At 43.2% G+C, this 572,493-nt stretch overlaps 12 protein-coding genes, 3 long non-coding RNA genes, 3 other non-coding genes and 13 pseudogenes across 59 annotated transcripts in view; 11 read left to right on the top strand and 20 right to left on the bottom strand.

The window, feature by feature from the left end:
* The window catches only part of Vps16 (VPS16 core subunit of CORVET and HOPS complexes), a 31,663-nt gene extending 15,726 nt beyond the window's left edge, over positions 1-15,937 (top strand). Inside the window, exons 2-25 of one of the 7 annotated variants that reach the window (XR_002393446.2) lie at positions 9,433-9,521; positions 9,754-9,851; positions 9,939-10,067; positions 10,147-10,291; positions 10,411-10,526; positions 10,621-10,743; positions 10,870-10,925; positions 11,279-11,368; positions 11,464-11,558; positions 11,689-11,765; positions 12,240-12,371; positions 12,467-12,594; positions 12,720-12,755; positions 12,961-13,069; positions 13,187-13,321; positions 13,416-13,524; positions 13,622-13,719; positions 13,805-13,912; positions 14,225-14,302; positions 14,395-14,564; positions 14,644-14,740; positions 14,902-15,008; positions 15,432-15,535; positions 15,651-15,937. Coding sequence is in view for 3 of the 7 variants with exons in the window: in XM_004840679.4 (XP_004840736.1) it covers positions 9,433-9,521; positions 9,754-9,851; positions 9,939-10,067; positions 10,147-10,291; positions 10,411-10,526; positions 10,621-10,743; positions 10,870-10,925; positions 11,279-11,368; positions 11,464-11,558; positions 11,689-11,765; positions 12,240-12,371; positions 12,467-12,594; positions 12,720-12,755; positions 12,961-13,069; positions 13,187-13,321; positions 13,416-13,524; positions 13,622-13,719; positions 13,805-13,912; positions 14,225-14,302; positions 14,395-14,564; positions 14,644-14,740; positions 15,432-15,535; positions 15,651-15,795 (2,467 nt within the window). In the remaining 4 variants the exon portion in view is untranslated. Of the gene's footprint in view, positions 1-9,432; positions 9,522-9,753; positions 9,852-9,938; positions 10,068-10,146; positions 10,292-10,410; positions 10,527-10,620; positions 10,744-10,869; positions 10,926-11,278; positions 11,369-11,463; positions 11,559-11,688; positions 11,766-12,239; positions 12,372-12,466; positions 12,595-12,719; positions 12,756-12,960; positions 13,070-13,186; positions 13,322-13,415; positions 13,525-13,621; positions 13,720-13,804; positions 13,913-14,224; positions 14,303-14,394; positions 14,569-14,632; positions 14,741-14,901; positions 15,009-15,431; positions 15,536-15,650 lie in introns of those variants that run through there. The other 6 variants (XR_002393450.2, XM_004840679.4, XR_002393447.2 and 3 more) reach the window with 6 other exon arrangements.
* Positions 15,938-22,440: 6,503 nt separating this feature from the next.
* Ptpra (protein tyrosine phosphatase receptor type A) lies at positions 22,441-179,718 on the top strand. Of its 15 annotated transcripts, XM_087188729.1 has the most exons (24): positions 22,441-22,723; positions 54,346-54,421; positions 99,894-99,972; positions 100,948-101,280; positions 113,954-113,980; positions 128,419-128,503; positions 129,564-129,637; positions 129,854-129,990; positions 139,150-139,243; positions 144,111-144,201; positions 145,409-145,485; positions 148,003-148,039; positions 157,635-157,732; positions 158,907-159,026; positions 159,676-159,842; positions 160,867-161,002; positions 161,685-161,834; positions 163,488-163,581; positions 164,721-164,797; positions 165,274-165,408; positions 175,259-175,384; positions 175,464-175,615; positions 178,632-178,767; positions 179,420-179,718. In XM_087188729.1, the coding sequence occupies exons 7-24, from the start codon at positions 129,632-129,634 to the stop codon at positions 179,492-179,494; spliced, it is 1,908 nt and encodes a 635-aa protein (XP_087044855.1). In that variant the 5' UTR covers positions 22,441-22,723; positions 54,346-54,421; positions 99,894-99,972; positions 100,948-101,280; positions 113,954-113,980; positions 128,419-128,503; positions 129,564-129,631; the 3' UTR covers positions 179,495-179,718. The 15 variants fall into 15 exon arrangements, with proteins under 15 accessions (XP_087044855.1, XP_087044857.1, XP_087044856.1 ...); XM_087188731.1 differs by lacking the exon at positions 54,346-54,421; XM_087188730.1 differs by lacking the exon at positions 113,954-113,980.
* LOC106009035 (AP-3 complex subunit sigma-1-like) lies at positions 58,302-93,854 on the bottom strand (annotated as a pseudogene).
* LOC147824680 (U6 spliceosomal RNA) lies at positions 67,512-67,618 on the bottom strand. The gene has a single exon (XR_015442115.1). It is a non-coding gene; the product is annotated as a U6 spliceosomal RNA (small nuclear RNA).
* Positions 102,920-104,395, bottom strand: LOC101715756 (protein DEK pseudogene; annotated as a pseudogene). The gene is made up of 2 exons (XR_015441990.1): positions 104,350-104,395; positions 102,920-104,224 (listed from the first exon to the last, which is right to left on the bottom strand). The product of XR_015441990.1 is annotated as a protein DEK pseudogene (transcript).
* LOC101715408 (nucleolar protein 58 pseudogene) lies at positions 104,392-106,332 on the top strand (annotated as a pseudogene). The gene has a single exon (XR_015441989.1). The product of XR_015441989.1 is annotated as a nucleolar protein 58 pseudogene (transcript).
* LOC147824679 (U6 spliceosomal RNA) lies at positions 176,525-176,631 on the bottom strand. Its single transcript, XR_015442096.1, has one exon. It is a non-coding gene; the product is annotated as a U6 spliceosomal RNA (small nuclear RNA).
* Positions 179,719-187,779: 8,061 nt separating the features above from the next.
* On the top strand, positions 187,780-188,538 carry Gnrh2p (gonadotropin releasing hormone 2 pseudogene; annotated as a pseudogene).
* Positions 188,539-189,064: 526 nt separating this feature from the next.
* Positions 189,065-191,235, top strand: Mrps26 (mitochondrial ribosomal protein S26). Of its 2 annotated transcripts, XM_004840692.4 has the most exons (4): positions 189,065-189,583; positions 189,670-189,816; positions 189,933-190,056; positions 190,777-191,235. In XM_004840692.4, exons 1-4 carry the CDS (start codon positions 189,372-189,374, stop codon positions 190,897-190,899), a joined length of 606 nt encoding a protein of 201 aa, XP_004840749.1. In that variant the 5' UTR covers positions 189,065-189,371; the 3' UTR covers positions 190,900-191,235. The 2 variants fall into 2 exon arrangements, with proteins under 2 accessions (XP_004840749.1, XP_087044859.1); XM_087188733.1 differs by lacking the exon at positions 189,670-189,816 and having other exon boundaries at positions 189,300-189,583.
* Positions 191,236-225,480: 34,245 nt separating this feature from the next.
* Positions 225,481-226,303, top strand: Oxt (oxytocin/neurophysin I prepropeptide). Its single transcript, XM_004840694.3, has 3 exons — positions 225,481-225,622; positions 225,863-226,064; positions 226,151-226,303. The coding sequence occupies exons 1-3, from the start codon at positions 225,503-225,505 to the stop codon at positions 226,204-226,206; spliced, it is 378 nt and encodes a 125-aa protein (XP_004840751.2). The 5' UTR covers positions 225,481-225,502; the 3' UTR covers positions 226,207-226,303.
* A 6,869-nt stretch (positions 226,304-233,172) lies between these two features.
* On the bottom strand, positions 233,173-234,970 carry Avp (arginine vasopressin). The gene is made up of 3 exons (XM_004840695.3): positions 234,787-234,970; positions 233,529-233,730; positions 233,173-233,413 (listed from the first exon to the last, which is right to left on the bottom strand). Exons 1-3 carry the CDS (start codon positions 234,904-234,906, stop codon positions 233,244-233,246), a joined length of 492 nt encoding a protein of 163 aa, XP_004840752.1. The 5' UTR covers positions 234,907-234,970; the 3' UTR covers positions 233,173-233,243.
* A 7,039-nt stretch (positions 234,971-242,009) lies between these two features.
* On the top strand, positions 242,010-288,777 carry LOC147824678 (uncharacterized). The gene is made up of 3 exons (XR_015441988.1): positions 242,010-242,475; positions 243,515-243,582; positions 288,719-288,777. It is a non-coding gene; the product is annotated as an uncharacterized LOC147824678 (long non-coding RNA).
* On the bottom strand, positions 253,434-291,883 carry Ubox5 (U-box domain containing 5). Of its 3 annotated transcripts, none has more exons than XM_004840699.3 (6): positions 291,755-291,883; positions 266,912-267,086; positions 265,159-265,254; positions 261,295-262,495; positions 257,224-257,385; positions 253,434-254,109 (listed from the first exon to the last, which is right to left on the bottom strand). In XM_004840699.3, exons 3-6 carry the CDS (start codon positions 265,210-265,212, stop codon positions 253,901-253,903), a joined length of 1,626 nt encoding a protein of 541 aa, XP_004840756.1. In that variant the 5' UTR covers positions 265,213-265,254; positions 266,912-267,086; positions 291,755-291,883; the 3' UTR covers positions 253,434-253,900. The 3 variants fall into 3 exon arrangements, with proteins under 3 accessions (XP_004840756.1, XP_004840755.1, XP_087044846.1); XM_004840698.4 differs by having other exon boundaries at positions 291,682-291,775; XM_087188720.1 differs by lacking the exon at positions 291,755-291,883 and having other exon boundaries at positions 253,434-254,104; positions 266,912-267,092.
* Positions 278,945-281,669, bottom strand: Fastkd5 (FAST kinase domains 5). The gene has a single exon (XM_087188718.1). The coding sequence runs from the start codon at positions 281,667-281,669 to the stop codon at positions 279,225-279,227; it is 2,445 nt and encodes an 814-aa protein (XP_087044844.1). The 3' UTR covers positions 278,945-279,224.
* Positions 291,884-295,054: 3,171 nt separating the features above from the next.
* Lzts3 (leucine zipper tumor suppressor family member 3) lies at positions 295,055-315,706 on the bottom strand. Of its 6 annotated transcripts, none has more exons than XM_004840704.4 (5): positions 304,870-315,706; positions 300,170-300,332; positions 299,157-299,633; positions 297,968-298,822; positions 295,055-297,608 (listed from the first exon to the last, which is right to left on the bottom strand). In XM_004840704.4, the coding sequence occupies exons 2-5, from the start codon at positions 300,239-300,241 to the stop codon at positions 296,910-296,912; spliced, it is 2,103 nt and encodes a 700-aa protein (XP_004840761.1). In that variant the 5' UTR covers positions 300,242-300,332; positions 304,870-315,706; the 3' UTR covers positions 295,055-296,909. The 6 variants fall into 6 exon arrangements, with proteins under 6 accessions (XP_004840761.1, XP_004840762.1, XP_004840760.1 ...); XM_004840705.4 differs by lacking the exon at positions 304,870-315,706 and adding an exon at positions 304,592-304,738 and having other exon boundaries at positions 298,031-298,822; XM_004840703.3 differs by lacking the exon at positions 304,870-315,706 and adding an exon at positions 304,592-304,737.
* A 184-nt stretch (positions 315,707-315,890) lies between these two features.
* Ddrgk1 (DDRGK domain containing 1) lies at positions 315,891-329,067 on the bottom strand. 2 transcript variants are annotated; one of them, XM_004840709.3, is made up of 9 exons: positions 328,901-329,067; positions 326,514-326,720; positions 325,248-325,360; positions 324,905-325,006; positions 321,329-321,451; positions 321,000-321,038; positions 317,216-317,272; positions 316,661-316,709; positions 315,891-316,192 (listed from the first exon to the last, which is right to left on the bottom strand). In XM_004840709.3, exons 1-9 carry the CDS (start codon positions 329,040-329,042, stop codon positions 316,026-316,028), a joined length of 999 nt encoding a protein of 332 aa, XP_004840766.1. In that variant the 5' UTR covers positions 329,043-329,067; the 3' UTR covers positions 315,891-316,025. The 2 variants fall into 2 exon arrangements, with proteins under 2 accessions (XP_004840766.1, XP_087044847.1); XM_087188721.1 differs by having other exon boundaries at positions 325,248-325,355; positions 328,901-329,037.
* A 1,578-nt stretch (positions 329,068-330,645) lies between these two features.
* LOC147824677 (nudC domain-containing protein 2 pseudogene) lies at positions 330,646-332,200 on the top strand (annotated as a pseudogene).
* Positions 332,201-332,835: 635 nt separating this feature from the next.
* LOC106009011 (uncharacterized) lies at positions 332,836-335,818 on the bottom strand. Its single transcript, XR_002393457.2, has 2 exons — positions 335,647-335,818; positions 332,836-335,259 (listed from the first exon to the last, which is right to left on the bottom strand). It is a non-coding gene; the product is annotated as an uncharacterized LOC106009011 (long non-coding RNA).
* On the bottom strand, positions 333,290-333,382 carry LOC147824676 (U2 spliceosomal RNA; annotated as a pseudogene).
* On the top strand, positions 334,922-365,388 carry Itpa (inosine triphosphatase). 3 transcript variants are annotated; one of them, XM_013070700.3, is made up of 8 exons: positions 334,922-336,203; positions 341,070-341,127; positions 341,213-341,277; positions 341,904-341,977; positions 343,355-343,386; positions 344,958-345,073; positions 347,609-347,685; positions 362,898-365,388. In XM_013070700.3, exons 1-8 carry the CDS (start codon positions 336,051-336,053, stop codon positions 362,977-362,979), a joined length of 657 nt encoding a protein of 218 aa, XP_012926154.1. In that variant the 5' UTR covers positions 334,922-336,050; the 3' UTR covers positions 362,980-365,388. The 3 variants fall into 3 exon arrangements, with proteins under 3 accessions (XP_012926154.1, XP_004840778.1, XP_004840777.1); XM_004840721.3 differs by lacking the exon at positions 362,898-365,388 and adding an exon at positions 349,011-349,797 and having other exon boundaries at positions 336,006-336,155; XM_004840720.3 differs by lacking the exon at positions 362,898-365,388 and adding an exon at positions 349,011-349,797 and having other exon boundaries at positions 336,020-336,203.
* On the bottom strand, positions 350,462-363,533 carry Slc4a11 (solute carrier family 4 member 11). Of its 4 annotated transcripts, none has more exons than XM_013070699.3 (20): positions 363,394-363,533; positions 361,573-361,635; positions 359,411-359,575; positions 359,269-359,315; positions 358,780-359,011; positions 358,625-358,706; positions 358,254-358,377; positions 355,973-356,176; positions 355,805-355,898; positions 355,572-355,697; positions 355,377-355,490; positions 355,164-355,296; positions 354,847-354,920; positions 354,188-354,341; positions 354,008-354,114; positions 353,751-353,919; positions 353,491-353,664; positions 353,137-353,332; positions 352,888-353,057; positions 350,462-352,770 (listed from the first exon to the last, which is right to left on the bottom strand). In XM_013070699.3, exons 1-20 carry the CDS (start codon positions 363,434-363,436, stop codon positions 352,701-352,703), a joined length of 2,541 nt encoding a protein of 846 aa, XP_012926153.1. In that variant the 5' UTR covers positions 363,437-363,533; the 3' UTR covers positions 350,462-352,700. The 4 variants fall into 4 exon arrangements, with proteins under 4 accessions (XP_012926153.1, XP_004840773.1, XP_087044843.1 ...); XM_004840716.4 differs by having other exon boundaries at positions 350,464-352,770; positions 354,188-354,416; XM_087188717.1 differs by lacking the exons at positions 361,573-361,635; positions 363,394-363,533 and adding an exon at positions 360,418-360,816 and having other exon boundaries at positions 350,464-352,770; positions 354,188-354,416.
* An 8,047-nt stretch (positions 365,389-373,435) lies between the features above and the next one.
* Positions 373,436-508,423, bottom strand: Dnaaf9 (dynein axonemal assembly factor 9). 3 transcript variants are annotated; one of them, XM_087188716.1, is made up of 37 exons: positions 508,402-508,423; positions 491,209-491,288; positions 490,020-490,139; positions 486,267-486,391; positions 485,455-485,551; positions 484,246-484,352; positions 478,583-478,660; positions 467,810-467,908; positions 461,678-461,733; positions 456,874-457,009; positions 451,069-451,150; positions 449,963-450,017; positions 446,486-446,573; positions 445,086-445,162; positions 442,493-442,537; positions 442,063-442,108; positions 437,752-437,863; positions 436,695-436,765; positions 434,895-434,945; positions 433,187-433,274; positions 422,072-422,175; positions 419,292-419,438; positions 417,665-417,753; positions 417,182-417,283; positions 416,685-416,802; positions 412,560-412,648; positions 409,340-409,498; positions 401,499-401,624; positions 399,734-399,771; positions 387,383-387,518; positions 384,779-384,865; positions 381,949-382,055; positions 381,565-381,639; positions 379,777-379,982; positions 379,038-379,103; positions 377,421-377,514; positions 373,436-376,697 (listed from the first exon to the last, which is right to left on the bottom strand). In XM_087188716.1, exons 1-37 carry the CDS (start codon positions 508,410-508,412, stop codon positions 376,585-376,587), a joined length of 3,480 nt encoding a protein of 1,159 aa, XP_087044842.1. In that variant the 5' UTR covers positions 508,413-508,423; the 3' UTR covers positions 373,436-376,584. The 3 variants fall into 3 exon arrangements, with proteins under 3 accessions (XP_087044842.1, XP_012926150.2, XP_004840768.2); XM_013070696.3 differs by lacking the exon at positions 508,402-508,423 and adding an exon at positions 507,771-507,945 and having other exon boundaries at positions 446,486-446,570; XM_004840711.4 differs by lacking the exon at positions 508,402-508,423 and adding an exon at positions 507,771-507,944.
* Positions 389,154-392,152, bottom strand: LOC110348320 (BTB/POZ domain-containing protein KCTD15 pseudogene; annotated as a pseudogene). Its single transcript, XR_015441985.1, has one exon. The product of XR_015441985.1 is annotated as a BTB/POZ domain-containing protein KCTD15 pseudogene (transcript).
* On the bottom strand, positions 425,317-425,537 carry LOC147824675 (small nucleolar RNA U3). The gene has a single exon (XR_015442118.1). It is a non-coding gene; the product is annotated as a small nucleolar RNA U3 (small nucleolar RNA).
* On the bottom strand, positions 457,016-461,670 carry LOC106009023 (26S proteasome non-ATPase regulatory subunit 4 pseudogene; annotated as a pseudogene). Its single transcript, XR_015441984.1, has one exon. The product of XR_015441984.1 is annotated as a 26S proteasome non-ATPase regulatory subunit 4 pseudogene (transcript).
* Positions 508,424-508,558: 135 nt separating the features above from the next.
* On the bottom strand, positions 508,559-514,327 carry LOC101725478 (GTP-binding protein Rit1 pseudogene; annotated as a pseudogene).
* A 10,072-nt stretch (positions 514,328-524,399) lies between these two features.
* On the bottom strand, positions 524,400-557,536 carry LOC147824673 (eukaryotic translation initiation factor 2 subunit 2-like; annotated as a pseudogene). The gene is made up of 4 exons (XR_015441986.1): positions 556,635-557,536; positions 552,572-556,534; positions 533,719-534,079; positions 524,400-527,377 (listed from the first exon to the last, which is right to left on the bottom strand). The product of XR_015441986.1 is annotated as a eukaryotic translation initiation factor 2 subunit 2-like (transcript).
* LOC101725859 (KATNB1-like protein 1 pseudogene) lies at positions 537,113-537,913 on the top strand (annotated as a pseudogene).
* Positions 543,536-549,067, top strand: LOC147824674 (uncharacterized). Its single transcript, XR_015441987.1, has 3 exons — positions 543,536-543,662; positions 545,671-545,761; positions 548,688-549,067. It is a non-coding gene; the product is annotated as an uncharacterized LOC147824674 (long non-coding RNA).
* A 181-nt stretch (positions 557,537-557,717) lies between the features above and the next one.
* On the bottom strand, positions 557,718-562,228 carry LOC101726217 (cAMP-dependent protein kinase type II-alpha regulatory subunit-like; annotated as a pseudogene).
* Positions 562,229-567,023: 4,795 nt separating this feature from the next.
* Positions 567,024-569,260, bottom strand: LOC101724028 (BTB/POZ domain-containing protein 10 pseudogene; annotated as a pseudogene).
* Between the last annotated feature and the right edge of the window lie 3,233 nt (positions 569,261-572,493).

Genomic DNA, 572,493 nt, shown 5'->3' with positions numbered 1-572,493 from the left:
GTGACATCCTTCACTGCAGTGGACATACCTCTGCTGTCATCTGAGCTTGACTCCCTGGAGAACTAGCCAGAGCTGATCCACAGTCAAAACAGAAAGCAGCCCTCTTGGACACAGGGCATCATTGAGCCATAACTGGAGGCCACCTACACAAACTTGCCACAAATCGGAGCAGTGGTGTAAGCAGGGGACCTGAAGCATGCAGTGTCTGAGTAGAGAGAGCTGTAGGAAGATGAGCCCCATTCCTGGCCAAGACTGTGAGGTCCTCGGGATTGTACATTCTGGGCATGTGGTTGGGACAGAGTACCACCAGGTATCCTCAAACCCACCCTGGCCACAGACCATGAAGCTGCTGGAAACAACAGAGCTCTTTTCTTTTGCGGTGTCCCTGTAGTGCCCTCTACTGAGAAAGTTTAACATTCAGCTCACTGCACAACATATATTAAAGGGTGAATTTGAAGCAGAGAAGTAATAGATACCTGGCATAGTCCACTCTGTGACTACTCAGCTTTCACATCTACCCTTATACACATTTTTAAACTCCTTTACAATAATAAACAACACTGCTGTTCTGCTTAACAAGATACTATCTTTATAAGAAAAGAATTGCTCTTAAGCCAGGTGTGGTGGTGCACACCTGTAATCTCAGTACTTGGGAAGCTGAGACAGGAGGATTGCCTCAAATTCAAGGCCAGCTTGGGCTACATAGCAAGACCCTGTCTCAAAAAACAAAACAAAGCTGGATGTGGTGGTACAAGTCTGTAACCCTAGCTCTTGGGAGACTGAGGCAGGAGGATCACCATGAGTTTGAGGCTAGCCTGGACTACACAGTGAGTTCAAGGCCTGCTTGAACTATGTAGTGAGACCCTGTTTCAAAAAAAAAGAAAAGAACTGCTCCTTCCCCAAATGACATGTAAGACATGTAATCTTAGCAGGCTATGTATCCTCAAATTGAGGCACTGTCCCACCAAATATTCTGTTACTTAAAAACTAAATTGTAACATTAACTTCCAGTAATTTGTTCATAAAATAAGGAAGAGAGAAGATAATGTATTGTATGTGTATAAACATGAACACATGTGTGAAAAAGCATAGAGAAAATATGAAAAGGGACTCCCAATTTTCATTTCTCTAATTGGTCACAAGGTCATAGTTGATATCTACAGTGTCCCTCTTCAATTGCTCGCCGCATATTTCCTTTGCCCTCCACCAGAACCTCTATTCCTCTGGGTTCTTTTTCAGTGCCATGACCCAAGCCTTCATTCCTCAGCTATTATGCCTTTTTTTATTTAGCTGCTGAAGTTTTTTGTTGACCTTCACTGTTTGTGGTTTTTGTTTTTGTTTTGTTTGGTACTGGGGATCGAACTTGGGACCTTGCACTTGCAAGGCAGGTGCCAGAACCACTGAGCTAAATCCCAGGCCCATGTTGACCTTCACTGTTAGGCATAGAAATACTTAAGAGATGCCTCAGAGGAGTCATTGGATTTTAGACATACCCTTCTTGCCTCCATTATATAAGTAGCAGGAACTTGATTTCTCCATTGTGAATGGTACAATCTCTTTAGCCAGTAGAATTAACCTTGTTTGTCTTTTTGAGTCAAGGTTTTGCTATGTAGCTCAGTCTGGCCTTTAACTTTTTGATCTTCCCACCTCAGCCTCTTGAATGCTAGGATTATAGGCATGCACTATCACACTTGCCTTGACCTTATCTTTTATGCCTGTTGGCTAAGTGCAAGGAGCCCAATAGGGCAAAATGGCATTGTTATCTTCCAATTTAATAAATCCATTGTTGTATCTCCTCGTGGAAGGATTCTGCCCTTGGAGACTCAACTTTTCAAGCCAACAGATCTCAAAGTTCTGGGACTAGAAGGAACATTTTTATAAGATGATTGCTAGATACAATAGTGAGAGAGCCATTCCCTCTTCTACCCCTTGATTTTAAGTCCCATCTATTCAGATTATGGAGGTGATACTACCATGTAATGGTCTTTTGACTCCAAGCATATGCTGTACATGGAAGACAGAATCCCATCCTTTTAAGGATTTTGACTTCCAGTTGGGGTTGTAACTGAGTTTCAGTAAGTATAGTCCAGCTACCTGCAGGTGGTGGCATAAGTGGTAAGACTAGTAGGTTCAATGTTCCTGAGTCCACTGCTCTACTTCCTTTGCTGTGAAATGAGGTTATTGATTAGATGCAGTGTTTTGCAGAATGCCACAATGAAGGATAAAGCATTCTGTGAATCCACAGATGGTGGGCGATGGCAAATACATTATAGCCAGGAAAGGCAAATCCAGATACAGGGTATGTGTCCTCCAATGAGGACAAAACTTTACCCTTCTATAACAGAAGAGGTTCAACATAATCAACTTGCAGATTGATCCCCCTGGGAATGGTGCCCTATTAGGGACACTCAGCAGTGTTAGCTGGGTCAGTCTTGTATAGGGAGGCTTCTAAGACATTTACCCCAAATGAGGTTGTCACAGGGTTTTCAAGCAAAAGACAGCTAATCTCAGAGATGAGAAAGCAAGCTACTTCACTAGTAAGGGAAGCTTGGAATGACTTAGGAGTCCAAGATTGTCAGTTCATCTGACAATAACTAGATACCCCCATTCAGGTTTCCAGATCCCATTTTTCTCTATCGGTACCTTGACTTTCACAGTAGAAATTGCATGTTAGTGAATTCTGCTGTTGTAATTCAATAATCAACAATTTCTATGTTTGATTTTCATCAATAACTTCTGTGAAACTACAAGAAATAAGTTATTTTGGGGCCACTATAGAAGCTTTCTGCTGTTCAGACCATGACTTGAACTGAAAGTTAATGGACCTGAGCTTGTCATTTTCTCCTTGTAAATGTTCAAGTGCACTCAGAATAATCCATCCCATACCATCGTCCTTATAGTCATCATTACGGCCATATAGATGAACACAGAAGTGACTTCTAAAGCATGTTTCATTTAGCATTTTATCACAATAAACTGCAGTTTGATTAATTGTGATGCCATCCCATACAGTGGGTTACAAGCTTCTATTTCCCATTTGGCAAAGAGTCCAACACCAAACCAATTCCCAGATCCCATTGTCAGCCTGGGTACAGTCATGAGACTTAAAACTGGGAAGTTAATATAAAGAATTGTTAAACTGTGGTGAAGTATAAGACAGAAGAAAATGTTATACAAGGAAGAGTGCCCAAGGAATAGCAAACTTGGGAGAAGCCTCTCTTGGGAAAACTTGTTACGCCCCATTGGATGACAGTGAATCCTGCTGGTTTTCCCAGGCCAAACCTGGTCTGTAGCATTGGGCATTAAGAAGCAGCCCTGGTCATCTGCCGCTCCCGGGAACTGCTGCCTGCCCCCTGCCTGTGTCTTCTCTGGCTCCCTGCACAGCAAAAATATGGCAGCAGGCTGGGAGTGAGCTGCCAGCGCCCTCAGCCAATATCATAGTAGATGGTCAAAAACTGAAATCCTTCACACTAAAATCAGGAACAAGACAAGGATGTCCACTATCACCACTCCTGTTCATTAAAGTTTTGGAAACATTGGCCACAGCAATTAGACAAGAGAAAGAAAAGGAATAAAGATAGGAAATGAAGAAGTCAGATTGTCATGATTTGCAGATGACATGATACTCTATATAGAAGACCCCAAGAACACCACCAAAAGTCTTCTAGACTTAATAACCAAATTCAGTAAAGTAGCTGGATACAAGGTCAACACACAAAAATCAAAAGCTTCCCTCTACACAAACAGCAGACTCACTGAGAGAGAAGCAGGGCAAATAATTCCTTTCACAATAGCATCTGAAAAACTGAAATACCTAGGAATCAACCTAACAAAAGAAATTAAAGACCTCTTCTCTGAAAACTAGCACTCTGAAAAGAGAGATTGAAGATGATATCAGAAAATGGAAAGACATCCCTTGCTCCAGGGTAGGAAAAATCAACATAGTGAGAATGGCCATACTTCCAAAACTGCTATATAGATTCAATGCAATCCAATTGAAATCACAGCAGCATACTTCATGGACCTTGAGAAAACAATCCAAAAATTCATTTGGAACAAGAAGAGACCTAGAATAGCAAAAGCAATTCTGGACAACAGAGACATGGCAGGGGGCATCACAATCCCCAACTTGAAACTATACTATAAAGCTACTGTGATAAAAACAGCATGGTACTGGCAAAGAAACAGATGTAAGGACAAGTGGAACAGATTAGAAAATGCAGAAACAACTTCAGACATACTCAGCCTCCTCATCTTTGACAGAGGAGCCAAACACCCTCACTGGAGGAAAGATAGCCTCTTTAATAAATGGTGCTGGAAAAATTGGGTTTCAACTTGCCAAAGATTAAAACTAGACCTATATCTCTCACCATGCACTAAACTAAAATCAAAATGGATTAAAGATCTAAATATTAAAACAGAAACACTAAACCAGCTGGAAGAGAGGTTAGGTAGAATTCTTGAAGACACTGGTGTAGGAAAAGATTTTATGAACAAAACCTGACGTGAACTAGCACAAACAATCAACAAATGGGATCTCTTCTTATTAAAAATATTCTGCACAGCAAGAGAAACCACCAGCAGTGTGAAGAGACAACCCACAATGTGAGAAAAAATGTTCACCTGTTGTTCCTCAGACAAAGGTCTACTATCTAGAATCTATAAAGTTAAAAAAATCAGACCTCCCAAATTTAAAGACCCAGTCCAAAAATGGGCATCTGAAATGAACAGACATCTCCCAGACAAAGAAGTAGAAAGAGGAAATAAACATATGAAAAAATCAAAATCATATGAAAAAATCACTGGTCATTTGAGAGATGCAAATGAAAACAATGCTGAGATTCCACCTCACCCCAGAAAGAATGGCTGCTATCATGAAATCAACCAATAACAAATGCTGGCAGAACTGTGGGGAAAGAGGAACACTGCTCCACTGCTGGTGGGAGTGTCGACTGGTGCAACCACTGTGGAAATCAGTATGGAGATACCTCAAAGAAGTAGGATTGGAAGTCCCATTTGACCCAGCTATTCCCCTGCTGGGTATCTTCCCCAAAGAATTAAAAGAATCATACCACATTGATATATGTGCACCCATGTTCATAGCAGCACAGTTTGTAATAGCTAAAACTTGGAAGCAGCCCAATTGCCCATCAACTGGAGACTGGATAAAGAAAATGTGGGGTTTTTTTTATACAATGGAGTACTACTCAGCCATAAAGAACGATAAACTAGAGACATAGCTAAATGGATGCACATTGAGGCAATATTCTTAAATAATTAAGACACATGTGTAAATACCAAATAGTTTCTCAAGTGTGAGAAACAAAGTGTAAATAAGGACTAAAAGGTATAATAGATAATGTGAAATAGGAAGAAAAGGGGCAGAGGGGAAGGGGAAGGGGAAGTGGGAGGGGTAGGGGAAAGGAAAGAAGGGAATGGAATCAATATGAGAAAATGAAAAAATGGAAACAAAGTCTTTCTAAATAGGGATGGAGGGGTTGAAGGGAGGGCAGGGAAATGGGGAAAAAAATAAGAACCAAGAGAGATTATGTAAAGGTGCAAATTTCCAATGATGAATGTCATTATATTGTAGACCTAAAATGTACCAATAAAATAAAGCAAGCAAGCAAGCAAGCAGCCCTATGGGTGCAAGAGGCAGGGGATATGGGCCAGCTGCAACTGCTAGCCAGGGTGTGAGTGACCAGTGAGAGTGGGGGTGTGGTTGCAGGCAGGAGGCCTAGGACACGGTGTCCATGAAGCAGGCCAATGGCAGGATATACAAGTGTGCAGGCAGAGTTGGTGGAAATCTGCTGGCCAGCTAGTGGCCAGGCATCTTGGTGTACAGAGGAAGTGGTAGCCTGGTATGAGTAGGAAATCTGGAGTGTGGTGTCTGTGTAGAGCCCTAAGAAGGTGATCTAAGCATGGTTTTGGAGATGCGTGAATCAGGAGGAACACCACCAGGTGTCCTCACATCCTCTCTTTAAGCTGACCTTCACCAGTGGCAGCAGCAGGAGCACCAGTTCTTATGCAGTTTCCCTCTTGCGCCCTCTACTGAGGAAGCTGAACATTACATTCATCATATAAGAAAGTCTTGAAGGAATGCTATCAGTTATCCACAGAACAGGTATTGAAGGGCAAATTTGGAGCTAAAGAGCAATCAGTTAAGAACTGGTATGGTAGGTATATGTGAATATCTATTTTCCCACCATGATTCTTACCTATTTATCTTATTACAAAATATCAAAGAAATGCAAAAAATTCAAAATTCAAAATCTGAAAATCATATAATCTCAAAGTATGTAATACAAAGATAAATGGTTTTTCTACATATCTCCCCACCTGCCACCTCTGTGAAGGTAACCACTGTCTCTAGCCTAGTGCAGAACACTTTGAATGTTTTTCTATGTATTTATGCATAAATGTAATTATATTTAATATGCTTGTCTCAAACATGTGCCCAATTTTCTAGTACATAAATGGACCTGTGTTTCGTGTTGAGTTACACATTACTTGTTTTACTTCACATGATATCTTAGAGGTCATTTTGTGTCAGTACCCACAGAGTCACCTTATTAATGGCCACAGTATTATCCAGAGTGGACATACAATAGTTAATTTAACTGGTTGTGTTTTGATGAACATTATGTTATGAGTTTCTTGTAAACCTTTCCAGAGTTTTTTTTTTAAGTAGAAGCAACTATGAATATGTATTATTCTTAGCCCTTTCTATATAGAAGTATACAGAAGGGCCAGGGATTTAGCTCAGTGGTTCCGCTGCCTGTCTCGAAAGCAGAAGGACCTGAGTTCGATCCCTGGTACCAAAAAAAAAAAAAAAAGAAGTATACAGAAGCCCTTTAATTTTTATTTAGATCCATTTGTTGGTCTTTTTTTTTTTTTTAACTGACTTTGACATTTTATATAATGCTTAGAAATAATTTTCAATTTGACATTGTAAAAATATCCAAGATTTTGCTAGGCATGGTGGGTCACACCTGTAATCCCAGCATTCTGGGAGGCTGACACAGGAAGATCTCAAACTCAAGCCCACGGTAGGCAGTTTACCAACTTAGCAACATCCTGTTTCAAAACTTTTTAAAAAAATCTTAAGGGATGGGGATGTAACTCAGTATAAAGCCTTGCTTTCAATCTTCCAAGATTTTTTTCTGATATAACTTTTTAAAACATTTAGATCTAGGGCTGGAGATTTAGCTCAGTGGTTTTGCCACCTGCTGTGCAAGTGCAAGGACCTGAGTTCAATCCCCGGTACCAAAAAAAACCAAAAACATTTAGATCTTGAATTCCATCTGAAAGTTACTTTATTATGGAGCCTAGGAATGAAATAATGTTGGGCAGGGGATTTAGCTCAGTGGTTCTGCTGCCTGTCTCGCAAGTGCAAGGTCCTGAGTTCGATCCCCAGTACCAAAAAAAAGAATGAAATAATGTTTATTGTTCTTCCCATGGGGCCTCTTGTCTTATGAGCATCAATTTGTACCAATTTGCAATGTCATCTTTGTTACATGCTCAATTCCCAGGTGTTGTTCTGAATTCTGTCCTCTTCCATTGATCTGTTTGCTCATTCCTGTGCCAAAACAATAGATGTAATTAACTTTAGTTTATTTGGCATGTTTGATGTCTAGTATATGTTTGCATATTTTCAAAATATTCTTAAATATTTTCCAGCATTTTCCTTTCAGATGTTCTCCTCCTATGAACTTTAGAAATAGTTTATATATACCTTCAAAAAATATTTGGGAGTTTAAAAAAAAAATTTCTGTGCATTTATAGAACATTTTGGGATATTTATCTTCTGTATTCTAGAAACTTTGATGTGATTTGTAAAATTTTTGTTAATTTTATTCTTGGGTATCTTACAGTTTTATTTGCTATCATAATTAGGATCTTTTCAAAGTCAAGTATTTCCAGAGGAAAGGAAAGAAGGGACAAGGGAAAAAATGGAAACAAAGCTTTTGTAAACAAGGAGGGGAAGAGTGGTTGAAGGGAGGGGAGGGGAATGGGGAAAAAAAGAAGATACAGCATGTACAGGTGCAAATTTCCTTTAATGAATGTTATTATGTATATCTAAAATGTACTGATAAAATTTACTTAATAAAAAAAAGTTAAGTATTTCTAAATGATTCTTGATATAATATAGTATAAAAAGTTTCTTGGTCCAAGTTCGATCCTTGGTACCAAAAAAAAAGCTTCTTGGTATGAAAAATGATTGATTTTTGTTGATCATCATGCTGAGCTCTTCTTATTCATTGTTTTGAATTTTTAAAGTAGTCAATCACATTAATTGCAAATACAGGTTAAATATCCTTAATCTGAATGCTTCAAATTTTTGGAGTTTATCAGATTGTAGAATATTTGCATAGAATTCACCATTTCAGTATCCCTAGTCTAGAAATCCAAAATGCTCCAAAATCCCAACACAACACAGAAGTTTTAGATTTCAAGTCATTTCAGTTTTTGGATTTTCAGATTATTGATGCTCAGTTTAGTAACTGTCTTTTTCCTTCTCCAAAATATAAACCTCTTTTCATTTTTTTCTTAAATTATTTTGAGCAGAACCCCAAGTAGGCTATCAAATGGTAGATAATGGTGGGCATCTTTCTGATCATCAGTGGGAAGATTGCTGATATACTAGCCAAACTGCCCTCCTTCTTAAATACTGTCTTTTCTTGGTGTCCCGGAATAGGACACCATTCTTCGGTGTCCCTTTTGTTATCCCCTTTTCCCCAACCTCCAAGCATCAAATGATGGCATGCTTCAAGCTACCTACCCTAACTTCTCATGTAGCACACACTCAGCGATCCATACATAGCTCAGATTGCAGTCATCTTGTACCTGCTTATGATTTTGTTACCTCCCACAAGCCAAGCATTCACATTAAGGACTCAGGCATAAGGACTCATGCCCCAGCCTCATCTCACTGAAGAGCTCCGCTTGGATTTCTTTCAAGGACTGCTAACTCAGTATGTCTAAAACAATTCATCATCACCAAGCATAGCTGGACCTGTGGGGTTAAAGCTCATAACCTGATTCATTGTTAAGAACTAGAAATAGAAGAAAGGCTCCCTGTCCTGAGAGACCCTCAGAGAGGGTCTCATTTCCTGCTCATACTGGCCTGAGCCAGCTACCCCTCCCCCAGGCCTCTCTCAGTTGTGCCTTGGATATTGGTCACACAGCCTGCCTTTCAGGAGCACCTGCTAATCTTGGACACTTGCCTCATCCTTTCCTGCCAACATCCTCTGTTCCCCTCCTGCTGTTCCCAGGCATGAATGTGGTCAGTTTCTGGTCATCATCCCCCTTTCTGCCTCTAGTGTGTGGAGAGAACTCTCCTGAAGGGAGGTTGTAGGAATTCTATGGAGGCTTACTCTATCTGGATGTAGGGCCATGAGGAAGCTAATCTCTGTTTGTCTCTGTGAGCAGGAAGTATGAACTATACAGCATGGACTGGGACCTGAAAGAGGAACTCAGGGACTGCCTGGTGGCTGCTGCACCCTATGGGGGCCCCATTGGTATGTTGCACACCCACTACTTCATGCTGTGGGGCCCTGGGATGAACTTGAGGCCCTTGATTCCTGAGGGCCTTCCTTGCATTCACATTGTTCTTTGCCAACTCACCCTCCTGAAAGTCTTTTAATTCTGATTCTCATGAGCTGTGCCTCCCATGGGATGAGCCTGAGAAGCTAATCCACAAGACCTCCCTCACATGGGGGTCTAGGTCAGAAGTCTTTTCTCAAACTGCAGCGCTGCTGAGGAACCCCTGGCGAAAGGAGAAAGCTGCCAGTGTACGGCCCATGCTTGAGATCTATTCTGCTTCTGGTGTGCCCCTGGTCAGCCTGCTGGTGAGCACCCTAGACTGTGCCTGGGCTGTGGGCTGAACAGAGCTTCCTTTTCCCAAGGATAGCCTTAGGAACTTCTCTCCTCTACAGTGGAAGAGTGGACCTGTGGTGTCCATGGGCTGGTCAGCTGAGGAAGAGCTGCTCTGCGTGCAGGAAGATGGTGCAGTACTGGTTTATGGGCTTCATGGTGACTTCCGGAGACACTTTAGCATGGGCAATGTAGGGGCCACAGGGCCTGGGGAAGGAGGATAGAATTTATGACCTTGTAGCTCCCTCTACCCATGATCTTTTTCCCCAGGAGGTGCTGCAGAACCGGGTTCTAGATGCCCGGATCTTTCACACTGAGCTTGGTTCTGGGGTGGCCATCCTCACAGGGGCCCATCGCTTTACCCTCAGTGCCAATGTAGGCGACCTCAAACTCCGCCGGATGCCAGAGGTGCCAGGTAAGTAACCCATGAAACCCTGGACACAGCCACTCAGCACCACAGGTTTGCCTCCAGACCAGCACAGGCACAAGCTGTGGCTCTGGTCATCCTGAGTTTGTCCCCTTCCCTGGACACAGGCCTGCAAAGTGCACCCTCATGCTGGACTACATTGTTCCAGGAACGAGTGGCACACATTCTTCTGGCCGTGGGACCTGATCTTTACCTCTTGGATCACGCAACCTGCTCTGTAGTGGTGAGGTCCTGAGTGGGAATTAAGTGAGGGGTGAGGGAGGCAGTAAGATGGCTCAGAAGTCAGTCCATCTGTTATCCTCTCCACCTTGCGACAGACACCCCCTGGACTACCTCCAGGAGTGACTAGCTTCCTGCAGATGGCTGTCTCCTTTACCTATCGACACCTAGCACTCTTCACAGACACGGGCTACATCTGGATGGGGACAGCATCATTTACGGTGTGGTCCTGGGACAACAGGGGGAATCATGCCTTGTCCAGGGAAGATCTGCTGGGGACAGGGAGGACTTTTTCAGCCAGACTGGTGGCTGGTGGGACGGGGTCATGACATCTTCCACCCTTTCAGGACAAGCTGTGTGAGTTCAACTGCAACATCCGAGCACCCCCGAAGCAAATGGTCTGGTAAAGATAGGGGTGTTATTTGGGGATGAAGGTGGGACACAGCCTTGTTTCTTGGGATATCTTGATTCATCCTTTCTACTGACTAAAAAAGTAGCACCTGGATCTTCTTTCTCTGCCAGTACACACTTAAAGGAAACCATTATCCTCTGTGGACTACAGCTGACCTCAGGAGCTAGCAGTGCATGCTTAAGAGGGAAGCACGTAGGTCAACATGTGGCCAGAGGAATGAGATAAAGGGCACACGCATGTGCCAGGCTGTCCCAAGACAAAGGGATGCAAGCAGTGGTATGGGAGACAGTTGGGGGCCTGCTGTCCTGTGAGTGTTCCAGATACGTGTATGGTGCTGCCCGCAGGTGCACCCGACCTCGAAGCAAGGAGAGGGCTGTCGTGGTGGCCTGGGAGAGGCGGCTAATGGTGGTGGGCAATGCACCTGAGAGCATCCAGTATCCTTGAAGGGCTGTCTGGGTGGAGTGGGGGGAGGAGGATAACCTGTCCTTCCCCATCTTTGGATGCTCTTAGGAGCCTTGACCAAGCTCAGGTTTGTGCTAGATGAGGACTCCTACCTGGTTCCTGAGCTCGATGGGGTCCGCATCTTCTCCCGAAACACCCATGAGTTTCTGCATGAGGTTCCAGGTGAGGCCCCCACAAGGGCATCATATAATTCAGGGCAGACTGGTGGCTCAAAGCAGGGCCTAGGTGTTGAGGCAGGACTGGGGATTTTCTTACCTCCTACCCTGACTCGCTAACCAACTCCCTCCTCTAGTGACCAGTGAGGAGATCTTCAAAATTGCCTCAATGGCCCCTGGAGCACTGCTATTGGAAGCCCAGAAGGAGTACGAGGTAAATCCCTGGGCTTTTTCCCAGGCCTCAAGATGCTTTCCTTCCCTTTCAAGCCTAACTGACCTAGCCTTGTGCCACTACCTGAGCATGCATACGCACAACCAGGTGCTACCTGTCAAGAGCAAGGTTCATGCAGGACACTGGCCTGTGGTGGGGAGGGGTGGGTCAGGTAGACTGAAGGGACATGGTATCTTCCACATAATGATGGGAAAAGGCAGAGCATTTTCACTATCTCTAGCCCAGGTACAAGTGGGTACTACTGTCGGGAAGTGTCAAGTTCCCCACAGGCAGTTGTGGGCTGATATGAGATGATATCTGTGGGCACTGCAGGTAGATTGAATGGGCCAAGGGGATTAGAGCTCCAGCCTGTGCACCCCCTCCAAACTATCCCATTGGAACCACAGTACAGAGTAGGTTGGGGCCAGATGTGGAGTATCCTCTCATAATGCTCCATCTCTGGGCCTCTCTCTACAGAAAGAGAGCCAGAAGGCAGATGAGTACCTACGAGAGATCCAGGAGCTGGGGCAGCTAACCCAGGCAGTACAGCAGTGCATTGAGGCTGCAGGACATGAGCACAGGCCAGACATGCAGAAGAGTCTGCTCAGGGTTGGCCTGGAGGGGGTCCTATGGGAAGGTGTGCTGGGAATGGGTAGGCTGGGAAGCAGGGGATCTCTCTTCCATTGCTCTCTGGTTCTTCTCAGGCGGCCTCCTTTGGAAAGTGTTTCCTTGACAGATTTCCACCCGACAGCTTTGTACGCATGTGTCAGGACCTGCGTGTGCTCAATGCCATTCGGGACTACCACATTGGGATTCCCCTCACCTATAGCCAGTATCCCCGTGCATGGTGGGAGGGCATTTATAGCCAAATGTGGCAAGAGGAGGGACTGGAGATGCCATCTGCAAGTCCTTGGCAAACAGCTATCGCCAGCTGGATCCTTAACCAGGAAAATACAGATACAAGCAACTTACTATCCAGGTGCTACTGGACAGGTACACCAAGCCCAGGGGCTGCGTGTAGGAGGGCTAGACCTGGATGGGCATCACACCCTTTAGTGGAGTCTTACAGTCACTACTCCCAGCACATCCTTTTAGGATTTGGGAGGCCAGATGCATGGGCTAGGGCCACTTAGGCTCCTCTTTCCATCCCTTGTATCCCCTTGTACCCTCTCTTCCACACACATACCTTATCTTCCAGGCTTGTGTTGCGGAGACTTTACCCCCTCGCTATCCAGATATGCGAGTACTTGCGACTTCCAGAAGTACAGGGCATCAGCAGGATCCTGGCTCACTGGGCCTGCTACAAGGCAAGGATGTAGGCTGAGGCCCAGGGGCATTTGGATGATTTGAGGCCCTGGCAAGGTGGAAGTTAAGTGTGGAAGTGAAAGAGGGTGGTGAGGAATGACACCCCACACACTTTGCAGGTACAACAGAAGGATGTGTCAGATGAGGATGTTGCACGAGCCATTAATCAGAAGCTGGGGGACACTCCTGGTGTCTCATATTCAGACATTGCTGCACGGGCCTATGGCTGTGGCCGCACAGAGCTGGCCATCAAGGTATGGGTGCCTAGCCCTCCCCAGACACTGTCATGTGGGCATTCAAGACCCCCATACCAACTCTTCTTTCTCTGCCTTCTTCCCCATCCCACAGCTCCTGGAGTATGAACCACGCTCAGGGGAGCAGGTACCCCTTCTCCTCAAGATGAAAAGGAGCAAACTGGCACTGAGCAAGGCCATTGAGAGTGGGGACACTGACTTGGGTGAGGGCCAGGCCCAGGGTGGGACCCCTAGGCTAAGCAAGACCCAGGCTGAAGTCCCTACCCTACTTTACTGTTACATTACCTTATTGTCCCACAGTATTCACAGTGTTACTGCACCTGAAGAATGAGCTGAACCGAGGAGACTTTTTCATGACCCTCCGGAACCAGCCCATGGCCCTGAGTTTGTACCGACAGGTGTGCGTGGTGGGCTGGGGCAGGGATGGAGCCTCCTGAGCCCTTGAGTTGGTTTTGCTGAGCAGTCAACTGCCCATGGCCCCAGTTTTGTAAGCATCAGGAGCTAGAGACACTGAAGGACCTCTACAATCAAGATGACAATCACCAGGAGTTGGGCAGCTTCCACCTCCGAGCCAGCTATGCTGCAGAAGAGGTCTGATGTCTATGGGGGCTGGGTGGGCCTATGGGCTATTGGTCTGGTTCCTTCTCTGGAAAGCTAGGCCTGTGCATTTGGTACACACCTCATCTGCTACTCCCTATGGAGAGTCTGAGATGTGAGGCCAGGATGAGGCCTGCCTGGTCCCAGAGAAGCTAGCCAGCCCTGCAGGATACCACAGCTGTGCCCCTAGCTGGGAGGGCTTGACCATGGCAACCCTGGACACAGGGATCTGGGAAAAAAACTCATCTGGGTGAGGAGGCCCAGGGTCTCATGCACTACGAACTTAGATACTCTTTGTCTTTGTAGCGCATCGAAGGGCGAGTAGCAGCTCTGCAGATAGCAGCTGATGCCTTCTATAAGGCCAAGAACGAGTTTGCAGCCAAGGTTTGGCCTGCTCTTCTAAGAACCTCCTTTTCTCTCCTGGCCTTCCCTCTTTGTTCCCTCTTCATCCCCAACCTGCTTCATCCTGTCTCCAGGCCACAGAGGATCAAATGCGCCTCCTCCGGCTACAGCGGCGTCTAGAAGATGAGCTGGGAGGCCAGTTCCTAGACCTGTCTCTACATGACACAGTCACCACCCTCATTGTTGGTGGCCATAACAAGCGTGCGGAACAGCTGTCACGTGACTTCCGCATCCCTGACAAGAGGTAGGTGAGTGGCCAGGCTACATGTGGTTTCAGGACACCTGCTTCTGCTATGGCATCTCCAAGCCCAGCTTTCCCATAGGCTCTGGTGGCTGAAGCTCACTGCCCTGGCAGATTTGGAAGACTGGGAGGAGCTGGAGAAGTTTTCCAAGAGCAAAAAATCACCCATCGGTTACCTGGTGAGGGAGTGATCCTTTCTCTAGCCCCTTACCTGGAAGAGTAGTCCTGGATAGAGAGACAGGCAGAATGACCCATTCATGCACTTGTTCTGCTACTCACATACTGAGCCAGAGCTTCTTATGTCCATCCATTTCTGGACAGACGCCATCTACTCTGTTAGGTGCACAGGAGGGTAGCCCAAGTCTGTCTTCAAACATTGGGGAGTAGAAGAATGACCTACTTTGCCAAAGGAGAGCTGTGGACACCATGTGCCTGAGGAGAAGTCCTGTATGATCTGAAGCATGATATGGGGGTTGGGACAGCATATCTATGAGGAAGGGGAGGATGTCAAGGGGAATTTCCTAGGGCAGGTGGTTCAGAGGTGTGGAGCACAGGTATGATAATGGCATCCATAAGAGAAAACACAGGATCTTTGAGGGCAAGTGGGAGCAAATGCCTGTTATCAAGGGGTAGTGGTGGATGGTGGAGGAGAAGTGTGAAAATAATTGTTCTTAAGGCTTCAACAAGATCTGTGGTTTTGTATGAGTCTTAAGAATGTTGAGATCACAACAGTCTTGTGTGGGTGGCAGGGACCGTACTCCTGACTGGTGTATAAAGTATATGAGGACAGGGTATCTATTAGTCCTGGCTGATAAAGAAGCCAAGAAGGCTATGCTTTTTCTTCTCTCTACCCTTCCTTCTCCTGCAAAGCCCTTTGTGGAGATCTGCATGAAACAGCACAACAAATATGAGGCCAAGAAGTATGCATCCCGTGTGGGTCCTGAGCAGAAGGTCAAAGCTTTGCTTCTTGTTGGGTGCGTCAAATGAGGGCCCTGTGGGTGCAAGGTGGCTGAGCCAGTTGGCTCATAAGAGGTAGGCTTGTGTCCTCAGGGAGCCCCAACAGCATCTCCCCTCCTGCTCAAACCACAGAGACGTGGCTCAGGCTGCAGATGTGGCCATCGAGCACCGGAGTGAGGCTGAGTTGAGTCTTGTGTTGTCCCACTGCACTGGAGCCTCTGATGGGGCCACAGCTGACAAAATTCAGCGGGCCAGAACACAAGCCCAGAAGAAGTGAGGAGCCTCCTCTTCAGTCGGCGCTGCCCCTAGATGCTGGCCTTGACCGAAGTTATTTCATCCAGTTCCTCCCTCAGGCAAAGCTGTGAAGCTGATGTGGGGGACCAGGGGTTTGATTTTAAATAAAGTTGGACCACTTCAAAGTGCTTGTCTTACATAGTCCAGCCTAAGAAAAGAAAGCTAAACACAGAACTTTCATCAGAACTCAGCCAATGTGTTTCAGACTAGAAGGAGAGCCTTACAAGAGGGGCCTGACTGCCCCCACATCCTCTAGGAAGATTATGGGACAATATAGCACAAAACATAACCACCTCTACAAGAACCATACTAAAGCATCATACGCACATGCATATACACACAAGAACCATGCTAAACACTTTGCCGTTATTCATTTATTCCTCCTGACAATCCTGATAAATAGGTTATATTATTTCTCTTACAGGACCAGGGAGGTTTATAACAGCAAGTTAGTAGCAAAAGATTTGAAACCCAAGTCATCTCCAAGCTGGAACTGGAGACTGTGTGAGTGTGTGTGTGTGTGAGAGAGAGAGAGAGAGAGACTGACCTCATCCTCCTGGACTCAAACATTCTTCCCACTTCAGCCTCCCAAGTAGCTCTAACCTGAAACTGGACTCAGAACCTCTGTAATCAGGGTAACATAAGGGGAGACCTCCAGTTTGCCCTGCAGTAAAGATCAAAGCACTATTGAGAGGCGTGACCATCTGGTTGTGGAAGTCAAAGGAGAGGCCTTTGGGAGCCCTGTCTACCCAACACTGGGGAGAAACTTGAGTGATTTCTGGGCTAAAGAGAAAAGGAGGGTCCAAAAAGAAGAGTAGGAAACTTCCTGGCTCCACCCTATTACCTGTGAAGGCTTCATGCCCAATATAATGGCAATAAATAGGTAGGGCACCTTCTTGGCCCTCCTCTCTATCCAGCCTTCAGCCTGCACTCAAGTGCATCACACCTCTCCCACCCATCATTGAAGGCATTTCTTTGTCCTTCAGTTGCCTTCCTCTGTGTAAAAGGAAGACAAAGCAGGAAACCAAAGTCCAGAGGGAGAACAGGCCTCAGTAGAATTTCAGGTGTTTCCCTCACACTCAGGCCTGACCTTACCGTTCATGAAGAGAGTGAGAGACACAGGGTGTAGTAAAGTATATCTTTTTTTTTCCCCATCAGATTTGTAAATGGAAATTTCTGAAAATCCTCCAAGAGGATATAACTCAAATTGTAAGCATTTATTTTGTTCAGCACTTATTATGTGAGTCAAGAATTAGGTAAAGATACACTAGGAACGGTTTACATCTGCTTGACAGTGTCTGGGCATCAAGTGGAAGACTTAAAGGCTGGGAGTGACTTGGTAGCTGGGGGCTAAAATCACCCACAGACTCGCATGTCTAGTTGAAGCTGGCTGGTGATCAAGACCTTAACTAGGGTTGTGTCTGAGAACACCTACAACCTACAGGACTCCACAACATGGTCACTAAGTCCCAAGGGCAAGCATCCCAAGAGGGAACCAAGTAGAATCTCTTCTAGCTTTGGAAGTCCCACAGTGTCTTACCTACCACATTGTCAAGGCAGTCTCATAAACCCATCTCACGAATTTCAAGGTGAAACAGTCCCCACTATTTGATGGAGTAAAAGGGTTTTGGGAATATTGTCTCTAGCTTTGGAGATCCCATTTTGGCTCTCAGCCTTCCCTTTGGAATGAGCAGACACCTCCAAGGAAAGGAAAGAATTCCCAGTACTCATCATTGTGGACTTTCTTCCCTCCTCAGTCTTGGCCCAATAATTCCTCACTGCCCTGTAACTGTTTAATGTCTTTTAAAAAGGTTTTCTGGAGGGGCTGGGGATTTAGCTCAGTGGTTTGGCCACCTGCTGCTCAAGCGCAAGGACCTGAGTTTGATCCTCGATACCAAAAAAAAAGGTTTTCTGGGGCTGTGGATTTAGCTTAGTGGTTCCGGTGCCTGCCTCACAAGTGCAAGGTCCCAAGTTCGATCCTGGTACCGAAAAAAAAAGGTTTTCTCCAGCTCTTCTAGCTCTTAGTGAAAAAGAGTTGTTACCAAACAGCCCAGTCTTTCCTCTCTAGAATGGAAGACTTCACCAGTACTTTTAGAATGTATTATATATGATTTAAGAAAAAAAATATATCTCCAAAGTGACATCACTTCTTTCCTCTGCAATGTAAACATTAACTACTATATACATGGGGCCGGGGATTTAGCTCAGTGGTTCCACCGCCTGCCTCGCAGGCACAAGGTCCCGAGTTAGATCCCTGGTACCAAAAAAAAAAAACCAAACACTATACACACGAAGTTTTAAACGTGAGAAATAACAAATTTATGCTGTGAATAAAACTACATGAAAAGTGTGTGTAGGCCGGGGATTTAGCTCAGTGGTTTCGCCCCCTGCTGCGCAAGCTCAAGGACCTGAGTTCGATCCCTGGTACCAAGAAAAAAAAAAAGTGTGTACATATGGAGAAGCATTGGGATTGTACATTGGAAAAATGTGAAAATTAAAGGCAGTTTTGTGCGTTTTTTGTAGTTAACCACTAATTTCCCCCATCGTTTTATATCAATTTTTTTTTTGGTACCAGGGCTTGAACTCCAGACCTTGCACTTGCAAGGCAGGAGGCGGGACCACTGAGCTAAATCCCCCAGCTCCCCCATCATTTTATTATAAAATCTTTCCAACATAACCGAGTTGAAAGAATTTTTACTGTGGATACCTGTATAACATTGCTTGATTCTACCCTTGACATTTTACTGTACTTGATATATCAAACATCTGTCCATCTATCCATTTCTTAATCCATTTTTCCAGTTTTGGGGATCGAACCTAAAGCATTCTTTACCACTGAGCTACATTCCAAGGCCTTTATTTTTCAATTTTTTAAAAAAATTTGAGACAAGGTGTCAAACCATACAGGTACAGTAGGAGTTGAATTTGATCCTCCTGCCTCAGCCTTCTTCATTGGGATTACAGGCATGTGCCACCATCCTGGCCTATTTTATTCTTGACACACTTCAAAGTAAAATGCAGACATCGGTATACCCCTAAATCATTCAGAATGCATTTCATTAACTAGAGTTCATTATTTGTTTTTAGTTTTTTCCTTCTCAGGCAAACTATATGCAATTAAATACATGTATCTCAAATGTACATGTGCTAGTTTTTGACCAACGCATACACCTATAGTGATATTTAAAAGTCAGAAACCTCAGTCATAGAGGCTTGGAATTTAGCTTATTGGTAAAGCATTTGTCTAGCATGCATGAGACCCTGGATTCGATCCCCAGCATTGCAAATTAAAAACCAGAACTAGGACTTTCTGTTTTTTTCAAGTCCTTGATTGCTCAGTTGAAAGTGTAAAATGTCTTATATTTTGAGCATTTGTACAGCACGCCTGTGATGTTGGGTGGAGGCCAAGTCTTGGTCCGATGGGTAGGGCTAGGACTGGACTGGGGCCACCAAATTTGGAAACATTTCTTCTAGTTTAGGTTACAAGAGGTAGCTATAGCATATCTGGACAAAGGCTCCTATAAGAATCTCAGGGCATGGAGGCTGCCTGGCCTGTCTTAGTTCAGAACTCCAGCAAAAAACCCTTTGGAGTTGAACAGTGGCCTGGAAAGGCACTTGGCTCTCATTTAACTTCAATTTTCTCTTACTGCCTTGCTTTTTTTTTTGGTACCGGGGATCAAACTCAGGACCTTAACATTTGCCAGGCAGGCACAATGCCACTGAGCTATATCCCTGGCCCTCCTTACCCTGCTTTATTTTAATTACAACACTTAGGAAATGTTCTTGTTCATTTGTTTGTTTATAGTCCAACTCTTCCCTCCAGAGTGTAAGCTCCTGAGAGGAGAAGCCCTTCTATCTTATTCCCTGCTGTGTCCGGCACATGGTCTGCACTCAATAAGAATTCATTGAGAGAATGACTCATTGTTCCATTTACTAGATGGGGAAAGGAGGCCCAGAGAAAGGAGGTGACTTGCCTAAAGAAAAAGGAATCCTTTATTCCCATCCTGCAGCTCTCCTTTTTTACTCCAAGCCTTTGCTCACTACCTTGTTACTGTTGGGGCACTTGTGTGGTGGCTGGCAAGTACCTGTAGGTGTGCCTTGTGGGCTGGGACTAAAGCTGGCCTGGGAGCAAGGGCCTGGGAAGCCTGCTTCTCTCAGTTCTCTCCTAAGACAGCCCTTAACTGTGCTTATGGGAGGTATGGGCTGGAGGGTCTAGACTGTGGTGGGGAACCTATGGCAAGCATGCTGCATCAGGCTGTTTGTATCATTGAAAGCTCTAACAGGTTCACCATCATTGGTCTAGACACTCAAGGAGTCCAGTAGAATGGGGGTGGGCCAAATCTCCACTGGTAGGCACCTGAGGATGGGGCTGTGTTCTCTTCCTGTGCAAATGGTCTGCATAGTGCTGTGCCGAACCTTCCAAGGTGAATCAGCCAAGACCCTACCTCTCCTTGATCTAACATTCTGTGTCATCCCTGCACACATACCACAGATGTTGTGATTGCAGTGTGCCTGTCTCATGGAGAGAAGGAACTTGCATTTACTAAGAATGGGTTACTTGCCAAGCTGTATGTGCCTGTAATTCCCAGCACAGCCCTGGGAGGTTCCAGGAAGAGTAGCAGAGAAAGGCTCAGGTAACCCAGCACACAGCAGGGCTGGAAACCCTGGGCTCTCTTGACTACTCATCCAACTGTAGCATTTTCTGACATGTGGTCAGATCTGGAAGGGGTCATTCATATGGTATCAAGGATGATTGCTTATTTTAATAGCTATTTTCATTGCTGTAGCAAATATAGGTAGCCTACCAAACCCTTTTATGGTAATATAAATAAATTCAAATAAAAATCAACCAAAATAACAATGTAGGTTAGACATTAGACATAGATAAGGTAAAACTAAGCTGGTGTGGTTACTGCCCTCATACTGCTCAAGGTTCTTCTGCACTCAGGTTATTTTTCAGGTTTGGGGTTTTTTTTTGTTGTTTGTTTTTTTTCCACACTTTGAGCTCCATTACAAGTTCTGGCTTCACACTTTCCTGTTGGCTGTGCATTTTTATTCCAGATAGATTGGGTTTGGACTTCCCAGGAAGTGTGACCCTGACTGGCTGCTCCAGAAGTCTGATGTGTACGAAACTGGGCAGTGGTCTCTGGGCCTTTGGGCTGGAGTGCCTAGGGGCAGAAACACCTTGAGTCTCCCTGCTGTCTCACTGACACCTGTGTGCTGGCCCTACCCACGGGGATTGAAAGTAACAACTCCTACACAAGTAGGGACTTATTGCCAAAGAGAGCATGGTTTGTGGGAAGACCTGCCGAAACCGGTATTCCCAGGCTGTGGCTGGTCAGCATATAGTAACTCTACAAACACGGGGGCAGAGGAGGGGCGGCGGTGCATAGAATGCTAAATTGGCTCCTCAACAGCAGGCGGTGATGGGGACTGGAGATGGTAGGGGCATCAGCCTGAGGAAGCAGCAGCTGGTGTAAGCTTCCCCGAGATGTTCCCATTGCACCTGCCCCGCCAAGAAGAGTTACCTTTGGTCACAGATCCGATGGAGAAGGTGGGATTGGGGAGCGCCGGACTGCCAGCCAGAGGTTTACCGCTACCCCTGGCCTACCCTGGGCACCGGAGACACGGGGTGTAGGATGAAGGGTCCTCTGCAACTCGCCTGCCTGCCGCTGTGCACTCTGTCTCGGCTGCAGTGGCCTGACCGCTCGGCCTGCGCTGATCACCGAGCATCCGAAGTATCTCCCTGGGGACCACACCTGCAGTGTGTCACTTGCCACCCACTATGACAGTGTAAATTGACTTTTTTTTTCCGCAGAAAAAAGTCATTCTGAGACCCACTGCCTCCAGACGCACGGACAGATGACTTCGGGGCACCACACAAGCGACGCGGTGCCCAGCCCTCCGTAAAGGACCCCGCGCCGCGTCCCTGGCCCCTGCGGGACGCACTTCTGGGTCTCTGCGGTTTGACGGTCTCCTTCCAGTCAAGCCTATCGCAAAAGGCAGCCCAGCCCACTGCAGATCACCACATATTGCACTTCCACCCAGCTATGGCGAGGCAGGCCCAGGGTCCACATCTGGAAAGCGGAGGGAGCATCTTGGGCAGGGACGGCGTGGGCTGGCTTGGTGTAAGATGGCACCCAAGAAGTCAGGCCCATTCTAGGGACTTGGTAGGTCCCTCTCTCCCCTCAGTGAGATCCTTCTTCCTTTACTTTGGAGCAAATGGGGAGTGGGAAGATGGGAAAGAGGCCGAATGGATCACATTTAGATGGGAGTGGAAAGATGTCATTCAGGCCGCCCTGGTGTGGCTGTGTCTGGCCTCAGTTTCTATATCTATAAATTGGGGAAAAGGCCTCCGTCCAGGGGCCTGGGACTGCAGAGGGGCAGAAGATTTTGGTGCATTGGCAGCCTGCGATTCTGAAGTCCAGGTTCTAGGAGGACTGGGCCGCTGAGTGGGGCCACTTTTCATCGGCTGGAAGGCGCAACCCCACTCTGATCTTGGAGCAGGTTAAGGAGCCCCGGGAGGCGCACAAGGGCGGGGCCGGCGAGGACCGAAGACTCCCGGTCGGTGTCAACCAACCAACGCCCGCCTCTGAACAGCCAATGAGGATGCTCCTTACAGCCGAGTCCTGCGGAGCGAGGCTGCGGAGAGTGCGGCGCTGACAGGGACGCGCGCGCGCGCGCGATCAACCTCGGACCCTGGGCCAACGGCGCCATCGCCGCCGCTCGCCCAGCAAACACCGGAGCCGCCTCCCCTCGCCATGAAGGCGAGGCCGCCGCCGCCGCTGCGGGGCTCTGAGCCGCGGGCCGGGCGGCGGCCCTGAGGGCGAGTGGCTGGCCGAGAAGCTGCTGCGGAACCGAGGCGGAGCCGCCGTTCGAGTCCCCAGCAGTCCCGCCCAGTGCTGGACAGGGTGAGTGTTTTGGGCCGGCGCCTCCCGGATGGGCTCCGGAAGGGGGGGAACTCTGGGTGGGAGCGCCCCCCGGGTCCCTGTTATCCAGGTGGAATCTTTCGAGCTCTTGCAGTCGGGTTCCCCATCCTTGCGCGGGTTGGGTGTGAGGGGTCCCCGGAAACGTTCCAGACGGAGCTCCGACCCCTTGGGACTGCCCAGGAACTTCGCGTGCGTCCGCCTGGGGCTGGGCCAGGGCGCTGCCGTAGTTCATTCTGAAAGAAGAAACTTGGAACCGCGAGAACAGCATTTGCTTAGGTCCATTTAATGGGAGGGAAGAAGAAAACTGGCAGGAGAAAATTTGCTCTTGCTGTGACCAACTTTTCTTTCAATTGAAGACCCCCGCCCCCCACACCTTCCAGGCTCCTCTTTTTGCCGCCCACTCCCAACTGTTGAGGATGCCTAAGAAGGGAAATAGGGGATTAGAGCTGCCTAGAATTTAAAATGAGCCACTTAGGAAAGCAGATCCCCTCCCTTTTTATTTTCGGTAAATAAAAGATTTTTAATTCTTTTTAATGTTTTGAAAATGAATACCTAATTGTATTTCCTGAAAATAAAAAAAATTGTAATGGCAAAGCTGAGCCTAATGTTGAGGGGTGTGTGTGTGTTTGTGATTATATCTGTAAGACAAGAAAAGAAGAATGCTCAAAATCCTCCTAGGCAGGTGAATAGCTTCATAGTGCCTTACCTCCGGTAGGGATTCCTGCTTTAAAACAGTCACATCTCCCCAGAGATCACTTCACTTGGCACCTGCTAGCTATTGAGGCAGGCAGAGAACTAGAAGATGGTGGGAGAGAGGAGGGCTGACTAGGAAAGGGCAAACGTATTTCTGCCTGGCCACTCCTTTCAAAAACACAGATCTGATGCTGTCACTTACTTACTTAGAAACTCCCTCGCTTTCCTGCTGTCTTTTTCCCATGAGATGAATGAAGCTCAAAATGCCTTATCAAGTGATAAACAAGGCTTTTGACAGTCTTACCTCAGCTTACTCTTTTGGCCTAATCTTTTAGTTTTCATCTGCTGGACATTTTTGCTTTCTGTGATCCTCTTTCTTCCCATCTGTACCTGTCAAGCTCCATGTCTTCTGTTAAAGCTCTTCTCGCTTTAGAAGTTTCTCAAGGGCAAGATATGCATCTCGTTCACCTTTCCTTGCTGGGAGAATTCTTCACAATTATCTTATAGATCCTTATCACTTTTCCAAAAGAATTTTCCACAAGCGTTTCCTGAAGGCCTGCTTTACAGCATGCCCAAAACTTTTAGTACCTCTGATTCCCATCTTCCCATGTCCATTCCACCCAGCCCCCATAAGTAATCACCAGGTGGGAACAGGCAGTTCTTATGTTCCACTGGCTTCTAATCTGCTTGACTGTCCCTGAAAGGCCAAGAGCCCCTCAGTCACTTTTCACCTTTGCCCAAAGTGGCCAAACTTATATGTACTACTGTAAGGCATGGTGGAGTCTAAAAGGCTGTTCACTGGGTATGTTTTAGCCATTTACCCAGAATGTGCATGAAATACCAAACCAGAAAAGCAATCCTCTGACCTAATTATACGAGTATTCATGTGCCTTCTATTTGCTAGGCAAAGTGCTTGAAATATAAAATGAAAGTGAGGACCTCACAGATTAACACAGGACAGATGGATAGAAATAATTACATCACAGGTGCTACTAGAGTGTAATAATTGCTGTTGTCTTTTATTTGCCAGTAACAGGCTGTGTAATAAATGTTTTACATGAATTTCCACTTTTAATTTCAATATTACATAGGAGCTTATTTCTACTCTGCAGTGCTGGAAACTGCCCATATGGTGGGCAGATGAGGAAATATTCAGGATTTGAATCCTGGCAGAGTCTGTCTCCCAAGCCTCTGCCAGTCTGGGCAGGGGACATTTCCTCTCTTGGTGGTCTGGGAAAGCTTTCCTGGGACTGGGGCTTTGGGTCCTGAAGGATACCATAGAACTTTGTGTGAGGTGGACAGCATGCCTAGGAAAGAGCAGACATGGCCACACCCCACAGAGGTAGAATCACATCCTCTTAGATCCAGGGGAAGACATAATCTTGCTCAGTTCTGGGAAAAGATAATTAATGGATATGAGAGAAAAATTTCAGCAGTACAAAAGGACTTAAAAATAAAAATCTCTCCCAGGTGTCCTATCTGCTAACCTACTCTCCAGAGAAGGGTGAAATTTCTGGCTTCTGTGACCTTGTTTAGACATTGTTCCTTTATAAACATGTGTCTACCTACCTATCTATACTCCTCCCATTGTGGTACACACCAGTAACACCTTACTCTCTTAATGTATTTAGGAAATCATTGTATATTAGTACTTAAAAGAGTTGTTCATTCTTAATATTGACATTTTTTCATTGTATGGCTATACAGTGAATAAGGTGTATATTTGAATATATTTGTAACTAGAGGTTAAACATATTTCTAGATTTTCCTCTTACAGCAATATAGTGAATGTTCTTATACATACTTTGTTATGTGCTCTTGTGTAAAGTTATCAGAACAATGAATTTTTAGAGTGGAACTATTGGGCCAAAGGATGTGTATATGTATATTTTTGTTTTTAGGCATAAAACCAAATTACCACCCCATGAGATAATTGTAACAATTTGTACTCTTCCCCAAAATGTGAGTGTGCCCAATGGATCTTTACCAGTACATCCAGCAGGATCTTCCGGGATGCTTTTTCATATGCCTACTTTTCTCTCCCCAATCACCCTCCTTCTATTACCATGTGATTTTAGCCTATTTCAGTTTACAGAGGCTCAGAAGAATTAAAATGACTTCTACAAGAAGATCACTGTTGGGTGTTGGTAGTTTTTTTTTTTTTTTTTACAGCTCTGATACTTGTATTTGCCCAGTACCTTTCTTGGAGGCACTCAGTATCAATTTGTAAATATTGTGGCATTATTTTTCTTCAGCTTCATGTGGACAAAATGAGATGCAAGTTCGAGTTATAAGCCGGAAACCAGCCAAATATAGAATCTTTTTGCTTCTAGTGCGATAACTAATGAAGGTTTCTAAATGCCAAAGCTGAAGAATTTTTTTTAGTACTGGAATTGAACCCACTAGGGCCTTCACAATGAGCTACACCCTCAGTTCTCACCTCCACCAACCCCCTTTTGAGAAAGGGTTCTGCTAAATCACCATACTGCCCAGGCTCGGCTCAAACTTTTAAGATCCTCCTGCTTCAGCTCCCAGAGTGCTGGGATTACAAGCCTGTGCTACCACACCCTGTTTGAAGAAATGTTTTTTGTTTTTTATTTTTTAGCGAATCTAAGTGCCATAAAAATAACAATGTAACAAAACTTAATAAATCTGACATATTTATGTGTGATAACAACTCAACATTAAAATTTATTGTGATATATTTTCTATTGAAAAGAGAATCCATTAAATGTAAAACTATATTTACTAAATGTAGTAAATATAAAACTACATTTATGAATTAACTAAACTCACATCTATTTGTGTAGGGACATTGTTTTTAATAGTTTCAGTCAGTACATACAGAATATGATTTTTCTCTGACTTTTTTTTTTCTCCCCCCACTGGGGATTGAACTTACAACCTTGCGCTCGCAAGGCAGGTGCGGTGCCACTGAGCTAAATCCCCAGCCAGAATATGATTTTTGAATTGCTTTTTTCTTTTCTTTTTTTTTTTCCCCCAGTACCAGGGATCGAACTCGACCTCTCGCTTGCCAGGCAGGCACAGTGCCACTGAGCTACATCCTCACCCTGATTTCTGAATTTTTGAAGCGCATAGAGTATACTTATTCATTTATGTATCTTTGTTGTTTTAAGTCACAGTACAGTATTCCATGCATCATAGCTATAGTTTGCATAGTTTTTAAAAATTCTTTTTACATCTGTAAGCACTCCTTTTATAAATTTGAGCATCCTTGTTCAAATTGTGTTTTTGTTTTTATCTTTGCTGTGGCAGTGATTGAACCTAGTGTGAGCCAAGCACTTTGTCATTGAGCCACATCTCCAGTTATCCAAAACTTCTTTCTTCTGGATTATTTTCTTGGACCCTTACTCCTCAAGTGAACTCACAGAGTCAGAGGATTAGTTTAGTGCTGAATTGCTATGTGTAAAGGTTGAATGAGTTTACAAAACCATCAGCAATTTATGTAGTCATGTTTCCCCAGCCAGTGCTATCACAAATAAAACCTAAATTTGATTATTTTATTAATTTAAAAGAAATTTCATGGTACTGAGTTAAGTTTAATTTACATTTCTTTAGGAAAAGACCAGTTGCTTATTTAGATTTTGCAGTAAGTACAGTGCTATGATGTATATCATATTAAGATTTATGTAGCTAAATGCAGCTTATGGTTGAAGAAAGACATGGTTAATAAGACAAATACTGTGGAAGTTTAGAATAGGATCATATCGGTATAAAATACAAGACTAGATACTGTCCAATTGAACGTACCAGACAGTGTTCTAGGAGCAAGAGGTACGCAAGAGTAACAAGGATGTGATGTCTATCCTCATGGTACTTACAGGTTAGTACAGTCGACAGACATTAATCACTGTATGGTAATTACAGATGTGATGGATGTGATCAAAGGCAAAGGATAGGGTGTCTTGGGAGTGCCAGAAAAGTCCAGCAATTAAACAGGATTTTCAAAGGCCCTGAACTGGGAAAAGATTTGGAAGCTCAGGGCAGTGCTTCTCTAACTTGAATGTGCACATGAACCATCTGGGAATCTTGCTGAAATGCCAAATTCTGATTCAGTAGGTCTGGGATGGGACTTGGAAGTCTACATTACTAATCAGCCCCCTGGGTGAGGCAGCTGCTATTGGTGGGTGGCTTGCACTTGGTGGAGAAAAGCCTAATTGAAAGATTGGTGAGCACCTGAAGCTAGTTGACCTTGGTGAGCAGGAAGTAGCAGTGACGGACTGCCCTGTACACTTTAAATTCACCTAGGCAACTTAGAAAAATCAAGATTGCAAATACCCTACCCCCAAGCATTTTGATTTAATTGGTCTTCAGTAGGGCCTGAGAATGTATGTTAACTCCCCAGGTGATTTTTTTTCCAGTATTGGAGCTTGAACCCAGGGAGAGTTGAACTACATCCTCAGCCCTTTTTATTTTGAGACAGGGTCTTACTAAATTGCCTAGGCTGGCCTTGAATTTGCAGTCCTCCTGCCTCAGCCTCCTGAGTAGCTGGAATTATAGGTCTAGGAATACAGGCTTGTGCTGTCATGCCTGGTCTTCCAGTTTTTCTAATGTGTAGTCAAGGCTGAGAACCACTGGACTAGAGAAAGGTAGAGGCCACACTTGAGGGTCCAGTATATGCACAGATATTGGACTTTATGTTGAAGGCAGAGCTAATTATTAAAGGATTATTAAGCAGGAGATTGAAATGATCTGACTTGTAATTGTAAAAGTTCACTATGGCTGCTATAGAAAGCAGTAGTTTTCAAAATGAAACATAAGATAGTTCGCTGCCATGTTGAAACAAAATTTAGAACTTTTAATTGTTTTTATCTAAAAAGTAAGATAAAATTCTTTAAGGATTGTCACTGGCATCTTCTTGAATGTTTAAGTCACACAGTGTTAATGTGTTAAGTAAAGAACTTTGGGTGTCCTAAAGGAAGAGTGGCAGTTCTGAATCATATTCTTCTGTTTGCTTTCAGTGGATTGCAGTATACTGCTAATAGTTTATATTATCCAGTTTTCATTAAATTAACCTTTATGAAATGAACCTGCAAAGTAACCAGTGATTAAAGAGATAACTGATAAGCACATGCAAACAAAACGGCAGAGCTAATTCTTGTCTTACTTTTGTTATAGTTCACCTCTTGCCTTACAATTAAATCAGATTAAATAAATTAGCTTTCTTATTAAAAAGAATGAAGAAGCTTATATGAAATACAGACTTAAACATCCTTTTCTTTTTTCTCCTATACTCGCAGTTGAACCCAGGGCCTTTGTACTCAGCTATATCCTCAGCCCCTTTTTAAATTAAAAAAAAATTTTTTTTGAGACAGTCTTGCAAAAATTGCCCAGGCTAGCCTTGAACTTGTGATCTCATTAATCAGAATCTTGCTTTAAGAGTATGTAGTTGAGCATGGTATGGTGGATGCCAATAATCTCAGCACTTGGAAGCTGAGGCAGGAGTGAGTTCAATGCCAGCCTGGACTACATAGTGAGACCTTGTCTCAAAAAACAAACAAAAGTATGTAGAACCTTGAGATAGTAAATAATAAAATATGAGGCTATCACGAGTACCAAGACATATGAAAACTAATCATCTGGAATATAAAGAGAACTTTACTGTTTTTCTTCCTTGAGATGTTAGGGATTGAACCCAGGGCCTCATGCCGTGTGCTCTACACTGAGCCACATACCCGGTCTCTACCAATTTTTTCAATAATGCTTAAAGTTATACACTATTCAGTCAGATGTTTGTACACAGTTTACTAGTGTTGATGATTAAAGTTTGTATTTTGAGGTTTCTTGTTTTTGTTTTTTTTTTCGGTACTGGGGGTTGAACTTGGGTCCTTGCACTTGTGAGGAAGGCGGCAGAACCACTGAGCTAAATCCCCAGCCCTTGAGGTTTCTTGTTCTTATAAAAGACAAAAAGGCATGTACCCCTGACAGGTTCTTCCCCCACCTTCCATGATCACTTAAGCCAACAAGAAGGACTAATATAACACATGAAAAATAATATATCAAGAAACCAAAATACATTTTTCAGATATCGTTGGAAGATGTATAGAAAATATTGCTGAACTTATTAACAAGTAATATTAGAACATGAGTAGTGGTGTGCACCTTTAATCCCAGGTACTTGGGAGGATGAGGCAGGAGGATTGTGACTTTAAAGATCAGCCCAGGCAACATTGCAAGACCCCATCTCTGAATAAATAAATAAATAAATGAGTGAATGAATAGATGAACTAAAGTGCTGGAAACGTATTTCAGTGTGAGGCTCTAGGTTCTCTCCCCAGTACCTCAAAAAAAAAAAAAAATTTAGAACAGGGCTGGGGATTTAGCACAGTGGTGCTACCGCCTGCCTCAAAAGCAAGGTCCTGAGTTCGATCCCTGGTACCAAAAACAAAAATTAGAACAAATTTTGCAATGTGTGTGGGTCCATGTCTGTTTTTGGCAGTGATAACCATTGAAATTAGATATTGATTTAAAATTAGACTTTGAGACTATCCTATTACAAAATATTAAAATGAGATTTTTCGAAGATAGAAATATTTAATCACACAGATCACAGCAAAATAATTTTTTTTTTGGTATCGGGGATCAAACTCAAGACCTTGTGCTTGCAATGCAGGTGCGGTCCCACTGAGCTAAATCCCCGGCCCCACAGCAAAATAATTATTTTTTTGACACTGGGGATTGAACCCAGGACCTTTGCCCTGTACATCCCCAGCCCTTTTTTTTTAGCCAAGATCTCCCTAAGTTGCCAAGTTGCCCAGTTGCCCAGGCTGGGTTTGAATCCACCACAGTGCTAGGATAACACCATGCCCCATTTAAAAGGAGTTTTACATCAATATTTTAGTAATAGCAGTACTATTATTATGATCTTTTTTATTTCATTTGAAGTGAGTGTTTTGTAATATTTATACATTTATTTGTACCTGTGACATAGTTAGAGGTGAAAGTTTGTTGGAGATATATACTCTTTGTCATTAGGTAAGTAGTCAAAAGGTTTGATTGTCTACTATGGGGAGTGAAGTGAGCAGGGCACGAAGACTTGTTTGGTGATTGTTAGAGCAAATTTGGCTAGTGATGGTGGTATTCCTGGACTGGTTTAGTGTGGGAGAAGTGGGGATGAGGATGGGGCTACATGGACAAGTATAATTTGGGCATTAGCTACGTTAATAGGGTACCAGATGTTTGGCTTTTTAGGAGATGATGGTGGGTGAACGGAGCTTCTTTGTGTAGGAAGACTTTGAAACCCTAGTGTTGTGAATTGTGCAGGTGGTTTTCAAATATTGATTGACAAATAGCTTAACAAACAATTAGTTTTCAAATGTTGGTTGATAAATGGCTTAATACAATGCCTTAGATACCAGAATAGGATGGGATAGTTTCAGAATTTCTGCTGTTTTAAAACAACTAAGCGAGTTAGGGTTGGTAGCTCATACTTATAATCCCAGCAGGAGGATCACAAGTTCAAGGCCAGCCTGGGCAATTTAGTGATTTAAGAGACCCTGACTCAAAAAAAAAAAAAAAGGCTCTGAATGTAGCTCAGTGCAAAAAACCCAAACAAAAAACATCAAAACAACAACAACAACATAAAAAAACCAAGAGGCCTAATCTTTAACCCAGGTACTTCTGCTCTCCTTTCTGTATCTCCACTGATGTGTCTCCCATCTTGTGGGGAATGAGGCTGATCCCTAAGTCAGTGCTTTTACCTGTGCACTAAGAGACCACTGCCCTCTATAGTGGTCCTTGCTTCCCACCTGGGCTTCCCCACTTTGTTAGCAGGGACTGAGTTCACAGTGACTTCTAGCTTGTGGTTCTTTCTTTCTCCACCCCGAGTTGTTAGCTACAAAGGATCTTCCAAGTTCTCGAGGTTAAAACGCTCACAGGGCAAAGGGTCTTGAGTTTGATCCCCAGCGCTTCAAAAACAGAAAACCCGCACAGGTCAGAAACAGAAGAGACCCAAGGAAATTGTGCCTGGCCTAGGATTTTGCTAGGATTTTGTTGGTGGTAGTAATAGAAGATCCTTTTCTTCCTATAGTTCATGCCTAGGTAGCAGTGGTGCCACTGGCATAGTGCTGAACCTCTAAGACACCGATTCTCAGTTGTGGAGTAACTAGGGTGAAGAGCATTTCAGAAAAAGAAAAAAACATAGTTTTGATATATTTTATAGTTAGTGTTTGTATTTAAAAATTGTTTTACTTTAATTATGCATATATTTGAATAATTAATATTTGCATATATTAAAAAATATATATAAGTAATAGCAAAATACATAGTAAAAGGGCTTCCCATCTTCCACATTCCACCCCCCCCCCTTCTTTTTTCTTGTACCAGGAATCAAACTCAGGACTTTGACTTTGCCAGGCAGGTGTGGGCGCTACTGAGCTACATCCCTGGCAAACCTTAAGACAATTTTTCTTTTTTGGTACTGGGAATCGAACTGAGAACCTGGTGCTTGCAAGGCAGGCACAGCACTATTGAGCTAAATCCTGGGCCCCTACATTCCCCTTTCCAAAACATGAACAATACTTGTGCAACCTTCCACATTAGATACTTGTATAAGAGTTACTAAAGTTTGAACTACCATGTAACAATAAAGGAGTGTATGAGAGTTTGTTTATCAAGAGGGTTGAGTGTCACAGCACATTGAGATGTGCTTTTTTCCCTTCCTATGCTAGGGATTGAACCCAAAGCCTTGTGCAAACTAAGCAAGTGCTAAATGTATCCTTCTTATCTTTGGGTGGGAGTGTAAGTGGCTTCAATTTAGTTTCCCTGGAATTAGTGGGAGAGATTACTTAAACCATTCATACTTATTCAGTTAGTTTTCAAGGATTTCACTATGAAGAGAGCTTTTGTAGAGCAACTAGTGGCTAGTAGAGCAGCTTAGTTATATGTGTGAGTTTTTTTAATGTTGAAGAGGAGCTTTTTGTAGAAAGGATTATTTTAAATTGTTTCAAATTAATATTATATTAAAGTGGCAAATTAAAACCAAATTTTCCTTTACTCTTGTTATAGTTCTTGTAAGCATAGTAATTTTGTATAGAAATAAGAACAGTAGTTTTTACTCTTTAATGTTAACAGATTGATTTCCCCAAACCTCTTACTCAATGAATTGAGTTTGCCGAGATGTATAAAGTGCATTCATGTAGTCCATCAAGCATAGTCAGTCCATGACAGGATAGAGTTCCTGCCTTAACATAGAATCTCCGTAAGCAATGAACAATCTGTGATACTAAGAAATTAAACCTGCAAATGTAGCAAGGCAGGTTCTCTTGAGACTAGTGATTTTTGTTAGCTCAATCTAAATTACCAACATTTGAAAACCATATATCCTAAATTTAATTTAAACTTGGCTTAACTATGGCTTCGATAGACTTCATTTTATTTCTCATATTTTTTCTTCCCAAGGTTGTAATGTCACTTACCCAATTGTAGGGGCCAGCTTTACCTTCTCAGAGATCTAAAGTTACTTGGTCTGAAGATACAGGATGATGACACACTTCGAGGTTCTGGTCTGGGAAAGGGGAACTAACGGCTCTCAAGAGGTGTCCTTCCTTAGAGTCCTGAATGTGACATTACTGGAAGAATCCATGTCCAGTGTTTGTTTTGCTACCTCTTATGTTTTTTTTTCTTATGGTTTTGTTTTCAATTTAACCCTTTAGTCAGTTTTTTCCCCTAAATCAAATTAGATTTATGTTTCTTTTCATATATTCTTCATCAGATTCTACAGTCAGGGAGTCAGGCTAGGTTTATATCCCATGCTTGCCATGCTTTGTGAACTTGGGTAAGATTCTTAACTCTTCTAAAACTCAGTTTCCTTACCTGGTAAATGGCTTCAACAACAGTGTTCTTTTACTACATTTTTAAAAATGGAGATTAGATAGTACATATCAAGTGTTTATTTAGCACATAGTAAATCTCCAGTGCATATGTTAGAAAGTATTCTAATCTTGATTATATCTCTTTCCTCCCTAGTATTTGGGATACTCAAATAGTATAGCTATTTGAGTTATGACAGAGAAACTTTTTACCTTCCTAGTTTTAACAGGGGAAATGTGGAAAGAATGGAGGAGGAAAGAGAAAGAAAACTTAAAAAGCTAGAAACCCTTTACTTTTTGAACTGTCTTCCCCTGAGTTGTGTGATGAACTTTCTTTTGGTTTTGGTTTTGTTGTTGTATTTTTGGTTTTGTTTAGTTTTTATTTTTGGTATGTTTTTATTTGATATTCGAAATTGAACATAGGGCCTTCACTGTGAACTATGTCCTCAGCCATTTATTTTTTAATTTTGAGACAGAGTCTCTGTCACTAAGTTATCCAGGTTGGACTTGAACTTATGTTCCTCCTACCTCCACCTCCCAGAGTGCTGAGACAAGTTATGTCACTGTGCCTGGCTTGTCTGGTGTCTTGACCTCTCCTCAGTTCCCTCAGTCCCCTTTTTGACCACTCTTTGACTTACCAAGCTTCCATCCTCAGCCTGGTGTTTCACCCTACTACACTCTCTTCGTAGAAGCGTATGATTGTGTCCATGGTTTCATCTTTCTTGCTAATTAGGAGAAAATTTGTACAGAGAGCAGATCTGGTCAGTAGTGGAAAACCTGCTTTTCTTCTCCATGGGCTGTTTTCCAGGACCTACAACAGTCTCAGAAATGAACTTTATCTTCCTTTGAAATGTGTTATTTTTATAATCTTTATCTTGGTGAGTTGCACAACCCAAAAACTTATACCAGAAACTTGTATGTTGTGGTTCATCTGGTTGATACCTTCTTATCCATTTTAGGTCTTCAGTATTTCTCAAATTTGCCTAATTCCCCCATCTATCTTGTCCTGGAGTTCAGGTTGCTTCTTTTACCTAGATGACTGTTGTATGATCATCCTTATTACTTTTCATTCCCAGTCATTGATCATGTTGCTACTGTGAGTGACCTTTTTGACTCCTGATCTGATCACAACACTCTGCATTTTAAAAATCCTCTAGATAAAATCCAAACTCCTTAACAGATCTCCCTTTTGTGATCCAACCCCTTTTAACCTTCCTATCTCTCCTTATCTTTTCCCTGAGCATACTGTCCCTTGTACACTTTCAGACTCTGCCTTTGTCTAGGCTGCTTACCTCCCTCTTTCATCTAGAGATCACCTCCTTCAATCAGCATTTTCTCACTGTCTATCACAAGTCTGATCTCAGTATAGATCCTGCACTTATTTCTATTAAGTAATTTATCAGATTATGTGATAGTCTATAGACTTAAATTGTATGGTAATTCACACATCAGCATATGAAGATTAAATATTTATGATCTCAGAAGAGTCCTTTGTGGTAAAAATGTTTAGTAATATGTAACTTTACCAAGACGTGTATTTTTTTTTTTTTTTTTTTTGGTACCGGTGATTGAACTCGGGTTCTTACGCTTGCACAGCAGGCAGCAAAACCACTGAGCTAAATCCCCGGCCCCAAGACAGTGTATTGATATTGCTTGTGCTTTGTGTTTTGTGGCAACAGAACTGAGTTCACTTAACTATTCAGTGAGCCTATCTAGCCTCATTCAGCATCTAATTCTGTGATTATTTCCTGTTTTAGTAGGCCACAACTCTAATGAAGGGATTAAAACTTTCAGTGTGAAAAATGATATTTAAAAGGAGCCAGACAATTCTATCTCTATACAGTCATCAAGATTTGAAGGAATCTCATATTGTGAATTTATATTTTATTGTGTTCTATAGAATAAATAATGGTATCAAACAGTACTTGAAAATTTTGGTTTTCATGATTCTTTGAATGTCAAAGTTTTATTATTTTGTTTCCCAACTATACTGGTTGTTTTTTGAGAACTGGGACTGTGGGGCTTGTTTTAGTTCTTCTTTATCTACAGTTCTAATACAGTACTTAGTTTATAGTAGAGATGAAGGGTTTACTCGAATGGAACCATATTAAGTACACTCAAATTCTGGATTACAAATTAATAGCTTTGTTGAATGAATTGATATTCCTTTTAAATGAAACAACACAGCCTAAACATTAAGTCTTTCCCAGGTACCTAGCTCCAGTAGGAGCACCATGGATTTTTCAAGGTAGCTAAATAGCATGGCTGTATAATGCAGTTATATGCACTAATGGAATACTCCTATCCCCTCGTAGCTCAAGATTGAACTGGGGGGGGGGGCAGGGATTTAGCTCTGGTTCTGCTGCCTGCCTCACAAGCACAGGGTCCTGAGCTCAATCCCCAATACCTAAATAAATAAATAAAAATAAAAAACAAAGTGGTTTTAAAGAAAAAAAAGATTGAACTGGGGGCCTTGCATGTGCTAGCAAGTGTTCTATCATTGAGCCACACATCCAGCCCTTCATAATATTTTTATTCTTCTCTTCTCCTCCCTGTCCCCTTTATTTTTGACATTATGTGAGTCATGCATTGTTAACTCAAATATATTTGGGGGGCCAGGCAGGCATTGTGAGAGAAATATATTTAGTGGGTCTTGTGCCACATTGGAAGTTCTGTAGCCTGTTAAAGGAGTAGGAAAAAAATTATATTTTTAGTTTTTGTTTTGTTTTGTTTTTTGGTACTGGGGATTGAACTCGGGTCCTTGCGCTTGTGCAGCAGTCAGCAAAACCACTGAGCTAAATCCCCAGCCCTAAAAAATTATATTTTTGAACCCAGGACCTTTGCACTGAGTTACATTCCCAGCCCTTTTAAATTAATTAATTTTTGATTTTTTGAGTCAGGGTCCCCCTTTTCAATTCAGACTGTCCTTGAACTCACTATGTAGTCCAGGCTAGCCTCAAACCCCAGGTGATCTTCCTGCCTCAGCCTCCTGAGTGCTGAGATTACACACATGCACCACTATGTCCAGTTTTTAAATTAATTTATTTTTATTTTGAGACATGGTCTCACTAGGTCACTGTGTTGCCCAGGCGGGGCTCAAACTTGCGAACCTTCTGCCTCATCTCCCCAGAGTGCTGGAATTATAGGTGTGCACCACCACACCCATCTAATTTTTTTTTTCTTGTAATACACTTCACCACCCATTTGTAATCTCTCTTTTTTTTTTTTGGTACTGGGGATCGAACTCAGGTCCTTCCGTTTGCTAGGCAGGTGGCGGAACCACTGAGCTAAATCCCCGGCCCTTGTAATCTTCACTTTTACCATGAAATACCTGTTAAAGATTATAAAATTTGGTTTTTGGACCAGACGTGTTACATGCCTGTAATCCATCACTCTGGGATGCTGAGGCAAGTGGATCACAAGTTCAAGGCAAGCCTGGGCAATTTAGTGATTTAGCAAGACCTTTCTCAAACTAAAAAGTAAAAAACAGTCTGGGAATATACCTCAGTTTGAGGGTCTAGGGTTCAATTCCCAGTATAAGAAAAAGATTCAGTTTTTGCTTATTTTTGAAACTGAATTCTTTAAACAAAAGTTAAAATAGTCATACTACTCTTACTTTATATACAGCTAAAGTGTCACCTACCTAATGAAGGCACCTGACTTCTCCAGGGATTTTTGTTGTTGTTTGTTCATTGCTTTTAATATTGGCATAAAACTATAGTTATTATGGTTTGTATCTAGATGTCCCCCTAAAGCCTCATAGGTGGGGAGTTTTGAAGGTGGCTGGATTAGAGTGTGTGACTGTGGATTAAGGGTGTGGGTGGCACCAATCAGTAGGTTTGTAGGCTGGGTGGAATACAAAGGGACAGAAAGAAGGCAGGCTGCTGCTTGCTGCTTGCTGCTCGCTGCCCACTGCCTTCTGCCTGCCATGCCATGCCATGAACTGTTTGTCCTCTATGATGGCCCTCTGCTCTGCCACCCTGCCTTTGAGCCAGCTGTCTGTGGACTGAAACCTCTGCAAACTGTGAGCTGAAATAAACCTTTTCCTCCTTTAACTTTGGGTGTCAGGTATTGTCTCAACAACACAAAAATAACTAAAACAAACAAACAAAAAAAGACAATAGTATAGATGATTATATATTTTAATTACTTGTTTTCATGTCTAATTTCCTGGTAGTTGATTGAGAACAAGTCACATGTCTTTTTAATCCTAGTAGGAGCTCAGTACATTTGTGTTAAACATTGAGTGAAATACCAGGCAACCATGCAGTAAAGAAAAAAGCATGTTTGTTGATAAACATACTGATTAGAACCAAAATCTGAGGGGTTACAATATAATAGCTTTTTTTTTGATGAATTGAAGGGCTCTACACAAATTTTAGCTATGTTTTTTTGAAATTATTGAGAATGTTGCTGATATATCCATGTTGGGTTTGGTTTTGACAAATCTGTGTGAGTGGTGACTAAACAACTTAATCATAACCAAAGGTTCATTCACAAGAAAGAATAGCCACTAGACAGGGAAACTTCCTGCTTCCAGTTTCATATAAAGTAAATTAAATGACTCACTGTAGAAAATGTAAAGAAATTTTAGTACACTTTGAACAAAAAGGGATTTGATTTATCTGATAGCAGCTATTTCTAGCAATACTACTAGTTAGCTAGATGACCTTAGGTCTTTTTTGGTCATAGTTTCTTCATCTGTAAAGTGACAGAAGACTTGATCTATTCCTTGATAAGATTATTTCTAAAATTATGTAATTCTGAAACACTGTGTAACTTCTAAACAAAATATTAGAACCTAGTGAAGGAAATACTTAGCTCATTCTAAGGAAAATTTGAAGTAAATTACTGAATTACAATACTATAGCATATATGTGTTTAGGAGCTTTCTAAAAAGTTACAAAAGAAACTGGTAATAATTACTTCTGGGAGATGGGGGACTGGATGACTGGTGGAAAGAAGACCTTTTATTTAATGTACTTTCTTTTGTGTTTTTGAATTTTATAATAAGTACTTGATTCAATAAAGACAAAATTAAATACAGTGATAAATACAAGAGTACAGATTCTTTGTTGTTTCTTTGTTATTTGAATATCATAGAGTGTATTTACACAGATCTAGGTAATACATCCTACTACACATCTAGCCTATATGATATAGCCTATTTTAACTTTTGTTTTACTTTTTGAAATTTTTTCTTTTGTTATAAACTAAGACATAAATAACACCTAACACAGGGTCAGGTTATCAATATCACTGTTTTCCTCCTCTACATCTTGTCCTCTAGATGGTTTTCAGGGCAGTATCATTCCTAGAACTGTCATCTCCTATGTTAACAGTGCCTTCTGTAATATCTCCTGAAGAATCTGCTTGAGGCTATTTCACAGTTATTTTTTTGTGTGTTAAGTACTCTAGGAATGTACTCTAAAGAACAATATAAACAGTATAATAGTGGGCTGGGGATTTAGCTCAGTGGTTTCGCCGCCTGTTGCGCAAGCTCAAGGACCCAAGTTCAATCCCCAGTACCAAAAATACCCACAAAAAAACAATATAATAGTAAACACATAAACCAGTAACAAAGTCATTTATTATCAAATTTTTTGTGGTGCAGCTGATTCATTACTAGATCTTATTTATGTACTGTACCTAATTTTATGTGCTATACTTTTATATGGCTGATGGCACAGTAGATTGTTTATACCAACATTACCATACACATGTGAGTAAGTGTTATACTATGATTTTATAACAACCACAGTATCACTGGGTGGTAGGAATTCTTCGGCTCCATTATAATCTTTGGGACTGCCATTGCAATTGTGGTCCATTGTTGACTGACACATTGTTATATGGTACATGACCGTATAAATGTATATATAAATAAGTTAAAGGGAGATTAATAGTCTATTGTTTTTTGTTTTTTTGGCTTTTTTTGGTACCGGGGATTGAACTCGGGTCCTTGCGCTTGTGCAGCAGGCAGGGAAACCACTGAGCTAAATCCCCGGCCCAATAGTCTATTGTTAAGAACCAGTTGAGACTCAGTATATAGCTTTTTAGATCCTAAGTACCGAAAGAAAACTATGTATTAAGCTTTCAAGTTATAATGGCCAAAAGCAAAGAGTTACCAAGAAAATCACTTTACTTAAAAGATATAAACCATCAGAAAATTGTGAAAAACATAGCTTTACCTGGAATTTATAAGAGGTATTGTGTGATATGGTAGAGGATGTTTTCAATAACTCTACAGTCACACTGCAGTACAGTATCTCACATGGAGGTCCTTGGATATGTTTTGGAGGGAAGTTTCTCTGAGTAGACTGTTTAAAAATTTTGATAATCTGACATATAAACATATAAAGTATTGCTCATCTCATACTGAATATTGCCACATAATTTTAGTATGCATGTGTGCCTGTATTTTTAGAGTAATTGGTTATATTTTTACCCCCTAACCCCCATGCTGGAGATTGAACCTGGGCTGACATACATGTTGAGAATGTACTCTATGACTGAGCTGCAGCTCCAGCTGTATTTGTAGGACCAGTGGAGGGACACATAGTGCTGGGTACACCATAGGAGTAAAGGCTTTACGGTTGTTTGAAATAGGAAAGTAGTGACATAACGGTACGTGTTTAGGCATGCCAAGATTTGGGGTGGGGGGGGCGCTGATTTTTTTTGACATTGGGTAGTCCAGCTGGCCTTGAACTCACTGTGTAGCCCAGGCTGGCCTCGAACTTGGAGCAATCCTCCTGCCTTAGCCTCCTAAGTGCTGAGATTACAGGTGTGCACCTCCATGCCTGGCTACCAAGATTTTTTAAAAACCTAAATCTATTTTTATAATAACTGTTAATTTACCTTTCATTAGGTTTGTATTTTTTATATTTAATTTATAAATTTGCTTGGGCTCTACTGTGATAAATGTGTCCCCTAAAATTTATATGTTGACAACTTAATTTCCAGTGTAACAGTGTTTTTGGTTTTTGGTTTTTGTTTTTTTGGTACTGGGGATGGAACTTGGGTCCTTGCACTTGCAAGGCAGGCGGTGGAACCACTGAGCTAAATCCCCACCCCCAGTGTAACAGTGTTAAAAGGTGGGATTATTTATTTTTAAATTTTTTAAATTTTTTTTGGTCCTGGAGATCAAACTCAGGACCTTGCACTTGCAAGGCAGGCCTGGCACCACTGAGCTAAATCCCCGCCCCCAAAAGGTAGGATCTTTAAGGGTGACTAAGTGATGAGGCCTCTTCCCTCATAAATGGATTAATGCTATTACCTCAGGAGTTGGATTATATTGTAAGAGTTGTTTCTGAGACAAGAATGAGTTACACCCCATTCTCTCTCCCTCCATCCCTCTACCCCTTCCTCTCTCACCTACCCTCTTGGATTTCACCATGGGAAGATACAGCAAGAAGGGCCTCAACAATGCCAGCACTTTGATATTGGACTTCCCAGCCTCCAAAACTATATGAAGTCAAATTTTTCTCCCTCCCTCCCTCTTCCTCTCCTCTCTTCTCTTATCCTCTCCTTTCCTTTTCTTTCTTCCTTCTTTCCTTCCCTCCCTCCCTCTCTTCTTCTTTCCTCCCTTCTCTCCTCTTTGCATCTCTTCCCTCCCTGTTCCTCCCCGTCCCCCATTTATAAATTACCCAGTGTGTGTGGTGTTCTGTTACAGCAACACAAAACAGACTAAGATAAGTCTTGTAACTATATGCTAGCATAATTTTGATTTACCTATGTTCCCTATAAAAATATTTAACATTGGAGGTATATAAGAATTTTGTTTTCCTTTGAAAGGGATCTGTATCTCTCAAATTTGAGAAATCTTACCATTTTTCTTGTAGGTCTTGGCATAGCATGTCCATTCTTAGCAGAGTCCCTACTTATCTAATGATAAGTAGTCTCTATACATCATTTCTCATAATTAAATTTTGTTAAGAGTTTAAAAAAAACCTTGGGGGCATGGGATTTAGCTCAGTGGCATCGCTGCCTGCCTCATAAGTGCAAGGTCTTGGGTTCAATCCCCGGTACCGCAAAAAAAAAAAAAAAAAAAAAGGAAAAAAGAAACCTTGAAGTTGTGAATACAGTTATTAATTGAAGACAAATCCAACTTTTAAAAATGAGAGAATTCTAAAGACAACATCCCCTTGACCATTTCATTTCTACATAGAGCAACTGTAGGGAAGACGAAATGATCTTCAGCCCACAAATGGATAGACTAGGCTCCATCTTTTTCTTTAGTTGATTGTTTGATTGAAGTGGTTTGATTTGAAAAAAATCAAAATTCAAGAATCTATTCATTATGACTAAAGAAAGATGTCAGTAATACACATATGAATGCCTAATTTCTTTAAAAAAAATTTTTTTTTGATACTAGGGATTAAACCTAGGGCCTTGCATATATACTAGGCAAACGCTCTGCCACTGAGCTCCATCCTCAGCCTTTTTTGGTTTTTGTTGTTATTGTTGTTTGTTTGTTTTGCTTTAATTTTTGAGACAGAGTCTTACTAAGTTAGTGAGGCCAGCTTTGAACTTGTAATCTTGCCTGCTTTGGCCTCCTGAGTAGCTGGAATTACAGGTGTGTGGTACCACACCTGGTCCTAATTTCAAGCAGTGTAATTTCCTGATGAGTCTGACAGGACTTAAGTCTTTTTTTTTTTTTTTAAACTAACTCTAGAAACCTTTATTAAAGCTTTTGATTGCATTAATAGGTGTCACACCTGTGGGAGCTTCACTACTGAGCTACATCCACTTTTTGAGACAGGGTCTTGTTAAGTTGTCTAGGCTGACCTTGAATTTGTGAACTTCCTGCCTCAGCCTTCTGAGCAGCTGGGATTACAGGGATGTGTCACTACGTCCACTATGTCCAAATATGTTTAGTATTTAAAGAAAACTGTTAGGTACTACCTGCTTGGGATGATGATTTTGATTTTCAAGTTGTTGATCCTAAGATTTTACCTGATGGTAACATAGAAGAACCCTTTTTTGGTGTGGCAAATTTCTGTTTTTGACATTAAAACAGTATTAACACAAGAGATAACATCTTTTTCTTTTGTGTTGCAAGTAACTGATGGAACTTTCAAAGAAAAATGTAAAGGTTTATATTCCATGTAATGTTACCCATCTGGCAGGAGTGTGCTGAACCCATCCTTATGATTCTTAGGGAAATTTTGGTCATAGAAACTATTTATCAGACTAAGGAAGTTCCTCTCCATTCCAGTCTGTAACAGTTTTTTTTTTTTTTTTTTGGTACCAGGGATCGAACTCATGACCTTGTGCTTGCAAAGCAGGTGCGGTGCAACTGAGCTAAATCCCCGGCCCTGTAATAAAATTTTTAAATGAATGGGTGTTGAATTATATATTGTCTTTTTCTTCATCTGTTGATATTTGTGTGATTTTTCTTTAAATTGTCAACACCATTATATTATTCAGATTTCCCATCACTGAGACAATACCCAATGCCCATAGTTTAAAGGAGAGTTTTATTTTGTCTTACAGTTTGAGTGCATTCAGTCCATGGTAAGCAGAGTCCCAAGCAAAAATAGTATGAAATATAGTATTAAAAATAGTGTGAAGGGGCATGGTGAAGGAAACCTGTTCACACCATGGTGGCCAGGGAGCAAAAAGCAAGAAAGAGCCAGGGACAAGAATACACCTTTCCAGATCACGCCGCCAGTGACCTACCAGGCTCTACCTCCTAAGAACTCATTCAACCATTAACTTATCAGTGGATTAATCCATTGATTAGTACAGCACCCACACAATCCAGTCACCTTCTGAAAGCCCCACCTCTGAAGACTTGATATTTGTGGGGAACATTTTAGATCAAAACCACAATATTCCACTTCTGGTCCCGAAAAGGCTTATGTTCAGCTCATTATCCAAAATGCAGTTAGCACATCTCTGAGTGCTGCCAAAGTCTTAACAGTTCCTGCATGCTGAAAAGTCCAAGTCCAAAGCCTCATCTTAGACTCAAGGCAAACTCTTAGGATGAGCTCTTATAAAAATCGAAAGAAAGTTACATACTTCCAACATATAATGGCACAGTGTAAACATTCCCATTCTAAAAGAGAGGAATAGGAGAATAGAAAGGAATCGGACCAAAGCAAGACCAAAACCCAGCAGGGCAAAAATTAAACCCGGTATCTCCATGTCCATTTTTCAGGGGAGGTTGTGGTAGTATGTTAACTCCGAAAGACTTGAGTAGCCCCACCCCTGTGATTTTGCTAGTTGCAGGTCACATGAACTCCAGCTTGGGCTGACTCTGTTCACTGCCTGGGGCTTTTTTAAAGCAGATGTTCTATATTCCTGAGCATCTCCAACTTCTATATTCCTGGTGTCTCCATTTCACCTTTGGCTTCATTCTCATGGGCTTCTGTCACAGCCTGAGATCTTTTTGCCTAGCCTTCTTCTGAAGTCTGCATGGAAGCCTCTGTGACCCCATAACTCTTCTATTCTGCAGACTGAAAAACCCAGCATCACATGGATGACATCAAAGTGAGATGCCAGCTTGAGCAGTAGCCAGGCTCCCCCTTGGGCTAGTAGTCTGAATGCCTGGATGGCTGAACTTGGGGAGGGATATACTTTATCTTAGTTACTTTCTCATTGCTGGGGCAAAATACTCAACACTTACAAGTTAAAGAAGGGGAGAGGTTTATGTTAGCTTACAATTTGTAGAGGTTTCAGTCCATAGTCAGCTGGCTTTAAAGCATAGTGGCATGACAGAGGAGAGAGTTCATGGCATGCCAGGCAGGAAGCAGAAAGAGGGATCAAGGGAGGAGGGAAGGATATATACTTCTTCACCACACCCACAGTGATCCACCTCTTTTTACCAGGCTTCACCTTCCAACATAATACCCCATTATAAACCCATCAGTGACCTAATCCAGGGGTGAGTATCCCAAAAGCCACACTTATGAGTGCATAAGGCTTTTGGGGACATTTTAGATGTGAACCATAACATACTTCCCTAGGTGGACCTGAATGAACAAGTGTTTCAGGGACTCACCTATCAAATAAAATATTTACTTTTGCACTCTTGAGCCTTTTATGGGTAGGGTCTTACTGGCTTCTGAGATGCCCTCATGACGTTTTCTTGTCCCTGTACAAAGTACTTGGCTTCTATTTAATGTTAATCTTTTCAGCAGCCATGCTATCCTTTACCCCAACTTTTCAGGTGCTTTCTTTTGTGGCAAAACTGAAAACTTTTTAATCATTCAGTTCTTTTTATGCTGCCTTCTCACTGTAGATCTAATGAAAAGCAGCCCATAGTACCCATGCCACACCCTCAACATTGGGATGCCTTGACATTTCCTCTGTCAGATCAGTTAGTCCACCATCTTTAAATTCAGTCTAATATAAAGTCTTACAACATGGATAAGATATAGAGAAATTATTTGCCAGAGTGAAATAGACATGACCTCTAGTCCAGTTTCTGATAAGGTCCTCATTTTCAAGTGAAACCTCATGAGCCTGGCCTTTACTGTTGACATTCTTATCAGCATTCAGGTCTTCTGAGCTCCAACAAGAATCACACATGAAGCTACGTTTATATTATTCTAAGGCTTCTCCAGCTGGCATCTACAAACCTTTCCTGCAAATCACTTGTAGAGACTTCTAAACTGCATTGTCAGGTAGAGTCACAGCAGTGACCCCACTCCTGGTACTAATTTACTGTATTAGCTTTCCTGCCACTAGGATACAATACCCAGCAACCACAACTTAAAGGAGGACAGGTTTATTTTGGCTCATAGTTTTCAGTGGATTCAGTCTATGGTTGTCAGGCTCCAAGGCAGAAACATGGTGAAAGGGTGTGGCAGGCAGGAAGCCAAGAGCAAGAAAAAGCTGGGAAGAATACACTTTCCCAGGTCATGCCTTCAGTGACCCAACCACACCCCACCTCTTAACAGCACACTGAACCACAAACTCCTCAGTGAATTGATCTACTGATTGTTGTAGCACCTTAACTGTCCAGTCGTATTCCAAAAGCCCAACCACTGAAGAGAGGAGACTTTGAGGAACATTTTAGATCTACACTTGATCTTAGCCAAAAGGCTGAGAAGTGATAACATTTTAGATCTAAACTGTGGCATCCATTAATCAGTTTTTTAATGAGAAAGTGCTGTTGTATATTTTTAAAAGTTCATTTTATTTTTATTGTGGTAAGCTATACATAACATAAAATATATCATCTTATCTGGGCATGGTGGTGCACACCTGTAATCCAGGCATTCAAGAAGTTGAGGCAAGAGGATCACCACAAATTTGGGGTCAGCCAAATTCAAGTCAGTTAAAGGTCAAGCCAGTTCAAGGCCAATCTGAACTACATATGGAGACCCTTCTCAAAAAAAAAAAAAAAAATATATATATATATACCATTTTAAAAGTGTGCAGCTCAATTGTACATTGACATTGTTGTGCATCATTAGCACCATCCATTTCTAGAACCTCATCATCCCAAACTGAACTCTGCCCCTTAAATACTCGTTTCCTGTTTTTTCCTCCCCTAACCTCTGGCAGCCACCTTTCATTAATCAGTTTTAACACTGAACACAATGTGGTCATTTTATATGATACTTTTTTTTTTAATCTTACCATCGATGGAGCCAGGTTACTGATATTTTGGCTAGACTTTTTTCTACTAATAGTTCAAACTACTTTCTAATTCCATTGTGGTTTTCTTCTTTGATCTGTGGGTATCTTTTAATTTAAGTGTCTTTTAATTTTCAAATATGGAGTTTTTCTTGTTATATTTATAATGCATTTATAGATAAATGGCATTGTGGTTAAAGAATCTGACCTATACACTTTCAGTTCTTTGGAAACTGTAAATATTTATTTGCCATTTGACTTACTATACCCTTTACCTACATTGCACAGTTGTTAACTTTTTGCACAGTTTTCTTATCTCTCTCACTTTATCCATCTGTCTATACAATTTTTCTGAAATATTTGAGGAAATAAGTTATAGACTTTTTTTTTTAGAGGTAATGCCCCAGGAAATAAATATTGATGTAATGCATCTGATCCACAGACCTCATTCAGATTTCACTAATCTGTCAGTTGTATCCTTTGTAGCAAAATACAAAAACAAAACACAAAAACCAACTCCTCCCTCCAGAAAACAAGAACAAAAACATCTTTTATTTCCCTAGTTTTATTTCTGATTGAGGGACCATTCAGGATCATGTCTTACATTTGCTTATCATGTCTCTTCAGTCTCTAGTCTGGAATAGTTCCTCAGTCTTTCCTTCTTTTCAAAGATGTTGGGGTTTTTTTGTTTTTGTTTCTTTGTGGTTTTTAGTTTTTTTGTTTTTTGGTAGGGGATCAAACTCAGGACTTTGCACTTGTGAGGCAGGTGACACCACCACTGAGCTAAATCCCTGGCCCAGTCTTGGTATTTTTAAAGATATCAGTAGGTCAGCTCCCCTGCAAAATGTTTTCCTGTTTGAGTTAGTCTGATGTTTCCTCATGAACTGATTTAGGTTATACATTTTTTGCAGAAGTACCACAGACATAATTTTGTGTTCTCACTGCATTGTGTCAAGAGGCAACATCAATTTATTCCAATGCAGATTATTTAAGTTTTATCACTTAAGATGTTATCTTGACAGGTTTTGGTAGTATTAGTTCAAAAGTACTGTATTGTGTGCTTACTAATTAATAGATAAATAATACACATTTTGTGGGGGTGATACTTTGAGACTATGTAAATAGCTCATTTCTCTTCAAATTTCCACCAAATTTTAGTATCCATTGATAATTTGTGCCTGAATCAATTATTACTATGGTGGTTGCCAGATGGTGAATTCTAAAAAATTTCATCATTCCTTCTGTGCTCATCATTTGGCATTTTGTTATAAGTGAAAGCTTTTGGTCCTTTTAAAAAAATCTTTAAAAAATATTAGTATAGGCCAATGAGTTCCTATTTTTCATGTGTTTTGATGTTCAAATTGTCCCAGATTTGGCCAGTGGGAGCCCTTTCAGGATGGCTCTTGTGTCTTTTTTTTTTTTTTTTTTTCATGTCCTCATCATTCTTTGGTCACTTTTTTTTTTAACTTTTTTTTTTTTTTTTTTTTGGTACCAAGGATCAAACTCAGGGCCTTGAGCTTGTGAGGCAGCCGGTGGAACCACTGAGCTAAATACCTGGCCCCTTTTTAAAACTTTTTGGCACAAGATTTTCAGCGTTAATCTTTTGTTTTGTTATGTTTTTGGTACCAGGGATCAAACTCAAGTCCTTGAGCTTATGAGGCAGGCGACAGAACCAGTGAGCTAAATCCCCGGCCCTTTAGCGTTAATCTTAATGATTTAGCTGTCTTGATACTGAAAAGGAATGCTGGTTCCTTTTATTAGAGAAGATCTGAACACACGTGTTTCTTGCTACTGGGATGTCATTGTTCTTAGTCTCTGAGAACAGAATTAAGGTAATGTTTTAAAATGTACCTAGAATTTGAGGGGGAAGGAAGGAGAAGAGAATAAAAAAGAATTAAGATATGTCATGAATATGTACCAACTCCCCACAGTGAATGTAATCATTATATACTACAAAAATGTACTAAATGTAATAAAATATATAGCTAGGCTTTATAGGTGTGCCATGACCAGGCTTGATAGTGTACGCCTGTAATCCCAGCACTCAGGAGGCTGAGGAAGGAGGATTCCCATGAGTTTGAGGTCAGCCTGAACTACATAGCGAGACCCTGTCTCATTGAAAAAAAAAAAATGATTTGCCCAAGTGATGATACAGAGAGGTCAATACCATTGAAAATGATTACTCAGTTTCTCAGAAGCAAGAGGCAGGCAGCTGCACAGGACCTCATGGAAAAACACCATAGTAGATCAGGAGGCAGAGGAAGCCAGAGTGAGAGCTTCTGTTACTACAGTGGTGGGAAGTTGATAGGTAGGTATGTCTGTTACTGGGCAAAAATCAAAACACAGATGTCAGGGTCTATTGTTGGAGGTTTGTTGTATTTGTATATCCTCAGAAATACAGAGATGGTATGAATGTAAACAACTTGGGCTATTATTTTTGGCCCATGCTTTCAGGGTGCCAAATCATCAGTTACAGGGTATCAAGATTTTTTTGGGGGGGGGGTTGAGGCAAGGGCTCCCTTTGTAGTTCAGGCTGGCCTCAAACTCACAGCAATCCTCCTGCCTCAGCCTCCCGAGTGCTGGGATTACAGGCATGCACCACCATGCCCAGCTAAGATTTTTTTATTACAGATAAATATGCATATTTGTACAGATGTACATATAAACATATATGAAGATCTCTATCTGCCTATGAATATTAAAAGCTGTGATTTCACACTGATACCCTAATACCATTCCAACACCATAGAGGTTTTTTTAGTCTTTCCTCTTTCTGTTTTATACCTTGTTTTTCTGACATTGAAAACCCCAGTTCTCATCCTTTTTACTCCACCCACCTGTAGGAACCATTACTGACCATGAAAGCCATCTCCTTGGTCCTGACACTGCTGAATGTATTGGCCAAATACCTCTCTCATGTTCCATGAGCCATTTTTACATGCAGTCTTCACTTTGTACGGTTCCAATATGTAAAAATGACCATTGCCATGGTTTAATTAAATAGTACTGGTCCTGAAACAATGTTAATGAAATGCCAAATGTAACTTATGACCAGGAACAACCTCTCCAAAATTTTCAAAATGTATTCCTACTCAAATAGTTAATACCTCCCTAAACATCATTCACTTCAAGCTAACCTAATTTTTAAAAAAATATATTTTTAGGAAAATTACAGTCTTTGCACTCCTTTCAGCTGAACTTTATACATTTCCCTCTGTCGGTTTCTCTTGGAATGGTGGGTGGGTAGCAGAAGAAGGATATGTACAATAATGTATTTTTAGTTCTTTTCAACAGAGAGGTTTCTCCAGTCATTGCTATTAATGGCAGGATGCATATTTATAGTTCCAGAGAAGGAGAGGTTGTACGAATCTTGGTTTAAGAGAACCAAGAGGCTGTACTCATTAAAACTTCACTGTTAAGTTCTTATCTTAGAAATGTGGTTGAGATGAATGGACTTGTTACTTAAGAAGTAGAGGTATATTGATAGTTATATTGAATCTGCTCCTTAGAAAAGTCTTCCATTTTGATTATAACAATAATCTACAATAACTGAAACAAAGGACTCTTCTAGAGCATATGAAGGATATAGGTGAAGAATTTAGATGTTAGTATGCAGTTTAACAGCAAAGATATTGAGGGGTACTAAATATTGTTCTCATTTAGATATTATTGTATTTATAAAGTTGTAATGAGTACAGCTTCTGTCTGTTGTGATTCTTTTAAAGACTGATACCAAAATATTGTATACAAATCGTAAGATAGTCTCAGTAAAACCACTTTGAGGTTTTGCACCAAGAACTACACAACCTTCTCATAGCTTTGATTAGAACAAGACTTGTGACCATGATTACCATGTGCAATGGGCACATTCAACACAAGTTATTCTAAAGCTTCTCTCTCTTTTTTTTTTTTTCCTACTCCTTTTTTAATTGAGAGAAGGAAAGAGTTGGTTTCCAAGGATATGCCTTCTCTCCTATTCTGGTCTCAGATTGATGCAGTCATGGAAACCAGGCAGTAAACTCAATCTTGGCAGCTGCCAGCCCCAGTCTGATCCTTTCGTTTAAAAGGATGAGATTCTTTACTAATACATTTTGGGAAGGTTGGTGCCAAATGATTCCAAGTCATCCTAGAGTGGGGCTGGGAAAGTTGTCAAATTGATTTTAATGAATCAGTTAAGAATTAACAGGTTGCTAAACAAAACTGCAGTGATTTAACTAAAGGTGTTTATGCCTGATTTAAACAGGAGGACTTTTATAATTAATGTTTAGTCCTTTTTAATACTGTACTTAGAAACATTCCTAATTATAATTTAAGACTTGTTTTTCTTTTTAACTTTTTAAGAATGTGAAATCTTAAGAGTTTTAGATGTGGTGAGGATTATTTAACAGTGAGAACAATGAAGGTTTTTATCTGGCTCATTAAAGCCAATCCTCTAAAAAAGTGAAAATATGAAATTATGTACTATTTAAAATATTTTGTGAAGCTAGACATGGTGGTACATACCTGAACCCAGTACTTGGAAGGCAAAAGCAAGAGGATCATGAGTTTGAGGCCAGCCTGAGCACTCTTGCTCTATATTTTTGTGGATTCTGAAGCTGGACTGCCTGAGTTCAGTCTCATTGATGCTAGTTGTTAGGTATATAACCATGGTCAAGCTATTTAATCTCTCTGTACCTCAGTTTCCTATTCTGCAAAATGGGGGATAATAGCATCTACTTCATGGGGTTGTGGTATGGAATAAATGAGCTAAATTGTGTAAAGTGCCTAACTTATACAGAGCACTTAGCAAGTGTTGGCTATCCAATTTATATATAAGAAATAGAATGATCAATGAGGTTATAGTGGCTGATAAATGAATTCAAATATTTGTGCTGAATTCATTTGTGAAAGACTAAAGGAAGGAAGGTATGTTTGATATGTATACTTTTGTTGTCGTTATTATCAGGAGTGGTGGGTTTAGGAAGCGCACATCCATACCCTAGATGAGTAAGACATCTATTTTCTTGTCCCTTTAAAGACTTACTATTGAATTTCCATAACTTTGCGAAGGAAATCAATTTGTTAAGCATAGACTAATCATTACATGCTAGGTGTTCAGATCACAAAGGTGAATAAAACACAGCTTTTCCCTCATCCTATTTTGGAGGGTGTGGGTAAGGAGGGTGAAAAGGTAAGGAGAACTTGTTCTTATAAAATTTGAATTCTTGTTCTTATAAAATTTAGCTCTGGGGTTCTGCCCCCTGCCTTGCAAATGCAAGGTCCCAAGTTCAATCCCCGGTACCAAAAAAAAATAAAATAAAATTGAATTCTTTGTGTTAATTGCTATACTAGCAGAATCTAAATTTTTAAAAATGGTATAAAGATACAAATTAACCTAATAAAAACATTAAGATTAAGATGAAGAAAACTGTGGAGCTTTATTAAAGAACTTTTAAAAAGATAAGATAAGTTTTCAATATATTGTACAGATTTTAAGTTTCCCCAAATTATTATTTTTCTTTTCAAACTCAGGACCTTGCACTTCCCAGGCAGGTGTGGCGCCACTGAGCTACATCCCTGACCCTTCCCAAATTATTCTTTAAATGTAGTGCAATTAATTTGTAAGCTTGGTAGTGTGAAACTTTTTGTGAGCTTGACAAATGGCATGTACAATTTATTTAGAAAACTATACTCCGTAGTTGAGAAATTTTGAAAGAGAATAATGGTAGAAGAGGAAAGGGGTATATGATACCTGATCATCAAAATATTAAAATACAGTAGAAAGTTAGCAGAATTTAAGAGAGTTTGGCATTTCTGTTAGAACAGACAAGTAATGAGAATAAAATAGAAAGCAGACACATACCTGGATGTGTATGGGAATTTAAAATATGAAGAAAATGGTATTTAAAAATCAGGAAGAGTTTGGGAGGCTGAAGTAGGAGGAGCTTGAATTTAGGAACCTCCCCCATCTCAAAAAAATAAAAAATCGGGGATAGAGGTTTAGGAATTAGTTCAAAGGTAGAACACTAACATGCACAAGGCTCTCAGTTCAATCCCCAGTACTGGGGGGAAAGTCAGGGAGAAAAGCATTGGCTATTCAATAAATGGTCCTGCAACAATGGACTGTTTGAGGAAAAATACATATATACAGATTCTTAATTTAGGCTATACTTAAATAATCACCAGATTATAAAGTATACTTACCAGACTACCAAAATAATCACATTCTTTGTTATTCTTTCTCTAGAATATACTGAATGATTCTTAAGAAAAGCCAAACATTCAAGGCTGGTAGGCTGGCTACTCTTTGTTTCTTTTTTTATTTTGTTTGTTTGTTTGTTTTGGTACCAAGGATCAAACTCGGGACCTTGTGCTTGCGAGACAGGCCGCGGAACCACTGAGCTAAATCCTCAGCCCTGGGTTTTTGTTTTTGTTTTTGTTTTTGTTTTCATTTTGAGACAGGGTCTCTCTGTGTAATTCAGGCTGGCTGATCTTGAATTCACTGTGTAGCCCAGGCTGGCCCAGAACTCACAGTGATCCTCTTGCCACAGCTTCTTGAGGGCTGGGATTATAGGCATATGCGCCACTACGCCCAGCTATGTTGGCTACTCATTAGTGTACCTCACTTTCTGCTCATGCTTCTAAGGGTCAGTATTTTTGTTTCAAACCTGCATGTGCAGTTATATTTATTGTACTTATTGTAATTATTGTACTTCCTGTAAATTACTTATTGTAATTTTGTTTTATTTAAACATTATATACATTAATGACATAGTGCAAAAATAGCTTTAAAGACAGTTAAGTTGAAGCTCTCAAAGATATGAATACAAATCTCCTCTTCCCCAAAATTATTGTTTTACTAGTTGTGGGCCTAAACACTTAAAGATTAAGGGTAAAAATTGTCAGATTCTTACTGAAGGTTCTACACTTAGGGCTAAGGGTATAGCCAGTGGTAGAGTGTGTAGTTAGCCTCTGTGAAGCCCTGGGTTCAATCCCCAGTAGTGACAGGGTCTTACTGAGTTGCTTAGGCTAGGCTCAAATTTGTGATCCTCTTGCGTTTGCCTCCCTAAGTGCTGGGATTATAGACATGCACCACCGTACCCTGGTATGTTTTTTTTTTATTTCCCTTTTAGCATGTCATTACATTGCAGATTAATTACTTCCAATTAAAGGCTAGATAAAAGCTCCATAGCCGAGCATGCTGGCGCACACCTGTGATCCCAGCACTCGGGAGGCTGAGGCCAACCTGGGCTGCGTAGTGAGATTGAGGCCAGCCTGGGCTGCATAGTGAGACCCTGTCTCAAAAAACAAGAACAAAACAAAACAGCTCCACAATTGCATCGTTAAATAGATATTGAAGTATAGAACTTTCCTTTGCACTTGTACTGAGATCCTAAAAATGCTTCTAAAACTGCAATTTGAGCTTAGAAAATATGTCCATTGCAAATTTCTTTGAGAATAGAGATCTCACTTAACTTTTTTTTTTTTTTGGTACCGGGTATCGAACTTAGGACCTTGCACTTGCAAGGCAGGTATGGTGCCACTGCAGGCGGCGAAACCACTAAGCTAAATCCCTAGCCCTCTCACTTAACTTTTGATAGCATGGGAATTGTACAAAGCAGTTTGATACTGCTTATGATTAAAAGGTTGTTAAAATGACAACTACAGTTTAAGTTTCACGTAAGTGTTCTGCCCTATAATTTTAGGTTAAATTTATTAAATATTATATAGAGTGTAGCACAAGCTAATTTTCAGAGCCATTCATTGGCAGTAGTGGCTAATAGCAATTATATTGTTCTGAAAAATTACAGTCTTGGCTCCAAGCTAAAAAGGGGGTGGGGCGGGGCAAGTCTGGATGCTCTGGCACATGCCTGTAATTCCAGCACATTGGTAGGCAAGAGGGTCACAAATTTGAGTCCCTCCTGGATAATTTAGTGAAACTCTTGTCTCAAAATTTAAAAAGGGTTGGGAATGTATCTCAGCACAAAGGCCCTGAGTTCAATCTCCAGTACCAATAAATACATATCACTAAACTGTTGAGGGGTGGGGACTTTTGCTTATTCAACTCCTCTCTCTCTCTCCCTCCCTCCCCCTCTCTCTCTCTCTCCCTCCCTCCCCCTCTCTCTCTCTCTCCTCTCTCCGCTCTCCTTCTCTCTCCCCCTCTCTCCCCTTCTCTCCCTCTCTCTCCCTCTCCCCCCCTCTCCCCCCCTCTCCCCCTCCCTCTCCCTCTGTCCCCCTCTCTCTCTTCCTCTCTTTCTCCTCTCTCCTATTCCCTCTCCTACCCTCCACCATCCTCCCTCCCTCCCTCGTCTCCTCCTTTCTCTTCTGTTTCCCTCCCCATCTCTTTCTCTCTTTCTCTCTCTTGCCTCTCTTCCTCTTCCTCTTCCGTCTCTCCCTCCTCCTCTTCCTCTTTCTTATTCTGGCAGTACTGGAGATTGGTACATGCTAGGCAAGTACTCTGCCATTCTGCCACTGAGCTATAACTCCCCTCTTTCTATTTTTATTTTGAAACAGGGTCTCACTAAGCTGCCCAGGCTGGCCTCAAATTTGGGATCCTCCTACTCAGCTTCCTAAGTAGATGGAATTACAGGTCTGTACCATCATACCCAACTTCTCAGCTTTTTATTTCTGATAATGGTTTAGTCCATGATTAAATGAAGTTGACCATTGACACTGTCAGTTCAATAAGTCATGATAAATTCAGATATTCTCCAGAGTAACAGCCTATGAAAAATGTAATGAATAACCACCTTACATCTTTATCAACTTTGTAAATTACCCAATAAGCGTTTTTTTGTGTTTTGTTTTGTTTTGTTTTGTTTGAGACAGAGTCTCACTGTGTAGTTCAGGCTGGCCTTGAGCTCACATCACTAAGTAGTCCAGGTTGGCCTCAAACTCACCTGTGATCCTCTTGCCTTAGCCTCCTGAATGCTGGGATTACAGGTTTATAGCCACCATGCCTGGCTCTCTAAACCTTTTTCTATACCACATGATTTTACCATCATACATTAAAACACATCTTTGAAGATTCTACTTTAGGTTGTACCAAATTAATGTTTTCTCAACTTCTCATTTTGTAGCTGTTCAATGCAGACTACTTATAGAACCTTATTCTTCCATCATTTTAAACTTGTCATTGACTTCTTGAATTAAAGAAAAACTGAACAGTATTGGTAACATCTCAACGTACCAAAAGAGAGAAATCTACTTAAAATCATTTGCCTTATATTTAAAAATACTCTAGATGATTGATCTTAAGTACTTTCAACTTTTAGAGCAACTAATCTTCCTGAAAGGCTTACAATCTTAAACAGTTTTCTCTGGGTACATTTCTTCAAACTGCTGCAAACATGATTTAATTAACTCACCATGGGGAGTTGTTAGTTTTCCTAACAAATGAGCCACTAAGAAGCTACCTTGCCTGCTTGCCTGCTTGCCTGCCTGCCTGCCTACCTACCTACCTACCTCCCCTCCCCAACTCCCCTCCCCAACCCTGCCCTACCCTGCCCTGCCCTCCTTCCCTTCTCTTCCCTTCTCTTCCCTTCCTTCTCTCCCTTCTCTCCCCTGCCTTTTTTTTGTTGTTGTTGTTATCAGGGATCGAACTCGGGACCTTGTGCTTGTAAGGCAGGTGACAGGACCACTTGAGCTAAATCCCCAGCCCTCCCTTGGCTTTCTGCTGTAATGAGATACTCTACTTTAAATTTTCTAATCTTTCTGACCACTCCTTTCCTGTTGTTTGGGAATATTAATATCTCATTGTGGTTTTTATTTGCATTTTCATAATGACTCATCATATTGAACAATGGCTTGCTGGCCATTTGTATGTCTTCTCTGAAGAAATGATTTAATTGGAGGTGAGGAAGGTGTCTTTTGTAATAGTTTTTTATGTATTCTGATTACTAGACCCTTATCAGATATGATTTGTAAATTTTCCACCTTCCATAGGTTATTGTCTAGTTATTTTTGTCATTGCTGAGACAAAATACCTAACACCCACAGTTAAAAGAGGAAAGATTTATTTTGGTTCACAATTTGTAGAGGGTTCACTTCATAGTTGGCTGGCTCTAAGGCACAGTTGGTGGCATGGCAGAGAGGCATCACAGCAGAGAAACATTCCATGGCAGAGTAGGGCAGGCAGAAGGCAAGGCAACCTGCTGCCTGCCTCACAAGTGGTAGGTCCCGAGTTCGATCCCCGGTACCAAAAAACCCCCAAAAAACAAAAACAGAAAGCAATGCAGCAACAAAGCAAAGCAAAGCAGCTTCTTTCTGTCCCTTTATATTCTATTCAGGCTACCCACCTTTAGGGTAGTGCCACCCTTAATCCCAGCATTACATCCTTAATCCTAGCATCACACACCCTAAACCAGCCACCTTCAAAACTCACCACCTGTGACCACATGAGGCTTTGGGGGGGGACATCTAGATACAAGCCATAACAGTTATCTTCTTACTTTTAAAAAATTTATTGCCTTTTAGTGCAAGCCATCTTAGATAATTTGGAAGATTTGGTAAAATAATGCCCAGTCCCTTTTGGCAGCAGAAGTGACTGAACCCAGGGCCTTCTCATTGAGCTGCATCCCAACCTTTTCTTTTTGTCTTTTGTGAAAGGGTCTACAGTTGCCTAAGCCAGGCTTGAATTTGTAAGCCTCCTGCCTCTGCTTTATAGAATGCTAGGATTATAGGCATGTTCTAGCATGCCCAGCTTCTTTTTACTTTCTTGATAGTATTCTTTAATTAACCAAAGTTTTTATTTTGTCTTCTATTGCTTATACTTTTAGTGTCATAGCTAAGAATCCATTTTCAAATCCAAGGTAATGAAGATTTACTTGTATTTTCTTCTTAGGATTTTATATAGTTTTCACTTTTTTTTTTTTTTTTTTTTGGTACCGGAGATCGAACCCGGGACCTTGTGCTTGTGAGGCAGGCAGCAGAACCAATGAGCTAAATCCCTGGCCCTAGTTTTCACTTTTATATGTAGGTTTTTATCCAGTTTGATTTTGAGGTATTTTGGTCTTGTTTTATGTTTGTTTGTTTGTTTTTAAGACAGGGTCTTGCTGTGTAGTCCAGGCTAGACTTGAACTCACAGTGTAGCCCAGGCTAGCCTCGAACTTGTAATTCTCCTGCGTCAGCCTCCCAAGTTTTAGAATTATAGGCAAGCACCTCCAAGCCTGACTTTTTTTTTTTTTTTTTTGGTACCGGGGATTGAACTCGGGATCTTGCCCTTGTGAGGCAGGCAGTGGAACCACTGAGCTAAATCCCCAGCCCAAACTTTTTTTTTAATAGTGGAGGGTTTTATGTATGCTGGGTGGAGTAAGGGTACTGGGGACCAAACACAGCTTAGCACATACAAGGCAAGTGCTATACCACTAAGCTATATTCTCAGCCCCTTGAGTTAATTTTTATATATGGTAGGGGTAAGATCTACTTTACATTTTTGGAATTTTATTTGTGTTTGTTTGTTTGTAGTACTGAGAATTGAAACCAGGGTCTTTACACTTTGCTTTATCCTCAGCCCGCCCTCCCCTTTTTAAAAAAATTATTTTTAAGACTAGGTCTTGCAAATTTGTGCAGATTGGGCTAGAACTTGCTATCCTCCTGTCTCAGCTTCCAATAATGCTGAGATTATAGGTAGGTGTGTTCCACCATGCCAAACCTACTTTACTCTTTCACGTGTGGATATCCACATGTTGTCTCATTGCCATTTGTCAGTGAGCCTATTTTTTCCTCCTTTCAGTGGTCTTGACAGTATTATAAAAAATTAGTTAAGGGCCAGGGATTTAGCTCAGTGGTTCTACTGGCTGCCCCGCAAGCACAAGGACCTGAGTTCGATCCCCAGTACCAAAAAAAAAAAATTAGTTAAACATGCATGGCTTTATTTCTAGAATGTCAGTTATCAGTACTATTCTCTTGATTTGTATATTCCTCCTTATGTCATTTTCACACTAGGTATTTAAAAAAATTATTGCAAAGTAGGTATCAGGCAAACAGAAAGGTGCTTTAGAAATCTAGTTACCTTTGAGTTTATTTAAACTAAGAGGAAAAGGTCATAATGTTTTCATGCAATACTTGGTTCTTTAATGACAATTGTGACAAATAGCAGAAAGAATTAAGGACTGCTACACTTGTGATCCATACAAAACACCAACATTTTGGGTTGTACATAATTAAAGAAATACCTCACTTTCAAAATACTGTAATAGTCAATATGGTAGAGGCATGCCTTAGGTAGGCATAGGAATGCAGTTTAGAAAAGAAAAAAAAAATCACACTGGAACTATACAGCTTCTTTAAAATCACTGAGCAAGAAAAGCAACACTGAAATTTCATACTGGTTTTACACAACTTCTGTACAGTACCTTGACTTAAATCCAAGAGCAAAAGTTAAGACTCACCTCCTCTATTTTTGGTAAACAACTGTATGGTAAACCTAGGTGACTTTTCCCCTTGGATTTTACCTGGGAGTGGCCTGTTTAATATTTTATTTGGGCCCGGGGATTTAGCTCAGTGGTTTCACCGCCTGCTGCGCAAGCACAAGGAACCAAGTTCGAACCCCAGTACCAAAAAAAAATTTTTTTTATTTAATAGAGGGCAGGTTTGGCACTTTTATACTGATGTCACCAATGTTACTATTTCTTGGGATCTCAGGAAGATTCATATTCTTTACAACTAATACAGCACGGGCTGGAGCTCCTGCTAAGCCAGCCTCAGATTTCTCCAGTTTATTTTGTGCATCAATTTGTATAACAATTTCATTCATGTTGGTCTCCAATACCATCCCCCCATCACCATTTCTGCAAGAATATTGTGAACCTTGTCTACATGGAAAATTAAATCCAGTTCACAGACATTTTCAAAATATTTGTCTGATGTTTCCACGAATTTGTGAATTAAATCTAAAATGCCACGTTCACTTTCTGAAGAATCCACACAGAAGACAAAATGTAGTATTGCATTATGTCTATAAATCAGTTTGTTGTCAGCCCCTCCAATTATTAATCCTCCTTCTAGGAAATTACATTTTCATCTCCCTTAGATACCAAATGGAAAGTCTCCCTGATGATTTGTTGTGTATCTTCACTAGTTTGTAGAGGTTTTAGTCCATAAGGGGCTGGCTCCAAGGCAGGGTGGCATGGCAGAGGGGCATGGCAGAATAGGCAGAAGCCAGCAAGCAAAGCAGCAGCTGCTTCTGATGCTATTTTTAAATGCTGTTTTAAATGGATTATTTTCTTAACTTCCCTTTTGTTTTGTTTTTTTTTGAGACAGGGTCTTGCTATGTAGTTCAGGTTGGTCTCAAACTCACTATGTAGCGTGGGCTGGCCTTGAACTCAGCTATCCTCCTGCCTCAGCCTCCCAAGTACTGGGATCACAGACAAGCACCGCCACACCCAGCTCTTAACTTCATTTTTTTTTCAGTACTTATATATAATAATAACTGATTTTTGTGTGTTGGTCATGTATCTTGCTATATATATACATATATATATGTATATATATGTATGTGTGTATATATATATATATATATATATATATATATATATATATATGATCATTTGTGAATAGAGATCATTTTCTTGTTTTCCATGTTGGATGTTTTTTATTTCTATTTATACCTAACTGTTGTGGCTAGAACCTTCAATACAGTGTTGAGTAGCATGGGCTGGGTGTGGTAGAGCATGCCTGTAATCACAGCACTTGGGGAGGTTGTTGCAGGAGAATAGCCTTGAGTTGAGTTCAGATTGGGCTACTTAGTGAGTTCAAGGTCAGCCTGAACTACATAGAAAGACCCTGTCTCAAAAATAAAACCAAACCAAAAAAACAAAACAATGTTGAAGAGCAATGATGAGAACAGCCATTCTTTTCTTGTTCCTGGTCTTTGGTTGGGGTCGGGGAAGTGTCTTTCACCATAGAATATAGTCTCCTCCCACCCCCAGGATACCTTTTATGATGTTAAGGAAGCTCCCTTCTGTTCCTAATTTATTACTTTTTTTTTTTTTTTAATCACAAAACCATGTGATTTTACCAAGTACAATGGTATGTACCTTGGTTCAGGAACACTTTTATTTACAAACAATTTGGTTTGCAAATAAAAGCATTTGGCAGAATTTTGCTTTTGTTTGCAAACTCTTTAGAGATGGGACCCACTGTGGCCATCTTTTCTGCATGAACACAAACATGGCCATCTTTCAGAATCATGGAACAACTAAACTTCATGAACCGAGATACCGCTGTACTTCATCTGCATTGAGATAATTTAATTGTATGTGGAAAATTTCCTCCTTTTTACTGTGGTATATTACATTATACATAGGCCTGACCCTCCCTCTCTGTCTGTCTCTGTCTCTGTCGCTCTGTCTTTGTCTGTCTCTTTCTCTCTCTCTTTTCTTTTTTTTTTTTGGCAAGGTCTTGCTCTGTTTCCCAGACTGGTCTCAAACTCATGGGCCTAGGTGATCTTCTCACATAGCTAGGACTACTGTTCTGTGCACCATGCCTGACACGTAGTCTTTTTCTCCCCCTTTGCTGTGTGTGTGTGATTCTGAGGTTTGAATCCAAGTCCTTGTGCATGCTAATACTCTACCACCCCTGCCCTACAATAGGCCTTTTAGTAGCACATAATTAACTATTAGCTTCTGTTTTGCTCTATCTTTTATATTGAAAACATACATTCTATCAGAAATTTTTAAGTTTTGGTTCTTCTACATGTTCACCAAACCTTTGTCCTGTAATTGCAAGGAATTGAGTTCTGTCACAATCATGTGAACTTGGAAGGGTATCCCAAAATGAGGATGTAAACACAGACTGGCAGACACCTTAAGTTTATCCTTACGAGACCCTGAGCAGAGTAACTTTATGATAATTTGTTATGTAGTAAGGTAAAATTAATGAATAAACAGTTAATACACTATCTCATGATAGTGGAGATTTTCTCTTGTGCATTTTTATGTTTTTAGCTTTTGAATTTAGATCTAATGTCCTTTCAAGTTAATGCTTGTGAATTGCATAAGGTTGAATTTTTTTTCCATATCCAATTGTCTAGTACTATTTGTAAAAATACTGCACTGCCCCATAATTACCTTGATATCTTTGTAGAAAATCAGTTGACCATATGTATATGACTCTCTTTATGGACTTTATTCTTTTGAATTATATGTCTGTCCTTATAGCATATTATCTTGTTCAATGTTGGGTAGACTCAACTTTCATTTTCTTAAAATTATTTTAGCTATTCTAAGCTCTTTGCATTTCCATGTAAATTTTCGAATCAGCTTATCAAAGTGTACCCCAAAAAAGTCTTGAAAATTTGATTGGAGTCACATTTAATGTGTTTGGTCAAATTTAATCCATTTGGGACAAATTGCTTCTTAATAATATTGTCTTTTGATCATGAAGAGATTGTCTGTCTCTTCATTTACTTAAATCTTATTTAAGTTCAGCACTGTTACAGTTTTCAGCATATAGGTTTCTTTTGTCAAATTAATCCCTAAGTAAATTTTCCTTTTTCTTTGGATCCTGTTACAAGTGGTATTTTAAAAAATTTTACTCTCCACCTGTACACTATTAATATATACAGATACAGTTGACACTTATGTATTTTTATATATTAGCCATGTATTCTGCTACTTTGATAATTAGCTCTACTAAACTTTTTTGTAGATTTCTTAAGGTTTTCTGTTTAAAATATGTTGTCTATAGGTAAAGACAGTTTTAGTACTTCTTTTTCAGTGTGGATATGCCTTTATTTTTCTTGATTTGTTGCACAGGCTAGGCCCTCCCAATACAGTGTTGAAAAAAGTGCTGAGAATAAGACTTCGGGGGGGGCATGGATAAATTAAGTATTTAACCATTAGCTGTGTTTACTTTAGTTTTTCATAGATTACTTTTTTCAAGCCTTACATTTCCTAGTTTGCTCAAAGGAGTTTACAGTATTTAGATTATTTGGATTATAGGAGTAGAGAGTTTGAAGTGACCTTGCAGTTTTGAACTCAGCCATTTTTAAGTTTTAGTTCTTAATTACTTTCTAAATCACAGCATGTTTCTTTATTTCTCCATGTAGCATTTTTAGTAAGTTCTTTTGATATATTTTCCATATAGCTACAGTATTTAGATATATTATTTCTTCAGCTGTTTTTTTCTCTAGTGGCTAATTCATTACGGAAATTTCAGATTTCAGTGACTGTTTTTTATATCTGGAAGTTCCATTTGGTTGTTCAGCCTTCTTCTTGTTCCTGTTCTTTTTCCTTTGTTTTCATCTTCTCTTCCTCTTCCATTTTTTCTCCTCCTCCTGCTTCTTGTGTTTTATTCCTTATGATTTTGATGTTTTTACATCTTTATTCATTGTTAATCACACTTATTTTATAGTTTTTATGAGACTTCTGTTTTCTGAATCCTGTGCCTTTGGTATTGAGGACTTCTTTCACAGTGGTTTTACTTTTGTTTCCACTTGATCTCCAGGGGCATCACAGGCATGAACCAGTTTTTCATCTGGAGGTTCCTGGATCATATGATAGAGTAAATTTATCCTAAAGCTATCTAAAAGATATGTTTATAGTTTCACATTCTCAAGGGCAGTATTTTCCTTCCCTTTCTCACAGTTCCATTGTGGCAGACAAGGTTTGGGTATAAGCCGAAGTATAATACCCTTCCATCCTGTACTTTGGGGATTGAACCCCAGGAGGAGTACTCTTTCAGCCCATCTTTCTTTTCTTTCCTTTCCTCTTTTTTTTTCTTTGTATTTTTTGTTTTGTTTTTTGCTTTATGTTCCTGCCTGGCCTTGAACTTGGTATGTAGCCCAAGCTGGCCTCAAACTTGTGAACCTTCTTAGCCTCCCAGAGTGCTGGGATATAGGTGTATAGGCCCAGTGGCCTAGATAGAATATAAAAAGCAGAAAGAAGCTGCTAAGGCTCCTTACTTGCCATGCTGCCTGCCATTCACAGTTTCTCCTCTGCAGTGCCTGTCAGGCCACCCTGCCTTGGAGCCAGCCAACTAAGAACTGAAACCTCGACAAGCTGTGAGCTAAATAAACCTTTCCTCCTGGGCCAGTTGGTCTGTCTTGTCTTGTCTTGTCTTGTCTTGTCTTGTCTTGTCTTGTCTTTTCTTTTCTTTTCTTTTTTCTTTCCCTCCCTCCCTCCCTCCCTTCCTTCCTTCCTTCTTTCTTTCTTTTAGACAGAGTCTCACTATGTAGTTCAGGCTGGCCTCGAACCCACAGCTATCCTCCTGCCTCAGCCTCCTGAGTACTGGGATTACAGGCATGCACCACCACGCCCAGCTAAATCTTTGCTCTTTTAATTTTGGGTGTCCAATATTTTGTCTCAGCAACAAATAAAGTAACTAAGACATCTTTTGGATTTGTCTCAGACTTAACACCTACCAGTTGTTTGTGGGCAAGTTAACTACTTTGTGCCATAGTTTCTTCATCTTTAAAATGTGCTAAGTGAAGTATGTATTTCCTATGCTTGTCTTGAAGATAAGGCTAAATAATGTATGTCATGTAGCTTAGCAGTGTCAAGTATACAGTAAGTTCTCAAGAAATGGTAGTTGTTGTTTTTCCTTTTTTTGTGTGTGTGAAACTGGGGATTGAACTCAGGACCTTGCACTTGCCAGGCAGGCGCTGGCATCACTGAGCTAAACCTCCGGCCCATTGTTGTTATTCTTATCTTTGTTGAGCTGCTGCTTTTCATTGTGTTCTGGTTGTCTGAAATTGGTAATAGTCACTATATTGGCGTGTTCTGAGATTTGACCAAGTCTCAAAGATCCAAGTAGAAATAGCACCCAGAAAACAGAAATTAAAGCACTGAATAGTAATGGCTATTATTAATTATGCATAGTAATGAATATATTCCATCTTCCTCAGCTTTTTTTTCTCAGCTTTTTTGTTTTGTTTTCTCAGGTTTTTAATGCATTTTAAAATTTGGTATGTTTCTCTTCTTCCTTTAAACCTTAATGTCAAGTTCAAGAATAAGCTAAAGAGCCTTATGTCTTAGCCCAAAGTTAAGATTAAAATTCAGAGGATATACAATTTCCTTTCATGGTTGTAGGATTCTCTGTGTTCTGAACTAGGGGAAAGACTTAAAGAAAAAAGAACCTGTGTTACCTTTCTCTCATTTTTGAGACAAAATACCTGTTACCCAAAGTTAAAGGAGGAAAAGGTTTATTCAGTTCACAATTTGTAGAGGTTTCAGTCCATAATCAACTGGCTCCAAGGCAGAGTGGCATGTGGCAGAGGAGCGTCACAGAGGAGAAACAATTCATGACGCCCACACAGTAGCAAAAGCAACGAAGGAACCTTAACAGTATCTTTGTGCCTCTTTTATCTTGTCTAGACTACTGGGATTAGGGTGGTACCAAACCAATCAGTGTGCTGGTTTAGTAATCACATGCCCTTAATCCCAGCATCACACCCTCTAGATTCAGCCACTGAAATAGCTACCTATGACCACATGAGACCTTGGAGGGACATCTAGACCCAAACCATAACAGAGCCCTTTTACAAATTGCCTACAGGGTTCTAGGCACCTCTACTAGGCTTGATGAGGATTAAGGCAAAGACCTTACCCTCTAGGCTCTTACTGTTAGTGGAGGGATGCCATAAACCATTAAATTAATTTGTACCAAATACTTTGCTAAGGGTAAGGATTGACCCTGGTGGCTAAGGGAAGGAAAGTAATTGGGACAGCTGAGGTTTCTGACTTGCGCAAGGGGAAGGACCAGGTTTAACCTGCTGCTAGCTTTTGCACAGCCCACAAACTAAGAATATTTTTATACATCTTTAAATGGTTTTGGGGGAAAAAAGCAGAGTAATAGTTTGTAACATAGAACTTACATAAAATTCAGACTTCAGTTTCATAAATGAAGTTTTATTGGAACACAGCTGTGCTGAAAATTTACATATTATATGTGGCTGTGGTTTTTGTGGTACAATAACAGAGATGAGTAACCAGTATGTAAGGGGCAGTTGTAGACATTACTGAGAAGAAGAAATGATGATGAAAGTTGTGGGAGTGGTCAGATGTTGCAGTTTGGTCAAGTAAGATAAGAGAACCTCCTTTGGGATTGGAGATTATTGTTAACTCTTAATGATTAAGAGTATTTCTTATAGAGGCCAAATGAGGTCATATATCAAAAGGTAGTAGTTTGAAGCTGGGCATCGTGGCACACACCTGTAATTCTAGTACTGTGGGAGGCTGAGGCAGGAGGATCACAGTTTGAGCCCAGCTCAAGCCACTTAGCAAGACCCTGTCTCAAAATAAAAAATAAACCAAGTTCTGGAGAGTAGCTCAGTGTGAAAGTTAGGGATTCAATCCATAATAACAAGAAGAAAGAAACAAAACAGTGCTTTGAAGTAAAAGTGAAAAGCCTTCGATGTGAAATGTTGAGAAGAAAGGCAGGAAAGGAAAGTGGGAGAGTGGGAATAGGGAGGCTTTGGGGTTATAGTTCAAGAGAGGTATGTTAAGGTGATACAGCTTGAACCTGTGTGCAGAGGGAATCAGCACTTGGAGAGGAAACCTAGTGTAACATGCTAGATGCTGCCATTCATCATAGGAAGAGTGAAGAAACTAGATTTTGAATAGTTCTGAGAATAATTGTAATGTTATAACTTCTCTGGAAATGTATGCTTAATGTTTGATGCATTATTATTGTCCCTGGAAAGAAATGGACCCAGGTATTGAGAAACAGGGCCAACAGCTGTTCATTGCTCACTCAGTCATCCTGTCTGGCCATTGTTCTCATCTGTGAAAGAGAAAGGTTAACTGAATGGGTGCCATCATCTCTTATAAAAGTCTTTAAACTAGTAAAACTTCTAATTAAATAAATGAGGAAATGTCTGTGATGCCTGTTGCTTGATCTTTTGGTTCATTAGTCACTGGACATGCACTTTCTTTGAAGAACATCAACAGGTTAGTTATACTCCCTCTGGTGAATTTGGTTATATTGTACACAAAGTAAACCACTTTAGCCTTTTATTAGAACATTTCTTCAGGAGAAAAATGGAGCATAAAGTTTCATTTTTATGTTTTTAAAGTTATATATAAGTATCAGATGGTCATTATAGAATACTTGAATAGTGCAGAAGTCTTCCTTCTGCCCCACTGACTTTTATTTCTCTGTCAATGTGCATATAATTACTTTATGTACCATTTGGGTTCCTCAGGAAGCCAACCCTGAGGTAGAGTTGGAAGGAAAAGGAAAGGATTTATTGGGAGTAGTGTCTGGGAAGAAAAAGAGAAGTGAGCAGTTTGGGGTATAGAAAACAGTCAGACTCTCCGGGAATTTACCTCTGTGGTTCCACTGCCTGCCCCGCAAGTGCAAGGACCTGAGTTCGATCCCTGGTACCAAAAAAAAAAAAAAAAAGAAAGAAAAAGAAAACAGACTGCAGTGTATACCTGACAAAGTCTCTGCTTGCCCTGATTGCCTGACAGAGGAAGACCACTGGGCTGAACAGCATAGCCCTTATACTGCCATGTTGCGGAGTCATTGGCTGAGGGCAGTCCTAAAGGAAGAGGGCCCTATGGTTAAGAGCTGAGGCAGATTCTAAAGTTGCTATGGTAACCAGGAACCTATCAGTTCTAGTGGTGGTCTATGGCATGTATGCTTCAGCCACCATGCAGAGCCCTCTCTGTTGGTACGGGAGCCAAGTCACCCCAGTGTCGCCCAGCAATTTTAATTGCATTGTTAGCACTTTGTAATAAATAGTGGGTTTTGGTTTTCAGTTTGGGTACTCGGTCTCCAAAAGGTTGGCTGTCACTGAGCAAACCACACTCTTTGCAGTTGAACAGCAAGTCCTTTCTTGCAGAGGGATCTGCTCAGCATCTCCTTGTTGTCTCTCGTGACATAAAAATTTGTGTCTTGTTTTTTCTATTTGAATGTGTTAGTTATTTTTAGGTCCTCATAAACTTTTAAAATACATAATATTCCAACAAGTGTTTAGTTTATTCATTCCCTAGGTTTCTAAATTTTCCATATTAATAAATATACAGCTTGTGAACATCTTTAAGGCATAAAATGTTTGGGATTATTTTAATAGAGTCTCAGACTGAAGAGTGAACATTCTTACGGCCTTTCATATTGATTGTTTATAGCAAGGTATGCATACCCTATGACATCAGGTCTTACATAGTAGCTTTAGATCTTGTTTGTTTTTGTTTTTGTTTTTTTTTTGCTTTTGCTTAAATTCTTTTATTGGTGCATTTTAGGTATATAATACATTTACATTTATCATTGGGTGCTTGTACCTGTACATGATGTATCTTGATTCTTATTTTTTCCCCATTACTTGTGCACCCTTCACCCCTTCCACCCTTCCCTATTTGCATAGACTTTGTTTCCATTTTTTTCTGTTCTCATAATTTTTCCTTTCCCTTCTTTCCTTTCCCTTTCCCTCCCACTTCCCCTACCCTTTTGGGCCTTTTCTTCCTATTTCAAATTATCAATTATTCATTTTAATCTTTATTTACACTTTCAGTTTCTCATACTAGAGAAACTATTCGGTATTTACACGTGTGTCCTATTTATTTCACTTAAGAGTATGGCCTCAATGTGTATCCATTTAGCTATAAATGTCTCTAGTTTCTCATTCTTTATGGCTGAGTAGTACTCCATTTTATAAAAAAAACCACATCTTCTTTATCCAGTTTCCGGTTGATGGGCATTTGGGCTGTTTCCAAGCTTTAGCTATTACAAAAAAAAAAAAAATGGAACGCTTCACAAATTTGTGTGTCATCCTTGCACAGGGGCCATGCTAATCTTCTCTGTATCATTCCAATTTTAGCATATGTGCTGCCGAAGCGAGCACTAGATCTTGTTTTCTTAATCATGACACATTTGCAGATGAAGATGGGGTCTCATCTCCATTTCTGACTTGTGGTCTCATAATGGTGTTTAGTGGGCTGTGAATTGAGAGTTGTATTTTAACCAACTCCTCTGTCCAAAGAGCTAGGGGAAGATAATGGCAAGGATGGGAAGTTCAGAATCAGATTGACTGGGTTCAAATTTGTTTTTTTTTGGTACCAGGGATCGAACTCAGGACCTTGTGCTCTGGGTTTAAATTTTATCTCTGCTGTTTACCAGTTTGTGGCTCTGGGCAAGCCTCAGTGCATTACCTTATTCCTCTAAATACTGGGTAATAATAATCACTGTCTTATTTACCTATTTAATTTTTTTTTTTTTGGAACCGGGGATCAAACTCAGGTCCTTACGCTTGAAAGGCAGGCGGCAGAACCACTGAGCTAAATCCCCAGCTCCTAGTTACTGTTTTTAATGGCTATTTTGACAGGTAAATGAAGTAGAATATTCAAAAACCACTTAGTATGAGATATGGTCCATTTATATGTTTAAATGTTAGGTATTTTTTCATTAGGTATTTGATTACTTTAGTATCTTACAAATTAGAATAAAAAAGAACATTTAATTCAAACTTTAAGAAAAAAATTTAGTCTTGTAGAGGCTATCAGATTTGGCCTGGGTTACTTAGCTAGTAAGTTGCAGAGCTCAAGCCTGGAAGTCTTTCCCCAGTGCAAGGTTTTTTAGCCTTGACACTGTTGACATGTGGAGGCTGGAAAGTTCATTTATAGAGGGCTGTCCTGTGACATGTAATATGTTTAGCAGTATCCCATGCCTTTACCTCCTAGATGCTAGAATGCAGCTCCCAGCCTTCAGTTTTAACAATCAAAACTAACTTCAGACATTACCAAATGTCCCCTTGGAGGGCAGCTAATGATACTGATACAACCCTGCAGTGAAATAGTCCAAGTTTTGGAATAAGTACTCCATCCTGCCCCCTGCCCTGATAAACCTAATCTCTCATTGAATTTTGTTTTTATGAGCTCTTCAGTGATTTGAGCTATTTAAGATGGAGCTTTGTTCTGTGGCTCATGGAATTTTAAGCACACCTATATGAGACATCTTGAAAGGATGTATGTCTCTCCCCAGATAAGTCTATTGTGTTTAGGGCTATTTTATATTTCTTTTTTTTTTTAGGCTATTTTATATATTTTTAAAGCCCCCCTTCTTTGCTCGTAGGTGGTACAACTTTTTTTAAAAAGTATTTATGGAATTCCAGGGGCTGGGGATATAGCTCAGTAGCAGAGCATGTGCTTGACCTCTGCAAGGCACTAGGTTCAAACCCCAGCACCAAAAAAAGAAAAGAAAGAAATTCCAATGAGTGGTGATGGATGATGCAGTTCAAATAACTAAGGTAAGAGAAATGAAACCAGAACTGTGACGAGGCCTTGTCGGCCAAGTAGTGTCCTTATAAAGTAAAGCTAAAAGTTCTTTCCAACTCCTTTTTTTTTTTTTTTTCGGTACCAGGGATCGAACTTGGGACCTTGTGCTTGTGAGGCAGGTGCCAGAACCACTGAGCTAAACCCCTGGCCCTCCAGCTCCATTTTGTTTCTGCAAAATAAGAGGAGCTCATTTTTTATTATTAAAAACACAATTATTGTCCTTTAAGATTATGGTTCTCATGCTTGTTATGAATCAGAATCACTTGAAAAATTTTTTTAAAAAAGACCAAAGTAGGGCCAGAGATTTAGCTCAGCGGTGCTGCGCCTGCCTGGCAAGCTCAAGGTCCTGAGTTTGATCCCCGGTACCAAAAAAAAAAAGACAAAAGTAAATACCTTGCCATCCTGCTGTTGTTGAATTAAAGCTTCTTTAGGTATAGCACAGATGAGCTCCCAGTTTTAAGGAAGAGTGTTGACTAATATTACAGCTTTGGAAAATAATTTAGCAGTATCCACTAAAATTAAATATACATATAGCCCAGGAATTCTTCTCCTAGGTATTTACCCTTGAGAAATGAAAACATATATGTACACAAAGATATACATATCAGTGTTTACTGTGACTTTATGTGTTACAGCTAGATAAAAGTGGAAATCACCAAATTCCAAAAATATATGAATAGTTAAATTGTGATATATTCATTGAATGAAATTCTGCTTAACAATAGAAAGGAACAAATTAACAGTACACACAGTATGGATGAATCTCACAGATATAAGGCTGAGTGAAAGAAGCCACACACAAAAGTAAATGTGTGGGCCGGGGATTTAGTTCAGTGGTGCCAGCGCCTGCCTTGCAAGCCCAAGGTCCTGTGTTTGATCCCCGGTACCAAAAAAAAAAGAAAAGTAAATGTGTTCATGTACCAGGAAAAATCAAACTGTGATGGCAGAAGTCAGGTTAGTGGATCCTCTAGCAAGAGGTGTCTAGAAGGAGATATGAGAAAGCCTCTGTAGCAATAAAGAGGTTTTCCATGTTAATGTATATGTATACATGCTTTTCCTTTTTTCTTATGGTAAAATATACTGACATAAAATTTAGCATTTTAACCATTTTTAAGTATATAGTTCATTGGCACCAAGTACATTCATGTTGTTGTAGAACAATCACCACCGTCTATCTCCAGAACTTACCTTCTTTCCCAACTGAAACTCTACCTATTAAATGACAACTCTAGATTCCTCTCATCCCCCCACACCCTGGCAACCACTGTTCTCTTTTCTGTCTCTTTAAATTTGACTAGTCTGGGTACTTCATATAAATGAAGTCATAGAATATTTGTCCTTTTGTGTCTGGCTTATTTCACTTAGCATAACATTTTTCAGAGGTCACTCATGTTGTAGCATGTGTCTGAGTATCATTCATAGTTTTTAGGACTGAATAGTCTTTGGATGCACATATATACCACATTTTGTTCATCTCTTCATGAGTTGATGGACATTTGGGTTGCTTCCACCTTTTGGCTGTTGTGACTAATGCTCCTCTGGACACGAATGTGTAAGCATCTGTTCAAGTCCTTGCTTCAGTCCTGTGGGATATATATTTAGAAGCAGAGCTGCTGAATTGTTGTAATTTTGTGATCTACAAAATTTTTGAAGGACCACCATGCTGTTTTCTACAGCGACTACCCGTTTTACCTTTCTCCCAGCAATGCTGCTTTTTAATGGACTGCATAATTCTAGATTATATGCTTTTACTGTATTTCTTTTGTGAACCTTTTGGAAAAATCTAGTTTTGCCTCTCCAGTATAAAAGATGGTGATTTACCTTTCACACAGTTTTGTCTGTCCATCATGAAACAGGGTTTATCTCTTTGCACATTTGGTTTTGCATTATTTGTTTTTCGTTTTTCTTTTTTGATACTGGGAATCAAACTCAGGGCCTCACTCTTGCCAGACAGGCACTGTACCACTGAGCTATATTCCCAGCTCAGATTTTGCATTATATTTTATTCTTCTGCTGTTTAATATATTTCTGTCATGTACACATTTCCATTTAACTTGTTAAAATTCTTAACCTTTGCATCCTGACCTCTGAACACAGAAAAGCCTTTCATGATCTGTCTGTAAGTTATCTCTTAAAATTGGAAGCTATCAAACAACATTCATTTTATTACAGCTAAGCCAGTATTGTTCTGCCAGGCCAAGGAGTGTTTCTGGGTTTCTGTCTTTTTAAGTTCAGTGTCAGTGAACCTTTACCTATTCAAAGGAGAAAATGAAAAGGTAATTATACATGTGTGTCCTATTTATTTCACTTAAGAGTATCGCCTCAATGTGCATCCACTTAGCTATAAATGTCTCTAATTTCTCATTTTTTATGGCTGAGTAGTATTCCATTTTATTAAAAAAACCACATTTTCTTTATCCAGTCTCCAGTTGATGAGCAATTGGGCTGCTTCCAAGTTTTAGCTATTACAAACTGTGCTGCTATGAACATGGGTGCACATATATCACTGTGGTATGATTCTTTTAATTCTTTGGGGAAGATACCCAGCAGTGGAATAGCAGGGTCAAATGGGACTTCCAGTCCTAATTCTTTGAGGTATCTCCATACTGATTTCCACAGTGGTTGCACCAGTCTACACTCCCACCAGCAGTGGAGCAGGGTTCCTCTTTCCCCACAGCCCCACCAGCATTTGTTATTGGTTAATTTCATGATAGCAGCCATTCTTTCTGGGGTGAGGTGGAATCTCAGCATTGTTTTCCTTTGCATCTCTCCAATGACCAGTGATGTTGAACATTTTTTCATGTATTTATTTGCTATTTCAACTTCTTTGTCTGAGAAATGTCTGTTCATTTCAGATGCCCATTTTTGGATTGGGTCCTTAAATTTGGGAGGTCTGATCTTTTAAAGTTCTTTATAGATTCGAGATAGTAGACCTTTTGTCTGAGGAAAAGCAGGTGAAGATTTTTTCCCACATTGTGCGTTGTCTCTTCACACTGCTGATGGTTTCTCTTGCTGTGCAGAAGCTTTTTAATAAGAAGAGATCCCACTTGTTGATTGTTTGTGCTAGTTCACGGGCAACTGAGGTTTTGTTCATAAAATCTTTTCCTACACCAATGTCTTTAAGAGTTCTACCTAACCTCTGTTCCAACTGGTTCAGAGTTTCTATTTTAATATTTAGATCTTTAATCCATTTCGATTTTAGTTTAGTGCATGGCAAGAGATATAGATCTAATTGAAGCCCAATTTTTCCAGCACCATTTATTAAAGAGGCTATCTTTCTTCCAGTGAGGGTGTTTGGCTCCTTTTTCGAAGATGAGATGGCTGAGTGTGTCTGGCATTGTTTCTGCATCTTCTAATCTGTTCCACTGGTCCTCAGGTCTGTTTCTTTGCCAGTACCATGCTGTTTTTATCACTGTAGCTTTGTAGTACAGTTGCAGGTTGGGGATTGTGATACCCCCTGCCATGTCTCTGTTACCTAGAATTACTTTTCATATTCTGGGTCTCTTCTTGTTCCAAATGAATTTTTGGATTGTTTTCTCAAGGTCCATGAAGTGTGCTGCTAGGATCTCAATTGGAATTGCATTGAATCTATATAGCAGTTTTGGAAGTATGGCCATTTTCACTATATTAATCCTTCCTACCCAGGAGTAGGGGATGTCTGTCCATTTTCTGATATCATCTTCAGTCTCTCTTTTCAGAGTGCTATAGTTTTCAGAGAAGAGGTCTTTGATTTCTTTTGTTAGGTTGATTCCTAGGTATTTCAGTTTTACCGAATAGTTTCTCTGGTGTGAGAAACTGAAAGTGTAAATAAGGACTAAAATGTATAATAGGTAATGTGAAATAGGAAGAAAAGGGGCAAAGGGGAAGGAAGTGGGAGGGCTAGGGGAAAGGATAGAAGGGAATGGGATTAATATGAGAAAATGGAAAAATAGGAACAAAATCTTTGTAAATAGGAATGGAGAGGTTGAAGGGAGGGCTGGGCAAGGGTGAAAAATAAGAACCAAGAAAGATTATGTAAAGATGCAAATTTCCAAAGATGAATGTCATTATATTGTATACCTAAAATGTACCAATGATTAGAATGAATAATCAATAATGTAAAATAGGAAGAAAAGGTCCAAAGGGGTAGGGGTAGTGGGAGGGGCAGGGGAAAGGAAAGAAGGAAAAGGAAAAATGATGAGAAATGGAAAAAATGGAAATAAAGTCTTTGTAAATAGGGAAGGGTGAAGGGGGTGAAGGGAGGGCTAGGAATGAGGAAAAATAAGAACCAAGATGCATTATGTAAAGGTACAATTCCCAATGAGAAATGTAATTGTGTTGTATACCTAATATGTACCAATAAAAGAATTTAACAACAACAACAAAAAAGAAAATGAAAAGGTGAATTCTCCTTTTGAAACTATCAGTTGCTTCCAGTCATACTTCATATTTCAGCCATAACTTTCCCATATAATATTTTTTCTGGAGTTTCTAATTATCTTTTGTTCATGTCTGTTTGCCTATTATGTCACTTTGCCCCAAGTTCTCAATTTTAACCCTAGTCTATCAACACTAGCCTAAGCCATACATTGTTGCCCAGGTATAATACTATAGACATATACTGTAGTCCAGGGTCAGTCTAGACTAATTGTTTCTATAAGTAGTTCAGCCTATAACTGGGACTAAAATTGTGAAGGCCTTCTATATCAGTCCAGATGTTTTCAATTGTATCAGTTATTCAGTGTGAAACCATTGAGCAGGATGAATGTTGGACTTTACAAAGACTCCTGGGAATGGGGTTGGTGGGATGTTAACTGCATTGGAACTCAGTAGAAAGCCTAGACCAGGTCAGTACTAAAGAAAACCTGGGACCCTACCCAAGACACCTGAAACCAGTCTTCAGACTGAAGACCCAGAACACTCCCTGAAGCTCCCTCTCTCCCACTCTGTGATTCTGATGATTAGCCAATTTCAGATAACACTAGGTATGAAATGAAAAAGCCATGAAATGGGTTAGTGGTTGTGCAAGTAAAAGACCAGAGGAAACCTAGGAAAAGAGACATTTCAAAGAAATAGTGCATAATTTGGTACTTGAAAGACAGAGACACTGATGGAATCTTTTACAGAAATAAGGAATGAACTCTAGAGAACAAATTGGATTTAGAGGAAAGGTTATCTATTTTGTTTAGTTTTGAGGTGACAGTGAAATATTCAGCAGATACTTGGAGAATGGTGATACATATTCAGAAGTGAGATAATAGAGGTGATAATAGAAACCCTAAATGTGAATGAGACTTTTGTAAGGAGAAAGGATAGGAGAGAAGAGCGGAGAGTCAGTAAGGAAGCCAGCATTGTAGATGCTATTTCCTTTGCCCCTGAAACAAATGGAATTAATACTCTTTCATGGCTCCTGGAACGTATGTGGATCTTCTTTGCTTATTGCATTTGTTGCAGGTCACAGACTTACTGAAGACAGGGACCCATCTTACTTGGCTTTCTAAGTCTGACAGTACAGTCCCTGGCTTTTCAACTAAAGTTTGTTGAATAAATGAATAAACTGGAGAATGAACACATGAACTTGAAGATAAAGGAATTTGCCTTTTTCTTCTTTGCATCCCTAACAGTTAACCCAATACTTGGCTTATAATAGGCCCCAGATGACATTTTAATGTGCATATGATAGAGTGGAGCTAAAATTGAGTAGTCATTGTGTCAAGAGAACCAGGAAACTGAAGAACTTTTGTGAAACAAGGTAACTATAGCATGTCAAAGGCAAGTCAAGGAGATTGAAAACAGAAAATATACTAGGTTTGATCAGGAAATTCTTTGTGGATTTGAGAGTGAAGGAATTAACATAACGAGGATAGATAACATGTCAACCAAAACACACACAAAAATTTTTTTTTTGTACTGGGGATCAAACTCTGGACCTTGCGCTTGCAAAGCAGGTGGCGGAACCACTGAGCTAAATCCCCAGTCCTACAAAATAATTTTTAAAAGACTATAAGCCAAGCATGGTGGCACACACCTATAATCCCAGCACTCTGGGAAGCTGAGGCAGGAGGATTGCAAGTTTTAGCCTAATCTAAGCAACTTAGCAAGATCCTATTTAAAAAAAAAAAAAATAGAAAAAACAAAAACAAAAAAACTTGGGATGTAGCTGGCCCTGGGTTTAATCCCTAGTACTGCAAAATAAGTAATTAGAATAGAATAAGGTCATTAAGAAGGTGTGGAAGGTGAAGAAGTGAAAGCAAAATGTATCTTACACAAGGTTAGTGGCCTGAGGAAAGAAGGGAGACTAGAAGGAACTCGAAGAGGATATTTTTGGTGGTATTTAGAAAATTTATTTTAAACATTTGTACTGGACCTGCAGATATAACTCAGTGTTAGAGCACTTGCCTACTATGTGTGAAACCCTGGGTTTGATTCCCAACACTGCAAAAATACATACATACATACATACATAAATAAAGTTGAACATCTGTGCCTATTTGTAAACAGAAGGAAATAAGGAGCACCAAGAGAAAGATTAAAAGTCCTAGAAGGAAATACATAGTTTTAGAGAAAAGATGTCGCATGGAATTCAGGACATAGGGAGCATTGTTGGAAAGGATGAGGGAACCACTTATCTAGTCTAATAGATAAGGCCCATAGAGAAGGGGAGAGAGATGCTGGCCTCCTGTCACTAGCCACTTGCCAGAGGAACCGGGAACCACTGTGCTAGAAACCGACAAATCAAACCTTACAGAGGGAAGATGTTTTCTACACAGCATTGAGTGATACTCCTGAGGGTGACTAGCAACATGAGATAGACCAGATGATAAGGACTCAGCATGGCAGGTTTTGTAATTTTGCTAACATCTTTAACAATATTATTGTATGCCTATTACTTGTAAATTTTTTTCTTTAATATTGGAAAAACAAGAAAGTAAGAAAATTCCTTGGGCCAGGGATTTAGCTCAGTTGTTCTGCCGTCTGCCTTGCAAGTGCAAGGACCTGAGTTTGATGTCCAGTACCAAAAAAAAAAAAAAAAAAAGAAAATTCCTTCCCTGAGATCTCTAGTTTTAATAAGGAGATGGGTTATACATGTAAAAACCAAAATTAGTGTATGGCAAATAGCACTGTAGACTTGAGTCAAATGATTAGATAACTCACAGGTTGTAATTATAGCAGTATACTTTGAAGTTGATTTCCCTATAGCTTATGAACATTTAAATTATCACTTTTATAAATATGTACTCATTTGAGAGGTAAGAAAAGTACCTAGTTGCTTTAATTTGCTCATCTTTGATGGTTGGTAAAGAAGATTTTTAAATTTTTATATTACTATTATTTTACTTTTTATGAATTACTTATTCATGGACTTGTCCATCCCTCCATAGGCATATTTGAACTTAATGACATACACATACTTTATTTATTAAGATTATTAAATCCCTTGCCCATAACGTTTTGCAAAAACTCTTGCTTAGATCTTACTTTTAGATATTTTGTTGACATGTGAAATTTTAACATTTTATAATTTGAAGCTATTAATTCATTTGTATGTTTAGAAAGAAGCACCTTACCCTACAAACAATTCCAAAGTTCTCTTTAACATTTTTTATTTATACTCATTTACATTGTACTACATTTATTGTTATTTATACTTAAAACTTTAAATAATTTAAAATTATTTTTGGGATAGTGCATGAAATGAGAAGCAAATTCATGAAGCAAGAGGATTGTCATGCGTTCGAAGCCAGTCTGGGCTGCATAGTGAGTTCAAGGCCAGAAATACATAGCAAGATCCTGTCTCAACAAACCAAAAAAAAAAAAGAGAGAGAAGAAAAGAAAATTCACTTTTTGCTGAGTAGTTTGCAGTTTTCCTAGTACTATCCTGTTAAATAATACACTTGTTTTCTATTTATTTGAAATGCTTTCTTTATCATATACTCAATACTTATGTATATAGACTTTCTTATTTATAAATCTGTTTTTGTACCATTATCAAAAAGACTGGAGGTTGTGTTGTTTTGAGTCAAGGTCTTATTATGTAGCCCAATCTGGCTTGAACTTGAGGTCTTCCTTCCTCAGTTTCCTGGGTTTTAGGAGTACAGGCTTATACCACCACATCTGGCACCACAAAATTTTAATGAATATTAGTTGTGTAATATCTTAGAGTACAAATCATATTTGGAGTTGTTGGAGATTTTAGTATTCTATTTTTTAATTTAAGACTCAAAAAAGTCACACAAATAGTACAGGATTCCTGAGTATACTTCACCCAAGGCACTCAATAATTTCATTTTATATAACCATAGTACATTTTTAAAACCAGTAAATTGACATTGGTATAATACTGAGTTAATGATAGATCTTCTCTGGATTTTTTTTTTTTTTTTTTTTGGTGGTACTGGGATTGAACCCAGGACCTTCTGTCTAAGCTACATCCCCAACCCCCTACCCCTTTTATTCTGAGACAAGGTCTCACTAAGTTGCCCTGGCTGGGCTTAAACTTACAGTCCTCCTGCCTCAACTCCCAGAGTGCTGGGATTGCAGGCCTTTGCTACCAAGTCTAGCTTTAATTGAATTTTTAACAATTTCATATGTATATATGTGTATACTGCTCTGAAACTTTACCACGTATGTAAATTTGCATAACCACAACCATAATCAGAATACAGAACTGTTGTAATCACCACAAAGAAAAATCTCCCATTTTATCCCTTTAAAATAGACCCTCGGGCCAGGGATGTAGCTCAGTGACGCCATGCCGCCATGCTTGCCCGGCAAGTGCAAGGTCCTGAGTTTGATCCCCGGTACTAGCCCTAAATCATGGCAGCCACTAATGCAGTCTCCACTACCGTAACTTTGTAATCTTAAGATGTATATAAATGGAATCATTCAGTATAATCTTTTGAAATTCAACATAAAGCCTTTGAGATCTATCCAAGTTTTTCTGTATATTAATAGATTGTTCTCTCCCCTCACCCCGCCCATGTATTTTTTTATTTTTTATTTTTTTGAGATGGAGTCTCGCTCTGTTGATCAGGCTGGCCCTGGGATTGATTATCCTGCAGCAGCCTCCCAGATAGCTGGGATTACAGGTGTGCACCACTGTGCCTGGCAAAAAAAAAAAAAGCTGCTGTGAACATATATGTACACATTTTTGTATGTATGTAGACTTGAGTTTTCATTTCTCTGGGAGACATGTCATAGTTAGGTGATATGATAAGCATATATTTACTTCCCAAAAAATTGCCCAACTCTGGAAGAGTATAGCATTTTATTTTTCTAGTAGCTTTGTATGAGAGATGCAGGTTCTTATTCCTCACCAGCATTTGGCATTGTCATTGTTTTTAAAATTTTAGCCATTCTCATATTTATGTAGTAGTATCACTTAGTGGCTTTGATTTATATTTCCCTGATGGCTCATAATGTTGAATGCCTTTTCAAGTGCTTATTTGCGACATGTATGTACTTTTCCATAAAATATCTTCACATTTTTACTTCTCTTTAAGTCTTTTGGCCATTTTCTTTTCTTTTCTTTCTTAGTGTAATTTTGCTAGTAATGAATTCTGTTGAGTTTTCTTGGTCTGGAAGATTTTATTTCACCTTTAGATTCTTAAGAGATATTTTCACTAGGTATAGAATACTAGGTTGGCATTTGTTTCTGCCCTTTGAAGATAATCATCCCAGTGTCATCTGGGTTCTATATATATTAGGGTTCTCCAGAGAACCAGAAGCAATAGGATGTGTACGTGTGTGTCTGTTATATGTAGTATATCATCATATATCATATTAAATAATACTAATTATATTAAATATGAGTAATAAATATATACTACAAAATACTTATATACAAATGTTCCTCAATTTACAGTGGGATTACATTTCAATATCCATTATGAGCTTAAAATATTGTAAGTAAAAAAATGCATTTAGTAGTTGGATGCCATAGTGCACACTACAATCGCAGCATTTCGGAAGCTGAGCAAGGGGATTGCAAGTTCGAGTCATGCCTGGGCAACTTAGTGAGACCCTCTCAAAATAAAAAGGTCTGAGGATATAGCTCAGTGAAAATACCCTGAGTTCAACCCCCAGTTCCAAAAAAAAAGGAAAAAGCACATTAATATACTAATTTACCAGACATCATAGCTTAGCACAGACTACCTTAAATGTGCTCAGAACTTATACATTAGCCTGTAGTTGGGCAAAATTATGTAGCATAGTCTATTTTATGACAAAGTATTAAATATGTAACTTATTAGATACTGCACTGAAAATGAAAAGCATAAAGATTCTGTGGGTGTGCTTTCTCACCATTGTAAAGCTGAAAAAATCATTAAGTTGAACCATTGTTAAGTTGGGGACCATCTGTATATATTTATATGTAGATTTTAAGGAATTGAGTTATGATTGGAGAGGCCTGCAGGGATCAGTTAGTTACAGTTCAACTCCAGAAGCAGTCTACTGGAGAATTCCCTCTTGCTTGGGAAAAGTCAGCGTTTTGTTCTATTCAGACATTCAACTTACCAGAGAGCTTTACTCAGAGTTCACCAGTTTAAATGTAAATCTTACTGAACAACACTCTCATAAAACACATAGTGTCTGGACCCTATGACCCAGTCAAGTTGACACAAAATTAACCATCACAATCCACCTCTATCTATCTATCTATCTATCAGTCTCTATCGATCATATTGGGGATTAAACCTAGGGGTGTGCTAACACTGAGCTACATCCCCATCCCTTTTTTTGTTTTGGTTTTGGTTTTTGGTTTTCTGAGAAGGGTCTCACTGTGTAGTTCAGGTTGGCCTTGAACTCCCTGGCCTTGAACTTACAGCGATCCTCTTGTCTCAGTCTTCTGAATGCTGGGATTACAGATGTGTGCCACCATGACCGACCAGCACTCACCCTTCTCTGTTTTTTATTTTGGACAGGTCCTCACTAAGTTGCCCAGGCTCATCTTGAACTTGGAGTTCTCCTTCCTTAGTCTCTCAAGTACCTGGGATTATAGGCATTCCTTTCTTAATCTAAATTAAGATGATAACAGATCATATTTCTGCCTAATATGATAGAAATATCCTCTGTACAGCTGAAAAGACTTTATCTCTTTCTTTAGCAGAGGATGCAGAGTCCTCAGATGATGTTTGTCTTCTCCTTGGTATCCTGCCACTGAAATAGTGGTGTTGTAAAGTTAACAGTACACAAGTACTGTGATCAGCTGTTAGTCTAACTGTTTTTCTTTGAAGAAAATATTTCTGTATCCATTTTCTATTGTTGCATTTTCAAAATCCCCAAATTTAATAGTTGAAACCATCTAATTAACTCTCAATTCTGTGAATTAACCATCTGTGCTAGGTTATCTGGTTCATCTGTTGGTCTTGACTGGAGTCATTCATGCAGTTGTAGTTAGTGGTTTATGTGGGGCTGAGATTGTCTTAAGCAAATGTCTGGCAGTTGGTTTTGGCTATTGGTTGGGCATCTCTATCCATGTAAGGAGGTGAGTCAAGGCTTCTCACATTATGACAGCAGTGTTTCCAAAGAGCAAATTGACAGATGCAAGGTTTAATGAAATGTCAGCTTGGAAGCCACACCATCACTGCTGCTGCATTTTATTGGTTCAAGCAAGTCACAGTGCCAGATCAAATTAAAGGGATGGGGAAATAAACTTCACCTCTCTATAAGAAGTATGGCTGTGCTTCACTATAAAAAGTACGTGCACGAGAGTGGGAATTTTTATAGTCATCCTTGCAGTTTACCACTGTTTTGGTTTACTTTCCCCTCCACCCGCTTTTCCTCCTTTTCTTCCTCCTCTTCTTCCTCTCTCTTCCTCTTCTTTCTCTTGTTCTCCTCTTCCTCTTCCTTCTCTTCCTCCTCCTCCCTTTCTCCTTCTCTTACCTAAATGCCTTTTTTTTTTTTTTGGTACTGGGGATCAAACCTGGGACCTTGTGCTTGCAAGGCAGGTGGCGGAACCACTGAGCTAAATCTCCGGCCTGCCTTGCATTTTTAAAAGAAAATAATACTTTGGTTTTCAGAAGTCTATGTTATATCTGAACGCACGTTTCCTTTTTATTTATATGCTTAGAGGGTCTTAGGACTTCTTAAATCTGTAGTTTGATTCTTTCGTCAGTTCTGGAGAATTTTCAGTCATTGCTGTGAATATTTCTTCTGTCCTATTCCTTTCATTTATTAGGAACTCATTACAGGTAGGTTAGAATATCTAACTGGATCCTCTGTACCTTCTGTCTTTTCTTCTGTGTTTTTAATCTTCTTTTGTCTCTCAGATTCATTATAGATAACTTGATTTATTTTTCAGTTCACTAATTCTTTCTGAAGCTATATTTTATCTATTCTTAATCCATCCATTGAGATCTTCATATCTATTATTGTATGAATTCTGGAATTTCTAGTTGGCCCTTATTTTTGTCTGCTATTACTGATTCTTGGCTGAAATTTTTTTTTTTTTTTGGTACTGGTGGTCGAACTTGGAACCTTGTGCTTGCGAGCCAGACGCCGGAACCACTGAGCTAATTCCCCAGCCCTTGGCTGAAATTTTTAATACTGTGGGACTGCTCTTGTCTGCCTTCTACTCACCCTCATGTTATCTTTTCATGGGCTATCCACTGTATTTTAAACATTGTTTATAGAAATAATTTGACTTTGGATATCTTTTTCTAGAGAAGATTTACATTTTGTTTCTAGCCTTGTGTAGGAATCTTGAATTATTTTAGTCCAGTTTCAGAGACTGAGATGCTTTTAAACAGGACTGATGTCCCTACAGGGGCTGATCAACTTCATTCCATTACATATTAATGCCAGTTATGTATAGCGCACATTGCTAGATGCTGCATAGGTCCTGCAAGCAGAGCAGACTTGGTGTTTGGTCTGTGTGGAGCACAGAGAAATGATTAACTGACAGGTAAATATATATGTAATTAATAAGTTCTGTTAAAGTAATGAATAAGCTGTCTGGTAATGTTTGGAGTGGGGGAGGAGAGAATGGTTCTCCCATAACTAACTGGGGCAGGTTTTATTTAAGCTGAAACCTGGATGATGAAAGAGAACTAAAAGCAGAAACAGCCAGGCAGAAGCAGTTGCCTGAGTGAAGACTAAATGACAATCAAAAAATTATGAGGGGAGCAGAGGGGAAAAGATTTGAGGTTGATTTTTTTTTTTTTTTTTTGGTACCAGGGATCAAACTTGGGTCCTTGCACTTGCGCAGCAGGTGGTGAAACCACTGAGCTAAATCCCCGGCTGAGGTTGATTTTTAACTATATTAATGAGTTATAGGACATTACTCTATCATTTCCCTTTAGATAAATTAGTGAATTCAGTATTGATGAATCTGGGTTCTGGAATTAGTTCTGTGATCTCCGACTAGTTATCTTAATTATTCAAGGCAAAATGGAAGAGAAGGGGACAGATGTGGAAGTGGGGTAGGAAGGAAGGAAGCACATGAGAGAGACTGTGTCAAATTTATTTGTATTCTTCATTAATATTTGCATATTTGGACACCTGTAGCAGGCTTTCTAGAAGTATTTTGAGTTAGCAGAATGAGAACAGATAAGCTTTTAATCATTAAAAAGATGAGTGCTGAGTGCCGGGGATGTAGCTCAGTGGCACCATTCCTGCCTGGCAGGTGCAAGGTCCTGAGTTCGATCCCCAGGACCGGGGGAAAAAAAAAAAAGATGAGTGCTGGGGATTTAGCTCAACAGTATAGTGCTTGCCTAGCAGGCTGGAGGCCAGAGGCTCAATCCCCAGTAATCCGCCCCCAAACCCAAGATGAGATAAGAATTATTGTGTTTCTCTATTTGAAGGAAAGAATAAATTAATCAAAATGAAGAAAAGCCACATTCATTTTCATCTCCTGAATGAATAGTTTCATTAACTCACTGAAGTGTTCTGTGCAATGAGAGAGAAATAAGAAAATGCCTGAGTTGTAAAGTCTTTAAAGGCAGGAGCTGCTTTTTCATTTGCCTTCACCGCCTGGTACAAGATAAGGAACTTAATTGAATTAATGAACAAATGAGCATTTCCCTACTTTGAAGAAAATTGGACTGTTATTACAAGTCAGGTTTACAATCCATTTGCTTTATGTGCATTCCAGAAAGATATTAAGAAACCTTTTCCTCTCATTATATTATTAGCCTGAACTTCTGATCAGATCAATGGATTTTAGAATGTAAGTTTTCCCAAAGCCCAGCAGTCACCAAACACATTGTTACACTGAGGTAAACAAGCATGCCTCTCAGAGCCCTACAAGTATTTTCTGTCTTGGGCCAAATTTCCTAGGACTTGAGCTGATATTTGAGAGAAATTGGAACTTAGTAGAGTTTATACTTCCTGTATCTTAATTTTCCAATTATTATGTAAGGTTTTCTTTTTCTAGAAAGAGACTAATCTGGAATGAGAATGAATTCTCATGAGTAAAAGCAAAGCTTTAAGTAGGTCATCTGACTTTGCTTTTGTGGTCTACATTCACCCTGGTTATAAAAGGGCCTTTCATGAGTTTTCTAGGCTTTCATCACTGCCAGACTCTCTACAGGCATTGTGAAAGAATTAAGCTACCCACCCTCCCCCATGCCGGTCTCATGGCCTCTTTCATAAAGTATACACTGGACTATGTTTAGCTCAGCAGGAACTCTTAAGACATGAACAACCTCCCTTCCTGATGAGGGAGTCAGTATTGATTAGTGTCAAAGCTACAGAAGTTACTGTCTGTCAGTATCTAATAAATATGGTGACAGCCTAATTTTTGCCAAAATATTAAGCCAAAGTTTAATAAGTATTTATATTCCAACCTGTGATCCAAGCACTCAGGAGGCTGAGGCAGGAAGATCTTGAGTTCAAGGCCAATCTGGACTACATTGTGAGACCCTGTCTCAGACATTTTTTTAAGGGCCGGGGATTTAGCTTAGTGGTTCCGGCACCTGCCTTGCAAGTGCAAGGTCCTGAGTTCGATCCCCAGTACCAAAAAAAATTTTTTTTAAGTATATTATTTATATATAAAATTTATCTATAATTTCTGTCAGTTCAGTTGAATAAGAGGTGGATGAATGTTTCAAATAACCTAGATATGTGCTCATAATTAACTCTTTAAAAAAAGCCAGTACCAAGATACTCATGTAATGGTACAAGATCCCAATGATGTATGTAACTGTATTTTATACCTAAAATGTACCAATAAACTTAATGGGGAAAAAAAATAAAATAAAAAATTTAAAAATAAAAATAAAAAGTGAAATGTAAAAGAAACTAGTTTACACTGAAATCATTTTTTCAAATTTTGAGTGGAGTAGAGGAAGAAAGTGTGAAATTTTGAAGGGATATTTAGCAAGCTGCTTGTGGCATAATCTAGAGGTACTAAAAAGACCATGTTTCCCTGAAAATAAGACCTAACCAGAAAATAAGTGCTGGTCGTTACCACGGTGACGGCCAGTGTCATACAAAAGATTATAGTTCACTATTCTCTTCTTAGTCGTTCCAGTGTAATGTCAGATAAGGCAAGATGTTTGGGGCTAGCACTTTGATCTCTAGTTTTCAAGGCTGATTATTTTCTGGGTAGGTCTTATTTTCAGGGAACCACAGGGTTTACATTTTACTGGTATTTGTCTTCTACAGAGATCTGAACACCTAAAGAAGTTGTAACTGTATAGAGTTAGCCATATTTATTAATTTTTGAAGGACTACCGATCCTTTGTTACAATAGATTCAAAGCAATTCTGGTAAAATTAGCTGCTTGGGACCTGCCAGTTCCCACTGTAAAATATTCTCTAACATCTAGGGTTTTAGCCACTTAAGTTTTTTATTTTCTCAATTATCTCTACTATTTACTTTCCCTTTCTGTCAGTGCTAGGCTCTGTAATTCAACTATTCAGCAATTCTTTTGTCAGTACTCAATCCCATTGTTTGTAGTTTTGTTACATTTACCCAGAAAAACCTTAATTCTTTGTTTCCCAAACCATTAGTGCTTAGAACATTTTTCTAGAGAAGAATCCTGGAAAAAAATGGGTCTTAACCTCATCTGGGCCCTCAGGGTTGCCCAAAGCCAGCACTTCCTTGTCATTTAAAAAAACATTATCCCACTACCTCCCCTTCTCTCTTAGCCTTTAAATTTCAGAGATGTCTAATAGTGGTTCCCTCATTTTTTACTCTTTCTTGCACTTCTCCCTACCTTTCTTATGTACCTTTTTTTCTTTTCATCTGATTCCTTCTTGTTAATATTTACATATGATTAATTCTCTTACCCTAACAAACTAACTTCTTTGCATGCATACCAGTGGCTATTTTCTTGAGGGTATAAAAGTATATCTTAATGATCTCAATGTATTATTTCTAATAATTTGCCTATACATTCTTATGGATTTTCTATTTAAAAACTAGTACTGTATCCTTTCTAATTTTTACTATTCTAATTTCTTTTTTTTTTTTTCTAATTTCTTATTACAAAGCCAAGCACCTCTCTCTCATATAATATTGAATATAAGTGGTGGTACTGGGTCATATTGTTGTATTCCTGACTTTCAAAGGAATGCCTTTTTCTCCTTCTCTGGATTGAAGCAAGGGCCTTTTCACTGAGCTACCTCCCCAGCCGCTTTCTGTTCTTGTTTGAGACAGGGTCTCAATAAGTGGCTAAACTGCCCAGATGGAGCTCCAGCTTTCCATCTCCTACCTCAACCTCTGAGAGTGCTGAGTGCTGGGATTACAGGAGTGCTCCACCATGCCTCACTAGGAATGCTTTCAGTGTTTCTCTGTTGAAGATAATTTCATGTTGTTTTAAAATGAATTCATGTGTTTTAGTCTGTGTATTTTCTGCATCTATTGATGCAGAATGATCAATAATCATTCTGTTATAATTGAGTGTTACTTTTATAGATTTTATGTTAAAATATCCTTGCTTATCTTGAATAGACTTAAGATTTTTCTTTGTGTGTGCTAAATTAAATTTAAGTTTTCAAAATTATTTGCCTGTAGTTTTTGGTAATATTGGTTTTTATCTACTTTGTCTTAAATCTGCAAAATAAATTTATACCAAACTCTGTTTTATGTTTATTCATTGTAGTAATCTGATTGACTTGCCTGCTTCCAGGCTCATCTCTGCCATGACCCCAAAATGAATTTTGCCTTAGGTGAGACTTAAGAATATTTAAAGCTGGGCATAGTGGCACACATTTGACATCTCACCACACTTGAAAGGCTGAGGCAGGAGGATAGCAAGTTTAAGCTCAGCCTGGACTACTTAGCAAGAACCTGTCTCAAGATGCTTAAAAAAGAAAAAAGGGCTGGGGGATGTACCTTAGTGCAACGGACCTGGGTTCAGTCCCCGGTACCTGTCTACCCCAAAAGAATCTATTTTATAACCTCAAAGGCCCAAATTCATTCTCTGGAAGTGAGGTCCTCTGCAGGGCTTCTGAGTCCCACTAATAACTTGGAAGGTCCTCTTGCCTTTTTTTTGTACTTCTCCATTACATTGCTTTTCTTAAGAGAAGACCTATAATGTTCATTTCTAGTATTCGAGGACTTCCTTGGAAGTTTTTCAGCAGTTTCTCAAGCTGTTTTCCCTCACCAGTGGCTCTTCAGCATACCATTTCTTCTCCACTCTCCCTCGGTGGCATGTATCAGTTTTCTAAGCATCATTACTCACCTACTTCTGCCTCTTGTGCTTCTCAGATGTCTCCTGCCTGGCTTGCTCATTACTACTTTTGTCACTCCTACAGCTGTCCTCTTCCCTTCTTTTGCTTTCTGCCTGACTTCCGTGGCAGCTGATCTGTCATTGCCTGTCTGCCATCCATTCAGGTACAGCATGTACAGTGTTACTGCACATTCTCCATGTTCAGAACTAAATGCACCACCTTCCCCATGAGAAACCCAAATTATAAATAAAAAACAATAGATAATAGGGAGATAGAGGAAGAAAGGAGGAAGGAAAAGGAGATAAAGGAATTAAGGTGTGTTATATATATGTACCAACTCCTCACAAGGAATGCAAGTGTGTACTTAAATAAATAAATCTCTTTAAGTCTTTAATTCTACCCCTATAAATTCTCTCCTTAGTCTCATCTATTTTGTCCTGTCTTTCTTTGAGAGCCTCTTGCTTTATTGGTTAGATAACATCTAAAGGTTTCTGTCATATGATCCTGCATACCTCAGATGCCATCAGTTAGTTCTCCACCCTGCTGTTGATTATTTGTTAATTTCCAAAATCCCAATTGTTCTAGTCAACTTATGCTAAAATTTTTGGTGGTTTCCCTTATTTTCAGTGGTAAGTCAAAACTTATTAAATGGGAGGAGCTTTTTGTTGTGGCATGGCTTAAAATGCCCCTTCATGATGTGATAGCTGCCTCCTGTGGCATTACACACACATACACACACACATACACACATACATCCACACGCACATGCCACCACCATTCTCAGACAACAGTCTTTCATGCCTGCCATTTTCACATTCATTTAGCAGATATTTGTTGAGGTCCTTCCTATTTGATGACCTCACCCAGCTCCTTGTCATTCCTGAAACCAGACAGACTTGTTCCAACTTACACATTATCTCTGCTTGAAAAACTGACTCTTCTTTTGGCTAATTGCTCTATATCTTTCCAAGTTCTGCTCCAGCATCATTTCCCCCCAAAATTTCTCCTCTGGTTTGCAGTTTCCCCAGTTCCCTTCAGTGTTAATTAGCTGATTTTAAAATAGTAGATGATAGTTCAGGATTTGAAGTTCATTTGTACCTTACTACTGGTTGGTGAACTTCTTGATGACAGTGTTCTTACCTAATCTGTCTGTATATCCACCAATATGTGATTACCAATCATGAAGGGAAGAAAATGAGCTTTGGAATTTGAAAAGCCCTGAGTTTGAAGGTCAGTAACCATCTCTTAATTACATTACCTTGAGCAAATTTCCTAACTTCTGTGATCTTGTGTTTCTTATCTGCAGAATGGAGTAATACTACATAACTCATAAAGTTGTGAAAGTTAAATGGATTAAAGTATGTAAAATGCCTGTTATAAATGCCTACAGGGAGGCAACCAAAGATTGTAGTTTTTAGGGCTGGGGATGTAGCTTATCAGCACAATATCTGCCTGGCAAGTGTGAGGTCCTGAGTTTGATCCCTGGTAACCCCCCCCCAAATTTGTGGTTTTCAAAATAGATTTTTGTTACTAATATAAATAATATAATCAGATTAAGTGGACAGTTAGCTAAAGGGACTGAACCTGGCTTTTAGACACTTTTTCCTAAAATCCAAGAACCTGAACAGCCCTAGGAAAAGTCCAGGGCAAAGGTGTTAGATTGGGGTTAATTGCATATATCACAAAATAGGTTTCTTTCTTTTTCAGGTACGTAAAGTATGAAGGTTTAAGTAGAACTGATACAGCATGTTTGACAGTGTCATCAGAGAACTCATTTTCTAGCTCTCTATTTTGTTATCCTTCGGGTCCAAAATAACTAATGGGGCTCTAATTATCATATCCAAATTCCAGATTATATGGAGAGAGGACAAGGAAAAAGACTCAGTCTTTCCCTTTTAAGCTACCTTCTTAGAGATCTCATAATATACTTTATATCTCCTTTGCTGGAGTTTACTTTTCTGTCCACATCTGTCTGAAGAATGGGCATATTCTCCTTGGTATTAGCACCCAGTTTTCTTTCTTCTTCCTCTCCTTGACCTCAGGTGAGAGGACCTGGCTTTCAGAGCCTTAATGTTTATTGACAGAAACTATATATCTGGAGATGGAGTGTTGCTTTTTGGACAGGAGCCAAAGGAGGCTTTCTCTAATAGGTATTTGGTATGCTCATGAATGGTTTGTTCATCTTGGAGGCAGAATATATATGTCAGCTAATTCACCCATGAAATGCATATGTATAAGCATGCACAATTGATTGACTATGGATTAAATATTCAAGGTTTCTACAATTCAAGAGACACCCTGTCCTGGGTACACGACACAGTAAGTTATAGTAACCCCAGTATTAACACAGCAGAATTGGTAAGAGTTGGGAAAAGGCATATGAAATGCTCAGAGCAGCTTGGCCTTTGAATTGAGAGGATAAGTGTCAGTGATTTAACAATTGGTGGATATTGCCCAAAGTCTCTGTCCCCACTGGAGCACTGAGAGCCTCCACATATACCCTCAGAATAGTATGCTGAGTTTGAGTTTTAAGAACATACAGTAAATGTTCATAAACACTCAGTATCAGTATGTAGGAAAACTACAGCTCTGATTCTTTTTTCAGAACTTTCTTTGTCTTTTATCCTGGGGCTTTTAAATATTTCTAAGGGCATCTTTGTTTTTCTTTGATGTTTGAATATTGAATGTCACTGATTGTGCAACCTAATGTATATGCAGTGGAAACATTTTTTTTTAGTGAGTAAGAAGTGTTTTTGTAATGAAATAAGAACTATATATTGGCCCTTTGTCTGGGTGTGGTAGAGCAGGAGAGAGAACACAGTGTGTGTGCCATTGTGCTAATATACTAGGAAAAGACCCAGACTTCATGACACATCTCCCAAAACCTTCTTGCTCAGTTGTTTTGTACTTAGTTAACTGAAGCCTTATGATTCACAAGTGCTTTGTGAAAAAATGAACAATTATAAACTTGGGTTTCTCCCATTATTTTGGCTTTCCTGGAATATATAATTCTGTCCTTATTCAGGCCATTATTGCTTAATGGGAAGTGATGTATAAAACAAGAGAGAAAACTATATACAATCAACTCTTATTTTTTTGATGGTACTGGGGATTGAACCTAGGGCCTCACACATGCTAGGCAAGATCTCTACAACTGCACTACAACCCCAGCTGATATACAGTCAACTCTTAAAAAAAGCAAACAGAAAGATCTGGTTAAAATAATTCTGATAGCTAGGCATGGAGGCACACACCTGTAATCCCAGTGGCGGGGTGGGGGGGAGGCAGGAGGACAGCCTGGACTACATAATGAGTTCAAGGCCAGCCTGAACTACATCATAAGACCCTGTCTTTAAAAAAACCAATAATAATAATTCTGGTATATCTGTTCTTAGTTACTTTTCTCTCGTTGCTGAGATAAAATACCTGGCATCCAAATTTAAAGGGAGAAGGGTTTATTTAGCTTACAGTTTATAGAGGTTTCAGCCCATAATTGGCTGGCTCCAAGGCAGAGTGGCACATGGCAGAGGGGCATTTTAGAGGAGAACAACAGTTCATGGTGCCCACAAGGGAGCACAAGCAACAAGAGACCTTTAGTGCTTCTTTCTGCCCCTTTTATCTTATTCAGACTAAGGGTGGGTAGCACTCACACCCTTAATCCTAGTGCCCTGGGGCCCAGCATTGCACCAAGAATCAATCACACACTCTGCATTCAGCCATCTCTGAGAAAGCACCACCTAAGACAGGGTGAGGCTTTGGGGGGACTTCTAAACCAAGTCATAACATTATCCATATTATAAAACACTATGCCCCTATTGACAAGAAAAGTTGCTATATGTATTGATATGGAAGGTGCTTAGGATTTATTATTTAGGTAAAAATGTAAGCTACAGACATTATATATAATATTTAGATTTTTAAATGTGTAATATAGTACAGGTAATTTCTGAAGGATGTAGAAGAAAGAGGATACTAGGTGGTAAATGGGACCTATACTTAGCTTTATATCCCTCCATTCTGTTTGTGCTTCTTATAATCAGCATGCGTTACTTTTTAAAAAGTAGTTTATAAAATACTTCAGAATAAATGCAGAAAGAAATGTGTTGGGCAGAAAAAAATAGGGTAACAAAACAAAAATAAAGAATAAAGAAAATACTGTTTCAGAATTGTAAGATACAGTCCTTTAAAAACATCAGTTCTCCCTGAATTGTTTATTTTTATCAGTCATTTATTGTAAAAATTTTCAAATAAGAAAAAATTGAGAATTTTATATTCAACACCCAATAGTATAACATTTTAGTAGTCATGCCTTATTATATATCTGTCCACCTACTCATCCTTCTACTCACCTAAGGACTCAATTCTTAATGTATTTCATAGTTATGTATTTCATAGTAAGTAGCATATCAGTGTACTTTTTTTCCAAATACTTAAGCATGCATATCATGTACTAGAGGGCAGTATTTGTTTATCAGAAGGACATTTTTGGGAAGCAAATTTTATATAAAACGAAGTGCACAAATCATAGGTTATTATTCATTGAGTTCTGAAAAGTGTGTAGTATCCATATAACTCGGTTCCATTGTCAAAGTACAAAATACATATTTTGACCATCCCTAACCCAAAAATCTGAAATATGAAATCCTCCAGATTCCTGAACTCTTTGAGCATCATTGCTCCACTAGTAGAGTCTATGCAAAAAATCCAAAATCTTGAAAACTCTGAAATCTCAAGTATTTCTGGTCCCAAGCATTTCGATTAAGGTAATCAACCTGTTGGTTTCGCCACCTATTGTGCAAGCGCAAGGACCCAAGTTCCATCCCCGGTACCAAAAAAAAAAAAGGTAATCAACCTGCCACTGACTGAGAAGAAAACTCATGTTCCTTTGAAATCTTTTATCTCTTTCCTAGGCAACTTTTATTTTTTTCAACATAGGTTAGTTTTGCTTGTTCTAGACCTCCATGTAAGGAATCATACATTATATACTCTTTCATGCAAGGCTTTATTCACTCAATGTGTGTTTTTTTTTTTAAGATTCATCCATGATGTTGTGTGTGTCAATACTTTTCTTTTTATTGCTGAGGAATATTCTATCATGAGAATATATCAGTGTTTGCTTATATATTTTCTTATTGATGGTCATCTGGGTTTTCAGTTTTTTGTTATGTACGTTCTTGTACAAATCATTTTGTGAACATATTTTTGCTTCTCAGGAAAATATATGAAAATGAAATTACTGGATCACAGAGTAGGTGTATATTACTTTTTGTGAGTAGCTGCCAAACTCTTTTTTTTTGGTACCAGGGATCGAACTCGGATCCTTGCGCTTGGGAGGCAGGCAGTGGAATTGCTGAGCTAAATCCCTGGCCCCCAAACTCATTTTTGAAATTAAAAAATTGAAATATCACAAACATTTTGAAATCACCTTGGGACCACTTCCTTGTGTGCACAAGTTCCAGCATCATGCAGATTACAGCTGGGCAGATTGATTTCCTTTGGATATTTGATAGTACATGTTTTTCTTTTATATATTATGAAAACTGACCTTTGTGAATGAATTGCAAGTATTTTTAAGAGGTCATTCTTTTTTTTTTTTTCCTTCTTTTTTGGTACTGGGGATCAAACTCGGGTCCTTGCGCTTGCACAGCAGGCAGCGAAACCACTGAGCTAATTCCCCAGCCCTTAATACCACCTTCATGTGAAAAAGGAGGTCATTTAAAAAAAAAAAAAAGCTAGGGCCAGGGATTTAGCTCAGTGGCACCTCACCTGCCTATGAAGCACAGTAGCGAGAAAGATAGCTGGAGGATGGATATAGATGCAAAGGAGTTTTTCATCTTTTCTTTGAGAAATTCTTAACAGCATTCAAACACTGGTATGAAAAGGAGCAGTTAAGTCTGGAGTGGTGGCAGAGGTTCAACAGGGCCTGGTTCCTCAGGGACTGAGATTTTGAAGAAAGGTGCAAAGAAGGAGGAAATTTCTACATAGAATGACTAGGAGGTAAGAGTGTCCTGGCTAAAGACTTCTGTTTTGTTGGAAATGTAGGAAAGGCCAACAGCCAAGGGTATAGGAGGTGACGGAGGAAAAAGGAAGTTTGAAATCACTGCTATGGAAAATTGGAAATTCTGACTGTGAAATGCCAAAAGATTGTGTTCAGAGTTCCACTGAAGCAGAAATAGTGCTTTGTAGTGATACCAACCTTAGGGGTTGCTTAGTTTTCTTAAGTAGCATTTGATAATGCAAGTTTAGGGCTGACTGTTCTGGTTTATTTGTTGTTCTTGTTGTTTTTTGGTTTTTGCTTTTGGTGTTTGGTTTTTTGAGACAGGGTTTTGTTTTGAAGTTCAGGCTGGCCTTGAACTCACTATGTATAGCCTAGGTTGGCCTCAAATGCAGTGATCCTCCTGCCTCAGCCTCCTGAGTGCTGGGATTACAGGCATTTGCTACCATGCTTGGCTTGTTCTTTTTATATGTTGGCATAATGGAACAGTGTAGCAAAAGAATTTAGGATATTAACATGAGGGTGAACTGACACTAACTTTTCTTGGTTTGGTAGAGAAGGAAATGAAGACAGGGTAGACAGAATGGAAAGAAAATTACATAGACTGTGGTCAGTCAGTACAGGTGTAGTGGACATAACAGAAAGGGAACTGTAAGGATAAAAAGCATGGTTGAAGAGTGGAAAGATAAGATTCATATTCTGTATGAGAGCTTTTCTGGATGATGACAAAGTCTGGAGTGCAGCCATTGCTGTGGGTGGCCTAAGTGGAATAGAGATGTTAAGTTGTTGGAGTTGAGGAAGTCAAAGATCTGAAGAGCTTACCAGATGTGGCTTATGGCTGTCATGTGTGTGGATGTGGAAGTCATCCTGGAGAATGTCAGGACTGAGGGGGGGGTGGGAAGAAAATGATGAGTCACATTGTGTCTCCATTGTCAAGAAATCACAAGACAAACACCTTCAGGAACAGCAAGTGTTAGAGCAGACTTCAGGAGAAGTGCTTTGTGTATGGCATCCTTGAAGAATGAAGACTTACCCTATTTCCTGATGCTTGGAATAGACCAGTGGGAAGGAAGGTGTGATGTGGTTGCAGATGACAATTCTAGGAGTCAGGATCTTGAGGGTCTTTATGTCTCTGAGAAAAGTGGTTGGTTTTCCTGGTTTGGCCTGTGGATGTGCCTTGTTAATAGTGTGGATCTCCCCCAAATGTCTCATTCCCTAATTTATACCTATAAATCCTGTCCAACTTCCATCACTATTTGTTTATTCTATTCCTTTGCATTTTTTCAATTGAGGTATGCCTTTTAAAAGTTTTGCCTTGGGAAGGGTAGGAGAAAGGAAAGAAGGGAAAGGAATAAATATGAGAAAAAGAAAAAATGGAAACAAAGTCTTTGTAAATAGGGAGGGGTGAAGTGGTTGAAGGGAGGGCAGGGGAATGGGGAAAAAAATAAGAACCAAGATATATAAAGATATAAATTCCCAATGATGAATGTCATCATACTGTATACCTAAAATGTACCAATAAACTTAATGAATTAAAAATAAAGTTTTGGGGCCAGGGATTTAGCTCAGTGGTTTCACCTCCTGCTGTGCAAGCACAAAGACCCGAGTTCGATCTCTGGTACCAAAAAAATAAATAAATAAAGTTTTGCCTCTTATATTTATTCTCTGTGGTGAAACCTGTTTTCTTTTTCACTTTTCTTGATTTTTTTAATTTATAAAAATATGCTCATTTTAACATCTCAAAAGTAAGGAATAGCATAAAAGAAAATAAAAAATTATAAAGTGTAATGCCAAAATGTTTATAGTTTTTCCTTCTCAGTCTTACTTTTATGCATATACATTCATATACACACATAAATTTAGGTGAGATCATATAGTATATCCAGTTTTGTATCTGGTGTTTTTTTTTTAAAGCTTAACAAATTAAGGGTTTAAACTGAGGTGCGTGCCTATAATCATAGTACTTGGTAGGCTGAGGCAGGAGGATCACAAGTTTGAGGCCAGCTTGGGCTACATAGAGAAACTTTGGCTTTAGAAAAAATAATTAGGATTTGTTCCATTTTCCTACATTTTTTGAATGTAGCTTTTTTTTTTTGTATTGGAGATTGAACACGGACCTTGCACTTTCTAGGCAGGCGAGGGAACCACTGAGCTAAATCCCAGCCCTGAATGAAGCTTCTTGAATAGCAAACATATATCATCTTGTATAGCAGCATAATGTTTATTTCAACTTTTTCCTATCTTCTCTGTTGTTAAATATTTGGATTGTTACTACCTTTCCAATATTATGAATATCTCTATACATCATTTTAATTAGAAATTCAGACACCTTTAAGATACTAGTGCAGTCTTTCTAGAAATGACTTTGTTATTAAATTGGCATTCCTGCTGGTGTTTGAGACCTCTTCATGTGACTGCCAGCATCAAATTTTTCATATGATTCTGATTGGAAAGTTTAAAATGCTATTTCATTATATTCCTTTGGTTAATGGAGATAGTCCACACTTTTTAGTGTATTTTCTTAGCTGTTTTTCTTTTCTGTAAATTTTTTGTTTAGATCTTAACTATTTTTCAAAATTGGGGTCTTAGGGTTAAGTGTAGGGTATATATTTACATGTGCAGGGCCCTGTGTTTGATCCTCAGCACTGAAAAAAAATTGGGCATCTTTGTTTTCAATAATGATACATGAGGTTTTAACACTTTGTCTTATTATGACAGTACACCCAGTTCATTTCCTTTTTATTAACAGACTTTGTAGAGTTTTAGGTTCACAGAAAAATTAGGCAGAAAATCGAGCAGTTTCCAAATACTTCTTGCTGGCACACATGTCCCACCTCCCTCATTATCAACATTTCACATCACAGTAGTACATTATGTTGAAGTCAGTGAACCTATGTCGACTCATCATTATCATCCAAGCTCCATAGTTTACATTAGAGTTCACTCTTAGTGATGAATATTCTGTAGATTTGGACAAATGTATAATGACATGTATCCACCATTGTAGTATCACTGACCTAAAAATCATCTGTGCTGTAAGTTTAATTTATAAATTAGACACTGTAAAAGATTAACAATATATGATAAAAGTTCTGTGAATGTAGTCTAGTCTCTCTCTCAAAAGAGTTAAGACAAATACTGGTATTTTCTGACTGTAGTTGACTCCATGTAACTCAAACTAGAAAGCAAAAGGACTGTTAAGGTGGGACTACTGTAGTTAGAATCATACGGTATATAACTTTTGCAGATTACCTTCTTTCACTTAGTAATAGGCATTTAAGCTTCTTTAATATCTTGTCATGACTTTAGCTCTTTTTTTTAAAAGCAGTGAATAATATTCCATTGTCTAGATGTGTACCATAGTTTATCTATTCACCTGCTGAAGGATATCTTGGCTACTTCCAAGTTTTGACTGTTACAGATAATTTACCATCAACATCTGTGTGGAGGTTTTGTGTGGACATAATGTTTCACTTTACTTGGGTAAAATACCAAGGAATCATCAGCTGCATCATATGATAAGAGTACATTTAGTTTTATAAGAAGTTGCTAGCTTGTTTTTCGAAGTGACTTTACCATTTTGCATTCCCACAAGCAATGAGTTAATGTTCCTATTGTATAATATTCTTGCAACGTTTGATATCATCAGTATTTTGGATTTGGGCTATTCTGATACATATGTAGTAGTATCTCATTTTAATTTTCAATTCCCTAATAATGTATGGTGTTCAGCTTCTTTTCACATGATTGTTTCCCATGATACATCATTTTTAGTAAAGTGTCTATTCAGGTCTTTTGTCCATTTTTAAATCTAGTTGTGAATTTCCTTAGTGTTGAGTTTTAAGACTTCTTTGTATATATTAGATATGGTGCTTTATCATGTTTTGCAAATATGTTCTTAGTCTGTGGCTTGTGCTCGTACTCATTTGACATTATCTTTTGCATTTATTTTAATAATGTCCAGCTTACCTTTTTTTTTTTTTTTTTTTTGGTCAATTGTGTTATATCCAAAAAGCCATTACCAGGCCAAGGAAAAGCAAATTTTTTTGTCATTGCCATATTCAAGGTCATCTAGGTTTTCTCTTATGTTATCTTCTGGAAGTGTTACGGTTTTGTATTTTATATATAGGTCAATGGTCCTATTAATTTTTGTGAAAGGTATACGGTCTGATCTAGAATTTTTGTATGTGGATGTATAGTTGTTCCAGCTAAAAATAAGACTATTGTTATTCCATTGTATTTCCTTTTTGTTTTGTCAAATTTGTGTGGGTCCATTTCTGGTTTCTCTATTCTGTTTGATTGATTTATTTACCCATTCTTTTGTATACCACACTCTCTTAGTGTAGTTTTATATTAACTTGATGTCAGTCCTTTGACTTTTTTCTTCTTTAATATGAATTTGAGGGCCAGGGATTTAGCTCAGTGGTTCCGCTGCCTGCCTCACAAGTGCAAGGTCCTGAGTTCGATCCCAGGTACCAAAAAAAATTGAATTGACTGTCTTGAATCTTTTGCCTCTTCATAGAAACTTTAGAAATAGTTTATCAATATGCACAAAATAACTTACTTGGATTTTTATTAAGATCACATTAATCTGTAGACCAACTTTGGAAAAAACTGACATCCTGACAATTTTCTTTTTTAATAAACATTTTTATTGCACATTTATAATATTTGCATAGTTGTATCAAGTATTCTTCTCTAGCATGTTTCTTTTATTAATCTTCACATTTTGGTTAAAACATAATTCCCAATTAGGAGTACTTTAAAAATAGTTTTCTTGGACTGGGGATTTAGCTCAGTGGTTTCGCCGCCTGCTGTGCAAGCGCAAGGACCCGAGTTCAATCCCCAATACTAAAAAAAAAATAGTTTTCTCTCTGCATATACATACATACATACGGAAGAGTTTGGTTTTTATTTTGTTTTGTTGGTACCAGGGATTGAATTCAGGACCCTGCATTTGCAAGGCAGGCACAGTAAGGCAGGCACAGTGCCATGGAGCTAAATCCCCAGCCCCAAGAGTTTATTCTTTTTACAAATCCACACTCATTATCTTTTTTCTTCTTTTCTTTTCTTTTTTTTTTTCCCTGATACTGGGGATTGAACTCAGGAACTTTTTGCTTGCCAGGCAGGCACAGTGCCACTGAGCTACATCCTTGGCCACATTCCTTATATTTTATTTAATTAATTTATTTATTTATTCATTCATGCATTCATTCATTTATTGGTACCAGGGATCAAACTCAAGACCTTGTACTTGCGAGGCAGGTGGCAGCACCACTGAGCTACATTTCTGGTCCCTTATTTTTTAAATGTAGAGAAGGAAAGGAGAACTAAAATGTTCTGTGGGTCAAGGAGTAGCCTTGGGAATCTTTTTTTTGTGCAGTTTTCAGATAATGAAGAATTTTGCCTAAATGGTTAGCAACTATTGAAACACCATTGTTAGTCCAGCTTCATAATGCTATTCTGTCCGAAGTCCTAAGGCTTTCTTTTCACTCAGAACTAAGAATGAGCTCTTGTGGTGCATTTTCTTGACCATGAACATAGTTTTATGTTTAGTGCCTTTTATTATGTTGTCAGATGTTCCTTTTTTCCTTTGTAATTTTCTGCGTTGTCTTTTTTTTTTTTAATATGGGGTCTCACTATGTAATTCAGGCTGGCCTTGAACTCACTATATAGTCCAGGCTGGCCTCAGACTCAAGTGATCCTCCCACCTCAGCCTCCCAAGTGCTGGGATTGCAGTGTGCATCACTCCATCCAGCTTGCATTGTCTTTTGTTGTTTTGGTTTTTGGTTTTTGGTTTTCAGATAGGGTATCACTATGTAGTCCACGCTGGGTTTAAACTCATTTTGTAGCCCAAGCTGGCCTATAGCTTGTGGCAGTCCTCCTGCCTCTGCCTCTCAGGTGCTAGGATTACTGGCATGCCTCGCTTTTGCATTGTCTTTATGCTTAGAAAGTCCTTCCTCATCCTGAGTGTACATAACATATTTGTCTATTCACTTTTTATTGTTTTTAAGTATTTAATTTTTTAACTCAATTGGAATTTATTTTGGTGGTCTTGGGGATGAAACAATGGTCTAACTCCCTGCAAATACATATTTTTCCCAAAACCATTTCCTATTGATTTATCAAGACTGGAAATATACATGTATATAAAATCAGCCTTCCAATCTTGTCAGAATTGTATATATTCCCAATTTTGGAATATGATCAGGTAGGAATTGAGCTGGGTCCTATCAGATCAATGTTAATGCACTATCCAGCTCTTTCAGAGTTATAAACATCTAACAGTGTATCACTGGTTTAATGATCATCACAACCTAGGGAGACTGGAGAAATGTTCAAAATTTTGTGTGGCTACACCTGTGGAACCTATTCCCCTTCTAAGGCATTGCCATGCTAGCCATGGTAAACTTCTACCTACATCTTCTTCCTTTCCTACCCCATGTCTCTAGAGATTTTCATATCCCCTTTAAGGAAGCATATCTTCTTTCCCCTGGAGCATGACCACCATATTGAATTACTTCTAGACTGGGAGTCGCAGCAAGATGGGGCTTGTAAGGAAATTGCTCCCCAATCATTTTTTTAGTACCTAGCTCAGTGTAGAACACAGAAATCTGAATGGATGCCTGAGTCACTATTACTGATGGAAATGTGCCACTGTCCTCTTTTATGGTTTGAGACAGAATGAAGGATTAGAAATCAACTATATAGTATATAGTGTCTTCCTCCAAAAAAGTGTGTTAATGCAGTCAGCCTACATTCTTCCTAATTCTCACTCAGAAGGCTGTTAAGCTGCACATAGCAATCAACTTGGGAGCTTTAAGAAGGACAGCTACCTAGCTTTCACTCATAAAGATGCAGTTTGGCATAAGGACTTTTAAACAGGTTTTCAGGTGATTCTAAAGTGCAACCAATGTTGAAAACACTGCTTTTAAATGCATGTTCTTATTAAGATGTATTTTTTAGGACTGGGGAATTATCTCTTAGAGCATCAGCCCAGCATGCATGGGGTCCTGGGTTCAATGCCCAATAGTCTCTTCCCCAAAAGACCTATTTTCATTTGTATAATGATTCAAAATATATTTCAAGTCCCTTGTAAATGTACTTATTAGGCTCTCAAATGATCATTGGTCCTGTGAACATATTTTAATAGCCAGAGTGATACCACCCAAAATGCTTTTGTATTTGGAATCATTTAGACATAGTTATAATAATCTAGGACTGCACCTAATATGACTCCCTATTTTCCAGGTCAGCATGGATTCCTGGTTCATTCTTGTTCTGCTTGGCAGTGGTCTGATACGTGTGAGTGCCAACAATACTACCACAGGTAAGTTGTCATTTGAGAAGGCTGATATTTGAAATAGAATTTTGTTTTTACTTTTAATGACCCGAATTTGAAGACTGAAGTAGCATTAAAAAAAAGAATATTAAAAATTTACTATGGCCAGAGATTTAGCTCAGTGTTTCCGCCTCCTGCTGCACAAGTGCAAGGTCCCAAGTTCAATCCCAGGTACCAAAAAAAAAATTTACTTAAAAGTTACAACAAAAGGGCCGGGGATTTACCTCAGTGGTTCCAGCGCCTGCCTCACAAGTGCAAGGTTCCGAGTTCGATCCCCAGTACCAAAAGAAAAAAAAAAGTTACAACAAGAGCTGAGGAGTATAGCTCAGTGATGCATAGGATGCATGAAGGACGAAGGACCTATGTTTGACTCCCAGCTATACAAAAAGAAAAAGTGGTGGTAAAACAGTTGTCTTTGGAAATCTCTTTATTGTATTGACTGCTCAGCATTGTTGCACAGACTCTATTCTGTTTTAAATATATGAGAGAGATTGTATGTCTTTTCCTGAAAGGTAAAAGAAATTATTGATATTTAAAAGTGTATATTGAGCCGGGGATTTAGCTCAGTGGTTCCACCACCTGCCTCACAAGCTAAAGACCCGAGATTGATCCCTGATACCCACAAAAGAAAAAAAAGTGTATATTGAGTCTAAAGAACTAAGTGAAGCCGGGGATTTAGCTCAGTGGTTTCGCCTCCTGCTGCGCAAGCGCAAGGACTCGAGTTCAATCCCTGGTACAAAAAAAAATTTAAAGTGAAGATTCTTGTTTCTGCTTCCTATAGATAGTAGTCCTTTGGAGGAAGTAAGAAAGGTCCAACATTAGATAAAAGTGTGTGTTGTGTGTGTGTGTGTGTCTTTGCTTGAACAAATGTTTGAGGAATTTGTTAGACTTTATTGCTTTGTGTTGTAACTTTTGAGCTTCACATTCTTCATACGATGTTTCTGTATTTTTTGGTGTTTGTAGTTTCACCTTCGTTAGGATCAATTAAAGCATCAACAACAGAATCAGTTAGAGAAGAGAACAAAACTTCAAATCCAACCTCTTCAGTAACTTCTCTTTCTCTGGCACCAACATTCAGCCCAAATTCAACTCTGGGACCCACCTATGTAACCACTGTCAATTATTCATACTCGGACAATGGGACCATCAGAACAATAAGCACTAATTCTGTAGGCACTGCCATTTCACCAAATGGGACGTGGCTTCCAGACAACCAGTCCACAGATGCCAGAACACAACCCTGGCAGGGGATTTCCAGCACTACAGGAACCACTCCAAAAAACTTCACTTCTTCAGGTACCAGAGATGGTTGGTTTTTTTCTTTCTTTGTATGTATTTCTTAGCCATAACATTTCTTGAAATGAGTGAAATTGCCCAAGCAAAGTAATGTAACCTAGATATAAGGAATTTTTAAGAATATCTGATTAGCATAGAGTTAAGAGGATGTATTTCTTTTTTTAACACCAATTATTTTTTATTGACAAAATTTATAGGAACAAATTAAATATTTAAAATCAAATTTTAGGTCTCAGTTGCTTATCACATTCATTTGTATTAAGTGTACCTTTCCCTAATGTTCTAACTTTGTGAAAGAACAAGTCAAACCTGTGAAAGTATCTGTTAACATTCAACATCTATCATTCTTACCTATTTCTTTTCTATGATGCAAAGATTTTAACACTCACTTGGTACCTCAAATACCTCATTTTGTCATAAGCAGCATGTTTCATTTTAAAATTCAGAGAAAGGTTATTTAGTAAACTAATTAAGACAGTCAATTTAAAAGAGACAGGTCAGGCTGGGGATTTAGCTCAGTGGTTTTGCCGCCTGCTGCTCAAGCGCAAGGACCCGAGTTCGATCCCCAGTACCAAAAAAAAAAAGACAGGTCAGTCTTTTAAATTCAGAAGTGGTCCATATATTGATCACTTAGAATCCTGATTGGCCAAAATGTAAAACTCAAATACATTAATATTTCTTCAAAGCTAAAAATAAGTACATTATCACCTTTGATAAATACTTTGTCAGAGATACCTGCTACTGCCTACATATTCCCTTCTGGCATTACACCTAGTACTTTTATCATAATTATGAAGGGTGCCGGGTTTTCTGTAAATATCAGCATTTTATATGGTCAAAACAGATAATAAAAAAAAAATCAGTCATTTAATGTAGGACAAATGTACTTGTACTTAATCTTAACCCTGTCCCAAAGTTTTTGAAGCTCTGATGTGTTGATTTTGGTCTGTGCTTAATATGAAGCATTATGCTTTTGCAGAATTAACACTAAAACTAAACGGATGACGCTTTCAGGGCAAAGCAGAACTAGACAGTCCCTGCAGTGTTCTCATCACTGAATTCTGACTTCCACTGCTACATTCACACTGCCTGGCTAACACTGACACTTCATAGTTTACGAGTGTAAAGTACCTACCTACATGAGTAGGTAAAAATTGATCTACCCAAAAGAAAAAAACTTTAATACAATAAATTGTTTTTTAAAAATACAAAAATAATATCTGTCACTTCTGTCATGCTGACAGTTTGGCATATATACACATGCAGAAGAAAGTTCTGATTTAGTCATCCAGACAGCTTGTGTAATTTAACATGATGGACACACTGTCACTGAGTTCACTGACAGAAGAGATGTGTATTCAAAATATTTCATATACTAAATACTGCAATAGTCTCTGCATGTATAAATGCCACTTATAATAGTTTTTGTCCTGCTTGATTAAAAGTATGTCTTAAGCTAATATTAAGTGCACTAAAACCCACAGTTCAGGAATCTACAACCTTATATAAAGAAATTCAAAATGTACAAAACACAACTATAAAAGCAAGTAACAATTACTGCCATGCAAGATTTTAAACTAAAAACAGCACAAAAATGCAGTTTAAAATGACAAACTCAAATTTACATTTAACACCCAAGATAAAAAGGTCAGCAGTAAGTTCTACCAACACAAAGATTTAGAAAAGGAAATACATTCTCTTTGCTGGTATAATGTATAAATCAGATCTTCCAAACTATGAGAACAAGTCATGTTTGTCTTCTATCTCAAGAAATCAGCTCTTTTACAGTTGTTTTTATGAAATCTTTTCTCATAAATCATAAGCAGGATAATTTTCATATACCTCTTTGCAAATATGCTTCATTGTGACTTCCTCCAAATTAGCATTGGCCCGTAATTTCTGTACTGTTTCCTTTAACTCTTCATCTGTAGGTGGTTTCTTCAATTTTTTTAAATTAAAGGTTCATCATCTGAACTATCCTCAGATTCATTTTCTTTTTTGGAACTGTTCTGATTCTTCTTCGTGGTGCTCCTATCTGCCTTCTTAACATTAGCACTTTTTATAGACTTTTTACTTTTAGAAGTAGCTTTCTGTTTAGTTTTTTCTTTTTTAGATGTCTTTTTGGTGGCTTCTCTTCACTTTATCTTCATCATCTGAAGACTCTTCCTTGTTTTTCTTTTCATCTTCATCACTACTAGATTCATCTGACAGAATTTCAAGACATTTGGTTTGTTTTGCCTTCCTTGCCATTCCAGAACTGTTCCGTTCCTTTTTACTGCCTTTGCTAGAAGTTTTTTTAGATTTTGGCAATGGTTTGCCTGAAGGTTTTGGATGCATTAACAAATTCAAGATCCTCTTCACCAGTTCACTATTTACACCAGATCTCTCCAAATCAAGAACTTCACATAATGCTCTTTAACATAGCATTTCTAAACTTTTTCAACATTTCTTCCTTCTTTTTATATTGTATACTCCCTTTTTCAAATGGAAAGCCACTGAACTAACCCACATTCTTCTTTAATGAGAACACTGCCTGATCTGTTGTAAAGCAGTTTGTGTAAATTTCTTAGTTTATCCATTTTTTTCTTACTCAGAAAGAGATGTTTCCTTTCAATTTCACGAAGTTTCTGTCCCTTTCCTTGTGCAATCATAAATGGTTCTCTTTGTAAAGAAGACACTTGCATTGTCAACCTCTCTACTTTCTTCTTTTCCCTCTTGCCTTCCACGATGAAACTCTTTTTCTTTTTCTTCCTCCTAGTCCTCCTCGTCGTTGTCCTCCTCCTCTTCACTCTGCTCGCGGGGGTCGGGCATTTCGGGCTCCTTCTTGGACACGGACTGAGTGGGGGTTTCCTCTTCCTTTGCAGCGGGGGCTGAGGAGGACATGCTGGGGATCTGGCTATGCTCCAAGGGCAGCCTCACAGGCCTTCCGCTGGCTAGGGGGGTCCTCAAACAAGATGTATTTCTGTTAGGTGAGATCCTGGTTAGATGGGGAAACTTAATGACCCAAATTTAAGCATGTTTAAAGATAAAGAAAAAGGTCGGAAATACAAGAAAAAGAGAAATAGGTACCCCAGAATCCTCAGAGAAGGTGAAGCGCGGATCTGAGTTCGGCATGCTGCTAGGGTCAGAACGTCTAGGCAACGTCATCTGATTCTTTGCTGAAAGTGTTTTCGTTTGTCCTCTGTCAGCAGAGACTTTCGCGGCCCGTCTGTGGCTGCAGAAGTCCCCTTTGTATACTGGTGTAGGAGCTTGTGCCGGGCTGCGCGGCCCCTGACCAGGCTTCACCATGTTGGTGCTGTTTGAGACATCCGTTGGCTACGCCATCTTTAAGGTTCTAAATGAGAAGAAACTTCAAGAAGTTGATAGTTTGTGGAAAGAATTTGAAACTCCAGAGAAAGCAAATAAAATAGTAAAGCTAAAACATTTTGAGAAATTTCAGGATACAGCAGAAGCATTAGCAGCATTCACAGCTCTGATGGAGGGCAAAATCAATAAGCAGCTGAAGAAGGTTCTGAAGAAAATAGTAAAAGAAGCCCATGAACCTCTAGCTGTAGCTGATGCTAAACTAGGAGGAGTCATAAAGGAAAAGCTGAATCTCAGCTGTATCCATAGTCCTGTTGTTAATGAGCTTATGAGGGGAATCCGATCACAGATGGGTGGCTTGATCCCTGGGGTGGAACCACGTGAAATGGCAGCCATGTGTCTTGGATTGGCCCACAGCCTGTCTTGATACAGATTGAAATTTAGGGCTGATAAAATGGATACAATGATTGTTCAGGCAATTTCCTTGTTAGATGACTTAGATAAAGAATTAAAACCACTACATTATGCGTTGTAGAGAGTGGTATGGCTGGCATTTCCCAGAATTAGGAAAAATGATTTCAGATAATTTGACGTACTGCAAGTGTTTACAGAAAGTTGGTGATAGGAAGAACTATGCCTCCGCCACACTTTGTGAATTGTTGCCAGAGGAAGTTGAAGCTGAAGTAAAAGCAGCTGCAGAGATATCTATGGGAACTGAGGTTTCTGAAGAAGATATTTGCAATATTCTACATCTTTGCACCCAAGTGATTGAAATCTCTGAATATAGAACCCAGCTGTATGAGTATCTACAAAACCGAATGATGGTCATTGCACCCAATGTGACAGTCATGGTTGGTGAGTTAGTTGGAGCATGGCTGATTGTTCGCTCATGCAGGTTCTCTTTTGAATCTGGCCAAGCATGCAGCTTCTACAGTTCAGATTCTTGGAACAGAAAAGGCACTTTTTAGAGCCCTCAAATCTAGGCGGGATACCCCTAAATACGGTCTCATTTATCATGCTTCCCTTGTAGGCTAGACAAGTCCGAAACACAAAGGAAAGATTCCTTGAATGCTGGCAGTCAAAACTGTTTTGGCTGTTCGTTATGATGCTTTCAGGGAGGATTCCAGTTCTGCTATGGGAGTTGAGAACAGAGACAAATTAGAGTCCAGATTGAGAAGCTTGGAAGATAGAGGGATTAGAAAAATAAGTGGAACAGGAAAGGCATTAGCAAAAGCAAAAAAATATGAACACAAAAGTGAAGTGAAAACTTACGATCCCTCTGGTGACTCAACACTTCCAACCTGTTCTAAAAAACGCAAAATAGAACATGTAGATAAAGAGGATGAAGTGATTGAAAAGAAAGCAAAAAAAGCCAAAATTAAAATTAAAGTTGACGAAGAGGAGGAAGAGGAAGACGAAAAAGTGCTAGTGGTAGAAGAGGAGACATCTGTGAAGAAGAAAAAGAAAAAGGATGAAAAGAAACACATTAAGGAAGAACCAGTTTCTGAGGAAGAGCCATGCACCAGCACAGCAGTTCCTAGCCCAGAGAAAAAGAAAAAAAAGAAAGACATGGAGGACTAACGGGAGGGAACTGCAGTTCTGTCTGCTGGACGTGCACTTAAGCATCAGAGCTGCTGGTGTGGGGCCAGGGCAGGCTGGATGGCACATCAGCTCTGGTAACCTTGTTATGTCTTCATTTCTTAGTCTTTGATATACAAATAAAACTATTTTCTTTGTAAAAAAAAAAAAAAAAAAGAGAAATAATATAAATTGATAATATAAGAGATTGAACATGAAGAGGCACAAAGACTAGTAGGATTAGCCTTGAAAAGGAAGAGTTCCATGGAGATAATGGGAAAGAGAATGGAAATGGATGACCTATAATAATTAGATAGGAAGTGGGAGACAAGTTTCCAGGGGTGGCATAGAGAGAGTAGCTCAGGGAAACTGTTTCTTGGGGTTTTTAAAAAATTCTTTTATTGGTACATTTTAGGTATACAACACAATTACATTTCTCATTGGGAATTGTACCTTTACATAATGCATCTTGGTTCTTATTTTTTCCCCATTCCTAGCCCTCCCTTCACCTCCTCCACCCGTCCCTATTTACAAAGACTTTATTTCCATTTTTTCCATTTCTCATCATTTTTCGAGGGGAAACTGTTAAGTCATAGTGCCAACAGAGCCTTAGCCCGGCCCTCTCTCTTCTTGAATTGAAGTCACTGGGCTAAAGTAGCAGTGGTCTGTAAGATAGAGTCAGAGTCCTGAGGCTTAGACCAGGTAGGACAGGGCAAGTTTCTTACTTCTTTGAACCTTGGGCTCCAAGTCTGTAAAAGATTAGAGAAAGAGCTTCCATGTAGAGTAAAGGAAATAATTAGTCTCTGGTTGCCATGTGACTGTTATTTCTCTTCAAACAAAATCACTATTCCCTCATCTGTGATCCCATTCTCTATGCTCGAATTTCTTCCTTGTTAAATGGATTCCCTGAGTGGAATCATGTCTGGCTCATGGTGGGCATTCAAAGCTGAATTGAATCTCCTTTAGTTACTACAGATGACATTTTTCAGCTAGACCTCACAGCCCTGCCTGCTTTAATCTCATTTTTTTTCTATAATAAAGGCAACAGTATTTGCAATTAAGAGCACAGACTGTTGGGGCTGGGGATTTAGCTCAGTGGTGCTGCTGCCTGACTTGAAAGTGCAAGGTCCTGAGTTTGATCCCCAGTACCAAGAAAAAAAAAGGCCAGGGATATAGGTCAGTGGTGCCACATCAGCCTTGCAAGCACAAGGTCCTGAGTTCAATCCCCAGTACGGGGGTGGGGTGTGTGTACACAGTCTGCAGGAGCCATACTACCTGTTTGAGTCCCAACTCTTCCATAAGCTAACTGTGTGGCCATAGGCAAGTTTACTTAATCTCTCTGCACCTCAGTTTCTTCATCTGTGACAGGAATGAATGATAGTAATAGTTCTTAGCCTCATTTAATTCAGAGTAAATGAATTAATGCAAGTGAATTACTGACTGTGGTGCCAGAACATGTCCAGCATTCTTTTTCAGTGTTAGCTGTTATTATTACAGTTATTGTTCTGGCAATTATCAATAAAATAATCCCACAATTTTTTTTTTTTTTTTTGATACCAGGATCAAACTTGAGTCCTTGCACTTGCGCAGCAGGCTGTGAAACCACTGAGCTAAATCCCCGGCCGCAATCCCACAATTCTTGATGAAATAGGAATTGCAAACAAAAAGTAGCAGATATTTGTCTTGTGCTTTAATATTGTGGTTTTACTATAAAACAATGCCTAGAAGATTGTAATAAGAGTTTTATAGAATTAATCTCATGAATTAAGTTGTATGTTTTATTGGTGAGTTTTACAATGATGAAACTGATTTAATAGAGTATTTTTTTCAAAGTGAAGATTATGATGCATTCATGAAATCAGTTTAACAGACTGCCATTAGTGTTTGTTTTGCTTTCATGAATGATCTTATTCCATTTCTGTTCTTTTCATGTTACATGTATAACTTCATGAAATTTTTGCCTGCTGTATACAAAAGTACTTGGATATGAGTACTTAATAACACTGTAAAATGTGTTTGTTGCTGTGGGTTATGGCCATTGCTTAGGGAAGAAAGACAGAATAGCTTGTACAGGGGGAAGGAGAAACTAGGAGGGGTGAGACTAACACTCTGGCCCAACTGATCGCACAGCCCATGTTCTGTTCTTCACTCTTTTTTTTTTTTTGGTACTGGAGATCGAACTCGGGACCTTGTGCTTTCAAGGCAAGCAGTGGAACCACTGAGCTAAATCCCTGGCCTTTTACTCTCTTTAACTTTTGCATGAGGTAACCATGGATAATTATTTTCTCTTAATACATTCTTAATTTAAGACTGTCGGTGGAGGTTAAATGATTTGCTTTATCAAGGCAAGTAGTAAATTAGGAATATTTCTCACTTTTGTGGACTTTCCACACTGCTGGTAGGAAACTTAGTTTTCCAGGCATTGACTTAGGTCCATATTATGACATAGCTAAGAATCCAGTTATTGAACATTTAACACATTTCATGTCAGAAGAGACTGAGATTACCTGTCACTGGTGGCTTTTATTCAAGACCAATGAAAACAAGGAAACCATTGTGGCACATGAGGATTTCACAGTCGTAAACCCCACATTCTACTCATCACCACCATCTTAACAATTCTTCAGTCTTCCTTGTAATTCTTATATTTTAATTTTTATTTAAATAATTATTTGATGTTTTATATTATTATGACTGAAATATTTACTGCTGAACTATAATTTGATTTTTTTCTTTTCTTATGGAATTTTTTTTCTGGATGTAACATTTGCCTAATTTTTTTTTTCATTTTCTGTTTAATTATTGCTAGTCAATTCCCTCTGCATTCTTCAGAGACATGATGTAGTTACAAAGTCAGGCCTATTAGATAACCTGGGATTTTGGTGTTTTTTTTAAACCTAGAAAAATACTGCCTAGGCCTCCATTGTCTTATTCCAGTTCAGGCTTCTTGATCTCAGACTCCTGTACAGTACAGATCAATACAGATCTCAGTCTGGGAATCCCTTCTTTATCATTCTGGGAATCCTCTTACTGCTTCCAGGCTTCCATGTTATCCTTCTTGTCCTTCGTCATTTAGTAGAATATATCCTTCAGGGGCTTCTTGAGAAAGAGACCCATAGTAGGTAAATTGCTGGCACCTCATATATCTAAAAGTGTCTTTAAGACTGTATATAGAATTTTAAGATTTTTATTTTTGTTTTGAGATGAAGTCTCACTTGTTGCCCAGGCTGGCCTCAAACTGGGAAATCCTCCAGCCTCAGCCTTCTGAGTATCTGGAATTATAGGCATGTACCACTATGCCTGGCATTCCTACAGGATTTTTTAAGTATCATCCTATCTAACTCCTGGTTACTAGAATTCTGCTATCCTAATTGCTAATTTTTAATGTGCTTTTAGGATCTTCTCTTATCATTGTCCTGAAATTTCACAGAGATGTGTCTTTGAGATATTTATTCATTATTCTGGGTATTTAATATGCTCGTTGGAGCTTTAGTCCTTCCATTGTGAAAATTTCCTTGTATTTGAAAACTGTACTCCTTCCATTTTCTCTATTGTCTTCTTCTAAAATCCCTCTGTTACTCAGATACTGGAAATTATCCTGAATCTTCTTAATGTTTCTTTTTCTATTGACTTGCTTTGAGTCTCTTTTCCTCCTTTTGAAAATAAGCAAAGAGCCAGGCATGGGTCATACACCTGTAATCCCAGCACGTTGAGAGCTGAGGCAGGAGGATTATAAATTTGAGGCCAGCCTGGGCAGTGTGGCAATTTAGCAAGACTCTGACTCAGGGATAAGGATGAAGTTCACTGCAAAGGCCCTGGGTTCCATCCTCATTACTGGATAAAAGAGAAAAAAAAGAAGTGAAGGAAGCCAGACATGTGGTGCATGCTCATAGTTCTAGTACTAGGGAGGCTGAGGTGGGAGGATTGCTTGAGCTCATGAGTTCAAGACCAACCTGGGCAACATAGCAAAACTTCATCTCAAAAAAATAAAGAAAAAAGAAAAAGAAGCGAGCAAAGGCATGTGTTCATTCCTAGACGTTGCTGTTTTCAATTAGTTTATCATACTTGTTCTGTATATGTACTTTGTGTATGTGTGTGTGTAGGATTGAATGCAGGTACTCTATCACTGAACTACAACTCTGCCCCACTTGTTCTGTTTGGTTTGGTGTGGTTTTCTGAGACAAGGTTTCAATATAGTCTAGGTTGCCTAGAACTCACGATGTAACCCAGGCTAGCCTCAAACTCCCAATCCTTCTGTCTCACTTTCCCAAATGCTGGGATTATAGGTATGTGCCAATACAGCTAGCTTGTTCTGTATTTTAATAAAGAGCTGCTTTATTGTGTCTCCCCACCAGCAGACATTTGGGTTGTTGTCAGTGTGTTCTTAAAACGATACAGTTTGGCCAGGGATGTAGCTCAGTGATGCAGCACCTGCCTGGCAAGCGCAAGGTCCTGAGTTTGATTCCTGGTAACCCCCCCAAAAAAGTTAAGACTACAACAATACAATTTATCATTTCAAACACATCTGAAGTTGAGTATGGTGACGCATGCCCATAATCCCAGCACTTGGCAGGCTGAGGAAAGAGGATCATGACTTCAGAGTCAGTGTGGGTTACATATGAGACCCTGTCTTAAATGAAAAGATACATCTGAGAATATTACTAAGAGGTGTTGTTTTAAGTGTGCATTTATAAATTATGGAAATTGTCAAATTTCTGTCCTTTGGGAAATACATCCTTATTAGCATTATGTCAGAGTGCCTGGTTTTCTGTACATTCTTCAATATAGCAAATTATCAAACTTTGGATCACTGCCAACCTTACAGATTAAAAAAACAACATCTCAATGTATGTTAATGTTACTTGTCTGAGAAGTTGAGAACCTTTCCATATATACAAATGTGTTTTTGTTTTGTTTCCCCTAGTACTAAGGATTAAACCAATAACCTTGGACATGATAGGCAAGCATTCTTACTCTTTTTTTTTTTTTTTTTTTTGAGACCAGTCCTAGGCTCTCCTACCGTAGTTTCCCAAATGCTGGGATTGTGGACATTCGTAGCTACCCTTTCCTCCCCACACCCACCCAGGGAGATGGAGCCCTGGGGCACTTTACCACTGAGCTACACCCCCAGCCCTTTTGATTTTTTATTTTGAGACAGAATCTCCGTAAGTTGCCCAGGCTGTCCTTGGACTCTTCATCCTACTAAGTACTTGAAATTATAGACATGTACCACCATGCCTGGCTCATTTTGTAGTTTTTTCGTGTTTTGTTTTGTCTTGTTTTTGTTAGTAAAAATGGAGTATTTGCCTCTGTCATATCCTCAACTTACTACCATTGATTTCTGAAGGTGTATTTTGTACTGGCTATTTTCTTAAATTCTCCTAATATTTGAGGTACTTTTCTTCAACAGTTATTATAAATTAGCAGATCATCTCATCTGAAAGTATCATCCAGATTTTTAGAACTTTTTCTTTCTTTTGTGTAATTGCGTTAGCAAATACTTCCTGAGTAAATAAGGCCACAGTGGCAAAGCAGATGCCTGATGTTGCACCTGACTCCAAGGAAGACACATTCAGTGATTTTCACATGGCACTAACTCCTGGGTTGAGATACACATGTTATTTTGTCATGTTCAAGATGCATAAATCCATTCTTGTTTTAAAGAACATTTATGTCAAGTAAATTTTGCCAGTTGCCAGTTCAGCATCAGTAAGTGAGCAATATCTGTATGACTTTTTTTGTTTTTTGCTCTGTTACTGTGGTGGATTATGTTAATAGGTTTTTAAATTTTGAAGTGTTTATTTTCTTGCAAAAACAACTCTACTTGGTAATGTTTTATCATTTTTGTAGCAAATTGTTGAAATCTGTTTGATACTAGTTTATTTAGGATCTTTTCCATTGATATTTGCATTTTTTTTTTTGTACCGGGGATCGAACTCAGGACCTTGTGCTTGCAAGGCAGGCGGTGGTAGAACCACTGAGCTAAATCTCCAGCCATGCAAGTTATTTTTGACTGAACTTGGCCAATGTTTTTCCTTTGTGGTATGTGCTTTTTTTTTTTTGGTACCGGGGATCAAACTCAGGACCTTGTGCTTGCCAGGCAAGCACAGCACCACTGAGCTACATCCCTAGCCCAGTGTGCGCTGTTTTTGATAAGTTTTAGTTATCAGTGTTTTGTTTTGCTTCATGAAAAGAATTTGAAAGTTTACATTCAAAACTGTGCATTTTACTGGGCATGGTGGCACATGCCACTAGTGCCACTCAGGAGACCAAGGCAGGAGGATCACAAGTTGAGGCTAGCCTGGGCAGGTTAAGGAGATTCTGTCTTAAAATGAAATTTTAAAAAGGGCTGGGGATATAGCTCAGTGGTAGAGGGCTTGCCTAGCATTTGAGAGGCCCTAGGTTTAGTCCCCAATACTACAAAATAAAGCAAAACTGTCTTTCATTAATACTTTTGAATTTATTTAAATAAATCTGAGGAAAAGTCAGCTTTTAAAATTGTTTAATTTCCTTCATAACTACAAATATTTTTCATTTTATGTATTTCTTATCCCCTAATTTTGGTTGACGTATATTTATTTGATTTTTTTTTTCTTCCAAAAACCTACTATTGCTTATTAGTTTTGTCACTTTTTATTTCTTGGATTTTTATTCCTATTCTTTCTGTCTTCTTTAGATTTATTTTGTGCTATTTTTGTCTTCTTGAATTATTAATTTGTTTTTATTCTCTCTAGTTAATTAACATTTAATGCTGAGGTATTCCTGCAGGTAGTTGTGTTAGAGTGCAGTCTAAGCTGCTTGACAAAGATAAATCAAAATTCAGTGACTAAAATAAGACCAAAATGTCTTTCTCAGTAAAAAAACAAACAAACAAATAAATAAATAAATAAAGTGTCTTTCTCTGCCTGGAGGTGGGCAGAGGATTTGGTTCATTAGAGACCAAGTTCCTTTTCACTGTAACCCTACCAACCCAGTGAGGTTGCTTTTATCTGCTTGGTTATCTTCTCTCAACATTGGCCTCCAGTTCTAGCCCATAAAAACAGGAGTGGAGACAAGCAATTTCTTTTCCAAAAGCTGTACCTGAAATTATCCATATGGCTTTGTTCACATCCCATTGCCAGAATTTATCACCTGACTACACCTGGCACAAAGGATCTCTAGTTGGACAACTTTGTGCTCAGCTAAAATGTAGGAAGGTATGTACCAAAGACAAGAAGAGCCAGAGATAAATATTGCAGTAGAGTTGGTGGGTTTCACCACAAAAGTGTTTTCATCATGGATATTTTTTAGATGTTTCTAAATTTTTATTTTAATTTTCAAGTGTTTTCTTTATTAATTTCTGATTTTATTACATTTTGATAAAAGAATAAAGAGCTTGTGAATATTCCACAAGTCTTTGAAAAGTTTTCTTTGTCAGAAAAAAATATATATATATATGTATCTACCAAGTAGATTTTATTACCTCTTACCAATGAGGTCTTTTATATTCTTACTTAATTTTGCCCTCATGTATTTTAATTGTTCAAAAGATATAAAGTCCTAATAGCATGTATTTGTTTTTCTCCTTGCATTCCTGTACTTTTTATGAATATCAGTGCTACACTAATGGTCAGACCACTGACTACAGTTTAGTGAATCTGGGCAACCTGTTTCCCAGTTGTTGAAGGATGCTTCATTCTACCGCCAACATTATTCACGTATCTATATCCTAGAGCTTGTTTTTATCTTAAATTGAACAGTAATGTTTTTCTTTAACCTGAGTGAATGTTTCTGTTTTTCACTTATTACACAGGTAATTCTGACTCGAAGGACAGAAGAGGTGAGCCATTCACCTTGTATCTGTTGTCACTCTTTCATAGTGAACAGTATTCATCTGTGTTTCCCCTGCTCAGTCTGTGGTAACCTTATGCTGTGGCTGTCTTGTTTATTTTCTGATGTTTCTATATTAATGTCATAGAAAAGAGTAACAGAAACAAGTATTCAGAATGTTTTAAAATTAGATTACAGATTTCTAACAGCTTCAGTGTATTTTAACAACTAATAAAATAAATACTATCTTACTTTGTCATGTTCCCTTATTAATATTACCTTTTGGTGGTTGATATTAGGCCACAATTTGTATGCCGTAGTTAATTTCTGATTTCCAGGCTATAGTTTGTTACCTCTAAACATGTTGACTTCCACTTGTTTTTCTTCTAGTCTATAAAACCCTTTATGGATTTTACGGATTTTTCCGCACTCTCATGTAAACTGCCCCCTGCCTGGTATGCTGTATCTGTGGACTCTAAATACCTGGTCACCAGAGGGCAAGAATATGTGGGTTCTCATGTAGAAGTGGCATGTTTTGCCTAGGACAACAATAAAGCTGCCATCAAAAGATCATGACAGGGAGAGAGAGGGATCATCTAACATTCTATGAAAGTGATCATTTGAGTTTGAAAAATGATACTCTATGAAGGGCTTTTTTTCCCATCATGATTTTCTATTTATCAAATCAGGTTTTGGAGTCTTGTGTCATCCCCCCGACCCTGCCACAGCCATTGTATTGTTTAGCCATGTACAATTTTCCCTGCATAATTAAGTGATGATACATTATGAAGTCTCACTTAGTAGGGAGTATGTGAGTCAAAAAAGTGAATACTCTGACCTTATATATGTTCTCCATCCATCACTGTATTGGATGAGGAGTAATTTTAAGGTATTATACTGTGTACAGATTTCCCTTGCTTTTCTAGTTCTTGCATTCCTAAACTCAAGAAGCAAACTTTGGACTGATGGAATGTCCTTGCTATTCAGATTCATTTACCACACTTTTTATCAAATATAGAATTTAGTAGACTTATATTACAGTCTATACTTATATTTGTTTTCTAAAACTGCTCTTTTAACTAGTGTTATAATAAACTCAGAAGTCAAAGTGATAGGCTTTAAAAGTAAAATCTATGACTTTTTCTTCTACTCAGTGTACATCTTCATAATATTCAGCCTTTTTCTTGCCCCAGATATACCTATCTTACCTAGCTAATATTTAAATGATTTCAGTATTATGATTGAAAAGAAAATTATCTTGATCATTGCTAATTGTGACATATGGGAAGTTATTAAGATAACAAATCTCCTTTTTAAATCAAAAGATAATTTTCAGGGCCAGGGATTCAGCTCCGCCACCTGCCTTGCAAGTGCAAGGTCCTGAGTTAGATTCCTGGTACAAAAAAAAGAGATAATTTTCTATAATTCCTTTGACCGAACAGGAAAATGAAGAGGCATACAGGTTCTCAGCACTTTTTAAAGCCCCATAATATAATGATAATTTTATCAGAGCAAATCTTTAGAAGTATTGCTGTAAAATTTTATTTATTTATTTACGCAGGAAATTGAACCTAGGCCCTTTGCCTGTTAACCACACACTCTTACCACTGATCTACACCCCTACCCCCATCACAGTCTAATTTTATACTTGATCTTAGCCAAAAGGCCAAAAAGCGATCATAGTCTAATTTTAAAGCCAAAAGCTTTTTGAAAAACTGGTCAATTGTTTGGACATATTTGAATTATAATGGGTTTGGTAAGCAAATTGTGTCTAAGGCAGATGAATTAGGGTTATAAATTTTTATACACTAGCCTTTGGGTTGCTTTTGAACAGCAATGGCCTGTGTTGTAATTGTCAAAGCAGAAAGGAATGAAATGGGGGAGAGGATTAGACAGCTTTTCTTTTTTTCTTTTGAACTTTGGGAAGCTGATTGTTTCTTTTATATATATTAGTTTTTAAATTATTTCTCTAGAAATAGCTTTTTTTTCTTAATGTTTGAAGTTTGGGGATGTAGTTCAGCAATAGTTTGCCTAATATGCATTAGGACCTTCATTCAATCCCTAGCACCTCCTAAAACAAAGCAAAACAAAATTACGAGAAAATATACTAATATAAAATTGACCATTTTAATCATTTTTAAGCACGCAGTGTGACATTAGGTATATCTATATCAATGTGTAATCATCCATCTCCAGAACTTTTTTCCCTCATTTTATATTGAAAATTTGTACCCATTAAACAATAACTTCCTATTTCCTTCTTTCTCCCAGTCCATGGTAGCAATTATTATTCTGCTTTCTGCGTATGAATTTGTCTTGTCTAGATACCTCATTTAAATACAATTAAACAGTATTTGTCGGGCTGGGAATTTAGCTCAGTGGTTTCGCTGCCTGCTGCGCAAGCGCAAGGACCTGAGTTCAATCCCCGGTACCAAAAAAAAACACCAGTATTTGTCTCTTTTAAACCTTTTTTCTTTTTTAAAGCATTTTTCCCAGTGTCAGTTTGGATGATTTATATAATATGCAAGAATGCGCTAAATATAGTCTGGCCTAATCTGGCCAAAATACAGTACCTCCTCAGCATGTAATCAGCAGCCATAATGACTGTGCTCTTCAGTTATTACTTAACCTTCACTTGGTTTACATTTCAGTTATTAGTTTTATTCTGGGAAAACAGACTTTCCTTGGAACCAAACTGAGACAGATTTCCATGTAGCAGGTTTATTGGGGAAGTATTTTCTTCCTATAGCAGCTGTGAGGCAGTGAAAGCAGCAGTGTTGGGTGGATGGAGGAAATGAGATGCCCTGTAGTCAGTGTAAAAGGCAGCTCTGGAGGGGGAATCAAAAACGGGTAGAGCTTTTCCCTGGACCAGCATGAACTACATAGTAAGACTGACTCAAAACAACAACAACAACAAAATATTGTGTCTTCTTAATATTTATAAAGAAATCTTTCAAAATAAAAAAAAGTAAAAAAAAAATCTTTCAGCTGCAGAATTCTAGAACCAGTCAGATAAGCATTCCCCTGAAATCCAGAGACTCCTTAAAGTTTCACAGGGCTCATTTCAGATCATCTGAATCTGTTTCTCTGGTTTCTCCTTCAGTATTTTGCTAGTGTTGGAGTCTAGAAAGGGATTGACATTCTTGCTTAAAGAGGTTGTCTTAGTTACTTTTCTCATTACTAGGACAAATTACCCTTCACCCACAAGTCAAAGGAGAGAGAAGAGGTTATTTTGGCTCACATTTTGTAGACATTTCAGTCCATAGCCAGCTGGCTCCAAGGTAGGGCAACATGGCAGAGGAGAAAGAGCTGATGGCTTGATGGGCAGGAAACAGAACAGAAATCAAGGAAAGAGGAGGGATATATAACACTTCCAAGCCATATCCACAGTGACTCACCCCCTCCCACTAGGCTTCACCTCCCAACATCACACCTCGCTATAAACCCATCAGTGGACTAATCTAATATTATGACACCCATGACCCAGTCACCTTCCAAAAGCCCCACCTATCAGTACATGAGGCTTTTGTGGGACATCTAGATATATGCCATAACAGAGGTGTTCTTAGATTATCATAGTAATAATATCTGCAGAGTGTTCCACTGCACAACAACAGAATACACATTCTTCTCAGCAACACATAGAACTTTCTTCAAAATAGACCACGTACTAGACCATAAATTACACTTAAGTAACTACAAGAGAATCAGGGCCAGGGATTTAGCTCAGTGGTTCTGCCACCTGCCTTGCAAGCGCAAGGTCCACAGTTCGATCCCTGGTACCAAAAAAAAAAAAAGTACAACAAATCCCCAACTTACAGACAAGTTCCATTCTGGGAGAATTGTTCATACGTTGGATTCATACATAAGCCAACAACAGTACACCTGTGAAAGTTTGCAACTCAAATGTTTGTAAGTCAGAAACTTACTGTACAAGAAAAGAAATTATAAAGTTCAGAGCAGAAATTAATGAAATTGAGACAAGAAAACCCCAAAGAGTCAATGAGTCAAAGAGCTGGCTCTCTAAAAGAATAAACAAAATAGACAAAACCTTGGCTTACCTCTAAAAGGAAAGAAAAGACCCAAATCAATACAATTAGAAATGAAAAAGAAAAAATCACAATGGACCCCTCCAGCATCTGGAAGATTATTAACTACTTTCAAAACATGTATTCCATGGGCTGCGGATTTAGCTCAGTGGCACTGTGCCTGCCTTGCAAGCACAAGGTCCTGAGTTCAATCTCCAGTACCAAAAAAAAAAAGCAACAAACAAACACCTGTATTCCAATAAAGTGGAAAATCTAGAAGAAATAGATAGATTCCTAGATAAGTATGAACTACCATAACTGAAGCAAGAAGATATAAAAGCCCGGAATGAGGGACCAGGGATTTAGCTCAGTGGTTCCACTGCCTGCCTCGCAAGCACAAGGTTCGGAGTTCAATCCCTGATACCAAAAGAAAAGAAAAGAAAAGAAAACCCTGAACGAAGCAGAGGCTGGAGGATCACCACAAATTTGAAGCCGGCCTGGGCTACATAGTGATGGTGAATTCAAGGCCAGCCTGAACTACATAATGAGATCCTGTCTCAAAAAACAACTAACAAAAGCCTAAGACCCAGTGGACTCACTACTTAATTCTACAAGAACTTCAGGGATAATCTAATGCCAGTATTGCTCAAGCTCTTTAATGAAATTGAAAAGGAAAGAGTACTCCCAAAACCATTCCTGAAAACTAGCAGTACCCTGATTCTAAAACCAAATCAAGGACCCAACCAAAAATAGAACTCTAGAACAATCTCTTTAATGAATATAGGTGCAAAAGTACTCAACAAGATTCTGGCAAACAGAATGCAACAATCATCCAAAAAGGTCATACTCCATGATCAAGTAGCCGCAATCCTAGGAATGCAAGGGTGGTTCAGCATACACAAATCAATAAATCTAATATATCACATAGAAGCAAGGACAAAAAATGATCATTTCAATAGACACAAAACTTGTGATAAAATCCAACATCATTTCATGATTTAAAAAAAAAATACCAAAGAAAGTATAGAAGGACCTTATCTCAATCTGAAAAGCTATTTAAGACAAACCTACTGCCAACATAATATTAAATGAGGGAAAACTGAAAGCTTTTCCTCTAAAATCAGGAAAAAGACAAGGATGTCCACTATCACTACTTCTGTTTAATGTAGTACTCAAAACATTAACCAGAGCCTGCCTCACAAGCGGAAGGACCCAAGTTCGATCCCTGGTACCAAAAAAAAAAAGAAATAGAAAACTCAGGGCAGGGATTTATTTGGGGCCGGAGATTTAGCTCAGTGGTTTTGCTGCCTGCTGCACAAGCACAAGGACCTGAGTTCGATCCCTGGTTCCAAACAAAAAAAAAAAGAGTAAGCAAAACATTAACCAGAGCAACCAGGCAGAAGGAAGAAAGAAATGGGATATATATAGGAAAGGAAGAAGTCAAATTACCACTTTTTTTGCAGATGATGTGATCCTCTACATAGGAAACCCAAAAATTCTACCAAAAAATTCCTAGAATTAATAACCAAATTTACTAGTGTGGCAGGACACAAAATCATTACACAAAAATCAATAGTGTTCCTGTACAGCAGTAGTAATAAACTCACCAAGAAAGAACTTAAGAATACAATATCAGGGCCGGGGATTTAGCTCAGTGGTTTCACCGCCTGCTGCGCAAGCGCAAGGACCTGAGTTTGATCCCCGGCACCAAAAAAAAAAAGAATACAATATCATTCACAGTAGCATCAAGAAAAATTAAATAGGAATTAACCTAATCAAGAAAATGAAAGACCTCTATGACAAAAACTACAGTACTCTAAAAAGGAGATCAAAGAGGATATCATAAAATTGAAAGATATCCCTTGCTCCTGGATAGGCAGAACCATTATTGTCAAAATGGCCATATTTCCAAAACTGACATACATACTTAACAAAATCCAATCAAAATACCAATAGCATTCCTCACAGAACTAGAGAAAATAATCCTAAAATTCATATGGAACCAGAAGAGATGCAGAATAGCAAAAGCATTCCTGGGCAACAAGAGCAAAGCAAAAGGTATCACAATCCTGGCTTCAAGTTATACTACAAAGCTACATTGATAAAAACAGCATGGTAATGGTCCAGGGATTTAGCTCAGTGGTTCTGCCGCCTGCCTCGCAAGCTCAAGGTCCCAAGTTCAATCCCCAGTACCAAAAAAAAGATCAAAGATCTAAATGTTAAAACAGAAAAAATATGCTGGAAAATAAAATAGGTAAAACTCTTGAAGAATAGGTGTAGGCAAGGATTTTCTGAATAGAACCTCAATTGCCCAAGAAATAACATCAAGATCAACAAATGGGCTAATGTCAAATTTAAAAGCTTCTGCACAGCAAAGGAAACAACCAGTGGAGTGAAGAGACAACCTATAGAATGGGAAAAAAATTTTTCCAACTATTTCTCAGACAAAGGACTAATATCCAGACCCTCCAAAAAAATTAGACCCGGGCCGGGGATTTAGCTCAATGTTGCCGCCACCTGCCCCACAAGCACAAGGACCCGAGTTTGATCCTCAGTACCAAAAAAAAAAAAATTAGACCCTCCAGAATAAAAGACCTAGTTAAAAAATGGGCAACTGAAATGAATAGAAGTATAAATGACTAATAAATATATGAAAAAATGTTCACCATCTCTGCCCATTAGAGAAATGCAAATTAAAACAACACTGAGATTCCATCTTACTCCAGATAGAATGGCCATCATTAAGAAATCAAATAAGAACAAATGCTGGTGAGGCTGTGGGGAAATAAGAACCCTTCTACATTGTTGGTGCGAATTTAAGCTAGTATAACCATTATGGAAATTAGTATGGAGACTTTTCAAAAAACAGAAACTTCGTGGGTTGGGGATTTAGCTCAGTGGGGCCACTGCCTGCCTCGCAAGTGCAAGGTCCTGAGTTTGATCCCTGGTACAAAAAAGAAAAAAAGAAACTTCATTTGATCCAGATATTCTCCTTCTAGGTATCTTCCCAGAAGAATTAAAGACATAATATTACTGTACAGTGATCCATGCATACCCATGTTTATAGCAGCACAATTCATATTAGCTAAATCTTAGAAACAGCCTATATGACCTTCAACAGATGAGTGGATAAGGAAAGTTTGATATTTATGCACAGTAGCATACTACTGTACCATAAAGAAGGATAAACTTGAGTCATCTGTAGGAAAATGGATGCACCTTGAGACCATAATGTTAAGTGAAATTAATCAGACACAGAAACTTAAATATCACATAGTTTTTTTATGTATGAGAAACCCAAAGTATAAGTAAAGAGTAAAATAAAAGGTAGGTAATAAGGGCCGGGGATTTAGCTCAGTGGTTCCAGCGCCTGCCTCACAAGCGCAAGGTCCTGAGTTTGATCCCGGGTACAAAAAAAAAAAAGGGTAGGTAATAGAAAATAGGGAGATCTTTTCCAAAAGGGGAAGGCCCAAGAGCTAGGGGATGAAAAAAGATGTATTCTGTACATGTACCAATTCCCCACAAGAATTATAATGTATTGCAAAAACTTACTAAAAAATAAAAATTAGGGAAAAATGGATGTAATGGGTGTAAATGGATGTTAAGAGATAAAAATCTGAATTTTATGATGGAGGATAGTTGTGGCTTCAAAGCTTGAAAGAGTTAAAATGTTCTTGGTTCTATAATTTATGAAGAATCTGTAAAGTAGTGTGGTTTTGTTTTCTTGCATTTGATTTGCAGTTGTATAATCGTAAGATATTTAATTTCCTTGCTCAAGTTTCCTTATCTGTAAAATAAATTTAATAATGGTGTCCACCTAAGGCAGTGGTGGTAAACCCATGGCATGCATGCCACAGCTGGCTGTTTGTATCATTGAAAGCTCCAAAAGTTTCGCTATCATTGACCTAAGATAATAATAATGAAATGATACAGGATTGAGTTTTGCTGTGCTTTAATAGTAACTGTAATAGTAATTTTTATTATTTGATGTCTAAGTTATCTGGCTAGATGACTCCCTTATTCCTTTATTGCTTATAATTGTCAGATCTTGGTCATCAACAATACTGCCCTGTCCCATACCTTCCTGATGATACCCATTCCATTGACTCACTCAGGGTCTTGCCTGACTACCTCACCTTAAATAAAACACTCCCCACCCATTTCCCTCTTTTACTCTGCCTTATATTTTTCTTAATAGCATGTATCACTGTCTGTATGTTTTCTTACTTACATATTGTCCTGTTCTCCACTAATGTAAGTTCCACAGGGGCAAAAAAAGTTTTGATTTGTTGACTACCATATCCTTAAGACTTGGCTGGCACAAGCAGTTAGTCACTGTGCTTTTGTTTTTTGTGGTGCTGGGGTTCAAACCCGGGGCCTTGTATGTGCTAAGGAAGCATTAAGCTACATCCTTGGCCCTAAAATAAAATTTGAGATTAGGAATATCTGGAAATGTTCTTGAGTCCATGTCTTTAAGAAGTTTATTATTTAATGTATGTTTAATGAGTCACTCTAACCCAATGTGATAGGTTGGTACATATTACAAAAGTACAAGAAAGAAAGGAACAATTAAATTGTTAAAGGGAACAATGAGAGGACTTAGTCAAAAAAGTGATATTCAAGGTAGAATTGTGTAAGAGGAAAGGAAGTAGTAATGTTTTAAATTATGGGTTGCCAGACATTTTCTATCAGGGGACAGCCAAGTAATAAATAATTTCGGTTTATAACCATACAGGCCCTGTCACATCAACTTATCTCTACTTTTGTAGGGCAGAAGCAGTCCTACACAGTATGTAAATGAATGAATGTGACTGTGTTCCAATAAAATTTCATTTACAAAAATGGGGAATGGGTTAGATTTGGGCTCTGTTTGCCCACTTCTGTTCTAGACAAAAGACTTACCTGAGCCTGGGAAGTTGGACAGAAGCCCACTGTTAGTGTGTGGGTTTCTGGATATCCAGGCAAGTCTTTCCCTTTGCATCACCAGGTGTCTTATTTTTAAATATTTATTTATTTATTTAGGTAGGTAGGTAGGTAGTACTGGGGATTGAACCAGAACCTTCACACTGAGCTACATCTCCAGCCCTTTTAAAAATTTTTGAGTCAGGGCTGAGCCAGTCTGGGCTTTAATTTGTGATCTTCTTGCCTCACTATTCCAGAGTACTAGAATTACCACCATGCCCAGCTCCCTCCACCCCCATCCCTTTGCTAGGTATTGAACTCAGGCCTCATGCATGCAGGGCAAGTGATTTACCACTGAGCTATATCCCAAGCCTTCTGATTACCTTCTTATAATACCTGATATACTGCCCTCTGTGATTGCAATTTAACAAAGGCATGATTAGTGATAAAATAATAACTCTACTGCTCATTCACACATCATAATCCAGTATTGTTAGTTTCTACTAACAATAGATCCTGTGCTAGTTTTTTGTTTTTTGGTACTGGCAGTCAAACTCGGGACCTTGCGCTTGTGAGGCAGACAGCAGAACCACTGAGCTACGTCCCCGGCCCCTTCCTATGCTAGTTTTTAAGAAACACAGCAAGAAATAAAACATGTATAATCCTTGCCCTTGTGGAGTTTATGATATAGAGGAGATACATTCATTAATCAAATAAGTGTATAACTACAAAGCATGAGAAATATTATCAAGGGAAATAATAGGATGCTCTTTGAGAATACCACAGAAAATAAAAGCTAACATTGAGTATATAATGTGTGCTAGTTACTGTGCCAAAAATTTCACGTGGATAATCTTATTTAATCTTCAGAACAACTTATTTTAGAGATGATAAATTTAGTATTTGGAAGTCAGAGAAGACTTCTCTGAGAAAAGTGACACTTAAAGTAAGAACTGGATGAGTAGGAGTTAGCCAGGCAAAGAATGGAAGGAGGCCATATGAAGCAGAGGAATAAATAACATGTTGAGAGGTGTGAGGATGAGTAAACTCCTATGCCGGATGCCAGAGGCTAAAGTTCAGTGAGCAAGGAAAGATTGGGAGGAGATAGGTAAAATCAAGTTAGGGAAGTTGTTATAGGCCAGGATAGGGAGATAGAATAAGGATTTTAAAAGCTTAAGCCATTGAAAGAGAGAGATATGATGTGATTTACTTTCTTAGGTATCACTCTGTCTACTTTTTGGAGAATGGATTGGCTGGGGTCAGAACTTACTGTGATGATCCAGGATAGAGAGGTTAGCGATTAGGACTAAGTGATAGGTGGCAATAGAGAATGGACAAAAGGCAGACAGATCAGAGGTATTGGTTCTAGCCCTAAAATACAATACTTACAGCTGAGCTGGATATAAAAGAAAATTATGAGAAAGGAATCAAGGTGGTTTCCACATATCTTACTTGAATAACAATGGGAGGGCTAGCCACTGAATGATGAGGGAAAGGTTTAAAATCCAAAAATTTGTATTGACTATGAAATTTAAGGTGAAGGTGACATACGCAGCTGAGAGCCTGAAGCTCAGAAGAGCGGTCAGAAGCAGGCAGTGCAAACATGAGCATTGCTAGCATATTATTTGTGCTTAGAGCATCTGTCTAATCAGACCACTTAGGTAGAATGTAGAGAAGAGTGCCAACGACAGAGCCCTGAGGAGTTCCCACAGTGAGAGAGCTGGTATTAGAAGAGGAACAACCAGCAAAGGAGAAAGATGGAGCAGCTGAAAGATAGAGGATCCATACTGTGCTTTGCATGTAAAGCGAAAAAGTACTTCAAAGAGGACAGAGTGATCAGCAAGTGTAAATGCTCATTTTTAAGATGAGAACTACATCACCAACAAAGAAGCATGGTGTATTATATCTCATACCTCTTTTTTTTTTTTTGTAGTACCCAGGAATAGAACTCAGGACCTTGCACTTATGAGGCAGGCATGGTGCCACTGAGCTAAATCCCCAGCCCTCTCTTTTCTTAAAAACAAAAACAACCAAGGGGCCAGGGATTTAGCTCGGTGGTTTCATCGCCTGCTGCACAAGTGCAGGGACCCGAGTTCAATCCTCAGTACCAAAAAAAAACAAAAAAAAAAAACAGGGTATGGGGCACAGGCCTCTAATTCCAGACTGAGGCAGGACTATCACAAGTTTAAGCCCAGACTGGACAACTTAGTGACTTAGTGAGACCCTGTCTCAAAAAGTAAAAATGCAAAAAGGCCTGGGGATGTGGCTCAGTCCAAAGGCCCTGAATTTAATACCCAGTATCACACCCCAATACACAGTTTTTACTCCACATTTCCCTCCAACTACTGCTCCTTTTCTCTATATCCCTTCATGGAAATAGCCTCATAAAAGGGATGATTGTCTCACCTCTCCTCTTAGTTTTATTTCATTTAAGCTTTCTCAATCATACTCAACTGAAACTACTCTAAAAGGTCAATATCTTCCACCTTGTCACATCCAGTTTCACTTGGCCATTTTCATCCTGCTTAATCTGTTGGTAGTATTTGATTGAGTTAGTTTACTCTCTTCTTGAAAAATTTTGCTCTTGGTTTCCATGACACCACATTCATTAGAAACCTCCTACCTAATGGCTTCTGATTGAGTCAGTTTAGCTCCACTCTTTTCCTTTCGTTTTCTTTTCTTTCCTTTCTTTTCCTTTCCTTTGCTTTCTCTTCTTTTGTCTCTGGTGCTGGAGATTAAGCTCAGATCCTTGCACACACTAGGTAAGCACTCTACCACTGAGCTGCATTCCCACCCCTTTCTTATTCTATCTTATTTTGAGAAGCTTCTCACTTCTCACTAAATTGACTGCCAACTTAGGATCCTCCTGCCTTAGCATCCAGAGTACCTGGGTTTACAGGTATGCACCTCTGCTCTCGGCTTTAGCTGATCTTTATACATAAATAGAAACTTTAATATAAATCCATCTGGGTTCAATCCTCAGCACTGCGAATAATAATTTAAAATCCAGTTATATTTTGCCTCTGTTCAGGGCTTTCCAATCACATAGTGCTTTCTTATCACATTCAAGAATTAAACCCATACTTATTGCCATGGCCTACAAAACTTGTCTTTTGACTCCTGCCCACCTCTCTGGCTGTTTCTTCTACCATTGTGGCCTTTCCTGAACCAGCAAAGTTCATAAAGGCTATTATGCTTGTTTCCTTTACCTAGAAAGCTCTTTACTCAGACTTTTGCATAGTTCGCTTCCTCTCATTATTTAGAGCTCTGCTCAGATACAACCTCCTCAGAGAGACTTTCCCAAACCACTGTCTTCCCCATCCCCACTTTCCGTCACTTTACTATTCCTGTTGTTGTTGTTGTTATTGTTGTTGTTGTTCTTCTTCTTCTTCTTTCCTCTTTCTCCTCTTCTTCTCTCATCTTCCTTCTTCTTCCTCTCCTTCTCCTTCCTTTTCTTCCTCTTCTCCTCCTCCTCCTCTTCCTCATCCCTCATCCCTGTCTGAAATTGTGTTTACTTGTTTATAAACAGTGTCCTCATTCTTCCCCACAGAATATAAGCTGTCATTTGTCTGCCTAAGCATTTCTCTATTCCCAGTGCCAGGAATAGTGCCTGGCATGAAATTACTGGTCCATAAAAAATTTTTTTTAATGAATGCTACTAAGAAGTTTAATCAGAGGGCTGGGGATTCAGTTCAATGGTTCCACTGCCTGCCTCAAAACTGCAAGGTCCCAAGTTCAATCCCTGGGTAAAGAATGAAAAAAGAAGTTGAATCAGATAAGGGATGGAAATGTTCTATTGGACTTTCCAATACAGCATTTGTTACTGTCCCTTGCTGAGCAGTTTAAGTGGAGCACCGAGGGTGAGAGTCAGAGCAGATAGATGAAGGAGAACCTCGGGGTAAGGAATTAAGAGAAAAGAAATAAGAGAGTCTGCCATATTGGCACACAACTATAATCCCAAGTACTTTGAGGATTCTTAAGGTGGGAGGATCATGAATCCAAGACCACCCTGAGCAATATAGCAAGACCTCATCTGAGATGAGAGGAAGGCTGGTAGGGGGGAGACAGCTGTTGTGAGAAGTTATCTTAGAAGAGAGGCATGAAGATGATGGTATCTGGAGGAGGATAAGTGAGGTCAAGGAGAAAAGTCTTTGAGGTGATAATAATTATAATAATGGATATAACTGAGCTCACATGACAGGATTGACCTTTACAGGGAGGGACATCTCCCCAATGGCAAAGGTAGCTATAAATAACTCAGACTGGTTGTATAGTTGATGTTAGAGGTGAGAGAGAAGGAAGACAAGTTCTAACGGGGCCATTGGTGTCAAAACTGGGACTAGAGACAGGGTGGAAAGGGATCCAAACCCTTGGATTGGCTGTGTCCAGGCCAAACATTGCTGTGCTTGGGATTCTGACAAAAGGTGTCTGAGGGAGCAATATATGCCAAAAAGAAAGAAGGGAGTACCCAGCAGTTTGGTACTTAAGGGTCTAATAATGTATCTTTGTTTAAATTAAGAAAAATTTTATTCACTTCGCCATGAAGTCATTTGGGTTTCTAATAGGGAAATTGCCTTTTAAATCAGGCCTGGTGGTGCATGTGGGAGACTGAGGCAGTAGGATCGTGAGTTCAAGGCCAGCCTAGGCAGTTTAGCAAAATCTTGTCTCAAAGAAAAAGAGAAATACCCTTTTTCCATCCTGCAGCCTGCCTTTTTAAAAATGTTACAGTAAAAATATTTTTAAATGAAAATTTGTTACTTATATATACTAGCTACATTATATGTTACATGTGGTCCAGGAAAATTCCCTTTCACTCAGCATGGGGGGTTCCAGGTTGAACACACCTGAGATGGACTCCATTGAGGCTGGGAGAGTATAGTACAGTGTTGGCCTGTACACCCAGCTTGCCATCATGCTTGGATGTGTTTGTACATCCAGGTATTACTCTGTGTGTGTGTGTGTGTGTGTGTGTGTGTGTGTAGTGCTGAGGCTTCCACATGCTACACAAATGCCCTACCACTGAGCTACCTCCCCAACCCTTTTTATATTTTTTGAGACAAGGTCTCACTAAGTTTCCCAGACTGGCCTCAGACTTATGTTCCTACTGCTTTACCTTCCAGAGTAGCTGGGATTTTAAGTGTGCATCATCACACCCAACTCTTTTAGTACTTTTTATATGCCAAATAATTGTTTTGGGTCAAAGGAGATAGCAATGAAGAAAACAGTCCCTGCCTTCAGAGAACTTTTATTCTAACTTGCCAGAGACAAAGTAAACAAATGTATGATATCTCTGTTCATGTCACTGGCGGAGTGCTCCTTCCTCCTTTCACCCCCTGCCCTATAGCTTTGGGATGGCAGGGGGAGGTGGGCTAGTGCTCTACCCTCCCCCTTTTGTAGCCTTTCATTTGCAGAAGCACTGAATGAGCCTTTCTGCCTCATCCAGCTGTTCCCTTTGCAGATGACTTGAGCCCTTCGTTGTATAGCACAATGATGATATGTTCTCTTCTCTTGGTTTCAGATGAGACTTCAATTATTGCAGTGATAGTAGCCTTGTCCTCTCTGCTAGTGATTGTTTTTATCATCATAGTTCTGTACATGTTAAGGTAAGTGCTAATGTTTCTGTATTCTCTTGGACTATTTCAGTGCCCTAATGTCTCAGTAAGCCTACGTAGTCCAGAAGACAAGAGGATAAGGGTAAGTCAGGTAGAGGGATAATGACACATGATAGTGCTAAAATTAAACTTTTACTTAGAAATAGTTTAGGGCTGGGGATTTAGCTCAGTGGTTCTGGCGCCTGCCTTGCAAGCACAAGGTCCTGAGTTCGATGCTTGGTACCAAAAAATTAGAAGGAAAAAAAAAAGAAAACAAATAGTTTAAAACCTGTCCATAGTCTTTTGCTTCCGTGTGTCCAAATCTAGTCTCTCAACTCTTGTTCAACCTTAAGTCCAGAATGTTGTCTTGGACATTAGATGAAAAAGCCACAGTCTGTGTTGTTAGTGACAAGTGTTTTAGGATCTTCCCGTGTAGCCCTGTGGAAATAACCCCCAAAAGAACACTAGTAAGTTTATGTGCTCAGCAACAACCTGCTGGAGGACTGGGGATTGTAGCTCAGTGGCTCAAACAGTGAAAAGAATCAAGGAGAAGAAACCAAGGAAGAGCATGGTGCATTTGTTCTCTTCTTGCTAAAGCTTCTGCCTTGACTACCTGGGTTTAACTTTGACTTATCTTTGACTTAACCTGCTCCTTGCTCTTTTTCGTCTTCTGCAAGAGTAGAGAGGGGGATCTTATGTGACCTTTACAATTTGGCATGTGTCTCTATCATTTCGTAGGAGTCCTATTAACACCCAGTCTGGAGCTGTATTCTCCCTATGTCTCCTAGGCTGCATGGAGAAGCACCAGGGTTTTTGTTTTATATAGGTCTTCCTGTCTCCCCACTGTTATTTCACTCACTGTTTTTCCTCCTCATGTAGCTATGCTCTCTTGTGGGTTCTGCATTGGGAGCTGCCTAGAGGAGCCATGTAAGCCAGAATAGACTGGTGGTGTTACTTAGATTGGCTTCTAGTGTGCCAAGGTGAAACAGGAGCAAAGCAGGAATGCGGAGACAATAGATTGGCCTCTCCTGCCTCTGTGCTTAGTTTTTCATTACAAACATTTTCTCATTAGGTTTAAGAAATACAAGCAAGCTGGTAGCCATTCCAATTCTTTCCGCTTATCAAACGGCCGCGCTGAGGATGTGGGTAAGGCATGGTAAACCTTCTTGGGGAGGAAAACCAATAAATTAGAGGTTTCTACATCCCTTTAAAAGAATAAGATTATTTAAAAAAAAATTTTTTTTTGAAGAGACAACTTTGCTTCTTAGAGGCTTGATCTATGGGATAGAATCCCCAACTTAGTCTCCAGAAAAAGAGCTGCATCCAGAGCACCTGCCTGACCTTCACCTTTGTGTACTGCAGAGCCCCAGAGCGTGCCACTTCTGGCCAGGTCCCCAAGCACTAACAGAAAATACCCACCCCTGCCCGTGGACAAGCTGGAAGAAGAGATTAACCGGAGAATGGCTGACGACAATAAGCTCTTCAGAGAAGAATTCAATGTGAGTTCTTTTTTTGAGGCTTATATATAAACAGGGAAGAAGACAGATATATGGCTGTGCCTTTTGAGTCGTAAGGTAAAAAGCAGGTCTCTACTCGTTAAGAGGTGAAAAATTGTTTACCAAGTTCATCTGACTCTTCCTGTGTGACCAAGAACAGGAAGTAATAAAGGTTTTGCTTTGCCTTCCTCATCAGTCCATCTATTCATCCATTTTTCCTTGCATTCATTACTTCATTTGTTTAATAAACACTTCTTAGGCATATAATATGTTCTAGCTAGTATACTGGGTGCCAGCACCTTGATCAGGAGCTAAAACAGATCAAAAACCTATTCTCAACGAATTCACTGCCCAGTAGGGAAACTCCTACAAACAAGAACAAAAGTAACTATAAATTCAAAGCACAAAATAATACATGAAGGACTGGTGCAAGCTGTAGGAGCCCATATTAAGAGATGGTCTTCTAGAATCTAGAACAGGGGTCCCAGAGTGTCCAAAGGAGACATAGGAATAGACCAGTGTAGAAAATGGGTACTATGACAGACTACAGCACACAGGCCTTATCTTGAGATTTGTATTTTTTATAACTCTTTAAGGGAGCAGAACTTGTAATTACCACCAGTTGATCCCAGCCTACTAGTTCTGGTGCCAGTCAAGATGAGCATTCTGCTAAGTCTCTGAAAGGTGATAATATTCCAAGATGTATGATAGCAAATTAAGATAGATATTGTGGTGATAGCACATATGGCCAACATGAGCTCATCGGACCAGCCCTGGGATAGTAAAGGAAAGACTGACCAGCATTGCCTGGGTTCTAAGCAGTGCATGAGCATTCACATGGACCATAAATATTTCCTGTCTCTTTTGTTCCCATTATTCACTACCTGGGGATCAGTTTAGATTCTGATCTCCTATAAGACAGATAGTGTGGTAACTTGCTTGAAATTCTGTTTATTGGGAGAATTTCTCTCTACTCATTCACTTGAGCTCTCACTTAAGTATGTTACCTCACAGCAATCTACTTCAGCATGGGCCAGCAGGTCATGTGTACACAGCAATGTGTGTACGAGGCTGGACTTCTTTTCTTAGTGAGCTAGTGACATCTTGAAGAAATGAGAAGTATCTATCAAAAAAATGAATTGTATGGCAGTCTATACAAATCTTTTCCAGCTGTAGTGGAATTCTACCCAGCATGGCCAAATTTGTGTCTTATTGTCTCAAAAAAAAATTTATGTCTTATTGGACCACCTAATGCCTAGTTTGGGAAATTGAAGTCATTTGGATACCTAGTGTCCTGTATTCAGGTTTACAGTCTCTACTCTAGAATCCAATTCTAAGGTATAGTGCTCACTTCGGCAGCACATATACCAATTCTAAGGTACAAGCATGGTGTTACTGACAAGATCATGGTCTTGTCCCCATATTATGAGGATTTTCATGACTCTCCTGCTCAGTCTTACCATGGACATTTTCAAAACCCACAGATTGTACCACAGCCAGTTCTCCCTGGCCGAGATCAGTGGGAGAGCCTTTTCTTTTCTGATCTCTCAATAAATGAGTCAGAGCAGAATACTAGCATGTGGGGTATGCTGTCTCCAAAACCCAAAATGACCCAGCAAGCATTGCTCCTCCCGCTTAGTGTGAGAGAGGTGGTGGAGATTTCCTGGCATGCTGCAAGCCTTTCACTTTCAGAAAACTTGTTTGAGATGGCAAACCACTATTATTTTATATCTAGCATATATACCTAAGGTACATAATTCCTGTTCTTCAGGTTTTGTCAGCTTGATGTCATTAGCATGGTTTTCAGGGTGATGTCCTGTGAAACAGTGAGACAAAGCCCTGATGAACCAGATCATAGTACAGAGAGGTCAGGATGATTTGTCCATGAGGCAGCTCCTTTCACGAGAGGAAAACTGCTTCAGGTGGTTTGTGTAATATAAAAAGAACATATACTTGACCCCTTACTATGAATATTCCAGATACTAGAAATTATATGTTAATATATGGAAGAAGAATTACTAGGAAAGGAACTGAAAGCCTGCAGGTCCTTCTGATTGACTTTACTGTAATCCACTGAGTTTCTTTTGTGTTAATCTGTTTGGTGGCTTGCAGGAGAGGTAACAGGAAATTTAATAGTTATTGAGCACTCATTCTTTACCATTGCTGAACTTAGAGATGTCAGTGGAGTATCTCATTATTGTTCTGCGGGTCTCATCATATTGCCTAGGCTGGCCTCAAACTCCTAGGCTCAGGGGCCAGGGATTTATTTAGCTCAGTGGCGCCATGCCTACCGTGCAAGCGCAAGGTCCTGAGTTCAATCCCTGTACTGGGGGGTGGGGGGACACGACTCCTAGGCTCAAGAGATCCTCCAGCTTCAGCCTTCTAAATGGCTGGGACCACAGGAGTATGCCACCTTACCCAGCTGCTCTGTAGCTTTTAAGTCTTCTGTAGCACTTAAGATCTCTGCTATTCAGCTAGGGACTTAGCATTTTAATAGAGATCACTGCTCCAGGAGTTTGCATTTCCTCTTTCTATAACAGTCTTTATACAGTGAATTAGGGGAGCAGTGTAGATATTCTGCTTAATGGATACCTCATAATGTGAGGACAGTTCATTTCAAAACTCCTTCCATCACCTGGCCTGCAGTGGCTCCATTCTGACATATAATGGTGAACTGGGTTCCCAGGAACAAGTTAGCTTAAGACCAGAACCATGTAAACCTCAGTGCATTTTCCTTTACCCAGTACACTGTTACCGTAATAAATGATTGCAGATTCTTGCAGAAAGATGAAGAGGGAAGTTCATGGTGTATGAGTGCTGATGTGCTACAATATGGCTCTTCCTCAAAAGTGCCTGGCCTTCCCACTGTTGCAGGGTTCTGGGTCAGTGAAATGATACAGGGCTAGGAGTTAAATGAGAGGGACCCTTTATGAAGCATGTTAGTCTATTGGATACATTCAAGTAAGCTGCTCCTGCTGCCTTCTATTTCCATCCTTCTGAAAGATGCTAGTGCTCTCATCACGAGTGTAGGCCCTCCAGCAAGGCACATGTTATAGATCCTACTCAGGACATAGTGAAGGTGTCTGTAGAAAGGTTGAGCCTGTAAAAGCCCATGTAATACTCTGATCTTGTCTACTTTGTGCCAAAAGTTTTCTGGCTTTAAAAAAAATCAGTTTGGGCCAGGGATTTAGCTCAGTGGTGCCACGCCTGCCTCACAAACACAAGGTCCTGAGTTTGATCCCTGGTATAGGAAGTGGGGGGTGTCAGCTTAATTAAGCAAAAAACAGAGCTATCTATTTCGAAGAACTGGGAGAATCAAAAGATGAGAGCAAGACTGCCTTGGTGATTCTGGGGCTCAGGGAAAGCCCCTGTTTTTGCCAGTTTTCAAAATCCTGGGAAAGAGAATCTGATTGGCCCAGTTATAGGTGTTTAAGTCATTTTCCTTGTTGCTGAGACACAATACCACAATAGCCAATACCCACAACTTAAAGGAGAGGTTTATTTTGGCTCACAGTTTATGGTGGCTTCAGTCTGTAGTCTGGTGGCTACAAGGCAGGACAGCATAGCAGAAGGGCATAGCAAAACAATAACTGCCTATATCACTGCATTGAGAAAGTGGAGGAAATGAAGGGAGGTGCAGGTAAGGGAGATATACCCTTCCAGGCCACACCCTCAGTGACCCTCTTCTGACAGCAAATCAGCTATAAGCCCCCATAATCCAGTCGCTTCCCAAAAGCTCCGCCTATGATCACATGGGGCTTTGGGGGGGACATCTAAATATAAAAAAGAACAGGTCAGGTGTGACTGTCACCCTAGGCAGAGAAGAGAAGGAGCAGTGCCAATTTTTCTCATTTTTACTGTCATAAAATAATATTTTATAATCATCAGTAGGGAAAGCCTTCTTAAGCAAAATATATGACTTAGCAGGGCCGGGGATTTAGCTCAGTGGTTTTGCTGCCTGCTATGCAAGCGCAAGGACCCGAGTTCGATCCTCGGTACCAAAAAACAAAACAAAAACAACAACAAAAAATACATGACTTAGGTACCAGAATGAGAAAGAAAGTTAATACATTAAAATGTTAAGTATCCACTAAAAAAAGTTTTATTAATTGACACATGCAAGTTGTACATGTATATATATTTGCGGGGGGTACCAGGGATCAAACTCAGGAACTTCCACTTACAAGGCAAGTGGCAGCACTACTAAGCTAAATCCTCAGCCCTGCAAATTGTACATATTTATGGGGTAGGATGTGATAATTTGATAAATTCTTACATTATGAAATGATCAAATCAGAGTGATTAGCATCTTTTGTGCTGGGAATCTTCAAGCTCCTTTTTAAGCTCCTTTTTGCTAGTTATTTTGATATGTATGATAAATTGTTATACTAAAAATTTTTTTAAATGTTAAACATCTCTATGACAAATGATATCATATAAAATTGGCCAACTGGGAGAATCTGTGTGTCAAAGATAGATAAACAAGTTTCCATAATATATAAAGAGATTTTACAAACCTGTGAGAAAAAGGTAAATAATCTAGTGGAAAATTGGCAGTTTACAGAAGAAATATAAATGGTCTATAAACATGAAAAGATCAGGGCTGAATGTGGTACCCCATGCCTGCAGGTACTCAGTTAGACTGAGGCAAGAAGATCCCAAGTTGAAGGCCAGCCTGAACAACTTAGGAAAACCTTGTCTTGAAATGAAAATTTTTTTAAAAAGAGCTGAGAAGGGCCAGGGACATACCTCAGTGGTGCCACACCTGCCTCACAAATGCAAGGTCCCGAGTTCTATCTCTGGTAAAGGGGGCGAGGGGGAGCTGGATGTGGTGGTGCATACCTGTAATCCCAGCACTGTGGGAAGCTGAGACAGGAGGATCTTAAGTTCAAACCCAGCCTGAACAACTTAATGAGACTATCTCAAAATTTAAAAGGGTGGTGGGGGATGTTAGGGATATAGCTCAGTGCAAAGGCCTTGACTAGAACACTTGCATAGCATGGGTTAGGTACTCAACACCACTTAAAGAAAAAAGGGAAGAGGATCAACTATATCTAGTAATCCAGAAAGTACATATTAAAACTAAACATTATTTTGGCCTCATCAGATTTGAAAATTTTTAAAAATTGGTATCAAGTATGAGCAAAAGTAGGGGATTACAGATACCCTAATACAGGGTTTAAATTGGTATAGCATTTAAAGGATGATTTGGCAGTATCAACTAAAATTTAAATGCTTATACTGTCTGAACTAGCTTCTGAAACTCTGTTTAACAGAACTTTTATATGCACAGACATGTCCAGTGGTACCTCCGTTCATGAACTTAATTTGTTCTACAGTTTTGGAAAAGATGGCCACATTTGTGTTTGTGTGGAAAAGATTGCTGCAGTCATGTTTCTTACCCGATGCAGAATTTCCAAACAAAAACAAAACTTTGCTGAATGCTTTTGTTTTTGAACCAAATTGTTTGCAAACAAAAGCATTCATGAACCAAGGTACCACCACTGTATTTGTATAAGAGTATACATTACAAGCTGAGCGTGGTGGTGGCACACGCCTGTAATCCCAGCATTTGGGAGACTGAAGTGGGAGGATCGAAGTGAATTTGAGGCTAGACTGGGCTGCATAGTAAGTTCAAGGCCAGCCTGAACTACATAATGAAACCCCATCTCAAAAAAAACAAAAACAAGGGGGCCCGGGGATTTAGCTCTGTGGCACTGCACCTGCCTTGCAAGCATAGGGTCCTGAATTCGATCCCCGGTACCAAAAAAAACAAAAACAAGAGTGTACATTACAGTGTTTTTATATGGTAATAGCAAATAAAATAAAATATAAATTTCCTTTTTTTTTTTTTTTTTTTGGTACCAGGGATTGAACTCGGGACCTTGCACTTTCAAGGCAGGTGGTGGAACCACTGAGCTAAATCCCTGGGCCTAAAATAAAAATTTCTACCAAATAGCAGAATGGTAAAATGATTTAATATATCCATTATGAACTTCTATACTGTCATTAAAATAAATATATTAGGGCCGGGGATTTAGCTCAGTGGTTTCGCCACCTGCTGCGCAAGCGCAAGGACCCGAGTTTGATCCCCAGTACCAATAAATAAATAAATAAATAAATATATTAGCTGGGCATGGGGGCACATGCCTATAATCCTAGGGCTCTGGGAGGCTAAGGTTGGATGATCACAAGTTCAAGCCCAGCTTGGGCAACTTAGTGACTTGGCAAGACCCTGTGTCAAAAAAAGGGGGCTGGAGATGCAGCTCAGTACAGAGGCCCTTGGTTCAGTCCTCATTACCACAAAAAATTAAAAAAGGTCATGACATAGATGTATTGTGACATTCAATAATACATACTTATGTTTATAGCTGCACAATTCATAATAGTTAAACTGTGAAGCAGCCTATATGTCCATCAACAGATGAATGGGTACGGAAAATGAGGTATTTATACACAATGGAGTACTACTGTGCAATAAAAATGGATAAATTTTAATCATTTGTAAGAAAATGAATCCACTTTGAATCCATAGTGTTAAGTGAAATAAATCAGACACACAAGCTTAAAAATCAGATGGTTTCATTTATATAAGAAACCCAAAGTATAAATAAATCAAAACACAAAATAAAAGATAATTACCCTTTTTTTTTTTTTTTATTGTTACTGGAGATCGAACTCGGGACCTTGCACTTGTGAGGCAGGCAGCGGCAACACTGAGCTAAATCCCTGGCCCTAATCTGTATCTTTTTTTTTTTTTTTGGTACTGGCGATTGAACTCAGGACCTTGCGCTTGTGAGGCAGGTGGCAGAACCACTGAGCTAAATCCCCAGCCCAATAAAAGATAAATAATAGGAATAAGGGAGATAGATCTTTTGACAAATGGGAAGGGGACGGGGACTAAGAGATAGAGGGAGAGGGGAGGGCAGGGCAGGGGATGTAAAAAGAATTAAGATGTGTCATGTATGTGTACCAACTCCCCATGATAAATGTATTCATTATGTACTGTAAACATATACTAATAAACACATTGCAAATAGATACAATCCCATTTTTTCCCATTTTTGTTTTTAAAAATATCTGCGCAAGCACAAGGACCCGAGTTTGATCCCCAGTACCAAAAAAAAAAAAAAAAAAAAGCAATAATGTAACCCAAACACATACAAATATAGATTTTTTTTTTTTTTTTTGGTACCGGGGATCGAACTCGGGTCCTTGCACTTGCGCAGCAGGCGGTGAAACCACTGAGCTAAATCCCCGGCCCTATTGCATTTTTTTTTTAATCTGGAAGAAACTGCAAATTATTAACAAGAGGCTACTTACAAAGAGAGTGGAAGACAGGTGAGACAGGGAACTTCTTTCTACTAAATTATTTTTTTACAACAAATATATTATTTTTATAATATACTTTATAAAGCAGGAGGGCAGGGATTTAGCTCAGTGGTTCCTCCACCTGCCTTGCAAGTATAAGGACCTGAGTTCAATCCCCGGTACCAAAAAAAAAAACAACAAACATAAAAAGCAGGATAGGCTTTTTTTTAATATGAGAAATAAAAACCATGGTGTGCTTTATTGGATATATAGCATCTAGAATAAAGGAATTATTGTCCTTCACTTAACTGTGCCACAAGACTGTGACCAGGTTGCTGTGAAAAGGTATATTACCTTCCGCCGCCTGCCTCACAAGTGCAAGATCCCAAGTTCAATTCCCGGTAGCGGGAAAAAAAAAAAAAAGCCATATTACCAAATGGATTGTTTTTCTAGAGAGAAACTGGACCATGGTGTGAACAGCTCAAAGGAACAATATGCATAGGGCATGACAACTGTTTCCAGATATTTGACAAGCTAAAAGGAGACTGTGTGGCATTTCTATGAATCCCCATCATGAGTGGAAGTTGCAATTTATGGCTTTTATCCTAATGTTGTAAGCTGGAACTTTTTTATTTACCAGCATTTGTTTTAGAAGAATCACTTTATTTAATAGAAACACTTGAGAAAGCCCCTTAATGAGGTTCCTAAAACGTGCTCAAGGTTTAAGGGAGAAGATGTAAACTGCTTAGCTCCTTTGAGAAAGGGGATTAAGAGAAAGAAGGGGAAGAGCTAGAACCAGTGAAGTAGCCAAAATCTGTGCATGGTGAGCATGACCTCCTTCTCCAGAACCCCACATCTTTAGCAACACAGTTTAATTCTTGGATTTTCAAGTGAGGAAGACATGTGTGTGTCATCTGGTGATGGGACTTAAAGGACATCCAAGTTGAAAAGGGGTTAAAGAACTTGATGAATTGTTTCCTGATAAATTAGTCAGCCAGTGTCCTGTAAGAATTAGCAGAAGCTATGACAAGGACTTTGGCATTCAACATTCCAAGGAATTGGTGGTTCTGGCTTTGCAAGAGGCGGAGAAGGCAGCAGATATCTGGGTTTACACTATTTATCCAAGGGAAATAGAAAAGAAACTGTGTGTCTGGGTTTTGTGTTCTTTTAAATAGAACTTTTCTAAGAACTGCCTTGAAAGGTAGTAAACTTCCCATCACTGCAGAGGGTTTGTGCACTTGGGACTGCTAGGTGAGAGTATTTGAAAGAGGATTCAAACTCAAAAGTGAATGATATTCAGTATGTTCTGGAGCCTCTAGGCAGCATACTGAGACAAGAAGGCTTGCAAAGGCAGAGAAAAAATACAAGTTTTTCAGTAGGAGAATACTGCCTTCAGAAAAACCCAGAAACTTATTAGGGTAAGTTATTAGAATTAGTTATTGTAGCAGATTGATAAGATATAAAAGCATCAAAAAATAATGCATTTCATGTAGGCCACAAACAGAAAATTTAATAAATACTTTTTAAAAGATGCCTTTTAGGTCCAGGGATTTAGGTCAGTGGTTCCACTGCCTGCCTCGCAAGCACAAGGTCCTGAGTTCAATCCCTGGTACCAAAAAAAAAAAGTCGCCATTTATAGTATCATCCAAAATGTACTTAGGAATATATTTAACAAAATATTCATAAAATCTTGACAGAAAATTATAAAAAATTTTGAAGACATTAAAGAAAAATAGCATAAATTAATGAAGAGATAGGATCAGTGGATTAGAAGGTTCAATATTATAAAGATGTCAGTTCTCCCCAAGTCAATGCATAGATTCAATGCAATTCCAATAAAAATCCCAACAGGTGTTTTGTGGAACTTGACAAGCTGATTCTAAAATTTATATGGAGGAGAAAAGATTCAAGAATAGTCAAGACATTCCCGAAGAAGAAAAACAAGGTGAGGAGATCTGCCTTACCAAATGTAAAGTTACTATAAAATTTTAGTAATTGAGACAGTTTTATATTGGCACTGGAATAGACAGATTGACCAGCGAAGTAAAGTACAGAGCCCAGAAGCAGATCTGTATAAAAATGAAAACCTATTTATGACAGAAATGTTCTTGCCATTTTGGTTAGGGAAAAAATATCCTTTATAATAAATAGTGCTGGAACAATTAGACCAATACTATGGGAATAAATGAAACAGAATATGTGTCTCATATTAGATACAAACATCTATTCCAGTTGGTATAAACACTGACATTTAAGGGATAGAACTGTAGAAGGTAGAGACCATGATGCAGGAAAATGTATTTACTACCTCAGTAAAAAAAAGGATTTCTTAAGCCTTAAAATATTAATAAAAGGAAACTGATGAATTTCACTGTATGAGATTGAAAATCCTGTTCATCAATAGATACCATAAAGAAGATTTGAGGGCAAACCACAAACTTGGTAAAAGACATTTGTAACACAGATAACTGTTAAAGGATGAGTAAGTATCCAGAATGTATAAAGAACTACAGATTTAAGGAAATAAATCAGTAGAACAATAGGGAAAATGCTGGACCTAAGTACTTTATAGGAGAGGAAACCTTTTTTTTTAAATCAGTAAACTGTGGAAAATAGTGAACCCCATTAATAGAGAAATGTAAATTAAAACCATATTTAACACATTTCTGACAATAGCATATGTTGATGATAATACAGAACAACTGGAACACTAACATTACTTTGGTACAGCTACCATGAAAAACAATTTGGCCTTATCTGATAAGGTTAAAAAAACACCCCAAATTCTTGTGTTTGTACATGAGAAACACATACAAATTCATGCTCAGAGCAAGATTGTTAACTGTAAACAACCTAAATATTCATCAGTAGAACAGAAAAAGCATTTTTGTTAATGGTATCAAAATGAAGCACTAAAGTAAGCAAACAGCTACACATGACAACCTGGGCGAAGTTTAAGAATATAAGGTTGAGCAAAAAGAATGAAGTCGCCACTTGATTTATGATTCTATTTTTATCAAAAAATAGACTGAACAGTAATACAGTAAGGATGCAAAAATATATGAATGCAAAATACCAGTTTTACCTCTAAAAGTGGAAGAAAAAGGATGTAAGGAGAGCCTAAAGAAAACTTCCAAGTTAAGTTAAGATGAATGATGAAACTTTTTAAAATAAATAAGTAAATTTGAAAAACAATTTTTTTTAAAGTTTTTTTTTTTGGTTTGTTTAAATAAGTAGTTAGCCTTGGTTCCAGGTAAGGTTTGAACAAGAGAGGAGATGGTGTTGGTGCCACCTAGTGTTTGTAGAGAATTTTATATCTAGGCTTCTGGTTCAGCTGCTCATTCCCAGCTCTGAGCCAGGATTTTAAGACTAGAAGCTAAAAAACTAAAGGTAATAGGATTCCGCTTGTTTTCATCCATGACAGACTCTTTAGCCTAAATCTTTCCATTTAACTCTATGTTCTCCAGGGAAAGCACTGCCTTTTCTCTTGCTAAACAATGCCTCCTCTTTCTTAGTGACTTTCCTTTTAGGAGCCTTAGCCCACCTGGAGAGTTAGTTTTCCTTCATCATGACTTGGGGAGTGAGGGATGCTGATAGAACTGTCATCCTGATCCTTCTGTTTGAAGACTGTTTTCAAGAGTATTGTTGTCACTTCTTCTGTCTATATCATTTTAGAGGACAGTATGGGAATTTTAGAGAAGGGATATGCCTCTGGATTCATTCTGAGGGCTTAAAAATTGGCTTTTTTTTTTTTTTTGGTACCGGGGATCGAACTCAGGTCCTTGTGCTTGTGAGGCAGGTGGCAGAACTACTAAGCTAAATCCCTGCCCAAAAATTGGCATTTTATCCTATTCTGTATCAGGATAGGAACCTGTGGACATCTAGCATATGTAGCAAAAGAGAAGCAAACTGTAAGTGAATTGGGAAATTCTAATCTTAATTATGTTTCCATGTGCAAGAATCCAGCCCAAGAAACTCTCTTCTCCCTTCATGTATTGACATCATAGAATCAGAGGGAATTACCCATGCTGAACTTCCAGGGTTTTAACTCTGAAAGGAAAATCTCCTGAATTGAAGGCAGATGAACTGTGGGACCCTGCTTGCCCTTATTTCGGGGTCTTTCATTTTAATTTCTTCTATTACTCACATGCTGGTTCTCAAGAAATATATTTGCTCCCTTCTTAAAGCACTTGCTTCCATCTGGCAAAATTGGTTCCCTTTGGGCAAGCGTTGGAATTTTTTGATGATCAAAGCCAAAAATCTGAGAGTCATCCTTCATTCCTGATTTTGTCTCCCCAGACCACCTTCTCTTTCTTCCATCTCTAACTACAGTGATTCTAACTCTAGAATATACCTCAAATGTATCCATTGCCCTATACTATCATTGTTCCATGCTTCTGTTCCATACTTCAGTTCTTACCTCTCTTCAGTCTTATTTTCCACATAGCAACCAGAGTGATTTTTTAAATTTTTATTAGTACATGTGTAGAGTACATACTGTTTACATTTCTTGTGGGAATTTGCTACATGTACATAATACATCATAATTCCTTGTTTCATCCCTTTGCCCTGAGAGTGATTCTTTTTTGTTGTTGTTGTTTTGGGACAAGGTCTCACTATGTAGCCCAAGTTGACCTTGAAGTCACAGCCATCTTTCTGTCTCAGCCTCCTGAGTGCTGGGACTACAGGTGTGTGCCACCATGCCTGGCTAAAGTAATTCTTTAATATAAATTGGATTATACTTTTAAAATATTCATTAGTTTCCTCACGCATTTAAAATTCAAACTTCCTATTCAAGGTCTTACATGGAAATGAACTGACCTTGCCAAGCTCATCTCCTCTCATTTTTCCTACCATTCCCACCAACCTCACCTTATGCTTGACCCCTCACTCATGTTTCAGTTCCTTATACAGCCGAGCCTTCTGTCTCTGCGTCATCACAGATGCTAGTGCCTCGTGTACTTTAATCTTCTACCTGCATCCTTCCTCAGACACCTAGCCTTAATTTAAATTTAGCCTTTTCTCATACATTATCTCTGATACAATCCTGTTTCTTTGCATTTACCATGCTGTGTAATTATGTTATTTTATTTGTTTAATACCCAGAAGTTTGTATTGTCAATGAGGGCAAGAACAGTTTTGTGTTTGATTCATCACTGTTTGCTCTGTTTCTAGCATGGTACCTAGCCTAACAGATAAACGATGTATATTTGTTGAAAGAATGAATGAACCATAATTTACTTAACTGTTCCTCTACTGCTGAGTACTAAGGTTGTTCTCAGTTCTGAGTCATTATAAATAACGATGTAGCAAATGACATGAATATAAAGATTTTTGTTTCCTTAGATTCTCAGAAATGGAGTTAAGTCAAGGATATGACTTTTTTGTTTTGTTTTTTGTTTTTGGTACCAGGGATCGAACAAGGATATGACTTTTTTAAGACTCATAAAATGTATTTCCAAATCACTTACCAGAAGCTGTCCAGGTTGGAATTTTAAACTGTCCCCCCATCCCACTTTTTTTTTCTTTCTTTCTTCTTTTTGAATATGTAGGGCATATGAAGCAGAACAATTCAAAGAAAATGTAGCTTCCTGCTCTCATAAATTTCATTTATTGAATGTTCCTTTCTGCCACACATGAGATTATCCCATTTACTCCTTGTGATATTATTACCCCAGTGTTACAGATAAGGAAACTTGAGCCTAGAAGATGGATTTGTTTTGGGTTTTGATTTTTCTTTCTGGTACTTGGAATCAAACTCAGGACCTTGCACTTGCCAGGCAAGTGCAGTGCCTCTGAGCTAAATCCCCAGCTCTGAAGATGGATTTGTTTAAGCTGATACAACCCAAGCTGTCTCATGTCAAAACTTTTTATCCTTGGGCCAGGGATTTGGCTCAGTGGTTTCGCTGCCTGCTGCGCAAGTGCAAGGACCTGAGTTTGATCCCCAGTACCAAAAAAAAAAAACTTTTTATCCTTGCCCACATAACTTCCCTGAGCTAATTTACATTTACTCCAAAACTGCTGCAGGGCCAGGGATGTAGCTCAGCAGCGCAGTGCCTGCCTGGCAAGTGCAAGGCCTTGAGTTTGATTGCTGGTACCAAATAAAATAAAATAAAATAAAATTGCTGCACATTCAATCTTACCTCATACAACTACTCTGCTTCCCAACTGCTGCATGTATGTAACTACCCCACTTCCACCCACCAGTCCTTGTTTCCCTGCCACACAATGTTAGAGGCTGAAGTGCTCTGCCCCTCTGTGAATCCATGGGAGAGTCTAGATCAGCCCTCCTCTGAGATGCGTCTCTGATGCGTTCTCTGAGATGCGTCTCATCTTTTCATGGTGGTTAGCATGAGAATGAATGGCCCATTTTTTTCTGTTATGTTTATAACAGCTGTTTATAGGTAGTCCATTTTTTTGTTTTTGTTTTTGGTACCAGGGATCGAACTCGGGACCTTCTGCTTGCGAGGCAGGCGGCTGAACCACTGAGCTAAATCCCTGGCCCCTATAGATGGTCCATTTTAACCCAGCATTGAAACAGGGCCCTAAGCACATAGAGTATGTTGTGCTTGTACTGTAGTAGCAGGAAGGACACTTTGTCTTCTGGAGATTCTTGGTGTTAAACTCAAAGGAGCTTGCAGCTAATTAAGGGAGAGATGCATTCTCTGTTAGACTTCAAATATTCATCCGGGTCCACGTTTTGCTAGTCAAGAAAAGGTAGGACTTGCTACCAGTTCAGGATTTAGTGCAACTTCTGCATGTTTCGTATTTGTTCATGCTAATTACTCCTCTAATTTTTCTTAACCTTTTAGGCTCTCCCTGCTTGCCCTATCCAGGCCACCTGTGAGGCTGCCTCTAAGGAAGAAAATAAAGAAAAAAATCGATACGTAAACATCTTGCCCTGTAAGTGTTTGTAAGGTTTTTTGGAATGTAAACTGAAAACTACATATGTAGCCCAATTTTCTGAGGGTGGAAAATCTTGTAATTTGTCACAGGAGAGTAGTGGCTTTAGTAGGGTGGAGCTTTCTGGCTGCAAGAGCCTTTATTTGGCTCCTCTGGCAACTGCACAGGGTCAGTTGGGGTGGATGGTTAGGAATTTTGTTGCAGCCCTGGTTTCTAAGAGTCCAGAGAGAGCAGCTTCATAGTACCAGACAGAAAGTGAATTACTGTGGTATTAGTTTCTGTAGTGCTCAATGAAAGAAATTGCAATACAGCATCCTCTTCATAACCTCTTCCTACAGTTAATCTTTGCTGATGAATTGGTCTGTCATCTAACAGATACTTTTTTAGGCCAGTAATCCCCAGAATGGGATATGCATAATCTAGGGGTGTGTGAGAGGAAGATATTTGAACTTTATTTTTATATTTACTTTTTAAAAAAATTAATCCTTTTAGGGCATGGGATTTAGTTCAGTGGTTCCACTGCCTGCCTCACAGGAGCAAGGTCCCAAGTTAGATCCCCAATACCAAAAAAAAAAAAATCCTTTAAAAAATTTTATGTTTTGGGGTACATAATTACATTAGTACTTGCATATAACTTATCAATAAATGAACATATATAAGAGATACCTGCTCAGATTTTTATTGGTAGGATATAGGACCAAGAAAAATTTGAGACACCACCAATGCTGAGCATTTATAGCCACTTAATGCCTTATTTATATACATATGTGTAAGTGTATATATGTATACATATATTTATTACATATTTTAAAATATAACTGATACAGTGTATACATTGTTCTTTTTTATTATAATATATATCAATTTCATCTGTCGAAAAACAATTTCCTGGGCCGGGATTTAGCTCAGTGGTTCCACCGCCCATCCTGCAAGAGCAAGGACCAGAGCTCGATCCCCAGTACCAAAAAAAAAAAAAAAAAAAATTTCCTTTATTGACTGCTTAGTATTTATAGATATTTAGTCCTCTTTTGATAATTGATGTTATTTCCAAATTTGGGAGCATTAAAAATAATGTTGGAGTGACACCTTAATATATGGATATCTCAGAGCATATAGAACTACAGATAGCTCAACTACATACATCTCAGGAATATTGAGAAATAAAATTGAATCTATTGTAGTAGTAATTGTTGGGTTTTTTTCCTAGATGACCACTCTAGAGTACACCTGACACCTGTTGAAGGGGTTCCAGATTCTGATTACATCAATGCTTCATTCATTAATGTAAGGAATTCTTGCATTTCTCATTTATCCTCCTGACTACCCCACTGGCTGCCATCTTTTGGCTCCTTTTCAGCCCTATGCTAGGAGGGATAGTTATCATTTCAAGTTTCCCCTAAAAAGTCTAATTTAAGTGACTGGATTTTTAAAAGATCAATCAAATAGTTTAAAATATATTCTTATGTTTATTCTATCATCATCCTCAAAGTTTCCCATGAAAAATTTTGAATCTGCATGTTTTTCTTTTAGAGTCTTTTATTGAGCTTATTTAAATAACTATGAACAAAAGTAGGCCTGGCTCTCAGTAATAAAAACAGAGGAGAATAGGACAAGAATACCTGGCACCAGATAAGTCTGGTTAGTCATGTCTGCTGTGAACCTAGGCCTAAGAAAAGGAAGTGGCCCCAGGTACCATGGAGTGGTAGTGACAGGCAAGGGGAGATAAGGTCTGTAGTCTGAGAAATACAAACTCAGTTAATCTGATGTTGCTTACAGGAGAAGACAAAATGAGCAGTGGCACAGTTAGCAAGTGAGCTTCCAAGAGCCTGGAATCTTAGGAGCAACCAGTTTCCTTACTTATCTGAGGATGTCTAATAAGAGTGTATAACATCTTTTGAAATGTTTCTTTTTACTGGTAGGAATGTAGCTACCATCTAGAGACAGCTAGGATTCAGCTTTCAGAATCCAGAGACATCTCAGGAGCTACAGAGCCACATTTCGTCTTCCTTTTTTTTTTTTCCCCTCCCCTTTTGGTACTGTGGATCGAACTCAGGACCTTGCATTTGTGAGGCAGGCATGGCGCCACTGAGCTAAATCCCTAGTTCTACCTTTCCTTTGACCGTAATACAAGATCCAGTAGTTTTGCCTCGGTCTCATTATACTTTACTGTAGGGCAGGATAGTGCTCGCCTGTAATCCCAGCACTTGGAAGGCTGAGGCAGGAGGATTGCTGTGAGTTTGAGGCCAGCCTGAGCTATAGTTCAAGGCCAGCCTAGAATACATAGTGAGACCCTGTGTCCAAAAACAATAAAAATCATTATACTTTCTTGGTTAAGCTGTGCCATCTATATTGCCACATAAGCACACTTTCACTGGGGACGTAGGACCTAATCTCAGTAAAGATGGGTCAGGAAACACTAGGGCTGGCCTTCCACCTGTGTTTTCAAGCTTTTCAAGGCCTTTGTGTGCTCCAAGGGGAATTTAGCAGTGACTTCTTGTGAAGCAGGAATATGATGTGTTTGACATGCTCTTAAGAGCTCCTTGGTTTTAGTTATCGGTTAGCACTGTAAACAGAATTTGGCATTCTGAATTAAGGTTGTCTCAATTTCCATCTTCTCAGGTTAAAAATATTTGCCAAAACTTAATTCTATGGGGCCGGGAAAGTAGCTCAGCAATGCCACACCTGTCTGGCAAGTGCAAGGTCCTGAGTTCGATTTCCGGTACCCAAAAAAAAAGCAAAAAAAAAAACTTACATTCCTCTTCTCAGTAAAAATTTTAACAAGTTTCCTGTTGCTGACTCTAAACATTTCCATCTCTGAGTCTAATGCTTTCTCCTTTTGTGTTGGGAAGTGAGAAAGGAAATGGGTTCTCAGATTTAGGCTCCCCTTTTGTTTTTTGGTACCGGGGATCAAACTCAGGTCCTTGTGCTTGCACAGCAAGTGGTGAAATCACTGAGCTAAATCCCGGGCCCAAGGCCCCTTTTATTTGGCTACATCTTGCATACTTGTATTTTATGTCATCACTTTGGTGTTTCCTGGTGTCCCATCAAAGCTGCTTCCCTTGTTGCCCATTTGATTGCCATTTGAAAGAGGTAGAGGGTGATTCAGAATCCTTAAATGATTTTTCACTTTGCTAGAGCTTCTCAAGTAAACTATACTACCTCTAAGCAATAAGGTTAAAAAATGGTATAGCTAGAACAATAAAGACTGAAATAGTAAGTTGCTGGCCTTTGTTAGTTTTTCAGAAGCTTCTTATTTGTTGAATGCTATCCCAAGGCTTCTTTGTTTCATGCCTCCCACTACCTGTAATGGAGAAAAACATTGGGCGCTGTTCTACTATGCCCACAGATAGCTTTCCCAGAAAGCTTTTATCCCTGCTTAAAGCATCTTCAAGAAAATAACCCTTTGTCCTTCCCAGTGTGGGCCCAGCTACATCTCTAGAACCACCTCAATGCTTCTATCTTGGAGTGTTCTTACCCATTAGCTCTAAACCTTTATCTGTGGGCTGCTGATAAAGTATTGGAAACATGGTCTAGCCAATATAAGAATACCCAATACCCTATCTGGGTATTCTTATGCCAGTATTCACTAGTAATTCACTGAGAAGACTACTTGGACCATTTGAGTTTGTAATCTTTGATTCCAAAGCTGATCCTCGGGACTTTTGATAATGGAAATTCTTGTTAATTGGACGTTTTCACTAGGGAGGCTTTTTTTAAACTAGCTTGGAGTCAGACTAGGGAATTTGATTCATGTCAACTTTTGGTTTTCATTTTCTTCTTCCCCTTCTCCTCCTACTCTAGGGCTACCAAGAAAAGAACAAATTTATTGCTGCACAAGGTAAAGTATGACCGCTTTTTATTCTTGGTCTTAACCATGATCTCCTAGTAGGCTTGAGGTTTTTTTCTCCCTAAATACTAAAAAGATTAATGAGAATGCAGTAGCTTTTTTGCAATTTAATACTGCCTGAAAGAAGTATATTTCGTTTTACAGGCTTACAACTAAGGTTGTTCATCTTAATATCTTAGTCTCCTGTGGTCCTTGAAAATCAGTTGTCTTGTATATATGTATTGAAAAGACTGGAGAAAGCTATATGCACACACAGCACAGTCTAATAAGGCCCTTTCTGCTTGGGGCCAGTTAACCTTGGGGTCTACCCATACTGCTCAGAGTTTGAATTTGGAGTCAGTCTCCACAGAGGACCAGCCACCTCACAGATGTAGGCTGGCTCTTCTCCCCAGCTCGTGGGGAGAACTGTTACTCATAGATAGGTATTCTGAGAACCCTTAGATCAGAACCCAGTAAATGGTCCTGTACATGTTCTACGTATATTTCCCCAGTCTACCCTTCTAAATGAAATCTTCACTCTTGGGATTCTAGCAAAAATATCTTGATGTTTGCATTATTGAAAACTTGAGGGGCTGAGGATGTAGTTCAGTGGTAGGATGCTTGCCAAGGTTCTGGGTTTGATCTCCTGACAAAAAAAGGCACGGTCGGGGATCATTTTTTAAAAAGAAAAGCAATTGGGCCTTGGAGGTTGGAGCTGAACTGACAGATGACTTGGAGCAGGAAAGAAGGCCTAGTTAGGTAATGGCCAGGCCCCTAATCTCAAATGATGTTATTATGATCCACCAAGCTAATTTATTTATTCAACAAGTGTTTAGTTCCTTGATCATACTGGTCACATTTTAAGGCTCAGTAGGCACATGTTAGAGATTAGGAGCCTGGCCATTGCCTAACTAGGCCCTTCTTTCCTTTTCCAAGTCACCTGTCAGGTCAGCTCCAACCTCCAAGGCCCAGCTCAGATATCAGCTGGTCAGTGATGATTTGGGCTCTGTGCACAGTCTCTTCTTTCTACTTGTTCTGACCCTAAAATATTCCTTGAATTAAGGTTGCCTGTGACTTCCTGATCTTCTCAGACTCCCATCCTCTGGAACCTCTTCACAAGTGCTTCACAGTCCTTGAAACTATTGTTTCCCAACATTTGGTTCTCTTGATTTTTGTCACTTTACTAAATGTTTTTCTGGCTTTTGTTCCTCTTTCTGCCCCTTACATATAATTTAATTTCTCCTCTAATTTGTGGATGGTCACTTTGTTGAAACTCCATCTCTGCCTTTTCTGGTCCCATTTCCTGCTCTCCATCTATACTTCCTTGGTTTCCTTCTCAGGCTGCTATTCTTTCTATATTTGATAATGCTGGGGATCCCCAAGATTTTTGTTTTTGTTTTGTTTTGTTTTGTTTTATTTTTGAAATGGAGGTCTCACTATGTTGCCCAGGTTGGTCTTGAACTCATTCACTCAAGTTGTCCTCCCACTTTAGTCTCCTGAATAGCTGAAACTACAGTCATGCACCACCATACCCTGGCTAACCCCCAGAATTCTTGGTTTGATCCTTCTGTTCTTCCCCTTTATATTCTCCTTGAGAGACTTCTCTTGAGAACTGTTACCTCTCCTGAGTTCCTTAGCTACATTTTCAGAATTTTGTGCATCCTTATGTGGATACCCCAAGACTCTTTAGATTCAATATCAGAGACTAAAATATGTCTCTTATTCAACTCCAGAACTGTGTTTTGTCCTTTGTTCTTTGGCTGTCACAGTGACTGAAATGTAACCCACCTAATCAGCAGGCTAGATTCAGGATTGTCCAGAGATCGTACTGTGTCCCAGCTATATGGATTCATTCATGTCCATACCTGGAATCCCAGTTACTTGGAAAGGTGAGTCAGGAGATTCCCAAGTTCAAGGCTAGCCTGGGAAACTTAGGGTCTCACTAAGTTTAAAATTTTTAAAAAGAGCTGGGAATATAGCTCAATGGTGGACCCCCCCTGGATTCAATCCCCCGTTCATTCACAATTTAACCAAATTGAAAGGACAGATAGACGGACCACCTCAAATGTATAAACAGACCTACTCCAATTTATATATTAGGTAGAACAAAAGCCAGGAAATACACATGTGTGTGTATATATATACATATGGAGAGAGAGAGAGAGATTTAGCCAGATTTTGGCTTACCAGAGGGGGCCAAGGAATGTTGAATCCTCTCTGGCACCAAGACTGCAAGTTGGCAGTTTCTACTCTTGGCATGAGGAAGGTGGAGAAAATAGCTTATCTTTTTTAAAAATCCTATTGTGTACATGTTTGTTTGTTTTAGCACCGGAGATCGAACTCAGGACCTTGTGCTTGCAAGGCAGGCACAGTGCCACTGAGCTTAAATCCCCAGCCCCATATGTATGTATTTTTTGAGACAGGGTCTCACATGTGTCTCAGGCTGGCCTCAAACTTATCCAGTCCTCTTGTCTCAACCTAAAAAAAATTCCTAATTTTTAAAGATCCATTTTAATCTCAACAACACCTGACTCTTGCTCTACATATGTCTAGCCCTCTTGTTTCTGTCTCCACAATCTATCTTCTCTAACATACTGCCATTTTCCTACCTTTCCTTTCAGCTCTGTTGCAACAGACTGCTGACTAATCCCTCTGCCCCAGCTTTGCTCCTTGTATTCTTTTCCCTAGACTGGTTGTTCTCAATGCAAAATTTTAGTCAGGGCTCTCATGAAAATCCTGTAGTGATTTGCAGTTCTATATAGGACAGCCCTTCCTTAGTCCAGCATGCAGTACAGTAGTAGGGATTTAACCTAGGATACAATGAGCTACATTCACAGCCTTTATTTATTTTGAGACAGGCTCTCTAAGTTACCAGGCTGGCCTCAAAATTGCAATCTTCCTGCCTCAGTCTCCCAAGTAGGTGATTATAAGTGAGCACCACCACACCCAGCATTACTTTTTTTATTTTTAAAACATTTTTGCAGTGCTAGAAATCAAACTTATGGTCTCTTGCACGCTAGGCAAACACTCTACCACTGAGTACTCTATCCCCAACTCTCTCTACTTCTTTAGATTCTGGCACCACACCTATCTATTCCAGCCCCATCTTCTACCACTCCCTTTAGCTTAGACAATAGCTTCCTTGAACTCCTTACAGGCCCTGGGCCTCTCCTGCTTCCTTGCACCCCTTAGCTCCTCTACCTGGAGTTGTTGGTTTTATTTTTCTTTCTTTCTGTATTTTTTTTTTTTTCGTACAGGGCATTGGACTCAGGACCTTGGCTTGCAAGGCAGGTGCAGTTCCACTGAGCTAAATCCCCAGCCCCTCTACCTGGAATTTTTCTCCCCACTGTCTAAGCCTGCATCTACCTATCTGCCCTAAGATATGTTTCCAATATCATCTCCCCCCAGTACACTGTACAGTACACCTGGCCCAGCAGTGATACACTTCTCCCCTGAAAATCTTTCTGGAGCATGTCTGCTTCTCTTGTTTACTTGCTTGTTCCCTTCTTTCTTTATTTTTTAAAATGGAATACTTCATGAATTTTCATGTCATGCTGAACTCTGTATTGTTGTAGTTTTAGTATGTGTGCTGCTAAAGCCAGCGTTGTTTTTTCTAAAACTATTTTGTGTTGGGCAGAGATGTAACTCCTAGTAGAGGACATGCAAGTTCCCTAGTCAATCCCCAACATGGAAAGAAAGAAATAAAGAAAGAGGAGAAAGTAGGAGGGGCATTTTGTTTTTTGTTTTATTTTTTATTGAAGGGTCTACTTTGAGGAACAAAAGCTAGAGAAAAAACATTCAGAAATGTAAGAAGAATTAAGAGAAACAAATGTAGGAAATAATGGAGGAATGTTTCAAGAAGAAGTTGCCAGGCATGGTGCTGCATGCTTGTGATCCTAGTGGGAAGCTGAAACAGGAGGATCTCCATGAGTTTGAGGCCAGCCTGAACTACATAGCAAGACCCTGTCTCAAAAAAAAAATAAAAGTTTTTAAAAAGTCAAACTGCAATGAACAACCAATGGGTCACAGAGGAAATTAAAGAAGAAATTATGCAGTTTCTATAAATAAATGATAATACCAGTACAACATACAGGAATCTATGGGACACAATGAAAGCAATTCTACATGGGAAATTCATAGCAGTTAATGCCCATATTAGGAAACAGAGAGAACTCAAATAACCTAATGCAGAACCTCAAGCTCTTAGAAAAAGAAGAGCATGACAAACCCCAAGCTCATTCAAGAGAGGAAATTATAAAGATCAGAGCAGAAATCAATGCAATGAAGACTAAGAATGACACAAAAAATTAATGAATCAAAGAATTGGTTTTTCAAAAGAATAAATAAAATAGATAAACCCTTAGCCAACCTTATCAAAAAAAGGAAAGAAAAGGCTCAAATCTAGAATGAAATCAAGAATGAAAAAGGTAGGGCCCGGGGATTTAACTCAGTGGTTTTGCCACCTGCTGCACAAGCACAAGGACCCAAGTTCGATCCCCGGTACCAAAAAAAAAAAAAGAATGAAAAAATTTATTTATTAAATATAAATTAAAATTTAAAAAATAAATAAATAAATAAGAATTAAAAAGGTGAAGTCACAACAGATCCAGGAGAAATCCAAGGCATCATCAATTCTTACTTCAAGAACCTGTACTCTAATAAAATGGAAAACAGAAGAAATGGACAGATTCCTAGATACATACGAATTACCAAAGTTAAATTAAGAAGATGTAGAAATTCTAAACACCCCAATTTCATTCCTTTTTTTTTTTTTTTTTTTTTTTCGGTACCGGGGATCGAACTCGGGTCTTTGTGCTTGCACAGCAGGCGGTGAAACCACTGAGCTAAATCCCCAGCCAAAACACCCCAATTTCAATGAGTGAAATTGAAAATGTAATAAAAAAATGTACCAACAAAGAAGCCCAGGTCCTGGTGGCTTCACTGCTGAATTCTGCAAGACATTTAAAGAACTATTGCCATTACTCTTTAAACTCATCAAGGAAATTTAAAGGGAAGCAAAGCTTCCAAATTCATTCTTGGAAGCAATTATTACTTTGATTCCAAAACCAGGGAAAGATACAACCCAAAAGAAAACTACAGGCCAATCTCCCTAATGAATATTGATGCAAAAATCCTCAACAAGATACTGACAAACAGAATACAGAGGGTCATCAAGAAGATCATACACCCTGACCAAGTCGGGTTTATCCTAGGGATGCAGGGATGGTTCAGCATTCGTAAATCAATAAACATGATACACTATATTAACACACTCAAGGACAAAAACCATATGATTATCTCAATAGATGCAGAAAAGGCATTCAACAAAATCCACCTATTCATGATAAAAACCCTACAGAAAATTGGAATAGAAGGTCTTTATCTCAACTTGATTAAGGCTATCTATGAAAAACCAACAGCCAACATCATATTAAATGATCAAAAACTGAAAACTTTCATGCTAAAATCAGGAACAAGACAAGGATGCCCACTATCACCACTCCTGTTTAATATTGTTCTTGAAACATTAGCCACACCAATTAGAAAAGAGAAAGAAATAAAAGAAATAAAAATAGGAAAGGAAAACGTTAAACTGTCATTATTTGCTGATGGTACGATACTTTACATAGAAGACCCAAAAGGGCTGGGGATTTACCCCAGTGGTTCTGCCACCTGCCTTGCAAGCGCAAAGACCTGAGTTCGATCCCTGGTACCAAAAAAAAAAAACATAGAAGACCCAAAATACTCTGCCAAAAGACTTCGAGACTTAATTGACAGATTCAGTAGAGTAGCTGAATATAAAGTCAACACTCAAAAAACAATAGCCTTTTTATATACAAATAATAGACTCACTGAGAGAGAAATTAGGGAAACAATTCCTTTTACAATAGCATCCAAAAAAATGAAATATCTAGGAGTCAGTCTAACAAAGGAAGCAAAAGACCTCTACACTGAAAACTATAGCACTTTGAAAAAGGAGATTGAGCAGGATATAAGAAAATGGAAAGACATCCCTTGTTCCTGTATAGGAAGAACGAATATAGTGAAAATGGTCATACTTCCAAAACTATTATATAGGTTTAATGCAATCCCAATTGAAATTCCAACAATATGTTTCACAGAAGTAGAGAAAACAATCCAAAAATTCATTTGGAAGCAGAAGAGACCTAGAATAACAAAAGAAATTTTAGCCAACAGAGATATGGCTGGGGGTATTACAATCCCCAACTTGAAACTATACTACAAAGCTACTGTGATAAAAACAGCATGGCATTGGCAAAGAAACAGACCTGAGGATCAATGGAATAGATTAGAAGATGCAGAAACAACTACAGATATGCTCAGCCACCTCATCAAAGGAGCCAACCATTCTCATTGGAGGAAAGACAGCCTATTTAATAAATGGTGTTGGAAAAACTGGATTTCAACCTGCTTAAAACTTAACCTGATTAAAACTTGACCCATGCCTATCACCATGCACTAAATTAAGATTGAAGTGGATTAAAGACTTAAATATTAGGACAGAAACACTAAATTTGCTGGAAGATAAGTTAGGTAGAACTCTTGGAGATATTGGTATAGGAAAAGATTTTATGAACAAAACCTCAGTGGCACAGGAACTTGCGCAAAGAATCAACAACCGGGATCTTATCTTACTAAAAAGCTTTTGCACTGCAAGAGAAACCACCAGCAGAGCTAAGGGACAACCTACAATGTGGGAAAAAATTTTCAGCAACTGCACCTTAGACAAAGGACTACTATCTAGAATATATAAAGAACTGAAAAAAATCAGACCCCCCAGATTCAAAGACCCAATTCAAAAATGGGCATCTGAAATGAACAGACATTTCTCAAAGAAGTAAAAGCAGCAAATAAATATATGAAAAAACGTTCACCATCACTGGTTAGTCGAGAGATGCAGATGAAAACAGCACTGAGATTCCACCTCACCCCAGAAAGAATGGCTGCTATCAACAAATCATGTAATAAAAAAAAAAAAGAAATCATGTAATAACATACTGACAGGGGTGTGGGGAGATAGGAACCCTTCTCCATTGTTGGTGGGAGTGCAGATTGGTGCAACCACTGTGGAAATCAGTATGGAGATACCTTAAAGAACTAGGCTTAGAGGTCCCATTCGACCCAGCTATCCCCCTGCTCAGTATCTTCACAAAAGAATTAAAAGAATCTTACCACAGCAATATATGTTCATCTATGTTTATAGTTGCGCAGTCCATAATAGTGAAAGCTTAGAAACAGCCCAAGTGCCCACCAACTGGGGACTGGATAAAGAAGATGTGGTTTTTTTATAAAATGGAGTACTACTCAGCCATAAAGAACGAGAAACTACAGACATTTATAGCTAAATGGATGCATATTGAGACCATCCTCTTAAGTGAAATAAATAGGACACATGTGTAAATACCAAATAATTTCTCTAGTGTGAGAAACTGAAAGTGTAATTAAGGATACACACGGATGAAATGGCCTAATAACATATTTCTCGGATTGTGTTTCCATCGCGTGTCATATGACTGTATCGAAATTTAAATTAGGGAGAAGTTTGGCTTATGTGCAGTCTGCTGACTAACTGGAGGGTTTTTTTCTGATCATTATTTGTTCAATGTTCATTTTAGGGACCTTTCTGAAACAAATCACATCCTCTGGTGTCTTGTTGGTGCTTGAGATGCTTTTTTAAGTTATATGGAAAAATGTTTAAGTGCTTTTCAGTTTTGTTTTGGTTGAGTTCTACTGTATTTGAATATTATTGTAGTTTTTTTCCCCTCGCATTGTTCTTCTTTGAGTGGTTTTAATTTTGTGTGTGTGTGTTTGATAATAAAGTTATTTAATAAAAGAAAAAAATTTTTTAAAAGAAAGAAACTGCAAGACTTATTTTAAAAATTTCTCTCTTTCCTCTTCACTTTTTAGTCTAATGCCTCTGCGGCAACTGTTGTTATCTATTGATTGCTGGTCAATTATAGTCATCTAATTCTTTCAGTTAAGTAAGGAAGTGAAATGATCTATGGGGCTTTTATGTCATCTAATTCTTTCACAGAGCACTTCTCCCTCAATCTGGCAGCCATGAACATGGACACATGCTTGCACACAAACACACCCTTCTCCTTTTCCTCTCAATAGAGTTCATTCAGAATTTCAAGTTAAGGAAATATTTGTCATTTCCATTATCATTAGTATGCAAATTTTATTCATAACTGGTATTATGCTTCATAGTTTTTTCCCCTTTCTCAAGGTTAGCAATTGCTCTTTTTCTTAGTCAGTTAGTTGGGTTTTTTTGTTTTGTTTTTGGTACCAGCGATCGAACTCGAGTCCTTGTGGTTTTGAGGCAGGCAGCAGAACCACTGAGCTAAATCCCCAGCCCTGTCACTTAATTTTTTATATGTCTACCACTGATGTTTCCCCTAAACTCTTCACGAGACATGTACCTCTCCTCCCAGAACTTTATGATACATGAGATTTATCTCCCCCCTTACCCTCCCATGGTACTGGGTAGTAAACCTAGGTGCTCTACCACTAAGCTACATAGTTCTGTCTCCAGCCTTTTTCTTTTCCTTCTTGTGTGTGTGTTGAGGATTTCACTAAGTTGCCCAGGGTGGCCTCGAACTTGCAATCCTCCTGCCTCAGCCTCCCAAGTGCCTGAGATTACAGGTATACACCACCACACCCAGCTTCATTTTTAAAGTTTAATTTTTTGGATTTGCGATGCTTCTTGAATCTTCTCTGATTGGTTCATGGATGATTGGTTGCCCTCTATCCTTTGGCAGAGTTAACTTTCTAACACTCCCTTTTACCAACACCCTGGAAATTCTGTTAGCCTCTTTGTTGTTAGGTCCCATTACTTCTCTCTTTGCTGCCTCATTTTTGTTTAGAACCTTCTTGAGGCTTCCTTAAAAAGGCTGTGTGGCTGGGCATGGTGGCGCACATCTGTAATCCCAGCACTCAGGAGGCTAAGGCAGGAAGATTGTCTCAAGTATTAGGCCACCCTGGACTCATAATGAGTTCAAGGCCAACCTGAACTATATAGCAAGACCCTGTCTCAAAAGCAAAAACAAAAACCAAAAAGAAAAGGCTGTGAGGGGCTGGGGATTTAGCTCAGTGGTTCCACCACCTGCCTTGCAAGCACAGGGTCCTGAGTTCGATCCCTGGTACCAAAAAAAGAAAAAGCTGTGTGCAAGGTAAATTTTGAATTCTAGCTGAGCAAGTCATTCAACCTTTCTGAGGCTTAGGGCATCCACTAGAGTGATAGGAAATAATAAATGACATATCAAGCACCTAGCTTATATCTGAACCATAACATACTATTTGTCAAGCCGTCACGATCTCTGTTCCTTGACTAATATCCTTGGAGACATCGTGTTCTGTTATATTTTGACAACTTCCTGCCCCCAGTCCTAGTGAAGTGTCTGGCACATACTTGGTGGATACTTAGGAAGCATTTAATTAGTAGGTGAGTAGATGAACAGATGAATTGTATATTTGTGAGAACATGTGGCATGACCTTCCAAAAGTGAGGAATGGGTGTTCCCAATTTTCTAGCATCTTTCTTCCCCATAGAGTGTGTCCTCATCTTTGCTGTTGTCTACTTTAGGACCAAAAGAAGAAACAGTGAATGATTTCTGGAGGATGATCTGGGAACAAAACACAGCCACCATTGTCATGGTGACCAATCTGAAGGAGAGAAAGGAGGTGAGTAGAGATTAGTAAGAGGCTCCGCAGTATAGATGTGGCCAGCAGAAGGCCTATTCTGCTGGAGCTATGACTCTGAGCCTGGCAGTCTCACTTTTGTGTCTACTGTGCCAGTAGCTCATCCAGACAGACATGAGCTGATGAACCTTCCAGATTTTTCCATGGTCTGGAAACTTCAGAGAGTGCCCAGGGTACATTTCTAGGCCTAGTAGTCAAACATCTTCCTCTTCTTTCAGAATGACTTGGAATGAAGACTTGGGCCATCAGCTAAGGAAAAGCCACAGTGAGGCTTTTCTCAGTTGGTATCTCTAGTCTCTCCTCCTGGTTGCCTTTGCCCACCTCCTGAGGCCTTTGATATGTCCTAGAGTCGGCAGAGGAAACTGTATGAACCTAAACCCTACAGAAATGCAAGATAATCTGAGGCTTTAACCTGATCCTGCTGGTAGCCTTCTGGGTGCTGCTTTTCCTTTTGTGGCTGCCTGGTTTATTACTGACCTGCCAGCTCCATCAGTGGGCCACAGCCAATGCTATTCCTGGATCCTGGATTAAGCCCCAGTGAGAAATCCCCATTAGAGACAGTCTTTCTTAGGGATAGCCCTTGAGTTTCCTTGATCACTGTACTGAGGTTGTGGGTGTATTGATCAGTAACTCCATGATGCCTAGGAGGGATAGTGCTGGGGCTTGGCTTCAGGTTAGTCTCTCCCAACCCGACCTCTGCCCCTTCCCTTAGAAGCTATCCAAGGCCTAGTAAAGGGAAAGGGCCTTAGGCTTCTTGTTTACAGTCTGCAGTAGTCCATCCTGGATGTTCCCCTTAAAGCAGGCCACTGGTTGTTCCAAGGGTTTAGACAGGTTTGCCCCTACACCCTGACCCAGGGAACTGTGGAAATGCAGATTTTGTAAGTAAAGTAGCTTCAGATTTGACCTGAACTGAGGATTGGGATGGGAAAGATGGAGAATTATGGGGCCGAGGCAGTGTGTAAATAAAAATTGTGGGACTGAGGAATTTGATTAAAGGAAGTTAGAATACATAGGTCTTCAACTGACTGAGGTGAGAGAAGAGACCATAGCGTTTTCTGGGGACTTTGGTGTATGCTTTGTGGTCTCTTCCTTTAAGGCCCTTTGCATTTGCCAGGGAAATCTGAGGTGAGGGAATGTGTGTCTTGTTTTTTTCCAGTGTAAGTGCGCCCAGTACTGGCCAGACCAAGGCTGCTGGACCTACGGGAATATCCGTGTGTCCGTAGAGGATGTGACTGTCCTGGTGGACTACACAGTACGAAAGTTCTGTATTCAGCAGGTACTGTCTCCTGCCTTCTTTCTAGGTTCTCATTTAGGATCTGCTGAGCAAGAAGAGAATGGGGAATAGCCTGGGTCATCCCCACTCTTACTCAGCATTGTCAAGAATTTCTGACTATGTGGTGTGTTTGGCTTCTGAAACTAGTGATCTTTCTCCAGGGAACTTCTCTACCAAAGCTTTAGGAAAGAGTGACTGGGAGGAAAAGTACCAGTTGAGGTGAAATATGCAACCTGGAGGCCTGAGCAAGGTCGATTTAGCTAAGGGGCATGTGGTGCAGTGGAAGGAGACTTACTAAGAATCTAGACCCCACATTTTATAAGACAGGTGGCGGAACCACTGAGCTAAATCCCCAGCCCTAGACCCCGCATTTTAGTCCTTACCAACCATTCATAAGTGTTAGGTCTTGACCAGTTCATTTAAGCTCTGAGTTTTACCTTCCACATCCATAGGCCGAGAATAATAGTAACACCCCTGCCTAACTCATGGGTTTACTAGAAAGATTCTCTCTCCATGGTCCAGACCTCCTTGGATGTATGTACTGTCATTTCCCCATTGTCACCGATAGCCACTGCTCTACACTCCACTGCACACCCTGGTGCTGCCCAGCCATGAGTATCAGAGCTAACCATAGAATCTCCTTACTTCACAGGTGGGCGATGTGACCAACAGAAAACCACAGCGCCTCATCACTCAGTTCCACTTTACCAGCTGGCCAGACTTTGGGGTACCTTTCACCCCAATTGGCATGCTCAAGTTCCTCAAGAAGGTGAAGGCCTGTAACCCTCAGTATGCAGGAGCCATTGTGGTCCACTGCAGGTTAGTAGGGCTGCCCCTTGGCTCCCCATTTCCTTCCCTGATGGGCAGAGATGGGGAATAGCACAGGGACCCTGGCTAAGGAGGCTAGTGCGGAGCAGATGAGCAGTAAGCGCCCCATGCAGTAGCCGGAGAGGTTCCTCAAGTTCTGTTACAGGGTAGAGAATATGACTTGAGGAAAGAGGGAAACAAGACCAATCTTCCAAATTTGGGAGTTAGGAGATCCTGTATAATCCAAGAAGTTGAATCCCATGGTGCCCATGTATACTTAAAGCCTTCAGACCCTTCTGTTTTGTTTTTTGTTGTTGTTTTGTTTTGCTTTGTTTTTTGGTACCAGGGATCAAACTCAGGACCTTGCGCTTGCCAGGTAGGCACTGTGCCACTGAAGTACATCCCGGCTCCTTCTTCTGTTGTTTTGTTTTGTTTTGCAATACTAGGGACTGAACCCAGGGACTTCACACTGAGCTACATTCCCAGCCCTTTTTTATTTTTTATTTTGAGACAGTCTTGCTAAGTTGCCTGGGCTGGCTTTAAAGTTGTGATCATCCTGCTTCAGCTTCCTACAGTACTAGGATTGGAAACATCAACCACCAGGCCTAGAATTTTTTTTCCCCCGTTACTGGCAGTTGAACTCAGGACCTTGCACTTGTGAGGCAGGAGCAGCACCAGCAAGCTAAATCTCTCTTTTTTTTTTTCCCTTAAATGGTGCATTCTCATATGTAGCCCAGGTTAACCTCAAACTCAGATCTTCCTGCCTCAGCCTCCCAACTTCTGGAATTATAGCCATGCACCGCCACACTTGGCTGCCTTCAGACACTCCTAAGTGTCAAGGGATGCAGCCCTGGTAGCTAGAGATCAGGAGTTCAGGACACAGTGAAGATGTTGGTTCCAGAAGAGTCCCAGCTCTATCCTGTTTGGAAATAGTATTTAGAGACCTGAAAAAAGAGTGCCAACCTGTGCCATCCCTCCCCATCTCCTCCCATAAGCGGCACTGCCCCCCAGTAACACCCCTGCTCTTTGGCTACAGTGCAGGTGTCGGGCGTACAGGTACCTTTGTCGTCATTGATGCCATGCTGGACATGATGCACACAGAACGGAAAGTGGATGTGTATGGCTTTGTGAGCCGTATCCGGGCCCAGCGCTGCCAGATGGTTCAAACAGATGTGAGTGATCTGGGGTGAGATTGAGGTTGAGGGGATTCCAAAGCCAAAACTGTACCCTATAAGGGCTCATTCAGTCTCCTAGGTTATTGTAAATGATGTTCGTACAGTATGATGAGGGCCTTTAAAAACTATACTTAAATAGCACAGAGGAGGTTGTGGCTTAGTGTGTGGGCAGTCAGGAAAACAGTTTCATTTTCACTGAAGCTTAAGGAAACCAAACATCCATGAGGAAAGAAAACATGCCAGCACCCTAGAGTCATGATGCAGTGGCTGTGTCCAGGAACAGCAATGAGCTGGGCTCTGCGGTCAGTGCACAGCATGCTAGGGAAGCTGGCTGCAAACTGGAACTTGCAGACTGTCACAGGCTTTGTGCCACTCCAGTTTCTGACACACCCTAAGATTGCCGAATCTGCTCTCTGAATGAGCAGAAGCTGCATATGTCCTTCCCTCATGTGTCCAGCACGCTCAAGGAGACTGGGACCCTACCTCCCAAGTTAAGCACTTGCAGAGGGACTCATGCACTTCAAGTCCTGCTTCAGTTAGTTGGGACAACAAGAGCGAATTATTTTCTCCTGCTAGGATCAAAGAAGTATACTGGAGTGAAGTAAGGGTGGAAGGGTTGATCTGGTACCGCAAGGACTGTGTTGTATGTACTGAGAATTTGGCATCATCCGCATTTCAGATGCAGTATGTCTTCATATACCAAGCCCTTCTGGAGCATTATCTCTATGGGGATACAGAACTGGAAGTGACCTCTCTAGAAACCCACCTGCAGAAAATTTATAACAAAATCCCAGGGACCAGCAACAATGGATTAGAGGAGGAATTTAAGGTGAGTTAGAGCTGGACAGCCAACTCGAGATTGAAGGATCCACAGGATCTGGATAAATACTTGACTCCTTGTATATTTTCCAGTAGATTGTGAGTCCCCTGATGAGTCACACCATAATCAGGTGGTCTTTTACTCATACTCTCTCCTTGTCAACCCTTCCTGCACATTAGAATCACTGGGGGTGGGGGGTGGGGGCTATCAAGCAGTGGTATTTTTTAAAGCTCCCCAGCCTTCCCAAGTGATTATAATGTACAGCAAGAGCAAAGTTCCTCTGTAAGGATCAGCTAACAAATATTTCAGGCTTTGTAGGTCATTACAGTCTCTATCCCAACTACTTAATACTGCCACTGTAGCACAGAAGCAGCCATAGAAAACACATAAACAAATGAATGGGGCTATTTCAGGAAAACTTTACTATAGACAGCAGGCTGGATTTGGCCTGTGGACTTTAGATGCTGACTACTGCTGTATGCCATTAGATAGTAGCTCTCAGTACATAGGCCTGTGTCAGGGATAGGGGTGTTGCTCAGTGAAAGGTGCATACTTAGCCCACATGAGGCCCTGACTTCAGTCCCCAGCACCAAAAAAAGAAGGCAAAAAAATCAAGACTTAATATGCTCTCGTCAATAACAAGTGATTATGAGTTGGGATGAGAAGGACCATTTTTTTAGTATGTGTGCCGCTGAAGCGAGCACAGGACCACTTTTTTTTTTTTTTTTTGGTACTGGGGATAAAACTCGGGTCCTCATGCTTTCAGGACAGGCAGCAGAACCACTGAGCTAAATCCCCGGCCCAAGGACCACTTTTCTTGAAGCACTAAGAAAAGGAAAGAAGCAGTTTCCTTCTAATGCTACAGGGTGCACACAAATTTCTCAGGATCCTGTCAGGAGTGCAGGTTCTGATTCAGTAGGTCTGGGTTAAGGCCTTAGATTCTGTATCTCTTAACAAGACAAGCCCAGTGCTGCTGATATATGGGCTATACTTTGAGATGCAAGGATTAAGAAGGAACCTCAGAATCAGAGGAGAGGAGGGTACACATTTGAATAAGTTTTCCTAAGATAGTCTGACACTGCCTCTGGGGATAGAACAGCAAAGCAGGTGGTGCACAGGCACACTCTCCTGGGATCCTTGCTCTGGGTTCATAATGTTCCAGGCTAGAGAAATTCCAGAATGTTCCACAGGAAGGCAGTGTATCCCAGACACTCACTTGACTTGTTACTGAGTTTAAAGAAAGAAAAAACAATGTTCCAATAAGAATTTATAGAAATGGGAGTGATGGCCTGTTGTGGTGCACACCTGTAATCTCAGCACTCAGGAGGCTGAGGCAGGAGGATTGCTCTGAGTGTGAGGCCAGCCTGGGCTACATAGTGAGTTTAAGGCTAGCATGAATTACATAGAGAGACCCTGCCTCAAAAACAAACGAGCAAAAAAGAGCCAGGGATTTAGCTCAGCGGCACCACGCCTGCCTTGCAAGCATAAGGTCCTAAGTTCAATACCCATACCAAAAAAAAAAAGAAATGGAGGTGCTCTTACCTGGAGGGTAAGAGCAGCAACAACAGCCAGGTTGGCATGGAGGTGCAGGCCTGGTGACAGCAATCTTGTCAAGTTCCATTACTAGGATCAGTAATGTTTCTCCTTTCCTACCTCATTTAGAAGTTAACATCAATCAAAATCCAGAATGACAAGATGCGGACTGGAAACCTTCCGGCCAACATGAAGAAGAACCGTGTTTTACAGATCATTCCATGTAAGAGCTCTCTCCATACCCCTAAAGCTGTATTGCCCTATCCCCCAATTCTTTTCTCCCCTTCTACTTCTCAGACACTAATTAATGATTGGCTTGGAGACAAGAATCATGGCATTGCCACTTTTGCTGCCAGTTCTTTAATGGCTTTTGGAAATAAAACAGCATAAAAGCCAAAAGCTTTCTCTCTCCTGGGCTAGGAACAAATATGTCCTTACCTAGCAGAGATTATATCTCCCCAGGGCCTGTGCAGGAACACTGGAGAAAAAGAACATGCTGGCAAGTGTATTGGTCAGTTTTCCATTGCTGAACAAAATACCTGACACCCACAGTTTTTTTTCTTAAATTCTTTTATTGGTACATTTTAGTTATACAATACATTTACATTCATCATTGGGAACTTGTACCTTTACATGATGTATCTTGATTCTTATTTTTTCCCCATTCCCCTGCCCTCCCTTCAACCCCTCCACTCCTCCACCCCTCCCTATTTACAAAGACTTTGTTTCCATTTTTTCCTTTTCTCATATTTTTTCCTTTCCCTTCTTTCCTTTCCCCTACCCCTCCCACTACCCCTACCCTTTGTACCTTTTCTTCCTATTTCACATTATCACTTATTCATTTTAATCCTTATTTACACTTTCAGTTTCTCACACCAGAGAAACTATTCAGTATTTACACATGTGTGTCCTATTTATTTCACTTAAGAGTATTGCCTCCATTCTTTATGGCTGACTAGTACTCCATTTTATTAAAAAACCACATCTTCTTTATCCAGACTCCAGTTGATGGGCATTTGGGCTGTTTCCAAGCTTTAGCTATTGCAACCTGTGACACCCACAATTTAAAGGAGAGATTTAATTTGGTTTCAGTCCATGGTCACCTGGCTCCAAGGCAAAAACATCATGGCAGAAAGATGGGGTAAAGCAAAGCTGTTTATTTCATGGAGGCTGGGAACAGAGCAGAAGAGTACTAAAGAGGAAGGGGCCAGGGACCAGATAGAGTACCCAAGGTCACTTCATGACCCACCCATACACATCGAGAAATGTGCTTTATTAATCCCTGAGTGTCAGCTCTAAAGGTGGTCAAGTTGACAAGCCATCTTACCTGTCATAAGCTTCAAGCCACTGTCCTTCTTGCAGATGAATTCAACAGAGTGATCATTCCGGTTAAGCGAGGCGAGGAGAACACAGACTATGTGAATGCATCCTTCATTGATGTGAGTGATGGGTGGGTCCCCTGAACTCCCATCACCCCATGGAGATTCCCTGGGACTTAGAGTGCTTTCCTCATATCCCTGCTTAGGATCATCTTTGAGTCAGTCAGTAGTTACTGAGCTGATACCCAGCCACCCTGCATACTAGGCCTGCCCAGCCCCAAAGCAGAAATTGAGGGAAACACAGTGTGCACCAGTGTAATACCTAGAGGGAAAGTTCATAACATAATCACAACTGAGAGGTTAAAGAAATGGACCTGATCTTTCCAATTCCTGTGCTATTCATCCTAGCTCTAACACCTCCTCCCCTTCCCCAGGGTTTGATCCTTGGCCAGAGGGAAACTCTGCCTCAAATGAGTTTGCTCTAAGCAGCCCATCCCTTCCTAGGTCCTGTTTCACTGCCTCCCAGACAGGCTTCTCTTTTCCACTCACCTCTCCCTGATTAAACCTCACTCCTGTGATTGCCCTGGCCTGTCTAGGGTTACCGGCAGAAGGACTCATACATCGCCAGCCAGGGCCCTCTTCTGCACACAATTGAGGACTTCTGGCGAATGATCTGGGAGTGGAAATCCTGTTCCATTGTGATGCTAACGGAACTGGAGGAAAGAGGCCAGGTAAACTGGAAAAGGTCCTGGGCTATGGAAAGGCAGTGGTAAAAGTGGGGAGGAGAGTGTAAAGGGTAGGCTAGAAGGTACAAACTTTTCCAAAAAGCCCTTTCTAGGCATTAGTACCCAGCCAATTGGTATCTGAACAGTCATCAGCATCTTTTAAGACCAAAAAAGCCATGTGGTCTGAGCCTTCATTCAGTAGCCCCATGAATCCCACACTTTCTGTTCTGGGTACAGCCCATTCTGTGCACACATCCCGTCCATCATGCTGCCCAGGCAGGGACAGCCAGCAGAGGAGGGCTGTGAGTCAGACCAAAGGTTGCCACTCGGCTGGCTACACAAAAGAAAATGAGCCCAGGTGTGGTGACACACACCTGTGATCCCAGCACTCAGGAAGCTGAGGCAGGAGGATCACTGAGTTTGAGACCAGCCTGAACTACATAGTGAGACCCTGTCACAAAAAAACAAACAAACAATTTGAGAAATAACAAAAGCAAGAAATTTACAACTTAATATTCATTGACAAAGAAAAACCTTTTCCCTTTAAGTATTAGAGATTCATATCTTCACCCCCTGAGCAATTGAGGGAATGAAGTAAGAGAAAGAAGTGGCCTGGGTACCGGGCCAGCCATACTTCTCAGGCTTAATGAGGAAATCTTTCAAAGAAAAACATCCTCAAGTGAATTGAAAATTAGTTCTGGGGCACAGGCTGTAGAGGCCTCAGAGACCCCCTAGGTCAGCTCCTACTTATAATAAATCCCTCACTACTGTTCCCAAATCAGGAGTCTTGCATTCCCTGCAGAGCAAGCCCAGCCTCAGGGATACCCGCTCCCCTACCCATCCTTCAGCTTGGCCCTGTCTGTGATCCCCATGGTACTTTTTTTTTTTTCCTGCAGTACTGGGGATTAACCCCAGGGCTTTTGCACTATACTACATCCCCAGAATTCTACCCCTTTTTAAAATTTTTGAGGTAGGGTCTCGCCCCTCCTGACTCAGCCTCACAGAGTGCAAGGATTACAGGCATGCCACCCATCTCCACAGTGCTGATTCCTTTAGGCACTTTCTAAGAGGATTGTACATTACAGTAAATGGATGGTTCATTATGTCTGAAGTGTTACTTAACAGGGATCAGAATTGATAAAATGAGCCTGGAGAAGCTAGCTAGACATGGGGAGAAACTTCATAAGTATAAGGAACTTCTATAAGCTAGAGTTAGGACTTCATAAAGCAATTAAAGAACCTTTGAGAAATCCTGTGTGTGTGTGTTAATGCCTCTTGTGACGTGAGCAGGACACATGAGAAATGAACAAGGCAGAAACAGGAGAGCTGTGGCAGTAACACTGGTGTCCTGGACGTGGTAGGGCTGAGGAGAATCTGTCCCTGGAGAGACCGGAGGGCGTAGGCCACATAGGGCAAGAATTGAGGATGCGACCCACTGGTGACTCACTGAGTTTGTAACCAATTACAAATTAAAAACACTTAAATGTGAGCCAGGGATGTCACTCAGCAGCACCACACCTGCCTGGCAAAACACAAGGTCCTGAGTTCAGACCCTGGTACTGAGAAGAAAAAAAAAACAATACTAAATGTATGTTACATTGGTTGTTCCAAGATATTAGTTGTTCCCCATTCTGTGCTTATGTAATTAACTTTTTTTTTTTTTCCTGGTACCAAGGATCGAACTCAGGTCCTTGTGCTTGCGCAATTTACTTAACTTTGATACACACATTTGCTCACTCTGACATTTTATTAAGTCGAGTTTCGGTTGTTTTGATTTGCTTTTGAGGGGGAGGGTGCAAGGTCTCTTGTTGCCCAGGTTGGGTTTAAACTTGTAATCCTCCTGCCTAAGCCTCCTAAGTAGCTAGGATTACAGATGTGTGCCACTATGCATAGCAATTTTTTGTATTTTTTGGTTTGTTTGTTTGTTTAGGGTTTTTTGCAGTACTGGGAATGAAACTTAGGGCCTTCACACAGCTACATACCTAGCCCTTTAGTTTTATTTTTTTGAGGTGTGTTTTTGGTTTGGTTTGGTTTTGCTTTTGCTTTTTGCTTTTTCTCTTGAGACAGGGTCTCACTATGCAGTTCAGGCTGGCTTTAAACTCATCGCAATCCTTCTGCCTCAGCTTTCTAAGTGCTGGGATTACAAGTGTGTGCCACAACACCTGACTTATTTTTTATCTTTATTTTTTATTTTTGAGACAGTGGCTTACTAAGCCACTAAATTATCTAGACTAGACTCAAATTCAGATCCTCCTGCATCAGCCTCCCACAGTGCTTGGGATTATAGGTGTGTACCACCACAACCAGCTTATTTTTTTAATTTTAGTCATTAACTCCACAGCTAGTCTTCCCAGACTTGTATTGTACACATCCTTTGTAAGTCATCTATCATTAAAAACAAGTCTGATGAAGTGGGAGGTTTTGGTTAAGGCCCTTTGCTTTGCCTCAAGAAACAGACACCTGAGGGCCGGGGATTTAGCTCAGTGGTTCCACAGCCTGCCTCACAAGCCAAGGACCCGAGTTCAATCCCGGTACCAAAACAAAGAAACAGACACCTGAGTGACAAAGCCCAGCTGGGACAGGATCCACTGGGTTATCAGGAGCCCTGAGGGAACATGGAGATTAGACCAGATCCCCACGTGCATGTTTTCCCATATCCTCCTAGATAGTTGATCGGCTAGCCCAAAGAGAGGTGCAAGAGCTGCTGAATAACAAGCTCAGGGATCATCTCTTTGTTCACTGCCCCGTAATAAAACATGGACTGGTGAACACCTCCAATTCTATCCAGTCACATCACCAGGCTCTTTCATCTTTGAAGAGGACCTAGGGAGAGGAAAGGTCAAAAGGGCAGGCAGCACTTCTCATGGGTGGTGGTGAGAAGGGCCATGCCTCTTGCCCTGTGGCTAAGCCTGGCATCAGCTGGATGGGCCCCATAGCTTTCTGCCACTGTGTCGTATGCCTCTGTCTTCCTAGGGCCAGCAAAATAGGTAGTAGCTCTTGTCTTCAAAAGCTTCTGAGTGGATCACAACAGGACATAAGTTCCACATTTCACAAGGCCTCACTGGCCAAGACAAGCTTTTACTTCCTATTCCATCTCCCATTCATGCTGTCAGGTGTAGCTCTCAGAGATACTAACACAGGGGACTGGGGGGACTAAATGGTACAGTAAAGGAGGCTCTCATTTATACAAAGTGACACCGTCACTCTTCACACCAGTATTAAAGTCCTAGAGAAGTCTGATCCCAAAATACCAGGTTTCTACCTGTATAAATTAAAATCTCAAAAGGATTAAAACTTAAATTCTCTTTTCTGAGTTTTCCTTCTGTTCCTCCTTAATCAGAGCAATCCACCAAGGTGCGCACTTAAGGCCTGGGTCTCCTCAGTGGCCATAGCCTGGACCAGGCATCAGTGTGGCAGGGGAACCCCAGCAACTCCAACCCCAGTAGCTCCACCACTGCCTCAGCCCAATCCAAGTCTTAGCCTGCTCCACTACAGCACTGTAGATCATGATGCCCACAAAGCTGTATGTCCTGTCTGGCGTCAGCCTTCAGACTACATGAGAGAATTAGTGCTGTCTCTGGTGAACAAAGACAGCAAAAGAAAAAAGTTTCTCTGTTTCTGCTTCTTCAGGGTGCCATTGTGTAGAGTTCACAACCTAAAAACACACTGCTGGCCTGAGCATCTCAACCTCCCATCTCCCATTCCTCGCCACTGTGATTTCATCTGCCTTACTGTCCTTTTTGGGCCCCCATTTCTGTCTCTGTTTTGTTGTTGTTTTTTTTTAGTTTGTTTCTTGGTTGTTTTGTTTTTCTTTAAGACAGGATCTTGCTATGGTCTTAAACTCCTGGGCTCAAGCAGTCCTCCTGCCTCAGCTTCCTGTGTTCCACCTTGCCCAGCTCTCTGTCTCTGTTTTATGCATCATTATCCACAGGGATGATCGATCCATCTACTTTTTGTATTTCTGTTTTCAGCTTCCTCAGCCACCCATTCCCATGGTCAAACCATGATCTTGTCACTCCTTAGGTCTGCAGTCTTGGGAATCTCCTGTTCTCTACACTTACTCAAATAAATCTTTGTCCTCATCCCTTTTTTTTGAGACAGGGTCTTGTTATGTCATTCAGGATGGCCTTGAACTACTATATAGTCCAAGCTGGCCTCGAACTCACCACAGTCCTCCTGCCTCTGCCTCCCAAGGGCTGGAATTATATCATGTACCACCACACCTGGCTCCTTATCCATTCTTTTTTTTCTTTCTCCTTTGACTTAACATTTATTGACTGTTTCTTTTTTTTATTTTTTTAAATAAATTTAATTTAATTTTATCCCATTCCCCCCTCAAGCCCCGTTCCCTCCCTATGTACAAAACCTTTGTTCCCATTTTTTCCTTCTGTTTTCACTTTTTTTCTTGTACCTTTCTTCCTTTCTTCCACCCTCCTCCCTTGTTCCTCTTCCTTATCCATTCTTAAAGCCATTGACTTCTCTAATTTCTCAGTCTCGGTCACCCTATTCTTGTCTTCATCTTACTCCTTACTGTTTATGATTTTTGTAGCTTGTCATTATTAACTTTCCTTGCTAACACCTATTATTATCTCACACTTTTTTACTGCCATACTATCTCATTCTATGGCAAGGCTTCTGCTTTTCTAAACCATTATGTGCCTCTATATGATAGCAGATATCACTGGGAAAAAACAGAACTGTGCTGACCACTCATGTTGAGTTCATGACCACAAATCTATTGTGGGTAATTAGTAGCACCTAGCGTTCTTATTACTGTTCCTTCTACTCTTCTCAAACCTCCTACATGCCCATGGCTTCATTCTTTAATCAAATAAGAACTCTCTCCTCTCATCTCCAAGCATTGAGCCCATTCAAATATGTGCCAGTTCTCTTTGTCTGTTCTCCTGTCACAGTGGAAAGAGTTCCTACCTCTCAGTCCAACCATCTACTGTGCTCTTGGTCCCTTCCCCTCCTGCCTTCTCAAGGATGTTGCTGCTGGAATTTTCTTTGCTCTTGCCTCCATCAATAGTTCCCCTTTCTGTTCCTCTTTTTACCCTATAATGTTGCATTTCCTCAACCCTAGTCCCACCTCCCCTTCCACCTAGATACCATTTCTCTTTACCCTTCAGGATTGACTTTCTCCTCTCAGGTTCCCTCCTTACTTTATTCCTTCCATTCCTGCTGCATTGGGACTGCTTTAGTTAAAATCAGCAGCAGCTGTCATCTTGCTTAATTCAAAGATCATTTTTCTTTTTGGGGGAGGGGGGTCTTATAGTAAGTAGCATTTGAGTCAGTGGCTCCCTCCTCCTCAGAACCTTTTCTTCCTTTGACTCTTGCAATGCTTCCCCTTTCACTAACCTTGCTAGGTCCTTTGTCAGTTCCTTTGTGATCTCTCCTCACTGCATGACCTCTCAACATTGGAGTATCTTAGACTCAGGCTCAGCCCACTCGCTTCTTTTGATACACTAAGGAAACAGCCAGCCCTGTAGCTTTAAATATAATCTGTATACCAAAGACTCTGAGATCTGTGTCTTAAGCCCAGTTACCTGCTCCCCTTCCCAGTTCTAGAACTATAGGTGTCCACTAAAGATCTCAGGCTTCATATGGTCCGAATAAAATTTTCTCCTTCCCCCTAGGTCCACCTACTCTGACCTGTCTTAATAAATAAGACCACCTTCTACCCAATTGCATATGTCACAACACTAGGAATCACCTTCCTTACTCCCCTTTTCTCAGCCCCCACAGGCAGTTTTATCAGTGGGTTCTGATCCCTGGTGAGCACATCTGCTCTCCAGCTTGACTACTACCCCACTCAAACAAGCCACCACCACCATCTCTCACTTGCTGAGGGACGACCCCATGGACAGTGGTGATGCCTCACACCCACCAGCAGAGTTCACCTGCAGTTGCCTAGCAACTGATCTTCTTGCTTCCAGTCACCCCCTCTCTTTTTCAGGTCCTCTCATGGCAGCTAGGGGTCTTTTAGAATAATATAAATGTAATCGTGTTACTACTACATCTTTTTTGTTGTTTGTTTGTTTTTTGAGATAGAGTCTTGCTATGTAGTTCAGGTTGGTCTTTTTTGTTGTTGTTACCGGGGTTCGAACTAGGGTCTTTGCGCTTTCGCAGCAGGTGGTGAGACCACTGAGCTAAATCCCCGGCCCCAGGCTGGTCTTGAACTCAGCAGTCCTCCCACTTCAGCCTACCAGGTGCTGGGATTACAGGGCTGCACCACCACACCCATGTAGTCATGTTACTTCTTGTTTTAAAATCTTTTGGCTTCTGGAGATCTTGAGGGAAAATTTGCGCATGCATACAAAATTGAGAAACTTTTAGTGATTGTATCTAGTTCTCAGACTGGAATTGATTCCTTCTCTTGGTCTTACTTGCTTATTTTTCAATCCCCTAGTTTCTGTATTCTCTTTATCTTTCTATCCTCTGTATGCCAAGTGGGGCACATTTTCAGCAGTGAGTCACAGCTTCTCTTCTTGAAAGAGACTCCCATTAGTGCTCCTGGCCCTGTATTCCTCACAGACCTTCTCTCCAGCCCTGCCCTCCCATCTCCATTCCCAGGAGAATCCCTGAACATTTTTAGCCTGAGCTATAGCAAGCACACAACCCCTGCTGCCCTTACTGTGGATTCCTTAATCTCATGTTCTTTCTGCTTAGCCCAAAGCAGAGTTGCCCCAGTATATCTCTGGGCTAAAGCTGCTCAGTGCCTTCTCCCAAGCCCTTGCTTTCCCTCAGCTCACTGAAGACTGAACTGTGCTGCTTTGGTAACAGCTGTCACCACCGCCTTCCCACATCCAGGAGAGGTACCTCTAGGCACTGTTTGCCTCATCCTTCCCCTTTGTCCTCTTAGCTTGGCATTATTTTTTGTTTTGTTTTGCTTTTGTTTTTTGAGGCTGGGTCTCACTGTTTCTCTGGACTCAAGTGATCCTCCTGCCTCAACAGCCTCCCAAGTGGCTGGGACTACAGGTGAAACAGGAAACAGTGAGGACCCCAGCACAGATAACTCCTTAACATGAAGATAGGAGGAAAAAGCGGCTTTTAATGATGCCAGTCCCGAATAGAAGTTTGCCCTTCCTTATATATCTCTCTTTACATCTATGAAGCTTAATTCCATTTCAGTTTCCCTGGGAATATAGCAAGCAGGATTTACACAAACCACAGCAGTGGAGGAGGGAGAGCAAAGAATTCTGGCAGGACTTTCTGAATCCACTACACTCCTTTGGTGACAGATTACAGAAGTTGTCATGACTACTCAGGTATAGTCTGCAAAGAGCATAGTTATCTAGTTAACCCATAGTTGCCTAATAACACAGTTAACTCATAGGTGCCTAATGTCACAACTAACCCATAGTTGCCCAGTTGCATGTGGAGTATTCCTCTCTCACAGACACATGCCACCACACCTGCCTTTGACTTTGTTTTTATGTCTAACCTGCTCCTTTGATTTTATTGTTGAGTCCACATGGGAGAGCTAAACTAAATAATCCTGTCACCTTTTCCTGGGTGAGTAGATCTCACAAGTATATTAGTTTTACATGGCTTTCCTTCGTGTCTTCCCTTAAATCCTAACCCCATAAATTTACCTGTCTTAGCCACTTTCTCATCACTGAGACACAATACCCGACACCCACAACTTAAAGGAGGAGAGGTTTATTTTAACTCACATTTCAGTCCATAGTTGGCTGGCTCCAAGGCAAGATGCCATGGCAGAGAAGAGCTGCTCACGGCATAGAAGACAGGAAGCAGAGAGAAGGGGAAAGGAGGTGTGGGGAGGGCCTCAGACCATTCTCCACCTCCAACATCACTTTTAGCTATAAACTCATCGGTGGACTAACTCCCTCATGATCCAGTCACCTCCCCAAAGCTCCATCTATGAGCACATGAGGCTTTAGGGAGACATCTAGTTGTAAACCATAACAACACCTTACCCACCTCCCTGCAATAGCTGTGTCACCTTGAAACAATATATGGCATTAGTCTGCACCCTAAGGCCAGTCAGGACCAGATAGATCCAGCTAGGACCACCTGGAGTCACTGTCCCCATTAGGCAGCCAAAGCAGGTTCCCCATTTTCTGTCCCTGCTGACAAGCTCTTATGCCCAGCTTTAGGAAGGGCCTCGCTCCCAGTTCTGCCCACCTAGGGCCTCCTCCTAACCCTTTTTCTCTCTGCTGTGTATAAGAAGATCTAAAGATCTGAATGCTATTAGGTGCAGGGCTGTAGTATTTCCTTTCCTTGTGATGCTTGATTACACTCTTCTTTCTGCTCTGTCTGCTGCCCTCACGCCCACATAAAGCTAACCTAAAGTTCTAGTGACTTTGACGTCTGTCTTCACTCCTGGCCAAGAAACTGTGTAAAGGCAGTATTGGAAGGGAACTGTGGTAGCAAAAATCATTCCCCAACAGTAATATCTGGTCAAGGTGAACCTTAATTAGGATTGTTTTTTAACTTTTGTGGTTGAAGAGAGGGCCCAGACCCCTATTCCCAAGCATCCCCAGGGCTCCTGGTGGGCATAGGTGGGAAAGTACTGGTCTATGACATTTTCTTGACCCACCACTTTAATAACTGTTCAAACAAGCTCACTATCATTTATACAGGGGTTACTCAATGATCACATATAGGAAAGGCAACAAAAGTCACTAAAATTGACTTTTAATAATGAATTTATTAGACTACAATACTATCAGTGATTTTTTGCTACTTAATTTTTCTAATGCACGTATGTAAATATATGGTTGAGATTTTTGTTGTTGTTGTTGTTGTTTTGTGGTACTGGGGATCGAACTCGGGACCTTTCGCTTGCAAGGCAGGCACCGGAACCATTGAGCTAAATCCCCAACCCGTGGTTGAGAATTTTTAAATTGCCAGTAGTGAACTTCAGACTTCTGCACCCAAATACTCTAAAGAACCATGTAACTGTTTTTGTTTTATTTACATGTTTTATGTCTTGACTTGTTCTGCAGACACAACAAATTCATTTACCAGGACTTACTGAGATCGTACCATATGCCAGGCATTGTACAAGGTGCTGAGAATTCAAAATTGAAAAGGGACAGCCCCTTCCCACAAGGAGCTGGAGAGGGTATTGAGCCAGGAGCAAACACAGACAATAAACCATGCCTGCTCATTTAGCAAGGACAGACATGCAAGAACTAGCAACTTTAAGGTACCATTGTAGTTGAAAGAGATAGAATCAAAGGGAGAAAAGGATAGACTAGGCTGCAGAGAGGCAGTGTGGTCGAGTGGGAGTATAAATGGATTCAGTTTTTCTGGATTAGCAAATCTGACTATGTAAACAGCAATAAAATATGGAAGCCGAACATGGTGGCACATGCCTATACTCCCAGCACCTGGGAAGCTGAGGTAGGAGGATCACCATGAGGTCAAGACCAGCCTGAGAATGAGTTCAAGGCCAGCTTGGGATACATAGTAAGACCTGTCTCAAAAAGACAAAACAAAAAATAATAATAATAAAATGTGGAAACATCTGGAGGACAGAGGGAGGAATTTGAACAAAAGCAGTCACTCCTTTTCCCCACAGCTATTTGAGTGTAGATACTGCACTGAAAGAATGGTTAGAGTTCATCACAGAACCTGTTATACTGTAAACTAAACTGTAAATAAGCGACACTGCATGGTTACCTGATAATCTCTGGTTAATTTAAACCAAAAGTTAATTAGAATGATGTGAAATAATGTGGTGCTCTCCTGAGTTTCAACACCCTGAGGATAAAGTGTGTCAGGGTAAACGTGGCTGTGCTGAGAGAGGGGTCAGGCTGCCCATGGGTGGAGCTGCCTCTACCATACTTGATATTCTAGCCCCTGCCTCTACCATTTGTCCCTCCAGGAGAAGTGTGCCCAGTACTGGCCATCTGATGGTCTGGTGTCCTATGGAGACATCACAGTGGAGCTGAAGAAAGAGGAGGAATGTGAGAGCTACACTGTCCGAGACCTCCTGGTCACCAACACCAGAGTAAGATGGGTAGTGGATGAGGGATCCTCCCAAAGGGAAGCCAGGACTGCCTGTGTCTCTTAACCCCCCTTCTCCACAGGAAAACAAGAGCCGGCAGATCCGACAATTCCACTTCCATGGCTGGCCTGAAGTGGGCATCCCCAGTGATGGGAAGGGCATGATCAGCATCATTGCAGCCGTGCAGAAGCAGCAGCAGCAGTCTGGGAACCACCCTATCACTGTGCATTGCAGGTACCACTCACCCTGCTCTCAGACAGGGCAGAGACCCAGAAAGGCAGATGGGGGCCACAGTGGGCATGAGTCAGACCATGAGAAAAGCTGCACAGGGGCAGATGTGAATGGCCACATGGCAGTCAAGTTTGATAATTAAGACGGCTGGAGGATCAGAGACAGTCTTCGGATTTGAACCTTGCACATTAATTAAGTCTTGGGCAACTAGTAATATTACTGGGAATCAGGTAGTTGGTGCACATCTACAATCTGTAATCCCAACAGTTGGAAGGCTGAGGCAGGAGAATCACAAGTTCAAGCCCAGCCTTGGCAACTTTGCAATTTAATAAGACCCTGTTTTGAAATTTTAAAAATTTATGAAGGGCTGGGGACATAGCTCAGTAAGAAGGCCCTGGGCTCAGTCCCAAGTATTACAATCAGTCAGTCAGTGAAATCACTAGAAAATTGCCACATAATGTTGATAGAAACAAAGAGAAGTGGAAAAAACAGAAAAAGAGTCAGGCATGGTGGTGCATGCCTATAATCCCAGCAGTCTTGGACATGGAGGCAGGAGGATCGTGAGTTTGAACCTAGTCTGGGTAATTTCGTGACTTAGCAAGACCTTTTCTCAAGTTACAAAAAGGGGTGGGGATGTAGATCAGTGCAAAGGCTCTGGGTTAAATCCCTAATACTACAAAAAAATAATAAAAATAGAAGAGCCAAGAATACCTCCCACATTTGAACCTGGGTTACCGGTAACTGTTGATGAAGTAACAAAGGAAAGATGTTAAGAAGGCTTGTTTGGAGGGAGAAGGTAAATTTTGTTTGAGATGTGTTGAGATTACATTTTTTTTTAGTTTGCCCTGAGTTTTTCTTTACTTTTTTTTTTTGGTACCGGGGATCTAACTCAGATGATCATATGGTTTTCGTAAAAATATGTAACGCTTCACGAATTTGCATGTCATCCTTGCGCAGGGGCCATGCTAATCTTCTCTGTGTCATTCCAATTTTAGTATATGTGCTGCCAAAGCGACCACTCGAACTCAGGACCTTGTGCTTGCCAGGCAGGCATGGTACCACTACATCCCTGGCCCTACCCTGAGTTTTCTTAACAGGAAATTTTCTCAAAAAGTTTATCATACCATTCAGTTTCTCTCCTTGCGTCCTCTCTCAAGCCTGTTCCAATTACACCACCACCCCACACACACTGTCTCCCTCCAGCTGCTCCCTCACTGGGCTGCCTGTGGCCTCCAGATTGCTGAAGCCATTGATCAGCCCATCTCTTTATACTTGACTCTTCATCAGCTTTGGACACAGTCAGTTGTCTCTGGGGAGTCTTCCCAGCATGCCATCTATCCTGGTTTCCCTCTTCATAGGCTTTTTCTTCCTTGTATCCTGTGTTGATTCTTCCCCATCTGTCATCCAGGCCCCCATCCTTGAATCCTTTGTCTGTCAACAGACAGTACCCCTAAGTGAACTCACCCAGCCTCCTGGCTTGATAACTACTCTTAAGTCTTTATCAGCAGCTCACCCTCTCCTCTAAACTCCAGGTTTATGTGTTACCTACACAGTATTTCCATGTGACTAATGGGCATGCTCAATGTAGGGTTCAAGTGAGAACTTGTGTTTCCTCCCAAGCCTGCAGTTCTCATGGCCATTCCCAGATCAGTATATGATATTTTCATTACTCACTGAACTCCAGGGAGAAGCCTTGGAACTATCCTCTTCTCCTCTCTTTCTCTCATGCATCACATCTAATCCATCAGCCAGTCATGCTCTACCTGCACATAGTCTCAGAGTCTGAGTATTTCTCACTGCCTCCCCCATGGCTACTCTGTCCACTCCCTTCTCCAGGAATTGTGCCAGCCTCCCAGGCTTGGCTCCCTGCTCCCACCTTCCCTGACACTGTTTTTAACACAACAGCCTTTTAAACCTTTGTCAGACCACAACCACGTTGCTCCTGCACATAGAATCTCACCATGATTTGAGGGCTTGCTGCCAAGCCAGCCAGGGAGATGCACTGGGAGCTGGCATTCTCCTGGGGCTCTGACTTCACCCCCACCACCTCCTGCCTGCCTTCCACACATCCAGCTACATGGCCTTCGGCACCCTCAGCACCTTCCTGCCTTGAGGGTAAGAGACTCATTCCCAGATAACCATAGGACTTCTGCACGCCGTCCTGGCATCTCTGCTCTCTCAGCACTCTTTAGAGAGCCTCATCTGAGCACCCTGCTTGGAACTCTGTTCTTTCTCCTTTCCTTACTGCATATGTTATCATCTGAGGAGACTGCTAAGCCCCACAGCCCCCTGCCACAGAGCAGGTACTCAGTGTCCTATGACAGAATCATCTGATAACATTGAATAAGGTGGATAATGTCAAGGTCAGAGTCCAGATTCCCTCCTCAATTTAGGAAGATCAGAGGCATGGAAAAGAATTAGCAGGTACACACCAGTGCAGACAGTTTGTTAGGGAAAGGGAAGAGTAGACTAGAATTCTGAGCCAGCAGTGGGTCAGGGCAACCCAGGCATGTTGGTAGATGGATGGCAAGGGCTAGTAGTTTTTTTGTTTTGTTTTGTTTTGTTTTTGTTTTTGTTTTTGTTTAGGGGGTGGACTAGACAGAGTCTCACTATGTAGTTCAGACTGGCCTTGAACTCACTATATAGTCCAGGCTAGCCTTAAACTCTCGGCAATCGTCCTACCTCAGCCTCCCAAGTGCTGAGATTACAGGTGTGAGTCACCATGCCCGTCAAGGGCTAGTGTTGATGTAGTTATCGCCATGGTCCCACAGGCAAGTCCTTTAGTGAACACAGGTGCCATGCAGGCAGGGCCTCCCGAGGGCTGTGCTCTCACAGGGCTCCTCCAGGCCAAGAGGGCAGAGGTGAGCATGGGCCTCCTACCCTACCTGTGCCCTCCCCTGGAAACTGTGGATCACACACTCCCCCACCACCAACTTCAGGCTATATCTGCACCCCACCACATTCACTCACCCCTTAGCACAGATACACATATAGTAGTAAGATGTCTGCTCTGTTTCAGCGCTGGAGCAGGACGGACCGGGACCTTCTGTGCCTTGAGCACAGTCCTGGAGCGCGTGAAGGCAGAGGGAATTTTGGACGTCTTCCAGACTGTCAAGAGTCTTCGGCTGCAGAGGCCACACATGGTCCAGACACTGGTATGCTGTCTATGTCCTTGTCTTTGCCATCACCATCTGCAATCTTTCTCCATCAGGGAGGCCTTCAGAGAGCACGCCCAGTAGTCAGAAGACTGACTGACCACAGACCCACCTTTTCCTGAGGTGCCCGAGACAGACAAGTACCTTGGGAGGCAGGAAGGGACCCAGTGGGAGGATAGCCTGTGTCACCAAGGGAGATATGACAAGTTAGAAAGGGTTGCCACCTCTTTTTTGTTTGGATGTAAAGGAGAGGGCAGGAAGTCTTGCCCTTAGTCTATTCAACTCCCTGCTAAGAGATCTGACTCTAGAGTCTGGACATCCACAAAGGTTTTCCTGAATCCTGTGTGACTAGAAACGTTTGAGAAGCTCAATTTTAGGAGGTTTGGCAAAAGATTGAGGCTTTGAGAACCAGAACGCATCCTAACCTGGCAGCCATGGTTAGGGCTGGGCCACACCCCAGATGCCCCATTTCCCAGTCCAGCACACTGAGGGCTGACCCTTGCAGGACCTAGGACTGTCCTTGTCAGTCCAGCCAGCTCTGCAGAAGATCTGCTGCACTCAGCAGAACTGTCAGGACTCTGGCAGACAGTGGATTCTGCAGACATTGATTTCCTCAGTAACCTTGGCTTTCTTCCTGGCCTCTGCTCTCCAGGAACAGTACGAGTTCTGCTACAAGGTGGTGCAGGAGTACATTGACGCCTTCTCAGACTATGCCAACTTCAAGTGACAGGCGATAAGCCCCATGGACAGGAGAATTGCCTTTAATATTTTGTAATATTCTGTTTTGTTAATATACCCAAAATTGTGTATATATCTTATAACTGTTTTAGAAATTGGTACATAGGCTTCTATTACCTGTTAGGTGGAGATTTTATATGTAAATGTGTTAGCACTGATAGTCCTTTTTCCAATGTTTTATTGGGGAATTAAATAGTGTGATGTTTGGATTGATATCGTGAAATCCTCAGCCTGGAAATTGGGCTGAATTGTTCTTTGGTTTAAACATCTTTTCCTAAAGAAGGTAAATACAAAACCCATTCCACATGGCTCGGTACCAACTAAGAAAAAAAAGCACAAAAGTTCTCAGAGTTCCTGAGGAAATGGTTGTCCCAGTATCCCCATGCAGGCCTCTGTTTCCTCCCTGCACTGTAAATATCCCTCCCCTCCCTGGCCCATGTGCTTCTCCCATTGCCTACATCCCAGCAGCCCCCCGTGGGGAGTAATGGGACCAGAGCGGTATCTCTGGCACCACACTAGGGATTATCAGATAATAAAAGTTTTGACTCCCTGAGGAAATGTCTCTCCCTTTGTCTGGGGTGGGCCAGCCAGACAGGGCTTCAGCTCTTCTAGACCACTCTTGGCCCTACTGTTGCTGCTGTCTCTGGGTTTCCTGGCTCTTCCTCAAGCACAGCCCCTCTATCTCTGCATATTCCCCAGGCTCCTCGTCTTTATCAGCACATCTTTGGTGCAGTGGTCCCAGCCAGCCTCACTCACTGGAAACAGAGTGAGGATCCACTAAGGGCCACTGGAGAAAAAGAAGCCAGCTTGGCCTTGGGGCTGAGGCCAGTCTGACCTCTCCAGTCCTTGGTGCTTAGCTCCAAAGCCATCTAGATTGTATCACTGTCCAGAATAAGTCTTTCTATCCACACTGATTGGTTCAGTAGCCTCCCTTTCCTTCCATATGTGTCCTCAATTCCAGGACTTTTATGTGAAGTCTCACAGATCTAAATGCTAACATAATGAATCTTAGATCTCTACTCAGTGGGAGTCTTAAATCCCAGCTTGGTCTCAAGCCTGACATGTTTGACAGAAACCTTGAACTTTTGTGTCCTAAGGAATCTGGATGTTCATTTATTTCTAATATAATACTCTGCTGGTCCTAGAGTCCCAGCATCCTTTCACCTCCCGTCCTAGGTTCCCCAAGATGAAATTCTCATCCTCATGGTGGGAGTTTGATCACTGCTGTGTCCATATTCCATCCTAGCATGGGGAAAGAGCACAGAAAGCAGTTTCATTTTGGGGGACTTTTTAAGTTGTACTTTTCCTTTCCACTCATACACCACTGGTTAAAACCTAATCCTATGGCTACATATGACTACAGGGTTGCTGAGCAGTGTGGCCTTCTGCTGGGGCACAGCTGGGAGGATGAATCTGCTCACCACTCATAGCCTCATGAGCAGCTTGTCATAGGAGCAGAAGGTCGGCTGGAGGGCAGGCAGAAGGAGCCTGTGGCCTTGAGCCTTTCTTAAGAGTTAGAGCAGGCCATGCACTCATCAGCTTCAGGAGTGAGGGGTGCCACCCCAGGCTGGCCCATGGAGGCACACTCACAGGTCACTGCAGCTAAGCTGCTTGGAGAATGTGGGACTTGAACTGGACCCAAGGGATGCTGGAAATTTAGATGAGTACAAAGGAGGGAAGGTCAAGTGGAATTGCACTGCAAAGGACCTCTGAGTCCAGGGGATACAGTCATCATCTCGTGGCTCCAAGAGGGCATCCTGGTGGTGCATCACATACTCAAGATGAATGTGTGAAGGGAGGGATGTGTGGTAAAGAACCCTGCGGCAGCAGGGGCACAATGACATACCACCTGTGGAAGCTTCAAGAGGTGTGTGCAGGTCATCACAGCTACTCACAGGGGAGGCTGAGGCAGAGGGATCATTTGAGCCCAGGAGTTTGAGGCAACCTGAGCAATGTAGGGAGACCCTGCCTTTAAAATATACATGGGTATAGGGTCAGGGATGTAGCTCAGTGGTGCCATGCCTGCCTTGTAAGTGCAAGGTCCTGAGTTTGATCCCAGTACCAAAAAAAAAAATGCATAGGTATAGAAACAAATGAGCAAATGAATGAATTTAAATACAGTGGTACCTCAATTCACAAACTTAATTCGTTCCACAATTCTGGGGAAGATGGCCGCATTCGTGTTTGTCACCCAATGTGGAGTTCGTTAACAAACACAAAATTTTGCCAAATGCTTCTGTTTATTAACCAAATTATTCATGAACAGAAGTGTTTGTGAACTGGGTATTACTGTAATTTAAAATTAAGGGCAGGGCTGGGGATTTAGCTCAGTGGTTCCGCCACCTGAGTTTGATCCCTGGTACCAAAAAAAAATTTAAGGGCAGTGGAAGATAACAGATCAGTGGTGGAGCACTTGCCTGGCATGGATGAGGCCCAGGGTTCAATCCCCAGCACGTATCCACAAAAAAAAAAAGCAAAATTCCCCCCAAATTAAGGGCTCAGCATGTAACTCAGTGGTAGGATTGCCTAGCATGCATGAAACTGTGTTCAGTATCTCAGTACCCACCAAAAAAAAAAAAAAAAAAAAAAGGTGAGTACAAGTCATTAGAGGCATTCAGTACTTCAATAGGAACTAATGAATTCCAAGGGACAGTTCACTCAAAACCCAGCAGTTCTCAAAGAAGCCTGATAAAGTAAACAAAGAATCAGGAATTTCCAGTGAGGGATGTTGTGTTTAGGGAGGCGTCCCTGTCTTCTTGGTTAGCATACTCCCAGTGAACACACAGCTGAGGCTGTCCCACATCTCTCACATCCCAGTGCTGCCTCCTCACTGCCCAGCAAGCTGCTCACTTGTTGCCAAGGCTGCCTTGGGCAGGATATTCCGATGCGGCCTGGCCAGGTTTCTGCTGCACCAATATTCCAGTTGTTACCTAATTCCTAGGCACATGTCTTCCAGGATGAATTATTAGCTCAGCTCTTTTCTCCCCTTCCATTAGAAGTAAACCTCATCCCTTCATCCCTCCTTCATTTCTTTCTTACTCAGGGCTTGTGCATGATTGCAAGACAGGTAAATCCAAAAAGAACCAGTGTAGAATCAAAGAAAAAAAATGCCCTGGACCCACACAGCACAATCCTGTGGGAAGAGCAAGGGTGACCACCTCATCCAGTTCCCACCCCATAGCCAAGCAGGTGTATTTCCCAGGGGTTAGGTGAGCGAGCATCTCGAAGGGAAGAGTGGCAGCCTATGCCCATTATACACCCAAAGCTCTAGGTCCATTCTCAGAGATCTCACTTCAAGTAAGTTCCCTTCTGGGTTTCATTTTTATTCATTCATTATCAACCCCAGAACACGTTTCCCTCAGAGCCTAAGTTCTTCCCCCTTTATGACAGATGTAAAAAAGTCTGTACCCTTCACTCTTTCCTCCTTTTTTTTTTTTTTTTTTTTTTTTGTACTAGGAATTGAACTCAGAGCTTCGCACTTGACAGGCAAGCGCTGCACCACTAAGCTACATCCCCAGCCCTCCTTCCTCTCTTGTTTCATTCCCACACATGAGGTCTTACTTTGCCATCACTGGGACAAAATACTTGACACCCAAACTTAAAAGAGAAGATGTTTACTTTGGCTCATGGTTTCAGTTCATGGTCGGCTGGCTCCAAGGAAGAAACAGCATGGCAAAAGGGCGTGGTGGAGGAGAAGGTGCTCAACCTGTGGCAGCCAGGAAGCAAGACAGTGAAGGGAGGAGATGAGCAAGAATGCACTGGTCCAGGTCACACCTGCCAGTGACCCACATCCAACCAGGCCTCACCTCCTAACAGCACATTCAGCTATGGACTTGTGGACAGATGAATCCACTAAGGAGTATAGCACCCCCATGATCCAGTCACCTAGAAACACACATGAGACTTTAGGGGGACATTTTAGATCTAAACCGTAACACATGCCTTTCACCTGAGCTTGCCAGGATTTCCAGGGATCCATTGCTTCCAGTCCACTAACTCTCCCCTGGTGTTAGTGATTCTACAGACTTACCTCACTTTGAGGGCCTGGGCTGTCTGGACCTTCAGCTCTCCTCCACCCTTTCCCTCCTCCAGCCTTTCCTGCTGAGTGACTCAGTTTTCCAGAGGCACATGTCTCTAATCCCTCAGCCCAGGCTGTCCTCAATCCTTTGGGTTCCACCTGTCCAATGTACTCCACCCCACCACACTGCACTCACAAATCACCGGCAGCTCTTCATTTTGCTTTCTCATCAGCACACCCCACTGTACCCTCCCACGAGGCTTCCATCTCTCCAGCTAACTCGTCTTCAGCATCAGGGTTTGTACACATCTATCTCTAACTATAGCTGGGTACTCAGCTCTAACCCTCTGCTTTGCCAGCTGGCTATGAGCAATGCCCAGCTGCAGTGATGTTTTATCCTCAGAACCAGGCATCGGTTGGAAGTCAATGGTGAACGACTATCTTTCCTGTTCTGCTGAGATAATGAGGAAAAATTTCCAGAGTTGGTAATTTGGAAGGAATATCAGCCAGTCACCTGAAAAGCTACATATAGTACCAAAAAGAAAGGAACCAGAACTTTCCCTGGGAAGCTTAATTACTCTGGTTTGGATTTTTTCAAGAAAAACCATAATCAAATTACAGAAAAAAAAAAAAAAGGCATCCTATTCCTCTTTCAAAATAAATATCAGGGAGGTAGGGGTGTAGCTTAGTAGTAGAATGCTTGCCCAAAATCCATGAGGTGCCCAGAGTTGAATCCCCAGCACTCAGGAGGCTAAGGCAGGAGGATCGCCACAGGATTAAGGCCAACCTGAGCTACAAAGTTCCAGGCCAGTGTGAAGACCTATGGTCTCACTGCATAGTGAGAACCTGTCTCAAAACAAAACACTAGGTTATTTTGAAACATTCTGTAAACCCAACCTAGAACAAAGCTAGGTGATTGAACTCAAAGAGGTGTTTGCTTGTTTGTTTTGCAGTGCTGGGGGTCAAACCCAAGGCCTTGTACATGCTAAGCAAATGCTCTACCACATCCCCACCCTTTTTTCTTTTATTTGAAATAGGCTCTTGCTATTGGTACTGGGTTGTGGGCTGCTGGAATCTCCCTCTAGAGGTGGTTTCTAGGTTCTTTCTGTCCTGAGCAAAGAACTGGTCAAAACAAGTGCAAATGGTAGCAAGGTTTTCTATTTCTTTTTTTTTTTTTTGGTACCGAGGATCAAACTTGGGACCTTGCACTTAGGAGGCAGGCGCTGGCACCACTGAGCTAAATCCCTGGCCCTCCATTTCTTAAAAATAGGAAGAGGGGCCGGGGATTTAGCTCAGTGGTGCCGCCGCCTGCCTCCTAAGTGCAAGGTCCCAAGTTTGATTCCTGATACAAAAAAAAAAAAGATAGGAAAAGAAACAGGCTCTGCAGAGTGAATTTGGGCCAAGTAACAGAAAAATAAGTACACTTGGTAAGAAGAGTGTGAACAGGGCCAGGGATTTAGCTCAGCAGCACTCTGCGCCTGCTTCATAAGCACAAGGTCCTGAGTTCAATCCCCAGTACCAAAAAAAAAAACCTGCCTTGTTCCAGCGAGAAGCCCATGTGCAGGTGCAGGGCTTTGGGAGGTGTTATGCACATTTGTCCTGGGATTTTGTAATTAACAGGTCATGCCTAGTTTCCTAGCTAGTCTTTGCCACACCCTAGTCTCCTGCCTCACTGTGTTGCCCAGGCTGACCTCAAACTCGTGGCACTCTTGTCTCAGCCTCCTGAGTAGCTGGGATTACAGGTATGCACCTCTGTGTCTGGTTTCAAAGGGCTGTTTTTTTCAAATAAATGAAATTATATTTTATTCAAGATTATAGTCTTTTAAAATAGCAAAACATTTATTGGTACATTTTTGGGGGGGTATTGAGACACTCTTTCTTTGCAGTTCAGGCTGACCTTGAACTACTCTGTAGCTGAGGCTGGCCTCGAACTTGCATCGATCCTCCTGCCTCAGCCTCCTGAGTGCTAAGATTACAGGCATGTGCCACCACACCTCACTGGTACATTTTTTTTTTTTGAGACAGGGTCTGTTGTTACATTTTAGACATACATAATGATAACACTCATCACAGGGAATTTGCACATGTGCACAGTACCTCCTGCCTCTTTTTTTCCCATTCTCCCCCTCCCCTCAAACTCCTCTCCCTTCTCTGTGTACAAAAGCCTTGTTTCCATTTTTTCCTTCTATTTTCACTTTTTTCTTTTCCCTTCCTTTCTCCCTCCCTCCTCCTTTATTCCCCTTCCAAAGGGCTTTTTTTCTTTTTTTTGGTACTGCGGATCGAACTCAGGTCCTTGCGCTTGTACAGCAGGCGGTGAAATCACTGAGCTAAATCCCCAGCCCCAAAGGGCTATTTTTAATAAACTACAAAGCAAATATTTTTCTAAAAATCAGTTTACAAAATCTATGTATTTCCCAAAACAATTTAACTGAACATACAGTTCTCACATTCATTTCAAGCCTTTGCTAATACGTCAATTTGGAAAATCACAGCTGGAACCCGGGTGCCCAGGACTGTCCATGGTGCCTGCTATGAGCTCGCTCCCCATCTTTGTCACAGGATTTGACAAATCTGTTTGGACAATGACTCTGTTCACCAGGAGGCCAAGCCTGACCCTGGCTCTCACATTTGCTGTTGAACTCAAATGCCAATTGGCTATTAACCCTGTAAACAGGTCTCTGACCCCTAGAGGCTGGTGGCTGGCGGTGGAAAGCTGAGCTACTAATGCAGACTGGGAGGCGAGGGCCTCTTGCCAGCAATGCAGCCTAGCTCTGTTGAAATCCACGAATGATCTTGGTGCACGTGGGATGAAAAAGGCATTTAAGCCTGGGAGACAAATTTACTTACTATTGATAGCCCCAGAGAGACTGCAGGTCCTCTCAGCTGGTCCCTACTCCGGGGCCTGCTTGGAGGGAAGAAAGCCCAACCCTGGATAGGCCACCCAAACCCACCTCTACTTGGTGTGACCCAGCCCTGTGCCAGATGTGTGGACACAAACCCTTCTACCTGCCCATTTTAACGGGTGAACACATTTAGCCTTCAGAAATATGATCACAAATTTTGGGTCAGGGAGGGATTTATAGGCCTCAAGGGCAGGAGCTTGAGGATGCAGCCTGGGAAGTGGAAGATGAGACCAGGACATGGACCAGTCTGGAGCAGGAGTCCTGTGACTTCTGATAACCAAGAAATCATAAACAAGGTGAAAATAAAAGTAAAGATAGTTTTATTCAAGCACAGAATAGATCTGCAAATTGGGTTCAATGAGACTGAACCAGTTTAGTGAGACTGAACCAGTGTCCTGCCTTCAGGAAGCAGGCTGGGCTTTTAGAACAAGAAGGAAGCATGTGCAGTTTAGCCTTCTTTGGAAGAGAGAAATAGGACTAAGGCTAAGTTTGGTGCAAATTAGGCTGGTCATAAGTTTTGTAAGTCCACTGCAATGTCCAGGTCAGGAGGCAAAACTGGGCAGTCTCAAACCTTGCAAGGTATTGTTAGGATTTCCAAAGTGTTCCCTCTTATGGATTCAGTTCCCAGCATGATGTCCTTGTGGCAGTTTACCCCTTCAGTAAAGCTCTAAGGCTTGGAAAAGAAACTGCTCTTCTTTGGACCATTCTACAGCCATTGTTCATACTTCAGGTCCCTAGGAAGATGGGGAAGGGAGGCGGGGCATGTCTGGTGACTGTAGAGCCAGGGGTGGCCCAGGGTATGTTCATGAAATAGATACGAGATGGGGTGGGGTGGCAAGCTGCTCCCCGCATCTTCAAGACGTCACTGGAGTCTGTGGGCCAGAGCAGAGAGGGTGGAGCTACCTGGACAATAAATCCCAGGGCTGCTGGCTTAGGTCCTGCAGCTGCCAAAGGAGTCGCCTCTACCACAGCTGTCCTGGTGAGTTGGGGGGCTGCCCTCCCTCAGGTGTCCTGGATGGAGCTCCAGCCTGGATGTGTGGCACACTGTTCCTTTCCCCCTCCTGAGCCCCTCCACCCTTGAGCCATTCCTAGAAAAGAAGCCCCTTTGCCCACTGCTCCCCCAGCAATGCTATGTGTTGCTGTGGTTGCCACCCTGGCATGGGAGGAACAAGGGATGGGACCACTTGCTCCCATCACCATCACACATCTGTTCCACACCTCCAGCTACCACAGAAGGGAGATGACAGAGCAGAGCCCGCCACTCTAGTGCCCTAGCACCAGGTGCTCCAAATGTTCCCCTGGAGTACCTTCCCCTCACCCAGCCAGCATCCCTCAGGGTCTGAATCCCTGTAGGCCTAGGATGAGAAGTGGCTGAAAGGGAAAGGTGTTGGGAGACACTAAAGCTGCCTGAAATGCTGGTTGACCCGGGTGACCCTGGACAGAGGAAGGGGTGTATGTGGAAGTATCAGGGTCCTTGAGTTCTGCCCACTGTCCTTGAGAGCAGCCCTGCCATGGCCAGCTCTAGGCTCAGCCTCCTGCTGCTGCTGCTGCTGCTGTTGCTACTGTTGCTGCTACTAACCACCTACCCTGGACCGTTGAGGGCTCAGTACTGGTCCCATGGCTGGTACCCTGGAGGAAAGCGAGCCTACAGCTCATCCCAGGATTCCCAGAATGTTCCCAGGCTCTCAGGTGGGTAATGGGTCTCCCAGCCTGGGTGGGAGGAAGACCATGCTGGCTGCGGCTCCTCTACATACCTGGGCCTGGGAGTGGAGGCAGATGGGTGCCTCTGTTCCCTTCTGAGGAAGAATACTGGGCACTGCAGCGGGCAGCCTTGCTCAAGCTGCCCACAGACTCCCAAGTAAGGACCTGGCTCCCTCTGAGGACACTGTGCCCTGGGAGGGCAGAAGCATGTTTCGGTGGACTCTTCACAGGAAACAGCATCTGGTGTAAATACTACCTGTGAGTGGGGTGAGAGGACCCCACATTCAAGACCAGCCACTGGTCCCCAGTGGCCATGCTACTGAAGAATTGCGTAGAGTGTAAAACACCACTGGGATGCTCCCTGCTCCAGCACTCCCAGCTGTTTCTCTAGTTACTGGTGGAGCAGGAGAGAAGTGTACTAAAAATCTACATAAATAAGACAGTGGCAGCTGTGGAGTCCCCCAGTTTCTTGACAAGCCAATCTCAAGGTGGGCAGTGATAAGAGCGGAGGGGTGTCCCCCCATACAAACAGGCGGTGGGGCTCAAAGGCCCAAGTGGTCACTGGCACAGGCATGCAGAACAATTCTGCAGAGCTCCCCAAGACCACAGCAGAAGGTGGGCGTGAGTTTATTACTAATTTTTGCACATGGAATATATTTAAAGTTAAGGGAAGCACCTTAGTAACTAAAGGAAGATGTGGACGATCCTAGAGGCAAAGCTCTGTGGCCTAATTTAAGTTCGGGGTTGTTTAGAGTGGAATGGCCGTCTGCCCAGGTAGCTGGAGATCCTCATGCTGGGTCCTCAGGCGCCTGCGGGAGAGGGGCTCCCGAGCTACGTGACGGCCTGCGACGAACAGGAAAGGACAGGAGGGAAGGGCGCAGTTTGGCGTCACTGGACCGGAGAATCCCACAGCGTGACCTTTCCTCTCCCTCCGTAGATCACAGCCCAGCGACGTGTTCCGCGGATCTTCAATAAAAGCGTGAGGTCCACGGTGCTGTTGCTTCGAATTGTCTTCTTCTTTCGTTCCCTCCTTCCACCATCCGCGTTGAGACGACCCTTAAGGGAGCGGAAGGGTCTCGGGCTCAGCCCCGCTGGTAGGAGGGACTTCGGAAGGTGGCAGCGCACGAGCTCTGCCCCCACAGGGGAGGGACCGGACCCGAGGACTACAGGTCCCATGGTGCCCCGCGACCGCTTCTGGGTCGGGCTGGAGCGAGCGGCGCGGGAGGTGAGACGCAGACGCGGTCATGCACCTCGCGCTGAGTGCCCTCCGCGCTGGACCTCCGTGCCGGCCTCTTGCAGTGCTGCTGATACCGGCGCGCGGCCGCAAGACGCGCCACGACCCGCCGGCCAAGTCCAAGGTCGGCCGCGTGAACACGCCGCCCGCTGTGGACCCTGCGGAATTCTTCGTGCTGGCGGAGCGTTATCGGCTGTACCGCCAGACCGTGCGCGCCCTCAGGTGCGTGTAGAGGCGGGCCTGGCGGCGCCCTCGGGGATGGGGCCGAGCGGGAGGCAGGGTGCTGACTGGGAGAGCGTCCTGCCCAGGCTGGAGTTCATGGCGGAGGTGCGGAAGCAGCAGTACGAGGCCCGTGCCGGCGTCTTGGCGGAGCGCAAGGCACGGGAAGAAGCGGCCAAACACCAGGAGCTGATGGCCTGGAACCGGGCGGAGAACCAGCGACTGCTTGAGCTGCGGTGCGCGGGGCGGGCGGGGCCTCTCTTCCCAGTCGGCCTAGGGGTAGGCGGGCCCCCCTCCCCGGGCGGCCTAGGGGTGGGCGGGGCCCCCCTTAGCCTCGCCCATTGCCCCTCAGGATCTCGAGGCTGCAGCAGGAAGCGCGCGAGCTGGAGCAGCAGCACGCGGAGGAGCAGGCGCGCCGGGCACTGGAGGAGCAGGCCTGGGTGCGACTGAGGGAGCAGGAAGTGCAGCAGCTACAGGTGGGCCGCAGCGGAGCACAGGGGTTGAGAGCTGTCCAGGGCTTGGGGAAGAAGGGACGCGAGGGGGCTGTGTGCGCCGAGATCCGTGGTGAGAGTGGATATGGGAACCTGTTCAGACACCTAGCAGGTGGTAGGCCCATGTTTGCGAGACCCCGCAATACACAGAAGAGTGTTTGACCTTGCAGGTTATTGAAAGGTTGACTATGTTAGAAAGGGTTAGCAGGTTGAGATGTAATTCAGGAACAGTGGATGAGGCTTAGAGGGGAGAAAACCAGTTGGAAAGTGTTTTAAGGGTGGACCAGGGCCGGGGCATAGTGGCCTGTGCCTGTAATCCCAGAACTCAGGAAGCTGAGGCAGAAGGATCACTGCGAGTTTGAGGCTATCCTAGGCTACAAGGAGAGTTCAAGGCCTGCCAGAACCTCATAGTGAGCCCTTGTCTCAAAAAATAAAAGTGAGCCAGATAGCATTTAGGGACTGAGACTACAAGGTTGTCACAGCTAGTGCTTAGGATTCTAAGTGTCCAGAGAATGATTGTCTCAGAAAGAGTACTCTAGTAAGGCCTCCTGATGTTGGGGGCATAGAGGCCTTGGTCTGCAGACAGCTTTCCCTGGGGGGCAGCTGGAGCCTGAGGGAGGGGTTAGATTGCAGCAGGTTCTGCAGGCTGCCTGTTTTTGTATGGGGCTCCCATGCAGCCGGCCTTTTTTTTTTTTTTTGCCATAGGAGGAGGCAAAAAACTTTATCACCCGAGAGAACCTGGAAGCGAGGGTGGAAGAAGCATTGAACTCCTCAAAGAACTACAACTGGGCCATCACCAGACAGGGTCTGGTGGTCAGGCCGCAGTAGAAGGGCTCCTAAGGGCCCAGAAGGGACAGTACCTGCCAAAGGAGCCTGTGTACAGGGCGTTGGAGGGCTGGTTCTGATCTATGATAAAGCAGTTGGTATTTCCTACACAGAAGGCTCAGCCTTTTCCAGAACAGCGCTCATGTTCTGGCCTCTGCCCCATGTCAACCTCAGGACAGCACCAGGCCATCTTCACAGAGGGACAAACTGGGCCACAATCTCCTTGGGCAGCCAGGCCATCTTCTGAGTATCATAAAGGGCAGTGGTTAGCAAATTACAGTCCTTGAGCTAAATGTGGCCGGCTGCTTGTTTTTGTTAATAAAGTTTTATTGAAACACAGCGTTGCTCATCTGTTGACTCCTTTTATACTACTACAGTGACAGATGAATAGTTACAGCAGAGATGGGATGACTTACAAAATGTAAAATATTTGTTACATGACTTTTTTTTTTTTTTGGGTGCCAGGGATCGAACTCCAGTCCTTGCGCTTGTGCAGCAGGCTGTGAAACCACTGAGCTAAATCCCCAGCCCTGTTATATGATTTTTTAAAGAAAAGTTGGCTAGTTCCTAATTTGAGGCTTTGGGCCAGGGCGGGGTGTCACCTGTACCCGAGCCATAAGCTGACCATTGGCTGAGGCCTGCTTTTGCTTAGTCCTGAACTTTTCTGGCCAGGAGATGGTATGGCCAAGACCCAGAAGGCAAAGGGAAGGCCCCATTTCTCCATGTAACTGTCTATGGCTTTCATGACCTACATCTGATTTGCACCCCCAACACTCAGTACAAGCTCCAGATTCCTGCTGGTGGGGAAGGCCTGGTTGGCCACACTTTACAAGGACAGAATCCATTTTTCCCATTACTCTTACCTCCTAGACAGGGCCTGGGGATCTCCAAGAAGTGAGTTCTTTTTATGGGATATGGGCAATCATGTTCCAGGCAAGGAAATGGGTGTCAAGTTGCAAGTAGAGGTGCCCTGTACCCAGCCCAGTCAATGAGCTGCATCCCTGAAAGCCACAGCCCCTCCTCAGGCTGGTTTTAGCTCTTCCCTCTCCTGGCACTGATTCTGGTCAGCACAGTGGGATCCCTGCTTTGGGTGCCCAGAGTAGCTTCTGGGGTGGCGGCTGGTGGGCATACATGGGCCATGGTTTGCCAACTTAGTCCACAGCTTCAGGCTTTATTGTGAGAAGTGAATCCCCTGCAGCGGAAGCCTGTGGTGAACTTTCACATGAGATGTGGTCACTTGTAGCATGTTCCCAACGTGGGGTCATAAATTGCATCTTGCTGCTGGGCGACTTATTTAAACATGGTTACATTCCTACCAGCTTAAACCACTGGTGGTATATGCATGATTGACTCATCCGGTGGCTTTTTATTAATCTTATTAGTAAAAAGACTTAAAATGATTCGATCATCACAAGCACAAGGTCTCAAGTTCTATCCCCCGTACCAAAAAAAAAAATTTCGATCAGTTTGTACCACTCAGCACTTGGCACAATGGAACAGTCATGCATGTGTTCAAGGCAGCAGGAATGTGTTAATGAACTGTTTGTTTTGAGACAGGGTCTCACTATGTAGTTCAGGGTGACCTCAAACTTGTGGCAATCCTCTTGCCTCAGCCTCCCGAATGCTAGAATTACAGGTGTGTGGCACCATGCCCGGCGAACAGTGAACTTCTGAACCTCCCGGTGAACAATGAACTTCTGAACCTCCTCATCACTATTTTCCAGTTGCATCTCTCCCAAGTTGGCTACACCAGGATCCAGACAGATGCCAACAGTCTCTTCACATAAAAGACAATGTAGTACCTTCTTTGGGCTGGTTTTCCTTCTGGGCCATCCTCTATCCTCCATGAGACATTACCTTGGTATACGTCATCTGCTGATGTCAGTACACCACAGAGATTGCCTGTAAACCTGGCTTCAGCACTTTTGCTCTTCACCCACAGTCATCCTCCCAGTGTAGGAACAAGTAGGCAGCTCACTTTCAGGGTTAACTCAAGCCCAGTCCCCTGGGCCGAGTTCCTCATGGACCAGACAGGACTGCAAGGTGCTGGGTAGGTTGTCAGTTCCTGCCCAGTCCAGGCTGCAGTACTGTGGGATTCCCATGGTAGTGTCTAATCTCTAGCAGAGCCCTGGATAGTTAACCTGACAGTTCATCAGGAACACAGGGAGTCTCATTTTTGCTTCAGGTTTCAAATATTTGGAAATCTATGTGCTCTGTAGGCTTGTGGGGGCTGCAGTTGCCAGAATCACACTTTGGGCAGCCCAGTCTACCTAGGGAATCTCTTGTTCAAGGCCCCACTGTAGGTGGTAGATTAGGGGGCTGTCCAGTAAATGCATTTGGAAAACACCCAAAAGTGAGTGCTTTCATAAGACTTGAAGCTGACTGCTTGGTGCCTGGGGGTTGAACACAAATGCAGTTGGTGTTTTCATTTAGGAGACAGGAGTTTTGCTGAGTGGGCAGTAATCTCCAATCACACACAGACGTTTTAGTGAAACATTTGATTCTTCAGGGGATGGTTTTTTGTTGTTGTTTTTTTTTGGTTTTTTTGAGGCAGGGTCCCCCTTTGTAGTTCAGGCTGTCGCTGAACTCAATACAGAGCCCAGGCTGGCCTCAAACTCAGTGATCCTCCTGCCTCAGCCTCCCCAGTGCTGGGATTACAGGCATGCGCCACCACACCCAGTGATGTTTTGTTGTTTTGAGACAAGGTCTCACTGCGTGGTTCAGCCTGGCCTTGAACAAATTATGTAGTCCAGGCTGGCCTTGAACCAAGAGATCTTTCCACCTCAGCCTCCCAAGTGCTGGGATTGTAGGCATGTGCTACCATACCCAACTAGATTCTTATGCCTTCCAGCTCTCCAGGCTAAGCAGCATTAGGTCAGTGAGATCCACTGCCATGAAGTCCTGTGGATGGAGGGTGTCAGGGTCTTGCAAAACTGCAGAGTTGTCATCTCTTAGGCTGGACGTAAAGATGCCATTTTCCTGCCAGGTGAAGATAGACTTCACCTGTAGTGTTGGAGTGGATTGAAAAGAAAAGAATGCATTTGCTGGATTAATACCTGCTGGGTGCCTCCTTAATCTGTTCCACCCAGAAGACCCCACCAGGTCTGATTAGTCATTCCTCATATTTTTCCAGTGACAACATATTTTCTGCATGCAGCTCAGGTATCCAATAATTCCTGAAATCTTTGGGAACATTCCCTGTGAATTTATAAGTGCAGAGTTGAAACACACAGGAAGTAAGCCCAGTTGACTGCCAAAATAAGGGCAACCTAACTCTAAGCATAACATATCATCAGCTTGTTTTTTACCTTGAAAAACATTTTGATACTTACTTTTTTTTTAAGCAAGCTTTTAACAAGGGCTGGGGATTTAGCTCAGTGGGCCCACACCTGCCTCACAAGCACAAGGTCCTGAGTTTGATCCCCATTACCCCCTAAAAAAGGTAACAGGGTCCTGCCGTGTAGTTCAGGCTGGCCTTGAACTCACTATGTATCCTAGGCTGGTGTTGAACTCACAGTGATCCTCCTGCCTCAGCCTCCCGAGTGCCAGGATTATAGACATAGGCCACTGATACAGGGCACCAAGTAATCCAAAATTATATAGGGCAGCAAGTAATCCACATAAGCAAAAATAATCCAAATAAAGGAAATACAACTCCCAACCTGCTAGATATCCAAAACGTGAGTTCATGTTCTCTAAAATCAAACAATGAATTCTAGGAACAATGGAGGTTAAGAGTAGGAAAACTTTTATTGAGAGAAAGCTCTGTTTTGAGAAAGAAAAGGGGGACTGGAAAGTGGGTTGCCCATCCACCCCACTTTTCAAAGTTATTTTTACTTTTTTTTTTTTTTTTTGGTACCGGGGATTGAACTTGGGACCTTGTGCTTTCCAGGCAGGTGGCAGAACCACTGAGCTAAATCCCCGGCCCTCAAATTTTATTTTATTTTATTTTATTTTATTTTATTTTATTTCATTTCATTTTTATTTTCAAAGTTATTTTAGGGCAAAGCCACGAGATGAGGTAGTATAAAACTGTAAGACCCAATGGGAAATTACAAGGTGGGCATGAGGTGGGACAAAACCGTGGTCAACCAATAAGACTGTAAATACAGTCACCAAGTAATGTTGATTAAACGGGGATCAAATGAGAAATTAAGTCATGTACAAGAAATTTCCTGAAGGGAAATGGGCTAGGGAGATTGATGCCTATTTAGAATATTAATCACTTGTATTTATCCCCAGGGGAAGTAGGTGGGTGTAGTACCTCTTTTTATAATGCTAACCAGTGAGTGAGCCTCAGTTGTCTTTCCTATTGACTCCCCAAGGTCCTGTCCTGTCTACAATACCACCCTGTTTAACATTTAAGATACTCTCAAATATAATTGTGTCTTAGAAAAATATAGTTTAATTCCAACTTTTTTTTTTTGGTACCGGGGATCGAACTCGGTTCCTTGTGCTTGCATAGCAGGCAGTGAAACCACTGAGCTAAATCCCTGGCCCCAACCTAATTCCAACTTTTAACGGTACACAAATTACATTTGTCTAGAACTAGAATTTTATGTTTCCTATAAAATTTTCCAAATTTCCATTTGGCAAAACTCAACATGAAAATACATATTTTTAAGGAAACTTTATAAGCAGCCACCTTTGACTGTTGGGAATAGTGCCACTATGACCATAGGAGTCAAGACCCTGCTTTCTTTTTGGGGGGGCGGGTACCGGGGCTCGAATTTGAGACCTTGCGCTTTTGAGGCAGGTGCTAGAACCACTGAGCTAAATCCCCAGCCCCCCTGTTTTCACTTCTGTTGGGTATATAACCAGAAGTGGAATTGCTGCATCACACAGAAAATGGATTTCTCATTTTTAAAGGAGCAGCCATATTGTTTTTCTGTGGCAGCTGCATCATTTTAGTCTCAGTAGTACAAAGCACTCCAGTTTCTTCACATCCTTGACATTTGATATCTTTTTAAAGAAGATATACTAATGGCTACAAGGTAATATCTCATTTTGGTTTTGGTTTAAATTTGACAAAGCCTAATGTCTTCGTTACTTTTCTTGTTGCTGAGGCATAATACCCACCATCCACTGTTAAAGGAGAAAAGGTTATTTTAGTTCACAATTTGTAGAGGTTTCAGTCCACGGTCAACTGACGCCAAGGCAAGGTAATGTAATTATACATAGGTATGTTAATTAGATATCTTATAGGTGTCAAATAAAAAAGAGCTGAAAACCAACCAAGACCAGACCCAGCCACAACAAGCTTTTATTGCAGGGACAATCTGCCGGACTATCTCTGAACAGAGACAAAAGCAATATGGCCGGGACAGGGAGTGGCTTTTATAGGAGCTGGGGTGGGGTTGAGTGAGGTAGTGGCCAGGTGACTGGAGGAGTCAGTGACGTCACTAGTTGCTAGGAGGAGAGCAAGTATTAGGTTACTCTTTTGGCGGGAATGGGGGCATGTTGGGAAGAAGGTTGTCCTTTGGTGGGAGAAGCCATCTTGGGGTGGCTTTAGGTAGGAAGTAGGGCATTATGGGAAGATGGCAACTATTATATATAGTAGCCATGTTAGGGTGAGGGAAATCTATCAATAGGCAGTTAGGGCCAGCCTCCAGGAGGAGCCAACATGGAAGACAGCAAGACACATTCACTGAAGGCCGGCATAGTAAAAGAAGAAAGACTACTCTACCCACTTGCTTCCCCTAGGGATGAATAGCAGTGATTAATAGTCTTTTTTTGTTTTGTTTTGTTTTGTACTGGGGATTGAACTTGGGGCCTTGTGCTTGCTGGCAGTCACTGGAACTACCGAGCTAAATCCCCAGCCTGATATTCTAAATAAGCATCAATCACCTGGGTAGGGGACCAAGATCTTAACCCACCCCTTCCAGGAAAGATCCCTGACCCATCCCTTACTGAAAAATCCTTGTACACTTGCTACGTGACTTGCTTCCCCATTGGATCCCCATTAATCATTATTACCTAGACTACTATACTTGTTGTAATCTTATTGGTTGATCATAGTTTTGTCCCACCTCATGTCCACCTTGTGATTTCTCATTGGATCAATATTACCTAAGCAACTATACTTGTAATCTTACTAGTTGTCTATAGTTTTGTCCCACCTTGAACCTCCCTCACCTCGTGGCATTGTCCCATAAAACACCTTTGAGAAGCAGGGTTGGTGGGCAACCCACTTTCCAGTACCCCTTCTGTCTCTCACAGACAGAAGCTATCTTTCTTTCAATAAATTTTTTCCTACTCTTAACCTCAGTTATTCCTAGAACTCATTCTTAAATTTTAGAGAGCATAAACTAGCATTTTGGATATCTAGCAGGTTTGGGAGTTATATCTATTCCCTCTATATCAACATGGCAGAGGGGTATGGCAGAGGAGAAACAGTTCGTGGCAGAGGAGAAACAGTTCGTGACAGAGCAGGCAGGAGGAGACATGCAACAAGCAGCAGCAGCAAGCCTGCCTTATTTTTGCCCCTTTGTATTCCATCCAGGCTACAAGCCTATTGATTGGTGTCATCCATACCCAGATTGGGGCTGCCATTATCCACACTCTTAATCCCAGTACCACATCCTTAATCCACATTCACACACCCTAATCCAGCCACCTCCAAAAAGCCCTGCCTATGACTGAGACACCTAGACATAAGCCGTAACATCCAGGCTATCAGTTTTTTTCTTTTATGAATCTGGTAGGTCTCCTGCTACCTCAGCAGCTATTATGTATAGTAGCTGCCCTCTTCCTATCATGCCTTGCCCCCTCCCCTGTGTGACATCATGCCAAGATGGTTGCTCCCACCAAAGAACAAACCCTTCTTCCCAGCATGCCCCTGTTCCCACCTAGAGAGTAACCTAATACTTGCTCACCTCCTACCACTAGTGATGTCACCAGCTCCTCCATTCTCTAGTCACTACCTCACTCAATCCCGCCTCAGCCCCTACAAACCCCACCCCAGTCTCTATAAAAGACTCTCCCTGCCCTGGCCATATTGCTTTTGTCTCTCCTTTGGTCAGAGAGCCCGGCAGATCTACTCTCCTAATAAAGGCTTGTTGTGGCCTGGTCTGGTCTTGGTTTTTGGCTTTTTACCTGACATTTCTGGTGCCATGACTCGGATGGTAGATGGTCCATTAGCAGACAATCCCCCGTAGGATGGGGCTGATCAGCCTTTTGGGCATCTCCATTGGACCATATCTGCCATGACAGGACCCTCTGGTGCTTTCTACCTTTGCCATTGCTGATGCTACACACCCACACTGGTCACCAGTGTCTGGGTGAGTAGGGAGTTCAGCCTCCCTCTTGTCTGGTTCTCTGTCTTGTTCTCTCTCCCTCTGGGGACTTCTCAGAAATCCAAGCACTTGGTCAGAGAAACCTCCACTGCTGCTGGGCCCAGGACCGTGCCCCTGGGAGATGTCCCATCGGCCTGCCTCCTCTCGTTCTCTCCCTCTGGGAGACTCACTCAGAGATTTTCAAAGGTGACAAGGATGCTTCTCCCCTTTGTCCTTCTCCCAGGGAGCTGCCTCCTCCTCACCTGCTCTACCAAGGGGGCCCAGCAATCCAAAACCCGCCCCTCAATGCCTCTGGGCTGCCTCCTGGCACAACTCAAACCCCTCAGATTGTTGGGACCAGACTTTAAGGCAAAAAGACTTGTTTTCTATTGTAATCAGGTTTGGCCTCAGCATAAATTAGATAATGGGTTTCCATGGCCCAAAAATGGCACTTTCAATTTTAACATACTGTGTGATTTACGCAACTTCTGTCAGCGCAATGGCAAATGGTCAGAAATCCCCTACATACAAGCCTTTTCTACCTACGCTCTTGACCCTCCCTCTGTGAAACCTGTTCTCCTCAAGTACTCTTAGCCTGAGCCTATCACTCACCGCTCATACCTCCCCCACTTTATAACCCTGTTGATAGAAAAAAGTTTTAAAGTTTAGTAGATTAGCTATTAAAGTAGTTGTGGAACCAAAATAGGTAGTGTATCCCTTTAAAAGCTTGCCTTAGCCCATTGCTTCTGCTGTTTAAAGTGAAGGTTATATAGCTCCTTTGATTTGTAGCTCCACTGTAGATAACATCCTAGCTCTGAAGAACAAAGTGGGAATACTTGAACAAACTTGTGATATATGTGCCTTAACTGTCATGTGTTTAGGGCTGTAATCAGTGACAGAAACCACCTGTGTCTAACCACTAAACAGAAATTGGAACTTTATTTACTTAACAAAGACCACTAGGGATGAGGTAATGACTGACAAAAGTATAAAAGGTTTATAGTGAGTCGGAGGCAAAATATTTAAAAAGCTGTAAGTAAAAAATGTATTTTTGATATAAAAGGATTTTATATGTTTGTCTTGTTAACATGACAAGACCAAAAGGCCTAGGTATGTCAAGAAGGTGTGCAGAAGTGGTTTATAAAAAAAAATGTATGTTTACTTGTTGGTTTCAAGTTTGTTATAAAAGGTTTACAGGAATAGTGTTTTCGTTCCTTCTGATTCTAATTCTACAAGAGATCTCTGTTAATTGACTTACAAAAGTTTTGAATAGTCTTATTTATAATTATAAACCTACAAATTATAATTCCATTGGGCTAAATATATTTGAGTGCACTCTAGTTTTATAAATTATCTTATATCTTTGTTTTTTGTCCAGTCATACAGCTGTTTTGTTTATAGATAAAGGTTATTAAGTTCAAGGCATGCTCCCCTTGGTGAACAAAGGAGCAGCCACATGGAAATATTTTCCAGTCTTTGTTCACTAGGGGGACCTCAACAGTTTTTGTTTTACAACAGACTGACCCGATAGTTTTTATAGCCTTATAAAAGACTTACATCAATAAATATTACTTAAATATATTATTATACTATGTTTACATCAGTTGTCATCAAAGAAATAAATTCTAAATATGTTATGGTATGCTTACACTAGTCATTTTCAAAGGACTAAATATCCTGTAAAAAACAATAACAAGGTTTTATTTTTTTCTGGTATACTAAATGTATTTATACTTCTGACTGCACAGGTTTTCTAGTATTTGTTTATGATAATAACCTCTTTTTGATTCAGGTATTTGCCTTTTTCATACACTCCAGCTATTTATGACAACAGATACATTTATGGGCTGAGATATTTTCTTTAGATGGTATCCTATCAAAAGATAACTATTTATTTATTTGTTTGTTTGTTTATTTTTAAAGATTATAATTTAGGTAAAAACTTTTGATGTTTTTAAAAAATGAGTATGTTTACCAATGGCTATTTTATATCAAGATGGACATTTAAATGTGTGACAAAGGTAAAGTCATCATAATTGTCATGTTAAAATATTATTTGTGCCTCTTTTTCTGTTAATATTCTCCAGGAATTCAACTACTAAAACAACTATGACTGGTGACAATAACAGTTCTCTATATTTTAAATTCCAAAATGCTTGTTATTCAGGTAAAATTATAAGAGTTAAATTCATTACTCTTGTTACAGTGCTAATGCTATTGACCTTCTCTTCTGGGTGTTCAACAACTAAAGTTTGGAGACCAAAACTAAAAAGGTAACTGGGCTATGAGGACAGCCAATATTTTGGCCCCAGCCCCTCAAGGTCAACAAAGATCCAGGACATGAGGGAACCTTCTCTACAGGGTCCTACATCTTTGGTAAGTCACTCAACCTCCTAAACAGGGAGATTGCTGGACACCAGAGGACAATGTACTGTGTACCAAAGGAGGGTCACCAAGAAAAAATCTCCCACGCTTTCACTGAAAACAACTTGGTCAAGTAAGGCCATGACCCATCCAGACGGCTCACACTGACAGAGGAGCAGAGAGGCTCTATGCATGGTTCTAGAGTAATGGCCTGGGGAGACTTAACTGACCTTTATAGATAACAAGAGGTTCACATTGATTGACACAGGTCTCACTTTAACTTGGTCTTAAACACCCAGCAAAAAAATAACCAAAAAAGGTATAAAACAATGACATAATAATAAAGCCAGACTTCAGAAAAAATTAAGACATAGCCCACCCATTAAAATCTTTTGGTTAGGCCGGGGATTAAGCTCAGTGGTTTTGCTGCCTGCTGTGCAAGCACAAGGACCCAAGTTCAATCCCCAGTACCAAAAAAAAAAAAAAAAAATCTTTTGGTTCACTCATGACACAGCCATTTCAAAAAAACAAAAAAACAAAAAAACTTTGGGGACTAAATAGAAGGAAAAATCATTAATTAGCTACAAGTGTGTATAGATTCTTTTCAGAAAAATTAAAATAAGTTCTTTACAGGTGTCCAATCCTAGAAACCACTGGTCTCCAGATCTCTCCTTTTAGATAAGTATTTTTCTGATTCTGTGATAACTAATTAACTATCATGTAGTAATAAAAAAAAAAACATAAAGTAAGAGTATTGGGAAAAAGATCACCTGCTTGTCAGCCACAGTCAGGATAAGTTCTATACCAAGCAGCTACAAGATTTATTCCTTTTAAAATAATGTACATCCTTGTTCTCTGTTTATGATGCCTCTTTTCTCATTGTGCTCATATTTCCTGGATACCTACCCATGTCTAAAAAGATCAAGCCTTTTATGTTACATTTGATCTCCTTAAGTTGGCCAGTGTCCTTGTTGAGGTTATCAGTTCTCTTTATTTTTAAATATATCTAGGAGGCCTCCAAAAACTGAGAGATACAGGAGTAAAACTGTCCTTTACACAACTATTCCATGGCTTTGCTGGAACTATCAACCTAAAATGTGTGTTTTCATGGCCTTGAATTTAAAGGACAAGTCAGGTTCACAGTAACACTACACTCATCGGTATGTTGGCCTCCAAAAGATATTTGCTCAGTTACATACACCTTTTATATTCAAAAAAAGATTATAAAGATTATATAAATTGTGTTTATCACTTTTCCACTCATTCTGTAAGAGCAAGGACGTGACACATGGGCCCTTAGATCATGAGCTATGATCTCTTACTTCTATAACAAATGCACCCCTAAACATCCAGCTGTCTCTGTGAAACCTATGTAAATAATAATTAAAAAAATTACACGTCAAATAAAAAAGACTTAAGACTCAATGGGCCACATAGATATGCCCCCCCAAGGTGCTAATCAATGGTGGGATACATTTGGTTCCTGGAGCTCATGGCTCCCCTGGCTATTACTACTCTTGGGACCCCTCAGTATTATCTGTTTAATTCCCTGTGTTGGACTGTGCCTGGTTTGCTGTTTTCAAAATTTCTTGCAGGAACAAATGAGGGCATTCACCAAGCAGACAGTCACAGAGTTCATCATGGCAGGGTACTAGCCAGTACGAAAAAAGGAAGAGGTCCCTACTTGCCACGGGCCTCATCAGATCCAAGTCTAGCCCCAATCTTTGCCCCTTGTCAACAGGAAGCAGCTCCAGAAGAAGAGACCTTCACCCAACTATCATAAAACAAAAGCCTGGAATGATAGGTCTCCCACTACCTCAGCAGCTATTATGTATAGTAGCTGCCCTCTTCCTATCCTGCCTTGCCCCCTCCCCTGTGTGACATCATGCCAAGATGGTTGCTCCCACCAAAGAACAAACCCTTCTTCCCAGCATGCCCTTGTTCCCACCTAGAGAGTAACCTAATACTTGCTCACCTCCTACCACTAGTGATGTCACCAGCTCCTCCATTCTCTAGTCACTACCTCACTCAATCCCGCCTCAGCCCCTACAAACCCCACCCCAGTCTCTATAAAAGACTCTCCCTGCCCTGGCCATATTGCTTTTGTCTCTCCTTTGTTCAGAGACAGCCCGGCAGATCTATTCCCCTAATAAAGGCTTGTTGTGGCCTGGTCTGGTCTTGGCTTTCAGCCTTTTACCTGGCAGAATCATACTTTGTGAATCATATCTAAGAATTCTTTACCTAGCAACAGTTAATATTTTCTCTTATTATTTCTTCTAAAAATTTGATGGAGGTAAGGTTGTAACTCAGTGCAGCACACTTGCCCAGCATACACAAGGCCCTGGGTTCAACCCCCAACACTGCAAAAAATAAAATTGTCTTAGTCACTTTTATTATTCCCAGGATACAATACCCAACACTCACAACTTAAAGGGGTTTTTTTTTGGTGGGCATTATAGAAGTTTCAATATTTGCATGGTTAGCTCCAAGGCAGGGTGGAATGTCAGAGGAGAGGTGTTAGTTGTGGCAGACTACTCCTTGGTAACTATGTGCCTAAGTAATCTTTGGCAACTAGTTGTGGGTAACTAGTCATTAATAACTGGTAACTAGTGGTGGTTAACTAGTTGTAGGTGACTAATTGTAACTAATTATGAACCACTAGTCATAGATAACTAATTGTGGCTGACAGGTACCCCAAGTCAGACCCCCACCAAGGCAGACTCGCTACCCACATCCACAGAAGCACAAAGAAGCCAGTAGCCACCCTGCTGCTCTCACCACCTGCTGCTCTCACTGTCTGTTTATCAGCCAGCCCCAGGCCTATCACCCATGGGACTCTAAAATTTTCCATCCTCTTGACCAGTGCTCCCTCCCCTACCTAAACTTCCCTACAACAACTGCTTACATCCTCCTCTCAGTGCCAATGGCCTCATCCTTGGCCCATCTGCACCCAGATGGCAATAAACTTGTGGCATGTTGCTTGAACTTTGCCTGCCTCAGTGGTCTCAATCATGCCTTGGTCTGACCTTACATTTGGTGGCCTGTACAGGGAGGTCTGGGTTCCTCTCCCTGGAGTGTCTGAACTCTCCCCCAAACCCTGCCAAGCACTCTGGGGTCACCCCCGACTTTTGACCTCTGGCCTCTTCCTGCCGTGGCTCATTGCTAGTCCAGGTCTTCTCTTTAGGTTGGGTAAGTGATACTTTTACTCATCCTCTTCACCCCCCAAACAAAATACATAGCCTGGGATCGCATCCCCCTTCCCCCCCAGACGAGGTCCACCTGGGATCTCACTCCATCTCATCCTAGACGCGGTCCACCTGCTCACCCTTCTCTTGCCACCCCCTTTTGCCCAGGGTGCTCTGTCTGACCCGGCTCAGGTTCAAAGTGTGCTCAAAACCCAGTACTGCTCACACTCTCGGGAACCAGGTTCCCCTGACAGCTGCCCAATCTTGGGGACGCCTGACTTGGTCACCCGCCCACTCTCTCAGCTTTGGGAAACTGATTGAAGAGGTTTTTTCCTTTTCCCAAAAGCCCCGGTTTCTGGTGTCAGACATCACTATGGGCAACCTCCCTTCCTCTATTCCCCCTTCTTCTTCCCTGGCTTGTGTTCTCAAAAACCTCAAACCTCTCCATCTCACCCCCCGACCTGAAGTCAAAATGTCTCATTTTCTTTTGTGATTGGGCCTGGCCACCATACAAGCTAGGTAATGAGTCAAAATGGCCTGAAAACAGCACCTTTGACTTCTCAATTCTCCGGAATCTGGACAACTATTGCCACCAGCTGGGAAAATGGACAGAAGTCCCATATGTCCAGGCATTCTTTGCTATTTGCCGGCTCCCCTCTCTCTGTGCCTCTTGTGACCCCACTAAAATTTTCATCTTAACTCCTCCATCAGTTCCCACCCCTCCACCTCTGCACTACGACTCCTCTCTGATGGGGGATCCTTCCTCCCTGGATCTGCCTTCCCTGCTCCCCACAACAGCATATTCCTAATCCGCCCCAACCTCAACAGCCTCCCATTGTCCCTGCCTCCCTACCTGCCCCCCCATACCTGGTCTGATTTCCATTTTGCCCCCATTCCAGCCCCCACCCCCACCCCCAGCTTCAAGGCTGAAGCTGTTTAGCTTCCTTCAGAACCTCCTAATGTAACATCCTCTGCTCCAGCCCCTACTCCCTCCACTTATTGACACTTCCAACCCTCCTCCTTAACTTAACAAGACCATTCCAACCCCCTCTCACACAAGGTCTGAACAGCAATTTGGCGTTTCTTCCCTGCCCCCCCCTCAGTTTCTGCTTTGGGAGGTAGAGGGGGTGGGGGAGTGGAGGAACTAGTCCAAGGTCATGCCCCTTTTTCTCTGTCTGATCTTTCTCAGATTAGTCAGTGCTTGGATTCCTTCTTCACAGACCCCACTAAATATGTTCAAAATTTTCAATATTTCATTCTTATGACCTAACCTTACTTCTAGTGTCATCCTTACTTCTACATTCTTCCCTGAGGAACAAAAACAGATTTGCTCCCTAACTCAATCCTATGACAAAAATAGGTGGCTTGAGCCCAATTTAGAGGAGAGAGCTACAGCCATCCCCAGACCAAGCCCCATGGGATTTCAATCACATTATTGTTGCAGAAATCTCTAAACTCTTTTATGAAGCCCTAAAGGGACAGGAGGAAAGTCATCTGAATTGGACTGTAGAACAAAAGGAAGCTTTTATTTATTTTTATTTATTTATTTTTTGGTACTGGGATCAAACTCAGATCCTTGCACTTGTGCAGCAGGCGGCAAAACCACTGAGCTAAATCCCCAACCCCAAAAGGAAGCTTTTAAAAAATTAAAATTGACTTAGACAGCTGCCCCAGCCCTAGGCATACCAGATGTAAAGCTGCCTTTTACTCTATAAGACTGAAAAAACCCTGTGGCCCTTGGAATGTTGACCCAAGAAGTAGGCCTGTGGAATCAACCAGTGGCATATTTGTCTAAAAATTTAGATTCAGTAGCAAAAGGATGGCCTCATTGTTTTTTGCCCTTAGCAACTTCAGTTCTGTTGATTCAAGAAACAGACAAGCTGACTTTAGGTCAGGAACTGACTGTGCAGGTTCCACACATGGTCCTAAAACTGCTGAACACAAGGGAGCATCATTGGCTCTCAAACAATTGAATTACTCAGTATCAAGCCCTTCTCTGTGAGAATCCCCACTTGTGGTTTATTTCTATAAAAACTTTAAATCCTGCTACCTTCGTGCCCACGGAGACCTGCCCTCCTGATCATGACTGCTTGAGTGTCACTGATGAGCTCTTTTCCAGCCACCCTGACTTGCAAATGGCACCCTTGTCCAATGCTGACCTCGTTCTGTTCATGGATGGGAGCAGCTTCGTGGAAGATGGGGTTCATCATGCTGAATATACAATAACCACAAAGGATGGGGTGATCCTAGCCGGGGCCCCTTCCTTTTGGCTGGCGGCACAATATACTAAGCTCTGGGCACTCATACAGGCACTTCAATGGGCAAAGGGTAAAAAGGGAAATATATACAGACTTTTGACACATCATTGGCATGATTTACTGAGAGCGAGGTCTTCTCATGGCAGAAGGGAAGCTAATTAAAAATAAACAGGAAATTATACAGTTGCTACAGGCAGTGTGAGAACCTAGCAAAGTCGCAGTAATATATATTGTTAAGGATATCAGAAAGGCAAAGACTTTGTTGCACAAGGTAACAATGAAGCTGATGCTGAAAGCCGAGAAAGGCAACACACTCAAAGCTCTGCTGTCACCACTCCAGAGGCTGGTGAGTCAATGCACAACTGAAGAATGGAAGCACCAACAAGGACAACATGGATTATTGTGCTGTGCCAAATCACCACTGACTTAAGTTTCTTTGTTTTTGAACTGTGGGTGTTTAGGCCTAGTAATGAAAAGTTTGATGAACAATATGTGACTTTTAAAATGGTAAAATGGGAGCCAGAAGGCTATCTGTTTACAATATTCTTTGATAAAAACATTATGGGGAACCTGGGGTAACTTCTGAGTTGAGGGGGCTATTCTAATGAAAAATTATACTGCAAAGACAAAACACAAGTTTGGATCAACAGCTCCCTTGTTGGATGAGCCACTGGTAATAGTAACAATTGTAAACAAGGTCAATGTAATCCTATATCTATGTATATGCTAGCCCTGTGGGATCTTATTTGGCTACAAGGAGTAATATATTTCATTAGGACAAGAAATTTAAAAAGATCTTGAGGAAATTTGAGACACACTTCAGGCTTTAGAAACCCAACTAGATTGACTGGCCAGTGTCATTACAGAATAGGCGTGCTCTTGATTTGCTCACAGCTCAGAAAAGAGGGACTTGCTTATTTCTTGGTGAAGAGAGTTGTTAATATGCTAATAAATCTGGTGTAGTACAAGAATCACTAGACAAATTAAAAGATCAGATCAAGGCTCTTGATGAGAAATTTGGTATAGGAGAGCTGTCCTATGGGATTAATTTTACTTGGACAGGATGGAAAAAACTTGGATAGGACCTCTTCTGAGTCCCCTTCTTGTTATAATATATTAATGTTTGGTCCTTGTGTCATCCAATGGATTTCAAAATTAATACAGTAGCGCAGTGCTGCAGCTCGAGACTACCAAATGCTAGTGTTAAGAAATGTAGATAGCCGGGGATTTGGCTCAGTGGTTTCGTTGCCTGCTGTGCAAACACAAGGACCGGAGTTCGATCTCCAGTACCAAAAACCAAAACAAAACAAAACAAATGTAGATAAACTGGATAGAGCTTGTAATGGATAGAAGAATTATCCTGAAGTAAACAGAGGAAGGAATGATATGGAAAAGTTTTAGATAACTCAATAGATTGAATGTTAAGGTAGTTGTAAAAGCAAAATAAGTAATGTGTTCTTTTAAGATTTGCTTTTCCCTTAACTCCTTGTTTAAGGTGCGGGTTATCCAACTCTTTAACCAGTAACTTCATTAACCTAACAAAGTTACCATGCCAGGGTGAATTTACAATGTATATGTGCCTATCTCCTGTCTGTGACTTGTAAATAGGAACTGGAATTGTATTTACACATCAAAGACCACTAGGGATGAGATAATGGCCAAAAAGGATATAAAAAGGGAAACGCTGAACAAAGGAGGCCCGCAGATACTGACCAGACTGGTTTCTGGCCTTCCTGCCTGCTTGCAAGAAGAAATTTTATTATTTTATCTGAATTCTGTGTCTCTGTGTATTTCTTTCTGAGATTTCTGCAACATTATGACAGGGCCAGGGATTTAGCTCAGTAGTGCTGCTGCCTGCTTCACAAGTGCAAGGTCCTGAGTTCAATCCCCGGTACAAAACAAAACAAAACAAAAAACATTATGACAAATTAAAGGAAATTACTTAAATGGGAGATAAAAATCCAGCCCAGTTTATGTCTCACCTAGCCTCCACTCTCAGAGAGTTTACTGCTCTAAACCCTCCAGAAAGATAACTTATTTTAAGGATGCATTTTATTACCCAATCTGCCCCAGATATTTGCAGAAAGCTCCAAAAAATTAAATCTGGCCTTCAGATTCCCATCAGAAATTGATCAAACTTCAATAATCGTGATATGGCCATCTACCAGCAGTATATTTCTGACTTACAACTGCTTGCATCCACTGTAAAAAATCCACCCAAAGAGCTGAAAGCCGATCAGAGGCCAAATAAAACCTCTAGGGATCCAAAAAAGGGGTCCAAGACTCTGCTTTAATTGTCACCAGACTGGCCACTGGGCCAAAGATTGTCCCAACCCGGGACTCCCTCCCAAGCCCTGCCTCACACGGGAAAGCCCTCACTGGGAGGCAGACTGTACTGGGGTGGACCGGTCCACCTCAGGGGTCCCCTTTCACAGCCACTTGCTAAGGCTCAGGTGCCCTTGCCATCCTGATCAGTTGGACCTCAGATGATTGACACACCTCGGAGGTCTCAGACACCCCTTGGGCCATCACAGCCTCCAAACTCGAGGTATGTCTTGCAGTGGAAGGTAAGAGTGTTTCATTTCTGATCAATACAGGGGTGACCCATTTCACCCTCTCTTCATTCTCAGGACAGCTAACTTTAGCCTCAGTAACTGTTGTGGGAATTGATGGCACTCTGTCCAGGCCTCTCAAAACCCCTCTACTCTGATGCCAATTGAAAAACCCAATCTTTACCCATTTGTTTCCAGTCATTCCCACCTGTCCAATCCCACTCCTCAGATGAGATATTTTAACAAAGTTCTCTGCCAGCTTCACTATTCCAGGCTCTGCCCCCCACCCTATCACTATCCTTCTCACACCTACTGCTACACTCTCCTCCTACCCCGTATCTTCTCCCTTCCTCAGCCCACACGTTTGGGACATCTCAGTTCCCTCTGTCACTCAACCTCACCTGCCCCTCCACATTTCCCTAGTTCTTCCCCCTGACCACATACATACTTATAATTACCCAGATCCCAACCCCGACCTGGGCACAACAGCTCCTTTCCTTCTTGGGAATCATTGGCTGTTTCCATCTCTGGATTCCAGGTTTTGCAATGCTCACAAAACTCCTTTATAAACTAACCCGAGGGGACCCTTCAAACCCCTTAGACAAAGCATTCCCCCACTCCTCATTCTCCCCTATTTCCATCAGACTGACCCAAATTCTGGATGATATATAAATGCCTTGCTTTTGTGTGTCTTGTTATTTTATTTACTTCCTTCATTCAGTCTGCTTTAATCTTACATGGTCTCACCTTCATATTTCCACCCTCAAATTCTATTTTAACTAAAGTAAAACATCTCTGTTTTCAGGGCATTCTGTATAACTTCTCCCCAGAACAGACCAAATTGTTTTCCTTTCTTCTCACCCTCCTCCAGTTCCATAATCAATAAAAAGGCCTTAAACACCTCCCTTCCTCCCCTCTATGCCCTTTGATCCAGTTAGCCTTCCAATTCTTTTTTTCTACAAGCCCTGTTATAGCACCCCAGCCACTCCCCCCTGCTGTTCCCAATAACCTTTACAAAACCTTGCAGTTAACTCATTCCCTGCTGAACTGGCACAATCCATCCTTAGCCAAAGATCACCACTCACTCCCCTCAGGCTTATTTGCTGGAATCCCTTATACCCTGGGCAGAACATCTCCTTTCCCCACCCCGAAAATGACTCCCCAGATTCAGTCTTGACTCACTGGAGTTCCCATCCCCAGATCAACTCACTAGAGGTGCTCTACTACTGGCTAGAGGGACTATCTATGGGCCCCTTACCCACTCCGCCTCAGACAAAATACACCTACTCACCTTTTCTTGAGGTTCTTCCTCAGCCTCTCCCCCCCTCCCACCTAGACCCACTCCACTCATTCATGTACTGCTGCCATTTCCTCTTCCTGCTCACCCACATACCGCTGGCCCTCATATTCACTGCTGGCTTAGCTCCAGCACCCGGCCCCAGGATCAAGCTGCCAGCCTCAGAAAACAGGCAAAAGGTGGCCCTACCAATGGTTAAGGAAGTCTTTTCCAAGCAGGGTAGATGTCCTGGCTTCTCCCCATGTTAGAGACCCTAGTCCCAATCTTCCTACTGCTACTGTTTGGACCCTGTATAATCAGATTCTTAACAGATTTTATCCAGGAACAGATCTGATCCATGACATCCAGACAACTCTGCCTGACTGCCCACTACACTGTTGTCTCACGAAAGCCTCCAGCTAATCCCTGAGAAGGACCAGAAGGTCATCACGCTCCTAACACCTCCACTGCCTCACTCTCGGACTGAACCACCCGCCACTCCTCTCCTCTCTCTTCCCACGGGATGCCCATGCTGTCCCCAGTCATGATGGAAGTCATGAGAAACTACGTCCCTACTCTTTTTTTCTTCTTTATAATGCAATAGGCAGAGATGACAGGTCCCCCAAAGTGGACCCCTGCCCAAGCAGACTCACTACCCGCATCCACAGAAGCACGGACAACAAGAGGCCAGCAGCTGCCCCGCTGCTCTTACCACAGTCCTGGTTATCAGCCAGCCCCAGGCCCATCACCCATGGGACTCTAAAACTTTCCACCCTCTTGACCAGTGCCCCCTCCCCTACCTATACTCCCCTATAACAACCACATACACCCTCCTCTCAATGCCAGTGCCTTCTAGTCCTTGGCCCATACGCACCCAGATGGCAATAAACTCATCACGTTGCCTAGACTGCCTGCCTCAGTGGTCTCAATTGTGCCTCAGTCTGACCTTACAGTGGCTAACTAGTCATTGGTAACTAGTAACTGATAACAATGACTAGTTGAGGGAGACTAGTTATTGGTAAATAGTCAAGAGCAACTAGTTCTTATAACTAGCAAAGGTTAACTGGTTGTGGGTGACTTATGTGCACCTAGTTGTAAGCAACTAGTCATTGTAACTAGGAGCTAGTAACTAGTCCTTGGGTAACAAGTAACTAGCAATATTAGCTAGTTGTGGATGATTAGTATTTGGTCACTAGTCTTTGGTAACAAGCAATGGTTAACTAGTTGGTGGTCAGTTATCAGTAACTAGTTGTGAGTAACTAGTTCTTAGTAACTGGTAACTAACAGCGGTTAACTAGATGTGGGCAACTAGTGATTGGTAAGTACCTGTGAATTACTAGTTGTGTAACTAGTCTTTGGTAGCAAGTGGGCAACTGAAGATAACTAGTCATTGATTACTAAAACTTGTAACTAGCAGTGGTTAACTAGATGTGAGTAGTGATGGGAACTAGTTGATAATTAGCTTTAAGTAACTAGTTGTGGATAGCTAGTGATGGTTAACTGATCCTAGGTAACAACAGGTAACTAGCAATGGCTAGCTGTGTGACCAGGCAACTAGTTTTGGATAATTAGCTGGAAATTAGTGGTGGTTAACTAACTGGTAACTAGTGGTTAGTCAGTCCTGGGTAACTTATAGGAAACTGGTAACATGTAACTAGCAATGGGTAACTAGTTGTGAGTAGTCATTGGTAACAAGTGACAGTTAACTGTGAGTAACTTAAGTGGCATCTAACTGTAGATAAAGGTTTTGCTAGCTACTCTTTGGACAAAATTTGTAAAGAAATAAAAAAAAATTAGACCACCTAAAATGACCCAATGAAGAAATGGGCAAGTGAAATGACAACACTGCTCAGAAGTACAAATGACTAATAAAAACATGACAAAATGTTCAAAATCTCTGACCTTTAAAGAAAAGCACATCAAGGCAAACTTTTCACTGAGTCCTTTAAAAATCAAAAAGAAAGTTAAACACTGCTATCTTACAATGGCACACAGTAGACATTTCCATTCCAAAAGGGGGGATAAAAACCGGTGGGATCAAAGCAAGACTGAAATCCAGCAGGGGATAATATTAAATCCCGTCGTTCCATGTCCAGCACCAGGGACTGACAGTGGCAGGATGTGAATTCCAAAGAGCTTGGATGGCCACACCTCTACAGCATTGCTGCCGGTTGCACTCCTCGTGGCTTCTCTGGTTGGCTCTGCTCATTCCTTGTGGCTTTCCTTAGACATTCCATGTGCCTGGCTTCTCTAACTTTCTGGGGTTTCCACTACACTTTTGGCTTCACTGTCACAGGTTCATACACTGCCATCTCAGGGGCACATTGGCTGGCCCCTCAGGCCTTTTCTGAAATCTGGGTGGAAGCCTCTATGATCCCACAACTCTTGCATTGTATCTGCCTGTAAAACCAGTCCCACGTGGATGACACAAAGGTCTATCGCCAGTTCAAGCAGCAGCTGAATGCCTGGATGGCTGAACAGTGTAAATTGAGTCCCAGGAAATGAATTCTCTGTGTGGCCCTTCTCCAGCATGGTGCTCGGGCTGTCTGTACAGCCTTGCACCCTTGATCTGTGAAGGGGGTGGGGGGGTTGTCTTACTGATTCCTGACATGCCCTGAAGCCATTTTTCCTCTTGTCCTGATGCAAAGTACGTGGCTTCTCTTTAATGCTAATCTTCAGAAACCAAGCTCTCCTCTGTCCATTTTTGTAGGCACTTTGTTTCTGGGAAAACTGAAAGCTTTTAAAGTGGGACTTTGGTTCTTGATTTTTACTATACAGCTGGCTAAAAGCCCCCAAAAGCATTCATCCACAGCCTCAACACTGAGCTGTTGAAATTTCCACCACCAGATTAATCTGTCACCCCCAGCAATTTTGTGTAAAAGGAGCATACTGAAGGATACGCAAGACCCATGTTTATTCTTTAGAAGTATTTATATTGTTGAATTATTAATTTTAATTTTGAGTTTTATTGTATTAAACAATGAGTATGTAACAGGAAAAATATAAAAAATAAAGTATTGAATTTTTACTATTTATTGAGTGTTTATAAAAAAGCATCAAAATTTTAAACGTCAACATTTTTGGTTTACGGAGTCTAAAACATAACAACAGAAATAAATTCCTATATGAGGTACAATGAAAATACCAATAGAACTCTACAATAAAAATAATCTTTACTTCAGTTGCCACATGTGTGCAGTCTGAACACATGACAATAGCACACATTCCATACACACGTGTCAGCACATGACACTGACAGCACATGTGTTTTGCTGTCTGCTCCCCTGCACCCCGTAGCAGGGATCGAACTCAGGGCCTTGTGCTTGCAAGGAAAGCACAGCACCACTGAGCAAAATTCCCAGCCCATTTCCTGTCTTTTTTGTAGGACATACCTGACATCTCACTGGTCTTGCTGTTTTGTCAGGAAGTTATTATATTATACAGCCAATGTATAGTTAACAGGAACATAAAATATCAATAAAAGAAAGTATTAATTTTTTTTTTTGGTACCGGGGATTGAACTCAGGACCTCACACTTGCCAGGCAGGTGCTGTGCCACTGAGCTACATCCCCGGGCCCTTTAAATTCTTAATATGTATTGTGCATTCAGAATAAACATCAACATTTTCACATCAGTTTTGTACTTGCTTATAAAACCTAAATGATAACACCAGAAATAAATTCTTATATGAACTACAATGAAAATACCAACAGAACTCTAAAAATAGTCATACCCAAGGGTAGTCTTCACACAAAACGGCACATTCCATACACGTCTTGCTTACACTGACAGCACACGTGCTTAGCTTTCCTGTCTTTTTTGTATGACATACTTAACATCTTGCTGGTCTTACTGTTTTGTCAGGAGCTTCTTACTATATTGTACAATGTGCACTTAGCAGAAAAATAAGATATCAATAAAATAAAATATCAAATATGTAATGAGTGCTTAGAACAGTCATCATTTTCACATCAACTGTTTACTTGCTTACAAAACCTAAAAGATAACATCAGAAATAAATATCTTTGTGAACTACAATGTACATACAAACAAAAGTCCACTACAGAAATAATCTTTGCTTCATTTGTCACACCCAAGGCAGTCTTCACACATGAAAACTGCATGTTCCATCCACAAGTATTGCTTACACTAATAGCACATATGTTTTGTTTTCCTGCCCTTTTTTTATAGCACAGCTGACATCTCTTTGGTTTTTCTGTTGTCATAGTAGGTCTTTGTGATGTTGCACCTGCCTGTTCACCTGTCAGCTCATCAGTGCACTCATTTTTTTTTTGCATAGTTTCCTAGGCAGAAACATTTTGTTCTTCCTCCATTGTAAATAATCTCTGAGTACCAGTCTCAATCCTTTAAGGAAATTTCTCTATGATATTTTGCACTTGTTATTTTCTTTGTAAACTATCAAATTATTCATGCCACACATATTTAGGATTGAGGAAGACACAACCAGTGCTTTGTGTTTCGAGTGACATCATAGTTGCTGCATAACTCAACATCTACTCCACCTTTGGTTTTGTTATAGAAAGTAACCATCTCAGGCTTCAGTTTTGGCTTTGTTTGTGTGTTTTGGTATGGGGAATTGAACTCATGGCCTCATGCTTGCCAGGCAGGTGCTACACCACTGAGCTATATCCCCAGCCTCTCAAGGTCCAGTTTTGTTTTGTTTTCCTTCCTTCCTTCCTTCCTTCCTTCAGTCTTTCTGTCTTTTTTCTGTACCAGGGATCAAACTCAGGACCTTGTGCTTGCCAGGCAGGCACAATGCCACTGAGCTACATCTCCGGCCCTCACACCAGAGTTTCTCCGTCAATTTTTCCATCATGGTGCAATGTTGACATCAGCAGTACCAGTTTGTTTTTCTTTGCCATATGAGGCCAATGTAAATCCTTCTGAAATTCAAAGATTGTACTACATAATTCTGTTCTGATTTTTTTTTTTTTGGTACCGGGTATCGAACTCCGGTCCTCAGCAGGTGCCAAAACCACTGAGCTAAATCCCTGGCCCTAATTCTGCTTTGAAATTGCAACGTTTCATTGGATATTTCTGCTTGTCAAAATGTGCTCTGTTAGTAAATGTAACATCAACTGCAAACTGGTAAACCAATTGTCAATTGATACATTCCATTAGTTTGGGAGATGGGAGCAACAAGCCCGTTCACAACAACATTTGATTCATTGCTATATGAATAAATACCTGGTGGATGAGTTTCAGGATAAATTTCTAAATTGAAAGTACGTGTCTCTGCATCCGCAGGGCATATATTTTTATGCCATATTTTGAAGGCTTTTTTTGCATATATTGCCTAAAGGTACAGTGATCGGGTTTTTCATGTGCCATTATACTTAATTGGGCTACTTCTACATGAAAAATCAAAAGAAAACTTTTAAAAAGCAAATCCTAAATACAAGAAATTCAACAAGGAGCATTTCATGGGTAAAATTCACCAGTTGCTGCTTTGGAGCTCGTATAAACACCTTGCCATTCATCTGCCAAGATGGGTGTTTGTTTTCCCCAAGCACAGCTACTGAGAACCACACCCAGATTCCCTTATGGCAAGTTAGATGTTTGCAGAACAGAAGAATGGTGTGGGTGATGCTCAGGGATACATACACAAAATGCTACATGGACCATTATTATTATTTTTTTTTTTTGGTACCGGGGATCGAACTCTGGACCTTGCACTTTCGAAGCAGGTGCAGGAACCACTGAGCTAAATCCCCAGCACAAAATCTACATTTTTTTTCTTTTCTTTTTTTTTTTTGGTACCAGGGATCAAACCCAGGTCCTTGCACTTGCGCAGCAGGTGGCGAAACCACTGAGCTAAATCCCCGGCCCTACATGGACCATTATGTGGGTGTCTTAGTTACTTTTCTCTCATTGTTGAGACAAATACCCAACACCTAAAGTTAAAGGGGGAAAAGTTTATTTGGCTTGCACCTCATAGAAGTTTCAGTCCATAATGGGGTGGCTCTAAAGCAGGGTGGCAGAAGCAGGGCAACAGTTCATGGTGGCAGAAGATAGCAAAGCAACAAGAAACCTTGACAGTGTCTTTCTGCCCCTTCTATTCCATCCAGACTACTAGGATTAGGGAGGCGTCAAACCAATCACTCATGTACAGTGGTTTAGTAATCACATGCCCTTAATCCTAGCATCACACATTCCAGATTCAGCCACCTCTGAAAAAGAAAGCATCACTTCACCCTCGTAAGGCACAAGCCATAACAGTGGGTAAAAATCTCAATTTGACATTTTTGAGCAGGTGTATACACCTTGCCGTTCATCATACCAAGTGAGTGGGTGAACACAAAGATTGCTTCCTGTATCTCTCAGGCACAGCTACGGAGATGCACAGCCAGCTACCATTATGCTAAATTATATAATTTCATTAGACAACTATAGAATGGACTATGATAACCCACAATAATGCCCCAAGGGTTTAATCTCAGTCTCCTGCAAAGTCCCAGAACATGAGCAAAATATAGACGAATTTTCTGCCATAGCATAACATATATGACCTAGAGTCCAACTGCCAGTGGAGTCATTGTTCCCACTTGAAGCTTCCTGAACCCGGTCTTTACCATCTGCATTTTTATGAGCATGCTGGTCTTCTGAGCTCTGACCAGAATCTCCCATCAAGCTTGACATACTTCATTCTTGGATTTTTTCTCCAGCAGGCATATCCAAACCTTTTCAAACTCCTCCCAAGAACCAGTTCCAAAAGCTTCTAAACCACATGGTTAGGAAGTCACAGCAACATCCCCTGTTCTCCAATACCAGAGGCTGTCTTAGTCTTTCTGTTGCTTTTTCTTTTTCTGGGACACAATACCAGATACCCACAACTTAAAAGAGGAGGGGTTTATTTTGACTCACATTTCACTCCACAGTTAGCTGGCTCCAAGGCAGAGGCTAATGGCATGGCAAACAGGAAGCAGGGAAGACCAAGGGAGGGGCTAGGAAAAGAGATGTGTGTAAGGTCAGACCAAGGCACAATGGAGACCACTGAGGCAGGCAAAGTTCAAGCAACATGCCATGGGTTTATTGCTGTGTGGATGCAGAGAGGCCAAGAGCAAAAAGGCCATTGGCACTGAGAGGAGGGTGTGTGTGGTTGTTATAGGAGGGTTTAGGTAGGGGAGGGGCACTGGTTAAAAGCGTGGAAAATTTTAGAGTCCCATGGGTGATGGGCCTGGGGCTCGCTGATAAATAAAGTGGTGGTAGGAGCAGCAGGGTGGCTGCTGGCTCCCTGTTATCTCTGTGGTCCTGTGGATGCAGGTAGTGAGTTGGCTTCAGGTGGGGGGTCCAACTCCAGGACCTGTCGATATGTATACCCTTGCAGGCCACCCCCACAGTGACCTGTCTCTTCCCACCAGACCCCATCTCAGAATAGCAAGCCAGCTTTAAGCTCCTAGAATCCAATCACTTTTCAAAACACCCACCTCTGCTAGGGATTTAGCTCAATGGCACCATGCCTGCCTTGCAAGTGCAAGGCCCTGAGTTCAATCTCCATACCAAAAAAAAATATTTCAAAACACCCACCTTTGAGATAGTGAGGCTTTGGGGTAGACATCCAGATATAAACCATAACAGAAATTAAAAGTTGGGGGCCAGGGATTTAGCTCAGTGGTTCTGGCACCTTCCTCGCAAGCTCAAGGTCCCGAGTTCGATTCTCAGTACCAAAAAAAAACTGTCGCCAACCTGGACTACATAGTGAGCCACTGTCTCAAAACTACACCCTCCATCTCTACTGTGTGTTTGCCAAATGAATATTAAATAAATCTGTCACCAGTCAAAACTTGTGGTTAATAATACAATGAGGAGGGGGCCAGGGATTTAGCTCAGTGGTTCTGGCACCTTCCTTGAAAGCTCGAGGTCCCGAATTTGATCCCCAGTACCAAAAGAAAAAAGAAAAAAATACATAATGAGGATTGTTTCACAAACAGAAAATGTGTAAAGCAGTATTAAAATCTGAGCAAACACATGTTCTGTATCTACTTTAATAAATGGTTGTTATTATCATCACTACTATTACTATTCTTTATTGTGGTTGCAGCTGAAACACAGCAAATACTTTTCATCCACAGCACAGCACTTTCCATTTATTCTTTTTGGTGCCAGGGATTGAACTCGGGACCTTGTACTTGCGAGGCAGGTGGTGGAACCACTGAGCTAAATCCCCAGCCCTCCATTTATTCTTTATCATGTTTATTATTATTATTAAAAACAGCCAAATGTGGTGGTGCATGTCTGTATTCCCAGCACTTGGGAGGCTGAGGCAGGAGGATCACTGGAAGTTTAAGGCTAGCCTGGGCTACACAGCAAGTTCAAAGCCAGCCTTAACTACATAGTAAGACCTTGTCTCAAAAAAAAAACAAAACAAACCCAACCCTCTCCAAAAAAAGATGGTCTTTTTTTTCCAATGCTGAGCATCCAACATGCCCAGGACCTCACATATTTTTGGCAAGCATGCTACCACCAAGCCACAGTCCAAGCCCCTAGGGGTCATTTTTGACTCTTTTTCTTTCCCACCCAAATCAAACCCATCAGCAAAACCTAGCTGTGGATTCCTTCAAAATACAAAATTGGATCACTTTTCACCATCTCTCATAGGCATCTGCCATAGTCTCCTCACTGGTTTCTGTTTCACCTTTGGTTTTCACACCACAATATCCAAAGTTTCCTAGGCTGGCTCAGCAACTTGCCAGTACCTCGGTGCCCCTGTGACCCAGCCTCATGGTCTCTCTCTGACCTCAGGACTTCAGTTCCTCTGCTTCAGCTCTACCGGTCTCGCTGTTGCTTGAACTCACCATACATATTTCTGCCTCGGGACACTGGCACCTGCTATCTCCTCTGCCTGGAATCTCCCTCCATGGCAAGCAGAATCCTGAAGTGACCCTGTGACTTCTGTCCTTTAGTATCCACACATTTGTGCTATCTCCTTGTGCTGTGGTGGGTAGGATCCATCACATTTTCTAACAAGTGGACAAATGTGGCAGAAGTGGTGGAGCACCACCCCCTGGACAAGCTACATTACATGGCAGAGATGGAGGGCTTTGCAGATGTAATGAGAGCCCCTACTCACTTTGACTTTCTGTTAAAAGTGTCTGCCCTAGTCATGTGAGCCCTCTAAAGGAAAACCTCAGATTTGCGCATGCTCAGAGACTTGTGGCATCGGACTCCCTGTGCTGCGGGCTCTGGAGAAGCAAGTCACTAAGGCTTCTACAGCTGCAAGGAAATGAATTCTGCCCACAATCACAGGGGCTCCAGAAAGAAATGCAGCCTGGTTGACACAGATTGCAGCTATGGGACCCTGAGCAGAGGAAATGGTGAAAAATAAGTAAGTGTTGTTTTAAGATGCTACATTCATGGTCATTTGTCACACAGTAATAGAAAACAAATGCTTCCATCACAAGGAAGTCTACATTGACCACTGTGAGTAGTTACAATGCTTCCACTCCACCTTTTCCTTCATAGCAGTTACTACTCTGCCCCAATCCTGTGTGTGCATCTGTGTGCATGTGCACTGGTGACCAAGCCCAGTGTCTCCTACGTGTTCTTCCACTTAGCTATACACCAGCCCTCTGTCATGTGTGTATTGCTATTGAAATGTTTGTGCTTTATCTTTGTTTCCTGTGCTCGCCTTTCATGACTATTGCAGAATAGCTGAGACAAATAACTTATGAAGAGAAAAGGGTTTTTTTGGCTCGAGGTTTCAGGGTTTCAGAAGCTCTGATGCACAGTTGGCCCTGTTGCTTATGTACCTCATGGTGGAGCAAAACCACTCAGCTCATGGTCAAGAACAAAGCTAGAGCAGGGGAGGCTGGGGTTCTGTAAGTACCATGAAGGCTGTTCCCCAGTGACCCAAAGACCTCCCTTGAGGTCCCACTTCTTGAAGGCGCCACTTCCTAATAAAGTCTTCTGGAGACTGGGGATCTAACACAGGGCCTTTCAGGATCACTCAGGATCCAGACTTGCACTAGCCCACTGGAATGTGTGTGTGGCTTCACACTCTCCTCTTCCACTAGAACATAAGCCCCATGAAGGCAGGGATGGAACGTGGAGCCTTAAGTGCTGGACCTGTGCATGCCAGGCTGAGCTACAGCCCCAGGCAGAGGGTAGGCATTTTTGTCTGCTTTTCTCTCTGGTGTCCCCAAGAATCTGCAAGGGGACCCATCTTCCTAGGAGGAGTTGATGAACAGATAAAGGCAGTTGGCCCCCTGGGGGATGAACACCGTGGTAATTTATGTGCTTGTGTTCACCTGGCTGAAGTCAATGAGCCCTTAGGAGGGTGGGAGGCGGCTGCTGGGTTCAAGCCCTTGGTGGCTTCAGACCAGGAATGCCAATGAGCTCATTTGGCTGAGAATCAAACAAGCGGCAACAGCTTTGTAATCCAGGTCAGCCTGACCAGCTCCTTGGTGACTCAGGAACAATGACTCAGGCTCAGGCAGGCTCTGGGACCTGCTTGGCCTCAGCACCTCCTTGAAGAGTGAGAGCACGAGGGCAGGAGAACCTGGCACTGTCCCACTCTCCTGTCCCAGGGTGGAGGGGCTAGATGTGGTGTCCTGGCCTTGGCCACTTGGCCTCTGACACTGGCTCTCATTTCCTCCTTGCTGCTGCAGGTTGGGTCCCAGGGAACTGCCCAAGATGTATTCACTGCAGAGCCCCCTGAGGACTGTCCCCATGGAAGGGAGGGCAAATGGGTGGCAGAGGGTGAATTGCCACCAGACTTTGGCTGACTCAAAGGCTCCTTCAAAGGGGTCCTGCATTTGGGCCCAAATGGATCAGCCACTGGATGTGGCCAGCTGGGAAGGGTGTGACCCTGGCCCAGGCCACCTGTGGACCATACTCCAAGCAGCTGAGGGACAAGTGCTTTCTTAAAGAGGAGCCTGAGCAGTGCTTTTCCCTTCTTGTACACAGCACCCTTTCCATGGAGGCAGTCTTTTTAAAAAAATTATTTTCATTTTGCGATAGGTTAAAAATGCAAGAAAAGCCCTCAAATGGTTTGCTGTTGTTGGTGGTGATCAAACTGATATGGGGGAAGAGATGTAACTTCCAAACCTACTAGATATCCAAAACACAAGTTTGTGTTCTCTAAAATAGAAGAACGAATTTTAGGAACAATGGAGGTTGAGAGTAGTAAAAATTTATTGGGAGAAAGAAAGCTTCTAAGAGAGACAGAGGGGGAACTGAAAAGTGGGTTGCCCACCCACCCCACATTTCAAAGATGTTTTATACAGCAAAGCCATGTGGTGAGGTGGGTACACAGTGGGACAAAACTGTAGGACCCAATGGAAATTTACAAGGTGGGCATGAGGGGGGACAAAACCATGACCAACCAATAAGGTTATGAGTACAGTCACCCAGGTAATATTACCCAGGTAATGGGGGAGCAAGTCACATACCAAGTGTACAAGGATTTTCAGTAAGGGCGGGGGTCAGGGATATTTCCTGGAGAGGCTGGGTTAAGACCTTGGCCCCCTACCCAGGTGATTGATACCTGTTTAGAATATCAATCACTGCTTTTCATCCTACATGGGTGTACTAATTTCTCTCCTTTTACAATGCTGGCCTTCAGTGAATGTGTCTTCACTGACCTCCATGTTGACTCCTAGCTGTGTTGGCTCCTGGAGAGCTGGCACCTTGAGGCAGGCCCTGTCTAACTGCCTACAAGATATCTAATTAACTTACCTATCTACAATAAAACCTAGGGCCTCACATATGCTAGACAAGCACTCTACCACTGAACTACACCCTCACCCTTTTTCTTTTTCTTTTTTAAAATTATTTTTAAGAGTAGGAAGAGTTTATCCAGAGAAAGATAGCTTCTAAGAGAGACAGAAGGGGCACCAGAAAGTGAGTTGCCCACTCACCCAACTTCTCAAAGGTGTTTTATGGGACAAAGCCATGAAGTGAGGCAGGTTCAAGGTGGGACAAAACTGCAGTCAACTAGTAAGACTTTAAGTACAGTCGCTTAGGTAATATTGATCCAATGAGAAATCACAAGGTGGACAAAACTATAAACAACCAATAAGATTATGACAAGTATAGTTGCTTAGGTAATATTGAATAAATGGGGATCCAATGGGGAAACAAGTCATGTAGCAAGCATACAAAGAATGAGCAAGGATTTTTGGTGGTAAGGAGTGGGTCAGGGATCTTTCTTGGAAGATCTTAGTCCCCCACCAAGGTGATTGATACCTATTTAGAATACCAGTCACTGGTATTTATCCTACATGGGTGTCGTAGTTTCTCTGCTTTTACAATGCTGGCCTTCAGTGAATGTGTCTTCACTGTTCTCCCTGTTGGCTCCTCCTGGGCTGGCCCTAACTGCCTACAAGATATCTAATTAACTTACCTATCTGCAATATTTCCCCCTCTGAAGAAGTACCCCTAACTGCTGTGAGGGAGCAAAGGGCGAAGACTGTTCTGGCTACTTCCAGCTTAAGAGGGTTGCAGTTGTGATCAGCAGACAGAGTTACACTACAGAGGGTCTGTCTGAAGGTCCTTGATAGGCACCAGACATTGTCATCTTGGGTAGATGTATAGATTTGAGTCTGGAGGAGACAAAGCCAAAGAAACAGTTAAGAATACATGGGCCAAATAATAAGGTCAGCAAGATTGCTATGAATATAGCCAATAAGTGTTTCTACCAGGAGGAACTAGTAATAGCCTCCCACAAAGAGGAGAAGGTCCAAGGGACTTCAGAATCTGACAAGGAAGTTGTACAGCAGTTTAGCGGTTACGAGCTGTTTACAAGGTTGATGTGGATCCTGATAAAAGAAGTCTAGCACATTTGTCATTGGTTCCATTTGTATGAGTTTGGCAGCTTCTAGGCGAGAATAAACAACATTTTAAAATTAAGACACTTTCGAAATAAAAACCAAAACAAAGGCCAGAATTTATGAAACAAAAATCAGGATCTGGGCCAGGGATTTAGCTCAGTGGTTTCACCGCATGCTGCGCAAGAGCAAGGACCCGAATTCAATCCCTGGTACCAAAAAACCCAAAAAAACCCCAACAACAAAAATCAGAATCTATGATACAAAGGGCCAGAGCCTATGAAACAAAAGTTACAATCTATGAAGCAAAAAGTTACAATCTATGAAGCAAATAGACCAAAGTTAGAACCTGTGAAAGAAAATTCTTATCTCCGTACAGTAATCTTGGTGAAAGACCTCCAAAATGATATAGGGGGAAGAGATGTATAACTCCCAAACCTGCTAGATATCCAAAATGCGAGTTCATGTTCTCTAAAGTCGAAGAATGAATTCTAGGAACAACGGAGGTTAAGAGTGGAAAGAATTTAGAGACAACCTACAATGTGGGAAAAAATTTTTATTAGCTGTTCCTCAGACAAAGGACTACTATCTAGAATCTATAAAGAACTTTAAAAAATCAGACCCCAAGGGCCAGGGATTTAGCTCAGTGGGTCCGGCGCCTGCCTCGAAAGCGCAAGGTTCCGAGTTTGATCCCCACTACCCCCCCCAAAAAAAATCAGACCCCCTTAATTTAAAGACCCAATCTAAAAATGGACATCTGAAATGAACAGACAGTTCTCAGACAAAGAACTAAAAGCAGCAAATAAATATATGAAAAAATGTTCAACAACACTGGACATTTGAGAGGTGCAGATGAAAACAACACTGAGAGTCCACCTCACCCCAGAAAGAATGGCTGCTATCAAGAAATCAACCAATAACAAATGCTGGCAGGGGTGTGGGGAGAAAGGAACCCTTCTCCATTGTTGGTGGGAGTGCAGATGGGTGCAACCACTGTGGCAATCAGTATGGAAATACCTCAAAGAACTAGGATTTTTAAAAAAGCTAGGATTAGAGGTCCCATTTGACCCAGCTGTTCCCCTACTGGGTGTCTTCTCAAAACAATTAAAAGAATCATACCACGGCGATATATGCACACCCATGTTTATAGTGACACAGATCATAATAGCTAAAACTTGGAAACAGCCCAGTTCCCCATTGACTGGAGACTGGATAAAAAAGATGTGGTTGTTTTGGGGGGTTCTTTTATATAAAATGGAGTACTACTCAGCCATAAAGAATGAGAAACTAGAGACATTTATAGCTAAATGGATGCACATTGAGGCGATACTCTAAAGTGAAATAGATAGGACAGACATGTGTAAATACCAAATAGTTTCTCTGGTGAGAGAAACTGAAAGTGTAAATAAGAATCAAAATGTAGAACAGGTAATGTGAAATAGGAAGAAAAAGTCTAAAGGGGAGGAGGAAGTGAGAGGAGTAGGGAAAAGGAATGAAGGGAAAGGAAAAAATATGAGAAAATGAAAACAAAGTCTTTGAAAATAGGAAGGGGTGGAGGGGTAGAAGTGAGGGCAGGGGAAGGGGAAAAAATAAGAAACAAGATACATCATGTAAAGGTACAAGTTCCCAATGATGAATGTCATTATATTGTACACCTAAAAGTACCAATAAAAACTTAATTAAAAAAAAGAGTAGAAAGAATTTATTGAGAGAAAGCTTCTAAGAGAGACAAAAGGGGGACCCAAAAGTGGGTTGCCTGACCCTCACCCTTTTTATTGAATTTTGAGACAAGGTCTCACTAAGTAGATTACACTGACCCCAACTTTCAGTCCTCCTAAGTAGCAGAGATTATAAACTTGTGTCACTACACCCAGCTCTCCCAAATGTTTTTGAAATGCATGAAACAAGACATGCTCAATCCCGGTACCCTCCAAAAAATAGACATTGGATCACCAAAGAAACCAATACCACGTATATTCAGGTGTCCAAATGTTACAATATATTTAGATATTGTTCTAAAGGTGCTTCTTTAATAAATCATTAGATAGCAAAACAGTAGTGGCACAATTACTCTTAATTCCAAAGTGGTGATGAGTCTAAACAATTTTTTTTCTGGGTACCAGGAATTGAACTCAGGATCTTGTTTGCTTGCCAGGCAGGCAAGGTGCCACTGAGCTAAATCCCTGGCCCTTAAGTAATCTTTAGAGGTGTCTGTCACCGACACACATGATAAGAGGTTGTCTCCCAATTCAATTTGTCACCGGGCCACAGGTATTACTAATTCCACTGTGGTATCCTGCTTGCCTTAGGGTTGAAGAAAAGGCTGAATTTCCATTACAGGTTTCCCATCCAAGTTCTGGGCCAGGGAAGTGGCTGTGTGTTGGTGGGAAGGTTTTTCTGGAAATTTAGGTTTGGGAAAAAGACAACTTCCTAATAAAGGGGCCAAGGATTTGTATGTATTGTGGGCCAAAGGGCCTGAGGTTGGGGTGGGGGGAGTCCAGCCAGAGCCTCTTCCTGCCTGGAGGGCTCCTTCTGCCACCTGTTGTCCACCCTGCCCATCCTGCCATCGTCCTTGAGGTATTGGAACCCTGGAAAAATAGCCCTTGGTTGGACTGCACACCACCCCCACCACCAAACACTCATGCCCCAGCCAGCAGCCCAAGCTGCCCCAGCCCACTCCCTTCCCTGCGCCAGTCTATTAGTCAGTGTGGTGACTTTGACCCTGGTCTGAGCCCTGCAAATGAGTGGGCCCGCCGTGAGCCCAGGGCCTGACCCACAGCGACCTGCTGTGACCACTCATGCGGCCACCCTTTTAGACAGCACTCACCCGCTGCAGGGCCCAGCATAAAAGGCCGGGCGCGGGGATGGCCACCAGCTGCGCATCCATCCCGACCCAGGACCTCGCACCATGGCCGGCCCCAGCCTGGCCTGCTGCCTGCTCGGCCTCCTGGCGCTGACTTCCGCCTGCTACATCCAGAACTGTCCTCTGGGCGGCAAGAGGGCCGCGCTGGACCTCGATGTGCGCAAGGTGAGCGAGCGCCCAGATGCTCGGACCCGGAGGGACACCCACTTTCCCACCCTACCCTCGCCACAGGGTGCCCCACTGCCTGAGAACACCAGGGTGGGCAGAACGGATTCCTCCCTGGAAGCTGAGACCGAGTCAGCGCCCAGCACCTGTGCTCCTCAGGCCCGCAGCGCCCCGGCCCCGCACCCCCCACCCTGGCCTCGAGGTCCCCACCCCGTCCCTCTCACGCCTCCGTCCTCGCAGTGCCTCCCCTGCGGCCCCGGAGGCCAAGGGCGCTGCTTCGGGCCCAGCATCTGCTGCGCGGACGCGCTGGGCTGCTTCGTGGGCACGGCCGAGGCACTGCGCTGCCAGGAGGAGAACTACCTCCCGTCGCCCTGCCAGTCTGGCCAGAAGCCGTGCGGGAGCGGGGGACGCTGCGCGGCCAACGGTGTCTGCTGCAGCCCAGGTGAGCGGGGCAGAGGGAGGGACACGCGGGGACACCGTCGGGGAGGTGTCGCGACCAGGCGACCCTGACCGGCGCTCTGCCTGCAGACGGCTGCCACACCGACCCCGCCTGCGACCTCGAGGCCGCCTTCTCCGAACGCTGAGCCCAGATGGCCCCTGTCTCCCCGGAGCACAGGCTTCGCCCCCCTTTGCCACCCCCAAGCCTCGTGAAAACGAAATAAAGCAGATTTCTCCCTCCAACTCGACTGGTGTGTGTGTATGTGTGTTAGAAATGGGAAGGGACATGAGGGAGAGGAAGGCCTCTCCTGGCTGGGCCTTTGTCCCAGCGGCAGGCTGTTGGTCATTCAGAACAGCAGTGTCCAGCCTGGGGGTCAGGCCGGCAGGACTTCAGATGCCGGCAGCCACCACCTGGCAGAGATGGAGGAAGGAGTGGCCCACAGCATGGGTTCCAGGGAAGAGCGAACAGCCACAGCCTAACGTTTCCAGCAGGGCCCCAAGCCACATGGGAGTGTCCTCAGCAGAGAGAGACAAGATCTGACAGGGGATGGGATGAAGAGGGCAGATCAATGGCTTCCTGACCATGAAAGGAAGGAGGCACAACTGAAGAGCCTGCGGTATCTCAAAGAACTGGACTCTGCTCCAAGGAGTCCTGGGGGAGGTCAGCTGGGGAGGGATCTGAGTACCCCAGGACTCCCCCACTCTGGCCTGGGCATGACAGGACCTGTCAGAGGTGGCACCACCAAGGTGACAAGGACACCTGCGAGCTTTTGGCCACAGAGCCTATGGCAAAGTACAAAGGGCAGGAGAAATGGTTGCTCAACCTGCACTGCTCCTCCCCTCCTGGATCACAGACACTGGAGCATCAGATAACAGCCCGGTCCTCTTCCCTGGAAGGTGCCTCAGTCATAAGCCCTTGTCCTGGCCAGTGACTTCAGAAGGTCTCTGCCCACACCCCACTCCAGGCAGAACAGGATCAGAGCGGCCACTGTTAAAAATAAAACACACCTGTCAAGCTAACCTGGTGGCACACACCTGTAATACCAGCACTCGGGAGGCTGAGGCAGGAAGATCTCTGTGAGTTTGAGGCCAGCCTGAACTACACAGTGAGACTCTGATTCAAAACAAAAACAAAAACACCTAGCTGAGTGTGTTGTCCAACAGGAGAGCATTTGCCTACCAGGATCTGGGTTCTACCCTCTCCAGCACAACTAAATGAATAAAACTTGCCATTTCTGTGGGTTGCTCATAGGCTGAAGCAACTGGGGGAAGCAGTGAGAATGGGCCCAGCTGTCCCCCCAGCAATGTGCAGGGCTCACAGGATAGAGACAAAAATTATTACTAAAAAGAACCATAAGTCAGGCATGGAGGCACATGCTTGTAAGTGTAGGCTGAGGCAGGAGGATGGCAAGTTCAGGTCCAGCCTGGGCAACTTAGTGACTCAGCAGGACCCTGTTCCAAAATAAAAAATGTAGCCGAGATTTAGCTCAGCAGTGTCACACCTGCCTGGCAAGCTTGAAGTCCCGAGTTCAATTCCTGGTACCAGAAAAACAAAAAATCAAAATAAAAAAATGTGAAGAAATGCTGGGGACATAGCTCAGTGCAAAGGCCCTGGGCTCACTGTTTAGTACTTCAAAATAAATAAATAAGACTGAAAGATTTTTGTTTTGGATTTTTGTAGGGAGGGCTGGTAATTGAAGTTTTTGGTTTGGTTCTTGTGTTTTTGTTTTTCAGTACTGAGGATTGAACCCAGGAAGTACCAAGCTAAACCTCCAGCACCTCCCTTTAAAATTTTATTTTATTAGTACATGTTTGCAGTACATGAAGTTTACATTCATTTTGGGGAGTGGGTACATATACATAATTCATCTTGGTTTTTTAAAATCCCTTTCCTTTTTATAAAATTTATTAAGAGATAGTCTCTTGCTAAGTTGCCTAGGCTGGCCTCAAAATTTGGATCCTCCTGCCTCAGCTCCCAGTAGCTGGGATGACAGGTATGCACTAAGATTTTCTCTATATTTATTACAAAAATAGGGAAAATTACTTGATGGTGCTAGAGGTATTGAATGGTGCAGTGACTAGAAGGAATGTCGGGAAGCTTCTTATCATATTCTGTGGGGTTTTGTGTGTGTGTGTGTGTGTGTGGTATTGGGGATTGAATCCAGAACCCTGGCACTAAGCTACATCCTTATCCCCTTGACTGACTGATTGATTGATTGATCAGTTGATTGAGATATAGGTTCTCACTAAGCTGCTATGTTGCCCAGACTGAGCTTGAACTTGCAACCCTCTTGCCTCAGCCTTATAACTCCAATTCTCGGTAGCTGATGATACAGATGTATTGATGAAGATTCATTAAGCTGTAAACATGTTTAGTTTCCTTTTTTTTTTTTTTTTTTGGTACAGGGGTTGAACTCGGGACCTTGCGCTTTCGAAGCAGTCAGTGGAAGCACTGAACTAAATCCCCGGCCCTGTTTAGTTTACTTTTGCCTGTACATTATATTTGAATAAAATAATTTTTCATGAAAATAAGATTGTCATTACCAAAGAGGTTGGAGAGAGAACAGAGATAGGTTTTGGAAAGTGATTATCCTGCTTCTGATTTCACATCTTGGGTGGGGAGGTGGGAGGATTTGCTACAGAAAGGAACTGTCGATGACAAAAGTAGGAAAACTGGGGTCCTGTCAAATGGACCAGGATGACACATTTGATATGGAGAAGTGGGTATTTGAGTTGTTGAGCCTCCGTGGTCCCTTGGAAACTGAGTCAGATTTTTGGTTACTGTGGCAAAATATCTGAGATCAATTTATAAGGAGAGGATAACTTATAAAGAGAGAAAGTTAGCACTTTGGGAAGCTAAGGCAGGAGGTTTGCAAGTTCAAGTCTCACCTGGGCAACTTACCAAGACTTTATTTCAAAAATAAAACAAACAAATAAATAAAAAGGGCTGCAGATGTTGCTCAGTGGAGAGGGCCTGTGGGTTTGATCCCCAGTACCACACCACACACACACACACACACACACACACACACAAAGGAGAGAAAGTTTATTTTGGCTCATGGCCATCCTTGGTTTCAGTCCAGCACTACAAAAAAGAAAAGGAAAAGAAAAAAGATACAACTATGAACCCATATATATCTAACAATGTGCCTGAAAACATATTAAGCAAAAGGGATATAAAAATGAGAAAGGATAATGCAACAATTTTTTGTGTGTGATGAGGCTCGGGCCCAGTGTCTCATGTGTGCCAAGCATATGCTCTGTCCTGGGCTGCACCCCAGCCCTTGCCCATGGTCTCTTGGGACAGTTTCAATGCACCCTCTCAAACCAATCAAAACTCTGAAAGAGCAGTTACGGAGGAGTTCAACAACACCACTGATACCTTTGAACTAGCAGATGTCACCGGGGATTTAGCTCAGTGGTTCTGGCACCTGCCTTGCAAGTTCAAGGTCCCAAGCTTGATCCCCGGTACCAAAAAAACCAAAACCAAAAACAAGCAATGAACTAGCAGATGTCTAGGAAATGCTATACCTGACATCATCACACTCAACAGCTAGAAAATTCGTGACCTGAGGGAGCACAGATATTATTCACAAATAATATTCACAAAATACCTACCATGTACTTTCCATGAAAGAAAACAGTTTTTTTGAGAAAATGATTTTTAATGAATCAGTATTATACAGATCACATTCTCTGACCTCAGTGCATAAAATTAAAACTAACAAAAAAAATCCTCATGCGTCTGCACTCTAAACACATATTACAGAATAACCCTTGGGTTAGCACAGTGATCATCACAAAATGACTGAATACTTAGGCTGGGAAGCTAACGCTCAAGGTCAAAGAAGAATAGAAAATGCAGCGCTAGGTAAGCAACAGAAAACAAGAAAGGTGAGTTTTTGTTTTGTGGTGGGGATCCAACCTGGGATCTGCTCTATCATGGCTCTACCACTGAGCTATGTACCCAGGCCTTTTGTATTTTAATGAGCTAAATATTGAACTTCAGATCTGAGAAAGATCAACACAGAAAACCCAAAATATATGAAGCAAAAAGAAAATAATAAGCGACAGAAATCAGAGCACTTGCCTGGAGTGTAGGAGGTCCTGGGTTTGATCCCTAGCACTGAATAAACAATAATAAAAACTACAAATAGGACCAGGATGTAACTCAGTGGCATTGTACCAGCCTGGCAAGCACAAGGTCCTGAGTTCAATATCCGGTACCAAAAAAACCCAAAAAAACAAAAAACCCACAAACAAACAGTGGATAAAACAAAAAGCTATTTATAGCCAGGTGTGGTGGCACACATCTCTAAGCTGGGAGACTGGGCCAGGAGGATCACAAGTTTGAGCCAAGCCTTGATAACTTAGTGACTTAGTGAGATTTTTGTCTCAAAAACAAAAACAAACAAACACACTGGGGATGTATCTCAATTTGAAGACCCTGGGCCCAGTACCAACAGAAGAAGAAGAGGAAGAAGAAGAAGAAGAGGGAGAGGGAGAGGGAGAAGGGGAGCCGGGGATTTAGCTCAGTGGCACCGCTGCCTGCCTCGAAAGCGCAAGGTCCTGAGTTCGATCCCTGCTACCAAAAAAAAAAAGGAGAACGAGAAGAAGCTATTTATAGGAAACAAATAAACTTAGTCTTTGTTAATAAGATTCACTGGGAAATTATTTGTTTTGCTTGTGGTACCAGAGATGGAACTAGGGGTTTTGCACTGAGCTACATCCCCAATCCTTTTTATTTTATATTTTAAGACAAAGTCTTGCTAAGTTCCTAAATTGCCCAGGCTGTGCTCAAACTTTTCACCCTCCTGCCTCAGTCTCGAACCATGCTGGGATTATAGGGCTATGCCACCATGCTTGGCTTGGTCTCAATGTTTTGCCCAGGTTGGTTTTGAACATGCGAACTCAAGTGACTCTCCCACTTCAGCCTCCCTAATATTGGGGACTACAGCTGTGGACCATGTTGAATTTTCCTCATAACACTTTGGAAAAGGTGCTGCTGCTGTGTGCCCTTTATGAAATAACAGGTATGGAAGCCTGAATACTTCGCCTTGACTCTTGTCACCTGCTGTGACAGCTCCTTGCTCCTGGACAGGCTAAACAGACAGGGGAAGAGCTTTTGGTGCTTCTGGACTTTTCTCCTAAATGGCCCTGCTGTGGGGTCAGGGGGCTCCAGGCCAGGGAAGGAGAGCAAAAGAACTCCTGGGAAGGTGTAGTTTGGGAGTAGGCAGAAGTTTCTCCTCAGAGGTTGGAGCCTTCCTGTTCTGAAGGCAGGAAAGGAAAAAGGGTCTCCGGGTTTGCACCTGGGAAGTCAGGGGCTCTGAACCTTACTGAGAAATTGTCCCAAGAGCAGACATCAGAGCTTGAGGGGCCCCAGCACAGCCACACGGTCTGCCCCTCCTCTCTGGGAGGGTTCATAGATTCCTGTTAGGTCTGGTCCTGCCCTGACCCTACCCCCACCTGGTGCTGAGTGGGCCACACCAGGTAGAGGCAGGAAGTCATGGCAGAGACAGGAGCCCTCCTGGCATGGCCCCTGTGGAGGCTGCGCCTTTGGGTCAAGATGAGGCACAGGGACTTGGGACAGATGGGCAGAGAGCTGAGCTCAGGGCACCCAGACTGTCCAGGGCTGGTCAGAGATGAGCTGCTTGAGTCATTGGCTCTGCCCCACACCCGGGTAATAGGGTCAATGCTCAGGGTGACTTCTCCCTCCTGGGCTTGCTCCCAAAGACCTGGACCAAGAGAGCCCAGGACAGCACACCAAGAGCACAGGGCCCAGATGAAGGATGAGAGGTGACAAGAGGTAAGGGAACAAGGGACAAGGGAGTAATAGAGGGCTTGGGGGAGAATCCAGAGGAACCAAGGAGCTGGAGGGGCAGAGAAGAGAGAAGAGGTGAGGGGGCAGAGAGGAACATAGAGGCAGAGGCCAAGTGCTAGTGACATCTTTGGCCTGAAGCTACATGTGTCAAAGGGTGAGAGGTCCTGGTAAGCCAGGCTCATGCACAAGCGTGTTCATGTACATGTGCCTGTCATTGTGTATCTCTCTGGGCATGTCTATGGTTCTTTCTTTTTTTTTTTTTCTTTTTTTTTTTTTTAATGGGGATTGAACCCAGGGCCTTTGCACTGTGCTACATCCCTAGCCCTTTCTTTCTTTCTTCCTTCCTTCCTTTCTTTCTTTCTCTCTCTCTCTCTCTCTCTCTCTCTCTCTCTCTCTCTCTCTCTCTCTCTCTCTCTCTCTCTCTCTCTCTCTCTCTCTTCTTTTTTTAGGCAGGGTCTTGCTAAGTCGTTAAGTGGCCCAGGCTGGACTGGAACCTGTGCTCCTCCTGTCTTGGCCTCCCAGAGTGCTGGGATTACTGGTGTGCACCACCATAGCCAGCCATGTCTGTGGTTCTGAAGGTAATTCTCAGGGTTTCTCCGGAGCCCCTAGCCATTTTCTGGTCTGTTTCCCCGGGTGTGTGTGTGTGGTTGTGGGGCTGCATCTGTGAGGGGCTGCAGCTACTTTCTCACCAGGGTTGCCTCCCACTCTGCGCGAGGAGCTGTGCTGTTGGGTGTGCCGGGACAGACAGGAGGTGGTACTCTACCTTTGGAGTCTATGGTGGTGTTGGCCACAATGCGTCCACAGAAAAGGGGGCACAATCCTAATTAGATAAAATAGACACTGTGCTGAGAATCTGGGGACTTGGTGGGCCCCCAGTCTGTCTGTACTTCGGTCTCCTGGGATGAGGATGGGGATAGAATTGTCACCCGTTGGCATGACCCCTTCTCCCTTCTCTCTTACACCTTGGTCACACACGGCCTCTGCATCTCCCCCCATCCTCCTGATACCTCTGTCTCTCTTGTCCCCCTTCCTACCTTTACTTCTATTTTTCAGCTGGAGAATCTCCAACCCACCCTGTGTGGCCACCCACGGCCTCGGCCTGTCTCCTGCCAGCCTCCAGGTCCCCTGTTTCTAGCTTTATGTAAGATTCTGCTGACCCCACACTTCCGCTAGAGGATCTGTTCCTTCTCTGGGGCTGATCTGCCCGGGACCAGGGTGTGAAACTGACCCGGGCAGGGTTCGGTGACCTCCCCCTCGCCGTCCCCGTCCCGAAGCAGTGACAGACACTGGGTGCATTTGCAGAGGTTTATTGTCCACGTTGCAGATTTGGGGATCGGGAGGAGGGGGGAGAGGCGAGGGAGATCAGTAGCCGCCGGGCGTGGCGGGCTTGGGATCCGGCAACCCGGCCAGCTGCACCAGACGGAGCAACAGCGTCCCCGCGGGGCCGTCCAGCTGCGTGGCGTTGCTCCGGTCGCCGGCGCGGGCGAGGCGGTGGAAGCCCTCGCGGCACTCAGGCTGGATCACACAGCTCTCTGCGGGAAGGGCCGCATGAGCGCGGGCGCCCGGGGAGAGCGCAGCTCAGGGAAGGGGGGACTTCACCCGCCCCCACCCCCACCCGCGCCCTCTGCGCCCCCTCCCGGTGCTCACCTGGGCTGCAGCAGACACCGTTGGCCGCGCAGCGTCCCCCGCTCCCGCACGGCTTCTGGCCAGACTGGCAGGGCGACGGGAGGTAGTTCTCCTCCTGGCAGCGCAGTGCCTCGGCCGTCCCCACGAAGCAGCCCAGCGCGTCCGCACAGCAGATACTGGGCCCGAAGCAGCGCCCTTGGCCTCCGGGGCCGCAGGGGAGGCACTGCGGGGACGGAGGCGTGAGCGGGATGGAATGGGAACCCCTAGGTCGGCGGGGTGCAGGCCGAGGGGCACAGGTGCTGGGCGCTGACTTGGCCTCGACAGCGTCCAGGGTGGAGTCGAAATCTACCCAGTTCCTTGGTTTTCAGGTGACTGAGGACCACTCTCAGAACAGCCCTAAGCATCCTCAGCGTCAGCTGGAGGACAGGTCTCCCCTGAGCTACAGCATGGGGAGACCTCCCTCTTCAGCTCTGCAGGCAGCACCCGTGTGCACCCCTCTCTCAGCCTCCTCAGTCCAGACCTCCTGCCAGCCCCATTATAGAAGCTCAATCCCATTGATCCCCCCACTCCTCACCCGCACCCCACACACATTGCGGAGCGTGCTTGCACTGCCCAAAAACACACAGCCCTTCCTCCCATCTTCTGTCTTTGCCCTTGCCCCCCATCCCAAGTTGTGGGCATCACCTCCTCACCCATTCATGGCCTACCAGGTGGGTGGCAGGCACCTGAGCCCTAGGGGAGCCAAACAGAAGGAAGGCGGCTGTGGGGGCTGCCCACCTGCCTCCCTTGCTTGTTCAACAACTCAAAACAGCCACTTGTGGCCTGGGCAGAACTGAGCATCAGAACTGGAATAAAAGGACATGAAGCAGGAGGAAATGGGCTAAGCACCCAGCAGAACTTCCTTACAGGATGCACAGAGCAATGGCCATCTTAGGGGGGACACCCATGGCAGGACAGCTGGGGCTGTGCTTGGGGCTCCAATACTCAGTCATGGAGGAGACCTCAGCACCCAGTTCTGCCTGATCCAGTCCCAGACCTGGTTACCACAGAGGTGCCCTCAGCTTCCCGTATCTGCTGCCTAGATGGGAGACTGTGCCTGGCTACCACTTCTGCCCCTCCTACCTGCTGGCAGCCTGGTCCCCTCTGCCCAGCCATGCTGCCTCCTCACAGGCACCTCTCCTAGGCTGCCTTCTCTCCTCGCTTCCCTCCTTCCTGGCCCATGCTCCGTGGTGCCAGTTCTGGGGTACTGCCCACTCCTCTGAGAGGGCCACGGTGGTACCTGTCTCAGCTCCGTGTCCGTCACGGCCCGCTTGCCGCCCCTCGGGCAGTTCTGGAAGTAGCAGGCAGAGGTAAAGGCCAGCAGGCCGAGGAAGCAGGCAGGCAGCATGGTGTCAGGCATCCTGGTGTATGCAGGTGGGCACGGTGTGGGTAGTGCTCCACTCTCTCTGTGCTGCTGCCTTGGCCGCTGCCTATTTATGTCCGTAGGTGTTCCCTGTGGGGCAGCATGGCTCCGCCCCCTCCCCAGTGGCCCCCCAGGAGCCCACAGCCACTAGGTCCCAAGCCATCAGTGGTGATTCAAGCGTCTGGGGACACACGTGGACCTGTCTATGCAGAGGATGGTGGAGAAGGGGGGCAGGCCCCCGGCTGTCAATGGCTGCAGTGTGACAGGAGCTGCTGTAAGCATGACTGCAGTGCTCTGGACACAGGAAAAGAGACAGGCAGGGGTCCATCTCTGAGCATCCTGGGTGCCCTGGAGCAGGGGTCAATGGCCCCTATCCACCTGACAGCCTCTGAGAGGGGCGAGAGGGCCCCATGGAGAGCAGAGTCAGGCCCCAGCCTGGGAGAGGTAGGGAGGGGATAGCCAGGTGTGCTCAGATTCACCCGGCAACAGAACAAGAAAGCAGGAACAATACCCAGGGTGGCAGGGACAGAGGGCATTGGAAAGGGAGTTCCTTCGACAGCCCCATGGGCAAGGCAGTCACTGTCATGGAGCCAAAGGAGGCACACAGGACAAGAGGGGATCATTCTCTCAGTGGGATGGGTATAGTAGTCTCGGGGGGGGGGGTCGCACTCAGGATACTTCCTACAGAGCAGGGTGTGGGACTCAGGCCCTGATACCTGGGTCTTGGGGCAGCTCTTTGGTATGTCCCACATCATCCCCTTCCCAAGCCCAAATATGGATTGGGGAGCCACTGGAGGGGGTGAACAGACCTCCAGGCCCAGTGAAGTTCAAAGGTTTGGGAAGAGACCTCCATGGAACCTGTCAGCCACATCAGCCAATTCCTGCCCCCTCCCCACGACCCTAGGCAGGCACCATCTCAGGCCTGGGCTGGCAGTGGGAGCCACAGACAGATGGACCCAGACTGAAAAAGCCCCTATTGCTACCTGACCTTAGGCTCACAGGTCTAAAGGGCCACTGGAGTGGCCCTCTGGTCTGGGACCCAGGCTGGCCACACTGTCATCTCTGGCTGTGCTGTCCCAGCCCACGCCAGCTCTTGGCTGCTTCTGCAGAGCATCCTGAGCTGGGGCTTCCAGGAAACTCCAGGGAGCACAGCAGCCACCTCCCCACCAAGTTCAGTAGGGTCTGGTGGCCAAGGAGAGGGCCTCCCACACTCAGGGCCTGATGCCAGACCTTTCAGGAATGACTCTTAGGGACATGAGGACCCTCTGAGAGGAGGCACAGGTGGTTATCACAGGGATGCTGGGGCCCAGTGGCTTAGGTCAGGGTTGCCTCTGCTGCTTGGGGCTTCCCGAGGCAGGTCACCTGACCTCTGTGCCTCACATTCCTCCAGTGTGACAGAAGACCAGGAGCCACTGCACAGGTTGCAAGCACTGAAAGCTTTCGGAAAGCACTTGCAGTGTGGTAGTCAATGAATAGTAAGTAGTGTTGTATAGTTAATCCCTTTATTAGGAGCTGAGAAGGTCTTTCCAGAGAGAGCAGATTCCTGAGTTAGGTCTAGAGGAACATTTTCATCCCACTGGTGGCTGGAGCCAAACTTGGTGGCAAGTCACTTCCTGATGAGGTGCTGTGGGTCACACAGCAGGTGAAGGGCCCAGGCCTGGCTGAGGCCAGCTGTGTGGCATTGCCCCACACCTAGGCCTCTCTGTGCCATTTGAAAACTCATGGGTCCAGACTGACTGAAGGGCACAAGCCCTGAGACAGGCCAGGACATCCATGGCTCTACCAGTCATGTCGACCATGGCCATCATGCTAAGTAAGACTTGCCTTCCACATGAAGCCCCTGTGAAGACTTCAGACTCCATCTCTGTGGTGGTCAGAAGACTTGCTTCTCCCAAAACCACCTCTCTGAGCCTCCAGTGGCTGGGAAAAATCTCTTGGCTGTACTGACTGGCTGTATTTCAAACACATCACCTCACGCATCACATGGACTCCCCCAAGACACCTGATACCCCCCTACACTCCCCAAATGACTTTTTCACACCTCTGTCCTTACATTCCCTATTCCTCACCTCATGATTTTGATTCATGCACCAGTTAAAAAGGGAGGGTTTAGCTGGGTATGTTGGTGGTTGCCTATAATCACAGCTACTTGGAAAGCTGAAGCAGGATTGCCAGTTTGAGGATAGCAGGGGCAAGTGGGCCTGTCTCAAAATAAAATATATAAAGAGCTGGGGATGTAGCTTAGTGGTAGAGATTCCATCCCTAGGACTAGGGGGTGGGAGAATGAATGAGAGTTTAGCTCTAACCTGTCCCTCTGCGACCACATGTGCCCTCCCACTATCCTCAAGACATAATGAAGCTGAAATAGTTACATCAGTATTCCAAGTTAGATTATAACTACAGTGCACCTTTCTGAGCTAAGCTGTGTAGTATAAGACACTTCCATCTCTGAACAGCTTTTTATGTTTCCTGGAGTTAGTGATCATCTTAGTTTTTCACTTGTGGTTCATCTACATTTTTATTGGAAATCAACATTTATTCTTCAACTCTCTCTACTCAGGTTTTGGACCAGATCAATGCACTGAAACTCCTATTATTGTTTCTTTTCTTTTTTTTTTTTGGTACCGGGGATCAAACTCGGGACCTTGCACTTTTGAGGCAGGCGGCGGAACCACTGAGCTAAATCCCCGGCCCTTGAAACTCCTATTATCAAGGTCATAAGCCATCTCCAGGACTGGGGATGTGGCTCAGGGCAGCGCTTGCCTAGCATGCATGTGAAGCCCTGGATTCTGTCCTCAGCGCTACAAATAAATAAATAAACTGCCTCCATATTGCCAAGTTAGTGGTCATGCCTGTGCCTTTTATTTTACATAAACCTACTTCAGTCTGCACTAAACTGCCCTTCCTTCTTCTCTCTTCCACCACGATGGTCATTCTCTCTTAGTCTCCTGGCTCTACTTGGACCTTGACTTCCAAATGTTGAGTCATCCCAGGGCTCAGTCATCCAGCTTATCTTTTCTCTTCTTCCTAGGGGAAATTCAGCATCTTTCTAAAAATCAGTGAGTCACAGATTCATATCTCCTCCTTAGGCCTCTCCCGAAAGTGACAGGTGCCTGGTGATATTCCATGGGGAACCTGTGGGCTCTCTGTGCACACCAATGGGCCTCTCTGCCTCAGCACAGGAGTGCCCAGCTATGATTCTCAGATGTTCTCTGTTGTCCCAGTGTCCTCAGCTCTGAAGTCACACCCCAGCCACCCTCTGCTCCTTCCTGCACCTGACATTCATCTTCTTTTTCCTCACTCTTTGTCAGTTCTATCTCTAAAATGCATGGAAACTCTACCTACTTTTTTGTGCACCTGCTTGGGGCTTTTGTTTATTTGTTTGTGTTGTGGTTTGTTTGTTTTTGAGACAGGATCATGCTATATAACCCAGGCTGGCCTCAAACTCCCAATCCTCCTGCCTCAGGCTCTCGAATGCTCCACTCCTTCTTTGGGATCTGAGAAGCTGCTGTTTCCTTGTCCTAGAAGGCCTCACACTTCCCCTAGGATCCACCTAACTGCCTTAAAAGGACTCCTTATGTTATTTTTTTATTTTTTCAGACAGTCTCCCTACGTAGTTGAGGGTGGCCTTGAACTCACTGCATAGCCCAGCCAGGCCTTGAACTTGCAGCAATCCTCCTGCCTCAGCCTCCTGAGTGCTGGAATTACAGGCATTCTCCATCACACCTGGCAAAAGGACTTTTCGCTCTTTTTTTTTTTTGTACCAGGGATCAAACTCAGGACCTTGCACTTGTGAGGCAGGTGGCAGCATCACTGAGCTAAATCCCCAGCAGAAGGACTTCTCTTAAAGGACCTTTCCAACAGGCAGTGGGGTGGGTGGGTGGGGCATAACATTCGTAATTGCAGCTACTCTGGAGGCTAAGGCAGGAGGATGGCAAGTTCAAGGCCAACCTGGACAACTTGTTCCAAAAATTTCAAAAGAGAAAACAGTTGGGGGCATGGCCCAGTGGTAGAGTGCTTGCCTAGCATGTGCTAGGTCTTGGGTTCAGCCCCCTTGTAGGGGGCACCTCACCTGATTGTCCCTTGCTACACCAGCTGCTGAGGTCAACTTGAGAAAAGGCACAAGTGGCAGAGCAGCGGCAGTGTTCAAGGAGAAGAGCTGATGAGTCCAAGCAGCCCCCAGCCACCCCTGTGGCATCTTAATCTGCAGAGTGGAGCCCGCCTGCTAGAGGTGACTTAGGCACCACTTCGCTGGGACCCCTTGCACCTTCAGTGCCCTAGCATTGGGTCTGATGTGACTCCCAGAAGGCACTTGCCCTCCGAAGGTGACAGTGTTAGGTAAAACTCTCACTGATGTTAATGCAGCCACAAGATGACTAAGAGGTGCATTATCAGCACAGTGAGTTCCACATATTCCCCACCCAATGTGTGGAAGCTGAAGGCTCCCAGTGCTGTGTGACTTCTCAGCCTCACAGAGCTGAGGGCCGAAACGTGGGGCAGGCTCTGAGCTGGCACAGTGAAAAGCAAAGCCTTGTCAACCGGGAGAGGTCTGCATTTCCGTCCCACAGCTCTGCCAGGAACCATGTCTTCAGCCTTCTAGCATTGCCACTGCGTTTGTGTGATGTGCATCTGAATGTTGCTTGGATAAAGGTCTGGCTTCTTGTGTAAGTCGGTGCTTTCTATAAAAAGTGCCAGAGTGACTATTCTACTGCAGAGCGTTGTCTCTGCCCTGTAAGCCAACTTCCTGTTGTCCATTCAGCCATCTAGAGCCAGAAGCTGCAAAGTTCTTCAGGTCCACAAAGCAGGGCTAGGCCTTAACTCCTTGTGCTCCCTGGAGTCCCACAGGGCATCCGCTCCAGCTGTGCTCACTCAGCCCACTCCCCAGCTTGGGTGGAGGTGAGAATCAACTGCCAGCCTCCTCCCAGACTCACAGAAAGGTCTGCAGACAGTTCCCATTTTGGATGCACCAGTAACCAGTGCTTTGTAGGGGACTGTTTCCTGGCACATGCTGCCCCTACATGAGCAACAATCTATGCTAAACCATGGTAAGCACTGATGTACGGTGCTGACACCGATTGGGCCACCTTCTTCACTCCCTGGGATAGCGGCACTTAACATGAAGCAACACTGAGTGCTTTACTACCGGAGCCCTCAAAACAATAAAACAGAACAGTGGGCCGGGGATTTAGCTCAGTGGTTTTGCCCCTTGCTGCGCAAGTGCAAGGACCCGAGTTCGATCCCTGGTAACAAAAAAAACAGAACTGTGCATGGTGGTGTACATCTGTAATCCCAGCACAAAGGAGGCCGAGGCAAGAGGATCACCATGAGTTGGAAGCCAGCCTGCACCACATAGCAAGACCCTGTCTCAAGACAAAAACAAAAGCAAACAAACAAAAAAATGGAGGCTGCTTTTAGCTGTCTTAAAACTACCACTAAATTCCTTGGCCAATCTTATGATCAAAAACAAAACATTAGACCTGAGGGTGTAGCTGAGTAGTAGAGCCTTTGCCTAGCATTTGTGAGGCCCTGGGTTTGATTCCCAGCACTGAAAAAGAATTAGATTATTTATTAGCAGAACAAGGGGAGAGTTGTGCCCTTTTAAACTCCATCTATTACACTTGGGTAAATATCTCAGAACAAGTAGAAATTAACATGAAGGACACATACAAAGAAGCCAAATGGATATTTAAAAACCAAAGAAGCTCCAAGGATGGTCTGTATCAAATGCCACCCATCTCACCTGGCTTATACCAGGCCTAGAGATTCTCGTCACAGCTGCCCTACTTTACTTTTCTGGTGCCTGTTTATTTAGCGTGCCAAGAAGATTTTTGTCTTCCAGATTTCACCAGTTCTGAGGTAACCTGAATATTCAGCTGAAGTTTCAACTCATCCAAGTAGAAATTCTGTCCAATCTTGACCGCCAATCTTGTCCCTGGTGCCCTTTAGATCAAGAGTGGGACATTTTATAACCTGCAGGAGTTTGTAGCATCAATGACCATAGGTCAGCAGAAAGCAGTTACAAGAAGACAAGAGATTTTTCCTATTTTCCCTTACGAATAATGTGGACTGGGGTTGGGGATTTAGTGCAGTGCTGTGCATGCCTTGCAAGAGCAAAGTCCTGAGTTCAATCCCCAGTACCAGAAGAAAAGAAAAAAAAAAGAATAAGTTGGATAAAGATCTCCCCAGGGATAGGCTGGGGATTTAGCTCAGTGGTTCCACCGCCTGCCTTGAAAGTGCAAGGTCCTGAATTCGATCCCTGGTACAAAAAAAAAAGATCTCCCCAAGGAAAAGAGATGGGACAAAGGGCAGATAAACTCTGGGTTCTTTGTGTATAACCTGTCTTTCCCTCCCTCCTACCATAAAGACCAGACTCTGTAAAAACCAGGCTGGTGCCATAATGTCTCCAAGGACAAACCCATCACTGATCTGTATCTTTCATGAGGAAGAGACATCTCTTAAAATACCACACTCAAGCACCCCTGTAATCCCAGCCCTGGGGAGGCTGAGACAGGAGGATCACCAGGAATTTGAGGCCAGCCTGAACTACAGAGCAAGACCCTGTCTCAAAAAATCAAAGGGAAAAAAAAAAGAGTAAGCGAAGCCTGGCATGTTGGAAGCACTCTGGAAGACTAAGGCAGGAGGATTGCAAGTTTGAGCCCAGCCCAGACAATTTAGCAATTTAGCAAGACCCTGTCTCGAAATAAAAATTTTTTAAAGTGCTGGAGATGTAGCCCAATGTGATGGCCTTGCGTTCAGCACAGACACACGAAGTAACACAATACACACATACAGAAACACACACACACACACACACAGAGCAAGTGAGGAGGGAAAACAGCCCTTCCTGTTTTCAGATCCACACCTGGCCTCAACACTTCTGGAATGGGTTGAAGAGCTATAATCAGAATAAAATCGGATATGGGGGGCTGAGGATGTAGCTCAGCGGTGATGCCTGCCTGGCAAGTACAAGGCCCTGAATTCAGTTCTCGGTACAAAACAAAAAATCAGTTGTAGCAGCAGACTGGAAAGTATGGGTTCTCTAAAGGAGGCTATGCTAAGCTTAACTCAGACATCAGAGGGCCTCATAAATATTCCTAACTTCAAACCTAACCTTGGCTAAAAAAACAAAACAAACAAAAAAAACTAACTTTGGCTAAGAGCAAAATAAAAGAGAAAAAGTTTTTGGTTTTTTTTGCTACCAGGGATCGAACTTGGGACCTTGTGCTTGCGATGCAGGCACCAGAACCACTGAGCTAAATCCCCAGCCCAGAAAAAGTAATTTTGACAAATTATTTTCTAGTAAAACCCTGCACCATGTTGAGTCCGGTCGATTCCCATCTGGGACTCTGACCCCAGCTCCTCCTGGTGGCCCAGTCACCTCCCCCTCCGCAGCAGGGCCTTTGGAAGTGAAAGTCACCAGGAAAGAGGAACCTGGGGGCCAGGGGACTGCAAGGCGGCGCAGGCCAGCACACGTCGAGTGCCTGGAGTTGCTCAGCACCATCGGAGCAGCCCAGGGGGTTGTGTTCGCCTCCCAGGAGGCCCAAGGGCGACCCCAGGGACTTGCAGGTGACAAAGAAGGGGAGGGCGCTGAGGGGACGGCTTTACAGGCCGGCTCTGTGGTTGTGAATTTGGGAAAGGCACACCTGGCAGAATAGAAACTTCTGCTAAGGTGTGAAGGAGCAGGTGTGTGTGTGTGTGTTCCTGTGTGTGTGATTACACACACAGGGACACACAGGCGAGAGCACGTTACTGGCAGTAACAAAGTGCCAGCCCCAGCCCTGTACTAAGTCTTTGCCTTCTTTTCCTCCTTGAATGCATAAAACCTCACAAGGGAGAAAGTATTTTTATCCCCACTCAGACAGGAAACTGGAGACAGAAAGGTTGAGTCATTTGTCCAGGGATGTCAGGTAATGAACAGTGATGCCGGGGTCCAAAGCACTGCTTCAGAACCCAGACAGTGACTAAGCCACCAGGACTTGTTTAGTCATTTGCTTAGCATTGCTGGGGGTGGAGCCCACTGTACCACTGAGCTCCACCCACAAGGCATTGCTAACCTAGGAGACTGGGGTTAGAGGATGTCAGGCACAGGTCTTGCCCCTCCTGGCCCACTCCACATGTCTGTCTCTCCCCAGGAAAAAGGATTCCTTCCCCTGAGGTTCTTCCTTCTCAGGGAGAAGAAATTTGCCCCTCCCACCCCCCAAACCCTGAGCCCCAGGACAGACAGGACCTCACCTGCTGCCCTCAGGCCCTGGCTGATTCAGGTTCACCCCACACTGGAGGCTGCGCCTGCCCTGACCAATGTTGCTATCAGTGAGGACAGGGAGGGGCAGCTGTGGTCAGTACTGGGCAGGTGCACAGCTCAGTGCTTCAGGTGTGTGTGGAATAATATGTGGCGGGATTTCATTTTATCTTTTGTGATACTTGGGATGGAAGCCAGGGTCGTGCACATGGTAGGTAAGCACTCTACCAGTACTGAGCTACATCTTTTTTTTTTTTTTTGGTACTGGGGATTGAACTTGGCACCTTGCACTTGCGAGGTAGGAACCGGAACCGCTGAGCTAAATCCCTGGCCCTACATCTTATCCTTTTCTATTTTTATTTTTAGATAAGAGTCTTGCTAATTATTGTCCAGGCTGGACTCAAACTTGTGATCCTTCTGCCTCGAGCTCCAGAGTAAGTGGGATCATAGGTGCATGCCACCACACATACCAACTTTACCTTGTTTTTAAGACTTCTTTGTCATGACTATTGCTATTAACAATGTTGATTAAAACATTACCTGCAATGTTTGATTAAAATATTATCAGCAAGGGCCGCAAGGGTTGGGGATTTAGCTCAGTGGCGCCGTGCCTACCTCACAAGCACAATGTCCTGAGTTCGATCCCTGGTACCAAAAAATAAACAAATAAATAGATAGATAAATAAATAAATAAATAAAACATTACAAGCTGGTGACAATGAGAGCCTTAACTGGGTCCTTAAAGGAACTGAAGTAACACAGGGGGTGGCTTTGGCTGGTTTACAACTATCACTAAATTCCTCGGACAATGTTGTGATAAAAAACAAAAGAACATTAGATTATTTATTGGCAGAGCAGAAAGGAACTTGTGCTTTTTTTCTTTTTTTTTAAATTTTGAGACAGGATCTTACTAAATTGCCCAGGTTGAGCTGAAACTTGTGAACCTCCTGCTTCAGCCTCCCAAAGTGCTAGGATTATAGGATTGTGCCACAAGGCCCAGTTGATTTGTGCCCTTCTAAACATCCGTTGTACTTGGGGAAACATCTCAGGACAAGTAAAAATTAACATTAAGGCTGGGATTTAACTCAGTGGTGCCACCGCCTGCCTCGAAAGCGCAAGGTCCTGAGTTTGATCCCCAGTACCAAAAAAAAAAATTAACATTATGGACTCATAACGAGGCCACATGGATCCATAAATATAAGCAAAGAGGCCCTGTAGATGGCCTGTAGCAAATGCTACCTAACCTCACCTGGCTTATTCCATTCCTGGGTCACTGATTATATAATTATAATTATACTTTTATTTTTTGGTACCTCCTTGTTTAATATGCCTATAAAATTGCCATTTCTGAACAAGCTGATGTTCACCAGTAGTTTGTCTTCTTTTTGTTTTTTGCTTTTTAAGACAGGGTCTCACTATGTACTTAGGCTGGTGTTGAATTCACTGTGTAGCCCAGGCTGTACTCAAACTCAAGGTGAGGCTCCTGCCTCAGCCTCCAGAGGTCTGGAATTACAGGTGTGCACTAGCACACCTAGCAATGGTGTGGTTTATATCTCGATGTCCCTCCAAAGCCTCATGTGCTTTAGGTGGGGTTTGGGGAGCCAACTGGATCATGGGTGTGTGATACTCATCAGTGGAGTAGTCCATGGATGAGTTTATAGCCTGGTATGATGTTGGAAGGTAAAGACTGTTGGAAGGAGGTGGTCAGTGGGGTGTGGCCTGGAAGGTCTGTCTCCCTCCCTCCTCCTTGGTCTCTCTACTTCCTGCTGCTATGCTATAAGCTGGTTATCCTCTGCCAGGCTCCTCTGCCATCCTGTCCTGCCTTTGAGCCAACTGACTGTGGACTACAACCTTTACAAACTGAGAGCCAAACTAAACCTCTCTTCCTTTAAATCATGGGTGTCAGGAATTGCGTCTGAGCAACAAGAAAGTAACTAAGACAATAAGTGTCCTGTCCTCTTGCCTTGACAAATATGTGTTGGCAGTTTGGAAGGACTGGCCTCTCCCTATAGCCTTGTTCTGTTCCCCATCCAAGGGACCTCATGTTTGGTCCAAGGTGCACACATGTGAGCACCCAGGCTGCAGGGTCAAGTTCTACCCATGCCTCCCCTTCCACTGCTCAGGCCCAGTATTTGCAAGCCTCAGTGAGGGCCCAACCTGGGGAACATGCCTAGGCAAGAGGACATCTCCAACCCTAAGCAGGGCTATCATTTACAGGATGCACCTCTAGGGGGACCTGTCCCCTAGCTTCACCTTCAGGAGGGCCAGAGCAGCCCTCTAGGACCTGGAGCCAGGGCAAGAACATCTCTCGCTAGGTTTTAGCCTTACTAGGCATTGAAAACCCCAGACTTTGAATCCCGGTGACAACAGATCCAGTGTACAGAACCCTGACCCAGCAGTGACTCAGTTCCCCAGTGAATATGGACACCACCTTCCCTGCCTTCTGCTCCTCCCTACTCAACCCACACACTCCTTGAGACAGTTAGGGGCCACCGCAGTGGGATGATAATGAGACATAGGGTTGGACGACAAATTCCTAGCTGCAATAAACTATTACCTTTTGCAGTGTGGTATATTCCCATAGACCTGGTAAGAGACTTTCACAAAACCCCAGGAGCAGAAGATTTACAGGAAGTAAGCAACAGCCTTGGTGGAATTGACCCTCAGCTTGACTCCTGAGAGCCCTCAACAGGAGGGACAACACAGAGCTCCTACCCTGGGGGAAAAGGGGAGAGTTGGGGCCGGGGATTTAGCTCAGTGGTGCTGCTGCCTGCCTTGGAAGAGCAAGGTCCTGAGTTCAATCCCCGGTACAAAAGAAAGGGGGGGGTATGTATTTGTGTATTAGTCCTTGGCCAAAGGGACCAGGGATGCAAAATCCTTGGAGGAGGTGGCTCCTGCTGGCTGAGGGCAAGTGGCCAGAAAAGTTCTTTCCAATAACACCCACAACCCAGGGAGATCAACTATGGATGCTTTCAGCTCAGATCCATATTCGGGGGTCCATTTGGCTTAGCATGGGCCACATGCCCACACTTTAGTGCCTGAATAAAGCTCCTGCCAGCCATGCTGGCACATGCCTGTGATCTCAGCACTGGAGAGGCTGAGGCAGGAGGTCACAAGTTCAAGTTCCATCTAAGCAATTTAATAAGATCTTGTCCCAAAATTTAAAATAAAATAAAAATAAACAAATAATAAATAAATTAAAAGGGCTGGGGATGTAGCCCAGTGCAAAGGCCCTAGGTACAATCCCTACCTAGTACTTCCCAAAAAAGGTGAATGTTCCTAGCCAGGCATGGTTTTTTGTACCTATAGTTCCAGCTACTCTGGAGGCTAAAGGAGGAAGATTACTTGAATCCACAAGTTTGAGACTAGCCTGGGGAATATTTCAAGCAAAAAAAAAAAAAAAAAATGAGTCGAAGGGGAATGTTCCAGAAAACAAAGCTGAAGTGCTAGAGCAGCTTACAACAACTGCAGAAATCACACAGGGCTAATCCTCTCAGCTGAGCCAGCACCAAGCTACACCAGGTCAAGAGAGGATGAGTCCACCAGGTCAAGAGAGGATGAGTCCACCAGGTCAGGGACAAGCTGTTATTTCCAGTTATCACAGGGGCCTGAGGTCCAGAGGAGAGAAGAAGGGGTCCTGGCACAGACCTCCCCACAGCATGTTAAAAGGGGTGAGCAGCAGCAGAGGAGTATTAGAGGCAGCCAAGAGAGGACCTAAGCTGAGGTCTCCTCAGCCCTGCAGGGCTTAGCCTGAGCCGTGCAGATGTGGCCAGGACACTTCAGCCTGCCCCTGGGCACATGGTAGAGGAAATAGAGTTTGAGCTGCTTAGGATCATTTCCATCATCTTATTAGCGAGGTCACCTCCCAAGACCACTCCATGCATAAGTGCGTGCCCCAGCATTTCATCACCCCTGTTGCTCATGCTACCCTTTGCCTAGAGGGTCCCAGGGGCCAGCACTTCCCCAGTCTGAGCTCATCCTGTGAGTGGCAGGGGGAAGGCAGGTGAAACGGACATCTCTGGAGGCTCTGGCTTCTGAGACAGGCTAATTACAGGCTTCCTCATTAGCGAGCCATGGGGTTGCATTTCATCAGCTGAGTCAGAGGTGTTGTCTGGGCCCAGGGCCCAAGGGTAGAGGACCAAGAGCCAGGGAGGGACCCTGGATGGGGCACACTGGCCTGGGCCTCTCTCCTGCACCTTGATTCTCTGCCCTTCCGTTTTCTTTTTTGGGATGTTGGGGAACAAACCCAGAACCTCACACATGCCAAGCAAGTGCTCTACCATTGAGCTACATTCTGAATCCTTTTTATTTTATTTTAAGAAAAGGTCTTGCTATGTGCCTGAGCTGGCCTTGAATTTGGAATCCTCCTGCTTCAGCCTCACAGGTATATGCAGCCACACCCAGGTCTGTTCCTCCCATTTTCAAGCCCAATCCTCTCCACCAGTTGAGAGGGGTTTCAGTGGTCCCAGCCACCCTTCCAATACTTGATGTCTTCCTGGGACTGTCCCTTGTGCCTTCCCACTCTGCCTGGATCACTCTGAGCATATTTGGTACTGACCCCCACACAGCTTCCCAATCTCCCAGTTTGCTTCAGACTTGATCTCCTTCAGTCACATGCATCACACACCTCGCAGGATCCTGTTCCCTGCACTCCCCCGGCCCCTGCAGCAGAAAGGCCTTCCCTTTCTCTTCCAGAAGCTGCACCTGAGGGCTACTTTCCTGTTCTAATTGATCAAGGAGCCAGGAGCTGCACCCTCCTGCGAAGGCAGCTCTGAGAGCCTTTATTTAGAGAAGTGTCTGCTTTTTGTGCCAAGGTATAATAATAGTGAGTTTTCCAAGGCCACTTGGTCATGAGGTTGGTGCTCCACTCAGAGACTGCTGTGCTTCCCATTCTGTGTGGTGGATCTGGACTCAAGTGAAAAGGTTCCCCAGGTTCTTTGGCCAGTGGGCTCAACTACAGAATGCAGCCAGTCACATCAGCTCCTCACTTAATGAGTTTCAGTTTCCCTCTAACCCCAGTTATGTGGATTGTGCTCAACATGTAGGAACTTTTCCTCTCATTCTCCTTCTCTTCTCCTTCTGTTTTTAGTTTTTGTTGTTGTTGAGGTACTGGGAATTGAATCCAGATCTTCATGCATGGTTAAGCAAGCACTCTGACACTGAGCTACACCCCAGTCCCTTTTTAAAAGTTTGAATGCAGGGCTGGGGATTTAGCTCAGTGGTTTCGCCACCTGCTGCGCAAGCACAATGACCCAAGACTGATCCCCGGTACCAAAAAAAAAAAAAAAGTTTGAATGCAAACTTTATTTTTTGAGATGGGGTCTTGCTATAGTAGTTCAGGCTGGCCTTGAACTCACAGCAATCCTCCTGCTTCAGCCAAGTGCTAGGATTACACTACCACACCCAGCTTTTAAATGCAAGCATTTTTAATATGCTTGGCCTTCCAGGTCTCCATGACCTCCTGGATAACACATGAAAATCACATATGTGTAAGTCATTTGTTCTTGGGTCCACAGGCTGGATACAGCTGGCCCCTCCGTGCAGGCTGATGGCTCCTGGGTCCTACAAGGACCAGCCCTGGCAGCCCAACCTACTTGCTGGTAGGGCAGGAATTCTTTCTTTTTTTTTCTTTTCTTTTTTCTTTAAAGACAAGGTCTCTGCCTGTTTGTCTGTTCCTTGGGTTTGGCTTCAAATTTCTGGTCTCAAGTGATCCTCCTTCCTTAGCCCCCCAGGGGCTACAGGTGTGTCACCACACCCAGAGGCAGGAATTCTTTACACATCTTTCCAGAGGATGCTTGGACTGGAATCCTAGAAGTTGGGTAGTGAACCAAAGGATACATGTACATTAGAGACCTGACTAGATACTGTCACATGCCCTACCACAGAGGTTGTACCCTTTGTGTCCCCCCAGCAGAGTATGACAGGAGCTGTTAACACAGCCTCACCAATGGGCTATGGCCAAACATTGGGATTTTTGATAATCTGCTAAGCAAGAAATTGTATTTTGGGGTTCTTTTTTATTTCACTATATCATGACCAAAGTTAAGCATTTTTTACATCTTTGAAACCCATTTATGGCCAGGCACAGTGGTGCAGACCTGTAATATCAGTTATTCTAGAGGCTAAGGCAGGAGGATCATAAGTTCAAAGCCAGCCAGAGTAATTTAGTAAGATGGTCTCAAAATAAAATTTTATTTTATTTATTTTTTTTAGTTCTAGGGATTGAACTCGGGACCTTGTGCTTGCGAGGCAGGTGGCTGCACCACTGAGCTAAATACCCGGCCCTCAAAATAAAATTTTTAAAAAGAGCTGTGTAGCTCAGTCTGAAGTACTGCAAAAAAGCCATCTGTATTTCTTTATAAATGCCTTATTTTTATAAGATATATGTTATGGACATTAACTATTGTAATACAAATTGAAAATTATTTTCCCAGTTTTATGTTTATATTTTAATGGAAAATTTGTTGATCTTTCCCCTTACTGTAGCCACCACCCACCTTGTTGGGGATTGAACCCAAGACCTTTAGAGAGCTATATCCCCAAGTATTTAAAAAATTTTTTTGAGACAAGGTTGTGTCAAGTCACCAAACTGCCCAAGCTGGGCTCAGACTTATGATCCTCCTGCCTCAGCTTCCCAGAATGCAGTGATTACAAGAGTGCCATGCCTGGATATTTTCCTCTACTTCTTACTCAGTTTCTTGTTCCTAGTGACTCCAGCACTGCTTGCTGAAAGGCCCATTTATACTGTTAATTTGTGATGCCACCTTTTATAATACACTAAGTTTCCATATGTACTTAGGCCTAGTTTTGGGTTTTTACAGTAGTGAAACAACTACTTAGGCTCTGTCTTGGGTTATTTCTACCCATCTGCAAACAAGCTGTTTTTTGTCCCCCACCCCCACCCCTACCCCAAGATGCCTAGCATGTGAGGCCCTGGATTTGATCCCCAGCACAGCAAAAACAAAGTCCCCAAAACAACAACAAAAGCTTCTTTTTTTCCTTATAGAAGAGTGTTGCAAAGGAAAACACCAAATGTTTGAGAAGTTGTGTCGTGATCGTGTGGATACAGGTGTTGTCATTGATAGAGAAGTGCTACACAATAAGACAGGCCCTTGCCTCGCCTCCATTTGTTTTCCACAGAATGTTTTCTTTGGACATGTAAGTTTGTGCTGCTGGGCTCCTGCCCAATGTATCAAAATGGTTTGTGGCTGTTTGAACTGTGTGACCTTTCAGGAATGTTCTGTTAAACTCTGCCCCCTCACAAGAAGGTTCTGTTAAGCTCCGCTCCCTCTCAGTAATGTTCTGTAACTCCGCCCCTTTGCTTCAGGAATGTTCTGTAACTCTTCCTCCTGCTTCATTGAGCATGCTGGCCTACCCTGTATATCCCTATATAAGGAGGCTCTCATTTCTGGTAGAGCACTCAAGACTCCTCTGAGCCCACCAGGATTTGCTGGTGTAATAAAGGTTTTTATCTCCACCTCTTCAACTGACCATCAGATTCTTGAGTCTTCAAATTATGAGAGCTGTGACGCAGAGCTGCCACACTGAGCTGTAAAGTTCAGCTGTGCCTCAGAGCTGTAACACTTGGCTATAGCACTGAACTATTCTGCTCCGCCCAAACATCATCTTGTTATTGGTTCAAACTTCATGGAAAGAAAACTTACCCACCACCCCAAGGCTTTGTTCCTCCTTCATCTTCTTATCTCTGCGCCAGTGGGAAACTGTGTCATCCTTTGGGTCATCAAGAGTGGCAGGGTCACTCTTGGCAGCTCTTGGTATGGAAGGGAGTGTAGGTCAGGGGGTGCCACCCAAGGCAGTGCCTGGTGCAGGGGGAATGAGGTTCAAGCTCATCTACCTCACCCCCAAGAAAAACCCCACACACTATGCTGCTCTTTCCAAGTAGAGCCTTCTCTCCTGTCCCATGGACAGGTTCATAGTGGTAAAGGGCTCCCAGGGACAGTCTCACCAAGTTCCTATTTGATCTAGCACTGGCCAGTGGAACTTCCTGTGGTGGAACTGGTCATTGTCTGCGTAGTCCAATACACACCCACATGTGACTACTGTAGAAATGTGGCTGGCAGGACTAGGAACTGAGTCTTACATTATATTTGCTTTTAAGTCAAGAACCACATGTGGCTAGAAGCCACTACACTGGACAGCACAGCTTTGGCCAATTCCCAGCCTAGACCCTCCCCTGCCCAGAATGGAGGGAAGATGCTGGCTGGGAGACTGGGCCAGGTAACAGCAGGCCTAGGGAGGGAGCTGGTTCATGATGCCCATGAGAGTTCTGCGTGAGGGGCCCTGCCCGAAGCAGCCCCACCCCCACCCAGCGGCCATCATAATGGCAGTCAGGCCAGCATCACAATGCCACCAGAGGAGGCTGAGCAACAGGGGCAGGTCTCTTTGTCTACAGACCTACTTCCAGCATTTCCTGGGGAATGGAAAGGTGCCTAGCAGCTGAGTGGCCTCAAGCTGGAGACCTACCTGAGGAAGCAGAACAGGTGTAGGGCAAGAGGAGCCTACTCAGCCCCAGCACCCAGGGGCTATAGGACACAGCTACTCAGCTGAAGGCAGACGGGATTCTCCGTGAGCACTGAGCAGCTATTCCTCTTCTTTCTGGCCATTTGTTTCTTGTACTTCTACCTTTGGGGCTAATTTTGACAGAGCCAGCCTTCTGCCAGCTCACGGGCTGCAGGGGCAACTGCAAGCAGCGATGGCACCTGGCATCGCCCAGCCTCTGCAAGTGAGGAGAGGGAGCAGCCAAGGGCTGGAGACTTTGGGCCCACACGGTAGCCTGCCATGCCTCACCTGTGTACCTCAGGGATGGAGATCTGGAGACAAAGCCGCCCAGGAACCCAGCCTCATGAAGCTGCCCTACATCCTGCCTGCAGAGGGGCCCCCACCAGCCTTGAGCTCTGTGCTTCATGCCCCACTGAGTCAAAGACACCAGAAGACACAAGCCCCCTGCAGTCAGAGGGGCGGGGGTGCAAAGCAAGGCCATGAGGCCCTGAGTCTTCTCGATCAGTGGAGTTGAACTCTTTGTATTTACTGGAAAGCTGCTTTGTGCTTGGCCCCAGGCTCTGGTGAAAAATAAATTGCCTCAGGGCCAGATAGTAGCAAGAGAAATTTTATTCCCATTTTCTGGAAGGCAGAAATGGAGCCCAGTGGTGCTCAGAATGTTTATGGCAAAAAGTGGTTAAAAGAGCACTTCCTTTTAGGGGAATCTGTAAAATAAGGAAAAAATGGATGCATCTGCAAGGGTTTTGGGGGTGGTTCCACCTGGACCAGGGCAGGTCCTGCCCATCCAGTGGTTACTGTGCCTGGTTTTCCACCAGCTGGCTAGGAAGCAGAAACCCATCACAAATGCAGATCCCCAGACTCTGCAGCAGCTCCAAGCACCTGTGCCAGAAGGGAGGTGGCTTTGCCCTCATTTGGGCACTCTGGGCTGATGCTGACCCCACACTGGTGGCTTCCAGGGGAGGGCAGACAGGACATTGCTGAGAGAGAGGCTCTCAAGCACTGAGAGCATTGAGGACTGAGCTGCAGGGGTAGGGGAACAGGCTGAGGTGCAGTAGTGTGTCCTGGGGCTTTCCAGGAACACAGGAGAGGGACAGTAGCCCCCGCCCGGGAACAGAGCTGGAAGCCCATGGGCCTGCTGGGGTATGCAGTCCCCAAGGGTTCACATGAGGGCTGCATCCAGGTGCCAAGTGTCAGGGTTCTCCTGACAAATGCACATTCCCTGAACACAACTGCAGACCTCTAAATCCTGCCCCTAGCCCTGGGTGGCCTGAGGGGACAAGAAATGGGCTGCCCACAAGGCTTGCCATTAACCTCAGGGTTAAGCAGGAGCACGTCAGGCTGAGTCTCCCCAGTGTGCTCGGAAGTGCACAGAATAGCGTGGTGTATTTCCTCACTGAATCTTCAGGTGACTAGAATCTATTTGATATGGTAAGCAAAGCTGTAGGAATACATATCCTTTGGGACTCCATAAAGCTAGATTGTGAATAGAAAAAAAAACAAAGACAGCCTATAAACACAAATTTTTTCCTGAAATGGGCCACATGCTGCACAGGTGTTTTCTCCATGACAGCGCTGCACTGGTACCTTGCAGATGGAGGCTACACAGCCCCCACGGTGATGCCTACTGCAAACCCTGACCTGGGGCCCTCACAACACAGGGCAGACTGAACACGCCATCTAGCTTTTGTCCTTTCATGGGTGCCCCGTGACAGTCACTTAATGGACAAATGGGGACAGGAGTATGATGACACAGGTGCTCCCCAAGGAGGACGTCAACCATCACTTTATTAAGGCCACAGGTGTTGCCAGCTGGGGGCAGGGGCTGAGTCATGCACCCCAAGCCCCGTGTGGTTTACTTCTGGGTGACCCTGAGCAGTTCACTGTGCCCCACTCTGCAGGCTTTGCTGGGAGGGGGTGTGCAGACAATGTGGGATGCCTTCAGGAGGGGTGCCCACCCTGGGCAGGTGTTGGCAGGGGCATGGCAGGGAGGTACAGGAGAGCAGGGATATCTCCCCAACCCTCCCTACCCAGTCTATGGCTTTATCTTGTGGCCACCTGAATAGAAGTAAGCCTGCCCCCCACCCCTGTGCTGCACTGTGAGGTGACAAAGCCCAGAAAGAGAACAGGCAGCTCTGTGCCTGTCTCTGGCCAAACCGCAGAGGTGCTGTGACCCCAATCCTGCTCCCCACTGGCTCCTTCCAGTGATGGCTGTCTCCAGCTGAGGCTGGTCAGTCAGAAGTGCACCCGCAGCACATCCTGGCTGGTGAAGGGCTGCTGGCAGGCTGTGCAGGTCATGGGCAGGGAGTGCTGCTTCTCACCCAGGCAAGGGCGGCACAGGAGGTGGCCACAGGGCAGCTGGTACATGGGCTCCTTTTTGAAGTAGGAAGAAAACACTCTTTTGCAGGAGGTGCACTCGGGGCCTGGGTGGCAGCCAGGCTGCCCTGGTAAATCAGAAGAACAGGCGAGGATTAGGGAGGGAGCTCCAGGATTCCTCTGTATGAGAGGCTGGTCAGCCTGGCTTCTCTATCCCTTGCCTACTCCAGCTACTCATGAAGGAGAGGGGCAGGGCACCAGGGGTACCTGGCAACGCTCTCTGCCTCCTCTGAACAACTCTTGGTGCTCTCTCGACTGCTCAAAAGCAGCTGGTGTCTGAACCCTTCCTCCTGGTCTCCTAGCAAGGTATACTTCCCCTGCCAAAGCAATGGAAAGGCACAAACTCATCCTGACTAAAGTGCAAGAAAGGTGAGATGGGACAAGGAAAAGGAACCAAGAAAGTGGCCCCGGATACCAAAGTCAGGGAGTCAGGTGGATGCAGGCCACCAGGGGGGCCAATTGAGGTCTGTCTGCATCCCTCTTCTGACCTCACTGTCCCCCCTCCCCTGCTGCCCTTGGCTCTTTCACCTGACTCCCTTGGGCAGGCTCCTTTCACCTGACTCACTTGGGCTTCAGCCACCGGTACCCTGCCCCACACTGCACTCCTGGCTCTTCCTTCCCTGCAGCCTTTGCCTGAGAAAGCTGCTCCCACACACAAATGCTCTGAAGGGGTGAGTGCTATACTTGCTTGTCCTCCTTGTGGCCACTTCTCTATTCCTAGCCACCACTCCCTGGAGAACCCCAGAGGTACCTCAAACCAATTTGCCTTGGAAATTTTTCTTGATCCCAGCCCCTCTCTCCATTCATGTTTGTCCCATAATCCAGGCCACCTGTGCACCTTTCTCCTGGCTCTCTCTCCTCTGGTCTCCTCACCATCTCTTCTTGAAGCTGCCCCCACTGCTGCATGGGTAAAACCTGACCTACACTTCAGCCACTTTCTGGTACAGTCAAAAAGTGCTTGGGCCGGAGATTTAGCTCAGTGGTTCCACCACCTACCTCGAAAGCACAAGACCCCGAGTTTGATCCCCAGCACCAAAAAAAAAGCGCTTGCCTGGCCTGTCCAGCCTCCCCTTCACCCTCAGTACTGTCCTGCAGGGCCCAAAAATATCAAGTCAGTCCTTCCTGACACACTCTGCTGCTGTTGGCCTGATGTTCCTTCTGCAGAGAAGGTCCTCTGCAGGACATTGAGAGAGAGAGAGACAGAGAGAGAGAGAGAGAGGGAGAGACAGAGACAGAGAGAAAGGAAGGAAGGAAGGAAGGAAGGAAGGAAGGAAGGAAGGAAGGAAGGAAGGAAGGGACAGCAGACAACAAAAAGGATAGGCTTTGTGGGAATGAGTGAAAATGTGGCTTCAAGTGACACTGAGGGTGGGGAGACAAGCCCTCCAGCAAGCGGGCTCCAGAGGCAGCAGGAGGTTAGCGTGTAAGTTCAGGGGCTGCCAGGGAAGGACCCTAAGAAGGGCAGCTCTATGACCCTGTTCACATTTTAAGAGCACTTTGACTCCTGTGTGGGAAGCAAAGGGACCATAGGGACCAACAGGGCTACTGCAGAGGCTGTGGGAGAGGAACAGGAGCTGGTGCCAAAATGGAGCCCTGGGACACAGAGGAGAGAGGACTCAGTGGAGATCCATACTGGAGGAGGACTAACGCCCTTGATAATGAATGGAATGCAGTGGAGCACACTAAGGACAGCGGGATGACAACTTCTATGTTAAAGGCCAGACCTGGATGGAAGACACTGCTCTTTGCCCAGATGGGCTGATGGGGGCAGGGAAGGGGAGCCTCGGAGCAGGAGTTGGCCTTTGGTCAAGAAACTAGGAAAAGAGGCCGCCAAGAAGCAGTGAGGGAGGCCAGGGTCTGAATGCCAAGGAAAGGCAGGAGCCGCAAAAGCAGCACTTTAAGTGACTCTCACTAGGGTGACAAAAAGAGGGTCCAGGGCCAGACTGGCAGAGAAGGAAGCTGGCAATGGAAACTGAAGTGAGAACACTGAAGACAGGAAGAAAAGGCCATGAGAGCAAATGACTTGGAATGGAGGCTGGTCAGCACATCTCAGGATGCCGAGAGGGCAGCAGTCACTGCATCTGGGGTCACTCTGGTAACACAGGGTCTTGGGAATGGTCAAGGTGGAAACAATCAGAGTAGGCAGGAGTGAGACAGGGAGGTGGCCTGGAATCCAGATGACAAGAGAAGGGACAGGCTTTGTGTAGGCAGGGGGAATCAGGTATCTGCCATATCATCACCCCCACTGGGTGTCACCTGGTAAAAAGTGCCCAGCATTCCAATCGGCTCCTCTCACTTTGTATCCCAATACACTCTACCATATAATGTGGGCTCAGGTTCATTTAAGGCAAAAACTGCCCTAGTAGGCCACCACTAGGACACTGATGAAAATATTAGGAAAGGGTGAAGATGACATCCTGAATTCTGAACTTCCCTTTGCATGTACATAAAACTGTATAACAGGGGCCAGGGATTTAGCTCAGTGGTTCCAGCGTCTGCCTCGCAAGCGCAAGGTCCTGAGTTCGATCCCTGATACCAAAAAAAACCCCCGTATAACAGATATTGAGAAATGGGAAGAAAATGTTCAAAGGGGAACAAGGGAAGAGGGAGAGAGAAAGGAAGTAAAGTGCAAGAAAAAAAATAGAAGGAAAAAAAATGGAAACAAAGCTTTTGCATATAGGGAGGGGAGGGGGTATAAGGGGAGGGGAGGAATGGGAAAAAAGAGGTGGGATATACCATGTACAGGTGCAAATTCCCTGATGGGTATTATCATTATGTATGCCTAAAATGTACCAATAAATGTTTTGCTATAAAAATAAAAAATAGAATGACTAACATAAAGTTCCCCAGCTGTGATGTGGGATATAGGTGAGATTAGGAAAATAAACAAAAAAGGAGAAGCAAAAGTCATCAGGAGAGAATAATTAACATTGGATGTTACAAAAACAATACAGCAGAGGGTAGCTAGGCCCCGGGTCCACAGCATGAGTAAGGGTGACCAAGGAAGGCCCTCCCCATGTGGTTCACTTCCAGGCAGCCTGCACCTCTGTGGAGAAGGCAGAGGTCTCTCCCCAGGAAAGGGGTTGGCACTGAGGAGGGAGCTGGTCCACAGGGAGAAGGTCCAGCATCCTGCACAGAGATAGACCACCATTCTATGCTCTAAGGAAACAATGGGCCTGGGTTACCTGAGCTGGCGCCTGGCCTCCCCGAAGTGCTGCTTCCTCTTGTGCCCAGGTGCTGGAGCTGTCCCCTATTCAGCCGGGGTGTGAAGGAAGGCATAGAGCCAAGGGTGGTCATCAAGGCCATTTCCAAGCTTTGTGACAGCTTTTGCTCATGGGACACTGATTCTGTTGAGAGATGCACAGACCATAACATCCAGAGAGAGGCTGGGCAAAAGAAAAGCATACTGAATATATACTATGCTATAAAACAGCACTTCAAACTTCAGAGACATGTGAAAGTAGACAGAACACCGCCCCAGGGAAGCCTGATAGTCACCATGCCTTCAAGGCCGGGCCTGCTCAACCCTTTCTAGACAAAGCATGGGGCAGACAGGGGCCACCTTGTGGCTCCACTGCAGAACTGGACCCACCTCCCCAAAGGCATTTCTAGGGCTGTCAAAGAAACTACCAACAAGCAAAGGCCAGCCTAGCCCCTGCCCCTGGCCCTTTTCCCTCCCCAGCAGCCTCAGTCCTTTCTGTCCTGGCTCTTCTCACTGGGGCCCCTACACCCTGCAGGGCTGCTGCATGGACTGTCTGGGTGAGTGTCTCTCTCTCCTGGCAGATACAAAACCTCAGTCTCTCTGGCCAGGCCATCACACAGCTGAATGGTCAGCAGAAAACCTGCTGTAGGATAAGAGTGGAGGCAAAAGAGAAGGGAGATAGCTGCTCAAGTAAGATCCCAGGACCTGCCCAGTGGCAGAATTTGCAAGACTGCCACAAACAGGAAAGTGGAATGATTCATCTACCGTTGTAAGATACAGAGACCTCCATAGACAGACAAGGTTAAAGGACCTTTCTCCTTGTTTCATTCACTGCATCTCAGATGCTTCCAGAAGCTTCTGGGATCATGTTAACTAAAATGTACTCTCCAAACTAAGGACACAGATGTAACCATTAAGCATACCATTTGTATAACCTATTACAGAAAAACAGGAAATTAAAAGACTGATAAAATCTACGCAGAGTAGTTTTCATAAGGAAAAAAAAAGCTGTCAAAGAGATGTCTTCCAAAAGTACCAGGCCCTAACAATAACCAAGGAGGTCTACCTAATATGTATAGAGTATATTACTCTATTAAATTGTTCTAGAGTACAGAAAAGGAAAATTTTCAAATTCTTTTTATGAAGAAAAAAGAAATTCACTGAGACAAAGCCTGACCCAAGATGTCCTGTTCCACCAAAAGACAAATAATAAAGTGTGAAAATGTATTTTCAGCTGACATCAAAGTCAAAGGGCTAGCCAGACACAGCGGGGCACACTTGTAATTCCAGCTACTTGGGAGGCTGAGGCAGGAGGATCACAAATTTGAGAACAGCTTGGGCAACTTAGTGCGACTCTGCTTCAAAACAGAAAAATATGCCTCGCAAGCGCAAGGACCTGAGTTCGATCCCCAGTACCAAAAAAAACCAAAACAGAAAAATAAACCATAAAGAAGGATAAACTTGTGTCATGTGCAGGAAAATGGATGCACTTTGAGACCACAATGTTAAGTGAAATAAATCAGATGCACAAATTTAAATGTCACACAGTTTATCTTATATGAGAAACTTGAAGTATAAATAAACAGCAGGACCGGGGATTTAGCTCAGTAGTTCCGGCGCCTGCCTCACAAGCACAAGGTCCTGAGTTCAATTCCCAGTTCCAAAAAAATAAAATAAAATAAATAAATAAAGAGTAAAATGAAAGATAGATGATAGAAAAAAAAAAATAGAAAAAAAACTGCCAGGGATGTAGCTCAGTGGTAGAGTGCCCCTGAGTTCAGTCCTCAGCCTTAGGAGTTTTAAGGGATAGTCAAAGGGCTCTTAGAAATGACTTTTTAAAAGATCAACAACTAACAGGAGCAAAGAAAATGGGACATATCATAGAAAAGAAAACAAATAGTTTTTTTATCATCTGAGAACTGCTCACACTCACTATAAGAGCTATGAACACTAAAGCAATATAAGATACCTTTTTTTTTGTACTGGGGATCGAATTCGGGACCTCTCACTTGCAAGGCAGGTGGTGGAACCACTGAGCTAAATCCCCAACCCTAAGATACCATTTTTTACCTATCACATGATAGTCTGAGAATATACTGTGTCAGTGTGGTTGAGAAATCTCACACACTGCTGGTGGGTCAGCTGAAAGGGCAACTCAACAATGTCTATCAAATTCATAGCAGGTAGCTTTTGACCCAGAATCCCCTTCTGTGAGCTTCTAGAGCTCTTTGCACAGATGCAAAATTATATACGACAAGGCTGATTCTGTGCAGCACTATTTTTTTTTTTTTTTTTTTTTTTTGGTACCAGGGATCAAACTCCGGTCCTTGCGCTTGCCAAGCAGGGGGCAGAACCACTGAGCTAAATCCCCAGCCCTATGCAGCACTATTTGTATCAGCAGAAAATTAGAAACGATCTAACTCACTAGATGCAGCTGCATGCCTGTTAGCCTAGCCCTTAGGAGGCTGAGGCAGAACCATCAGTTCAAAACTAGCCTGGGCTATACAACCAGTTCAAGGCCAGCCATGGACTACATGGGAGAGCCTGTGTCAAACAAAATAAAACAGAAACAAAAACCTAACTGCCATCAAAGAAGGACAAGGAGAATAGTGGTTGTTTCACTCAAAAAAACAAAACAAAAAAGAAAACAAACAAAGGTCTCTGCCCTAAATCATCACTCTGATGTGAAGGTGATGTCCTAATTAAAGCCCTAGAATTTCCACTCAGGCTGCTCTCAGCCAAGAAGACATTTTATATTTCTATTCCTTCATTTCTCTTTTCCCTTGCCTTCACTAGAATTAAATACACTGCTTGTCAATCTTATTTGGAACAACACATGGTCTTTCACGTTCAGGGTATGAACATGGACACGAATGTGGGGTTCAGTAGAACAATGGCCTCCAAAGCTGAGCCTAGTAAACACACAGAGTGGGTGGGGGCTTTGATTACAGCTCTGTTCCAGCATAGCTACATGGCTGCCGAGTGCATGCAGCTGCAGAGGTGGCCACATGAGCCAGGTTGCTCTCCTCAGAGACGGCAGCATGGTGGGTCCCAGAAATCCCTGGTGTCACCCTGAGAAGAGGTGGGGATCACGGAGGCTTCAGTCTCACATTAAAAAATGTGTGATCCAGCCCCACATTTACTGAGTACACTATCTTTAGTGTGGCTTTTTGCTCCTGAAAAGAAGGCCCGCACCCTAGTGCTCTGCCACTCCTGGTTTTTGTGGCGCCTTGTGGTGAGGTATGGCAAAGAGGACCTGACATGCTTCTATCAGTATTCAACTGTAAAGGTTAGAAATAACACTCCAGAGAAGCCCCTGATAGAGGAGGAACATAAACCATACCATAAGGCCTGGGTATGATGGCACACGCCTGTTACCCCAGCAGTTGGGAGACTGAGGCAGAGGATTCCAAGTCTGGGACCAGCTTGGTCAATTTAGCAAGTTCAGGGCCAATTGGACTGTATGATGAGACCCGCCTCACATCTGCTCCCCTCAAAAAGGAGGAGGAAGAAAAGGAGAAGGTACCCAGAAGAAGACAGGGTCTGCTCGGAGGGACTTAGTATCTCTCCTCTTAGCAGCTGAGACCAGAAGACTGAAGCCATGAAAAAGCACTGGCCTGGCCAGGGTATACAAAGGGAGCCTGAGGCAGGCAAACATACCAGTGGGACCTTCCCTGGCTGGAAGAACAGAACACACGTGGCAGAAGCCTGGGAAGAGGGGAACACACACAACCCCTCCAAGGCCTCCAGATTTTCTCAGATCTAAAGACAAAACTGAGGTACCCTACAAGATGAGAAGGCAGCTGGGCATGGTAATGCATGACTGCAATCCCAGCACTCAGGAGGCTGAGGCAGGAGGATCACCATGAGTTTGAGGCCAGCCTGAACTACATACTGAGACTGTCTCAAAAGAAAAAAAAAGGAGAGAGATGGGAGTAGCATGGACATAGCCTGAGGGATGTAAGCTGGCAAAGCATAGGGCCAAGGGCAGCAGTGCCACCTATCAGCAAGGACAGGGATGACAATGGGCCATGGACACAGGATGGTGCATTACCTGTGGAGCAGTCCATGTGCATCAGGATAGGCTCGTCGGTGGCCTTCATTTTCTTGGTGGAATGTTCTGAAGCAGTGGAAGAGACCAGAAAGTTTGTGGTCCGAAAGCAGGAAGTGTTCACACCAAGGCTACTGTCTGGGGCCCGGTGCCCCTGCTCCAGCTTCCTTTTCCGAGAAGGCAGGGTTATGGAAGAAGGGGTCACTGCTGATGCAGCCTGTGCTCTCCCAAGCAGGTGGCAGCTAGGGACAGAGTGCTGGAGCAGGAAGTGGTCTATGCGGGCCTTCAGGGTGGGGTGTGGCAGGGGTTGGGAGTGCGGGGTGAAGGCAATGCCTGTGAATGGGTCACTGGGCACTCGGCCCCAAGTGGCCTCACTGCGGTTACACTTCTCTAGGGTGCTCTGATCGATGACCTTGCCCGAGGGCAGCAGCATGGGGCAGGGCATGATCTCCAGGGTGATGGGATCCAGGAACTCCTCAGGCACTTCCCAAATCACCTCAGCCAGCTCTCGCAGGCTGGAAGGGGCCTGCTGGCCCTCAGATTGGCCTTCGGAGTGACAGTCACTCTCCATGGGCAAGGCTCGGTTCTGCAGGGCCAGGTCCTGAGGTATACTCTCTGAGGCCACCAGCAAGACACTGTCTATCACCTCCTGAGAGCAAGTCTTGGCCGGCTGACCCCACACCTCCAACCTCTTGATGCAAGGGACACCACTGCCCGTCACGTGGGTGATGCAGATCCTGAGGTGGGCCACATGGCAAAGGGAAAGAGTCCCTTTATTCCAGAGCTCCTGGGCCATAACTGCAGGGGAGGGAAGTGTGACTTCCACTGGGCTAAAAGGTGGCCTGGCCTTGAAGCCCCGGTGGCTGAATACCACTTGGCTCTGGTTCTTCAGCAAGACTTTGCCGACCAAGGTGAATGCCTCTTTGTTGGGCACAGAGGGCTCGGTGGAGCCGAGGCCCTGGCACTTGGGCCCACTCCAAGAGGCTCTGCTGGATAAGGTGGACGTGTACATCTCCAGGCCAGTGACATTCTGGCTGCCCCAAGCTGTGAGGTCTAAGTGAATCCTACAGATTTCCACATTAAAGGGAAAGGAAACTGTCACGTGGACTGGTGGCTTAATGAAATACTCTGTCCTAAAACCATGGCTTCTCTTTGTGAGGTCTTCAGAGATGAGATTTTCTACTTCATAACCATCAGCTGATATCTAGATTTAATGATAAACATGAGACACAGATCTAAATGAAGAAAACTGGTTTTCAAGAACTCACTGCTTTTAAGAAAACTCTTTAAAGATAATGTCTGAAGTTCTTCATTTAAAAATTTCTTCTACTAAGCTGAATTATCCTTAAATTTTTTAGAGGTACCCAAGACCAGGTCAAAGACAACTGACTTCCCAAGTATGAACCAATCTTAAAAAATGAGCAATAGGGCTAGGGATTTAGCTCAGTGGTTTCGCTGCCTGCTGCGCAAGCCCAAGGACCCGAGTTTGATCCCCGGTACCAAAAAAAAAAGAGCAATAGCCAGGTAAGGTGATACATGCCAGTAATCCCAACACTCAGGGAGGCTGAGTCAGGAGAATTGCTGCAAGTTTCCAGCCAACCTGGTCTACATAGTGAGTTCAAGGCCAGCCTGAACTACATAGCAAGACCCTGCCTCCAAATAACAAACAAACAAAAAACAAGGGCAATTGGGGCTGGGGATTTAGCTCAGTGGTTTCGCTGCCTGCTGCACAAGCGCAAGGACCTGAGGTTCAATCCCCGATACCTAAAAAAAAAAAAAAAAAAATCTCTAACCAAAACAAGTGCAATAAAAACCTCCCCGACTCAACCAAAAATCCTTCTTAATGTTTCTGTGAAGATGGACCACATATACTAGTGATGTTTTATTTCAAAGGATGTACTCATGCACACTCAAGAGAAAACAAAAATTGCTCATTAAAGTTCTCAGTTTTATGAATGCATAAAGAAAATGTGGTAAATATACAAAATGGATTACTACTCAGCCAAAAAGAAGGACAAATTTGAGTCATTTGTAGAAAAATGGATGTGCCTTGAGACCGTAAGGCTAAGTAAAAATAAATCTGGCACAGAAGGTTAAGTATCACATGTTTTTTCTTATATAAGAAACACAAAGCACAAATAATTTAAACAGCAAAATAAAAGACAGATGATAGGAAACAGGGAAGTAGCCTTTGTGTAGATGGAAAGGGGATCTGGAGATGGGGGAAACAGGAGGGCAAGGAGGAGAAGGGAAAGTAAAAATGTGGTATGTATATGTACTAATTTCCCAAGATGAATGTAATTAATATATATTGCAAACATATACTAATAAAAAAAGAAGTAAAAAATGTCCTCAATTTTGTACTTGGACCCTACCAATTATGACACCCTCCCTAGGAAGGCAGAATATAAGTTTCTTATAAATCTATGAATGATGACACTTGGTTTAAAAAAAAAAGTGTGTACGGGGCCTGGGATTTAGCTCAGTGGTGCCACCACCAGCCTCACAAGCTCAAGGTCCCAAGTTTGATCCCTGGTACCAAAGGAAAAAAAAAAAAAAGTGTGTACAAGAAACAAAAGAGTACGGGAAGCTAGGCACGGTGGTGCATCCTGGTAATCCCAGTACTCAGGAGACTGAGGCAGGAGGATTGCTGTTAATTCGAGGCCAGTCTGGACTACATAGTGAGCTCAAGGCCACCTTGAACTACATAGCAAGATCCTGTCTCAAAAAGAAAACAAAGAAAAGAATATAACTTCTTCCCCTGTTAATATTTCTAATACTTGTTATAACGGAAATTTTAAGTATCTTTGAAGGGGTTAGTCTAACAATCCGAAAAAAGAGTATGCAGTGTGCAAAGCCACTATATTTGGGCAGGACTTCCATCTCCCCCTTGATATTTCCATATTCCTTGCCCCATATTATGGATGAATACCGTCTTTTGCACAAAAAAGGATGGAGACTTAATTCAAATAAACAGCAGGGCCAGGGATTTGGCTCAGTGGTGCTACTGCCTGCTTTGCAAGTACAGGGTCCCAAGTTCAATTCTGGTACCAAACAAACAAACAAACAAACAACAAATAATAAGTAGCAAGAAATTCAAATAACAAATACAAGTTATTACTTCTAGTATTTGAAATTAACAAAAGCTGGCATGATAGTGCATGTGTAATCATAGCAACTCAGTATGTTAAGCCAGGAGGACTGAAAGTTCAGCGCCAGCACTTGGGAGGCTGAAGCAGGAGGATTTCCATGAATTTGAGGCCAGCCTAGGCTACATAATGAGTTCAAGGCCAGTGTGAACTACATAGCAAGACCTTGACTCAAAAAAACAACAAAAAGTAGCACAAGGTCCTGAGTTCAATCCCTGGTACCAAAAATAAGAACAACAACAACAAAAGGGGATTTAGCTCAGAGGTCCCATATCTGCCTTGAAAGGGAAAAAAAAGAAGAAGAAAAAAAGTTTTAAGGGCAACATGGGCAACTTAGCAAGCCCTTATCTCCAAATAAAAATGACTGGAGATGTACATTAGTGGTAAAGCACTTCTGAGTTCAATCCTCAGTGACACACACACACACACACACACACACACACACTCTCACACTAAAAAACTGGGAGGGGGTTATTTCTACCTTTGCTACAACTCTGAGTGGAAATAAAATTGATCATCCAAGAGGGAAGAGCACAAAGACTGCCCAAATGAGTCACAGCTCACCTTATAACAGTGCTCTTATCCCACTGGGGAGCCTGCCCTACACTTACCTATAAATATCACCTGATGGAATCTAAGGGTGAAAGTACAGCAAGCCCAGAGAAAAACAGGAAAAATATATATTGCATATTTGTATGTATATATTTGTTTTGTTTACCTTGTTGCAGTGAATTCTTGGTCTGAACTGTGGGAGGCAAAGATTTATTACCATCTTTGTAGCTCATAGAATAGTTTCCAAGCATCAGAAAGAAACCTTAAAAAAAAACAAATTTGGTATTGGACAGGTTAAAATTCAATTGTAAACTTTCAGGAGCTTTTCTCTAAGAGAAAAGAATCAAACACAATAACGACAAAAATGTGAAAACACACACACATCCTCACAGTCTATACTATCCTTGTATTATAACATGACACTAGGAAAAAATTAAGTCATTGAAAAACTGTGAAGGAGATTTCTAGTGGAGGTTTCACAGGCAGGCAAAGCCTGCCAGTTCTCCGGCTGACAGCTGTGCCAAAGATCAAGTGGAGGTGGGGCCTGTCAGCTCTGCAGGGGGCACCCCATAGGAAAGTGACAGTCACAAACAGCTGTTCTCAGAAACAGAAGAGAGGGTTTAGAATAAAGGGTCATACAAAATAATGGCAGTGGTGCACAGCATCTTTGTCATTTAACACTGGTCAATGCTATTACATTTTCTTAATTAAAACACAAATAATTAGAAGAGTCAAAAACATCACTATTGGGGCCGGGAATTTAGCTCAGTGGTTTCACCATCTGCTGTGCAAGTGCAAGGACCCGAGTTCAATCCCTGGTACCGAAAAAAAAAACCACTATTGAGAAATCTTTTGGGGGTTTTTATTGAATGTTATTGAATCAGAGCAATTTAGGGAGCTATTATGATATCTTTACGAAATTCATGAGTACAACATTTCTGTTCATTTATTCAGGTTATACCAGATTTCTTCTTGTTAAATGAAATAATAATATGATCATAAATGACAGCTGATGTATACTGAGTGCTACGCATCAGGCCTTACGCTAAATGTGTAATGTGTACCATTCACTTCATTAATCCTTACAACAACACTAAAGCAGGCACTAATATCCTTATGTGAACCTCTGGGCTGGGGATTTAGCTCAGTGGCACCATACTTGCCTGGCAATCATAAGGTCAAGTTCAATCCCCGGTACCAAAAAAAAAACTGAGGCTCAAAGAGAGGTTAGTATGGGACTCCAGATTCCAAACCTCCTGTAAGCACTCTGGTTCCTGCCTATATGGACACCGTTTACTTTGAAGGATTTACCACAAATTTATGTAGCTTAAAATTAGATGTTCTGGGCCAGGGATTTAGCTCAGTGGTTTTGCCGCCTGCTGCGCAAGCGCAAGGACCTGAGTTCGATCCCCGGTACCAAAAAAAAAAAAAATTAGATGTTCTACAAATATCTTACAACCTTGTTCTGTTACTTAGATCAAAGTCTGACATCATTCATTTAAAAAATGATTTCTCCAGACTTAAAATTAACATAGATGTGGGCTGGGGATGTAGCTCAGTGACGCTGTGCCTGGCTGACAAGCACAAGGTCCTGAGTTTGTTTCCTGGTACCGGGAAAAAAAGAAAAAAAATTTAACATGGCTGTGTTCTATGATGTAGAAATGTGGTAACCTTGACTGCCCTTTCCAATATGTACTAGATCAGGCCTCCAATTATTTTCTAAGAAAATTCTTAATGGTCCTGCCCACTGCTACATCCTCTTCCCACCTGTGTGCCACAGCTAAGTGGGCCAGCTAGTCAAGTATCTCGCCTCATGAGGCTTCTCCACCTCCTTAAGAGGTCAGGAACTCTACCTAGTCAACTACTAATGCCTATGGGCATATACCTAGTGCAAACTACCCGCTCTCCACTGAACTTACCAAAGTGTGATTTCAGGGAGTAATACAGAGGGTGTTCCAGTCATCCATGGAAAATTTTCTTCAGGGCCACACCAAGTGGCACCCCTTGGCTCCTGTCTGACTTCCCTGGTAGCCGAGGTAGGTCATATCCCACACTACCACTTGACAGGGTTCTTGGCACTTTGGAGTCTCAGCTCTAGCAAAAACAAATGTAAACATTAATAAAAACTCAGGGGTATGGGTGTAACCAAGCGAGAGAGTACTTGACTAGCAGGCCTGAGGACCTGAGTTTGATTCTCAGCACTGCAAATAATTTTTAAAAAATTAAAAATCAGTGGCTAAGCTGGGAATGGTGGCATGCTCCTATAATCCCAGCACTCAGGAGGCTAAAGCAGGAGGATCACCATGACTTCAAGGCCAGCCTGGGCTACATGTTGAGGTCAAGACCATTCTGAGCTACATAGTGAGAACCTGTCTCAAAATACAAAAAAACAATCTGCAAAGACTCACAGGACACAAGGCTGGGAGGACACATCAGCTGAGAACCATAATTTGAGTCTCTGAAACACATCCCTCCTTGAGCTGACCCTCAGAACAGTATAGTGAGCATCTGCAAGTACAGCCAGCCACCACCATCACTCTGTTCCACACCCCACTACAAATGCTCTTCACCAAACCGTTCCCTGATGCTGCAAGTAAGACACAGCCCTGGAAGGCTCATGCTCTTTTATTAGGTCAAAATGATCATTCAAGAGAAAATTTTCTCCTCAGTCTCCACACTAGAATAAGTGCTTCTCCTAAGAAACTCAAAGTTTTATAATACAATTACAAATTATATGCCTTCTTTACTTTGGCTACTACAAAGCTTAGAATAAAATCTGTGGCCCAGCCCTCAAATTTATTTGCCTAAAATCTTTACTTATTTTTATTTATTTTATTTTTTATTTTTTTGGTACTGGGGATCGAACTCGGGTCCTTGCACTTGCGCAGCAAGTGGCGAAACCACTGAGCTAAATGCCCAGCCCTTTACTTATTTTTATGTTATAGAATATATTAGTTAACTTAAAACCATTTTGGAATAGGATGGGGTATAAATCAATAATAAATCATCTCCTTTTGGTGGACATTCAGGTGGTCAGCAACCTTTTACTATTATAATATTAACATCTCCAGTAGATTTTTGTCTTTTTTTTTTTCTTAAGACATCCCATGTTTCATATTAAGGTTGCTATTACTGAATAGGATCTTCTTAGTCCACTAAATTTTGAACCAGTTATTGCTATATAGGAAAGCTTTTTACTTTGTATCTGTATTATGTATTCAGCTGTCTTACTGAACTCCTGCTGATTGTGTGCATGTTATGCTGGGGATTGAACCTGGGGTCTTGAGCACACCAGGCAAGCCCTCTACTGCTGAGCTGTATCCCCAGCCCCCAAACTCCTATTGACTTTAATAGATGTTCAATTGATTTTCCTGGTGTTTTCACAATCCCATCATCTCAAAAATGAGAATTCCTTTCTCAAAATAGAAAGACTTATTTCTATCTTTCATTTTACTGCATTAACTAGGACTTCCAGAACTTTTGTTCCCACCAAATAAAACTCTTCCTGGAAATAAAATGATAATTTAAAATTAGAAAAATAGGGCCAGATGGGGCCGGGGATTTAGCTCAGTGGTTCTGCTGCCTGCTTTGCAAGCGCAAGGGTCCACGTTCTAACCCCGGTACCAAAAAAAACCCAAACAAACAAAAAGAAAAGAAAAATAGGGCCGGGGATTTAGCTCAGTGGCACTGTGCTTGCCTCAAAAGTGCAAGGTCCTTGGGCCGGGGATTTAGCTCAGTGGTTCTGCTGCCTGCCTCGCAAGTGCAAGGTCCCAAGTTCAATCCCCGGTACCAAAAAAAAAAAAAATCAAAAGTGCAAGGTCCTCAGTTCAATCCCTGGTATGGCAAAATAAAATAAAATAAAATAAAATTAGAAAAGTCAGTATATATATCTCAGTCTGTCAAATGAGATAGGAAAACTTGATATATAGAAAAAAATCAATTCACAGTATTTCCTTTATTTTCAAAATCTATGAGAATTTGAATGCTTTATTAACATAGAATGAACATTTTAATCTAACAATCAGCATTATGTTCAAAGAGATGTTCACAGAGACAAAAATAAAGTGGTCAGGTGGTGACAGTAATCTGTATTATACTGTAATGGAAACATGGCATTACATATTTGGCAAAACCCACAGAATTATAAGAATGAATATTTACAACATAAACTGTGGACTGCAGTTAATAATAATGTACCACTATTATATTAGCTCACCAGGGCCGGGGATTTAGCTCAGTGGTTCCGCCGCCTGCCGCACAAACTAAGGACCCGAGTTCGAACCCCAGTACCAAAAAAACAAAAAACAAAAAACAATTAAGGCTATTAGCTCACCAATTTTAACAAATGTACTACACCAATGCAAAATGTTAATAACAGGAAACTGTACAGGATTAATTGCTCAGTTTTTTTGTAAACCAAAAACTACTCTAAAATATAAAGTCTAAGCAGGACACAGTGGTAAGCCCAGCACTCTAGGAAGCTGAGGCAGGAGGATCACAAGTCTGAGGCCACCCTGGGCAATTTGGTGATGTAATGAGACTCTGTCTCAAAATAAAAGAATATAAAAGAGCTGAGGATGTAGCTCAGTATGAAGATTCCAAGTTCAAGATCCCAAGATCGCTAGCAAAAGGAAGGGGGTGGGGCCAGGGATTTAGCTTAGTGGTTCCAGCGCCTGCCTGGAAAGTGCAAGGTCCCAAGTTCAATCCCCAGTACCAAGAAAGGAGAGGGGTGACTGGGGTAAAAAGTGACTAAAAACAAATAAGAACTGGAGATCAAATTGAAATATGCAAAGTGGCAAGTAACTGTGCCATTACAGGACAAGAATGGCAGGCTTTTTTTTTTGGTGCCGGGGATCAAACACTCAGGACCTTGCGCTTGCAAGGCAGGCTGCGGAACCAGTGAGCTAAATCCCCAGCCCATTCATTAACATTTTTGATATGAGGCATTTCTTATTAAGGGTTGTAGCAAAGAGAATTTTTTTTTAAAGAAAATTTTTAAAACGTTTGAAAGTCACTCAGAGGGAGTCACAGAGAGCTGGTTATACCAAGAAGAAAAATGACACTAATGAAAGGTCTACCATTAACCTCCTAGATGACAAAAGCAATTCTGCACCACTTAGAAGCAATTCACCCTTCAAGGGGTCTCTCTCTGACTGATGTGTCCACTATCTTTTCTTCACTCCTGGAGGGGCTATCATCGCAAAAGGATTCTTGAAGACATCCACAATGAGTATCAAGGTTCAAACTACTTAGAAATAAGCTGGTAATCTTAGTTTTTCCCTTGACATTTTCTCCCTTTAGTTTTTTGTGGGGTTTTTTTGGTACTGGGGATTGAACTCGGGTCCTTGTGCTTGCACAGCAGGTGGTGAAACCACTGAGCTAAATCTCCGGCCCTCCCTTTAGTTTTTTTGAAGGAAAGATATTTTTTTTTTTGGTACCGGGGATCGATCTCGGGTCCTTGCGCTTGCGCAGCAGGCAGCAAAACCACTGAGCTAAATCCCCGGCCCCGGGAAAGATATTTTTTAAAAAGAGCAAAGAGAAGGCAGTGGATTTAGCTCAATGGTGCCGCCTGCCACTTGCATCTCAAGCACAAGGTCCTGAGTTCAATCCTTGGCACCAATAAAAAAAAAAAAAAAAAAAAAGAGCAAAGAGAAAAATGAATTATGTATAATGTATTACTGAGCATCTCACAAGGATTCCAAAGGTGCTTTCTAGTTGTTTATTTTTAAAATATTTAAACCTTTTAAGATAATTGTAGGTTCATGTGCAATTACAGGAAACAACAGAGAGATCATACATATTCTTTACCCAGTCTTCTGTAATGATAATTATTGCATAGCTATAACACATCATAACCAGAATTGACAATAATAACAACCCACTAATTGGTCAGAGGGATCCACAGACAATAAACAACAACTGCTTCCCCTCCTCCTGCTGTGGTACTGGGGATTGAACCCAGGGAGTGCTGAGTTACATCTACAGCCCCTTCAAAAATTTTTTCTAACACCGGGCATCAAACTCAGGACCTGTGCTTGCAAGGCAGGTGCAGTGCCACTGAGCTAAATCCTAGGCACCCCCCTTCTAAAATTTTTTGAGATAGGGTCTTATTAAGTTGCCCAGGCTGGTTTTAAATTTTTGTTTTGTTTTGAATTTTCAATCCTCCTGCCTCAGCCTCCCAAATAGCTGGGATCATAGGCATGGGCTACCATACCCTGCAACCCACTGACCTTATTCAGATTTCATCAGTTTACATGCATTTATTTGGATGTCTAGTTCTAAGCAATTTTATTCTGTGTAGATTTGTGGAATCAATACCATAGTGAACATCAGAATGGTTCAAGTACCCTTGGATCCCTTATGTTATCCTAGTTGTTCATAAATGCAGATACTTTTTTTTTTGGTACCGTGGATCGAACTCGGGTCTTTACAGTACCGAGGCAGGTGGCAGAACCACTGAGCTAAATCCCCGGCCCCAGATACTCTTTTTTTTTTTTTACTCTTTTAATTTAAAAAATTTTTTCTTTTTTGCTCTTGTTACCTTTGCTGCCTTGTGTGTACCATGTTGTTTTTGCTCTGCCATGCCTGTTTTTCATCCCTGCCTTGGAGTTGGCTGATTGCGACTGAAACCTGTATGAACAGTAAGTCAAATAAACCCCTTCCCCTTTAACTTTGAGTGTCTGGCATTTTGTCTCAGCAATGAGAGAAAAGTAACTAACACAGAAATTTGGTACCAGAGAAGTGGAGTCGTTGCTGTGACATTACCTGGCCATGTGGCTCAAAAGCCTTTGGAACCGGTTTGTGGGAAGGAGAAGAGTTAGGAAAGATCCAGAGATTCTGGCTACAGAAGCAGCACTGGAATGCCTTAGTTTGTTCTGTATGGGAGAGTCTGGTCAGAGCTCAGAAGACCAGGAAGCCAGTAGAGACCAGGCTCAGGAGGTTTCTGCTGGGAAGAAAGACTGCATTGGCTGCTGGACTCCAGAAGATGTTTGTTACGACTTGACAGAGAGTTTGTCTGAATTTTGCTCATGTTCAGAGACTTTGCTGGAAGGTTCAGAGCTCCCGCTAAAAACGTAGGGCTGGAATGCCTTAGGCTGTTCTGTATGGGAGATTCTGGTCAGAGATCAGAAGACCAGAAAGCTTATAAAGACCAGGCTGGGAAGGTTTCTGGTAGGAAGAAGGTCTGCATTGGCTGTTGGACTACAGATGATGTGTGTTATGGCTTGGCAGAAAGTTTGTCTGCATTTTGTTTTTGTTTTGTTTTTTTGGTACCAGGGATCAAACTCAGGTCCTTGAGCTTGCGAGGCAGGTGGCAGAACCTCTGAGCTAAATCCCTGGCCCTGTCTGCATTTTGTTCATGTCCAGAGACTTCGCCTGAGACTGAGATTAAGGGTGGTGGAGTAATTAATCTTGAAGAAGAAATTTCAAGGCAGTAGAATATTGAGGCAGTGGCATGGCTACTGCTGGGGGCTTTTAGCCAGATCTATGTGGAGAATCAAGAACAAAGAGACCAGCAGAATGATTTAAAACATTTTGAGTTGGGCCAGAAAGGGAACTCCAGTAAAGCTGTAGACTGCAAAGACAGAGCAGAGCATATCTTTATTACTGAGAAGGAACAGGAAAATAGAAAAGGTAGTTTGACAGCATCACAGGAAGCACCAGGTCTCCACACTTTGCAGCCTCAGAGTTATGAAGGTGAAGGAATTTGCTTTGAGAAAAAAAGCCCCAGAGAACCAGGTTCCATAATGGCGACAGCCACACCATGTTCCAAAATAGTGGCAGCCTAGGGTAGTTGTTCCAAAATGGCAGCCTAGGGAAGCTGTTCCAAAATGGTGGCAGCCTAGAGAATTTGTTCCTCAGGATTGGGTTCAGAGCTCTTAGCAATCCAGGTACTCAACCGCTACAGCTAAGAGAGAGGGAAGACTGGCTACTACTGCTGCAGCTGGCAGCAGACCTTGGCATCACCTCGCGGCACTGGTTTTAGGCGCATGCAGAATGCAAGAGTTGTGGGGTCAGGAAGGCTTCCACCCAGATTTCAGATGGCTTGGGAGGCCAGGCAGGGTGTCCCTGATAGAGCAGTGTGTGAAGCTGTGTGAAGCCAAAGGTGCATTGGAGACCCCAGGAGCATGGATTGTCTGAGGAAAGCTGCAAGGAGGGAGCAGGGCTGGCCCAAGAGAGAAGCCATGGGAGCTACAACCACCAAAAGTGCTGTAGGGACACAGCCACCAAAACCCCCTGGAGTTCACAATTTGCCACAGATTGTTGGGGATGCTGAAAATAGAACTGTGGGATTTAATGATTCTCCTACTGGATTTTGGACTTACTTTGGTCCCTTTCCTTTGTATCCTATTTGTACCTTTTGGAATGGTAATGTCTACCTTGTGCCACTGAATGTTGGAAGTGTTTGACTTTCTTTTCATTTGTACAGGGGCCTGCAGTTAAGAGTTTGCCTTAAATCTCAGAGGAGACTTTGGACTTGGACTTTTCGGCAATGCTAAAATGATTCAGATTTTGGCAACTTTTAGAGATGGACTAAATGCCTTTTGTGTAAAGGAATGTACATGAGTCTTTGGGGGGGCCAGGGGCAGAATGTTATGGTTTGGGTCTAGATGTCCCCCCAAAGGCTCATGTGGTCATAGGCCTGATCTAGTGTGTAAAGCTGGAATTGATTCATGATGCAATGGTAGGCTCAAGGGCACTAGGATTAAGGGTGTGAGTGTTACCCGCCCTAAGTGGTCTCAATAAGATAAAAGGGGCAGGGAGATGCTATTAACTCTCTTACCTTTGCTGCCTTATGTGTACCATGTTGTTTCTGCTCTACCACGCCTGTTTTTCCGTCCCTGCCTTGGAGTTGGCTGATTATGGACCGAAACCTCTATGAACTGTAAACCAAATAAACCCATTCCCCTTTAAAAAAAATTTTTTTTTTTTTTTTTTTTTGCTAAGGATCAAACCCTGGGCCTCTAGAAAGCTAGGCAAGCACTCTACCACTAACCTAACTTCCAGCCCCCAAATATTACTACCTCAGGAGTTCTAAATTCTTTACCCAGATTTAAGCCCCTTAGGACTCCACTTAAGCCCACTCCTCACACTGTAAGAAACAAATTTGAGAACACATTTATTCTTATTGTTCATGTCACTTAAATGACAAATGACTACTAGTATGTAGGAAGAAAACAAAGTATAAATAAAATAAAAATACAAAACTTATGATTAGGATCATACAATGTTAAGAAATCTTTATCTAGCACATGTGTAATCCCAGGACTCAGGAGACTGAGGCAGGAGGATCATAAGTTCGAATTCTCTCTTTTTTATTTTGGTACTGGGGATCAAACTCAGGACCTTGTGCTTTCGAGGCAGGCGCGGTGCCACTCAGCTACATCCCCACCCTAGGAGGATCATAAATTTGAGTAAGCAGCTTAGTGACTTAGGCCAACTCAAACTGAAAAAAAACAGGACTGGGGATGTAGCTCGATATGAAGACTCTGGGTTCAATTTCCAGTAATAATAAAAAAAAAATTTTTCATCTAGCCAGACATGTTAGTAGTGCATGCCCACAATTCAAGCACTAGGGATACAATGCAGGAAGATCCTGAGTTTGATGCCACCCTGGGCTATACAGTGAGTTCAAGGACAGCCTGGACTACATAGTGAGATCTGTCTCAAAACAACAAAATCTTCACCAGGAATCAGTATAGATGAATACTTTGGGATGTAATATAGACAGGGAGAAATTTATGAAATGCAGCAGACTGGTGGGATAAATTGGGTCTTTTCCCCTTTTATAAAATGTTTAAAGTTGATATAAACAATTCAATTCAACAATTCAACACCTGGCCTGGAGTCCTGAAGTCTCAGTAGCATAGTTAGAAATAAAGGAGGCCTGGGGATTTAGCTCAGTGCCATGCAAGCGTGCAAAGTCCCGAGTTCAATCCCTTGTAACAAAAAATAAATAATAAAGGAGTTGTCACTCCCTTCCCTCATACCACCCTAATGATTATCCATACTTCCATAATCCTAAAACAGGAAACTTGTGTGAGCTACTTCTCTTCCCTCCATTCAACCATAAGCCAAATACCACCCTAATGATTATCCAGGCTTAAGCTTAGGAGGTCTCACAAGTTGCTGACATAAGAGAGAGAGAGGGACAGAGTGTGTAGCTACTTACTACATACTATAAGGTGTACACTTGGCAATTCTTTCCTTGTTGTTCAAAAGAACCTGGACTATTTTTGGCCCACTCAACTGTCATCAGGACAGCATCAGGGAGGGCCGAGCATCTAGAGATATGAATGTCCTGAGGCAGATAGACCTTCCTCCTGTTTCCCTGTACCCAGCCCTAGAGAAAAGTACAACAGAAGGGGAATCCAGAAATGGAACAACCAACTATACTGGTCTACTGAGCTGAAGGGACTCCCAGAACACAGACTTGCTGTGCTAAAATGGGGTAAGTCCTGAGCAAACTGACCAGCTGGCCACCCTGTTGCTGCCTGTGTTCCTTCGTGGTTTGAAGCAACTAAGAAAACCTTTTATAGCTGCTGCTGAGGTTCAGAACCTAAGGGTGGGAAGAGGGGGGTAATTTAGAAGAGAATAAGGTGACCATGACACTTTCTGAACACTTGAGCATCCATCTTCCTTCAGCCAACAAAGAAGCTGCCATAGCCAACTTACAGTCTGATTTTGAGCCTTACAAAAATGTAATGGAAAGTAATTCTGGCACATACACATATTTTAAAGACTAGGCTCAAACAGGTTACAGAGAGAAAAAAAGAAGAAAAGATTACCTGTCAAATAAGAGAAAAGCATTTAACCTCAGAGTGGGTGGAATACCAATGCAAGGAGCAATTTTATAAATTGGGCACTTCAGCTTTTAAAGGCACATAATACCTCTTATAATTTCTAAATTGAGTTACCTGTCCCTCTATGAAAAAGCCTGACTTATGCACATTTTTGTCAGAGCTGGTTAAAATGAAAGACAGCTGTCCCATCCTGTCTCACAGCCACTCAGTGAGAGGTATGCAGGAAGACCAAAACTTGGGCGTGGGCCAAAAAAAGGCTTTTAATTCTCTGTGCAATTTAATCACCCTTGAAGCGCTTAACATGTTCAAGGCACTGTGCTAGACACAAGTGGGCACAGATTTTGGGGGTTTTGCTTTTTGTGGTGCTGGGACTCAATCCCAGGGCCTGACACAGCTCAACAAGTGCTCTACCACTGAGCAACACCCATAGGCCACGAAGTTTTTACTCTGAAGAAATGCACAAGGCTGAACCTTGTCTCAAAAGAAAAAAAAAATCTGGACATGGTGGCTCATGCCTGTAATCCCAGCATTTGGGAGGCTGAGACAGAAGGATCACCACAAGTTTGAGGCCAGCCTGAACTACATAGGGAGACCCTGTCTCAAAAAATAAGAGACAGAGAGAAACACATGGGGTCAGAAATGAGGCACAGATGGATAGTTTTTCTCCTAAAAGACTTAATCTCGATGAGATCTGTAATTCACTTAGCACCTTAATAACAGCATCAGCAAAATTTTATGGGACTTCAGATGAGGTTTTAACCAGGCCCTGTACACACAAACTTACCTTGCCCTTATTTTCTATGTTCTTACCTCTCTCCTGAATTTTGAACTTATCTCTGACTATAGTACCCTTTCTTGATCATGGTATCTCCCCTGCCAGGTAAGTATACAGTACCCTTTCTTCAACACATAATACAATAAAGTCTCTTCTATGCCCCAACTCCCAAGATACCTTGTCTTGATGCTGTGGGTTCTTAGGATTGTCAGATTTAGCAAATAAAAATAAAGCTTATTATTTATTTATTTATTTGGGTTTTTTGAAAAAGGGTCTCACTATGTAGCCCAGGCTGGCCTTGATCTCTCGGTGATCCTACCTCAGCCTCCCAAATGCTGGGATCCCAAATGTTACCACACCCAGCTTGAACCTCAGATAAACAAGGGATTTTTTTCTTTTGCATCAGAATGCCCCAATTTAGTATAATTTGGGACATATTAAAAACATTATTTGACACCTAGAAACTAGGAACAAAAAGGAATTTCCTCAACATCATAAAGGATTTATAAACAATCCACAGCTAACAACATACTCGAAGGTGAAAGACTGAAAGCATTATTTCCTTAAGACCAGGAATAAGACAAGGATGTCTAATTTCACCACTTCACTGGTTTTTTTTTTTTAGTACCGGGGAATTGAACTCAGGACCTTGAGCTTGCACTTGCAAGGCAGGCAGCAGTACCAATGAGCTAAATCCCTGGCCCTAATTGCATCACTTCTATTCAATGTCTTACTATAACTTCTTTTTTTTGGTACAGGGAATCAAACTTGGGACCTTGCACTTGTGAGGCAGGCAGTGGAACCAATGAGCTAAATCCCTGGCCCCCACAGGTTCTTTTTTTTTTTTTTTTAACATTTTCTTTTTTTTTGGTACTGGGGATCAAACTCAGGACCTTGTGCTTGCAAGGCAGGCGGCGAAGCCACTGAGCTAAATCCCCAGCCCCCCTATAAGTTCTTGATAGAGCAAACAGGCAAGAAAAACCCAAAGTGGAAAGGAAGACATAAAACTATGTAGAGATAACACATGCCTACAGAATCTACTCAACAAAAACTATTTGAGCAGTTTGGAGAAGCCAGGAGCAAAAAAAAAAAAAAATTTTTTTTTTGAGCTAATAAATGAATTAAGCAAAACAGATCATGATCAAAGGCCAATGGAGTGCTGCTCTTCTGGTTACCATGGATATGAAGTCCTCTCTGAAAAAGTGATCTTTAGAGGAGACCTGAATAATGATGGGAAGGATCCTTTTAAAAGAAATTCTCAGCTGGGTCTGGTGGTGCATGCCTGTAATCCCAGCACTTGGGAGGCTGAGGCAGGAGGATCATCTAGAGTTTGAGGCCAGCCTGGGCTATACAGTGAGTTCAAGGCCAGCCTGGATTATATAGTGAGACTCTGTCTAAAAAAAACAAAAATAAAAATTAAAGGGGCCGGGGATTTAGCTCAGTGGTTCTGCTGCCTGCCTTGCAAGCGCAAGGTCTCAAGTTCGATCCCCGGTACCAAAAAAAAAAATAGCTACCTGTAGTACGTTACTTCTATAAATACAGTGGACCCTCGAGTTACGACCAACCTGATTTACAAACAACTTGGGTTATGACCAGAATTTTAGTTTTGTGCTTCCAGATGGTCTCAGATACAGATTTAACCCTTAAAGAGTTATCTGGAAGGAACATTACAACATCTTTTCCTGTGTGGAGTTGAGAAATCCTGGGCCAATGTCTCTCTAAGGACCTGTGATATGCCTGTATATAGAAGAGACTTTGAAGGCTGTGTAGAGGAGCCTGAGCCTTCAATTGGCCAATTTGAGTTACAATCAGCCCTCTTGAATGAATTGAGTTCGTACGTTAAGGCTCCACTGTGCAATCTCCTTCAGTTGGTGGCTTTAACACAAGTACACCTGAATGAACCAAATCTGAAGCCCAGTGGACATCCTAATTTGAGAGGCAGCATATTTCCTTCTTGTCTGAGCTAGCTGCCATGAAAAACATTCATCAGATGCGGGAACCACAGGCAGGACAGGTACTTAACATAATTCTCTCTCCCAGCTCAAATTTTAAGAAAATAGAGGTTAATGGGGGAATTTCTGCAAGAAGAGTAGAAATGTAGCTGGGTGTGGTGGTACATGCCTATATTCCCAGCACTTGGGAGGCTGAGGCAGCAGCATTACCCCAAACCGAAGCCCAGCCCACCATGAATCCAAGGCCAGCCTGAACTGCATAGCAAGACATTATCTCAGAAAAAAACAAAACAAAAGACATGCTTATTATTACTAAGAGTAAAACGTACAAATTAGCAGCAACTTGCTACTGCTACAGGTTACAATTAATTCACAGTAACATACACTAGGTCTACCTGCCACAGACAAGAGCAAAACTACATCTCCTTAACAGATTATTTTATTATTACACTTATATTCTGGCATTTATAATTATTTTACAATACAGGTTGAGTATCTCTTATCCCAAAGGCTTGAGACCAGAAGTGTTTCAGATTTCAGGTTGTTTCAGATTTAGGAATATTTGCATAGACTACCATGAGTGTCCCAAATCTGAAAATCTGAAATCCAAAATGTTACAAAATCTGAAGCTTTTTGAGCATCAATATGCCTGGTACTGTGTACACCAACAGATGTTATGAGAAGAAATGTTTCTTAAAGCTGTTCAGAGAACAGAGGTGAACACTTTCTCATGGAGGAATGCCAGCTTCTCTGATCGAGTTCGTTTCAAGAGTGGAAACCACTCCCAGTAGGTTAACTCGATCACTCGGTACCCAAGTCGAATCAGCTGCCGCCGCTTCATATTATGCAATCCAAGTAGATTCCTTGTACCATAGCAATACTGGTTCCTATGTGTGAACTGAATGGCCAGCTTCACTAATGGGGCCTGCACATGGGCTGGGGGACACAGGTCAGCCATCTCAACAGCTCCTAACCCATCTGCCACATTGCAAGGGGAGCTCCCCAATGGTATGGCTGCCTTCTCCAACTTCATGGGCCACTGCCCAGTCTCTGACTCAATTTCTCTATGGAAATGCCTTTTTGCTTTCCCTTTTAGCAACTGATTCATCAAATCATCTGTAAGGCTGACTCCCACAGGCATAAGCTTTAAATTAACCTTGTCTTCAGTTGGTATGGCTTCTCTGTTAAATGGTAGTGGCCTCATGTTAGCATCAAGCTGCACCTCTAAGTCAGAAGATCGGGTATGAGGTAAAATCATATGGTGCTTGATGTACTGCGGGCCACCCAACATGGTCTCAAGAAAAGAGAGAGCTTCTAGGAATTCAGGCTTTGAGTTCATATCATTACTTGCTAAATTCCACAGATTTGCAGATGCCTCTTGCTGAAGGTGAGAACTAAGACGATTGCCTTTGTAATCTGGACATTCAATGCCAACTGTACCATCAAGAGTATACAGTTCCTTAGTAAGCTCAAACTTAGTTCTCTCTAGAGCTAACCTGATAAACCCTGGACTCAGAGCAACATTGATGAGCTCTGCTGGAAAGTATTCAGAAAATGCCAGACCCAGCAGACAGGTGAACATGTGTTCCGGGTATTTGTTGAATTCATCCATCTTTCTGTGAATTTCATTTATCAAGCTGGAATAAAATTCTTCTGTGTTGGGTGGCTTATAATTCAGAGTTCCAAATGACCACAGAATTTTGGCAACATCCTTACTTCGACAGTGTGCTACCCGAGAAGGCAAAGAGGCAGCCACAGCATTCATTACTCTCTCATCCAACATACGTAAGGCTGAGCAGGCAAGAGTCAAATGCATGACACCCTGAACACCCAGGGAAGGAATTCTCTGAGGAGCAATCTCTCCAAACTGCTTCATAAAGTTTACATGATCCACGTGAGTTAAACGGAACATTTTAAGAATATGCACTAAGGCGTGACTACTCAGATGGTGCATGTCAGCACAAGCCACGTCTCCAATTTTCCGCATGACAAATTCGGACAGACTACTACTTGACTTAAAGAACCCCAAACAGATTGTACCAACTTCCTCTAAATTGATCAAATCAATATACTTAAGGATCAGTGATTCCAGTTTTTGCATTAGGTCCTGTGGTACCTGACGACTTTCACCTATAATATAAATTAAATGAATGAACTGAGACAAAGATAGATCTTTCCAGTGCAAATTAAGATAACTAAAAAAAATTTTTAAGAACTGTGGTACTCTGTGGCCTAAGTGCCGCCAGAGATCAGCCACCAAGAGAAGCTGGTCCAGACTCATCTCCCACACCTGATGCCCAAATCTGGTTTCATACACATCTAGCATTGGGTGGCAGTGAGGGATTCCTAAATTGACCAAGGCTTTTAAAATACTGATCAGACCCGGGATATCAAAGAATTTTATGTTTTTCACACTCAGCTGGCAGAGCAAAGTAAAGCTGGCATTAGACAGCAAAATGGGACGCTGCTCTGCAGGCAAAGAGCTCAGCTTACAGAAATAATCAACAATAGTTTGAGGCTGGAGGTTATTTTGATACACCCTGACTTTGTGCAAAATTAGTTTACTCTCTGAAACGGACAGGGGCTGACAAGTCTCTGATTTTTTATGGCTGTGAAGCTGGTACTCTGGTCTTAGCTGTAGGAAAACTCGGGTGTCTTCAAAGGAATCAAAAACTTCTACATCCTCTTTATCAGTTCTCATGGTCCTGGGTGAACCCAGCTGCAACGTGCTGGCCTTCAAGGCAGAAGCCTGGTGGACTCCCAAACCCAGAAGGGCACTGTTGGTTGTGAGGACTCTCTGAGAAGAGGTGGTGCCACTAATATTCTTCACTCTTCTGGCAGGGTGGCAGGGGCCACTGTGCTCTGGATGGTCCTGTTCTTTGTGCCACCTGCTGGTTCCCATATTCCAATACAGCACACTTTGGGTAGCACTGTAGACAACAGGATTGCAAAATGCTTGATATTTTAAAGGCTTTAATAACTTGAAAGTGGCTGCCATTCTGTCAGAACTGATCTTTTTGGCAATAAGGGTATAGTCCTCACATGTGTGACCAGACAATTTCTTGTTTACATGGTGCTTGATTAGAGCTGGGCAAGGAGATGTTCCATAGAAACTGCCTGGACATCTTCGGCATATCACAAGAGCCATGGATCACAAATGACAGGGCCAGAATTGGTGCCAGATACTGAAAAAAGGGTAGATGAAGAATGAATGGCTTCCACCTATCACAATACCAAACTTTACACATTATAAAAAATAAGATTCAAACTACACTAGTATCCACTCAAACTGTCAATTAAAAAAAACCTGTCTTACATGTTTTATATTTTTTGGCTTGCTAGTCTGGCTGTTAATCTGTCTTTGTGATACTTAACTTGATAAAGATTTATGAAATAAATAAATGAATCTGATGCTCACAAGAAATAAAGAAAAATAAAGAAATAAATAGGGGTGGAAGGGGAAAGGGAAAAAAAAGAATTGAGATGTGTTATGTATGTACATGTACCAATTCCCCACAATGAACGTAACCATTATGTACGGTAATCATGTACTAAAAAAAAAAAAAAAGAATGAGGTGGGCAGATTTCCAAAGAGAAAGCAAAAAAGTGAACAATTCATTCTATCTCTTTAATAGCAATACATAAAAGTCATACTTAGAGAATAAAGAAGTTTGTAGCTGTCATGCTAACTGCACAAAGAACAAAGTGGGACTTGGTAAAAGGTTTAATTATACTCTAGTAACCCTACCAGTTCTTATAGTACTAACTTTTAATTACAGAATTCTGTCATTCTAACACTGTTCCTATACCTTTTAGAATATGCCCACTATTCTCTCCAGGGGTTGTTTTCTTTTTTTGGTACCAGGGATCGAATTTAAGACCTTGTGCTTGCAAAACAGGCCCAGTGCCACTGAGCTAAATACCCTGCCCAAGATGTGTTTTTTTTTTTATACAATGGAGTACTACTCTACCATAAAGAAGGATGAGAGCTTCAGACATTTATAGCTAAATGGATGGATTCTTTTTTTTTTTTTTTTTCAGTACCAGGGGTCGAACTCGGGACCTTGCACTTGCACAGCAGGCACTGGAACCACTTAGCTAAATCCCTGGCCCTCTTGAGACCATACTCTTAAGTGAAATAAATCAGACACACATTTATTTACTGCATTGTTTCTCTGATGTGAGAAACCAAAGTGGAAATAAGGACTGAAATGTGTAATGGATGTTGGGAAATGGGAAGAAAGTGTTCAAATGGGAAGGGGAACAAGGGAGGAGGGAGAGAGAAAGGAAGGGACAAGAAAAAAGTGAAAGTAGAAGGAAAAAATGGAAACAAAGCTTTTGTACATAGGGAGAGGAGGGAGCTTGAGGGGGAGAAAGGGATAAAATAAATAAAATCTATTTTTTTAAAAAAACCTGAGAAGCAGTACCAGAGGAGACCTAAGCTGCCAATGGACAGACCAGACTGGGACTCTGAGGGGGGTAGAATGATTTACTAGATTCAATCCCCAGCACCACCAAAATGAAAAGAAAAAAAAAGATTTATATGCTTCAAAATAGTCACTAGGAATCTCAATACTATAGTATAAGCAGGATGACAACAAAAGAAAAAGTAGGTAACAGAATGCACCAGCTGTAGAGTTTTTAAGAAGACCTGCTTTGGACTATGGAATTTAAATTTAGTCTAACACAGTATGCAAAAGCCAAAAACCAAAGCCAAAAACTGTTCAACTCCTTCATCTCATTTTGGAAACCAGATCTTATGAGATAACTTGCTTGTTTTTTGCTTTTCAGTACTAGGGACTGAAGCCAGAGCCTTTGTACTAAGTTACATCCCCATCCAATTTTTAATTTTTTTTAAATTTTGAGGCAGAATATTGCTAAATTGCCCAGGCTGAGCTCAAACCTACAATCCTCCTGTCTCAGCCTCTCAAAGTGCTGGAATTATAGGTGTGAACCACCACATCTAGCTAGAAATAACTTTTAAAACCCATTTTTTACAAAACAGATGTGCTACACACTAAAGCAATAAACTGAAAACAACTTAAATGTTCACCCAATAGAAAGAGGCTGACAGGGGTATAAATTTGGCAGGCCTCAGCACATAGAAAAGTATACACAAATCTAGGGCCGGGGATTTAGCTCAGTGGTTTCGCCACCTGTTGCCCAAGTGCAAGGACCAGAGTTCAATCCCTGGCACCAAAAAAAAAGAAAAGTATACATAAATCTGTGGAACAAAAGCACACTATATATATAAAAAGGCTGGGTGTGGTGAAGCACGCCTGTAATCCCAACACTTGGAAGGCTGAAGCAGGAGGATTACTATGAATTCTAGGCTAGCCTGGACTACATAGTGAGATTAGGACCAGCCTTAACTACATAGTGAAACCCTGTCTCAAAAGAACAAACAAACAAAGAAGGAAATTAAATGCATAGTTTCTTTGTGGGAAGACTTGTTATCTTTGATGAATAAACTTTTTCTTTCTTTTTGAGAGCTTAGAACTGTTAATAAGGAACAGTATATAGATTAACAAATATCTCTATATAATTACCTCAATTAATTCTAATTCAAAGTAATTAATGAAATTACTGTAGTCCTGAAATAAACAAAAAAAAATTATCTAGAACATCAATGTTTGGTGTAGAACCACCATTTTTTTTTTGGTACCTGGATTGATAGAGCCACTATTTTGAATTGATGTAGCCTTTTTGATTTTCAAAAATACAGGCTTGGGGCAGGGGATGCAGCTGTGACTGTCCCTGCCTGGCAAGTGCAAGGTCCTGAGTTCGATCCCTGGTACTGAAAAATAAAATAAAATAAAAATATATAGGCCAAAGCTGGGCATGGGGTACATACCTGTAATCCTAGCACTCAAGACGATGAGGCAGCAGAATTATGAGTTTGAGGCCTGCCTGTGCTACATAATGAGTTCAAGACTGGCCTAGAATACTTACAAAGACCCTTTCTCAAAAAAAGTAAAAATAGGGCCAGAGATTTACCTGTGGTGCTGCCGCCTGCCTCACAAGCGCAAGGGCCTGAGTTTGATCCCCGGTACCAAAAATAATAATAATAAAAATAAAATAATTCCGCCACCTGCCTCACAAGTGCAAGGACCCGAGTTCGATCTCCGGTACCAAAATAAAAAAATAAAATAAAATAAAAATAGGGCCAGTGATGTAGCTCAGCAGTCACACCTGCCTGCAAGCACAAGATCCTGAGTTTGTTTGTTTGTTTTTTGGTACTGAGGATCAACTCGGGACCTTATGCTTTCAAGGTAGGCATCGGCATCACTGAGTTAAATTCCCAGCCCAAGATCCTGAGTTTGATCCCTGGTATCGAGTAACAAAAAGTTGAAAAAAAAATAAAATAAAAACACAGGCCAGGACCCAGCATAATGGCATACATCTGCAATTCTAATTACTCAGGAGGCTTCAGCAGGAGTATCACAAGTTCAAGGCCAGCCTGAACAATTTAGAGAAACCCTGTCTCAAGATAAAAAAAAAAAAGCCTGGCTTGGTGGCACTCACTTGCAATCCCAGCACTTGGGAGGCTGAGACAGGAGGATTGCTGTGAATTCAAGGCCTGCCTGGCCTACATAGTGAGTTCAGGGCCAACCTGAACTACAAAGGGAGACCTTGTCTCAAAAAAAAAAGATAAAAGAAGGAAAAAAGGCCTGAGGTATGTAGCTAAGGGTAGAGAAGTTGTCTAGTATGTGTGAAGACTGGGTTCAATCCCCAGACCCGGGGGGAAAAAGCAGGATAAATTCCAAGATACAAATGAAAATCTCATTAGGGCTTCCTCTGGCCAAGGCTGAGTCTTGTACAAGGTGTTTTATCTGCATTAGTTCCTATCCCTACAACCTTTCTGTAATGTGAGCTTATTAGCTCCATATTATTTATGATGAACAGAATTGACAAGATAAAGAAACTTGGGCTGGCAATTTAGCTCAGTGGTTCTGCAGCCTGCGTTGCAAGCACAAGGTCCTTAGATCCCCAGTACAAAAAAAAAAAAAAAAAAAGGAAAGAAACTTGCCACAGGTTATACAAAGGACTGGGTGGAGCTTAACATCAAAGACTGTCTGACTCTAAAACCCACATTACTGGTATATAAAGACAAAAACAGAGGTCAAGAAACACAAGGGACAGATCTGGGAGTGGAGAGTAGAGCTAAATGATCTATGATCTTCTAGGGTTTCCAGGTTGAAGGGTTAAAAGTGGGTACACACAAAAGCCCCTAGCACTCAGGAAGCTGAAGTAGGAGGGTTGCAAATTCAAGGCTGACCTGGATTACATAGAGAGACTTGGTCTCAAACAATAAACAACAAAAGTCCCTCCCACTTTAGTAATCTAGTTTTCTAGTAGTTGCTAGTTACCCTACTTACAAAAAAAGAACACAGAGAAGACCTCAAAGACTGAAATCCTTTTGAAGGGATAGGTTTTGTAGGATGTCCCAGGATCAAAGCAAAGAGAGCTATCACAATTGAAGACCTTAAAGGTGGCAGGAGGGATACAGGATGCAAAAATTAGGGTTCAACGCAGAAGATAAGCAAAGGGAAGGAAAATATCTGGACAAGAGCTGTGAGCAGCAGATGTGAAGAGCAACCACAGTTTTTTTCCAGTTCATACAGGAAAAGATGGAGAGTACCTAATAGAAAAGAATTACAGTTCTTATATAACAGATAATTTAGGGACAAATGAGGTGACAGAAAATCAAGCCAATAACAACAAAAATAATTAACTCCAGGGCCAGGGATTTAGCTCAGTGGCTCCGGCGCCTGGCTCACAAGAGCAAGGTCCTAAGTTTGATCCCTGGTACCAAAAACTAATAATAATAATAATAATAATTAACTCCAGAGAAGAAAAAAAAATTGTACAAGATCGAAAATGTCATATTATACTCCTTGCTCAAGTATAAATAATATTTCCATTATTTTATTAATATAAACTTGGAGCAACAGCCTAGCTAAAAATTATGAGCAAACTATATTGGAAAGATAAAGAGAGGAAGTAGGGTAAAAGATAGGATGGTGATAAGAGAACCAGAGCTTCCAGTTAGGCATAGTGGCAAACACCTGTAATCCCAGGACTCTGAGGGGCTGTGGCAGGTGGATCACAGGATTGAGCCCACCCTGGGCAACTCAATACAGAGATAACTGTGTCTCACCATAAAAAAGGGCTGAAGATGTACAGTAGCTCAGTGTGAAAGCTTTGGGTTCAATCCCCAGTACCAGAAGAGACTAGGTGGAGGTATGACTAGAGCCTCAAAATCGACAATAAAGATGTCAAAAGGTTATATATACAACTGGGATTAGGGGGTGTAGCTCAGTAGTAGAGTGCCTGCCTAACATACACAAGGCCCTGGGTTTGATTCCTAGCACTGCATAACAAACAAACTCCAAAATTTATAGTACCAATTACTCAGGACACTGAGGCAGGATTGTTTGAATGCAGGAATTCAAGAAAAGCCTGGGCAACAAAGTGAGACCCTATCTCCATAAAACAAAAGAAAGAAATCACAACATATAGGTTATTTAGAAATGGCAAAGGGCCGGGGATTTAGCTCAGTGGTTCTGCCGCCTGCCTCTTAAGTGCAAGGACCCGAGTACCAAAAAAAAAAGTTTTAGAAACGGCAAAAGAAACACTGAATGTGCTTCTGGACAACAAAAATGGAGGCAGAAGGGAAAAAATTAACATTTAGTTGTAAGCTCTACTGACCTATCTGGCTGTTGTGTAGATTTTTTTTTTCCTGGTACTGGGGAATCCAACTCAGAACCTTGTGCTTGCCAGGCAGGCACAGTGCTGCTGAACTACATCCCTGGCCCCGAAGTGGGGACTTTGTTGTTGTTGTTTCGTTTTTCTTGATTTTTTGAGACCAGGGTCTTAGTCCAGGCTGGCCTTGAACTCAAGCCAATCCTCCTACCTCAGTCTCCCAATGCTGGGATTGCAGGAGTGTGCCATTATGCCCAGCTTTGTTTTTTGTTTTTGTGGCACTGAGGATTGAACCCATGGCCTTCACACTGAGCTACATCTCCAGACCGTTTTTATTTTTTATGTTGGGAGTCTAATTTATGTCACTAAGTGGCCCAGGCTGGGCTCAAACTTGTAATCATCCTGCCTTGGCCTCCCAGAGTGCTGGGATTACAGACATGTGCCACCACACTCAGCCTATTTAACTGTTTAAACCGTAAACATGTAACTCTGACAAAAATTAAATTTATAAAATGCATGTACTAACATGAAATTAAGTATTCTTTAAGGAGACAGTGAGTAAAGTAACCAATGAAAATGTTGAAAAGCCACAGAGGTCTTAAGACTGCTATTCCTCTACTACCTGTAGAATTATTTTGGGGGTGTGAGGGACAGGGTCTTGCTTTGTAGTGCAGGCTAGCCTTGAAATTACTATGTGCCTCAGCCTCCTGAGTGCCGAGATTACAGGTGTGCACTACCACCATGCCTGGCTATAGAATTTCTTTATACATCCCCAGTAACAGAAATGTTAATGACAAGGAATCTTTGAGGCCTGAGGAGCCAAAATGCAAATGGTAAGCCTTGACTGGATACTTTTTCACCAGGAATTTAAAAAGAGTTACACTACTGACGCCACACAGTGGTCTGAAATATAATCATTTCAGAAGTTGGATTTTGAGTACTATGGAAAAGGAAGGAAAGAAAAACAAAGCAAAGAGCAGTAGAGTAAGGTAGGGGGAGGAAAGACACTGCAAAGATGAGGAGGTGGATGTGGTACCCAGGTAGAGAAAACACCTGAGAGAGAACTCCTCCTTATTCAATGACTAACTCCGAGAAGCCAAAAGAAAACACTATGAATTAGGCATGATGGTACACACCTATAATCCCAGCACTCAGTAAACTAAGGCAAGAGGATTGTTGAGTTTGAGGCCCACCTATGCTAGATAAGTAAGTTCATGGCCAGCCCAGACTATAGAGCAAGACCCTGTCTCAAAAAAAACAAAAATGGGGACCTGGCATTTAGCTCAGTGGTTTCGCCGCCTGCTGCACAAGCGCAAGGACCTGAGTTCGATCCCTGGTACCAAAAAAAAAAAAAAAGAAAAAATGAGACACTCATCCAATAAATTCCTGGCTCTTTCACAAAAGGCTCAGACATCTGATATCATATCATTTCACAAAACTCCTTTCCTGGTTTAAGCACCCAATTTACTCTTCTCCCTGTCTCTTTTCTAGGGATCCTCATGAATCAGGGAGGAGTCTCAGGGAGCCTTGGATGCTGGCATTTCCAAAAGGTACTACCCTAATCACCCTGAATGATGAGCAAGGAATTTTTTTTTTCTCAGTACTAGGGACTGATCCCAGGGCCTTCACTCTGAGCTATGTCCCTACTTAGTCTTTTAAAAACTGTTTTTAAATCTTGAGATGGGATCTCACTAAGTTAGCCAGGAAGGACTTGAATTTGTAATCCTCCTGCCTCAGCCTCCCAGAGTGCTGGGATTACAAGCATGTGCCACCACACAGGATTTGGAGTAAGTAGTCTTTCCTTTTCACTTTTCAGGTTTAGGTCTGAAAAAGGCCAAACAGCTTCATATTAAACTAAAATCCAGAAGTTAGAGAAGGGGAGCCAGGCAAGGGAAGGCAGCCATGTTCCCTGTACATTTAATATGACACCCTCAGCATATATAATTTACCAGTTACCAGATCTCATCCTTCAATTCTGATCCTTTTCTTTGATAGAAAAGACCTTCCTAGGTCCGAATAAAATGCTGAAAAAATGGATACTAAAGCCGAGGATTTAGCTCAGTGGCACTGAGGCTTCTTTACAAGCGCAAGATCCCAAATTCGATCCCTGGTACCAAAAAAAAAAAAAAAATGGATACTAAAACCCCTATTCTTGTCTCAGCAAATAATCTGCTGAGCAATCCTGAGAAATTAAACAACAAAAGTGCTAACTTTCTCTAGGTGCTGATGTCCACTGCTATGTCTACCAAGTGTTAATATCCCTAGTAAGGGCTTAGAGACTGACAGTAAGAACCTCCTGCTGTTAAGAAGGATGTTAACTGACTTAGAGTCTTCTGTGCTTTTGTTTCCACAGAGCCTATCAGACAAAGATCTGCTAATACTAGAAGGTGTTTAGGTCAACTTAAGTATCACCCACAGATCGAAGCCAAATCAAAATCATGTCTAACAACTCATCCCCTTCTCTTTGTTCTACTTTCTGTACTTATAAAAAAACAGCACAACACAATCATCTGTGAAACTTTTTTAGCTTTTATGATATACCCTCCTTTCTCTTTTCTAAGACTCTGTTATTCCTCTATCTGAATGGCAAAAAGTGTATGATAAAGCCCCACAGAAGAGTGTTAGAGCTACTTCTTTTAAGGGGTTACACAAGACCCTGTCTTTAGAAACGCTCTCCAAGCTGGGCCTAGTGGTGTCCACCTGTGATCTAAACACTTGGAAGGCTGAGGCAAGAGGATAGCAATGAGTTGGAGGCCAACCTGCTCTACATAATGAGTTCAAGGCCAGCCTGCACTACAGAGCAAGACCTATCTCAAAAAAAGAAAGTCTTTCCATATGACAGAAAGAAAGAAAGAAAGAAAGAAAGAAAGAAAGAAAGAAAGAAAGAAAGTCTTTCCATATGACACCAGGGAGCAGATGCTCATGTCTACTTCGCCCATCTAATGGAACTATCAGAGGAATGACAAAATCTGAGCAGCATAAAAAAAAAAAGTATGTGCATCTACATAGTACTGACAATAAAACTCCTAAATAAGTGGTTTGAATCTGTTACTTTCAGCACTCTTGGTTTTATCTGCTTTTCCAATTTGCAAGGCAGCACTGTATAGTATTCCAGACAAGCAAAGGAGGAACTTCAGAACTGTTTTATGCAAACTTTGACTTACATGATAAATGACAAGGTCTCCTTGGTGACCAGAAAAATAAACCACTAGGTGGAGGAAGAAAACCACATTGACAAATACACATCAGTCTTGCATACTGCCAAACACCTCACTTTCTCTTTTGTATGATCCAGGAGACCTTAGATTTTATCTGGGTCTACAGACAGGACCAAATGAAAGGGCTTGCTCAAGGCCATTCAGGTAACTAAGGTGAACAACCTAGCTCTGAAAAGTCAGCTGCTGTTACTACTCACAGGGTGCTCAAAGTGCAGAAAACAACTGAAGCTCAAAACACCATCCACAGGGCCGGGGATTTAGCTCAGTGGTTCCGACGCCTGCCTCGAAAGCGCAAGGTTCTGAGTTTGATCCCCGGTTCCAAAAAAAACACAAAAAAACAAAAAAAACAAAACCACCAGCCACAGTTCATGCTAAAGCACTTGGTCATGAGTTTCACAGGATGAAGCACTGCCCAACGGCTCATAATGAGTGAGCAATGAAACGCCGCTTGAGAAACTGATGATGGTAAAGAGTGCCTGCCCAAAGCTCCTTAGGTCAGGGCAGAAGAGCGGTGTCATGATTTGCACATGGGCCAGGGATTTAGCTCAGTGGTTCTGTCGCCTGCCTCGCAAGCGCAAGGTCCCGAGTTCGATCCTCGGTACAAAAAAAGAAAAAACCTACATGATTTGCACAGAAAAAGAACTGTTTCCTATCTCTGGAAAGAAAAGACGGAGGGCACAACAATACTACCCTGAGTAAAGGTTATGCAACTGGAAATTGCCTGCTAAAAATGGGAAAAGGGCATATATCATGTTGATATTTACTTAAGATTCACCCAATTCCAAGTACTAAGCAAAATACTGTAAAGTCGTACTGATCAAAGTGTGATCTGCTGAAAGCTGGTCAAAAACTGAGTCTCAGGCAACACCCCAGACCTGCTGAATCAGAATTTCCTAGTGAGTCGCATGCATATTAGTGTGAGAATAGGCGCGGCAGAGTGCCTCACTACTTTCTAACAGCCTTGACACACGTACTGTTAGGATCTCCATTTGACAGGGTTTGGTTTTGTTTTTAAATTAAGATTCAGGTAAATGTCTTGCCCAAGGTCACAGAACTCCGGAGTGGTGAGGGTTTCCTAGAGCACGGCTCGGCGAGGAGTCCACAGCTCGGGCAAGGAAGCGCACAACCGGGCCTAGGGGCACACAGACCCTGGAACGACCAGAAAGGCTCAAGCCAGGGCGATCGCAAGCACAAGGAGCAGCCACCGCGACCTCTTCACCGGCCGCTGCCACTCACCTGAGCCTGGAGAAGGAGGGGATCGCAATACCAAACGCGGGATATCGCAAGCCTCGTTAACACACTTACTCACCCGGCAATGCCTACCCGCCTCACAGCCTCACTTCCGGCCAACTGCTCTCTACTTCCGCCGGCTGCGCGAGTGACGGGTGCAGCGGAGGGTCAAAAGACTCTGTCAGCGTTTTCCAAGGGCGTTTTGTACTGGTGGATTTAGATGAAGAGAATGAAGGAGTCTAGGACCTGTAGAAGGAAAATACTATCCTTGGTGGATTGCTCTGGAAGTAACTGAGCAGCGCATACCGAGATTCAAATCCCAAGACCCTACTCAGTATTTTATGGCCATGAGGAAGTCATGTAAAGTCTCTAAGCTTAGTTTCCCATCTGCACCGTGAGTGAAACAGTACATTTTAGAGATGTATCTGTAATGTGCTCCCAGGAGACAGTGATGGATAGACAGATGGCTCAGAGCTGGACCTTGAGGAGGCCAGAGCTGTGGCAGATGAGCCAGAGTGGTCTTCCACCTCCCTTGGTGGGGTAGGAAGTGGGGGAAGTCCACACCTGAGTCAGTTTGGCCACCTAGACAAGCTACCAAGCTTCTTCTACCTGTCAGGGTTACTGAGGGTAATTGAGAGCAGCTGACTGGGATCTGTGTGCCTTGTCAGTGCCTGAGACACTGTCCATTCATCCTGAGGACTGTGAAGGAGATCGGAGAAATCTTGCATCCTCCAGGGCACCCTCCTGAGCTCTCTGGCAGGCACTGCTTTTAACAGCTGTGAACCTTTGGGGCCCCAGACCAGCTACCACTGCTTAGAGAGGGTTCTGTCAACAGGCTGACCAGGGAAACCTTTTGGTTGCTGGTTCCAAGGCCAGGATTACCCAGAAACAGCAGAGTATCCCCAGGAGATGAACTGTGATTTCTTCCTAGGAGGTGTGACAGTTCTGTTTCTCTTTGGCAAATACTTAATTTCCCAGTCTCCCTTGAAATACCAGGAGTTGTGACTCAGTTCTGGCCAACATGATTTAAAAGGGTGCTGGCAGGGTTCTGGGAAAGCTTTTACTTTTGTGATAAAGTGGTGAGATCAGTCCCATTGCAGAGTTGTGCCAGCCACATTGTGGCAAAGAGGACACAACAAACTAGGATGGGAGAAGGGGAGTGTCTTAGTTACTTTTCTGTCATTGCTGAGACAAAATACCCAACACCCAAATTTAAAGGAGGAGAGGTTTATTTAGCTCAGTTTGTAGAGGTTTCAGTCCATAATCATCTGGCTCCAAGGTAAAGTGGCACATGGCAGAGGAGCATCACAGAGGAGAAACAGTTCATGGTGCCCCCAAGGTAGAAAACCAGCAAGGGGATTTAGCAGCTTTTGTCTATCCTCTTTATACTCTATCTAGGCTACTGGGATTAGGGGGTGCCATACCAGTCAGTGGACTGATTTAGTAATCACATACTCTTAATCCCAGCATTGCATCATGAATCAATCACACACTCTAGATCCAGCCACCTCTGAAAAAGACTGCATAAAGCTTTGGGGGGACATCTAGACACCAGTGATAACAGGGAGAATGAAAAGTCTAGGTTAGTGGTGGTATACCGATGGCATGTGTGCCACAGTGGGCTGTTCATATCATTGAAAGCTCTAACGGTTTACCACCGCTGGTCTAGGTCCACAATAAGCCAAAATCTGTGACATTCACATCCAGATTTTTTTTTTTAATTTTGTACCGGAGATCGAACTCAGGACCTTGCACTTTCGAGCCAGGCAATGGAACCACTGACGTAAATCCCCGGCCCTCACATCCAGATTTATTAGGTGAGAAAAAAAGAAAACATTTTTTTTAGACAGGGCCTCAATATGCAGTTCAGGCTGGGCTTGAACTCACTATGTACCCCTGACTGGGCTCAAACTCACAGTGATCCTCCTGTTTCAGCCTCCCGAGTGCTGGGCTATAGGGGTGTGCTACCACGCATAGCAGGTGAGAAAAAATTAAACTCTTTAAAGTCCTGTAAAGTTGTGTTACTTAAAACAAAATTTGTTGTTATTTATTTATTTTTGGTACCTGGGATTGAACTCAGGTCCTTGTGCTTGTGCAGCAGGCAGTGAAACCACTGAGCTAAATCCCTGGTCCCTGTTGTTACTGTTTCTTTTTTTGGTACCAGGGATCGAACTCGGGTCCTTGCGCTTATGCAGCAGGCAGCAAAACCACTGAGCTAAATACCTGGCCTGTTATTGTTTTTGTAGTACCGGGGATTGAATCCAGGGCCTTGTGCTAAGCTACATCCCAACCTCCTCCCCCCTTTTAGAGTTGGGGTCTCATTATATAGTTCAGTCTGGCCTTGAATTATGTAGCACAGGCTGGCCTCAAATTCACAGTGATCCTCCTGCCTTGGGCTCCCAAGTTAGGATTACAGGTTTACACCTCCACACCCAGCTCAAACCCTTTTTATTTATTTATTTATTTATTTATTTATTTATTTATTTATTTAAATTTTGGGCCGGGGCTTTAGCTCAGTGGTTCCAGCGCCTGCCTTGCAACTGCAAGGTCCCGAGTTCAATCCCCAGTACCAAAAAAAAAAAAAAGTACTATCCTTTAATTTTTTTCCCCAGTACCAGGGATCAAACTCAGGACCTTGCACTTGTCAGGCAGGCAGCTGAACCACTGAGACAAATCCCTGGCCCCTCAAAACCCTTTTGAGAAAGGGTCTTGCTAAATCACTAAGTTGCTCAAGCTAGGCTTGAACTTGCAATCTTCCTGCCTTGGCCTCCCAAAGTACAAAATGCGTTGTGGGACTTTGTGTGAGGACGGAACTACAAAAGGACAACTCACTGGTATGCAGTATGCTTAGGTCCCTTTTGCCACTAACTGCAAACCTTTTCTCAGCCTTCATTCTATGCATTCTGCCCTCAAACATCACCGGTAACTGTAAGGTGGCTGTCACTGCAAGCTGCATTTAGCTGTCCTGCATCTCCTGCCTTCTAGCCAACAGGCTGATGTCCAAATTTTGAGCTACAGGCAGCTTCAAACCACCCCCCACTACTTTTTTTTTTTTGTACGTGGGATCAAACTCGGTTCCTTCTCCTTGCGGGGCAGGTGGCGGAACCATTGAGCTAAATCCCTGGCCCAGCTTCAAACCCTTTTAATCAGAATGTGAGCTGAAGAGAAAGCCCCACTGGGCACAAACGTGGACCCATGACTCCTCCTGGGTAACATGGAGGAGTTTGGGCTTTGGGCCAACCTCCTGGCATGGCCCACTGAGCACCTCTGGCCTTGTGCCTCCTCTGGGAAATGTTTACTCTAGCTCTGCCCTCCACATTCCCCACCCCCAAGCTCACCTCCCACACCTGCGAAGACACAAGCAGGCCACAGAATCCCATTCAAGAGGCTTTCTCCATTTTATTTCTTTGGGAAAAGAAAATGAAAAGTCTTTCCATCACATATGGTAGATATATATTTTTATATATTTATATATAATTTATTTTGTGGTTGGACATCCCAAAGCTGAGACTGTTCATATTTTTTTCTTTCTTTTTTTCTACTAATGCCCTCTCTTCTCCCAGCCCCTGTGGCCCAGGTTCTGGGACAGGTGCAGTGAGGGGTGAGTGGAATGGGCAGTGGTTGTCAGGATGGCCTCCCATCCAGCTCAGAGACCTGGTGAGGACTACCCAGAAGGGGCTGTGCAGTTAAGAGGCCACACAGAAGGGCACTCATGTTTTTGTGGGGGATGCACAGCTCATTAAACAGTCACCAGTCATGGGAGGAGGCTGGTCAGGGTTGGGGGAACTTGCTCACAGTAGTTGTCAGTTCACTCCACCTTGCCCCCAAACTCAATATTGGGGGCAGAAGAGTGAAAAAGAGAAATACAAGTGCTGAGGGCCAAGCCTCCTCCAATTTTTATTGCTGGTGAATTATAAATTTGCTTTCTTAGAAGGGAACTTAAAATTTCCCTTCTTGTCTTGGGGAGATAAGCTCTGAGAGGGCTCCCAGAGAAGGAAGTGACATTGGCTGTCCCAACCCCTACTGGTGGCCCTGTCAGGCCTCCCTGAACAAATTGCTGAGCCAACTCAGAGCCTAGGCAAGGAACACCAGAGTGTCCCTCTCAGGTCAGCCTTGTTCCTCAAGGGCAATCACATCCAACCCTCCCTGGGCCCCTGAAACAAGGGCCTCAGGCTCAGACTTGGGCCAGTGGAGCTGGGAAGCAGGTAGTGCACCAAAGGTCAAGCAGAATTTTCTACTGGAAAAAAAGGTGAGACTTTGGAGAAGAGGCAGCCTGGGAAGATAATGTTCTGAGCATGAAAGCAGAAGGCTGGGGAGGTGAGTGAGGGAAGACACAGGAAGACATCACAGACACCTATCTGACCTCAGAAACTGGGCAAGGGGAGTGCCTGAGAGGCAGGTAGCACTTAATAGCTGTAGTTAGACCCAGTGGCCCTGGATGTGGGGTCACCCAAGCAGCTGGGGGGTTGCCCTGGGGGATCTTGGCTAGAAGGGTGAAGGTTTAAGCCTCCAGGTAACCCTTTCCAAGAACAGGAGGGCAGATCTCCCTGGGCACTGAGCTGCCAGTCCCAGCCCTCCCCTCCCCCAACACATGCACAGGGACACACACTCAAGACCAGGCCAGACTCTGAGGCCTGAGCCTAAGAGACCTTGCGGAGGAGGGGCTGGGCAGGTAGCCCTCTCAACCACAGGCAGGCCATCTGTTCCCACTTGTCCTGCCAGTCTGCCTAGGGAGGGAAAACACCACAGGAAGGAGAGAGGCCAGAAGGCCAGGAACCCAGGGTCTGTTGGCCTTGGCAGACTCATGCAGGCCCCCTCAGGCTCCATGGTCTAGGAGGTGAGCACAGAGAGCATCACTAGACACAAGTGGCCATCAGCAGCAGCCCAGACCCCCTGAGGGGCTGCGGCACCTTGCACTGCAGACCTGCCGCCTCCATCTCCAACAAGGGGCTGCCCAGAAGGGGAGCATGCTCCTTATTATCTGGGCCTTCATCCTCACTCAATCTGCCCTCCCACATCCCTCCTCTGGAGGAGAGTGCAAGTGACTGCCCACCTGGGCAGTGCTGGAGCTGGGAGGGTATGGAGTGGGTAGGAGCCTGGTTACAGCTGCTTTGAGAACCTCTTTGGTCTGGGGATCTGGGAAACATGGGGAGGGGAGATGGAGAGAGGGGATCCTGGAGACTCTGGCCTTCAGACAGGACACTTGTCAGAGGGCCAAGTGCTCAGGTGGAGGATCAGATTTCTGTGGACTCGATGCGCTCAAGGCGGGAAGGGGTCCAGGCCTTCTTCTCCTCACCAAGTTGGGGGGTAGGTGTGCTTGCACCCCCTGCTGCCCCACGCTCCCGCAGCCGCCGCTCCAGCTGCTGGTTGCGCTGGTACATCTCCACATAACTCAGCTGCAGCTGCTTCTGGTACTCAATGACCTTCTCCTTCTCCTCCAGCCACACTCGGCGCTCCTCTGCAAAGCTGGCACCCTGGCGCTCCCGGGCCCGCCGCTCGGCTGCCAGCTCAGCCTGCAGCCGACCCACCTCCCGTCGCAGGGCCCTGGTCCCACTCTCGCCCCCAGCATCCACCTCCCCATCCATGGAAACCAAGGATGCAGCAGCAGCCACCCCAGCCTGACGACGCATCTTGGCCTCATCGCTCTCGCAGGTGGCCAGTGCCTCCTGTGGGTCGGCTGGGTCCACAGGGGTCAGCACTGGCTTGTGGCAGGTGGCAGGCAGCTCACCCTCAGCCAGCTCCAGGCTGGCCTGTTTGCTGCCAAAGGAGTCCCTCAGGCTGAGCAGCTGCTCTTCCTTCTCCCGAAGTGAGGCCCGGCCCTCCCGCAGCTGGGAGCGCAGCCCCACGATCTCACTCAGCTTTTGGGACACGTCAGCTTGTGAGTCTTTCAACTGCTGTTTCAGGAGGGAAATCTCGCCGGCCTTCTGGCACACCTGGGAAGGGGCAGGTGGGAAGAGGAAAAGCCAGGGTCAAGGCACAGCTCTGCTCCCCCCAACCTGACCCCCAGATCTGGCACCAGAGGCACCAAACTTCTATAGGGCTCATGCTCAGCCCATATCAGACAGGACAGGGTTGACACCCAGACCTCCCTGTGGGACCCAGAATGGTCTTGGCTCATCTTATGCTGCCCAGGGACAGCCTCCCATCCTCACAGATACACCAAATTGATTTGGTTCCCTCATCCTTTGCGATGTCCCCTTGCCTTTGCAATAATGTGGGTCCTGAGTTCTCCAGAGGGACAGAAAGAAGGGAAATCAGAGGGGAAAGAAAGGCTGAAGTCCCCTGCCCGCACCTCCCACTTAGTTTCCTCCATCCGGGGCAGGAAGTCGGCCTGCTCCTTCTGACAAGCGGCCACCTTGTCCTCGAGCTCTTCCCGCTGCCGCATCAGCCGGGCTGCCTCCTCCTGCAGCTGCTTCTTGTCCTGCTGCAGCCGCAGCACCTGCAACTGCAGGCCCTGCTGGGCACGCTGGGCACGGCGAGCCACCTGCTGCAACTTCCCACTGCAGCCCTGCCGAAGCTCGGCCAGCTCGCGCTCCCACGCCTTCTGCCGCTCCTCCAGCACCTGGGCCACAGCCGCCTCACTCTGCTCCAGGCTGCGCCGCAGAGCTGCCACCTCCTGCTCCTTCTCCCACAACCGCTCCTCCAGCTCCTGGATCAGTGTACTGGGCGAGGGTGGTGAGCAGGCTGCAAATGGCAGGCCTCCACCCCCACCCTCCCCAGATCCCAGGTGGCCTGGCCGCCCCATGGATAACGAAGACCCACTCTTGCTGGAGGCCCGCCCACTGTCTGAGGTCCCCAGGTCCTGGTACCCTGACCCCCCACCATTGCTGCCACTACCATAGCTGGCAGTGCCGATTCGGTTGATGTGGCTGGTGGAAGCACTCAGGGGTGCCAAGTGTTGGCTGTAGCTGGAGCTGTAGGTGGGCAGGCTTGTGAGTGAGTTCCGGCCTGAGTCTGAGAGGCCGCCCCCACTCCCACCCGCTGGGGTCATGGTCCGAGACTTGTCCAGTCCACCCTTGAGGCCACCAGGGCCCTGTCGTCCCTCAGGGGTTCCATTGGTCTGTGGGGGACACAAGTTCTGCATGGAATGGAAATTCTTGGGTACAACAGGCTTGAAGGCCGATGGCCGAACTAGTGGCTCTGAGCACTGCATAAAAGCAAGGCAGGAGGAATGAACATCAGAATGAGGCCTTAGTCTCAGTCCCAGCCTCCTCCCTCTGGCCAAGACTTGTTCAGCACCACCTCCCACCCTACTGGATCTCCACCCTGAGGTTCCCCCATCTAGTTTTTCATCTTGTGTCTCCCCCAAGCCAGGTCTCTGTCCTGAATCCATCATCTGGACTTGGCCCCAGGGCTCCACCCCACAGCTCCTCCACCCAGCTGCCACCCTGACCCATACAAGAACACCCACCTTGCCCTCCTCTCTGGGCCACTTCCACCCCAGAAAAGGGCTGTGAGGGTCTTAGACTCTGGTGACTGACCTGATCTAGCTTGCCAGAGGTGGCCAGGAGCTTGGGTGGGTGGCTGGGCTCACGATACTGTGGTGGGGCTTTGTCACTGCCACCGCTGCTGCTGCTGCCACCACTGCTGCCCACCACATTGCCACAGACATCTGTATGGTCACTGCCCCGAAGCTCGCCATTGAGGTAGAGAGAGTTGGCGAGAGTTTTGTCCTCAGAGGGGTATCGGCCAGGCCTCTCCCTACTGGTCCCACTGCCACTGCCTCGGGGGCCAGGGAAACTCCCCTGACTGCCCCCACCCCCTGTTCGAGTGCCCACACTCTTCATGGCAAACTCTTGGGCATGGGCCACCCCACTGCCCACACTGCCCATGGCCAGGCGGGGGTCTGGGGGTCCAAGCTCAGAGGGCCGGGGGGCAAAGGCCAGGAGGGGATCCCGCCCTGGATCAGCACGCACAGGCAGGGTCTCCAGCTTCGCCATGACTATGCCAGGAAGGCACTGTGGACAGAGGTGGGAATGCAGAGGTCAGACCCCATTCCCACTGCCACCACCCCAGCCAAGTCAGCCCCAGGCCCTCAGTATCGCCCTTCCCTACAATGGGTACAAGGTTCAGGCATCCCAGGTGAAGTAATAGGGCTGGGTAACAGAGGTAGCCTGGTAGTAGGGGCTGCCTGTTGCCCCAGGGCACCATGCACACACCCTCCCCGCTGTGTTCAGCTCCAAAATTTCTGCCTCCAACCCAGCCTCCCAGATTCAGGGACCACCTCAGCTTTTGGCTCCAACTCCTAGAATTTAGGGGCTCTTTACCTTGGGTCGGGGCCCCTATATCTCACTCAACCTCATGGGCTGGGAAAATGGGTTGGAAGGGGAGAGCAGTACCTGAATCCAACAGGGAACCTCAAGTTAGGGGAGGGAGAGAGACACAACCCTATCCAAAAACTGAGGGTGGGAGTCCTTCCCAGCCCCCTACCCTAAGGTGTTGCAGTCAAGGGCAGAAGCGGAAGCTCACTACCAGCGCAGGCTTCTCTCCTTGCCTTTCCAAGGGGGTGGGGGGCCGCCGGGTCCTCAAGCCTGGGACCCTCTGAGGCCTGGTCTGCAGGGGCCATGTGGCTCACTCTCGAAGTTGGGGCTCAGCCGGAACCAGCCGTGCGACTTTGGACGGGTCGACTGAGCCATGCCAGACTGCAGTTTTCTCCTCTGCGAAATGGGAGGAATGAAGAACCTACCTCGAGGAGCTGCTGCGCGCTACCCACCCCTAGCGGGCGGACGAGGTGGTAAACAGGGGTTCCCAGGGTGATGGGCGGAGCTGAGGCTGCCACGCACGCAGGGGTCGCAAGTGGGCGCCGCCATGGGCGCACGGACAGACGGCAGCGCTCCAGCCGGATGGCAAGGGAACCCTCCCGGAGATCTCCCCAACGCAACCGCATGGCAAGCTGGACCAAGGGGTTCCCCCTCCCGGAAATCGGCACTTTGTAGAGGTCCCAGCGCCGGCCTAGGCAGGGACGCGGAGTTTCCCTCAGGGCCTGCGTTTCCCCCAGGTGGGCGGGGGCCTCCAGGCTCAGCTGCCCCCCAGAGGATACCGAGCCTGCCGAGCCCTGCTAGGAATGCACTGCCACCAGGAAGACTTCCTGGATTACCCCCTCTCCCCACTCCCTGTGGACCTTGACCCTGCTCAGTTTACCGTGAAGTCCTCCGAGCCAGTTCTTTGGGTGTGCGCCCCCTCCCCCAAGGCCGGCCCACAGAGGGGAGAAGAGGGAGAAGGGGGAGCAGGGCCTCGGGTTACCTGTGCTGGGGGGGGGGGGGGCTGCTTCCTGGTTCCTTTGTCTCAAGTCCACACTTGGGATCACCTGCCCCAGAGACCTGCAGAATCCGGCCTGACAGAGGTGCCAGGCAATGCTGGCCCTGGCTAGCCACTCAAATATGTGCGCCAGAGACAGAAAGCAGCGCCCTTCAGGCCCTTAACCCTTAGTGCCCCCAGAAACAAGGCAGCAAGCTGCCCTTCCCTATTAAGGTGAAGAGGTTCATGGGGTGTTCCCTTAAGTGCTCAGCATAGGTCTTCTACCCAGATGCCCAGTTCTAATACTGTGACTTTCCTATCAGCCTCCAGACCAAGACAGTCTGACAAAACTCATTTTCAGGGTCTTCTGGTCACACCAGAAATTATAGCCCTAGGTAGTAGGAAAGTTCACTACCAAGCTGATCCAGTCCTTTGCAGAATTCCATTCTCTCATTGATCCTCCTTCCTCCAGCCAGTCTGTCCCAACACACAGGGCTGGAAGTAGGCTGGGGCAAGAGAGGCCCCTGGGGTTCAAATGAAGTGCAGGATGGGCAAGTGCACCCTCACCCTCAGTCAGGCCTTCATAAATTTTGTGACTTAGGCCTGTCCTGCATTACTCTAGTCCCTACTGAGACTCCAATCTCCAGCATTCTACCCCTTGGCCTAGAAACCTCCTACTCTAAACATGGCCCTGTTCTCTTGCCATTCTTGGGTGTAATGTAGGGAGCAGCTGGGGCTGGGAGGACAGAGGCTCTATGGCCCGTGGCTTGAAACCTGTGGGAAGGGCTGGGGAGGTTTGGGGAGGAGGAACCTGCAAAACCTCAAACAGTTGGAGTTCCAGTGTTGGGGATAATGGAGGAGTTTAGGCTGGGGCACCAGGCTGGTGGGTGTGACACCTTTAACATACAGAAAGAGATTGTTTAGGAGAAATAGCGGCTTTTGAGAAGACCAGAGAAAGATGCTTCTCATGCACTGGGTGGAGAGAGAGACTAGGATTGTCAGGATCCAAGGGTGGTGTGGGCAGGCCCAGCTTCAAGCTAGGGAGGCAGGGCCCCAGAAGTCTGGGGGGTCCTGTGGGAGCAGAAAAAAGGCCAAGGGGATGAGTTGGATGAGGTGATCTGTGCCCACAGTTCCAACTACTAGGGAGGATCACCTGTGCCTGGGAATTCATTGCCAGGCCTGGACAACACAGTGAGACTGGTTCAAAAAGAAAGAATGTGGGAGCACCTCTCCATTAAAAAGAAAGAGAGGGACTAGGTACAATTGAGATAGAAGAGTGTGCCCTGGATTTGGCAACTGAAGACATCACTGGCATCTATGTCAGAATGGCTTTAGAAAAGTGGTGCAAGGCAAAAGCAGACCATAGGGAGGGTTGCAGAGATGGAAGAGATGGCAGAGTTCCCTGCTAAGAGAAGCCAGAGAAGGCCACCACTTAAGGAGGTTTGGGATTCAAGTGCTTTTTTAATTTTAAAATTAAACATGGTTGAAACTTGAATGTGCCTAATATGCCAAAGGAAGAGATCACTAGTGAGATAAAGATCCAGCCAGGGTGCTAGCAAGGGGGCTGCACCAAGGGCCTGGGTGTGGGCAGAAACCTCAGAAGTAAACATTTGGATCATGACAGAGGGTGAAGTTTGGGAGGTCGCTTTGTAAACTGTAAGGTGCAATACAAACATGCAGCACTGAGAATCTGACCATAGGTGGGGGCTGGTCACTGGCCACTCTACTGTTTCCCTAGAGTATGTGTGACCTCCCATCAGGCTCAGATGCTGAGTCCTGAGCCTCCTTTCCCTGTGCTTTACCTGGAGTATCTTTAATTGTCAACTCACAGAAGCTCTCCCTGGAGCCTCCCTCCCCATTCTTGCCCATATTTCTAACCTGTCACGGTCAACCCCTTGCAAGTGTCCTCTGCCCCATGCCTCTCCCACACTTGGGCTGCTGCAGCTCTTCTCAAAACCCCAGCAGGGAGCTAGAAGGATATGGAGGAGGATACTTTCCCTGATAAGCAGAAACTGCAAGGGAAGGGTCAAGGTCCTGAACTGGTCCATGTAACTGGGTGTGGTCTGCAATGGCAACCTCATGGAATCAGCATGGGATGACAGCCTGTTGCCTGACTGCGGCGGCTATCTCTGTCCCATCAAACCTCAGTGCCTGAGACATTGTGCATTGTATTAGTGGTTATAAAGGGGCTAAATGCAGCTCCCTCCAAACTACTGTGGCCACCCAGGCCCTCCCATAGCTAGGAATGCTTGGGGGTCTTGAAGGTCCCAAACCCAAGCCATTCTACTTCCTAAAGATCTAAGTAGCCCCTCCTGCCAGCACCCTTGCTGGGTGTCCTCACTGGTCTTTCTTCTCCCGAACTCCCTCCCTGAGATGCCAGGGTACTCTTTCTAAAGGGCAAAGCCAATCTTGTCTCTGCTCTGCCTATATCCTTCCATGAACAGGGTCAAGGGCAGTAGATGGAGTTCTGGTGGCATCCAAGTGTAAACCACAGCTTGACTGATGGAGTGGAACCTTATGCACGTTACTTCACCTTTGGTTTTTCACACATAGCTTGTAGGAATTTTAAAAAGTACATGTATTATGGGCAAAATGCTTGGTATTCTTTGTGGTCCCCAGAGCCAAGCAGAGCTTGCAGTAGGGTCCCCAGGGCCTCTCCCAATGCCCTTCCCATATCTCCCATGACCTAAGCTCCTCTCCATTCCACACACAACCTTTTCTCAGCTCTCTGTGCCCATCCCATATCCTTCTAGAACCATTCCAAATGCTGCTGCTCAAGACAGCATCCCTGATACCTCAGGAATCTTGGTGCACTTGGCTCAAGACACCCCAGGAAGATTTCACTCTGAAGACACCCCGGGGCTGGCCTGTGGATGCCCCACAGGCAAGAGTCCTAGGGACCTCTGGGCTCTGGCACCAAGACGTGCAGAATGAATGCATGTGGTAATGCTAGTTATGAGCTATGCAAATAGGCAGTGAATCTAGATAGAGAAACCAGGAAGGGCTTCAAGGATAAGAACTGAGGGAGGAAAGGGATCCAGGGGCACTGTAGGGCTTTTGGGGTGCAGAAATCTCCACAACTTCTTGGTTGGGATGTGTGAGGGGAGATGCAGCTTCCCTTGGAGGCGTTGGGACTGGGAGAGAAGAGGGCCCATCCCCTAGATCCTGGCTATGATGAAGTCGATGTTTCAGGACTGAGGGGGCCGATAGCACACCACCACCCCCATCCCGAAGCACACACGCGCGCGCACACACGAGCTTCTGCTGGAGGAGGGGGGTCGTTTTCATCAGCAGCCCAAGGTTCGCTGCGCCAACAGATAGAGACCCCGGCCATAGGCAGTCGGCAGAGGTCCTTGAGGGTCTCTGCATAGGGGGAAATCCCGCCTGCACCTCCTGGGGCTCCCCACCAGCGCGTGTGGCCCCGGGGGGCGGGGCACAGAGAGAAGGTGACATAATCCGGGCCGCACCCCCCTCCGGCCGCCACCCCACCACCACCCCGGCCGGGCAAAGCATCCATGACATCATCGGCCTCAAATCTTCTCCCCTCCCCCCCGGGACCCCAGCAGCGGGACGCGCCCCCTCTCCAGCTCCTGGTCCGGTCAGACAAGCCTCAAGGTGCTGCGGACACGGCGGCGGCTCGCAACTAGGAGGGGCGCCGCGGTGGGCTTGCCTCACTTACTCGCTGCCTTAGGGTCCTGTGCAAGATCTCAGACGCGGCGCTACCGACTCGGCTCGCTGGCGCAGCCCAAAGCCCGCCCGGCGGGGCGCGCGGCGCGGGCCCAGCTCCGCGCCCCTCCCGCTCCCAGCCCGGGCCCCGCCCCTCGGCGGCTGCGGCAAACGCGGGCCCGCCCTACGGCCACGCCCCCCAGGGCCGCCAATCCCCGGTCTGGGGCGGGGCGCGGTGCCTTAACCCCTAGATCGCTGCGCTCCCCCCCTCACGTGGGACCCGGGTCTTACCCGCTCCCGGGCAACTCAAGTCAGCTCGAGTCTCTCTGCTCGTTGCCTGTCCCCTGCCCTCCCAAACCTTTGGGCTGAGTCCCCAATTCGTCCTCTCCAAAAATCCCCAGCGGGACTGCGCACCCCATTCCACATTTGGCGAGGGGACGAGCCCCTCTGGCTGAGGAAAGGGCTCTCAGCTCTGAGCCCTGCGCCCCATTCCTCTCTTGGGCTTGCTCTTCTGGAAGAAGCCTCCCAGCGGACTCCTGAAACCCTGCAAGTCTGCAAGGAGGGGGCGGGACGAGCCGTCGCGGGTGGATCCGACCCCGGCGAGGAAGACACGCCAAGGCGCGAGGACAGCGGACAGAATTGTGGGAGGTGTAAAGCCCAGTAACTGTGTCCAGCAAGCGGACCCGATTTGTAACTTGTTCACGAAGGTTCACCGTCTGGGAAGTGCAACAAGGAGATACACACTACACAGTAGCAGGGTTTGAGTGCTTTGCCCTGTGCTCCGTGCCTGGCGTAAGGCCTGGCTCCAGCCCCCACGTTGCATGCAGTCGTGAAAGAAAACGAGGTGGAGACTTAATCCCCGCCCCAGGGCGCCAGCTTCGCACGCGCGGGCCGCGTTCTGTGTGTGGGGAGGTGGGGGATGTGAGTGCTGGGCGGCCCAGGACTGCCCGGAGGGAGTCGGCCTTGAACCATACCCTTAGCTTCCTTCGTTCTGGTGGGGAAGCAAAAGCAAATTAAACCAAGGGCGCAGCATTAGCCAAAGCCAGGAGGCACCAGGGTCTGTCCTAAAAACCGCAGCGCCTCCACGCAGGCTGGGATTTAACACATTATATCTGTGCTGTGATAGTTGATGTGCTTGGTCTTTTAGCATTCTATTTTTTTTATTTCTTGCTGTTTTCCAAATTTTTTCCACATTTGCTTTTCTACAATTTTTAAGGCAGTTTTGGTTCTCCTAATGATTGCCTTTAATTTATATTTCACATATTAGCTAGTGACTAATCATGTCTACATTCTTTTGAGAAATTAAAAATTTTTTGACACATAAATGTACATTTTATGGGGTTGTAATGAAAAATTTAAGTATCTTTTACCCTCAATCTTTTATTTGTTCACTATATCCAGGATGATAAACCCAACTTCTGTTTATATGTGTGTGTGTGTTACTGGGGATTGAGCCCAGGGCCTTTATACTAAGCTACTTACCTAGCCTTTTTTTTCTTTTTTTTTTTGGTACCGAGGATCGAACTCGGGACCTTGCGCTTGCGAAACAGGCGGTGGAACCACTGAGCCAAATCCCCAGGCCCCCCCCCCTTTTATTTTGAGACAGAATCTCACTAAATTGTAAATTGCCCAGGCCTCAAAATTTCCATGGTCCTGCCACAGTCTCCCTGAGTGCTGGATTACAGGCATTCTATCATTACATAGATTCCTTTTTGTCAAGGTTTGAGGATGTAGTGCTCACTTCAGCAGCACATATACTAAAATTGGAAGGTTTGAGGATGTAGCTCAGTGGCAGAGCCCTTGCCTAGCATGCACAAGGCCCTAGGTTCAGCATTACAGAAACAACTCTTTTTTTCAATCACTTGGCTTTTGCCAGCCCTATTTTTAGGTAGTTTCAATGTCATCACCAGTTTTGCTCTTGTTTTCCATTCATCATTTGGACCCATCTCTCACATGACTGATGATTTTAGGAAAGACAATTTCCCTAAGCCTTTGCCCTGGGTGAAAATGCCTTCATGGCTGCACAAACGTTTATAGAATTCTTGAGTCTCAAACTCCTCCCCTCAAAATTCTCTTGTCCTTATCTCACTGTCTTCTAGCACTGGAAATTGTAGCAAAGCTGGGCTTCTCTGGTTAGGGCCTGGTGCTTCTAAAGGTTTTCTTTATCCTCAGAAGTCAAACATATTGCCAGTGTAAGTCTCCATGGGTGCCTTTATTTTCCAGAAACAAAGGATGTCTTGTCAGCTTGGAAAAGTCTTCTAATATGTCGCTGTCCATTCTGTGAACAGATTTTTTTCCCTGCCCCCTAAGACTACCACGTTGGATCACCATTGTCAAATCTCTCGCTTCTCTTCACACTGAAAAAAATCTTGTTTTTCACCATCACAGATTTAATTTTCTTCAGTTAAGAGTACTGTTTGTTTTGACAATACATTTCATTCTACTTATTTTAATTTCAATTTCCACTCTACCTCTATTTTTTTTCCTTACAACAGAGGTGTAATCTGGATCTCAACTTTCTCTTTATAGTTCTCTCTTCCTTTTTCAAAGAGAATGTGGTTTTGCATCTTCAGGAAAATAAGAGAACACTATATCTGTTCTAATGCATAGGAAAACCTTGATAAAGTGGACTATTTTCTGGGAAACAACTACAGAAGAAAGATGTTGAAAATATCCAGGAAATGTCCAAAAGACTACACTTAGTTTAAAGGAAGAATTCTCTCAAACTTTCACTAAACAAATCCTCCTCCTCCTCCTCCTGTAAACTAGAGCCCAGAAAAAGCCAGAATGCTATTTCATGTTATGAAGCCACAATTCCCCTTTGCCAATTTCTGATAACAACAGCATAGATAGGAAAACCACAAACCAATCATAATAGTTCAGGGGGGATAATCCTAAGTATAATTAAAGGCATTAAAATTAAATTCTATGTATATGAAGTTAATAAGCTGTGAGTTTGCCATTAAGAAAAAGCAAGGTCCCGAGTTCGATCTCTGGTACCAACAAAAAAAAAGAAAAAAAATCATTAAAATCATTAAATGAAACCATTCACAGCTGGGTATGGTGGCAATGCACCTGTAGTCCCAGCAACTCAGGAGTTCCAGACCAGCTAGGGCAAAACAGAGACTTCATCTCTAAAGAAAAAGAAAAATAGGGCCGGGGATTTAGCTCAGTGGTTCCGCCGCCTGCCTCACAAGCACAAGGACCTGAGTTCAATCCCCAGAACCAAAAAGAAATAGCTGAAATTAAGATTCACTATTATGGGCTGGGGATTTAGCTCAGTGGCACCACGCCTACCTCGCAAGCAAAAGGTCCCGAATTTGATCCCCCATACCAAAAAAATGATTCAGCTGGGGATTTAGCTCAGTGGTTCTGGCACCTGCCTCCCAAGTGCAAGGTCCCAAGTTCAATGCCTGGTACCAAAAAAAAAAAAAAAAAAAAAGATTCACTATTATGTGGTACCCTGACTAGTAAAATCAGGAGGGCCCTGAATGTCTTAACCACAAGCTCCCCTCCCTCTCTGGGCCTGTGGATAAGATTCCCCAGTCAAACAATCTTCTTATCAAATGGATCAGGTATAGTTCCTGCTTATCTTTCAGTAGAGGGTTTTAGTTTGACACCCCTCAGAATTATTCAAAGGCCAAGCACATCCCCTGCAGGAGCCAGGGGACACTCCATCCTCTGGCTACTATAATGTCTGCCCCCTACAGCCTCCAGTTGTTTACTCCATCCCCAAGTGCAACTCTCATGTGGCCTTGTGTGGCTTGTAGTGTCCTCTTCGAGTGTTGGGATTGTATGTAATGTAAACTGCTATCAATCTCACTTGTCTAGTGTCAGGTGTCCTGTTGGCAACTACCATAAACTTAGGGTGGTTATCACGCCTTCACTTTCACCAATTGAATTAAGAGGCAGTGATTGTAACAAAAATTTAAAGGCAGGGGGATCCCAAGTTGGAGTCCCACCAAGGCAACTTAGTATACCCATCTCAAAAATTTAAATGGACTGGGTACGCAGCTCAGTGTGAAGTCCCTGGGTTCAAATCCCCAATAAACCCCCATACACATACAAAAATTCAAAAGAATGATAATATCCCATGTTGGTAAGGCTATAAGGAAACAGGACAGGCACAGTGGGGCTTGTTTTGCAGTCTTAAGGACTGGACCGATGGCCTCAACATACTAGGTAAGTGCTCTATCATTGAGCTACCCATTCCCTAGCCCTCAAATTGTTTTAGGTTAAGAGCTATTCAATTTTGGGGGGGGGGGTTGAGACAGGATCTTGCTATGTAGTTCAGGCTGGCCTCCTTGAACTCATGGTGATCCTTCTGCCTCAGTCTCCCAATTGCTAGGATTACAGGCATGTGCCACCATGCCTGGCTTCTATTCAATTTTTAAAGAAATTAGTTATATATCATAGGAAAAGATAAAGCTCTAATCATCTTCTAATAGTACAATGAGCTTAATGCCAAAAACTGACAAGTGATATAAAAGAAGAAAACTGTGTGACTGATTAATCATCTGTCTTCTCCACTACCTTATAGGATCCATGTGGAAAAGATCCTTTTTTAAAATTTCATGTCTCCATCTAATACTCAAATAATGGCCTTTCAAAGATGTCAAGTCCTAATCCCTAGACCCCATGAATATGTTTGGTTATACAGCAAAGGGAGATAAATATTGTTCTGATCAACCCATTTTAAAACAGATTAGCCTGAATTATCCAGGTGGGCCCAGAGTAATCACAAGCGTCCTTAAAAATGCAATAGGAACACAGAGGAGAGGGAAAAGGAGATATGATTACAGAAAAATGGTCAGCAATAGGGCATAGTTGGTTTTACAGATCAAGAAAAAGGGCCATAGGCCAAGAAATGTGGGTGGCCTCTGAAGACTTGAATCTCCTGAAAGGAACACAGCCCTACCCTGATTTTAGTCCAGTAAGACTTATGTTGGACTTAAAGTTATAGAACTGTAAGATAATAAATCTGTGTTGTTTTACAGTGAGTTTGTGATAATTTGTTACAGCAGCACTAGAAAACTAATATACATAAGAGATGCTCATTCATTTGTTGAATGATGAAACTGCAAAACCCTAGGTCTATAGATGAATGGGGAAGGAGAAACAGATTACTCACAGAAACAAATGGCCAATAAGCAGTTGAAAACATTTAAGGCTTGCTGATATTAAGGAAATGTAGGTGAAAATCTATCAAATTAGCAAAGACTGGGCCAGGGATGTGGCCCAGTGGCATGGTGCCTGCCTGGCAAGTCCAAGGTCCTGGGTTCTATACCTGGTACTGAAAAAAAAAAAAAAAATTAGCAAAGACTACTCTGATCCTGTGGGGTCCTGTCCATCAGGTCATCAGGAAGGGGCCTTGGGGCTTCTGTAGGATGGCTGTGCTGTTACCTCTGAACACTAGTCTGGGGACACAGGAGGTACTGTAATCCATGCTAACACTTAAGATGTTTGTACTAAAGTTTTTACAGCTATGTTTGCTTTATGAGGAAATGGAAACCTCTGGAACTGGGCCAAAGATTCCTGGGAACTACTAGTAAAGGTCTTGGGGGTTATCTAGACCAATATAAAAGCATAACTGAAATGGTTATGATAGGTCTTTTACAAGCTGTTTTCTAAGCTAAATTGTATAACCATAAACACACATGTACAGATGGTCCATAAAAAATGTTAAGGGAGGGGCCTGGGATTTAGCTCAGTGGTTTCACCGCCTGCTGCGCAAGCGCAAGGATCCGAGTTCGATCCCCGGTACCAAAAAAAAAAAAAATGTTAAGGGAAAAAAATGAAAAATAAATATTTATGACTATTCTCCTGATCACCATTCTTTACGAATTACACATTTTACCTATGGCTTATGCTTTTATGTTCCCTAATTTCCTTCTGTAAATTCTTCCCCGTGTTCCTGGGGATGGAACCCAAGGACTCACAAATGCTAGGCAAGTGCTCTATCACTAAGTCACATTGCCATTCTCTGTCCCCCACTCTAACATTTAATGTTGTTTGGATAACTGACAAGAGTAAAAATTCATCTATACCTACACACTCTAAACTTCATTACAAAGTATTAGATACAAAGTAAAAACAAGGGCCAGTCACCACCCCAAGCAAGTTCTATGTAATCACATCTACTTGTGAAACTGGAGGGTCTTTCTTGATTGGGGGGGGCAGGGGTGGGGTCTTACTACATAGTCCAGGCCTTGAAATCATTAGCCCAGGCTTTGAAATCATTAGCCCAGGCTGACTTTGAACTCAGTGATCCTCCTGCTCAGCCTCCTGTAGACAGACATGATGGTGGCTTAATAAAACTTTTATTATCTGCCTTTGTGTCCTTCACTTACACTTGCCAACTTTTCCACTCCTAAGCTGCTGCCATTCAATACAGTAGCTGAGATGTGGAAAAATAAGAATTTCCTAATGATAACAGATATGTTCAATCATTTCTCACCTATGGCATCTGTGTTTCTTACTGTGGTTTACATGCATCATGACATGAGGCAATATGCACAAACTAAAAAGACATTAAGGCAACTGCCAAACTCTACATAAAGATTGTGTCCACAAAGATACACTGTTCAGTAAACTACACAGTGAACAACAAAAGTGACATAACTTACCTTGTTGAGAAACGGGTAAAAGAAAATCTGTTAAAGTAGCAGAGGTATTAAATCTCACTCAATTCTGATATGGTTGGACGATTAACAGTTCTGGGGGCTTTTGTTTTTGATAATGGTAGGGATCAAACCCAGGTCCTTGCACACTCTAGGCAGGTGCTCTACCACTGAGCTACATCCCCAGCCTTAGTTTTGTTCTTATTACTAATGTGATTTGTATATATGTTAGAAATGTAAGTCAAATTGTAAAATCATGTAAGAAAGTTAAACGCCCTAAAACCAGTTAAGAGTAAATCTAGCTGTGAGGGATGCGGTATGCTTATAATCCCAGCTACTTAGGAGGCTAAGGCAAGAGTATTACAAGTTTGAGGCCAGTCTGGGTGACTTAGCAAGACCCTGTCTCAAAATTTAAAAATAAAAATTACAAATTAATTATATTAAAAATTAAAAGGGTAGAGCTCAGCACTCTGGGTTCAACTACCAGTATGGCAAAAGTAAGAGTGAATCCAGTAGGCTACATACAAAAGGTTACATGTGAGCAAGTTTAATGTTACTATGTAAGTGTCTGCTAGTTCTCTTATAAGGTTTCTGTATCCATACTGCTATAATGAATTATCAAATAATGTCTTTTTTTTTTTTTTTGGTACTGAGGATTGAACTCAGGACCTCGTGCCTGCCAGGCAGGCACTATGCCGCTGAGCTAAATCCCCCACCCTATCAAATAATGTCTTCATCAACCCAAAAATTATGTATAGTAACTGGGCATGGTAGCATATACCTGTAATCCTAACAATCTACGAGGCTGAGATAGAATTGCAAATTTGAGCCCAGCCTGGGCAACTTAGCAATTCCCCATCTCAAAAATAAAAAAGGGCTGAGGGGCTGGGGATTTAGCTCAGTGGTTCCACTGCCTGCCTCGAAAGTGCAAGGACCCAAGTTTGATCCCCGGTACCATAAATAAATAAATAAATAAATAAATAAATAAATAAATGGGCTGGGGATGTAGCTTAGTGTGAAGGCTCTGGGTTCAATTTCCTGTACTGCAAAAGAAAACAAAACAAGATACTGTCCAAAAAGTCTGAACACCACAGCCACAAGTGGAAGAGTTGCCTCCAATAGTGAAGCTGGGCCTTGGGACTAGAGGTGCCAGGTGGGGGTGGGGGTTTAAACCTCAGGAAGGTTTGAAGGGCCTGCCTCCAACAACCTAAAGAGGGGTAGAATAATGACTCTATGAGACACATGACTGTAAAGGTCAAAGAAGTGAGTTACTGCTGAGCGTAGTGGTGCACGCCTGTAATCACAGTACTCAGGAAGCTAAAGCAGGAGGATCACCATGAGTTTGAGGCCAGCAAGGGTTACACAGTGTGTTCAAAGTCAGCCTGAACTATATAGCAAGACTTTGTCTCAAAAAAAAGGTGAGTTACTGATTCAAAACACTAATTGACTAACCATTCTCCTCTTCTCCAGATCACCAAATATAACCCACACTTCTGGGTTCAGCATTCACCTCCCTTCCCACCTCTGGCTCTCACTCATGGCCTTCCCTGTTCCTCCACTGAACACTCCACACTCACCTAAGCAGGGCCTTAGATCCAACACTGTGCACTGCGGAAGCCAGCCATAGGAGTCACTCAACTATTGGGTGAACATGCTGGGGATTTAGCTCAGTGGTTTTGGCGCTGGCCTCACAAGTGCAAGGTCCTGAGTTCGATCCCCAGTACAAAAAAAAAGAACTACTGGATGAACAGAGAGACCACTGGTGTCTTCCCAGAGCTCAGCTATTTTAGCCTGTTTTCTTAGGCTTAGCACAAACCAAGGCCATGGACAGACAGCTCATCGTGTTAATTTAAAAATTTTTGTTACTGGGCTTCTTTTTTTGTACTGGGGATCGAACTCAGGGCCTTGCACTTGCCAGGCAGGCACTGTGCCGCTGAGCTACATCCTCGGCTCCTGTTACTGGGAATTTTAAGCTTGTAGGAGAAGAGATTAGTATAACTTCCATGTACCCACTAAGTAGTTTCAGTAATTTTCAACTAAAGGCCAATCTTCTAAACTGCAATTTCTGAAAAGACAAGCTGATTAACGACATAGCTCTCTAACCACGGGGGTTGTCAGTAACAGCCCATGAAGATCCATGAAAAAGAGGTTATGATGAAACCAAACTGAACCAGGCTAGACTCTACTAGGAGGAAGTGATATCAAAATAGACCTATGTTGGGCTGGACGGTGAAGACAGGGCTTCCAGGACAAGCATCACTGGGGAGTTACAAAAACCAGAACTTATCTGGATGGAGCTAACAGTCAAGAGTTCCTGATGTAGGAGGGAAATTTAACTCTGAAAAAATGGCCACCTAAAGGTTTAAAGTGCTCAGGCAGGATCACAATGAAGCTTGGGGTCCCTGGTCCTGAATCTTGAGTCTCATCAGCCACCTCAGACAGTAACCCTGGTGCTCCAAGATAAGTGAAAACTGTTCCCTCAGAAAGGAATAAAAAGGGCCGGGGATTTAGCTCAGTGGTGCCACCAACTGCCTCGAAAGCACAAGGTCCTGAGTTCAATCCCTGGTACCAAAAAAAAAAAAAGAAAAGAAAAGAATAAAAAACTGGGTGTGGTGGCTTACTCCAGTAATCCCAGCACTCAGGAGGCTGAGGCAGGAAGATTACTGAGAGTTCCAGGCCAGCCTCAGTTATGTACTGAGTTTGAGGCCAGCCTGAACTACATAGTAAGACCTTGCCTTGAAAAACCAAACCAAACCAAACCACCCCACAAAAACAAAAGAGAGAGACAGGGAGAAAGGAATAAAATTAAAATAGAAAAAAATTAAAATAGAAACAATGAGGGCCGGGGATGTAGCTCAGTGGTGCTGAGGCACAAGGTCCTGAGTTTGATTCCCAGTATGGAGGGAGAGAAACAATGAATAAGCAAATGTAAATCCATGGTACTGAAATATTTATAATTAGTTCTAGTGTCACATGTACAATTACACATGTGACATGTGTGTCTACTTTTTTTTTTTTTGGTACCAGGGATCGAACTGGGAACCTTGCATTTAGGAGGCAGGCACCAGAACCACTGAGCTAAATCCCTGGCCCTGTGTATCTACTTTTTAAGATACACAAGCGTATAGTAATTTCTAGCTGTGGACTGTGGCTCAGTGGCAGAGCACTTGGGCACGATCCTGAGGCTGCTTAAGGCATCATGCCATCTGGATGGAGTGGGGGAGGATGGCTGAGGGAAAGAGGGAGTTCTCAGAGCTGCCACCTTTCTCAGTGAGAAGCCCCCTCTGCTGGGGATCTTAATACTTAACAGCTTTATCACTTGTCTTTCTACCTACCTCCACCTTTTGTTCCCAGGCTCTCAACCTTGGCTGGCCTCTACAATCTCCTACTGATGTGTTCTGATCCTACCCCCAGAGATTCGGATTTAACTGATCCTGCATGCAGCTGGCATGAGACCATGGAAAATTCCCCAGGTGACTGTAATGAATAACTAGGGCTGAGAAACACTGATCTAACTATAAGTCATCTCTGCTTTCCCTTTGTAATTTTATGTTCCTACCTCATACTGTGGTTATGTCTGTTTCTTCCCTCTCCTGCTATTCCAGATGGCCTTCTAAACAATGCATGCAGCCCTTCGCGCACTGACTCCAAGTGGCTGCTGCTGCTGGAATTAGCAGACACACCTTACTTGGAGATAGGTTTTACAGTCAATGCTTATGGCACCATATGAGTCAAAAGTCACTCTCCACAACACTTTTGCAAGGCTCTTCCCTGGACCCTGACACACTGTCTCCCCATCACCTGCGTAGTTTCCTCCTAGACAGGAACAGAAAGCTGCCTCCTCCTCTAGGCATCAAAGAAGGTAGGTGGTTTGTGTTTTGAGGCCACTTTGCATAAAAAAAATACATGTGCCTCAGGCCAGCAGGATGCTCACGCCATGAACAGCCCACAGGAACCAGTGACTGACCCTATAGGAGACACACAGCTCCCATCTCACACCCACTCCTAAGCATATGGTCCTCATAGCCACCAGTGGGTGGAATCACCCACACCATTTAAGACGGTTTTGTCAAAGCTAGAGAGCTGAACTCATGTGCTGTGCTACATGCACAACTTCCACTGCACAACTACATTTAGCTCACATGGGCCTTTCTATTCCTCTACCTGCCCTGTAAGTAGCTGGCTAGCCTCTCTCCTTCACTGTCTTCCCTCCTGGCCCCCTCAAAGGCTGCTGCTTCCTAAGACTCTACCATTGGCACCTCTCATTAACTCTTCTCCCCAGAGCCCTCAGCCCTATCTAGAGTTCCTGACTTATGAGACTTCTATCTGCAGTAAAGGGTGGCATGGCCTAACAGCTCTCCCCACTTTTACTTTGAGAGGGAAAGAAAGCTCATCTAGACCTTGGGGGCTGGGCTTACAGAGCACAAAAGAACACAGTAAGTACACAATAGGTTTTTCTTTTTTGGTACTGGAGATCGAACTCAGGACCTTGTGCTTGCGAGGCAGGTGGTGGAACCACTGAGCTAAATCCCCGATGCCACACAATAGATTTTTTATGGATGTAAAAGAATGGGTCTTTCATCAGCTTACAAGGGACCCTCTTCACCTCTCAGCTATATGCTGAGGCCTGGGTCTCAACTGCTCATCTGAGATCCCAGGCCAGGCCATCTGCTACACCAAGCCACACCAAGCTCAGCAGTGCTCATAGGCCTTTAATCTGCAACTTCCAAGCCACACTACATCACTGGCCCAGCTTGGTGGGGAGGGATAAAGATATATGGCCAGGCATGCCACACCAGCTCCAAGTCTGAGAGGGAAGGGCTGGGGTCAGGCTGGGGCCTGGGCAGGGGGTTCCTGGCCCCAGGCGATGAGGGAGTTGCTAGCCTGAGCAAGTTCGGTGATGGACACTCGGCCCCGCTGTCGGATGAAGTTGGCCACAGCAGCCAGTTCCTCAGGGGTTATGTAGATGAACTTGCCCCGGTCGTCAATCACACCTGTGGGGACATGCAGGTTGGATGGCTGAGGCATTCTGGGGCCTTCCTATCTGGCCTGAGAATGCTTATCCATTCCTTCACAACTGGCTCAGAGCCCTTCAGGTTTCCTGCCTGCCCAGCCCTTCCTGGCTGCATCCCATCCAAGCAGGCAGGTCAATCAGGCTTCCTGGCTTGTCCTTATCAACTACAGCCAGTTTGAAGCTGCTCAGCATGTCCTCCTCCTAACTGGGACCAACTACTCAATGTCCCTTGCTGTATACCCCTCCCCCACCCTGAAAGGTCATCCTGGCTCTGGAAGGAAACCCTGCAACCCCTAGACACTCCCCAAGGTCAGGGCCTATACTATTTTTTTTTTTTTTTTTTGGTACCGGGGATCCAACTCGGGACCTTGCGCTTGTGAGGCAGGCACCGGAACCACTGAGCTAAATCCTCGGCCAGGGCCTATACTATTGATTCTCATCCTCTTACCTGTTAGAGTCCCCTCAGCCAACAGGTCCTGGATGCGATTTATGGTGTCCTATAAGGAGAACAATTAGAGAAGAGACAGGTGGTCTTGTCCCCAGAAAAAAATACCTGCAGCCTTCTTCCTACCACAGACAAATTCCTTCTTAGTCTCAAGACTGCCCCATAGTGTGACTCTGTGCTGCTTCACTGGAAGGACTCTGGGGAGAAGGGCCCCTGGTTCTGGGCTCTGCAAAATCCCAACAGAGGCTCTCTTCTAGGTGGGAGGGGAGTAGTGGAGAGGTGGCCACAAAGCAGCCTGTTTGCAAGGGAGTTGTCAAGGTAACTGGATTTGGGCTGCTTTGGTCACAGGAGCTGGTAGAGGGATGGGATTTTTTTTCTTTTTCTTTCTACTTGTTCTTCTGTCTAGCAGAAGTGCAAGATTCTGAAGGCGCCAAGAGATACCTACAATCTGCTCACTCTTGGTTGAGGGCAGGTTAGAGTGGCACTGGGAGTCTCCATCTTCAGGGCAGGACAATCCTGCTGGCCACACAGATCCTACAGACACTTTCCAGGGCTTACCTGAGTCCGCAGGCCCAGCTGGGAAGCCAAATCTTCTAAAAGCACAACTTTGGACTGCTACAAAAGAGAGGGAGAAAAAGGAAGAGAGGCTGAGCTTAGGGAAATCCCTCCCACATGGGTGCCCTCTGAGGTATGCATTCTTATCTGACCTATTCTGTTTATGTATTTATTTATTTTATTCTTTTTTTTCCCTGGTACTGGGGATCAAACTCAGGACCTTGTGCTTGCCAGACAGGCACAGCACCACTGAGCTTCATCCCCAGCCCTGACCTATTCTGTTTAAAAAGTTGGGGTTTTTTAAATTTATTTTTTAAAGTTGTTTTTTAAATTTTTAAAAATTTTTAATTTTTTTTTTGGTACCGGGGATTGAACTCGGGTCCTTTCGCTTGCGCAGCAGGCAGCCAAACCACTGAGCTAAATCCCCGGCCTTAAAGTTGTTTTTTTATTGGGCATGTTGGCCCACACCAGGAATCCCAGATTCTCTGGAGGCTGAGGCAGGAGGATCCCAAATTCAAGGCCAGCTAGTACAACTTAGTGAGACCCCTTTTTAAAAAGGGCTGGTGAGGTAGCTCAGTGGCAGAGTATTTGCCTAGTATGTACAAGGCCCTGGATTCAATCCCCACCATAGCGGAAAAAAAAAAAAAGCTATTTTAAAAAACTGTCACCTTAGGCTGGGGATTTGGCTGAATGGTAGAGTTCCTGCCTAGCATGTCAAGGCCATATCACCAAACTGGAGATAGTGACACACACTATCACTAAGCTGAAATGGATCACAAGTTTGAGCCTAGCCAGGGAAACTTAGTGACTTAATGAGACTGTATCTCAAAAAATAAAATGGGGCTGGAGATGAGATATAGTTCAGTGCAAAGGCCCAGTGCAATCTCCATCACTGCCAAAAAACAAAACAAAATACAACCTGTCACCAAGACTTGTGTTTTCTGGGGACCTCCCAAGGACAAGGCACAGAGGAGGTACAAGGGACACAGTGATAAACAGCACAGCTCCTACCCTCAAGCTCACAGCCTGACTTGTGAGAGCAAGCACAGGAAGAGATCAACAAGTTTCAACGTGCTGAGGTGTCAGGGTGAAGTCAGTGGTGGTCACTCCTGACTAATCTTTGATCAATTCTCCTCAGCCTGGCTCCTCTACAACCCTGACACACCCGCACTTCTTTTATTTTATTTTATTTTATTTTTTATTTTTTTTGGTACCAGGGATCAAACTCGGTTCCTTGCGCTTGCGCAGCAGACGGTGAAACCACTGAGCTAAATCCCTGGCCACCCACACTTCTTTTAGTCCATCATCTTCACATTATCTAAAGCACTGAGGCACCCTTAAAATAACTGTCATGGGCCGGGGATTTAGCTCAGTGGTTCCACCGCCTGCCTCGAAAGCGCAAGGACCCCAGTTCAATCCCCAGTACAAAAAAAAAGAAACTGTCACTACCACTGACAAGTGTTTTCCACATGTAACCCTATGCTGTGTTCCATGTGATGCCCTCATATCCCCAATGGAACTTCCATTCCCATGGTGCCGTGGAGGCTCCTCAACAAGGATGCCACATGCATCCTCCCCTGCCTCCCTCACAGACAGCATGTGACTCGAGAGAAGGTGAGCCTTTCTGCTTTCATGAATCCCCACAGCAAATGAGCTGGGGGAGGAGTGACACTGTGACACCTCCCCAGCTGCAGATGGCATGTGACATGTTTGAAATGCCAAACCGTATGTGCAAGCACTGAGACAGTTGGGCCAGGGAGCAAGCAAGCACAAGGCCAGCTGGCCTCTACCTACAAAACAGGGACCAGACACTGGGCTCTTGGTAAGAACTCAGAGCAGGACCACAAAGCCACCCTAGGTAATCTCTGAGGATGTAGCCTGAGGTGTCCTGTGGCCAAAGTGTGTTTGAAAAAAATGAACAAACAGGGCTGGGGATTTAGCTCAGTGGTTCCGATGCCTGCTTTGCAAGCGCAAGGTCCCGAGTTCAATCCCTGGTACCAAAAAAAAAGAACAAACAGCAAAACATAGCCATGGCCAGAGAGCAGAGGACCACCTAGGCATGGTGGCACATGCCTATAATGCCAGTACTTGGGAGGCTGAGCCAGGAGGATCCCGCAAGTTCAAGGCCAGCCTGAGTTACATAGTGAGTTCAAGGCCAGCCTGAACTACATAGTAAGACCCAGTTGGGCCTGGGATTTAGCTCAGTGGCACCACACCTGCCTGGCAAGTGCAAGGTCCTGAGTTCAATTCCTGGTACCAGAAAAAAAGAGAGAGAGAGAGAGAGAGAGAGAGGGAGAGAGAGAGAGACCCTGTCTCAAAAAAACAAAACAAGGTGCCGGGGATGTAGCTCAGTGGTTTTGCCGCCTGCTGAGCAAGCACAAGGACCCGAGTTCGATCCCTGGTACCAAAAAAAGCAAAAAATAAATAAAATAAAATTTTGGGCCAGGGATTTAGCTCAGTGGTTCCACCACCTGCCTCACAAGCTAAAGACCCAAGTTCGATCCCTGGTACAAAAAAAAAAAAAAAAACACAAAAAAAGAAAGCAGAAGACCAACAAGATCAAGCGCTCCCTAAATCTCACAGGAACTACACAGCATGAAGAAACATTCCTTCAGTTTAAGTTGAATGGGCCCATTCCATTGAAGTGAAGAGGAGGAAGGTGGGGGACTGAACTTCAAAGTCCTCTTCCTTCCTGAAAACAGCAGTTCCAGGAGTCAGCCAGCATGGGCTGGAAAACCTCCTAAGCATCAAGAGTGTGCAGAACCCCCAAGAATGGGATCTCCAGGGAGTCACCAAAAGGAAGGCCTGAGGACTTGGTTTTTGCAGAAAAGATGGAGACTCTAAACCCCACTGGAAAGGCTTCCTGGGTAAGGCACTTGAGGACCATGTTGCTGCCTCCTAGGTAGGGGGGACAGCAAGCTCCAAACAGCAGCAGGACAGTAAGAGGCATCTGCCTAGGGAGCAGTCCCTAATCAAGTGTGGCAGTGTGGAGAAAGAGCTCCAGGAAAGGGAAACAAGAAGGCTTGCAGTTGGAGGGAACCAGACACCCTGGCAGTTGGCAGCATTTCTCCCTCTTAAGGACTACAGGCTCCAGGCGGTGACATGAGCCCAGCCCCTGTAGCTTGGAGGTATCTACACCCTGCTCTCTTTCAGAAGAGGTAGGAGAGGATTATGCAAGCCCTGGTTCCTTGGCAGCCCCTGGTGCCACTCCCACCATCGCCCCCGCTCCCTCTGCACTCCTTCCCTCAGCCGCCTCTGCACCTCTGAGCTGCACTTGAAAACCTCTCCCCTCACCACAGCTTTCCTTGGGGAGGAGAAGTTGCTTAGCAAAAAAGCAGATCAGAATGGGCTTATGCAACCCAAAGAAGTATCAGGGTGGCCTGTGCAGCGGCTGTGGCCAGAAAGGACACACTGCCACCCTGCCCTAGGTCACAAAGGAAACACCATTTTGGTTCCTTGGAAGACCCAAGTTCTCAGTCAAGAGCACACAGCAGGGGACGCTTGTTTCAACTCAGTGGAGCCTCAGGCTGACAGAACTGACAGAAAACACAAGTGGAGAGACTTAGAAACAGTAACTCACTGAGCGTGGGGTCTGAAGAGCAGGGAACTGTCAAACCCTGAGTGTGAGGAAGCGATCACCTCCCACAAAGATCCAGGTCCTTCTCCACCATTCAGGTCCAAGAAGGGGCTCCCTGGGCAGGACCTGGTCTACCAGCTCTGAGAACACATGTGCACCCTCCCAACAAACACAGCAGGAACTGACACAGTACTCTTCTGAGCCTCTTACCTTAATGTAGTTGATGAATTCTGTCAGGAAGTTGTGGGACTACAGGGGCAGAGAAATCAGGGTGAGTATCCTCCTGGCAGAGGCCACAGGCATTCATGTCTAGCTCACTGTGTGTCACCTGCCTGTGTGCCCACCCAACCCCCCGCCCATATAAGCAGCAGAGCCTCCTAGGACAAGGAGTGAGGGGTGAGGGGTAAGGGTAATGAGAACAAGTCTCTGGCTGCCAGGCCTTGCCAGTACCAATGCCCGCCCACCTCCCAGTGCCTGGCCAGGGGTGTCTGGGATGGGGTGGCCCATGTTTCATAGGCTTCCCAGGAACAAGAGCCCACCTGCTCCTCAGTCATGCTCTCGCTCACACCCTCCTCCTCCACCACGAAGGCCTCCTTCAATTTGAGATACTCCTCATGTTCCCTCCGGGCCTGCTCCTCCCGGGCCTTTCTCTCTTCCTCCTCCTGTGGACACAGAGAAGCAAAAATCAGGTATGCATGACACCTGCCCAGGCTGCCCACCCACCCATCCTTGTTCTGTTCCCTGCTTCTCTGCTTTCTTAGGGACACAGCTCCTTCAAAACTCCCATCCCCTGGCTCCCAAACTAAATAATAAGCAGAGGCACCCTCATCATCATCCCATCACCACCCAAATACAGCCCAGTCCCTTCCCCTGCCCTCCTTGCTGAGGACATCTGATTGGTAAAAAATCTCTTGAAAGCCCTGCCACAACCCCACCTTCTCCCTACCCAGTCATGTCCACACTTTGTGAAAAAACACCAGGCTCCATTTCCTACCCACTCATGCACCCAGCCAGCCCACTCCAATCTGCCTTCTGTGTATCCAGCTCTTCCAAAACATCTGCTCTGGTCTCACCCATACTCTCCATCTCACAAATCCAAGGGACAACCTTGAAGCCTCGTATCCCTGTCCTCACAGTGGTAATGAGAAGAGCCAGCTATCCCCTTTCCTTCCTTGGTGTCCACATCCCACTTTTTTCTAGACTTCCTCCTTCCCTGCCTCCTTCAACACTCAGGTCTGCTCTTGCTCCCTCCTCCACAACCTCTCTGGGCCACTCTGCTAGCCCACAGTATCAACAATTTCCCAGGACCCGCAATTTAGCTCAGTGGTGCCGCACCTGCCTCATAAGTGCAAGGTCCTGAGTTTGATCCTCAGTACCAATAAAACAAACAGACAAAAATTTCTCCATCCATGTACTTCCTCCCAAACACAACTGCTCTTGGGACGTATCACCCAGGCCATCTCACAGCCACCAGACTCTGTGATCTTTTTTTTTCTTTTTCTTTTCTTTTCTTTTTGTACTAGGGATCGAACTTAGGATGTTGTGCTTGTGAGGCAGGCAGCACCATCACTGAGCTAAATCCCAGCCCCAGACTCTGTGATCTAGTCCCCATGTCCAGTCCTCCTGCTGGATCCCTGAATCAGTGAATCATACAACCATCTGGCCAGCTGTCTGGTCAGAAACGAGGTCCCTCCACCTCTTTTCTCTAACTTCATAGAACTCCTCAGTGTACCACAACCTAGTGCAAGAGCCCTCTCCTCTCAACAAGTATTCAAGAGCATTCAGACAAATGCTTTAAAATATGAAGCTAAAGCTAGAGAATGAGTATACAAGATGAGCCTGGAGTAACGTGCAGTGAAAGAAAGCAAGAAAGTACTAAAACAACAAACAAACAATAAAGCCATGTCAAAAGTACACAGGAGCCAGGGAGGTGGTACATGCCTGTAATGCCAGCTACTTGGGAGGCTGAAGTGGAAGGATCCCAAGTTCTAGGCTAGCCTTATCAACTTAGCAAGACCATGTCTGAAAATAAAATTTTAAAAGGGGTGGTGATAAGTGGGCATAGTGGTAGCCACCTATAATTCCAGCACTCTTGGAGGCTGAGGCAAGGGGATTGAGAATTCAAGCCCATTCGGGGCAACTTAGCAACTTGGTGAGACACTGTTTCAACATAAAAAATAAAAAAGGGGGCCCAGGGATTTAGCTCAGTGGTTCTGCCACCTGCCTCACAAGTGCAGGTCCCAAGTTCGATCCCTGGTACCAAAAAATAAATAAATAAATAATAAAATGTAAAAGGGCTGGGGATATAGCTTAGTGGTAGAATGTATGACTAGCTGACTGTATGACTAGAATGTATAGTCAAAGCTGGAACCATTTGAGTACTATCACTTTGTTAACATTATACTGGATTATAACACAAATTACAAAATAAACAGCTGACTCTGTATGGATATAAAGAAATGAATGAATAGAGAGAAGACCAATCTGTACATAAACTTTATTTTTCCCTTTTTTGTGGTAGCAAGTGTTCTATCACTGAGCTAAATCCCCATTTTTTTGTTTTTTTGTGTTTTTTTTTTCTTGAGACAGGGTCTCACTAAGTGGCTAAATTCCCCCAGACTGGGCTCAAACTTCCAATCTTCCTGCCTCACCCTCTCAGAGTACTGGGATCACAGGTATGCATCACCACACCTGTTATCTCTAGCCCTTTAAAAAAATTTTTTATTCTGAGATAGAGTTTCACTAAATTGCCCTGGCTGACCTCGAACTTGTGATTCTTCTGCCTCAGCCTCTTGAGTAGCTGGAATTATAGGAGTGTACCAGTATACCTGGCTCAAAAGATTTCTTCTTTATTTTTTTTTTTGGTACCAGAATCGATCTCGGGTCCTTGCACTTGCGCAGCAGACAGCGAAACCACTGAGCTAAATCCCCCGCCCAAGATTTCTTAATAATTTATGGGGGTACTCTTTCAGGAAGGTACAGCATAACTCCCCATTCTTTAAGTAAGTGCTAGGCATAGTTACTTTTTTCCCAAAATAGTATGAGAAGGTGGGGGGGCGGGATTGGTAACATTACATGGTGGGGGGAGTTCAATGATAGAGCAGTTGCCTAGCATGTTTGAGGCCCTGGGTTTGATCCCCAGCACCACAAAACAGGAAAAAAAAACTCAGAGGGAGGGAGGGAGAAAGGGACATGACTACTAAATGTAACATAGTATCCTAGATAGGACCCTGAAAAGCAAAAGGGATACTGGGGGGAAACTAATGAAATCTAAGAATGGGGAAAACTGAGAATAGGGGAAAAGAGCCAAAATACTGAAGGTGTTGACAGGGCCAACATTCATGAAGATGAAAAACCCTCTCTGCTAATGCTCTCCACCTCAGTCCCACAACTGTGTTCTGGCCCATTTGCTACAACACTCAATAGGTTTCCTGCCATCCAGGGTACTGAGACAATAGGACCAGTCGAAGCCAGCCGGGGCAGCCTGGGCTCACAGTCTACGCACTCCACATCTTTGTTCCCTTCTTTGGGAACTTGGTTCTCAGAACAAAAGAAGCATCTGGCAAACGAACGTTCATTAATCAACATTAATTGCAATGGCTCCCATCTTCTGAGCTACTCCCCTATGCCAGGCCCGACAATGGATGATGTCCCTCCCCACCCTCGGTCCCACATGCTTTCAGTTTGTTTTGGTTTCTTTCAGTGCTAGGAGTCAAACCCAGGGCCTTAGACACACTAGGTAAGCACTCTACCATGGTGCTACATCCCAGTCCTAGATCCACCATCCTTTACCACACCATTTAAAAGCCTCAAAGGCCTCATGATCTAAAACCTCCTTGTCTCTCTAGTCCTCTCCTTCTCTTCTCTTCCTTGCTTACTCTGCTTTGGCAACTGTGACCACCTCAAATGTTTCAGGCACACTCCATACATCATATGCACTAGAATCCCAGCTCTGCTCTGCAGCAGCAGCTTCTATGGCCACACTTATAGTTCAGAGACCAAAGAAACCAGGGCCTGGTCCGTGGCCCATCTTCTAGAACAAAGGTATTAGGGAGCTGCACAGAAGCAAGACTGGCTAGTTGGAGGTCAGAGGACAGGGTCAGGATGAGCCTCACCTTCTGTTCCTCCTCCAGGCGGAGCCGCTCCTCTTCCTTCTTCCATTCTGCCTCCCGCTGGGACTCCAGGCGCTTCCGCTCCTCTCTTTCAGCCTCCTCTGCCTGGCGAGAGGTCTTCATGAGGCCACATGCCCTATCCAGCTACAGGGTGCCCACCTCCCAGACAGGCTAAGGAAGGCGATGGCTGGCCAGGACACAAACCAAGGCTTTAGGAGACAGCCAGGCAAGCAGCAAACAGGAGCCCAGTGTAAAAAAAGCCCAGAAGACAGAGTTCACCCTAGGGAACACAGAAGGTAGAGGCCTTTCCTGCATCCCAGAGCAACACCCCATTTCTTCTGCTTGCCTCACGCTGGGCTTTTCGAGCCTGTTTCTCTTCTAGTTTCCGTAGTTTCTTGGCTCCAATTTTCCCTGTCGAGTGAGTTTCTGCTGGCTTCTCAATTCCTTCTTCCTCCTGAGCTGGGTATGGTCAGAGAAAGACACTTCAGTTCCTAGCCAGAAAGGATCCACATCACCCCGTCCCTCTCCTCACAGGGGAAGTCTCTGCCACTCACCTTCAAATGTTACTTGCCCCACCCCACCCCAAAAAAGTGTTACTAGCCCAGCCCTGACCTCCAGGGGCACCTGCCACATTCACATGTGTATGTACTGGGAATGGGGGTTATAGGCAAGGGAACAGATGAGACTTTAGACACTGCAGAGCTATAGGAGCGATATGCCGCTATCTGAATGTCTAAGGATCACAGATGGAGCTGTCAGGACTTGCAGAGGTTCCTGGTTTTTGTCTCTGTGTCAAACCTCTAGGGAAGGATGACTCTCTGGGAATATTCATCCCAGTCTCAAATCTGAAGTCTTCCCCACTCTAGTCAGGAATTGCTGAATGTTCTAGGCTCAGCCGCTGACCAAGATTATTCTGTCCCACCAGTGCCAGGCTAAAAAGACAGTACTAACCCTGGGACTACACCAGGGCCAGCTGAAAGGAAAAGATCCACTGATGCCTGAACAGATGTGGTATGTGACTCCAAATCTGGGACAGGAGGGATGGTACACAAATGATCTCCTTTTGAGTCAAAGGGACTAACTCCAGGGGTTCAAGGCAAAAATGCCCAATGTCCCCTGGGAAAGGCCCAGAGGTCTCTCTTTGGTTTTAAGACAACTGTTAAGTACTGGAGAAGTGACACTCTTTCTCATAACCCTAAGGGCTCTGTTGGTCTCCCAGAAGCAGGGATACGCAGGTCTCTATGTCAACAGAATGTCTCTGTCCTCAAACCCTTCTTCTGGAGTTACAGTGATCCCATTCCAGGAAGGGGGATATAAGGGATATAAGGGGTGGACTGAGGCACATTCCAGGTCAATCTGAAGATCCTTAGCCTCCTGCTTGGACACCAAGAGCCAAGATGAAGGAAGAGGGAGTTTCCTCAATGGAACAGGGATCAGGGCTTAGAACTCCTCTCCATGACCAAGTTCATGTCCCAAGCCTCCACCCACTCTACCCAGTAATTCCTAGCTTCCCTCTTGCTGCGACTTCATACTCTACTCCTTCATCAAAGTTTGGGGCTCATTCATCCTCCTCAATGCAGTCCTCTTTCCCACCAGGCTGGGTCCCTTTCACCTGGGATGTCAGTTTCGTCCTCATTCTCATCCACTTCTGTCCAAGCCACCCGCTGGGCTCGACGATGAGCCTGCAGGCGGCTGCCCAGGTCCCTCCGGCGCCGGGGTCTGCCTCCAGCTCTCTGCTCTTCTGCCTCCAGGAGCCGTGACGGGTCCACCCGAGCTGCTACTCCTGGCACCTCCTCATTGTGCTGTAGCTCTTGACCAGCTTTGAGAAGAGAGAAACACAATACTACCCAGCCTGCCTGATGGCTGGGGCAGCAGTATCCCAGAAGCCTCTCCCTCCTCTGTTCAACCTTCTTCCAGACCTGTGCTGCTCACAGCACAAAGCCCCTACTTCACAGTCTGAATGTCAAGACCTTTACAACCCAGGTCCACATCTTGGTCCAATGCAGCAAGCTCACCCCATCCCTCCTGCAGTGTCAAAACCGTTCTCTCCCTTTAAGGTCCCACCTTTCTAGCTGGCCTGTTGGGAGACTTCCACTCTTATGTCTCCAGATCTTACTGAATCCCCACTGAAGGAGTACATTTATTTCTTGCTTAACACCACCTGTCATGGTTTTACACAGCACCCCAGACAGCACACTTCCTCTCAGGCAGGTGCTGGGCCTCCTCTCCCTCCCTTCACCTTGCCTATGCATCTCTCTCCCTCACCCTCCCAACATGCAGGTACTTGTAAGTAGCTTGTGGGTCCAGGGAGGGGCAAACCCCTATGCTGACAAGAAATTAAGGAAGGGGAGTGACAGGTGTATGTCCTGTGCCTCAGGCAATGGCATGGCCTTCTGGTGCAGAACAGGGTGGAAGAGAGGCTAAGGCAGCATGGGTGCTTTCCCTGAAGGGGAGGCAGAAGGCTTCAGAAAGTTTTGTCTCACGCTCCCTCCATTCAAAGTGGGCAGAAAATACTCAGATGCCTGGGCCACTTCCCTCAGGGACACAGAGGGGGGCTGCCCAGATGGTGACCGACAGGAGTGTCTGTCAGGGCCTGGCCCCTCTGAGTATGGACTGCCAAGGGATGAAAAGGTGTACACAACCGAGCAAAAATAAAAAAACAAAACCAAAAAACAAAAAAGAAAGAACAATGGAAAAAAATTTAACTGTAAGCTTTAATGATTACTTTAGATTATCTTTTTTTTGGGCACTGGGGATCGAACTTGGGACCTTGCGATTTTGAGGCAGGCGCTGGAACCACTGAGCTAGATCCCTGGCCCTACTTTACATTATCTTTATTTTCCCCTCTGCGGTGAATTAATTGGACACACACACACACACACACACACACACACACACACACACACATATATATCAGGCAACACTGATAGATTGGCATTTCTGATAGTTATTTTCACAGTGAGTTCAAGAATTTCATATACATATGTTGTTTTATTTTATTTTATTTTTATTTTTTATTTTTTTGGTACTGGGGATTGAACTTGGGACCTCACGCTTGCAAGGCAGGCAGTGGAACCACTGAGCTAAATCCCTGGCCTCATATGTTGTTTTTAAAGCAAAACGGAAAAAAAAAAACCCAAACACCAAATTATTAAGATCCTTCGATAAGTATTCTTTATAATTAATTTTCAAGCATGCAAAAGTTTATTGTAACTCATTGAAAATATTAACAATTAATTGTGAATATATGCTGTATCAGCTCCCTTGTTCCTAATACTTGGAAATAATTTTTTAAAAGCTGGTAAGTTTTGATGTAAAAAGATAGAAATTATCAAAAGATCGTCAGTTGAAGGACTTGGGAAGTATTATCAAAATTAGTGTCCTAGGAAAGATTTTAAAAATAAGAAGTGCAGATAGGCTGGAGCATCTTCACATTTTTTCTGCAGTCATAGGCACAGGCATACTTGTAAAGTGACGTCTTATTGACTGCCACCTCTGGTCTTGTGAAGGGTGGTCAACACAGAAAAGTAAGTAGTTGTGTATCACATAGAAGGAGGTTATGATGTAACCAGATATTCGGCTGTTTTGTTGCTCATTTTTGTCCTCTGTTTGTAGTGCAGATCTATTCTGCCTGCTCACACTCAATGCTCATATTTTATATTGTGTCATGGAAAATGTCACCTAAAACTGTGAAACTAGTTATAGATATGTTCTAGGAATGATGTCAGCATCTCAATAAAGAAATAATAACTCTTGGAAAAAAAAAAGTGTACAGACGCTACCACCGAGTTCCCAGGTTGGGTTCTAGCAAGTGGTTCCGCACCAGAATACCTATAACGCAGCAGGCCGCAGGCGTGCGGCTACCTGCAGCACTCGGCGGACACTCGTCACCCGGAACCGGCATGCCGGTGCATGCGCACAAGCCGCGAGGTGAAGGCCTACCCAGGCTCTGGCCTCAGAGCCATACCCTACTGGCCCGGGGCCGGCGGCACCTCCTACCTTCTGCTGTCCGGCGCCGGCTGCGGGTCAGGAAGAGGATAAGGCCAAAGAGCAGAGCCGCCGCGGCCAAGTACACCAGGGTCGCTAACATGCCGAAGACCTCCCAGTTGAACCACAGCGTCCGCCTCGAGTCCCCAAACATCCAGGCCCCGCCCACTACCCATAAATCCCGTCCCGCCCATTCCCAACTCTAAGCTCCGCCCACCACCTGGGGCCCCACTCTTCAAAAGGGCTTTAATTTTTAATTTTAAAACTATTAAGTGCAAGATTCTGAGTTTGATCCCCGATACCAAAAAACAAACAAGCAAACAAACAAAACCCACTAATTATATCGTGGTTGTATTTGGGGGGGGGGGGGTTTGAGCCAGTAAACCCGGGCGTAGTGACGCAAGCCTATAATCCCAGAATTTAGGAGGCTTGGTTTGAGTTCTAGGCAAACCAGGCCCACACAAGTGAGTTCAAGACCAACCTGAGCTACGTAGGGAGATTACGTCTCAATCAATGAATCACTCAAGCCTATAGTTCAGCGCAGTGGCACACACCTGTAATCCCAGCACTCAAGAGTGTTGGAGGAAGATCACTGGGAACAGGAGGCCAGCCTGAGCTACACAGTGACTTTAAGACCAGCCTAAACTACATAGGGAGACGCTGTTTTAAAACAACAAACCCCTCACGATGTTAAGTGGAAATTATCACAGGAGATTATGTGCAGTGGACACCATTTATAGATATTGTATAATCAATAGGGCTAGGATGTACCTTAGTGGTAGAGCACTTCCTAGCATACATGATGCCCTCGGTCAAATTCTGTAAAAGCACAAATAAATAACCACTAAAAATACCATATAATGTTTACAGGGGAAAAATATGTGGAAAAAGCACAAAAAGATGCTTAGAAATGACACTTTTTTTTTTTTTTTTTTGTACCAGGGATCAAACTTCAGACCTTGCACTTGAGAGGCAGGTGGTGGAACCACTGAGCTAAATCCCCGGCCCAATGACATGCTTTCAAGATGGAGATTACCTCGAGAGAGAGAGCAGGTTGGGACAAAAGAGCACAGCTTTAGCTGTATCTGTGATATTTGATTTTTCCCTGCATTGGGAATTGAACCAAGGGCCTTCACACTGAGCTATGTCCCTAACCCTGTTTTCATTTTTAGAGACAGGGTCTCTCCAACTTGCTAAATTGCTCAGGCTGGGCTTGAAAAAAGATCCTCCTGTCTCAGCCTCCCAGAGTGCTGGGATTATCGATGTGCTCAACAATGCCCAATACTCTCCCCTTTTAAAGAAGTCACAAGTGAGAGGGGAGTGGTGACATAAACTGATAATCCCAGCACTCTGGGAGGCTGAGGCAGCAGGATTATCCCCAAGTTGAGCCCCAGTCTGAACAATTTAGCAATTTAAACCCTGCCTCAAAATAAAAATAAAAATGATTGGCAAAGGCCCTGGGTTCAATCTCCAGTATAGGAAAAAAAAAAAAAAAAGGAGAGGGAGTGGGAAGGGAAATCCAGAGTGGTAGCACATGCCTGTAATCTCAACTACTCTGGAGACAGAGGCAGGAGTATCTCAAATTTGAGGTCAGAGTGGGCAATTTAGGGAGACCTTGACTCTAACCCCAAAAAGGTCCAGAGCTGCAGCGCTCCATGGGTTCAATCCCTAGTACTGGGGAGAAAAAAAATCAAACAAAAACAACAGGATACAGGAAATCAAAATAATGAATGTTGATAATTATTGGAAGTTGAGTGATGGGTATAGTGGAGCTTATTATAGTGTTGTTTTGTCTGTTTGTTTGTTTTTGATATAGGGTCTTGCTATGTTGTCCAGGCTGGCTTCAAACTCTCAGTGATCCTCCTGTCTCAGCTTCCTTGAGTGCTGGGATTATGGGCATGTGCCACCATGACCAGCTCAGTGTTCTTTTTTGTAATCTTGAAAATTTTGTGTAAATTTGAAGTTTTCCATGAGTTTCATCAAAATGTTAAATTAATACTTAATTGTGTACATAATTTGCATATGGACAGAAAGTTGTCCGGAAAGGCCAAACAACTGTCAATAGAGGTAACTGCCTTGTTTCCTTCAACATATCATTTTCATAGCTTCTCTTTGGTATGTTCAGAGTCCTAAATCCCAAGCATTTCACTTAAAGTTTGTGGGTGGGTGGGCTGGCGGGGGTGGAAGTTGGCAGGGAGACCAGTCAGACAGCTCCTGACCTGGTTCAGGTAAGAACAGAATAGGGCTCTATTCATGACAGTAGAAGTGGAGATAGAGGGAAGGTGACTAACGCAAGAACTATTGCAAGCCTGGCACATTGATATGCACATAATCCCAGTACTCTGGGACACCAAGGCAGGAAGGTCACAAATTTGAACCCAGTCTGGGCAACTTAGAAATTTTTTTTTTTTGGTACCAGGGATCAAACTTGTACAGCAGGTGGTGAAACCACTGAGCTAAATCCCTGGCCCCATCTTAGAAATTTTTTTTTTTTTTGGTACCGGCAATCAAATTTGAGATCTTGCGCTTGCGAGGCAGGCACCAGAAACACTGAGCTAAATCCCTGGCCCCCCATCTTAGAAATTTAATGAGATCCTGAGACCCTGTCTCAAAATAACAATTAAATTAAAAAGGGCAGGGGTGTGCTGGGGATTTAGCTCACTGGTTCTGCCGCCTGCCTTCCAAGTGCAAAGTCCTGAGTTCGATCTCTGGTACCAAAAATAAAGGGCTGGGGCCTGGGATGTTGGCACATGCCTATAATCCCATCACTTGGGAGGTTGAGGTAGCAGTATCATTGTGAGTTCAAGGCCAGCTTGAGCTACATAATGAGTTCAAGACCAGTCTGAATTACAGAGTGAGTCCCTGTCACAAACAAAGAAAACCAAATTATGCTACCAGCCAATCAAAGATAACGGCTTTTTCCTACTTCCTTGCCCAATTACATCTACTGTTACTCAAGTGTGACCCATGCACTAGCAGCATTTGCACAAGTACACTTCACAAGCGAAAGCTGCATTTTGGCATCATAGAGGGCAAACTTTTTGATTCTAAAATAGCTGATGAGGGAACATGGACTTTGGAAGATAGAAAAATGGTCCTCATTGTTCTAAGACAAAGAGAGATGCAGCAAACAGCTGGACTTCTCTTCTAACATCTGAATATGGTGCTGATCCTTGGGTGCAGAACCAAATGCAGAGAAAGCTTACACTGGAGAGGTTCCAGAAAGAAAATCCTGGTTTTGACTTCAGTGGAGCAGAAATGTCAGGAAACTACACTAAAGGTGGACCAGATTTCTCAAACCTTGAGAAATAATTGTTATTTTTTTGTTTTTGGTACCGGGGATCGAACTCCGGACCTTGCACTTGCAAGGTGGGCGGCAGAACCACTGAGCTAAATCCCCCACCCTAAAATACATTTAAATATGGTTCTAAAATTGTATTTAAATATGATTTACATGGAAAATATGTACTATGAGAGCAATTCTATGGATTTATGATAACTTTTTGGACTTGTTTTTGCTCAGATGAAGTTTTACTTCATCTTTTATGCTGCGTTTTACTAATTTCATATTTAATTATATTTTTAATATGAAAAACATTAGGAATAAATGTGATATGAATTCAAAGTGTGCCATCAGGGTAAAAATTGTTTTTCTTTGCTAAGTGTGATGTAGGAATGACATTCAATAAACTCTTCTAAATAGAAAAAAACCCCAGCATGATGCACACTTGTAATGCCAGCACGCTGGAAGCTGAGGCCAACCTAGGCAGCCAGAGTAAGTTCAAAGCCAGCCTGCACTACAAAGTGAGACCATGTCTCAAAAACCAAAACCCAAACCCAAACCAAACACAAGCTAGCATGGTACTGGCACAAAAATAAACACATAGGCCAATGGAATAGAACAGAGTACACAGAAACAAAGCCATGTAAGTATAGCCATCTGATTCTTTTTTTTTTTCAGTTTTCTTTTTATTGGTATATTTTAGATATACAAGGCCAGGGATTTAGCTCAGTGGTTCTGCTGCCTGCCTCACAAGCGCAAGGTCCTGAGTTCGATCCCTGGTACCAAAAACAAAATCAATAATAATAGATATACATAATAACATTCATCCTAGGGAATTTGTACCTGTACATGATATATGTTGCTTCTTTTCCATTCCCTTGCTCTCCCTTCAACCTTCCTTCCCTGTCTTATTTACAAAAGCTGTTTCCAATTTCCCCTTTTCTTTTCTTATCCCTTCCTTCTTTTCCTCCCCCCTCCCTGTTCCCCTTCTCATTTGAACATTTTATTCCCATTTCCTAATATCTATTATACATTCTGGTCCTTATGTACCTTTCAGTTTTAATCTTTATTTCCACTTTCGGTTTCTCACACCAGAGAAACAATGCAGTATTTAAACATGTGTGTCCAAATTATTTCATTTAAGAGTATGGTCTCAAGGTATATCCATTTAGATACTACATTTGATCTTAGCCAAAAGGCCGAGAAGCGATGGGGTACATCCATTTAGCAAGGTAGAAATGCCTCAAGCTCATCCTTTTTTTTTTCTTCTACCAGTATCCGAAATCGAACTCAAGACCTTGCACTTGCCAGGCAGGTGCAGTGCCATTGAGCTAAATCCCCAGCCCTCAAGCTCATCCTTCTTTATGGCAGATTAATACTCCATTGTATAGAAAAAAAATACATCTTCTTTATCCATTCATCGGTCAATGGGCATTTGGGCTGTTTCCAAGATTTAGCTACTACAAATTGTGCCGCTATAAACATGGGTGTGCATATATCGCTGTGGTATGATGCTTTTAATTCTTTTGGGAAGATACCAAGAAGGTGAATAGTGGGGTCAAATGGAAAATCTACGGGGAGTAGGAGGATAAAATTTATTTTAAAAAATGGAACCTCTAGATTTAGATTTTTGAGGACTATCCACACTGATTTCCACAATGGTTGCACCAGTCTACACTCCGAGAAACAGTGAAGGGTTCCTTTTTCCCCATGTCCCCACCAGCATTTGTTGTTGCTTGATTGCTTTTCTTTAACTTGGGACCTTGCACTTGCAAAGCAGGCTGCAGCACCACTGAGCTAAATCCCCAGCCCCTGTTGTTGCTTGATTTCTTTTTTTTTTTTGGTACCGGGAATTGAACGTGGGACCTTGCACTTGTGAGACAGGTGTTGGAACCACTGAGCTAAATCCTCGGCCCTTAGGTATCCTTATGTAGAAGGCTGAAACTAGATTACAGCCAGGCATTATGGTCACAACTATAATCCTAGCACTCTGGGAAGCTGAGATAGGAAGATTGCAAATTTGAGTCCAGCCTGGGCAATTTAGCAACTTAGTGAGAAGGCAGGTCTGAAAAAAAATAGTGAGTAATAATAACAATAAAGGTCTGGGGAATGTAGCTCAGGGTGAAGGCCCAGGGTTCAATCCTCAGTATCACAAAATGGAAAAAAAAAAAAGAAGAAGGAGGAGGAGGAGGAGGGAGGCATGGAGGGGAAGGGGAAAAAAAAAGAAATGGCCAGGGCTGGGATTTAGCTCTGTGGTGCCACTGCCTGCCTAGCAAGTGCAAGGTCCCGTGTTCGATCCCTGGTCCCCTCCCCCACCAAAAAGTACAAATGGCCAATAAATATATGACAAAATACATTCAACAAGGTGGGCATGGTGGCTTACATGTGTAATCCCAGCATTCTGGGAGGCTGAGGCACGACGATTGCTGCAAGTTCAAGGCCAGCCTGGGCTACATAGTGAATTCAAGACCACCCTGAACTACATAGGAGGACCAAAAAAATATATATATATCTATAGCATTATATATATCAGTTGTATTCTTACATTCTAGAGCACCTACAAATGTGCCAGGCGCTGGGATTTAAGGGTGAGATAGTGAACAAAAACAGATGTAACTTTACTATCATGATTTCTAGAGGAGGAAACAGAACAATCAAGAAAATGAATATACATTTGCAGTGAGGTTACTGATATTCCTAGGGGAGGCCAGTATTATAAAGCAGATAAAGGAAGTGAGGCATAGTTTCCTTGGGAAGGTGGTACTTGAGCTGGCTGAGGTCCAAGGAAGGTATCCAGGTGATGTGAGTCTTCTGCTTCTCAGACTCCTCTTGGTAACTGATGTCCTCTAGGCCCTCTTTGCTCCAAAATTCCCATGGGCCACTTCTTTAAGTACTATATAGGGAATGTATGGTTATTGTTTCTGTGTCAATAACAGAAAGCAAAAAAAAAAAGCAAAGCCAAAATACAGTAGTGGAACATCAGAATGACCTGAAGAGGTTTTGAAGATTACAGACTCCTTCCTTTCTTGTCTATGAGTGGAAATGGCCATTCAAGAGCTACTTTTCCAGGGTTCTTGGAGGCAGAATTCTGAGTTCATGGAAGAGGGAGAAAGATGGGTGGTCAATGAGGGTTCCAACAAAAGGTCAAAGCCTGTCTTACAGGTGGGGTCTAATGGGGCATTTTAGTATGCCTTGCTGTGTGCAGGATGCACAGATTCAGCTGTAGCAGTGGCCATAGAAAAGGGATGATGGATTGAGAGGCTGGAGAGATGACAGAAGAGTAGAAATTCTGAGTTCCCGAACCTGGGAGATGGGTAAAAGACTGGGCTTATTTTAGGCTATGACAAATTTAAGTTCATGGTGAAATACAAAGTGGCTGGCAAGGAGCAGCTCAAGTAGTGAGGCTGAAGGTGAGGTCAGGACAAAGACTCGGGCTAGACAGACCCTGCCCAGGAGACAGCTCCCCGAGACGTACTCCAAGGAGCCCACAAAGAGAGCGCCAACTGCCCGGGGCACGGGGCTGCAGCTCATCACCAGCCTCGCGGGTTCTTCTCTTCTCTCGGCACCCGGTTCCCAGCGATGGACGTAGGCAAGGTGAGGCGCGTGGTGGAGGTGGTTTCTTTTGGTCCGTGACCAGGACGTCCCTTGGTGCCTCCAACTTCAGTCTTGGGAAGCCTCCCAGCGATTCAGACACAAAGAGCCCTTCAAGCTGCTCTTTTGTGCTCCTCGGGGGTCTGGCACACAGCGGCGAAAGGGAGGCTCTTTACCCGTTTGACAGCCGACAGCAACCACCAGAAGAGCGCCCCGGGATCCCAGGTGAGGTCAGAAACAGGCGTCTACTTCCGCCCCCAGCCGGAAGTGTTCTGCGACTTGCGGTAAATGGGCTTCCGGAGCTCTGAGGGCTATCTCCTGTTCGCAATGGCGGCGTCCTTTGCCGGGAAGAAAATCGTGTTTGTAACAGGGAATGCCAAGAAGCTGGAGGAGGTGCGGGGAGCGTGCGTGGGGCCGAGCGGAAGGCGCTTGGGAATAGGGGTGAGATAGGGCTTTCAGAAGTGGTAAGCACCAAGAAATGGGAGTTCGGCCCGCCGGCTGTGGGGGAGGGATTATGGTGCGGGGAGGGGACGGTCGCTGAGTGAGCACGCCCTGAGGGTCGATGGGATGAGGGCCTCCACAGCTTCCAGCATAGACCTCGCGAGGTCAGCGGCGGCGGGAGCCAGGTGCATGGCAGGGTCCTTAGCATTAGTCCCAAAGAAAGCCTCTTGACCTGGACACCAAACCTCGAAACGCTCTGAGACACTGCTCTGAGATGGATCCACATCCTGCTGCGGCCCCCGAGGTGGTGACCAGAGAGGGCCTGTGTTGGGCAGCCAAACTGAGTCGTCCGCGTCTTACCAGGGTCGAGAAATGCTCCTGACCACTTTGCACATCTGTGAAATGGGGTGATACCTTTCCTCACCCGTCATAGGGTCATGGAGGACAACTCTGAAATCCAGGCTGGGCGTGGTGGCGTATGCCTGTGATTCCAGCACTCAGAAGGTTGAGGCTAGAGGATCGGAATGAGTTCCAGGCTAGACTTGACTATATAGTGAATGCAAGGCCAGCCTGGAGCACATAGCAAGACTTTGTCTCAAAAAAAAAAGGGGGTTGGGGATTCAGCTCAGTGGTTTCGCTGCCTGCTGTGCAAACCCAAGGACCTGAGTTCGATCCCCAGTACCAAAAAAAAAAAAGAAAAAGAAAAGAAAAGAAAAAAATCCATAACAAGTTTACTTAACCAAAGTTTTACGTGCACCAGAGCCTTCAGAATGAAAACCAAAGACAGACACCCCACCCACCCCCACACATTGAACCTAGGAACCTAGGGCATTCTAGATGTTAGGCAAGCACAGTACCAGTGAGCTACAGTCCTAGCTAGAGACATGTTTTTATTAAATGAACCATAGACCACTGTGTACTATGTGATTAGACAAAAGGGTAGAATCTAGGGCTAGGGATTTAGCTCTGTGTTTCCACCGACTGCCTTGAAAGTGCAAGGTCCCGAGTTTGTTCCCCAGTACCAAAAAAAAAGTAGAATCTAGTGCTTATAGACTGAGCTGGGCCTGTTCTGATTTTGGTTCCTGTGCAGCATTTCTTCCTCCCTGGAAGGGATACCTTGTTAAGGGATCTTATGATACAATGTTAAAGTACCCCTTTGTGAAATGGAGTTTATGAGCTACATTCACACAACATAGGTTAGAGAATACCTTTACACCAGCTCCAGAAGAGAAAGGCAGAGCAATATTAAGAGTAATATTTTGGGTCTTTATAGCTTGCTTTGAGGAAAAGGAGTTTTAGTTTCTGTGACCTACCTTAAGAGAAATTTGTGTTTCTTTTTTTATTTATTAATTTCTGTGTTTTTTTGGTACCAGGGATCAAACTCAGGTCCTTGCACTTATGAGGCAGGCAGCGGAACCACTGAGCTAAATCCCTGGCCCAATTTCTGGTTTTTTGAGACAGGGTCTTGCTATATAGTCCAGGCTGGCTTCGAAATTTGTGTTTCTATGTCTTGCCTTTAGGAGGAGAAAGAAGGGGCTGGGGATGTAGCTCAGTGGTGCTGTGCCTGCCTTGAATGCACAAAGTCCTCAGTTCGATCCCTGGTACTGAAAAAAAAAAAAAAAAAGAAGTGGAGAACAAAAGGTCAGAGAAACACTTTTCCTTCTTTCTTTTTTGAGATAGGGTCTCACTATGTAGCCCAGGTTGGCCTTGAACTCGTGGCAATCATCCTGTCTCAGCCTCCTGAGTGCTGGGATTACAGGTGTTTTCTACCATGCCCAGCTAAGACTTTGCTTTTTAAAGCTTCCTCTGAGGGCCTAAAGCCCTGTACTTTGGGGTATGGTTTTTCTAGGTGCCAAAAGGATGATATGGGACATCTGTTTCGCAGCACTATAGAAAAGAGTAAAGGTTGCTGTGGATCTCAAGAGCCTATCTGGTAGTAAGGCACCAGGTGACTCATGGGAATTCAATGCTAAGGTACCCAGCAGGACCCAGGACCCAAGGATTCACTCCAGGGGTTGGCTAGCCTGTCTTTGTAGTTCCCTAGTCCCTTTGGAATCTACTTTCTTTCCTGTTGATAGAGGGATGGTGGGTCTTCTGCCATCCATTAGTTCTGATTGGCCCTGGATCAAGGGTTTGCCTCTGCATAGACAGCCTGGACAGGGAGGTGGAGTCATGTGTGGGGAGTTAGGAGTTGACATCCGCTGCATAGGTCTTTGGCAGTTCAGTGAGGTACAGTAGAAGAAACTTTATTTGTCTGTAGTGTAGGGACTGATGCACTTCGGTGCCAGGACAAAGGTGGCCCTCTCAGGAGCCAGAGCCCTGTTCATAAAAGATGTGGCTCCTAGGGCTGGGGATGTAGCTCAGTGGTTTCACCTCCTGCTGCACAAGCACAAGGACCCGAGTTCGATCCTGGTACCCAAAAAAAAAAAAAAAATGTCTCCTGAGGACAAACCAGTCAAGCAGTCAGGCTGTGCCATCCTGAATGGAGTCCATGCCTCTAACTGATGTGGCCTTCCCATGTATGTATATATATATATATATATATATATATATATACATTTTTTTTGGGGGGGGTACCTTCCCCTATTTAAAGAGCAGCCTGGGACTGAGGAGAGCTCAGTGGAACAGCGCTTGTCGGGGCTGTGCAAGGCTGTGCAAGGCTGTGCAACTTCTAGCACCACCACAGGAAAAAAGAAAGAGGTTGGTTGAATGGCCAAGGGAGGCTCCTTAGAGAAGATGACTTGAACATGGTCTAGAACAAGGGAGTCTTTCTGTTTGTCTCTTGGTTGCCCATTACAAACTGATGAAGCCGGTGGACTCTTTCTTTTTTTTGGTACTGGGGATCGAACTCGGGTCCTTGCGCTTGCGCAGCAGGCAGCAAAACCACTGAGCTAAATCCTTGGCCCTCGGTGGACTCTTTCTTAAGGAAATAGTTTCAAATGTACAAAATAAAGTGTATAGGGATGGTAGAACACACCTGTAATTCCAGCACTTGGGGAGACAAAGGCAGGGGACTTGAAAATTCAAGTCTCCTGGGCAACTTAGCAAGACTTTGTCTGAAAAAAATTTTTTTTCTCTCAGAATTTAAAAAAATTTTTTTTAAGGTTTGGGGAGATAGTTCAGTGGTAAAGCACCCATGGGTTCAACCCCCAGAACTGCAAACAAAATAGATATATAGGATTACAATGGAAATCAATTATATTGAAAGACAATTCTGAAAATATTAGAAGTATTTGTGATATAGTTATATATACTTTATTAGTGTGTTAAAGGAGTCAATCTAGCAGTGTGTGTAATTTCCTTAATTTTAAAATAGAACTGAGTGTGGTGATAACACCTGTAATCCCAGCACTCTGGGAGGCTGAGGCAGGATGATTGTTCAAGCCCAGTTTGGACAATTTAGCTATACCTTGTTTCAGAATTTAAAAATCTGGATGTATTGGTGCACACTTATAATCTCAGCACTCGGGAGGCCAAGGCAGGAGGATTTCCCGAAGTTTGAGACCAGGCTGAGCTATTAGTTCAAGGCTGTCCTGAAATACATAGCGGGGCCCTGTCTTAAAAATGAAAATGTGAAAAAATAAAAATAAAAAGCTCAATGTGAAGGTCCTGGGTTCAATCTCCAGTACTGAGCGGTCTGGGATGTAATTTAGTGGTAAAACAATTGCCTAGCATGCACAAGGCCTTGGGTTTGATCTCCAGCACTGAAAATTTTAGAATTGTAATTTTTTTCTTTCTCCCTCTCTCCCTTGTAAATATTTTGAGATATAGACAACAATTATAACGGAACATGACAAGATCTGTGATTTTAATGGTTTAAAAGTCATAGCCAAGTGTGGTGGCACCCATGTGTAATCTCAGCATTTGGGAGGCTGAGGCAGGAGTATCACCAAAAGTGATAGGCCAGCCTCAACTAATATATTTTGTTTGCAAACTTTTTTTTTTGGTACTAGGGATCGAAACTCGGGACCTTGTACTTGTGAGGCAGGCGTGGAAGCCATTGAGCTAAATCCCTGGCAACTAATATATTTTGAGTTTAAGGCCAACCTGAACTACTTTGTGAGAGTTGTCTCAAAAAACAAAAACAGGCCAGGCGTGGTGCACAGGCAAATAATTCTAGCATTCTGGAGGCTGGGGAATGCCAGGAGTTCAAGGCCAGCCTTGACTACATAGTGAGACTTTGTCTCAAAAAACAAAAGAAAAACGTCATGGGAACTATCAATACTATTTATTTGTTACCTGTATTCATAACTGAAAAGGGGATAAATTTCTATTAGAGGTCATAAAAATGAAGAATTTTTTTTCCCATCTGGGTTCACAGGCCTCCTGAATTCTGGGTATCTCCTGATAGGGTGTTCCTGGCCTAGGAGATGGTGGAGCACTGAGATGGGCAGAGGGTATATTATATGGGGTGAGGGAGGGAGTAGCAAAAGCAGAGACTTAAGTAGGAGAGGACAGAGGGATAGGAGACGGGTTGCTAATTGGCTGGAGTGAGACCCTGAAGGCTGGGATGAAGCTTACAGGCTTGACTTGGTATTTATTTTTTTAATTTTTTGGGATACAGGGATGGGTCCTTGCTCTAGGCAGGTGGTGGAACCACAGAGCTAAATCCCCGGCCCTCTGTTTGTTTATTTTTGAGACAGGGTCTCACTATGTAGTTCAGGCTGGCCTTGAACTCACAGTAATCATCCTGCCTCAGCCTCCCAAGTGCTGGGGGTTATAGCCATGCACTACCATGGCCAGCTTGATTTGGCATGCTTTAGGGGACTGGCCAGAGAGTTAGCTCATGAGAAAGGTGGATGACAGTTCACGTAGTAATGGAGAATTACTAACACCTGGTAATAAATGTTCTTTATTTTGAAACAGGTCGTTCAGATTCTAGGAGATAAGTTTCCATGCACTTTGGTGGCACAGAAGATTGACTGTATGTCTCTGTTTTGTTGTATTTTTAAAAGATGGTTCCATTTTTCTTTCCTCCTATGACTGACTGTGTCTGTTTTCCTGAAAAGTGCCAGAGTACCAGGGCGAGCCAGATGAAATTTCCATTCAGAAGTGTCGGGAGGCTGCGCGCCAGGTACTTATCCCTTGTCAGTCCCACACTCACCATTGTTGGCACAGTGCTCTTGGGAATAGCAGAGAACACTAGAAGGGGCAGTTTGTTGTGATTTCAAGGACCTGTCCAGGCCTAGCTAGGCTAGCCTCAGTTAATGTTGGCCTTGGGACATTGCCTTCCTGTCCTCACCTTGACTGTATGGTGTCTCCCCCAGGCCACCACACACACACACGCACGCACGCACACACACACGCACGCATACACGCACATACATTCGCTCTGTCCACCCATAGCCTCCCCAGCTCAAGTACAGAAACCCAGCCCTACATTCTTCCCCCACCCCATCCCTGCACTCACACATCTTTATAAACTGAAAAGGAGCACAGTGTGAAGGTCAAGCTGCCTGGATATGGGTCCCAATACTTCCATTGGTGTGTCTGGAACAAGCTGCATGCCTGCCAGTGCTGTGGTCCCCGTCTCTAAAATGAAGATAGAGGGCTGGGCCTGTGGCCATGATGATTTTCTGTCTGCTGCAGATCTCAGTTAGCTGTGGGGTTGGCCCCAGCCTAGGTGGCCTGGGGGTTCTGGGCAGGGTTGGAGCCTACTTCTGGGTGCAGGTCTCAGGGATGCATGTCCTTGTGCTGCAGGTGCAGGGACCCGTCCTGGTAGAAGATACCTGTTTGTGCTTCAGTGCCCTTGGTGGGCTTCCTGGCCCCTACATGTAAGTGTCCACATGAACTCCTCTGGAAGGCCTCAGCCACAAACCACTATTATGCAAAATGATTGGTTACCAGATACTGTGGATCATTCACTATCTTGGCATCAACACCAGTATGTCAGTTGTCCCAGGAAAGGATTAGGAATACAGGAGAGGTGTGCCTTTCTTTTGTAAAGTGTGAGACTGTAATTGTGTAAGTGGAGATGGGAAGAGGGGAACCCACTCAGTTTCAGGTACATTCATGGGCAGATCAGTTTCAGGAAAGAGGAAATAAGGAAGTTAAAATCTGAAAACTGATTTCCTTAAAATTATCCAGTACCCTGGACCCCCTTAGAAGGTCTTTTGTGTATTTCTAGGACACAACCCAATTTGAAGTCCCCTGTAGTTGGGGACATATGTACAGAAGTACCATTGCTGGTTTTGAGTATATATCTCTAACTTTTTGGATGACCAGTTTGTTTGCCAAAGCAATAACACCTCTATATACCTATATCTACAGTATATATTGTTCCACATCCTTTCTAGCACTGAGCATATTATGAGTTTTTAAATTTGCATTTTGAGCCGGATATAGTGATGCACACCTATAATCCCAGCACTTGGGAGGCAGAAGCAGAAGGATCACTGCAAGTTCGAGGTCAGCCTGAACTATGTAGCCAAGACCCTGTCTCAAAAAAAAAAAACCCAAAATAATTGCATTTTGGAGGATGTGAATGTTAATCACGTTTTGGTTTTTTTTTGGTACCGGGGATGGAACTCGGGTCCTTGCACTTTCCAGGCAGGTGACGGAACCACTGAGCTAAATCCCTGGCCCACATGTAGTTTTTTTTTTAAAATCACATACAGTTTTATTTTGCATTTCCCTAGTTACCAAATGAGGTTGAAGCCTTCATTTGTTTATTGATTTTTTTTTTCTTTTGGTACCAGGGATTGAACTCTGGTCTTTGTGCTTGTGCAGCAGGAGGCAAAACCACTGAGCTAAATCCCCAGCCCAATTGATTTTTTTTTCCATGCATTGCATGTTTGCCTCCATTTCCTTTTTCCTATTAGATGATTTCTGTCTCTCTTTGATGTTGGACATTGAACCCAGGCCCTTGCACATGATGCTAACCACATGCTCTACCCCCACACCCCCAGCCTCTAGATTATTTCTCTAGGTTTTGTTTGTTTGTTTGTTTGTTTTTTGGTACCGGGGATTGAACTCAGGTCCTTGGCACTTGTGCAGCAGGTGGCAAAACCACTGAGCTAAATCTCTGGGCCCTATTTCTCTAGGTTTTGATTTGAGGCATTCCTTCTCATTTCCTCTTAGCTGTCCTGGAGCTCAGATCCTATAGGAAGATTATTCTGCTCGAGATATCTGACTTTTTGTTTCTTTTGCAGAAAATGGTTTCTGGAGAAGTTAAAGCCTGAAGGTATTATCCCCATTTTTTCTTCCCTTGGATCTGTTGGGAATTGAGAATCCCCTGGTAGTCTTCTACTAGTGACCAGGAAGTCCCAGGTTCTAGCTACCACCATTGAGCCTCCCTTCTGTAACCTCAGCTCATATCTTGTCTGTGCACCAAAGCATTGAGATGAGGTGGCAGGTGTAAGTTTGAGGGATCAGGCCACTGTAGTTGATTCTGGGTATCAAGGAGACCCAGTGACTTCCTAGTGACTGCCCCTAGTGACTGCCTGCAGTTGCTTCTGCCAGGACCTGGGCTGCGGGTTGGGGGAGGGGGCTGCCCTCCTAGGCCCCATAAATCTGTTCCCAGCCACCCACAGGTGCAGGTCACACTGTTTCCTCTTAAGAGCTATTTGGAGGTTCTAGCAGGAGAACACAGCTACTCCTATATCCCAGACCAAAGAATGGCCCTCCTCTATTGGGGAAAGATGTCCTGTTTAACCGAGGGCAGAGCTTTTAGGAGGGACACACATAGAGTGGAGAAGGAAGGGGATACCCAGTTACCCAACCAATTTGGCTGAACCAACCCTAGCAACTAGTGGAGTGACAAACGTTGCAACCAGATTGCCCTCACATCAAGAATGTTCCTCTAAGGTGCTTTAAGAAATATAGAGCATTTCAAATATGTAAGGTAGTATAATATTATATAATAATGATGTCAAGAATGGTGCTGCACACCTATAATCTCAGCACCCTGGAGGCTGAGTCAGAAGGATTATAAATTCAAGCCCATCCTGGGCAACTTAGCAATTTAGTATGACCCTGTCTCAAAATAAAAAAGTGAAAAAGGTGTGGGGATGTAGCTCAGTGTGGAGGCCCTGAGTTCAATGCCCAGCACCACAAAAATAACACCCCCCCATATATACAATTATTTGTCAAGTTAAAAAAAAAAAAATGACACCTGCCTCCATTATTCAGGATAGCAGCACAAGTTCTAATTTATATATAGGTACACAGGTATGATTTGTAATATACATAATTTTAGTTGCTTTAATCTGGTTCTGGGGATTGAACCCAGGGCCTTGAGTATGCTGAGCATATGCTCTGCCACCATCTGCCTCCAGCTAATTTTTTAGTGCTATATAATTAGTTTGGGAGTTCCTTGGTTGTAACCAAAGTACTTTTTTACAGTTGATTCATTTTTCATTAGGAATCAAGTCTACACTATATTGGTTGATTTTCTTTCTTTCTTTCTTTTTTTTTCAGTACCAGGGATCAAACTCAGGACCTTGCGCTTGGCTTGCGAGGCAGGCAGGGACACCACTGAGCTAAATCCCCGGCTCTGATTTTCTGATTTAACAAAACGCACCTGCCTAGCAAGCGCAAGGTCTTGAGTTCAATCCCCGGTACTGAAAAGTAAACAAACAAAAAACCATATCCAGAGCCTGGAATTTGAGCCTCCTCTTGAGGGCTAAGGTGAAGCCCTCACAGCTCCAATCCATGTTATTCCAGTTTAGGGGTGCCTTTCCCATCCGGGTGGGTTTCTGAAGGAGAACGTTGGGCAGCACGGGTGCACTGAGCCCTCACCTCACGTGTCCACAGGTTTGCACCAACTCCTGGCTGGCTTCGAGGACAAATCGGCTTATGCACTCTGCACGTTCGCGCTCAGCACAGGGGACCCAAGCGAGCCTGTGAGCCTGTTCAGGGGCCGGACCTCGGTGAGTATCTGTTCAGGCACTGTTCTTCGACTTGCCACCAGGGGCCGCTGTGACCTGGGCAAACCGCCCAGAGTTGCTTGCCATAGCCATGCCATGAAGTACCTGTGAGCACTGTAACAAGAAGTATTGTCAGTCCCTAAATCTCTTTGACCCCTGAAGCTTCTGGCTAACAGCTCCTGAGGCTGATGCATCCAAATCTTTGTCCTTGTGTGCTGGTAAGACTGAAGGTAACCACTCCCAAAGCTATCCCTCCGGAGGCTGAGGTAGTTTAGGGAGTTCAAGACTACATAGTGTGAGGCCAGCCTGGGCTACACAGTAAGACCCCGCCTCAAAAAGCAAAATAAGCCCAAAGCTACATTAACAGCCCAGACTTTACCCCACTCAAAGTTACTATCCATCTGCCAAAGTACAGCCTCCTTTGACTTTATGACGTTTCATAGAATTTAAATTATTATTATTATTATTGTTGTTATTATTATTATTATTATTATTACTTTTTGGTGGTGCTGCTGGAGATCAGGACCAAGCCCTTACACATGCTAATCAAGCGCTTTACCTACAGCCTAGTATTTTAATTCTTCACCCAAGGTCATTCCTTCCCCAGTTACCATTCAGCACTCCCTGTCAGGCCCTTAGAGTTGGCTGCTTTTCTCAAGGACCAGAGCCTCCCAGCCACTCAGCTTCTGCCTTGTCACTCCTCAGTTCCTCCTACCAGTATCAAATCCAATGTTCCTCTGGGGGCTGTCTGCAGATATTTCATTTTACCCTGCCTGGTTATTTTTTTTTTTGATGGTGGTAAAAAAAACTCATACCACAAAATTTACCATCTGCACCATTTTTACATGCACAGTACAGTAGGGTTAAGAATATTCACACTGGGACAGGGATTTAGCTCAGTGGTTCCACCACCTGCCCTGGAGGCACAAGGTCCTGAGTTCGATCCCCAGTACCCCCCCGCCCCCAAAAAAGATATTCACACTGTTGGACCCCAGATCTCCAGAAAATTTCAGCCCTGCAAATCTGAAACTACCCATTGAACAACTCTCCTTTCCTCCTTGCCTCCACCCCCTTAGCAACCACCATTCTACTTCTCCTTCTGAGGGTTTCACTACTTCAGATGCCACACAGAGTAGAGTAATACGATATTTGTCTTTTTGTGACTGGCTTATTTCACTTTGCATAATGTTCTCAAGCTCCATCCATGTTATAACACAACAGTTTCCTATGAATTTAAGCTGAAGAATATTCAGTTGTATGCAGACTATATTTTGTTGTTTATTATCTGTCAATGACCTTTAGATTGCTTCCACATCTTAGCCATAATACACAACCACAATTAAGATTTTGTTTTCATTTTTGGGGGAGAAATACCCAGGAGCAGGATTGCGGGGTCATGTTGCCTGGTTAAATTGTTAAAGATTAGTTGGAGATGTCTGCTGCTTTCCCAGAAATGTCTACTTAACTGTGGGCCTACTTCCTGCAGAGTGACTGACTAGCAGCCTCCCTGTGACAGCGCCTGTGTCATTGTGCCCCCTACCATGCCCTATTGTTCCAGCTCTATTGCTTGCCCTGGTTGCATGCCAGTCCCCATCCCCCCTGTGTCTCACATCCATTGCAGGAGGAGAAGGTTAGGTTTTCTGGGACCTTAGGGCTGAGAACACTGCCTGGTCCACTGCAGTCACTCACAAAACATTTGTCGCATGAGTGAGGCTCAGAGTAGTTTAGTAACTGCCTGTGGTCATGTAACTCTACTAGCAAAAGCCGAAATCTGCTTTTGGCTCTGCATGACTTGGTCATTGTTCACCACTCTTGGGGTTGCTGTTTGTTTGTTTTGAGACAGGCTCTTGTTATATAGTTCAGGCTGGCCTTGAACTCACTATGTAGCCCAAGTTGGCCTTGAGCTCAAAGTGATCCTCCTGCCTCAGTCTCCTGAGTACTGGAATTACAGGCATGTGCCACTATGCCTGGCCCCACCCTTATGTTTTGAGGAATAGTGTAAGCATAGGGCTTATCCGTCGAATTCAGAGCCCTTAAATCCTATTAAAATGTTTTCTGTCGATTTTTCAAAATCAGCTCATTTTTCTTGAATGAGGTCACAGTTTATCAAAAGTGTAGAGAGGGAGGATGGCCCCAGAGGTGTTGGTGGACCAATCAAGTTCACGGTTCCTCCCTGTATGTCCTGAATTTGGGGAGAGGGGTTGGATCCTGGGGATTGAATCCAAGGCCTTCACCCTGAGCTACATCCAAAGCCCTTTTTAATTTTTTAAAGTTTTGAGACAGGGTCTAACTAAGTTGCTAAATTACCCAGGCTGTGCTTGGACTTTTGATCCTCCTGCATCAGTGTCCCAGAGTGCTGGGGTTATAGGCATGCACCACCATGCCCGGCCCTGCTCTGCACTTATTTATGTATTCAGCAAATGTCTGTAAGCACTATGAACCCCTTGAACTATCCAGTTTAATCCAACTCACAAAGTAGCCCAACTCAAACGACCTTTCCAGTGCCGAGTTACATACTTGTCCCCTTTCCTGTGGCAGGGCCAGATTGTAGCTCCCCGAGGCTGCCGGGACTTTGGCTGGGACCCCTGCTTTCAGCCTGATGGATACGAGCAGACGTAAGGAGCCCCCAATTTCTTCCCTGGGGCATAGATTGGGTGGGTGCCTTGCCCCAGTACAGGCACATGGATATGGGCAGGGTGGGTTCCGAGGGTGCCGTTTTCAGCTCTGCTGGGTGGACACAAGGAATCTGGGTGACTGTCCATGGCAGGTGGAGGTGGGCATCCTGGGCTCTGGCTGCAGCTCCCCTCAGAGCAGGCATGAAAGCAGTGATTTCTTCCCCCGGTCTTGGCTTAACATGTACAAACCCAACAATTTTATGAGATGATTCTCTGAGCTGTTTTATTGGCATAGGCAAAATGTTCATACTTTAGTGGCCTCTGGTGGGTACCTTCAACCCTACAGTACTAGGTATTCTCAGGACTTCACGGCAAACCCCTCTTGTTTGTCGAAATCAGGCTTCTTGGCTGGAGAGACCTTTAGGAACCATAGCCTGGGGCCTCACAGTAGCCACACAGGGCAGAAGACATTGTGAAACAGCACTGTCCAGGAATGATCTTTGGTGATACTTAGAAATGTTTTCTTGCTGGGTATGGTGGTGCACACCTGTGATCCCAGCACTTGAAACACTGAGGCAGGAGGATCACCATGAGTTTGGGGCCAGCCAGGGCTACATAGTGAGCTCAAGGCCAGTCTGAACTACATATTGAGACCCTGTCTCAAAAAGAAAAAAGAAAGGAAGGAAGGAAGGAAAAAAGAGAAGGAAGGAAGCAAGGAAGGAAGTGTTCTCCCTGTGCAGTGTTTGGTGGGTCACCACTAGCCATGTGTGGCTATGGAGCATGTGCAATGGAACTAGGCCGAGGAACAGTGTTCATTTTTATTTGGCTGTGAAGAACTTACACAGCATTATGGGGACAGTAGCTACTGTATTGGCCTGTGAGGGTCTGAAGCCCCAGGCAGGGGTGGACTCTCACCTCACTAGAGTCCTGGCATGGAGGATGGGCTCTTGGCCAGCTCCCCCCCCCCCCCCCCCCGCCCACCCAGTGCATTAGAAGAGGCTGCTGTGTTTATGCTCTTAGGCCCCAGTGCTTCCTGTCAACAGATAACAAAGCTGAGCAATCATGGGGCTCATCCCAGTTCCCAGCTTTCCTTAACTTCTGGAGGCAGTAGAGCAGGTTTACTATCCTTCGGTGTTCATTCATACTGTTTTCTATCTAAAGAAAAAGTTAAAATTGTCAAAATTTTAAAAAAATTATCTAGTTGTGCCAGTGGTCCCTACCCTTCTTCCCTGGAGCTCCTAAGCTTTGGCTGTGGGGCTGGGCTTGGGTGCACATCCTCCTGGGATCTGGGCCCCCTGTTCTGAGATGCTGCTGTGACCCCTCAGGTACGCTGAGATGCCCAAGGCAGAGAAGAATGCCATCTCCCATCGCTTCCGGGCCCTGCTTGAGCTGCAGCAGTACTTTGGCAGCTTGACTCCTGGGGCTGGAGGAGGTGCCTCGGGCTGGGGATCTGGGGAGAGCTAGCTGGGAGCCTCTCCCATCAGGCAGACACCTCAGTGCCTCCATCAGGCATTCACTGGGGTGTGGAGGCAGCTTTGCCAGGGTGTGGAAGAGCCAAGGCTTTGTTCACAGAAGCGCTGGGCAGGTTGACACCAGTATTGGTCCTTGTGGATTCAGTGATTACTCCTACAGTCTCCAGGCCTGGATCCTGAGAGGATCTTGAGTGATAAAAACCAGTCTTGGAGCCAGGGCGTGGTGGTGTACACCTGTAATCCCAGCACTAGGGAAGCTGAGGCAGGAGGATCGCTGCAAGAGCAAGGCCAGCCTGAACTACACAGCGAGACCCTGTCTTAAAAAAAGTCTTGGGGGGCCAGGGATTTAGCTCAGTGGTTTTGCCACCTGCTGCGCAAGCACAAGGACCTGAGTTCGATTCCCGGTACCAAAAAAAAAAAGGCTTGGGGCTGGGGATTTAGCTCAGTGGTTCTGCCGCCTGCTGCACAAGTGCAAGGACAAGTTTGATCCCTGGTACCAAACAAACAAACAAAAATGTCTTGGCAGGATTGAGGGTTTGGGGAAAACTGGGTAAACAGCCTTAGATGTTTTTAAAATGCAGCAAATAAAAATTCCGGAAGGAAATTGTTTCCAAAATAAACTAGATGTGTTTGCTTTGAACCTTGCCTCAGGCTGTTGTCTGTTCCCTTTGACAGGTGCAGGAAGCCTTTTGGGTTGGTGGGGGTGGGGCTGGGGGTGGGGGAAGTAGGGGACGGGACAAGGGCAGTGCTGTGGCAAGGGTGTTCACCTACTCTTGCTGGCTTATTACATCTTCTGTGCTGAATTCTTTCCTCTTGTTCTCCAAGTCCTGGTTGTGGGCTGTCCTCTTTCTGTGCCAGGTCCGTGCTCTCCACTCACCCTTCAGGTGATGATGCTACCACCATATGGCCTTCGTGGTCTTTGATGGATGGGGGGGGGGTGCCATGTTTAGTTTCTACTTTATGCTGTATGTTAGAGTAGCTAAAATGTTACTTCATATGTGTGTGTGTGCATATATATATATATATATTTTTTTTTTTTTTTTTGGTACCAGGGATCGAACTCAGGTCCTTGTGCTTGCAAGGCAAGCAACGGAACCACTGAGCTAAATCCCTGGCCCATTTCATATATATTTTTTTCTTCCAGTACTGGGGATTCAACCCTATGCCCTTTTAATTAATTAATTTTTTGGTACTTAGTATTGAACTCAGGACCTTGCACTTGTGAGGCAGGCCGAGGTGCCACTGAGCTAAATCCCCAGTCCTACCCTTTTTATTTTTTGAGACAGGGTTTCACCAAGTCACTCAGTTGCCCAGGCTGGGTTTGAAACTTGTAGTCTTTCTGCTTCATAGTGCTGGGATTCTAGGCATGCCATTACACCTGGTTTAAAATGTCAGTGTGATAACACTAAGTTATCTTTCTGGTGGGGGGGGATGGAAGGCCACCGTTCAGCCTGAGGGCTGGGGCCCCCTCTGGAGGCCTGGTCCAGCTGCCCCAGAGCCTCACTCTGCCTTGGGGAAGCCATTTCTTGGGTGGGACTTGGGAAGGTGGCTGCCTTGCATTATCAGAGAAAGGCCATTCTCTGGTAAGGAAGGGTGCACAACCCCATGGACATTGAGAAAAATGGGTCAGGACAGAAGGCAGGTTAGGGCAGGGCCCCTCATGCTGGTGCCACTCCCAGGCTAACTTTTATGCTCCCAGACAGCTTTGAGGAGCCTCTGCCAATCCTTGCTCTCAGTCCTGGTGAGGTTGTGCTTAGCTTTGGCTCTCTCCTCAGAACTGTCTTCCCTCACCCGGGGCATTGCACATGGGTGAGGACAGAATATGGTTCCTTCCCTCCCTTCTTGCCTGCCAGGCACGACTGGGTGGTTCCCCGGAAGTGCCATCACTAGCCCAGCCTCCTGAGTGGCCTCCTTGCTGGGAGCATTATGTCTGCCTACTTTTTGCCTGCCTCTGGAGATGGCCCCTCTTGTAGAGAATGAAGAGCCAGGCTGCTGAGGAAGGGCCCTCCAAGCAGAATCATATGCCAGGTGGATGGAGTGGGCACATGGGACTTGGAGCAGGACAACCATGTTTGCAGAAGCTTGGCTTCTTCCTGAGCTCTGTCTTGGGTGCATACTTTGTCTCCTCTTTTTTTTCTTTTTGGTACCAGGAATTGAACTCAGAATCTTATGCACTTGGCAGGCAGGTGCAGCTCTGGAGCTACATCCCGGGCCCTAGGGCCCTATCTTTCACTGTAGCACCAACCTCTGACTTTTGCCAGTCTATCAAGGGTAAAGTGGCACCTCTTTTTTTTTTTTAGCTTGCTTTTATCTGATTACGAAGGGATTTTTGTTTTTTGTGGATGTCTTTTTAAGCACATGTTGCAAAACATAACATACATTCATTGCAGGGTGATTACCAAGTGTTTTTTGCCTTTGTGTTTTGCAATGTTGGGATCAAACCCAGGGCCTTGTGCATACTAGGCAAGTCCTCTGCCTCCGAGCCACACCATAGCCCTACCAAGAGGTTTGAGCATCTCCTTTCCTATTAGCCTTTTGGGCTCCCTCTTCCCATTTGAAGCCATTGCCTCTAGAGTTTTGTCTTTTTCTTATTGGTTTCCAAGAATTCCTTGTATACTTTAGATATTAGTACCTTTTCTGTGTTGAGCATAGTGAATCCCTTCCTCCACCACCTTAATCCAAAATATCTTAGTCCATGGGGCATTTGTCAACTCAGAGTAAGCCAGGTATTCCTGTCTGCCATCTCTGCTGCTCCTGGAGGTACCCTGGAGTACTCTGAGCCCCGGATCTGTATTTCTGTTCTGGCTGCCACTGTCATGGACCCTGGCCAAGTGTGGAACCTTCATCCTTCCACCAAACCCCTCACATGCTGGCCTCTGCCACTCTCCCTCTTCCCTCTGGCCCCGCCATCACCCTGTGCAGGGTGTCTATGCCTTCACCCCTTGCCCCAGCCACAGCACCTCACTGGGCTCCACCTCTGTCCCTCATGCTATTTCCAGAACTTTCCCTGCAGGTGCCGCAAAACAGGGCAGCACAAGAGGCCACCCTCCTGGTCCACACTGCATTGTTGGGCCAGCATCTACTATGTAGGGTTATGTTTTGCAGGGTCCACTGTGCGAAGTGCAACAACCACCCACAAGTGCCACTGAGTAAACATTAGTCCCTCTCATTGCACTTCCCCTGGGATGGGGGTGACACAGAGAAGCATAGAAACAGGAGCTTTATTCTCTGAAGTGTCCACAGTGGGTTCCTTACACTATCAAGGAAATGGCTTCTCTCCTGACATTGACTCTTTTATCAAAAGAAAACCCACCCTGCTTAGTCCCACCCTGGACAGAAACTGCCCTGAGCAGTGTTCCTGACCCAAAGCTGAAGGCTAATGTGCAGAGGAGGGGAAGCACATAGCACTGAACCCCCACAATGCCCAAGTGCCAGGGCCTGTGAGCTGCCTGTGAGGACACAGCCCACTACAAGCCCCCAGACATAAGCACCTCCCTACACCCGGGAGGACAGGAGGGCGGCAAAGGTGTGGCCAGAGCCTGATCAGGACCAGTGCTCAGCGTCCATGGCATCCAAGTACTTGGCTTCAATGATTCGGGGCAGCAGGATGTAGCTGTGGACAGGAGGGAGAGGTATGCAGATGAGCTGTGAGTGGTCAGAGAGAAGGTGGCAGGCACCCAGCACAGCCCGCACAACACAGCCCTGGGCTGCCCTTCCTGCCCGCCTGTACCGGATGGGAATCATGAGAATCATGATGAGGGGGAAGATCATCTTCATGTAGGGCAGGGTGCTCATGCCGAAGGCGCAGAGCAGTAGCAGCTGCAGGACCTGCAGGCCTGTGAAGTAGTGGATCTTCCTCTGGGGCACCCTCCGAACGTAGTGGGTGGGTGGGTATGATGTCTGCGGGCAGCAGTTACCAGGTGTGGGCAGGGACAGCTGTGTGCCCTGCCCCGCCTATCCCCCTGGGCTGGGGACCCACCTGCTCCTTGAGCAGCAGGGCCACACGAGAGAAGAGCTGGTTGCCATCCAAGGAGGTAAGCGCAATGTAGAGGAAGAGGCCATAGAGCACAGGCTTGGGGATCCACTGCAGTGGGAAAGGCAGCAGCAGGAGGGACAGACCCACTAGCATGCTGGCGCCCAGAGATGTCAGCCTCGTCTCCTTCACATTCACAATTCTGCAGGGCCCAGGAGCAGGGGGTCACGTGTGGTCCCCTGGCTCCATCACCTCTAGACAGTCTTCCCTTAAGCCACACCCTTCCCTGGATCACATACAGCCCCAATGCTAGGTCCACATGGCTTTGCCCCAGGTCCCCAGGGTCACTGTCATACTCACGTCTCATAAATGTGCCCATTCTCCACTCGCTCCTCCACTAAAGCTAGGGCCCGCACGTGCAGTGGAGAGTGGGGGTAGGCAGCGTGGATCCAGGGCAGCCCAAATAGGGACAGCCCCGTGTTGATGATGGCTAGGAGCAGGAGATCCCAGTGGTAGGCAGTGCCTTTCACCAGCCTGCAGCACAGACACACATGGACAGAGCCCCACTGGCCTTCCGGGCACTAGGCACTTGCTCACCCTGCCCTCCTCTGCCCCCATACCTGTTCTCTGGTGCATTGACCAAGGCAGCCACCAGGTTCTGCTCGATGAAGAAGAGCAGGGAGAGCAGGAAACCGAGGACCATGGCACTGCCAATGGCTCCCAGGGACAGTGAGTCGATCTGTGCCACCTCAAACAGGTTCTCGCTGGGGTTGTAGCGGAACCTGCTCACTGCAGTAGGGGACAAGCACTGCTTGGCCAGCAGCCCCCAGGGAACAAATGCAGGCTGCCCTCAACCCACCTACGGGTCCCTGCTCACTCTCAATTTCCTGGAAGCCATAGGAGCTGAGGAGGGAGAAGGTGAGCACTGCAATGGGCAGGGCACAGTCGGACAGGATCTCTCGCACATATGGGTGCAGGTAGGGGCTGTGGATGGCAGGTGAGATCAGTGTGGCCTGAGAGCCGTGCAGTCCCTCCCCATACACTGGGGTCACCTCACCTCTTCTTGAACTGGTAGAGAGTGTAGCCCAGCCAGAGGGTACCCAGCATGATGAGGAGGCTGAGCACTGCAGTTGCCTGGCCAGAGTGCACAGCATCTGGGCTGCTTGAGGCATCCAGCTCAATGGAACCAGCCAGGAGATTGGTGTTGAAGGCTGTGTGGATGCCAGAGTTGAGGCTGGTATCTGTTCTCTTTGTGTGGTGGTAACCGTAGTAGTACTTCCAGAAGACTGTGGAGCAGGCCAACAGGCCTCAGTCTTCTGAGCTCTGAGAGGTCAGGGCCCAGCTTCCTGAATGTGGGGTAGGGCCCCAGGGAGGTGAAGGAGGGAGAGGCCCCGAGGGGGTGAGAGGGCTTGGGGGGTGGGGGGAGGAGAGGGGAAAACTGACCTTGTCTATCAGTCAGGACCTCACTGACCCCCCTATCCACCCATCATCCCCAGAGCCCTGCTATTGTTCCTGTTCCAGCTCTGAAACCCCACCACTGGGCTCGGTTCCTCTGCCTCCATGTCTGACCCTGCCTGGGGCAGTCCTGTCAGCCTTCAGCGCATGGGTGAGAGCAGCCTTAGCTTGATTCCTGTCCTCCCTGTCAGACCCTAGCCCAGAGTCCCCCATCCCAGCTCAGCTCCCTCTGCAGCAGGTGTTTGCTGTCCCTGCACTCACTTTTGATCATGCCCTTGACAGCATCCAGCACGAAGGTGATGGAAATGAACAGGGCAATGATTTCCTCTGTTGACCTGCCAGAAGGTGATGTGCCTCATGAGACAGGTGTGTTGTTGGGGACAAGGTTCCCTGAGCTCTGTGTGCCCCACCTCTAAAAAAAGAGGACTAGGGCCCAGGCCTGGCCCACTCCAGCCTCTTGGTGCAGGATACAGTGGGGACACCCCATCCCCCCAGGGTTCCAGGTCCTCGGAGGCTGGCAGGCAGCTAACCAGACCCCCAGCCTCGATGGTCCCTATGACCTGGAAAGGACCAGTCACCTCTTGAAGAGACTCATGACCAGGCTGAGGTTGAAGAAGGCATAGAGTGCAAGGAAGAAACTGTTCCACAGGCCTGTCCACGCATAGAAAGCATTGAAGTCCAAGTTGTAGTCATCACAGATGACACGAATCACTGTGAACAGGACACATGGTCAGCTCCCAGTGGGGACTTAAGGCCTCAGGCACCATCTCCCGCCTCAATCCCCACTGCACCCTGGGTGTAGATGGCCAGGGGTGCAGTCGTCAGCAGAATCACCAGCGGCTGCCCGGAGAAGATCGCGTACAAGAGGCCTCCTATACTCTGGCCAGCTATGGTCTTCTGAACATCTGCAGAGGTGGGAGGTCAGATGGACGCAGTGGGCACCATGGCCCTGACCAGCACAGCCCTGACAGGCACCAGGCCCTCACCAATGGCCCCATTTGTGTTCTCATCATTCAGGGATCCAAAAGCAATTGTGGGCAGGAGGCAGGCGAAGTAGAGGAACAGGGTGGTGGTTATGTATTTGCCCACAGCCTTGCTTTTCCCGATAATGCCTAGAAAAGGGGATGGGCAAGAAGGTTTGTTGGGGAGGCAGGATGGACACACATGTGGCCCTGAGGCCCGAAAGGCTGAGTGCTGGGTGGGCCACAGGGCCTCATACCATCAGTGAAGTCCAGTGGGTATACAGGAAACCTGCGCATGATGTCTTCCCGGATGCCCCTCCCAAAAGGGATAAAGTCCTTGCACTTTGGGGGCTGGGAGAGAAGACAGCACTTGTTGGCCCTGGCCATTCAGGCCCCTCCTGCCCATGCCCACCTCTGCCCTGTACCTGTGGGTGTCTATGGCCATGGAAGGAGCCTGTGCCATGTCCATTTGCTCTTGGTATTGTCATGGTGAGCAGCTGTCTCTGATGCACCAATGCCTCCTTGAATTCGTCCTCTGTGCGGGTCTTCAGGAGCTTCTGGCGGAAGGTGATGTCTGAAAACATGGTGGCGAAGGTGCGTGCCACCTCCATTGCAGTCTTGGTGCTTTTCTGGAGATGGAAGATGGAGAGTGCATCTGTAGTCCTTGTAGGCAGAGTACACTGCCCTTGGCAAGCATAGCATCCCCCAGAAGGTGGCAGAGGCTCTCCCTGGGAGCTGGCAGTGTTCCCCAAAGTTCAGGCAGTGGGGTACACTGGCCACCATTTCCACCAGCTCAGCAGATCACTAGAATGACTTTTTTTTTTTTTTTGTACCAGGGATCGAACTCGGGTCCTTGTGCTTGCACAGCAGGCGGCGAAACCACTGAGCTAAATCCCCGGCCCTAGAACGACTATCAATGTAAAATGTAATATTTTTCTTTTTCTTTTAAGATAGAGTCTCGCTATGTATTTCAGGCTGGACTGGAACTCACTATACAATAGCCCAGGGTGGCCTTGAAGTCACAGTGATCCTCCTGCCTCAGACTCCCAAGTACTGGGAGTACAGACCTGTGCTATCACACCCAACGTAATACTTTTCTTATAAATTCAGATACTAGTTGTTCTAAGCAACACAAATCTGATGGGGGTGGGGATATAGCTAGTGACAGAGCACTTGCCTAGCATGTACAAAGAAAGCTCTGTGTTCGATCCCTAGCACATACACACACACACACACACAAACACACACAGAGGACCACTGATATGAAACCGAAATAGAGCAAAACATTACCCCAAACAGCCATGTCTCCCCAGTGGTATTTTCACTGTCTGCTGGTTTATTTGATTTTCAAAGGAGGTCCAGGCCCATTGTACCTGGTCTCTTCCTTGTTGGCCAAGTCAGTGTGTCCATGAACCATGAATTAAAGTGTCCAGTTAAGCAATTTGCTCATCTCCCAGCCCAGGTACCTTGGGGCAGCACCTGCCCCTTGGTCATGCTCAGAGCTGTCATCCCAGGGCTCTGCATCCTGTGCTGCAGAACAGCCTGCCTTCCCGGGGAGGAGCCCAGTGTCCAGGCTGGTTGACTGGCCTCAAGGCACCCAGCTCATAGGCTATTGCTCCTTTCACTGTTCTGCCCACCCTGCCAGCTGCCACTTCCTGTCACCGTGAACTGTCCTTCCTTTCTCCCTGGTACCCTTGCAGACAGCATGTCTATAAGACCCTTGGGAGGGACATTTTCTTAGCACTCCGTTTGCCTGGAGGAAGCCTGTGCGAGAGGCAAAGACAGAATCATCAAGAAGCTAATGGGTGTTGTGGCACAGTCCTTAATCCCAACACTCGGGGAAGCTGAGGCAAGAGGATTGCAAGTCTTAGTCTACTCTGGGCAACTTAAGAGACTTAGTGAGACCCTGTCTCAAAATAAAAAGTAAAAAAGGGGCTGGGGATGTAGCTTGGTGCAAAAGCTCTGGGTTCAATCCCCAGTACCAAGAAAAGAGAAAGGAAAGAAGGGAGGGAGGGAAGGAGCGAGCTAATGAAGGGCAAAGGGTATGGCTCAGGGGTAGAGTGCTTGCCTCGCATGCACTAGATCCTGGGTTCTGTACCCAACACACTTCACCAAAAAACTAATGGAAGATTATATGTTAAAGCTCTTCTAAGGCCTATGAAGGGGGCTTCATAATTCCCTAGTCAAGGTTTCAAAATCCTTCTTTATTGGGAGAATCCCCAAATTACACCAGCTTCAACCTCTACAAAAGCAAGGTACCCTGACCAAACAGTATATAGCCCATGAAAGAGTGGGGATTGCTAGCCAGCAAATCGTTTTTTGTTTTGTTTTGTTTTTTGGTACCGGGGATGGAACTCGGGACCGTGGCTTTCGGGGCAGGCACCAGAACCACTAAGCTAAATCTCTGGCCCTGGCCAGCAAATCTTAAAGTCAGTCATCTAGAAGAAAGTGTAGGGTAGGGGAGACCAGGCTGAAGAAAGGTGACGATGTTTAAATCATAGTAATGGAAAAAGCATTTCTTCTCAGATGAGAAGACAACATTTTGGGCAACTCTGGGGAAATTTGTGTGCAACAGGGACCTAGCAAGGAAGTGTCTGGGAAAGCACCATGGAGAGAGAGGAGAGGGATGAGCAGGAGGCCTTCAGAGATGCTTTAGAGAAGGGGTCAGGGCAGTCTGGCCCCTGGAACCTCAAGACCTGCACTCACCATTTTGGGTGGGGCCAGCACCAGGATGACGAACCGAACCTCACAGGAGTTTTCGCCCCAGTTCTGTGGGCGAACCAGGCGGCTGATGCACACGTGCCGCTTCTGTAGGGCTTTCATGGTACAGCTGGCAGGGACAGGTGGGCACATAGGACAGAGTTGCCACCCTCAGGAGCTGCTCCCCCCAAACCCTGACTTTGTCCCCTGGTAATCTCCACTGGGGAGAAGAGAGACCAATAGGATGGCATGATGGACACTATCCTCCCAAACCAGGTGTCACCAGAGCTGGGTCACTTGTGGCTGGGGAGCCTCAGCAGGGACAGGAGACACTGAGCTCCAGTGTGATGGTTGTTGGGGGTAGCCTGGCAACTCACATGATGCAGAGCCATGACTGCTGGTACTGCACCCCTCTCACCGTGGCTGTGACCCCTTGGATGGTATCTGACAGCAGGTGCACTGAGGGTGGAATGAAGGGAGGGGGTCAGCTGTTCCCCCAGACCTCCCTGCTGGGTGGAAAAATAGGTTGTACCTTTACTCTCCGTGGGGCCCCCTGCATCCGTAAAGAGCTTGGCCATGATTAGGTCCAAGTTGCAGTCGGGTTCAGCGTTGTTGGGGTCCTGGGCAAAGCGGCTCAGCATGGTGCGTAGCACATCATCCAAGGAGGTGGCTGTTTCATTCAGGATGATGCTGGCCTGGGCCAGGAAGCCATCCAGGTCCCGGTGTGCTCGGATCTCTTCCCCAAAGTTCTTTAACTTCAGGTACTGCAGGGACCCCAGGCCCAGAACCACACAGGCCCAGGAATGAGACTGCTGTCCCTCCTGGGGCTCACTCCTCCATGGCGCCCTCTGGCTGCCCCTGCCCATCAGGGTGAAGACCCCTTTCCAGGAGAGAAGGCTCAGCCTAGGGCTGGCCTGAAATCCCTGTCAGCAACTCTTGGAGGGATGGGGAGAGGGACAGCAGGAGGGACCCACAGGAAGCAGCTCCCTCCTGCCACCTCAACCAGACCCCAGACCCTTACCTTGCGGGATGTGTGCAGGAGCACGCAGCCAGACAGCGCTTCACCTTCTGGGGAGAAGGGAAGAGGGCTCAGGGTGCTCAGGGCTCATTGGTAGAGTGGGGTCCCGCTCCCCCAGCCTGTCCCTGCTGCAGCCCCCCCCTACCAGATATGGAGGGCTGCACCTCAAGGTTGACATTGACGAAAAACTGGATGCTCTCGCCAGACACGATGGAGGAGTTGACCGTGTCAAAGACCTCATCCCCCAGGCTTTCTTCCCGGACCTCTGAAGCATTGTCCACATCATTCTTGAGGTAGCTCAGGGATGCAGCTGTCACCAAGAGACCCGAGATGACCCAGTGGTCAGTGCTGTACACCAGGAGGGGCTCCAAGCCCAAGGCACAGGTCCTTGCTGCCTACTCTGTAAATGATGAGAAGCCTCCCACAGGCCAGGAGAGAGCCCCCAGCCACCAAGGGAGCACTGGTCATCCTGCCCAGCCCCTTTCAGTGTGGCCGCTGGCATGCACAGCAGAAGCCTCCCTGCTCAGAGACTTTCCTCAACACCAGCTACGGGGATCAAGCCCCTGCACTGTTCTGACCCTTCCTATGTCATCCCACCAAACTTCGTATAAGGCTGTGCACACCTATAGTCTCAGCTACTTCTGAGGCAGAAGGGCTGGGGATTTAGCTCAGTGGTTCCACCATCTGCCTCACAAGCACAAGGACCCAAGTTCGATCCCCGGTACCAAAAAAAAAAAGGCACCTTACTTCTGAGGCAGAGGCAGGAGAACTACAACTTCAAGCCCAGCTCGAGCACCTCAGCAAGACTCAAAACAAAACAAAAAAATGGCTGGGGGTCCAAGGATTTAGCTCAGTGGATCTGCCGCCTGCCTCCCAAGTGCAAGGTCGAGAGTTCGATCCCTGGTACCCCCCCCCAAAATGCTAGGGATGTAACTTAGTGTGAAGACCCACAGGAAAGCTCCCTGGTAACATGCAAATGTTCCTCTCTTCCCTAAGCCCTGCTGCTCCCCCCATCCCTTCCTCAGGCTCAGTCCTAGTCCTTGTCCCCACCTTGATCCCTTACTCTGCCCAGTCAGCCAGCACCCCAAGCTTGCCAGCTCCTCCAAGCCAGCTGTAGGCTTCCCTCCCACCCAGGCCTTCTTTAGGGCTCACTTGGAATCCTCCTCCTCTAGGAAGCCTCCCAGGGCCCTGCCTCTCTTCTGGCCCAGCTGGCACCTCTTCCGGGACCGTCCGATGGTCCCCATTTGTGGCTACTTCAGGAAAAGGGGCCCTTGTAGTCCAGGCCCCACTACTGCCTGACCAACACCTGTGCAGGGACAGGAACGGGGTCAGCGGCACGCCTACCTGGTAGGCAGTGACTCACCCTGACTCACTTCCACTTGGTCAGCCAGTTTCCTCTGCACATCCCCATGTTCCAAGCTCAGGGACTTGACCCCCAGCCCCAGGCTTGTTCTGACTCCACAGCCCAGAGAACTACTAGCTCGCAAGATGTTCTCACTTTTGTTGCTGAGCTTGTGAAAAACCATACTTCCCCATCTCTGCCTGCCTTATTTAAAGCCTCCCAGTTCCCCCAACCCCTATCTACCCCACTCGCTCCTCTGCCGCCCTGGTCAGCACCCCATCTCCCCGTGTTGCCCTGTACATCTTATCACCCTGCCTACCTTTTTGTAGGGTCAGCTCTCAGGCCCCTTAGTTAAGGACCTGCCTGGGTGGCACCCCAGCTCCCTGCAGGGCTCCTTGGATGCTACATCCCTACCTCCATTGTGAATGATGGCCAGATATGTAACCCCGAGGGCACGGGGTGAGTGTGTGTCACCCTCAGTCTAAGCACTATGGTCAGGCCAGCTCAAGTGGCTGGGCACAGAACGGGCAGCACGAAGGGGGATAGGCAGCCAAGATACATGGAGGGGACAGCTAGACCCATGCAAGCAAGGACAACTGATGCTCAGAGAGGTTAGATTTCCTTAGAGGGACAAAGCAGTGCCTCCCTCCAGGGCTGCGTGGGTACTGAGGGATGAGATAAGAGCAGACACAACCCGTGGCCTAAGGCTGCCTAGATATGCAGGGCATTGTAGCAGTGATCAAGCGAGGGAACACCAGGTGGTGCCCAGCACCTGACCTCCCAGGACCACGGTACCCCCAGGACCTGGCAGTGATGGACTTGTGAGCCATCTCTCTCACCACACCTTGGCCTCCTGGAAGTGAGGACAAAGGCATTCCAGTACCAGCATGGGTACACGGACAGGTGGCCAATGCCACGACATGCAGGTGTGGTCACCTAGAGACAGCCAAGGTTTGTGTACACACCTGAGAAGTACTCACTGGAGTCCTCAAGGCATCCATTCCTTGATGTGGCCAAAGAGGAGCTTTCTGCAAGACAAGCCAAAGAACTGTCACCAGTTCAGTGGAGCAGCCCTAGACAATCTCCTGTGCCCACCTGCAACCCACCCCACACCAAACCTGCTTTTTTTTTTTTTGGTACCGGGGATCAACTCAGGACCTTGCGCTTTTGAGGCAGTCGCCGGAACCACTGAGCTAAATCCCCGGCCCACCTGCTTATTCTTATCCTTCCCAGGGACCCAACCCTGGGGAACAAGAGTAGCAAGGCCTGGTCACAGTGGTGCACACCTATAATCCCAGCATTCTGAGCGGCTGAGGCAGGAGGAGGATCGGAAGTTCAAGCCCAACCTGAACAATTTAGCAATTTAGGAAGATGCTCTCAAAACAAAAAATAAAACAGGGCTGTGGATGTAGCTCAGCACTAAGGCCCTGGGTTCAATCCCCAGTACCAAAGGAGAAGGGGGGAAACAGGAATATTAGTTCAAGGGAAGGGCCCCTGTGGAGCCAGCCCCTTAAATCAGGGGAAGCCAGCCTTGATTTAAATTATTAAATTCCTAACTCACGGGGCGGGGCGGGGGGGGGGTAGATGCCCAGGTGCGCAAAAGGTCAAAGAATACAGTTCTCAGGATTTTTTCCCACCAAACTATTAACACTACCCAGTTCATTAATCCAGGTTTCGCTGACGGAATCTAAACCCGGCCGCCGAGCTGGAGGGAGGGCACGAGAAGCGAGTCTCTCCCTACTCCAGCGCTGCCAAGTCTAGCAGCTGGGCCAAGGCGTTCTCTCCGCACCTCGCTCCTCTCCCTCAGGCCGGTCCCGGTTCGGATCCGGGAGCCATAAACGCCCATCCCATGCACGGCCCTCCTTTAGACCCCACGCGCCCTGGGTCACTCGAGGGGGACCTGGCAACGGCCTTCTCCCCTGGGCGTCACTACTGTTCAGGGCACCAGGGAAGTGGAGCAGTTGATTCAGAAGAGAGAAGGGGCAGGTACGTGCGTAGGGTACACACAGGGCACGGGGTGCACTCACAATCCCCGCGCCGGACTCAGACGGGCCGCTGTTTGTGCCGAGCTGAGCAAGGAAGGAAGCACAGGAGGGCGGCGTGTGCAGAGGAAGGCGCCCCCACAGGCGCAGAGCTAGGGTCGGGGCGGATGCGCTAGGTGGGAGCCGGGGCCGAACTCGAAAGAGGGAGAGGCAGGGAAGGTGCGGTCGGAGGCCGCGGGGTGGGCGGCCGGCTAGGGGCTGGAAGAGCGAGGGTCAGGCTAATCCTCCTATTCGCGTCCTATGTGCAGGTACAACGCAGGACGAACCCCGCTCCTGGCCGCGACCGCGCCCGGGGCTGCCCTCCAGATATCCCGGGGACTTCTCTGGTAGAGCCGGACATGGTCACAGCCCCTGGGCCCAGGGGGTCCCCCGCAGTGCTGCGTGCTGGATGCCCCGCGGAGCCTAGGAGGAGGCTTCCCGGGTTGCCGTGGGCCGAGCTCTGAAGAGCTCTGCGGGCGCGGAGGCCCCGGGGCACCACTCTGCCTGCTGCCCGACCCCTCCACCCGCCGCATCTTTGCTCAGACGCTGAAGGGTTCCAGACGGAGAGTGCAGAGGCCTCAGTCATGCGCCTTGACTCTGGCTCCCTCTCGACTGGACCCACAGCCAGGATCGCGCCCCAGGCAGGGGGCCCCACAGTCCTCCTGCCCATGGGCGCTGTCCGGTGCCCCGACGGCTCCGCGACCCCGCCTAGATGCCTTGACTTCCCCGCCGCGCCCCGCCTCGCCATCGGGCTCCAGCACCCACCGCACGGCTGGAGATGGAACACGCGCCTGCTGGCCGCGGCCATGGCTCGGGAGTTTGGCCGGACTGCTGCGCTCACCACCGGGTCCTAGTCCTCGGGCGCCGCGGGACCTCAAATGGGCGGGAGCCGGCGACACACCCCCCGCACCTCGCCTGGGTCCTAGAGCCGCTCGGAAGCCCCGCCCTTGAGAAGGGGAGGAAGGGTCGCCAAGGGCGGGTTAGCAGTCCGCCCCCCTCGCACCCTCGCCCCGTAAATAGACGACTGCTCTTGCGAGCCCGCGGCGGCTTGGCCAAGCCGCGTAGACCCAGCTCCTTTCGGACAACGCAAGCGCACCCGCTCAGGCCACGCGGGGCGAAGGCCTGGGCGGGGCTGGGAAGTTTTTGTGTAGAAGCCCGACGACCATGCAGTCCCCGCCAGAATGCGACTGCGGTGGGTCGAGGGCTTCTCCGGTGTCCGCTTTAACTGTGTCGCCGGCCCCCACCCCCCTCTCCTGGGGGCCTGCAGCTCCGCCTTCTGCATTCATCGCTTGGGCTCGGCCCTTAATTGGCCTCCTCCTCCTCCAGGAAGCGCGCCCGGACTAACTGGACGGGCCGGCGCGCCTTCCCCGGGTTCGGCCCCGGCCCAGCTCCGCGGCTTCAGGTTTGCTCCCCTCTCAACTCTCGGCTTCTCTCCTTCCCAAAATGCCCCCGCCGCCTTCTGTTTTCCTGGCCGGGCGGGAGCTGGCTCTCGTGCGAGGAGTGGTGTGGGTGTGTGGTGGTGCAAGTCTGTGCTCGCGTGTACGCGTGTGCGGGAAGGCAGTGGTGCGCAAGGCAGGCGGATGCGCGCTGCTCTGCGGCCTGCGCCTTATCCCCCAGCCCGCGCCACTGTGTGCCTGCGGCAAGACCTTCGGCGGTTCCCCTTACCCTGCTGGGACAGAGGCTTCCGCCACAGTCCTCCAGCCAGGAAAGGGCGCGGTGTAAGCAGAGGCCCACCCACCTCTGCGCAACAGCTGCAGCCGTGGTCCCGTGGCCCTGGGGGAGACTCTTCGGGTCTTCTACAAGCCCCTCTGCCACGCCTTTGGGACCAGAACTCTGTTAGCCAGAGCTCTCGCCAGCCACAGACTTCCGGCCTCCGGCAGCGGCTAGGTGGACGTTGGGGGCTGACCTTGCATAGGGAATCGGACTGGATGGGCCTTGGCTTTCACCTCCGGCCTCCGACGTCTGGGAATGGCTTGGTTTCGACATCTCTGTCCCAGCAGCTCCCAAACACCTGCTCCTTCCCATTCAGGTTCATCCCCCTTACCGTAGCCTCCTCCTCCCCCGTCATAGGACCTTAGTCCTCCCTAGGGTGCCTGTGTCCCCCTGCCTTTCTATCTACCTCTCAAAGGAACTCACACTGAGCCCTTCTGGCTTTAGTGTCCTGTGCTGTGGCCCTGGTCTCAGAGGCGGTTTCCTGTCCCACAGATATCAGGAGCTGAGGCAGAGACAGGTGCCTGGGTCTCCCGACCAGTGCTGCATGGCTACTGGAAGAAGCAGGTACTTGGAACCCTCTCATTCCCTCCCCTGGGGCCTCTGACTTCATTGGCCTGTGAACAAAAAAGTCAAGCACTTGGATCCCACAAGGCACCTCTGTCCAAAGCACTTCCAGCTCAGTTTATCTTGTATGCAACTTAGTTTGCCTACAATTAGAAACTGGGGTGAGAACTGTATATAGAAAGAATCTTACTAAAAACCAACACACTTCCTGGAACCTCCAGGTGCACTTCCCCCAGCCACACTTTTTGTTTTGTTTTGTTTTTTGAGGCCGGTCTTCCTTTGTATTTCAGGCTGGCCCTGAACTCACTATATAGCCCAGACTGGCCTTGACCTCAAGTTGATCCTCCTGCCTCAGCCTCCTGAGTGCTGGGATTACAGGTTTACGACACCATGCCCAGGGGCCGGGGATTTAGCTCAGCGGTTCTGCCTCACAAGCACAAGGACCGGAGTTCAATCCCCAGTACCAAAAAACAATCAAACAAAGTAACTCCCTCTCTACTTCTCTTCAGATTACTCATACCTGGAGGATCGCTGAGAGTTCAAGGCCATCCTAGGCTACATAGTGAAACCCTGTCTCAAAAAACCCCTCAAACAACAACAATGACAAACACGCAAAAATAAATCACTCAAACCTGTCTTCCAGAAGTAGAAAGAGTAAAGGTATGAAAGAATGTTCAACATCACTGGTCATTTGAGAGATGCAAATTAAAAAACAATGCCGAGATTCCATCTCACTCCAGAAAGAATGGCTGTTATCAAGAAATCAACCAATAACAAATGCTGGCCTGGCTGTGGGGAAAAGGAACCCTTCTCCACTGTTGGTGGGAGTGCAGACTGGTACAACCACTGTGGAAATTAGTGTGGAGATTCCTCAAAAACCCCCCAAAACTAGAGGTTCCATTTGACCCAGCTATTCCCCTTCTTGTTATCTTCCTGAAAAAATTAAAAGCATCATACCATAATGATATATGCACACCTATGTTTATAGCAGCACAATTTGTAATAGCTAAATCTTAGAAACAGCCCAAATGCCCATCAACTGATGAATGGATAAAGAAGATGTGGTTTTTTTCTATATAATGGAGTATTACTGTGGCATAAAGAAGGATGAGTTTGAGACATTTCTAGGTAAATGGATGCACCTCGAGACCATACTTTTAAATGAAATAAATTGGACACACATGTTTAAATACTGCACTGTTTCTCTAGTGTGAGAAACTGAAAGTAGAAATAAAGTCTAAAATGTATAATAGATATTGGAAAATAGGAAGAAAATGTTCAAATGAGAAAGGGAACAAGGGAAAGAGGGAAGGAAGGAAGGGACAAGAAAAAAGAGAAAATAGAAGGAAAAACTGGAAACAAAGCTTTTTTTTTTTTGGTACTGTGGATCAGACTCAGGACCTTGTGCTTGAGAGGAAGGCGGCAGCACCACTGAGCTAAATCCCCAGCCCACAAAGCTTTTGTAAATAAGGAAGAAAAGGGGTTGAAGGGAGGGGCAAATGGGAAAAAAAGAAGCAAGATGTATCATGTACACGTACATATTCCCTATGATGAATGTTATTATGTATATCTAAAATGTACCAATAAATGTTTTGCTTAAAAAAAAAACCCTGTCTTCCATCCCTACCATGTTGTGGAAACTACTCTCCAGGCCACCCTACTTCAGCTTTCTTGTCACTCCTGTGGCAGTACATAGACCATCTGTGACATCTCTTTTAGGAGCCTGGCTCATGTTCCCCTTCACCCTGGCTCTGTCAGTCACTGCTGACCTTTGTTTCTTCTCTCTAGCCACTGAGCTCCTGACTACCACAAGCCATGGCCTACTTAACCTGCAGCCCATACATACCCAAATGGCCAGTGCACAAATCAAATGAAACACACCTGAATAGGGCCCCTGAATCTACTTTCCACCCAGTTCCTCCAGACCTGAGACTCACCTTGGCTCATTTACATCAAATCCACAAGCAAGGGTTGCTGCCTTTACCTACAAAACAGGCTCAAAATCCCAGCTACTTGGAAGGCTGAGGCAGGAGGATCCCATGTTCAAAGCTAGGCTGGACAACTTAGTGAGACTATCTCAAAAAATAAAAAGGGCTGGGGATGTTAGCCCATTGATAAGAGTGCATGACTAGCATGTGTGAGGCCCTGGGTTTAATCACCAGTATCAAAAACAAACTAAACAAAACAAACCAAAATAAAAAGCCCAGAGATCTAATTGGTCCCAACCCCAGCTAGCCCATCACCTGGCCCCTAACCAGCACCCTCCTGCCACACCCTTCCCCCATCCCCTTCTCCCATAAGCCACTCCATCCACAGTGTCTTCCCGTCCACTTAGCAAAGGACATTTCCAAACTCCCAGCTGTGCTATGGGGTGGCTCAGCTTCTATACATCCTGGCTGCTGCTGTTCCCCACCTCATAACTCCTGCTCCTCAGTGCATGTCACTGCAGCTGCCAGTGCTGCTGGTCCTCTACCACTGTCCCCTGACTGCCTCAAGGCCTTGACAGTCTGTGTGCCGCTGGGGTCTCACCACAGTGTCTCAGGGACCTTCCCTGGTCACACTCTCCAAAGTAGGTTCCAGCTTTCCTGCCTTCACAGACCCATGGCCCAAAACCCTGGAGATCTTTCTTCCATTCTTCTTACCTACTGCCTGGGTCTTGTCTGCCTGGCTAGACATGGATGCCCCAACAGCAGGACTGTGTGTCCTTCAACAATGCAGCACCCAGTATAGTAGGTGCTCAGTAAAACCCGGATGTTTTTCTGACTGCAGATCGAAATCTCCCTGGATAGTTCCTGAGGCAGTTCAAGCCAAAGCTGCTCCCAGGTGACCTCGACTTCCACTCCATTGCTGCCCAAGCTTTCCAGTCATGCCCGACGGGTGCCTAGGCAGAAACTCCCCATTCTTCCTGCTTCCTCCCCCCGCCCCCAGACTCCCCAGCCATCACTGTCTTTTCACATCGGCTTCTCAGCTTTCCCATCCTGGATGCCTTGCCTTTCTTGACCCAGGCCAGCATGACTTCCTGCACCTTGAAGCCAGCCACACTCCCTGAGGGTCCCGCTGCCCTGCCCTATATCCTCAGCCCCTCAAAACCTTCTCCAGAGCAGCTGTGCAGCCTTCTCACTTTCCTGGGAGGAGAGACTGTCACCCTGCTGTCACTCTGTGTGAGGACTTGTCCTCTCTTAACAGTTACTTATTTGTGGGAACTCCATGCCCATGGAGGAGTATAGACTGAGCTCACTGCCTACTGTGGTTAACTCCCTGGTACTCCCTGGTTGTCCCAGTGGACAAGCAGCCACCAGTCATGCCAACCTCCTGTCCACCTCTAATTCTTTTTTGGATTATCTTCTCCCCAGATGCGTTTCCCCTTCTCTGAGGAGGACTGGACACACTGGTGATGCTGGGGGTCGGGGGGGACCAGAGATATATACATGGCCTCTGCTGGCCTCCATTCTCTCTTGAGGCATTTCCAGGTCCCCCAGAGGGATGGCCTTTTGGTACCCAAGTAACACAGCAGCCTCTCTTGGAGGCCACCCACACCTCACCCTACTGAGAAAGACCTAGGCCCCTGTCACTGAGCCAGCCCTGTTTCCCTTGACACTCAGTATGTCAATCACTGAAAGGATGAGTTATTGCAGAGGAGAAAGAGTAGCCCAGGTGTGGCAATGGGCGAGCAAGTAAGTCCACTCCCTAGGAGACAGACTTAGGGGTGTTTATGGGATAAAGCAGCAGGTAGCTTGAGGTGTGGGCAAAGGCACTAGAAGCAGAAGAGTGAAGTAGTGGTGGTGGTCTGCATGCACGCAGCAGACTTTATGGCTTTTCACAGGACACACATTCATGAAATGGGCTGTGAGCAGGCTCGGTGGTGGAGTCTGGACTTCTCTGCCATCAAAACTCACCCTTCAGGTATCTCCTCACGGGCCTGAAGGAAGGGGTTGTAGTAACCTGTGGGTTAAACTGGGCAAGGCTAACTCCAAGTTCCAGAAAGCAGCTTAAATTGTCACCACAGTGACCATAAGTCAGTGTGTCATCTATAGCAAAACTACACTTTACTGCTTAGCTATTTCTTTTCTTTTTTAAAGCTTTTGTGTGTGTGTGTGTGGTACCGGGGATCAAACTCAGGACCTTGTACTTGCCAGGCAGGTGCGGCACCACTGAGCTAAATCCCTGGCCCCTTTAAAGCTATTTCTAAGATTAATGACAGAAGCAGGAAACTAGAGATCAGTGAAGCAGGAAGGTTTATTCAGATTTTCCCTTGATTTCACCCCAACTAGGACTGCCAGGAAGGCTAGAAGCCCTGCCCTGAAGAGGGCCCTTAGAAACCTCTCCCCTCAGGGTGTCTTCCCTCAGCCCTCTCTGTCCCATCCATAGTCAGAATGTGACAGTGGGCAGGGCCTAAGGCAGTGGTGGCAAACCTAGGCACAGGTGCTGTTGAGGGCTGTTTATCATTTAAAGCTCTAAAAGGTTCACAATCACTGGCTTAAGGGCTCTGGGCTCAGAGATTCAATCTGGCCAGCAGACTGCTAGGCAGTGAGGCTCCAGGGTTGCCACTCTATGCTCAGACCTGGTTCCAGCCCCAGAGCCCAACTTCTCAGCCAATAAACACTTGTGGACAGACATAGCCATGGCCTAACCTCCTTTACCCAGAAGGCCTGGGCCCAAAAGTCCCCACTTCTCATCTGCTCCCAGGTCCTGCCCCACTGGAATCTCATTGCCAGCCACTGCAGGAATTCTGACTGGCTACCTTCAGGTCCTCTGGCCTGTCACCTCTTGGTCACCCTTGCCTTCCTTGTCCATTCACGGTCCCTCCCTGTTCTCCCCACCAACACCTCTCCTTTCCCACCCAGGGCTGATGCTGCTGTCAATGTCAGTGGGGAGGACCAGGGTAACCCTCTAGGGTAAGACTCCAGCCTCTTCAGGTCTGGGGTCATTTTCATTATAAAACTAGGAGGTTGAAATGAACTCCTTCAGCTGAGTGTGGAGGCACACATCTGTAGTCACAGCACTCTGAGAGGTTGAGGCAGGAGGATTGCAAGTTTGAGTAAGCCTGTGAATAATTCAGTGAGATCCTTTCTCAAAATAAAAAAATATAAAGGGCCAGGGATTCAGCTCAATGGCACCACGCCTGCCTGGCAAGCGCAAGGTCTTCAGTTTGATCTCTCATACCAAAAACAAAAAAAAGATTAAAAATGAAAAATATAAAAAGGGCTGGGGATGAGGCTCATTGTGATTGTGAAGGCCTTGGATTCAATCTCCAGTAATGCACAAACATACACACAGGAAGAAGAAAGAGAAGAGGGAAGGGAGGAAAAAAGAAAGAAAGAAAGGAAATGGACTCCTTTTAGGTAGAAAATTCCATGAAGTTTTAGTCACAAGCTGAAATAATTTTCCTTATCAAGCCATCTTTCCATTTCCTGTTGTCCTTATTTCTCTATTATTTGTACATTCATCCATGCATGAAGTTTCAGAGTAGAGATGTAAAGTTTCTTAAAAATGTGGAACTGCAAGAAGAGGAGAAAGTGTGGGCTTCTATGTATTGGTGCAGGAAAAGCAGTAGTAACTGCAGATTAAAGCAAATATATTCACACTTTATTTGGCTACCATTTATTTTCTGCAGACTTATAGTCATTTATTATCATGCACATTTTTAAAAGATCAATTTAGTAGTAGAGAGGCTTGGGAAAAACAGGAATAATTTGTGAATAAACAAATGTAGTTTTCTTCAAATTTTAGAGATTGAAACAAATAGTTATTGGAATTGTTTCAAAATGTTGGGGTTTTTTCCACTTTGGCTTTTTCCACTTTTACCTCTAGGTCATCCTTGGGTCTTGTCTACTTAGTCATTTTGTCTTGTCAGTTGTTCCTTCAAAAAGGCTCTCTGGCTGGGTGTGGTGGTGCACATCTATAATCCTAGCACTCAGGAGGATTGCCATGAGTTCTTGAGTTCAAGGCCAGCCTGAACTACATAATGAGACCCTGTTTTAAAAAACAAACAAAACAATCACCACCATGGGCTGGAGGTGGATGAGTATCTCAGTGGTAGAGCATGTGCTGAGTATGTGTGAGGTCCTGAGTTCAAGTCCCAGTACAGAGGGGGTTAAGTCACCATCATCAGCACAGACACAACAACAAGAAAACTGCTTCCTAGCAAGGCCTGGTGGTGCATGCTTGTAATCTCAGCACTCTGTGGGGCTGAGGCAGGAGGATTACAACTTTGAGCCTAGCCTGTGGGCAATTTAGTGATTTAGCAAGAGCTTGTCTCAAAATAAAAAATAAAGGGGCTGGGGGATTTAACTCAGAGGCACCATGCCTGCCCTGCAAGCCCAAGGTCCTGAGTTTGATCCCCTGTACAAAAAAAAAAAAAGCCTCTGGTGGGGCTGGGGATTTAGCTCAGTGGTTCTGGAGACTGAGCGCAAATGCAAGGTCCTGAGTTCAGTCCCCAGTACTGGAAAAAAAAAAAATGCCTCTGGGGATGTAGCTCAGTGTAAAGACCCTGATACACAAAAACAAAGCAAAAATGATGCTTCCTATTACTTGTACTAAAAAGGGTGACAAAAAACATTTATAAAAATCAAGTAGGTATCTGATTTAACAGAAAGACTCAGAAGCAGCCTGAGGAGATGTGCAGTGCTGTCTGGGGAGCAAACCCTACTTTGGGAGATCCAGCTCCCACATGGGCCTGGTTTTGGGGCTCACAAGTGAACCTTGGCCAAGGATGGGAAGGGGAGCCCAGACTTTGGGGACACCTGTGGAGGAGGGAGGGGTCTTGCCCTGGGAGTGTCGGAACTGCTAGTGGCACAGAGGAAGCTCACTGTGAGGGGACAGTGAGGCCACCAAGGATGCAGAGAGGGCCCTGGTGCCTTTTGAGCACCAATCCGAAGCTGGTACCACTCTGGACTCTATGGGAAGCAAGCTGTACCCTTTGTTGTCAGCCGGCCAGGAAAGGGGCTGGGTGGTATGCTGCCCTTGGGTGTGACTGTCCCCTACACTTGAGGATAGAAATTTGCCCATCATCATTTCTCCATGCTCCTCAGAGAGGCCTGTGGTTGTTGGCAGCTCCACATGAAACCCCCTACTCTAAATCCTCAAATCCACTCTGCCAGGGTTCCCTGATTCTGAGGCTCCTGCTCTGCTGTCACTCAGCTCTCACATTTCAATAGTCCCTTGTCTCCACTGTGGGACCCATTGGGGTGTGGCTCCCTTCTCTGCCCCTAGGTCTTCTGACCTGTAAATCTTCCTGGCCCTCGGAAGTTCTTAGCTGGGAACCCTGAACCCTCTCTCACTCTTCCTGGTAATTCTTTGGGGGTTGACCCCAGGTCCTGGAGGTTTGGAGGAAATGCAAACAGAGCTCAAACTTGCAGGAGGCTGCTGCCCACCTTCTCTGGCTATCAGACCCCGCCCATGCAGGGTTGCATTGGGTCTGGGCATGATGCATGACTAATGATCTCACTGAACTTCCAAAATCCAGACCACGCCTCCCAACCGCTTTAGAAACACTGCTGGGGGCCACACTAATCTGCCCACGGCACTTCCCCTTGCCTGAGGTCCTTTATGGTGTGACCCAGGCAGCCCTTTCCCCATGGGCAGGGGGTTTTGTTCCTGGGTGCCTGGTTGGGGAGTTAGACTGAGCTGGCACGAAGGGAGGCCTGGGTCTGTGCACTCAACACAAGTAACACCAATCGAGCTGAGCGGTGTGTATTCTTTAGAGCTACTGGTGGGCCAATCTTCCCCTTAAGATTCTTGATACCAAGGCCATCTCAACACCCAAGTGCTACAAGGACTCTCAAATTCAATGTGGGTCAAGAGAGTGGCTCTGCATCTGCACCCCTGTGCACCTCAGGTGCCCCCATTTATAAAGTGGGACCAATGGGCCAACAGATCAGCTTCCTGTACCTCTGCCAGGTTGGTCAGACAACAGTGAGGGGCTGGAGATGAGGGGTGAGTGCCCAGCATACAGGAGGCCCTGGGTTCAATCCCAAGGGTGACGTGCTGGGGAGGAGGAGTGAGAGAGCTGTTGTGAGCCCCTCACCAGGTTCTGGGGCTCCAGTGCCCACCTTGTAAGCCAGGTGGTTTCATAAGAGTTAATTGTCTGAGGTACGCTGGGGTCTGGGGAGGGAAGTGTCCAAGGCATCCTCTTGTCACTGGGCTGGGCCTGAGGAGCTCACAAGGCTAAAATAAAAGAAACTAACCCACTCTTTTGTAGAATAAGTTTGCAGGTTTGTTGAATCCTATTCAGAAAAAGAATTTTTAGGAAGGGAAGGTTTTTTTGGAGGCAGGTTTCATTATGTAGCTCAAGTCCTCTTGCCTCAGCCTCATGAGTGCTGGGATTACAGGTGTTCCTTACCATGCCTAGTTCTTCCTGGTAAATATATGTATTTTTGCCTCACTATCACAGCAGTCACAGTAAGAGGCACCCGGCCAGGGTTTTAGCTGAGGGAAGGCCCCCAGTTCCCAGGCATGTGCCTTTTCAACCTATCCCAGAAATGCCATGGGACAGTCTACAGGGTAGGCGATGATGGGAAGGAGGCCTTGCTTGTTCAGTGATAGTTTATTGGTCCTTAGGGTTACATCTTAATTACCAAGGTAAATTCACATACACAACTGCAGTTAAAAAAAAAACCATGTAAAATAATATAAAAATAAATTGAAGGCTACTTTATATATTTACTGAATTAAGTAGTGTAATAAATACTATAATAAGCAAAAAGCTTCAATCACACAATTCGGTTTCACTGAAGTTACAGTAGGGTTTGTAAATATGAGTTTTAAAATTTAAGTTACAAATATTAAAGCACTGAAAAACTAGTATAAAAGTGAATTTTGGCACGTAAGTGAGCTCTTATGTCATTAGTAGTTGACCACCTGGGACAAGGAGGAAGCCATTTCTCACCTACTTTTTGAGGTACAACTATTCGACTACTCAGCATCACTGTTGAAATACTTAATAGTTTACAATCTTTGAGTTGAACTTTTCCCTTTTGTGAAGCCCAAAGAGCAACCCAGAGCTTTATTACTGTGCAAAAATTCTCCAAAATCCTCATAGAATTTAGGAGGGAACTTTTTATCCCAACCTGAAGGGCCAGGACCTAGGCTTCAGGTCAGGGCACCCAAGGGCTTGGTGGAGCCAACCAGATTCCTTGGTCGTGGCCCCTTCCTAGGGTAATATCATTGTCTCCAATTTCTGCCTCTTCTTTCCAATCAAAAAACGAATCTCCCACATCAAAACAAAGTAACCCATAACTTCAGTAACCATTCAGTCACCATTATCACACTCACTCTGGTGATATAAAACTGAAGCTGTTAATAGGAAAGGTGGCAAAAGCATGTAAGCCCCTGGTGGACTTGTGCCTATCCCTGGAAACTGCTCTCCTGTCTTTGCTGGGTCCCTGGTATCCACTTCTAAGATCAGAAGCTAAAACACAGTGTCGTGGCCTTTCCTCTGGGGACAGCCCAAGACTTTGCTCCTGGGCCCAGAGAAAGAGAGTGGATATAAAACTGCACAGTCCACACCTAGAGGCTGCAGGTTCCAGGGGAGCAGTGTGGGAGACCACGCACTCCCGGCCCTAGTCCTCAAAGAGCTCACAGTGTACTGCGCTGTGCCCTTCACCAGGGGCACAGCACATGCCTAGGAAAGCCCTCTCACAAGTGAGCCCCTTTACACTCCCAAGCAGGCTGGGGAGCGTCTGTAGAGGCTTCAGCCAGTTTTGCCTTTTTGGCTTTGATACTTGTTTTACCTTTTTTTCAATCACAGTTTCATATTTAAGTTGAGGTAATTGAAGTTTTCCCTCTACAAGGAGGGCAATGGGGACAGTGGGGCAGGTTGGTGAGAGAGCATTTCTATATATAATGGTCAGAAACCAACATCACCACATAGTGAAGTCCTACATGGGGGGAAGGCCTGCTCTTGTGCACGGGACCCGACCCCTCTTTAAAAACTCCTTTGTGCAGCAGCCAGACTGCCAGCCCAGGGCAGTCAGGAAAATGGCTCAAGCTCCTACTTCTAGAGCTTCCACTGAAAACTTCACAGCAACCCCTGGAAGAAATGAAATGGCCTGTGGGCCCCCAACCCCCACCCCCCTTTCCCTTTTTTAAGGCTGCTCAAGTTTGAGTTTTTAAAAAGAGCTCGGCAGAGCTAAAGGAAGCTATAGTAACTCATTGCTTATTAATCAATTGCACTTATGATCTATGTTATTGATTCTGAAGCAGAGGCTGCCCATTTGTGGGTCCTGGACTCTGGCCAGCCAGAAGTCAGGGGCTCTCAGACTTCGGCTCCAGAGCAGAACCTGTGTCACTGAGCTGGGACTGGGGCATATGGGCCTGAATATCAGGAGCCTTTCTTAATGCAAGATTTCTCTTTCAATGGTATTTGCAGTTTTGTTCATTTTGCTTCAAATATAGAGTTTTTTTTCTAATACAAGTCTATTTTACTGACAAGCTCTTGCTACTTGCTTGCTATTTGCACTCAGGCCTCTGTGCTCCACTTGAGCAATCCTCTGCACCAGGGGCTTCTCTCAAAACCCCTCTACATTACAGGAAACTATGCTGGTTTCACCTATGTGCTTCTTCCTAAGGCATGCAAAAATATGTGAAATTCAGAAAACATTTACAATCCAGGCAGCTGAGGTGCTGAAAACCTAATGGACATCTCCTAAGTATCATATCAGTGCCTGTGACCCCCTGTCCCACAAACTAATTATGAAGATCCGGCATGGCACACAATTTAAATTTCCTCTGCTTTATGGTCCAGTGAAAACAAAATCACTGAAAGGAATTCTAACTTGGGTATTGGAGTTCTTTGAAAATGCTAGATCTCAGTATCCAAACAAATCCAGGGCCAGGAATGATGGCTGGGAGCCATGAATTTCCTGAACTTTGGGGCTGAGAAGTAGGTATTCCCTGGCAAGGCTGAGTGCTGGAGACTGATACTTCTAACTAATCAGTTGTAGGATGCTCCTTTTGACAAGGAAGCACAGGAGTGCCAGGGGCTTGGGGAGCAGGCCTGCTCTTGTCCCTGAATTAGGGACACAAAGCGATGCTGCAGAGCTCAAGAACCAATCACAGGGTGACTGCTGATGTCAACTTGAGAGCCACACACTCCTGGAAAGCATCATGCCTTGCCCTCAGTTGAGTGCCACAAGGGAATCCCCTCATGGAGAGCATGCTGTGGCTCTGGGCCCAAGCTCCTGGCTCTATGGGTTGGGCTGGGGCTGGGCTTGTGCCACTCCCCTCAGACTGGGCCCAGGGCCAGCAGGGCCAGCTCCTTTAGGAGCAGTAGATACTCCTGAGGATGAGGGATGACCTGGGGTGGCATCTGAGGTCTGGGGTGGGTGGCACCCAGGCCTGGCTGCAGTTTGGGGGGTTCCTTGTAAATCCTGGGAGCTCCTCAATGTAATCCCAATGCTTCTCCCTACCCTCATCCTGTGGCCAGCGCCCAAAGGAAGCACTGTTACCAGAAGCCCAGAGGGCCTGGCCTACACACACAGGGCAGGCTCCCCCCTCCCCCCAAAAGTGGTGCAGGTGATGTTCTTCAGTGCTGCAGAGAGAACAAAGACAACATGCACTCAAGCCAACACATGGGGGCAGGGAGGACCAAGCTCCTCCAGGGGGGCCACTGGGAGAGCAGGAATCAGACATTTAGACACCGTCTGTCCATCTCTGGTGGGCTTGTGGGCCCAGCTTCCTCTAGGGCTTCTGCTCAAAGAGGTCATGGTACTCCTGCTGGTCCAGCTCACGGTTGTATCTCTCAATTTCCCGGTTGGCTTCTTCCACGTAGTCATTCATGAACTGGTCCATGACTGGGCCGAGGTTAAGGAAGAAACCTGAACCTGGAGGATGAGGGGCCTGTGGGCAGGTGATACAGGGATGTGTGCCAGGCAGCATCACAGGTACGAAGACTGTGACAGGTGTTGGCACAGGACCTTAGGAAGTCCTAGAATGGAGCCCTTTGACTTCCCTAGTATACCAGTGGCTCCCCATCTTATGTTTGCCTGTCCACTTTTTTACAGGGTTACTTGTAACCGGGCTGTCTCCAATTTGGAAATCACAATAACCTGATGACCACAGAACTCACGGTGTTACCACAGCTGCACTCCAACTGCACCCCGCAGAGTAACATTAGCAATCATTCAATAAGGGGTAAAATAAAAAAAGTGTTTTTTGTTGGTACTGGGGATCAAATCCAGGGGCCCTCTAATACTGAGCTACATCCCCAGTCCTTAATTTTTTTATATTTTGAGATGGGGTCTTGCTAAAGACCTTGAAATCCTCCTGCTTCAGCTTCCATTTCCCAGTGCTGGGATTACAGGCGTGCACCACCACATAGGACAAATCTAATTTTAACAACTTTAAAAGGCCAACATGAAAGTGGACTCCAGTGGTTTGCTCCTGTGTGTCCCCAGCCCCTCTGAATGCAGCTGCACTGGCTCCAGCAGACACCTGCTCCACTGACAGGCTTGCACCTCACTGCCCTACCTCGCCAGTAAGATTCCACACAGGGACCAAGCTGCTTCAAAGGATACGAGGGTGAAAATCAGTCTTATCCCCAAAGAAGTTAACAAACTGGGTGCCATTGTAGAAGTAACCTGCAGGTAGGGGGTCTAGGTGGCGTTTCACCTGTGAAAAAAAAAAAGAGTTCAGATAGAATTATTTGATAACTGTATTTTCTACCATTCATTCACTCATTAAAAACAAGCAAACATGCTGGGTGTAGTGGTCATGCCTGTAATTATAGCACTCTGGAAGGCTGGGGCAGGAGGACTGCCATGAATTTGATGCCAGCCTGAGCTCCACAGTGAGTTCAAGGCAAGCCTGGACTAGATAGCAAGACCCTGTCTGAACAAAACAAAACAAAAGGGCTGGGGATGTAGCTTAGTATGAGGGCCCTGGGTTCAATCCCCAAGTACTGGAAAAGACAAAACAAAACTTCACAACCACATAAACAGTCCTTATCTTATTAAGACAGCTCCCACCACCACCCAGGGGGTTCCTAAGGAGATTAAGCTGTCATGGTTTCCAGGGTACTGGTCTGATAACCACCCTTGGTTGGCTGTGTCCCTTTCCCTCTCCCTTTTCCACATCCCTATCATCTCCTATAACTTCCAAAATAAGCTGCATCCACTCCAATCTTTGTTCAAGGCCTGCCTTTGTGGAACAATTCCAAGGTCTGCTTTGCTCCTCAGGAGCATCCAAGCTGTGTAGGACTGAAATGGGTTGGCGATGAAGGGGCCTCCTTCTCCAGTGCTTCTCCTCCTTCCTCCTTCTCCGAGTTCTCTCCTGCCCCAGCTGCTCATCACTGGGCCTATGACACAGTGCATCCTGGTGCCGGGACATTGTCTAGGCCTTTTGATGCCAAGCCCCTTAGGAAAGGGCTCTAGTGGGCATGGGCCCTGGGACAGAGGCTAGAGGTCAGCCTGGAGTTTGGGTGGGAGTCATTAAGTACCTCTTGTTGTGGCCTTAGGATTCCACAACCTTCCCATGATCAACTTCTGTACACCTTTCTCCCTGGTGCTGTAGTTGGTTCTCTCTCTCTCTCTCTCTCTCTCTCTCTCTCTCTCTCTCTCTCTCTCCCTCCCTCTCTTACTGGGAACTGAACCCAAGGCCATCATCCCCAGCACCTTTTAAATTTTTATTTTGAGACAGAGTCTTACTAAGTCATTAAATTGCACAAACTGAAGCTGGGCATGATGGCAAACACCTGTCATCCCAGAAGTTGGGAGACTGAGGGAGGAGGATTGGATTTTCGAGTTTGAGGCCAGCCTGGGCTACACTGTGAGTTCAGGGCCAGCTTGAACTACATAGTGAGACCTGTCTCAAAAAAACACCAAACAAAAATATTGCCCAACCTGGGCTCAAACTTAGCTTTCTTTTTCAGCTTCCCAGAGCTCTGGGATTACAGGACTGTGCCACCATGACCTGCACTCTGGTTTATCTTGGATAGAGGTCTTCTGGGGTTGCCTGAATAGGTGACAGGTAGGCCTCCTCCTCTTGCCTACTTCTACAGGCAGACTGTCCTCATTCTCGCGTCTATGTCACACCAGAGGTTTTCCACCTATCTCAATGAGGCAAAAGGGCAATCTACATAGGCCTAGGAGGCAGTCTTGGGGCACAGAGGGGAAAGGCCAGGGTGGTGCACTCACATGGATGTTCCTGATCTCCTGCTGGGTCAGCATTCCCCTGGTCTTCAGAGCTTTCCTCTGAGGCTTCTGTGCAGAGATGTAGCAGAGGACAGGTTGGAATGGAGCTGAGGGAGATGTGGGGAGGGCTCTGGGGGTCCAGTATGTGGAGGGGAAGGTACACCAGTGGTCTATGGCCCAGACTAGGTACGCTGCCTGTCTGCTCCTACCCTGAGATCACTCTCCCACCACCGCACCCTGCAAGGGAGTGAGGAACAAATGGCAGAGCCTGGAGCTTCTGGAAATCAGCATGGCCCTGCCTCTGCAGATTTTCATCCCTAACCCCACAAAAGACAGACACAAAAGGACAACATGTAGTCCCATAGTAAAGTACCATTCAAGAGTTTATCCAGGCGAGGCAGCCCAGGCCTCCTCAGTATAAAGCTGGTCCCAAAGGAGAGTCTATAAAATTCCTAGGCCCAGCCAGCTCTACTTTCAGAGTTCTAGGATAAGCCAAACCCCTGAGGCTGTGCTGAGAGGCTTACGATTCACTGCTGGAAGAAAACCTGGATCTGAGTAAACAATCTTGGAAGCCTAGAGTTCCCCTGAGGGGGTTCCTCCCACTCTCAAAGTATTCCTAAATCCTAGCCCAGCCTGTGAGGTGTGGCCCAGTGGAGGCTGGAGAGGGGCTTATACCAGCCAGTGAAAGCCTGAGCTGTGCTGATCACACCTGTGCCAGGGCTGTGTGGGGTTTAGCAGCTACCTGCTTAGCTGACTGCCGGAGCCAGTCCTTGAGGCTATCTTCCTTCAAGGAGCAGCCAATGAACACAAGGTAGCACTCCTGCTGCCCGCTGCTGTCTTGAGGGATGCTTCTTGAGTCTGATGGTGGCCTGGGTCCCTCCAAAACCGGCACGATGCTCAGGGAATTGGCCAGAGTGTTGTGGCAGACCTCCATTGTCCTTTCAGAGTCTGCAAGGGAATGCATACTTGTTCCTGAGACCCACCCTGAAAGATAAGACTATCCTGAGGCTGTACTGATCAGATGGCTGGGACAGATTCCTAATAAATTCAGAAGGGAGAAGTGACATGACTGATGGCAAGTTGGAAAGGAAGGAGTAAGAGAGGAAGGTGCAAAAGGAGTGTCACTGGTTCAAGTGATCAGAAGACATTATTAACTCAGACAGGGAACCCAAGAGGAAAGAAAGGTGAATCAAGTGTGGTGGTGCACACTTGTAGTACCAGCACTCTGGAGGTTGAGGCAAGAGAATTGCTCTGAGTTCAAGGCCAGCCTGGGCTACATAATGAGATTCTGTCTCAAGAAAAGAAAAAGAAAAGGCTTATATGTGAGAAGAGGTGGAGCCTGACTCTTCACCTGTGGCATCTGAAAGACTGAGAGGAGGTCTACACCAAAACATTGGCTGGATGTGGAGTCTGGCTGTGACACCTAGGCCTGCAGCACCACCTGACAAGAGTGGTGCCAAGAATGGATGACACCAAGAACGGAGTAACATACAGACACACATTAACTGGGGGCTCAGTGGCCTTGCTCTGCTGTCCAACTTCTTGACATTTTTCTTCCTCCAGGACTGGGATTGAGCCTGGGGTCTTGAACATACTAGGCAAGAGCTATATTCCATCTTACTGGCCCTTTTTATTCTTTTTTTTCCCCCCAGTACTGGGGATCAAACTCAGAACCTTGCGCTTTCGAGGCAGGCTCGGCACCACTGAGTTAAATCCCTGGCCCCTCTTTTTATTCTATTTTGAGACAAGGTTTCCCTAAGCTTCCCTGGCTTGCCTTGAACTTGTGATCCTCCTGCCTCAGCCTCGGAGTAGCTGGCAGTACAGGCATATGTCACCATGCCCAGGTTTGACTTCTTATTAAACAGCTAACACCTGGTAGTTGGGCTGGGGTTTCGTGTAACAGCTAAAGGTACCCTAGCACCTTCCATCCTCTGGGTCCAGCCTTGGTAAACCTTGGTAAACCCTTTTTGGTTCTTGAAATGTGCCTATTCTGCCTCTGGATTATAGTAAATGTTGTTCCTTTTCCCTGGGGTATTCTCTCCTTCTTGTCACTGAGCTGACCAACTTCTAATAGTTTTGAGGTCTTCCTTGACCCCTAGTCCAGGTGCCAAGGTCTAAGGCTGATCAAAAGGCCCGCTGGACAGAAGGCATCAGAAGGGAAGTAGAAGCTCCAAGACTTTGGCAGAAATAGACTGGGAGCTGGAGAGCACAGCACTGGGCAGTTCCTGGAGACAGGCCCAGGAGGAGGCCACAGCTGGCTCAGGGTGGGGGCAAGTCTCTGGGACACCAAGTGAGGAGCTGTGAGGAGAGGTCTCAGTGGTCATCCATGGGCAGAGCAGGGGGTCTGCAGAAGGTGGGCCTTTAGGGAAAAGAGGCAGCAGAAAAGCCTGATGGTTTAAGGCCCCAGGGGGGCAGGGTGAAAGTGGAAGAGGCATTAGTGGTCCTTAGGGTACCAGCAGAGGCTATGAGTTCCCATTATGAACTTGATCCCTCCATGATACAGGGCTCCCAAATCCTACTTCCCAGTTACCTGAAAACTTTACTTTGCCCAGGATGTGGTAGATGTTTCCAGAGAAGGGGCTTGGCTTGATGGAGGACTGAATTGCTAGAAGAGGAAGAGGACAAGGATGTCACCCACTCCAGAGTCCAGGGTTCAAGCTTCTACCCCGACTCCCTGGTCCCAGGGAGCTGTTATTCCCAGGGATGGGAAAACTCAGTGGGAGGGAAATCAAACTGTGTGGCCACACAGTCAGGAATAGGGGACTCCAGCAACCTCTAATCCCTCTGCCTGCTTTTGGTCACAAATGTGAGGAGATGAGAGAGCACACAGAATGCTGAAATGGTGCCAGGAAGCAGGGGCAACGCTGGGGCACTCTTTCACTGGGGCCTGGGACATGGTCTGGCCAAAGCTCACCTTTACACTTGGCCACAAAGCGAGTCTTCTCCAAGGGTCGACCAAACCATACACAGATCTGAACCATTAGTGGAAAGACTGAGCCAGCACTGAATTTACCTTCATACCTTAAAATATTAAAAAAAAATTTAAACACAAGTACTTGGGAGTTTGACTGTTATTATACATGACGTTGGGATGAAGTACATGTCAGTTATCCTATACATGTCTGCCTTGTGTGCCATTCTGCACGTAAGACCCTTGCATAAATGTGTACACATCTACTTCACCTTGTGAGCAGGAAGCTTGTCTGCCCCTCAGAGTAGGGCTCCCTTAGGACAGAATCCTCCCTCCTCAGACTAACAGTTCCTTCAAGTCAAAGACCCTCCTCCTGTCAAGCCCACCCGAAGCTAGGAGTCCTATTCCAGCAGTGGTGGTTCCTGCTCAAAAGCCTCTATCTTCCTGCAGGCCCTCAAGCATGCCTGCCACCTCACTGTGGGCAGATGGAGACTGCACTTGGATGCACACTTTCTCTACAAGGAACCCAAGGGCAGGGCATCTCTGCTCTACCTTTCTCAGGCTCATTAAGAACATGTTCAGGGGCCAAGGATTTAGCTCAGTGGTTCTGGCGCCTGCCTCGGTACCAAAAAAAAAAAAAAAAAAAAAGAACATGTTTAGAACATTAAAAAAGCTCTGTAACTTTCTAGTATGAAACATTTCAAACATACGCAAAGATAGAATGTGGTAGTATACCGTTTTTTTTTTTTTTGTGGTAGTATACTTTTTTTTTCGGTGAGAAGGTCTTGCTGTGTAGTTCAGGCTGGCCTTAAGCTCACTATGTATCTCAGGCTGGCCTCAAACAGTAATCTTCTTGCCTCAGCCTCCCAAGTGCTGGGATTATAGGCATGCCCCCTCGCCCCAATATGGTAGTATACTGAACCTCATGTTCCCATTATCTGGCTTCCCAGCTGAGGAACTGTCATTCTTTCTGTAATTATTGCCTTGAGGTGAATCCTCATGATTAGAATCCCTTCAGATATTCTAATGGGTGTAACTGTCACATGGGTAATAGTTTACAATACCCCCAGCAGCAGATAAGCATACCAGTTTCACAATTCCTTAGGCAATGATTATTACAGGTAATCTGGGTTATAATAAGTGTCAAAACAATGAGATTCCTTTCTTCCCTTCCTCCTTCACCCCTTTCTTTGCAGTACTGGGGGTTGAATTTAGGGCCTCTGCACCGAGCCATATCCCCCCCCCCCCCACTTTTTTTTGGCACCAGGGATTGAACTCAGGACCTTGAGCTTTTGAGGCAGGCACAATGCCACTCAGCTAAATCCCTGTACCCCCAGACTTTTAAAATTCTTTTTATTTATTTATTTTTTTTTGAGAGAGAGGGTCTTACTAAATTGATAAATTGCCCAGGCTGGGCTTGAACTTGTGATCTTCATGTCTCAGTCTCTTAGAGTGCTGGAATTACCATCCCACTTGGCTCTGTTTCTTTTTAGTCAAGTTCGGCATAAGAAATGACCCACTTGGGACAGGGATTTAGCTCAGTGGAGCCGTGCCTGCCTTGCAAGTGCAAGGACCCAAGTTCAATCTCCGGTACAAAAACAAAAAAGAAAGAAATGACCCACTTACACACTGTTTAGGCAAGTAAGATGTGACTCAAATCATGTTTCTTCTAAGAATATGTCTGAAAACCTTTGATTTTACACACTGACATTTTGGGTTAAAATTTATTGTTATTTTTTACAGCATAGTATAATCTGTTTTTTGTTACTGGTGTTAAGGGTAGCATGGAGGATGTAGAGAGGACCTGGGAGAAGTATAAAGATAATACACATAAGCATGAGAGATAATTCTGGCTGAGCTTTAACAAGTGTCTTGGCTGACACCCCGAACACAGCAGAAGTGAACGGTTCAGCTGTACAAGGACAAGTGCTGCATAGGGGTTAAGAGAATGGGTTATGAGCCAGAAAACTTGGGCCAGAAATCCAATTCTCTCCTTTAGAGCAGTAACTTGGACAAGACATTTAACTTCTCGCTGTCTCTGTCACCTTATTAATAAAACATGGAAAATAATGGAATCCACTTTACAGGCTTGGTGTAAGGGTTAAATGAGACAAAGACAAAGCTCTCAGCACTGCTCAACAGAATTTCCTGTGAGGACAGAATGTTCTGGATCTTCAGTCCAAGACAATAGCTGCTAACCATCGGCAGCTATGGTACACTTGAAATATAGCTGTGTGACCAAGACACTGAATTCTAAATTCTATTTAACTTTTATTTCTATTATATTAAGTAGCCATATGGCTTAGGGTGAGCACAGATTAGAACAATGCCTAGGATGCACAGTAAGTGGACTTTACACAGTCTCCATCTGCTCCCCTGTGGAGAGGTTTTCAGGCTGTGAATCAGGCTGTGAAGTGGCCTGCAGAGACTGTTCCTGGGCCCCCTCAGCAAACAAACAACCTGTCCAATGGGAATCCTGGAGGATGGCCTGGCTGCATTCTTGGGAGCAAGGCTCACAGGGAAGGTTGTAAATCTCTTGTTCAATGCTCATCAGCACACCCTTGCTAGAAGCAGGACTAAGCACAGGAGAGTGCTGTTCTTGGTTCCCACAGTGTGACTCCCTGAACCTCAACCTCCAGGAAGGCTCCCATTTTGGAGCCCAAGACAGGAACACTGGGGCTCCCCACAGTACATGGCGGGTAGACCACATCCTGTCAGCTAACGTGTCACCCTTGCAAAGCACATATTTTAATTTTCTTGTTCTTTTTTTCCTGCAAGTAAATAAATAATTGGGCTTACAAAAAATTTTTAGGTACTTTTCCATGATACTTGCCAGCCAGGGTACATTAAATATCGAGATCGTAGCATCTGAGAACTTGAAAAGCTATTTTCTGAGAGAATCAGCTCAATGTCTTCATTCCTTTGAAAACATACAGAAAAGACTCAAGTTAATTAGAAATGTCACTCTTAGAACTGCACATTCTGCTTCCTCCCTACACTTCCATATGCACATAGAAGCATGTATGTGGATGCTTTTTTTTCTGTTAAACCACAAGAAATTGACTTGTGTATACCATGTTATTGTACCCTTAAATATGTCAATGTACATTTCCTAAGAACAAGGATATTCTCTGACAGGACCACAGTATCATGATCACACTCAAAGAATTTAGTTTTGTGACAGTAGCAGTATGGCAGAATCTCATGCCACACCCAGACTCACCGAATTGGAAACTAATTTTTACAAGATCCTCAAGAGATTCACATGCATAATAAAACTAGAGAAGTACTGATCTAATATTTAACCATTTCCCAATTTTCCCTTTTTTAAGTGGAGGGGGGTTCATGATGCAATCAAGGTTAATGTTGTCTCCTCTCATCTGGAAGAGTTTCTTCATCTTTGTTTCTCATGGCACTGATACTCTGAAGAGGATATGCTGGCTGTCTTGCATCCCATGACCTGATTTATCTGATTGCTTCCTAGAGGTGATGTTCTTACTGACTCACATCAGGAAGCACATCCCATTTTTAGTCTTTTTTTGTTTTTTGTTTTTGAGACAGGGTCTCGCTATGAAGTTCAGGCTGGCTTTAAACTGCTGGGTAGCGCAGGCTGGCCTCAAACTCATAGCAATACTCCTGCCTCAGTCTCCTGAGTGCTGGGATTACAGGTGTGTGCCACCACACCAGACTCTCTTATTAGTCTTGCTGATGTAATCATCTGGTAAACATAGTGTCTACTAGACCTTGTCAATCAAAAGGCAGTGTTCCCTCCCTCCCTCAAGTACTAAACACTGTGTGATGACACTACACCGTGGAAGACGGGAATATCCCTTTTCTTCATGATGTTTTACCCACTGCTTTTAGCATCCACTGATGATCTTTTCCTAAATCAATATTAGGTTGAAAGTTACAAAACATCATCCCTCCCCCTCCTTCCCTTTTCTATGGTGCTGGGGATTGAACCCAGGGCCTGGCACCTACTAGGCAACTGCTCTATGACAGAGCTATACTCCAGACCCAAATGGTTATTTTCTAGTTCGACTGATCATTACTTATTTCGCTCTTGTAAAAGGAAGGGTTTTGGTGTCTGCCCAATTAGCACCTCTGTGTTATAATCTATTATTACAACTGTTCTTTATTATGCTCAAATTGTCCTGAATTTGACAGTGACTAGCTTTGTAAGCTAGTTCTGGTATCCTTTCGGCACATCTCTAATCTTTGAGTACTTCCCTGCATTACTGGCATAAAATGGAGTGGGCTTGCTTTGAGCTTTCTCTGCCAAAACTTTTTGAGAAGGGTCTTGCTAAGTTGCCCAGGCTAGGCTCGAATCTGTGATCCTCCTCCTCAGCCTCCCAGAGTGTTCCAAGTTACAGGTGTGCACCGCCAGGCTGGCCCATACTTAAGTAATCCCCTTTCTCTAATCAATGAAGTTGGAGTCAGTTTCAACAGAGGACTGTGTTAAAAAATTACCCAAATTGGCCCAGTGTGGCTACATAGTGAGTTCAAAGCCAGTCTGAACTACATAGCAAGACTGTCTCAAAAAAAAAAGTTATCTAAATTACTTCTTTACACTGTGCATAGTTATTATTACTTTGATATACACAGACTCATTTTTGAGGGTTTATATTTGTTTTTTCCCATCTTGCTGATTTAATTCTTTCCTCCTACTGCTGGGGATTGACAGACAAGTGCTCTACCCCTGGGCTATACACCCAGCCCTTTAACTTCTGAATATAGTCAGGTGTGGTGGCACAGGCCTATAATCCCAGCACCTGGGAGGCTGAGCCAGGAGGAACACTGCTAGTTCTAATCCAACCTGGGCTACATAGTGAGTTCAAGGCCATCCTGAACTACACAGACTCTGTCTTAAAGAAAAAAATTTTTTTTAAATACATAAAGTATTTACATGGTTAAAAGTCAAAACTATGTAAAATGGCATATATTGTTTCATATTGTAATTTAAAAAAAAATCCTGAGCACAGGAATTACAGACATGCATCACCATCCCTGAGCATTTTTCACATTCTTTTGTTTTGTTTTTGAGATAAGAGTCTTGCTAGGCAGTTTAGGCTGTCTTTGAACTTGCTATGTAGTCCAGGCTGCCCTCCAACTCTAGATGACCCTCCTGCCTCAGGCTCCTGAGTGCTAGCATGCACCACCACACCTGGCCATTTGTCACATTTTAACACAAGGAACACTGAGACAATCCTGACTTCCATTCTTCAATGTATGAGGATGCGAATGGGTCAAAATGAAATGCCCCAAAATAGTATACAATACTGACACATGAGGTCTCCTTGGTGACTTCTACAGGGCGTCTATAGTACTTTAGAACCTGACTTCCATAAATGCTCAGATCTTAGATACGGTGGAAAGACCCCATGGGCCATAGGCAGAATGCAGCCAGTCCTGCAGAGTGGAGTCTGGAGAAGTATACCTGGTAATAATCCCGTTTTCTGCCAGAATGAAGGCTGCAGTAGGGTTGGCAGCTCTGAAGAGGCTCTGCAGCTGAACAAGGAGAGGGTGCCTCTGCTCCATGGTGAGACTCGTGAACACGACATTATTCACCAGACCTGTGGAATGAAACCAAGAACAGTTCAGCCTTCCGAGGCCCGACTGGGGCTGCCGGCTCACACGAATGTGGGCCCTTGCTCCTTGCCTTCATCATCCCTTCCACACCTACACACCTCCACTGACATACCTAGATGTCATTCTCTCCCCCCTTTTAGGAACTGCTACATCTTTCTTGGTACTGGAGATTGAACTCAGGACCTTGCCCTTGTGAGGCAGGTGCTGTGCCACTAAGCTAAATCCCTGGCCCCTCTTTCTACCCTGCAGCTGCTTCACTCCCTAACCTTTTACTTTTGGTGACATTAGGGATTGAACTCAGGGGCTTCCATATACACCTTCTCTACTACTAAGCTACAAAGTCTCACTAAGTGGCCCAGACTTGGCCCTGAACTTGTGATATTCCAGCCTCATCCTCTCCTGTAGTTGACTTTACAGGCCTACAACCAAGCCCAACTCCTCTACTTTCTTACTTAGGCTTTTTTGGTTGTTACCTGAGTTCTTGATCATAGGGCCTTTCTACATCCACCATATTTAACCATATCAGAAACTGGTGCCATTTACCCTTGCCTATTCAGACAACAGACATTTATATTATTTTATTTATTTTTTGAGACAGGGACTTGCCATGTAGTTCAGGCTGCACTTGAAACTCACTATGTAGTCTAGGCTGACCTCAAACTTGTGGCTATCCTCCTGTCTCAGCCTCATGAGTGCTGGGATTACAGGTGTGAGCCACCACATCCAGCTCAGACAACATTTATTTGCCAAACACTAACCATATGTCAGGTGTCAACCATTATATTCTCAAAGAGTGCACAGCCAAGGTTTCACACAATTATAAGATATGAGGGCCGGGGATTTAGCTCAGTGGTTCCAGCACCTGCCTCGCATGCACAAGGTCCCGAGTAGGATCCCTGGTACCAAAAAACCACCAACAAGATATGTGCTTGGACAGATATTCACCTGAGGACACGGTAAGAAAGGGGTACCTATGGAAGGCGAAGCTGTAGAGCGGCTATGATCATCACACCACTCCTAACCTTTTTGTGAAAAGATGGATATAAAATTCCTAAGACCATGGAGAATCAGGAAATCAGAAAAGGTACTACATCCCATCATTCCAACATACTTAAATACCTCATCTATGTTAATTTCTACTTTTACATATTTATAATCATAGTACATACACAATTTTGGTGTAAGATCATTTAAATGTCTGTTATAATTTTTATTTTCTTATTGTGAAATTTTAAATATATATATTATATATATATATATATATAATACATATATATATATATATATATATATAAAGAAAAATACAATCAACGCTCATTACCTGGCTTCAAGAACTATCAATAATTGACTAATCTTATTTATTGACTGATTGATAGTCAACTGGGTAACTGGGGATTGAACCCAGAGTCTTTACATTGAGCTGTATCTGCAGAGCTTTTTTGTTTGTTTTTTTTTTTGAGACAGGGTCTCGCTTTGTAATTCAGGCTGGCCCTGAACTCATATGTAGCCTAGGCTGGCCTTGACCTCACAGCAATCCTGCATCAGCCTCCCAAGTGCTAGGATTACAGGTATATGCCACCATGCCTGGCTGCAGTGCTTTTTTTTCAACCTTGAAACAAGTCTCAGAAAGTCACAGAAATGTCCGAGGCTAGCTTAAATTTGTGATCTTTGTGTCTCAGCCTCCCAGAGTGTTGGAAGTAAAGGTATGCACCATCATGCCTGGCTGGCTAATTGTATTTCATTTGTACCATACTCTAACTCTTCTCCTGCCTCCCTACTGGATGATTTTGAAGTCAACCCTAGATATCCAACTACTTCACCATATTTTATTTTATTTATTATTATTATTATTTTTTTTTTGGTACCGGGGATCGAACTCAGGTCCTTGTGTTTGCGAGGCAGGCAGCGGAACCACTGAGCTAAATCCCCAGCTCTTCATCCATATTTTATTTTATTTTATTTTTTGCTTCATAGCATCATTTATGGCATGAACTAGGAATGTAATGTGTTTACACAAACACACGACAATTGTACATCAGCATCTTTACAATATTAAAGGAGTCATATACAAGTCTACAGGCATTATACACAGGGTGCTGGCCCAGGTAACCCACCCACCAGTCCTCTGCATTTTCTCCATTCAGGAGGGGCCAGCATGTGGGAAGTATGACAAGGCCCAAGGTGTCCATCTTTGAGCCTGTTGTCTGGGACGCAGCAGGTCTATGAGGAGCCCCTCAGGGTCAGTCCTCACTGGAATCCAGGGTCAAGAGCGCTAGGTATGCCTGTGTCCAGGCCTTACCATCAGGCTAGTATAACAAGTTTAACTAAAACTCAATGTGCATATTACTGTGGGAAAACTGGAGCTGGGGATGGCTCCCTGAGCTGGGGATGGCTCCCTGAGCTGGGGACCCAGAGGATGCTGCTGACAGATGGGCCCCTTCATGGTGAGGCCCATTCCTGAGGTAAGGTGCAGCCCCCATAGCTGGTCCTGGTGGGGACAGGCTTCTCCAGGAGCCCAGGCACAGCACACACAGACAGGGCTGGGAGCTCCTGGGCATGAGCAGGTCACTTGACCTGCAGAGCGCAGCCTGAGCCTTGGATGGCAGACCTGCTAAGTGCAGCCTGAGCCTTGGATGGCAGCAAAGGAGAGGATCTGAGATGGTCATGAGAGCCATCTGATCCCCTCCCACCACCTCCTCCTCCCAGAAGCCCGGCCCCTTGCAGCCCCTGCTTCAGCTCCTGCAGCACTGTTATGCCCACATCTGGCCCCCAGCCCCAGCTCTACAGGTGCCTGGGCCTCAGGGCCCCACAGCTCATCCAACACGTGGGCCCGCTGCACGTCTGACTGAGAACTGAGCACCAGATGAAGAAGCGTTGGTCCCTGGTGGCTCTGCTGCCTTGTGCAGTGACAGTTACTTCCATTTTAAATACTGTAGAAAAATAAGCCATCTCCGACACAAGGAGACCTGCCAAGAGTCTGCTACTCGTGGAGAAGGATAAACAGCTGCTTGGGAATAGCTGGGGGTGCCTTTGCTCATTCTGCCTCAGCAAGTAGAGGACTCTGCACCTGACCGCAGAGCCACGGGACTGGACAGCTGGCAGTGGAGTTCTGGCCATGCCATCTCTGGTCACAACAGTCCTTCGGTGGGCACACCTTTGGCTTCCCACACTCTGTTGCCATGACACCTGGAGGCCTGGTGCCCCCAGGATGGCAGTGGACCCTTCAGCCCCACCCTCATTGTCGAGCCCACTGCTAAGCACACATAGGCAGGACTCCCCAGCACTGTTTCCAGGTCTCTGGGAGTGATCCCAGGGCCAAGAGGCCTTAGGTGGGCACTGAGGCAGGGCCTAGTCTAGGGACTCCTGCTTCATCCGGACGGCAGTGGGGGGTGGGCTGTGGTCTCCGGTCCTCCCTGCAAAGGACGCCGCTGAACTGGGAGGAGTCCACGCCACCTCCACAGGATGCAGCCACACTGAAACCCCTCTGGAAGAGCCTTTCCAGGACCTCTCCTGGTGCCTGAGTTTAATTTGAATCCAAAGTCAGACTCTGGGTGTCAAAAGAAGTACACTTGGTTGAAAATACCCTGGGCCATTTTTATAGAACATCCTGCACAGAGTTGAGCTGGCAGTAGCCATTGAGAGGGAAGCGGATGACATGCGCGGGGTCCTGGTTCCAGCCGGCGTTGACCGAGTTGCACATGACATCCCTGATCTCGGGGAAGACCTCTTCGATGAGGGCCTTCTCGCCACTGAGCGCAATGCGCTCCCCCAGGTCTAGTGTGACTCTCAGCACCAGGCAGTCGCAGGCCCGGCTGCGGCATCGCTGCTCCTGCTCCTGCTGCCAGCGTTCCAGCTCTCGTACCATGGGCTGCAGCTGGTAGTACCTCGCCTCCTCGTACAGCAGGGTGAAGTCCTTGAAGTCATCCAGAAGCAGCAGTTTGGACGTCCGAAGGAAGCTCAGGACATAGCAGAAAATCTCCCCATCTCGGTCAATGAAATAATGTTGTTTCAAACTGTCCAGAACGATGGGTTCAGTGCCATTGAAGAGGCGGCTTATTCTGGAGTCAGGGTATTTGGTGAGTGTGGCCCAGCTGCTGGTATACATGTGGCCACCCACATTGATGTGCACAGGTGCGTTGGACGTGGTGAGCTGAGCTGGCAGTGGGATCTCCTGGGCAGCCAGGGGAGACACAGGCGACCGGGTGAGAGACAGCCGGGACATGTTTCCTCCCTCCGTGGTGCCGGCGCTGCCCTAAGTGTGAAGCGAGGACCCACTCGGCCGCTCCTTACGGTGAGGCATCTAGGCTTCTATCGCTGCCCAGAGCATCACTGGAAGCCCCAGGGGTTACGCCTCCACCCGAATCTCCACTGCTCCCTTGGACAAACGCATGTGTTGGACAACGACCTTTTCCCCAAGACCACTGCCGAGGAGGTGCTGGACAACGACCTTTTCCCGAGACCACTCGGAGCCAGAGCGGTGGATCGCACTCGGGCGCAGCCCGCAGCCCCCACCCCCGCAGCCGCTGGTCTCGTGTGCCCGTGCGCAGCCTCGCCTCCTGTGCTCGCTGCGTGGGTCGCTCCGGTCTCCTCCAGGAGTTACTTTCTCTCTCGACCCCAACCCTCCCCCCCACCCGCTTCGCGTGGCCCCCCGCGGCACGGAGCACCGGGCCAGGGCCTCCCCTCCCCGCCCTCCCCGCGCCTCCTCCCTTCATCCATATTTTAGTATGTGTCCCGATAGTATAAGGACTCTACAAAGCAATGATTAATAAATTCCTTAATATAAAAAGAATCCAGTCCATCTTCATATGTGTTTCATGAAAAAATTTTTTGGTACCAGGGCTCAAACTCAGGAACTTGTGCTTGCAAGGCAGGTTCGGTGCCAGTGAGCTAAATCCCCAGCCCTTTTTTTGTACCAGGGATCGAACTCAGGACCTTTCGAGGCAGGTAGTGGCACCACGGAGCTAAATCCCCAGTCCTCTCAGCCCTTTTTTTGAGACAAGATCTCACTACGTAGTCCAGGCTGGCCTTGAACTCACGGTGATCTTGCCTCAGGAGGTACTGGGATTTACAGGCATGGGCCCCCACGCGTGGCTCTGAATAGTTCCTTAAGAAATAATTTTTTTGGTTTGAGACAGTCTTGCTGTGCAGTTCAGGCTGGTCTTGAACTCACTATGGAGCCCAGGCTGGGCGTGAACTCAAGATGATCCTTCTGCCTCAGTGTCCCGAGTGTGGGATTACAGGCTTGGGCCACCAATGTCTGGCTAAACTCATGGTTTAGATGAGCAACAATAAGTAAGCTTGAAGGCAACTTCCAGGATCCCTGCCTCCCTGCTTGTGGTTTGAGGGAGACATTATTGATACTTCCTACCTCTCACCAATAACACTTACGAAAAAGGTGCTGCAAACTTTAAAGACAGACTGTAACCTCATAACCCCATCTGTTATGCATTCCATTCAAGACTGGAAACAAGGACTGGACATGCTCATGCCAACAGGGACATGTGACAATGATGATAAAGCTCACATGAAGTGTTTTGCAATGTGACTGAGACCCAGGACTGTCAGGAGCCAGAGCTCACTGCTGCAGTGTTGAGGACAGAACCTGCTTCCTCACTGCTTGGCGCCTGTGTGTCCTGTGTCTCTGAGACCTGAGTCCCACTCTCCTTAGTATCTGCACAGCTCCCCTTAGGCCCTCTGGCTCCGGACAGCACTTGAGAGACCGTTAAGGAGGTGAGGTTCTCAGTAGCTCTCTTCTAACATCATGAGGTGACTGGTGAAAGGTATACTGTCTGTCCGGCTTCCCAAACCTGAGCCCTCTCCTCCTGCACACTGTCCCTTACCTAGGGAAGCTTGGTGAGTACTAAAATCTCTGACCCATCCTTCACTCAATCCCTGCTACCTTCTACCCAGGTCAGACCACTACTCTCTTTGCTATGCTACTGCTTAGTCCCTACTTCCAAACTTCCTTTTCTGTAATTCTTTTTTCTTCTTTTTAGTCAGGGCCCTACTATGTAGCCGGGCTGGCCTTGAACTAATGATCCTCCTTCCTTAGCCTTCCAGGTAGGTGCTGGATCACAGACGTGTGCCACAATGCTTGGCTCACAGTTCATTTTTTCCACTGTAGTCAAAATAATCCTTCAAAGACATCAATCTGAGCCTGTCATTTTCCTACTTCAACTATCTCAGCGAGTTCCAAGTACTGATGGTTAGTCTCTAGACTTCTTGCTTGCCTGACCTATCTACCATGCAGTACTTCCTCAGTGCCCTGCTGCACACTCTAGCTGCCATCAGGTATTCATTCCCCTGCCAAGAACCATCTTTTCCCTTCTTTTTGTTGGACAATTTCTCCTTTTCAGGACAGACAACTTGCTGATAGCACCTCTTTCAAAAGCTTCCCTTATTCCCAAGCTTGGGTTAGACCAGGTTCTTGGTTAAGTATTTGTTGATCAATCAATGAACTAAATATAATAAAAGACATGCAACCTGACCCAATCATCTAAGCTGGAGGCACTCACACTTCACAAGTTTTCCACTTAGAAGTCTAAGCAAACAGTCATCTGAAAAGGTTTTTTTTTTTGGTACCGGGGATTGAACTTGGGTCCTTGCGCTTGCGAGGCAGGCGGCGGAGCCACTGAGCTAAATCCCCAGCCCTGAAAAGGTTTTTAAGACTTGGGCCGGGAATGTAGCTCAGCGGTACAGTGCCTGCCTGGCCAGCATGAGGCCCTAAGTTAGATTCCTGGTATAAAAACAAAACAAAACAAAACAAAATATATATATATTTTTGGTACTGGGGATCGAACTCGGGTCCTTGCGCTTGCGCAGCAGGCAGCGAAACCACTGAGCTAAATCCCCGGCCCAACAAAACAAAACTTAATGGGGTGTGCACATGCATATATGTGGTACAAATTTTATCAGGTCCAAAAACATATTTAGTAAAATGTTTCTTCTTCCTTCTTCCTCTGGTGCCTTGAGCCCTACTTCTCCCAGAGACAACTACTGATCGCTAGTTTGGGCACATTTGCTCCCATCTCCAGGTGTACAAGAATATAGGCATATACAGAATCACTCTTTTTCTCCCTTTCCTCCCTCCCTTCCTTTTGCAGTATGGGGGATTGAACCCAGAGTTTTCTCCCCTGTCCCCCCACCTGTTTTTTTGAGATAGGGTCTTGTTATGTAGTTCAGGCCGTCCTTGAACTCATTAGCCCAGGCTGGCTTTGAACTTGCAGAAATCTTCCTGCCTCCCAAGTGCTGGGACTACAGGCCTGTGCCACCACACTTATTTTTTAATTTTGAGACAAGATCTCACAAAGTTGCTAAATTGCGCCGTTTGGCCTCAAACTTGTGATTGTCCTGCCTCAGCCTCCGAGAGTGCTGGGATTACAGGCGTGTACCACCATATCCAGCTAGCAAAACTGTCTTCAGTATCACATTTTCTTGAGTGCTTCTCCCACACTCAAAATCTTTACCCTGTAGGTCTTCATGTTGATTGAGTAGCCAGGGAATTCAAATGGTGAACACCTCAGCGGCTTGTTTCTTCTATTTTTGTTTTGTTTTCATTTTTGGTACTGGGAATTGAAGTGAGGGCCTTGCACTTGCCAGGCAGGCACTGTGCTGCTGATCTACATCCCTGGCCTGTTTCTTCCATTTTATTTTAGTTTAGTTTTTGGTACTGGGGATTGAACTCGGGTCCTTGCACATGTGAGACAGGTGGTGGAACCACTGAGCTAAATCTCCGGCCCTGTTTCTTCTATTTTAAAAAGGCTCACAGCACACCCTTTCTTTTCCGAAGCTTTCCCAGTGCCAGTGAAGCCTTCAATGAGTGACACTAGTGACACCTGTGCTCCAGCTACCAGTTAGCAAGGCTACTATGGAGGTGCCTAGAGAGCCTGGCTCCAGAATCCCATGCCTTGGTGCATCCACAGGAAGTCACTGGAGCCTCTGGAAACCAAATAGGGCAAGGTCAGAAGACCATGCCCAAAATGCAGCACCACCGGCAAGCAGACAGGATTCTGGAACAAACACTCAGCCCATGTTGGGGAAGGCAGACAAGGCAGCTGGAAGCTGTAAGGGGCCCAGGAGACTCCCAGTGGTGGAAAACAGTAATAGTGTGGTGGGTCCTGCAGTGAGGAGCCAAGAAAGGCTGAGTGAAGAACCATTAAGGTGTGGGGACTGGTATCTTTGTCGTCTTTTTTTCTGGTTTTTATGAAACAGGGACTTACTCTGTAGTCCAGGCTGGCCTTAACTCACTATGCAGCCCAGGCTGGCCTCAAACTCATGGCAATCCTCCTGCCTCAGCCTTTTGAGTGCTAGAATTACTGGTCTGTGCCACCATGCTTGGCAACTCTGTGTTTTGGCAAAAGAAATGGGAGAGCCAGACTAGCACAAGTGTGCTCAGCTGAGCAGGGCAGCAGGGTCATAGGCACAGCCAAGCGAGCCCAAAAAAAAGGCTGAGCTCTAGGTCTCTGAAGGACATATCCTGTCCCAAGTTGTGCCTGCCTCAGATGTACCGTATAGACAAATGCTGTAGGGTTGGCATTCTAGGTCAGCGACTGGGCAAAGAAAAGAGACTTCGCTTTACAGAGAAACAAACCCCGGCATTCCTTAGGCCGGCTACGTAAACTGCTGCTTGCCAAGAGGAAATGCCATCTGTGAGGCAGGTAGAGCAGAGAGACCTGGTGCACAGGGTAAACAGGCCACAGACAGTGCTTGCATCTTGTCTGGGCCACAGCGTCCTCCTATTTGGTGTGAAGGAGTGAACACCCACAGCAGCCTCACCACAGCAGGCTCTAGGTGAGCAGGCAGTCTGGCCTGGCCCATTCCTGAGCCAAGAAACATTCTCATGGTTGGACTGTCCTGGACTGGGCTAAAAGCTTCCAGCAACCTCAGAGAAAATGAAGGTCACTTCATTTACCCATAGAAACTACTTATTATTTTTTTTGTTTTGTTTTTGTTTTTGTTTTTTGGTACTGGAGATAGAACTCAGGACCTTCTGCTTTCGAGGCAGGTGGTGGAACCACTGAGCTAAATCCCTGGGCCTGAAGCTACTTATTTTTTGAGATAGGGTCTCGCTATGTAGACCTGGCTAGCCTCAAACTTGTGGCCATTCTCCTGCCTCAGCCTCCCGAGTGGTGAGATTACAGGCATGCATCACCATGCCTGGCCTCTAGGAACTTCTAAAAGCAGTTCATGGTAGTATAATATCTCCACTTTGCTTTTAGGCCAGCATTTTAATGAGTCCTGCAAGCTGTTTAAGCCCTGAAATTGCTAACATGTTTTTGGATTTTTATAAGACACACACATCATCTTTGGTTACAACACAGTCCTTTTCTCATTGTAAAATAATCCTTTGCTGTTAAAAGCAATGAATCAGGGAAACTGACTTATGACCAGAAGCAAAGGGAAGCAATATGCTCCCTTGGAACATGAAGCATTTGTCCACCGATATGTGATAGATCCCACATCCAAATGAAACATCAAATCTCATCTTCTTCTCTAAGTGAGGAAAACGGAAACCAACAGTATTTTATCCCTCTTCTTCCCAGACCGGTCGACCATGCCCAATTCAGGCTAGTCCATAGGATTCATTGCCCGGATGCAAAAGAAAAACATTTGCCAAATCACTGTTATTCCACAAGTCTCTTGGAGTTTAGAAAACAGCACAGAAGGCCTCAAGATCATCTGCTCATATCCCTAGCTTTATACAAGCCCAGAATTTGACACACGTTGCTATTGAACAATGAGTTGGAAGGCGCTGTTAATGAAATATGCGTCCCAAGTGCCAGAGCTAAGCTTATCTTGCCCTAAGCACAGGGATGGCAAACCTTTTAGCGCTTCCAATGATAACAGCTGGCTGTAGCATGAGTGCCATGGTTTGCCACAACTGGCCTAACCCCTTAGGCCATACTAACAGGGGCTTCTTTCTTGGGATACAGGCCCAGGGCTATGGTAGGTTCATGGACAATGAAGATGGGATTTTCTAAGTGCTCTCTGTCAGGGAAGCCTGACCATCATGCAAAAATATAGAGGGGCACTGAGGGAGAAAGTGCCAACAAGAAGGTGGCACCCATGTTTAGAAGAATGAGGGAGGGCCTAGGACAGATCAGCAAGTCTTGGCACAACTACTGGCCAGCACCATTAACCAGGCAAACACTTTCTCACTTCCCTGGAAGATATCACTTCTTGAGTCAACTTTCACTCCCAGGCTGGGCTCTGGACCCCCAGAACTCCCTCCACCTAGCATTGTACACTTTTTAGCCAAAAGGCCAAGAAGCAATTCTATGTAGCCTAGTGGCTCCTTCTTCCAGGACACAGATTTCTCTTCAGCAAATTGGGAGGAAGAAGTAAATCAGAAATCACAATTCTCTTTTTTGTTTGATGGGTTTTTTTGAGACAAGGTCTCACTATGTGTTCAGGCAGGCCTTGAATTCATGGAGATTCTCTTGCCTTAGCCTCCTGAGTGCTGGGATTACAGTTGTGCACCACCATGCCTAGTAAAATAACACTTCTTGAAGGATCCTCCTCTAGCTATCATCTTTTTTTTTTTACAGCCCCAAATACTTTAATACATCATTCACACTTGCTAGCTTCCAGTGCCTCACTGGCTGGCTGTTAGTCTACATGGAATTGGCTTTAGCCGTTGTCTGTCCACTTAAACACTCTTGTTGAGATCACTAGTGTCCTTCATATTTGCAAAGCCAATGGGCTTTCTTCTCTCCTCCCCTTGAGGTCTCTGGAGCATTAAACCTGACTGATCTTTCTCTTTTTTCGATGTGTGAAGCAATGCTTTTTCCTTCTTCTTTTGTGTCCTGGATTTCCCATTTCTCTCCACATCCCTGGCCTTCTGATCTTTTCAATTCCACACCTGGAAATTGGTTAACTATAGTCCATGCCCTTGGCTTTGACCATGATTTCGAAATATGTAACCTAGGATCAGACAGCCCTCCTTGGTTTATCCTAGACCTATTTTCTTGTGCTTTCTATTTCAAGGCCAGGTACTGCCAATCTTCCCAGTCTTTAAAGCTGGAAACCTAGGAGTCATCTTAGATACCTCTTTTTCCAACTCATGCCCCACATCTAGTCTGCCACCAGATCGTACTGACCAACTTCCACAAAATCTCCTTAAGACTGTCTCCTTAAGAGTATCATCTCGGTAACCCACCTTCTAGTTTCCCTCTGTCTCTCTTAGACAGAAGTTATTTTTCTTTCAATAAATTTTTCTTACTCTTAAAAAAAAGAGAGTGTCATTTCTACTTGGGTGACACTGTGGGCAGACCCAGTCAACCTCCATACTCTGCTTCTGGGGTGCAGTATCTGGAAATTAAGAGGGGTCTCTAAAAGCTACTACCTGGTAGAACAGTCCAATATACGTATTTCTCCCCCTGGGGACCAGCCTCCGGCCCTAGTCAGCACCCACCCTGTTTCTCAAGACAACAGAACTGGTATGCTGCTGATGCTGTCCCTGCTCCCTGCAGACTAGCAATGGGATCAACAGGACACAACTGTGCTGAGGAGAACAAGTTGTTTTCTTCCATCAGATTTCTATTTGCTGGGCTGCCTCAGGAAGCCCAGCCTCCAGGTCTAGCTCCTGACAACAATAAGCATTTCATCACCACTGCAGGGAACTTACAATTTATTCTGGATCTCCTGGTATCACAGATTATATGACTAGAAAGTGCTGCTTCCAGGATTACTAGGTAGTAGGGTAATGGAAGGTTGAATACAACCTGCAGGATGGAAGGATTTTTCTAATGTTTTCAAAGAGATGTGGAAAATTCCAGCGTGTGTAGGGGGTGAGTATTAAGGAACACAGGCCCTGATGGGCCAAACCCTGCTCTCTTGGCACAAGAGATGTCTATCAAAAGTTTGCTGATAGAGCGGACAGGAATACCTACTCAGTCCACTGATTATTTGCTACAAGGCTGGAGCAGACGAGCTCAGGAGTGGTACTGTTGTAGCAGTTTATTGCCATTAAAAGATAAGCTCTTGGATCCACTGCCTGCCTCGCAAGCACAAGGACCTGAGTTCAATCCCTGGTACCAAAAAAAAAAGGACAAGCTCTTGGAAGAAATCTGTCTACCAAATATGATAAAAGAAATAGTACGTCAAAGTCTCCCCTGGACTAATTTTGTTTGCTTTCTATTGGATCTGAGTAGAATGTGAAAGGCATGTAGGTAGACAAGAAGTAAAGCACATTTCGTACCTTGTGAACACTGGTCAAGACATTTCGGGAAGAGAAATCTAGGGGAGAAAAAGAAATATGTTAAAGCCATTCATCTGAGAATTGTCAGTGACTATTTCCCACAAAAATGTGACTGAATTTGAAAGCCCTGGGTTCAATCCAGTACCATACTTGGCTAATAACTTTATTTTTGGTCAGTTCCCATAATTGTTATTCTAACCATGTGCACCATGAGCTAAGCAACAAAGCATTTTTTTGCAACAGAGCATTAGTAAATCACTATAGTATGTTACTTTCTGGAAGGAATTCAGAAGTAATTTCTCATTAATATCTAAAACATGAGCAAATCACTAACTTTGATTGACTGATTTTTTTTTTCTGAGACAGGGTCTCACTATGTAGTTCAGGCTGGCCTTGAACTCTCGGTGATCCTCTTGGCTTAGACTCCTGATTGCTGGAATGATAGGCATGTGCCACTATACTCAGCAACTAACTTTGATTTACTGATCTCTCAATCTGAAAAATGAGGAAATACATGTACTCATACTTCTTACTACTTACCCCTGATTCTATTATTTATATTTTTATATTTCATAAACCATATTTACATAATTTTAGCTATATTTCTTTAATTAAATAAATTATATAATCATCTTCAGTCCTTTTTACATCTTATTTATTTAAAATAAATTGCTGAGCATGATGGCGCATGCTTGTAATTCCAGCACTCAGGAGACCAAGGCAGGAGGATTGTCCAAGGCCAGCCTGGACTAAAAAGTGAGTTCAAGACCAGCCTGCAGCCTGAACCATATAGTGAGACCCTGTCTCAAAAAAAAGACAAAACAAAACAAAACACAAAACCACCGAAATCTTTAGCTGGGCATGATGGCACACATCTGTAATCTCAGCACTTGGGAGGCGGAGACACAAGGACTGCCTGGGTTCGAGGCTACCCTAAACTACATAATGAGACCCTGTCTCAAAAAACAAACAGTTGAAAAAAAACAATCAAAAACAACAACAAAAAAATCAAGGACACTTAATACACACATGTTGGAGTAGCCATGTATTCAAAAGATATTCCTTTCCCCTTTCCTTTTCTTTCTTTCTCTTTTTTACAGTCCTAGGGATTCAACCCAAGGCCTTGTATAGATGTCAGAAAAGTCCTTTACTACTGGCCTACACCCTTAGCCCTCAACAGATACTTTGTGAGCACTTACTACATACTAATCACTAAACAGAAATGGTTCCTGGGGCTGGGGATTTAGCTCAGTGGCACCGTGCCTGCCTTGCAAATGCAAGGTCCTAAGTTCGATCCCTGGTACCAAAAAATAAATTAAAAAAAAAAAAGAAATGGTTCCTAGCTTGGCATGATGGCACATGCTTGTAATTCCAGCACTCTGGGAAACTGAGGCAGGAGGATAGCAAGTTTGAGCCCAGTCATACCTGGCTCAGCAACTCAGCAGGACCCTGTCTCAGATTACAAAAACAAATAAAGAGCTGGAAATATAGTTCAATGAGAAGAGCCTAAATTTAATCTCTAGTACCATGGGCACACACACAAAAGAAAGGTTCCTACCCTCACAAAAGCTAAATATATATTCTGTAGTTCCTGTCTTTTCTTTCTGTCTTTCTGTCTTTTGAGGACTTAAATTAATCAAAGAATACGGAGCACTTAGTAGACGCAAGGATGCATAAAGATGTGCCCTCTGGTGGGCAGGGAGCAAGTCACTATGAGTGTAAACACAGTACATCCTGTGGGCTGGAGGTGGTCAGAAGCATCTACCTGTGTTCCATGTAGCAGCTTAGAGGATCCACGCACACTGTAATGGCACCAATGGTGAAGGAAGACTTGACATTTGCATCTGGATGGGTCTGCAGTGCCTGAACAACATCAATAACATCTGTGTAGCTGAGGAGAAGAGAGAATGATTAATCTACTGGCTGGGGCTGCAAAGTGGGGGAAGAGGGGAGCAGTAAGTGGTTGAGTGAGCAAGGACAAAAGGAAGATCAAAAGGAGAAAGAGCCTGCAATTGGGTGGGTGGGTTTGTTTTCTCTGTTTCTGTCTCTGTCTCTGTCTGTCTCTGAGACAGGGTCTTGCCATGTACTTCAGGCTGGCCTTGAACTTGCTGTGTAGCCCAGACTAGTCTTGAACTTGCAGTGATCCTCCTGTTTTATCCTCCCAAGTGCTGGGATTACAGGTGTGTGCCACCATGCCTGGCCCATGTGATTGGGTTTTTGGTGTGATTTCAAGGCCCTGGGAACCAAAAAGTACTTCTGCATTTCTAAGTTCTGTTAGTTCTCAAAACTGTGCATAAGTGAATAGAAAAGGCAGCCTACCCTAGAGGTAGGACACCTGCAGGTAACTCTGGAGCTCTGAGGATGGGACTCAGTGTCCTTGGCCTGTTTTCCAAGATAGGAGGTCCTACTGGTGTCTATTTTCCTTTCTATCTCTGTTTTCTCCTTACCTCCCAGCAGTACCAGAGCTGTGAAACTCAGTAGACACATGTCAAATACCACTCACATTCCTATCTTCTGCCTGGAACTCCAGATTTACAGGGCCAATTTGATATCTTCACTTAGAACCTAGAATGTTCACAATCAAATGTCCACAAGCCTGCTCCTTCCATGGCTTTGTTTTTCTTAACAGGGCAGACAATACTTTTTCAGATGCTATGCCAAAAATCTTGTTTGGAGTCTTCATTAATTCCATTTTTTTCTGTCTTCAACATAAAGCTAGAAAGACCACTGTTCACACTTCCCCCACTATCGCTGGGTCCAAGCTGCTACCATTTCTTGCCTAGGGCACTCCAATAGCCTCCCAACTGGCTCTCTTATTTCTGTCTTTGCCTCTCTCTAATCTGTTCTCAATCCAGAAGCCACAGGGATACACTAAACCCTTGGTCAGATGATCATTGCTCTGCTCAAACCCTCCAGTGGCTTCCATCTCAGTGTGAAGGCCAAAACCCTTACAATGGACCAGGGAGCCCTTGGAATATGATCCCCCGAGGCAGGGAAGAATTTCATCTATCATCCTGTTCTTTCTCCTAATCCAACCACTTTGACCTCCTGGCTCTTCCTTGAACATGCCAGGCATATTTCTACCTTTTTTTTTTTTTTGAGACAGTCTCACTATGTAGTTTGGTCTGGCCTTGAACTTACTATGTAGCCCAGGCTGACCTTGGACTCCTAGTGATGTTCCTGCTTCAGCCTCCTGAGTGCTGGGATTACAGGTGTGTACCACCATGCTCAGCAACTTCTACCTTTGTACTCTCTGTCTGGAATGTTCTTTTCTTCTGATACCTGTATGGCTTACTCTCTATCTCCCTTGGGGTCTCTGCTCAAGTGGTATTTTTTTGATCACTGTTTTTGTGGTGCTCAGCATCAAACCCAGGGCCCATGTATGATAGGCAAGTGCTCTACCACTGAGCTACATCAAGTGGCATCTCAAGGGAAAGGCATCCTCTGGCCTCAAATATGCTGTATCATCTGACAGCCTTCCCTGCTCTGCCTCCTCCCCGAAATTTGTCTCCAAAGCATTGATCATCAGCTACACATCCTATCTTTCTTTTTTTCTTGGTACTGGGGATCAAACTCGGGACCTTGTGCTTGCAAGTCATGCGGCGGAACCACTGAACTAAATCCCTGGCCCTTTATCTTTTCTTTTATCTTATGTGTCTTTTTCATCTGTTGTCTTTTCTCATTTTTTTTCTTTTTCTTTTCTTCTTTCCTTATATTTTTTTTGTGTGTTTTCTCATTTGTTTATTGACTCTCCACAGTACAAATGTGAGGTAGTTGCTGAGTGCTGTGTCTCTGGTGCCTCGAGTAGGGGAGATGTTCGATCCCCAGCAGGCCCTTGGCTACTCTAACTAGAGACAGAACTGCTTCATCTAGTAGAAGAGAACAGTGTTGTCCCGACTGACCTATCACCAAAAGGCCTAGTTCTATGAGGGCAAGTCAAACTTCATGATCAGCCTTGCAGATGGGATGAGCCTGGGTCTGTCCTGGACGTTGGGAGGGCAGCAGGGGTTGCTGCTACAGTCCTGGCTTCCTGAGCCATTTCTCAAGTCCTTACAAACAAATCATCTGTGGAAGGCCCTTGGCTTTAATCCAGACCACAACAGCCCTTACCCTCTTACCAGGTCTGGCCTGTCCTCCTAACTAGTGGAGCTCAGGTAGCAGGCAGAGCTCCCTCACCCGGCCTGGCGTACAGGGACCTTCAGAGGGACACCTCTGCTCCCTGGCTTCTCTCCCTGCCTGGCCTGTGTGTGGCCACATGGGGCTCTTCCCACAGCATTGCCTGGTTGGGCCTGGAGAGCCTCACAAGCTGCAGGTGCTGCCAGGCTGCACAGCAGAACACCTGTTAAGTGGGACCAATGCTTGGACGTTGCTCCAAAGCTCTTTGTAGACATTTTTTTTTTTGGTACCAGGATCGAACTCAGGTCCTTGTGCTTGTAAGGCAGGCAGCGGAACCACTGAGCTAAATCCCCAGCCCTGTAGACATTTTTAATGGATTTAACTCCCATCATAAGTGATTGGAGGCCTTTGATTTTCCAAGTTCAATATAAGCAGTAGACTCATTAATTGCAAGGATTCTAGTCATTTTAATACAACTGGATTTTACTTAGAGATCGTAGCTAGGAATTTCCAGGTATTCAGAGCATTCAATTAACCTTCACTGATTTCAATGGCAAAGGCTGGAGAGAAAAACTGGTCCAAGGCTCCTTTGTGAGGTCTGTGCATCTGTGCACTGCTCCAAAAAAGAAGGCCCTAACCTTTCACCTCCTCATTCAGGAATCCTGTTTCCTCCTTCCCCTGGCACTCCTAATAATCCACCTGGGAATGGCTTTCAGACTAGAGAATCCCTGGCTACAGAAGGAAGCCCAGGCTCAAGCTGTAGAGTTTGGACCAGATTTCTTCGGCTAAAGTGTCCCAACTGCAGAATGAAAGTTAAAAACTTGCTCTTTGTTTGCTTCTTTCTTGCCAGTATTCTCTTCATTAGAAATAACAACACAGGCTGGGGATTTAGCTCAGTGGTTCCTCTGCCTGCCTCACAAGCACAAGGACCCGAGTTCGATCCCCGGTACCAAAAAACAAAACAAAAAAAAACAAAAAAACTGGGCGTGGTGGTGTATGCATGCCTGTAATCCCAGCACTGGGGAGGCCAGGCAGGAGGATCATCACATTTGAGGCCAGCCTGGGCTACACAGTGAGTTCAAAACCAACCTGAATTACATAGTGACTTTGTTTCCAAACAAACAAACAAACACAAACAAATAACAACACAAGTCAGTGTGGCAGTGTGGTATATGCCTGTTAACTCAGCATATTGGGAGGCTGAGGCAGGGAGATTGAATGTTGGAGCTTAGCCTAGGCAACTCTGTGAGACTGTATCTCTCTCTCTCTTTTTTTTTGGTACCAGGGATTGAACTCAGAACCTTGTGGTTGTGAGGCAGGTGCAGTGCCACTGAGCTAATCTCCGGAGAGACTGTATCTCAAAAAATTAAAAAGGCTGGCCCTAGGTTTAATCCCCAGTACTGAAAACAATAACAACAAAAACAACAAACAAAACCCAACACATTAAAACAAAACTCAGAAGGACTTAATTTTCCTTTGACACAAAAGATAGTCAAGCATCCTCTGGGCTCTTGTTGTTGTTGTTGGGTTTGTTTTTGGAGACAGAGTCTCACTATGTATGTAGTTCACCTCTTGAAACTGGTCTTTTTCTTATTTTTTTGGTACCGGGGATTGAACTCCAGTCCTTGTGCCTGTGAGGCAGGCAGTGGCACACTGAGCTAAATCCCCAGTTGAAACTGATCTTGAAACTCACTATGTAGCCCAGGCTGGCCTCTTAGTGATTTTCCTTGTCTCAGCCTCCCAAATGCTGGGATTATAGGTGTGCACCACCACGCCTGGCTGGGCTGTTTTATGCTTGCACTTTAAGTTTACAATGTGACCGGCCATGTTTTACATTAATTTTTTGCTTTGAGATACTTTGTTTTTAATATAGATAATTGTAAATAATAACTTTATAACATTCCCTATCCAAATATAGCCTTCAACTTTCTTAAAATTAATTTTTTAAAAATTCAAGTTTTGGGCCGGGGATTTAGCTCAGTGTTTCACTGCCTGCCTCACAAGCGCAAGGACCTGAATTCGATCCCCAGTACCAAAAAAAATTAAATAAATAAATAAATAAAAATAAAAATTCACGTTTCATGGTTTTATTTATACTGTATTTGTAAATTATGTTCTATACCACTTGTCATGGCTTTCGTTTAGATGTCTCCCGAAAGCCTCATGTGGTTACAGGTGGGGCTTTTCAGAGGTGGCTGGATCTAGACTGTGTGATGCTGGGATCAAGAGTGTATGATTACTAAATTAGTCCACTGATTGGTTTGGCATAGTTCTCGGTGTGCATAATGGGAAAGCCCACATGGGTGTGAGTGCTATCCACTCTAAAGGCGTGTAGCCTGGATAGAATATAAGGGGCAGAAAGAGGGCTGCTGCTTCACTACTTCACTGTTTTGTTGCCTTCTACCTGCCATGACTACTTCTCCTCTGTGAGGCCCCTCCACCATGCCACCTTGCTTTGGAGCCAGCTATTATGGACTGAAAGATCTACAAATGGTGAGCCAAAAAAACCCCTTTCCTCCTTTAATTTTGGGTGTTGGGTATTTTGTCTCAGCAATGAGAAAAGTAACTAAGACACAATTTTATCATCTCTGTAGGTTCCATATGCACCACTACTATCAAGATGCCAAATAGTTCCAAGGCCACAAAGATCTCTTATGTTGCTCTTATATAACCACATCCACTTCCTTCACTTGCCCCCTACCTGACCTCATTTCAAGGACAGCCTAAACTGTCTCCAAAAAAAAAAAAAAGATGTTTAAATTACACTAATTCTATTTTTTGCTTCTTTGTTTTTTTGAGACAAGGTCTTACTATGTCGTTCAGATGGTCTTGAACTCACTATGGAGCCCAGGCTGGCCTTGAACTCAGCAATCCTCCTGCCTCAGCCTCCAGAGTGCTGGCTGGGATTATAGGCATGTGCCACCACGCCTGGCTCCCATCTCTTAAATTTTGGGACAGGGTCTCACAAAGTTGTTAAATTGCCCAGGTTGGGCTCAAACTTTTGATTTTTCTGCCTCAGCCCCCCACAGTGATGGCACTACAGCTGTGTGCCACCACACAGTTGTTATTTTGGTTTTTGAAACAACTTTGATAACAGCTTTACTTGATGTTAAAGTTCAATACCCCTGCCTCTACTACAGCACTACACTAAATTAAATGGGACCAGGTCACTCTAGGATCCAAAGGGAACTCTGCCCTATATCACAGGTTTCATTCCATAAAATTCTATTAAAAAATTCTATAAATAAAAATATAATAGCCAAGTGTGGTGGTGAATGCCTGTAATCCCAGACCTCTGGAGGTAGAAGGATCACCATGAGTTCAAGGCCAGCCTGGGCTACATAATGAATTTAAGACTAGTCTGAACTACATAGTGTAATCCTGTCTCAAGCCAAAGGAAGAAAAAGAAAATATAAATTATTCAAGAAATAAAGTTCTCATGATCAAAGTATGTCACATGCATGTATGAAAATACCATACTGAGGGTCAGGTATTTAGCTCAGTGGTTCTGCTGCCTGCCTTATAAGTGCAAGGTCCTGAGTTTGATCCCTGGTACCAAAAAAAAAAAAAAAAGAAATGAAAAGAAAATACCACACTGAAACCCAGTGTTTTGTGAAATTAAGAAGTATTAATAAAAATATAATGTATTAAAGAAATAAAATCAATTTGAGAAGTCCTTGGGATCTTCCTTTACCAGCAATCTCAATAATGGGTGTGAGGGTCCAGCTGCAAGGAGATGGACATGCTATAAAGTAGGTTGCTACATGTTTCTTGCTGGGTCCAACCAGTAAGAGACAGTACCTCAGTAAAGAGCAACAGCATTTAGATAGTATTCTGACTTGAGTTCTCCAGGAAATTACTGGGGTCACTTGTGTCCTGGGGGTGTGACTGGACAAAGGGTGGATCTATACTGCAAGAGTGGCTTGCCTGAATACTGCCACTGCAGTCTAGAAGCATCTAGGACAGCTGACACGCAGATTTGAAAAGCCAGAGACAAGGAGTCTATGATGCATTTTTTTTTTTTTTTTTGGTACCGGGGATCGAACTCAGGTCCTTGCACTTTCAAGGCAGGTGGCAGAACCACTGAGCTAAATCCCCGGTCCAAAGGACTTAGGAGTCTATTTTTTTTTTTTTTTGGTACCGGGGATTGAACTCAGGTCCTTACGCTTGCAAGGCAGGTGGTGGAACCACTGAGCTAAATCCCCAGCCCCTACAATGCTTTCTTAAATGGGGAAGGACAGAAATGACCTTAAGTGCACATTGGGAAGCCTCCAAATTCCCTTCCAGATCCACATTCCCAGTGACTCTCTAATCTGGCAGGGCAGGGGCAAAAGTTCTGGGGCCAGGTGACCCATTCCTTTGACCAATGGAAGCAATGGAAAACCAGAAGAAAATACGTGGTTTCAAGCCCAGACTCTCCTCCTTTGTGGCTTCCATGATATGGCCCCACAAGCAAGACAAGAGGGCTGACAGAATGCATATTGGCAGCGAGTGTGAGAACAAGGTCTGCCTGTGTATGATGGCCCTGAGGATGCAGGGTCCCACCTGCCACCTTCCTCTACTATCCCAGCTCCCTCCAATTCCCATCACAGCCAGGAGCCAAACAGAGCTTTGGATCCAGGCCTATTCTTTACTGGAAATAACTAGCCTATTGCAAAGACTAATTATGAGCATGAGCATGCATAAGAAATGCAGCACAACACAAAAGTACTTTGTGAGAACTGCCCAAAACTTCTTTATTACTAACCATACTGACACTAGTGAAAAGCACAGCACATGTTTTCCTGATTTGGCATGTTCTCCTCTGAGCCCAGGTGATGGGGACCTTTCAGGGGCTTCTCCCTGGAAGGCCCAAGAACAGGTCAAGGGAAGCTCCTCTCCTCCACGGTCCTCCAGAGCAGAGGGACATGTTTTGTCAAATCTGCATTCGCATAATGCATGCCTGTCCATGACACAGGAACTTCAAGAGCTAGGTAGCTTCCAATAATGGTCCTGTACCAGTTACAAAGGTGAAGCTTCTTCTCCAACTGACTAGGGTTGCTCCTCACTGGAAGCCCCAGGAAGCCCCTGGGACAGCTATCCAGGGAATAGGGGGTGGGCTGGAGACAGCAGAGGGTGGGGGCCACCTGTGCAATTCTACAGGAGGAGTAAAAAGATGAGGCCCCTTTCCTTCTAGATGGTGAAGGAAGTGGTTTAGGGATCACTGTTCTAAGAATTATCAGAGAACCTTACCTAGATTCCATAAACTCCTTACCTCTTGGGGGATATTATGTTTAAGTCAAGCTTTAAACTTGTGTGTAGCTACACCAGTCACTCTAGGCCACAGTATGGCAACAGAGTCCTTGCTGGCTCAAGGCCTGTCTGCATAGTGCAGACACTACTTACATACATGTGGAGTTTGTTCTGGGCCCCAGGTTTGCCACACATGAACTAATAGTAACAGCAAACTCATGACCCCAGCTAGCTCATCCTCAGATTTTCAATGCTCACCCTTGTAATACCACCAACAGTCTGGTCTTCTTGCGGATGTAGGCTGACTGGCGGGCAGAACGGTTCTGTTGGGCCTCCAGAGCGCTGGAAAGGTATTTCTGAAAGTGCGCAGCATGAAAACATTCAGAGCTATCCATGATTTGGCGGTAAACGATCCACCTGGAAAGAGTATATGTAATGTTAGCATGTTAGCATGGGGACCACTTGATGTCTTGGCCCTGTAACTCAGCCATGAATACAACTGTGACTAGGACTCACAAAAACATTCTGCCAAGTGAATTTACACAGAAGGCAATCCTAGCACCACATAAAAAAAGAGGGCACCAGGTGGGTTTGGAGCCCTGTATCCTGAAACCACCACTTTTTTGGGGGTAGGGGGTGTGGTACTGGGGATGGACCTCAAGACCTTGGGCTTTCGAGGCAGGTGGTGGCACCACTGAGCTAAATCCCCAGTCCATAAAACCACCACTTTTTTTTGTTGTTGTTGTTAATTTTTTTTTTTTTTTGATACCAGGGATTGAACTCTGGTCCTTGTACTTGCAAGGCAGGGAGTGGAACCACTGAGCTAAATCCCTGGCCCCACAGGACCACCACTTTTGACAGGAAACCCCATGCCACAGGGAAAAAGGACAGGTAAACACATAACCAACAACCTCAGAGGTGAGAAAGACTCCTGACCAGGTAGTGATTTCTTGAAGGACCATGCAATAAAATGGCTTCCATCTAGTGCTCAGTAAAACTCTTGTTAAGAATAAGAAATGGGAGGAAGACCTCAGGAGGCTTGTGTGACCCACGTTCCACAGGGACCCTCTCTGTTCTACTGCCCAGGTTTTCTATCCTGGAGCGCCCAGCTTCAGCATGCCATGGAAAGGTACTCAGTGAAGGGATGGAAGAAAAGAGAAGAAATTTTTGAATTCCATTTGGGCTCATCTTTTCCTTCTTTCCTTTTGGTGACATCCTGGTACAGCGTGGGAGCAGAGAGCCAGCCAAAGGCCTCTCCAGGCATCTACGAAACAGTAACAGGCTGGATCCTTCACAGATCCTGAAATTATTCACCTACTCAAGAGAATCTTGATATTGTTGACATAATCGCCACCTCACTGTGCCTGTCCTCCCAAGAAACAAAGCTGGGAGAGGGAATGAGTCAAACAGCAAATAAACTGGTACAAAGAAGTCTAGGAAATATTTTAAGCTTCCAGCCTCTGCAATGTGAAAGCCACCATGAAAAGAAGGTAGATACTGAGTAATCCAGCCTACCAGACTAACCCCAGGCAACATCTGTAGAAAGCTTTGTTTAATCTTTAGAAATCTCTTCTGCTCAATGAGTGACTTCATTACTAAATTGATGGCACCAGATCATTCTAGCTATGCAAATCACAAACCCACAGCCAGCTGAGGAAAAGGCAGATGAAAGATTACATTAAAAATTAAAGCAACGTGTGGAGATGCGAAGATAATGTGCTTACAATTATTTCTACATTTTTAATATTTATGCAATTACAAAGCCCGACATGACAAATACTAAATCTAGAGTCATATTCCCTTTTCCCTCTGATATTTTTGACCTTGAACTGAGACTGCCAAATAATACATAAAAAATGGCTGTGGAAGCATTTCCTTTGGCCTATAAATGATAAATGTTTTTTTTCTTAGAAAGTGAAAAAAAAAAGAAAGAAAAAAAAAGAGTAAGAAATGTGGGCCGGGGATTTAGCTCAGTGGTTTCGCCGCCTGCTGCACAAGTGCAAGGACTGGAGTTCAAGCCATGGTACCAAAAAAAAAAAAAAAAAAGAAGAAGAAATGGGCAGGGTTGCTGGGGATTTAGCTCAGCGGTTCCAGTGCCTCCCTTGAAAGCACAAGGTCCCAAGTTTGACCCCTGGTACCAAAAAAAAAAAAAAAAAAAGAAATGGGCAGGGTAAAGAATTCAGAATTTTTGTTAAATAAAAGTCCTATAGGGGCCGAGGATTTAGCTCAGGGGTTTTGCCACCCACTGTGCAAGCGCAAGGACCAGAGTTAGATTCCTGGTATAAAAAAAAAAAGCCCTATACATGAAAAACTGGTTAGCCATTAAATACTTATTAAAAGAGGCCTAATATTTCCCTAGCATTTCTTCAGAACTCTCCTCCCCATCTCTCAACTCTCCAGGCAATTTCTTCTCAATTTTTTTTTTTTTTTTTGTACTGGGGATTAAACTCAGGCCCTTGTGGTTGTAAGGCAGGTGGCAGAACCACTGAGCTAAATCCCTGGCCTATCTTCTCAGTTCTTTTTTTTTTTTTTTTTTTTGCGGTTCTGGAATCGAACTCAGGACCTTGTACTTAGGAGGCAGGCATGTTGCCACTGAGCTAAATCCCCGGCCCCATCTTCTCAATTCTTTTATGGCCTCCTGCAGGACAGTTATTTTGGAGTACAATAGCTACATATTAAATGCCTCATTCAGTCAGCAAGGGTTGATTAGTAATCTGCCAGCCAGGAGAAGTAATGGACGAGTGATTTGCCCCATTTCACCAGGATCAGAATGGCCTCACTGCACCTGGACTCATGTGGTTCCTCTTGTGGTTGCTTCCAGGTGTTTATAACCATCATAACTTTGACCTTTCCTGATGACCAGCACACTCTCAGGTCTGTGCACTTGCTCATCTTGCTACCATGATGCTATGGCACAGATAGCACATGGTTCACTCCCTTATTTCTTCAGGTCTTTGCTCAAGAATGTCACCTTTTCAGTAAGGTCTTCTCTGACTGCCCAATTTAAATCTAAAATCCCGTTCCCAGCCTGTATTTCCTTTTAAAATAGGGTCTGGATGTATAGTTCAGGTTGGCCTTGAACTCACTATGTAGCCCAGGCTGGCTCTGAACTCACAGTACTCCCCTGCTTCACCTCCCAATGGGACTACAGGCTTATGCCACCTCACCTGGTGTAGCCTGTATTTCCTGCTTTATTTTCTCTTCTCTGCTTTATTTTCTCCACAGCACTTTTCACTAGCTAATAATACTATATTTTCCTCATCTGGTTTTCTTCCCAAAGCAAAATGTAAGCTCCATGAGAATAGAGACATTCTGGTCTATTTTGTTCATCAGTGAAGAGCAGTGCCCAGCATACAAGAAGCACTCAGCACAGTGTGTTAAATGATGGATGGATGAATAACTGCTGAAGGCCAGTATATGTCTAAGGTCCTAGGCACAGAACCCCTTTTCCCAAAGCAAAGGCAGCAATCATACTAACCTGCCATATTCTTTATGCAGAGTGACCAGAAAAGCACAGAGCTCACTAGCATGACAGCCTGGGAGTCCGGTTACAATGCTAATAATTACCTGCATGAAAGAAAAGTCACATGAGTTTGCAATTCAACTGAGAGGCAGCTTTGTATAAGAGAACTGACTTCTAGGGGCCAGGGATTTAGCTCAGTGGTTCCAGCGCCTGCCTCGAAAGCACAAGGTCCCAAGTTTGAGCCCCGGTACAAAAAAAAAAAGAAAACTGACTTCTGGAGTGAGGCTCTGTGGGTCTGAACCTTAGCACCATCACTCATCAACACTGTGACTTTGGGCCAGTGACAAAACCTGCCTTGTAGGAACAACAGAGTAAATTTAGGTAAAGTACTTACAAGAGTGCCTAGCCCAGAGCAAATACTGCATAAAATGTAGCCCTACTATTTTAATTTCAGGGGAGCAGGCTATGATCTATCAGTTAAAATGCAATGTGTTAAAGAGCCTGCCAACTAAAGTTCACAGAGCTCTTTTATAAAACAGACATTCAAGAGTATTATGACCTCTCCAACATAACATTTCTTAGAAAAATACTGGGTAGAAAGGAGGACTGGGACAAAACTGCCTCAGGTCATGCTGGTGTGTGAACAGGGCAGAGGACAGGAGCTGCACTGGGAGGCTTCTGCCTGGCTGCCTGTGCCCTCTGAGCCACATGGCCTGGGCCCAGTCAAAACTCCCTGGGCGTGGGAAGTACTTCTGATTCCTGAGAAGAGAAGCTACCTGGACTGTCCTAACCACATTATACTATCACACCAAAACAGGCCCTCTTCAGGTGGCTATTCCAAAGCCATGTACGAAAGTCATTGGCGGGGCATGGTGGCGCAGCCTATAATCCCAGCACTTGGGAGGCTGAGGCAGAAGGTCTGAGCTGGCTTGGCTGAGACTGTGAGTTTGAGGCCAGCTTGGCCACACAGTGAGTTCAAGGTCAGCCTGAACTGCATAGTGAGACCCTGTCTCAAAAAAAAAAAGCCCATATCAAAGAAACTCAATGAAAAAGAAGGTGTCAAGCAGAGGATAGAAACCCTGCACCTGCTGAAGGGTGTCTATGCCAATGGCAGAGCACAGTGAGGCCTACGTATATATTTTGTTTATTTATTTATTTATTTGTTTTTTTTCTCAGTACCGGGGATCAAACTCAGGACCTTGCACTTGTCAGGCAGGTACAGTGCCACTGAGCTAAATCTCTGGCCCTATTATGTATGTATGTATGTATGTATGTATTTATTTATTTTTGGTACCAGGGATCAAGCTCGGGACCTTGTGCTTGCGAGGCAGGCGGCAGAACCACTGAGCTAAATCCCCGGCCCCCTATGTATTTATTTTTGAAACAAGTTCTCATTATGTAGCTCAGGCTTGCCCTGAACTCACTACATAGCCCAGGCTGGCCTCAAACTCATGGTGATTTCCATGCACTAAACTAAGATCAAAGTGGATTAAAGATATATTAAGACAAACACTAAACTTGCTGGAAGATAAGTTAGGTAGAACTCTTGAAGATATTGGCATAGGAAAAGACTTCATGAACAAAACCTCAGCACCACAGGAACTAGCAGAAAGAATCAACAACTGGGATCTCATCTTATTAAAAAGCTTCTGCACTCCAAAAGAAACCACCAACAGTGCTAAGAGACAACCTACAATATGGGAAAATATTTTTAGCAGCTGTACCTCAGACAAAGGACTACTATCTAAAATATATAAAGAACTGAAAAAAATCAGATCCCCCAAATTCAAAGACCCAATTCAAAAAGTGGTTCCGGCGCCTGCCTCAAAAATGGGCATCTGAAATGAACAGACATTTCTCAGACAAAGAAGTAAAAGCTGCAAACAAATATATGAAAAAATGTTCAACATCACTTGTCATTCGAGAGATACAGATGAAAACAACACTGAGATTCCACCTCACCCCAGAAAGAATGGCTGCTATCAAGAAATCAACAAATAACAAATGCTGGCAGGGTTGTGGGGAGAAAGGAACCCTTCTCCATTGTTGGTGGGAGTGCAGACTGGTGCAACCACTGTGGAAGTCAGTATGGAGATACCTCAAAGAACTAGAACTAGAGGTCCCATTTGACCCAGCTATTCTCCTGCTGGGTATCTTCCCAAAAGAATTAAAAGAATCATACCACAGTGATATATGTACATCTATGTTTACAGCGGCACAGTTTGTAATAGCTAAAGCTTGGAAGCAGCCCAAGTGCCCATCAACTGGAAACTGGATAAAGAAAATGTGGTTTTTTTTTAATAAAATGGAGTACTACTTAGACATAAAGAACGAAAAACTAGAGTCATTTATAGCTAAATGGATGCATATCGAGGCCATACTCTTAAATGAAATAAATAGGACACAGATGTGTAAATACCAAATAGTTTCTCTAGTGTGAGAAACTGACAGTGTAAACAAGGGTTAAAATGATTAAAATGAATAACTGATAATCTGAAATAGGAAAAAAGGTCCAAAGACAAAGGAGTGAAGGGAGGGGAAGGGGAAAGGAAAAGAGGGAAAGGAAAACCTATTAGAAAAAAAAAAAAATGGAAATGAAATCTATGTAAATAGGGAAGGGCGGGGGGGGGGGTGAAGGGCGCACAGATAATGGGGGAAAAAAATAAGAACCAAGATATATCATGTACAGGTACAAACACCCAATGATAAATGTAAATGAATTGTATACCTAAAATGTACCAATAAAAGAACTAAAAAAAAACCTAAAAAAAACCAAAAAAAGACTCACGGTGATTCTCCTGCCTCAGCCTCCTGAGTACTGGGATTACAGGGATGCACCACCTTGCCTGGTCCTGAGTGTACGTTTTATTTCACAATACATAAAACTCACTGAGGCTGGGCCAGTCACAGGAACTTACACTAAAGCTAAGCCTGGTGGCACTCATCACCCAAACTAGCTCCTTCTTCTGGGGTCATTCTCGTCTTGGCTGAGCAGGGCCTCTACACTGCATGTCTCTCTGCCCCCTAAGCATTTCTCCATATAACTGACATTTTGTTTATCCTGCTTCCTTTGATCTCTCCCCATCTTGGTTCCTGTTCTTCATTGCTTGGTCTCAGGCCCTCAAATCACTTCACACATGTGTACAGCCAGGTGCTTTCTTATGGCCAGTCATATAGCATCTTTTAAATAAAATATAACAAGCTTGCATTTTCAAACTTTTTACACATTCACATAAGAAAAAATAGTGCTTCTAATTGTTTAGTGCATCCATTTCCTTTTGCAGCTAAGTGTCTTCTAGATTTTCACAGAAATAAATGTCCTCTTTGAGTCTATCATGACATACAACTCCCAAAAGAATGGCGGGGGCGGGGGGTGTGTGTGTCAAGAGGAGGGAAGCATGTGGGTGGGAATGGATTAAAATCCACCCTGAAGGGCCAGCTCAGTGGTGCCACTACCCACCTCAAAAGTGGAAGGTCCCAAGTTCAATCCCCGGTACAAAAAAAAAAAAAAATTTCATTCTGAAAGCCCGGTGTGGTGGTGCATACCCATAATTCCAGGACTCAGGGAGGCTGAGGCAGGAAGACTGCAAATTTGAGCCCAACTAGGATAACTTAGTTAGACCCTGTCTTAAAATAAAAAATAAAAAGAAGCCTAGAGATATAGCTCAGTGCAAGGACCTTGGGTTCTATATCCAATACTACACCCCCCCCCAAAAAAAATCACCTTGGAAAGGACAAAGTTTATATAGAGGCTCAAATTACCCTGGTCATTCTAGCCAGGCTAGGATAACATTAGTAAGCACAATGTGCCATCCACTGCTAGGTACGGCAAGTCCTAGACACAACCAGAAAGAGCTGACAGTATGAGAGCACGGAGCAAGAGTGTAAGAGATCTGGAGAAGAAAGGGGAGGGCATGGCAAAATGCCAGGGTTTATCACTGTCATGGGGCTTTGCCTGACATAGTCATTGTATAGAGCAGATTTTGTGTGTTGCATTACATCAGTATCCAAGGAGGTGGAGAGACTTATAAAAGGGACTCCACTTAAGCTCCTTTTGTTAACTGACACAAAAGATCCAAGAGCCAGGCTCTGAGGATTATCCTCCTGTGAGTTCCCAGCAAACTTGGTGAGCTCCTCTACCTTGTTATTCTCTACTCCATGCAAAGGGCTAACTTCAACTTGGCGCAGCAGGACTGGGAGATGGGTCCGCATCACAGGCTCCTGACTAATGCTGCTGACAGCAAAATGCTGGCAAAACCTGAAAAACAAAGGCAGTGCTATTAAATTACCATCGCCAGCCTTGCTAGATAGGCCAACTCACATGAACAGCTTCTTATTGCTGAAAAATAAGCCTTAGAGAGGTTCTCCCTAATGAATAAAATTTTGTGTGGTTTGCCGCTACTACTTTTTACAAGAACCCCTAAGAAGCAAAAGAAAAAGGAGTTTAGGGCCGGGGATTTAGCTCACTGGCACTGCACAAGCACAAGGTCCTGAGTTTGATCCCTGGTACTGGGCAAAAAATCCCCCCCAAAAAAACAGAAACAAAGGAAAAAGGAGTTTAGACAGGACCAACATTGAGGTTTCAGACATTTCAAAAGCTGGCTCATTAAGCATCTAAAATCACACACAGAGCTCACCAGTCCAACTCTGGGAGTTTGGCTAAGAGCAGTTTTAAAGAACTCCACTTCTCCCCAGTGGGATGGCTCAGGACAGCGAAGAGCTTCTGTGCACTGGAGTGCCTGGAATAGCAAAAGCTCATAGGTTAGAATTCCACCTCTTACAGCACATGTATTCTACAGAGCTAGTTCTGAGGCTTTCAAGCCAGGGGCCCATGACAGAGGCAAGGCTTCCAAACAAACACCTCACCAACTTAAACAAAATGTGGCATTGGTGCCTGACGACTGGCGTGGCAAGAGGAAGCATGGCCATAAAGCCCCTCCCAGTCGTATCAGTTTCTGATTCCCCAAGGGTACTGGCTACTGGCAAGCTGGCAGCACTGAAACAACTGCCGGCCCTTCCAGAGGCCAAGAGCCCCATGTTACATAAGGGGAGGCATCCTGGGGAGAGCACACTCATAATGCCTAGGGAACCAATTGTAAACGCTGAAGGCAGCCACTTACAATCTCTTTTGTTCCACAGATAATCCATCTTCCTGGATCACTTTTAAAGGGAGCCCTGAGTTATCCTGCTGTTGCCAGGGGGAGAAGACCTAAACAAAACAGAATTTGAGCAAAGAACACTTTAAACCCAACAACAGGATATGGAATCCACATGGGGATTTGATGTTGGTTGAAAATCTAGACTGCCAGTGCAGAGAAAAACCATTATAACAAACAAGTTTGCTTCAAAAGTAAGCGCAGAAGCAATTCTGTCTTATGTTTTTCAAAGCCAGAAATATTTTTCTGAGTTCCTCTCCTCAGGGAGGAAGGTGTCAAGTAACACTACTCTGGCAACTAGGGCAAGCTCTTCCCTGCTGACAGGGCCAGGCGATCTTGGTTCAAGTAACTCCTGCCAGGCAGAAGGATGGCTTAAGAGAATGGAAAAGTCTGTCTCTGGGTTCCCAGATTGAAAGGACAAGCACAGAGAGGAAGGAAGGTCTAGCAAGCAGTAATGGGCCAAGGTCAGCTCTTATTCTTCCACATTTTGTGAATCTGTCCTGAGAGAGGGACACTAACTCCTCACAAGCTGCTGCAATCACTCTTTTCCAAGAATTTCCTAGAATTTCCACCCATCATGAGGTTGGAATCAGCCTGACTCTGGCTACTGCTTGTTCTTTAAGCAGGTAGTATGACTCTTGGGCAGCTCCCTCCCTTGTGTAACCTTTGCTGAGCACCCTTAATGGACAGCCTGCCAGTGGGATCATCTGCAAGGGCAGGGACTGTGTTCCCTTGGGAAGAAGAGTACGGGGTGGGGTAAAGAGCTCTAGTCCTATAGGTAGGATCACCATTCAGTAAGACAGCTAAAAGGAAAATAAATCTAATTGGGACTTAAAGGGGACAAAGATTTTCCTTAAAGTCCAAAAAGACTTTGTTCAGTTGTGTTTATTGTTTTTTGGTACAACTAGGGATTGAAGCTGGGTGTGGTGGCACATGCCTGTAATCCCATCCTCAGGAGGCTGAGGCAGAAGGATTGCTGTCAGTTCAAGACCAGCCTGAATTACACAGTGAGACCCTATCTCGAAAACACCAACTCTCTCACAACCCCTAAAAAATCTGGGGATTGAACCCACGGTGCTGCATATATTAGGCAAGTGCTCTACCACTTTTTCTGCATGTACTAAGCTAGCACTCTCCATTCATTCATTCATTTATTTATTTAAGACAGGGTCTTGCTATGTAGTTTAGTTTAGGCTGGTCTTGAACTCACTGTGTAGCCCAGGGTGGCTTTGAACTTTCCATGATCCTCCTGCCTCAGCCTCCCAAGTGCTAAGATTACAGGTGTGTGCCACCTTGCCCAGCCGCTTTTATTTTTGAGATAGGATCTCACTATTGCTCAGGCTGGCCTCAATTTATGATCCTTCTGCCTCAGCCTCTGAGCAGATGAAAATAAGGCATGAGCCACCACGACCACTTTCTTTAGGCTCTCACCTCTCACTGGCAAGAGCACCATTCTAGAACCCAAAGGGAGTATTGAAGTAGCCATGGCCTCCTCTCAATCCTCTCAACTCTTGATCTCATCAACTCACTGTTAGCACTGAGACACTGTCTCATCATCTAAACTGCTAAGGGAAAAAATGACTGATGTTACCTCTGAGTAAAATGCTTGATATATCTTTGATTTTGGGAAAAGGGCAATCATCAGAAAATTGCTTGACCCATGGAAATGAACTGGGAGGTGAGGAAGTAATGAGCTTTTGAAGTCGATGAGAAGGGCAGCCACAATACTGGTGGAATCCTAAAGAAAAAAGGAGGAGCAATATTAGCAAGCAAAGCCATTTGCTTGATTCCAGTCCTTATAACTAGAGTCAACACACAGGGCAGGGATCAATGTCAGTGCAAGTATTTTCACATTCAAGTGGTACATGGAGGTTCAAGAATGGATGTGCTTTCCAATACTCAGTTATATTAGAGATGAGCAGTACAAGGATCAAACTGACAATGACACTTCAAAATTTCTTTTAGGGTATTAATCCATTATTGGATGTAAGATTTGCAAATATTTTCTGATTCTGTGGGTTGTTGTTTTTATTCTCAAGAGCATCCTTTGATGTGGAGGTTTAAATGTTTTGTTTTTTGTGGTACTGGGATTGAACCCAGGGCCTATGTGTTAGTCAAGCACTACCACTGAACAGCATCTCCAGCCCTTTTCCTTTTTTTCAGATGGTCTCAAAAAAGTTGCCAAGGCTGGGGTGGAACTTATGATTCTCCTGTCCTGCCTTCCCAAGCAGCTGAAATTAGAGGCATGCACCATCATGCCCCAACAAGATTTAAAAATCTCCCCCTGGTACTGGGAATTGAATCCAGGGCCTTTGCACCAAGCTATACCCCTAGCCCTTTTTTGTTGTTTTTTTTTGGTACCCGGGATCTAACTCGGGTCTTTGAGCTTGTGTGGCAGGCAGCGAAACCACTGAGCTAAATCCCTGGCCCAGCCCTAGCCCTTTAAAAAAAATTTGAAACAGGCTCTTGCTAAATCACTAAATTGCCCAGGACGACCTCCACCTTGTGATCCTCCTGCCTCAGCCTACCAGAGTGCTGGGATTATAGGCATGGGCCAGGAATATCTGAATCATGTGATAGTGACAGCATGAATTATATAGCTGTCAGAGCTTTAAACAGACAGAGTTGGTTGTATTTAAAGTATATTTTAATGAATTGTTTTTATTTATCTACTCTGTGTTTTTTTTTTGGTACTGGGATCGAACTCAGGTCCTTGCGCTTTCGAGGCAAGTGGCAGAACCACAGAGATAAATCCCTGGCCCTACTTTGTGTTTTTTTGAGATGGAGTCTCACTATGTAGTTCAGGTTGGCCTTGAACTTACTACGTAGTCTAGGGTGGCCTCAAACTCATGGCAATCCTTTTCCTGCCTCAGCCTCCCAAGTGCTTGGATTACACTTGTTACAGGTGTGTGCCCTAAGCCCTGGCTATAAACTGCTGTTAAAATTAAAAAATCATTAAGTGGGCCGGGGATTTAGCTCAGTGGTTTTGCCACCTGCTGCACAAATGCAAGGACCCGAGTTCGATTCCTGGTACCAAAAAAAAAAAATCATTAAGTGATGAAATTTGATAAAAATTTTCTTTAAAACTTCTAATATAATTTCTAATTTTAGAAATTTTTCCTGCACCAAGTGATTTAGTACACATTCAGTTTTATGTTCTTTGTACTTATGAAACTTAAAATTATTATTATTTTTTTTTTGGTTTGTTTTTTGTTTTTTGTTTTGGTACTGGGGATTGAACTCGGGTCCTTGCACTTGCGAGGCAGGCGGCAGAACCACTGAGCTAAATCCCCGGCCCGAAACTTAAAATTATTAAAGTTTAATCTATCAAATGCTTATTGTGATTTTTTTTTTTTCAGTACTGGGGACTGAACTCGGGTCCTTGCGATTGCGAGGCAGGCGGTGGAACCACTGAGCTAAACCCTCGACCCTTATTTTGATTTTTTGAGGGACAAGAATTAACCTATTATTCCAGTACTGTTTCCTAAATGAGATTTCCTTTCCTCCCTCATGCTGGAAGATTCCTTTAAGCTAATACTAAAGCTTTTATCTAACAGGGCCATTTGATCAGCCCAGTTGGTCTGCCTGCATTTCTGAAGTAATTAAGACAACAGGTTTTATGTGGAAGAAAGACTTGCTCACCGACTCATCTTCTGACCCATCTCTGTCAAGATCATCTCTGTCTTGGCTTTGAAGCTGGCTTTAGGGCTGAGACCAGGCCAAGAAGAAAGCAAGCCTGTCCTCTGCTGCTATGCCCACTGAGGGGTATGCTGTGTCTGGCCACTGATAACAGGCTTGGGGGAACTCAGAGCTATTCTTCTTCCCTAAGGAAGAGTAAGTGGGTGAACGTAAATGATGGTCCTGGGGATGGTACATTCATAGAGCTAGAGACTAACCTTAGTATGTGAGGGAGCTGGGCTAAGCCCCTATGGAAGTTAGTCACTTCCCTTTCTTTGGCCCACTTATAATCCTTTCCCATGGCTAAGGTGGTAAGTGGAGCTCCACCAATGCCAAAGGATGAAGCTTCTTTCTAGTTCTGAAGTGGATGAGCCTTTGTGTCTGTGGGTCAGAGACTGCCTGTGAGGTACCACTCACTGGAGGCCTTTTCAGTCTACTTCCCAGTTTTCTTTGGGATGAGTGATTTGGGCATGGTGACCTGATGGCAAATGCTGAAGCACTGATTAGGCAAAAGGACTGTAAGTTTAAGTCCCAACAGGGCAATTCAGCAGCTTACTGAGACCATTTCAAAATCAAAGGGCTGGGGATGAAGTTCAGTGCAAAGGTTCTGGATTCAATTCCTAGGACTGCAAAAAAGAAAAAAAAATGTGTATTTTTCTGACCTCCAAAGCCATGAACTGGTAAAACACCTACCCCATCATAGAAAGAAATAGAATTCATGTGATCCTTAGAAATGATGATATTTCCATGATGACGGTGAGAAAACAAAAGGCCACTGGAGAAGAAATGCACATTCCCTGAAAGGAAGAGAGAGAGAGAGCTGTCAGAGCTGGAGGGCTGGGTCCTGGAGGCCAGATTCTAATGTCCTCCTTCAGATACCAGAGTGGTAACTGCAGACCAATGTCAGTGTTATGGCTTGTATTTAGATGTCGGTCCAAAGCCTCATGTGGTCATAAGTAGGGCTTTTTCAGAAGTGGCTGGATCCAGACTGATTCATGATGATTGATTCATGATGCAATGCTAGGATTAAAGTTGTGCTATTGCCCTAAGGGTGGATAGCCTCGACACAAAATAAGGAAGAGAAGGAGGCTTGCTACTAGTTACTTGTAGTTTGTCACTGGCTTGCTTTTACTGTCTTCTGCCTGCCATAAACTGTTTTTCCTCTGTGATGCCCCTCTTGAGTGTTGGGTATTTTGTCTGAGCAAGAAGGAAAAGTAACTAAGACAGTAATGCTTATGTGACCCAATTCATATGCTGAGCCCTGTGCTCTAGGGAAGTCAAAGTAACTTCACAGAGCCTTGGAGAGAAACAAAACAGATATAATCTTTGTATAACTATTAGAAAAAACAAGAAGTATCTAAACTATCAGCTGGCAGGAGAGGGAAAAATTCACATTACCTTTTAGGTGTCTTCCAAGGATATGCAATAAAATAAGACTTTGGGTATAGACCCTGTTCCATTACTTAGCTTACAGACTTTCCTTTTTCCTGATTTGACAGAAGCTGGCTCAGCCCTAGAGATCACTTCCTTTACTTAGGGCCCAAGAAGCAGCACCAGGGTTTCAGCTGAAGTCTCAGCTGCTGATGTGGCCAGCAAAGCAACATCTGAGTTAGGCAGTAAGTGGGTTATATGGACACTGGAGGCCTGCTGTTCTATAGTGCCCCAAAACAGGATGGGTGGCAGGTGGACAGTGGATGTGGGTTTCTCAGGCCAAGGATTCAGTTCTGAGGAGGGCTGCTGTTTCTCAGGTGTATAGTCACACAGAACAGCTCAGTCTAGGGCCTAAGGAAAAAGAAGGCTAATTAAGACACACAGAACAGGTAACACAGAAAAGATGGGTAAGAAGGATGACAAAGATTAAGGCTTGTTCTGGAGTGCAGAGCACCCATCAGACGCCTGAGGAAGCCGCTCTCTGGAGCTTAGATTCTTTCTGTTCCCCTAACAGTCTTCCTTTGTAGGTTTTTACACACAGAGCAAAAAAAAGGAGTTCAAAACACACATTTCAGAGATAGTATCATTAATATCTTATTGAAAAGGCAAAACTCTAGAAACAAAAAGTAATACAAGTCCTTGTGCTGTAGCTCAGAGAAGCAGCCCCAAAGCTCTGGAGGTTACAAAGATAAGAGCAAAGGTAGCTGGGAATAATGGTGCATGCCTGTAATTATAAATTAGAGCAACTTTTGAGTGGCTGAGGCAGGAGGATCACAGGTTTGAGGCCAGTCTGGGCAACTTAATGAAACCCTATCTCCGAGTAAAATAAAAAGGGCTAGGGTTATACAGCTAGGAGTAGAGTGTTTGCTTAGCATGCACCAGTCTCTTGGTTCAATCCACAATAATACACAAACACACACACACAATAAGGAAGGATGGAAGGAGGGAGAAACAGAGAGAAGGAACAAAGAAAAAGAGAGACTAAAGGCCAAGGGCACAAGGGATGCCTCTGAGTCAGGGGTAAGGAATCCTCCACTGCACGTTCTGAAGGCTTCCTGAGAAGTTGGGGTTTCAGAAGGAAGGGAAGGGCCTAGTGACTATGCATTAATGGGAGATGGGGATAATAGGGGAATGGGAGGCAGTTTTTAGGTACAAGAAACTGTGGAGCTAGACTCTCAACAGAAGAGCTAGAGGGTCAAGTCATGGGGTCAAGTCATCCTTACCATGAGGACAGAATTCTGGGCAGCAGCAGCCAGCCCAGTTCAAGGAATCCAGGTTCAAGCTTGTAAGCCTTCTACCTTCCAACAAGTAAAGCCTGGCTTTCCCCATACACTGCCTTGCCCCAAGGCCTATTCTCATCCCAAGTTCCTCAGCCCTTCTCCTAGGTCTCTCCCCTCCCCTGGCATGATACTTTACTCCCTGGGGGACATAAATCCCTCCCTCCCTTTATTACCCACATCTTCTGTTCTGCTTATGCCATAGTATTTCAAACAGCTCAATGTGCTCAGTCATTCCTTTCAGAGTCCTCATCTCCATTTCTTTTTAGGGATCATGGAATGGGTCCAGCCACACTGAGCTCACTCCTCCTCAAGGCCAACTGCACAGTAGTAACATAGAACCCAGGTTGCTGCACCTGAATCTTCAGACCCAGAGCCTATTTTCTGCCTGCAGCACCTCAAAGTTAAGAGAAACAGGCTCTGCAGAGTGAGTTTGGGCCAAGTAAAAGTAGGAAAAGAAGTACTCCCTAACCGGGGATGGTCACACACTCCTGTAATCCTAGCACTCAGGAGGCTGAGGCAGGAGGATTGCCCTGAGTTCAAGGATACCCTGGAGTTCAAGGACTAGGGGGACCCTGTCTCAAAACAACAACAACAACAAAAAGTACACCATATAGCTTGAGGGTAGGCCACCATGAAAAAAATTCAGTGGCCAAAATTTATTCTATTGTTTTTTTGCTTTTTTTTTTTTTTTTTTGGTACCAGGGATCAAACTCCGGACCTTCCGCTTTCAAGGCAGGTGGCAGAACCACTGAGCTAAATCCCCGCCCCTCTCCCCTTTTGAGACAAGGTCTCGCTATGTACTTCAGGTTGGCCTTGAACTTACTATGTACTCCAGGCTGGCTCGAACTTGCAGTCCCAGCCTCCCAAGTGCTAGGATTACAGACAGTGCACCACCATGCCTTGTGGGAACAGACTTTATTAAGTATTTCTTAAACACCAAGCATATCACATACAGAATAGTTTTACATCTTTGCAAAAATTCTAAGAGGTGGTTGGGTGTATTCCTAGCACTCTGGAGGTAGGAGGATTGTATGTTTGAGGCCAGCATGGGGAACTTAACAACTTAGTAGTTGCTAAGGCCTGAGACCTTAGTGGGTGTGAGACTATCTCAAAATAAAAAAAAAGAGCTGGGGATGGAGCTCAGTGCGAAGGCCTTAGGTTTATTCCCCAGTACTGCCTCTCCTCCAAAAGTAAGCAATGGTATTACTTTTTTCTTAGAAAATGGAAGCTACTCAGACTGCATTCCCTGCCTCTTATTTCCTCCAAGGAGGAAGTGAGAACAATCATCACTGACAATTGGCAGTTGCGGCAAAGCAACCCCAAGAGCCAGTTTCATGCTCAGAAAGGAACACTATGCCTTCTCCTCCTCGTGGCTTCTGGTACTCTACACGATCAGTGAAACTTCTTTAGTAATGAACTATAGAAATGATCCCTGAATGTACAGTCTTGGTATTAATCTTCTTGTAGGAATGATGAGGAAAATCAAGCTTAAAGTCTCCAAAAGTCAGTTACTTGCTGAGGAAAAACTGGTACAGAACACTGGTTTGTATGACACTAAAGCACAATGCCACACTGGATCCCAGAAGTACTCTCACCCCTCCTTCCCTTCAGTTTTCTTCTGTCCAGGGCCCCCATGTGGCTATCTGATGATGTGCATTTTGCCTCTTCAGCTTGAACAGGCCTACAGTATGGCCCTCTGACCACAGGCTCTCAATTCTTGTTATCAGCCCACACAGACCACAGCAATCCATGACCTTCAAAGCTCTCCCAAACTACAACCTCAATAACTCCTGAAAAGCGGGCCCTCCAGGTGTCATGAAGTATAAACTGGTCTTCTATCTATTGCTGGTATCTGCACCCATCTGTGTTCTGAGCGCACCCTCTACCCTGGTACCTCTAAAATGACACTGCTCAGAAACAAGTTCACTACCACTTGAGGGCCTCTTGAACAAACCAAAATACTTCCAAAGCTTTCAGAAAATAGCAGATATTGGAGAAGTTGGTGCATTTCACCTCTTCATGGAAAAGGGAAAGGCTGGTTGAGGGAGGTTATGCCCGGAATGATTTTCATTCTGTGTCCATGAAAGTACTGTATGTGAAAGCTACAAAAGTTGTTTGAAGAAATAGACCAAAGCAAGAACACCAGGCTATCACAGCATTCTTCACGATTGCCAACGCTGCTTTCTCCAGGGTGTACTTTTATCTTGCTTTTTCCTCTTTTACTCAGTCCAAGCTTGCTCTGCCGAGCCAGTTTCTCCCTCACTCTTCACTTTTACTTTTTCAAATAAACTTTGCCACTGCTTTTTATTTTTATTTTATTTTTATTCTTTGGTACCAGGGATAGAACTCAGGACCTTGTGGTTGTGAGGAAGGTGCTGGAACCACTGAGCTAAATCCCTGGCCCCTGCCACTGGTTTTTTTTTTAAAAAAAAAAACACCAAAACCAAGACACCTATGCATGCACCAGCCAGATGAAGAAATCATGCATTCTAGGACTTTTGAAGCTCCCTGCATGCCCTTCTCCTCAGTGGCAGCTCTTCCTTTCCACCCACAGAAAACTAATACACTCAATTCAAGTAAGTGTATCCATAAACCACATATTACTTAGTCTTGTCTGTTTTTGCTTTCATGAAAATGGAATCCTAGTAATTTGTTCTGTGACTTGGTGACTTTTAACATTCTGTTCCTGTTCGTCGTCCACATTATAGGTAACACTCAACTGTATAATTCATTCATGCTCAGTGTAATGGAGAATTTCCTTTTTTAAAGCATCCTTAGCTGGGTGTGGTGTCACACGTCTGTAACTCCAGCACTTGGAGGCTGAGGCAAGAGGGCTGCCACAAGTTCGAGGGCTACACAGTAAATTAAAGGCCAGCCTAAACAACATAGTGAGACTGTGTAGAAAAAAAAAGGTATCCCCTAAGAGCTTCATCTAGGTACAAGACAAACATGAGAGACTGCAGAATGAAGACAACAGAGAGCAGATGACCACATGACTACTACCTGGGCCTGCCCATCACCCACCCAAAGGTGAAAGTCAGCTTGGTCCCGAGTTCTCAGGGTGTGTTCACTGACCTATGTGTCAGTAGGAGCCACATCCTTACTCTCATTGCTGAACAATTTCTACCTAATGGAAAAACAACTCTAGAATATAAATCAATACAGGGAATCCAGGGATGATGGCACATACCTGTAATACCAGCACTCTGGGAGGCTGAGGTAGGAGGATTGCAAGTTTGATCCCAGATTGGTTAATTCAGTGATTTAGCAAGACCATGTCTCAAAAAAAAAAAAAAAAATGCTAGGGTATAGAGCTCAGTGCAAAAGCCCTGGGTTTAATATCCAGTACTGAGAAAAGACACTAAAGAACTACCAAAGAATTAAGGAACAAATAGCTCGAATCTCATACAGAACACTCTACAATAAAGGGGTAATTGGGGCCAGGGATTTAGCTCAGTGGTTCCGCCACCTGCCTTACAAACTCAAGGTCCTGAGTTTGATCCCTGGTACCAAAAAAAAAAAGGAGCCAGAATAAAGGGGTAAAAAACATAAAATAATCCTTAGCTCAAAAATTTGGTATCACAACTGGAAATTATAGCTGTGCATGGTCACACGTGTCTACTATAGTCCTAGCTAATTGGAAGACTGATCATTTGAGCCCAAGAATTCCGGGCCAGCCTAGGCAACATAATGAGATTCATTCTCTGCCCCCATCCCCCTCTCTGAGATAGGGAGACAGGGTCTTGCTATATAGTTCAGGTGAGTTTTGAACACACTATTAACCAGGCCTTGAACTTCAGTAATTTTCCTGCCTCAGCCTCCCAAGTGCTGGGATTACAGGCATGAGCCACCACACCACACCTGGCATGAGAGCCTGTCTCTTAAAAAACAAAGTAATGAAAAATAATATAGATTATTAGGATCAATAAAGAATTTAGAAGCTGGGGATATAGCTCAGTAGTATACTGAGCATACTACCTAAGTATGCATGAGGCTTTAGGCTTAATCTTCAGCACAAAGTATGCACAAACACAAGCTCGTGTGCACATGCATGTACCTATACATTAGTAAGGCCCAGGGCTAAAAAACCAATATATACTCAATGCAGTTAATCCTCTAATTCCACTACCACCTATTCTGAGCCTAGATAAATCAGCAACAAAAAACAGAATTAAAAAAGAACAGCAAGAAAGATATAAAATGAGAAAATTGGGCTGGGAGTGGTGGTGCATGCCTGTAATCCCAGCACTTGGGAAGCTGAGGCAAGAAGATCATTGTGAGTTTGAGGCCAGCCTGAACTACAGAGCAAGACCCTATCTCAAAAACAAAAACAAAAACAAACAAAAAAAGGTTGTGAATTTAGCTCAGTGGTGTCATGCCTACCTCTCAAGTGTGAGGTCCTGAGTTTGATCCCTGATACCCTGCCCAAAACAAACCAAAACAAAACCAAAAAAAGGAGAAAATTGTAACACTGTATTGAAAGACATTTTAAAATTACATAGATATCCTCACAGATTAGAAAACTCAGGCCTTAAGTTTTTTGTTTTTGCGACGGTCTCACTATATAGTATACGCTGGCCCTGAACTCACTATATAGCCCAGGTTGCCCTCAAACTCACAGCAATCCTCCTGCCCCAGCCTCTTGGGTGCTGGGACTACAAGCATGCTCTGGTATTTTTATTGCAATCCTGTGCTAGTCCCAAATAAGTATCCAAATAACCTACAGGAATCCTAGGAACATCATATTGACAAAAAAAGCAAGCCCCAGGAGACTACCTATGGTATGATTCTGTTTGGATTAAGTTCAAAAATGAAACATTGTTTAGGGATATAGTCATGCGTGGTAAAACTCTAAAGCAAGCTCTTGAGGATTAGGTGCTGGGCAGCCTGCCTGACCACAGTCAAGAGGGTGTGGAGAAAAGGGCACATGAAGGACATGAATGTATGGGAAGCTAGACAACAAAAGGTCTTGTGGTATCAGAACTCACTAGCTGGGGAAGGAAAAATGTTCTGGGGCTGGAAGCAATGCAAGGTAATGGAAATATTATTCTTCTCACCCATAAGTAGTCCAATGAGTAAAAATAAGAAGGCCCATATACCCTCCAAACCTAGACGACCCTGCAGATGCTGCCAAATTTGTACCACAACCTCAGGCAACCTTTAGGCTTCCATGGGACTCAAGATTTGAAGATCAATCAAGACAAGGCATGCTGAGGAACTCAAGATAAATACTTTTAGGAGTGGAAAGAGGTAAATTTCAAACTTACCACAGTTTCAAGAAAGGCAGAATTATCAAAACACTAACATTTGAGCTTCAGGATCCTTTACCTGCCCTAGCCCTTTTTCACAGTTTGAGAAAAGCCCTAAGCATTTTGTATTATTTCCTTTTTTTTTTAAAGCCCCTAAATGGTATAAACTTCAAAAATTATATAAGCCTTTGGTCTAAACCCTTAAATTGCCAGGCATGGTGGTGCATGCCTGTAATCCCAGCACTCAGGAGGCCGAGGCAGGAGGATCGCTGAGAGTTTGAGGACAGTCTACGCTCAATATTGAGTTTAAGGCCAGGTTCAACTACATAGTAAGACCCTGTCTCAAAAAACAAAAACAAAAAATACCCTCAAAAGAATCCTTGCGTTGTAAAATGCTTAACATATAGCTTGGTTAAATTCTCTGCTTCTACTGAATTTTCTTGCCTCAGAAAATTAGATTTCCCTTAGGAACTAAAAAAGTTTGAAATCTAAGCTCTTGAAAGAATGTGACTAATAAAGTCCCAGATGGCCCAGGGGTTTAGCTCAGTGGTTCCACCACCTGCCTCCCTGGAAAGCATAAGGTCCTGAGTTCAATCCCCGGTACCAAAATAAATAAATAAATATATAAATAAATAAAGTCCCAGAAATCCATGGCTGTGTTCTTTATATTGTTATTTTTTTGCTCTTCTTTTTTTTTTAAACTTTATTTTATTGGTACATTTTAGGTATACAATATAATGACATTCATCATTGGAAATTTGTACCTTTACATAATCTCTCTTGGTTCTTATTTTTCCCCCTTCCCCTGCCCTCCCTTCACCCCCCACATCCCTCCTTATTTATAAAGACTTTGTTTCCATTTTTCATTTTCTCATATTAATTCCATTCCCTTCTTTCCTTTCCCCTACCCTTCTCACTTCCCCTTCCTCTTTGCCTCTTTTCTTCCTATTTCACATTATCTATTATACCTTTTAGTCTTTATTTACACTTTCAGTTTGCTCTTTATTCTTATAGAGAGACTCAGGATACAATGATTCTTGCTGGATAACTAAATATAATGCAAGATTAGTTTTCTAATAAGGCCCTTTGCTAAGAAGGTGCAAACTAATTTTGGCAAGTATCCTTGCTAAATATTGTAACTGGCTCAAGGATGACAGCACACAAGCACCTCTTGTGTTGTGACTACAACTTGCTTTCAAAACACTATGCAATCTTGCTCCAAGGCCAGCAGCACTGTCATACACTGGATGACTTCCACAAATGTTCCTAACCACCAGGTCTTCTGCACCATGATCTGGAAAAGCAGAAATGAACAGCCCATTGTGGCAGAGGAATTATAATGGTACTATTACCACCCCAGCATTTTGCGGACTAAAAACCAGAACTCCTTGTGCTTTGTTGTCTATGTGAATGGAGGAGCTGGACCAGTGATATGAGAACAGAGAGAGGAATTTGCCACCAGATAGAATATTTTCAACAAGAAGAACAAATCATCCAGAAAGAGGATTTGCTTAGCAGAAGTTGAGGAATTTGCAGAGTAAGTCAGAACTCTACTAAAAAAGCTATATCCAACAGGGAAAGAATAGGACTTACAAGAAGATGTTATTTGGGGCTGGGGGAGATAGTTCAGTGGTAGAGTGCTTGCCTAGTGTGCATGAAGCCCTGGGTGCAATTCCCAGAAATACCCGCCATCTTTCACAGATGTGTGTGTGCACACACGTGCAAGCACACACACACACACAGACTTATTTTGAGGAAGCAAAAGGAACATGAAGTGAATTCCCATGAAATTCATGTAAGATGAACAAAGTTCTTGAGAATTTTCTATCAGCAGAAATACTGCCAGCTTGGATTGAAAGGGACAGGGTGTGTACAAAATGAAAGAATGTTGATCACCTCCCAGAATTCTACTGACAAGAAGCAAGGTGATAAAACTACTTAGCTACAAACAAGGTGGTACCTTTTACTGAAAAGGATGGATGTCAGAGGTGTGGCCATAAACCCACAGGGCAGAGCCATGATTCCAGAGTAAAACCAAGAACTCAAAAATTTTGATGAAACCAAGAGCCAAGGGGGCAGAGCTGAGAGCCATGGAAATTTATTCCCAAGCCTTGAGTCCTAATAAAGAACTACTGTCTTGGAAAAGGTAGGTGACTCAGATGGCTGAACCAAGAGTTCAGAAGGCAAAACCAAGAACTCAGAGGGCAGAATCAAGAACCCAGAGGACAGAGCTGTGAGCCACAGGAAATAACTCCCAGGCTTTGACCCTAATCAGGTACCTGGAATTGGCCCAGCTAGATTTCCTTTTTATACTCATTATTTTTTCTAATTTAATTTTCATTAATACATGTAATACATTCTAAATACATTAACTGTGGGGAACTGGTACATATATATAATGCATCTGGATCCTTTTTACTTCTTCACCTTCTCCCCTCCCTCCATTCACCAGCTAGATTTCAAAGCTGCCTTAGGCTGCTGATTCCTTTTCACCTATTTTCTCCTCTTTCTGAACCTGAAGTCTGTAACTGTTATCTTATGCCAGTCCCACCTTGTATGTGAGAGCTGCGGGCAGGCAACTTGTCTTTTTAGTTTCACAGATCCAAAAATAAGGAAAAGGTTTGAGTTTAGGAGCTGTCCTTGATAAGATTACACTGCTTAGGGGGCCAGGGATTTAGCTCAGTGGTTCCGGTGCCCACCTCATAAGCGCAAGGTCCCAAGTTTGATCCCCGGTATCAAAAAAAAAAAAAAAAAAAGATTACACTGCTGAGCCTTGTCTATATGGGCTTTAGATAATCTCAATGATGAGATTTGGAAAATTTGAGTCCAACAGATTTAGGATTTTTTTTTTTGTACCAGGGATCGAACTCAGGACCTTCTGCTTGGGAGGCAGGCGGTGGGACCACTGAGCTAAATCCCCAGCCCCAGATTTAGGATTTTGAACTGTTATTATATGGGATGAGACCTTTTAGATTGTATTTTGCATAAGGGAGAGGTGTGAATCATGGGAGCTAGCGGACAGATTGGTATGAAAGCAATTTCAAACAAGGTTGCTGAAATGGAGAGGGTCCCAGGGGAAGGAACTCTGGGAGGACCTGAGGACAAAACAGAGGGATCTGGTGAACAAACAACCTGGATAAGCCAGGGAGCAGATTCTTCTCCAGAGATTCCAGATAAGATCCTAGCCTAGCTGCTCCTTGACTTTGACCTCATGAGACCTAGATCCAACCACGCCCCCTTGGACTTCAACTTACAGAACATGAAATAATAAAGAGGTATTTTTTAAACTACTAAATTAGTAGTAATTTGTTATACAGTAGTAGAAAACTAATCCAAATTTTGTTTAGGCCTACAGATTCTATTTCTGAAAATGCTGCTCTATCCCAATCTGAAAGTCAGGCAGAGACAAGAGGACCAGGTACAATTTTGGGACTGGCCTTGTGCTTGTGAAACTAGCACAAATTCCCTCATCTAAAAAGTGGGTGGATCAAAGGGAAACAGCTGTAAGAAAACATTTCTATACCAACAAATCTTTTCAAATAACAGATGTATTATTAATCACAAAACCCATGCTATAGGGCTGGGGATTTAGCTCAGTGGTTCCAGCGCCTGCCTTTCGGGAGTTTGATCCCTGGTACCAACAAAACAAACACATAAATTATGGGCTGGGGATGTAGCTCAGTGGTTTTGCCGCCTGCCTTGCAAGTGCAAGGTCCTGAGTTCAATCCCCGGTACCAATAAAAAAAAAAAAAGAAAAAAAAAAAGAAAGAAATCTTAAAACCCATGCTAACATAAATAAATGAGGGGCCCAGATGCACCCAGGAACCAGAAAAGTCATAGCTGTTTACCTTCCTCAGGCCAGGGCTGTAGATTGCTGGGATAAAGATATGCTCCTTCTCCTCCTGCTAGGAAAGTGCCCAGGAAACACTCATCCTCCTTAAAAACAACACCAAAGCAAAAAGCAAGTGATTCACAGCATAAATACTCACAGAGTTGAAAATCCTGTCCAATTTTGTTTGTCTAAAAAGCTGAGTCAGCTAGGCATGGTGGGGCATGCCTGTAATTGCAGCACCCTTGGAGGTTGAGGCAGGAGGATAGCAAGTTCAAGCCCAGCCTGGGCAATTTAGTGACTTAGTGGGGCCCTGGGTTCAATCCAGTACTCAAAAATTAATAAATAAATATAAACAAACAAAAAAATTAAAATAAAAAGCTGAGTCAGACTCAGATACAGCTAGCTTATAGTCTGAGTATTATATGGTTCTTCAGCATGTTACTGGCACCTGATTTGTGCTGAGAAAAGAAATGTTAAGGTCCTCTCTGAGTCCACACATCAAAGCCTATGAATATCTGTTTGTGTCCCTGTGGATTTATTTCTTATGTGAAATGGAGTCAGCTTCTCCTCAGCTTAAACCAGAGGTGGCGAACCTATGGCACGTGTGCCACAGTGAGCATGCAGAGTTCTCTCTGTTGGCACATGAACCACGTTGCCCCAGCAGCTGAGCATCAGATAAGAGTTGTTTTTACTAAAATAAAACTTTAGTATTCAGGTTTAATTACAGCATTGGAACTTTGCCATAAATAAGTGGGTTTTGGGTTGCAGTTTGGGGCCTTGTCTCTAAGGGCTCATCATCACTGTCCTAAACTCAATGTCTCCGTTTGACAAAAGTAGGCCAATCTGGGATCTGCTTTTAATAGCACTTGGAGCTGGGTGTGGCTGTTGCATTCCTGTAATGCCAGCCCTTAGGAGGCTGAGGCAGAAAGATTGCTGTGAGTTCGAGGCCAGCATGAGCTACACAGTGTGTTAAAGGGTAGCCTGAACTATATTGTGAGACCCTGTCTCAAAAAAACAAAACAAACAAACAAACAACAAGAAAAAACTTCTTGGAGGTTTTGAAAACAGCAAAAGGAGCTAGACATGGTAGCACACATCTATAATCAGCACTCTGGGAGGCCAAGGCAGGAGGATCACAATTCTAGCTCAGTCTGGGAAAATTAGTGAAACTGTCTCAAAAAACAATAAAAAAAAAGGGCCAGGGTGTACCTCAGTGTGAGGTACAGTCCCCAGTTCCACAAAAATAAATACATAGGAGCTGGGGATTCAGCTCAGTGGCGGTGTGCCTGCCTTGCAAGTGCAAGGTCCTGAGTTTGATCCCCAGTACTGAAAAAAGGGGCCAGGCATTTAGCTCAGTGGTTTTGCCACCTGCTGTGCAAGTGCAAGGACCCGAATTCGATCCCTGGTATCAAAAAAACCCAAAAAACCCAAAAAACCCCTGGTACCAAAAAAACAAAACAAAACAAAAAAAACACAACAAAATAAATAAATAAATGAATACCCAACACCAAAACATCTGAATGGCAGAGAGCATCCCTCTAATTTTCTCCCTCATAAATAGTTATTCCAGAGGTCTTTATAAAAGGAGAATGCAAACAGGAAGAATTGAAGACAAAGAAATGCAGATCCCTTATAGTAAGATGCAATCTCTTAAATTATGTTTATGAATTGTTTACATTTTATTCTAACATGATAGCAACACCGAGAACAAGAAGGCTACTCACCCTCACTGCTTGCTGGGTTTTCTCAGACAATTTTACTTCATCATCTTCTACCTGTGTCCAATAAAATTCAGATCTTCAGTGCTTACTTCGGCAGCACATATACTAAAATTTAGATTTTCAGTTTACCACTTCAAGGACAAAATCCAACTGGGTCTCACCACTATTTTCAAACACTGTCAGGAGACTGAGCAGCAGCCCCATCTGCCCAGTGTGGTCAGGTCCCTACAAGCTGGCAGAGGCAGCTCTTGGTCACAGGCTCAGAGCCCTAGGCCATAGCAGGTTCTCTTGCTGGGATCTATGGTCCTGTCAATGAGCTTGTGGCAGGTGGAGAGGGTGTGGTAATCTCCACTTACACATCACTCCAGAGGAAAAGTTATTTTTTTTTGGTACTGGGGATCAAACTTGGGACCTTGCACTTGTGAGGCAGGTGGTGGAACCACTGAGCTAAATCCCTGGCCCGAAAAGTTATTTTTTAGGGATGAAGGTATGAGAATATACTAAAATATCTTTTAGCAGGGGATGTAGCTCAGTTGCACCAGACCAGCCTGGCAAGTGTAAGGTCCTGAGTTTGATTCCCAGTACCAAAAAAGAAAAACTTTTCAGCAAAGTATGATGGTACATGCATGCAATCTCAGCCGCTCGGGAGCCTGAGGTAGAACTGCTGTGAGTTCAAGGCCCGCCTGAACTATATAGTGAGACCCTGTCTCCAAAAATAAAAAAATAAAATGTTTTTTCAGTGTGTTCTCATTTAAACATGCTCATGTGAAAGGATGACTCTTTGTTCTTCCCTACCCACATCCAAACTGTAGAAACAGAATATAAACAGATTCTAAAATAGGTACTTAGACCATTACCAGACTTAACTGCTACAATATGCACACAGCTTATTCTCAGCTTTAAAAAAATTAATTTATTTTTATTATACATGTGTGCAGTACATAATGATTACACTCATTGTGGTAAGTTGGGCCAGATGTGGAGGTACACACCTGCAATCCCAGCACTTAGGAGGCTGACACAGGAGGATCGCCATGAGTTTGAGGCCAGCCTAGGTTACATAGTGAGTTCAAGGCCAGCCTGAACTGCATAGTGAGACTTGTTTCTCCGACCCCCCCCTCCAAAAAAAAGAAAGAAATCATTGTGGAGAGTTGGTACATGTCCCTAACACCTCTTAATTCCTTTTACTTCCTCTTCCTCTTCCCCTTTCTCCTATTATCAACTTCTTTTTTTTTTTTTTTTTTTGGTACTGGGGATCAAACTGGGGTCCTTGTGCTTGTGCAGCCCTCGGTGAAACCACTGAGCTAAATCCCTGGCCCTCCCCTATTATCAACTTCTTCTATTATCAACTTCTAAGCCTCAGTCTCCTCATCTGTAATAGGAGGGTGTTAATTTTTTTTTTGGGGGGGTAGCGGGGATCGAACTCAGGACCTTTCTCTTGTGAGGCAGGGAGAGGAACCACTGAACTAAATCCCCAGCATTATGGTGTTAATTTCTTTTTTCTTTTAAATTTTTTGTTTGTTTGTTTTGTTTTGGTGTTAATTTCTTACTCGAACAATTCAACAGGTACTCAGGTAATTGAGCTCCTTTCTTTTGAAACTTTTCTAAGTCTATGAGAGAATTAAAGAAGCAAGATTCATTCATATGAAGAAAAAAAGGCCAAGATAAAATTTCCATTCCTGAATTAACACCTAACTCAAGATCTACATCCCCCCCATGAAACCCAATGAACAGGCTCTTCCTCAAATGTCCTCCCCATGTTCTCCGAGTCTGTGTCCCCCTTCCCATGTAAATGATACTGACCAGCCAGAAGCAGAATCTGGGAATGGTGGCCGTCAGGACTATGCAGCTGGTCTCTGTGGTAACAGTGCCATCTGTAGGAAGACCAAAGACATGCTAGTTACTCCCTACCACCTCAACCTGCCTTGCAGGCTACCCAGACCAAAAGTGAGCTCTTATTAGTATAAAGAGTCTGATGTCCTGAGAAGATGAGAACTTACTCATCTCAGGACAGAGATACTAATGAGTGGATGGAGAAATGTTTCCTCATTAACTTGAGTATTTTTCAGAATGAGTGAAACACACATTTAAATGAAAAGTCCTATGGATCAGTCCTTTTATCTTTTAATTTTTATCAAGGTAGTATAGGTACTAGAGGTACACATATTAAAACCAAACAGACTATTATCAGGATCATCCTACCAGCACTGAATATTTTCATTGTGTAATTTTTTTTTTGAGACAGGGTCTCGCTATATAGTTTGGGCTGACCTTAAACTCAGTATGTAGCCTAGGGTGGCCTTGAACTTTCAGTGATCCTCTTAATTTAGCCTTCCAAGTGCTAGGATTACAGGTGTGCACCACCACGCTAGGCTCTATAATGTTTTTTTTTTAAGAACAGGAAACTTTATTGAGAGACATCTACAGCATTTTTTTGCTAACATAACAGGTTAAAAAAAAAAGGTACCAAATTATTTTTCCAAATTGCTTCCAAACTGATGACTATGATGCTGTACATCTTCACTCCTACATGAATCTCTTATTTTTTGTTTTCTGCTTCTATGAACAGGCTGTTCACTTTTTTTGTCCATTTTACCACTGGATGGCCTATTTCTCTTTTCTTTTTATCTCCTCAGTACTGGGGATTAAACCTAGGGCCTTGCACATGCTAAGCAAGCTGTACCTTTGAGCTATATCCTTAGCCTTGTATATCTTTGTCTGATTGATCTGCAAAAGCTCCTCATAAATTACAATATCTACTATTTGCTCATTATAAGTATTTGGCTTTAATTTGTTGTTAATTTTACCAAAATTAACAAACAAATTAATTTGCAAAAGTTTCCCAAAGACATACACTTACCCTTTTCTTTAACCAAGATCCGAGATGTCAAAAATGATTCTGAGAAGACCACAGATCCTAAGCATCCTCTTTCTCCCAGCAAGTCAGGAATGTCATAGACAGTCATACAAGCCTGTATCAAGTGAGAAAGAGAGTAAGACCAGTTGCCAGCTCCAAACCTTCAGTGACAGATCCAGTGGAAGCAGACCACAAAATGCTGCTTTAAAGCAAATGGCAAGAGAATACTGGAGAGTTTCTAAGGAAAACTGGAGATACTTTGAAATATACTCCTAAAGTGGGAGATGGCCTCAGGAACAGCCAGGCATCCCTGTAATTGCTTCTTGATCAGAGACACAACAGGATGGAAGAAAAGTATCTTTATATTTCCATAAATTCTCTCTCAAATTATTATCCTAAGAGGCAACTCAGCCTTCATTCTTAACTATGACTGGCTTCCAGCCTATTAGAGTTGAGGTGTTTCCTCTAGGTTTCTATATACATATACACCTCACATTCCACTCATATTATCATACTCTCACCAGCTCCTTTGGTTTAGTTCTGAGTTCTAAACAACCTTGGAAACTTGGTCATTCATTTAGTATGCAAGTTTTCATGGATATTTTCAGTACATGTCGATACTTGCACATGCTCCTTTATATATAGTAGTCCCTCTGTGACTGGTAATACTGATATGGCAACTTCATTGGATCAAGAAACACCTAGCAGATTAGTAAAGCACACTGCTGGCTGTGATCTGGGTAGGTCATGAGGTGTGGGCGTGGGTTCTATATATGGTCCCTTGAACATTTTTCTCTGGCACTGTTTCCCTGCTCTGCTTCCCAACTGCCATGAACTAACTAGCTTTGCTCCACCAAACCCTTCCACCATGATGTTTCTGTCTTGGAGCCTGCCGATCATATACTGTATCTCTTGAAACTGTGAGGTAAATTAAACCTTTCCACTTTTAAATTGTGGGTGTTGGGCATTTTGTGTGTCCAGCAACAGGAAAGCTGACTACTATAGAAAATTAGTATGTAGTAGCTGGACATAGTAAAAAATCCCAGCACTCATAAGGCCAAGGCAAGAGGCTCACCATAAGTTCAGGGCCAGTCTGGGCTATGTAGTGAGTTCAAAGCTAGCCCAAACTACATAATGAGACTGTCTGAAACAGACAAACAACAACAAAAAACCCAAAAAGTAACTTGATATATAGAGTGGAGGTACTTAACCTTGTGGTTTAGAAGCTTTAGGAGCTGGTTTGCTGGAGGAGTTTGGAAAGGTTTGGAGATGTGAGCTAGGGAAGACTCAGAATGCAGTTAGCAGAGTCTAATGGATGATTCTGGTCTGAGTTCAAAAGACCAGAAAGCCAAATGGAATGCAGACAGTGAAAGTGAGGCTCAGAAGGTTTCAGGTTGGAACAAGGACTCCACTAGCTTTTGGACTAGAGGCTGTGTGTGTTACACCTTGGCAGAAAATTTGTTTACATTTTATCCATGTCCTGAGACCCTGCAGGAGACAGATTAAAGGTGGTGAACTAATTTATCTGGTGGTGAAAATTTCAAGACAGCCCAACCTTTAAGCTGTGGTATGAGTACTACTGGCTGCTTTTAGTCAGACTTAAAAGTGAGAACTGGGGGCAAAAGACAGAGCAGAAAAATGAGAAAAACTTAAATTTTGGCCCAGAAGGAATCATGTGTAAAATTGGAACCAAAGAGTTGTAGCTGCTAAGAGATTAGTGCCATTAAAAAGAAATTGAGGGGGCCAGGGATTTAGCTCAGTGATTCTGGTACCAAACAAAACAAAAACAAAACAAAACAAAACAAAAAAGAAATTGAGTACAGGTATAGGAAGAAATATGCTTTGAAGATATCTCAGAAATCATCAAGATCCCAATTATTGCAAGTTCAGGCCTGTTCTCTTCTAGCCTGAGCACTGCTGAATAGTGGGATGCAGAGTTCCTCAAGCTAAGTCTATTTTCTCTTTTTATTGTTCTAGCATGGGATCCTTGTCCCCCCCACCCCGCGCCCCCAGGATAGAGATGAAAAACGTGGTGTGCTTGAAGATAATGCTGGATTCTCAAATTAAAAAATAAATAAGGCAGATTAAAAAGGAAAAAATATAGCTAAAGGTTAAGTCCTTGATTTTTCAAGGTGTCATGATAATAGAATGTACAAAGAAGTCAAAAGTAGGCTTTTATGCTTCAATCAATTTTCCAATTAGGCTTGACAAGTGCAAAGTTTATCTAAATCTGTCTCAATAGATTTGGAGCATCTGAAGTCACAAATCTTCCTGGGGCTACATGGCTCCTCTTAAATGACACGAGAATCATACTTCTTTAGTTCTCAGATTAATCAAGTAGATTCTATGGGTTCCTGACCTTTCACTTTCATATCTGGCCACCAGTATTGAGGAAGGGGAGAGAGGATACTGAAAAGAATATATTCCCAGCATTTTATGAGGTTGAGGTAGGAGGATCACAAGTTTAATCCCAGCCTGGGCAATAAACAACTTAGTGAGACTCTGTCTCAAAAACAAAAACAATAGGCTGGGGATTTAGCTCTGTGGTTCCAGCACCTTCCTCGAAAGCGCAAGGTCCCGAGTTCGATCTCCGGTACCAAAAAAAAAAAAAAAGAAAAAGGGAAAAACAAAACAAAACAAAAACAAAAACAATAAAATACGAAGCCTTTGTTGAATATTTGTATTTCCCATCATTAAATTAAATGATTCCCATCAAAAAATTAAATGACGCCTATCTTCAGGAAATCTGTAATATGTAGCCTAGGAGACAAGAGCTTATAGAAAGTCATCATATAACTTGTTAGGATAGAATTACTCCCTAATTTGTGTAGCACACATTGCAAGGGATATAAAAATACAGTACTTATAGGAAGAAATCAATAGGGAAGGCCCCATGGAAGAGATAGAACTTCATCTCTGCCTGGATAGGAGGGTAGGATTTGGTCAGAAAGCATTAACTTTCTGCCTATGCTTTCTGGTCCCTTGGTTCTTTCTCTCTTGACCTATTCTCCTTTGCTTTCCCACTGTCATGAACTAAGCAGCTTTGCTCTGCCATGCCCTTCTGCTATGACGTTTTTGCCTTGAGGCCAGCTGATCATGAACTGATTCTTGTGAAACCATGAGCAAAAATAAACCTCTCCTCCTATAAGTTGTGGATGTTAGGTATTTGTCCCAGCAACAAGAAAGCTGACTAATACATAACTTTTAAAAACTATTCTTGTACTGGGGCTGGGGCTTTAGCTCAGTGGCACCATGCCTGCCTCACAAGCGCAAGGTCCTCAATTTGATCCCTAGTACAAAAAAAAACAACACACAAAAAACAAAAAAACTATTCTTGTACTTTCCTTTGTAGATGAGATACCATTGACAGAAACTTTGCTTTTCCACTGGTGATGGTGATGCATTTGTGTAGACTCATCCATAGCTCCCCACTCAGTTCCCCATTACCAAAGTCTGCTGAAATTTTAGTATATGTGCTGCTGAAGCGAGCACCAAAGTCTGCTGAAATTGAGGCTCAGGCAGTGGTCACAGAAGAGACTGAAGATAAACTTGTGCACACACATACCACAACCAGAATGTGACTAGATATGCACCATCCTCTCATGTACTGCTTGCCACCTCTCTTCACATATGCAGCAGTAAATAGAGCACTTGGCTCATGGCTGCATCTGGCCTAGAAACTCTGGTTCACCTAGGCCATGCCATCCTACACCAGGGACCAATATCAGAGCATGTTCCTAAACCATTCCACTGGCCCAACAGTGTGGCTTTAGCACATGGGTCTGAAAGCTCTGCTCTGACTACTCCACTTCACTGGAACCCAGGTCTCTGTTGACTGTTACTTAATCAATCTTCCCAGGTCCCTGTAAGGGCATCAACACAGGTCTTTCTCTCTCTCTTTTTTTTTTGGTACTGGGGATCACACTCAGGACCCTGTGCTTGCCAGGCAGGCGTGGCACTACTGAGCTACATCCGTGCCCCCCGCCCCACCCCTTTTTAAAGATAGGGTCTTGCTATGTAGTTCAGGCTGGCCTTTAACTCACTATGTAGCCTAGGCTGGCTTTGAACTCCCAGCAATCCTCCTGCCTCAACCTCCTGAGTGCTGGAATTACAGATGTGTGCCACCACACCCAGCTCACACATGTCTTTGAATGCAAAGAAACTGAAAACTTGTTGGTCTATTGGGGAAGTCAAGCTTATCCTCAGCTCACATTTCCACACTAGGTCAGTGCAATCTTAGTTACTACTTCAACCCTTCCAGATGTCCCAATACAGCACATTCCCAGCCAGCTGGCTCATAACAGCTATGCTTACCGTTTTCACAAAGGATAAATTATCTTCATTATCCAGAGGCACAATTCTAGAAGAAGAAAGACATACATTAAAGAATTTTTAACTGTACTGAAATTTGCAATGTTCTCTTTTTAAAACTGGTAATGACAACTCACAACTTGAATTTCTCTCAGGGATTTAAAAAACACTAGGTTGGCTGCATGTAGAAACAGCACATAGGTCCCTGGAGTGAATTACATCCACCCCTGTCCCTGCCCTCAGCCTTGGGCAGGAGGTACTCAGGGTACAAAGGTTCAGTTGAACACTGCCAGCCCAAACTCAAGTCCAGGATGGTGCTGTGGCCAGAGGTGGAACTGTGAGATCAACAGCAGCAGTAGCTACCAAGCTGCTCTCTTCTCTTTACCCTCCCAACCTTGCCCCATGCAAGGAGGCCCTACAGCCACATACTTACCTTCCCTGATTATTCACAGCATGTATGTGAAAAGCCGTCTTGGAGCTACAGACCCAAAACAAAACAAAACAGAAGTCAAGTCTGTTTTTGCTTATTGGTTGGAATCCTCCCCAGACACTTGCTTCTGTAATCTGCTTGCCCTGGGTTCTCAAAGCCACCCATTGAGGTGTGTATCATCCTTGCTTTACAGATCTAACTTTGATTATTTATTTGTTTGGTACCAGTGATCGAATTTAGGACCTTGTACTTACAAGGCAGGAACGGTACCACTGAGCTAAATCCCTGGCCCTACCTTTGATAATTTAGATAACTGTCCTAGGGTCCCATGTTGGAAGCAGGTGTGGCATACTGGGGCGTCTGTGTCAGTTCCTAGGACTGCCCAGAGCAGAAAGAATGCCTACTGCAAACTGGGAGCGGCCTTCTATTGCCCAGGGCCTCCTGACCCACAACATCTACATACTGCCTTGACCGTCCTCCTCTTCACTGCTTTTGTGACAAGCAGCCAGGACTGCTCTGTGTCCAAGCAGAGGCCATGTCTCTGCTACTCACAGTTAATTTCTGCAGAGCTGCAGACAGAGTCAGGACCTCAGAGCTGAGAAATAACCAAAAACCCTTCTTCCTCTTTTAGTAAAAGAAAGTTTTAAAATTGTATAAGCTTAATTTCATGGCTTAAGAAATTATATTAACAGTAACTTCCTGTGTGCATTCATGGCTCCTTTCTCTTTCAGGAGCAGGTCTGCTAATGTGACGCAGTTTGAATCCTCAGTGAAATAACTCTTGTGGAGGGGATGGGGCTCTGTTGGAAGACTGGTCCTGGGAGACTCTCCTCCCATTGCTTGTTATTTTTCCCTTGTGTCTTCCTCCAGTTAGGGCCTAGGACCCAGGCTCAGGCCTAGAAACTCTGAGATTGAGAAATGGCCTGGCCAAGAGCCTGAGGAAGAGGAGAAGAATGATTGTATCAGAAGACCCCACTATACAATAGCAGCTAGGGTCCACATGCCCAATGACTTTGCAAGGTGAGGAGTTCAGAAGATAGATGTAAGCCAGGCATGGTGGTACACACCTATGATCCTAGCCACACCTGAGGAAAAAGGATCCATCTGGGGAAATGTTTTAAAAATAGCAAGACTGTTTCAAAAATAAATAAATAAATAAATAAATAAATAAGGGCTGGGGATGTAGCTTGGTCGTGGTACGTGGTAGAGCACCTACGTGGTAGAGCACCTGCCTAGTAAGTACAAGGCCTTGGGCTCAATTTCCAGTATTGGGGAAAACAAAAAACAAGCAAGCAAGCAAATAAGCAGATCCAGATAAATACAGAGTTACCTATTTTGCTTAAAGTGACACAGCTGGAAAGTGAAGGATCTTTCTCAGATAAATTCTGCCAAGGAAAGACAGTAAAAGGCCAGGCATGATGGCACATGCCTATAATCCCGGCACTAAGGGAGGATCGCAAGTACAAGTCCTGCCTGGGCAAGTTAGCAAAACCCTGTCTGAAAATAAAAAATAAAAAAGGCTCCATGGTAGAATGCCCCTGGGTTTGATCCAAAGTACTTCAAAATATATGTGAAAGGCAGTACAAGGCCTACAACATCAGGCTTCCTCTATCTATTCCCTTTGATGGTCAGAACAATAAAATCCAGAAGACTCAGGAGAAAGGAGACCCAAAACAAGAGAGCCCTATACCACAGAGTTCTGGCTCTTTCCTGCACTCCTGGAGCTCAGAAATAGCACACAATTCTTCCTGTTAGATCAACTGACTGACTTATTATCAAATGCTCCTTTTCTCATTACGCAGGGGGTAGATACAAGAAAATGTGAGGTGTGGACCGGAGGCACCACAGAACACAGTCCAGAAATAGTCTTAAGTAAACTCCCCAGTACTGATGTCTTTTGTATCTTTTGCACAAAAGTGCACAAAAATGGTCCTGTAGGATGGGAGATCTAAGTGGGCTGGGGTCATGAAAATGGAGCTACAGACAAAGACCACATAGAGATCCACTGGGACATGCTGGGAGACATGACAAAAGACTGCAAGCCAGACTCCCAGACATCTAGACCCTGAGGCCCAGGGGTGCAGGGAGTCTGTCACCTGACAGGTGGATGAGGCCCAGGGCAAGTGAGTACAATCTCTTGTAAGCAGTGATTATCTTCTTGTGTCCAGGTTCCCTTTCCCTAAGAAACCTACCTCTTAGGGTTCTTGCATCACCCTTCTAACTTTGGAACCAGGCCTGTCAGGTTTCTCATCATTCTGGTATCAGTCTGCCTCATATTCTAGCCTCAGAACATGTGTGTGACTCTCGGTCTTGAAGTTCCTCTCTTGGACTCCTCGGCTTCTCAAACAAAGGCCTAATTATGAATAATTCTCCTTCATACATCCCATTATTTTACCAGAACATTTCAAAGAGCAGACAGAACATAAACTATAAGGGACAAAAGAGATTTTTTTTTGGTACTGGGGATCGAACTCAGGACCTTGTGCTTGCGAGGCAGGCGGTGGAACCACTGAGCTAAATCCCCAGCCCGACAAAAGAGTTTTTTAAAACAACAAACATAAAAAAAATTCCTCATAAAAAGAACAGCCATTGCTTACCGTAGTGCTGCCTTAAACTGAACCAACTCAAAGGATTCTAATCCAGATCCCAGGGACTGCTCTGCTAATTCCTTTGCCTTTAAAACAAAAAAGAGACAATTAGCTTGTAGGCAGCAAAAAGTACCCATATCATTGATAGGAATGGCCCGGCTAATAATGCCTTCCCCCATGTGACTATTTTGCATACATCAAGAGATTAAAGTGGAAGCATCATGTTAAGGGAAACAGGTGCTGCTTTCTTCAGGCTGAGTTCACAGGAAAAACCTGCACTAAGGCAGGTGGGCACTTGCACCTGAACTGCCCAGGGATGTAAGCAGCTGGGGCAATGCCAATGGCATGTAATGTCTAGAAAAGTGCTTTCTCCTCCCCTCTCTCCTGGCTCCAGAGGTGGCTCTGCCCTCAATTTCTTCCAGATGCTAAGAATATAAGTAGCTAGAGTTACAGAAGATCAGTTAGAAATCAAAGGCGTTGAGAACTGATATTGAAGGAGGACCTGTGGCTGTGCACAGGCCTACTATGGTAGCAGCTAAAGGGCTGAGAAGTACCCCGTCAGTGCCAAGATTTGAGTTCAGTGAGGAGGGGAAATGGCTAGGAGCTGGTGATTAAGGTTACAGTCTCTCAGCTGTCTACATCATACACAAGCTTTCCAATGTCAACTGGCTTCCTTCAGGAAAGATCCTATTGGCATTGGGAGGCATCAAGCTGACTCTTCTCCTCTCCTTACTGGGTCAGATTTAGGAATCCAACTCAGCAGGGCAGGTTAACAGCAAAACAGCAAGGAAGAAAACGGTCAGAGAGCAAGAACACACTCCTTGTCTAAGAAAGGCAAGTCAGACTTTCTAGTCCACAGCTGATTTTTAAAATACTAAATTATAGGAAACCAAACTATGTAACTCAAAACAAACTTGCCTAACTTCACTAAAATTCACAGTGGAATGATCTATATTCTTTAACTCCCCCCACACACTCCGCCCCAGTACCAGGGATCAAACTCAGGACCTTGCACTTTCGAGGCAGGTGAAGTGCCACTGAGCTAAATCCCCAGCCCTTTCACTTTTTTCCCCCCCTGGTACCAGGGGATCAAACTTAGGACCCTGCACTTGCACAGCATTGCTGAGCTAAATTCCTGGCCCTTCTTCTTTAACTTCTAAAAGCATTTTTTAAAAAACTATTAACAAAACAATGTAGTACAAGAATAACTTTTTAAAAAAAACAAAACTGATGTCTACAAGGAAATATTGATTAGCTGTCCCTCTCAAAACATCAGCAGTATGGTCACAGACAGCCTGAGCATACACAAAAATGAGTATTGCAAGGGTCCAAAGAATAAACTAATGGATAGGATGCTTTACATTAAAATAATGAGAGAAAGAAAGAAAGAAACATGGTATTTAAATTACCTTTGTTAGACTGGAAGTTTTAGCATAACATGCAATGCCAGCCAAAACAGCCTCAATAACAGCAGCATATATCTGGGACAAGAGCCTACTTTAAAAACAAAAAATAATGGGTTAACTACTGTATTATGAGGTTTTGTCAAAAGCTGTAAGCATATACAGTCCTCAAGGAACTGATTTTTTGGTTGTTTCAAAAAAATTTTTTTTTGAGGTAGGGTCTTGCTGTGTAGTTCAGGCTGGTCTTGAACTCACTCTGTAGCCCAAGCTGGCCTCCAACTCACAGCAATCCTCCTACCTCATCCTCCTGAGTGCTAGGATTATAGGAATGTACCATCACGCCTGGCTGATTTTTTAACAGAATGAGAAAAGTGCAAAAAGAAAAGCATTGCAAAAAGAACTCTAAACCTTTTAAAAGTGACATGGTTGTTTGATTTATACTTTGCTCTGTTAAATCATCTTTTAAAAAGTCAGCTCCTCTGAATTCTGTTCAAAAGACCAATCCTCTCTATTTGTGACCAACAGAAAATAACTAGCAGGCTTCCTGATCCTTCTACACGCAGGAGCAGCTACCCATGGACCAAGACTCCCTTTAGTGTATTGATAAGGGATTTGCAGTTTTTCCAAGGCCTAACCAACAATACCACACCTTCACAGCATCTCACCAGACCTGCTGAAGGATGGCTGTTACTGGAACCTCAGAGGGCAAGAGAGATCACCTGACTGAGGAGGGGCTGGGTTCACTAAAAATCAGATTAAACAGCTTCAGGCTTCTCTTCATGCAGCCTGCCTCATCTAGAGAGCAGAGAATGCTTCTGAGGGATCTCTCACCTTCCCCAAAAATATTGCTCTTTCTCTTTGACGATTCACCTCCCAAAGTCACTTAAAAAAGGTTCTTGTTTGCTGGACTACAACTGCCAAGAAGGTCTCTAGAAAATCCAAGTCTGGTCTCCTTTGGGAAGGTTTCCCCAACCCTGGTATCTGGGGCTGGATCATTCTTCACTATGGGGTCTGTGTCTTCCTTGTGCATTTAGCATACTCCTTTAGCAGCATCCCTTACCTCTCTCTACTCTAGACTAGACATCAGGAGCAACCCTCCACTTGTGACAACCTGAAATGTCACTGTTTCTTGTCAGTTATGCTCAGGGCTGGGGAAGGTAAGGACAAGGTGGCAGATTTGTCCTTGGTTGAGAACCATTGCTTTAACAAAAGGAGACCCAGACTCTTCTCAGTCAAGAAACTTAGGGAGAGAAAAGGCTCATCTACGAGGCCCTGAAGGGTAAGGGATGCCCAGCAAGGAAATGACATAGCCTCATAAAGAATATGTTTATTTTAAGCCTGTGAGACTCTAGAAGAAGGTGATAGGAGTTTGAAAGTGGGCAGAAACACAAAAATGATCTGGTCTAATCCTCTCATCTTACAGAAGAAGCAGCAGGGCCTCTGGGGATGGAATAAGTTGTTGAGAACCACAGAAATTCCTGGAAGACCTAAACTCAGGTACACTGTCAGCCTGGTACCCTTCTGCTGTGCCACATCACACTGTCAGCAACTTCAATTCTTTGTAGGTTCCTGTACCACACATTCACTTTGTACATGAGAGATATGAATTGGGTTGAATAAGAAAAGGGAACAGAGTTCACATAACAAAATGAGAGCTCCATGGATCAACACATCCTAAAGATTGTTGGCCAGACCAGAGCAGGACATTGATAATAAGCTTCACCACTTTGGGTGAACCATAATAATCATTCTTTCACATTATAACACCAGAGTGAAGTTTTATAACAGCATATAAAGATATCCCCTACCTGGCTTGATTCAAACATCACTCAGTTCAACACTGTTCAGCATCACCCCTCCCTGACTTCTATTTAGAACCTCAGATTAGAGTCAATACACAGCCAATACTTGGCTACTGATCCATAAAGTGGCCTTGATGGTGCTTCTGTCATTAGGACTCCACAAAGCACAAGTTCCACTGACTCTGTTATTTGGTAAATCTCCTGACATGGGCCCAAGTAGCACTTAATATCAGTTCCTGGTGCAGGGCACCAATGGATTTGGTTTAGGTAAGATTTCTAAAGATCCAGAAACAGGACCTTGGGCAGTGGTTAAGCTCAGCTGGCATGGAAGCGCAAGCAGGCACAAAGCAAGACTACACGCACCAACATATGAGAAAATGGTTGAGTTGCTGCTAAAGTGAAGGAAACCTGCAAAAAACAAAAAACAAAACTATATATACATTAGATTACAGTTACATAAAACTTTAAAAAATAAAACTTTCAGCAAAATTTTTTTTTTTTTGGTACTAGGGATCAAACTCGGGTCCTTGTGAGGGAAGTGACAAAACCACTGAGCTAAATCCCCTGCCCTTCAGCATAATTTTTTAAAGCCCAGAAAGATACACTGTGTACAAGATACAAATGGATAATGCCAGAGAGGAAGAAGTATTATTTTCTTTTCTCTACCTCCATACTTTCTATAGTACTATGACTATAGTATTACTTGCATTACATTTTCTCCAGTACAACTTTGTGGCCCCTACCTTAGAAATCCTGTTTCAGTAGTTCTGGGATTGGGTCAGGGGAATATATATATATATATATATATATATATATATATATATTGGTATTGGGGATCGAACTCGGGTCCTTGAGCTTGTGAGGCAGGCGGTGGAACCACTGAGCTAAATCCCCGGCCCAGGGGAATCTATATTTTGAAAAGATCCTTAGATAATTCTTTGTAGCCTGTCGCTGCTGGCCTTTCGGGAGCACTAGTCTGGATCTCACCAGTTTATGCTGGGGTGTCTAATTAGATAACAGAACTCTATTATGTCTATATTTCTAGAGGAGGATGCTTTTTGGAATTCAGTTTTTTCAGCATTAATGAATTTATTTCCTGTCTTTGGTTTCCTGCTGTAGGTAAAGGGAAAAATCCACTTAAGGTAGGACCTTTGTAAGGTTGCACAGCTGATTCAGACTGCAGCTCTGTTCCATAAGCTTGAGTGTCAAGTCCAGAGAAAACACTCCTGAGACCACATGGGGTTTCATAGATTTTCCCAGCAGATTTCAGAATGTTTTAAGAAAAATCCTCAATAAAAAATGTGCTATTGGGGTGGGGATTTAGCTCAGTGGTTCCACCGCCTGCCTTGCAAGCACAAGGACCAGAGTTGAATCCCTAGTTCCCCCCCAACCCCCAAAAAAGTGCTATGTAGAAAACATGAAGGGGAGCTTTGTCATATAAATCAGGGGTGGACAGATAGAAGTTTCTTGAGTTCTGGAGAGAGGAGCAGATAGCAAGCTGGCAGGGTCCTCTGGCCTAGATTTGAAACCAAAAGACAGGTGCTGGGGACCTGCTGGGTAACTACAGAGTGGTTTGCCTCATAATCAGAAGTCCTAATTACTGCTGATCTCAACAGGAAATAGGACAGCCACAACTGAGAGGCTCAACTCAGAGACAGAAAAATTAAATACAAAGACTTACATTTGTTCAGTTTTCTTGGGCAGCTTGTTATTCTTGGACAGTCTGTCATCATCACCTATGAAAGAGAACATGTATTAAGAATGTGATAAGGGCACAGGATATGCAAACAGTTCATAAAATGGCTAGAAGGGCTTAATTTAATTCAAAGACACTGTCAAGAATACCATTTTAAAAAAGTTAAATACAGTACAGCACAAATAACAGTGGAACCTGATTCCTTCTAGTAACCTCCTGGACCTCCACCTCTGACATTTTCCACTCAGCATCACCACTAAGCAACAAAGAAGATGGGCAGAATCAGCCTCTGGATTCAAAATTTTCTAAACTTTGAGGTATCAGAAAACAGGCTCAGTTCTGCCTCTTTATTTCCTTAATTATCTGATCCAAGTCATGCTCTTTCCTGAGTTACCTGGCTTATTTAACAACACCAAGGAGAAAACCCTGCTTCTGGGGTACCCCATTCTGCCAATACTGAGATCCACATTCATTCTAGAAGTTTCTCCCATATCTCTTGGGATGCCTGCAGCTGTATACCTGCAAGCAGGAAAGACCTGTTAGTCTTACCTTTTTGGATAGTGCCACAGCAAATTCCTAACTCCTAGGTAGCCTATCATAGCTTTTCTCACTTTCTTCACAAGAAAACTGTCAGGTAGGCCCCAGGCCAAGTCATCCAAACTTCCACTGTAGTCAACACCTCCTGGTATCTCAAACAAAGTCTTATTTATCTCAGCCTTTCTTGTGACAATGAGCACAGGACCTTACACTTGGACAGACCTCTAAGCCACAGGCTGAACTAATAGGTTTTCTCCAGAAATACATTCTGTAAGTAATGTATTAGATACATCAACTCTTCAAATGTTTTTTTTTTTTTTTCCTGGTACTGGGGATTGAACTCAGGACCTTGCACTTGCAAGACAGGCGGTGGCACCACTGAGCTAAATCCTCGGCCCTGGACACATCAACTCTTGATGCAAGAGTTGGAAGCCTTCAAATTGTTATGAGCGTCTGAACAAAGTAGTAAATTTTATGTTAATAAAATTTCATGGGAGAAGCCATTCATTAAGATGACATGTTAATTAATGAGATGAGAATTTATAGGGACTTACCTAAGTAAGGAACATGAGTAGCTCCAAAAAAGTATGTTCTTGAACATGCAAGAGGTCCCTTTGGTGAGATACACTGTGCTACCTTGATGTCAGAAAAAAATAAAAATAGAAAAAGAATAGGGACTTAGACACAAAGTATACTATACTATTAGAGAAACAAAAAGCACACAGTTAAAGGAAATATTTTATTTTACTAAAACTGATTTATTTTTTAAAGACATAAAAGACCACCCTTAATTTTGCTTTGTTCTTTCTTTTTTTGAGACAGAGTCTCACTATGTAGTCCAGGTTGACCTTGAACTCTCATGTAGCCCAGGCTGGCCTCAAACTTATAGCAATCCTCCTGATTCAGTCTCCCAAGTGCTGGGATTATAGATGTGCACCACACTTACCTATTTTTTTTTTCTAAATGTACATATTTCCAAAGGTATCCTTTGTATGTGTATTTGGTTTTGTTTGCAAACATTGGCTATATTGTAAGGTTGCTGTAGGGTATTTAGTCAAACCAGGATGCTAATGAATTCACAACTCAGAAGAAAAAAAAGAGACAATGTGTTTAAGTTTTGACACTCCTTAATATTTGGCCCAGAAAATAAGGACTAAAATGTATATTAGATATTGGGAAATGGGAAGAAAATATTCAAATGGGAATGGGAACAAGGGAGGAGGGAGGGAGAAAGGAAGAAAGGGACAAGAAAAAAAAGTGAAAATAGACGGAAAAAATGGAAGCAAAGCTTTTGTATACAGGGAGGGGAGGAGGCTTGTAGGGAGGAGGGAATGGGAAAAAAAGAGGCAAGATGTACCGTGTACAAGTGCAAATTCCCTATGATAAATGTTATCATTATGTATACCTAAAATGTACCAATAAATGTTTTGCTATAAAAAAATATTCAGCCCAGAGATTTCACAGTAAAGACCTTGGCCCACATGACAGGAAGAATTGTAGAGCAGCAACAAATTCAGGAAACTTGGGTCTCTACCTTCATTTGGATTTCATCTATCTAGCCCCACACCCACTTGTTAAGACAAGGTTTTGTTTTATAATTCAGGGTGATGGGCCGGGGATTTAGCTCAGTGGTTTCGCTGCCTGCTGCGCAAGGACCCGAGTTCGATCCCCAGTACCACCCTCCCTCAAAAAATAATTCAGGCTGACCTTGAATTCATTATGTAGCCCTGGCTGGCCTGGAATTCACAGTGATCCTCCAACCTCAGACTCCCGAGTGCCACCATGCCTGGCTGTACATAGCCCTTGAGAAAACAGGTTCCTCTAGGTTTTAAAATTTTTGTCTTCCTTGTTACGTTTTTCATTTATACAGAGATGGAAATGGATGTACATTATCTCATAAGGGTTCTAGTACAGCAGTTACAAAATGCAAAAATGCTAATGTGACAACTAAAGGAATAGAAAATAGTACAATATATAAACAATAGCTAAATGTTCACAAATATTCATTCCTTCTATTTCACTCAATTTAAGGAAGCCACACCAGAATACAGAGCATTTTCTGTAATACTGTGAATCCAAGTTACAGATATGAAATGAACACTTATTCTAACTATAATCCACTGTAGTAAGCATGATCAATAGTGCTATAATACGGAATGATAACTCAGGTATATATTCTTAATTGTTGGTTAATACATTTTATTATTTTGGGATATTTCCTCAATTAAAACATGTTCCTTGAATTTTCAAATTTTCCCTTACTAAAAGCTTTTTTTAGAGACAAGTGTGGTGGTGCATGCCTGGAATACCAGAATTCTGGAAGCTGAGGCAGGAAGACTGCTGCTAGTTCAAGGCCAGCCTGAGCTCCACAGTAAGTTCAAAGTCAGCCTGAACTTGAGACCCTGTCTCAAAAAACAAACAGGGAGGGCGATTTAGCTCAGTGGTGCCACTGCCTGAGTTCGATCCTGTACCAAACAAACAAACAAACAAACACACAAAAAAAAGGCATTTTAAAAAGGCTTCTTATATTATTCACCTACTTCCATGTTGCCTACTTTTTTTTCATTAGATCCCTTAACATATTAAACATAGGGGTAGATTACAGGGACATAAAAAACCCAGGGCAAATGCTTATCTGTGGCCGATGATTGTAACATCATCACATGTTTGTCTTGTATCATGTGCTTGAAAACAATGTAGCCTACTGTAGCCTTATGAAACTGTTACTCATGCTTAAGAAATGTCAAAATGACCTTGTCTCCTTTCCAGAAATAAAGGCTAAGACGCTGATTGGTCTAGCCCATACCAATCAATAAAACAGTTTGCCCCTGTAAGTATGGACACATCTCTTGCCTGGCATCCAAGTGGGATGCCTCCATCTTGTAGCACTACTCTGCTGCTAAGATGGCTGTTCTGTTTTCTCTGCATTTGCCACACTTTAAATAAACTTTTGCTTTGTACTATATCAGTCTTGACACTCCCATTTTCTGCTAAGAGTCCCACTTCTTCATTCTTTGCTGGAGGGCAAGGACCCAAAGAAAGATGAAAGGTCATTATGTGGGACTCCCAGCCCCTCACTCAGAGACTCCCCTATCACTTATTTTACCTATTTATCTTATTTACTTATTTAGGTGGGGTTTTTTTTGAGTCAGGGTCTCTCTACGTAGTTCAGGGTAGCCTTGAACTCATGGCAATCCTCCTACCTCAGTCTCCCAAGTGCTGAGATTATAGACATGCACCACCATGCCTGGCTATACATAGTTATTTTAAATACTCCATAGGGCTAAGACTATGCTCAATGGTAGAGCACTGACCTAGCCTGCTTAATAAAGCCCTGGAAGGCCGGGGATTTAGCTCAGTGGTTCCACCGCCTGCCCTGCAAGTGCAAGGACCTGAGTCTGATCCCCGGTACCAAAAAAAAAAAAAAAGCCCTGGGTTTGAGCCCCAGTACCCCCAAAGAAGAATATAAATAAATAAATAATCTGCCTGAAAATTCTAAAAATGAATCCTATTTGAGTCTGGTTCTGATGGTTGTATTCTCTTTTGCTGTCTTGTTTTTCAGACAGGGTCTTGCTATGTAGTTCAGACTGGCCTTGAACTTGGGGCGATTCTCCTGACTCAGCCTCCCAAGTGCTGGGATCACAGTCCGCTGTGTTCTCTTTTCACACATGCTTTTTCTTGCCTTTTAGCATGCCTTGTAATTTTTTTTGGAAGCCAGATATAAATGTATCAGGTAATATGAACTGAGGTAAATAGGACTTGCATGTTAGATTTGATGTTAATCTGGATGGGAGTTGGGTTCTGTTTAATGTTCTCTATAGCTGTAGCTAAAAGTGCCAGTGGCTTTACATTCTTGTAGTACATACTAATGTCTGTTTGTTTTTGATACAGGATCCTGGGTTTAAGACTGGCCTTGAAATTGTTTGGTAGCCTATGTTGGTCTTGAACTCAAGATCCTCCTGCCTCAGCTTTCCAAATGCTGGGGTAATAGGCCTAAGCCACCAGGCCTGGCTTCCTGTAGTATTCTTTTTGTTTGTTTTTTGGTACCAGGGATCGAACTCGGACCTTTCGGTTGTGAGGGCAGGCCCCAGAACCACTGAGCTAAATCCCCAACCCTCCTGTCGTATTCTTATGCAATACTTCCCACCCTCATACAGTCCATGCCTTGCAGCTCTTTCAGTAGCAATTACCTGTCACTATACTGCAGAACTGTTGGGGTGGTGCTGAGGTACTTGGGGAGTTAGTCTATTAGTGGGTCTGTGTTTCTGGTCTACGATCTTCCCAAGTGAAAGGGCACTGATTTTCAGTTTATTTACCCCTTTTTCTTTTAAGTACAGGGACAATTTCCCAAGTCTTTTATATGTCAGAACTGACAAGAGAAGTCTCCTATGAAGGTTTCCTCTGACACCACTTCAGTGGGTGAGCAGGAGAACTTACCACTTCATCACCGCCAGGCAGGAGTGAAGTCCAGGTTCTCACTGAGCTGCTATTGCATGTATGTGTGGGTGGGGGCAGTGGGAGTTCAGATTCCCCAGATGCCTTAGCTGATACCCCACTGGCTTGGGAGGATGATAATCACTGTGAGTAAGGAGAAGGCCTTGTTTTGTTTTCACCTTTTACAGTCCTAGGAATTGAAAACAGGGCTTTCATGCTGAGCTAAGTTCCAACCTCTTTTTATTTTGAGACAGGGTCTCACTAGGTTGGAGGTGGCATGTTACTGCTCAGTGGTGGTGTGGGCCTCCTGTGACATTGAACCCAAGGACAGGCCCCTTGTTACTGTGGGTAGGACAACAGCCAGGCTCCCCACTGAGCCTCCTTTGATACCATCCTGAGGAGAATGAGGGAGGGTATACCTCAATTCCAGTCTGGCAAGGGTGGATGTCTTTTCTGTTTTTTATTTTTTTGGTACCAGGGATTGAACTTGGGACCTTGCACTTGTGAGGGAGGTGCCAGAACCACTGAGCTAAACCCCCGGCCTGGGGTGGATGTCTAGACTCTTCACTCACCCCATGGGTAGGGCAAGAGCAGGAGGCAGTTTTTCTGTGGGGTTTGCATATAGCAGTTGTCTAAAAGCTTTCTGTCCTTTTTTTTTTGTTCTGGAGACAGGGTCTTGCTATGTAGCCCAGGGTGTCCTTGAACTCACAGCAATCCTCCTGCCTCAGCCTCCTGAGTGCTGGGATTATAGGTGTGCGCCACCACACCTGGCAAAGCTTTCTGTCTTTCAAGGCTGCACCTTTCCTGGGACTCTGAATATTTCAATATTCTCCAGTATCCAGTTTGGATATAAGGGAAAAAGAAACCCCAGAGAAATCATCTACATCTTCTTTCTTTGGTCCTGACCAGTCTGCTTCCTACTCTCCACCTTTCAGAGTCTGTTTGTATTTGTTTTATATGAAATGTGCAGTTTTCTTAAACATGTGCAGTCAACTTGTAAAATTATAGAGAGAATCCTGCTCCATCTAGCATTTTCTATGTATTCTAAGAGTGTTTGGGTGACTAAAATGGGGTTTGAGCCCTCCATTTGCAGAACAGCAAGATCCTGACAGCACATACATTCTGGGAGCCCTATATCCTGGGCTGCCTTGAAGGTAGATCTGGGTTAACAGCCCAGAAAGACTAAACTACACCTGCTTAGGTCTTACTTATGTTCTCCAAAACCAAATGAGAGATAATAGTACCTACCACCCCAGCTTTCCTTATTGTCAGGAACATTTTGAAAACACATTAAATTAAAGATAACATAAACTTTTATAATCATTAGAATCCTATATGCAGGTTTAAGGTTTCCTTTAAAGAATGTGAAAGACAGCTGGGTGTGGTGAGTGGTGCATACCTATAACCCAGAACTCCAGAGGCTGAGGTAAAAGAATCTCTGGGCCAGCCTAAGCTACATAGCGAAAGGCCAGCCTGAACTACACAGTGAGACTCTGTCTCAGAAAAAAAAAAAGAAAAGAAATGAAAAGGAAAGAAAAGAAAAGAAAAAAGAAAAAGAAAAGAAAGGAAATGTAAAAGACAATATAATCAAAGCAAAGATCTTCCTGCTGGCACACTCAATAAAAGAATAATGATCATCAAGGTTTACATCCTTAAATGTAACAGGACACAATAAAATTAGGCTTAAAATTACTATGTAAAAGTATGCTTTAAACCTTTTTTATTTCTAAATTAAATGTTTTCAAATCATACCCAGTACTTTTAAAAAATATAGTCAGTTTCTAATAATTTCTTTTTACTCCAATACAACTTCACATTCAGGGTTAAATCAAAATACTAAGTGGAAAAGGTTCCTTTTGCCTAGAAGCCCTTTCCCCCAGTTTGGTAATAAAGCTAATTAAACAACAGGCAGTCAAGCCACTCACCATGTGTTTGGCAAAGCTCCCACCAGGACCAGTGCTGCGTACCAGATGACCTTCAGAAGGGAAGTTAAAGTTGCCAGCATTCAGGTTTTCTCGCGTGGAGTGATTACCAAAGAGAACAAATGGCTGCCTATTAGGGCTAGAACAGCAAATCAAAAAAACACATGATTAGAAGAGAGACCAAGCCAGGGCAACTTCATCAGACCTGAGTGAATTCCAGGGGTTTTCTGATTGATGTCCTGTAGCGTGAGCAAGGTAGTCTATCTAAAGTTCCTGGTGGGTTGGGAAAAGATTACATCTCTCTGCCTCTTCCTAGTGACCCATAGGGATCAGTCATTTTGGGACATAACTGTACCCATGCTAGGTTTATATTTTCAGCTTGTCCTCCTTTTTGAGAAATCAGTCCCATAAATTTGCTGTCCATGATGCAGTGATGGAGCAAAACCCTAGTTTAAACACAGCATTTAAAAAAATATATAGCATTTTAATAGGAACATAGGTTTTAAAGTATGATAGTAATTGCAATACACACACTAGAAAGACAATAGCAGTAACCAGTTCCTAAGTAACCTCCAGGAGGGAGGAGAGGAGGGTTGCACATGGTCTCATTACCACCCCTGTGAGCCTGGTTCCATCACATGTCCCCTTCTTCCCCTTTCTTGGTTGGACTCCACCCTCTTCCCATTTTCTGCTTACAGCTCAGCCCACTCTGATCAACCTTCCTCAGTCATTTCATTTATAGAGCTCTGGCAAAAGTCACCAAGTGAATGCAGTGGACTTCTGCTTCCTCACCCTTTCAAACCGATAAACCTCTTGAAAATCTTTCTAATTTATCCATTTCTCTCCAACCATGTTGTCACAATCCAAGTTTGTACCGTCATCATTTCCTCCCTGAACAAATACAAGATTTTCTGTTTTCCTGGATCCACTCAATCTTTATAATGTATTTTCCAAAAGTAATGATAATTTTTTAAACATGCAAAGCATTTACTGCCAGTATACTATTCTCAGGAGAAGGACCTTGCACATGGTCAACAAGAACCTGTATGCTGGGGATGTGGCTCAGTGGTAGAGCACTTGTCCAAGAACCTGTGTGGTCTGCTTTCAACTTTCTCAGCTCCATGGAAGGTCACTCTTGCCCCAGCCAAGCTCATCTTCTTTTATATCCCTTATGTTCTCATCTTAGGAACTCTGCTGTTCTCCTTTCTCTTAATTATCTCTACTCACTGTTCATGTCGAGAGGAGGCCAGGCTCTCTAGTTTTCATAGTACCACATGTTCTTTTCTCTTTCAAGGCTAAGATTTTGTAATGATTTCTCTCTCTCTCTCTCTCTCTCTCTCAGAAGGAAAAACCCTGCTAAGCTTTATTCAGGTAGTGAGGGCTACATCCTACCTGCCCCACCCTTGCAGTCCCCTTCCCCTCCAGTCTCACTTCTTGTCCTCCTCTTTCTCCTTTTTGCCATCCTTGGTGGCCTGGGAGGCGAGGGAGCCCATGGCGTTTTAGATGGCTTCATTGTCAGGATCTACTCTGGGAAGGTTCTCCAGAACACTCTGAAGGAACTTGGGGTCCTGCATCACGTTGTAATCATCCTCCTCCTTGGCTGGCTTGGGGGTGTCCATGACTGAGCTAGGGGGTACCCACGACTGACCTACTGGGACATCTGCATGGCATAAGCGATCTGCTCTTCCTCGGTCATGCTGCTTAGGTCAGGAAGCCCAGTTCAGCCAAACCCTGCTGACTGATGGTCATTTTCAGCAGGGTGTAGTCTGAGTCTTTGGTCCCAGCAATATCAGCCTCGGCTGCAGAGGCTGTGGCTGGCCGCCAGGCCTCCTCCTCCTCCTGCCACTGCCACTGCTCTTCCATAAAACACGAAAGGCCAGGGCCAGCTCAGGATCAGCACTGGGATCCACTCCAAATTCAAAGTCACTGGCACCAAGCCCCAGCATGGGACCACCTTTGCCAGCCAGAATGGGAGAACTGATGAGTGCATGAGCCAAGCTGGTCCCAGGAGGCACTGTCACCAGATGAGAGCTGGGGCCATCTTTGCCATACAGAGTATTTAACACAGGCCGTTAGCTTCTCTGTGTTCACCTCCTGTTCCCCCAAATTGATAATGTCTACATTCACTTCTTCTTTCTTAGGGCATTTAGCCAGTTTCGCCACATCCTTCTCATTGTTCTCCACGGGGCTTCCCACAAAGGCAATGATGCCCCTCTTGTGGTTCTTGCCCTGCCTGTGGTTCAGAGCCAGGAGGGACATATGGATAAGAGTGCAGAAGGTGATCTTGCCCTTGGGTTGGACAGTGTGGAGCTTGGAGAGGATATGGCCAGTGTAAAGGGTGAGTCATTGGCCAGTGTGATGAGGCCCATGTTGTTCTCAGAGTTGCTGTGGGTCTTTGAGTGACACACTATGTTGACAGCATCCTGCTGGGCCTGCAGCCAAGTGGGCAGGAAGTCGCCATACTCACTGTTGTCCACACAAACCATTTGAGAACTTTTGCTTTTTTTTTTTTTTTTGGTACTGGGGATTGAACTCAGGACCTCATGCTTGCCAGGCAGGCGCTGTGCCACTGAGCTACATCCCCAGCTGTCCACACAAACCAGAGTGCTTTCCAACACCATCTTGCTGCCTTCCTCCCTATGATTTCTCTTTTTTTTCAGTATTATTGTTCCCTTTTTTTTATTACTATATGTTTGCAGTACATAATGTTACATTCCTGTGGGGAGTTGGTACATGTACACAACATACCTTTATTCTTTTTATGTCCTCTTCCCTTTCCCTCTCTAATCTCCTGCTCCTCTCTACAAATATATTTCTCTGTGAGGTTAATTTCTTACTGCTCCACCACACTATAAATTCCATGAGTGCGGAGACTATATTTGTTGTTTATTTTTAACCATGTAGCTCTCTTCCTTGGTATGTCATAGGTTCTCAGTAAATATTCAATGATAGAAAGGATATTTTAAATAATTAATTTTTTTGAGACAGGGTCTCATTATACAGTTCAATCTGCCCTTGGCAACTCATCGTGTAGCCCAGGCTGGACTCAAACTCGTGGCGATCCTCCTGAGTGCTGGGATTACAGACATTTGAAACCATGCCATGCTCAGAAAGAATATTCTGTTTTCTTTTCTTTTTTTTTTTGGTACCAGGATCGAACTTAGGACCTTGTGCTTGCCAGGCAGGTGCGGCACCACTGAGCTACATCCCCAGCCCAGAAAGGATATTTTAAAATATTGTTTCTATTATCCTTTCCTTAAACTGTTCTTAATGTACATCATGTAGAAAATTTTTTGCATTTCACTTCATTCCTCTTAAAAATATACTTAAGCTTCAGGAAAATGTTAAGACTAAACATGACCGCTGGTCATGATGGCACATGCCCGTAATCCCAGCACTCGGGCTGAAGCAGGATGATCACTGCAAGTTCAAGGCCAGCTTGTGCTACATAGTAAGTTCAAGGCCAGCATGAACTACACAGCAAGACACTGTCTCAAAAAAAAAAAAAGAAAAGAAAAGAAAAAAAAGTGATTGACTTTTCTTCTGGAAATCAAGCAAGCTAAGTAGTGCTTTGGGCAGAAAAACCGTAAGTCTAAGTCCTACCATGGTAGTTTACCTCATTATTATTAGATTGGACTAGTGTTGTGGGAAAAAAGGAAGAGCCATCTCCTTTTACATCAGAAGAAGCACCTCCTGCTGATTGTGATGAAAATACAGAAGGAACCACTTTTGAAGTCTTTCCTCCTCCTCCTCTTCTCCTATCCTTCTCTCTCCTCCCCCCCACCCCTTTTTTTTTTGGACTGGGTCTTGCTATGGAGTTCAGACTGGCCTTGGACTCACTATATAGCTCAGGCTGGCTGAGAACTCCCTATGATCTTCCTGCCTTAGCCACCCAAGTGTTGGGGTTACAGGTGTGTGCCACCATGCCCAACATGATATACAGTATATTAACTATTTTTATACTCTTACATTTTTTTGGTACTGGGGATCAAACTCGGGACCTTGCACTTGTGAGGCAGAGAGTGGAACCACTGAGCTAAATCCCTGGTGTTATCATTTTGTTAAGAAATTTTGTTGGCCCGGGGATTTAGCTCAGTGGTTCCAGTGCCTGCCTCGCAAGCGCAAGGTCCCAAGTTCAATCCCTGGCACAAAAAAAAAAAAAAAAAAAAGAAATTTTGTTTTATTTTTTTCACTTAAAAAAAACCAAGTACACTAATATAAGCTTTCAGGAAATCAAAGAAGTAATTCTCATCTTTTTGGATGCATAGTGTTAGGCTAAATATTAATCCTGGCAAGAGATTTATTTACTATTTTGAGACAGGGTCTTGCTATATAGCTGAGGTTGGCCTTGAACTTACTGTGCAGTCCAGGCTGGCCTCGAACTGGTAGTGATCCTCCTGTTTCAGCCTCCCGAGTAATGAGATTACAGGTGTGGGATACCACACTTGGTGCTATTTCCATTTTCTTTGGGAGGCTGGGCCTTTAACCCTCTTACTCCCCCACAAACTTCTGCTGCTCCCCTGCCCAGCTTTGGATATGTTTCCTCTTGCTTTCCTGAGCTGAGGATGGAATGAATATTCCTTTCTTTAGATTTTGGTAACCAAGAATGTTTTAAAATCCACTTCACTATAAAACTACAGAAAAATAAAACAAATACATAAATACAAAAGCAGTGAAAACAAATTTACGGAGTACGGAGCTTTTACCCTTTGAGCACTGAAGTCTGTCCATACTCTTGACTCAAGCATCTGAACTTGGATGCCCCCCTGTAGCCACCCCTTTCACTCTTCCTCCCTAGGAACCTTACCTGTTTTCAGTTATATGGCTGGAGATCATTCCATGACTGAAGTAACTTCTGAATGGCTAAAAAGAAGCCAACACTGTATATGAGATCACAATTTTGTAAAATAATCACAAAACCCCTCACATACATGTATCCCACGTGTCAAGGAAATGTGTTACATGTTCATGGGTGCCTATGAAAGAGGTGGGGAGAAGAGAGGTTTCTATGTGTGGTAGACAGCAACATGAATTTTGGGGCCAGGTAGCAAGCAGACAAAATATTAGAAAGGGAAAAAAGTGCTGTAAAAAGAAAAAAAATAAAGCAAAATTCTTTTCAAATTTATAGTTTTTAACTACTGAAAGAAAACTGGACCAACTACTACCAATGGTCCAAATTGTTATTTCTATGGAGATCTTATTTTTCTTCTATTTAAATGTTTTTTCTACATTTCCAATAAATGATTATATTAATTAAAATATGCTAATTTAAAATGAGTAACAAGAGAGAATCGAAGGAATGTAGTACACTGACTTGAGCTATTATGTTTCTTTTTAGTAAGAAAGAGTCTTTTTGTCTATGTCTTATGCTCTGAGTAACTACTTTTAAAATTATGATACACAATGTATTTTTTTTCCTTTGAGACAGGGTCTCACTATGCAGTTCAGGCTGGTTTTGAACTCACCATGTAGCTGAGATTACCCTTAAAGTCGCAGTGATCCTCCTGCCTCAGCCTCCTGAGTGCTGGAATTATAGGCTTATGCCACTATGCCTGGCATGATACACAATGTATTAACTACTGTAATTCTCTCTCTCTCTGTTTTTTTTTTTTGTACTAGGGATTGAACTCGGGACCCTGCGCTTGTGAGGCAGGTGGCAGCACCACTGGGCTAAATCCCTGGCCCCCTCTTTGTTGTTTTTTTTTTTGAGACAAGATCTTGCTATGCACTTCAGGCTAGTCTTGAATTCACTATGAAACCCAGGCTGGCCTCGAATTTGTGGCGATCCTTCTGCCAAGTGCTGCGATCATAGGCATGCGCCACTACACCCAGTCTTCTTATTATTTTGTTATGAAATTTTGTTTTATTTTTTCATTAAAAAAAAAGTACATTGACATAAATTCAGGAAACCAAAGTCATTCTGACCTTTTGGATGTACAGTGTTAGGTTAAACATTAATCAAAAATTAACATGCAGATTTTAGTGCTCAAAGTTTACAAAATTTCAAAAAGGCAATTTTATTCTCCCTAACAAACACCTATTGTATTTTTTCCAATTATTTAACTAATATATGTTCTTAGTAGAATACAACAAAACCCATCAATAATCCGTAAGAACTGTTAAACATTTTGGTACATTTCTTCAATCTTTTTTCTAAGGTACATCTATAGACTACATATGATAGTTGACTAACATAAATAGTTCTCTGTTCTTGGAGATTTATACATTACTAACTTGTCTATATCAAGAATAATACTGTAATGAGCCAGGTGTGGTGGCACATGTCTGTAATCCCAGCAGCACTCAGGAGGCTGAGGCAGGAGGGTCACCTTGGGTTCAAGGCCAGCTTGGGCTACATAGTGAGTTCGAGGCCAGCCTGGACATGGTAAGACCCTATCAAAAAGAAGAAGAAAAAAAGAATAATATCATAATGAACAACTTTCAATAAATTTTATCTGCAGAGCCAGTCGTGGTAGTATATGCCTGCAATCCCAGCACTTGGGAGGCAGAGGTACAAGGATTGCCCCAAATTCGAGGCTAGCCTGGGCTATATAGTGAGTTCAAGGTCGGCCTCCCCTACAAAGTGAGACTCTGTCTCATAAACCACAACAAAATAAATTTAAAAAAAATTTTCTGCAGCTATAATTATTTCCCAAAGCAGCTCTGGAAATAAAATTATAGAACATAAAGAGAAAACTATATTGCCAAGTTGTTTTTTTTTTTGGTACCGGGGATCGAACTTAGGTCCTTGTGCTTGCACAGCAAGTGGCAAAGCCACTGAGCTAAATCCCTGGCCCGCCAAGTTGTTTTTCAAAACAGTTTTATCAATGTACATGCTTACTTACAAGTGAGTGTACTTACCTCTGGTCTTATTACCAACACTGCTATGAATGGTTTAAGTAGATTTGCCAAGTTGGTCAATGAAAAATGGTACCTCACTCTTATTTTATAACCTTTTACTTTTTATTATTATTATTTATTTATTTATTTTTTGGTACCGGGGATCAAACTCGGGACCTTGCGCTCATGAAGCAGGCACCAGAACCAAGCAAGAGCTAAATCCTGGGCCCAACGTTTTACTTTTTAACACAGAATATTTTATATGTGTTTAGTAGCCATCTGAACTTTTTTCCTTGTTAGTTATATGTTTTTCATTTCTCTATTTATCAATTAGCATTTTGGTGTTTATTTTACTGATCAGTAAAATCTCTTTTAGGGTAAAATAATAATAACTACAATTGGACTGGGGATGTAGTTCAGTGGCATTGAGCCTGCCTGCAAGTGCAAGGTCCTGAGTTCAACTCGTAGTACCAAAACCAAAATGAAACAAACAAACAAAAACCACTATAATTTACTGCGGGCTTATCATGTAACTATGAAAGGCACTGAAATGAATCATGTCAAGTAATCCTAATAACAGCCTAAGAGGTTCATGCTATTACTGTCCCCTATGTACAGATGAACTGGCTAAGAGACAAAAGTTGGCGAAGGTCACAGACCTAGTGAATTGCACAGCTGGGATTCAAACTGGTTAATCACTTGGGAAAAAAAAAATCCATAAAATTAGATCTATCTCTCACATCACACAAACAAAACTTCTATGTGGATTAAGAATCTAAATATAAAAATTTAAACCACGCAAATACCAGAGGGTAGATATTCTTTTTTATGTGGTTCTGGGGATCACACCCAGTGCCCTGTGCATACTAGCTAGGCAAGCACTCTACCACTGAATTATTCTTTAACCTTCAATCAAAGCCTTTCTCTGCACAATAACTTGAAATACACAGATCATTTATATAAAAATAAAAGTTTCCATGGCAAAAGAAATAATAAGTAAAGCATCAAGGATACATATGGTAAAATATGGAAGAAATATTTGGAAAATACATATAAAGAACTCTAAAACTAAGGGACAGAAGACCTCCTAAAAAAACCTATGCTTGGGTTGGAGATGTACCTCAGGTGTAGAGTGCTGACCAAACATGCATGAGGCCCTGGGTTTCATTCCCAGTGCACACACACAAAAAGACATAAAAACAAAATATAAAATGATACTCAAACATCTGAAAGAACATTATGAAAGAAACATATGAAAGACTTGCTCATAATTAGAGAAAGGTAAATTAAAACAATACTGAGATACCATTTCCCATCTATAAGACTGTAAAATCTTTCATAGTATGACAACATATTCTGTGAGAGTTTGGAGCAATGGGAACTCTCATACATTCCCATTGTTGGTGGGAATGCAAATTGGGATGGTACACCCCTAGGGAGAATCTGGCAACAGCTAACACAACTACATATGCGCTTACCTTTAGACCCAGTTATCCCATTACTAGGCATGCATCCCTCTAATGATATGAAAATACGTAAGCAAAGTTATTTACTGTGACACTATTTGGAATGGTAAAATATTGAAAACAACCTACACATGCATACATAAGAGAGTACCTGAATAAATTAAGACAAATCCACACAATGGAGTATTACAAAGTGTAACAAATGAGGAAATTTTCAGAGGGGATGCAGCTCAGTGGTAAAGTACTTGCCTAGGATACCCTCAAGACCCTAGGTTTGATCCCTACCATCAGGGGTTAAAAAAAAAATCAGAAAATTTCAATGAAGTAATTTGGAGAAAGTTCTAGGATTTATTGTTGAGTGAAAAGAGCAAAATGGAAATAACTCTGTGATACTCTTCAATGCAACAAAAAAGAGGATATCAGAAAATATACATGTATCTGTCATTTGTCCAAATCACACAGAACAGATAAATCAGAAACTCTTTTTCAATATCTTTCACTCTTTGAACCATAGTAATGACAGAGATGGGAAAAAAATTTTAAAAACTGGAAAAGGCAGCAAGGAGAAAAGAGACAACTTGAAGTAGTCTATTTTAGGGGTAATTGGAGTCCCTGAAGGAAAGAAGAGAGCTTTGGAACAGAAAAAATATTTGAACAAATAATGGACAAAAACTTTGCAAGCTTGACAAAAACTGAGAAGCTCAACCACAACATACATGAAGAAAACTACAGCAAAATGGTTAACCAAATTGCTCAAACCAGTAATAACGAGAACATCTTGAGCTGGGAGTGGTGGCGCATGCCTGTGATCCCAGCACTCAGGAGGATCACTGTAAATTCGAGGCCAGCTTGGGCTACATAGTGAGTTCAGGGCCAGCCTGAACTACAAAGGGAGACCCTGCCTCAAAAAACCAAAACCAACCAACCAAACGGAGAAAATCTTAAAGCCTCCAGAGGGAAAATAAAGACCTGCTACGTGCAGAGGATCAAAGATTAGGATGAAACACTTCTCACCAGAAACAATGTGCATGAGAATACAGTGGAGCAACATCTTTCAAGCACCAAATGGTGAAGACTGTCAGCCTAAACTTCACATGTGGCAAAATATCTTTTAAAACGAAGGTGAGCCAGGGGTGTAGGGATGTGCCTGTGATAGCAGCACTTGGGAGGCTAAGGCAGGAAGACTGCTGCGAGTTCAAGACCAGCTTGACCAGTCTGAACTACACAGAAAGACCCTGTCTCAAAAAAAAAGGAAAAAAAAAGTGAAATACTTTTTTCTTTCTGGTACCAGAAATTGAACTCAGGACCTTGCACTTGCGGCAGGTGCAGCGCCACTGAGGTAAATCCCCAGCTCTGAAACATTTTTTTCAGACATACAAAAGCTGACAGTTCATTATCAGAAGATATGAACCACCAGAAATGTTAAAGGACATCCTTCTGAGAGCAGGATACCAAGTAGAAATCTGGGTCTATGCAAAGGAATGAAGAGCACCAGAGAAAGTAATTACATAGGCAAATATAAAACATCTTTATCTCACTGATTAAATTTTTAAACAGATAACTGATTGTTCAAATGCACGACAAGATCAACGCCAGCTCCAAATGATGAAGAAGACTTGTCCTGGGGATTTAGCTCAGTGGCACCGTGCCTGCCTCACAAGTGCAAGGCCCTGAGTTCAATCCCCAGTACCAAAAAAAAAGAAGACTTGTTCTGGGCTACTGCAGTGCACTGGAGAAGGGACTGGCAGTGCAAGCCAAAGGAAGACTTAGGGCAATGCAAGACAGTCCTTCTGATCCTTCCTGTGGACTAGTTTCTGTGACTGCCCTTGGTTCCCTATCTAACTACTTTAGTGCACTCATGGAGAGGTCTTAGCCTGAACCTAGTAATGGCTCACTATCAGTTTGCTTGGAAAGGTAGCTCCACATTCATGACCTGGAGGTTCAGCAAACAAAGGTGTATTATTCACACATGGAGAATTAGTAACTAGTGCTCAACAAATTCCTGGTTGATGAAAGCATCACCAACTGAAAAGTGAATGTCCTTCTAAAAGAGAAGGTGGCACAGGAGAAAAAAAAAATGTTTTTGAGGCACTGAGGATTGAACCCAGGGCCTCACAAGCACTCTGGCCTCCAAACAACTTTTTATATATGGATAGGCATAGCAGGTAAATTTCTTTTGGCATAAAACACAGCTTAAGGAAATAATAACCAAAATAAATTAGGATAACGTTGCATTTTGAGAATAACTTTGGTGGTGTTTTTCTGAGACACGGTCTCGCTATGTAGTTTAGGTGGCCTTGAACTCACTATGCAGCCCAGGCTGGCTTGAACTTGTTGTGACAGTCCTCTTGGCTCAGCCTCCCAAGTGTTGGGATTACAGGTGTGCACCACACCTGCAGTTTTTGGGTTTTTTTTGAGACAAATCTTGCTGTGTAATTCAGGCTGGCCTTGAACTCACTATGTAGCCTTGGTAGGCCTCAAACTTGTGGTGATCCTCCTGCCTCAGTCTCCTGAGTGCTCAGATTACAAGTGTGCAGCACCACACTCAGTGAGAATAAAAATTTAAATAACAAATATAAGCAATGTATAAATCAACCAATTTCTTCTTTCTCTTTGACTCTTCTTTTACATACCTCACCAGCTTGTGATTCTGAAAGTTCCAGTAGGAAAGGAATTTCTGTGTCAAAATTAGCAAAGAAGTTAGTCCACTGATGTTCAAAAGCCACCAAATCCTAGGAAGAAAATGAAAGAGATAATGTCATATAAAGGAGGGACTTAAGAAAACCCAAATCACGAAACTGCAATTGATCCCCAAATACCTGACTATACAGGTATGTATATACAAATATATATTTATATAATATATATTCACAATATTTATATCTAACATCTAATATATATTTATATGTAATATAAATAATATATATTTATATTTTATATATATTGGTTAAAAGGTAGTGGCATGCTGCTGATACATACTACCACATGCATGAGTCTTAAGAACATTACACTAAGTGAAAGAAGACAGATGTAAAGTGAAAGTGAAAGACCACCAGAGATGAGTTCCATTTATGAGACATTCAGAGAGGGCAAATCTATGGAAACATAAAGTATACTAGTACTTGCCTGGGCCTGGGTGTGGGGATGAAGACTGACTGCAAGTGTGTACAAGATATCTTTTGTTGTTATTGTTGTTTTTTTGAGACAGGGTCTCACTATGTAGTTCAGGCTGGCTTTGAACTCACTATGTAGTCCAGGCTGGCCTGGAACTCGTGGTAGTCCTCCTGCCTCACCTCCTGAGTGCTGAGATTACAGATGTACACTGCCACACCCAGCAAGATAATTTTTTGGGTTGATGTAAAAGTTAAAAAATTAATGGTGATGGTTGCGCCAACTCTGTAAATTTACTAAAATCACTGAACTGTTAATTTAAAATGGGTGAATTTTATGTACATGAATTATAGTTCAAAAAATTATTTTAAAGAAGTAGTTAATGACCCTTACTTAATCAACTTACTTTATCAACTCTTGTTGGGAGGAAGAATTTATTTATGAGGCACCCTACTATGTCCAGTTCCCAAAGTCTCACAGCATGAAGCTTCACTGAAGGACAAATTAGCTAACCTTAGAAGTTCAGAGGGGCAGAGGTGGCATGGAGCCCTCTCTTCCTAGAGGCCATGTGAGTACTGAGGAACTCTACTCCTTCCCAGCTGACTATCTTCTACATGCAACTTGCGCATCCTATCCTAACCTAGCTGCTTTTCCTTTCTGAACTCATTCTATTTCCAAACACCACAGATTCCATTTTTTTTCTTTTTCTTTCTTTTTTTTTTTTCTCTCTCTCTCTTTTTTTTTTTTTTTTTTTTGGTTTTTTGAGATAGGGTCTCACTATGTGGCTCAGGCTGGCCTTGAACTCACTATGTAGCCCAGGCTGGCCTCAAACTCAGAGTGAGCCTCCTGCCTCAGCCTCCCGAGTGCTGGAATCACAGGTGTGCGCCACTACACCCAGCATATATTGCATTTTGCTACTGGTTTTTATGTAAGGCATCATCAGTTAACAAAAACAACCAGCTATAACTTGCTTAAGATACTTTTCATGTAGTACCTTTGGTTTTATTTTGAAGATACTAATGTGTATTCAAATTGGATAGCTGCCTTCACTGTTCATTTTGACTTTGTAAGGGTAAGTATGTCAGGTATCCAGTCTAGTGCTCTGTTCACAACAGACATTCTGTCTGCTGCACCAAAGCTCACAGGGGGATCTACACTTTCCTCCATTCTTCTCTTCTAGTGGAGCACAGGTACTCAGACCTGTGGGCTTTGTGCCAGCCATGGACTGATTCTACTTCCTTTTTTTTTTTTTTTTTTTCTGATTCTACTTCTGCAGTAAACATAATGGACCTCTGCTGGAATATTTAATGTGAACAGCAGTCTCACTAATGGATTCTCTATTTGCTTCCCAGACAAACTGACTATCTATGCTAACATGCACATGCATACATGTATATAATACATATTTTTTCAGTAAACATGTGACAGTGTTGATATTTTATGTCGATCCTTTTTTTTTTTGGTACCGGGGATCAAACTCGGGTCCTTGCACCTGCACAGCAGGTGGTGAAACCACTGAAATAAATCCCCGGCCCTTGATATTTTATGAACACATTTTCTATATACTGTAGGATAAAACAAGTCAGGCAGATAGGTGTGTGTGTGCATGTATACACACTGCATAAAGATGTATATACCACATATCTTAGGTGTATAGTAGGTCATATACCACCTAGGTTTTTGTAAGTATATTCTATGACATCTGCACAATGACAAAACTGCTTAATAACATATTTTTCAGACTATATCCCATTATTAAGTGACAACTGACTGTACATACATATACATGAAGGAGAGAGAGAGAGTGCAAGGAAAGGGAAGTAAAGGGAAGGAGAAGGAGGGAGAGAAATGAGAATTATCTAACTCTGTCTACTGAAGAAATCTAGAAACAATGACCAAAGCAGAAGTAATAAGTATTCCTATCACTCAAGATTGTGGTGCTGAAATACTATTTCCCATTCAAAGAAACCAGAATTTATTACAGAAAAAGACTAATTCCAGGTCTGGAACAGAACAAGAAGTGTATAAGATATGTGCCTGGTTCATCTTTTCACAACTATTGTGAAAAGGAAGTTACCAAGGACTATTAGTATTGAATTAAAGGGATAAGTCAGCCAGGCATGGTGGCATACACCTGTAATCTGAGCTACTCAGGAGGTGAGGCAGGGGAATTCTAAATTTGATGTCATCCTGGGGAATTTAGCAAGACTTTGTCTACAAACAACAAACAAACAAACAGCTAGCTAGAAATGTGCCCCTGGGTTCAATCCCCAGTATTGCAAAAAGAAAAGGTAAAAGGAAAAGAAAAGAAAAAAAATGTAAACCAACTTGAACAAAATTTATTACCCAAAGACAGAACAACCTGAGTATCACTAGAGATGATTATCTGCAATGGATATAAATACTTCTAATATGCCTACATGTATGAGTTCAAATTTACATATTCTTAAAAACCCAAATATTCTAAAAAACCCAATATTTCTGAAGAATGGTTAGGAACCAACTTTACTTTGAAAACTGAGACATAAAAGCAAGAGTTAGCCAATTGTGGTGGTGCACACCTGTAATCCAAGCACTTGGGCAATTTAGTGACTTAGCAAAACTCTGTCTCAAAATAAAAAATAAAAAGGGTTGGGGATGCAGCTCAGTGCAAAGGTTCTAGGTTCCATTCCCAGGTACCACCACCACCACCACCACCACCACCAAAGAAAGGCAAGAGTTCAAACACTGATCATACTTCTCCTACATGAATGTAATACCATATAACTAAATAGCAAATTTTTTTTTTTTTGCTTTTTGAGACAGGGTCTTGCTATGTAATTTAGCCTAGCCTTTTTCTCATGATGTAGCCCAGGCTGGCCTCAAACTCACAGTGATCCTCCTGCCTCAGCCTTCCGAGTGCTGAGATTACAGGAGTGCACTACCATGTCCAGCCTAAATAGCAAATTGACTATTTCTCTGTATAAAAGTAATATAAATGGAGAAGGAGTTACAGTACTGAGTTCCAATTACCATTTTACATTGTGAATTAAGACAGGGGGTTGCACAGCAATGGTTGTTCAAAAACCAAAGAGACCAGGCTGGGGATTTAGCTCAGTGGTGCCGTTGCCTGCCTCACAAGCACAAGGTCCCAAGTTCCATCCCCGGTACCAAAAAACCCCCCCCAAAAAAACAAAAGCAAAGAGACCTATTAAACATTATATACATCTTGATAAAGAATATAATACCTTCTAGGAAGTAGTCTTTCCTCTGAAAATCAGTTCTGAAACTCATTAAACTTCTACATTCAATTACTAATAATCAGGAAATACAATGGTCAGAAAAAAATTTAACTTACATAAAAGGAATGAAATTCAAACATCCCTATAGTGGGAGACCTTAATACTCTACTATCACAAAACAGATTAACACAACAACAACAACAACAAAAAATCAAAGAAATAGCAGTTGAACCAACATCTGAACAAACAGACTTAATAGGTATCTACAGTGTTCTACCCAACCACAATAGAATACACATTCTTCTCAGCAGTGTATGGAACTTTCCCCAAAATAGACCACATACTGGCCCATAAAGCATGCTTAAATATGTAAAAAAAGAACTGAAATTATCTAACGCATATTTCCAGATCATAGTGCAATGAAATTAGAGATCAGTGTGGCTGAGGATTTAGCTCAGTGGAGCAAGGTCCTGAGTTTAATCCCTGGTACCAAAAACAAAAAAATCTAGAGATCAATGGCAACCCCCCCCCCAGAAATTATGCAAACACGTGGAGATTAAACAATACACTTTTTTTGGAGACAGGGTCTCTCTATGTAGCCTAAGCTGACTTCAGAGGGCTGGCATTACAGGTTTGCACTGCCACAGTAGGCTGAACAATACACTCTTGAGTAATCAATGGGTCACAGAGGAAATTAAGAAAGAAACTGGCTCCTAGAATCAAAGGATAATGCTGGTACAACATATCAGAACCTATGGAACACACTGAAAGCAGTCCCAAGAGGGATGTTTATAGCTGTAAGCAACCCCATCAGAAAAACAAAGGGAGCCCAAATAAATACCTAATGATGAAGTTCAAGGTCTCAGAAAAACAATAATCCAAATCCAAAGCAAGTACAAGGAAGGAAGTTATAAAGATCAGGACAGAAATTAATGAAATTGAGACTAAAAAACAACACAAAGAACCAATGAATTGAAGAGCTGGTTCTTTGAAAGAATAAACAAAATAGACAAACCTTTAGCCAATCTTACCAAAAAAAAAAGAAAAGACCCAAACCAATACAATTAGAAACAAGAAAGGAAAAATTACAATGGACACTGCTGAAATCTAGACGATTACTAGTAACTACTATGAAAACCTATACTACTAAATTGGAAATCGAGAAGAAATGAATAAAGTCCTAGATAAATATGAATAATCAAAACTGAACCAAGAAGTAAAAACCCCGAATAATCCAATAACAAGCAATGAAATTGAAGCATAAAAAACAAAAACAAAAACAAAAAACCCTGTCAACTAAGAAAAGCCCAAGATGGATTCACCACTAAATTCTACCAGAACGTTAGGGGAAATCTAACACCAATACTCCTCAAACTCTAATGAAATTGAAAGGGAAGGAATGTTCCCAAAGTCTTTTTTTTGGAGACAGGGTCTCACTACGTAGTTCAGGCTGGCCTTGAATTCACTGTGTAGCCCAGGCTGACTTCGAACTCACAGTCATCTTCCTGCCTCTGCCTCCTGAGTGCTGGGATTATAGGCATTTGCCATCACACCCGGCCCAAAGTCATTCTTTTTTTTTTTTTTTGGTACCAGGGACTGAACTCGGGTCCTTGAGCTTGCACAGCAGGCAGCCAAACCACTGAGCTAAATCCCCGGCCCCCAAAGTCATTCTTGAAAGCTACCATTACCCTGATTCCAAACCAGACAAGGATCCAATCAAAAAAGACAACTATAGGCCCATCTCTTTAATGTAAATAGACACCAAATTCTCAACAAGACATTGGCAAATGCAACAAATCATCAAAAAGATTATAAGTCATGACCAGGAGGCTTCAGCCCAGGGATGCAAGTGAGACAGGAGATTAAGGCATGGCAAAACTGGCTGGGAAAGTAGGTATGACCTGTTAATTACAAGATCCTGGAACACATACGCAGAACAGTTCCCAAAGCCCTGCTTATCGACTTCTGAGAACTATTACTGCAGTTACACCACTGAGAAGCAATCTTAAGCACTTCTAGACAGGGTTCTCAGCTTAATTATTTCTAAAATAACATTAAATCTGGCTCTTGGCCCTTACATTTCAGGACAGATGCAAAGATTACTAGCAGACATTTAAAAGGCTTCATTCCCCTTCTTTTTTCTTTTTCTTTTTCATTTTGCAGTGCTGGAATTGAACCTTGGGCCTTCTATATGCTAAGCAAGAACTCTACAGCTTAGCCATAGCACCAGCCCTTTTTACTTTTTAGGTTTTGAGATAGGGTCTTAGTAATTTTCCCAGGCTGGCTTTAAACTTCCAATCCTCATGCCTCAGCCTCCCAGGTAACTAGGATTATAGGTGTGGACCACAACTTCCTTCCCCTCTTTGATATCATCTAAAATTGTGGGAAGAAAATCAGGAAAGAGTGGGAGTGGTGGTGCACGCCTGTAATCCCAGCACTCAGGAAGCTGAGGCAGGAGAATTGCTGTGAGTTAGAGGCCAGTCTGGGCTACATAGTGAGTGAGTTTAAAGCCAGCCTGAACTACATAGCAAGACCCTGTCTCAAAAAACCAAAATGAATTAAAAACTAAAATCAGGAGGGCCAAGGATTTAGCTCAGTGGTTCCGCCACCTGCCTTGAAAGTGCAAGGTCCTAAGTTCAATCCCTGGTACCAAAAAAAATAATAATAATAAAATCAGGAAAGGGCCTGATCTACAGTGAGTGATGATCACTACTATTGCTTCTGCAGCTGCAGGTGTGTCCCTGTGGCTCCAGAGGCAGTTAACAATGCTCTCTGGAGTGGACCTCTCCACTGACTCCACAGAAGCTTGCAGTGTTCTCAAACTGCAGTGTTATGTTGGCCTCCACATGGGACTCGCAGAAGGCTATATTCAGGGCAGTGCACAAAAGTGGGGCACCAGTCTCAGACACTCTCAAACTACCTATCTCTCCCCTTAAATTTTCTTTCATCTTTTTTGTTTGTTTTTTGAGACAGGGTCTCGTTATTGTAGTTCAGGCTGGCCTGGAACTCACTATGTAGCCCAGGCTGGCCTGGAACTCACAGTAATCCTCCTGCCTCAGCCCCCTGAATAGCTGAGATTACATATGTGTAACATAAGTTCAGCTCCAATTTCAATTTTATCTTCACTATACATGAAGTAGTACAAGAAAGTTTAAACTTTAATATGTTGTTTAAAAAATTTTTTTTACTTTTCAGTTCTAGCACTTACCTAGTAATTTATGTAAAAGCCTTAATGCTCAATTTCCTCAGTATCTATTAATCTCTGACCATGTCAAATAATGAAATTAGTAACACTATTGTGAAGTATATCGTATTTGGTCTTCCAATTTCCTGACATGTACCTTCTGAAACCTTTGGAATCTTTTTTTTTTTTTTTTGGATAAGGTTTCACTATGTATTTCAGGCTGGCCTTGAACTCATGGCATTCCTCCTGCCTCAGAATCCAAGTGCTGTGAAAAGACCAAGGCACGATTACAGAGTTGGGACTTTCAGCCCCAACCCTCAATCTCGGAGAAGGGGAGATGGTGCGGAGAGCTAAGCTAATCACTAATGACCAATGACATACTCAACCACACTTACTTAATGAAACTTCTGTAAAACCCCAAAAGGACAAGGTATGGAGAATTTCTGGTCAGCTCAGAATGCGAAAGTGCCCAGGGAGGAATCTCCGCACGCCCCTTCCCATTCGTCTCACCCCATGTATCTCCTCCACTGACAGTTCATCTGTATCCTCTGTAGCACCAAAAAACAAGTTAACAAAGAGTTGGGTGTGGTGGCGGAGGCCTGTAATCCTAGCACTTAGTGGGGCTGAGGCAGGAGGATTACTGCAAGTTCAAGGCCAACCTCAGCTATATAGTGAGTTCAGGATCAGCCTGAACTTTCCCTCAAAAAACCAAAACAAACAAGTTTACACAAGTGTTTCCCTGAGTTCTGTGAAGCACTCTAGTAAATTAAGTGAACCCAAGGAAGGTTTCTTGGGAACCCCACATTTATAGCTGAGTCAGAAGTACAGGTGATAATCTACTACTTGTGATTGGGGATCCAAAGTGCGAGGTGGGATGGTCTCAGGAAACTAAATCCTCACCCAGTGGGATCTGATGCTGTCTACCCAGTGGGATCTGATGCTGTCTCCAAGGAGACAGCATCAGAACTGAGTTGAACTGGAGGCCATCCAGCTGCTAGCTACTGGAGAAGTGCCTGGACCTGAGATACCTGGCCTGAGAAGGGCTCAGAGAGCAGGAGAAACACTTTGGTTTGATTTTTTCCTCTCTCTTTGTATTAGTCTTTTTCTTAACCTTTTTCTTCCTTATCCATCCAAGTTTCGTTAAATATATTTGTGTCTTTATTACTTGATTTTTGGGTGTTTTAAATGGCATTTTTATGATATGCTATCTTCTGGTTAATAAAGATAAAGAAAACAATTTCTCATATTGCCTCTTCTTTCTCTTACCAACTTTTGTTAGCTATGTTGTTTGTATAAACAAAGTTAATACACTTACACTCTTTTGTACCACCATAATTCTCACAAATGCTTTAGTTTTAGTCTGTAATCAAAGATCTATGCTCGGTGCTAGTCCTTTCACTATAACCTTTCCAGTCATATCTTGATGGCTGGAATCTGTCCTCTATTAGGTTTCTTTAGAAGCTCCTGAGAACTATGGATCCCACACTTACAAATTCAAAATGTTTGGCTAGGGTTGTAGCTCAGTAGTAAAGCATTTGCCAAGCATGTACAAAGCTGGGTTCATCCTCAGTAACATACACACACACATACATAGGTTGGTGAGTTGAGTGTGGTGGCAGTCTTGTAATCTCAGCACTCAGGAGGCTGAGGCAGGAGAATCTCAAGTGTGAGGCTAGTGTAGGCTACATATTGAGTACAAGTCCAGCCTGGATTACACAGCAAGACCTTGCCTCATTAAAAAAAAAAAAAAAAAAGTTTGTTGCCTTTATAACTTGAATCATAATATAAAATTTTGAGGTTATTTCTGTTTGTTTGTTTTTCGGTACTGGGGATCGAACTTGGGCCCTTGCGATTGTGCAGCAGGTGGCAAAACCACTGAGCTAAATCCCCAGCCCTTGAGGTTACTTTTTTAAAGGATATATTATAGGTACTGCTTTAGTTGTTTTCTGATGAGAAAATCTATAGCCAGCTTGAATTTTCCCCTTTAACTACCAAAGCTTTTTTTTTTTTTTTTTTTTTTTGAGATAGGGCCTCACTTTGTATCCCAGGCTGGCTTTGAACTTGCAGCAATACTCCTGCCTCAACTTCCCAAGTGCGGGGATTACAGGTGTGTATCACCATGCCCAGCTCTACCAAAGTATTTTAAATTTCTTGTTTGGTTGGTTGGTGTTTTTTTTTTAATCCTAGTACTGTAACTTTACCAGGATATGTCCCAGTATTGACCATCCTGGGACAATTTTCTGAGGCACAGTATGCCTTTTTCAGTACTTAGATTTATTTATTTATTTATTTATTTATTGGTATGAGATCGAACTCCGGACCTTGAGCTTGCGAAGCAGGCAGTGGAACCACTGAGCTAAATGCCTGGCCTTCAGTACTTAGATTTAAACTTTTTATTATTTCAGGGAAATACAAGTTTTGAAATTGTATCATTTCATTTTCTGCTTATCCTTTTATTTTTACTCTGCGCATTCAAAGGACCTAGAACCAGTGTCCCACAGTATCATGCAACATGTAGTGCATAAGATCATGAACTCTGAACGTTATTACTCACTAAAATAAACATGAATGCCTTAGAGTAACTACTGGCTCCAAGTTTGAGGCAGAAAATATTCAAGATAATCCTGGAATATCCTATGTTAAGGGGAGGGGGGAGGGGGAAGAGAAGGGGAGAGAGAGAGACTGATATTTAATTTTCTTTGTGCCTCTCCCAATGGATCCTCATGAAAAATGATAGTAACATATTCTAGGGTACCCTGTTCTACATAGGAAGTACAAAGTTAAAGTGACATATCACAGAGGTTACAGCAGGTAAAGATTTACCAATTTTTAAAACCCAAACACATCTGAATACTCAAGTCTGTGATTATGCACATCCATCCATGTCCACTGAATGACACTACTGAGGTGCTTAAGCACAGTACTTATTTCTATAGTTTTAGTTTTTTGGGGGTTTTTTTGGTACCGGGGATTGAACTCGGGTCCTTGCGCTTGCGCAGCAGGCGGCAAAACCACTGAGCTAAATCCCCGGCCCCAGTTTTAGTTTTGTTTGTTGCTTCTTATTGCAAATTGCTTCCCTCACCTGAAAATTTTTTCCAAAGTTCAGATGAACAATTAATGTCTGAGGAGTTGGCAAATTATAGCCTGGGATGGGCCACATTATTTTTGTAAACAAGGTTTCCTAGGAACACAGACACACCCACAAGTTTAAGCATTGTCTAGGCTACAATGTGCTACAATGGCATTGCCAAATAGTTCCAACAGACACATATGGCACACAAAGCCAAAAATACTGCTCTCTAGGCCTCTACAAAACAAGTTTGCCACTCCCATTGTAATTCTTTTCTTTTGGTATAGGGGATCAAACTCGGGACCTTCCGCTGGCAGGCGGTGCACCACTGAGGTAAATCCCCAGCCCTCCTGTTGTAATTCTTGATTCCCGTCAGCCATATCTCATCTTTTTATCTTTTACACCAAAACAAGCAAAACAAGCAAAAAACACCTTCTGCCTTGTAAAGTCCAGTCCAACAGAAAGGTGAAAGCTTACATCCAAGGCCAGGTAAGGAGGTCTTGGTTTTGCCTCAGGTGAGGTTTCTTCACCAAAAGTGGAAGGGGAATTCAGGACAATAATCTAAGAAGAAATTCCTCTATTCATTGACTAAAGCAAACTAAAATATACCTTGCTTTTCTTCAAATTAAATCTCTAGTGTTTGTGCGTGTGTGTGTGCATGTGTGTGACAGGGTCTCACTCTGTAATCCAGGCTGGACTTGAACACTCTGTAGCCTAGGATGGCCTTGAACTGCCTCAGGAGTGTGCCACCACACCTGGCTTTAGTGTGTAACTGAGCTGGCTGTACTATTTTTAAGTTAAACACTGTTTGGCTCCTTACTTCTGAAAGCAAGTTCTCGAGTGACATAGGATCCATCTTGCTGTAGACATTCCATAGATTCAAACTCACATCCTGCAGCTGCAACAAAGGGCAAAAACATAAAAATAAGTCAAGTTGTTAGGACAATCTGAATTATTTTCTAATGTTTAAAATTATAATCCTGGTATAAAGTCAGTGAGATTATTTATTATATTGATAATACAACAAAACATTAATAATTACATTATCAATCAACTATTAATTATATAAGAACCTATAAATATTAATAAATGCTTTCCCATTCAAGGAAACTTTTTACAGAACCCTTGGTATATCCTTTGATTATCTTCTATGATAGCACATATATATTTAAACACCCTATATACACGTGCATAAACATATGTATATGCTATGTTTTTTTGCCTCTGAAATAAAATTTTAATCAAAATAAAATATGTCCATGATTTCTAAAATCAAATAGTACAAAATACTTGTAATAAAAAACTATAATCCCCTATTCCAGTGATGGTGAATCTTTTAGAAACCAAGTGCCCAAACTGTAACCAAAAACCCACTTATTTAATGCAAAGTGCCAATACTGCAATTAAACCTGAATACTGAGGTTTTAGTTCAGAAAAAACAACTCATACATTAAAAGAAAAACACAACAGTAGAGCTTTCAATGATACAAACAGTCTGCTGCGGCACTGCATTCCAACCTTTCACAATCTTACATTAGTCTCACTCCTCAAAAGCAACTACTGAAAGTTCTAATATCTTTTTACGTTTTTTTAACTTTTAAAATATCTTATTAGTACATGTTTGCAGTATATGCAGTTTACAATCATCTTGGGGGAGTGGGTACATGTACATACTATAGCTTGTTTCTTTTTTTAATCCTCTTCCCTTCCTCCTCCTAAAATTTCCCATCCCGATTTTCATTCTTATTGATTTTATTAATCTTAGCTCATGTTATAGTAGGATGTTTACATTCATTGAGGTTACTAGGCTCCTGTACATGACATAGCTCTTTTTGGTATTTATCTTCATGATATAATATGCTTCTATCACTTTTAGCAGTTAAATATTAATTTATGGCAAACACTCCTCCTTTATATTCATCCCCATTCCCACACTTTTTCTCTACACACATCATCAAATATCAATATTTTTGTTACATCTATAGTTTATAAGACTAAAACCACATAAATACTGAGTAAAGTTTGATTTCTTGCCTTTTTCTTAGATGCATTAAGAGCTCATTTTTTTCACTTGCAAGATTTTTTTTTTTAACAAATCAATCCTAATCTCTTTTTCATAGCCCCCCCCCCCCCCCTTCTTATAGGGTTTCTCAACAGTGAAACTACTGTCACTGGAGTCTGGTATTTCTTAGCTGTGTGGAGCTGGCCCTGTGCATTGCAAGATTCTTAGCAGTATCCTAGTTTTCTATTAACTGCATGTGTATACCCCCACTCTTGTCCTGAAAGCCAAACCAAAAATATTTATAAACACTGTCAAATAAATGTTTGGGGGTAGGAGAGGGCAAATCATTCCCAACTGAGATCTGCCTTAAGCATGTCAAATAATCCACCAATTTCCTTTCTTTCTCTTGCTTCACTCTGGCCTGCAAGCTTGTTACACAGATACAACTTTCACTTTGACACTTCTCTTTGCTAACATCCAGAGCTTGTGGATGATGGATTTGGTTCCTTGGATTTCCTGTCTCCTCTTTCTTGGTTAACTACCTTGTTTGCTGAAGCACATCATCTGATTCTAAGAAAGGATTAATGGTAAACAAACATTTTTCTTGATTTTAATATTACTTTATTCTGTCTTCATAGCTGATTGATAGCTCACTGATGTTCTTTTCTTTTTAGATTCTCTAATCTCTCTGTGCTTCATCTTGGATAATTTCTACTGCTATGGCTTCAAATTCACTAATCTTTTATTCTGCAGTGTCCAATCTGCTGTTAATCTCACCTAGTGTTTTTTATTGTTGTTTCTGTTTGTTTAATCAGGATCTTGCTATATTGCTCAGGCTGGCTTGAACTCAATCCTCATGCCTTAGCCACCCAAACAGCTGCATGTACAGGTATGCACCCCTGTGCCCTGCTTCAGATAGTATATTTTTCATTTCAGACAGTGTAGTTTTCATCTATAGAAGTTTTGCTTGTTTTTTGCAGGACTAGGAATTGAACCCAGGACTTTTTCACTAAACTATATTCTAAGTCCTTTAAACATTTTTTTCTTTCTGAGATAGGGCTTCATTAAATCTCTAAATTGCTCAGCCTGAGCTCAAATTTGTAATCTTCTTAGCATATGTGATGTTGAAATGAGCACAAACTTGTGAGCTTCTTGTCTCAGCCTCCCAGAGTGCTGGGATTAGAAGCATGCACTACCACATCTAATTCCTCCTTCTTTTCAACCTGATAATCTCTGGATGTCAGTCACTGTGAATATTACCTTTTTGGGTACTAGATATATATATATATATTTTTGTTGGTACTGGGGATCAAACTCGAGACCTTGCGCTTGTGAGGCAGGCACCAGAACCACTGAGCTAAATCCCCAGCCCCAAGGTACTAGATATTTTTGTACTCTATTCTATAAATATTCTCATGCTTTGTTCTGGGATCCAGATATTTGGAAACATTTTGATCCTTATGGGATTTGCATTTTTATTAATTGTTGGGAGGGTCTGAACCAGTGCTCAGTCTAGGACTATTTCCTACAACTGAGACAAACCCATCCTTAGTACTGCAAGCAATCCCCTTTGAATGTTTTTCCAGACTAAGGGATAGGAATAGGTACCATTTCCGGCCCTGAACACATGAGGCACTGTTCTCAAATTTTTTCAGATGGGTTTTCCTTTGGCTTTGGGTAGTTACTTCACACACAAGTACATTGATCAATGCTCTGCTGAATACTCCACGTAAGGGTGGGAGATGCTCTGCATAGTTCTTTCCTCTTTGGTACCCAGCTGCTTTGGTGTCCTGGGACTCCCAGCTGCATCTCTCAATTCAGAGAGTACACTAGGCTCTAGCTAGGTACACCTTCCCTTTGCATGGTGTGGAAACTCTCAAAATTGTAAGTGAGAGCAATCATGAGGCTCACTTATTTTCATCTCTCAGGGAGCCACTAATCCTCAATGCCTGATGCCTAATTTCATGAAAATCATTATCTCACATATTTTGTTTGGTTGTGTTTTTGTTTTTTTGGTACTGGGGATCGAACTCAGGACCTTGCACCTGCAAGGTAGGTGGCAAAACCACTGAGCTAAATCCCCAGTCCTGGTTGTGTTTTTTTGTTTCAGGAAGAAAATTCTAGTGTCTATTTTCTATTATTTGTTTATTCAGGGTGAAAGTGACAAATGCCTGACTGCCTGTCACTCTGAGGGGGAAAGGGAAGGTGGCAGAGGGAGATTCAAGTTATTACAGAATAACTGTCACTTAATTCCTTCAATTTCAGTACCTCCAGTTTTCATCTCTGTTCTCCCTTTTATCATCTTTTTCCACATTGATTTAATCTAATTGACCCCTCTCTCCACATTATGGAACAGCTTTTTAAATGTCAACTGATTAGATTTCAGGGAGGGGAATGAATTTGATTTCTAGTTCTTAACACAAATTTTAATTCTCTTATGAATTTGGAGACTTATAATCTTCCAGTCTCTCCCCACCCCCTTCTTTTATGGTACTGGGAATTGAACCCAGTGGTAGAGCACTTGCCTAGCATCCACAAGGCCCTGGGTTCAATCCCCAGGACCATGAAAAAAAGTTATTAAGTTGTTAAGTATCTGCAGTTCTCTTTTTCTTATCCTTCAGAGGAGGAAAGAGTCTTTCTGGCACAGGCAATCATCAGGCTATCAAGATTGTAGGGAAAAAACCACTGGCAGAGCCAATCTGCAGAACAAACTGCCCATACCTTAAAATACTGGAAGGGCAGAGTAAAGAAGAGAATAAAGATGGGGAAGGAATGAGGAGGAGAAAAAAGGGATCTGGGAGAATAAAAATCAGCAGATACATAGGAGGACAAAAGCTAGGGAAAAGGGCCTTGACAGAAGACTTATAATAATTATACCTATGTTGTTTCCTCCTTACAGGCCATTCTATTCCCTAAAAGCACTATGCTACAGTAAAACTCTACATTGCCCTTCAAAGGTTTTATGGGGAGATTTTGCTCCTTGTGAATGTGACTTCATGGTGCAAGAGTCAGAAAGCCTGTCTTGCTTGTGCCACATCAGTTATGCAGCCTTCCAGCTCACCACTGCCCAATGCTGCTAGCTGCAGTCTGAGGGTCAGGAAAACAGGTCCTGAAGCCAGACCATCTGGACCTGACCTCAGCCTGCTAACCACTATCTCTATAAGTCTGGGAAATTCATTTACCTCCCTATAAATAAGAGATGTAGAAAGTTACTGTTAGAAGAACTGAATCAGTCACTTCATACAAAGGGCTTATAATAGTAACTGCCATGTAGTAGGCATTCTATAGGTGCTTAGTTCATACAATTAATTAAAAATATATATAACCATTACTATAAAAATGTTAACCTTCCTCTCTGCCCCTGTAGCCTGTCTCCCTTAAGCTCTTTCTCTTCTGAATTAGGAAGTATTATTTCTTGTCAGTGGCACCTCCCACAAGCCTGTTTGATATTCTGCTACTTGTAGTCAGGATGCTGTGGTTTGGGAACAAGAAAAGTGAAGTCCAAGTGGTAGCTCCCCTCCAAGCCATGCTGCTCCACAATGTTATGCCACGGTCCTGCTGGGCAAGTACCGCCCCATCCAATTTCCTAGGGAAGCTGGTACTTCTCAGAAGGAGGGATAGGAATTAACTCTGTGCCTTACTTCCAAAGGTCTTGCTTACTCTCTCCCTAAGAGGATATCTTCATTTTTAGCATGCCAATGCTGCCCTTGCTGGGTTTTCTCTGCTGGGGCATGTCGAGTTCCTGAGGCTCCTATGAGGAACATGAATGCCTGTGGTAGTGCTGCTAACCTACCAGGCCAACTTCCATAATCTACTCTGGATGACACCTCTTCCATACTTACTCATTAATTCACTTAACAAACATTTACTGGTCATCTCCTCGATATGAGGAATACTGAAATAAAGTCATTATTCTTTTTTTCTTTTCTAAAGATACTGTTCTTGCCACAAAAGCTAACCCTTCTATTTCCTCTAGTACACTATATTTATACAAAATTCTGCACTGTTCCTTTCATAGTTCTTCAATAGTTCTCAAATTATATGAATTTCTGAGGAACAAACAACAGCAACAACAAGGTTGTTTTTCTACTCAAGAAGCTTGCAGTCTAGACATCAGGGCGGGTGGGAAAGTGGAGCAGGTGTGACAAATGTGTAGAAACAGGATGATAAAAGTTGTAAGAGGACTGCCTCAAGTGCTAGAGGGGTGGAGAGAAGAATAGTTAACTTAGATTGAGGAACACAGGGAGGAGAATAGAGAGGAGCTCCAAGAAGAGCAGACAAAAGCTAAGTTGGAATTAGCTTTAAACCAGCCTTAAACAGCAACTGTTTTCTATTTCAAGTCTTTTAACTTGCTCCTTGCCTTTGGGAGGTTACTGCCAACTTTTCAGAGTGTTATAATAATGCATATTCACTTTGTTGGCCCTTTACAAAAAACAGCCCACTGGCAGATAAAACCCAAACATACTGCTTTTCACACATACCTCATATTTCATGGTAAAAAATCCATCTCCTCCAATGCCCTCAAGTGCGAAGGCCTGTACAATTGGCCATTTCTCTACCACAAACATATCAAATATCTGCAAGTGACCTAGAAGAATCAAATACAACAACAAATATCAAATGCCATCCTGGATATCATAGTCTAAACCTGATCTAATGTGGTTAGACAGGCATCATTTCTCACAAGTTCACTAAGGTCTCATCCAGCAAAATAAATTTTTTTTTTCAGGAAAATAAATTTTAAACAGATAAAAAGGTTAGCTATCGAAACTAGAAATAAAATATAAAAGCCAAGAAAAATTTAAACCATAAACAAGTTAGCTGCATAACTCAGATTTCTCTAGTGTTTTCACATTTTCCTAAGTAATTAAGTAAAAAATAAGTAAATAGCAGTCTGTTGCAACTGACTTGCATCATTTACTGAGTATAATTATTAACAGACTCAAAGTTGGCTCCTTTCCCTCAAGAAACATAACCAACCAACTTCCTCAGAGGAAAACTTCTAAATCAAAAAATTTCCTTTCTTGTAACGGTAGCTTTACTATGCAAGGCTTTTGCCCTCATAAGTCCTACTAAACTTATTGATTTTTTTTCTGTATTCCACACATCATTTTTCTTTTTTCTTTTTTTTTTTTCCTCATACCAGGGGTTGAACTCAGGACCTTGTGCTTGCCAGGCAGGCACTGGCACCACTGAGCTAAATCCCCAGCCCTTCACACATCATTTTTGAACCTCACCATCAGCATATTTTAAAATGGCTTTCCAAAGTACTATTTTTATTATCCAGAGGTCCCACATCTACACTCTACATAAAAGTGACACAGTCCAAATGTCAACTGTGCTAAATTCCTCATCAATTTTTTTTTTTTTTTTTTTTGGTACCGGGGATCCAACTCGGGTCCTTGCACTTGTGCAGCAGACGGCAAAACCACTGAGCTAAATCCCCGGCCCTCCTCATCAATTTTTTTACCTGAACACGGGTGGTTTGCTCTTTTGCTGTGGCAACTCCACAGTTATGAACACAAGATTATATAGGAAAATCCCCACATGTTATCCTGCTTGATCCTTTGCCTCAGTGAAAATGAATCATGGGATTTCCTAATTGAATGCTTCCAATGAAAGAAGTTGGGACACCCGAATCACACACCATCCATGCAAGGTTCTTAAATGCCTTGCTGTCAGATACTCACCTTGGGAGCTGTAAGGAATGCCAATTTTACTACAGTCTCTAACCATATCCACAAAGCTCGAAATTTTAAACTCTTCTGCAGCTTCCTCATCTTCATACTAAAGAGAAAAATTGAAAGCAAAATAGGTTCTGATTAGACATTTTCTCTGCACTTCACCAGGGTTGTCCTAAATGGCACTTATAGAGGATTATACCCAAGGTACTGTTTTCATAGTCAATCTATTATATTTTCTGGTTAGAAATACCTGTCATTCCTTTATCTCTTATCATATACAAAAATCAACTCAAAATGGATCAGGAAACCTAAACACAGGAGATCAAACTTGTCTTCCCAAATTCCCCAAATTCTCAACATGGAAAGAAAGGTTCTTGACCAATATTAGACCACAAGTTCCATGAAATACTAAATCTTAAATCCCAGTTTGATATCCAGCCAACCCTTAAAAAGGACCCAAAGGGAAACAGGAACAGATATTAAGAAAACCAAAGCCAGGAATCTCATGAAGCTTGAAAAATTCTCCAAGTGCCGACCCTAGGCACCAATCCCAGAGAGACTGGGCTCAGGCTGGTAAAGACAGCAGGGCAGGAAGGCAGGTTCACAAGCCCACTTCTAAGTATTAATCTGAACCTCCTACCCCCAGTCTCCCACAGGCAAACAATTTATCTGAAAGATACCCTCCATAATGAAATGTGAAACTTTCTTCTTAAAGAACCATTTTTACGTAACCACACTCTGCAATTTGACTTCTTTAGGAGCTTCTCATTATAACCAGCTTTCCTTAAAGAAGTGCCTATTCTATCTTTTCTCCTCACCTCATTTTCAGTCATGCAGTGGAAATGTAGATTTCTCCAGTGTGCCACATACGGTAACAGATGGCAATAGTTGACAGGATTACAGTACAGATGGACACTATCTGATTTAATCAACATAATTACATCTGTAAGAAAAACAAAGTCAAAAGGCAAAATTGTCAAAGGCTTTTCCTTTAGACATTTCCTGCCCAGAAAATTAGTGAGACTATTAAGGGCTAGGGAAGTAGCTCAATGGTAGAGCACTTGTTTAGCATGTGGAAGGAACTGGATTCAATCCATCCCTAGCACTGAAAACACACACACACACACACTCACACACACACTCCCCCAAATTAAAACCACTTTAGAAACAAAGTAACAAAACTCTAAACTGAAAATTATTTAATCAGGCAATGTGCTTCCAAGTGATTGTAGGACCATTCAAGTGTTGACAGTGAGGATTTTCATGCAATGTTCCCACCACCATGACCCTCTGGTTATGGTAATGCAGGCACAAAACAGGTCAAAAGAACAAGTTTCATCTACTGAAACACAGTGCTTTGCAAAGTTCAACAGAGTAAATCTGTGGTACCAAACACAGCTGTGTACTCCATTGCCCAGATACTGTAAATACTAAATAGAAATTCCATGACCTAAAGCCACTAGGGTAGGAAAAGAGCGCATGAACTATGGCCAAAGGCTGTTCTTCCACAAATATCAGTGTCTAAAGCTCTGGGCCATTGGCTCATGTAGCTTCAGGCAACTTTGGACCTGGACACTGCATGTCAGCTTTGGGAAGGGTTATTGTATGTGGCAATGAACTCTGTACACAGGAAAGGCTGGGAGGAAGGAAGCAGAAGCAAGTGGAAATAGCTTCTGTAAATAGACCAGCAGCTTCCAGATTTAAGGAACATTGATGGGTCAAGTAAACAACACCACGGGTGCAACTAAGCCTAAGTTAACAGAAGAGCAGGAAGTTAACAGAATGGAGCAGGAATATTAAAGCAGTCTGAAAAACGGAAACACAAAATGAAAGCAGTCATACCAAGAAAAGAAAAGTAGAGGCTTTATTCCATGGGTCCTCTGAGATCAGAGCCACCAGGCCTCTTTCTAACAAGATGAAGCTAAAAGTTGCTGGAGAAGGCAGCTGGAGGTGAGAAAGATGCACAGGGGAGAGGAGCAACTGATGTAGCAGGTTTAGGGCAATTCCAGCACAGCAGTACAGTGTGACAGACCACACCATATGAAAACATATTATGCATGTGCAAGGGACTAAGCCCTATGAATACTAACCATAGCTGAGCATACAGCTGGGTGGCCTCCTGAACAAAACTGGCTCTGATGTTGGCTTTTTTTTTTGGTACCGGAGATCAAATTCGGGTCCTTACGCTGCAAGGCAGGTGACGGAACCACTGAGCTACATCCCCGGCCCTAATGTTGGCTTTTTAAGTGGCTTCGATCCATACCTCATCAGCCCAGGAGTTCCAGGGAACACAGGAGGAGCATCCTCCTCATTGTTGACTCTTAAGAAAGTGCTAACTCAAAGGGTAGCAAAGGGTCAGAAGGGGGATGCCTCTCACCTCTCAGCAATGGGCTTCCTGGCCACCAGCTCAAGAGCCCTGTCCTAAATCACTCACAGAACTCCCATTCTCAGGATCTCAATACACTCTGATGTCATCATTATAAACACAAATTTAACAAGAGTACACAGTCAGGAAAAAGAAGGAAATACAACAGACTAAGATGGATATGCAAAAGATTTTTAAAGTTAAAAAAAATAAATAAATAAACCACTCATGTTGGCCTTTCCCCCCCTTAAATGCAGAAGCATGTTTCTCATGATTTTAGCTTTCTAACTATTTGGATTTAAAGATGAATTTATTAATTTGGAAAAAATGTTCATTTACTAAGTACGCATTATGGCATGTAACAGAATAAAGACAAAAATAAGGGAAAAAAGCATATCTCTGAGAATTTAAACTATTTCCTTATTTTCAGTAGTGTAATGTCCTTAGCAACCTTGGCTGCAGTGAAATGTGTAGCTAGTACAAGCTGCCAAGATTCTTTCCAAATGACCAGATGCTGCATAGCATAAGGAAAGAACATTTTAACGAAAATCTGAAACCAAATCAGAATTGAAAAACACTTAATGGAAGGAGTAATTTCAGTTGACTTGCTGTACTTCCTAATAAAAAGGAGAGCTTTGGGGCCAGGCATTTAGCTCAGTGGTTTCGCCGCCTGCTGTGCAAGCACAAGGACCCAAGTTTGATTCCCGGTACCAAAAAAAAAAAAGGAGAGCTTTGATCAATCTATAAAGACGATATAATTTATTTATTTATTTATTTATTTATTTATTTATTTATATATTTTGTTGTTGTTGGTACCGGGGATTGAACTCGGGTCCTTGCACTTGCACAGCAGGCACCGAAACCACTGAGCTAAATCCCCAGCAAGACTATATAATTTATAAAGATAAGATAAAGACTATTAGGACTGTAAAACAAGAATTTTCACACATACTAGCTCAGGGTTTCTCAACTTTGGTACTACTGACAGTACGGATCAGGTAATTATTTGGGGGGGAGGGGTATGAGGGATCAAACTTGCCTGCCTCGCAAGCGGAACCACTGAGCTAAATCCCTGGCCCCATGGTAATTAATTCTTTGTCACTGTGGGTTGTCCCTCACCTTATGAGATGTTCAGCAGCATCCCTGGCCTCTATTCAGTAGATCCCAGTAGCACCCCATCCCATTGTGATATTAAAAAAATTACTTCAGACACTGGCAAATGTATCCCAGGGAACAACACAGGGCCAGCTGAGAACAACTATACTCAAGCAAGATCATTTCACATCAGATGTCTGCTTTCATGCTCTCCCAGCTGCTTCACAAGAGCTATTTTCCTCTTGTCCAGTTTTATTTGCCTATTCCTGTGTCTCCTGACCCATATGGCAGACAAGTCATGATGCTAAGTCTGTGATATCAGAGATAGCTCCTGGGCAACAGCCCACAGCAGCACCAACACAGGCAGAGTGTCTCAGAGCTGAGGAAGGGGGAATGTAAGCAGAAAGCTTGCATTGTAGTCATAGGCATCGCCATGAATTAAAGTCACACAGAAAACAACTCCCAAAGACAGTCAAGACAAAGAGCCTTTGTTCCACAACTCAAGATCCACACACAGCCTTCCTGGTAGGTGCAGCCTGCAGGCTCATCCTGGCATCACAACTGAAAAGTGCTTTCACTGGACATCAGCAAGAATCTGAACCTGCAGCACACAAAGGCAACGAGCAATTATGAGGAAAACCAGTGCCTCACTAAGAAGATACAAAGCCAAACACTGATGCTTACTCTCTTCCCCAAAGCTGATTTACCCAGTAAATATACTCTGAACACTACTTGTTGCTAGTCTCTCATTCAGTGGGTGACCAATAGGAGCATATTAACACATCAACCAAAAAAAATGTTATTTTTCACTATTACAAGGCAAAAATTAGCCATGCATGGGGCCACACACATTCTGGGAGGCTTAGGCAGAAAGACTGCAAGTTTGAACCCACCATGGGTAACTCAGAGATTTAGTGAGATCTTGTCTCTAAGTAAATAAATCAATGGGGGGGGGGATGTCGTTCAATGTGAAGGCCCTAGGTTTAATCTACTGAGACTCTGGACTATTTTAAGTCCGATGTTATTCTACAAGATCATGAAATAAGGATCCACAGAAATAAACCATCCGCTCTTCTATCACATAGAGTTTACCAATATACAATAGACTTACCATCCAGAATTTCTTCAGAAAATCCTGTTTTCTCAAAATCACTGGTATTCTGATTATATAAACCAAACAGAAGATAATTTGCCAGCTCTCTGCAGCCTTCATTGTACCTGCTATCAATTCCTGCAAGACAAAAGTTCTGATCAGCTGTATTGTGACATACAAATGAGCCCCAATAATTTGCCCTGATGCTCAGTTGCGTGTGGTGGTGCACACTTGTAATGCCAGCACTCAAGCCGAGGTAAGAGGATCACCACAAGTTTGAGGCCAGCCTCAACTGCATGGAAAGACGATTTCAAAAAAGCCAAAACAACAACAAAAACAAAAATCTTGATAGCCAAAGTCAGTAGCTCAGACCAATTTTGTGCTAAGGAACTCCGTAAAAAAACTATCTCAGCCATTAGTTGTCCTTCTTGGATTCTAAAATCTATATGGTTGAGAAAATCAAACAGCACAGATTATTGAGGCCATTAATTTCTGAAAGAAATTCTCAAGGATAGAAAAAAACCAAAAAAATGGTCCAAGTCTTTCCATGGCTTATTAATGATCTTAGAAAGAATACTTCCAGTTAGTCTAACAATAGGGATCTGAAACATACTCACCTTTCAAAGAGATTTTTACCAAAACATATGGGACCAAATAAAGGCAAATTCAGTGGTTTGAAAAGAATTCAAAGTCATGAAGAAGAAGACAAGTGGATACAACCACAAACACACATCATTTCGCAAATTATCAGGAGCAAGGCCCAGCACTGTTCTGGATGCTGTCTCTACAAATGGCCCTCCCAAAGCTTATACTTTAGTGAGGCTGGGTCAGAGACAAATAAAAAGGAAGTGAATTGATACAGCCTTTACCACTGCTTCTTAAAGCCTCAGGTATATATACTACCTGGTTCTGGGTGTCTGTGAAGTCCCAGATATATAGTTTTGGGCAAGAAGCAAGTAGCAAGGGCAGGAAGTGGTTGTCTATGAGAGACTAAGAGGAAAGGGCTGGGGCAGAAGGAGCTCCAGGAAAAATAAGGGCATTGTATCTCAGGGTATCTCTCTTATCCAACCTCATTAAAAAAGCAATGGCTATCAGGGGAATGAGAACTAAGGGAAGGATACTAACTCACAGTTTATCACACAATGACACTATTGACAAGAATCCAAGTTGCCCCAGCCCTGGGTCCCACTTTGTAAAAACTACTCACCTAGAATGCAAAGGATCCCGTCAGGTCGCGACTTGCTGCTCTGGTTCAGGATGCTCTGAACCTGGCGGAGTCGGCCGCAGCTGCAAAAAAGAACAGAAAACAGTTCTCTGACAGTTAGAACAGCCCCATGAGAAGAGCAGCACCCTGTGTGAGGGTCCTACAACAAGGAATAAGGAAGAAGAATGACTTTGCTAGTCCTTGTCTGGTGCTAGTATCAGAACCATAAGATGAATTGGAAAGGGGTCCCTTCTCTTCTATCTTCTGGAAAAGACAATGCAGAATTAGCTCAAACTACACTTTTTTTTTTTTTTTTTTTGAGACTGGGTTTCACTATGCAGCCTGGGCTGGCCTCCAATTTGAGACAATCCTCCTGCCCCAGTCACTTGGCTTGAACTAGTGAGTAACATCTGGATAGCCAGTGGCTCTTGGGCTCAGCAAAGGATGCGGCCAAAGGTCCTCTCCTGGTCAATCATTCCACAGCTGACGCCAAGAACTTCCAATGACTTCTCTTTGTGTGTGTGTGTGTTGGGGGGAGGTGTTACTTAGGGACTGAATCTAGGGCTTTTACATTGAGCTACACCCCCAGTCCTTTTTAAATTTTGAGACAGCATCTTGCTAACTGCCCAGGCTGGACTTAAACTTGCGATCCTCCTGTCTCAGTTTCCCAGAACGCTGGGATTATAGTTGTGCTTCTTTGCACTTGGTTCCACACCAACTTGCCCCTATTATGGTTTTCATAAGTCTCTCAAAAACAAAAACAAAAACAAAAAATGAGTTAAAAATAAAAAACTGGCCTAAGGACCTAAACAAAGTTCTAATTCATCCCCACAGCTACCCTGATAAGAGTGCTAGCAGAGGATATTTGCTCCCATTTCTGTGTAGAATTAGTGTTCCTTTAGCCTTAGGCATACCTCCTTGTTCCCACCCGAAGTGTGAGGAGGGTTACTCCCAGACTATACAATTTCTAAGTATCCCTTTCTCTCCATACCAATCCTTTCTCCTTCCTAGCAACTCCAGAAAAGTTCACCCAATTTTCTACCCAAGACTGATCCTTTGATCCTTCTACCTGATCTTCCTTTCATCTCCAGGTCCAAGATCCAGCCCTACTATTCATTCCCCCTAATACTCCTTACATTTAATCCTTTTTTTTTTTTGGTACTGAGGATTGAACTCATGTCCTTGCACTTTCGAGGCAGGTGGCAGAACCACTGAGCTAAATCTCGGGCCCCTAATCCCTAATCCTTTCTTTATAGTCAATACAGTCCTAGCCTTACCACATTATTGTTCAGATCCTCCACCAACCAACCATGCTAACCCTCTATGACTGTGATACTTCATCCCCATCTCTATTTTTCCTCCTACCTGCTTCTGAATCTGCTCCATTATACTGCCCCACACTCATCCAAATAACAATATTTCTAGCCAAAGAACAGTATTTCCTTTCCCTAAATCCCTGGATTCCTTTTCCCCACTGGACTCTTTTTGAAGTTCCCATGGCCGAACTCATTTGCTCCATGACTCAGGGTCATTATCAATGTTGTCCACTGAGACTTTCAAAATGTTCCAAATGATACCAAAACTAGACAAAAGCATTAAAATAAAGAAACCTACAAACCAAAATCCACTATGAACATAAGTATAAATTCCTTAACAATATATTATCAAATAGAGTTAAGCATACAGAAAGAATTATACACCATGATCTAGTGGCATTTATCCCAGGAATACCTAAGCCTAGTTCATTATTCATAAATCAATTCAGCATAATCCATCATCACACAACTATAAAACTCATGCAAGGGCCGGGGATGTAGCTCAGTGGCACTGCACCTGACTGGCAAGTACAAGGTCCTGAGTTTGATCCCTGGTACCAAAAAAAAAAATGTTGTAAGTTTGGGCCAGGGATTTAGCTTGGGGGTGGGGGTGGGGGCGCTGCATCTGCCTTGCAAACGCAGTCCAGAGTTTGATCCCTGGTACTGGAAAAAAAGAAAAAAGAAAAAAAAAAAATCATGGAGAAAATTCATTTGACAAAATTCAATACTTATTCACAATCAAAACACTCAGAAATCTAGGAACAGACTGCTTTCTTTAATTTTATTTATTTATTTATTTATTTACTTTGGTACCAGGGATCGAACGCGGGTCCTTGCGCTTGCGCAGCAGGCGGCAAAACCACTGAGCTAAATCCCCAGCCCTTTAATTTTATTTTTTAAAAATCTAAAAACATCTTCCAAGCAAAAGTTGGAATTATATGTAATAGTGAAAGACAATGTTTTTCTTCTAAGATTAGGAACAAAGAAGTACATCTGCTCTCATCACTCCTATAATTTAACATAATACCAGAAGTTTTACCCAACTGAATGTGATGAGAAGGAAATGAAATACATATAGACTGGAAAGAAAGAAAGAAAACTGTTCCTATTTATGGATGCGGCCTAATTGTAAATAACAGTCTATGTGGGGAATCTCAAGGAATCTAAAAGAAAATTGTAGGGCTGGGGATATAACTTAGTGGTAGAGCATTTGTCTAGCATGTGTGAGTGAGGCCTTGGGTTCAATCCCTAGCACCATTTAAGAAAAAAATCATACCGGAAACCAAAATTAAAAATATAATGCCATTTATAATCTCTTTAGCCGGGTGTGGTGGTGCACACCTATAATTCCAATATTCAGGAGGCTGAGGCAAGAAGACTGCTATGAGTTCAAGGCTAGCCTGAACTACATAAGAGTCTATCTCAAAAAAAATTTGAAAAACCCAACTCTCCAAACATGAAATACAAACTTAATAAACTAATAAAACATGCATGGAATGTACATGCTAAAAATTATAAAAACTGATGAAAGACATTAAAGATGGAGACATACCATGTTTATGGACAGAAGGCCCAACATAGTACAAATATCAATACCCTGATAAAAAAGTTTAACACAATTTATTTCAAAATCCAAATGTTTTTGTAGATGTAGAGAAGATTATTCTAAAATTTATATGGAAAAGCAAAGGAAAGGAACTAAAATACTTAAGTTTTTTTTGTTTTGTTTTTTTTAGAAAAAATGAATCATCCCACCTAAGAGAAAGTAATGAAGAATGAATAGTGTTGGCTGAAAGACACATAGATCAATGGAGCAGAACAGAGTAGCTGGGGCGCTCCAGTGCCCCAAGCGGTTAGCTGGAAGTACTTATATAGAAATGTAGCCAGAAATAGACCCACACAAATAGACCTAAATAATTTTTAACAGACATGCAAAAGCAATTCAAATGGAGGAAGGATGTTTTCAATTATGGTGCTAGAGCAAATGGATATCATAGGCAAAAACATGAACCCAGCCTTATATAAAAAATTAACTCAAAACAGATCATAAATTTAAATCTAAAAATGTAAAACTATACGACTTTTAGAAGAATATAGGAGAAAGTATTTGGGATGTTTGGTGAAAAGTTCTTAAGACTTGACACCAAAAAGTATGATCTATTTTTTAAAAATGATAATTGAAACATCATCTTTATTTATTTATTTATTTTTGGTAGTACTCGTGAATGAACCTAGAGAGAACTGAGCTACATCTTCAGCTTGCGTCATTTATTTATTTAGAGACAAAGTCTCATTAAGTTGCCCAGTCTGGTCCTGAACTTGCAATCCTCATGCTTCAGCCTAAGGACAGCTAAGATTACAAGCATGTGCCACCAGGCCCACTAAATTCACCAAAATTTTAAACTTTTGCTTTATAAAAGACTTTGTTTTTATTTATTCATTTTTATTAGTACATGGTTGTGATACATAATGAATACACTCATCATGGGGAGCTGGTACACAGAAGGTAAAATGGTACAGCTACTATGGAAATAGTATATTTGATATACATATGATATAGTATACGATATATATATGATATAGTAATTCTACTTCTGAGTATAAACCTTTAAGTTTTGAAAGCAGGGGCTCAAAGTGCTACTTGTGTACCCATGTTCATAGCAGTACTATTCACTATAGCAAAAAGGGAAAAAAACCCAAGATGTTCTACAAAATGTAGAACATACACAGAGAGAATATTACTCATTCCTAAAAAGGAAAGCAATTCTGACACATGCTACAATATGGATGAACCTTGAGACACTATACTAAGTGAAGTAAGCCAGCCACAGAAGGGCAAATTCTGTATGATTCCACTTTTATGAGGTACTGTACCTAGAATTGTGAACATTATGAAGAGAGAAAGCAGAATGGTGGTTGTCAAGGGTTAGAGGAAAGAGAGAGTGGGGAGTTACTGCTTAGTAAATACAGAATTTCTGTTTTACAAGATGAAAAGAGATAAGTGCATGAATGGTGGTGATTTAGCCTAACAATGTGAATGTACTGAGTGGCACTAAACTGTACATTTAACACGGCAAATTTTATGTGAACTTGAAAACAATTTTTAAAAATTTAGAACTAAGAAAATGTGTGTGTGTGTGTGTGTGTGTGTGTGTGTGTGTGTGTGTGTGTTAAGGCCTTGCTATGTACTTCTGGCTGGCCTTAAACTCACAGCACTTCTCCTGCCTCAGCCTCCCAAGTGCTGGGATTACATGCATGCGCCACCAGACAAGGCAAAGTCAGTATTATATGAAACAAAATCAGCAGAAAGGGAAACCTTCATTTAATTTTTTAAAATTGTAAACAGGAAAATATCTGAGACATCTGGGAAAAATGAATATGGAGTGGGGAGTTGATGCTATTGGGGATCTGCTATAATTTTCTTAGGTGAGATAATGTTGTCATGCTTATGTAGTAAAATGTACATTTTCTTAGCAGATGCACAAGGAAGTACATAGGAGTGAAGTATCGTGAGGTCTGCAATTTACTTCAAAAAGGGTAAACATAAAAGAAGAATGAACAAAGAAAAAACATAAAACACATACAGCAACATGTTAAAAATGGCTGAATCTACACCATGGGTTTAATGAGTATTCTCTGAACTATTTATTTTTTCACCATTTCTGTATGGCTTGAATTATGTTCATAACAAAAACTGGGAGCGAGGAAGGAGTCATGTGGGGTAACTTAAGGTTGTAGAAGCACCAGGACAGAAACAGTAAGATAATCAAGAATATTAAAGTCAGAGAATTCCTTTTCCTGGGAAATGATCACCTGTCCCTTTCTACTTTTTCATGTTTAGTAGACTGATCTTGCCCTCATTTTCTGCACTAGAAAGATTTCATCACATTGGTCCTTTGGCCATTTCCCAAACCATCTAGACAATGTGCTTACTAACGCCAACGTTACCAAGAGCTCTTTGGTTTTCAAACTTACAAGCAGCCAGTAACAAAAGCATGAATAGGTCATGTGACCAGGAAACAAACAGCTCCCTCACTACTGCTACAGAAAGCCAAGGCACTGGAAACAGAGTTTCTTTTCCACAAGTACAGTATCTTGGCCAAATAAAATACAGACACATAAAATGGGGAAAAACCTTCCTCTTTCCAGGGTAATACATTATCCTAATTAGTGTTTCTTGTCAAATGAATAAAATTACATTCAGCTTTTTTTCTTTATACATCTTCTTGCTTCCTAAATTTAATTTAGAACACAGCCTATTATTTGTCATCGAGCCATGAAACATGTCACTTATTTAACTATTTATCTTTTAAGTAAAAAATGTTTATAAAAACCTTGTAGCTTGTAACACTACAAATTTCCACCTCTACAAGACATGTAGACTTTGTGTAACTTAATAATACAGTTAACATCAAATACGCTACTTTCATACTATAATTTCTGATTTTCCTCAAGTTAAAACTCCAAATTTGGACATGATGGATGATAAAATGAAGAAACCAAGACTTACACAGATCTTATCGAAGATCACAAGGCTAAGTAAAGATTAATAGCACCAGAACCAGAGAGACTAGGTACCCTGTCTCTGAACTTTTTCTTTTTGCTATACCTCATTAATTTCCTGACAATAAAATTAGCTATAGGTACACTATTTCTGAATTCTAAACAATCATCTCTGTTCTTTCCATCTTCCATTTTATAAAAGTACATAAAAGTACTATAAACAAAATAAACATCAACATTTCATGTGTGGGTTTAAAAAATATTTTAGTTCTTTATTCCTCTGGAATGTTTTACTTTTGTGAAATAAGATTCTAACTGTATTTTGTTACACAAAATACAAATGATTGTTCCAACACCATCCTTTTAATCCTCTGACATAAAATGGCAGAGTATATTGTATAGTATGAGTATGTTGTTTAGTATGTTGTATGTATAACTGGATCTAATTTTTGAATCTCCATTTAATCTATTTATCTATTCTCCCAGAAATATTATATTAAAAAATAATCAGAGCTTTAAGGTGTGCTAGCACTTGAACTTTCTAGTATAAAAGATTATCTTTAGAGCTGATAAGGCAACTCCTACCATTATTTCAAAGATTTATTGTTTTTACTCTTTAGGTTGAAGTATAAAATCAGCTTGTCAAATTGTAAAAATTTCTGCTGAGAATTTGTTTTACAATCACATTGAATCTGGAACATGTCTCTCTTTTCCTTCCTCTCTTGTTTAACACTTTCATACCAACTTTTTTTTTTTATCTTTGAGTCATTTATTTCATAACCATACAGTAGCTGCTATCGATTTCTTTCACAGAAATCAGCTATCCCAAATATCATACCAACTTTTATATTTTTATTTATAAAAAAGATCTTACACACACTCAAAAGATCCTACACATTCTTATTAGGTTGACTTAGGTATTTTTATCATTTTTTGTTTCCATTTTGAATGTAATCTTGAGTCCATTACATTTTTCAAAGTTTACATCTGGTAAACTATAATTTTAACATTAATATATCTGTCTATTGCCTTAAGTTTTCTTCTACCTTTATCCCAAATCATTAATTCAAGATTTTACTGAGTACTTACTGTGTGTTTGGCACTGGAGAGCACTGGAGATTTAGCAATGAAAGAAAAAACAAAAACCCCCGGGACAGAAATATCAGAACTTACATTTTAATGGGGAAAGGAAAAGGAGGAGAGATAAAATAATAAGTAAAATAAGTCTGTTGCATAGCGGTAAATAGGAATTTGTGAGTCCCAGGAGGAAAGTGGATTAATTTTAAATAGAAAAATCAGGAAAGATTTTTTTGAGAGTGACTTCACATAAAGACCTTACTAAAGTGAGATCTCAGTTACACAGCAAGAGCAAAGGACCTGAAAGGAGTGTCCCTGAGACACTCCTATGTGAGTGAAAGAGAATGGGGAAGAGAACAGCAAGAAATTAAGTTAAAAAAAAAAAGTATAATGGGGTAGCAGGGTGGCTAAGGTCTTAAACTGACAATTTGAGCTTTCTACTTGGAGTGATTTGAAAAGAGTGATGGTACATGAAATAACTTACATTTTAGTAAGATCACTCCATTTTGCTGTGTTAAAAGCAGACTGAGTAGGTAAGAGTTGAACCTGGGAGCTGGGACTTTATCATATTAGCTGGTTTAAATCAGGAATGTGCGTTAAATCTTAAGCAGACGTTTTGGGGTACATCTGCTAATATTAATTTTGTTAATAGATTTCCTAATAGTAAACAGTTCTTGCATTTCTGGGACAAATCCTACATGTGTATGAACTAGTATCATTGCTTTCTTATATTTATAGGCTTAATATGCTACTATTAACAATTTTTACATTTGTAGTTTTCCTTTCCTAATCAAGCACTAGGTTTATGCCTGCCTCAGAGAATGGGAAGCCTTCTGAGGTACACACTCCACTCAGCATGCTTCCCAGCTCTATCCTCCTGGTAACATACTCTGTGCTATTGCTGGCCATCATGATTTACCCAGGGGCAAACCAGGTCATCTGAAGTCCTTCCCAGGGACATCTGTTTTAGAACTAAATGAGAATAGCCTCTAGGGTCATGATATAGGAAAAATGTAGTTTGGAGCTACAAAAACCATCTTCCCTGACTTGAGGAAAGTAACTTCACAGGAAAAAATGCAGCCAGGCAGTGAGATGCAGAAATGAAAGGCAGTACAGAGGCAACCATGTCAATAATAGTCTTGGTTCCAGGCTGGGGATTTAGTTCAGTGGTTCCGGCGCTTGCCAAGGTCCCGAGTTTGATCCCCGTACCCCCCCCCCAAAAAAAGACATGCCGAGTCTTGGTTCCAATGCTGAGGCCCGGGTTTCTTGTAGTTCTTCCTAACTCCCCACTGTCCTTCCACTACATTCTCTTTTTCACTTATATCCTTTGAGTGTTTGTCATCTGCAACACAAAGCTTCTTTCTTTCTTTTTTTATGTTGTTGTTTTGAGATAGAATCTCACTATGCTGCCCTTTTTTTTTTTGTTACCAGGGATCAAACTCCAGTCGCTTGCACAGCAGGCAACAAAACCACTGAGCTAAATCCCCGGACCAAAGCACTCTTCTTAATACAAAATCAATCTCAGGAAATGTTTAGGATTGAAGCATACTGATGTCTACAACTTACTTTCAAAACCATTAAAAAAAATGGGTAGAAAGAAGAATGTACATATACATATATAAGACAAATATATTAAGTATAGACTCTAGCTGTAACTATGAATATATGAATGTTCACTGAACAATCCTTTCAGCTTTCAACAGAAGGAGTAACAAGACCCACATCAGCATTAATCTGGACTTCAGGTACAGATTAAAATGAGCTCATAGTAGAATTACTACAGGTTTAAGAAACTTAACCTGGCATTAAAGCGGAGAGTGACAATTATTTATTCCCCTTGCTAACTAGAGACTTGAAGAAAAGGCAAAGAGGCAGGACATCTGGCAAGGCAATAACTGCATTTCCCACTGATGTCTTTGCTATGGCCAACAACTTTTCAATGGAAAAAGCAAAGTCAATGTTGCTGCTATCATGGCATAATCAACCACCAATCATAAAGTGACTCAAGCTGGAAGGACAAATGCACACACATATGATATTACTGAAAATGTGCCGGCATCATTTAACTACTTGATGACTTGCATTTTCTCCTAACATGTTTGTGAAGCTCATCAGAGCCATTAGTAATCAAGGCAAAGTAACTCTTATTCCACATAACTCCTTGTGGTAAAACAAACAGTTGCCTAATCTGTATCCATTTCCTTCTTTCTTACTAAGAGTACACAAGCTGAATTCCTTTGCTTTTAGAGCTAAGCAATGAGACAACATATGATAAGTCATTAGGGAGACACCCCTAAGAAAGCTCTTTAAAGGAAAGTGACTGCTGGGCATGGTGGGGCACACCTGTGATCTCAGCAATTGGGAGGCTGAGGCAGGAGAATCACTTGTGAGTTTAAGACCAGCCTGAATGACATGGCGAGACCCTGCCTCAAAAAACAAAAAACAACAACAAAAAGAAAAAGAAAACTGACTCAACTAAAAGGAATATTCCTTTCCCCTTCTTACCTGACAGACATGATGGCTGGAGTTCCTACAGCCATTTTAGGACCATGAAACTATGGTAAAGATAGCAGCCAACTACTAAAAATAGCAAAATACAAACACAGAAGAGGCCTGGTTCCTTGATGCCTTTATATTGGGACTGGCCTACGCTCCTCTGGATAGGTCTTTTGCAAGAGAATAAATTTGATAGTTATTTTCACCAAGCTTCTGTTACCAGCTGTTAACCATAGTTCCTGATAGGTTGCTGGTTAGACTTCATGTCCAATTGCAATTCATGTTGATACAATTTCATTAACTGGTGTATATAAGACACTCTACAAACTAAATTCAAGAACTCTAGCCATGTGCAGTGTTGCATCCATCTGATCTCAGCATTCTAGGAGGCTGAGGCAGAAGGATAGCAAATTCATGCCCATCGGGCATGGAGACACAGCAAGACCCTGTCTCAAAATAAAAAAAATTTTAAAAGGTTGGGGATGTAGCTGTTTGAAGGCCCTGGGTTCAATCCCCAATACTGTTAAATAAATAAATACATACATACATAATAAAGAACTTCAGAAAATGCTAACCACGACAAATGGAAAATGTTTTCTAGAAGTCTAAGTATTACATTCCATTGTAAACATCTTTTTTCCATTTTCCTCCTTTTCTCCAGAATTCTATGAGCATTTCCTCACACAATCTGCTCTCTGTAAAGTCAGTTTCACAAGTCTTCATTCAGAAACCATTCAGTTACTTTCCTTCACTTTTCAGCTATTAAAAGCATGCCAGATCTAAATGAAATGTGAAACCCTGGACTGGATCCTGGAATAGAAAAAGGACATGTGGGAAAATTGAGGAAATTCAAATAAAGTCTAGAGCACTAAACCCCAAGTAAATAAAAGTTTACTGAGTAAATTATTATACCAGCATACTTTATTATACCAGCATTCTTACATATAACCAAGGTTGTATGTAAGATGTTAACATTAGAGGAAGCCACACGAAAGGCATAGAGGAACACTCTGTACCATATTTGCAAATCATATACAAATCTGAAATTACTTCAAAACAAAAAGTTAAAAAGCATCCCAAATGAGTGAATTTCAAACTAGGGCTCAAAATTACAGATACCAGTTTTAAGTACCCAAATTGCAAAACCTGCTTTTCCTGTTCTCTCTTTTAAGTATCAAGGCAAAAATAATAATTTAAACTGTATAATCTACAAGGTAAGACATCTCTCATCATTTAGTCTCCCTTCTCTAAATATTAAAACATTAGATAGAGAGCAGCCCCAGAGCTAGGAAATACTGTCAAGGTACTGTCCAGTATTAATAACAGGATATTCACAAAATAGAGTCCACAGTATACTATCATCCCAGATACAGTAAAAAGGCAGAAAGCTAAGCCTTTACCTCTGGGACAGAAACAAGCCATAAAAGGTTAACCAAGCATGTCTTTTTTTTTCTATAGGAACCACACCAAACCTACCTGGCCAGCATCTAAGCAAGTATATTACAGGCTAAACTGTCACATTTTTCAGACATTCAAGGGCAGAATCTTGCTTAGCATTTTGGGTTTTCTTTTTTCTTTCTGTGGGTGGTGTGCGTGGTGTGTGTGTGTGTGTGTGTGTGTGTGTGTGTGTGTGTATGTGTGCATGCACCTATGTGTGTTCCTGCAGACTGGGTCCAGGATTGAGCTATATCACCAGTTACATTTGTATGCATGTATGTGCATACTTACATGCATGTGGGTTTTGGCATGGGTGGGAGTACTGACATGCACATGCATTTTGACGCACACATATGTTTGACATATGTTATTGACTCATGTGTTCATTTAGACATGTGTGCATCGACATGTATTTTTGATGTGTGTTTTTATTGATGGGTTTTGACATACTTGTGTGTACTGAGTGTATGTGCATTTTGATGTTCACATGTGTTTTGACATGTGTGTTTTCACATGCAAGTGTGCTTTCACATGCACGTGCATATTGACATGCACGTGCATATTTGTATTTGCATTTGTATTTACATGCATGTGTGCATTTGTATGTATTTGTGTGTTCTATTCATCTATCTGTTTGAGACATAAAATAAATGTCTCTTTCAGTAGAGCATCACTATCATGAACCACTTTCTCACCACCTAGCTCACAATGTCATTCTCCAAACTCCCATGAAATTTAACATAACCCACAGATTCACCTGTAATTATTTTCTATTCATTCAATAAATAATGAAAGAAATGTTTTATAAATAACTAATAATAGTTCAGATTTAGTGAGTACTGATTATGTGCCTGACACTGATCTAAATACTAGGGGAAACAAAGTAGAAAATGGCAATTTAAAATGGCCCAATTCCTTCGGTAATTTCCAGGAGTAATAAAAAAAGTTCTTCCTTATGAGTTCCTTAATAAGGAAGAAATTCCACCTATACATGATATAGAAGAGTCCCAGCTCAGGAACCCCTTAATTAGACTGTCAAAGCACATCCTCCAGTAGCTTCTTCATAAAATGTATATGGGATGTCAAATTTTGAGACCCCGCATATGTTCAATGTAGTTATCGTTTCCTCACATCTATCTGAGAATTTGGCTGGATTCAGAATCCTGTGTGGAAACCCATTTTCCTTTGGGAGGCATTGTTTGCTTCATTACCTTCTAGCTTCCAATCCTGATAGAATTTTATTTTTTTTTCATTACTGGGCTTCCTGCACACAAGGCAAGTGCTCTACCACTGACCTATACCCCCAGCCCTGGTGTGTATATTATGCCATATTCTTGACGAGTTCTTTACATCTGGAAATTCATGCCCTTTGGTTCTCAGGGTTTTTTGTTTTGTTTTGTTTGGATGATTTCTTCATGCTACCAAACCATGACCCCTGCTATCCCTCCTTGTTACAGACATCTACAGATCCCTAAGTCACTCAAGCCTCCTCATTCCCTAAAGATTTTAGCTTCTGGATAATGGTCTCTATTATTACCACTCTTACCTTAATTCACACTAGTCTCAGTATGTACCACTATGTTCACCTTTTAGTTCCTTAACTTCTCTTCTCCAACAGCATTGCCCTCTATCCTTCTGCCACTCCCTCCCACGTGACATACATTGAAGCTGTTCAACACAACTGTATGGCAAACAGACAACATGCTAACTCGGTCTCACTTTACATCTATAACCACAAACACCAAATGGGCACTTGTGTACCCAACAATCTTAACGCATTTCCTCCCTCAACTCATTCTTCCTCATTCTCTTGGATGAACTTTACATCTTCTTTCTTCTCAAATTTGAAACACCTCTCCACTCTTCAATTTTAGCTGAAGACCATCTTTTTTGTTTACCTGAGAACACAGAAGTAACTGACAATGAATTTCACTTTCTTCCACCACCAAGTTATCAACATATCAGCATCTGGGTCCACAAATGAACTGTCTGCCTTGCACTTACCTAGCTTGATGCCAACATCTTCATTTATGTACTAGATTCCATTCCCTCTTACCTACTCAAGGACTTAACCTTGCAAACATCCCTTCTTTCTCTTTAATCATCAACTCCCTTTCCTTATGCATCATTCTCAGCAATTTATAGACAAGCTATGATGTCAGCCCAAAAAGAACTCTATTAATATCTCATGACTTTCCACCCACAGCCTCATTCTGCTTTCCTTAAAACAATCCTTGAAGGAGCATCACTATGACTATTTATATTAACTATTCAATTCTTCTCTCATTTTCTCTTGAACCTACCTCATCAAAACTGTCACTGTCTGGGCCAGGGATTTAGCTCAGTGGTTCTGCCACCTGCCTTATAAGTGCAAGGTCCTGAGTTCGATCCCCAGTACAAAAAAACAAAAACAAAAATAAAAAACCTGTCACTGTCAAGGTCACCAATGACCTCTATCAATAACTAGATTATCAAGCCTACTAGTTCATTCTTAGTTCTCAACTGGGGAGTCTTAAGCATATTCATGGCAGTCATATAGTCCCAATCTCTCTACTGAACTTACCTCATGTTGATATCTATTAGGTAACTCAAAATGAATGTGGCCAAAATTGAACTCTACACTCTCCCCAAATATGTTCTTCTACCAGCATTCCCAATATCAGTGAATAGCAACTTTCTTCTTCTAACACTGGGGCCAAATCCAACTAGGTCTTCTTGCATTATTGTTCCTTCAGTCCTATTTCTTCCTCAGTACTTTTTCTTGCTGTTCAGTATGACGTTTACTGTATCTCTCTTTTTCCACTTACAAAAGAGCTCTCTGAAGGCAGGGGATGACCTTATTTATCTGAATCCATAGCACCTAACATAGTGTATGTTGGATTATTTGTTTTAAAAGGTAGTGAGACTTAAAGTACCAAGTACTGTTAAAGTACCAAGCAGAAACAGATCCCTCTGCAGAAAAAGATTTTGAAGTGAGAAAGAATATTTGAGCCAGATTTCCATTTTTTTCTCGGTATTAATTCAGATAGGCTAGGTTATATTTTGGCAATAATTCCAAAATCCCAGGGGCATTTCACTTTTTGTTCCATCTTTTGTTCTGGGTCAGAGAATAATGGAGCAGCTACCATTTGAAGCAGCAATAGCAATCACGACAGAAGGAAAGAGAGAAAACTTATACATCAGAAGGTTTTTTTTTTTTTTTGAAATAAGGTCTTGCTATGTAATTCAGGCTGGCCTTGAACTCAAAGTGATCCTTCTGCCTCAGTCACCCGAGTGCTGGGACTACAGGTGTGGGCCACCATGCTCAGCTTACACCAGAAGCTTTTACCACAAAGGACTATATATTATTCCTCTAGACACTTCATTGACCATAGGCCATACCCAACTTCAACAAGACAAGCAAGTACAATTCTACTATGTGCTCAGGAGACAGAAACCAAAAATATCTGATAGACAGCACTGATGACTATCATATCCTTAAAAGAAGCCTCCAATTCTGAGCAATAATATTTTAACTCCTGATCACCATTCTCCATCTGTGAAAATGAACTCCCTTGCTAGAAGAGAACCACCTCTTGCAAAGTCTATGTAGGGGTCTTTAGGAATGTAACTTCACCAGTTAGGCCTGCTTCTTTCATCACTCAGGAGTCAAAGATCAGCAAAGAGGCCAAATACAGGTGACAGGAAAGGGCTAAGCTCAAACCTACCTAGGAACGTTTAATGTCAAAAGTGATGGAAAAGTGGAAAAGCTTCAACAGCAGAAAAAGCATGTTCAATTACACAGAGGTAGGAAAGGAGGGTAAAGGCACAAAAGAGCCAGGCCTTGGTGTTACTACTTGCACTACTCCTTGTCTGAAATCTAACAGGTTTCATTCAAACCACCTCATGAAAGATTCAGAGTTTAGGCATGACTAATGAAGTCAGCCAACAGACTTCTTTTCAACATAAAAACACTCTATACAAAGTTCAAATACTTTCAAACAGTGAAAATGTCTGGCAGAAATACTGAGATGGACTGAAGATGGTTGCCACAACAGCTAATGGCTTGAAACTAAACCCCAGAAGGAACTGCACTGAAGGGCAGAGAAGTTCACACGATGTCAAATTAGAAGAAAACCAGGACTTTTTTTTTTTTTGTACCAGGGATAGAACTTGGGACCTTGCGCTTTTGAGGCAGGCGGCAGAACCTCTGAGCTAAATCACCGGTGAAAATTAAGACCCTTAAATGTAGTGTTTCATTACTATCTATCCCGACCTCTTGCGTCCTTTATTCACTTAACAACATGTCTTAGTAGCTGGAGGCTGGTGTGTGGTGGGAAGGAATGCAGGAAAATAAAACGGTCAGAATTTTAAGAATTAAGAGCCAGGGATTTAGCTCAGTGGCACCGCAACTGCCTCGAAAGCACAAGGTCCTAAGCTCGATCCCCGGTGGTGGTGGTGGTGGGGGGGTAGATTTCTAAAAGTTAGTTTCTGATTTTCATGCCTTCGGGTATACTTAAGACCTTCCACACACACACAGATTAGCATGTAGAATACCTTAAGTACCATTACAATGTAGGAAAAGCCATTTAATATAAGTTGACAACCTCTTTTCAAAGGAACAATAACATATATATATGGTACCGGGGATGGGACTCGGGACCTTGAGCTTGCTTGCGAGGCAGGCGGCGTGAACACCATATTTACTTTGCTAAGTAGCTAGAATAAAGAAAAAGCAAACAAATATGAAATCCCTCTTTTTGTTTAATGACAGTTTAGCGTACCAAAGCTCATTGCTCGCTCACTCGCTCTCCCCCCCGCCAAGGTCTCCGCTGCAATCCCTCCATCATTCCAACGTCCACACTTCGCTAGCGTATGCCCCATACCAGCTCCGTCACAAACAATAACCAGACTACTGTATCAGACTACTGTATCAAGGTCAGCCCCAAAGACACAGGGAGCAGAAATCGGAATGGATCTTCCAATATCGAAAGTAGGCGTGGTGCTCTTCGCAATAGCAGATCCTCCGCATACCGAGCCAACTGCGGGCTCTGTGTTTAGGCTCAGGGGCCTGGCATTTCGGGGGTTAAGGACTTCTTTTCCCTATCCATCCAGCTAGTTTTCTCTCCTGAGCCCCAAATGACTTCCAATTTCCCCCAAGCCAACCTCCCACCGTGGAGTGAGAGGGTGTCGTGATGCAGGTTGGGGGAAGGGGAGGTGAGGAACGCGCAATAGGGAAGATGCTGTCAGCATGTACGCAGGGGGCAGGGGTAATCCTTAGGGCAGCTGCTGTCAAAGGCAAAGGCTTTAGACCCTACAATAGCAGGGCTTTTAGGTACGCCGCTTCTGAGGGACACCATTCGAGGTTCTTTACACAGGGGACCTATTGTGTGAGGGAAGTGTCTTTTGAGGTAGCCGTTTCGGTGTGTGGCAGGGGGGACATTCCATGGCGTAGGCTTCCACAGGGAAGCCACTGGGGGTTCCCTACAGAGGACCCTTTCGGGGGGGGGTAGTATTACAGTGGGGATGTCACAACAAGGGGTCTTCACCGGGGTCGTTGTAGGATTGTCTATAGCGCAGCCCTAGGGGCTTCTACAGATGGCGCCGCTCAGGGGAAACGTTCCTCCAATAACCGTCCCAAAGCCTTGTCCGCAAGGAAGCCATGTCAGGCCACGCCCTGCGGAGGGAGGCGTCGCAAGACACGGACAGCCTGCATCCCCCGCCCAGCCGCCCCTCTGCGGCCTCGGCCCAGCGTACCTGACGGAAGGCGACCCGCGGCCAGAGCCGCCGGGGGACCGGGCGCAGGGCAGCCCCAGCCTGTGCGAGGGGTACACGTCCATGGCGACAGGCGGCGGAGGAGCACGGCGCCGCGGCGAGGGTCGCGCAAGCCCTCGAGGCGGCTCCAGGCCGGCGACGGCCGGGCGGGGCGGAGGGGCGTGCCGGGTGGGGGGCGCGGTGCGCCGGGGCACGTCGGGAGGCGGGGCGGGCGCACGCAAGGAGAGCGCGTGGGGGCGTCGGGACGGCCTAGGGGTGGGGGCGGTGTATGGACGAGGCGCTGCGTCCTCCTTAAACCTCGAGACAGCTGATACGGACGGTGGGGACTAGGGTCCCCAGGATGAGGGCTGCCCGACCACAGCTGTACCTTGTTCTCAGGCCCCTCATCACCGAGTAGGATTGTGCGGCGCCCCAAGTCGCGCACACGCACGCGTTCGGGGGGCGGGGCCTTGCTGCAGCCCTGCCCCCCTGGGCCCCGGCTCCAGCTCAGCATTCCTCTGCATCTACACTGGGGTCGGGCCGCCCCACCTCCGATTCCGACTTTCCTCCAGGGATCTCGGGAGGGTCCCTCGCTGCTGTCTTCTCACATGCTGCTCATCAGTGTCGCACTCACCCTTCAAACATCCAGCCGATTCCAAGCAGGCCTGGGGTTAGCGGTGCTTATTCAGCCCAAAGCAAGGCGTGGACCTTAAGTGCTAACCGGGTCCGGGAGGATCCTGTCCTTCGCTGTTTTGATCCTGGCTCAACCCATTTCCGGCTGCGGGACCCTGGACCAGAAACAATCCCACGGAGCTCCAGTCCTTTTCTGTGTACTATAGGGGGAAATATTTCATTGGTAGGGTTGCCAGGCGTCCTGTATTTACAGGACCTATTTAATGATTTCGTCCTGTGTTGTTTATTGACCTTGTCAGGATGTCTTAAATACCCTGTATTCATATTTTTACAGTGTTAAAATAATTAGCTAGGGCTGTTTTTGCGCCACAGTGATTGCCGCTTGAATTACTTAAATGACAACACTGGTTGAAATTTCTTCCACACGTGAAAATCTCAACAATAACCTCTATGGTGTCTCCCGAAGGTTTAGCTGAGGAAAAACTAAACGAAGCATTGTAGGAATTAAAAGGACTTGTTTTTCATTTTCAAGGACTTTTACTCAAGTCCCAAGTCGTGAATGAATAACCACCATTATTTAGAGAGAACGTCACGTCAGTACACAAGCTCTGAAAATCAGCCAATCAGCAACAGTCTCATTCCGGGTTTATGTTTCTCCAAATCAGCCAGTCATCAACAGCTTGTGTAAGAAAATCAATGGCAGGCCCCACGCTTCTGAAAGTCAGCCAATCATTGACAGCTCTAAGTTTCTAGGCACTAGCCAATCAGCTGCTGTGTCACACAATTGACCAGCCTCGTGAAGGATAGCCATTCCTCAGCTGTCTTGCTCCAATGACCTCAGAGGCCGTTAAATACTCCAGCTTCTTGAAAAAAGCACCAATTCCTAAAGGCTAGTCTCCTGGAAACCTTATATACAGCTCTGGCTTTGTTCAGACACCATGCCTTGCAAGTACAGCACTCCTTTGCAAGCAGTTGAGAAGTTCATTGTTTTTGTTGTTTTTGCACCAGAGACTGAGCTCAATTTGTTGTTTATATGCAAATTCAAAGTTCGCAACTCTCAAGATTCAACTCACATTTACAGGTAGGTGTGAGTTTGGATTTTTGTTAGATGTGATGACTAAACCAAGAGATTTATCAGACACAACTTTTCCATTCTTGCTGTGGTTACTATTATCATTTTTTAAAAACAATATGAGTATATACACAGAGTTGTTCAGTCATCACCACAATCATTTTTAGAACATTTTTAGAACATTTTAATATTTAGAACATTTTAATATTCTAACAGGATATTTAATACCCTTACCCTGCCTTTACCTACTGGCAGTCATTCTCCATTTCTCCCCAACACTCCAACCCTATGCAGCCAGTAGTCTATGTCAGAATTTACCTATTCTGACCATTTCATATAATCAGAATCATACTGTTATGGCTTGTGTCTATATGTCACCCCAAAGCCTCTTGAAGTCATAGGTAGGGCTTTTTCAGAGATGGCAGGATCTAGAGTATGTGACTGATTCGGGGAGCAATGCTAGGATTAAGGGTGCTGGGATTAAGGGTGTGTGATTACTAAATCAGTCCACTGATTGGTTTGGCACCACCCTAATCCTAGTAGCCTGGATACAATATAAAGGACAGAAAGAGGCTTGTTTTGTTTCTTGCTTGCTTTGCTACCTTCTGCCTGCCATCAACTATTTCACCTCTGCAATGCCATGCCACCCTGACATGGAGCCAGCCAGTTGTAAACTGAAACCTCTACAAACTGAGTTAAATAAACCTTTCCCCCTTTTACTTTGAGTGTTGAGTATTTTGTCTTCACAACAAGAGAAAAGTAACTAAGACACATACATTATGTGGTCTTTTATCACTGGCTTCTATTTAGTGTGATATAAGGTTGATCTATGTTGTCACATGGATCAGAATTTTGTTCCTTTTTATTTTTGAATATTACATGGTAAATAATGGAAATGGATTGTTACATACTGCATTTTGCTTATTCATGTATCAGTTAATGGATATTTGGGTTACTTATGGAGGGGTTGCTATTTTTTAGGGAATGCTATTATGAACATTTGTGTAAAACGTGTTACTTCTCTTGGGTATAAACCTCACAGTGGATTGCTGGATGCTGTTTAATCTTTTGAGAAAACTCAAAATTGTTTTCCCAAGAGACAGCACCATTTATAATCCCACTAGAAAGATATAATGGTTCTAATTCCTCCACATTCTCTCTAACACTCATTCTCTACATTTTTTTGTAATACCCAACTTAGTGGGTATGAAGTGGCAGCTCATTGTGGTTTGATTTGCGTTTCTATGATAGCTAATGATGCCAAGTACATTTTGGGGGGGGGGCGGTACCAGGGATCAAACTCAGGACCTTGCATTTGCAAGGCTGGCAAAGTGCTGCTGAGCTAAATCCCCAGCCCGATGCCAAGTACATTTTCATGTGCACTTGCAGTGGCCATTTGTATATTTTCTTTTGCAAAATCTCTGTTTAGATCTTTTGTCCTTTCTTCCTTTTGTTTTTTGAGATAGGTTCACACTATGTGGTGCTGGCTGTCCTTGAGCTCCCTGTGTGCGCCAAGCTGGCCTTGAACTTGTGATCCTCCTGCCTCGCCGTTCCAAGTGCCAGGATTTCAGGTGTGCACCACTATGCTGAGCTGTTTTATTTTTCTTTTTTTTTTTTGGTACTGGGGCTCAAACTTGAGACCTTTCAGTTGCGAGGCAGGTGGCAGAACCACTGAGCTAAATCCCCGGCTCATTTATTTATCTTATGCTATTTGTGAGAAAGGGTCCAATTTCTTTCTTTTTTTTTTTTTTTGTTTAAAAGTTTTGTATTGTGTCATACAAACTGTCTTCATATACAAGTGCATAAGGGAAAAACTCCCTTCTTCCCAAACATCACAGTAGGTAGGCCCCATTTTTGCTAATACATCACAAAGTTAAAACAAATGTCCCCTTCTGAATTCTGAACAGCTAATTCTAGACACTAGCTTTTCAATGTTTTGTTTTGGTTTTTAGTCTAGGCTGGCCTGGAACTCCTGATACTCCTGCCTCAGCCTCCCAGGAGGGAGGATTACAGGCGTGGACCCCCAGGCCCAGCTTGGTTTTTTGAATAATCTTGTTTTACAGATCCAGTATGGACACGAATAGTTCCAGTGCCTTTCAACTCCTTCCTGAATGCCTTGCTTTGAAGTTCCAGGTGGTAATTAATTTGAATGCCCTCAGACTGGATAAAGTAGATTAGAGCTCATAAATTACCTACACTCAGAATAAAGCTATGACTTACACATTATACCCTGACACCGTCTAGCAGTTCTCCTCAGCACCATCCAAGGGACTAATTCATCCAAGGAGCAAACACATGACAGAGACTTCCCCAAAGTCCCTGCCTGGTGGCTTCTATACGCAGTACACATTCACTTCTTACAGACCCTTTGGGCTGGAAATGTCCTCTGCTGCCTTGATTACCTTCAAGAATTATACAGTGACACTTCCTCGCTGGGTGCTAATGGTAATTCCCTAGGTCATTGGTAATGAGAAGCTGAGGCGCTGAACGTGAAGGTCCTGAACCAGTTTACACGAGGTGCAATATCACAGTGGAGCTGTGCTGTGTTTCTTTTCTACCTCCCGCTCCCCGTACTGTGGTTCCTGTGAGACCCGCGGACTCAGCTCGTGGCTCTCACTTCTGCATGGGTTGAGCACCAGAAACAGGGCTGATCCACTACCAAGTGTCTCAGGTGTTTCACAAGGGACCACTACTCAGAGCTAAAAATGTTCTGTCGGTCACTTTTCTTTACGTCTGGACCCTAGACCACTGATCTATAAAAAACCCACAATAACCCTGTCCTTCTGCCTTTAATATCAATGGAGAAGAGCAAGTTGGGCCGGGGGCTTTTCCAGGGGTGCCACAGCAAGTCGCCTGAGAGTTGAGAGGACATGATGCTGTTTCAGTGACACTGCTACTCCAGGGGAGGTGCCGCCCTCGCCCTTTGACGAGCACAGGTGTAGATCACAGAGCACTCGCCACCGAGTTAAAGCTGTTTCTTCCTAGGACTACAGTTTCGCAACCCACACACAGAGCCAAGCGGTTTTCTCTTGGTCTGAACTTTGTCAAGGCCACACAACCCTGAGGTGAACGCTGTCCTTCGAAGGAAATCTGCAGGTTACAAACTACATGTGGACATTAAAGCTCTAGACCCAATGAACTGAAAAGCCACAGGCTTTCTTTTCTTTTTTGGTTTTTTGAGACAGGGTCTCACTGTGTTCTTCAGGCTGGCCTTGAACTCAAGGCCACCCTCCTGCATCAGCCTCCCCAATGCTGAGATTACAGATGCACGCCACCTGGCCACATGCTCCCTTAGAACTCTGAGCCTAATGACTCTGGAGGTCAAGGAGGCACATCTGTAACATATTCAAGCTCCTGGTGTCTCCTCTGTATGGAAGATGCAGTCAGCCAAACGCGGGCCCTAAAAAGCTCTTGCCAGGCCTAACTCCTTTAAGAGCACAGAGAGGGAGCACGGGGAAGCAGTCTGCACTGAGTATTCGTCCTTGCAGACGCAGGCCTGCTCACGGCACTGGCTCTCCCAGTTTAGGATTCAAACAAGGGTCAGCAAGCCAGTAACGGCTCACAAGCGTTTGCCTTTGAAGGGAAAGAAATGCAAATCCTTAAAAAGCCTCCAGGGGAGAGAGTCACTGCGGCTTTCACCCGCCTGGGCAAGTGTGCGTTTCTCGGCAAAGCAGGCTCCTCCCGCTCACACCTTGCAAGTCCCCGTCCTGCTCCTGCTCCAGTCTGCAGCAGGAGCCAGCTCCTCAGCTGTCTGGGTGCTGGTCTTTTCAGCACTGAGTTCTCCAGGAAGGGCATGCGGGAAGCAGGACCAGGCCCTGCCCTGGCGGTCCCAGGATCTGAGGCGGAGGCGGACAGGGCCCCAGTGTGCACTTGCTCACACACACAGGGCTGCACGCTCTCCTGTGCGAATGACTCCTGTGGATTAATATCAGCAACATGACCCCAACAGTGGCAGATCAAGTCCTGATGTGATAACTGCAAAGCAGACAGCGCTCTGCTGGTTAATAAATCAGAGTCAACTAAGAAACGATACTTTAAACACCACATCACTGGAACTCCACAGAGCCGCGTCCCCCTCATCAGGTACTTTTAGAATAACGGTCATTAGCAGGAGAAAGAGCAGGCACCAGTCACTACTGCTGGTTATGGCAGGCACTTGGAGCAAGCTCTGCAGCATACAGGGAAGCGCCCGCCTCCTCAAGTCACTGAATCCTTCCAGAATGGGGACTTCAGCCTCTTCCAGACACTGCTTCTGGGTTTAGATTTTTTCTCCATGGCCAGTACTGCCTTCTTTTCTTTCCTATGGATTTCCCGGACAAGTGCATGGAAAACATCATCAATGTAGTAGCGGTATGCAGCAGAAGTCTCAAACAAGGGACAGCTGAATTCTCAGGCCAGAGCCAGCCCTTCTTCCTTGGTGACCTGTCTTAGCTGTTTCAAGTTGGACTTGTTTCCCACGAGAACCACAGGCGTGTCATCCGTGCACCGAACGTTGTAAATAAGCTGTTTCAACTCGCGAACTTCATGGAAACTCCCGCGATCCATGATAGAGTAGCAGATGATGAACCCTTCTCCGGCCCTCATGTACTGATCCCGCATGGCTGTGAACTCTGCCTGTCCAGCTGTATCCAAGATGTCCAGGTTGGCAGGCTCGTCATCAGTACGGATCCGGATTTTATAAGCATCTTCAATGGTGGGATTGTGCTCTTCTGGGAATCAATGGCTGATGAACTGCATGGTCATAGCGCTCTTGCCCACGCCGCCGGTGCCCAGCATCACCAGTTTGTACTCGCGGAACAGCGCGGCCGGGCAGCTGCAGCCGCCGCCCCCAGGCCGAGCTCCAGCATCCATGCGCCCCCCCCCCCCCCCCCCCCCGAGCAGGAAGCGCCTGGGAGCAGAGGGAGCAAAGCCCAGGAGCCCCACCGCCGCCCGGGTCCGGTTCGCAGGGCAGAAAGGGTCCAATTTCACTTTTACCTGTGGCTATCCAGTGTCTCAGCACAATTTGTTGACTATGCTATTCTCATCAAATTGCCTCGGTACCTTTGTTGAATCAGTTGTGTTATGTAATTTTTTACTTGTATATATCTGAGTCCCCAGATTCCAAAATGCAAGTGTGGGGCTGGGGATTTAGCTCAGCGGCACTGTGCCTGCCTCGCAAGTGCAAGGTCCTGAGTTTGATCCCAGGTACCAAAAAACACCCAAAAAAACACAAAATGCAGGTGTGAATTTTATGAATTTTTTAAGTGCAAATACATTAGATGAGAGAAATGCCCATTTGCAACTCTGTACGCTATGCAAATGTTCATTCAATATTGAAAATGGTAGAAAATCAGGTATAAACTAGCGTACAGGAACAGCTAAACTTATATAAAAGATGTGTGATTTCTTCAACTTTTACTAAAGGAAGTAATAAAATAACAATTATTTATTTATTTATTTATTTATTTATTTATTTCCAGTCCCAGGGATCGAACTCAGAATGTTGCACTTGCCAGGCAGGCATGGTGCCGCTGAGCTACATCCCTGGCCCCAAAAAGATCTCCTTAGGTTTTCTTCCCCCCACCCCCACCATGTATCAGGAATTGAACTAAGGACCTTATGCTTGCCAGGCAGGCACGGCACCACTGAGCTATATCCCCGGCTCCATAACAATTTTTTATTAAGGAAGATTCAGATAAAAATTTAAATAATCACAGTAGAAATTGTAATGTGCTCCCATGTTGGAAGCCATTCTGAGGCCTCAATGGTCCCATGATGTTGTGATGCTCAAAGGCAAGATTATATCAGCCTAAGATCCTCCTGAACTCAGGATTATTGTCCCATACTGAGACATCTGATACTCCCTTAGATTATAAAATCCTCATAAATTTAGGATTATCAACACCCTATGAGTCATCTGATACTTCCTATGAACCAACACAACAAATAGTGGCAAGCTCAGAGTGTCTGTCTTTTGCCTACTCTGAAGCACTGAGCCCTCCCACTTTGCTTGAAATTATGCAAGTCTCTGCTGTCTTTTTCTTTAACCCACACTGTCCCCCTTTCTAGGCAGTCAAAGGATTTTTCAGCCTCTGATACTCCCACACTGTATGTTGTCATCAGTCTTTTAGCTCAGATGACTCTAAACATACTGCTACCAGAAGTATTATCTAATTGCAAAACTGTGAGCAAATTTTTAAGTGCCAGGACAAAAGTTTTTGGTCTTTTTTGGTACCAGGGATCGAACTCGGGTCCTTGCACTTGGGCAGCAGGTGGTGAAACCACTGAGCTAAATCCCCGGCAAGGACAAAAGTTTTATTGCAATAATTAATACTGTAATAAATCCATTTACTGTTGCAATGATTATAAAGCTTTGAATACCTCAGCTTTTTATAGGCTAGCTATGGATGCAAGTAATCATAATGCAGAAAAAGTTTCCTTTCTTGTGTGTAATTTTTCATGGGAAAAGGCTTTCTTGTAAGACATTTTGAGCAAAATTCTTTCCAGATGAAATTTCAGAAACAAGAGTAAATTGTTACAGCAATTCTCTTATTGAGTTGAGTTAATGCAAAAAATCAACAACTTTGATAGAATAAAAATAAAAGTTTGGAGCTAGATATGGTGACACACATGTATAGTCCCAGCTACTTGAGAGGGATAGGCAGGAGGATTGCAAGTTCTAGACCAGCCTGGCAACTTAGCAAGACTTTGTGTCAAACAATAGTTTAGTAATAGAGACATTTATAGCTAAGTGGATGCACATTGAGGCCATACTCTTAAGTGAAATAAATAGGACACACGTGTAAATACTGAATAGTTTCTCTGGTGTGAAAAACTAAAAGGGTAAAAAGGATCAAAATGTATAATTGATATTGTGTAATAGGAAGAAAAGGTCTAAAGGAGTAGGGGAAGTCGGAGGGGTAGGGGAAAGGAAAGAAGGGAAAAAAATACGAGAAAATGAAAAAAATGGAAACAAAGTCTTTGTAAATAGGGAAGGGTGGAGGGGGTGAAAGGAGGGCAGGGGAACTGGGAAAAAATAAGAATGAAGATACGTCATGTAAAGGTACAAGATTCCAATGATGAATGTAACTCTATTGTATACCTAAAATGTACCAATAAACTTAATGGGAAAAAAAATTGTTACACCACATGCTGGAATGGATGGAGATAAAATATATCACTCATACATTGTTGGTGGGGAAACAAATTGATATAGGGACTCTGGAAAAGTTTTGCACTTTCTTAAAAACTAAACCACAAAATTATGATATAAAAAATAGTTTAGTAAGTATTTATACAATGTTTACTCAAAGTTGAAATAAACCTCAAATGACCCTGTGGAAACCGTTGAGTGTCCTGTTCATATTCTGCATAATGCTGCCTAAACACTATCTGATGTCTTTTCTAGTTGAAGGAATTGTCATAAAATTAGTCTTTTCCATCAGCATTTATTCCATTAAAATTGAACAGTTAAAAGATTTTTGTGGGGCTGGGAATTTAGCTCAGTGGCACAGCGCCTGCCGCCCAAGTGCAAGGTCCTGAGTTCAATCCCCAGTACTGCAAAAAAAAAAAAAAAGATTTTTGTGATATTGCTGACATTCAATATTCTTCAGTTCTCTTCCATTCATAAACTTGTTACCTCTCTTTAATTCATAGAGCTGAGAGAATCATCCCTCAGTTTATTTGAAACACTGAAATCAAGCTTCTAAGGGAAAATCTCCTAAAATTCTTAACGACTTTTACAATAATTTATTGAGAGAAACATTTATTTCTGGTTCATTGCCTATAATATACTTTTAGTAATAAGATTACATAAACTTTAAAAAATATTATTGAAGTACTCCCTTGCTTAAGGGAACTTTTAAATGCATAAGAAGAATAATTGATGAAGAAAAATCTATCCCTTTAAGTGTCAAGACTGTTTTTGAAAGGAACAGTGTTATTTATCAACAATAACAACAACAACAAAATCTCTGACTTGAAGTGGACAAGATTTATAGTACTTGGATGACTACCTTTAGAATTGGGTTTCGTCCTATGAGGAATTTATTCTGTGTCTGTCTGTGTCCCTCTCTCTCTCGCTCTCTCTCTCTCTCTCTCTCTCTCTCTCTCTCTCTCTCTCTCTCATGCTAGGGATTGAGTGAGCATAGGGCCATGGAAGCAAATGAAAGCATCATGTTTAATGTTGAAGAAGAAAGGAATAGAAATTGATAATAATGCTCTTTTTTGTCTGTAGACAGCATTTTTAAAAGGAGGGTCTGGTCTTTAGTTCTCATCACACTGTAGTCTCAGTCACAGAGAAGGCACATAAATGGGAAAGTTACCAGATTCAGGCCAACCATATGCTTTCTCCCCCCACCAACTCTGGGTGTAGAAGAATGAGAGTGACATCTGCCCTTGACATCTCCTTGGCACTGGTATGTGGGTCTACCTAACTGTTAGACCTGAGGAAAACGCAAGGCTTTGACCTCCAGAGTTAGCATGTATGGGGAGAAGTTTCAGAAACAAGAGTCCAAAGCGGAAGCCAAGATGTCCTGGGAACTGCCTCTAGCCAGCTAGACAGAATTTTTTTTTTTGTACTGAGGATCGAACTCAGGACCTTGCACTTGCGAGGCAGATGGCGGAACCACTGAGCTAAAGCCCCAGTCCCTACACAGAATTTTTTAAAGTTTGTGTGTGTGTGTGTGTGTGTGTGTGTGTGTGTGTGTGTGGTGTTAGGAATAGAACCCAAGGCTATGTACATGCTAGACAACCACTCTACTACTGAGCTACATCCCTTTTGAAAGTTATTGACAAAGAGATGCAACATAATCCTGAAGTATGGGAAAGCAAATCATGCCATGAGAGATGGTATATGCTTCAGAAAACCAAATTTGAAGAGCAGTTTTCATGGCTGTTAACTTTATTCTAGAACATTGTTATGACTTGTATCTAGATGTCTCCCAAAGCCTTGGGCCAGGGGTTTAGCACCTGCCTCACAAGCACAAGGTCCTCAGTTTGATCCATGGTACAAGAAAAAAGGAGAAGGAGAAGGAGAGGGAGACGGAGTGGGAGAGGGAGAGGGAAAGGGAGAGAGAGAGAGAGGAGGGGGAGGGGGGGGAGGGGGAGGGGGAGGAGGGGGGAGGAGGAAGAAGCCTTAAGGGGTCATAGGTTAAGGGTGTGATACTGGGATTAAGGGTATGGATAATGGAAGCCTCACCCTGAGTATGGGTGACACCAATCAATAGGTTTGTAGCCTGGATATAAAGTGACAGAAAGAAGGCAGGCTTGGTACTACCACTGCTTGGTGCCTTTTCCCTGACATGCCACAAACTGTTTATCCTCTGCCATGCCACTCTGCCTTGGAGAGAGCCAACAATGGACTGAAACATCTACAAATTGTGAGCTAAAATAAACCTTTCCTCCTTTACTTGTGAGTATTGGGTATTTTCTCTCATGAACAAGAAAAGTAACCAAGACAAATTTTGGTACCAGAGAAGTGGGGTCATTCTGTGATGTCACCATGCCCTTAATCCTAGTATCACACCCTAATCCACCATCACTCACTTATGATCCAGCAATCTACCAAAACCCCCACCTATGAGTGCATGAAGCTTTGGGGGGAGCATTTAGATTTAGGCCTTAATAATAGGTTATATCTGGAAGGAGTTCTATGAACAAATTATAAGGAATGCTTATCTAAAATGGGTTAGAAAAAGATAAATTAAGGAAAGAAATATATAATTTAAATATTTTCAATTTATTTCCTATGATAAAAAAATTAGTGTATGTTCCATGCAATATTTTTTTCTTTTAGATCAATGTACATATGCCTAAGCAATTAGATGTAATCAAAGTTCAGCTGGGCTCATTTTTTGTTTTGTTTTGTTTTTTTACTTGCTAAACTGGAAACCTGACTTACTACATGTAATTTATTTAATGAATGTATCAGTCAGTGCTTACTAGAGAAACAGATTTAAAGCAAGATATAAAAATTTACAATCTTCCTTGTAAGATTGGCTTACAAAGGCTGCCTGAAGAGTCAGGTGTGGAAAAGTGAAAAAGGGCTATCTGTGTCCTGGGGATCTGAAGGATCCAGTTGAAGTTGAGCTCAGTGGTGTCCCATGCAAGTTCATATCAGGAAGCTGAAGGTTCTGGGATGAAAAGCTGAAGGGTCTGCACTGGAAGCCAGGAGATGAAGTCCAAGGTGAAGGTGAAGACTGGAGCTCCTCAGAAGAAACAGAAGCGACCCTTCCTTCTTTGTTTCCCCTTTATTCACTTCTGGTGACAAGCCCATTGGTTAGTGCCACTCATACCCACAGTGGGTCTTCTCTCTTCAGTAAATCCATTCAGCCACATGCACAGCTATGCTGACCCAATTTAATTGAACATTTCTTACTCAAATTGACACCATCAGTTAACTAAAACAATGAGGATCTTTTAAAATAATATTCTTAGAGGTATAAATTCCTTATAATAAGACAAATAATTAAATACATAGTTCATTTCATTTGACTTTTTGTTTTTGGAACTAGGAATTGAACCCAGGGCCTACACCCTGAGCTACATCCCCCAGTCCTTTCTATTTTTTTATTTTGAAACAGGTTCTCACTAAATTGCTAATTTTCCCAGGCTAGGCTCAAGCTCATGATCCTCCTGTCTCAATCTTCCAGAGTGCTGGGACTACAGGAACATGCCACCATGCTTGGCCAATAAAAATTTTTGATAATTGTATATAGTTATAGAACTATTGCTCTTCTGATCAGGACCATTTCCATGACCACAGAAAGTTCTCTGAGACCCTTTGCATTCAAATCTCCATCCCAACCCCAGATAACTTTTTTTTGATACTGAGGATCGAACTCGGGACCTTGCACTTGCGAGGCAGGCACCGGAACCACTGAGCTAAATCCTCAGCCCCCTAGATAACATTTTGATTTTAGCCACAGATTAGTTTGCTTTTGAAATTTATATAACGGTTTGAGGATTCATTCATCTTGTTATATATCTATTGTTTACTTTTGCTGATGAGTAGTAGTATATAGTTTAGACGTAATTTGTTTATCTACTTACTAGATGACACACATTTGAACTGTTTCCAGTTTGAGGCTATTATGTATAAACTCTTATAAACATTCATCTGTAAGTTTTTGTGTGCCCATATGCTGTTATTTTTGGGGGGTTAATGCTTAGTAGTTCTCCCCTTATCCACAGGGTTTTCTTTGTTTTTGATTTTGTGGGATTGGGGGTTGAACCCTGGGCCTCATGCAAGCTAGGCAAATGCTCTACCACTGAGCTATATCCCACATATATATCCCTTACCTGTGCTTTTGCTTTCTGAATTTTTTATTATCAAAAATATTAAATGAACAATTCCAGAAATGGAGAATTTGTAAGTTTTATATTTCGAACTGCTTTGAGTAGCATGATGAAATTTTGTACTATCTAGTTCTGTCCTTCCCAAGACATGAATTATGCCTTTATCTACCCTATCCACACAATATCCACTACCTACTCATTAGTCACTTAGTAGCCACTATAGTTATCAAATTATCTTGATATCACAATGCTTGTATTCAAGCAATTCTTATATTGAACAGCCTAACACTACATCACAATGCCTACCTCATTTTGTCTCATACCATTACAAGGAAAGCAAGCACAGTACAATACTAGAGGAGCCATATTCACATAACTTTTGTTAGAGTATATTATTATATTTGATCTACCTTATTAGTAATTATTGTTAATCTCTTACTGTGCCTAATTTATAAATTATACTATATCATAGATATATCCATGTAGAAAAAAGTATAGAATATATAGAATTCAGTACTATTTATAATTACAGGCATGCACTGGGAGTCTTGGAATATATCCATCATAGATAAGTACGGACTTTTTTTTTGGTACCAGGGATTGAACTCAGGACCTTGTGCTTGCAAGGCAGGTGTGATGCCACTGAGCTAAATCTCTGGCCCAGCAGGGACTATTATATAAACACTTTGGACAATAATTTGATAATATCTAGAAGATATAAATGGTATCTTTGGTAATATAATAGAAGATACAAATATGTCCCTATTACCCAGAAATTCCATTCTGAAAGAAACTCTAGCATGTAGGAACATGTATAATAAGTTCAAAGATATTTATGGCACATTGTTTGTAGTGATAAAATTTAGGAGGGGATTTACTATTCATTAAAAATGGATCAAATGTGAAAAATAAATCAAATGTAGAATAATCAGTCATACAATGTAATATTATACAACAATTAATGAATGAACAAGTGTTAGAAATAAGATTTAGTGAGTTATAAAGAATATTGCAATATGACAGGATTAATATAAATTAAAATAAATACAAACAAAACAATACTATATACATTACAGCAAAAGAATAAAAAGATAAAAGTAGTTGTTTCTCAGACTGGAAAGGTGAACTTGGAGAGTATATCTTCATTTGCAATGCTTTCTTCTTTTTCTATTTTTTTGGATATTAGGATTGAACCCACATGCTAGGCAAGTGTTCTACTATCCTCAGCCCTTTTTATTTTATTTTGAGACAGGGTCTTGCTAAATTGCCCAGCCTGTCCTCAAACTTGTGATACTCATTCCTCAGCCTCCCAAGTAGCTAGGAATATAGATATGCACCACCATGACTGGTATCCTTTATTTTATTTTACTTTTTAAAAATCTCTAGTAAGACTAAATTTATTCAATACCCTGATAAATGTTTTTATTATAAGTACCCAACAGTATAAAAGTACCAAAAAGATTTGTAGATTTCTAATATATTAATACAAACTGCATGACTACATACAGTATACACCATAGGCAAGAGAGTGAAAGAGGAAAAAGCAAACTCCTATTGAGGTCTAGAAAAAGGGAGGGGATGTTATAATGTATTCTGCCACCAATACTGCAGCCAAAATGTACCATAAGTTTAAAAAAATAACTGGCTTCACTACTCTTGTGATACTCCCCAAAGACTCCTCAACTCACTGTGTAGTCTGTGGATATCGTGACTTGCAGCATATATGTTTATTTTCCTGAAAGAAATACCAAGTGTTAAATTTAGATTAAGAACTATAAAACTTTGGTGTGATTATAAAACTTTAGGGTACCTATAAAACTTTATGGTGCCTAAATAAGGCTCATTCCTTACTGATACTATACAATGTTTATTCATTTTATATTTTATTTGTTAATTTTCTTTTTTTGAAGCAAAACATTTATTGGTACATTTTAGATATATGCAATGATAACACTCATCATAGGGAATTTGCACCTATACATGATATACCCTGCCCTTCCTTTTTCTCATCCCCCCTTTTGACAACCCCCCTACTCTTCCCTGTATCTTTCATGCCCTTATTCCTTTCCCCCTTCCTGATCCCTTGTTCCCCTTCCCATTTGAACGTTCTCTTCCCATTACCCAATACCTATTATACATTTTAGTCCTTATTTCCACTTTCGGTTTCTCACACCAGAGAAAAAATGTGGTATTTAAACATGTGTGTCTGATTTATTTCACTTAAGAGTATGGTCTCAAGGTGCATCCATTTAGCTAGCAATGTCTCAAGCTCATCCTCTTTATGAAAGTACTCAATTGTATAAAAAAACCCCACATCTTCTTTACCCATTCATTAGATGATGGGCATTTGGGCTGTTTCCAAAATTTAGCTATTACAAATTGTGCTGCAATAAACATGGGTGTGCATATATCGCTGTGGTATGATTCTCTCCCTCCCTGCTGGAAGGGGAATAGCTGGGTCAAATGGAACCTCTAGTTTTAGTTTTTTTAGGAATTGCCACACTGATTTCCACAGTGGTTACACCAATCTACACTCTCAACAATGGAGAAGGACCCCTCCAGCATTTGCTATTGGTTGATTTCTTGATAACAGCCTTTTTTTCTGGAGTGAGTTGGAATCTCAGCATTGTTTTAATTTGCATCTCTCAAATGACCAGTGATGTTGAACATTTTTGCATATATTTATTTGCTGTTTCTACTTCTTTATCTGAGAAGTGTCTATTCATTTCAGATGCCCATTTTTGGATTGGGTCTTTAAATTTGGGGGGTGTGATTTTTTGTTGTTTTTTTTTTTTTTTGTATTTTCCAGATAGTGGTCCTTTGTCTGAGAAACAGCTGGCAAACATTTCTTCCCAAACTGTAGGTTGTCTCTTCACTTTGTTGGTGGATTCTTTTGCTATGCAAAACCTTTTTAATAAAATTCCAGTTGTTGATTCTTTGTGGCATTTCCCATGCAATCAGAGTTTTGTTCATAAAGTCTTTGCCTATACCAGTGTCTTCTTGAGTTCTTACTATTCTACCTTCCAGCAGATTAAGTGTTCCTGCTTTAATATTTAGATCTTTGATTCATTTTGATTTTAGTTTAGTGCATAGTAAAAGATATTGGTCTGGTTTTAACTGTCAGCATGTGGAAAGCGTGTTTTTCAGCACCATTTATTAAAGAGGCTGTCTTTCGTCCAGTAAAGGTGTTGGGCTCCTTTGTCAAAGATAAGGTGGCTGAGTATGTCTGGAGTTATTTCTGCATCTTCCAATCTGTTCCATTGATCTTTAGATCTGTTTTTTGGCCAGTACCACGCTTTTTTTTTTTTTTATCACAGTAGCTGTGAGGAATAATTTCAAGTCAGAGATTGTGATGCTCTCTGCCTTGCCTTTGTTGCCCAGAATTGCCTTTGCTATTCTAGGCATTTTCTGGTTCCAAATGAATTTTAGGATTGTTTTCTCTAATTCTGTGAGATATGTTATTGGCATGTTGATTGGGATTGCACTAAATCCGTAAAACAATTTTGGAAGTATGGCCATTTTTACTGTATTGGTTCTTCCTACCTAAGAACAAGGGATGTCTTTCCATTTCTTGATATCCTCTTCAATTTCCTTTTTCAGAGTACTGTAGTTTTCCATGTAAAGGTCTTTTACTTCTTTTGTTAGATTGATTCCTAGATATTTCTTTTTTTTTTTTTTTTGATTGCTATTGTGAAAGGCATTGTTTCCCTAATTTCTCTCTCAGTGAGTTTGTTGTTTATGTACAGGAATGCTATTGAGTTTTGTGCTTCTTTTTTTTTTGGTACCGGGGATTGAACTCGGGTCCTTGCACTTGTGCAGTAGGTGGCGAAACCACTGAGCTAAATCCCTGGCAAAATTATTAGTGAGTTTTTCTACATTCTTTTTTTTTTGGTACTGGGGATCAAACTTGGGACCTTTCACTTGCAAGGCAGGCCGCAGAACCACTGAGCTAAATCCCCAGTTACTTGAGTTTTGAATATTGATTTTGTATACAGCTATGCTACTGAATTTGGTTATTAAATCTAGAAGTCTTTTGGTAGAGTTTCTGAAGTCTTCTATATATAGTATCATCAGGTTATCCCCAAATAATGATAATTTAACTTCTTCTTTTCCAATCCTTATTTTTTATTTCTTTCTCTCTCTTTTTTTTTTGGTACTGGGATCGAACTCAGGACTTTGTGCTTGCACAGCAGGCACTGGAACCACCGAGCTAAATCCCTGGCTCTTTCTCTTGTCTAATTGATCTAGCTGATGTTTTTAGAATTACACTGAAGAAGAGTGGTAAGAGTGGACATCCTTGTCTTGTTCCTGATTTTAGAGTGAAAGCTTTCAGTATTTGTCCATTTAGTACGATTTTGGCTATTGGTTTGTCATAGATGGGTTTTATCAGGTTGAGATAAAGACCATCTATTCCAATTTTAGGGGTCAGGGATTTAGCTCAGTGGTTTCGCCGCCTGCTGTGCAAGCGTAAGGACCCGAGTTCGATCCCTGGTACCAAAAAAAAAAAAAAAAAAGGTAAACCAATTTTCTGTAGGGTTTTTATCATGAATGGGTGTTGGACCTTGTCAAATACTTTTTGTGCATCTACTGAGATGATCATATGGTTTTTGTCCTTGGCTCTGTTAATTTAGTGTATTACATTTATTGATTTGCGTATGTTAAACCATACCTGGATCCCTCAGATGAATCTTACTTGGTCATGGTGTATAGCCTTCTTCTTCTTTTCTTTTTTTTTTTTTGGTCCCAGGGATCACACTTGGGACCTTACACTTGTGAGGCAGGCAGCAGAACCACTGAGCTGAACCACTGAGCTAAATTCCCGGCCCTGTATAACCTTCTTGATGATTTGCTGCATTCTGCTTGCCAGTATCTTACTGAGGATGTTTGTGTCTATGTTCATTAGGGAGACTGGCCTGTAGTTCTCTTTTTCGGTTGGGTCCTTCTCTGGGTTTGGTATTAGGGTAATGCCTACTTCCAGGAATGTAGCTGGGAGTATTGCTTCCCTTTCAATTTCTTTAAAGAGTATGAGAAGTAGCAGCATTAAGTCTTCTCTAAATTTCTTGTAGAATTCATCAGTGAATCCATCAGGGCCTGGGCTTTTTTTTTGTTGGTAGGTTTTTAATTATATCTTCAATTTTATTGACTGATATTGGTTTATTTAGAATTTTTATATCTTCTTGATTCAGTTTTGGTAACTCATATGTATCCAGGAATCTGTCCTTTTCTTCTGGATTTCTGCAGGATCTGTTGTGATTTCATTCTTTTCATTCCTAATTGTATGGATTTGAGTCTTTCCCTTTTTTGATAAGGTTGGTTAAGGGTTTGTCAATTTTATTTAATCTTTCAAAGAACCAAGTCTTTGATTCATTCATTCTTTGTATTGTTTTCTTAGTCTCTGTTGCATTAATTTCTGCTCTTGTCGTTATAATTTCCTCCCTTATAGAAGATTCAGGCTTGATTTGCTCTTCTTTTTTCTGGAAGCTTGAGGTTCAACATTAGATTGTTTATTGGAACCTGCTCTGTTTTCCTGATATAGGTATTCACCATTGTAAATTTCCCTTGTAGGACTGCTTTCATTGCATCCCATAAGTAAATTGTATTGGCACTATCATTTAATTATAGAAACTGATTTCTTCTTTAATTTCATGTGTGACCCATTGGTTGTTCAGGAGGGTGTTATTTAATTTCCATGTGTTTTATGAAGTTCTTGTGGTTTCTTTTGCCATCAATTTCCACTTTCATTGCACTGTGGTCTGATAATAGGCATGGAATAATTTCAATTCCTTTGCATTTACTTAAGCATGTTCTAGGAGCTAGTATGTAGTCTATCTTGGAGAACATTTCATGTGCAGCTCAGAAGAATGTGAATTCTGATGTTGTGGGATGGCAGACTCTGTAGACATCTACTAAGTCCATTTGTTCCAAAGTTTGGATCAGTTTTGATATTTCTTTGTTGATTTTTTTGTCTAGTTGATTTGTCTGTTTGTGACAGTGGAGTGTTGAGGGCCTCCATTACAAGTGTATTAGTGCTTATTTGATTTTTCATGTCTGTTAATATTTATTTTATATAGTTGGGTGTACTGCTATTTGGTGCATATGTATTTATGATTGCTATCTCTTCCTCTTGGATTGTTCCCTTTACAAGGATGTAGTGAACTTTGTCTCTCTTAATCAGTCTTGGTTTGAAATCCATTTTGTCTGCAAATAGGATGGCTATCCTTGCTTTTTTCTGGGTTCCTGTTGCATGTAGTATTGTTTTCCATCCTTTGACTTTCAGTCCCTGAATTTCTTTTTGAATTAAATGTGTTTATTGTTTGGAGCATAATGTTAGATCTTGCTTCTTGATCCATTCTGCCAGTCTGTCTCTTTCCATTGGTGAACTGAGACTATTCACATTGATGGTTATAACTGGTATATATTGACTTATCCCTGTAATGTTATTTTCCTGTTATTGGCTCTCCACCCCCCTCCATGTTTAATTGTTTACCTTGCCTGGTAGATTCATTCTGTTGGGGTTCTTGGAGTTTTAATTCTTGTTATATCTTTCTAGAATATCCTTCAGAACACATTAGAGTGCTGGTTTAGTGGTTATCTTAGTTATTTTTTTCTTGTTGCTGAGACAAAATACCTAAAAAGTTGAAGGAGAAAGGGTTTATTCACCTCAGAGGTTATACAGGTTTCAGTCCATAATTGGCTGGCTCCAAGGCAGAGTGGCACATGGCAGGGGGGCAATAGTTCATGGTAGTAGAAGACAGTAAAAACAACAAGAGATCTTAACAGCATCTGTCTGCCCCTTTTATCTTTTTTTTTTTTTTTTTGTACCAGGCATCAAACTCAGGACCTTGCACTTGTGAGGCAGGCAGTGGTGCCACTGAGCTAAATCCCCAGCCTTCCCCTTTTATCTTATTCAGACTACTTCAGGCAGGTAATGCTGACACTCTTAATCCTAGTGCCCTTGGGCCTAGCCCCACCATGAATCAATCACACACTCTAGATTCAGCCACCTCTGAAAAAGCATGAGGCTTTGGGGGCCAGGGATTTAGCTCAGTGACATGGCACCTGCCTCATAAGCACAAGATCCTGAGTTTGAAACCTGATACCAAAAAAGAAAAAAAAAAAAGCATGAGGCTTTGGGGGGAACATGTAAACACAAGCCATAACAGTGGTCTTGAATTTCTTCAAATGTTCTTTGTCATGGAAGTATCTTATTTCTTCATCAATTTTGAAAGATAGTTTTGTGGGGTACATCCATTTGGGTTGGAAGTTGTTTTCCTTATGGCTTAAAATGCTTCACTCCAAGCTCTCCTTGACTTGAGGGTTTGTGTTGAGAAGTCTGCTGTGATTGTGATGGACTTTCTTTTTTTTTCCCCATTAAGTTTATTGGTACATTTTCGGTATAAAATACAGTTACAGTCATCAATGGGATCTTGTACCATTACATGAGTCTTTTGGTTCTTATTTCTTTCCCCTTGCCTTGCCCTTCCTTCACCCCCTCCACCCTTCCCTATTTGCAAAGACCTTGTTACCATTTCTTTCCTCTTCTCATATTTTTTCCATTTCCTTTTTTCCCTTCCCCTACCCCTCCAATTCCCCTACTCTTTTAGACCTTTTCTTCCTGTTACACAATATCAGTTATACATTTTTAAAATTACAATATTAAGATCTAGGAGACATTACCACAGATTTTACAGAATTTGAAAGGATACAGAAAGCATATTACAAAAATCTTTTTTGAAATAAATTTGACAACTTCTAAGAAGTACTTTGGAAGACAAATTAATGAAACTAACTCTGCAGGAAATATAAAATTTGAATAGCACCTATTAAAGAAAGTATATTCTTAGCTTGAAAACCTACCTATATGACAACAGCAGGCTCATAAACATTTTAACTGATGAATTATATCAAACAATTAAAGCAGAAAAAAGAAGGAACACTTCTCCCCCCCTCATTTTAGGAATTCAACATTGTGCTAATCCTAAAACTGGATAAAGATAATAGAAGAAAAAAGTATGAACATAGATAGAAATTTGTTTAACAAAACAAACTATTGGAAGTCAGATCTGGCAGGATGTAGAAAGTGGTTTTATTATAGGGATGGCAGTGTTGGTTCAGCATTGGGAGATACACCCCCAAAAGTCATCATTTTAACAGAGGAAAGGAAAAAGCCATATGATCCTGTCACTAGTTGGAGAAAAAGTATTGGACTAAATTCTACAGCTGTTCATGGTAAAAGCTATCAGGAGCCTAGAAGTAGAACAGAAACTTCTCAACAGATTAAAGACATATACTCCATACTTCCAGTGAGAATGCCTTATATAAATGGAAAAGATACAATGCTTTCTCCTTAAGGTGGGGAACAAGGGCAGATATGCTTACTCTTTATCTGTCCATTAAACTTTGAAACCTAGTCCCCACCAAAATAGTCTGGCAATAAAATGACACAACTAGGATAGGATTGGCATGGCAGAAGCAAAATCTTTACATGTAGATGAAATAATCATCTACAGAGAAAATACTAAGAAATCTCTAGGAGCCCCTAGAACTTGTACTTGAATTTAGCAGGATTAGAAAACACAAGGTATATATAAAAATTCAGGTCTGTGTATACTTGCTATAAATGAAGAATTGGATATTGAAATTTAAAAGTTATGTAGGAGTACAAAGGACCTAGAAAAGTTAAAAACAAAAACAGTGTTAGAAGACGTTCAGTACCTAATTTTAAGACTTCTTCTAAAGCTACAGTAATCAAGGCAGTGTTGGTGTAAGGAAAGACATATAGATCATTGGAATAAAACAGAGAATCTAGAAATAGAACCACACATATATGGTCCACTGAGTTTTGAAAGATTATTTCACATTAGCATTTTATAGAATAGAAACTCAATTCAAGAGCCGAGGAAGAGATAGTGTTCTCAGCAAACGGCACTAGAACACCTGGTATCCGTATATAAAAATTTAACCTCAATCCTTTTTTTCCATACATGAAACTAACTTGAAGGGATCTATGAACCTAAATAAGAAAGCCTAAAAGTATAAAACTTTAAGAAGAAATTATAAGGGAAAATATTTATGAATTCAGGGTAGGCAAGAACTACCTAGGATACAAAAAACATGATGTATAAAAGAAAAAAATTGATAAATGAGATTCCATCAAAATTTAGAACTTTAAATGACATCATTAAAATGAAAAGTTGTCCTTAAACAGACCATACTTACAATGCATATAACCTATGACCAGAATATATAAAGAATTCTTAGAGCTCATTAATAGACAACCCAATTAAAATGTAGACATAAAAAGATGATAAATAGCCAGTATAGCACAAGGAATGGTGTGCAACTCTAGAATCAGAAAAATACTAATCAGTACAATAATAAGATTGAATTATACACTCATTAGGGAGATGAAGTTAAAAGTTTTAAAAGCCTTGTCATGACTTTTTCTTTTTGTTGGATCTCCCCCTTTGTGTTTAATTTGTCACGCCCAGTGGATTCATTCTGCTGGGGTTCCTGGGGTTGTGATCCTCATTGTCTTTTCCTAGGGTATTGTCTAAAATTTTTTGCAGTGCCGGTTTGGTATTCATCAAATTCCTGAGGTGCTCTTCATCATGAAAGTATCTTATTTCTCCAACAATTTTGAAGATAGTTTTGCAGGGTCCATCAATCTGGGTTGGAGGTTGTTTTCCTTTAGGGCTTGAAATACATCACTCCAAGCTCTTCTTGCCTTGAGGGTTTGCATTGAGAAGTCTGCTGTGATTCTGATGGGCTTTCCTTTGTATGTGTTTTGTTTCTTTTCTCTCACTGCTTGTAGAATTTTATTCTTCTGTTGGATTTCTGGAATCCTAACTATTATATGCCTATGTGTAGATTTTTTTTTGATTAAGGCTAGCTGGAGTCCTATGTGCCTCACTTATCTGTATGTCAAGTTCTTTTTCCCTCCTTGGGAAGTTTTCTGCCATCACTTCTGTGAACAGTTTTTTTTATGTCATCTGCACTCTCTCCTCTTTCTTCATTGACTCCAATCAGTCTTATGTTATTCTTCTTTGCATTGTCTAGCAGCTGCTGGATTGATTTCTCGTGTTCCCTTACAATTTTAAAGCAAGTTTTCTTTTCCTCCTCACTAATTGCAGTCTAATCTTCTATATGTGAAATTCTATCCTCACATTGGTTCATTCTGCTGCACAGACTTTCAATGGAGTTTTTAATCTCTTGAAAATCTGTTTGTATCTGTTTTATGGATTCCATTTGTTTCCTATGTTGGGATTCCATCATGTTCCTCAGATCCTCTATTTTTTTATCTGTGTCCTCTCTAGATTTATTAATCATGTCTTGCACCCAGAGCAAAATCTTTGCTGTTATCTGAGTAATTATTTCTGATTTCATTTTTCCCAGATCCTGTTTTGTTGCCAGTTCAGAGAGTGCAGGTGTTTGAGTATCAGATTGTTCCATCTCGTTTCCCTTTGGGGTTGCTGTAGGTGATCTGGAACTCTGTTTTTGAGGCTTGTTTATGTGTTTTCTCATTTCCGGGGGGGGGTGTGCTTCTGGCGCCCACACGGCTCACCTTCTCTGCCCTACGAGCCTGGGATGGCAGCAGGGGAGCTTCCTTCTGGGTGCTGGGACTGGCTCACCTTCTCTGCCCTAGGAGCCTGGGATGGAGGTAGGGAGCTTCCTTCCAGGTTCTGGGACCAGCTGAGCTTCTCTGCCCTAGGAGCCTGGGATGGCGGCAGGGGAGCTCTGGACTTTCCTTTATAGGTGATTTGTTTCTTTTCTCTAAGAGCTTTTATTTATTTATTTTTCCTGGTACCCGGAATTGAACTCAGGACCTTGCACTTGCCAGGCAGGTGTGGCATTGCTGAGCTATATCCACAGCCTTCTAACAGCTTTTAATATTCTCTTTTTGTTTTGGTTTTCTGGAATCATGACTATTATATGCCTTGCGGGAGATTTTTTTATCATGGCTAATTGGAGTTCTATGTCTCACTTATGTGTACGTCAAATTCTTTTTCCCTGTTTGGGAAGTTTTCTGCCATTACTTCTGTGAACAGTTTTTTTGTGTCATTTTCGCTATCTCCTTTTCATTGTCTCCAATCAGTCTTATGCTATTCTTCTTTGCATCATCTAGCAGCTGCTGGATTGATTTCTCCTGGTCCCTTACTATATTAAAGAAATCTTTCTTTTCATGATCACTAACTGCAATCCTGTCTTCTATATCTGAATATTCTATCCTCATATTGGGTCATTCTGCTGCATATACTTTCAATGGAATTTTTAATCTCCTGGCTATCTGTTTGAATCTGTTTCATGGATACCATTTCTTTCCTTTGCTGGGTGTTCATGGTTTTCATCATTTTCCTGAGTTCCTCTATTTTTGGTATCTGTATCTGCCCTAGATGCACTGTAGTTATGTCAGAAATTATTTCTGCTTTTATTTTTTTTATTTTTTATTTTTTTGGTACTGGAGCTCGAACTCTGGTCCTTGCACTTGTGAGGCAGGTGGTGGAACCACTGAGCTAAATCCCCGGTCCTCTTTTATTTATTTTTTTCTAGAGCTTTATTCATCTGCTTTGATACTTCTACTGTTATCATTTAAGAGTCCAAGTGGGTGGCTTTCAGATTGTTCTACTCATTGCCCCCTGGGTTTTCCTTTAGTGAGCTGTAAGTCTGAGGTGGTTGCATCTTATTTAAGTGTCTTCTCATTTTCTATTATTTTTTAAAATTCAATTCCTAGGTTTATGCTTGTAAATTGCATATGACAAGTTGCATCTTGTTTAAGTGTCTTCTCATTTTCTATTATTTTTTAAAGTTCAGTTCCTAGGTTGATGCTTGTAAATTGCTTATGGCAAGTAGCTTTATTACCAGTATTCAGAAACCTTAGGAAATGACTACTTCTCAGAGGTATTTTCCAAGTGTAACTGGCTTTTGGGTTTTGAGTCTGTTGCAAGATCCTATCTCTTAAATTTATTGGAGATGAGAAATTTCTGCCTTTTGGCCCAGCTGCCAGTTCTTTGGCACTGGTCTATAGTTTGGTTTTTTTTAAGGACCTTAGGCAATCTCAGTCTTGGTATACCAGGAAGAGCAACTATTAGCACAATTACGTCACCTTGGCTAAAGCAGCATAATCAGCAATAACAATAGCATCAAATATAGCCTAGAAAATGACAAACTGTGGTAACTATTAATTTGCCACCTTTAACCAGATGAACTAGATTTGTGGTTATATAACAAAATCTAAAATGAAGCAGAAAATTGTATGTAATAAATAAGCCCTTAATATGGTGATTTCACCCTTAGGGGAGAAGATTTAAAAGGGGTTAGCAGGAAAAATAGAGAAAAAAAGAGAAAGAGATTAGAAGCAAGGCTGGAGGACAAAAGAAGATTATACAAACTTTGTGAACTGGTGAAGAAGACAGGAGGGAAAGAGAAAGTAAGTAATAACATCAAAATAGAACAGAACAAAACAATAAAAACTAGAAACCATGTTCAAACAATCAAGAAAATACAAAATAAGAACCAGAAAAGAGGAAAACAGAAAGAAAAACTTAAAAAAGAAAAGAAAAGTCCGATTTAAGGTGTGTCTCTGCTGTTATTGGTAGACAACATGGGCAGATAGAGTCCAGAGCCAAACTAATTAATCCCCAAAAGATAGCTGTAGCTTTCCCATGGGGTAATGGATAATCCCAGCCAGCCTACACCTTTAGTTCCACTGAAGTTCAGGCTGGGTTTTTGGCTATGAGGCTAGAACTGGGTTTGTTGTGCATACAACAGTCCATGTGCCTTCTTTCAGCTTGAACTCTGCTCCCTGACCTCCTGCTGACTTGAACTTGGCACCCTCACCAAGACACCAAGGAGCCATTAGATGGAGTCAGCCCATAGATGTTCTGAGTTCCAAGCTCAGTTGGTTCCTCTCTAAGATGGCTACTGGCCAATTACTCTCTCCTGGGTGATGTCTGAGCCCAAATAACTCACCAGTCACTCCAGTCTGCTGTGTCCACTGTTCCTTTCCACTTGTGTGTTTCTCCTTAGAGTCCTCTGGGGTCACCAGTAGTCACCATGCATCTGCAGGTTCGACTTGCCCCCACGCTGTGAGGTCAGGTTCTTGGAGAAAGTGCTGCTTGGTACCTCCCTCCTTTTCATTGTAGTCCCTCTCTTTGCTCTCCCCATTGACTTCAGTTCTCATTTTAGATCCTTCTTGGGTTCCCAGGACCCACTTCCCTCTTTCTCCTCCTTGCATTGCTATATTCCAGTGTCAGAACACCAAATCTCAGAGAGGCTCTTTCTCAGCTGCTCACCACTCCACCATCTTCCTGGAAGTCCACTTGTTTATTTTCTGCAATAAATGCATTTCACTATTTATTTAGATGTTAAAGCTCTCACACTAAGTTGTTTTTTGTGGGGTTTTTTGGTATCAGGGATTGAACTCGGAACCTTGCACTTGCGGGGCAGGTGGCAGAACCACTGAGCTAAATCCCCAGCCTTCACACTAAGTTTTTACAAGCTGGTGAACGCTGAAGAATTATTTCTCCCACCAAACTGTTACCATACATTCACAGACAGTGTAAATGTATGGTTGAAGTATCATTAATACACATCACAATTTTATCAATTATATAATCAAACAAATTGTCAAGTATCCAAATATTAATTTCCACAGTTCAAAGGTATATAAAATATTAGCTTCTGCTTAGTTTGTTAGCAGAGACCCACTACTATTTTTGCAAGAGGTTGGGAAGAGAAGGGAGAAAAAAATTACAAAATAAAAATAACTTCAGATAAGTATGGAAAAATTACAAGAATTTCAGAACTTTTATGACTAAGAATTTTTAAATTTTTATCAGTACATGTTTATAGTACATAATGATTGCATTCTTCATGTAGAGTTGGCACATGTACATGGCTCTTTTTTGGTGGGGTGACAGGGTCTAGCTTTGTAGTTCAAGCTGGGCTTGAGCTCACTGTGTATCCCAGGCTGGCCTCTAAATTGAAGTGATCCTCTTACCTCATCCTCCTGAGTGTTAGGATTACAGGTGTGCACCATTGTGCCTGGCCTCTTAATTCTTCTTTAAATTCTCTTCCCCTCTTCTTCCTCCCCTTCCCTCCATCTTTTTGGGCCCTTCTCCTACATTTTTTTGTAGAACATAATAATCCCATTTCTCATAGAGACTTGGTACCTATACCCAATACATCACAATCTCCCCCCTCTTAATCTCCCTCTCCTAAGAAATGTTTTAGCAACAACGACAGCATCTCTACCATTTAAAAAATATTTACTAAGTTATAGAGCATAGTCTTCATGTTGTGCACAAGACAAAGGTAAAATTTTACTGAAAGTATTTAATAGCCCCCTCCTATTCTTTTTCAGGCCCTTCCTGTTAAGTTCTACCTCAGAGTGCAAACATTAACTGTAAGACTTTCTTTTTTGTCTTGAAACATTAAAGGCATGTCAATAACAATATAGATTTTCAAAATGGAGGTTTTCCGTAAAGTACAAAGTAAGACTTACAGAAAGACAGTAAATAATCATCACAAGATTTGGTAATAATTAAAAGAAAAATCCATGGTTAAGCAAACCTGTTGTCTAGTGGTATGAATGTGGAAAATGTAAACATAAAGTGGATGGGCAAATGGCCACATAGCCCCTACAATGCTTGAAATGACTGAAGGAATAAATCACATTAGATCTAGAGTATTCATAGTTTCTAGAATTTTGGTTCTATACGATATTAAAAATATACAAGTATTGTGCTGGATAGTTTAGCACCTAATCTTTCTTAATTTCATATATATTGATAAGATTCTGACACCAATCCCACCTGGGAAATAATCTTTCAAAAGCCGCCAATCCACATGCAATAACATCGCCAAGGTGTGGAGTGCATATCAGCACCTACCACCAAGGGCTTGCTCCCCCCTCAACTTTTCAAGTTCATTAAAAAAAAAAAAGCTCAAATCCTGGCACAGTGGTGCATCCCTTTAATTCCAGCACTGAGAGAGGCTGAGCCAGGAGGATCCTAAGTTTGAGTACTGCCTGAGTAACTTAGTGAGACCTTGTCTCAAAAAATAGAAAGGGCTGGGGGATATAGCTCAGTGGTAGAGCACCTCTGAATTCAATCCCTAGTACTACAAACACAAATTTTAATAAAAAAGATTTGGTAATTTCTTTGATACTGGAGATTGAACCCAGAGCCTTCACACTGAGCTATATCACCAGCCTTTTTAAAAATTTTGCTTTCTTGGTTCTGGCACCTGCCTTGCAAGTGCAAGTTCCCGAGTTCGATCCCAGTACCAAAAAAAAAAAAATTTCATTTTCTATTTTGAGACAGGGTCTTGCCAAGTTGCTAACTTGCCCCACACTGGACTCAAATTTGTGGTCCTCTTGCTTCAGCCTCCCTAAATGCTGGATTCCAGGTGAATGCCACCATGCCCTGCTTGAAAATATTTTCTTAAATGTCTAAGGAGATGAAAATACTAACTATCCTGATCCCATCATTCCATATTGTACATATGTATTCAATTATCACACTGAACCCTAAAATATGCAGGATTAAAACAATAATTTTACCACAATTTAAAAAAATAATTAAATGGAAAATATTGACTGAGAGGCAACATTTGGAAATCAAAGCAAGGGAATTTTTTTAAACACTTGATGCAAATATGACAAAATATCAACAGTAGTTCATTTGAGCAATTGATACCCAGGTGTTCATTTAATTAGTCTTTGTTCTTAACAGCATATTTAATTTTTTCAAACAAGTAGCACCTCCCAGTCACTACAAAAATGTAAGCTCATTTACAGAAAATGGTCAAATTTGCAAACAGCAAATTTGCAAAGCAAGATGTACAAATGTCCTAGAAGTGATTAAAAAAAAACCCCTTCAAGTTTATGAGAAACCTGTGAAAGGAAGATGCAAACAATAAAATGCCTTTTTGTTTATTAAATCGAACCATCTAAATAATATGGAGTGTGCGGAAATGAATACTACCTGCTGAATGAAGTATAAATGAATATACTCTTACTGGAAGGTGTTTTGGCAACATATTTATAGCAGGGTCTCAAATTCGTTTTTTTTTTTTGGTACCGGGGATTGAACTCTGAACCTTGCACTTGTGAGGCAGGCACGGTGCCACTGAGCTAAATCCCAGGCCCATTAAATTCATTTTCAATCTGACTTGAACATAGGATTGGTGAGGATTCCATTATTCTGTAAATAGATTTTAAACTGTCAAAGTTAATTAACAATAATTTGACCTGGGTATGTCATATCTCCCTATACTGAAGGCACAGTGGCCCATGGACTCACAGCCCCTTCTAAGAATAGGCCTACCAGCCTTCATTCTCTAAGTTATCTCTCAGTCTTAGATGTTTGTTCTTGCTCTGGCCATCACATATGCATTCAAGCCAACAGGGTGGAGGAAAGAAGGCGCAAAGAGTGACACCAGTTGTCTCTTAAAGATTTCTGGGGGAACCAAGGGATGCTTTGGGCTGCAGGATGCGGTTTGTCAGCACCCGGGCTGGGCTGAGGTGGCGTGGTACCATGAGGTGCTGGTACTGAAGAGCTTATTGTATCTGAAAACTACATTAAAAATCGGAACTTTTGGGTCTGGGGATTTAGCTCAGTGGTTCTGCCACCTGCCTTGCAAGTGCAAGGTCCTGAGTTCGATTTCCGGTACCAAAAAAAAAAAGTGAAACTTTTATAATAATATGGACAATCATTCTATTGACCTTCCTTCAAAAAGGATCTTTAATTTTACAAATAATAACATGAAGGAATTTAAGAAATCTCCAAAAGAAGTTGGCTGCTTACATAAATAGTTGGACAAGCTGAGAAAAGCCTAGATCTACTACATAAAGTGATCTATCACAGAAGGAGAGTTCATCATCCCTTTCCAAATCCTTGTTACAGAAAAAAACAGGCCCTTAGAAGTGGGGGCTTTGACACGGCAAATAAGGAAAATGAACTGGCTTGTGCAAGCCACTTGCCTGAAAAATTAACACCCCAATAGTTGGACATAAATGTGTTAAACTCTAGTGACTGGTTCTTCACAGACTGAAAGCCCATCATCAAAATATGTATAGTAGGTTTTTCTCTGAGGCCATGAAACAATGGCCCAAGTTTTGTTCAGCAGGAATTTGATATTGAATGTACTTTTAACTTTCTAGAGAAAGAGAAGTATAAGTGAATTTGTAGCCTATTTTTTTTTTACTCTCCCCCTTACCCCCGTACTGAGAATGGAACTTAGGACTTTGCATTTGCTAGGCAGGCACGGTGCCACTGAGCTACATGCCGGGCCTGACTTGTAGCTTATTTAGTGAGGCTAGAAGACCTTGGACTTGTGGTAGATTGCCTTCTTGTATTCACCAATAGTTTATAGGAATAAAAACAATATATCTCACTTGGCTGCTGTGTAGATTTATTGCCTCTAGCAAAGCCATTACTTAAAAGCAAATTTGAAGAATATGTAATAGTTGGCTTAAACTGGCTTCAAGCAGTAGTAAAAAAGGTTGTGGTCAGAATTCTTATACAAAACAAATAATAAGTGATAAAATATTCAGATTTAAAAATAATAATTAAGTAGATTGTGGGAAGAGGAAAACCATCTTACTCTGGTTCCAGGATATACTGGTACTGTAGCTAAGGATATAGAAGCTTATTTATTGCAATTGTATTGAGAGATTTCATCTACTAAAAACATTTGGTTATTCAAAACATCCCTAGACTATGTGATTTCCAACTCTGAACTGTGGAAGAAATCAAAGCCATCTTTTTCTAATGAAGCTTGAACAATCTACTTCACATTGAAGTGGAAAATATCCAAAAGTTTATTTTCAATTTCAATGAGGTGAAAGTGTACTATGAAGATTGTTCATCTTTGCTGCATTTGAGACTTACATTTACTTAGTAACATTGTTTAAGAACTACTGGGTCTTAATGCAAACCTGCATTAGAAGATAATTTATACTATGGGAAAAATAAAACAGGATTTATTACTAGGAACCACAGAAACCAATCATCAATTTTTTTGGGTGTGTTTTATTTAAAAAAAACCCCACCTAGGGCCAGGAATTTAGCTCAGTGGTTCTGCTTCCTGCCTTGCAAGCACAAGGTCCGGAGTTCAATCCCCGGTACCAAAAACAAAAAAACCCCACCTAAGTCTGTGCAACTATTTTCCTATGTTGAAGAGACTTTCAAAATTTAAAACACCATCATAAATCAATATTAAAATTTTTTGTACACACTAAGATACTATGTATACAAAATGCTTTATTAATAAGCCAATGTGATATGATACTAACATGTTTTTAAAAAATTAAAACCAACAATGCTTCCAGCATGATAAAAGCATGGAATTAAATCAGAGGTTTACATTCATGTAGAATGTTTCATTACAACATATTCCATACCATTTTTTTTTTTGGTACTGGAGATCGAACTCGGGACCTTGTGCTTGTGAGACAGGCACCAGATTCCATACCATTTTTGAAATGTGAGAATATTCTTAATATCACTGATTTTTCTTGCCAGAATTTTCATGTCATGTATGTATGTGTTATCATTATATAAAGAAAAAGGTGAATATGTATTTGTATGAATGTTTAACTGGAAATGTCCACAGAGTTGGCTAATTTATATTCACTTTTTATGGTATATAGACCTCTAATTTTTTGGGGGGGGTACTGGGGATCGAACTCAGGTCCTTGTGCTTGTGCAGCAGGCGGCAAAACCACTGAGCTAAATCCCCGGCCCAAGACCTCTAATATTTTTAATTTCTGTATCATTTAAACTTAATTTGAGTAAATTCACTAAATATTTCTTTTAAAAAAGAAGAAAAAGAGGAAGGAGAATGAAAAGGAGGAAGAGAAGGAGAAGAGGGAGGAGGAGGAGGACAAGATTATTTCAGAAGCTTCCATATGATCTGTCTCCCTTCATCTGGTGTGAAGAACCTAATTATATGTTCATGCTAGTTTTTACTCTGGGCAGCTAAATAAACTTGTTTTATTTTTGGTAAAAGGGAGTGAATATTAAAAAATAAACAGCAATATTTGCTGTGTGTAAATAAAACATAGTAATTTTATTTTGATCTGGTATTTCTTGAGCCAAGCCATGTAGTGCAGGAGCTGTTGGTGCCCCCTCCAGATCCCTTAATCAGCCAATACACCTAGTGTTGTGAGTTCTGTCTGCCTTAGCTCATAGTTTCTGCCTTCTTCAGAGAATTACACTTGGCTTCCAGCTGCCACCTCCCAGGGAAACGTCAGGGAGGTTACAGACACTGGGGGAGGCAACTACTGACTCATCGACAGAGAAACCAAGAAGCCCTGCTCTTGCCTCAAGGGGGATAACTCTGTAGTGCAATTCTCACTCACATCCTGTGGGATCAAACCAGATTCCAGCTGGGATCACATTATTGTCCCTCCTGATGTACAGTGTGCACTGCTGTTCCTTTTCCTTCCTTTTTTTCTGTCCTTGTCACACTTCTTGAAATGTGCACTCCTCCCTAGAGCACACACTCAGGAGATTATGTGTTCGGTAATCCCCGTTTTGGGCTCTGCTTCTACAGAGCTTGATCTAAGACAAGTCTCCTACCTACTGGGTGATAGGAAAAGTTAAGTTTCTGTTTAGCAACCTTAGTCTAATATATAACAACGTGGTTAGTCTTCAGATTAAGCCTCAGACTCTGCAATAGCTTGGATTACTGTTCTCAATTCTCCACTCTTTCGGTAATATGCATATTTATTGTTATCCATTGACTTTGAACTTGGCCATGAGACCTAGTTTGGGCAATGGTATGTTAATGGATATGATGTAAGTGGAGGCTTTAAATGTGTCTGCATCACTTGCCTTGGTTCTTACAATCCTGTCCTCTGTCATGAGAAGAGCAGGTCACTGAAGCTGCTGGTCTTAGAATGAGGGGACTTGTGGAGCAGACATGAATCCCTCATCTATGGACTGGAGGATAAGCCTCATAGATACCAATTGGAAAAGAAAAGCTGCAGCTGAATCTCAAACCCATGAGTAAAAATTCAAAGCTTATGATAAGAGAATTCTTAGAAACCCTAAATTGTTACAGGCCAGAGAAAGGGGAGAGGTAAGAGATAAGAGAAGTTCACTGTTGGGCTGGGGATTTAGCTCAGTGGTTTCGCCGCCTGCTGTGCAAGCGCAAGGACCCGAGTTCAATCCCTGGTACCAAAAAAAACAAACAAACAAACAAGAGAAGTTCACTGTAATTGATAGCTTCAAGTAAATCAACAAAGAAAAGGAAAAAGAAATGACTCCACATCCCTTTTCTGTACATTGACCATTACTCATCAGGGTCATGGGGATTCCACTTTGAGAACCAGCCAACCAAGAAATAGCTCATATGGACTGACCTCTTCTCACAGGACTATGGCTGTTCTCCTTGTTCTGCCCCTCTTATCTACAGTTAGTATAGGTCTCATATAAATGATTTACGTTTCTTCTCCCCAAAATTTTATTGCAAAATACCTAGTTTATTGGGTCTGGTAGACATTTTCTTTTTAATTAATTTTATTGTACATTTTAGGTATACAATATAATGCCATTCATCACTGGAAATTTGCACCTTTACATACTTTCTCTTGGTTCTTATTTTTGCCCCATTCCCCTGCCCTCCCTTCAACCCCTCTGTCCTTCCCTACTTATAAGGTTGACATTTTCCCAACTGCTTTCTGGTGGTACTGCTGCTGTAGCTTAGGGAATTTGTCCACTGAACTTTTGACTGGCATCTATACAGCTCAATGAACCCTTTATTTTCAGAGACTTCTTATTCTCAAGTTTGATTTAATTTAGGAGTAAAGCTCAGTATGGGTTCAATTCCGAGCACTGGCCCCTGCTCTGTCCCCGGTTTGATTTAACATCTGTAATGTGTCACTGTTTTTTAGGTTATTTTGGTTTTTTATTTGTTGTTGTTTTACGGGGTCTCAGTTCAGGGCGGGCTTGAACTCACTATGCAACCCAGGCTGGCCTCAAACTCATGACCATCCTCTTGCCTCAGCCTCTGGAGTACTGGGATCACAGGCATGTGCCACCACACACAGCATTTTTGAGGTTATTTGTTGTGCAGAAGAACCATGCCCAACAGAATCTTTTAGGAACTAATACTCAGATTCTTAGGTCTTCAGATTTGTCCCTTTCTCAGAGAGCATCTGGGAGGCAGATTTATGGATCTATCACCTCTCTGCTGACATCTGCAGCTCATGAGATTCATTCTTTCTTGGTTTAAGCTGTGTCTGGTGACTGAGTTTCTCAAAGTTTTTTGTTTGCTTTTGTTTTTGTTTTCAGTACCCAGGATTGAAGCCAGGGAAGCTCTGAGCTACATCTCTAGCCATATAAAAATTTTTATTTTGAGACAGGATCTCTTTGCTAAGTTGCCCAGGTTGACCACAAACTTGTGATCCTCCTGCCTCAGCCTCCAAAGTAACTGGGATTGCATGCCTGTGCTGCTGAGTCTGCCTTTCATTGGTTTTTGGCTGCCCTGTGGACACCTCAAGTCCTTAACTTGCCTGCCCTGTCCCTGTCCATGTTGGTCAGTCTGCTCAGCACCTTCTGGTGCCCTGACAGACCTGCAGGTCTCAGCTGGCAGCTGCTCTATGAGGGAGCGTGAGCCTCATTGCCTCAGTCCAATTGAGGCTGTGTCTTTGGCTGTTCTGTACACTGTTTTTCCTGGGTTCAATTAGGGACATCCTACCCGGTGGCCTCCTTCCAGAACCCTAACTATGGAATGGAGCAAGAGCTTCTGCTCTGGAAAACCCAACCAAATACTCAAGTTGCCTTTCTTTCTCCAGAATTCAATTTGGAACAGAGAAGCTAGCATTGGTGTGTTCTATATCCTTTCTCTGCTTCCTCTCCCTTCTTTTGTTCTCCATAGTACCCTCAGGGCAAGCCTAAGTGTTGCTAAATTGCCCAGGCTGGTCTCAACCTGTGATTTTCTTGCCTCAATCTCTGGTAGCTGGGATTTCAGGTGTGCATCACCATGCCCAGCATACACAATACTTGGTATTATGTACTGATATATACTTGATTGATTTATGTTTACTATTATTATAACATCATTGATTGTTTACTATGCTATACTTTTTTTTTTTTTTTTGAGACAGGGTCTTGCTATGTAGTTCAGGCTGGCCTGAACTCACTATGTAGCCCAGGCTGACCTCAAACTCATGGGGATCCTCCTGCTTCATCTTCCCAAGTATTGGGAGTACAGGCGTGCACCACCACGCCTGGTTTATGCTATACTTTTAAATCATTATTTTATAGGGTAATCCTTATTTTTAAAATGTTTAATATATACTTATTTCATTAATTCATCTGGTATTTATTGCATCCCTTGATTGTACCATTTTCTCTTGTGTAATTTTAATTTAATCTTGATTTGTTCTTCAATACTACAGGAGCAATATGCTAGTGTGCGTGCGTGTGTGTGTGTGTGTGTGTGTGTAACATGTAGCATAGGTTTGTGGTAAACTAGACTAGGAAGTGCCTGGTGTATAAGTACATTCTCTGGTGTTTGCACAGTAATGAAATCCCCTAATGACACATTTCTCAGAAAATATCCCTGTCATTAAGTGACACATGCCTGCTTAAACAAAAGGATGGCAAATACAGTTTGGATAACTGAAAAGAGCAAGGTCCCCATGGCCTGTTTCCCAAGGCCCCAGGGAAGAGAAGAATCTCATGCTGAAAAAGAGTGAGGTTAAGAAAGCCTACTGCCCCCTAATTTGTCCTCTCCCTTTTCTGTTTTGGCAGCCATTCTGCCCACAGGTCCTGGCTTGTCTTACAGAATGCTTCGTATGTCATAAAACTCCAAGGTGTTAAGTAGATTATAGCTAGAGCTCTGGGGCGAGCTGGATGACTGGGCTGGAATAAGAAGCATTGCCTGAGAGAACAAGTCTGGTAAGACAGCACTGACTCAACTACTGTCCTCTCACAGGTCAGCTTTCTCAGTCCTAGGGGAGAGGGGCTAGTACAAAAAGTGAGTAAATTGCCATGTAAAGTCTTGGAAATGCTGAAAGTCTAATGTGGTCCCTTTGGGATCATAATGTAAGAAAGTAGCCTTGGCCAGGCTTGGTGGCACATGCCTGTGATCCCAGGACTCAGGAGGCTGAGGCAGGAGGAGTGCTGTGAATTCAAGGCCAGCATGAACTATATAGTGAGACCTTGTATCAAAAATAAAGCAAAACAAAAAAACAACTAGCCTCAAGGTGTATTTCAGCAGCTTTAGCATAGAGTGTCCTCGGCAATGGGGTAGAAGATATACCTCTTTTTTTGTTGTTTTGTTTTGTTTTTGTTTTTGGTACTGGGGATCAAACTTGGGTCCTTGTGCTTGCACAGCAAGTGGTGAAACCACTGAGCTAAATCCCCAGCCTCCATACCTCTTTTTATACCAAAGAGGCCTGACAGGTGACCTTTCCAGAAGGAGAAGAGAGGCTTCTGAGAGGACTACGCAAGAGTCTCCTTGGCCACTTCTAGAACATATGGAAGATGGCTGTAGAAGAGAACTGAAAGTTCCAAAGTGCTAATCATACCCAGTGGCTAACTTTTTGTGTTTAAAATCACTGTGACATAATACACAGGCCCCTGATTTGACTTGATGTTCTTATAAATTGGGTCAAATTTTTGGTAGAGATCTTAAATGATGCTGTGTTCTTCTAAGTATGTCACAGTCAGTTTGTCACCTTAGTGCTGGTTTAAGTGTAAGCCCTTGGCCAAGGTGATGACCACCAGATCTCTCATTATGCATATGCAAATATTCCAAAATCTGAAAAGAAAAAATGTAATGCTTCTTGTCCCAGACATTTTGGATAAAGGATGCTAAACCTGGCATCCATTCCTGCATTTATTTGAGGCTGACCTTTTGTTTTTGACATGGGGCTCTCCATAAAATGTGGATACAGTACAACTTCTTCCTTTTCTGGGAGTGGAGTCTGGAGTTTTACATTTATAACTGGCTCCCCCTAGTGCTGCTTGTGGCCTTTAAAATTTTTTAAACCGAGGTAAAGCCTTTGGAAAGGATCATCTGAAAGGTTTATATAAAGGGTGGATTCAGGGTTAGGAATATAGTTTAGTGGTAGAACACTTGCCTAGTGTGTGCAATGTCCTTGATTCTATCCCCAGGAAAAAAAAGAAAAAAGAAAGAAAGAAAGAAAAAAAGAAAGATAGATAGAAAGAGTGGGCTGGGGATTTAGCTCAGTGGTTTTGCTGCCTGCTGTGCAAGAGCAAGGACCTGAGTTCGATCCCCAGTACCAAAAAAAAAAAAAAGAAAGGAAAAGAAAAGAAAAGAAAAAAAACCCCAGATGAATGGATAAAGAAAGTGTGGTATTTATACATGATAGAGTACTACTCTGCCATAAAGAAAGATAAACTTATGTCATTTGGTCCCATATTCATCAGGAAGTATAGCTAAAGTTTGAAATGCCTTCTCTTCTCAGGCAAGGAGGCCAGAATACCAGCCAAGGAAAGTCTGTCTCCTACAGGTGCAGAGGGGGGAGTAAGAAGCAGAGCGGATAGGACCAGAAATCAGATGCTTGTAATTATTTTGTCTTTGTTGTTCTCAGATCACAATTTTGAATGGAAAGTTGGTGTGGGTTTTTCCTTCTTGTTTTTTCTTTTTTTTTGGTACTGGGGATTGAACTTGGGTCCTTGCACTTGCAAGACAGGTGGCGTAACCACTGAGCTAAATCCCTGGCCCGGTTTTTTCTTCCTATAGTGCTAGAGATCAAAGCCAGGGCCTCACTTATACAATGCAAGTATTCTACCACTGAGCCGCACTCCCCAGCCCAAGCCCATGCTTGCACCCAGTAATAGAATAGACAAGAAACCTATTGATTCCTATAACATCATAATAACATTTTCTCCATAATGGGAACCATTTGCTTCTTCTTTTTTTTTTTTGGTACTGGAGATTGAACTCGGGACCTTGTGCTTTCGAGGCAGGCGGTGGAACCACTGAGCTAAATCCCCGGCCCTGGAACCATTTGCTTCTATCTCCAAGGGTGAGGACCTCTTTGATACTTGGAACCAAGGATTGATATATTCAGGAAAGGACCTAGTCAAAATAGTAAATAGAACACCTAAATTCACACTGTCACTTGTGCTAAAAATGCCCAGTGAAATCCAGAAAAGATGTAAAAGAGGGAAAGTAATAATTCTATAGCAGCATTAACTCAAAAAACAACAGGTCACTTGGGTGCACGCCTGTACTAATCACAGCTCTTTGGGAGGGTGAGGCAGTAGGATTACAAATTCCAGCCTTGGCAACTAAATGCACATTGCAACAGGCCCTGGATTCAATCTCCTGTAAAACATACACGTGCACATAACAAAGCAACAGAACAAAAACCAACAAACAAGAAAACATGCTAAACATTTAAGAAAGTCTGTAATGATAAAGCACAGAAGGAAATGTGTGATCTGAAAAGGGAAGTTGAGTTCATGAATTTATGTCTGTTTGTTCCTTAAAACTCACACTAAAATAACAGTAAATTGGGCTGGGGTGAGAAGGAACAAAACCACAAGGACAGAAAAAATAGGCATTGAGGCAAAATTATGCTAGTGATAGCAAAAATAAATATTTTAGGTACTTTCCCCTGATATAGGGTAGAAAAAAATGATTCCACATTTGGAAAAATGGCAAAAATAATGATTGCCTGGTTCCTAAAATCATGAAGGAATAACTTCTTCAATGTTGAATAAAAGCAAAACTTTGTATCCTAGGAATTTACACCTATTTGACATTCCTAAGGAATGAAATTCCATTGCCACAGTGGATCTAATTAATTCACAGTGATTGAAGTAGTAGACAGTTTTATGGTTCTATAAAGTTACAGTTTAACCTGAGAAACTAATGGGCTGTAAGATTTTATAGCCTGGTTAAACCCAAGAATTTTATTGCCCTGTAGAAAGTTAACCAGTCTTGAATCCTGCCTAGCAATTGTCCTCGGAATTCCTTTCCTTAGCTCTGTCAACGTTTGTACAACATGTGCACGTACACATTGCTCTTCTAGCTCAGGCAAACCAGCTTGTTTTGTCTACCTGCTGGATCTTTTCTTACTGAGTTAAATACTTTTGTGACAAATATTTATAATCTCTTGATTTCAGAATTTTATTTTACCATTGCTTTCTACTTTCTCAGTTCAGCCAAGAAGATGGAGGTACGCTGACAAGAGGAAAACCACTTTGTGCTAGCCTAGAAAGTATCAGCTATGGGACGCATCACATAGTTGTGTGTCAAGAGTGAGGGCTGCTGCTGAAACAGAAGGGCATAGTTCAAATTTTTTGTTTTCCTTTATTTGGACAGAAAACTAAGTTTTCTGTCTGTAAAGTTTGGACTCTAAAACTCTAGTTTGAGGGAGGTTTAGCTGAGGAGGTTGCTGTAGTGGACACTGGGAAACTGGGTGAATCTATATTTTGAACATTGAGCCAGAGAAATTCCACCAGAATCCGCCATCACCTCCTTCCCTTTTTGTCACTCAAAAGGTTAAGAGGAGGCTTATCTAGAGAAATCAACCAGAACAGAGAAAAATAGAAACCGACATTTGGATGTGGCAGGACCCCTGCACACACACACACACACACACACACACACACACACACACCCCACGCTCCGCGCCCAGACTAGAGCTACAGTATGGAGCAGGCATGTTCCCCCCATAATTGGCTACAACTAGAAGGTGGACCTAAGCCTACCTGATTCACAGGAGCGTGTGGAATGGCACTCAGGCTAGCCTAAGCTCCTCTGTCAGTGGCTGTGACAGAGACCTAAGTCTTGGTCTGTGAAGTTGTAGGGCTTCTAAGTGAGAAAACAATGTGGCTGAGGACTGTATGGCTCCAGACCACATTCCATTCCTAGAGTTACCCCTCCCTTAATTGTTTCAGTAGCTTACTAGTTAACCATGATTTACCTTTGGTCTTTTCTGCTCCTTTTGCAAGAATGCCTTATCCTCCTTTCTACAACCCTTGCCTGTGTCAGCTGATATCACCAGATGCTACATGTATTCCTCGACCCTATGGCTGTATAATCAAATAATACCCATGGTCCTAGTTGGGGTCCTCACCACATGCTCGGTGTGGTCCATCCCAGGTCTCTGTCTCTGTCTCTTTAACTCCATCTCTACGTCTTCTTTCACCTTGCATTGCGTTGCCTTGCAGGAGCTCAAGACAATCAGCTGGGGTCTTCAATATTTGGTTCCATCCTCTCATAAACTGCCAGTACTTTATCCATCATGTGAGACTCTAATCAATAAACTCAACCTACAAACACAGTACCAGTTCATAGTGTATGAAGAGAGATCTCCAGTCACCAGGTGGTTGAGGAAAGCTGCTAACATGGAAATCAGAGACCTAAGCACACAGAAAAAAGGAACTTGAGAAAACAGACAATCACAAGAAGTAGGGTGTAGGTGTAAGACCTTACCAAACGCTCCTAGGAGCTGACTGCAGTGAAGAACACCTGGGAAGGAACACACCAGACAAGTTGGAAAGTAAAACAGACCTTAGTCTGGCCAAACAGCACTCCCAAAGCAAAGTAGCTTAGAGAGGCGACTAGCCCAGAGTCCGAGGCTCTTTTTATAGGGGGTTGCAGGGGAAGTTAACAGGCGAAATTTACAGAAGAGGAACAAAGGTCAGTGGTCAGCTGACACGTACTGATGGTTAGCAGATGTTTGTAGACTGTTCTATAGATAGCGGTGTTGGAACATCAGTTTCGAACAAAGAGTTGAGTAATTTACTTTGGGACCTTATAGCTGATACAGATCTTATCTAGTGTCCGGAACTAACAAGCATCTTTATCTATTTACTCACATTCACAGTTGGGGCTAGGGGAGTTTTATGATTACAGAGTTATGCAGTCCCACATAGGGAGCACTGCTACATAATTTTAGGGAAAAATCATTTGATTAGGCCTAGTTCTTCCGCCTACAGGTCAGCTATGGCATTCTGAGACACAATTCCATTTTGGCCTCCAGTTACAACTGAGACCTCAAGGATCCGGTGATGCTGTGATGCTCCAGGACAAGACCACACCTGAGGGAGACACCCTGAGAGGAACCAAATCTTCATCTGCATAGTTCCTCATTGATCTAGGAATTCTGCTGTCCCCTCCCAGTCTTTTGTTACACCTTGTTTAAACCAATGTGAAGTACTGAACTCTCTGCATTTCATTTGTTACATTTGTTTCTCCTGATGTACTGAATAAAAGGTGCTGCAAGCTAGGGGGTCTTTGTCTTTGCTGCCCAGAACAGCACTGATCAGACTCAAAGCTTGGCTTCTTCTCCAAGTCTCATTTTTCTACCTTTCCTGTAATTCGCCATGTACTGCCGTGGCTCAAAGGAGACTAGGACTCACTGCAGAGGTTCTAGTAACGTCCCCTTTCCCTGTTCCCTACAGTAGGGAAAAAAAACCCTTAAATGATGATAATTAATATTCCTAGAGCAATTAAGAAGGTTTTGCATTTATGAAACAAGCTCAGGATATCATACATATAGTAGTGGATAAAGATGTAGATAATGTAGATATAGATAGCATTAGAGAACATACAAAGAGATTCTAAAATATAGCAGAAAATTTCTAAAAATTAGAAGAATTGGAAGATAACATTGAAAATATTTCCCAGAAAGGAAAAAAATAGAGATTAAAAAATAGGAGAGAAACAATAAGATAAACTATCTGAGATGTCTTCTTCATTTCTTCCCTTTGTATTAATATCTAGACAATAAAAGAGCTTCTAGTCAATGAAGTTCTATGTTTTGAGCATAATACTAGAGCACTCAAGCTGGTTCTGTCTGGCTAATACTGGACTCTTGGGATTTTGTGCAGTGGTGTTGGGAGAGAGATTCAAGAGACAAAAGTAGAAGACTGGGGTTTGCTTAAGGTGGGTAACCTTTGCATCCCCAAACCCTACACTTGTAGGTGTGAACCAGAACTAAATTTGCTCCTTTTTCCTGTTGTAGGGGATACTAGAGAAGATTATCTTTATACTGAACATGGTCAGAGAAAAAAAGATCAGAGTAAAATCTGTCTCAGAATTTGTGGCTCCAAAAATTATAATAGATGTTGGGAAATGGGAAGAAAATGTTCAAATGAGAAGGAGAACAATGGAGGGGTGAGGGGGAAAGAAAAGAAGGGACAAGGATAAATAGAGAATAGAAGGAAAAAATGGAAACAAAGCTTTAAGGAGGGGAAGAGGGGTTGAAAGGCATGGAGGGGAATGGAAGAAAAAAGCAAAATACATCATGTACAAGTACAAGTTCCCTATGATGAATGTTATCATCATGTATATCTAAAATGTACCAATACGTGTTTTGCTGAAAAAAAAAAAAAAGAATTTGTGGCTCCAGGTCAGTCCTGACATGCACCCAGTTATGTGCTACCTGGATGGAATGGAAAATGAAGCTGTGGATTTATTTTGAGATCATTGAATGATAGAAAAGAAGTAAAGAGAAGGCCTCTCTGGGATCAAATAAGTTCATTCTGGGCCTTAGGAAATACTTGAGAGAGCGTGGTGGTGCATGCCTGTAATCCCAACACTCAGAGGAGAGGTAGGAGGAACACCTTGAGTTGGAGGCCAGCCTGGGCTGCATAGTGAGTTCAAGGTCAGCCTGAACTGCATGGCCAGACCCTGTCTCAAAAAACAAAACCAACCATACAAACAAACAAACAAACAAAACCTAAGATAGGGCCAGGGATTTAGCTCAGCGGTTTTGCCGCCTGCTGTGGAAGCGCAAGGACCTGAGTTGATCCCCGGTACCAAAAACAAAACAAAATAAAAAATACCTAAGATAAATTTGATCTTTATCCAGCAGGGGAGTCAAAGATGATCAGGTATGCAAGAAAATAAGACCATATGACAAATAACAATAGAAACAACCAACTCCGAAAACATGGATAGACTTCAGATATTAGACAAGTTATTTAAAAAGTGTATTATAATATTTAAAGGTATAAATAAAAAGGCCAAAAACTATCTGTAGGGGATACTAAATACTAAAAGTTGACTAGCAACCTTTGGAAAAACATTTAATTAGAGTTTCTAGCTTGCTCTAGGCTGAGGCAGAAGAATCACAAGTTTGAGCTCAGCCTGGACAACTTGGTGACTTGCCTTAAAATAGGAAATAAAAAACAGTTGGAGATGTAGCTTAGTGGGAATGCCCTCAATTCAATACCTGTAACACCACCACCACCACCAAAAAAAGCACAATGTATATGTTTACTATGAGATCAAAAACAAAGGAGAATACATAATTGAACTGGAAGATAAATGAAAATAAATGATCAAGGATACAGCACACAGAAAAAAAGATGGGAAATACAGAAAGGAGAACAAGACATACTTGTTTTGAAAAGCTTTAATACATATCAGAATCTCAAAAGGAGCAGAGAGGGACCAGGGCAGGGATGATATTTGAAAAGATAATAGCTTTAAACAATTCTAGAATAATAAAAGACACCAGTTTCAAGAGTCTCACACAGTAGTGAGAAAAGAAATACAGAAATGCATGAAAGTGCAACTGCTAAAAGTAAAAGGCAAAGAAGCTTAAAAGCTGCCAAAGAAATGAAGCAAATTACCTGCAAAAAAGCAATAATTAGGTAGGATGTAGCTCAATGGCAGATCTCTTGCCTAGCACACTCAAGTCCCTGGGTTTAGTTCCCTGCACTACAGAAATAAAAGCAATAATTAGGCTGGTGGCATAACATGGTGGTAGAGCATGTGCTTGGCCTGTATGAAGTCCTGGGTTCAATCCTTAACACCAAAAATAAAATAATAAAAAATTTAAAAAGTAATAATTAAGCCATTGGCTGATTTTTCAAGAGAAATGGTAGAAGAAAACACGAATATTTTCAATGTGCTGAGAGAAAATCATTGCCCCTTAAAATAAGCAAAATAATCCTTTGCAACTGAAGATCAAGGAATTTTACTTTCTGGGTCCTGTGTGTGTGTGTGTGTGTGTGTGTGTGTGTGTGTGTGTGGTGTATTACTTGGAATTGAGCTATTTCCCCAACACTTTTTATTTTGAAACAGTCTTGGTAAGTCATCCAGATACAACTTGATCTTATGATTTTGCTTCAGCTTCCCAGAGTGCTGGGATCACAGGCATGCACCACCATGCCTAGGTAAAAATAAAATAATTTTGGAATTCAGATGTAGGGACACTTTGTTACCTACAGACCATAATTAAAAGTATAGAGTGTATGTTTCTGGAGAATATAAAATGGTCTCAACATAGAAGATCAGAGAGAAACAAAGAAATGATGAGTAACAAAAATGGAAAATATGCAAATAAATATAATGTACATTGAAAATAAAATGAGAGCAATGATGCATGTTAATTGAAAATTGTGTGTATGTGTACACTTAAAACATGCAGAAGATCTGGGCATGGCATGCCTATAATCCCTGCTACTTGGGAAGCTGAGGCAGGAAGACTACAAGTTCAACACTGGAGGGTGAGAGGAAAGGAAAGCCATAATATTTGTCCCCTTTCTCTCTATTTTGTGTGTACTGTTGGCAGCAGTGGTTGTGTTTTCTCCGTAACCCCACATCTCACCAGGCAAAAACTAATAATAAGAGTAATAAAAGTTAACAGGAAGCCAAGCATATAAAACAGAAAATTAGCGACCATTAATGGGTTCTCTGAAAAGACTAACAAAATTAATAAACCTGTTGGGATCTTCATTAAGAGAAAGTCACAGAAATATAAAAGGAGAATTACTTCTGATCCCACCAATTTTAAAAACTAAGAAAATAATACTATGAATAGATTTGTGTTAATATATTTAAAAATTAAGCTGAGCATGGTGGTACATACCTGTAATCCCAGCACTTGGAAGGCTGAGGCAGGAGGATTGCTGAGAGTTTGAGGCCAGCCTGAACTACATAGTGAGAGCCTGTCTCAAAAAACCAAAAAATGAATAAATAAATAAAATATAAAAATAAAAACATGTGTTGGTTGTTTCTAATACTTTCTCTCCCTCCTTCCCTTCTTCCCAGCCCCCCTCTCTCCTTCCTTCTTTTCTTTTTTCTTTTTCTTGCAGTACTGGGGGTTAAACCCAGGGCCTTCACCCTGAGCTATATCCCCAGTTCCTTTAAAAAAAATTTTTTTTGGAAAAGTTTTGAGACACTCAAAATTTTGCTTGAGTCACTAAGTTGCCCAAGCTGGGCTGGAACTTGGGATCCTCTTGCCTCAGACTTCTACATATTACAGGTGTGTACCACCATGCTTGCTTTCTCTTTCTTCTTTCTTTCTTTCTTTCTTTCTTTCTTTCTTTCTTTCTTTCTTTCTTTCTTTCTTTCTTTCTTTCTTTCTTTCTGTCTTTCGGCACATTTCATTGTCACCCAGGGTTTCTTCACAGGGCAGCAATGTATTTTCCAGCCACATCAGCCTTGTAATCACTGCATCTGTTGGAATGTTTTGGTTGCGAATATTACAAAATCCAGCACAGGACAATTTACACAAAAGAAAACTCCATTGCCCATGTAACCAAAGAGCAGTAAGCCAGGGTAGGGCTGGCTTTGCAAGGAGTTTGAGCCCAGAAAGGAAGCAGAACAGGGCAGGAGAAAGAGTTAGACAAGAGAGGGGCTGGCCGCATCTAGCTTGCTTGGTCCCTGAGAGCTCTAAAGCATAAAGACACTGCATGACTGTCCCACAGCAAGGTAAGCAGCTATGTTCTGTACTCCCTTAGCTTTGGATGTGGAATGCCCCAGGGGGAAAAATCTCCCAAGTGAAGTGACCACTCCTGCTGAGGGCAGTTCTCCAAAAAAAAAAAAAAAAAAAATGGTGCAAGTGTGAGGCTCTAGCAGCCACATTCTTCTGAACTGGGGGACAGTTGTGCTATCTGAGGGACAGGCCAATAAAAGGAATCTGGCTGGGCTCCCTTATGTCTCTTACAATGAATTAGCATGATCAGCCTGCTGGGGCCATCTGTCTGCCCTGTGGTAGGAGAGGTGAGTCCTTAAAAATTTTTTATTCTATATATTTAAGGTGTACAACATGAGGTCTTGATATACATGTAGATAGTGAAATGGTTACTATAGTCAAGCAAATTAACATATCTGTCACCTCACATAGTTATCTATTTTTTGTGTGTGGCAAAAACAACTAAAATCTATTCAAAACTCGAGTACAAGGCAATATTGTAACTGCAGTTCTCATATAAAGTAGTCTCCCTTACCCTCAGGGGATACATTCCAAGCCCCAGAGGATACCTGAAACCAAGAATAGTATCAAACCCTACATGTGACTACTTTTTTCCCTGTCATATATACCTGTGATGAGGTTTAATTTATACATCAGACACAGTAAGAAATTAATAACTAGTAATAAAATAGAATAATTATAACAATATATGTACTAAAAGTTATGTGAATAGTGGTCTCTGTTCCTCTCTCAAAACATATTACATTGTCCTTACCTTCTTCTGCTTGTTGATCTGGGGCAACTGAAACCACAGCAAATAAAACTGAACTCTCTAGACTCCATTAGTCTATAGATCTGTTACTTTGTTTCCCTGTTTCCTATCTCCACCTCACCCTGGTAACCACTGTTTTATTCTCCATGTGTGTCTCTTTTTGCTGTTGTTGTTTTAATCTCACACTTAAGTGAGGTAATGCATTTTTCATTCTGTGTTTGGTTTATTTCAGTCAGCACAAAGTCCTCCACATACAGTCATGTTATGGCAAATGAGGATATCCTCCCTCACTCTTTCCTCCTCCTCCCCTTCCTCTTCCTCTTTCTTTTATAGTGCTGGAGATCAAACACAGGGCCTTGAGCAGGCCAGACAGCACTCTACCACTGAGCTACACCCTTTAATCCTTTTTTTTAAGGATGAATAATACTCCATTGTACACATGCACCAGTTTCCTTATTCATTATCAGTTGTTAGATTCTTGGTTGATTCCATCCACATCTGGGCTATTGTGAGAAATACTGCAAAGAGCTTAAGAGTGTAGGTATCTTTTTTAAAAATAAATTTTATTTTATTTTATTTTATCCCATTCCTCTCCTCAAGCCCCTTCCCTTCCCTATGTACAAAATCTTTGTTTCCATTTTTCTCTTCTATTTTCACTTTTTTCCTGTCCCTTCCTTCCTTTCTCCCTCCCTTGTTCCCCTTCCCATTTGAACATTTTCTTCACATTTCCCAACATCCATTATACATTTCAGTCCTTATTTCCACTTTTGGTTTCTCACACCAGAGAAACAATGTGGTATTTAAACATGTGTGTCCGATTTATTTCACTTTTAGGAGTATGGTCTCAAGGTCTATCCATTTAGCTATAAATGTCTGAAGCTCATTCTTCTTTATGGCAGAGTAATACTCCATTGTATAAAAAACCCACATCTTTGGGCCGGGGATGTAGCTCAGTGGCGCTGCACATGCTGGGCAAGTGCAAGGTCCTGAATTTGATCCCCAGTACCACAAAAAACAAACAAAAAACAAAAAAAACCCCACATCCTCTTTATCCACTGTCAGTTGATGGGCATTTGGGCTGTTTCCAAGATTTAGCTATTACACACTGTGCTGCTATAAACATGAGTGTGCATATATTGCTGTGGTATGATGCTTTTTTTTTTTTTGGTACCGGGGCTCGAGCTTGGGACCTTGCGCTTTTGAGGCAGGCACTGGAACCACTGAGCTAAATCCCTGGCCCCAATGCTTTTAATTCTTTTGGGATGATACCAAGAGGTATAGCTGGGTCAAATGGAACCTCTAGTTTTAGTTTTGTTTTTTTTTTTTCACTATTATAATAACTTTAATTTATCTTGCATTTTACAGAAGTCTATGAAAGATTTTTAAAAAGCACCTCCTTACCCCATCTTGTTTCTCTGACAGTTGTTAAAGTAGGCAATAAGTATGTCAACAGCTTGAGCATCGGCAAAGATTTCAGATCAACCAACCAGTCGCCAAAGAACTTGGCAGATTTTCTATCTTGTTTTTAATACAATGATATATCCACTCTGATAGTAAACCTGTCCAGCCAATTTCTCAGAACATGCTTTGCAAAATCAGTGGTGATTAGCAAATTAGTTAGCTTTGGCACAGGGCTGTGCTCGCTTGCCTGTGACAGCCTGGAAGCCAGTTTTGATACTGGCAACAGAGCATCAAGAATGACAAGTTTCACACTGTAAGAAATAGAGCTGGGTGTCCTTCTGCAGAATTGTGTCCAGTGATCGGCACGTGTGACAAGTGACATATTCCTTGATATAACTTCTTAAGACATTTTTTATCTGTTTCTGTTGGAATCTTCCTTTGATTACAAGTTGGTTATTACCATCTATAGAACCGGTTGTACCCATTTCTGCCAATAAAAATGCAAGGAGATGTTTGGGCTGATGATGTAACAGTTTACAGATATCTGTAAAGGTGACAAAAGAAGTTTTCTTGGTTCCTACTCGGACGACCTGTGGAGGCTTCATGACAAATTTTCTTTTCTCTCCAGCAATCATATCCGGATTCTTTTCCCTCATGTTGTTGAACACTCGATTCAGTAGCTCTTCATATGTGTAGTCTCTCTCTGAGTTTGCCCAAGCAGGGCCTGTCTGGTTACTGAATGAGATACCATCATCTTTTTTGGTGTCTTCATCTTCTAGAGCTTCTTTTTCTAGTATTTCATCCTCATCTGGGAACTTGACATTCTTCTTTTTCTTCTTTTTATTGCCAAGCATAATATCAAGGTCATCCTCTGGTTCAGCTGGCTCTTGGATATCACTTTCAGTCTTAAGATCCTTTATATCCTCTTCAGCTTCAACAATATCAAATATCTTTTTTTTCTTCTTCTTCTTTCTTTTTTTTTTTTTTTTTGGTACGGGGGATTGAACTCAGGTCCTTTCACTTGCGAAGCAGACAGCGAAACCACTGAGCTAAATCCCTGGCCCTCTTCTTTTTCTTTTGATTAAAGAAATTCAAGTCATCTAGATCATCAGAAGCATCTTCTTACTGTCCTCTTCATCAGCTTCCACATCTTTGTCTTCAGTTGGTTCTGGCTCTACTTCTTTTGTTTCTGAGGGCTGGGTTTCTTCTGTCTGGGCATCCCCTTCCTCATCTAACATAAAGGGCTTCTTCTTCTTCTTCCTTCTCCTTCCTCCCCCCCCCCTCCTCCTCCTACTCTCAAAAATCATCTCGTTCCTGGACGTGGCTGCAGCTCAAGTGGGCTTGGCACGGATGGGAAGTGAGCCAGCCCCAGGCCCTGGCGTCATAGCTGCTCCTGCTGATACACTTCCAAAGCACCACACTAGGCTCTGGGGAAGACACCTTGCCCTCCTTTCAAATGTTGGAAGTGCGCCTGTGCAGAATTAGCCCTAGTTTTAATTTTTTGAGAAGTCTCCACACTGATTTCCACGGTGGTTGCACCAGTGAGTGTAGGTATCTTTAGAAGGTGGTGATTTCATTTTCTTTGGGTACAAACCCAGAAGAGGGGTTGGTGAGTCATATTGGAGTTGTTTTTAATTTCTTTAGGAAATCTTCATACTTTTTGCACAATGGCTCTGTCAATCTCCATTCCCATGAGCAGTATAAGCAGGTCCCCTTTTCTCCACACCCTGGTCAACATTTGTTACCTCTTGTCTTTTTCTTTTCCAGACATGATTTGTCAGCCTTTATTAACCAAAAGTGAAGCCAAGCCCTAGAGTTTCCTTTTAAAAAATCCCAACTTTGTTTATGGCAAATAATGATTTAATTCTTAATTACTTTTAATTATAAATATGTTCAACACCACAGAACAAAAATTGATTGCTTCCCAATCATTCTTCTGAGATTAAAAAACAAGTGTGAGGGGGCCGGGGATTTAGCTCAGTGGTTCCATCGCTTGCCTTGCAAGCACAAGGACTCGAGTTCGATCCCCGGTACCAAAAAAAAAAAAGTGTGAAACAGGTTAAAACAAGATTCACCCCAATGACTGAAAAAATAACTCCAATTGAAAGACGTTTTAAAGGCTGTATGTAGAACTCAGGACCAAAATAACCTTAAAACATTTTTACTCTTGAGGTAGCACAATAATGCTGAATTAGGTATCATTTATTACAAGCTTAATAAAACAATGAGGGCTCTACCCTTCAATCAAGGTGGGCTAAATGATTTTCTGCAAATCCCCCATGAGGTTAGTGACAGTTATCTTACTATTTTTTTTTAAGTATAAAGATAGCCTCGCCAGTGTGTAAAAGGAAACCCATGGAAAGGCTGCTTCCCATAAAATAGACATTAGAATCACTGAGGAACGTCAGCAGTCAAGACAGGAGGAACAAGAGGTAACAATAGTGAAAAATCAAAACAACTTGTATCTTGGCAAGATTGATTTTACAAATACATGTCAAAAACAAAACTTCCAACATCAGTCCATTGAAAACAAAAGATAAAAGATGACATTCGTGGGTCCTTTCCTTTGTCTTTGTGCGAAATGCTTCCACTTTTTCTAAGTGACAGAAGATTGTACTCTGTGACACGACACAACACGCTGTGTCCGTGGTGCCCTGCCCAGAATCTGGGCACTCGGGCTGAACACCATCTCTCCTGGCTGGAGGACTACTTCCCACTTTGCTGCTGAATTCATTCGCTAAGCTGGTCAAAGAAAAGCTCTCTTCTGGTTTCAGAGACTATATAGCAATTATATATAATATAATTCTATATGAAGACTATGGACCAAGAGGACAAGAACACACAAACCTTTCCTTCAGAAAATTCAGCCAAGAAAAGAGAGTGAGAAAAACAGGGCCAAAAGGAAGGAAAACACTGCAGGTTGGACCTCAAGCCTAAGCCTCTCAGAAACATTCTGTGCCATCCAAAATCAACAACAAAGATAGAAAAGAAGGCATAAAACTCCAACCCTTAGAAGAAAACATGAAACAACAAAGAAATCTCTTTCCAACGTGCATTTATCCCTGTGAGGCTCAGCTGTCAGTGTCGGGCTCACTTGGCACAATGGGGATACCTTAGGCCTCAGTCCAACTTTGTCTGTCACCGCTGATTCTCCAAGCTGCAAAGGGAACTGGAACACTATGAAAATGGCTTTGCTCTTTCTCATTCATGCTGCTCCCTTTACTGTCTCCTTCCTTCAAGCTAGGGGCCCACCCTCTTAATCCTCTGCCCCAGGGGACTCACATGCAGTGAGGCCTTGGACAGATGAGCCTATGTCCATTGGAGCTGGAGCAGGAGGACATGAACATGATGAATTCTAATCTGTAAAATGGTAACCATCAATACATCAGGGTGTCAAGGAGGGCTTTGTGAAAGGAAAGACATAGTGGGACTTATGAAAAGGCCCACACCTAGTCGTAACTGGCACAGGATTCAGACAACCCTAAACAATGGTGGCATGAAGAAATGGCAGGGGGCATCTTCTCAGCATCCAAACACAGTCCTAACAAGGTCTGAGGCTGGACTTCTGGGTCACTCTTGAAGCCCACCTGCTATCTTGCAAGAAACAGGTATGGTTCTTATCTGGTGAAGTACAAGACCTGCTTTCTGAATTTACTTGATAATAAAGCAACACCATAGAAAAGAAGAACCTAAGGAAAATGTAGGATCAGCACATGGGGTTTCCCAGTGCTAGCTACGTGTTTTGGAGTATTAGTTATATACACCCTTTCATGATTCTGAGAGTTGCAACATAGGTTACCCAGGGTAGTCTGAAAAAGAGCCCTACTTCATTCTAATTCCAGATCATTCTTAAGAAAAAAGTCATTCTGAAATATAGCTAATTAGGACAATTCACTAGAACTTTACCTACTAAAATTAAAAGGTTAAAAATGTTTTAAATACAAGTTAAATTACTGTCTTTGGGGATGAGCAATTAGAACCCCAAATATCCCAACATCTTAATTAAAAAGGTCTTCACAGTAATTCTATAAAACTGTAAATGATGCCTTTTGGTTTTTTGTGTGTGATGCCAAGGACTGTACCCAGGGCCTCACACTTGCTGGGTGAGTACACTACCACTGAGCTATATTCCCAGTCCCAATGATGTCAATTTTTGGAAACTAACACAGAGTTGAACTTTAGAATGAATGTCTGAGGCAGCTGACAAGTTCCATATAGATGAATACATCCCAAGGGGAATCCCTCTAACAGAGAAATACATTTTTTTTTTTTTGAGACAGGGTCTCACTCTGAAGTTCAGGCTGGCCTTGAACTCACAGAACCTTCCTGCCTTAGCCTCCTGAGTGCTGGGACTACAGGTGCACTCCACCACACCCAGGCAAGAAATACTTTCTTAAAAGAAAAGAGAAGGGAAGAGCAAAGGAAAGCTTCTAAAGAATTCAAAAACTGATGGTTCGACAACCAAACTATGCAACAACTCGAACAGAAAGAACGGGCTGTCTGTGTAGCACTTCTTGTCAGCATAGTGCCATTAGCTAGTAGAAGCACCTGGGAACAAGAAATAGCCGGACCTGCTGAGGAAAGTATTTAGCTCAGATAAAGTAATGGCACCTCCAGACTCTGGCTACTTCTACTCGCACCATGCTCTAACCAAATGAACTAAATGGCCACCCCTGGCTCCTTATAAATGGATGACAATTCATTCATTCATCCAAACTGCAGAGGTTAAACAAAACATTCACCAAAACAAAAGAAAAATACTCTAACCCAGAAAACCTTTCCTTGCTCTCTACTACTGGTAAAAGGTGCTGAATTCAATTATTTTTGCTAACATGGGTTCTACTAAACTCAGTCTGCTTTGGAGTACTAACCTGCCATGCCTTTCCATAAGCATCACCATGGATGTGTGAAGCTGTTAGCAGGCTGAATAATGCCAGTGGACCACAGACCTCCATCACATCAAGCACCATTTTCTACTATAAAACCAAAGGCAGCAATTGTGAACACATTTTGGACTTTCTGAAAGGACAGATGAAGACTGAAGGCTACAAAAGACGGGAGGAGGGTGTCCACAGTTATACAACAGGTTTCTGCAGACTTTATGGTAACTTCCAAAAACAATAGTAGCAGCAAGAGAGGAAAGGAGGATATTTACACTTTGGACTTTATATCAGGCACTTAAATTGTTGGAGTGACATGCAATTCTAAACCAAAGATGCGAAAACTGGGTTGGAGTAATCATTACAAGTGGTTTAATAATGGGCTTTCAGAAACAAAGTGGAGGTGTGGGTCAAACCTTTGCTCATCCTTTAGTGCTGACTTTCAAATTTTCTAAATGCCCAAAACCACAGCAATCACAGCAGTGGTGGCAACAGCAGGAACGGTTCTGTCGTGTCTATTTTCTGTGTCCTGTGGCTGACCAGAAGGGTCTGGTGTCACACTGAGACGGCTCTGGGATGTAGCATATCTATTGTCCAGGGTTGGTCAGATCCAAGCTGGAGCCAACCATCTTCATTAGCTGTTTTTCATAGTGTGAGATGTTCCTCTTCATAATGTCCATGCAGGGCCCCAGAAGTCTCTCAAATGCTTGAACATCCATAACTAAGCAGGTGACATTTCCAACTGCATAAACCGAAGCAGTTCTAGGTTTGTTGGTGACCAGTGCAAGCTCTCCAAAACTGGCTCCCAGCATCCTTGTTTCTTTTAGTCTTGCTCCTAGTCATGATGAGCACTTCACCAGACTCGATGATGTAAAAGCTGTCACCTTTATCACCTTGAGTGGTTATACTTTCTCCATCCTTACAGTTCTTTTCTCCTATCACATCCACAATCTTCATTCGTTTTGACACCTCTAATGATTTAAGAAGCGGCACAGACTCAATAAATGATTCGAACATCTTCCTCCTTTTTGCATTGTTATTCACTGATTCTTCTAAAAGTCACCCGGTCCAATCCCCACAGGGAGCCTTCAGAGGTGGCAACAATGGTAGCAGCCTTCGGGGTACTGTACATCAAAGATAGTTTTCCAAAACTGCCATGGTTGTCATTCTGATCAACAGAATGCATTTGATTATCTTTTGTTACTAAAATGTCATGGGTTCCCCTTTCTATGACATAAAAGTTGTCTCCACCATCTCCTTGGTCAATGACATGCTCATCCAGTTTGACTGTCCATTCAAACATGGCATTGAGGACTTGAGAAAGCTGTTCCTGATCAAGATTTTTGAAAAGAAGAATATCTTTGCAAGCTTCCTGAAGTGTGCATCTTTGTTCATCAGTTTTAGGATGAATCACCCGCGGATCAGTATTTTCTCCTCCTTCATCAGGGTTATAAGCCTCTGCACAGACTGATACTCGTCTGTTAAATTTGCTGGGAAGCGGGACTTCCAGGTCCTCGTCGACCTCCGAGTCGCTGCTCGCTTCGGCATCAGAGGCCGCATCGGGCTCGGAGTCGCCTGACAGGGCGGCGGCGGCCGGGGCGCGAGCCTCGCACAGACAGGTGAAGTAGTCCACTGCGAACTCCACGAGGTCAGGCGGCTAACTCCACGAGGTCAGGCGGCTAACTCCACGAGGTCAGGCGGCTGCCTCCGCAGCACCTCCACAGTGTAGCCCTGAAGCAGCTCCATGAGCCCCGGCGGGATGTGGAAGCGTCTCATGCTGGTGGCGGCGTGGTGAGGAGAACTTGCCCTCCGCCCGCGGCTCGGCGTATGCGGCTCCTTCAGGGCTCCTCGTGTCACGCCCGTGGCGGCCAGGGCTGCGGTTCCGGGCCGCGCCACCCTACGTTCTTAAAGCCAGCCTGCCACTTCCGCCGCGGGCACCCGGTCGCCGCCGCCGCGGGGAACCACCGGCAGGCGGGCGGGGCTCGCTCCGGTTTTGTGACGCAGGACGCAGGCGGACGTGCGCGGCCTCCTGTCTTTTTTCATAATAGCCATGCTAACAGGTATGAGGTGAAATTTCATTGTGGTTTTGATTTGCATTTTTCTCACGATTTAAATGACAGTCCTGCCAGAATCCTAGGGAATAGAAGAAGGTTGATTGTGGAAAGCAGAATCAGACATTGTATGCATTTTACTTTTCCGACTGCCCAGCGAGCACAATTTAAAAAAAAAAAAAAGCTCTCATTTAAGATAACAGCCCACAACTGAAGAAAGACTCGTCAGGATTTTGCAGTAAACACTGTCACTGCCTGTCCATATCCTTTTTTTTTTTTTTTTTTTTTTTTTGGTACTGGGGATCCTGTCCATATCTTTTTGTCCTTTACCGTTTTCAAGCATACTGGCCTGACTCCTGTCTGCCCGGCTGTGCACTTCTTTGCCTAAGGGTTTTCTCTGACTGTTGCCTACTTTGTCAGCTGTACAGCAGGTCACAATTGCAGAGGAGTGAATGTTTCTTCCTCTCCAGAAGTTATTCTCCACCAGTGACTGATGGGAGCTGATGTGAACACTTCAGGCCCCTCACTCCTTGTGGTGAGCTAACACTGTGGTATGTGCCTATACTGACTTAGAGAGTTTCCCATAGCAAGAAGCTCCTTTTGCACACAATAGTAATTGACTTGATAATGCATACTATATTGCTTTCCTTACTTTCTTTGCATCACTTCCCCACTCTTTTACCAGTATTTTCCTTTGCTTACCAAATAAACTGCTTGCAGTAGATTTCTTGTCTCAGCATATGCTTCTAGGGGCACCACCCTCCCTCCTGCAAGCAGAAATAGCTAAAGTCATGCCATATCTGCTGTAGGAGGGAATGTGTGTGTAAGGGGGTGGTTTCTTCAGTTGTGAGCTAGCTACATACCTGTAATTTAAGTCCAGATGTGGCTCCCCATGACCCAGCAACATAAATAGCATTTTGAAAAGAACCCAATTGTTGGAAGAACCTTAATAAGAGCTCATTGAGAGAGGGAAAACATCAAAAGGTGGTCACCCATTTGTAGCACACATTAGCTCCCTGCAAGACAGGGGCATCAAGTGCTCTCAAGTGCTCTTGGCCTTGGCGGCATTCAGTGTTCTGTGGTCAGCCCCTCTTGCTGCCTCTGGGCTGCTCTTTGTGCTCATCCCCCTTGTCCATTGTCCTCCCAGCCATATCTAAAGAGTGCCTAGGATGAGTTCCTCTTCTGAATTCTGCATAGCTTTTTCAGCTCATTTCCTGTTGGTGTAAGATCTAAGGCCTGAGGATGTCTTAAGGTATGTCAGACACATTTGCCTGATTTTAACACTCATTTGGAATGCTTATTAAAAGCATAAATTCCCAGCACTGCTTCTCACCTCTCTGAAGAAGAAGATCCTGGGAAACTGGCCTTTTCTGGATTCCCTAGAGAAAAGAGTAAGAGTCAAACGCTTCATGGTAGAGCCTTAATGAGAGGCACAATTTTTGGGCAACACAACTTAGGAACAAGGGGAAGGAAGGAAGGGAAGGAGGGAGGAAGGAAGGGAGAATGCAAGGTCATGCATTATGACCTATGAAGCTGACTACAGCTTCACAAGAAAACAGCTAGTTACTTGGTTAGACAAAAGTCTTCTCTAAATGTTACACATACTCACCATGTCTTGGAATGGTCTACTGAGAGGTGAAAAGGAAAGATTATTTACTGGTTCTGTCCTATTAAGAGTCACCCAAGAGATGTTAGCTCTCTCATGGCCTGGGATTCATTTCCACCTTCCTTCACTGACAGGTTCACTAAATTATATGTAGAATAACAATTCCTCAACATGAAGAAATGCATGCAGAAGTCGGGAACACTGGCACAGCTCAGGAGGCTGAGAGGGAGGATTGTTTGAGTTCAGGAGTTCAAGGTCATCCCCAGAGACATAACAAGATTCATTTTCAAGGGAAAAACACCAATTCACAGAATTTGAAGGTTATAAGGTAAAGGGGTGACATTCAAGATATTTAACAATCATAAGTTATTATGAATATTATAGGAGAGAGAATATGTGTACCTGTTTTCATGAGGTTAGAAGCCATGATTTTCAGTCCACCAGAAAAAGAGATACAAATATATAATCAAAAAATAAAACTTTTACTCCTAAATTTGGATTTGGAACATTGGTATATATTTAAGATGCATTTTATTTTAAAGATTATCTAGCTCTGTATATTAAAATAAAAAAATCTAAGAGTCCAAATCAATGATCAAAGCGATAGAAATGAGAGCCTCTCTAGAACCCAGACTGTGGTCTCTAAATATTATTTTTCTCTGAAAAGGAATCATAGCTACTTGAAGAAATGTCAGATTTCATGTCTGTGGCAGAAAATATACAGAATGAACCAGAAGCATCTTATATAGGAAATTAAAAACAACTATCCAATATTACTGTAGGAGGCATGTGTCAGTTTAAGCATCAAAAAGAACAGTAACTTCACTGGACTGGAAGACATCATGTATATTCATGGATTCATAAAGATATATAAAGCAATGAAAAAACAGAATTTTTTGATCAATTTTGAAGAATGCCAAGGAATTACCTCATTATTCTGAATGCTGATAAATAAAAGCAAGTAAGCACTTATCATGATTTTTCTGTATGAACCATATCCCAGAGTAACTGAACAGTTGATGGGGAAATGTTATCCTTTATAGAAAAATTCCAGCTGATAAATGTATAAAGGGTGGTAGAATTAGAATGAAATTTCAGAAATCACAAATACTAGACTTAAAATAAAATAATAGTTCTAGGCCACATCTAATAGCCTTTTCTGTGATCGTAGGAAGAGTATATTTGCATTGTTCTATACTGTAGTCACTGTACATATTGAGCATTTGAAATATGGTTAGTGTGACTGAGGAACTGAATTTAAAATTGTATTTAATTTTTTTATTTGTTTGTTTGTTTTGTAGTTCTAGAGATTAAGTCCAGGTTCTTCCCAATGAGCTACATTCCTAATCCTTATTTTATTTTATTTTTTATTTCTAGACAGGGTCTCATTAAGTCACTAAGTTGCCCAGGCTGGTCTAGGAAGTTGAGTCCTCCTGCCTCAGCCTCCTAGAGTGCTGGAATTATAGGTATGCATCAATATGACCAGTGATCTGCTTTAACTAAAATTTAAATAGCCACATGGACATATGACAATTTTTAAAAATGTATTAGACAGTTAAATATTTTTAATGTTTCCCTTGTTCCTTAAATACTGTTCTCATTTCAAATAATTAGAAAAAATTCTACATACTGTAGGGCTGTATCATCAATTCCAACCGTGGGTATTCCAACAGCTACTAACACTTGCAGTGTCTTCTGATTTTCATAACAGTTCTGAGATTTATATCACTTTCTCTGTGCTAGATGCATTGTGAAAAATAGTTAATTTCCAAATTGTTGACATTTCTTTTTTTTTTTTTTTTGGTACTGGGGATCGAACTCGGATCCTGGCACTTGCAGAGCAGGCGGGCAGAGCCACTGAGCTAAATCCCCAGCCCCATGTTGACATTTCAATTTATGGAAGAACAAAGTTATTATTTCTTACACACACACATCAAATCCTTTGAATTTACAAATGCACAATTATGTCCACAATTATGACTTCTCTCCACTGCTACTCTTCTTACCACTATTTTCAATTGTATGGCTTCAAGCATTAAGCGACCACCGACCCAAAACACCTAAATATTTCTGATTCTTTCTTAAATTAGCCCACAGAATATTTAATACACCATTTGCATGAATTACTAAACAGAGCGGCACAATATAATGCAAAAAACATTGAACTAGTATCTGAAACTGGCTCTTAAACTTAGGGTAAAGTCATTTCACATTGGATATAGGGTGGACTAAGACACACTCTCTTTTCAGCTCTAATATTACTTTAGATTTATAGTATATTTTATAATTAGTAAGAAACTTAAGTGCTTTGTCACACATATAACAAATTAAGAGTTCATTTGAAAAGCTATTTGATTTCTAGCTGTACTTACACCAATAAGACAGAAAATATAACTGAGACTAAAAATCTGGCCAAGGTGGTTATAAAGTTGGTCTGAAACATTAAAACAATGGAATTTTATTTTGATGAAAAACTTGAGTTACAATCATTTATTAAACGAAGAGCAAACAATTCATTCGCCTACCTCATAATGTTTAAGAAAAACATTAGTAAATAAATATCTGTGAACAGATTAAGGGTAAGGCAGACTGGATAATAAACCACCTCTGATGTTCACACTCCCTGCATGTGACTCACTCTCAAAGGGTAAAACAGCACTAGAGATAAGTGAACCAATAAGATATGTGCACTGAATCTCATCCTAATCATTCAAATAAGCCCAAGATAAATACTATTTTGTCCATCATGGGCAGCAAACTATACATGTTTTACTGAAGAAATACTTAGATAGAAGCACTTAAGTTATATTATACATCACAACTATGAAATGGCTTGAACAGTTCCATTTGCCCACCATATATAAAGTGCAACTATGTAATATTCTGCATTTATCTGGGGTGTGATGAATACCAGTCTTGCTTGAAAGCATCCCAGCTGCCAATTTCCACTTCTGAAAAGACCTCTATGTGTGAAAAAGGACTGTCCCCCATACAAAGAACCAATTTCACAAATCTACTGGTAAACAAATACATTTTTATAGGTGGAACCTCAGGATGCTAGAATTGTACTCATTTAAAAAACCATTCAGCTATGTTTGGTCTTTAAAAACCCTACACTGCAATATCCTAAACATGTGCATCTCACAATGAAGAAGAGTGGCCTTGCAGTGTGAATGAGGAGACTGTGAAGAGTAGCATGCTATGGTTTCAGGGACAGTGTCACAGCATTGGATTCTGTGCTTCAGGATCGAGGTCACTGTTGCCAGAACGGGGGTGGATGGGGAGGATATCCACCTCATCCACCTGTGGAGTTGGGTGTATGACTACCAGCTGGTCCTGGGGAATGTCTGCAGCAGCTGCTGCCAGGTTGGTGATAGATTTACTTTTTACACACTGGAAGTCTACATGCTGACTCTTTCCTTCTTCCTTTTCCCAGGACATTCGAATAAAGGGTCTTTGGACATAGTTGCAAATGACTTCTGGGCAGCCCCCAGGCCTTTTCTTTACTTTTTCTTTGTACGTAGGATAACCTTCTATTCCCAATCTAATCTTCTTAAGACCCCTCTCCTTCAAGACTGATTTGGCCACATCTCTGTTTTCAATATACTTGAAAAATCTATATAATTTTGTGCTATAAATAATTTGTGCATATTCTTCTCCCATCTGTGGTGGATACTCTTCATCCCAGTCAACCACATCATCATCTGCAAGCACCACTATATCACATTCTCATTCTCCACTCTGGGCACTAGCTACCATGAGAGGGAGGATCATTTCTTCCAGATAAAATTCAAATTGTCTACAAGCACCATCATTTGATAACTCATGCATCAGGGCACTGAGATCTCTACATTTAATAGCACTACTATATTCAAAAGAAATACAATGAACTCAACACCCAGCTTCAACAATTAACTTATTTTAGCAAATTGAAGCAGTAATAGACACTTATTATCTCACACAGTTTCTATGACACAGCATTTTCAGGAGTAGCCGAGCCAGGTGGTTCTAGCCCTTCTCAGGAAGCTGTAGTCACACTGTTAGCCTGGACTGGACTCATCTGAAGCCCTAACTGATTAAGGGCATGAGTGCTACCTGCCCTAAGTACTCTGAATAAGATAAAAGGGGCAGAAAGGCCCCTGTTAAAGGTCTCTTATTGCTTTTGCTACCTTTCATCACCATGAACTTATGCCACTCTGCCTGGAGTGAGCTGATTATGAAGCTACAAACTGTAAGCCAAATAAACCTTTCCCCCTTTAACTTTCAATGTTGAATATTTTGTCTCAGCAACGAGAGAAAAGTAACACAGTTGGTTCCAAACAAGGCACACACTTTGAATTTGATTGATCATTTAGGTCTCTAATGTATAGTTTCTATGTCTTTCCCCTGATTTCTCCTTACAATTATTTGGTAAATAAATCATACTGTTTGTTCTGAGCTTGCCACATTCCAGATTTTGATCTTTCTTGCTACAGTGTTACCATGTTCCTTTGTTCCCTTTATTTCCTAACCTGATAGTTAAATCCAGAAGCCTCTCTCCAGATCTAGTTTTGATTTTTTTTTTAGCAAAAGTACTTAATGGGTGTTATTATATGCTTCTTATTGTATCAAATCAGAAGACATAATATCTGTTTGCATCTATCTCTTCTTGTGATAAGATCTATCAGTAAGTTCAGTGGTAGTCATTTTGATTTGTCTATTATAAACTTTTCCTCCAATCTTTCAACTAATGGTTTTATAGCAGCTGAAGATAATCATGTCCTAGAACTGCACTAGCACAATAAAAATTTGTCATATGGGCCGCCTCTACACCCACCTCTGGTGGGATCTGGTTGAGGAGAAAGCGGAGGCGGCGTTGGCCTCAGCCTTTGCCTTGAAGGGGAAGCACAGGTAACGAAGTATTTCCTCACATGTTGCTAAAGGAGGAGTAGACCACACCAAAATGAGTCTACAAGGTGCTAATGGGGGACAGGAGAGATCACAAGACAGATGAAGATCAAGTGACAGATCACGAGATTCATCTCATGAAAGAACAGTCTCAACTCACTCCTTGTATTAGAAATGTTACCTCTCCAACACGGCAGCACCATATTGAAAGAGAAAAAGATCATAGTTCCTCTCGCTCAAGCAGTCCTCATCCTCAAAAAGCATCTCCAAATGGTTCAGTTAGCAGTGCTGGGAAGAGCAGCAGAGACAGTAGTCAGTCAAGTTCAGATGGTAGCTGTAAGACAACTGGGGAGATGGTATTTGTATATGAAAATGCAAAAGAAGGAGCTCAAAATGTAAGAACATCAGAACGAGTGACATTAATAGTGGATAACACTAGATTTGTTGTAGACCCATCTATTTTTACTGCACAGCCAAATACAGTGTTGGGCCGGATGTTTGGATCTGGTCGAGAACATAACTTTACATGTCCCAATGAAAAGGGAGAGTATGAAGTGGCAGAAGGGATTGGTTCCACTGTATTTTGAGCTATCCTGGATTACCATAAAACAGGAATAATTCATTGTTCTGTTGGCATATCTATTCCTGAGCTGAGAGAAGCATGCGATTATCTCTGTATTTCTTTTGAGTTCATTGTACTCTTCTCTCCACCTTTGTGTATGCTTGAGATTTTTTTATGACAAAAATTAAAGATTGAATTCTTATCTTACATCATTCTGGGTGGGTTAAAGTTTAAAATCCCTAGTAAATTATCATCTTTGTTACCTCAAGATAGGAAAGGAATTTTGTTTTTGTTTTTGTTTTTTGAGACAGGGTCTCACTTTGTAGTTCAGGCTGGCCCTGACTCACTATGCAGCCTAGGCTGGCCTCAAACTCACGGCAGTCCCCCTGGCTCAGCCTCCTGAATGCTGGGATTATAGGCATGTGCCACCATGCCCAGGAGGACAGGAATTCTTAAACAAGAAACAAAAAGCAAAGGCTATAAAGAAAATTGATAAATTAATCTTTTTGTTGTTGTTGGCTTTTTTTGGGGTAGGGGTTGAGACAGGGTCTCACTATGTAGTTCAGGATGGCATTGAATTCACTTTGTAGCCCAAGCTGGGCTTGAACTTGCAGTGATCCTCCTGCCTCAGTCTCTTGAGCGCTGGGATTACAGGTATGCCCTACCATGCCTGGCAATTCATCTGGTTTTTTTTTTGGTATGGGGGATCGAACTTGGGTCTTTGCGCTTGCGCAGCAGGTGGCGAAACCACTGAGCTAAATCCCTGGCCCTCTTTTATATTTTTAAAAGGACTGTTTATGGCATGATATCATAAGAAAGGAGAAAGGGTGAGCCTTAGTCTGAAAAATTATATTGGTCACAAATACAGTAAAGAAAAGATGAGTATCTGAATATATGTTACTCCTATAAATCAGTAAGAAAATAAGCTACCCAATAGAAAAATGGGCCAAGAATACCTGTATGCTGTTCACAGAAGGAAGATCCAATTTGCCAACACTTAAATACAAGATTGATCAACCAGAAGCTAGGCTCAGTGGCACGTGCTTATACTTTCTGTTACTAAAGAGGGTATGGCAGTAGGACAACTTGAATCCAGAGTTCAGGGCCAGCCTGGGCAATATAGCCAGACCCAGTCTCTTAAAAATAAATAGAAAAGGAAAGCTGGATGTGGTGGCGGACATCTGTAAACCTACACTAGGAGGATGAGAAAGAAGGATTACAAGTTGAAACCCAATTTAGCAAGACTGTCTCAAAATTAAAAGTTAAAAAAGGGCTGATGATGTAGCTCAGTGTGAGGTCCTGGGTTCAATCCCCAGTGTTGGAAAGAAAAAGATTGATCAATGATCAATCAGGATCTAAATCTCCATATTGGCTCTCACAGTAATTAACAACCTCTTTCCTAGTAGCCTTCATAATAGCTGACTGGAGTTAATATATAAATACATTCGCCCTATCCACAGGTGCTGCTTCTACAAGTCTGAAACTGTGGACTCAACCAACTGCAAATCAAAAATATTTGGGAAAAAAAATGGTGTCTGTACAAAACATGTACAGATTAGTTAGTTTTTCTTATTATTTCCTAAACCAGGAACCATCCTGAACCATGAATGGTCCGTGGCATGTCAGGAATGAAGCAGCACAGTGGATGTGAAGGCAGGAGAGCAGATTGGAGCTTCATCTGTATTTCCAGTACTCCCCAGTGCTCACTTTACATCAGCTATGGCATTAGATTCTCATAGGAGCAAGACCCCTACTATGAACTGAGGGATCTAGTTTTCATGCTCCTTTGAATAATCCCTAAACCACCTCCCTTTTTTCCCCATCTATGGAAATATTGTCTTCCACAAAACTGGTCCCTGATGCCAAAAAGGCTGGAGACTGTGGTCCTAAACAGTATAGTACAGTACAACTATTTGCACAGCATTTACATTGTATTAGGTATTATAAATAATCTAGAAATGACTTAAAATATATGGGAAGATGTGTGTGGGTTACATGGTAATTTATTTTATTTTTATTTTTCAAGTGGAAGTCTTACTCATTCACATATTTCATAGGAAAAGGAACATAGCAAATAGGTCAGGGTTGTATGAAAAGATCTATGTTTGTACATGTCTCTGTATTATTTGTGCATTTGCATGTCTCCTCCTCTCTTGCCCACTGTGCAGTGCTGGAGATCAAACCCAGAGCCTTGAGCATGCTAGGCAAGGGCTCTGCCACTCAGCTATACCCCAGCCCTCCTTTGCACTCTGCATTGGTGGAGCCAGCACAGGTGCAGGAGCAATCACCAGTATAAGAGTACATAGTTTGGGCCCATTTGGAGCCAAGGTGAAGTCAGTGGTGCGAAGCAAGAGGTGAAGAGGTAGCCAGGCTAGTGGAAGGCATATTATATCCTATTTTATATAAGGGACTTGAACATCTTCGGATTTCAGTATCTAAGGGGGGCCCTAGAACCAATCCCTTACCGATACTGAGGGATGACTGTACTGCAAATATTTCAGCCCTTGTCCCACACCATGTCCAGATTGTTCCTCATGGAATTAAGTTCTGAACGCTCACAACACTAACTGGCTTGGTATTGTACCCTGTACTACCTACCTTCCATTCCCCTGTTGCACTTCCTCTCTCCCTTACCTGCTTCCTGGGATTATGTTCCACATTAATTCCTGCCTCAGAGCCTTCTTATGGGGAACTCTAAACTAATATAAAATTATTCAAGCTTCCATGGAAATCAGACCTAATCTGAGCCCTGGCAGCTCTGTGGGAACTTTCTACATGAGAAAAAACTACAGCTTCCTTTAAAATGCGTATGAAAGACAGGGCCTGATGGCTGAGAGCCCAGACCTGGCCACAGATTTCAAAGCTGCCCAAACCCAGGACTTTGGCTTTTGGATCTCCTGCAGGGCTGCTTTCTTTCTGTCCTCTTTGAACCTTG

This window comes from Heterocephalus glaber, unplaced genomic scaffold (genome assembly GCF_053883595.1).
Source record: "Heterocephalus glaber isolate CG9 unplaced genomic scaffold, H.glaber_assembly_v1.0 deba00001532, whole genome shotgun sequence".
Taxonomy (NCBI): domain Eukaryota; kingdom Metazoa; phylum Chordata; class Mammalia; order Rodentia; family Bathyergidae; genus Heterocephalus; species Heterocephalus glaber.
The sequence above is the reverse complement of the archived record's forward strand: the minus strand, read 5'-3'. Positions and strand labels throughout refer to the sequence as shown.

What these genes read in the sequence shown, in the direction of transcription:
- Ptpra (XM_087188723.1), top strand. An exon ending in GAAAGTTCTGTATTCAGCAG is followed by an intron (nt 159,027 to 159,675) that starts GTACTGTCTCCT and finishes CTTACTTCACAG; the next exon opens with GTGGGCGATGTGACCAACAG. An exon ending in TGTTTTACAGATCATTCCAT is followed by an intron (nt 163,582 to 164,720) that starts GTAAGAGCTCTC and finishes TCCTTCTTGCAG; the next exon opens with ATGAATTCAACAGAGTGATC.
- Mrps26 (XM_004840692.4), top strand. Translation starts at nt 189,372, where the DNA reads ATGCACCTCGCGCTGAGTGCCCTCCGCGCTGGACCTCCGTGCCGGCCT. An exon ending in CAGACCGTGCGCGCCCTCAG is followed by an intron (nt 189,584 to 189,669) that starts GTGCGTGTAGAG and finishes CGTCCTGCCCAG; the next exon opens with GCTGGAGTTCATGGCGGAGG. An exon ending in AGGAAGTGCAGCAGCTACAG is followed by an intron (nt 190,057 to 190,776) that starts GTGGGCCGCAGC and finishes TTTTTGCCATAG; the next exon opens with GAGGAGGCAAAAAACTTTAT.
- Oxt (XM_004840694.3), top strand. Translation starts at nt 225,503, where the DNA reads ATGGCCGGCCCCAGCCTGGCCTGCTGCCTGCTCGGCCTCCTGGCGCTG. An exon ending in TGGACCTCGATGTGCGCAAG is followed by an intron (nt 225,623 to 225,862) that starts GTGAGCGAGCGC and finishes CCGTCCTCGCAG; the next exon opens with TGCCTCCCCTGCGGCCCCGG. An exon ending in CGGTGTCTGCTGCAGCCCAG is followed by an intron (nt 226,065 to 226,150) that starts GTGAGCGGGGCA and finishes CTCTGCCTGCAG; the next exon opens with ACGGCTGCCACACCGACCCC.
- Fastkd5 (XM_087188718.1), bottom strand. Translation starts at nt 281,669, where the DNA reads ATGGCTCTTGTGATATGCCGAAGATGTCCAGGCAGTTTCTATGGAACA.
- Dnaaf9 (XM_004840711.4), bottom strand. Translation starts at nt 507,853, where the DNA reads ATGGACGTGTACCCCTCGCACAGGCTGGGGCTGCCCTGCGCCCGGTCC. An exon ending in ACTGCATGACTGAAAATGAG is followed by an intron (nt 485,552 to 486,266) that starts GTGAGGAGAAAA and finishes TTTTCTCTTTAG; the next exon opens with TATGAAGATGAGGAAGCTGC. An exon ending in TACTCATGTTCCTTACTTAG is followed by an intron (nt 450,018 to 451,068) that starts GTAAGTCCCTAT and finishes TCTCTTTCATAG; the next exon opens with GTGATGATGACAGACTGTCC.
- Itpa (XM_004840720.3), top strand. Translation starts at nt 336,051, where the DNA reads ATGGGCTTCCGGAGCTCTGAGGGCTATCTCCTGTTCGCAATGGCGGCG. An exon ending in GGTGGCACAGAAGATTGACT is followed by an intron (nt 341,128 to 341,212) that starts GTATGTCTCTGT and finishes TTTCCTGAAAAG; the next exon opens with TGCCAGAGTACCAGGGCGAG. An exon ending in GTCGGGAGGCTGCGCGCCAG is followed by an intron (nt 341,278 to 341,903) that starts GTACTTATCCCT and finishes CTTGTGCTGCAG; the next exon opens with GTGCAGGGACCCGTCCTGGT.
- Ddrgk1 (XM_004840709.3), bottom strand. Translation starts at nt 329,042, where the DNA reads ATGTTTGGGGACTCGAGGCGGACGCTGTGGTTCAACTGGGAGGTCTTC. An exon ending in GGACGAAACTGACATCCCAG is followed by an intron (nt 325,361 to 326,513) that starts GTGAAAGGGACC and finishes GACCATACCCAG; the next exon opens with CTCAGGAGGAAGAAGGAATT. An exon ending in GCCTGGAGGAGGAACAGAAG is followed by an intron (nt 321,452 to 324,904) that starts GTGAGGCTCATC and finishes CTGTGTCCACAG; the next exon opens with GAGGAGGAAGAGAGAAAGGC.
- Lzts3 (XM_004840704.4), bottom strand. Translation starts at nt 300,241, where the DNA reads ATGGCCCCTGCAGACCAGGCCTCAGAGGGTCCCAGGCTTGAGGACCCG. An exon ending in CCTCTGGCAAGCTAGATCAG is followed by an intron (nt 298,823 to 299,156) that starts GTCAGTCACCAG and finishes GCTTTTATGCAG; the next exon opens with TGCTCAGAGCCACTAGTTCG. An exon ending in TGGAGGAAACTAAGTGGGAG is followed by an intron (nt 297,609 to 297,967) that starts GTGCGGGCAGGG and finishes GCCCCTTCCCAG; the next exon opens with GTGTGCCAGAAGGCCGGCGA.
- Avp (XM_004840695.3), bottom strand. Translation starts at nt 234,906, where the DNA reads ATGCCTGACACCATGCTGCCTGCCTGCTTCCTCGGCCTGCTGGCCTTT. An exon ending in CGGACACGGAGCTGAGACAG is followed by an intron (nt 233,731 to 234,786) that starts GTACCACCGTGG and finishes CCGTCCCCGCAG; the next exon opens with TGCCTCCCCTGCGGCCCCGG. An exon ending in CGGTGTCTGCTGCAGCCCAG is followed by an intron (nt 233,414 to 233,528) that starts GTGAGCACCGGG and finishes CCCTTCCCGCAG; the next exon opens with AGAGCTGTGTGATCCAGCCT.
- Slc4a11 (XM_004840716.4), bottom strand. Translation starts at nt 363,436, where the DNA reads ATGGCCGCGGCCAGCAGGCGCGTGTTCCATCTCCAGCCGTGCG. An exon ending in TGGCTTCCAGGAAATTGAGA is followed by an intron (nt 353,920 to 354,007) that starts GTGAGCAGGGAC and finishes CCCCTACTGCAG; the next exon opens with TGAGCAGGTTCCGCTACAAC. An exon ending in GTCAATGCACCAGAGAACAG is followed by an intron (nt 353,665 to 353,750) that starts GTATGGGGGCAG and finishes TCTGTGCTGCAG; the next exon opens with GCTGGTGAAAGGCACTGCCT.
- Ubox5 (XM_004840699.3), bottom strand. Translation starts at nt 265,212, where the DNA reads ATGGTAATAAATCTTTGCCTCCCACAGTTCAGACCAAGAATTCACTGC. An exon ending in CAAGAATTCACTGCAACAAG is followed by an intron (nt 262,496 to 265,158) that starts GTAAACAAAACA and finishes CATTAAATCTAG; the next exon opens with ATATCAGCTGATGGTTATGA. An exon ending in GAGGCCAGGCGCCAGCTCAG is followed by an intron (nt 254,110 to 257,223) that starts GTAACCCAGGCC and finishes CTGATTTACCAG; the next exon opens with GGCAGCCTGGCTGCCACCCA.